Here is a 463,698-nt window from a genome sequence, read left to right as displayed (position 1 = left end):
CTCAGCCTGGTAACAAACATTAAAATAAAACAAAAACAAACTTTATTGCGGATTCAATACTAAAATCTGGGGCAGTACAGCCCACCTAAAGCGTCAAATGCAGGCTAATCCGAGGTATGTCTATAAATATTCCCCTCAATCCTATTGCTCCCCATAAGATGTGTGTCAGCCAGGTAGCACTTTACTAATAGGTAGTGAGTATCTATTTATGATATACGGCAGGGATGGCCAACCTGAAGCTCTCCAGCTGTTGCAAAACTACAACTCCCAGCATGCCCAGACTGCCTATAGCTATCAGCCCACAGCAGAGCAGGGTGGGAGTTGAAAATGTTACATATCCAGCTCACCTTGTGTGGAAACACCACGTGCACGGAAGGAACAGGTTATCCAGGTAATATGAAGAAAGGAAAAATATCCGGCACTGGAATGATATTCAGTAAAAAAACTTCCTCTCTATTGTACAAACAGATCCTCGCACAAAGTGATTGTTGACGCGTTTCGGACAGATATCCTTAGTCGTAACAAAGGTTAATGTTGGAAAGGGAGATTTTATGAATTCACCCAAAAAATCCATTCCCCAAAATGGGAGGGGAAAAAGGAGGAAAATCACCTCTCCAGCATCAACCACCTGATGTGAATTGCATGCAGGTCTGGTGCTGGGAGCGTGCAATTGGCTGACATGAAGCAAAAACACGCCCTCCTCAAACACAAACAGACCTGCATGGTGTGAATGAAGACATAAAAACATTTTAAAAAATGTGGACATACATAATAGCAATAAAATCTAAAATGAATTCACTGAATGGCATTTAAATGCGACTTCTAATACAAAGTACAAAAAGCAAAAAGGAAACATAAGTGATGCAATCAGCTCATTGATCAAAATACATCAACTCTTTACTTTGATTTAAACCTGACGGCATTCTAGTGTTCAATCGAACAATCCAGTAGGCTTCTCCCCACAGAATCCTCTTTTTATGATCTCCCCCTCTGGGGGGGGGGGGGAGGGGGGGAGAGACTTTTTCAATGGCAAAAGTACGAAAAGAGTTAACCCTATGATCATGTATATGAATAAAATGTTTGGCAGCATTAGAAATATTTATTGCCAAAGGGTTTGATATATAATTAGAATGCTCCAGAATCCTATTCTTAAATTTGTGCGAAGTGCTTCCGATGTACATTAAATCACAAATATTGCAATGAATGACATAAATAACCCCTACACTATTGCAATTAATATATGTCTTGATCGGGAAAGTTAATGAATGGTCAGAATTGTGAAAGGTTTTTGTGACATTGACAAAGCTGCACGTTCTGTAAGGATAGCTCCCACACCAAGTGTCCCGTGCAGCTTTTGTGGACCGAAACAATGAAGGAGAAAGAGAGCTATCAATCGTGGGGGCTCTTCTGGAGCCGTTTTTCAGAATACTGCAAAGTATGTCATCGTCATATAAAATGGGTAGACAATTCCTGAGAATATTCTGTATTTGTGTAAATTGTCGGCTTTACATAAGAACTAAGGTAGGTTTTCTTATGAATGCTGATATTTTCCTTTTTTGCAGTAAACTGGCTTTCACGAGGCTGGCTTTCGCTTTTTTTGTTTGTTTTATTAGCATGCCCAGTCTGCCTACAGCTATCAGCCTACAGCAGGGCATGGTGGGAGTTGTAGTTTTACAACAGCTGGAGAGCTGGCCATGCCTGATATACGGGATTAGTCTATTGTTGACTTTATATTATGGACGCCCCTTGTTACAATGCTTATAGAATACTATTGTAGTGCCATTCCATCCCTCAGGGGAACCGTACTTTTTCTACTGTCGTTTTTAACTCTGATAATCAAGTTATGTTATATTTAATCATGTAATACAGATGTTTTTATATTTAAGCCATTTAGACTCTAGTGTCTTTTTGTAGGTAGTAAACAGCCCAGTCTATACCAGTGAGGTTTTAGGCATTAAGTAAGCGCTCACTTAGTAATAGTGTTACTGACGCTAGGTGCCGATATTTGCCCCGTACACTATCACCCTCCCTGTGGAATACTATCTACTAGATGATGGTTCACCATGCCCACTCAGCATGTGAACCTAATAGCTGCTCAACGCGTTTCTACTGAGGCCTGTAATTCCCCTTTGTCATCAGGAGCAGATATTAATAATGGCTGCAAAGACAGAAAGTTCTATCCGCCGCTGATGGTATGCGGACAGCTTGTATCCGGCACTGGAATGGCCGTACGCGCCCCCGCTTCAACTGCGGGCTTAAATGCCCAATGCCCTGCCCCCTGGTGTGAGCTTACGGCAGCCGGCCTATCCAGATTGTGGGCGGGTTAATCACTCTGCTCCTAGTCACTGTATCAGATAACAGCCAGAGGAAGCGCTCGAGTAGCGCACGCAGGTAAGCAGGGGAAAATTAAAAGGCGGCCGTATACATATACTCTGCAATTACACACTGGTACACGAATATTGTAACAAGGGGAGTCCATAATATAAAGTCAACAATAGACAAATCCTGTATATCGTAAATAGATGCTCACTACCTATTAACCTATTAGTAAAGTGCAAGTGTCGGGACAAAAAAGTCAAATAGGTATCTAATTCAAAAGGAGAGGGGCTCCCACCCAGATAACACAATACAACTAATAAACCATAAATAACATAGGCTACATACCCATAATGTTATGAAGACCCTCAGGAGAAACGCACATCCGAACGCACGTTGCAGTGAAGCCTTCCTCTGGGCTGTTTACTAGCACTGCTGGTCGGGATTGCTGCTCTTTGTAGCAGCTGATACTTAGCTGAGGTGTATACTAGCGTGGAAAACTACCTGGCTGACACACTGTTAGTGTATCCTTACATCTTATGGGGAGCAATAGAATTGAGGGGAATATTTATAGACATACCTCTGATTAACTATTGCACCCTAGCCTGCATTTGACACTGTAGGTGGGCTGTACTGCCTCAGATTTTTGTATTGAATCTGCAATAAAGTTAGTTTTTGTTTTATTTAAAGGTTCGTTACCAGGCTGAGAATTAATGACAATTGTGAATGTCTAATTTTCACACTTATTTATCCTATTAGATCATACAAATCATGACCTCCGTTGTATGAAGCTGATATGGGACTCTAACTGCACAGTTAGGTAAAAGTAAAATGTCACTATATGTCTGATGTCAGTATAACTTTTGGATGTAGCATCCACTAAATGAACATTAAGGCCTCATGCACACAACCGTATGTATTTTGTGGTCCGCAAACCGCAGATCCACAAAATATGGATACCGTCCATGTGCTATGGTATTTTTTATTGTAGATCCATTGACCTCTGTGTCATCTGTGTCACCCTCCATATGTCTGTTCTGCAAGTTAGAAAACATGTCCTTATCTGGTCCCCAAAATGCAGTCCACGGACCTATTGAAGTCAAAGTTTATATGGTCATGAGGCCTTGTAATCTGTGGCTTGCTATATCTGTATTCCTCTGGTGCCATGCCCCAAAGTAGATTCCATCTTTAGCTAACGAGAGGGATCACTTGTGAGGCTGGTATAAGTATACTGTTAGGGAACAGAGAGGAAGGAAAGAGGGTGCACTCTAACTCCACCCTCAACCCCTGTCCGTGCCTACGTAGACACTACCCGCCCTAGGTGACGGGGCGTAACTGGGTGACGGTCCCTTACTTACGTAAGTGCACAGAGGAAAGATACGGAAGGTCAATCCAGGAGAGCAATACATACAAAGGATGAGACGAAGTCGAGGTCAAAGAACAGGAGGTTCACAAGGTCAGGAGGTCATTCAGAACAAGTAGCCGCAGACTAAAACCAATGAACAAGGAAGCACCAATGGACCAGCAGGTTGCCTGTATTTATAGTGGGGAGTGAGGGTCGTGTGACGTGGCGAGCGTCACATGACCGACAGACAGACAAGTTGAGCACCAAGTGATCAGCTCGGCCCTCAAGGCAGACCTAGGATCAGGGATCCTCTCAGCTAGCAAAGCCGCCCGGGAATGAGGCGAAACACAGATCCTTGCTCCTGAAGCTAAGCAGCAGGTCTGCGGCTGATGGGAGACCGAGTGCGCCTTCGGCGCCCCGTTACATGTACTGTATAATAAAGTCATCCCTCCATGACTGAGAATACAGAGATAGCTGTCAATCACTGAGGGAAGGCTGTCAATCACTGATAGGACCACCTCCTTATAGAGGGAAGGCTGTCGATCACTGATAGGACCACCTCCTTAGAGAGGGAAGGCTGTCAATCACTGATCGGACCACCTTCTCATAGAGGGAAGGCTGTCATACACTGATCGGACCACCTCCTCATAGAGGAAAGACTGTCAATCACTGATAGGACCACCTCCTCATAGAGAAAGACTGTCAATCACTGATCGGACCACCTCCTTATAGAGGGAAGGCTGTCAATCACTGATCGGACCACCTCCTCATAGAGGGAAGGCTGTCAATCACTGATCGGACCACCTCCTTATAGAGGAAAGGCTGTCAATCACTGATAGGACCACCTCCTCATAGAGGGAAGGCTGTCAGTCACTGATAGGACCTCCTCCTCATAGAGGGAAGGCTGTCAATCACTGATAGGACCTCCTCCTCATAGAGGGAAGCCTGTCAATCACTGATAGGACCACCTCCTCATAGAGGGAAGGCTGTCAGTCACTGATAGGACCTCCTCCTCATAGAGGGAAGGCTGTCAATCACTGATCGGACCACCTCTTCATAGAGGGAAGGCTGTTAATCCCTGATAGGAACTCATCCTTGACTTCACAGCCCAGAATGAGCAGGAATTTAAACTGAATCTTTTCCCGTAAAACTATATACCATCTGCTCAGCTCCTCCTGTTCTGTAGCATTTGCCAGCAAATAATTTAGCATTTTCGTGGTGAAAGGTTCTCTTTAAATACTACATGCCTGATGTCACTTTTCGACAACGTCTGCCGTTTGAAGACAGTCTGCAGACGCCAACACACATGAGATCAATTACCACTCCATAGATAGTTTGAACAGGTCTTTTCTCATTTACGGCTAGCTTAAAGCTCCTGTAATTGTTCTTATTGTATTTTCCATGGAGGCCACTGATTTTGCTTGTTACCATACTATGCTTCCTACTCCAATCAAGGCATTCCATGAGAGGAAATATCTAGTTTGCAATTTTTGCTTTGCAGGCTGACAAAATCTGATAGGAATGTGAAATTGTTGCTTTCATCACTTTTGGGTCAACCAATAATGCTGAGGTCACACATGGTGGAGTTGCTGCTGATTTGTGCAGCCAAAATGCACTGTGTGTTGCAGTACAAGGCAAGTAAGGCTACTTTCACATCTGCTTTGTGCTGTCCAGTTTTGAGATCCGGCACAGGGTCTCAAAACCACAGCACAACACTTCCGTTTTGGCCCATTCATTGTCTATGGGGACAAAACTGAAAAATCCTGAAGGGAGTGCACCAGAATGCATTCTGTTCCATTTTGTTGCGTTCCCATGCCGAACACAAAATTTCTGCAAGCACCGTTTTTGTTTGTGGCACGGAAAACTGAAGAAGCTGGATCCGGCACCAAAAACCATGTAAGTCAATGGTGCTGCATCTGGCACTAAAACCATTGTAAGTCAATGGTGACCGGATCATACACAATTCACTTCTCCAGATCTGGTTTCTTCATTTTAAATATAACACAACTGGATCCATTTTGAACAGGATGTGGGATCTCAAAACTAGACAGCAAAAACGCAGATGTGAAACTAGCCTAAACAAGATATTGACAATTTCCATTTAAGGCCATGAACCACCTGGCAGTATTAGTACATAAGAGTGCAACTGTCCAGAGTCCAGGAGTGGATACAAAGGAGAAATATATGAAGAAACAAATTTTGTCTTCTCTGTTCTATTCATTCCTTTTATGACTGAACAAAACTGTGCTAAACATACCCTGGGTTTGGCCTTGAGCAATAGTCCTACAACTGGTTCAATGGGAAAGGGCTGTCTCAGACAATGGTAATAAGGCCAAAGACTATGGTCCTGATTTATCATTCCTCATTCCAGAATTCTGGAGTAAAAAAATTGCAAAATAGGGCAATTGCAACTTTTTCCAGTTGCTTGCGCAATAATTTTGCAACTTTTTTCATTTTTACACCACTCACTCCAGTTTTGTAATGTGGGTATGGTTAGCTATGTTAATGAGTTTCACTCTAGATTTATCATTGAGACTTTTTTTAAAATTTGCAAAAAAAAGTTGCAATCTCACTCCAATAGGAGGGTGGAGTAAAAAAAACTGGAATAGCTTTTCTAGACAAAAGTGTTAGCTTTAAGAATTAGACAAGTTTTTCAAACAACAGGTAACATTTGATAAATGTGACCTAAGATTCAAGCAAAACTGACTTCAGGTATTCCCCTTATGACAAATTCTCCCCTACGTGGGCAAGACCAGACCTCCCGCCACCTTGGTGTTCTATCAAACATAGGGTTCTGCAGTCTCTTAAGGGGCTTATTCCATAATTAATGTAAAAAATGGAAATCAGACATCATATATTACATGACAATCTCTTTCTAACAAATCAAGAACCAGCCCTGCACCTCACAAGGATCCAGAGATCTCCCCATTCATTGTTCATTGCTTTCTTCAGGCTGGCAGCTAAGGGGATGTGTAACTTCTCGTGGCCATATCCTTTCTCAGGAGACATGTTCTTTCTGACGTAGCTCTCTTTTTGTCACATCTCGGGGGGGTGTGCCCTTCTTCAGGGGTTGTTGCCTTTGGAAACTGTGTGCGGTTACTGCATCCACAGATGTGCATTCACAAAACAGTTAAAGGATTTTACCGGTTTAGCAGCCTGATTTAACACTTATTATTTCATTACATTGTGGCCGCCTGGTATGAATGTATGTTTGTTGATGCTATAATTGCGCTGGGTGGCAGCACCTGGGCTGACAGAGCTTCCGACAAAAGATCCAGCTGGTGTCAGCTCAGCTCATTAGGAGAACAAGCACACAGATTGAACATGATGTAAAGGTAATGTCTCAAAACTGGAACATTTTTGCACCAGAAAGTAACAAAAGTAATTTGTTTTCCATGCTGAATTACAGTGTATGAAAATAACATTCAATGTTGGAACAACCCCTTTAAGCTTGGTCAAGTAGAATCATGGAGGCCATTATAGAGAGTATTGTTTTCACTCGATACCCACTTTCCAGCTTGTCCACATGTTCATATGGAAATATAGATTCAATGTGCAATACAGATAGATTTCACTGAAATTTGACCCATATTTGGTGCCACATTGCATCCATTGTTGTTCCATGTTTTGGAACATGAGCAACCTAATAACGGTACCACTTACAACTTGGACATAATGTAGGATATAAACATTTTACTTCACAATGAAGTCAATTAGAAAATAAACTACAGGAAAATAAAACAAAAAAAACATACAAGGCATTAAGATAAAAAGTACTGTTGAATGCTGTATGGTGAACCTTCTCAGTACAGCATTCAAATGTATGGGCTTGGGGAAGGAGAAATTAATTATGTCCAAAGTCTTGGGAGACGTCGTTGAATAACTTTGGACTTTGATTATTCAACTTGAAAACCATTTTAATACTGCAGTCTTGTGAGACTTCGGATTTAACGAATTTCACCTCCCCGAATGCCCATACACTTGAATGCTGTACTGAGATGGGTCTCGATACAGCATTCAAACAAAGTTTGATCATTTTCTTACAGGACTGTTAATTGGGTTGCAGTGTTCACTATGCCTGCTAGACAAAGGCGTGCACCATTTTTGTAATTAACAGACTTTGAAAGGGGCCAAATAGTGGGACTTGATGGTCCATCCGTTGGATCAAAGTTTCTGTAGTGCACAGTCAGGGGCGTAACTACCATAGTGGCAGACCATGCGACTGCTATGGGGCCCATGGCAAGAGGGGGCCCAGTCTTAGTTGGGATTATCTACTTTTCTCCTGGGGGTGAAAACTTGGTCAGGACTCTACCCTCTGAAGAAACAACTTTTAGCAAATGAGGCAGTAGAAAAATGTCCCAAGGTTCAGTGAAAAGGGTTTAGGCAGAAACACTTCTGGCCAGTGTGGGGGGCCTGGTTTGATCCTTGCTATGGGGCCCTACTTCTCTATGTACGCCACTGTGCACAGTGGAGTTGGCCATGGTCAGAGGAGGGTAATCACACATATAGAGAGGTTTCTAGATGAGCAAGACAGACAGAAATACGCGAAGATTGCTGTATCAGTGTATACAGCTGCACATCTCAAAGGACAGCCACGGCATCACAAATTGATACTGTGGTGGCCTCTCGCACCATAAGAAACCATCTACTTGAAGCAGGACTGCATTCCTGCCCTCCACTAGCTCAATTGCCACTGTCCACTCATCATCACCAAGAGTGTCTGCACTGGTGCCACGAGAGGAGCCCACTGAAGGCATGAATGGCAACAAAGTTCTGTGATTAAAGCAGGTTCTGCCTTGGTGCTCATAAAGGCTGCATCAGAGTTCACAGGAGGGCTGGAGAGCACCTACTGTCTTCATGCATAGTGTAGGGAAAGAGAAATGAGCAACACCAGGTGTGATGTGGGACACCATTGGCTACCATGGCCTTACCTGTCTGGTATTTGTGGGAGTGAACTTCACCAGTCTTGTGTATGTCCTTGACACTGTGGAACCAGTTCAACTGTCTTTTTTGACTCAGGAGATGTGGTGTTCCAACAAGATAACACCCACCCACATACTGCCTGCACAAGACAGGGTGCTCTTCAGGATACTGAGCAGCTCCCTGGCCAGCCACCCGATTTCTCCTTCCTCAAAAATGTCTGGGACTGGATGGGGTGACGTATCTTCCATGGACAGCAGCCAAAAACCACCTTGGCTGAACTACAGGTTGAAGCTGAAGGAGCTTGGAATGATGTATCCAGCATCCTGCACCCGATCTCAAGATGTACCCTATTGCAGAACCCGAAATAAAGAATGCACCACCTTGCTTGTGTCATCACTGACCAAGTACCACTAACAGTTAATCCTTTGTCAAGCTCAGCACAATAGCATTACGTTTTCCAAGTATTCTCTTTTCATTAGTGTATATAGGGGTCTGCGTTGAAAGGAAAAATGTTCCCTTAATCCTAAAGCTGGCCATACAGTTCGGTTCAAGAATTTTATTTCTTTTTAGGGCAGATTGGCTCATGTGTTATGTTTGTTTGTTTTTTCTGGATCATTACAGTGAAATTGCATTCTATAATTTGCCCTTACTCCCTTCTTTCATCCACATCCCCTCCTTAGATCTGTTTGAACAGTTATTTTCAACTGTACTAATTGATTATGACAGATTTGCAAGGAAGCCATTGGATATTTAAAATTCCTCAAAAACCTAGATTTCTGAAATAGAATATTTTGATGGAAAATAATAATAATTATAAGGAGTTGTTTTTCCTGTAGTTGCCTAGTTTAATCATTTAGGATAAGTCAGTATTTATTGATTGAGGCTCCATTTTGGAATTTTACTGTTCAAAACTTGATAATAAGGATCTATCTTAACAAGTTTGCATAAAATAAAAATAGCACAGTCCGTAAAAATAGGGAACTTTTTTCCTGTGTCCGTGAAGAAAATAGACGTGCCCGTGATATTTTTTGAGGCTGGTGGTTGACTAAATTAATTTGGTGGTAATTATCACCATTTTACAGCTCACAGTAAATGCTGGTAATGAGTTTACAATATATTGAGCTATAGACATGTATTACTCATAATCTTTATCATTTATTATGGTTTTTCAACTTGTCCGTAAAATGTTGGCTGTCCGTAATTTTGGGATCAGTTTTGCAGAAAAAAGAAAAATTCTGGTTGGCAACCTTCAATACAAGTAAACGGAGGAGTTTCTCTCAGTGAAGTGACAATGAGGAATGAAGCAGCAAGCAGTTCGTATTTGTACCACAAGGTGTCACCCACGTACCTTCACAATGACCAGCAATGTGCTGATCTGGCACAACACTAGATGTCACCTGCAGCTGATTGAACAGCCAAGAAGGAGAGGGGATAGGATGCTATAAAAGTATCTTCCATGACACATGCACATGCAAACTACAAACTTGGCAGCCAGGCTAAGAATGGCTTCTTTAGCAGCCTCGTGTGTGCCCTTTCCCTCATCCTCTTTGCACTGGGTACCAGAAGACTGGAGACATGAAATGAACTAAAATCCTCTGACTGCCAAGCATCAAACTGTCTTGACAAGTTCTATCCAGAACTGAAAAAAGGAAGATAAGAAGAAGAAAATGCTATTAAATGTAAGTGCATGGAACAGCTCTTTAAATGCTCCCAATGAGCTGCTGTTGGATCGTCCTCCTTGGGTGGCCACTGCTCTTGCTGCCATACTCATCTTCACCATCATCATTGATATTTTGGGAAACCTCCTGGTCATCTTATCCGTGTTCAGGAACAGGAAGCTGAGAAATGCAGGTAGGTACCTGACTCCTTCTTCTGCATAAAGTTCTTGCTCCAGGAACTGTTCCTTCTTTGCACTTAGACTTTAGATAAATAGGTCAAGCTTTTACTTCTGCAGGGTGACCATGTAGAGAGCTGAGTGTCTTGGATGTGCCAAGAGATGACTTCTTGCTTTCTTTGCTGGAGACAGAATTCTGGGGAAGACCTTGGATGACCATTGCTTTGCTGATCTGCTCTCCAATTCCAGAGAGTTTTACCTGCAGACATCTCTCTAGAGCTCAGTGATTAGGTGTTGACATTCTGCAGGTCACTTTCTAATGCTTTGCTAGCTGGACACATGTGTATTCAGAGGAGATTAATGTCATGGATACAGAGGAGGCAATTAATATACAGTATCTACTGATATTCTAAAAGGTTCCCAGCTGGAATGTCTACTAACACCCCCCATCTGTATGTTAATGAAGACCTAAGACGTGGAGCATGGGGATAGAACACTTGAAGGGATTTTTCAGTTATATGAAGTCATCCCCTATGTCTCTAGGGGATAACTATTAGATCAGTGGGAGTCCGACTGATGGGATCCACATCCATTACAAGAAAGGGGATGTCATTTCCAGTGGAGCTTTCTAAAATGAATGTAGCAGCTGGTCAAGCATGCTCATTGCCGCTCCATTTATTTCTATGGGAGTTCTGGAAATAGCAAAGCGCTGTACTCGGCTATCTCTGGAATGCCGGCCGCTACATTCATTTCAGGAGGCTCCAGAAGGTATGAGGGCCCCTGTTTTCGTAATCAATTGGGGTCCCAGCGGTAGGACCTCTACCGATCTAATAGTTATCCTTTATACTGTGGATTTACTGGAGTAACCCTTTAAATTTATCAAATGTATTGTACGCCATTTAACATACACCAGTATGTAGTGTGTTATATATGTGATGTAATATTAGGAATGTCTCTGATTTTAGTATTAAAATATTATTTCAAAAATAAATATATCTAAAATGTAAAGGGAAACCCCTAAGTATCCTAACCTGATTGTAGACGGAGTGTGAAACTGTTGGTTTATAGTAATCACAGATTTTTTTTTCCTACTTTTTTTCCAAAGAAATCCCAGTCTGGTTGTTCAGTGTTTTAGTTAGGACCAGTGGAAAACTCTGATATCTTAAAGGGGTACAAGTAAGAAGTTATTACCGGTCCCCCAGGGCTCCCACAAGATGAGTGGAGCAGCAGGTCAAGCATGAGGTGGTTAGAGAGACTGGGAATTAGATCCCAGATGAATAGTAAATAGAAGTGACTGATTTGTCCTCTTCTATTACTACAAAAGATTTATATTGACCAGTGTCACCTTCACTGCAGTCTGGACACTTGTCACCTAGAAATCCTGGAAAGCTGGATGACAAGCTTGGAGGAATCTGTAACTTGTCAAAAGAAAACTCTGTGGACTTTTTGTTTTAGTGATAGTGTATGATTTATTGTACTATATAGTCCTTTATGTGAAACGTTTCAAAATGCTATCTATCTATCATCTATCTATTTTATCTATCTATTATCTATCTATCCATCCATTGTGGGGATTCGCTCTGATAGTTGGGATAAGCGGGTACAGTACAGAGGCAAAGTACAAGTTCGTAATTCAAATGTCCGTGTTTATTCACACATAAGGTCAAACAAAAAACCCTCTTTGCAAGGTTGGTGTTTGTTCACACCGAGTAGAAAGTTCATGCATAACAAAAAACTTCAGCTTTTCAGCCCAGCACCGGGCTCAGTTCCCACACCAGCGATTGCCAGAGCTCCTATGTCAGAGAGCGGTAATGACTCTCAGCTGACACTACTGGCTTGTTTTTTTATAGGCCTGGAACGTGGGGAGTAGTCACCCACCCAGCACTTTGACTACTCCCAGTAGGAGCCATCCTGGATCAGCTATGCAGCCATACTAAAATAGCAAAGTGTCAATCAGCATTAGCTGCCGCTGACACCTGAAAATACCGGCCCTTACTTTACCAAGGCCAGGAACCTCAGTGACACATACCTTCCGTCAACAACGGACTCTTGCGCCTTCCTACACCATCTACAGATACAGCCGAGCTAAACTTGATGGTTAACTACATTTTTAATTGATTTCATAGGCTTTTGTCACGAGATAACACAGTGACATGTGTTATCAGAGTAAATTGTAGATTGGCTACATCATTATCTATCTATCTATCATCTGCCTGTCTGTCTCCTGTTAGTGCAGAATGTGCATCATTATATTTGGGAGCATGGAAACGCCATAGTTTCCCTAGGAATGTGCTGTCACAATACCTATAATACCACTAGGTTCAGTATAACAGGGAAGAAGAAGGAACTGTCATTTCTCCAAGGATAATTATTGCTGCCATAGCTCACATTAGTCTGTCAGCAATAAGTCCATGATAAGAGCATGCACTTTATTACTGTTGCTTCAGCAAACTCCATTTTCTGCTCTTAAATGCTGTAAACTGCCATCGCTGAGTACTCTCTGATACATCAGAGCTAAGAGATTTGAGTTTTTGACAAATGGCAAAATGAACGTTTGAGATCAAATCAGATGCAAATCTGTGTTGCTCATATTCAACTTAGCGCTGACCAAACTGTGATGGTGCTATGTGGATCATTTATAGTTCAGTGGGATTCATAGACTTGAGAACCAAGTCACATACTCCCAGCAATCACTGAAGAGTCGAGAAAAATTCAAATACGGGGGGCGTTATAACGGAGGTAATATTTGAAGTCTCTGTTGCTGTACTTTGCACGAAAAAGTGCTATTCACTGATTGGCACATTTCTTAAAAAATATATATATTTTTTTTTTATGCTGTTCCATTTCTTTGACACTGCCCCCTACTGGAGTGAGTTTTCAACTTTATTTGTGACTTTTTAAAAAAAAATTGCAGTAATAAATCTGGCATGCATATAATTAACATGGCTAACCATGCCCACTTTCTCACCCAGTGAGTGATGTAGAAATGCAAAACATTGTGAAATTTATGCAATTTTTTGCCACATTTTTGATGTTGTATGTTTTGTATAAACTTTTTCCTATGTATTATACAGCACAGTGCTAAGAAGATGAAGTGAGTTCCTTTATTCAGTTGTAAATAGAATACTCACCATTCAATTGCAGAATCCACAGAGGTGGTAGACATACACTTTCGGGTATTTCAGTCCAATAGCTGGACCTTCTTCACACACAAAAAATCAATCTCACTAAGCTATTCATTAGTCTTTCCTTTGATCAGGATCAGGAGTTATTTTATCCCTTCCAACATCCCAACCCCTCTTGCTTGATCCTACAAAAAAGCCATTTATTAAAATGGGCTTTCTTGGGAAATGAGTAATTGCACTATAGATCAACTATTATAACATAGTAACATAGTATATAACGCCAAAAAAAAGACATTTGTCCATCCAGTTCAACCTGTTATCCTGCAAGTTGATCCAGAGGAAGGCAAAAAACCCTGTGAGGTAGAAGCCAATTTTCCCCACTTAAGGGGGAAAAAATTCCTTCCCGACTCCAATCAGGCAATCAGAATAACTCCCTGGATGAACGATCTCTCTCTAGTAGCTATATCCTGTACTATTATTACACTCCAGAATTACATCCAGGCCCCTCTTGAACTCTTTTAGCGAAATAGTCTCACTGCTCTTACCGTAAAGAATCCTCTTCTATGTTTGTGTACAAACCTTCTTTCCTCCAGACGCAGAGGATGTCCCCTCGTCACACTCCTGGGGATACATTTTAAATAAGTTTACAGTTAAAGTGTGTCTGTCGTTTTACATAAATGCACAGTGTATGCAGATATAAGAAACTTTTTAAGGTATCTTATTAATGAAAACGATGTATTTTCCACTTATTAGGCACCTCTTTTTCTAAAGCTGCTTATAGTGCAGTCTGAGAGTGTTCAGAATCCCTGCACTCACTGAAAAATCAGGTCATCTATGATGCACAAAAAAGGGTTAGTAGCAACACATAGAGTAGAGAAAAGAGGGTACAGAGAGAATTGTTAATAAGTAGTTGTTCTTGCTCTCGCAGGCCTTAAATGGTCGACATGCAGCTGTTTTGGAGGCTCCCATTTTAGGTTTCCTGTGGCGTGGTTGCTGCATCGGGAGGAGTTTCGGTTATCTTGAAAATCCTAATTTATGAACAGAACGCAAGAACTATATATTTGGGAATTATATTGTAGAGTGGAGGTAGTGGACATGTAACTTAGCAAGGCAATTAAAAATTGTTGTGGTTGTTGCCTTTGGAAACCTTTGGCACTTTTGGCAACTTAGAAATAACAGAATATTAAATTATTTGGGCAAGAGGACACTTGTTGCTATGATATCTTGAGAAAGAAAAAGATATGTGATTGCGTCTATAGCATATAAAGTATATCTTAAAGTGTAACGGTCATTTTTTTATGTGTTTTTCAAATATGCTTTATTAGGGAACTATGTGTGTGTCCCATTTGCAGCACTCTGAACATTGCTAAGGAAAAGCCATCATCAGAAGCCTGGTACCTGTAAGGGTTAGTGGTAGGGCATATCAGCCTGCCTCTCCTCTCCCTGGATCCACCCCTTCCTCCTAACCCCAGGCCTGCCTACCTACATGTGCAATTTATCTTATTAAAAACTGATTTTATAAATTACCCTGCATATTTTACCTGCTGCCAGTGGTGATCGCTGGCAGAAGCACTCTTCTCTATAATTCCCAGGGACATGGAAATATAAAGAGGAGAGTTGTTGCCAGTGATCAGCACTCATAGCAGATCAAATAGGCAATAAAAACCTCTAAAGCCACATTTTTTTTAGTCAGATATATTATACATACAGGTAAGCAGCAGCTAAGGCAGTTAGAATAGAGGCAACAAAGCTTACCTCTGTATAGTTAGCCGTCTGCAGAGTTCAATAGAAAGCTGAAGCCAGATTATCCTTAGAAATGATCAGTTAGTGTGTTGTTAAGGGGACACTTGACAGGCAGTTTCCTAATATAGGTTTACGTAATTCACTAATAGAGTGCTCTTCCACTACTGCTTTCATCAGCTTTGCTCTGATTTTGGAACATGCGATGTACGGATCCTTAGAAAATATTGTGGGATTCATTCTCCAAATGCTGCAGAAGGCAGGCGGACCGCTGTGAGCAGTGCTTCTGCACCTACAAAGGTTTAGTTACCCTATACTAAATGAGTTGAGTAAACATGTCAGGCATGAACCTTCAAGTATAAAGTACTAGCAGACTAGATGAAATTATCCGACCATAATGAACATGTGGCTACTCAAGTATCTCCCTTGTTAATTGCAACTGTAAAAGTACCACATCCTGCATGACCTCGATTCCTAGAAAGATGCAGGCCCCCAGCAGTGAAGGATCTCCAGACTATTTCATTTTACAATCAGAGTTTATTAAAATACAAAAGCAAATGAAAAAAGGCTTTTAATTGTAAATTAACAGAAACTGCCTTGGCATACACGGATGCATTTTTGTATTCATGAGTACCAAATTATAATTATTAACTAATTATCTGTTGCTTTAGCATCTTATTTACTTAGTTTTAGACACATCACAGAGGAACGCAATTAACAAATATGGGTTAGCATAGACAGTGTATGCCTATCTGTACCCCTTAATAATAATAATACTCCTGTTTTATTTTTCTGCATTTTTTTTATATATTTTTTGTTATTGCCTTTCTGCCTCATGTTTTTGTCATTTTTGTGTCCTCTTAAATTTTTGATTACTTTTTTTATTACTTATTAAATCATGTTAAAATAAATCTGTCAGCAGTTTTGACCATGTTGAACTGCAAAATAAAAGTACATACAAGTACATGTTCACACCGCTACTGCTTCTCCCACCTACGGTAGTGCTGAGATCATTACAGTAGGTGGGAGGGCAGTACCAGTGCAGACATGTACTCTTATTTTGGCAGATTCAGCTTCTGCAGGTACATAGGGTGGAGCTTCACTATGAGGTGCTCTCGGTTCCCTTCTGCTTTGATTGACAGCTACCACACCAACAACAAAAAATATTATATTTATTGAACATTATGGTTAAAACACATTAAAAAAGTAGTGACCAAACGCACACAACACAGGGAAAAATGGCAGCCAGGGGTGGCTAGGAACTTAAAGTGGTCCTGATAAAAAAACATCTAAAATCGCCCCATGTTGTAGGTAGGTCCAAATTGACAGAAGGCAGGGCAACACAAGTATGGGGTCAACAAATACCATATGCGTCACAAAATACCACCCCAACAGAGCAAAATAATAGGTCAGTGCAACACAGTAAATTGCCCCAGCAACATTAAAAATCACAGTGCAGCACAAAATAATGCCCCAGCAGTACACAATACTTCCTCAGAAGCTGCCCCTCTAGGGTGGCCGGTGCCCGCTGCCAAGCTCTGTCCTCAAACTGGTGTAAAGTAGAACTGGCTTAGTTGCCCATAGCAACCAATCAGATTCCACCTTTTATTTTGGACAGCTGCTTTGGAAAATGAAATCTGGAATCTGAATGGTTGCTATGGGCAACTAAGCCAATTCTACTTTACACCAGTTTGAGGACATTATACATTATACGCAATGACCCCCATATTGCGTATAATGTAATACCTAGCACAAACCTAACCCTGATAATAGACCCCGACTCACATTTCACTTTGTCAGGGGTACTGACTTGAACTGACATGTGGCTCCTATAAACCCTTATCACACCTGCCACAAATAAGCTCTGAAAGGGATTATTCCATGACTAGTGTAAAAAATGACCAGACCTCCCGCCACCTTGGTGTTCAATTAAACACCGGGTTCTGCAGTCACTTAAGGGGCTGATCCCATGATTAATGTAAAAAATGAAAATAAGACATCATATATTACATGACAATCTCTTTCTAACAAAGCTAGAACCAGCCCTGTACTGCACATGGATCCAGAGATCTCCCCGTTCATTGCTCTGCTACATTTATATCAAGCTGACAGCTCAAGGGGAGTGTCTTTTCTGCTGCAGCTCAGGGGGCGTGTCCATGCTCTCCCTATCACAGCTCAGGGGGCGTGTCCATGCTCTCCCTATCACAGCTCAGGAGACAGTTGAAGGATGAAACTGAGCATGTGCGGCCTTCTCAGTGATCAAGACAAATAATAAAAAAAAAGAAAAAACAGCAGGGGGCGTTATACAAATACTTTTTTTTTTTAAATAATTCAGATCCAGGTGCTGGTTTGAAACTGTAGAATAATTTTCGTGGGACAGCCCCTTTAATTATACCCGCCCATCACCTGGCTATAGTATACAAGTATACTTTGCTGGGCTCATTTTAGTTGAAAATATAACTACCACAGCAAAGGATGCTGGACCTGTCACATGACATCACCTTGTGTGTGGCAAAATACCGTATTTTTCGCCATATAGGATGCACTATCCCATAAGACGCACCTAGGTTTTAGAGGAGGACAATACAAAAAATATATATTTTTCATTAGACCTCTGATCAGACCACCAATCAGACCCCCAATGTTAATCAGACCTCAGCTGGCAGCCACAATAAGACCCCCAATGTTAACAAGACCTCAGATCAGACCCCCCCAATGTGAATGACCCCCAATCAGACCTCAGATAAGAGCCCCATGCCTCTCATCAGCCCCCATATGCCTCATATCAGCCCCCAGCAGCCTCTCATTAGCCCCCAGCAGCCTCATATCAGCCCCCATTGCCTGTTACCAGCCCCCAGAAGCATTGTATCAGCCCCCACTGCCTGTCACCAGCCCCTAGCAGCCTCATATCAGCCCCCATTGCCTGTCACCAGCGTTATATATGAGCCCCAATTGACTGTCACCAGTGTAATATATGAGCCCCCATTGCCTGTCACCAACGTTATATATGAGCCCCCATTGCCTGTCACCAGCGTTATATATGAGCCCCCATTGCCTGTCACCAGAGTTATAGATAAGCCCCATCAGCCTCATAAGGAATAAAATAAATAAACCACTTACCTCTCCAGCTCCTGGACGTCGCCGCTCCATGCTCCACCCATGATCTTCTTCCTCCTGCTGTCGGCTGTGGTGTGAAATGGCATGCACAGCGTGAGGTCACAGTGCGCCCTCATGCTGTGCGCAGCCTTCACAGCTGACAGCCGAGGACCAGGAAGTGGTGAGCCTTCACCGCTTCCCAGTCCTCCGCTACTAATGAGCACTTCCATAATGGAAGCGCTCATTAGTATTCGCCCCATGCGCCTTATAGGGCGAAAAATACGGTAATAAAAGCCAAATCAAGCAATGTTATGTTCATACAACTTAGGGCCCGAGTAATAAAAGGCATAGGCATAAAAAAATAACTGCCATATTAGTCTAACTATATATTATTAATTGCCATACGGGTAGTACCCCTACCTCGGTCTTAAAATACCATATTCACATACCACTTTATAAACAATAATTGCAAAAATAATTTTAAATATAAGTTCAGTTGATATTAAATACATATCAACGACAAATTGTATATGTATTGAAAAAAAGTGATAAAAACAAACATGCACTTAAGTGTGAAAAGTGACAACAAAAAAAGAATTTAGTTAAATGTAAATTAGATTTTTGTTAAAGGGTTTTGTTTACTACTGATAACCTATCCTCAGGATAAGTCATCATTATCTGATCACTGGGGGTCTGACACCCGGGACCCCCACTGATCGGCTGTTTGAGAAGGCACCGACTCTCCACCACAGCGATCTCTGTGCTTACCGAGTACATCGCCGTACATTGTATAGCAGCTGTTCTTGGTATTGCACTCAACCCTATTCACTTCTATGGGGCTGAGCACTATATCAAACATAGCCTCTATACAATTTACAGTGCTATGCTTCGTACGCATGGAGAAGGCCGGGGCGCTCACTGTGCCTTCTCAAACAGCTGATTGGCGGAGGTCCCGAGTGTTGGACCCTCACTGATCAGATACTCATAACTTATCTTAAAGATAGGTCATCAGAAGTAAAATCCCAGAAAACCCCATGAATACAAGGCACTTACTAATATATAGGCCAGCGCTTTTTCCTATAGTGTGCAAGCACGACCACGCTGCTGGATTGCAGGGTGTTCATAACCCCTGGAGGAGGTGATGGAAAATATGGTTAAAGCCAGCAAAGGAGGCAATATGGACAATTAACTTTCTCTACATGATAAATGCAATTTGCTGAAGTGACACAACCCCTTTAATGAAATATGAATATATATATAGATATATATATATATCTATATATATATAGATATATATATATATATATATATATATATACACTCACCTAAAGAATTATTAGGAACACCTGTTCTATTTCTCATTAATGCGATTATCTAGTCAACCAATCACATGGCAGTTGCTTCAATGCATGTAGGGTTGTGGTCCTGGTCAAGACAATCTCCTGAACTCCAAACTGAATGTCAGAATGGGAAAGAAAGGTGATTTAAGCAATTTTGAGCGTGGCATGGTTGTTGGTGCCAGACGGGCCGGTCTGAGTATTTCACAATCTGCTCAGTTACTGGGATTTTCACGCACAACCATTTCTAGGGTTTACAAAGAATGGTGTGAAAAGGGAAAGACATCCAGTATGCGGCAGTCCTGTGGGCGAAAATGCCTTGTTGATGCTAGAGGTCAGAGGAGAATGGGCCGACTGATTCAAGCTGATAGAAGAGCAACGTTGACTGAAATAACCACTCGTTACAACCGAGGTATGCAGCAAAGCATTTGTGATGCCACAACATGCACAACCTTGCGGATGGGCTACAACAGCAGAAGACACCCACCGGGTACCACTCATCTCCACTACAAATAGGAAAAAGGGGCTACAATTTGCATGAGCTCACCAAAATTGGACTGTTGAAGACTGGAAAAATGTTGCCTGGTCTGATGAGTCTCGATTTCTGTTGAGACATTCAAATGGTAGAGTCCGAATTTGGCGTAAACAGAATGAGAACATGTATCCATCATGCCTTGTTACCACTGTGCAGGCTGGTGGTGGTGGTGTAATGGTGTGAGGGATGTTTTCTGGGCACACTTTAGCCCCCTTAGTGCCAATGGGCCATCGTTTAAATGCCACAGGCTACCTGAGCATTGTTTCTGACCATGTCCATCCCTTCATGACCACCATGTACCCATCCTCTGATGGCTATTTCCAGCAGGATAATGCACCATGTCACAAAGCTCGAATAATTTCAAATTGGTTTCTTGAACATGACAATGAGTTCACTGTACTAAAATGGCCCCTACAGTCACCAGATCTCAACCCAATAGAGCATCTTTGGAATGTGGTGGAACGGGAGCTTCGTGCCCTGGATGTGCATCCCTCAAATCTCTATCAACTGCAAGATACTATCCTATCAATATGGGCCAACATTTCTAAAGAATGCTATCAGCACCTTGTTGAATCAATGCCACGTAGAATTAAGGCAGTTCTGAAGGCAAAAGGGGGTCCAACACCGTATTAGTATGGTGTTCCTAATAATTCTTTAGGTGAGTGTGTGTATATATATATATATATATATATATATAAAGAAAATCTGGCAGCACTCCCTTCAATAGTAACCCAGGCTGCCCGCTGTGGTCCCTCGACTCAGGACAGGAAACAATGAAGAAAATCCGCAGCACTCCTTGAAGAATAAAATGTGGTCTTTATTCACACATATCAAAAATCGACAACGTTTCGGTTCTCTCACAGAACCTTTCTCAAGTCGCTCAAGACTTGAGAAAGGTTCTGTGAGAGAACCGAAACATTGTCGATTTTTGATATGTGTGAATAAAGACCACATTTTATTCTTCAAGGAGTGCTGCGGATTTTCTTCAATATATATATATATATATATATATATATATATATAGTGAATGTGCAATGAAAGGGCAAAATTAAAAGAAACAATTGTAAAGCACCTTAAGGCCCCTTTACACTGCTTGATGTTCGGGCAGATTATCGCTAACAAGCGTTTGTACGAATGCTCGTTAGCGATAATCTGCCAGTAGAGTTGAGCGAACACCTGGATGTTCGGGTTCGAGAAGTTCGGCCGAACATCCCGGAAATGTTCGGGTTCGGGATCCGAACCCGATCCGAACTTCGTCCCGAACCCGAACCCCATTGAAGTCAATGGGGACCCGAACTTTTCGGCACTAAAACGGCTGTAAAACAGCCCAGGAAAGGGCTAGAGGGCTGCAAAAGGCAGCAACATGTAGGTAAATCCCCTGCAAACAAATGTGGATAGGGAAATGAATTAAAATAAAAATTAAATAAATAAAAATTAACCAAAATCAATTGGAGAGAGGTTCCATAGCAGAGAATCTGGCTTCCCGTCACCCACCACTGGAACAGTCCATTCTCAGATATTTAGGCCCCGGCACCCAGGCAGAGGAGAGAGGTCCCGTAACAGACAATCTGGCTTCATGTCAGCAGAGAATCAGTCTGCATGTCATAGCAGAGAATCAGGCTTCACGTCAGCCACCACTGCAACAGTCCATTGTCATAAATTTAGGCCCAGCACCCAGGCAGAGGAGAGAGGTCCCGTAACAGAGGATCTGGCTTCATGTCAGCAGAGAATCAGTCTGCATGTCATAGCAGAGAATCAGGCTTCACGTCAGCCACCACTGCAACAGTCCATTGTCATAAATTTAGGCCCAGCACCCAGGCAGAGGAGAGAGGTCCCGTAACAGACAATCTGGCTTCATGTCAGCAGAGAATTAGTCTGCATGTCATAGCAGAGAATGAGGCTTCACGTCAGCCACCACTGCAACAGTCCATTGGCATATATTTAGGCCTAGCACACAGGCAGAGGAGAGAGGTCCCGTAACAGACAATCTGGCTTCATGTCAGCAGAGAATCAGTCTGCATGTCATAGCAGAGAATGAGGCTTCACGTCACCCACCACTGCAACAGTCCATTGGCATATATTTAGGCCTAGCACCCAGGCAGAGGAGAGAGGTCCCGTAACAGACAATCTGGCTTCATGTCAGCAGAGAATCAGTCTGCATGTCATAGCAGAGAATCAGGCTTCACGTCAGCCACCACTGCAACAATCCATTGGCATATATTTAGGCCTAGCACACAGGCAGAGGAGAGAGGTCCCGTAACAGACAATCTGGCTTCATGTCAGCAGAGAATTAGTCTGCATGTCATAGCAGAGAATGAGGCTTCACGTCAGCCACCACTGCAACAGTCCATTGGCATATATTTAGGCCTAGCACACAGGCAGAGGAGAGAGGTCCCGTAACAGACAATCTGGCTTCATGTCAGCAGAGAATCAGTCTGCATGTCATAGCAGAGAATCAGGCTTCACGTCAGCCACCACTGCAACAGTCCATTGTCATAAATTTAGGCCCAGCACCCAGGCAGAGGAGAGAGGTCCCGTAACAGACAATCTGGCTTCATGTCAGCAGAGAATTAGTCTGCATGTCATAGCAGAGAATGAGGCTTCACGTCAGCCACCACTGCAACAGTCCATTGGCATATATTTAGGCCTAGCACACAGGCAGAGGAGAGAGGTCCCGTAACAGACAATCTGGCTTCATGTCAGCAGAGAATCAGTCTGCATGTCATAGCAGAGAATGAGGCTTCACGTCACCCACCACTGCAACAGTCCATTGGCATATATTTAGGCCTAGCACACAGGCAGAGCAGAGAGGTCCCGTAACAGACAATCTGGCTTCATGTCAGCAGAGAATCAGTCTGCATGTCATAGCAGAGAATGAGGCTTCACGTCACCCACCACTGCAACAGTCCATTGGCATATATTTAGGCCTAGCACACAGGCAGAGCAGAGAGGTCCCGTAACAGACAATCTGGCTTCATGTCAGCAGAGAATCAGTCTGCATGTCATAGCAGAGAATGAGGCTTCACGTCACCCACCACTGCAACAGTCCATTGGCATATATTTAGGCCTAGCACACAGGCAGAGCAGAGAGGTCCCGTAACAGACAATCTGGCTTCATGTCAGCAGAGAATCAGTCTGCATGTCATAGCAGAGAATGAGGCTTCACGTCACCCACCACTGCAACAGTCCATTTTCATAAATTTAGGCCTAGCACCCAGGCAGAGGAGAGAGGTCCCGTAACAGAGGATCTGGCTTCATGTCAGCAGAGAATCAGTCTGCATGTCATAGCAGAGAATCAGGCTTCACGTCAGCCACCACTGCAACAGTCCATTGTCATAAATTTAGGCCCAGCACCCAGGCAGAGGAGAGAGGTCCCGTAACAGACAATCTGGCTTCATGTCAGCAGAGAATTAGTCTGCATGTCATAGCAGAGAATGAGGCTTCACGTCAGCCACCACTGCAACAGTCCATTGGCATATATTTAGGCCTAGCACACAGGCAGAGGAGAGGTTCATTCAACTTTGGGTAGCCTCGCAATATAATGGTAAAATGAAAATAAAAATAGGATTGAATGAGGAAGTGCCCTGGAGTCCAATAATATATGGTTATGGGGAGGTAGTTAATGTCTAATCTGGACAAGGGACGGACAGGTCCTGTGGGATCCATGCCTGGTTCATTTTTATGAACGTCAGCTTGTCCACATTGGCTGTAGACAGGCGGCTGCGTTTGTCTGTAATGACGCCCCCTGCCGTGCTGAATACACGTTCAGACAAAACGCTGGCTGCCGGGCAGGCCAGCACCTCCAAGGCATAAAAGGCTAGCTCTGGCCACGTGGACAATTTAGAGACCCAGAAGTTGAATGGGGCCGAACCATCAGTCAGTACGTGGAGGGGTGTGCACACGTACTGTTCCACCATGTTAGTGAAATGTTGCCTCCTGCTAACACGTTGCGTATCAGGTGGTGGTGCAGTTAGCTGTGGCGTGTTGACAAAAGTTTTCCACATCTCTGCCATGCTAACCCTGCCCTCAGAGGAGCTGGCCGTGACACAGCTGCCTTGGCGACCTCTTGCTCCTCCTCTGCCTTGGCCTTGGGCTTCCACTTGTTCCCCTGTGACATTTGGGAATGCTCTCAGTAGCGCGTCTACCAACGTGCGCTTGTACTCGCGCATCTTCCTATCACGCTCCAGTGCAGGAAGTAAGGTGGGCACATTGTCTTTGTAGCGTGGATCCAGCAGGGTGGCAACCCAGTAGTCCGCACAGGTTAAAATGTGGGCAACTCTGCTGTCGTTGCGCAGGCACTGCAGCATGTAGTCGCTCATGTGTGCCAGGCTGCCCAGGGGTAAGGACAAGCTGTCCTCTGTGGGAGGCGTATCGTCATCGTCCTGCCTTTCCCCCCAGCCACGCACCAGTGATGGACCCGAGCTGCGTTGGGTGCCACCCCGCTGTGACCATGCTTCATCCTCATCCTCCTCCACCTCCTCCTCATCCTCGTCCTCCTCGTCCTCCAGTAGTGGGCCCTGGCTGGCCACATTTGTACCTGGCCTCTGCTGTTGCCAAAAACCTCCCTCTGAGTCACTTCGAAGAGACTGGCCTGAAAGTGCTAAAAATGACCCCTCTTCCTCCTCCTCCTCCTCCTCCTCCTGGGCCACCTCCTCTTCCATCATCGCCCTAAGTGTTTTCTCAAGGAGACATAGAAGTGGTATTGTAACGCTGATAACGGTGTCATCGCCACTGGCCATGTTGGTGGAGTACTCGAAACAGCGCAACAGGGCACACAGGTCTCGCATGGAGGCCCAGTCATTGGTGGTGAAGTGGTGCTGTTCTGTAGTGCGACTGACCCGTGCGTGCTGCAGCTGAAACTCCACTATGGCCTGCTGCTGCTCGCACAGTCTGTCCAGCATGTGCAAGGTGGAGTTCCACCTGGTGGGCACGTCGCATATGAGGCGGTGAGCGGGAAGGCCGAAGTTACGCTGTAGCGCAGACAGGCGAGCAGCAGCAGGATGTGAACGCCGGAAGCGCGAACAGACGGCCCGCACTTTATGCAGCAGCTCTGACATGTCGGGGTAGTTGTGAATGAACTTCTGCACCACCAAATTCAGCACATGCGCCAAGCAAGGGATGTGCGTCAAATTGGCTAGTCCCAGAGCTGCAACGAGATTTCGCCCATTATCACACACCACCAGGCCGGGCTTGAGGCTCACCGGCAGCAACCACTCGTCGGTCTGTTGTTCAATACCCCGCCACAACTCCTGTGCGGTGTGGGGCCTGTCCCCCAAACATATGAGTTTCAGAATGGCCTGCTGACGTTTACCCCGGGCTGTGCTGAAGTTGGTGGTGAAGGTGTGTGGCTGACTGGATGAGCAGGTGGAAGAAGAGGAGGAGGAAGCCGAGAAGGAGGAGGTGGCAACAGGAGGCAAAGAATGTTGCCCTGCGATCCTTGGCGGCGGAAGGACGTGCGCCAAACAGCTCTCCGCCTGGGGCCCAGCTGCCACTACATTTACCAAGTGTGCAGTTAGGGAGATATAGCGTCCCTGGCCGTGCTTACTGGTCCACGTATCTGTGGTTAGGTGGACCTTGCTACAGATGGCGTTGCGCAGTGCACACTTGATTTTATCGGATACTTGGTTGTGCAGGGAAGGCACGGCTCTCTTGGAGAAGTAGTGCCGGCTGGGAACAACATACTGTGGGACAGCAAGCGACATGAGCTGTTTGAAGCTGTCTGTGTCCACCAGCCTAAATGACAGCATTTCATAGGCCAGTAGTTTAGAAATGCTGGCATTCAGGGCCAGGGATCGAGGGTGGCTAGGTGGGAATTTACGCTTTCTATCAAATGTTTGTGAGATGGAGAGCTGAACGCTGGCGTGTGACATGGTTGAGACGCTTGGTGACGGAGGTGGTGGTGGTGGTGTTGGTGGTACATCCCCTGTTTGCTGGGCGGCAGGTGCCAACGTTCCTCCAGAGGCGGAGGAAGAGGCCGAGGCGGCAGCAGCAGAATAGGCCGAGGCGGCAGCAGCAGAAGAGGTAGCAGGGGGAGCCTGAGTGACTTCCTTGGTTTTAAGGTGTTTACTCCACTGCAGTTCATGCTTTGCATGCAGGTGCCTGGTCATGCAGGTTGTGCTCAGGTTCAGAACGTTAATGCCTCGCTTCAGGCTCTGATGGCACAGCGTGCAAACCACTCGGGTCTTGTCGTCAGCACATTGTTTGAAGAAGTGCCATGCCAGGGAACTCCTTGAAGCTGCCTTTGGGGTGCTCGGTCCCAGATGGCGGCGGTCAGTAGCAGGCGGAGTCTCTTGGCGGCGGGTGTTCTGCTTTTGCCCACTGCTCCCTCTTTTGCTACGCTGTTGGCTCGGTCTCACCACTGCCTCTTCCTCCGAACTGTGAAAGTCAGTGGCACGACCTTCATTCCATGTGGGGTCTAGGACCTCATCGTCCCCTGCATCGTCTTCCACCCAGTCTTGATCCCTGACCTCCTGTTCAGTCTGCACACTGCAGAAAGACGCAGCAGTTGGCACCTGTGTTTCGTCATCATCAGAGACATGCTGAGGTGGTATTCCCATGTCCTCATCATCAGGAAACATAAGTGGTTGTGCGTCAGTGCATTCTATGTCTTTCACCGCTGGGGAAGGGCTAGGTGGATGCCCTTGGGAAACCCTGCCAGCGGAGTCTTCAAACAGCATAAGAGACTGCTGCATAACTTGAGGCTGAGACAGTTTCCCTGGTATGCATGGGGGTGATGTGACAGACTGATGGGGTTGGTTTTCAGGCGCCATCTGTGCGCTTTCTGCAGAAGACTGGGTGGGAGATAATGTGAACGTGCTGGATCCACTGTCGGCCACCCAATTGACTAATGCCTGTACCTGCTCAGGCCTTACCATCCTTAGAACGGCATTGGGCCCCACCATATATCGCTGTAAATTCTGGCGGCTACTGGGACCTGAGGTAGTTGGTACACTAGGACGTGTGGATGTGGCAGAACGGCCACGTCCTCTCCCAGCACCAGAGGGTCCACTAACACCACCACGACCATGTCCACGTCCGCGTCCCTTACTAGATGTTTTTCTCATTGTTATGGTTCACCACAACAACAAATATATTATTTGGCCCAATGTATTGTATTCAAATTCAGCGGAATATAAATTTGAGGCCTAGTATTTAGGCGCTGGGTGACCGGTATGGATTTAGTGACAGAATTAGACTTGGAAATGCACAGAAGCGTGTGTGTGAAGTTATTCTGAATGACCCTATGTGCACCTTGAATATTATATACCCTTTTAGGGATAGATTTCAAATAGCTCTGATATAGCAGGAACCACTAAATTATGAAATTGCTAAATTGGGAATTGTACTTCAACCCAGAACAAAAAATGTGCTTTGACGGACACTAAATAACTTTCCCAGCCACAACAGGACAGCGGTAACGAGAGATTTAGCGGGATATAAATTTGAGGCCTAGTATTTAGGCGCTGGGTGACCGGTATGGATTTAGTGACAGAATTAGACTTGGAAATGCACAGAAGCGTGTGTGTGAAGTTATTCTGAATGACCCTATGTGCACCTTGAATATTATATACCCTTTTAGGGATAGATTTCAAATAGCTCTGATATAGCAGGAACCACTAAATTATGAAATTGCTAAATTGGGAATTGTACTTCAACCCAGAACAAAAAATGTGCTTTGACGGACACTAAATAACTTTCCCAGCTACAACAGGACAGCGGTAACGAGAGATTTAGCGGGATATACATTTGAGGCCTAGTATTTAGGCGCTGGGTGACCGGTATGGATTTAGTGACAGAATTAGACTTGGAAATGCACAGAAGCGTGTGTGTGAAGTTATTCTGAATGACCCTATGTGCACCTTGAATATTATATACCCTTTTAGGGATAGATTTCAAATAGCTCTGATATAGCAGGAACCACTAAATTATGAAATTGCTAAATTGGGAATTGTACTTCAACCCAGAACAAAAAATGTGCTTTGACGGACACTAAATAACTTTCCCAGCCACAACAGGACAGCGGTAACGAGAGATTTAGCGGGATATAAATTTGAGGCCTAGTATTTAGGCGCTGGGTGACCGGTATGGATTTAGTGACAGAATTAGACTTGGAAATGCACAGAAGCGTGTGTGTGAAGTTATTCTGAATGACCCTATGTGCACCTTGAATATTATATACCCTTTTAGGGATAGATTTCAAATAGCTCTGATATAGCAGGAACCACTAAATTATGAAATTGCTAAATTGGGAATTGTACTTCAACCCAGAACAAAAAATGTGCTTTGACGGACACTAAATAACTTTCCCAGCCACAACAGGACAGCGGTAACGAGAGATTTAGCGGGATATAAATTTGAGGCCTAGTATTTAGGCGCTGGGTGACCGGTATGGATTTAGTGACAGAATTAGACTTGGAAATGCACAGAAGCGTGTGTGTGAAGTTATTCTGAATGACCCTATGTGCACCTTGAATATTATATACCCTTTTAGGGATAGATTTCAAATAGCTCTGATATAGCAGGAACCACTAAATTATGAAATTGCTAAATTGGGAATTGTACTTCAACCCAGAACAAAAAATGTGCTTTGACGGACACTAAATAACTTTCCCAGCCACAACAGGACAGCGGTAACGAGAGATTTAGCGGGATATAAATTTGAGGCCTAGTATTTAGGCGCTGGGTGACCGGTATGGATTTAGTGACAGAATTAGACTTGGAAATGCACAGAAGCGTGTGTGTGAAGTTATTCTGAATGACCCTATGTGCACCTTGAATATTATATACCCTTTTAGGGATAGATTTCAAATAGCTCTGATATAGCAGGAACCACTAAATTATGAAATTGCTAAATTGGGAATTGTACTTCAACCCAGAACAAAAAATGTGCTTTGACGGACACTAAATAACTTTCCCAGCCACAACAGGACAGCGGTAACGAGAGATTTAGCGGGATATAAATTTGAGGCCTAGTATTTAGGCGCTGGGTGACCGGTATGGATTTAGTGACAGAATTAGACTTGGAAATGCACAGAAGCGTGTGTGTGAAGTTATTCTGAATGACCCTATGTGCACCTTGAATATTATATACCCTTTTAGGGATAGATTTCAAATAGCTCTGATATAGCAGGAACCACTAAATTATGAAATTGCTAAATTGGGAATTGTACTTCAACCCAGAACAAAAAATGTGCTTTGACGGACACTAAATAACTTTCCCAGCCTACAACAGGACAGCGGTAACGAGAGATTTAGCGGGATATACATTTGAGGCCTAGTATTTAGGCGCTGGGTGACCGGTATGGATTTAGTGACAGAATTAGACTTGGAAATGCACAGAAGCGTGTGTGTGAAGTTATTCTGAATGACCCTATGTGCACCTTGAATATTATATACCCTTTTAGGGATAGATTTCAAATAGCTCTGATATAGCAGGAACCACTAAATTATGAAATTGCTAAATTGGGAATTGTACTTCAACCCAGAACAAAAAATGTGCTTTGACGGACACTAAATAACTTTCCCAGCCACAACAGGACAGCGGTAACGAGAGATTTAGCGGGATATAAATTTGAGGCCTAGTATTTAGGCGCTGGGTGACCGGTATGGATTTAGTGACAGAATTAGACTTGGAAATGCACAGAAGCGTGTGTGTGAAGTTATTCTGAATGACCCTATGTGCACCTTGAATATTATATACCCTTTTAGGGATAGATTTCAAATAGCTCTGATATAGCAGGAACCACTAAATTATGAAATTGCTAAATTGGGAATTGTACTTCAACCCAGAACAAAAAATGTGCTTTGACGGACACTAAATAACTTTCCCAGCCACAACAGGACAGCGGTAACGAGAGATTTAGCGGGATATAAATTTGAGGCCTAGTATTTAGGCGCTGGGTGACCGGTATGGATTTAGTGACAGAATTAGACTTGGAAATGCACAGAAGCGTGTGTGTGAAGTTATTCTGAATGACCCTATGTGCACCTTGAATATTATATACCCTTTTAGGGATAGATTTCAAATAGCTCTGATATAGCAGGAACCACTAAATTATGAAATTGCTAAATTGGGAATTGTACTTCAACCCAGAACAAAAAATGTGCTTTGACGGACACTAAATAACTTTCCCAGCCACAACAGGACAGCGGTAACGAGAGATTTAGCGGGATATAAATTTGAGGCCTAGTATTTAGGCGCTGGGTGACCGGTATGGATTTAGTGACAGAATTAGACTTGGAAATGCACAGAAGCGTGTGTGTGAAGTTATTCTGAATGACCCTATGTGCACCTTGAATATTATATACCCTTTTAGGGATAGATTTCAAATAGCTCTGATATAGCAGGAACCACTAAATTATGAAATTGCTAAATTGGGAATTGTACTTCAACCCAGAACAAAAAATGTGCTTTGACGGACACTAAATAACTTTCCCAGCCACAACAGGACAGCGGTAACGAGAGATTTAGCGGGATATAAATTTGAGGCCTAGTATTTAGGCGCTGGGTGACCGGTATGGATTTAGTGACAGAATTAGACTTGGAAATGCACAGAAGCGTGTGTGTGAAGTTATTCTGAATGACCCTATGTGCACCTTGAATATTATATACCCTTTTAGGGATAGATTTCAAATAGCTCTGATATAGCAGGAACCACTAAATTATGAAATTGCTAAATTGGGAATTGTACTTCAACCCAGAACAAAAAATGTGCTTTGACGGACACTAAATAACTTTCCCAGCCACAACAGGACAGCGGTAACGAGAGATTTAGCGGGATATAAATTTGAGGCCTAGTATTTAGGCGCTGGGTGACCGGTATGGATTTAGTGACAGAATTAGACTTGGAAATGCACAGAAGCGTGTGTGTGAAGTTATTCTGAATGACCCTATGTGCACCTTGAATATTATATACCCTTTTAGGGATAGATTTCAAATAGCTCTGATATAGCAGGAACCACTAAATTATGAAATTGCTAAATTGGGAATTGTACTTCAACCCAGAACAAAAAATGTGCTTTGACGGACACTAAATAACTTTCCCAGCTACAACAGGACAGCGGTAACGAGAGATTTAGCGGGATATAAATTTGAGGCCTAGTATTTAGGCGCTGGGTGACCGGTATGGATTTAGTGACAGAATTAGACTTGGAAATGCACAGAAGCGTGTGTGTGAAGTTATTCTGAATGACCCTATGTGCACCTTGAATATTATATACCCTTTTAGGGATAGATTTCAAATAGCTCTGATATAGCAGGAACCACTAAATTATGAAATTGCTAAATTGGGAATTGTACTTCAACCCAGAACAAAAAATGTGCTTTGACGGACACTAAATAACTTTCCCAGCTACAACAGGACAGCGGTAACGAGAGATTTAGCGGGATATAAATTTGAGGCCTAGTATTTAGGCGCTGGGTGACCGGTATGGATTTAGTGACAGAATTAGACTTGGAAATGCACAGAAGCGTGTGTGTGAAGTTATTCTGAATGACCCTATGTGCACCTTGAATATTATATATCCCTTTTAGGGATAGATTTCAAATAGCTCTGATATAGCAGGAACCACTAAATTATGAAATTGCTAAATTGGGAATTGTACTTCAACCCAGAACAAAAAATGTGCTTTGACGGACACTAAATAACTTTCCCAGCCACAACAGGACAGCGGTAACGAGAGATTTAGCGGGATATAAATTTGAGGCCTAGTATTTAGGCGCTGGGTGACCGGTATGGATTTAGTGACAGAATTAGACTTGGAAATGCACAGAAGCGTGTGTGTGAAGTTATTCTGAATGACCCTATGTGCACCTTGAATATTATATACCCTTTTAGGGATAGATTTCAAATAGCTCTGATATAGCAGGAACCACTAAATTATGAAATTGCTAAATTGGGAATTGTACTTCAACCCAGAACAAAAAATGTGCTTTGACGGACACTAAATAACTTTCCCAGCTACAACAGGACAGCGGTAACGAGAGATTTAGCGGGATATAAATTTGAGGCCTAGTATTTAGGCGCTGGGTGACCGGTATGGATTTAGTGACAGAATTAGACTTGGAAATGCACAGTAGCGTGTGTGTGAAGTTATTCTGAATGACCCTATGTGCACCTTGAATATTATATACCCTTTTAGGGATAGATTTCAAATAGCTCTGATATAGCAGGAACCACTAAATTATGAAATTGCTAAATTGGGAATTGTACTTCAACCCAGAACAAAAAATGTGCTTTGACGGACACTAAATAACTTTCCCAGCCACAACAGGACAGCAGGTAACGAGAGATTTAGCGGGATATAAATTTGAGGCCTAGTATTTAGGCGCTGGGTGACCGGTATGGATTTAGTGACAGAATTAGACTTGGAAATGCACAGAAGCGTGTGTGTGAAGTTATTCTGAATGACCCTATGTGCACCTTGAATATTATATACCCTTTTAGGGATAGATTTCAAATAGCTCTGATATAGCAGGAACCACTAAATTATGAAATTGCTAAATTGGGAATTGTACTTCAACCCAGAACAAAAAATGTGCTTTGACGGACACTAAATAACTTTCCCAGCCACAACAGGACAGCGGTAACGAGAGATTTAGCGGGATATAAATTTGAGGCCTAGTATTTAGGCGCTGGGTGACCGGTATGGATTTAGTTACAGAATTAGACTGGGATATGGCCAAAAAATAACCACACTATTGCTGGTTAAATGCACTTGGTGACGGGCGCAGCTTGCCCCTGATGTAGTATATGGCCAAAAAATGAACAGACTATTGCTGGTTAAATGCACTTGGTGTCACAGCTTGACCAACCACACTACTGAGGGTTAAATGCACTTGGTGACGGGCGCAGCTTGCCCCTGATGTAGTATATGGCCAAAAAATGAACAGACTATTGCTGGTTAAATGCACTTGGTGTGACAGCTTCACCCTGATGTAGGCTTTAGCCAAAAAACAACCACACCATTGAGGGTTAAATGCACTTGGTGACAGGCGCAGCTTGCCCCTGATTTAGTATATGGCCAAAAAATGAACAGACTATTGCTGGTTAAATGCACTTGGTGTGACAGCTTCACCCTGATGTAGGCTTTAGCCAAAAAACAACCACACCATTGAGGGTTAAATGCACTTGGTGACAGGCGCAGCTTGCCCCTGATTTAGTATATGGCCAAAAAATGAACAGACTATTGCTGGTTAAATGCACTTGGTGTGACAGCTTCACCCTGATGTAGGCTTTAGCCAAAAAACAACCACACCATTGAGGGTTAAATGCACTTGGTCGCAGCTTGGATGCACTTGGTCGCAGCACCGCACAAGACACAAAATGGCCGCCGATCACCCCATAAAAAAGTGACTGACAAACGGTCTGGGCAGCCTAAAAACAGTGAGTGAGCATTTGAGTATCAGCAGCTCAATGATGCACAGCTGCAGATCGATCGATTAATCAAGTGAAGTCCTTTGGAGGAGTTAATCTGCCTAATCTCACCCTACTGTGCTGTCGCATCCGCAACCTCTCCCTACGCTAATCAGAGCAGAGTGACGGGCGGCGCTATGTGACTCCAGCTTAAATAGAGGCTGGGTCACATGGTGCTCTGGCCAATCACAGCCATGCCAATAGTAGGCATGGCTGTGACGGCCTCTTGGGGCAAGTAGTATGACGCTTGTTGATTGGCTGCTTTGCAGCCTTTCAAAAAGCGCCAAGAAAGCGTCACAAAAGCGCGAAGAAAGCGACGAACACCGAACCCGAACCCGGACTTTTACGAAAATGTCCGGGTTCGGGTCCGTGTCACGGACACCCCAAAATTCGGTACGAACCCGAACTATACAGTTCGAGTTCGCTCATCCCTATCTGCCAGTTTAGAGGTGCCTCCAATTACCCGATGAATGAGCGAACTAGTTAATCGTTTAACAGGATGGTTGGTGCAGTCACCGAAATCATCTTTTGCCGTCAGCAGATCATGCTGCAGGCATACAATGATTCTGTATGGGGATGAGAGATGGCATTAGCAATCACTCCTCCCAATTCTGTAGAGGAGATCTGGAAGGGGTGGGTCTGCAGTGGAGATGACTGTGCGTAGTTCTGGAAGGGGTAAGGTGTGTAGTGATAATTGTGGCATGTGGCAGCAATAGCAGTGGCTGCAGTAGCAGCACAGCATGGAACAGACAAGCCAGTAGCATTGTGTGTGGGGCTGTGTAAGCGTAGTAGTAGTTGAACCTGTGTGGGTAATTGTAATGGCAGTAAGGTAATTAGCAGCTGAGGCAACAACAGCAGCAGCCATACAGTATGAAACATAAGGTTGGCAGGAGAACGGCGGCAGTGGCATGATCAGGCTGGCAATGAATAGCCACTGTCACAATGGCAATTCTATTCATTGGCCTCAGATGATGTAGGGGCCTAATATCTTCATGGATCCATGCATCATTAATTTTTACAAAAGTGATAATTTGTGCACTCTCAGAGGAGTTTCTCCGCTTGGTGGGGACAGCACCACCTGCCGAGCTACAACCCCTCTCTTAGATGACACTAGAGGCCGGACAAGACAGTAAAGAGAGAGCAAACTGGGCCAGTTCCAGTAACGGTTCCAATCTGCCTGCCACAGACCAGGTAGGATTGAACCGGTTTGTTCAAGCAGTAGGTCTCCCAAAAACATTGACCCAGTGGGCCATGAAAGATGTACCTGCCCATAATAGCTGCTCCACGTGTCCACAGCAGCAGGCAACTTGCCACACAGTAACAATTGTAAGTCTTGTTCCTATTACTTGTGGCCAGTTCTATTTTCCTTCTGGATATGGTGATGCCACTTTATGTGCTACAACAGATCCGTGGTGACTAATTTAGTGTTTGAATGTCCATGGCTTATTTTCACCCTGCAGATCTTGTGGACAGCAGTGCTTTTGTCTGCCAGCACTGTGGATAAAAACTGTCAGGCAGGGAACACTCACACAGAGCTAGCGGCAGCCAAGCTTGATTTAAGTTTGGCATGTTTTGAGTCTGCACACACAATATCAAAGGCATCACCAGTTCCCGAGCTAACCATAATAGAAGCAGATCTGGACCTGGAACTTGTTTTGGACTTTTTGTCCATATGTTGCTTATGTTCTTTATTAGTCCCGCCTCAGCCACCATCCTCCTCTTCAGAAGTCACTTGCTCCTTAGCACCCAGATCTAGCTCCCAGTCTTCAGACCCATTCCCTTTTTTCATATTATGTCATGTTGCAGCCTTGTGCTAAAATTAAAAGAAATCAAGTGTCTCCTATCATTCTGCACTCAATACCCACATTGACAACGTTAAAATAGAAGGTTAGAATTCTTTGGTAAATTTGGGAAATGAAACAAAAAAAAACTTAAATATTGCATTGACTTAAGCATTCAGATCCTTCTTTCAGTACCTAGTTAAAGCACCATTGGCAGCAGTCAAGTCTTAGGTATGAGGCCACAACGATTGCACTCCCTGATGTGGGGATTTTCTACCATTCTTCTATGCAGACACTCTCAAGCTCTGTGAGGTTGGATGGAGACTGTCAGTGGACATGCATTTTTTAGGTTTCTTCAATGTTGGAAGGTGTTCAAGTCAGGGCTCTGGCTGGGCCACTCGAAGATATCCACAGCGGTGTCCCTAAGCCTCTCCTGCATTGTCTTGCTGGAAGGTGAACTTTTTGCCCAGAGCACTCTAGATCAGTTTTACATTTAAAAAAAATCTCTGCACTTTGCTCCATTTAGCTTTTTCTCAACACTGACTAGTGTCCCTGTCCAGGCCACTAAAAAACAACCCCACAGCATAATGCTGCTACCACCATGCTTAACTGTAGAGATGGTATTGGGCAGGTGATGAGCAGTGCCTGGTTTCCTCCAAACATGACACTTAGAATTGAGGCCAAAAAGTTCAATCTGCAATGCATTGATTGAAACTGATATTTTGATGCAGTAAAATGCATTTAATGAAACTGCACAGTATATTGATGCAATACAGTGCATTACATGAAACTGCTGCATTTATGTAGTACAATGTGTTAATTAAAACTGCATGGTATATTGACATAATACAGTGTGTTGAAAAACAAACTGTTATATTAATGCAGTACAATGCGTTTAATAAAACTGTACAGTATATTGACAGTGCGTTGAATGAAACAGATATATTGAGGCAGTACAATGCGTTAAATAAAACTGCATGGTGCAGTGATGCAAAACAATGCAGTAAATAAAACAACCCTGTATATTGCTGCCCATAAGCTGCTTTGGGTGCCACCCTGCAGTGAACACGGTTCCTCCTCATCATCCTCCTCCTCATCCTGCAGAACTGTTCCCTGGCTGGAAAGTTGTGTACCTGGCCTCTGTTGGTGCACTTGTGAATGACTGGCCTGATAACCATGGAAATAATCCCTCTTCCTCCTCCTCTTCATCCTGTGCCACATCCTCTTCCATCATCGCATGGCATGTTGCATATGAGGAGGTGAGCGGTAAGGCCGAAGTTACGCTGCAGCGCAGACAGGCGAGCAGTAGCACTGTGAGAATGGTGAAAGCATGCAAAGACGGCCCACACTTTCTGCAGCAGCTCTGACATATCGGGTAATTTTTCAGGAACCTCTGCACCAAAAAATTCAGTGCATGCACCAGGCAAGGGATTGTCAAACCGGCTAGCCCCAGAGCTGCTACGAGATTTCACCCGTTATCGCACACACCCCGGCCAAGCTTGAGGCTCAGCGGCACCAACCACTCATAGGTCTGCTGTTCCATGCCCGTCCACAGCTCCTGTGCGGTGTGGTTTTTTCACCCCAAACAGATGAGTTTCGAAAACTGCCTGCTGTCGATTCCCCCTGGCTGTGCTGAAGTTGGTGGTGAAGGTGTTATGCTGACTGGATGAGGAGGCGGTAGAGGAGGAAGTAGGAGGAGAAGGCAACAGGAGGCAACGAGAAATGTCCTGCAATACTCGCTGGCGGGTAGCATATGCGCCAAACTGATATCTGCCTCAGGCCCAGCCACCACTGCATTTACCCAGTATGCAGTTAGGGAGATATAATGTCTCTGCCCATGCTTACTGTATGTATCAGTAGTTATGTGAACCTTGCCACAGATGGTGTTGCACAGTGCACACCTGATTTTATCCTCCACTTGGTTGTGCAGAGCAGGGATGGCTCACCTGGAAAAGTAGTGGCGGCGGAGAACCACGTACTGTGGAACAGCCACCGCAATAAGGTTTTTAATAGTCTCTGTCTACACCAGATGGAATGACAGCATTTCAAAGGCCAGGAATTTTGAAATGCTGGCATTCAGGGCTAGGGATCGCAGGTAGGTAGGGGAGTACTTCCTCCTTCTCTCCAGTGTGGACAGCTGAACACTTCCATGGAACAATGTGGACATGCTGGGTGACAGTGGAGGAGGTGGTAATGTTCCTGCCACATCCTCTGTGTGCGGGTGGCAACTGCCACGGTCACTCTAGAGGGCGAGGAAGAGGCCGAGACCGCAGCAGAAGAGGGAACAAGAGAAGCCTGAGGTCTTTTGTGGTTTTTCAGGTGTGTACTCCACTGCACCTCGTGCTTTACATTTAGATGCCTGGTTATGCAGGTGGTGCTCAGGTTTAGAACATTTATGCCTTGCTTCAGGCTCTGATTGAACAGCGTGCAAACCACTTGCTTCTTGTTGTCAGCACATTGTCTGAAGAACTGCCACACCAGGGAACTCCTTGGCGCTGGCTTTGGTGTGCTCAGTCCTTGGGAGCAGTGGGCAGTAATAGGCATACTGGCTAGGGTATGGCCACTCTGCTTTTGCACCCTGCTCCCTCTTTTGCTGTGCCCACCACCTCTTTCTCTGAACTGCACACATCACTCGCACGACCTTAATTGCAAATGGGGTCTAGGACCTCATCATCATCCACTTCATCTTCCACCCACTCTTCACCAATGCCCTTCTTGCCGGTCTGAAAGGGGGTGAGGAGAAAGACAGATGCCCATGGGCTGCAGGTGCCAACTCTGCGGCTTCAACAGGGGACTGGGTGGGAGATAATGTGAAGGAACTGGAGGCACTGTCAGCCATCCAATCTACTACCGCCTCTGCATCCTGTTGCCTATGTTCACCTGAGAAAGTTGTTTCATTTGGGAGTGTAGCTGGCACAGATCGACCACATCCTCTCCCTGCAACAGGAGCTCCACCAGCACCAGCAGCACCACGACCAGGGCCACGTCCCTTATTTGATGCTCTCCTCATTCTTTTAGGTCACCCACCAAACTAACAGACAGATTAACTATATTAATTTCCCTGTCATGTATGCAGTGCAGGTGTAAGGCCTCATGCACACGACTGTTGTTGTGTTCTGTGTCCGTTGTTCCGTTTTCCGTGATTTTCTGCGGACCCATTGACTTTCAATGGGTCCATTGAAAACTCGGATAATGCACCGTTTGTCATCCGCGTCCGTGATCCGTGTTTCCAGTCCATCAAAAAAATATGACCTGGCCTATTTTTTTCACGGACAACGGTTCACGGACCCATTCAAGTCAACGTGTCCGTGAAAAAACACGGAGGCACACAAGATTGTCATCCGCGTCCGTGCGTCCACGTCCGTTTTTTTCCTATCATTTGCAAGGCAAACTGGACTTAGATTTTTTTTTTTCACTTTCCTTCATGTCTGGTGATTAACTATTGTATTTTTGTGTCAGGGGTAGGGATGAGCGAACTCGAACTGTATAGTTCGGGTTCGTACCGAATTTTGGGGTGTCCGTGACACGGACCCGAACCCGGACATTTTCGTAAAAGTCCGGGTTCGGGTTCGGTGTTCGTCGCTTTCTTGGCGCTTTTGTGACGCTTTCTTGGCGCTTTTTGAAAGGCTGCAAAGCAGCCAATCAACAAGCGTCATACTACTTGCCCCAAGAGGCCATCACAGCCATGCCTACTATTGGCATGGCTGTGATTGGCCAGAGCACCATGTGACCCAGCCTCTATTTAAGCTGGAGTCACATAGCGCCGCCCGTCACTCTGCTCTGATTAGCGTAGGGAGAGGTTGCGGCTGCGACAGTAGGGCGAGATTAGGCAGATTAACTCCTCCAAAGGACTTGATTAACTGATCGATCTGCAGCTGTGGATCATTGAGCTGCTGATCCTCAATTGCTCACTGTTTTTAGGCTGCACAGACCGTTTGTCAGTCTCATTTTTCTGGGGTGATCGGCGGCCATTTTGTGTCTTGTGGTGCGCCAGCACAAGCTGCGACCAAGTGCATTTAACCCTCAATGGTGTGGTTGTTTTTTGGCTAAAGCCTACATCAGGGTGAAGCTGTCACACCAAGTGCATTTAACCAGCAATAGTCTGTTCATTTTTTGGCCATATACAAAATCAGGGGCAAGCTGCGCCTGTCACCAAGTGCATTTAACCCTCAATGGTGTGGTTGTTTTTTGGCTAAAGCCTACATCAGGGTGAAGCTGTGACACCAAGTGCATTTAACCAGCAATAGTCTGTTCATTTTTTGGCCATATACAAAATCAGGGGCAAGCTGCGCCTGTCACCAAGTGCATTTAACCCTCAATGGTGTGGTTGTTTTTTGGCTAAAGCCTACATCAGGGTGAAGCTGTCACACCAAGTGCATTTAACCAGCAATAGTCTGTTCATTTTTTGGCCATATACAAAATCAGGGGCAAGCTGCGCCTGTCACCAAGTGCATTTAACCCTCAATGGTGTGGTTGTTTTTTGGCTAAAGCCTACATCAGGGTGAAGCTGTCACACCAAGTGCATTTAACCAGCAATAGTCTGTTTATTTTTTGGCCATATCCCAGTCTAATTCTGTCACTAAATCCATACCGGTCACCCAGCGCCTAAATACTAGGCCTCAAATTTATATCCAGCTAAATCTGTCCCTAGTGCTGTAGCTGGGCGAGTTATTTAGTGTCCGTTCAAGCACATTTCTTGTTCTGGGTTGAAATACAATTCCCAATTTAGCAATTTCATAATTTAGTGGTTCCTGCTATATCAGAGCTATTTGAAATCTATCCCAAAAAGGGTATATAATATTGAAGGTGCACATTGGGTCATTCAGAATAACTTCACACACACGCTTCTGTGCATTTCCAAGTCTAATTCTGTCACTAAATCCATACCGGTGACCCAGCGCCTAAATACTAGGCCTCAAATTTAAATCCCTCTAAATCTCTCGTTACCCACCGCTGTACTGTTGTTGCTGGGCAAGATATTTAGTGTCCGTCAAAGCACATTTTTTGTTCTGGGTTGAAGTACAATTCCCAATTTAGCAATTTCATAATTTAGTGGTTCCTGCTATATCAGAGCTATTTGGAATCTATCCCTAAAAGGGTATATAATATTGAAGGTGCACATTGGGTCATTCAGAATAACTTCACACACACCCGCTACTGTGTATTTCCAAGTCTAATTCTGTCACTAAACCCATACCTGTCACCCAGCGCCTAAATACTAGGCCTCAAATTTAAATCCCTCTAAATCTCTCGTTACCGCTGTACTGTTGTTGCTGGGCAAGATATTTAGTGTCCGTCAAAGCACATTTTTTGTTCTGGGTTGAAGTACAATTCCCAATTTAGCAATTTCATAATTTAGTGGTTTCTGCTATATCAGAGCTATTTGAAATCTATCCCTAAAAGGGTATATAATATTGAAGGTGCACATTGGGTCATTCAGAATAACTTCACACACACGCTTCTGTGCATTTCCAAGTCTAATTCTGTCACTAAATCCATACCGGTGACCCAGCGCCTAAATACTAGGCCTCAAATTTAAATCCCTCTAAATCTCTCGTTACCCACCGCTGTACTGTTGTTGCTGGGCAAGATATTTAGTGTCCGTCAAAGCACATTTTTTGTTCTGGGTTGAAGTACAATTCCCAATTTAGCAATTTCATAATTTAGTGGTTTCTGCTATATCAGAGCTATTTGAAATCTATCCCTAAAAGGGTATATAATATTGAAGGTGCACATAGGGTCATTCAGAATAACTTCACACACACGCTTCTGTGCATTTCCAAGTCTAATTCTGTCACTAAATCCATACCGGTGACCCAGCGCCTAAATACTAGGCCTCAAATTTAAATCCCTCTAAATCTCTCGTTACCCACCGCTGTACTGTTGTTGCTGGGCAAGATATTTAGTGTCCGTCAAAGCACATTTTTTGTTCTGGGTTGAAGTACAATTCCCAATTTAGCAATTTCATAATTTAGTGGTTTCTGCTATATCAGAGCTATTTGAAATCTATCCCTAAAAGGGTATATAATATTGAAGGTGCACATAGGGTCATTCAGAATAACTTCACACACACGCTTCTGTGCATTTCCAAGTCTAATTCTGTCACTAAATCCATACCGGTGACCCAGCGCCTAAATACTAGGCCTCAAATTTAAATCCCTCTAAATCTCTCGTTACCCACCGCTGTACTGTTGTTGCTGGGCAAGATATTTAGTGTCCGTCAAAGCACATTTTTTGTTCTGGGTTGAAGTACAATTCCCAATTTAGCAATTTCATAATTTAGTGGTTTCTGCTATATCAGAGCTATTTGAAATCTATCCCTAAAAGGGTATATAATATTGAAGGTGCACATAGGGTCATTCAGAATAACTTCACACACACGCTTCTGTGCATTTCCAAGTCTAATTCTGTCACTAAATCCATACCGGTGACCCAGCGCCTAAATACTAGGCCTCAAATTTATATCCCGCTAAATCTCTCGTTACCGCTGTACTGTTGTTGCTGGGCAAGATATTTAGTGTCCGTCAAAGCACATTTTTTGTTCTGGGTTGAAGTACAATTCCCAATTTAGCAATTTCATAATTTAGTGGTTCCTGCTATATCAGAGCTATTTGAAATCTATCCCAAAAAGGGTATATAATATTGAAGGTGCACATTGGGTCATTCAGAATAACTTCACACACACCCGCTACTGTGTATTTCCAAGTCTAATTCTGTCACTAAACCCATACCTGTCACCCAGCGCCTAAATACTAGGCCTCAAATTTAAATCCCTCTAAATCTCTCGTTACCGCTGTACTGTTGTTGCTGGGCAAGATATTTAGTGTCCGTCAAAGCACATTTTTTGTTCTGGGTTGAAGTACAATTCCCAATTTAGCAATTTCATAATTTAGTGGTTTCTGCTATATCAGAGCTATTTGAAATCTATCCCTAAAAGGGTATATAATATTGAAGGTGCACATTGGGTCATTCAGAATAACTTCACACACACGCTTCTGTGCATTTCCAAGTCTAATTCTGTCACTAAACCCATACCTGTCACCCAGCGCCTAAATACTAGGCCTCAAATTTAAATCCCTCTAAATCTCTCGTTACCGCTGTACTGTTGTTGCTGGGCAAGATATTTAGTGTCCGTCAAAGCACATTTTTTGTTCTGGGTTGAAGTACAATTCCCAATTTAGCAATTTCATAATTTAGTGGTTTCTGCTATATCAGAGCTATTTGAAATCTATCCCTAAAAGGGTATATAATATTGAAGGTGCACATTGGGTCATTCAGAATAACTTCACACACACGCTTCTGTGCATTTCCAAGTCTAATTCTGTCACTAAATCCATACCGGTGACCCAGCGCCTAAATACTAGGCCTCAAATTTAAATCCCTCTAAATCTCTCGTTACCCACCGCTGTACTGTTGTTGCTGGGCAAGATATTTAGTGTCCGTCAAAGCACATTTTTTGTTCTGGGTTGAAGTACAATTCCCAATTTAGCAATTTCATAATTTAGTGGTTTCTGCTATATCAGAGCTATTTGAAATCTATCCCTAAAAGGGTATATAATATTGAAGGTGCACATAGGGTCATTCAGAATAACTTCACACACACGCTTCTGTGCATTTCCAAGTCTAATTCTGTCACTAAATCCATACCGGTGACCCAGCGCCTAAATACTAGGCCTCAAATTTAAATCCCTCTAAATCTCTCGTTACCGCTGTCCTGTTGTAGCTGGGAAAGTTATTTAGTGCCCGTCAAAGCACATTTTTTGTTCTGGGTTGAAGTACAATTCCCAATTTAGCAATTTCATAATTTAGTGGTTCCTGCTATATCAGAGCTATTTGAAATCTATCCCAAAAAGGGTATATAATATTCAAGGTGCACATTGGGTCATTCAGAATAACTTCACACACACGCTTCTGTGCATTTCCAAGTCTAATTCTGTCACTAAATCCATACCGGTGACCCAGCGCCTAAATACTAGGCCTCAAATTTAAATCCCTCTAAATCTCTCGTTACCCACCGCTGTACTGTTGTTGCTGGGCAAGATATTTAGTGTCCGTCAAAGCACATTTTTTGTTCTGGGTTGAAGTACAATTCCCAATTTAGCAATTTCATAATTTAGTGGTTTCTGCTATATCAGAGCTATTTGAAATCTATCCCTAAAAGGGTATATAATATTGAAGGTGCACATAGGGTCATTCAGAATAACTTCACACACACGCTTCTGTGCATTTCCAAGTCTAATTCTGTCACTAAATCCATACCGGTGACCCAGCGCCTAAATACTAGGCCTCAAATTTAAATCCCTCTAAATCTCTCGTTACCGCTGTCCTGTTGTAGCTGGGAAAGTTATTTAGTGCCCGTCAAAGCACATTTTTTGTTCTGGGTTGAAGTACAATTCCCAATTTAGCAATTTCATAATTTAGTGGTTCCTGCTATATCAGAGCTATTTGAAATCTATCCCAAAAAGGGTATATAATATTCAAGGTGCACATTGGGTCATTCAGAATAACTTCACACACACGCTTCTGTGCATTTCCAAGTCTAATTCTGTCACTAAATCCATACCGGTCACCCAGCGCCTAAATACTAGGCCTCAAATTTATATCCCGCTGAATTTGAATACAATACATTGGGCCAAATAATATATTTGTTGTTGTGGTGAACCATAACAATGAGAAAAACATCTAGTAAGGGACGCGGACGTGGACATGGTCGTGGTGGTGTTAGTGGACCCTCTGGTGCTGGGAGAGGACGTGGCCGTTCTGCCACATCCACACGTCCTAGTGTACCAACTACCTCAGGTCCCAGTAGCCGCCAGAATTTACAGCGATATATGGTGGGGCCCAATGCCGTTCTAAGGATGGTAAGGCCTGAGCAGGTACAGGCATTAGTCAATTGGGTGGCCGACAGTGGATCCAGCACGTTCACATTATCTCCCACCCAGTCTTCTGCAGAAAGCGCACAGATGGCGCCTGAAAACCAACCCCATCAGTCTGTCACATCACCCCCATGCATACCAGGGAAACTGTCTCAGCCTCAAGTTATGCAGCAGTCTCTTATGCTGTTTGAAGACTCCGCTGGCAGGGTTTCCCAAGGGCATCCACCTAGCCCTTCCCCAGCGGTGAAAGACATAGAATGCACTGACGCACAACCACTTATGTTTCCTGATGATGAGGACATGGGAATACCACCTCAGCATGTCTCTGATGATGACGAAACACAGGTGCCAACTGCTGCGTCTTTCTGCAGTGTGCAGACTGAACAGGAGGTCAGGGATCAAGACTGGGTGGAAGACGATGCAGGGGACGATGAGGTCCTAGACCCCACATGGAATGAAGGTCGTGCCACTGACTTTCACAGTTCGGAGGAAGAGGCAGTGGTGAGACCGAGCCAACAGCGTAGCAAAAGAGGGAGCAGTGGGCAAAAGCAGAACACCCGCCGCCAAGAGACTCCGCCTGCTACTGACCGCCGCCATCTGGGACCGAGCACCCCAAAGGCAGCTTCAAGGAGTTCCCTGGCATGGCACTTCTTCAAACAATGTGCTGACGACAAGACCCGAGTGGTTTGCACGCTGTGCCATCAGAGCCTGAAGCGAGGCATTAACGTTCTGAACCTGAGCACAACCTGCATGACCAGGCACCTGCATGCAAAGCATGAACTGCAGTGGAGTAAACACCTTAAAACCAAGGAAGTCACTCAGGCTCCCCCTGCTACCTCTTCTGCTGCTGCCGCCTCGGCCTATTCTGCTGCTGCCGCCTCGGCCTCTTCCTCCGCCTCTGGAGGAACGTTGGCACCTGCCGCCCAGCAAACAGGGGATGTACCACCAACACCACCACCACCACCTCCGTCACCAAGCGTCTCAACCATGTCACACGCCAGCGTTCAGCTCTCCATCTCACAAACATTTGATAGAAAGCGTAAATTCCCACCTAGCCACCCTCGATCCCTGGCCCTGAATGCCAGCATTTCTAAACTACTGGCCTATGAAATGCTGTCATTTAGGCTGGTGGACACAGACAGCTTCAAACAGCTCATGTCGCTTGCTGTCCCACAGTATGTTGTTCCCAGCCGGCACTACTTCTCCAAGAGAGCCGTGCCTTCCCTGCACAACCAAGTATCCGATAAAATCAAGTGTGCACTGCGCAACGCCATCTGTAGCAAGGTCCACCTAACCACAGATACGTGGACCAGTAAGCACGGCCAGGGACGCTATATCTCCCTAACTGCACACTGGGTAAATGTAGTGGCAGCTGGGCCCCAGGCGGAGAGCTGTTTGGCGCACGTCCTGCCGCCGCCAAGGATCGCAGGGCAACATTCTTTGCCTCCTGTTGCCACCTCCTCCTTCTCGGCTTCCTCCTCCTCTTCTTCCACCTGCTCATCCAGTCAGCCACACACCTTCACCACCAACTTCAGCACAGCCCGGGGTAAACGTCAGCAGGCCATTCTGAAACTCATATGTTTGGGGGACAGGCCCCACACCGCACAGGAGTTGTGGCGGGGTATTGAACAACAGACCGACGAGTGGTTGCTGCCGGTGAGCCTCAAGCCCGGCCTGGTGGTGTGTGATAATGGGCGAAATCTCGTTGCAGCTCTGGGACTAGCCAATTTGACGCACATCCCTTGCTTGGCGCATGTGCTGAATTTGGTGGTGCAGAAGTTCATTCACAACTACCCCGACATGTCAGAGCTGCTGCATAAAGTGCGGGCCGTCTGTTCGCGCTTCCGGCGTTCACATCCTGCCGCTGCTCGCCTGTCTGCGCTACAGCGTAACTTCGGCCTTCCCGCTCACCGCCTCATATGCGACGTGCCCACCAGGTGGAACTCCACCTTGCACATGCTGGACAGACTGTGCGAGCAGCAGCAGGCCATAGTGGAGTTTCAGCTGCAGCACGCACGGGTCAGTCGCACTACAGAACAGCACCACTTCACCACCAATGACTGGGCCTCCATGCGAGACCTGTGTGCCCTGTTGCGCTGTTTCGAGTACTCCACCAACATGGCCAGTGGCGATGACACCGTTATCAGCGTTACAATACCACTTCTATGTCTCCTTGAGAAAACACTTAGGGCGATGATGGAACAGGAGGTGGCCCAGGAGGAGGAGGAGGAGGATGAGGAAGAGGGGTCATTTTTAGCACTTTCAGGCCAGTCTCTTCGAAGTGACTCAGAGGGAGGTTTTTTGCAACAGCAGAGGCCAGGTACAAATGTGGCCAGCCAGGGCCCACTACTGGAGGACGAGGAGGACGAGGATGAGGAGGAGGTGGAGGAGGATGAGGATGAAGCATGGTCACAGCGGGGTGGCACCCAACGCAGCTCGGGTCCATCACTGGTGCGTGGCTGGGGGGAAAGGCAGGACGATGACGATACGCCTCCCACAGAGGACAGCTTGTCCTTACCCCTGGGCAGCCTGGCACACATGAGCGACTACATGCTGCAGTGCCTGCGCAACGACAGCAGAGTTGCCCACATTTTAACCTGTGCGGACTACTGGGTTGCCACCCTGCTGGATCCACGCTACAAAGACAATGTGCCCACCTTACTTCCTGCACTGGAGCGTGATAGGAAGATGCGCGAGTACAAGCGCACGTTGGTAGACGCGCTACTGAGAGCATTCCCAAATGTCACAGGGGAACAAGTGGAAGCCCAAGGCCAAGGCAGAGGAGGAGCAAGAGGTCGCCAAGGCAGCTGTGTCACGGCCAGCTCCTCTGAGGGCAGGGTTAGCATGGCAGAGATGTGGAAAACTTTTGTCAACACGCCACAGCTAACTGCACCACCACCTGATACGCAACGTGTTAGCAGGAGGCAACATTTCACTAACATGGTGGAACAGTACGTGTGCACACCCCTCCACGTACTGACTGATGGTTCGGCCCCATTCAACTTCTGGGTCTCTAAATTGTCCACGTGGCCAGAGCTAGCCTTTTATGCCTTGGAGGTGCTGGCCTGCCCGGCAGCCAGCGTTTTGTCTGAACGTGTATTCAGCACGGCAGGGGGCGTCATTACAGACAAACGCAGCCGCCTGTCTACAGCCAATGTGGACAAGCTGACGTTCATAAAAATGAACCAGGCATGGATCCCACAGGACCTGTCCGTCCCTTGTCCAGATTAGACATTAACTACCTCCCCATAACCATATATTATTGGACTCCAGGGCACTTCCTCATTCAATCCTATTTTTATTTTCATTTTACCATTATATTGCGATGCTACCCAAAGTTGAATGAACCTCTCCTCTGCCTGTGTGCTAGGCCTAAATATATGCCAATGGACTGTTGCAGTGGTGGCTGACATGAAGCCTGATTCTCTGCTATGACATGCAGACTAATTCTCTGCTGACATGAAGCCAGATTGTCTGTTACGGGACCTCTCTCCTCTGCCTGGGTGCTGGGCCTAAATTTATGACAATGGACTGTTGCAGTGGTGGCTGACGTGAAGCCTGATTCTCTGCTATGACATGCAGACTGATTCTCTGCTGTCATGAAGCCAGATTGTCTGTTACGGGACCTTTCTCCTCTACCTGGGTTCTGGGCCTAAATTTATGAAAATTGACTCTTACAGTGGTGGGTGACGTGAAGCCTGATTCTCTGCTATGATATGAAGACTGATTCTCTGCTGACATGAAGCCAGATTGTCTGTTACGGGACCTTTCTCCTCTGCCTGGGTTCTGGGCCTAAATTTATGAAAATTGACTCTTACAGTGGTGGGTGACGTGAAGCCTGATTCTCTGCTATGATATGAAGACTGATTCTCTGCTGACATGAAGCCAGATTGTCTGTTACGGGACCTTTCTCCTCTGCCTGGGTTCTGGGCCTAAATTTATGAAAATTGACTCTTACAGTGGTGGGTGACGTGAAGCCTGATTCTCTGCTATGATATGAAGACTGATTCTCTGCTGACATGAAGCCAGATTGTCTGTTACGGGACCTTTCTCCTCTGCCTGGGTTCTGGGCCTAAATTTATGAAAATTGACTCTTACAGTGGTGGGTGACGTGAAGCCTGATTCTCTGCTATGATATGAAGACTGATTCTCTGCTGACATGAAGCCAGATTGTCTGTTACGGGACCTTTCTCCTCTGCCTGGGTTCTGGGCCTAAATTTATGAAAATTGACTCTTACAGTGGTGGGTGACGTGAAGCCTGATTCTCTGCTATGATATGAAGACTGATTCTCTGCTGACATGAAGCCAGATTGTCTGTTACGGGACCTTTCTCCTCTGCCTGGGTTCTGGGCCTAAATTTATGAAAATTGACTCTTACAGTGGTGGGTGACGTGAAGCCTGATTCTCTGCTATGATATGAAGACTGATTCTCTGCTGACATGAAGCCAGATTGTCTGTTACGGGACCTTTCTCCTCTGCCTGGGTTCTGGGCCTAAATTTATGAAAATTGACTCTTACAGTGGTGGGTGACGTGAAGCCTGATTCTCTGCTATGATATGAAGACTGATTCTCTGCTGACATGAAGCCAGATTCTCTGTTACGGGACCTCTCTCCTCTGCCTGGGTGCTGGGCCTAAATTTATGACAATGGACTGTTGCAGTGGTGGCTGACGTGAAGCCTGATTCTCTGCTATGACATGCAGACTGATTCTCTGCTGACATGAAGCCAGATTCTCTGTTACGGGACCTCTCTCCTCTGCCTGTGTGTGTGCTGGGCCTAAATATATGCCAATGGACTGTTGCAGTGGTGGCTGACGTGAAGCCTCATTCTCTGCTATGACATGCAGACTAATTCTCTGCTGACATGAAGACAGATTCTCTGTTACGGGACCTCTCTCCTCTGCCTGGGTGCCGGGGCCTAAATATCTGAGAATGGACTGTTCCAGTGGTGGGTGACGGGAAGCCAGATTCTCTGCTATGGAACCTCTCTCCAATTGATTTTGGTTAATTTTTATTTATTTAATTTTTATTTTAATTCATTTCCCTATCCACATTTGTTTGCAGGGGATTTACCTACATGTTGCTGCCTTTTGCAGCCCTCTAGCTCTTTCCTGGGCTGTTTTACAGCCTTTTTAGTGCCGAAAAGTTCGGGTCCCCATTGACTTCAATGGGGTTCGGGTTCGGGACGAAGTTCGGATCGGGTTCGGATCCCGAACCCGAACATTTCCGGGATGTTCGGCCGAACTTCTCGAACCCGAACATCCAGGTGTTCGCTCAACTCTAGTCAGGGGTACAAAAATGGTGCATTGCACCCACAAAAAAAAGTCACTATAGGTCACCCACAGAATTAACAGCCAGATTAATTATTATATTTCTGTGTCAGGGGGGCAAAGCTGGTGTATTGCACCCAAAACAAAATCATTATAGGTCACCCACAAAGCAAATAGCCAGATTCCTAACACTCTTCCTCACTTCAGCTGCCTGCTTCCTGTCCCTGCACTACTTAGAGCTGATCGGCGGTGCTACACATGATCCAGCTTGTATAGACGCTGGGTCACATGATGCACCGGCCAATGTTAGCCTAGTAATGGCATGGCTGTGATGGCTTCTAAGTGCCCACAGCTTAAAAGCTTATTGATTGGCTGCCCTGCAGTCTTTCAAAAACTTTATTATATGCCCGAACACCGAATCCAATCTTTTCTGGCTAAGTTCGGGTTCGGGTCCGGGTACCCAAACTCGCAAAAATGGGTACGGACCCAAACTTTACGGTTCGGGTTCACTCAACACTAATAAGGGGCACATTTATTAAAACTGGCATTTTAATAAAGGTTCTGCACTGGAGGAGGATCCGCTGACGTTATGAAGAGGCGCAGGCTTCTCCATAACTTAGGCACATCCAGAAACAGTTCTAAATGTAAGATAGCTTCCTTGCTGTCTTACATTTAGACAATTTTCTATGCCTAAAACAGATGTAGAAAATGATGAATGAGACGGGCCCACCAGCCCGTCCCCTTCCCTGCCCATGCCCACAATTTTAGACCTGCCATAAGCAGGGCAAAGTCGCAGATAGTGGTGCAACTAACCGCGGCACCACCATCTGTGCCTGAAATACGCCTAATTTAGGGGTATTTTAGAATAGTAAATGACCACCTAAGTGTCTTAAAGGGGGTCTGTCAACCAAGATCTCCCTATCCAACAGTTTGCATAGACACATAGCTGTTGTGCAATAAGGGTGTCACCATTGCCCTGATTGAACCCAAGTCCGAAGTTCCTCTTCTTTCTGTGGCCAGCTCCTCCTTTACTGTTTTGATTGACAGGGCCAGGCAGTGGTGATGCAGTGAGCCAGAAGCTGGCTACGGAAAGTAGTGGATCTGGGGTTGCACTGAGAAAACAGTAATGTATTTTTTTGCATATTAGGAAAAAGTATGCAGAACGGAGCCTCAGAGCAACAAAAGAAAAGCAGTGTTTTAATCAGGTGAACCACAGCTATGTGTCTATGGAAACAGTTTGATACAGAGGTACCGCCATGTGGCCAAAATAGCTACAATTTGCCTGGTCTCTTAGAAACATAAGTGCAGATTGGAAAAAAAAAAAGATGAACCTGGTCACCTTCTGTAAAGAATATTTCTAGAGCAGATTTTATAAGCGACTAATTATTTATCTTTAGAATTGTACAAGAAAAACACAATCTCCTGCAATTGTTTGAAAGTCAGTATAAACAGTATATAAAAATCTTATGAGATATTAAACTATAAAAGTAATGCCTCAGGAGCAAAGCTCAATTTCAAGGATATGTGTGCCCCAACAATTAACTCTGTATGAACCCAAAGTAGATTCATTCCTTTTTATATGTCTACATTGGCCTTAGTTTCTTTGAACTTTCTTATTTGAAGTGTTCTGTTTTCTCTGTTTGATCTTCCTTCTGTCTGTCTGAATAGAATTCATTTTATCACGTGCTTCTTAATCCCTTCACCCTACACAAAGGTTGTGATGAGGATTAGGTGACTCCATAATTTCTCATTACACATCCTCTGATGATTTAGTAAGAGTGGTGTCAATAGAGTGGCACAAGTTAAGAGTTAGAGGTTAATGGGGCTTTCCAATAATTAAAATGTATCACCTACCTATAAGAAAGGTGATAAGTGTCTGATTTGTGGAGTCCCACTGCTGGGATCCCCACTGTTCACAATAATGAGAGTCTTTGAGTTCCCTGTATGAGTGGAGCACTAGCACTGGAGTAGATGAAAGGTTGGAAGATGAAATGGATGTATTTTGGTACCCAAACAGGACACTATGTATCACATTGTGGGATTGAAGAAAGAAAATAACATTCACAATCATTAACATATTATGTGTGCCTCAAATGTGCCTTAAATAAGGTTGAAATGTTTCAACTGATTGAAAACAATATTTCACCTTAAAGGGATTTTCCAGTGATCAAAAAAAGCTATGGCTATCAACCAGTAAGGATGAGGAATGTGTCAATATTTGCTTGAGTGAATTGGTGACTAAGAAAAATATATTGAAACTAGAAAAGCTACAATTTCTGGGGAAATTGTGTTAAGTGTTTTTGCCTCCACCAGTAGTCTACAACTGTAGTGGGCGGAGTAACTGGGCGGTGTGGCTTGAGTACATGTTCTGTGGTTGGAGTGGCTGGAGTTACTGTGTAAAGGTTGGACGTGGTTGAGTAACTTTATATAGTGGGCAGAGTAACTGTGTGGAATGTTTGGAGTGAGTAAAGATAGTAAACATTACACTAACCAATTGATTGATCAAATTTAAAAAGTGCACATGGCAAGCTTGAGTGAGAAATGCATTTCAACTTTGATTTATTTATAAAGCACATTTAATTGCAATGTTGTTGCCCAGTTACATTAAAACATACATTTATAAAACATTAGCAGCCGATTTGTGTAGTTGGGCTTGAAAATGAGGGAGTGGTGGCAGTTTAGAAATCATGTCCTGATTTTTCAGCTCACACTCTAGCTTTTGTCACTCTGCTGGCTGCTCACACACCTGGGTTCCTATGCCAACTCACTCTACAGCAAGGGCAGAGAAGAGCAGTTAAAAACAAACTGCTCCAACTTGCTCACTTAACTGGTGGTTGCCATCTTCAAATGGTTGTAGTCAGGGGCGCAGCTATAGGGGGTGCAGAGGATAGCAGTCGCTACCGGGCCCAGGAGCCTGAGGGGGCCCAAAGACCCTTGTTCCACATAAGACACTGGCATTATAGAAAGTGCATACTGGTCAATTTACACCTCTGGCTGGAGGGAAGGGGTTAGGTTAAGAATTTGGCATGAGGGGTGCCCTTTCAATGTTTGCCTTAGGCAGCTGATAGGATATGTGCTCCCCTGCCCCTTGCCAACAAGCACTGAGGGACAGGGGCCCAAGCTGAACTCTTGCACCAGGTCCCATGAGCTTTTAGCTACGCCCCTGGTTGTAGTTTAAAAATTATTAATCCTACACCGAAGAGCTTTGTATAGTAAGAATCACAAGACCCAGACCTACATTTTGATGCATAGTATGTCTCTGAAATATTAAAAATAATGGCACAGTCGCAGTTTAGAAATTGCCCTTCAAATTTGAGGTGGCTAGAGTGGAGTTTCAATGAATGTCAATGGGCGGCGTAAGTTGCAAACAAATGGTCATATTGTGAAAACTATCGGGACTATGGCTTAACCGTGGACATTTTAGTGGCAGCAGGGATAGCTGAACTTTTTGATATAAGATTTGTGTAGGTGGGCTTGAAAATGAGGGAGTGGTGGCAGTTTAGAAATCATGTCCTGATTTTTCAGCTCACACTCTAGCTTTTGTCAGCTCCCACTCTAGTGAACATTCTGCCATTCATTCCTATGGGACCAATTTTGACACAAAAATGCTGATATTTCGTGAACCATTCGATGAAACATTCCACAAAGTAATAGCACACCAATCGAGAACAATCCACACGTTACGATATATTACTGTCTATGTAGTGTACAAACTGTGGGAGGAGTTAGGGTGGTAAATTTGGCTATAATAATAAGGATATATATGTGAGATAACAGTAAGCTTTCCCTTATTATAGAAGGGATTAAAGTGGATTTCAAAGATATTGAGAAAATAGAAAAGAGATTTGCTAGCATATAAACTGAAAATCTGTGAGAGAGCCCCCTTAATTGTTGAAGTTCTTGGAGGCTAGCTATAAAAAAAAAAAGAATCAATTTAAACATTGTCCTATAATGAAAGTGTGGGACAAGGACTGTTTAACGATGACCTGTCACCTCTCCATTAATGGTTTTAGTGCCTACAGTGCTTGTGCAAAACTCCACTGGGGTTGTGGGGAAGGGGTTACAAGTCTCAGAGGCATGGGGGCATATGTATACTGAAGTTTAGGGATAGGTGTTTGCATGCACAGTGAAATTGTACTTGGTCCTGAAGTGTGGAGAAGATCACTGGTTTATTGTGAATTGTTTTACTTTCTATGCTTGTATTGAATTGAGGAGGACTTTTGGGGTAAGGAGATTGATGGCACACATACTGTACATATTCAGAACAAAATTACACTATGTGCTTTAGGTGTAGGTAGGTAGTAGGCTTATACATTCATGTAGGACCTAAAAAAGGTGAAAAATAAAATACAGAGCAGTGAAAGATTTTTTACTATCTTCTGCCTTCAGCTAATATGGAGTACAGGCATATTTCCCATTCATACCACTTGCTCAGCAATACCCTTAAGGCTCTCTCATTTTTATAATGGTCTGGTAGTAGAAACCCTTGCTTAAGAGCTTTGAGTCATTCTCTGTTCTCTTCCCTTCCAATTGCTAATGTCATCAATGGAAAGGTCATGTGTCTATGGATGGAGAATGACATTTACATCTACTCATGGTCATGGTCTTAGTTCATATGGTCACCTGAGTTGTACTTCTAGGCAAAAATAAGTTGTGTGATATTGCTTTAATTTCCTTTACATTTTACAATCATTTCATTAGAAGTATATCCCTCATGATGCTGTCTAAGCAGGTCCCTGTGTACATTTCAAACACCACTGCTTGTGCAATACTTTTGGGAGATCCGTAGAGGCACCTGCTGTCTGCTTTATATGTTATCTGCAATATTTACCCAGGGTAACTAAGGATAGCATAGACAGCCTATGTTAAATCCAGGATCCTGAATTTAAAGATGAAATTATAAAGATGACATCGGCTCTGGAATTGAACATGTTTTTAATTTATAATAAGACTATATGAGGGAGAAATCTTTTTTTACATTTAAATAACCATTTAATAATAATAATGATGATGATAATTCCTGGTTTTGGTAATGCTAGGAATCCCAAATATTCCTGTAATTATTATTCCAAACAATTCATTTAATGTTTAAAATCATCTTAAAAAAGACAGAACTCTGGGTGTCTGCTGTTTGAAATAGCAGAGGCCTGGGACTAATGTCTGTGATCGGCAATAATGCTGATCGCAGACTACTGCATCAATGTGACCACGGCATCTGAAAGCGCCAAAATTAGAAACCGCGCATTCTCCTGGCTGAGATCGGGGAAGGCATTTCATGTTAGAAATAGGCCTGAGCCTGTACAAGGCTTCCAGGCAGATTACTTGTATATCCCAATGCTAGCCTGCAGGTGGCAGCACTGCAATAGAATATATAGAATTCTGTATTATGTAACGGATAGCAATCCATTACAAAATACAAGTGGCGATCTAATTAATGCATGTCATAGTGACCTAACGTGACTTAAAAAAGTTATTTTAAAAAAAATATATAAAATAAATTAAAAGTTTAAATCAGTCCCAAAATATTTTTTTTTCTAAATTGAAACATCATGACCATCAATCACCATGTCTGAAAATGTCCCTACTATTAAAATATAAAAATATTATTTCTATAACTAAAAAATATGGCTGATTCGTAATTTTTTCATCAAAATTGAATAAAATGTGATAAAAAAAGTCATATGTATAACATTGTATCAATAAAAACTACAGATCGTCCCGCAATTAGCAGCTCTATACAGCTCTATAGCCTATAAAAAAAGATATAGGGGTCAACATATTGTAATGAAAAGAAAATAGTTTTTATTTTTTCAAAGTTTTTTTTCAGTAAGACAACAAAAACTATAACTAAATACATTATCGTTGTAATCAAACTGAGAGTGACAGGCACAGGTAATTTTTACCACATAGGGAACGTCATAAAAACTAAACCCATAAATCTGTGGCAGAATTTATTTTTTCCCAATTCCCAAGACTCTATTTGGAACTTGCTTCCAGCTTCCCATTACATTGTATGCAATAGTAAATGGTGATTTAAATGACAAAATATGTGGTCTCAAAAGGCAGGAAATGCTCAACCCCAAATGCAGTTGTGCATCTATGCTTGGGGGAGCAGATACTGCACTTGTGGTCTGTTGCTAAGGGCGATCCCCAGCAAAAAATGCAAACAGTGGAGGATGGCCGCAACAGAACACAAGTGCCACAGAGACATCCTATACCAGATGGTAAAATGTGTGGATGTGGAATGTAGTGTTGAGCGTGAATATTCGAAAAGCCAATTTTTATCTCGAATTTCGCAACTTCGAGAATTTGCGAATATTTCAAATATAGTGCTATATATTTGTTTTTTGAATATTTGTCATTTTTTTTCCATTTAAAGTAATGATTCCTTCCTGCTTCTTGCTTGTGGGCCAATGAGTCATTGGCCCACAAGCAACTTTAGCAGGGGGGAATCATGACTTCAGATGGAAAAAAATGACAAATATTCTAAAAAAAAACAAATATATAGCACTATATTCAATATCTGAAGTCATGATTCCTCCCTGCTTAAATTGCTTTTGGGCCAATCATTTGTTCAGTTGGAAAAAATGATGAATATTCTAAAAGCGAATATACAGTCCCTGAGAAAAGTCTTGTCGCTTCTCTATTTTGTAGAAACTCCTGCTATTAACCTGACTTTTAATTAATTAATTGGTGTTAGAAATAGCTCATATGAAAAGCTAAAGCCCTCCCAAATGATGTTTAATGCACTGAAATAAATTTGTTTCACTGAAAAAAGATTTATAATTTAATCAAGACAGAAAGGTAAAATTTTGGCAAGACAAAAGTTTTGTTGCCTATACAGAAATTGAACAACTTTACTGCAAATGCAAAAATATGTCAGCAAATCAAGTAGTGGTGCTGTGAGATCCAAATTTAATATCTTGTATGACTTCCATAAGCTTGAAGGACAGCACCCATGCGGTTTGGCAAGGATTCATACAATTTATTGATGAAGTCATCAGGAATAGCAAAGAAAACAGTCTTGCATGCCTCCCAGAGTTCATCAATATTGTATGGTTTCGTCTTCCATGCTTCCATTTTCATCCTACACCACATATGCTCAATGATGTTCATGTCTGGTGACTGGGCTGGCCAATCCTGGAGCATCTTGATCTTCTTCGCCTTAAGGAACTTTGATGTGGAGATGGAAGTATGCGGCACCATAAGGATCTGATTTTTTTTTTTATCTGAAATGCGTAGACCTGATGTACATGTCTGGATTTTAGCAAGTTTTTCATTAAAGCATTTATATGGTTGATTGGAAGCTGGATCTCCTCTTTCACTTATATGCGGCACCATCCTGCTGCAGAATTTGGCCTTTTTTATGGTTTGGAATATAAGAGGTAGCTAAGATTTCTTGGTATTTTAGACTATTGATGTTGCCTTCCACTGTGCAGATCCCTTGCACACCCCCATACTGGATGTAACCCGTGACCATGATTTTGCCTCCACCAAACTTCACTGTTTTCTGGGTAAATCTCAGCTCCATGCGGGTTCCAGTAGGTATCCTGCAATATTTGCGGCGACTGTGGTGTGATTCAACAGAAGATTCATCTGAAAAATCCACCTCCTGCCACTTTTCCAGCGTCCATCCTTTTAGCAGGCTGTGGCCCTTGGCAAATGCCACACAGGTTTTTAATTGTCTTTTGTTTAGTGCTGGCTTATGGGCACTGATTCGACCATGGAGGCCATTTCGAGACAGAAACCGACAAACTGTTCTGGTTGACACAGGGACTTCAGGTGACCAGGTCTCGTGGAGCTCTGCTGCAGTGGAAAATGGGCTGGCCTTAGATTTTCGAGCCAACAAACGGTCCTCTCGAGCAGTTCTCTTGCCTGACCTGGCCTTGTAAAAAACGTCTCCAGTCTCTGCAAATCTTTTTTTTTTATCCTCTGAACTTGACGCTGAGACACATTGAAGGTGTCTGCCACATCAGCAGTAGATCTGGTCTTCAGCCTCTTGATAATCAACACTTTAGTCTCCGGATGAATCTTAAGCATGTTTGCAGAGGTCTAGTGTTCTGGGGTTCTTTTTATACACACACCTGAGACCTAATTGATCCATTATTAGTCACAGGTGAAGCTCATATGACAAGGCGACAACACTTATGTCTTGGCAAAAATTGACTCAATGGGCTTTAAGAAGTTGTGAATAATAGAATACTTTTTGTCAGTTTCGTTTTGCACTGAAACATTATTACAAAAGCTGTTGGGATTAAAATGACCCATTTCTTGTAACAAAATCTTGATTAGAAATATATGTTAGCGGCACTTCAGGTAAATTTGTACACAAGCGACAAGACTTTTGTCAGGGACTGTATAGCACTATATTCTATAGTGCTATATATTAGTTTTTGACCCACGCCTGTATTGATATTACGCGATCATTACCTTGCCTATTTTCGAGTAATTAAAGAGAATGTAGAATATAACGACTATTCAAATTCGTGAATATTCGAAGAATATTCTACAAAATATTAGCGAAATATTGCAAATTTTAATATTGCCCCTGCCGCTCATCATTAGTGGAATTATATATGGAATAGTTACAAGACTAGGTGCCCTACTTTGGTGGATGCAAACAGTAACATCTGACTAAACCCTCACACTGATGATAAAAATGAGACTTTACCCAGTATATCCTTATATACAAATTACAGCAGCGTAAGGTCCGACTCACAGCAAACAGCTCCCAGTTCGCTCCAGTGTGACTAACCACACATACAGTGGGAGGAGGGAGAAGTCTTAGAGTTCCAGCCATGGCTGGATGATATGTTGCAGGCCTCACAGGTGCACCTAAATGCTGCCTATGGATGGTAATCAAGGCGCATTTAGATTGGAGTTTATGCACCTCCACATATAAATATATGATTTATATGACAAAAATATGTGGTGTCAAAAGGCAGGAAATGCTCAACCCCAAATGCAGTTGTGCATTTGTGCTCGCGGGAGTAGATACTGCACTTATGGTCTGTTGCTAAGGGCAATCCCCAACAAAAAATGCATACAGTGGAGGCTGCCCGCAGCAGACCATAAGTGCCACAGAGACATCCTACACCAGATGGTAAAATGTGTGGATGTGGAATGATATATGGAATAAATAGTTACAAGAATAGGTGCACTACTGTGGTGGATGCAAACAGTAACATCTGACTAAACCCTCACCCTGATGTTAAAAAGGAGACTTTTGCCAGTATATCCTTATATTAAGGACATACCTGAGCCTGTACACCACTCCAAGGTTTCTCAAGTGGCACCTAACGCTAAACCTACCTGTACCGTATCTACATAACTACTGTGAAGGGGGTACATGTGGGCATAACTACTGTGAGAGAGCACAATGAGGACATTGGGCCTTGAGCAACTAGCCAGAACGTCCACTGATGGTGGGATGCAGGCATTGTGCCGTGCATGGTCTGTGCCACCGGACGCCCCCTTGCAATTTGGTGCCAGGGGAAATGGCCCCCCTAGCCTTGCAACATTACACCACCATGTCTTTGTACAGTAGTTTGATGGAAAAGGAACACTAAGATAGTAAAGAAAAATTAAACGTTATAGGTAGTTGTCCTGTAGCTCAGCTCTTCTAATATAGTAAATTAGGTGAATTTACCATTACTGCTGCATGCATCGAAAAAATTTGTAGCTGATGTTTACTCCTGGATATAATGGATAAAGTCCCATCTGTCACCTTCAGATACAGAACGGAACCTGCATTTCTCAGAAAGTACTTTGATTATAGATAAGATGCAAAATGTGAGTTCACATTCACTTTGTGCGATCACCTAATAACCCTTATCTTTAAACTACTGAGAGATCATAGACACTTATTTAAGCTATGTTCTTATCAATAAGATGAGCTATAATGAGTGTTTATAATGTCAGAGAGCAGAGATAAAGAGTCTGTCTGCTCCTGGTCTGACGGAAAAGGCTGCTACTACAGCGTCTCAGCTATGTACAGAAAAAAGGACGCCATATTTTTAACCACTTCCATTCCGTGCCATTTGCCCCCTTCCTGACCAGGCCTAATTTTGCAAATCTGACATGTGTCACTTTATGTGGTAATAACTTTGGAACGCTTTTCCTTATCCAAGCCATTCAGAGACTGTTTACTTGCGACACGTTGTACTTCATGTTAATGGTAAATTTGATTCAATATGTACCTTTATTTATAAAAAATCCAAAAGTTAACTAAAATATGAAAAAAATCACTGTTTTCTAAATTTGAATCTCTCTGCTTTTAAGACAGATAGTGATACCTCATAAAATATTTATTAATTGACATTCCTCATTTATCTACTTTGTGGGGCTTACATAGTGGAAACCCCTCCATAAGTGACCCCATTGTAGAAACTACACCCCTCAAGTTACTCAAAACAGATTTTAAAAACTTTGTTAACCCTTTAGGTGTTCCACAAGAATTAAAGGAAAATGGAGATTACATTTCTAAATTTCACTTTTTTGGCAGATTTTCCATTTTAATAAAAAAAAAAAATAGGACATCGAGGGTTAACAGCCAAAACGTAATATTTATTACCCTGATTCTGCGGTTTACATAAATGCCCCACATGTGGTTGTAAACTGATGTAAGGGCACATGGCAGGGCGCAGAAGAAAATAAGCGTCATATGGTTTTTGGAAGGCAGATTTTGCTGAACTAGTTTTTAGATGCCATGTCCCATTTGAAGCCTCCCTGATGCACCCTTACAGTAGAAACTCCCCAAAAGTGACCCCATTTTGGAAACTAGGGGATAAGGTGCCAGTTTTATTGGTACTATTTTAAGGTACATATGATTTTTTTTTTTATTGGTTTTATGTATTGTTGGGTACATTTGATTTTTTGATCATTCATTATTACACTTTATGGGGCAAGGTGACCAAAAAATTGTTGTTTTAGCACAGTTTTTATTTATTTATTTTTACAGCGTTCAGAGGGGCTAAGCCATGTGACGTTTTTATAGAGCAGATAATCACGGATGTGGCAATACCTAATATGTATACTTTTTCTTATTTATTTACGTTTTAAACAATAATAGCATTATTCTGTGTCTCCACAGTCTAAGAGTCTTAGGTAGTGTCTAATTTTTTGTGGGATGAGGTGATAGTTTGATTGGTACTATTTTGGAGGCATATGCATTTTTGATCGCTTGAGGTTGCACTTTATGTGATGTTAGATGATAAAAAATGACTTTTTTGGCACTATTTTTATTTTTTTACGGTGTTTACCTGAGGGGTTAGGTCATGTGATATTTTTATAGAGCAGGTTGTTGCGGACGCGACAATACCTAATATGTTTATTTTTTTTTACATTTATTTCACTTTAAAGAGGACCTTTCATGGATCCAGACTTTATAAACGAAATATCAGTGTATATAAGGCATACAGCTGGGATCTAATCACGCTTACTATTTTTTCTGGGTGCCGCTCCGTTCACCCGCTGTGTCCCCATTTAAATTCTCCCACCCTGTATGCTAATTTTCGCATCGGTACATGGCGGAGGAGACTTCCCTGTTTCTCAATGGACATCTCCTTCTCCCTGGCTGTGAGTCAAATCACAGAGGAAAACGTCACAGTCAGGGAGAAGGTGAGTTTTTTCTTCTCCCTGGCTGTGACACTCTCCTCTGCGATTGGACAACTCACAGCCAGGGAAAAGAAGACTCCCACTGAGAAACAGGGCAGTCTCCTCCTCCCTGTACTGATGCGAAAATTTGCATACAGGGCGGGAGAATTTAACGGGGGCCACAGCGGGCGAACGGAGCGGCACCCAGAAAAAATTGTAAGTGCTATTAGATCCCCGCTGTATGCTCCACAGATCCTGATACTTAGTTTATAAAGTTTGGACCCATGAAAGGTCCTCTTTAACACAATAATAGCAGTTTTGAAACAAAAAAAATGTTGTTTTAATGTCTCTATGTTCTGAGAGCTATAGTTTATTTTTATTTTTTGCTATTTTCTTATGTAGGGGCTCATTTTTTGTGTGATTAGGTGATGGTTTTATTGGTACCATTTTGTGGGACATACTCCTTTTTGATCACTTGGCGCTGCACTTTTATGTGATGTAAGGTGACAAAAATGGCTTTTTGTTTTTTCTTTTACATTTTGCGTCCCCTATAAGGTCATACAAGACCTTATTCATTTCACTATGTTGTCTGCATCAGTATGTCCGTTCTGTAGCCCCGCAAAAAAAAATAGAACATGTCCTATTCCTGTCCGTTTTATTTTGTCGATATTTTTGTCAATATTCCAAGAAAAGCATATTTAGCATTGCAGTGCATTTCCTGCATTTGACAACTTGTAAATGTATGAAAGCAAGGCAAGCAGCTGCTCCACTGACAACGAAACATACCATTATGGATAAAGCTTTTTAATTATAATGACAACTATAGGTGCTCTCAGGCCTTCTTTTAGAATGTTTCCTGTCTTCTTTAAATGAAATGGCATAATTGGCTATTTTTACATATACAAAGGTACGAGAATGGCAGCGCCCTTAAAGGACAGAGCAAGGAATGCTCAAGCTTTCTTCAATAGTGTTTACCGCGTCCTGTTTCTTTACAAAGCGACTACCTGTAGCGCGAGAGAGAAAGAACCGTCCTCATTAACATACATTTATCTGAGCACCAGCCGGGCAACAACAGACCACACAACTAAGAGCAACCCAAAGTGACAGCACTAAGATATAGCTGTCCATACAGTATCATTCATTCCACTGCTCCCTGTCACAGCGACTGGTAAAGACATGTTAATTTCACTAAATAAATGAATTACATACTTCTTCCAGAAGAAACCAAATGTATCAATATTTTAGTAACTACTTCCATTCCCTATGTAATGATTCAGGAGCGTCTATTCGTATAACTATGATGTGCCATTCTTCTATAGTTTAGAAACACATTCCTAGCAGTTTAAAAAAAATGTCCAGATAGTAGGTGTTTCCATTTGAGGTGGGGGGGGGGGGTTATTCTAAAGTCTGACACTATCCAATCAAGTAAAAATAAAGTAACTTCCCATGTAAAAATTATTATTGTTTTTACATGGGAAATTACTGAAACAGATACAGTCAGGTCCATAAATATTGGGACATCGACACCATTCTAACATTTTTGGCTCTATACACCACCACAATGGATTTGGAATGAAACAATCAAGATGTGCTTTAACTGCAGACTGTCAGCTTTCATTTGAGGGTATTTACATCCAAATCAGGTGAACGGTGTAGGAATTACAAAAGTTTGCATATGTGCCTCCCACTTGTTAAGGAACCAAAAGTAATGGGATAATTGGCTTCTCAGCTGTTCCATGGCCAGGTGTGTGTTATTCCCTCATTATCCCAATTACATTGAGCAGATAAAAGGTCCAGAGTTAATTTCAAGTGTGCTATTTGCATTTGGAATCTGTTGCTGTCAACTCTCAAGATGAGATCCAAAGAGCTGTCACTATCAGTGAAGCAAGCCATCATTAGGTTGAAAAAACAAAAAAAAAACATCAGAGACATAGCAAAAACATTAGGTGTGGCCAAAACAACTGTTTGGAACATTCTTAATAAGAAGGAACGCATCGGTGAGTTCAGCAACACCAAAAGACCCGGAAGACCACGGAAAACAACTGTGGTGGATGACCAAAGAATTCTTGCCCTGGTGAAGAAAACACCCTTCACAACAGTTGGCCAGATCAAGAACACTCACCAGGAGGTAGGTGTATGTGTGTCAAAGTCAACAATCAAGAGAAGACTTCACCAGAGTGAATACAGAGGGTTCACCAGAAGATGTAAATCATTGGTGAGCCTCAAAAACAGGAAGGCCAGATTAGTGTTTGCCAAACAACATCTAAAAAAGCCTTCACAGTTCTGGAACAAAATCCTATGGACAGATGAGACCAAGATCAACTTGTACCAGAGTGATGGGAAGAGAAGAGTATGGAGAAGGAAAATAACTACTCATGATCCTAAGCATACCACTTTATCAGTGAAGCACGGTGGTGGTAGTGTTATGGCGTGGGCATGTATGGCTGCCAATGGAACTGGTTCTCTTCTATTTATTGATGATGTGACAACTGACAAAAGCAGCAGGATGAATTCTGAAGTGTTTCGGGCAATATTATCTGCTTATATTCAGCCAAACTTATTTGACAGCGCTTTACAGTGCAGATGGACAATGACCCAAAGCAAACTGCAAAAGCAACCAAAGAGTTTTTTAAGGGAAATAAGTGGAATGGTATGCAATGGCCAAGGCAATCACCTGACCTATATCCGATTGAGCATGCATTTCACTTGCTGAAGACAAAACTGGAAAATGCCCCAAGAACAAGCAGGAACTGAAGACAGTTGCAATAGAGGCCTGGCAGAGCATCACCAGGGATGAATCCCAGCGTCTGGTGATGTCTATGCGTTCCAGACTTCAGGCTGTAATTGACTGCAAAGGATTTGCAACCAAATATTAAAAAGCTAAAGCTTGATTTATGATTATTATTCTGTCCCATTACTTTTCGTCCCTTAACAAGTGGGAGGCACATATGCAAACTGTTGTAATTCCTACACCGTTCACATTGATTTAGATGTAAATACCCTCAAATTAAATCTGACAGTCTGCAGTTAAAGCACATCTTGTTCGTTTAATTTCAAATTCATTGTGGTGGTGTATAGAGCCAAAAAATAATAATTGTGTCGATGTCCCAATATTTATGGACCTGACTGTATGTCAGAAGAGGTGACAGGTCCCCTTAAAGGGGTTCTGCAGTCTATCCTCTGGATAGATCATCAGCATCTGATCGGCGGGGATCCGACACCCGGGACCCTCCGACGATCAACTGTTTGAGAAGACAGCGGCGCTGGCAGCAGTGCCGCGCCCTTCTCACTGTTTACCGCAGGCCCAGTGACGTCATGACTAGTATCACTGGCCTGGACGCGGCTAAGCTCCGTTCCCTTGAATGGAGCTTACCCACGCCCAGGCCAGTTTATACAAGTCGTGACGTCACTCGGCCAGCGGTAAACAGTGAGAAGGCTGCGGCACTACTGGAGCGCCGCTGCTTTCTCAAACAGCTAATCGTCAGGGGTCCCGGGTGTTTTGGACCACCGCCGATTAGATCCAGAGGATAGATCATCAGTTTAAACAAAGTGCAGAACCGCTTTAAAGGCAATTTTGTCACTGTGATCTTGGACTGTAGTCTACAGGAGTAGCACTGAAGATAAGGAGACACTATTTTTATTTTACTACTGCCCCACGAAGCCCCCCCTCCCCACACAAACATGTTTATGTCAGAGCTCAAAGCTGTGCTTAAATACATTGTTTGGACTGCAGTACGCATTATGTTACAGTGGCCCAGCAGTACTGACAATATATTTCAATACTGAAAAAAGTAAATCCAGCTCACCTTTCTTCTATCCTTAGTGCACGGACAGGTGCAGGTTCACCTTGGATTTCAATGTGAATAAAAAAACGTTCTTTAAAAGTGAACCAAGGGGGGGAGTGGAGATGTTGTTCACTGGATGTACTTTTAAAGAACACAAATAAAGACCAAAGCGACTTGAAGGAATCGGTTCGTGCTGGACGTTTTTTTATTCGCAATGTATTTTAATGCAGCATCCAGATAGGTCCTCTAGATAGGTCATCAATATCTGATTGGTGGGGTACAACACTCTCGACCCCCACTGATCAGCTGCTTGCGAAGGCAGCAGCGCTCGCCATAGTGCCGCGGCACTAGGCCAGTGACAACACGTTCACATCTCAGCCCCGTTGAAGTGAATGGGGCTGAGCGCGAATCTATACTATGTACAACGCTGTGCTTGATGAGCAAGGAGAAGGCAGTGGTGCTCACAGGAGTACCACTGCCTTCTCAAACAGCCGATTGGTGTGTGTACAGGGTGTTGGACCCCCATCGATCAGATACCGATGACCTATCCAAAGGATAGGTTATACGTATTAAAATCTCGGAAAACCCTTTTAATGCTGATTTTTTTTTTTAAGAATTTTATTTCATAACTACTCCCATTTTTCAATATTGTTTCCTTTTACTATGATTGAGAAGTTTCTAGTAACAACGTTTTCTACTAGACAATAATCTACTGTAAATATAAAAATATTTATGTGGATAATAAACTGGGTTAAAGTGAAAACTGTTGTCTGCTGTTACAGCAGCAATAGCGGGCTGTCTGTGCATTCTGGAGCTCCCCTATAATGGCAGTGTGGTTGTGTAGACGGGGCCTCCTCCTACAGTATATCAGTAGTCTTACTGCATAATCTAGATCTTCCCAATAGCAGCAATCACACTGTGTAGCCTGGCTAGCCCGCTTTAACCGCAAACTGTCCATGTAGCCTGGTCAAACCACTACAGTACAGCAACTGCTTGGATGAGTACTCTGGACATCCCTTTATAATGGCAGTCTCGCTGACTAGTCTTAACTGCCCCTACAAGAGAAATCTGGCTGTATATTTTGTCTCACCCCTTATTTTGGCAGACTAGACAGATAATCTTTACCTCCCCTATAGTCTGACTGAGTAGCCTAGTCTATCTAGTATATAACCAGTGAGGTAGGGTATTCTAGACCTCCCCTATAAGAGCAATCTGGCTGTATGTTTTGGCTGAACCTCGGCAGGCTAGAAGGGTAGTCCTTACCTCCCCCCAAGAGTAGTCTGATTGAGTAGCCTGGTCTACCTACTATATTGACAGTGTGGTAGGGTATTCTAGGCGCCTATAATAGCAATGAAGTCTGGATCTCCCCTATAATGACAGTCTGGCCATGAAGTCAGAGCCTTCTCCTATAAATGCAGTCTGGTTGTGTAGTCTGGTCCCTCTATAAGAAAATACTTATTCAGTATAGTATGCCATGTACATGAAGTTGGGCTGTCTATTCTGGACTTTCCCCAACCGTCTGGCTGTGTAGTGTGAACCCCCACTTACACATAGCAGGGGGCTTGATGACATGGTCATACAGCTATGCAGCAACTAGCTGATCTATTTCTAAAAAAAGATGGGAGAAGACGCTAACAAAGTGCCCTGGGAATGCCTTGCCCCTGTCCAGGCCACCCACTTATGGGCGTGGGTTATGTTAGCCCCACGCATTTTGGGTGATACGTTGTGCATGCCATTACTTTAATACTGCATTATACTATAGGTATATGGCTACATCATTAGTGTACAGTCTGCCTCTGCTGTCATTTTTATATTTTTTTTATTAGGATCGTTCATGTGAAAACTGAAGTAATTTGACATTTCCTCTTTCGGAGTACAAATCCAAACCAAATGCTAGAGATTTTATCTTCTCTTTATAATCCCACCCGCAAATTCCTAATCCCTGTTATTTCCTAAGTTACTTCCTGCTTTGACATTTCTGTTTTTAAAGTCTTATTATGATATTTCAATTATTCAGCCTTATCTTCTTGCTCCACCAGACCTTACAATTTGTGTCATATGAATCAAAATGATACCAATGTAGACCTATCAATAGAATTCTGTGCTATGTGGTATACTATTTTTCTGTAACATGTGTGTATCGATACATATATGTATATCTATCTATCTATCTATCTATCTATCTCCTATCTATATATCTATCTATCTATCTGTGTATCTCCTATCTATCTATCTATCTATCTATCTATCTATCTCCTATCTATCTATCTATCTATCTATCTATCTATCTATCTATCTATCTAGTAGATATCTATTTATCTATCTATCTATTATCTAATTATCGATCTGTCTATTAGCTTCAAATTCTGCCTTTCCAGCTGCTTTGTGCCAATTAAGTGAGTACATCATATCTAGATATAATAATTGGTGACCGCTGCCATATTCCAGGTCTTCTGAGGTGACATGCTGTATGTACACTCAAATACAATACTGCCACACAGTGGTCATATTGCAGGCAGAGAAACGCAAGCAAGTAAAGGGACTGTCTGCTTTACACCTTTTCCTTGCAGCACAGTCTTGGGCTTGAATACAACCAGGATAATATCTGTATTGTATTTTCTCTATATAAAAAAAAATGTCAATCCTGGATTTTCTGCTTATTAAGCCAGCGATGCTTGTGCAGGAGATAGCTATTGTAATGATTTTACAGCGGGCAGTATGGCATGTAAAACTAACTTTTAATTGAGTACAAATACGAGTAAATGCCCCCTTGGGAGTGATATATCTTTTGACTTGTAAATGCAGTATGCGATATGTAGGGAAGAGCCGTAGGGAGTTCCGCAGACGGATGGGAGAACATATTAAGACTCCCTGGTTGCGAGACATGTACAGGCAACCCATGATGTGCGTGTCAGTAGATCACCATGTGGCGGCGATTGGGATAGACGTATCCTACAAAGGGAGTGCTGGTGGATCTTCAAATTGAATACCCCCAGACCCCACGGACTGAATGAACAACTGCACTTTGGCTGTTTCATTTAAGGTGCAGGACACTTTAATCATACCAGGGTATTCTGACAACCACCAGTACTTCTGTACCTTCGGTGTAAATTGTGAGTCCCTACTGGCTCCACTCAATGGTCAATAACATGATTGTACATCTATACTGTATTTATTAGATTAGCTATGTACTACCAGGGCTCTGCCCTTTAATGTCCTCATTATGACTGGAGCACTTGCCTAGCAACGTTCTATAAATGATAGCGTGCACTTCACAGGTATAGGATGCATAATAACTAGATGATTCCCCGTCCCCTTGCCTCACGCTTTATTGAGCATTTAATGTGTACTGGGACACTCCCTATACAAGCCCCCTCCGACCAATCTGCATCTGAATGTGTTCACTCCAGGGGGCGAGGCAAGCTATGCACGCCCCGGGAGCCACACTGATTGGCCAGCTCGGGAATCTGCCATTTCGGCTTCAGAAATGGCCACTAGCTGCTGACATCACACGCTATGTGCGTGCGCCAAGAACGGCCCCACAGCATTTAAATCCATGCGGCAGGGCAGTCCTTGCTGCCTAACCTGCCAAGACAAGCAGGTGACACCGAAACCACTGGGTGTCCCTGCAGACACAAGAGAACTGCCATACGCACACTTCAATCCATTTAAAGTTTTATTCCCTATCTATGACTGTTTGCTATGTATATGGCTCTGACTCTGATCAGACTTTATTCTTTGATTTAGGACATCCTGGAGCTGTGCTACAAGCACTCTTCCACAACTTCCATACCTTGTGACTTCTCAGCCCTGTGTCCCCTGACGATTCTTGGGGCTATATAAGTAATTGATGAAACTCATTGTGTCACAGCTTCTTTATCTGATGATCCCTCATGAGACAGGACACCACTTGCCAAAGGGAACACACAGTATTTTTCAGTTTCCACTCCTATTCCATGTAAGTAGGGATAGGGTGATCTAGAGCCTTGAATCTGTATTAGGAGGTCATTAGGGTGTACTATCCAATATCAGGGCATACTAGAGACAGTTTAGTACCCCTAGCCCTCAGATGGTGAGGATAGACTTGAGCCACGGTAGTTGCCAGGTGCTACTCCAGAGCGTAAACCAAGTCAGTGGCAGCAGGAGTCGGCAGCAAGAAGATACCAGACAAGGTACCGACAGTACTTGAGCAAGGCATGGCATGGTACAGAACAAGGACAAGACATAGAGACAGACAAGGCATAGCAAGGAAGAAAATGGGTATTCCCCCTCCAGGGAACACAGGAACCCTCTTCCGAAGGCAGACATAGACTGACAAGAACAGAAGCAGACATGAACGGTGTCACGGATGATCCGCGAGAATATTGAACTGTCCTCCCAATATTATCAATATTACTCTGCCTTATTGAACAGTGGGTCTATTAAACAGTAATTATTTCCCTAGGCCCCAGAACCTACAATTTGATTATTCAGCGCGTCTCCTTCTGTCCTTCTGTTGTACCCAGAGAACAACATAGTCCTTTTGTTCAAGTCAGTCAATAGATGCCCAGCAGATAACGCAATTACAGCTGGCTTCCTCAGGTTGACAAAAGAACTTCCCTTCCTGAGGAGATATCACAGCTAGGTGTGAAGACTGCACCTGGGGGGGGGGGGGGGGAGACATTTGGTGTCGCTGCCATAAGGGGTCTGTAAGCTGGCTTGCTGCAGACAGGCCGGCACCAAGGTTTCCCAGACTGCAACATGAATCTGAGATATGATTTTTACCTTTTTAAGAGAGCCCATGCATCTTACGGACATAAAAATTACATCATCGTGTCACTCAGAATTCACTGGACGTTTACATAGGACAAACATAACTCTAAGATGTGCCCAGGTAAAGTTATGGTGTTACCCCATCATAGAACCAGTTATAATAGTAATATTTGGTATCCCTGAACTCCATATTTTGTGGGGAATGTGAATATGTGCTTGTTACTTGTGTACAGCGGAGACATCCCACAATATGGCACATGCCATATTTCAGAACTGACATTCACCTCAGGAATACAGCCTGCCCAGCAGGCGGACTCTCAATTCCCCGCCTTGATTCTGGGAGCCTTTATAACAAAGGCCTAGAATCTGCTAAAGGAGTTCTCCACTTTTAACAACACCTAAAGAGGGCCTCAGCCAGAGAACCTGTGGGCTGTAGGCATATTACACTGGACAAAGGCTTCTTGGACTTTACCCCTGCAACGGACTATTTCACCAACAGACATCTTTTCTGCGGAAACTAAGTATTTTCTTTCTTTTCTCCCTTTTGTTTATTGGACTATACTTTCCTTGATTATTGTGTTAATAATTACTGTGCATCGTGATAATTTGTATTGTATATAGATATATAATAAATGACCTCCAAGTCATTTCTCTAGCCATATGCCTGTTTTCAAACACTGCAAAAACTTACCCTAGCCTCTCCGAAGGGAAAGCTACTCGGTTGTGTTATCTAGATAGTGGGTTCCTTGCTCCCATAAATTGCAAGGTGGTGGCAGTTAAACTACCCTGTGTGTAGTTCCGGTCGCAGTTCGTCGCACGCTTACTGGCGGTCAATCGGCGGTCCACTCCCTGCGCTTTCAGCCTATCGACTGTACGGACTCAAGTTAGACTGTCGGTGTGCTGAAAGTGGCTGGGAGGCCTGTTTGCGGATTGACCACTAGGGGCGCTGTGACGGTTTCGTGACGTATTGTGGCCGCGGCGGTCGCAGTTCGTCACATATTGGTAGGCAGCTACTGGGATTCCTTTTTGCATGTGTTTAGAACATCTGAACAGAGATTAACTAATTTACCTCTGTCAGAACCAAACCAATTTGGTGGTGGTGTGGCTGAGTGCAATACATTTATCTGTGTGTACAGAGAGACGGTGTAGTCCAGTACCCTCCCCGAAATCTTGTTTTCTTTATCTATCTTTTATTTGGTGTGAAAATGTCCGGGGAATACAAGAAAATGGCTTTGGCAGATCTGGAAAATCTGTGCCAAGAACGGGGCATTGAAGTCGGTCGCAAGACGAAGACCGACCTGATAAAAGACGTGTTCCGATGGGATAACCAACAACTGCGGCTGTTGGATTTGTCTACTGCGGGAGACACCGGCCCATCTGACTCAAGTCCTGAGGAACCGGAGACTGAGAATCCTGACTACTCGGAGAGGGAACATCCTGCGGGCCCTGTTGGCCCCCCAGCCAGTATTTCAGTACGGATCCTAATTTTTTTTTAAGTACTCGCCCGGAAGCGGCCAGTACCGGACTATCTATTTGTACAGACCCTATGATGCAGCAGGCCCTCCAAAAACTAATGGACACTGACCCGGTAAAGTACCTGCAGTACATGGCGGAGCGCGAAGAACGCCGAGCTGAGAGGGAGGCCGCTGCTGCAGAAAGCCAACGTCGGCATGAACTGAGCATGGCCAGAATACACCAACCCAGCCGAAGCTCATCACCCAACTTTCCTGCAGAAGGAGCAGCATCACACGTGAGTGCAAAATTTAAATTTGCTCCCATTGAAAAGGACACTGACATAGACTTGTTTTTGCGATCCTTTGAGAAAGCCTGCCGTCAGTATCGTCTGCCCCAAGAGCAGTGGGCCAGACACCTGACCCCCCTGTTGCGCTACAAAGCGCTGGACGCGTTTGCGGAGTTATCCATGGAGCAGGATGAAGATTATTCCGCCATAAAAGACGCTATCATTGCTAAATACCAGCTGACCCCTGAAGTCTATCGGAAAAGGTTTAGGTCCTTACAAAAGGATCGTACGGACTCTTATCCGGATGTGGTCAGCAGCTTACGCACTACATTCCGCCAGTGGACTTTAGGCCTAACAAAAGGGTCTTATGACATCCTAGAGGACTTGATGGTGCTAGACCAGCTTCTTTGTATTTGCCCTGCGGATGTGAGACAATTCGTGCTAGAACGGAAGCCTGCATCAGCAACCGCTGCTGCAGACTTAGCTGAGACTTTTGTCACAACCCGAGTGCCCGATCTGCGTAAATCTGCACCATCTCACTGGAGAGGAGGTCTGCCCAATGTCAGGGCAGACCCCCCTGCCTCTGTGGGCCGTCCACCACAGAGACCACCAAGTGCAGCTACTGCTTCCAGACCTGGGGCACCTAATGGAATCACCTGTCACTACTGCCGCAAGCCTGGACATATGAAATTCAACTGTCCTGAGCGGAGACAGCCACAGCCAGCATCTGAACCACCTGTACCTCGCCCACGACAGACACAGCCAGCCAGCGCATCCCAGCGTGAACCATCATCTTCAACTGTTTTGTTCGCCGGTGGGGAGGAGATTCACCCCATCACCAGCAATCACCAGCTTGTTACAGTGAATGACCAGCTAGTCACCGGTTTCCGGGACACTGGAGCCGATGTCACCCTGGTGCGTCCGCACCTTGTGCCCACAAAGGACATCATCCCAGACAAGTATCTCACCCTCACTGGGGTGGGGGGCACTCTTTCTCACATTCCCCAAGCCCGGGTTTCCATCGACTGGGGGGTGGGTGTTCAAGAAAAGGTAGTTGGTATCCTAGACCAGCTACCAGTTCCTGTTTTGTTGGGGTCCGATCTAGGCAAGCTGGTATCCTATTATGAACCCGCCACGAACCCCTCGGGATCCCAGGAAGGGGGTCCGCCCTCTGCCCCCACCCAGGTGCTTGGCACCCGGGGGCAAAAGTCTGGGGGAGGGGGGTTGAATGTATCCAATATTAATGTTGATGATATGCATGACGTACCTGCTAATGTGATTTCTACATGTGATATTGAAAATGCTAATCTGCCTTGCTCCGAAGTCATACCTGTCCTAGCTGTGACTCGGAGTCGGGCCACCCAAAACTTGAACTCAGAACAGGGGGAAGAGGCTCCGGTCTCCTCCCACTCCTCTGACCCCAGGGAGGGTGACTGTCAGCCACAGGCCTCGTACGCCACGGGCCAGCTGGCTGAAACGGATCAGGCGGCCTTCGAGCACGCACTTCAAACCGATCCTAGCCTCGAGGGTCTCAGAAGACAGGCTGCTGAGCCCCTCGCGGATGGGGCCGGGTTCAAAGTGTACTGGGAAGGTGGGAAGTTGTATAGTGAGGCGATACAACCCACCGAAGGCGAAATGACCGTGAGTACCAAGTCGCTTGTGGTACCTAGTGCCTTCCGGGGGCATGTGCTGAAATCCGCACATGACATCCCCTTGGCAGGGCACCTAGGAATTCGCAGGACACTTGACCGTATTCAGGGGCATTTCTACTGGCCTAGAATGAGGATAGATGTCATCAATTATTGTCGCTCCTGTACGGTTTGTCAGAAGGTTAAACGAGCTGGGAATCCGCGCAAGGCTCCCCTGTGTCCACTGCCAATCATAAGTGAGCCATTTCACCGAGTGGCAGTCGACATAATTGGACCTCTGCCCATTCCCAGCCACAGCGGCAAGAGGTACATCTTGACGCTGGTGGATTACGCGACTCGCTACCCAGATGCGGTCGCCCTCTCCTCCCTGAGGGCAGACAAGGTAGCAGACGCGCTAATTTCCATATTTTCCCGTGTAGGGTTCCCTGCGGAGATGCTCACAGATCAGGGACCCCAGTTTATGTCTGAACTGATGGACGCCCTGGCGGCAAAGATCCAGATGACGCACCTCGTCTCCAGTCCATACCACCCGCAAACCAACGGCCTCTGCGAGCGCTTTAACGCGTCATTAAAGCAGATGCTGGCCACATTCGTTGAGTCGCAGGGTGGGGACTGGGAACGGTACCTGCCTCATCTGCTGTTTGCCTACAGGGAAGTACCGCAAGAGTCCACCGGGTTCTCCCCGTTTGAACTCCTGTATGGCAGGAACGTCCGAGGGCCACTACAGCTGATGCGAGAGACGTGGGAAGGCAAAGGTGATCCCACGGATGTCTCTGTAGTGGATTACGTCCTGAAGTTCAGAGACAAAATGGAGTCACTCTCTGCCATGGTAACGGAGAATCTGGCCCAGGCCCAGGCCAAACAGAAACTATGGTACGACCGCACCGCGGGAGACCGGGCATTTGAAACTGGAGACAAGGTCTATGCCCTTCTCCCCATACGGCACAATAAGTTACAGGCGGCATGGGAGGGGCCATACACCATAGAGAAGCGTTTAAACCCCCTGACATACTTGGTGAACATGGGGGGTAGAAAACAGAAGGCCTTTCACATTAACATGCTGAAGGCTCACCACGATAGAACCCAGTATGTACTCCCAGTGTGCAGCCGGTTAGAACAGGGCGAGACAGACCCTCTGGTAGATCTGCTGGCTGACACCCGGGAGACGGACGGGGACATCAATGTCAACCCGCAGCTCTCCCCGTCCCAGAGAGAGCAGTTACAGGAGGTGTTAGGTCGGTACCACCGGACCTTCTCAGGTATCCCGGGACGGACCAATCTGGTCGCTCACCGGTTAGATACCGGAGCACATCCCCCCATCAAGCAATCCGCCTATCGCGTCTCTCCGGAGGTGCAGGCGGACATGCAGCGTGAGGTGGGGGAAATGCTAGAACTGGGGGTCGTTCAGCGGTCCTGTAGTCCATGGGCGGCACCCGTCGTCTTGGTACCCAAGAAAGACAAGACAACGCGGTTCTGCGTGGACTACCGGAAGTTGAACGCTGTAACCACTACGGACGCCTACCCCATGCCTCGCATCGATGAGATGCTAGATAAGCTGGCGGCTGCCAGCTATCTATCAATCATGGATCTGAGCCGGGGGTACTGGCAGATCCCTCTTGCCCCGGACGCGCGGCAGAAATCGGCCTTTATCACTCCCTTCGGGCTCTTCGAATTTACGACGATGCCCTTTGGAATGAAAAATGCGCCTGCCACGTTCCAGCGGGCTATGAACGACCTGCTGGAGGAAATGCAGCCGTTCGCTGCAGCATATTTGGACGATATTGCGGTGTTTAGCCCCACCTGGGAAGAACACCTCAAACATCTGTCCCAGGTACTGCAACGGCTGGCTGCAGCCAATTTGACAGTTAAGCCAAGTAAGTGTCAGATCGGCATGACGGAAGTCCAGTATTTAGGGCACCGAGTGGGAGGGAACACCCTGAAACCGGACACGGGAAAGGTCGACGCCATCTTAGCGTGGCCTCGGCCTATCACCAAGCGACAGGTTCAGGCATTCCTGGGGACCGCGGGCTACTATAGGAAGTTTGTACCGGCCTATAGTGCCATCGCGAAGCCCCTGACGGATGCCACTGGTAAGAAGCACCCGAAAGTGGTTACGTGGACCCCTGAGTGTGAGAACTGCCTTCCGGGCCTTGAAGCAGGCGTTAGCTAGCGCCCCTGTGCTTCAAGCCCCAGATTTCAGCCGTCGGTTCATAGTGCAAACCGACGCATCAGATTACGGTCTCGGCGCTGTCTTAAGCCAGGTGGATGGAAAAGGGGACGAGCATCCTCTTCTGTACCTGAGCCGGAAACTTCTTCCCCGAGAAGTCTCCTACTCAACTACAGAAAAGGAGTGTCTGGCGATTGTGTGAGGCCCTGCAGAAGCTTCAATCCTATCTGTACGGCCGCTCCTTCACAATCATTACGGACCATAATCCTCTCAGTTGGCTGAACCGTACTGCGGGGTCCAACGGGAAAGCTCCTACGTTGGAGCTTGTCGCTGCAGCAGTACGATTTTACCATCCAGCACAGGGCAGGCAGCAGACATCAAAATGCGGATGGCTTATCCCGGTGCAACGGCGATCCAGACCGATCAGCGCAGGTTAGCGGCGACGCCACCCGTCTTGCGGACGGATGTCTAGCCACAGACGCGGGGGGGAGGTGTCACGGATGATCCGCGAGAATATTGAACTGTCCTCCCAATATTATCAATATTACTCTGCCTTATTGAACAGTGGGTCTATTAAACAGTAATTATTTCCCTAGGCCCCAGAACCTACAATTTGATTATTCAGAGCGTCTCCTTCTGTCCTTCTGTTGTACCCAGAGAACAACATAGTCCTTTTGTTCAAGTCAGTCAATAGATGCCCAGCAGATAACGCAATTACAGCTGGCTTCCTCAGGTTGACAAAAGAACTTCCCTTCCTGAGGAGATATCACAGCTAGGTGTGAAGACTGCACCTGGGGGGGGGGGGGGGGAGACATTTGGTGTCGCTGCCATAAGGGGTCTGTAAGCTGGCTTGCTGCAGACAGGCCGGCACCAAGGTTTCCCAGACTGCAACATGAATCTGAGATATGATTTTTACCTTTTTAAGAGAGCCCATGCATCTTACGGACATAAAAATTACATCATCGTGTCACTCAGAATTCACTGGACGTTTACATAGGACAAACATAACTCTAAGATGTGCCCAGGTAAAGTTATGGTGTTACCCCATCATAGAACCAGTTATAATAGTAATATTTGGTATCCCTGAACTCCATATTTTGTGGGGAATGTGAATATGTGCTTGTTACTTGTGTACAGCGGAGACATCCCACAATATGGCACATGCCATATTTCAGAACTGACATTCACCTCAGGAATACAGCCTGCCCAGCAGGCGGACTCTCAATTCCCCGCCTTGATTCTGGGAGCCTTTATAACAAAGGCCTAGAATCTGCTAAAGGAGTTCTCCACTTTTAACAACACCTAAAGAGGGCCTCAGCCAGAGAACCTGTGGGCTGTAGGCATATTACACTGGACAAAGGCTTCTTGGACTTTACCCCTGCAACGGACTATTTCACCAACAGACATCTTTTCTGCGGAAACTAAGTATTTTCTTTCTTTTCTCCCTTTTGTTTATTGGACTATACTTTCCTTGATTATTGTGTTATAATTACTGTGCATCGTGATAATTTGTATTGTATATAGATATATAATAAATGACCTCCAAGTCATTTCTCTAGCCATATGCCAGTTTTCAAACACTGCAAAAACTTACCCTAGCCTCTCCGAAGGGAAAGCTACTCGGTTGTGTTATCTAGATAGTGGGTTCTTTGCTCCCATAAATTGCAAGGTGGTGGCAGTTAAACTACCCTGTGTGTAGTTCCGGTCGCAGTTCGTCGCACGCTTACTGGCGGTCAATCGGCGGTCCACTCCCTGCGCTTTCGGCCTATCGACTGTATGGACTCAAGTTAGACTGTCGGTGTGCTGAAAGTGGCTGGGAGGCCTGTTTGCGGATTGACCACTAGGGGCGCTGTGACGGTTTTGTGACGTATTGTGGCCGCGGCGGTCGCAGTTCGTCACAAACGGAATACCAGAAGCAGTAAGGAATGCCACACAGACAATAACAGGAACATAGAGCAAACAGGAACAGACGCAGATCAGCTCTGCTAGGATATCTAGACGCACATCAACTCTGCTAGGCTATCAGATACAGTTATGAACTGCTAGGCGAACATAGACAAGACACAGTTACGGACTGCTAGGCAAACAAATACAGGACAGAAACAAGGCATGGTACAAAGCATGGACAAGGCATAGCAAGGTATAGGACAGAGGACAACAATGCAGAACCAAGTAGCACATACTGAGACATAGATGGCTGGACCCCTTGGGTCAGCAGTAAAGGGCAAAACCTCACTGAGCAGAAGGGTGAAGCACCCATAAGACAAAGACAGACAAACTGACTAAGACTGACCTCCACACTCCACGCTCAAAGGCAGAAAATAGCAGCCTAACAAGCGCACCTGAAAGGACACACCCAGAAACTGAACCGAGGAGGTTAACCACAGCAGAAACAAAACAGGGAGGTACCAAATCAGGTCAGGGGTAACCAGAAACCGCAGCCAACCTAGCCGCGATACAGGACGTTGCTGTGACGGATCGCCTGACACCCCAACTGGGTGTCTCCTTCAAACAATGCTCTTAGTGCTCGCCAAGGACCATCAGCACCGCACTCGACACCATAACCACCGCAAACCCCACGAACTGCCACAGCTTGGTTTGGGGTTACACCGTACTCCACCCACCCTGGACCCAAGGCTGGGCTCCAGCTTCCAGTGGGTGAACCTCTCCTTAGTCTAGAGAGCGAAACAGGAGCAGCTCTTACAAGAGCTAGGTATTATACTCCAAAGAGTATAATGATTATAGCAATCCCCAGAGTGTAGTTCTCCAATCCCTCAAACATGAGCCCAGACTTCATGAAGGGTAGAACAGGACACTTTAATGCCAGCCAGCACTCACAATTTATACAATTCCACAGGCCAGAGGCACAACCCCTCTGCCTGTGATACAGTTAACTAAGACAATGACTAACTCACTATACATATACAGTTCAAGAGGTCTAACAAAATAACTTAATCTAAAATGAACAGCACGCAAACAGACATCCCCTCCCCAGTGTCATAATGAAAGAATAGGGGGAGAGAGAAAACACATGTAATGGGATTATCTCCTGAGTGTATAAGAGGGTGATCTACTCCTCTACAACAGAGTTGGCTACTTAATCCCATCACTAACGCAATAGAACAAATGGACAAATGAACTAACACATTCCTTGGTAGCCTCAGTGCAGAGTTAACCCTTTTTGTGTTGCTGGGTTCAACCCTGCACCTTTAATGGGCAATAGGAACGATCTGGCCTATAATACTCCACACATAAATCAAGGTTAATAGTTCCTTATAACCCCAAGAGACTGAAGGGGGGGGAGGGGGGAGGGAATCTCTATAGTTCTAGGTCCATCGTCCGTAGGAAGGAGGCTAGCCCTCAGGCATCTCCAGTTCAGCCCGTCACAGTTGCCTCTAGCAACCAGCATGCACGCAACACTGCAGCCAGTACGCAAGAGCGCAACAGACCTGAATACCCACAGTGAGACAATACAGCCAAAGGGGGGTACACTACACGCACACACAGGCAGGAACACACAAGATACCTCAGTCAGCACGCAGCCAAAAGCAACCAGCCTGCACAGAACACCGCAGCCAGTACGCAAAAGGCGTGCAGCTGGCCTGCATGGAAATCCACGTTACGGTGAACCGCACCGTGACATTAAGCACGTCAAATACTGTTCCCATTGCTTGGACATTAGAAGGTTTTTCCCCTTTATGCATTTTCAGCAGGCCATAAAAATTAGACTAGATATCATTTTATGGTCGCCTTAAGAATAATTTCTGGAATACTCCTGACATTCCAAAATTCTATGTGTATGTTCTTCAAAGTCAGATAATACACTCTGCCATCTGATATTTCCATTTCAGCCCCAGGACTGTACTTGACCCTTTTACCAGGTTTCTTCAGAGCAGCCATTGACCCTTCTTTTAATAATACTCGACTGTACTGAATCTCACATGTTTCTCTTGTGCTTTTCTGACATAATTTGTGATTTATATACCTTGAAATGCTATAGTTTCATAGTTATTTTTTACGGATGAATCACCCCATTATTATTATTAACTATCTCTGCAGTGGTGCACCAGTATGACATACCAGAATCAGTCATATGCTTTTACATGTGATACTTTGTAGGACTTTAATGAAATAAATGGTAGGTTCAGCTTTGCTAAATATACAGACGTATATTAAGAAATTATATACACAGTAATAAACTAATATAGAGTGAAATGCATGTAATGCAGCCTCTACAAATTCTTAACGGTGTCGATAATATAAGACACATTTATATAATACACTACCATCATCCCCACTTTGAAGCTTCACATTATACAAACTGACAAGAGAATGAATAGATCTGGATTCTTATTTTTAGTTTTATTCCTTCAATAGTTTTGAATATATAACCATAAAACGGGGGACATGTATCAATAACTACACCCCCACCCCCGTGGCACTAGTTCTCTGGCATTAAAAGGAACCTGTCACCTGTCATGTTGAACAAGATGTCTGAGCGGCAGAAGATGCTGAGTAGATATACACTCACCTAAAGAATTATTAGGAACACCATACTAATACAGTGTTGGACCCCCTTTTGCCTTCAGAACTGCCTTAATTCTACGTGGCATTGATTCAACAAGGTGCTGATAGCATTCTTTAGAAATGTTGGCCCATATTGATAGAATAGCATCTTGCAGTTGATGGAGATTTGAGGAATCCACATCCAGGGCACGAAGCTCCCGTTCCACCACATCCCAAAGATGCTCTATTGGGTTGAGATCTGGTGACTGTGGGGCCATTTTAGTACAGTGAACTCATTGTCATGTTCAAGAAACCATTTTTCCAGTCTTCAACAGTCCAATTTTGGTGAGCTTGTGCAAATTCTAGCCTCTTTTTCCTATTTGTAGGGGAGATGAGTGGTACCCGGTGGGGTCTTCTGCTGTTGTAGCCCATCCGCCTCAAGGTTGTGCGTGTTGTGGCTTCACAAATGCTTTGCTGCATACCTCGGTTGTAACGAGTGGTTATTTCAGACAACGTTGCTCTTCTATCACCTTGAATCAGTCGGCCCATTCTCCTCTGACCTCTAGCATCACCAAGGCATTTTCGCCCACAGGACTGCCGCATACTGGATGTTTTTCCCTTTTCACACCATTCTTTGTAAACCCTAGAAATGGTTGTGCGTGAAAATCCCAGTAACGGAGCAGATTGTGAAATACTCAGACCGGCTGGCACCAACAACCATGCCACGCTCAAAATTGCTTAAATCGCCTTTCTTTACCATTCCGGAAATTCAGTTTGGAGTACAGGAGATTGTCTTGACCAGGACCACAACCCGACATGCATTGAAGCAACTGCCATGTGATTGGTTGACTAGGTAATCGCATTAATGAGAAATAGAACAGGTGTTCCTAATAATTCTTTAGGTGAGTGTATATATATATATATATATATATATATATATATATATATATATAGTTTTATAGGAAACAATTCAGTATTACCTATATTTTGTATAATTCATTTCCTGCTCATTCTGGGCTGTGACGTCCAGGAGGTGGTCCTATAAGTTATCTCTGTATACACAGTCATAGAGGGAAGCCTGTAAATCACTGATAGGACCGACTCCTGGACTTCACAGCCCAAAATGAGCATTAAATGAAATGAATAAAAAACATGTTATACTGAATAAAACTGTATATCAATCTGCTCAGCTCCTCCTGCTCTATAACATGCTGCCTATAGCATACCATCTGCTGTAGATTTCAGTCTAGCATGGACTGCTGGGGGAGGCATTTAACTTATGATGAGGCCCTTGCCTCGTCATAAATAAAATGCCTGCTCCAGCAGCACAGGCCCCATCTAGACCGACGTGGCACACACCATTCTTGATAACTCAGGGCCTTTAAGGGGTTCTCAGTGAAGAATCATTTTTTTGCACAAGCCCCGACCTGCCTCATACAGAAGATTCATACTTACCTGCTCCCCGCCGCTCCTGTTCTCTGTGCTGCCTCAAGCATGACTATTCTCTGGTTCTTACTCAGTGATTACATCTACCGCAGCATGGACATGGTCACATGCTCCACGGCAGCCAATTACTGTGGCCATATCAGCCAGTCATTAGCTGTAGTGGAGCATTTGACCATGGGTGCAGTAATATATGTAAATAACACACATAGACAAATAGCACAACATTAGACATTTGTCACGGATGGTGTAACAGAAAACAAGAAGTTACAAATAAGTATCTGACTGGCTTGATCCGAAACTAAGGAACAAAAGGGTGACCCCTATTTAAGCCCCGAAACTCTCCCTGTCTTCTCAGCCCTTGCAAAGATCTCTATGATAGAAAATCGCATGCCCTTGTGCCTCGACTGTATGACACCTGAACACCCTATAATAGTGAGGGGACACGACCACCGGCTCCCTACACTTAATACGGAGGGAGTCAGGGTCACCTAGGATCAAGGCAACAGGAAAATACAAATAAATGAACAGACTTATCTGTAGAAGCATCAGTTGCAGTTTGCAGCATGAGCACACTCCAGGAAGTTGTATAAACCGCAAGGTGAGGTAGTATGGGGAGGAGATATATAGGGAGGCAATCACTGCTAATAGATGACAGCTGGGAGAGGGAGGAGAGATGTCAAAACGAAAGCAAAACAAAAGAAGATCATGCAGGAGGTACTGAAGAGCGTCTATCAGAACTTCTCAAAGATCTGGTGGTGACATTTTTATATATTATTAATGATATTCCCCCTTATGCCACAGCTTGGACCAACTGAAGTATGGACTCATCAAGACCTCCCAAGACGTTCTGTGGTATCTGGCAGCAGAGCAGCTCGCATAACATATCTGCTTTAGAAAATACTTGTATTCTTCATGAAATAACAACTCTGAAGCATCTTATTTAGAATGTTAAGTTGTTCCTCAGTTTTTCCTCCAAACAATTTAGGAATAAATTTACAACTGAGTGTTACCAGTTAAGGGTATATCCCTACACAGTCTGATACTGTCCAATCAGTGCTGCCAGTGTGTAGGGTCACACCTTATTGGGAAGATGAATGACAGCATTCAGTTATTTGTACATTTATGGGAGGAATAACAGAGGAACGTCACAGCAAAGATGCACTAGGAGTGGTGACAAGTCCTCTTCAAATGCAGTAAATTGCATCGTGGGGCTGCCACAGGTCAGACTTGTTTTTCTAAGACATCACACAAGTATGTAATGAGATAAAGATTTGAAGAATTTGGAGCCAAATTCACACCTTGAACTCTTTGTCATGTTCCACAAACCATTCCCAAAGAACATTTGGTCCTCATCGGGTAATCAGCGACACTTGTACACAGGCAGATGATCACTAACGAGCGTTCCTGCGAACGTTTATTAGCAATGATCTTGCCGACACTTGGTGTAATACAGCCCTTACTCTAATTATTATTATGTGTATTGCAAGAACTACATTATGTGATTGTCTGGAAATAGATACAGTGTTATCTTGCATTTTTTTTTTTGTTTTTGCTTTTTTTCTTTGACTTTATTTTATTTTTGTTTCAATTAAAAACACAGAAAGAGATAATTCCCCATCCGATTCCTACTGATAAAGGGTTTGCAAAATCAGTATACCATATACAGTTATTCCCCATTCCCTTCCCCCACCCTGACCTTCCCCCAAGGCAGAAAAGACAAGAAGAGAGGGGAAATAAAAATAGATTATTCGTTTAATTTACATTTCTCGATCGTTCTTTCTACTTCATGTCTCTTAAATTACCTTTGGGTAATCCATGCTTTGGAAACTAGATCCTTCCTTTATTCCCCTTATTTTAGTATATAACTTTCTCTTTTTTCACCATACTATACGCTACGTTTTTTCCCCACTACAAATATGTAGAAAGTTTTGTTGCTTCCCATTTTTATATATTACTAATCTAGCTTGGAACAACAATGTATCTATTGCTATTCTATTTTTATCTGGAAAACTCGAATGCCTCTGGCCTCCCAGTGTACGTATAATTGGGCCCCTGTCTAATTTAGCATCGTATATTTAAATAATTGATTTCATCATCTCAGACCAGTATCTAAACAATTTCAGGCATTCTTCATAACAAACACAAAAACACAAATGCAATCGCACTCTGCAACCAGCACTCTGCCCTGCCCCTATGCTGGATGTTGAATGAGGCATTAGTGTACATTTTGGTAAGCCACTCACCACGTCAAGGTCACCTCCATGAGTGCTCCCTAACACTAGTTCCTACCTGTTATGGGTGATGACAGCCACACAAAGTCCAGGGAGCGCAGGTAGAGTGCCTGGCGTGCCTGCTGTACCTGCGCTCCCTGGACTTTGTGTGGCTGTCATGGCCCATAACAGGTAGAAACTAGTGTTAGGGACCACTCATAGAGGCGACCTTGACGTGGTGAGTGGCTTATTACGCTTTGGCCAAAATGTACACCATTGCCTTATTCAACATTCAGCATAGAGGCAAGGCAGAGTGCTGGTTTCAGAGTGCTATTGCATTTGTGTTTTTGCGTTTGTATCTGTATTTCGCCATAGCAATGTGCACCTGCATACAGGGTTGTGCTGACTGAACCCCCCACATTTTATTCTTCATAACAAATGTATCACCCCTGCTTGGTCTTGGGTGCTCATCTGTCTCTTTTACCCCCATTGTTTAACTGATCTAGTGAACGATACAATCTGTGCAGCAAAAAGACTAGGAGACTCTACGGGAGGCACTAAAGGACACCCTCAAAGGGCAGCTAACTACAGTTGCAAGTAAATGATTTTTGAAGTGATCAGACAAAAATATACCTTAGGCCACTTCTACATGATCAGTATGCGATCAGTATTTAGCCCAGGATGAATCCAGAACACAGGAGAGGCACAGATCTTTCCGGTATGCTTTTTCTCTGTAGGATCTACTTCTGGTTTGGGTTAAATATACTGATGAAAAATACTGACCAGTGAGAGTGGTCCATCATTCTATTTATTCCACTTCACCTATTAGGCTAGGGGTATACGGCGATACAGTTGCAAGAAAAAGTATATGAACCCTTTGGAATGATATGGATTTCTGCACAAATTGGTCATCAAATGTGATCTGATCATCATCTAAGTCACAACAATAGACATCACAGTCTGCTTAAACTAATAACGCACAAAGAATTAAATGTTACCATGTTTTTATATACGTCCTTATACACCAATATTCCCCACAATTTGGCCATCATTGCGCTGAGGTGGTTTTTTGAACATTATAGTGATTACACCCAGACACTGAGGGAATATGTTGTCCACGTGGTGGATTTCCTCCTCAGGCACAATTATTTTTTGTTTGGTGAGAATTTTTATTTACAGGTGTCGGGGGTGTCGATGGGGGCCAAGTTCTCTCCCTCCATAGCTAATATATTTATGGCATGGTGGGAGGGATGCTTTCTCCTCATCGACACCCTCCCACTCCTGGACCACCTGCTCTGGTATGGACGTTACATCGATGACCTGCTGATGGTGTGGTCTGGTGATGTGACGTCCATACCGGAGTTAATGGAATATTTTAATTCCAAGGTGGATGAAATACAATTTGTGTTTCATACTCACCAAACTGAGATTCAATTTTTGGATCTGTGCCTGAGGGGGGATCCCTCCACTAGTGTAGTCAACACACTGACTTATCGCAAACAATTAGCAGGTAATACCATACTTCTGGCCCAGTCATGCCATCCTTCCCATACTATCCATAGCATCCCCAGGGGTGAACTTATACGTGCCCGTCGCAATTGTTCCGATCAGAGAGCTTTTGAAACAGAAGCCTCTAACATTACTAATAGACTGTTACGTAGGGACTATTCACAGCAAGATATACAACATGCTAAAAAAATGGTTTCACAAATTAATAGACAGTCGTTGATTTTTCCGGAACAATCTCAGGCACGCAGGTCACCAGTGGATTCTAATCATTGCCAGCAAGCAACTTATTTCGTTACACAATATAGCCAAGAGTTTTCTGCCATATGTAAAATTATGAAGAAATATTTTAATGTACTCAATTTTGATGGCGAGTGGTCTGATATTGTGTCTAACGGAATAAAGTGTGTAGCTAAGAAAGCACCCACCCTAGGCAATATTATTAGCCCTAGCTTTTTTTCAGTGTCCAAAAAACCACAAGCCACCTGGTTACAGCATAAAGGTAACTTTAAGTGTGGTCATAAAAAATGCATTTGTTGCCAACATATGACTACTGAAAAAACGTTCAAGTCCATGAATAACGAGAGGGTATACAATATTCAATCCTACATCAATTGTAACACCAAATACGTGGTGTATCTTGTTACATGTACGGCTTGTTCTTTGTTGTATGTGGGCTGCACCACTACCCCCTTAAAAAATCGGATTCGCAGACACATTTCCGATGTGCCTCATTATAAGGACCGGAATGTCTCTGCAGTCAGCCTGCATTTTGCAGTGGTACATGCTGGTGATGTATCCCACCTACTAGTAAAGGGTATAGAAAGAGTTTTTTTGCCGCCTAGGGGGGGAGATCACAGGAGGAAACTCCTCAATAGGGAGGCTTTCTGGATCTTCCAGTTAGAATCTCGCCAGCCCTGTGGTTTAAATAGACGTCATGATCTCATTTTACAGTATTGATTTGGGACCGTTTCGTCTTTTCTACCACACATATGCTTTGCTATTAGTACTTTTGCTCTGTTTGTACTTGTATTTTTACTTAGTACAATGATCACTGTTTTTAGTGACTTAATTTATCTATATGTAAGTGTTTTCCTTTTGCTGGTGTCTGCCATTGTTTAATAGGGTTTCTATTTTGTCATGTGCATGGGAACGCCCCCTTGGGTCTCCACCTCCCAGGTGATATCTATCAGCCTGGGGTTAGCTTGGGCTACTTAAGGGAGAGCTCCCATTTCATTAACACGTTTGTCATGAGGAAGGACCCATATTCCTTTGAGGTCTGAAACATGTTGACTGTGTTTGTACACCTGTATGGATTTTAACTCGCTGGAATAAAGTTTTGCATTTTTTCACCGGAGAGAGCTGGATTTTCTTCTCTTTCTTATACCATGTTTTTATTGAACACTCCATGTAAACATTCACATATGGCAGGTGGAAAAAGTATGAGAGCCCCTAGACTAATGACATCTCCAAGAGCTAATTGGAGTGAGGTGTCAGCTAACTGGAGTCCAATCAATGAGATGAGATTGGAGGTGTTGGTTACAGCTGCCCTGCCCTATAAAAAACACACACCAGTTCTGGGTTTGCTTTTCACAAGAAGCATTGCCTGATGTGAATGATGCCTTGCACAAAAGAGCTCTCAGAAGACCTACGGTTAAGAATTTTTGACTTGCATAAAGCTGGAAAGGGTTATAAAAGTATCTCCAAAAACCTTGCTGTTCATCAGTCCACAGTAAGACAAATTGTTTATAAATAGAGAAAGTTCAGCACTGCTGCTACTCTCCCTAGGAGTGGCCGTCCTGTAAAGATGACTGCAAGAGCAGAACGCAGACTGCTCAATGAGGTGAAGAAGAATCCAAGAGTGTCAGCTAAAGGCTTACAAAAGTCTCTGACATATGCTAACATCCCTGTAAGAGAATCTACAATACGTAAAACACTAAACAAGAATGGATTTCATGGGAGGATACCACAGAGGAAGCCACTGCTGTCCAAAAAAACATTGCTGCATGTTTACAGTTTGCACAAGAGCACCTGGATGTTCCACAGCAGTACTGGAAAAATATTCTGTGGACAAATGAAACCAAAGTTGAGTTGTTTGGAAGAAACACACAACACTATGTGTGGAGAAAAAGAGGCACAGACACCAACATCAAAACCTCATCCCAACTGTGAAGTATGGTGGTGGGGGCATAATGGTTTGGGACTGCTTTGCTGCGTCAGGGCCTGGACGGATTGCTATCATCAAAGGAAAAATGAAGTCCCAAGTTTATCATTTTGCAGGAGAACTTAAGGCCATCTGTCCACCAGCTGAAGCTCAACAGAAGATGGATGTTGCAACAGGACAACGACCCAAAGCATAGAAGTAAATCAACAACAGAATGGCCTAAACAGAAGAAAATACGCCTTCTGGAGTGGCCCAGTCAGAGTCCTGACCTCAATCCGATTGAGATTCTGTGGCATGACCTCAAGAAAGCGATTTACACCAGACATCCCAAGAATATTGCTGAACTGAAACAGTTCTGTAAAGAGGAATGGTCAAGAATGACTTCTGACTGCTGTGCATGTCTGATCTGCAACTACAGGAAACGTTTGGTTGAAGTTATTGCTGCCGAAGGAGGTACAAACAGTTATTAATTCCAAGGGTTCAAATACTTTTTCCACCTGCACTGTGAATGTTTGCATGGTGTGTTGAATAGAAACATGGTAATATTTAATTCTTTGTGTGTTATTAGTTTAAGCAGACTGTGATTGTTTATTGTTGTGACTTAGATGAAGATCAGATCACATTTTATGGGCAATTTTTGCAGGAATCCATATCATTCCACAGCCTTCATATAACTGTCAGAAGTAGGTGACGAGCCTATTGTACTCCTAAACTGTAAATACTTTTAAAAATCCCTCTGTGTAATCCCAGTGTTGTTAGTAAAGTACTGCCAAAAAGAAGAGGCAGGAAGGGGCGGAGCCTTGCTGTACATGTGCAGAGAGAGCGCTGAGAGAGGAGAAAGCCAGAAGCAGATGTGCTGAGATTCTGAGCTTACTGAAAGTTATATTCATAGGTTGTGCTGTTAATAACAACTCGTTGTTCCTCGTGCTACGCCTGATGGAGACCTGATTAATCCGCTGACAATATTAACAATTTCAACTCTTTATTCTACAGTAGATCTTTGGTGTGATAGGACCAGATAGGCTAACCCTTGCTTCCAATGCACATCAACGAATCTTGGGCATCCATAACCCTATTGCCAGATCATTGGTTTTCCTTGAACCACAACATCTTACATTTTGGAGATAACCTTGATCAGTCATCCAGCCTTTAGAAATTGGCACTTGTCAAAGTCAATCAGATCTTTACACTTGGCCATTTTTCCTGCTTCCAACACATTAGTGGTTTTAATGTTATAGCTTTAGAAATGTTGGCCCATATTGATAGGATAGCATCTTGCAGTTGATGGAGATTTGAGGGATGCACATCCAGGGCACGAAGCTCCCATTCCACCACATCCCAAAGATGCTCTATTGGGTTGAGATCTGGTGACTGCGGAGGCCATTTTAGTCCAGTGAACTCATTGTCATGTTTAAGAAACCAATTTGAAGTGATTTGAGCTTTGTGACATAGTGCATTATCCTGCTGGAACTAGCCATCAGAGGATGGGTACATGGTGGTCATAAAGGGATGGACATGGTCAGAAACAATGCTCAGGTAGCCCGTGACATTTAAACGATGGCCAATTGGCACTATGGGGCCTAAAGTGTGCCCAGAAAACAACCCCCACACCATTACACCACCACCACCAGTCTGCACAGTGGTAACAAGGCATGATGGATACATGTTCTCATTCTGTTTACACCAAATTTGGACTCTACCATTTGAATGTCTCAACAGAAATCTAGACTCATCAGACCAGGCAACATTTTTCCAGTCTTCAACAGTCCAATTTTGGTGAGCTCGTGCAAATTGTAGCCTCTTTTTCCTATTTGTAGGGGAGATGAGTGGTACCCGGTGGGGTCTTCTGCTGTTGTAGCCCATCCGCCTCAAGGTTGTGCATGTTGTGGCTTCACAAATGCTTTGCTGCATAGCTCGGTTGTAACGAGTGGTTATTTCAGTCAACGTTGCTCTTCTATCAGCTTGAATCAGTCGGCCCATTCTCCTCTGACCTCTAGCATCAACAAGGCATTTTCGCCCACAGGACTGCCTCATACTGGATGTTTTTCCCCTTTCACACCATTCTTTGTAAACCCTAGAAATGGTTGTGCGTGAAAATCCCAGTATCTGAGCAGATTGTGAAATACTCAGACCGGCCCGTCTGGCACCAACAACCATGCCACGCTCAAAATTGCTTAAATCACCTTTCTTTCCCATTCTGACATTCAGTTTGGAGTTCAGGAGATTGTCTTGACCAGGACCACAACCCTACATGCATTGAAGCAACTGCCATGTGATTGCTTGACTAGATAATTGCATTAATGATAAATAGAACAGGTGTTCCTAATAATTCTTTAGGTGAGTGTATTAAGAACAGTAGGAATTGTGTGTGTCCCCTCTCAGTGATAAAAAAGGCAAAGTTGACTGTTGCCTGACGGCTTCCTGTAATTACACCTGATCACCACTACGACAATAAAGGGAAGGCTGTGATGGTATGGCGCACTGACTTGTTTTCAGCCAGCTGATCGGGGGCTTCGGGTGTCAGACCCCCGCCAATCTGATATTGGTGACCTATCCTAAGGATAGGTCATCAATAAAAATATCTCGGAAAACCGCTTTAAGACTTTTTGACATTTGACATTTCCTCATTGTGTAATAAATCTTGAGCTACTAATCAGCAGTGACATTTCACTGGCATATACCGTAGAGTATATCTACGAAAAGCTCCTTGCCCTGCGTCCTGCTCAGCAATATAAATAATCTTAGAAATAATTATAATAATTTTACATTCCCCAGTAACTCGCTCATTAGTTTTTATGTCGTTTTATTAACAGCATTAACTTGGTTTCCAGGGAAATTAATGAAATTGTAGAACTTAGTAAAGCCATAGGGATACGGTGCAGATCGTGCTGCCGGTGTTAATTCTCTATCACTGCAGACAACAGCATTATTCACCAAGGTGTCAGGCTGAGGGCACATCACCCTTCAGCTTTCCAATCTTCTGATCCGTCAGCAGAACAGAAAAAAAAATGGATCCGTTATTTTGTGCATCAGTTATGATCAGTTATGATTAGTTTGAGTCACTTCCGTCAGAGTTTGGGTATTTTTGACAGGAGGAAAAGTAGTGCATGTTTTACGGCAGTTTTATTGTTTTCAAAGGACAATAAGCTCAGCTGTTACAGCAGTCTGTGTCAGGCAACACGCTTAGGGACTTTTCACATCACGTTTTAGATCCATGTTTAACCCCTTGCCGACTGCCCAGTGACTATACACATTGTCCGATCAGAGACTGCAGCTGTGTGGTAATCGGAGCGGGGAGTCCGCGGTCAGTGACAGCATGGCTCCCCGTAGAGAAAGCAGGGAGGACAGTTTTTACTGTCCCTGCCTTTCCCATCACTCTATAGACACCGCTGAAGTACAGTTATAGGGCCCACACCTATCAGACATTGGGGCATATCCTAGCAACATACCAAAGGAATACCCCTTTATCTAATGTATATGCAGACGTTAATGGGAAAACATGCTGTATACCTAAAGGGTATCAGTTTGGCAGATATTTAGCTTGGAAATATTGGGAACCCACAGTCTCAAATACATTGAACGAGGAGGCGATCTCACTTTTAAATACAGCTGAATAAAAGAAAATGCTATACTGCTCATTATTCCCATTTTTTTTTAAATGCCACTCAATGGCAAACATAAGCAACTCCAGTATGTAGGCCGTGTGAATGTAACCATGTGATTGGAAAGCCAGCTTTTATCAGCTTCTCTGGTCATCAGAGCATTGCTCCAGTGCATTGAAAATAAAAAATGATGATCATGTTTACAAAAAGTCTTTATTACCAAATGTCTGGGATTTTGTATGTACACCTCCTAGGAGTCTCAAAGATGAGCAAACTTTTGTGTAAACTGCAGCCATGTGTAAAGATACCCAATAAACTAAAGTTGATCAAAATGGATTATTTCAAGGATAACGAATGTTCGTTAGGTGAAATTTAGTTGATCCAGAGGAAGGCAAAAAAAAAACCCTGTGAGGTAGAATTCTATTTTCCCCACTTAAGGGGGGAAAAATTCCTTCCCGACTCCAATCAGGCAATCAGAATAACTCCCTGGATCAACGACCCCTCTCTAGTAGCTATAGCCTGTAATATTATTACGCTCCAGAAATACATCCAGGCCCCTCTTGAATTCCTTTATTGTACTCACCATCACCACCTCCTCAGGCAGAGAGTTCCATAGTCTCACTGCTCTTACCGTAAAGAATCCTCTTCTATGTTTGTGTACAAACCTTCTTTCCTCCAGACGCAGAGGATGTCCCCTCGTCACAGTCAAAGTCCTGGGAATGAATAGATGATGGGATAGATCTCTGTACTGTCCCCTGATATATTTATACATAGTAATTAGATCTCCCCTCAGTCGTCTTTTTTCTAACGTGAATAACCCTAATTTTACCACATGACAGGAGGCTTCGTATTTTGCATTAAACTCTCTTTACTTACTCCACAGCAGTAAAGAAACAGTTAAAACAGTAACCAATCAAAATGCAATAGGAGGTAATATATTCTGAGCCGTGAGACTCCTCCTCCTCTTTCTTTACTGCTCCATCAGACAGACAGGTCAGAGTTTCTGCTCTCCCAATTATAAGGCTTTTGGGGTTACGTATTTCCATTTGAATGTTTTTCTATCTATCCTTGTGGTAATATTTAATGTCTACTACTACATTTTGGGGGGTTTGTGGCTCAAGCAAAAAATTTTCTCCTCAGTTTGGTCTCCCGTCCCTGTCTGGCCTTCTCACTCGGACGTGGAGGATAAGCTTTACTAGCCAATTTATTTATTTATTTATTTACTAGCACCCCCCCCCCCCAAAGGATTATGGTAAGGGGTAACGTTCACCCCATCTGCGAATATCGCGTCGCGATTTTTTGCCGCAAATTTTCGAAAAAAAAAAATTTTTCGCCGCGCATTTTTCGGCGAAAATTTTCGCCGCGCATTTTTGCTCGCGGCAACGGCGGGAATTATACTCGCATCTCGCGAGAACTGTGGCCGCCATTTTGGATAGAGACTCCATGTCCTCAGTGCTCGGTTTTTGCGGTAAGTCCATTGCAACCATTTCCTCTTACTATTTGATATTGTGCTCCGTGTCAGAGCCCTCACTGTGTCTCTCCTCCTTCACAGCTCGGATTGCATAAGCCTGTCAGACGACCAGGCAGGGCTCTCAAATCTGTGGCCGTTTGTCCAGGCCTCACCACTGCAGGGTTCATTCCCTGGGCTTTGGGGTGTCGCCCCGAAATTGCTGCTGCTACAGAGGTGTCAGACATACATCCTCTATTCCTGGGTGCTGCTCAGTGTAAAAATCCCAATTTACCCTGCTGGGGTTATAGGTACTGCTGGTACCATCTCTATACATCCTCTATTCCTGGGTGCTGCCCAGTGTAAAAATCCCAATTTACCCTGCTGGGGTTATAGGTACTGCTGGTACCATCTCTATACATCCTCTATTCCTGGGTGCTGCCCAGTGTAAAAATCCCAATTTACCCTGCTGGGGTTATAGGTACTGCTGGTACCATCTCTATATACTTTATACTACCCTGTGCCAGGGTGTTGTTGGACAATGGACCAGAACGCTGCACAGCTTCAGGCCATGATTAATGAGGCAGTTGCTGCCTCGATGGAGAAGGCTTTCTCCAGAATTCTGACGGCGGCTGATGGGCCAGATGACCTCGCTGAGGTCCCGCAACAGGACTACGATTCCGAGGCTTCGGAGTCACAGGTTCGTGCCGACTCTCGGCCACAAAAACGCCATTGGAAAGGAGAGAAGGGCTCTGCTAATCCGGACAGGGGCAAGGCCCCCGCCAAGCGCGACAAACCGTCTCCTCTCGCTCCCTCGCCTGAACATCAATACTCCTCGGACGAGGAGGATAAGCTTTCTCCGTCCATGAATATTCTGGACTCGTGGCAGGCCGCGGACTCCGACGTTCCGGAGGACGCCTGGGGCTCAGATGAGGGCGCGTTTTCCGGTGACCAAAAGGGCACCTTTCTCGAAACCGCACAGCTACCCGACGACTCGGCGCCACTGCTGGAGGATGAGGAAACCATCCTGGACCCCTCCGGCCAACGTCTCTTCGATCCGAGAAACATCCGTCATCCACGTTCTGGGAACTGGACGCCTCCGGATCACCTCGCAAAGTTTATGCACCTATGGCTACGCAAACCTATGGACAAAACGATTCGCAACCGTTTACGATCCGAATGCCCTCGCCCTCTGTTACCCGACTTCGTGGCGCAAACTCCGGAGTTCGACCAGATCATGACCACCTTTATGTCTAGGGGTGGTCAGGACCCTCGCAAAGGGGTTGAGAAGGCATTCCACGGCGTGCAGGATAAGCTGTTGGACTCCATTGGTCCACTTTCCCGCATTTTGTATTTGGCGGATGATGCCCTAGCGCGATCAGAGGAGTTTGACGCTAATATGGTTCGTGAATGGGCTCACGACATTAGAGAATGGGCTCAACGGTGCTTCTGCTTTGTAGACAACGCCAACGTAGCCCTCTCTTCTGAGAGGAGGAAAGCAGCATTACTCCGTCTTGACGGAAAATTGGTGGAATTGGGCACCAAAGAACTAGGACCTCTGGCACAGGGCAAGCTATTTGGTGAGACTTTTCTGAAGGAGCTCAATAGACATGTGAATGTCTTTACCTCGCTTAACAAAGCACAGACCTCCATGAAGCGGGTCTTCCGAGCCAACTCCCAAAGGGGTGTTTTTGGAAGGGCTGGCCGCCACAGAGGCCGAGCAGCCAGCCGATTCTGGCCTTCGGGCCCCAGTTCTCAAAGGCCTCAACCGTTCTACCCAGAAACAGGCTATAGACAGCCTTTCTCCTTCACCAGAGGAGCCGACAGAGGTCGTGGATCACGTGCCCGGGGCAGGGCTCGCTTCAACTCCATCGGTAAGTCGTCACTGGTTGCAGGTACCTCTTCTCACTCATACAGCAGGTCGTATTTCCCTTTGTTTTCAGAACTGGGCGGCTATATCGTCGGACGCATGGATACTCCAGACGGTGCAGGGTTACGTCATAGACTTCGTGGGACGTCCAGACCAGTCGATCCTGCCGCATCCTTTTCTCTGCTCCGCAGAGGACTACAGGTTGATAGCAAACGAGCTACTAGACCTCCACTCCAAGGGTGCGGTGGAGCCCGCACACGATCAGAGAGGCTTTTTCAGCAATCTTTTCTTGGTGAAGACAAAGACCGGGGATTTCAGACCAGTCTTAAACTTAAAAAAGCTCAACTCCTACGTGCGATACAGGCACTTCAAGATGGAGGGCATACACCTTCTGAGGGACCTCCTTCGAGACGGAGATTGGTTCACGAGACTGGACCTCAAAGACGCGTACTTGTCGGTACCGGTCCACTCGACCTGCCGACGTTTCCTCAGATTCCTGTGGCAAGGTCGACCATGGCAGTTCACGTGCCTCCCTTTCGGCCTCAGTTCAGCCCGTGGTGTTTCACCAAGTTGCTGAAGCCTGTGGTCGCACATCTTCGTGCTCAAGGGATTCGGTGCATTATATACCTGGACGACCTGCTTCTGTTTTGCGACGACAGGTCCGGACTGACTCGGCACACACGTTTTACCGTCGACTTCCTGACCTCCCTAGGGTTCGTGGTGAACTTCTTGAAGTCGGAGTTGTCCCCGACTCAGACTGTCCAGTTTCTGGGATTCGAGATAGACTCCAGGTCCAGCACACTACGCTTATCAGCGACGAAGATCGCGGCTATCAAGAAGGAATTGCGCAGAGTCATCCGCTGCTTCTCGATTCCACTCCGTACTCTGGCTCGGATCGTAGGTCTACTATCCGATTCCATTCAGGCCATTTCTCCCGGGACCGTTGGAACGGCCGAGCCATCTTCGGGAGCTCTCCCGACGTCGTTTTGGAGTCGGACGCCAGCCTTTGGGGCTGGGGCGCGACGGGCGGAGGCAGATCAACAGGAGGCGCCTGGACCGCTCAAGAGAGTCTTCTCCACATCAACTGCCTGGAACTGTTGGCGGGGTCGTTCGCTATCCGCAGTCTGGCGAAGGACAAGTCACATTGCTGTATTCTCTTGCGGATGGACAACATACCGGCGGTCCGCTAGATCAACCGCCTGGGCGGAGCCCGTTCCCGTCTACTGTCGGAGGTGACGAAGGAGATCTTCGACTTCTGCCTTCCCTGCAACATTTCACTCAAGGCGGAATACCTTTCAGCATGATCGCACGGACAATTCAATTCCTGAGGAATCAACGCATTTCTCTCCTGCTCGTCGCTCCGCTTTGGCGGAATCAACCGTGGTTCCCGGACCTTCTGGAGCTCTCCTACATCGATCCGTTGCTTCTACCGTCTTTCCCGATGCTCCTCACGGACCAGAAAGGGAATCCGCATCCCCTGGTACTCGAGGGCCGTCTCCTTCTGGTGGCTTGGGCTCTTTCCGGGGAGCCTGGCAGACCAGCGAGTTATCGCAGGCAGCTAGAGACCTCATATGGGACTCCTGGGCTCCTGGAACTAGAAGATGTTACTTATCAGCTTGGGGTTCCTGGTCCTCTTGGTGCTGTGAACGGGACTTCGATCCATTTACGGCACCTGTGACCGCCATATGGAATTTTCTGTCACATTTGTTCTCTTTGGGCCGCTCCTATCGTTCTCTCAACGTGGCGCGCTCCGCTATTTCGGCGGCGCACGTTCCCTCTCTTGGTATCCCAATCGGTAGGGATCCACTTGTTTGCCGTTTACTTAGGGGTATAAGGTTGCAGAGACCTCCGGACCCCAGATATTCTCGGCTCTGGGATGTGGCCTTAGTTCTTCAGTTTCTGAGAGATTGGCCGACTAATACCTCCCTCTCTCTAAGACAACTGTCGGCCAAGTTGACTTTGTTACTTTGCCTCGTTTCCTTTCGTCGAGTTTCGGACGTACGGGCTTTCGACGTTGACGCCTTTTCGGTCTCTCCGGAGGGAGTTACCTTTCGGGTGTCTAGACGTACCAAGTCCAACTCTACGTCGGTCTTTTATCCCTTCTTTGCCTCAGAACCGCAACTTTGTGTCGTTTCTACCCTTACTCGGTACGTTGAGGTCACTTCCGCGCTTCGAACTTCTGCCTCGGGACAGCTTTTGGTGTCCTACCGAACGTTCCCGTCTCAACTACTACACTCGCCAGGTGGATACGGTGGCTTCTGTCTCCGGTGGGCGTGGACCCCTGTTTTGGGGCACATTCAGTTCGTGGGGCGGCTGCTTCCTCGGCCTTCTCGGCAGGCGCTTCTCTGACAGACATCCTACATTCGGCGGACTGGTCGAGGGAGTCTACCTTCAGGACATTCTACTTTCGTCCAAGCACGGGGGCGGCTATGTGTCTTGTGAATCAGCGTTAAAAATGCAAAATACGAAGCCTCCTGTCATGTGGTAAAATTGAAGATTATGCTAGCGCTAGTGTACTTATAATCTTAATTTTAGTAATGACAGGAGGCGAGTATTTTCCCACCTCTTTCCCACCCTTGGTAAGTGCTCGTGGGTAAGTATATGGTTTCACTCCCTTTTGCGTTTTAGCAGCCAAGATCCTTTTAAGTGATGTCATTTACTGTCATTTTATGTGGGTCATGCCTGCAAGCAGGTTCAGTTTCGGTTCCTAACCCATTTCACATTGTTTTTCAGTATAAATGCTTGAGGTTTCCGGTCCAACTTCAGGGAGTTTCTTCGTGTCGATCGGACTTCGTCTCACGGAGATCTGAGTGCGGACAGAAGGTCTTTTGATTCCGGTTACAGTTCACTCCGGATTTTCTTCATGCTTTACAGTTACAGGACAAGGAGTTCGTTCGGTGGTTCGTGGTTTAAGAGACATTGACTTTAGTTTGTCCAGTTTTTTTGTGATGTCGCATGCGAAAGAGGAGGAGGAGTCTCACGGCTCAGAATATATTACCTCCTATTGCATTTTGATTGGTTACTGTTTTAACTGTTTCTTTACTGCTGTGGAGTAAGTAAAGAGAGTTTAATGCAAAATACTCGCCTCCTGTCATTACTAAAATTAAGATTATAAGTACACTAGCGCTAGCATAATCTTCAATTTTGCTAATCTTTCAGGGTACTGTAGTTGCCCCATTCCAGTTATTACTTTAGTTGCCCTCCTCTGGACCCTCTCCAGCTCTGCTATGTCTGCCTTGTTCACTGGAGTCCAGAACTGTACACAGTACTCCATGTGTGGTCGGACTAATGATTTGTAAAGTGGTAGGACTATGTTCTTATCACGGGCATCTATGCCCCTTTTGATGCAACATCACCATTATGTGATCAGTGCTGGAGTGCCGAAACTCAGCAGTGAAGAGGCAAAGACCTGGTGGTGGTAAAGGATCTGTGAGGACATCCTGTGACAGGAGGGGGCCCAGCTTTGTATGGAGGAGAAGAAACGAATAAGCATGGAGTCTTTGTAAGAGCCTGGGAATGCTGGGAGTTGTAGTTGTCTCCTCTTATGCCTCCTCCTTGTAATGTCCTCTCCTATCACAAAATAACGGCCTGGACATGCTGAAAATTGTAGTTCCCTAATCCCTCCTCATACCTCCTCTTGAAATGTCCTTGATATCGCATAATATTGGCCTGGGCATGATAGGAGCTTATCGTTTCCCCTTATACCTCCTGTAATGTCCTCTCATATCACATAAAAGCCTGGATATGCAGGGAGTTGTAGTTCACTCCCCATATCTCCGCCTGTAAAGTCCTCTGATATAATAGAACAGTCTGGACAAGCTGAGAGTTGTAGTTCTCTCCTCTTATACCATCTCCCTGTAAAATCCTCTCAGATTAAGTAATAACAGTCTGGACAATTTTGGAGTTGTAGTTCTCTTGTCTTATTCCTCCTCTCTGTAACGCCCTCTGATATCACATAATAACAGCCTGGACATGCTGGAAGTTGTAGTCCTCTCCTCCTATACCTCCTCCCTCTAATGTCCAATAGAAGTCAGTATCTTGGATGCAGCAAGGAAAGGCATTAAATATCCCTAGTTTGGTGAGTAATGAATTATGATGTAGATTTCTAGGGCACTTTGGCTGAGACTGTTATATAGATTATGCACACCAGTGCGGTTGAACGTGCAGAAGATCCGCGCAGATATCCTATGTTGATATCTGTGCGTTTCTGCACCCAAACAGCACCCAAAACCGTGATTTCAAACAGTGGTTTTTGGTGCGGATTAGATGTGGTCTTGACACAGATCTCACCCTTCATTGGAAAAGGGCAAATTCCACGGCTAAAACTGCAAGCATAATTGATATGCTGTGGGTTTTGAAATCCGCTCTGCAGGCCAATTTCCGCATGGAAAATGTCCGCAAAGTGTACATGAGATTTGTGTAATCTCATACACTTTTCTGGTGGGTGCTGTGCTATCCTGCGGTTTTTCTGCACAGGAATCCGCACTGAAAAAATTTGCGAATGTAGCAAAGGGGTTCATTCTACTCTGTGGGGGCACTAAGACAATCTACTATGTGGGGGCACTAAGGGGCATAACTACTACTGTATGTGAGGGCACAAAGGGGACATTGTACTGTGTGGATGTAAATATAGACGTTGGGCGGAGTTAGTGCTTAGGGCTTAGTGTTCAAAAATGTACGAGAGCCGCTAATATTGTCCCTCCTTGGGCTTTTTAAAAGTTGTGAGGTATGTATGATGCTATGCCAGATCCGTTAAATGACAAGTTCAAATTATATCTAATGGGTCCAGTTAAATTATAATGGACTTCTCTGGGGTTTGGCTGAGGTTTCCAGTGTTTTTATATGGAGAATAATGCTGTTTGTTGCATTCTTTTTGTCAAAAGTGACAGGACTGCCAATATAACCCCCAGAATGGCAATATAACGCAGACCTAAAGTGAACACAATACGTTTTTACACATTGTAATGTTCAGTACACACATTTAGGTTAGGAGAGCTGTGACTTAGTAGTTACAATCAAAGACAGATGCATGGGGGCTTCTCAAAACAAGAACAGACGGCTAAGGGCTTCTCAGAACAAGAACAGTATAAGGGCCCATGGTGCGCTGTCCACATCCAAATGTCCACATGTCCCTCCCCCCAAAAAATAGAACATATCCTATTCTAGTCCATTTTACGGACAAGAATAGGCATTTTGAAAAAGGGGGCCATGGAGATTGTGAGATGCACATAGCTGGTATGTGTATTTTGCCGATCGCAAAATACAAATGGTTGTGTGCATGAGGCCTTATACATTTATATCTCTGCTATTTCTAACTTAAGACCACCCCCGTAAACAGCTCTCAGTATATAGGGTAGGAGGTATCAGTGACTATATATGACTCTGCTCAGCTCCTTCCGCTCTATAATGTGCTGCCTTCAGATTGCTTTTCACTTTGTGGTGACAGATCCTCTTTAAATCCAACCAAGTTGAGTTTGTCTGTTATCTTCCATTTTACAAAAAACACTGATACGTTAATTGGCTTCCTTAAGAATTGGGACCTAGTGTGCGGTGTTACATTAGGAGCCCTGATGAGGCAGGGACTGATGTGAAAGGTATCACTCTCTATGCTATGCTGTGAAATATATTGGCTCTCTATATATAATAAATAAAGAAAAGTGTTCATAGATTTGCTTATGCGGACAAGGAGTCTGTATAAGCCACTGTTTACTCACCAAGGACGCATTTACAATGATGCAGTGAAATGCTGACAGTAGCGCGATGCTACAAGTTATTGAGGTGTTACACATGGCATGCTGTTCTGAGGATCACGGCATTCCACTGTGACTGGCTATGGGTATATGCTGGGCTGTGGAGCATTTATCCTCACAATGCGCAAGTGATTGTGTGAACAAAGAGCAATTTCATGCATGGTAGGTAGGTAAATATATTTCTTTCTTTGCTGCTTGCCTTTTATTAATGTGAGAGATGGAAGTATGCAGCAGAGTTTCATATTATGGCTAGATGATACATCTGTTCCTGTCTTTCAAACTACATTTACTGTTATCCTCGGCTTTGGGGAATAATAGTTACTAGAGATGAGCAGATTTCCTGAAGTTACTTTCGGGTCCAATTATAATGAATCAGTTAGAAAAATAATTTTGGGTAAAAACTAATTCGGTGTAAATCCAAACTGCTTCAATCAGCCTGAAAATTGATGTATGACACTCGCATGTACAGATGAGCCAAGTTCTCTAAGGTCTCTTTCACACGGGCGTCCCTGGTTTGCTCTGGATGCGTTGCGTGTGTCCACGCAATTTCAGTCAGTTTTGACTGCGATTGCGTTGTTCAGTTTTTATCGCGTTTTGCATGCGTGTGATAAAAAAACTGAATGTGGCACCCAGACCCGAACCCAGACTTCTTCACTGAAGTTCGGGTTTGGATTAGGTGTTTTATTCATTTTATTGTTTTCCGTTATAACATGGTTATAAAGGAAAATAATAGCATTATTAATACAGAATGCTTACTAAATAAGGAAGGGATGGTGACTGCCCCTGTGAGATCACCAGCAGAGGGCGCTGTGCTGGCTTGTAAGACTGAGCCATGCCAATGTATAGCAGGGTAATCTAGGACATTTCCCCTAAGTGCTACCACACAGTACTAATGCCCACATTGTTGCCCCTCACAGTAATGAAGCCCACCTTGTGGCCCCTTCACAATAGTTATGTCCTCCTTGTGGCCTCTCGGAGCAGTTATGCCCACCGTTGTCACTGTCACTGTAGTTATGCCCAAATATGTGTCCCCTCACAGTAGTTATATAAGATATGTTCCCCCCTCACAGTAGTTATGCCCATATATGTGCCCCCTCACAGTAGTTATGTCCAGATATGGGCTCCCTCACAGTAGTAATACCCAGTTATGTGCCCCCTTACTGTAGTTATTCCCAGTTATGTGCCCCCTCATAGTAGTTATGTCAGATTATGTGCCCACTCACAGTAGTTATGCCAGATTAGGTGCCCCCTCAGTAAAAATGCAAACTTTTGTGCCCCCTCACTCTTGTTGTGGCCCCCTTTTTGCCTCCAGTCTGCAGCTTTATGAAAAAATAAATAAAAAACAAACATACTTACCTTCTTCCCTGATGATGCGCTTCCACACTCACATTGTGCTGCTGTCTGTGCTGGAGGCCGATTTCCGGGCTCTCAGCGCTCCTCCCACAGCCAGCAGCGCAATGTGATGCCTGCAGGGGGAGCGCCGGAGCTCAGAAGAAAAGTGAAGCTGGGAGCAGAGAGAGCTCCCTGCTTCACCCTGGAGACGACAGCCCGGCAATGACAAGAACTGCCGGATGAGTATGTGTCCCCCCCCCCCCCCCCCACTTTCCTCTGCGCCCTCTCTTGTCTGTGCGCCCAGGGTCACACAATATACATGTTTGAAGAGCGCTCCGATGGGGCCCGGAATTGTCAGTGTACTTCATGCTGGGCCCCTTCAGAGTGCTCCCATTATATGTGAGAGCAGCAGGCCCCCTCCCCCTGCCGGGCCCGGTCGTAACGCCCCTGTAGCCACATAAGAATACCTGAAATACACAAGCACTCTCCAGTACTTGGCCTGCACCTTCTGCAAGCCACAATACACACCAAATTTATTATATGTGCCATGTATGAAGCATGTTTTATATCCCTCAAATGCAGTACAGCCACAATGTTCCTGCCATTGTCATTAACCACATTACCCAGTTGCACTTGCTGGGAACACATACAGTGGGAAATTTGCTACTTGAGGCAGATTAGCAACTGATCCGCTGTGTAGTTTTTCTCAGCCAGGCTCATTAGTTTCAAGACAGCGTTGCCCTGTTTCTGTTGGGAACAAGATGATGTCCATTGAAGAGAACCTGGGCGAAAGACATACATATACTGTCCCTGCCCATAGCTAGATGGTTTTGGAAGGCGATTTTGATAATCTTTTTTGGAAAACAATTGGCACTTGGACAGAGTCCAACAGTGTATGTTACAGGTCTGGTACATAACTTTGATAAATAGTTTTTTTTTGGAAGACAAGAACATTTTAAACAATGGTATGGAAACTTGAAGACAATTTTCATGAATTTTTGGAAGACAAAACTATTTTCATCTATTTTTTTAGATAATAAAAATTTCTATTTCACAGAGTCCAATACAATAATGGCCAGCACCGTGGAGAATAATTACCACATGGGAGATACTCACATACAGCACCCACCAGCAATGATCACATCATATCTGCCACCACTCCTACTACCCTAGGTTTTGCCCTAGCTTTTATACTGCACCAACAAACAATGATATATACTATTATATATATATATATATATATATATATATATATATATATGTATATATATGTATATATATATATATATATATATATATATATATATTTATATACTATGATATATGGCAACTGTGATGAGAACCAATACATAATTTTAGGTACACTAGTCTGTGCTAAATATAATTTTTGTAATAAACTTTTTGAACATTTTCAACAGTTTTTTATAAAGGAACAATTGGACATAGTCTCCTTCCACAATATATGGTGGTGCTGATGCTGGAAAGTATGCTTATTTGTACATTTATTAACTGTAGAAAATTTGCAACAGGTTTTTAGGGAAAAAGTCACAATTGGACAACCCCTGCAACCAATATATATGCTGTTGTTGACACTAAAATATATCTATCCATACATTTTTAAACTATAGAAAATTTGAAACAGGTTTCTGGAAGTAACAAAGTGTAATTGAACAACCCTTGCAACCAAAATATGTGCAACTGTTAATTCACTATGATATGATCTTGATTAGAGATGAGCGAATCGAAGCTGATGAAGTGGAATTCGTTTAGAATTTCAGGAAAAATTAGATTCGCAACAAATGTGAATTTCCTTGCGCTTCATGGTAACGAATAGCATTTTTTCCAAAATGGCGGCTACACATGTGAGGACTGAGGACATGGGGCAAGTACCTCTTGGAAGGTGGGATCACCCAGATTGACATGCCTGTATGCAGCCAATCAGCAGCCAGCCTGCCCTGTGATGTCACAGCCCTATAAATACGGCGGCCATCTTAGAGTCAGACATTTTCCAGCGTTCAGAGTGCAGGGACAGACATGTGAAGGCGCTAGGGACAACTATTGGAAAAACCTAATCGTGGAAAAAAAGACAGAAAAAATTATTTATAAGTGCAGGGATAGGATAGGGAGGAATAATTTCACAGCGTCTTAGTGCAGGGAGAGACATCAGTAGGCGCTAGGGAAATTAATAGGAAAGTGATTTACAAGTGCAGGGAATGATTATTTGGGGATCCAAATAGCCATTAGACAGCTCTGTCATTCCAGCTATTTGTTATTGGGCTGCAAGTGTTATGTTGAAAAGCCTTTAGTGGCTTATATCTTAGTATCTTTAGTATCTTATATCAGTACTACAAGAAAAATATATTCACATTTTACTTCTGCAGTTATTTCTCGTGAAAGCGTATAGGGGCATATTTCAGTACTACAAGAAAAATATATAGGCACTTCACTTTAAGTTTTCTTTGGTCAAAGCGTATAGGGTTGTATTTCAGTCCAACAAGAAAAATATATTCTCAGTTCACTTCTGCAGTTATTTTAGTTGAAAGCGAATAGGGGCTTATTACAGTAAAAAAAGAAAAATATATACACACTGCACTGTTGCAGTTATTTCTGGTAAAAGCGTATAGGGGCATATTTTAGTACTACGAGAAAAATATATTACCACTTCACACTTTAAGTTTTTTATGGTCAAAGCGTATTGTGCTGTATTTCAGTACAAAAATAAAAATATATTAGTCGCTTTTCGGGGTGTTTTAATTTCTGTTTAATTTGTTTTGTTCAGCTACAAGTATGTCAGGCAGAGAAGTGCCAGGCCATGCACAGAGGAGTGGCAGAGGCCTTAATGTTTCTGGCGCAAGCAGGGGTCGCAGCAGAGTAAGGGGGAGTGGTAGCAGGAGTTGCAGTGAGAGGCCTGAGCTCCCGGTGTCATCTAGCGGTCGTGTCTTAACCAGCAACTCAGCGGTTCTTGATTGGTTAACTCGGTCATCCACGTCATCCCAAGTGACATTAGACACCCCCAGACATAACTCTTCGTCAGACATAACTCTTAGTTGGCATGGCCCGGGAGCAGGCCCTGTGCCCTCACCGGTCCCCAACCTGCATCTGTCCTTTTCTGTTCCCTCACCGCGAGAAGTACTATATGCTGTAGGCTCAGCTCCACTTTTCAGTGAGGAAGAGCTACTTGAGGACAGTCAGCAGCTACCGCCCAGCCAAGATCTGGAGGAGACGTCCGCTGCTTTCTCCGCTATGCGGGCAAGTAGTGATGAGGAGAGTGGCGCAGGAGCTTGTGTTGCGAGCAGTCAGGCTCCTGACCCAGAGAACATTGAGGAGGACATCAGTGACGTGCAGACAAGTTACAGTGCTCTTCCAGCATACTACATGTGCAGGGCATGGCGATGTCATGCTGTTCTGCACCTCGCTTACCTGGGCAAACGGAGTCACACAGGGGAGGAACTGCTCCGTGTGATTAATCAGGAAATCGAATCTTGGCTTTGTCTGCGACAAATGAAATTGGAACTATGGTGACCGACAACGGGAAGAACATAGTGTAGGCGCTACATCAAGGAACGCTGAGCCATGCTCCCTGCATGGCCCACGTGTTCAATCTGGTTGTCAAGCGGTTCCTGAATTCTTCCACCCATCTGCAAGACATCTTAAAAATGGGCAGGAAACTTTGCATGCACTTCAGCCAGTACACTGCAAAGCACACCCTCCTTCAACTGAAGTGGCAGAACTGCATCCCCCAACAGAGGCTGATATGCCATGTTTTTACCCGTTGGAATTCCACCCTCCATATGTTGTACCGACTATAGGAAACAGAGAAAGACCATCAACCATTTATTGAGGATGCAAGTGGATAGGAGTACTCCACAGTGTAACTTCGATTTTAGCCAGTGGCCCCTTCGGAATCACCAACGGGACGCGTCAGGGCTGCCCCTTGTCCCCTACTCTTTTTGTATTAGCTTTGGAGATTTTCCTAAATAAAATAAGAGCCTCTGACAAAATAAAAGGGCCACGGATAGGAAATTACACACATACAGTAGCGGCTTTCGCCGACGACCTCTTATTGTTGGTAACCAATCCGGAAGAAGCCCTGCCAGAAATTATGAAACTACTGAGAGACTATGTAGAAGTCTCGAACTTCAAGATTAACTTTGAGAAATCCGAAATACTTAACGTCTCCATAGAGAAGGAAAAAGTAGATACCTTAGTTTCACTCTCGCCATTCCAATGGCCAAATCGGGCCATAAAATTCCTGGGAATTCAAGTTCCTCCAGATCCCCAGCAATTCTATAGCCTAAACTACCCTCCCTTGTTTGCCAAAATCAAGTCCTACCTTGACTCCATAAAAATCCCCTTCTTATCTTGGCTGGGTAGGAAAAATGTTCTGACAACGTATGCCCTCCCTCAGATCCTATACATTTTGAGATGTTTACCTATAAAGATCCCAGATAAACTCTTTGCAGATTTCAGGAAGCTTTTTACTAAATTCTTGTGGGCCAGTGGGAAACCACGTCTATCCTACACTCTTCTCATCCGGAAGAGAGGGGCAGGAGGCCTTTCTTTCCCTGATTTAAGAACTTACCACCACGCTTTACATTTAGAAAGATGGACTGAATTGGCAGATACGTCCAATAGCAAACTACATGTGGACATTGAGCGTAGTCTCATGGGCACTAATGCCACAAGATATATGTGGGTGGCATGCAAAGATAGGAAAAGGCCTTTGTTCCTTTCGGACATGACTAATACTATGCTGTCCTATTGTCAGAAAACAGCAGGACTCCAGATGCATCATAACAAGCTTTCCCCACTTGCCCCACTCTCGGTACTACCTTATTTCATGAGAGGTAGGGGAAGTGTAAATCAGCAGTGCTGGTACAATCTCACAGAGATGAGAATCTCGAACTTGCGGAAAGCTGTTGACCTGGACTCCTTTATTGAAGGTGTATCAGAGACACTCCCGAGACCCCTGAGAAACTCTTTAGCAATAAGAGACCTGACTATTACATGTGGGGAATACAAGAGGAAGTATGCTAGTGGAGCTTTGGATCCAACATGGTTAGAAAACTTATCGTTGTCCTCCAAAAAAAAACCACCGAAATTCTTGTCCTATTTGTACTCCCGGTTGATCCTCGCACCACCTTGTGAGAAGACTTCTTATTTAAGGGCATGGGAAAATGAGCTTGGTATAATCATACCAGACTTAGAAGTCAAAACTATCCTGGCTCACTCGCATGGCTTTTCAAGAAGCATTCGCTTACAAGAGAACTCTTTTAAAATTCTCACGAGATGGTATAGGACGCCAGACTTCTTGCACAAGATAAATTTACTCCCTGATGACAAGTGCTGGAGATGTCTAGTGGATAGGGGTACGATTTCCCACATATGGTGGTCCTGTTCCTCCTTAAATCATTTCTGGGGAGAAATTGGGAAACTAATAAACACAATATGCAACAAGAATATTACACTTACTCCAGAGTTGGTGTTGTTGTGGAAGCCCCAGTCGGATTTCGTGCCCTCATCTAATAATCTACCCACACACCTGATAGCAGCTGCAAAAATTCTGATACCAAGGAGATGGAGGGATAGGGAGCCTCCGGGAGTGGAAGAATGGTTGGAGGAAGTCCATCATATTTGCCTAATGGAAGAACAGGTGGGATGGTGTTCAGGAAATAGGGGGGCATTCCTCAAGGTCTGGACTCCTTGGCTAAACTTCCACGCAAAGAGAATACAAACCACGAACCCATGAGAACTCGCATTTAGCCTGCTTCTGATAGAAGGGTCATGATCTGGCCTTTGGTAGTACTGAAGAGTGTTGTCTGCCTGCCTCCTGTTGCTAATTAGCCTGCCCATTATAGTGAGAGTTCGCATTGTCCCTCTCAGCATAGTCTACTAATTGAACAGCTGATCCTTTGAATTGTCCGCTTAGCTATTCGCCGAGTTAGGGTGTGTGTTTGTTTTATGTTGTAACTCATTGTTACTTCTTTCCTTTTGTTCTTGTACACTTTAAAGTGTTTTATGCATATAGATGCGCTGTATGTGAGTATGCATTTACATTGGATTCTGTATACAAGAAAAATCTCCAAGTGTAAAATATTTTCATGAGATTGATGTCAATGTATTTGGATATTTTTTGGATATTAATTTTTCCATGCATAATTATCAATGATACAGTGTAAATGCCAATTACTCTGTCTAAAATAAATAAAGAATTGTTAGATTTTAGCCAGTGGCAGCTCATGCTCAGGCCCTTTGAGGATGCCACGTTATTTGTCAGTCGACATGACTATAGACTGAATTACATCATTCTATTGCTTGTTGTCCTGGAACAAATGCTGGTGACAATGGCTGGTCAGGGGACAGGAGACGTGGCGCCTAGATATCACGACCACATGAGACCTGTGGGGGCTGAACTGGAAGAGGATGAGGAGGGGGAGGAGGACATTGAAGCACAGGTAATGTGTAGAGAAATGGGTGCTTTTTCTACTCAGCTGATAGGACATGAGGAGCAGGAGCAGCCAGAGGGGCTAAAGGGCGATGAGGAAGACGAGACAGAGGACCCAGACACACCGTGGCAGTATGCAGTGGAGATTGTGGCAGGGCGCCCCCTCCGAGTCACTTGCACAAATGGCCCGATGCATGCTCACTTGCTTGCGTAGTGACAGCCGAATTGTCACTATTCGGCAGAGGGATGACTTCTGGCTCTCCACCCTTGGTCCAGAATGGGGGCCTTTTTTACACCTACCGAGAAGGAGGACAAACTAAACTTCTACAGAGACATCCTATGTATTCAGTAGGCCGCTGCCTATCTGCGACATCATCCATCCTCTCGTCCATCCACTGCGCTCACATTTCACTGCCATGGCTGCTGGAGAGGGGTGGGGTGGCAGGAGCAGTACCAGCTCCATCATCAGCAGCCTGAGTCTACAGTCGCTGATGAGTAGCTTTCTTCACCCGCATAGTGAAGAAACTACTCACCAGCAGCAGCAGGTAGACCTGGAGCAGGACCTGAATCAGTAGGTGGTGGTATACTTGGACAGCACCCTGCCACCCCACATTGAAGATCCGCTGGACTACTGGGTAGCCAAACTGGATTTGTGGCCGCAACTAGCAGAGTTTGCCCTGGAAAAGCTGTCCTGCCCGGCGAGTAGTGTGGCATCAGAGCAGGTGTTTAGTGTGGCGGGGCCATAGTTACCTGAAGGAGAACTCGCCTGTCCACCCAAAATGTGGAGAGACTGACCTTTGTCAAGATGAATCAGGCGTGGATCAGCCAGAATTTCCAACCAGCATTTCCTGATGCATCAGACTAGATCATCCATGGTGCCACACCAACACTTTGATAAAAGAGACCAGTTTCTTCTGAATACCTGCCTCAGCTACTATTCTGATGCTGCCACCCGCCTGATGCCACACATCTGATGCCAAGTGCTCCTTCTTTCAGCCACCTTTGTCAGCGGGTACTGGTATTGCCACCCACCGCCCCACTCTGTCACCGGATCAGTTTGCGGTCTCCTGATGCAGCTGCTGCTGCCATATCCACATTATGTCACCTCGCCACTCTGTGGTCTGATGATGCTGCTGCCATATCTACACTATGTCACCTTGCTATTCTGTGGTATCCTCCTACTGTTGCTGCCATCTCCACATTATGTCACCTTGCCACTCGGTGGTCTCCTGATGCTGCAGCCCTCTCTACACTATGTCACCTTGCCACTCTGTGGTATCCTCCTGCATCTACTGCTGCTGCCATATCCACATTATGTCACCTTGCCACTATGTGGTCTCCTGGTGCTGCTGCTGCTGCCATCTCTACACTATGTCACCTTGCCACTCTGTGGTGTCCTCCTGCTTCTGCCATATCCACATTATGTCACCTTTCCACTCTGTGGTGTCCTCCTGCTGCTACTGCTTATGCCATATCTAAATTATGCTACCTTGCCACTCTGTGGTCTCCTGATGCTGCTGCTGCCATATCTACACTATGTCACCTTGCCACTCCGTGGTATCCTCCTGCTGCTGCCATATCCACATTATGTCACCTTGCCACTCTGTGGTATCCTCCTGCTTCTGCCATATCCACATTATGTCACCTTGCCACTCTGTGGTATCCTGATGCTGCTGCTGCCATCTCTACCCTATGTCATCTTGCCACTCTTTGGTATCCTCCTGCTGCTACTGCTTCTGTCATATCCACATTATGTCACTTTGCCTCTATATGGTCTGATGATGCTTCTGCTGCTGCAATCTCCACACTGTGTCACTTTGCCACTCTGTGGTATCCTCCTGCTGCTGCTGCCATCTCCACATTATGTCACCTTGCCACTCTGTGGTTTCCTAATGCTGTTCCTGCTGCCAACACTATGTCATTGGGCCACACTCATGCTGCTTCCACCTCATCAATATGTCATAGGTCCACTCTGTGGACTTCTCATGCTGTTCCCACCCTCCTCACTTCATAACTGGGCCACTATTTTGCCTTTCAGCCTAGCTGACATCATCATTGATTTGACCTTTATTCTGATCTGTCAGAAGGAAGGAAAAATAAGACGCACAACGGATCCTGTCTGTGTAGCAGCTATAAGGCCTTTATAGTCCCATCAGAATTGGTTTATGATTTGGTAGCCAAAAGCAGGGCTGGGTACAAAACACAGAAGGCATGCAAATATTCAATTCACATGTCATTTCTGTTTTACATCCACTCCTGTTTTTTTTTTTGGGCATTAGCAATACTGATGGATTATTGAGCAAATGCTGACCGAGTGAAGGTGGATGCTTCACAGACAGGATCCGTTTTTTGTGGGTTGTTGTTCTGACGGATCAGAGGAAAGGCAAATTAATTAGTGACGTCAACACAAACTTACTGCTGACATCCTCTCCACTCTGTCGGGGGGGGGGGGGGGGGGGCTCTACATGTATAAGAGTTTAATAGAACAGGTTTTACAGACATCTATGTGGAATCCGCTGACAAGGGTGTAAAAGGAGCGTGCTTCTTCTTGAGGCTAACATCGACCTGTAAGGCCGAGTTGATACTTTAGTTATTTGGTCAGTTTTGGCCCCATGACTGCCCAAATAAGTGAAGTATGCAGTGATTCTAAGAGCGACGCCTGTTATCTGTATGTCATACTGACTCACAGTATTATTTCACTACCAAAGCAGACTCCTTATGCGTGTTACTGCAAGGCACATTGTTCTACACCGCTATAAAGGCCCTCTGCAGCCAGGAAATAGCCTTTTTTATGTAATTTTTTCGGATCTAAGCAAATAAAAAAAATAAAAATCGTCGAACTGGTGAATCGAATTTTTGAAAAATTCACTCATCTCTAATCTTGATTAATAGTTCACCAGATTTCGAGATCAGCAGTCTTTTCCACAGGGCTTTGTTCCTATGGAAGGAGATGAAAGACAGTCAGCCAGTTCTTGGGCAGTGCAATAGCTATAGGTTTGAAAGTCGATGGTTCCCCAGCACTGATTAATTAAAAATAATCCTTACTGAGACCTCACATAAAAAAGATAAAAAAATTATTCAAGATGTGCATGCACCTGAAAAACAGACCTTTTTATCTGTAAGTTTATACCTTTTTTATCTGCCTTAGCATTCTGTATATTTTGAATGCCATGTCTCAATCAAGAACTTTTTTTTATTTCATTGTTCCTGGGAACCTATATCTGCTTAAAGGGCCATTCCCATCTCAGACACTGATGGCATATCGCTAGGATATGCCATCAATATCATATAGGTGCGGGCAGGGGAGGATTGGTCATAGACCTTACAGGGAAATGTCTTGGTGGGATGATGCCCAGGGGGCTCTCTCCTGCTGGCTGGGTACACAATGAGCTCTCAGCAGTAATTAAAGCTGTGAGCATCAGGTACTCATGTACTCGGCCAGGGACCACACATGCCCTCCTGAATTCAACTGCTGTGGCCCACATCCCACCTCCTAAGCCTGCTTTTCCACATTTTAATTAGGCACAATTGGATAAGGAGGAGGACAGAAAATGGCATCCATTGATGGCCACCACAGAGGGACATCTTTTGGTGCAATATTTTGTGCTGCACCATAGTATATGGTTCTGATGGGATGGTATTTTGTGCTATGGTATTGCTGACCCAACCTGCTTGCATTGCCCTGCCTTACATCAGTCTGTACCCAGCAACAACATGGGGCCCCTTTTAGGTTTATTTCCAGGACCACTTTAGGTTCCCAGTCCGCCCCTGGGTGCGGTTCCCACCTATGTGATCCACTCCTCTCTTCGGAATAGGCCCCCCAAACTGAAGGAGAGCTTAGTGCGTAAGCGTGGCCACCCTCTATTTACCGCTATGGGACTTCAAAAAGCAGCCAAGCATTCTTATAATTAACAATTTAAAAAATGGTCTCTTTAAGTAACAAATGTTTGCCATTCTACAGTGGATTGACTTATGACTTATTATGTGTAGGAAATTAAACGAGAGCTCAAAGGGATTTCTTTTTTTTGCTATCCTAGAAGGCAGCCCCTTCATTGAAATGCATGAAAGGATAAATCACATCCTCTTATAGGGAACAGTTTATTTTAGCATTTCAATACGAAGTGGCAGCTGGATTATGGAAATCATGTGATCGCCTGATAGAATAGAGGCCAGAATTTCAACTTCCATAGTCTCTGGGCCAGTTAATATTTGCATACACACAGGTATTCAAATATAAAAAAAGTAAGAATGAATATAATTTCTGCAAAAACAAAAAACAAAACTGTATTGGCATACATGCTTATTACACTGAAGTTCATGAGCTAGATTTCTTTGGTTGAGGACACAATGATAGGTGTGAAGTTTCTTTACAGTAGAACAATGGTAAATAGGTATATATAATGGAGCAGCATTGTGTCTTATCATGAGATCCATACCATAAGGTACATTAAGGAACAGGGAAGAAACTTTTCAGGTATCTGTTGATAACTGTATGATAACAGGGATGATTTCTTAGGATTTGCTAATCCTAACCTCCCACCTTTGGTGTAGACCCACAACCATGTCTTGGAATAATTGATACTACAGTAGGTGTAACTTCCATACAATCAGCATATAGAAGCATTGGTGACAACTCTGAGATAAAAGGAACATGTTTAAAGATCTTTTATGCCATTAAGAGTTTTCAGGTTTTGTATAAGAGCAACCCTAACACAATAGAAATAGTTCTACAGTTTCAAATATAGGTTGTGTTTCAGTTTCTCAAAGTTTCTAAGATATTTGTTTGCTGTCAGTGAATTAGAAAACTAGGGGCAGATTTAGCAATTGTGGGGTGTAAATGGTGTAAATTTACACCCCAGGCACTAAGGCCCTGGTTCATCACCACTGGCATCTACTAAATCGGTCTTGATGGGGCCTGCCCTACTGGATGAGCCATATCATTTATGAAGAGGTGTAGGTCTCATCATAAAATAAATGAATGAAATTAAATCTACAGGAGCTTAGAGCACACAGCTGCCCAGTGGTGTAAATAATGATGAACGAGCCAGGGTCAATAACCGCACCTACAACCCGCCCTTGCCAAGCCCCTATTTCACAAAATCAATGAAGGAGATGTAAAATGCCAATTGCAACTAGAAAATAGCATTGAAAAGTCGCAAATTTGCAACTTTTCTATGCCCAAAACACACCTAGGAGGAATAATGAATTTCCGCCTATATTTATCACAGTGGCCCGGGCTGGATGATAACTTAGCAAAATGTATATTTTATTTCTTTATACCAACAACTGGTCGGCATACCTTGCAGCACAATTTTACATCAGAATTATGTTGCAACTATGAGAGATGAGCAAAGTTATGGAAACTTTGATTTGGCTGTTTTGCCTAAATTCACAAAGTAATTCGCTTTGTGACAAATTACTTTGTCACAAAGCGCATTACTTTGTATCTAGTGTGCAAAATGACGGAAAACGGCAATGGCGCTGCCCCCCGTCCTTGAACCCTTCAGATGCCACGTTCATTGCTGATCACAGCATCTGATATTAACATTGAAGGCTTTCAAGGGTTAATCCAGTAAAAAATAAATAAAAATAGTCCAGCTTGCAGGTTATTCGGCTCTTCCTCCCCAGTGCTATTTGCACATGCTGCAGGTCTGCAGTTTAATAAATGACTTATTTTCAGACATTTATTATTTTGTTTCATCTTTTTTTTTTTTTGGGGTTGTTTCCTATTTAATTCTACTTATGTTTGCCTATGAGGTGGCAAAGCTCCTGGTTCACACGCTGGAGATATCCATGGGCCCCTAGGTATGCCAAAAGAGTGTTTTTTTGGCAAAGGCTTGGCTGGTATGTGGCGGCAAACCTTATAGGAAATCATAGTCTGTTACACTTTTATATACAGGTTAACAGGGTGACAGTAACAACAAGCACTTGTAATGCACTTCTCTCACCCAAGGGACTCAAAGGGCAACTTGGAAATTCACTGTTTTAGATGGGTTGTGGAACAAGGGAGTAAAAGTTAATTGTCATTTGAAAACTAACGCAAATGAACGTTTGCGATGGTCGGCTTCAGATCTTATTTGACAAATATATAATCGCCATGCTGGAAAATTTTGACCACAACTGCACGATTATGGCATAATCAGCCAAATTTGACCAATCACTTGCCATTGTGCTCATAGACCAGGGAGTCAGCTTTTTTTTTATGCAGTCAACTATTATCTCAAATATATGGCCATTCTAAGTGGCTTCCAGCGCTTAAAGGCAACAATGCTAACCACTGTGTCATTTTGCTATAGTAAAAAAAATAAAGGGGACCAGCAGTATATGGTTTTTTTTTTTTACAGTCCATGGCTATGAAATGCCAGTGGCATACGTTAAAGGCTTCCATCTGAGGTACAGTACATAATTGGGAATAATCTCAAGTTATACCTTCATCGGAGGCAAAAAAACTGAGAACAGAGCCTCATTTTAACTTTTCATTTAGGTGGTTATAGTCTTTTTGTCTTTCGAGCCTTTCTAATTTTTTAGATTGTTGGTAGCTTTGATAAAGTGTATGACTGTGTTGTACATTCTGACAGGTTAGACTTGATACAGTGCCAATGACGAGACCTTAAAGTCCCCTTAATTGAAATCCCAGTTGAACCATTCTCATTTATTCCCATAGCACATTATGTTCTTGCTATTCACTTGCCACTAGTTATATTTATTAGAAGTGATTGTTGGTTTTTGGCCCATGCATTTTGCCAAGAGAAAAATAAGCAAGTGATACTTGTTTTTTACATATCTCATTTAATAACATCATGTCATCTCATGTCTCCGAGCTATCATCTAGGAAATGAATCGATAGCTTGATTCAATAAAGTCATGCTTGTGCTTTAGTGAAAGGGACAGTAAAATTACAAATGCATTTTTAGAAGTTGCCTCCTGTAAAGAAATCGTAGAACGGCTGGCATCTCCAGGCATTTCCAGCAAGCTAGAACTTTCTTTATTCATGAGTATCAGTAGTAAAAGAGCATACCTTGAAGGGGTCGTCTGCTTTTTACTATTGATGATCTATCCTCAGGATAGGGCATCAATATCAGATCGGCAGGGGTCTGACTCCCAGAACCCCCACCGATCAGCTATTTAAAGAGTGGTGAGTAGGTGTACATGTGCTGCCCTCTCTGAATACAGGTACTAATCGTATTACCATTCACTCACTATATACAGCACACAGAAAGCCAAATTGGGTACTGGACGCATATGTCTGTTCCACTAAACACATCTTTAGAGTATACGATGCGAAGCAGAAATGTTATATACATTAGCTATGCAGTAGCCTTTTCTAAGTTCTCTGTCCAGCTCACTGAGGTTGGCATATATGCTCAGTTCCATCTTTCAACTGCAACCAGCTGCAGCAGAAAGGACACACGGCCCTGAAAAGTGCATGCCATCTGAACTACCAGCGAAATAAATCTAGCGGATCAATTGAAGCAATGAATGAACAGATCTCTCGATCCATGTGAGGTACAGGGCTGGTTCTAAGACTATATGATATCTAAATTTAATTTCTTACATTGCTCATGAGATAACCTCTTAAAATATTTTGGCTACCGTCACCAATTCAACGATAAACAATTTTGTCATCATTATTGAGACATGTTTTGTTATAAAAAAAGTTACAATTACTGCAAATAAGTCTAAGGAAATCCAGAGACCTACTGACCCAATGTGGTAATTACAGACACTGCTGATCTTTGCTTCATGTGATTGACAGGAATAATCAACCAATCTACATGGCATTTCACTGGCAAAACACCTCTACAGTGTGGCGCAACGTGTCCAGTGCTGCCCTCTATCTGTGCTATGATGAGCTACTCCTCCATACACCAGGTGTGGATGGCTTCTCTTTATGTTTCTGGTACACTGGGTGCTATGCAAGACCCTTAAGAAGCTCTTGTCCACATAGAACGTGATTTACAACTTCTAGAAGGCTTTTCAAACTGTTATATCTTTATCTTAGCTATCTGCTTATTTTGCTTAAATCTTTCATCATACTTTGGGGCTTTGGAACTGGTTACTAGTTTTCTATAGAGTTATGGACTCAAGGTATATAATATTTTCAACTTAAATGGTCTTCCTGGAACCAATTAATATTATTATAATATATGTCATACCAAACCATGAAATCAAGATGAGATTCCAACTAAGAGAAGATCTGGGTTATTTCAGCTTTTCATGAACATAAGATGACTCTAAAATACATTCTTCAGTTTGTATATCATGCAGTTTTTTTGTTAAATTCTTAACAACTTGCAGTATTAACTAAATGCATTGAAGGTGGGTTATAAGGATAATCTACACAATATAATGACTGAAATTCTACCAGATTTTGCTGCCTATTTCTCCTTTTTTTCCTATTATATAACTCCAAGCACAATGACCTTGTAAATGTTTAGCAGAACAAGAATATTCCTTGCAATCTCACCTCGGCAAATGTTTTATTTCTGTTGAGCAGAGCAGAATGAGAATAGCAAAATGGTATAAAACACCAATAGCATGTCAGGTGCTTCCTATAGTCTTTGGAAAAGCGCATTCCTAATCATAACCTATTATATTCACTTCTGCTTTCACTGTGTGTGGGTGTGAAGGTAGATTGCATAGGAGCAGCCCACCCATTTCTGTCACCCTTTTTAAAAAATCTGTGTTAATCATTTTTTGTTTCCCTAATTAAAAGAGTATATCTTCTATGTGAATCTTCTTAAACTGCTTTATAATGAAAAGGAAAGAATACCTTCACTTATGCAGTGCATAGACTACTGAAAGGATCTCCATTCCAACAACTAGGAAAAGTGTTCGTTGAAGCTGCATCGTAACTTTTGGAGCAGTTCTTGGCTTTGGAGGAGTTGATCTATGTATGACTCTGTATTAAAGGATGTCCAGACAATACAAATTCGTTTTCAAAATCCTCATGAATAAAATTGTAATAAAAAAAAAAAATAAGCATTCTAAAGTTTCGCGTGGGCAAATCCTTTGAAACGCTAATGCAGGGACATTGTCTGTAACTGGCAAAGAGGTGCTCAGAGGTCCCTGTTTTGAGGCGAATATGAGTCTACTGAACAGATATGACTTGGGGCTTCTCCAAAGGGCATTATTTAAGTGGGCCCAAGTCTTAACAGTTTAACTCTTATACAGGATCTGGACTCCAGTGCAGGGGAATCACTAGGCCTCGATACACCAGACTGCTGATCCACGAGGCTCAAGATACACCAGTGTTAAACATCAAGGGGTCAGTTAAAATTGTAGTCAGAGACAGGCCAAGGTCAGGCAAGCAGAATTTTGTGGAATTCAAAAACTAACATGAAAATGCTAAACACATCCTGCATGATTTGATAAATAGATACGTAGATGATCATGGTCACAATTAGAGAGGAAAACCAGAACATAGCAACACTCTCAAAGCACTAAATGCACAATCTACTTATATAAACTCATGCCACATTTAATATGATGAATAAATATGAGGTTCTTAGTAAATATATTTTGATCAAAAAAGATCTATGATCGCCCACCATGAAATTCAAAGTCAGTCTGAGGGTAAGAGCAGGCAGCTCAGAGTTAGTACAGAGATCAGAGGTCAGATAACGCAGTGAGGGGTCAAATCCGGAGAGAGGCAGAATTAGGTACATGTGAGAGCAAACAAGACAAGTAGCATATCTTTTCAGGAAACTATACAACTAGAATCTATTGCTCAAGCAACTTCCACCAGCGGAAGGATCCTTAAATACCCTAAAGTGGCCTGTCATTGGCTGAGGAAGATTGAGGTAGATGGACACTGGCCATTTATGAGCAAGATGAAGCATAAATATTATCACACAAGCTGGTAAGTATTACAGCAGCAAAAATTCCTCAAAACCATATAATACACTGAACTGATGAGGATGTTCAGTAATTTAAAACATAACGTTTAATTATTCCAAAGATAATATAATAAGATTCAATCGAATAAACATAAATTGGTGATAAGGAAAAAATTAATAATTCTCACCACCTCTGGCATGTGTTGCTGATTCTTTCTTTCAAGTCCAAATTGGCAGTGATTATCCTGCAAATCCTGGATTTTTCTGTCAGTAAATGAGAATATCTTGGCAGGGCACTGATGTTGTTACAATTTTACAGAGGGACAATAGCTATCTCACCCTTAAAAAACCCTATGTGCGAGTAGGGAAGAGGCTATAGGTCCCTGCCTAATAAACACAGAACAACCGCCACGATAGGGGCGACCCCGTCAAGAACCTGTCCCTTCAGTGGCCATATCCCTAAAAAGCCCTTACTCTATTCCCAACATGACATGTTTCATCCCAGATATGGGAATCTTCAGGGGGTCAAATGAGTTATTGAGATGAACAGTCTTAAAATAAAAAATCCATTAGACTTCTCGCTGTATTTTTTTTTTTTTAATCCCAATCTACCCTCCCTCAATGTTTGTTTCTCACATGTCGGGCTATGGGTGTATCCATGTTGTTGGTTATATCGCCAATATCCTCTCAAAGTCTTTGCCTCAATTCCCTGCTAGTCTTTCCAATATATTCTTTTCCACATGAAAATGTCATTTTATAGATGATTCCCCAGGATCTGCAATTAACCATGTCCTTGATGAAATATTCCTTTTTAGTCACATTGCTTTTAAATGTTTTACCATTTTTTATCAATCTGCATGCTACGCATAGCCTCTTCGTTCTCCAACTATATTGGAAAGACTAGCAGGGAATTGAGGCATAGAGCATAGAGCATATTGGCAATGTAACCAACGACATGGCCCAACATGTGAGAAACGAACATGGAGGGAGGGTAGATTGCCTGAGTTTCATGGGCATTGAACTGGTAAACAAACAGAAAGAAAAGGAAATTGGGATAAAAAAAAAATTCCTAAGGCGAGAAGCCAAATGGATTTTTAATTTGAAGACTGTTCATCCCAATAGCCTGAACCAATGTCAAAACTACAGCTGTGTTATCTAAATTAATAAATAAGAATTTGGATGTTTTTATTTTCTGAAATAATTTTTCTTGTAATTTAATATTTATTTTGCAATAATAACCCGATTAATGTTGTAAGATTGTAAAACATAGATATTTCAGTGGCAGGATACCATTAGCCAATATAAATCCGTTGAATTAGCTTATCTTGGGATAAATGGGTGATCATTGTTATGGGAATCACCACCTTATGGAGTGATGAGGAGTTGCTAAGCAAACACAGACATTACCCTCTCAGCATCGCTTCCTGTAAGGCCTGTCTTCTGGTCACGTGGTCCCAGCCTTTTTTACTGGCTGCTGCCCAGAAGCACGCAGTTAGGGTGCTTTCCATATGCGTTCCACGATGGCAGCATGGTAGGCCGGACATTGCATTAAGAACAGGCTGGCAGAATTTAAATAGAGGAGGCGGCGCATGGCTCAGAGCCGCCACTGAGAACTTGCTGAGACACATGGGGGACACTTCCCTGTTCATCTGCTATTATTTGCTCCTGGTTTTGGTGAAACGAAACCAATTATGGTATAACCACTGTTATGTATTATGAGATGAGGAGGTTATAACCTGGCAACTTTATAGAATTTATGTTGTCAATCTGGTGGGACCGCGCTGCTCCTCATTCACACAGAACTTTTTTCCTCGAATACAGGTATTCACTTAATCCGGCTCAAGACAGACACCTCTATATTAAATCGCGGTATACTTCCTCTCACTATTGTACGGTTTATAACATCTTGCAGATAGCCCACGAAGGCTCAGCATAGAGGTGTGGGAGGTTCTGAACCATACAGAGATGACATGCTGAGCTTTCCAACCTGCGTGGAAGTATACTGCGATTTAATCTAGAGGTGTCTGTCTTGAGCCGGATTAAGTGAATACCTGCATTCAGGATAATTACTACCCCTTTGGACTTGAAAGAAAGATTCAGCAACACACACCAGAGGTGGTGAGAATTATTTATTTTTTCCTTATCAACAATTTATGTTTATTCAATTGAACCTTATTTATTTTATCTTTGGAATGAGTAAAAGTTATGTTTTACATTACTCCACATCCTCATTAGTTCAGTGCAAGATGAAGCATACACTCCCTAGAGGAGGTGAGCAGCAGGTCTCTGGATGCTTAGAGTACACAAAATTATGCTGCCCCAGTGGTTGTACTAGCCAGGAGGAAACAGTAGGACTCTGAAAAAGTGGGTGATAGATTCCCATTGAATACACAGTATCATTCTAAGGTATAAGCTTTCTAATGATTATACATAGTGTTGAGTGAATCAAAGTTCCCACAGCGGAATTTGATTTGAAGTTTAGGAAAAATTTGATTTGCAACGTATCCAAATTTTCTCGTGCTGGTTACCTTGTGTGGTAACAAATATTTTTTTCCTGAAATGGCGGCTATGCATCTTGCAAAATGAAAGTAAGAAGCCCAGTAATGTGAGATCATCATAATACCGTGCAGACAGCCAATCAGCAGCTAGCCAGCCCCTGTGATGTCACAGCGCTTTAAAAGCCTCATCCCATGCGATCTTTGCCATTTCACTGTGAGCTGAGCATAGGGAGAGATGTTAAAAGCGCTAAGGACAGTGTTGCTAAAAGCTTTTAATTGTGTAGTATCTGGTAGGGAGAGTGCAGGGACAGTGTAGGGAGAATGTAGGGAGAGCATAGGGAAAGTGAAGGGACTATAATCTGAAGCTGAAGGGATCGATAGGAGACAGTGCAGTTTCCATCAATCCCTGTGTAGGGCACAGAGCTCTCTTATTGAACCTTGATTAGGCCTTGATTTTCAAATTGGGGTGAATATAAGTCATTTGTTTATTGTAATTTATATTATGTATTTGTGACTCCGTCTTGATGTATATCGCCATGGAATAAATGGTGCTTTCAAATAAATAATAATTATAATAATAATCTCCAACCTGAGTTACCAAAGTATAAGGCTACTAGAAAGATCCTAGCAACTATCTGTGGTAAAGTAATCGTCAGTATTAGCAACATGTAGGGCAGGGATCAGCAACCTTCGTCACTCCACCTGTTGTAAAACTGCAACTCCCAGTATGCTTCTTTCAATTTTGTGGGAGTTTAGAGAACAGCCAAGCAAGTATGCAGGATGGGAGATGTAGTTTTACCAAAGGTAGTGCCAGAGGTTGCTGATCCCTGATGTAGGGAATGTGTGGTAGTAGGTGACATAAAGCCAGTTTCTTGATCTGACACCAAACACCAGCACTCAACATCAATGTATAAACATGTCTAAAAGTAAACAAAAATACCATTGCAAATGAAAAAGAAGAAACAGTGAAACACCCAAAATGTTAACGAAAGGCAGTTGGTATATCACATAGTAAAGTCATTGTGACAGCAATGATCTCACTGTCCTGGACTCTTCGGTATGTTTCTGTGGGACTGGAGAAGTAATGGCTGTCATGATTGTGTCTTGAGTGGAGAGATCCCCAGCAAAAACCAGGCCGACTAGAGATCAGCTGGGATCTGGATTGTACACCTGTTGCTATCTTTGATGAATGTGAGTCCAAAGGGTAATAGCCAGCAGAACATTATATTGCTACCCCTCAAATAGTCTGACAGTGGCTTTAAGGCACACCTTTAGGCCACCGTGAATGGAGCCAAATCCTAGAATAGCATAGGGGTGTTCTCATGTTGCAGTTCTCTGCATTCCTGTGCGGCTTGAAGAATGGCGCAGTATCTCTAAAGCTATGTAGGCCACAGATGACATCATGAGGTGGATAACCTTGCTTAGGAGCAGGCCAAAGCAATCTGTGTATGTGTTCTATTATTGTTGATTGTGCTCTGTCCCCCCCCATGCCAATGGTTCTGTTCTAGTTCTGTAAATATCTCAATGGTGGCCGCATGGTAAGCAGTAGATGTTATAGACTCTGGAAGACCTTTAATCAACACATTCTTGTATCTGCTTCTGTTTTTATGATCCTCGATCATAAGGTAAGCATTGTTAAGAGAGTCAAGCTGCACTCCCATGTCCTGCACCATTGCTACAGTGTGTGCCATCAGCAGGGCTTGTTTAGTTTCTAAGGTCTCTTAGATGGATTGCATCTCCTGATATCCCCAAGTTCCTTCATCACTGGGGCCAGTGCCTTGGAGAGAACATTTTTCAGGAAGGACCTGGAAAGGAGTGCTCTCTTCAGACTGTGCTACATCAGAGGAATCAAGGAGGATGCCTGCCTCAGAACCGTCATCTGAGTCACACTGAGTTCCCCACTGAGCCATCTTGCCTGCTCGAGCTGGGGAGAGCACCAGAAAGCAATCCACTGCCACTTATCCTTTCTTGGATTTAGGGGTCACAGGGGGATCTGTTCATCTCCCTGCCAATTTTTACCATGGTGAGCGAAAATAGGTGTCTTAATTAAGCTGAGCACAGTTTTTTTTTAATTAACTTTAAGTAACTACACCAATTGGTCATGGCCATAAACAACTTTGTCAAATTGAAAGCAATGAGAGGCGCTTTCTGTGTTCCAATGCCTGCAGTTTGAATTACCCCTAAGAGATGATTGTGGTTTATAGATTACCTAGATGTATAGCTTAATGGTGTGTAAATGCATATTTTCTGTAAATACCTCATCATTGTTTCTATATGGTAAACATATTCAATAGTGAAAGCTGTGACCTTATTTCCAAAAACTCCAGTTAAATGGAAATAGCTGTACATGAGCAGATTGTAAATGCATCAAGCCTCAGTGAATGTACTGTTAATAATTTATTCATACCAGTTAGAACATCATAGAAAAATAAACCATACGGTACTTATAATGAACCTGAGGAATTCTCATTTTGCAAATCGCAAGTTAATTTCCATGTTATAATTTGGAAATGTCCTAGAGTTAACAATTTAATGTTATAAATTAGCAATGTAAAGTATCACTGAGGCATATACCGTGCATTAGGAATCTAACAGTATTGCTGCATACTGTACATCCTTCAGCAAAATCAGGAGGGCAGCATTGTCCTATTAATCTGGCCATTTAGTCATCTATTCTCTGTTGTTCTTCAGTGACTAATATAATAATTATGCCACATGAATAGTGGATTTGTGCTTCACTGTCTGAACCACATTACATTCATAGATTTTACCCAAGAATTACACCAGGTGACTAAATATGAAATGATGGACAGTAGTTGCTCATTTTGTGGTTGTCACTGTGCCCCCCTCTCTAAAGAATAAAACAGGGAAACGGAGGTACTAGTTGTCTGGTTTGAACTCTGACCCATATGCAATTAATATTTGCCTGGAAATGCTTTTTCATACAGTAGTAGTAGCTGGAGAAGCTCTTTGGACACATAAGGAGCCTTTAGATATATTGAAAGGGAGTCTGTCACCATAATGTCAGTTTCAAAGTAGGCATATAGGGTAGGTATCCTGAAACATAACCATAGCATTCTTGTGAAAAATCCAGTCCCTTATTCCTGAGAAATGCTTCTTTATATTATCATGCAAATAAGGTTTTCAATTTTTTTTTTTACTAGAAAACCCCATTAACTTGTTCTGAAAAACATTCAGTGCTTGAGAAAGTTATGATTGTTTTTTGTCCGCTTGATTATTTTTTCCATACGAATCCAAGAGATAAAAGAAATGCATGCTTGTGATATTAGTGGCATACAGAGATATGGTGCTGCCACCTAGACTTCTGTAGGTACTGTTATACTACTCTGTACAAGGCATTGTAATGTGGCCACGCGAATGAGCTCGTAAACCCTTGGTTCCTGATTGCTCAGTTGTAGATCATGCTGTATCCAAATTGCCATTAAATATATACTTGATATATGTGGAGAATCACATGGGCTTACCAGGGAGTGCGACCTGGAGCTACAGTTATACCACTACAAGGAATGCTGACGGCACATACTGTACAAACAGACTAGACTATTTAGAGGTCCATTTTCAGCTCAGAACACTGCTCATTCTAGGTACAGTTTACATTTTATTACTAAGGTATTTCAATCAGATCTTTACACATAATAACTGGAACTATACTATAATATATGTTAGGTTTTGTCATCTTGTTACAGACACAACTTATTGTACTTCCAATCTTAAAATGCCTGCCTGTCTACTGAATTTGTGAACGCCTTAATTATATAAAATGATCACGTCCATATTCTATATTTATCATTATCTACAGGCTTTAGGCACAGTACACAGAAGAACTAGTGTGGAAGCTTCTTTTATGTCCTTTTAAATACAAATAAAGTACATACAGGGAGTGCAGAATTATTAGACAAGTTGTATTTTTGAGGATTAATTTTATTATTGAACAATAACCATGTTCTCAATGAACCCAAAAAACTCATTAATATCAAAGTTGAATATTTTTGGAAGTAGTTTTTAGTTTGTTTTTAGTTTTAGCTATTTTAGGGGGATATCTGTGTGTGCAGGTGACTATTACTGTGCATAATTATTAGGCAACTTAACAAAAAACAAATATATACCCATTTCAATTATTTATTTTTACCAGTGAAACCAATATAACATCTCAACATTCACAAATATACATTTCTGACATTCAAAAACAAAACAAAAACAAATCAGTGACCAATATAGCCACCTTTCTTTGCAAGGACACTCAAAAGCCTGCCATCCATGGATTCTGTCAGTGTTTTGATCTGTTCACCATCAACATTGCATGCAGCAGCAACCACAGCCTCCCAGACACTGTTCAGAGAGGTGTACTGTTTTCCCTCCTTGTAAATCTCACATTTGATGATGGACCACAGGTTCTCAATGGGGTTCAGATCAGGTGAACAAGGAGGCCATGTCATTAGATTTTCTTCTTTTATACCCTTTCTTGCCAGCCACGCTGTGGAGTACTTGGACGCGTGTGATGGAGCATTGTCCTGCATGAAAATCATGTTTTTCTTGAAGGATGCAGACTTCTTCCTGTACCACTGCTTGAAGAAGGTGTCTTCCAGAAACTGGCAGTAGGACTGGGAGTTGAGCTTGACTCCATCCTCAACCTGAAAAGGCCCCACAAGCTCATCTTTGATGATACCAGCCCAAACCAGTACTCCACCTCCACCTTGATGGCGTCTGAGTCGGACTGGAGCTCTCTGCCCTTTACCAATCCAGCCACGGGCCCATCCATCTGGCCCATCAAGACTCACTCTCATTTCATCAGTCCATAAAAACTTAGAAAAATCAGTCTTGAGATATTTCTTGGCCCAGTCTTGACGTTTCAGCTTGTGTGTCTTGTTCAGTGGTGGTCGTCTTTCAGCCTTTCTTACCTTGGCCATGTCTCTGAGTATTGCACACCTTGTGCTTTTGGGCACTCCAGTGATGTTGCAGCTCTGAAATATGGCCAAACTGGTGGCAAGTGGCATCTTGGCAGCTGCACGCTTGACTTTTCTCAGTTCATGGGCAGTTATTTTGCGCCTTGGTTTTTCCACACGCTTCTTGCGACCCTGTTGACTATTTTGAATGAAACGCTTGATTGTTCGATGATCACGCTTCAGAAGCTTTTGCAATTTTGCTGCATCCCTCTGCAAGATATCTCATTATTTTTTGACTTTTCTGAGCCTGTTAAGTCCTTCTTTTGACCCATTTTGCCAAAGGAAAGGAAGTTGCCTAATAATTATGCACACCTGATATAGGGTGTTGATGTCATTAGACCACACCCCTTCTCATTACAGAGATGCACATCACCTAATATACTTAATTGGTAGTAGGCTTTCGAGCCTATACAGCTTGGAGTAAGACAACATGCATAAAGAGGATGATGTGGTCAAAATACTCATTTGCCTAATAATTCTGCACTCCCTGTATTAGAGATTATATATATATATATATAGAGAGAGAGAATAGCCAGCAGCACGGTTGAAACGTCGTTACTTGACACTGGGTGAATAAACCACACATGTTATTTGCTCTTTTTGGTGTGCTGCTGGCTTTTTTCTCTTTATTGAATGGGACCTTGGTGCCGGTTCGTACTCGCCTGATTCTGCACCCAACCGACAGTGTGCTGCGTCTTCATCTTCCACATATATATATATATATATATATATACATGTGTATATATATATATATATATATATACAGTATATATATAATTGATTTTAGTCAAATTCTTAGAGCACAGTTGAAGGAAATTCATCTGGCAGTAGGACTGACATAACTTAAAAAGTTAACGGTCACTTTTACTGAGTATTAGAAATAAATGACATATCTTACGTTTATGCCTATTTGTAGTGATGAGCGAGCATGCTCGGCCGATTTGGTGTTTGGCTTGAGCATCGCTATGCTCGGCAGATCTGAGTGCTTGGCCGAATAATTCAGGTGCTCGAATACAATTTAATACAATGGAAGTCAATGAGAGAATCCCAGGCACCTCCTGCTTGGAAGAGAAGAGGGTGTCTGGTTCATAAAAAAAGGTTAAAAATTGATGGAAACCCCATCAAAATGGTTTGGAAACAGCATTAAGAGGATAGCTGGATGCGTCTTAGACTCCTATTATGTACAACATACAATAGACAGCCACACAAATGCTATATGCCAAAAGCCAGGTATGAGCTCAATCTATCCATGAGACAGATAACAGCCAGCATACCCTACAATGGCAGCCTTGTGCACTATGAGATATTCCAAACCAGCTCTCATCTGACTGAGAACCAGTAAACCTCAAAGTTATTTTGCATCTGTTGGATGGCTTGGGTGGACCTGCACACCTAGAATATTCGTAATATTCTAAAAAACAAATATATAGCAACATAGCGAATATTTTGTAATAATTATGTATTAAAGGTATTCTGTCACCAGGTTTGGGGCTATAGAGCTGCGGACATGCACGGCTAGATCACCGCTAGCATGTCCGCAATATATCTGTCCTATAGGGTTGTGTGGTTTTAATGTCTTTAAAAAAGGATTTTATAGATATGTAAATGAGTGTTGAATGTGTCCAAGGGGCTGTACGAATCTTACTTGTTCCCAGCCGTGCCCAGGCACGCCCGCCTGTGAAGGAGCCCAGCACCCCTTATGTCTCCATCTTTCATCAACGATAGATAGCCGTAATCTCGCGATGCGCGAGCTCGCGCATGCGCAGTGCTGGTATAGTGTTCCTTCCCTGTGCTTGCATCAGCCTCAGGGAAAGAACTGCGCATGCGCGAGCTTGCGCATCGCGAGATTACGGCTATCTATCGTTGATAAAAGGAGGAGACATAGGCGGTGCTAGGCTCCTTCACAGGCGGGCGTGGCTGGGCATGGCTGGGCACAAGTAAGATTCGTACGGCCCCTTGGACACATTCAACACTCATTTACATATCTATAAAATCCTTTTTTAAAGACCAAACAGCCCTATAGGACACATATATTGCGGACATGCTAGCGGCGATCTAGCCGTTTGTGTCCGCAGCTCTATAGCCCCAAACCTGGTGACAGAATCCCTTTAAGTTAGTGTGTCACGGCTGTAAGTGAGCAACAAGAGCCTACACAGTGAATAGCAACTGACCGGACCCAAACTAGGGAGGATAAAGGGTGACCCCTGTCAGACCCTAAAATCTCTCCCTAAGCTGCTAAGCACATGTCCGGATCCAGATGGTGGATCGAGACATGCCCGCGTACCTAAGGCTGATGACCACTGAAACCCCTACAATAGTAGAAGGGGCACGGCCACCGGTGCCCTGCTCAGTATATGGACAGAACCGGGGTCGCCTCGGATCCAGTCAGCAAAGAAACAGAAACACACAATGTCTGAACACTTAACTGAAGGAGCTGCAGCTGCAGTGAAAACAGTTCCAAAGTCAGCAGACAATATCCGAAGTACTTGCTTCAGCAGAACACAGATCCAGTGAAAAGATATCACACAGGTGAAGATACTCAAGCGAGAGATACAGCTCAAATGAAAAGTATAATCCGCACCTCTACAAAGGAGGAGGGGTGATTTAAAGGCAGCGAAATCAAACACAGGAGGGACAGCTGGGAGGAAGGAAACAGAAAGTAAAGACCTCATCACAGGGGCGGAGAAACAGGGCAGAGGGAACGCCTCCAAGCTCTAGTAGTGACATCATCACAGGGGTGGAGAAACAGAGCTGTGAGAACGTCTCAAAGCTCTGGTAGTGTCATAGTGATAATATCTGACACTGAAAAAGCTGGGTAATAACTCAGTGTAGATTGTGAGTTATTACCCAGCTTTCCTAGTGCCATATTTTATCACTGAATTATTACCCAGCTTTCCCAGTGTCAGATATTATCCTTGTGTAGATCGCGGATATTGTAATCGCGAATTTTCCATGCAAAAGGCTACACTAATAAGCTTGTCATAAGACTCAGTCTAATATTATTGTCAGAAGACTATGAAACCAATAGATGGTGCAATTGAGTTATGAACAGCGCCCTCTATTGGTTTTATAGTCTTCTGACAAGAATATTTGTCTTGTCAGTAGACTGTGGAACCAATTGAGGGCGCTGTTCATGACTCAATAGCGCCATCTATTGGTTTTCATAGTCTTATGGCAGCTGAAAAACAAGGCAGATTCTGCTCATTTGCATGTCTTTCTCAAATGCCCATGTTTATGCAAATGAGTTTTTACATGTTAAAACAGTATAGAAAGGTTGTTGAATATTATGTTTGGACAATCTGAAAACTTTTTGTCGACCTAATGCTATTAGAAACATAGCATGTGTCAGCAGATAAGAACCATTTGGCCCATCTAGTCTGCCTAATATACTGAATACTATGAATAGCCCCTGGCACTATCTTATATGAAGGATAGCCTTATGCCTATCCCATGCATGCTTAAACTCCTCCACTGTATTTGCAGCTACCACTTCTGCAGGAAGGCTATTCCATGCATCCACTACTCTCTCAGTAAAGTAATACTTTCTGATATTACATTTAAACCTTTGCTCCTCTAATTAAAAAAAAAATGTTCTCTGTAGCAGTTTTTCTTTTTGTAAATATTCTCTCCTCTTTTACCTTGTTGATTCCCTTTATGTATTTAAAAGTTTCTATCATATGCCATCTGTCTCGTCTTTCTTCCAAGCTATACATGTTGAGGTCCTTTAATCTTTCCTGGTAAGTTTTATCCTGCAATCCATGTACCAGTTTAGTAGCTCTTCTCTGAACTCTCTCCAAAGTATCAATATCCTTCTGGAGATATGGTCTCCAGTACTGAGCACAATATGAGGTCTCACTAGTGCTCTGTAGAGCGGCATGAGCACCTCCCTCTTCTACTGGTAATGCCTCTCCCTATACACCCAAGCATTCTGCTAGCATTTCCTGCTGCTCTATGACATTGTCTGCCTACCTTTAAGTCTTTTGAAATAATGACCCCTAAATCCCTTTCCTCAGATACTGAGGTTAGGACTGTATCACTGATTTTATATTCTGCTCTTGGGTTTTACTTCCCAGGTGCATTATTTGCACTTATCAACATTAAATTTTAGTTGCCAGATTTTTGACCATTCCTCTAGTTTTCCTAAATCCTTTTCCATTTGGTGTATCCCTCCAGGAACATCAAGTATGTTACAAATCTTTGTGTCATCAGCAAAAAGACACACCTTATCATTGAGGCCTTCTGCAATTTCACTGATAAAGATATTAAACAATATGGGTCCCAGAACAGATCCCTGAGGTACCCCACTGGTAACAAGACCATGGTCGGAATATACTCCATTGACTACAACCCTCTGTTGTCTGTCCCTCAGCCACTGCCTAATCCATTCAACAATATGGGAGTCCAAGCCCAAAGACTGCAATTTATTGATAAGCCTTCTATGTGGGACGGTATCAAAAGCCTTACTAGAGTCTAGATAAGCGATGTCTACTGCACCTCCACCATTTATTATTTTAGTCACCCAATCAAAAAAATCAATACGATTAGTTTGACAGGATCTCCCTGAAGTAATCCCATGCTGTTTTTCATCTTTCAATCTTTTAGATGATCCACAATCCTCTCCTTAAGTATGATTACCATTAATTTCCCCACTATTGATGTCAGGCTTACTGGCCTATAGTTGCCCGATTCCTCCCTACTACCTTTCTTGTGAATGGGCACAACATTGACTTCCATTATACTCGGGTGCTCGGCAATGTGCTCAGGCCGAACACCCGAATACTTTGGTGCTCGCTCAGTACTAGAAAGTATATTATAAGTATATCACACCCCTCTATATCCCACCTATCGAAAGCACACCTATACCAGTCGTTAAAATAACTTTTGTGGCCCTATTAGCTAGCGTTTGGTGTCCCTAACAGCCTGTCCCTGCTCCAAAATGCAACCTCTCCCTACACTGGCAAAACACATAATGTAAAATGGCTGCCAGATCGGGTTCTGTTATAGGGTTGGGGTTGTGTCCATGTGCTGAAACGTCTCAATTGGCTGTCCTGTCCCACCTGATGGATGTGTCATGGGTGAAAGTTTGGCACTATGCAAAAGAATATAGCATTTTTGTGGTTGTCTATTGTATGTCGTACATAATAGGAATCTAAGACGCATCCAGCTATCCTCTTAATGCTGTTTCCAAACCATTTTGATAAGGTTTCCATCAATTTCTAACCTTTTTTTTTTTTATAAACCAGACACCCTCTTCTCTTCTGAGCAGGAGGTGCCTGGTTGTCTACCATTTACTTCCATTATACTCGGGTGCTCCGCCGAGCACACAAATATAGCAATGTGTTTGGGCCTAACACCTGAATACTTTGGTGCTCGCTCATCACTAGTCACTAGCGACAAAGTAAAAAATCTAGTCAACCATTCAAGAACAGCTGGGTTGCTGCGCCAGAAACATTTAGGCTTCTGCCCCTCCCTTGTGCACTTTTCTGTCTGACATGCTGTTAGATCAAAAAAGTAAATAAAAAGGAAATGAATACATGCCAAAAAGGTCTTTTATTTTCTCACCTCGCCACACAACTGCGAATAAGCCCCTTTTTTCCCCCCACTAATACACTCCAAAAAAAGGCTTTAGAACATATAACTGCAGCCGTGAAGGACAAATATAGTTTTTTTTTGCCACTAATATATGGCAAAAAGGGCTTACATTTTTCAATTCACCACACAACAGCTGATAAGCCCCTTTTTCCCCCCACCGATACACGATAAAAAAAGGCTTTAGAACATATAACTGCGGCAAATAATATATATTTTTCCACTAATACACGCCAAAAAGGGCTGTAATTTACTCACTTCACCAAACAACGGCTAATAAGCCCCCCACCCAGTAATACACGTCATAAAAAGGCTTTGGAACATATAACTGTAGCCATAAACTGCAAATAATACTTTTTTTGCCACTAATACACGCCAAAAATGGCTGTAATTTTCCCACTTCACCACATAACGGCTAATAAGCACTTTTCTTTTTCCCACTAATACACGCCAAAAAAAGGCTTTGCAACATATAACTGTGGCCGGCAAATAAAGTTATTTGTTTTTGCCACTAATACACGCCAAAAAGGGCTTTAATTTTCTCACTTCACCACACTACAGCAAATAAGCCCCTTTCCCCCCCCCCCCACTAATACACGCCAAAAAAAGGCTTTAGAACATATAGCTGCGGCCGTGCGCGACAAATAATACTTTTTTTGCCACTAATACACGGCAAAAAGGGCTGTAATTTTCTCACTTCACCACACAACAGCCAATAAGACCTTTATCTTTTTCCTCACTAGTGCACGCCAAAAAAAGGCTTTAGAACATATAACTGCGGCCGTGAAGGGCAAATTATATATATTTTTTCTACTAATACACGCCAAAAAGGGCTGTATTTTTTTCACCTCACAACAGAACGGCTAATAAGCCCCCATTCCCCCCCCCCCCTCCACTAATACATGACAAAAAAGGCTTTAGAACATATAACTGTGGCCATGAACGGCAAATAATACTTTTTTTTGCCACTAATACACGCCAAAAAGGGCTGTAATTTCCTCCCTTCACCACAGAACGGCTAATAAGCCCTTTCTCTTTTTCCCCACTAATACACATCAAAATAAGACTTTGGAACATATCACTGCGGCCATAAACGGCAAATAATACTTTTTTTTTTGTCACTAATACAAGCCATAAAGGCCTGTAATTTTCTCACTTCACCACAACGTCTAATAAGCCCCCTTCCCCCCCCCACTTATACACAACAAAAAAAGGCTTTAGAACATATATATATATAACTGCACCGCACAAGGGCTAATAAGACCCCAATAAATAGAACGGTTTGCTGGAATTACAGAGGTATTGTAAACCTGAAATGAGCAGCAGTATAATGGCAATCTGGATCCGCAGGCAATGTAGCAAGGTGTAATAGGATTGTTCCTATTACCCAGGCTGTAAACTCCCCTATTGAACCCTGTTCTGCTTCAATACTGTGGAATAATTCCTCCCTATCCTTTCCCTACACTTCTAATGCTCTTTCCCTGAACTTCTATTAAGCAAAATATAACTTTTCATGTCTTTCCTAGCACTGTCCTTAGCGCCTGCTAACGTCTCTAAATCCACTAAGTACACTGGAAAATGGCTGAATCCAAGATGGCTGAGGCTATTTATAGGGCTGTGACATCACAGAGCTGGCTGCTGATTGGCTGCATGCATGGCATTGTGGGTGATCCCTCATTCCCAGAGTTCCTTGCTCCATGTCCTAACACAGTGATGGTGAACCTTTTAGAGACCGAGTGCCCAAACTGAAACCCAAAGCCCACTTATTTATCGCCAAGTGCCAAGCCAGCAAATTAACCTGAATAGCAATATAGTATATTTTCCATGTATCATTTAGCTATAATAGCCTGCCTACATTCAATGCACTGCCTGTGCCATTCATAGTACGCACTGCGCTGATATAGGACAGGAAAAATCAAAGGCATATTAGTACACTAAAGACTTTTTCAAGGGTGCCAACAGAGAGGGCTCCGAGTGCCATAGGTTTGCCAACACTGTCCTAACATGTGCAGCAGGCATTTTAGGAAAAAATCTGATTCATTACCATGAAGCGTGAGGAAATTTGGATTCGGTGCAAATCAAATTTTTCCTGAAATTCGGATCGAATTCCACTTGGTCAGCTTCAATTTGCTCAACTCTAGTTATGAGCTGAACCAGTTGCATTATCTCTAAAATAGCCATGAAGGATTCGTCTCTAAGTCTAACTTCCCACTAGCATTAATATTTTCCATTATAGGGTCTCAATACCTGAAAAAAAACGCTTCCGTTTTGTCCCCATAACTGAAATAACTGAACAGAATGGAATGCTTCAAAGTGCATTACATTCTGTTCTCATACGGATCTCAATAGCAGAAAGGGAAAGCACAGAGGTGAAAGTAGCCTACCACAGATATATTGTGTGGTTTCCTCCTTTGGAGATAGATATTATAGTAGGAGAATAAATCAGGTGTGTAATTTATAGTGCCATTAGGAAAAAAGTAATTGGAGAGTAGAAAATGTATTTACAATAACATAGGCGTGAAAATGATCTGCAATCAGAGTAGCAATAGAAGCAAGTACTTTGCATTTTGGTAGGTAGCATGCGGAGGAAACTCAGGAGAACAAGTAAGAGATAAAACTACCCATTTTACGCAAGTCTGGTATGTACTATAGACCTGGCATGTGATGTTTTTACTGATATGAAGAGGAATAGTTTCAATTACATTATTGCAAAGTCTAAAATATTCTCTACTATTTTATGTATATACTACCCTGGGCCTAGGCACTTGGAACATAGGCATGCATATCTGTAGGGTATTTTTCCCGGTCCCACCAGATACAAAGAAAAGAAGCATTATAGTATACTAGGCATATCAGATTTTCTTTGGATCTACCCAACCAAAAATTCCTCACAAAAGTAGTCAAATGGGTCTTTGCGAAATGCTTTACTCTGAGTAAGAAGGATCAGCATACTCTGCATTACAGACAGTCCTACCTACAGTCGTGGCCAAAAGTTTTGAGAATTACATAAATATTGGAAATTGTAAAAGTTGCTGCTTAAGTTTTTATAATAGCAATTTGCATATACTCCAGAATGTTATGAAGAGTGATCAGATGAATTGCATAGTCCTTCTTTACTATGAAAATTAACTTAATCCCCCAAAAAAAACTTTCCACTGCATTTCATTGCTGTCATTAAAGGACCTGCTGAGATCACTTCAGTAATCGTCTTGTTAACTCAGGTGAGAATGTTGACGAGCACAAGGCTGGAGATCATTATGTCAGGCTGTTTGGGTTAAAATGGCACACTTGACCTGTTAAAAGGAGGGTGATGCTTGAAATCATCGTTCTTCCATTGTTAACCATGGTGACCTGCAAAGAAACGCATGCTGCAATCATTGCGTTGCATAAAAATGGCTTCATAGGCAAGAATATTGTGGCTACTAAGATTGCACCTCAATCAACAATTTATAGGATCATCAAGAAAAGAACTTCAAGGAAAGAGGTTCAATTCTAGTTAAGAAGGCTTCAGGGCATCCAAGAAAGTCCAGCAAGCGCCAGGATAGTCTCCTAAAGATGATCCAGCTGCGGGATCGGAGTGCCACCAGTGCAGAGCTTGCTCAGGAATGGCAGCAGGCGGGTGTGAGTACATCTACATGCACAGTGAGGCAAAGATTTTTGGAAGATGGCCTGGTGTCAAGAAGGACAGCAAAGAAGCCACTTCTCTCCAAAAATAAAACATCAGGGATAGATTGATCTTCTGCAGAAAATATGGTGAATGGACTGCTGAGGACTGGGGCAAAGTCATATTCTCCGATGAAGCCTCTTTTCTGATTGTTTGGGGCATCAGGAAAAAGGCTTGTCCGGAGAAGAAAAGGTGAACGCTACCATCAGTCCTGTGTCATGCCAACAGTAAAGCATCCTGGGACCATTCATATGTGGGGTTGCTTCTCATCCAAGGGATTGGGCTCACTCACAATTTTGCCCAAAAACTCAGCCATGAATAAAGAATGGTACCAAAACACCCTCCAACAGCAACTTCTTCCAACAATCCAACAACAGTTTGGTGAAGAACAATGCTTTTTCCAGCACGATAAAAGCCTTTGAAACGTATGAAGTGCGTGCAATTATATTTCACTACATCACAGAAACAACTGAAACAAAGATCTAAAAGCAGTTTAGCACCAAACTTTGTGAAAACTAATATTTGTGTCATTCTCAAAACTTTTGGCCACGACTGTACAATGAGCTGCTAAGCAGTGTAGTTAGAGTGGCCCAGCCAGAGTCCAGACTTGAATCCAATTGAGAATCTGTGAAGTGAGCTAAAATTCAGGGTGATGGCAAGAAGACCCTCCAACCTGAAAGATTTGGAGCTCATTGTTAAAAATGAATGGGCAAAAATACCTGTGGAGACATGCAAAAAGCTGGTCTGCAATTATAGGAAGCGTTTGAATGCTGTAATAGACAATAAAGGCTTTTCTATTGATTATTGAGAAGGGTATGGATAATTTTGGACTGGACACTTTCTGCTCAAATGTAAATAAAAGCTGAGAAATGTTTTTTTTCCACAATAATGCCTCTTGTACATTGTCTTTGTATCTTTTGGGAGACACCTATGTCATTTCCCGTCAAAAAATTACTTGCTGGTTGAATAAAAGTAACTTGAAGTCAAAATTTGCCAGGGGTATGAATAATTATGGGCAGCACTGTATATGCTGTGAACAGTGAACTGTGAATAGTAATGCTTTCTAGTGCAACGTTTTTTTTTTTTTTTTCTAGTGTAATGCTTTAGTTTAAATGTCAGTTCTTGTTCCTCTGTCCATGGCATCTAGGATTGCTCCAAACAACATTTCATTGTATTGTACATTGTATTACATTGTATTGTACAGTGACAATAAAAGCATCTTATCTTATCTTAACTAGTTGAGGTGAACACATTTCTTGATATTTGATTCTGCCTTGATTTGGCTGAATCACCCATCCATTTTGATCCGGGTCCAAATAAATTCTCTCTCTGGCGCTCTCTGTCTCCCTGATTCTCCACAGCAAATCATACATAATCAGATTTGTTAAAATTGGAATTCAGGCTGAATTTCAGAATCAAATCTCTAGTACAGAGTGCTTCTTAACTGCATATCTATTGGCTACACTGCTATACTTTCCTAGAAAACAAACATCACAGCTAGTGCTGATCGAGCACCAAACGAAGTCAATGGGAGAAACCGAGCATTAAACCAGGCACCCCCTGCTCTGAAGAGGGGAGGGTGCCAGGTCCCACTGAGGTCTATGCAGAAGATCACTGTACAGTGAGGAAATCTCCCTGTGTGTGTCCACGGAGTCAGTGCTTGGGTACACCCAGTGTATTTAAATCTAATTTAGCCTCTATTGTTGAAAAGTTTCTGCTGGGATTTGAACTCACAACCTTCTGCATTAGAGGTAAAGAATTTAACCACTCAGCTATAAAGCTAAATGATAAACTATGACAGAAAAACCTCATAGTAGTTTGTCATATAGTAAGTATTCCTATTTAGCAAAAGTATCAATTCATATTTCATGGCTGATTAACATGTAGTTGTATAGTGTAGTGGTTAAAGTTCTTGGCTCTAATGTAGAAGGTTGAGAGTGCAAATCCCGGCAGAAATGTTTCAGAAATAGAGGCTAAATAAAATGTATATATATATAAATATATATATATATATATATATATATATATATATATATATATATTGTAATTGTAAAAAATGTATGGCACAAAATAAATGTGTAATTACAAAAAAAATTGATAAATAAATATATACATAAATATATATATATATATATATATATTCATACTGTATGTATATATATATATATATATATATATATATATATATATAAAATCATACTTCTGATATATATGAATGCATAATATGTGGGAAAATACTACTGATGTTTTTTGCCATAATATATTTATATATATTATAATATAATATATTCTAAATGTATAATAATATATGTAAATATATTATGGCTAAAACTTATATATATATAAATATTAAATGTAGCCTCTATTTCTGAAAAGTTTCTGCTGGGATTTGAACTCATAACCCTCTACATTAGAGCCAAGAAGCTAAATCACTCCGCTATACAGCTGCATGTTAACCTCCAGTGAAATATGAAATGATAATTCTGCTTTATAGGGATACTTACTACATGACAAACTACTATGAGTCTTTTCCAACACAGTTTATCATTCAGCTTTATAGCTGAGTGGTTAAAGTCCTGCCTTTAATGTAGAAGGTTGAGAGTTCAAATCCCAGCGTAATTTTTTCAGAAATAGAGGCTAAATTGAATTTAAATACACTGACTCCAGCATCGCACACAAGCTATTTGGCTGAACACTACAATGGTGTTTGGCCGAGCATGCTCGCTCAACACTAATCACAGCTCTAAGCGAAGTCTATAATGCAGTCAATGAAATCTTTATTTTATTTTTTACAGAAAGCTGGAGGCAAACATTTTGGATCCCTTCCCATGTTATTGCAGATCTTTTGACATCTCCACAATTGACAATGTGAACATATTGCTCCCATGAACATATATTTAGGAATTTCAGCGCCTTAACATTAATCAGTCTCGGGTTTACAGTCATTGGTCAGCAAAGCCCATTATCTTTGCACCATTCAACATGTCAGATTTCATTAGCTTTCCGGGTAAGAATAGCTCCTTCTACAACCAACTGCTTGTTAATTCAGATCTTGCAAACACTCCATGATTTTCTTTAAAAGACATTTAAGGAAAAGCTCTTGATTTAAACTTCCTTTGACACCACTTAGCTGAAGGTTGAAGACATGTCACATTTTTACAGATCTTGGAAGCTTCAAGAGGTTTTCAGTACAATAAATCTATTTAAAACTCTGGCAACATTTGATTTTTTGAAATAAAATAAAAAAATATATATTATATGAGTTCCAGAGTGCAAAAGGTCTCAGCAGTGTCCTATTTTGATGAATCCTGCAACTTTCCCAAAGTTACATATTATGGTAATTATTTTTACCAGCGAATTGGACAGTAAAAGATACTTAACAGAGTTGAGCGAACTTTGTTTTGTGTACGATTTATCACATTTAAAAAAAATTATAATTGTAGTTGAATCGATTCTACAGGAATCAAATATGTTCTAATTGGCCTAAAAATTTGTTTATGATACTCATGGTCTCCTAGGACTCTCTTGAACGCAATGACAACACCAAATAGTGTCAGAGTCACACTGACTTATGTAGTTATGGGTAAATGCATGTTCAAAAAACACTATTATTCTTTTTCATATACCTAGAAACTTTCCAAAAAGTGGCCCTTATTGGGAGTAGATAGTGTTAAAACACATTTAGTATTAATTGAAAAAAAACAAGACAAAAAACTGTGGCTTGTTGAGACCAAACAACTAAGATGTATCCCTTAATGGGGACAAATCTCTGACCCTGTTTATACACTCAACCATGTTAATGACACAAGAAACAGTGGCTTGTTCTGCAACCGAAAATTATGTGTTAACAGAGGCAGAATGCCTGCCCATATATATGCAAACACAAATGTTAATTGTGAGAGTAACGCTTTGAATTTGAACAAGCCTGGAAAAATTATCCCTTTTATTTGGGCGCAGCAGTACAGACATTAAATGCGTGTGGCAGTGTTGGAGTAATAGTAGTAGTTGCAACTGTATAGCGCTAATGGTAGTGGCAGCCATATGGTATGGAACAATGAATATGGCCCAGATCTCTAAGTGCCCCCCACACAGACACACACCGCATTTTGCTGTACTTGATATACGGCAGCATATACCTCTCACATTCAGGCCTCCCAGGTGATGTCTCCTCTGATGTAGATCTTCTTTATCATCATCTTCTCCATTTGGTCTGGGCAACTTCTCTCAGACGCTCCTTGTCTCTGCAGAGTGTGACATACAGACATCTTAGATTCCTCACATTTCTATCATCATCCCCCAACCTCGAGCCCCCACAGTGTTATCCTGCTGCTTGCTGTGATCCCTAATACCCCCAAATACTATCCTGAGGAAAAATTTGTGCCCCCATAGTAATAATGCTCCTTATAGTCCCACCAATAGCAATTCCCTTCTAGAATGCCCTAATTAGTAATACTGCCCCTACAGCGCCCATAACAGTGATAATGCTCCCCAAAAATGCCACCATTAGTAATACTTCCCCCTACAGTGCCCCAACCGTGATAATTCTCCCCAAGAATGCCCCCATTAGTAATACTGCCCCATACAATGCCCCCAACTGTGATAACGCTACCCAAGAGTGCTCTCATTAGTACTGCTCTCCAGTATTAATAATACCCTCACAGAGCCCCCAATAGAAAAAAGGCTCCCTATTGTTCCCCCAGTGGTAATAAAGCTCTCTGCAGACCCCTCAGTAGTAAAAAGGCCCCCATAGTGCTCTTAGTAGAAATAAGGCAGATCTATAAGTCCCTCCTATAGAACCTGCAGCAGTAATAAGAATGCCTATAATGTCCCCTGGATTTATAATACCCCTACAGTGCCCCCAGTATTTACACTGCCCTCTACTGTTATAATGCCCACCCTAAAGTGTCCCCAGTATTTATAATGCCCCTGTAGTTTTATTCCTCTCTTCACCATCTTCCAGTGCATTCAATTCAATTGTATTGTGGTCCTGACAGTTTTATCTAGCTGGCAGGCAGGACATTTGGGGCATGGGACAAAATATCAGGGGCCAAGGCCCTGAATTTTTTAATCTAGCAATACCCCTGGTATACATTGTCCGTTTGGGTGTGAAAACCCCACCTGGTGACCTGAAAATCCTCTCAATACAGTACAGAGAGACCAAACCAATTCTGGCCACTGCACCCACTGTCTGCCTGCCCAGAAGTCCATGGGGTTAAGGAACAGGACAAATTCTGCATAAAGGACACAGTCCAGGTAGGAATTTCCCTGGTTGTTTAGGCAGTACATCTGTTTGCTGACCTACATCAACCCTGCACATATAGGGTTGCCACCTGGCCGGTGTTTCACCGGCAAGACCGGTATTTTAGTGGCCCTGCCAGTGCCGGTAATTTTTTTCTACTCTTAACAGGTCCTATGCTGACCTTCCAGTCAGCAGGGGGCATTCACAGCGGCACAAGCAAATGGAGGAGGTGAGTGCTTTTTTTGTTTGTTGCAAAAACAGATAAGGGGGCACTAATGGAGGTATTATTCTAACCGGGGGGGCACTAATACGGGGCATTATTATAACAGGTGCACTAATAGGGGGCATTATTCTAACTAGGGGAGCACTAATAGGGGGTATTATTCTAATTGGGAGCACTAATGGGGGCATTATTCTAAATGGGGGCACTAATGGGGGGGCATTATTCTTGTGGGAGGCACTAATGGAGGTCATTATTCTTCCTGGGGGCACAAATGGGAGCATTATTCTTACTGGGGGCACTAATGTGAGCATTTTTCTCACTGGGGGGCACTAATGGAGCATTAATGGGCCCATTACTCTTGCTAGGGGCACTAATGGGGGACATTAATTCTGGGGTGCACTGATGGGGCATTACTATTGCTGGGTGCACTAATAGGGGTATTATTAATTCTGGGCAGCACTAATGGGGGCATTAATATTATTGGGAGTCACAGTATGAGAGTGGCTCCCAATAATATTGTGTTAAGCCACACACCGTTTGGGGTGTGGCTTAACATGGCCGGTATTTTTTTGTTGGGAAATGTGGCAACCCAAGGCGCATATGGTAAAACTGTTCCATCATATTGATGGTATTTAAAATTCTGCAGCTGCTGTTGCTTCCACTGCTTGTGGTATCAGAGGTGAAGTGGGTGACTTGGAATATGCCAGTCATTATGTAAGCAAGCAAACATAATGATTGCCATTCTCCAGCATTCCCAAGTACACAGTTCTTTCTGGTTCTACACCCACTGAAATAAATCGCTAGCTCCATCCTTCTGCACAAGTGACTCGGCCTCCTCTTTTCTTCCTCCAGAGGTAGTTCCTCATTCTACTCCTCCTCCACTTTCTTTTTCATGGGAATTTTTCCGTGTGAGTCCCCAACAGCTAGAGCATGGCCAGCAAAATTCCTAAGCTTTTCTACTTCTGCCGTCCCTTAAGGCATCAGCATGAACCTCTTCTGTAAGATAAATATCAGGGGGATAACTGATAGTTCAATAGGATTTATTGAGATTTTTCAGACAAAGGAAAATAGACATAGCAAACAAACAAAGTGAAACAGAAAATACAATGTCCTTTATTGACAAAGTAGACAGTGGAGTAAAACATTATGTAATGGAATATGCTAAAAGGACAATATAATAAGGTGCTAATATCTGTATATTAGATTAGAGCATAGGTTCCGAGTTACGTAATATTATCAGGAAGAACAGTGGCAAGGTGGCTGGATAGCAAGGGTAGACACTGGTTGCGAGCACCTCTTCTGGATCATAAGGTGGGGGCAAAGACCAACTCAAAGTGCATATGAGAATTAACCAATTGCACAACTTCAGCGGCTAAGGGGCTCTGTGCAAGCTTCCATTGACAGGACTATGATGTTGCGAGCTGCACTTAGGATATGAGCAACAACTTAACATGACTTAGTAGGGATATTTGCTAATCCTATACTTAGAAGAGACAATTCTGGGGTAAGAGTTAAGTTCTCTGCATATTAGTGATTTCGATCCAGAAATTACTTATGGATGGGCATGACTACCACATATGAATTGGAGTCTCTACCTCTCCACATCCCCTCCAACATAAAAGGGAATAGTTGGGAACCAAGTGAGCCAATCTGTTAAGGGTAAGGTACCAATGAAGTTGGATTTTGCTTGCCTGTTCTACATGGTTAATAGATTTGGAGCACTTGAAGGACCAGTAAAGGGCGTTCCGCCACTGAGCTATTGGGAAGGATTTCCCCAGCTCCAGCTCCCATTTCAACATGAATGGCTGCTTGCTCTCCACTTCAGGTAGTAACAGGCAAGAGTAAAAAGTAGATAACTTGGGTCGCAATACTGTACGATTTTCAAAAAGAACGATCAATGGTTTGCTCTCCTGTCTGAAAAGCAGGGGCTGTAAAGAATTCAGCAGATGATGGACCTGTAGATATTGTCAAAATAGTTTGTGTGGGAGTAGATAAATATTATGCAGCACTGCAAAATCTACAAGGGAGGACCTGTCATTAGAGATGGCCTTTGCGGTTCGCCCGGTGGTCGTTTCGCGGCTTACTGTGTGAGTTCGTGATTCGGCAAACATGCGAACATATGGCGATGTCCGCCGGCTCCATATTCTTTTGCATTGCTCCGAACTTTGATCCATGGTAAATCCATCAGGTGGGACAGGACAGCCAATTGAGATGTTTCAGCAACAGGACACACCCCCACCCTATCAAAGAACCCGATCTGGCAGCCATTTTACATTCTGTGTTTTGCCAGTGTAGGGAAACCACGGAGAGGCTGTTAGGGACACCAAACGCTAGCTAATAGGGCCACAAAAGTCCTTTTAAGGACTAGTATAGGTGTGCTATTAATAGGTGTGATATACTGAGGGGTGTGATATACTTATATTATATTATAATATATAATTTCTAACATAGAAAGTATATTATAGTGCATTTGTATTGTGCAGCAGTTGTGTGCGGTTCTGCTGCGATACAGCAGCTATATAGAGGGACAAACGCTATTGGAACAACTAATTGCAACCGTTCTGATATACCTGTTGCCCCCAAAAAAACGGATTGAGGGGTGTGATGTAACTATAATATACTTTATAACATAGAAAGTACGGGTATATAGTGCATTTGTATTGTGCAGCAGTTGTGTGCGGTTCTGCTGCGATACCGCAGCTATATAGAGGGACCAGCGCTATTGGAACAACTATTTACAACGGGTGTAATATACCGGTTGCCCAAAAAAAAACTGATTGAGGGGTGTGATATACCTTCTTCCACAAGATACTGATTGAGGGCTGCAATATACCTGTTGCCCCAAATAAACAGGGTGGTGTGATATAACTGTTGCGGCCCCAAAAAATATTGAGGAGTGTGATATACCTGCTTCCACAAAACTACTGATTAAGGGGTTCGTTATACCTGCTTCCACCAAATATCGTTTGAGGAGTGAGATATACCTGCTTCCACAAAATACTGTTTAAGAGGTTCGATATACCTGTTTCCACCAAATATTGATTGAGAGCTGCGATATACCTGCTTCCACAAAATACTGATTAAAGGGTTTGATATACCAGCTTCCACAAAATACTGATTGAGGGGTTTGATATACCTGATATATCTGCTTCCACAAAATACTGATTAAGGGGTTTAATATACCTGTTTTCACCAAATACTGATTGTGGGCTGTGATATACCTGCTTCCACAAATACTGCTCAGGGTCATTTTGAAAATGTAGATTTCAAGATGGTGGCTCACTGAAAACTGATTATTAAAGCAGGTGCTACTAACCCAAATTAGAGGGACACCCACCCTCTGAGTAGGTTTGTGCAATAAATACTAGAATAATGGGTGAGCACACTTGCTTATTTAAACTATGAAAATGTCAATCTAGTACACTATAATGGTTGAAACAGATAATGTGAAGGTATAGTCATATAGATATAATGGAGAATGTATGTATTTATATGATGAGAAATTATAAAATGATATATCTCTGCAAGGCAATTATGAACAATAAATCTGTCTATACCATAAGTCCACAAGAGTAAAAGGAATATGCAGTTAAAAAAAGCATATATACCAAAAAATCGCATTGAAAACGCATGCATAAAACCACATGCATAACTCTCATTTCAAAAAGGAAATCCAGTTCTCCACAGTTTGGGTGCTCCCTTGGAAATAAAAGGTGGAGGGAAACAGGTGTTACGATACCACTGATGAAGGGAAAGCTATTCCCGTCAGTGTTTGATCGGACACCTGTACAGAGCACCTCCGCAATCATAAGCGTGGCCACGCTATGAAAATTGTAATTTCAAGATAGAGGAAAGACCACCGGAACAACGGTACACGGACCAAAAAGGTACCTTCCTCTGCGCTGTATCGGAAGACAAAAAGGCACGGACAATACAGACACGTAAGTCCCGTCCTAACTCCCGCGAGAATTCGGGGAAGCCGGCTTGAGGAGTACGGAGCGTGACGCCGGCACTATCCCGCGCCGCCCGACCCTCACCTGAACTATCTGAAACACCGAGGAAGGTAAGAGGAACTTTGCTTAGAAATATAGTGACCACCAATGAGTGCCTAAGAACTGTCAACGGTCACTGGGAATACGTTAATACCAGAGACTTACACTTTGAAATAATCGAATAAAGACTAAAGAACCTGAATACTGAGAGTCACATTCTAGATATTGACTTGTATCCATATATGGACGTATCTGTATGCGATTGCAACCCACACTATCAGGAAATCTAGCACCACATAGTCAGTCGACTATAGCGTGAATCCACCAATATTCAGGCAGTATCCATCAATTGTGTGGACTTTTTTCGAAGAAGTGCTGCTAGGAATATTGCATTTTCTATTTTCCATCTTGATTTTAGAGGATTTTTATAGTGTTTTATATAATTTTACTATGTCACACACGTGTGAATTACACAATTGCTTGATTTAATTAAATGTTATTGTCAAGTCCAAATGAAGTGTGCTCACCCATTATTCTAGTATTCATTTTGAAAATGACAGGCAGAGGAAAAGGCAGGCCGTTCTGCAGGAATAGTAGGGGTCGAGCAGGTGCACCAGGCCAGAGCCTAAGTGGGAAGTTAGAGAAGACGCGTGCAATTACTTCAAAGGGCGCACCAGAGTTGGTTGAGTGGTTCACTAAGCCTTCAGTTCTGCACCCTCCTTATCCTCTGTATCTGCACCCTCCTCAATCTTTGCTGTGTGCACCCCCAAATATACCACCACCATAGCCCAGACCTTACCGAGCACCCGATTATAATGGAAGTCAATGGGAGAACCTGTGCATTAAACCAGGCACCCCCTGCTCTGAAGAGGGGAGGGTGCCTGGTTCATAGAAAAAAGTCAGAAATTGATGGAAACACCACCAAAATGGTTGAGGAATAGCATGGGGAGGATGTCTGGATGCATCTTGGACTCCCAGGTCGCTGCTGGGAATGATGTTGTCTGAGTAGTACGGCACTTTTACAGACTGACAATAATACACACCAAACCGAAGATAAAATCGATTTTAGAGGAAATTGTTTTAGGAAACATTCTTTCCTGTATATTTACTTGTATATAAAGTGCAAGTGCTGCCAAGAATTACAAGGAAGAGGCACCCCAATACAACCTGTATATCACATAAAGGAGGGCCTCATTCACATTGTGGTACAATTGTTCATGTAGTTGGACTCCTACATTCATAAAGCCTATGCACTAAGTGAAGGGGCTGGCAAAAATTACAAGGAACCAGAACTCCAATACACACTTTGTTACACATAAAGAAGGACATCATACACAGCCTTGAAAAAGTATAATTGATGCCCTGCTGGTGACCCTCAAAACCTGATCATCTAAAAATTTATGGGCGAGGGCCTGCTGTTTTGGTGACTCTAGATAACCTGGAGCCGATCGCACGTCCCCATGACGGCGACGATCCATTTGGATGTCTGCCCTATCAACTTTCAATGTTATTTTCAGCACAAACCATGGTGAGCACGGGTAATAGTGAATCATTGTTCGATTCCGGAGAGGAAGCCTGAAAACAGCTACATATACCGCATCCAAGCAAAGCAGCATGCTTTATATGGATGTTATATATATATATATAAATAATTAATAAAATGTATTTAAATGAACTATTTATGAACTCCCTACTGACAAATCTTGTGTCTTCTTTGAAGGGCCTGAGTATGCAACACAAGTCTCTGAAGAGCTGTCAGTGCCTGATCTGCTGAGGTGGTCTGGCGTTTGACAAAATCATTTACCACTTTATGAAACTTGTACAGATGCTGTAGTGTATGCAAGGTGGAATTTCAGCTAGATTGATTGTCACAGATCAGGCAGCACAATGGCAGACCAATCTGTCGCTGCAAGTCCAGGTGGCGTTCCTTGCCATATAGGAATGTCTGAAATGTGAGGACAGTCTCCTGCATATGGCCAGCAGCCTCTGAAAGCCATTGTCAAAAAGTGTCGCACCACTTCATTTATCATTGGCAACATGCATGAGTTAGTTCCCTGAAATGCAGTGTGGCAACAATGTTCCTGCCATTGTCGCTGACAACCTTACCAAGTTGTACAAGTTGACAAGGAGTCAGCCTCAAGATGTTTGCTGCTTAATGTGCTTTAGCAAGTGATTGGCTGGACCTACACTATTCCTCACTATTCAGCCCTAACACAGCATAGCAATGCTTTACTTTACACATATGCAGGGGTGTAACTACCATAGTGGTAGACCATGCGACTGCTGTAGGGCCCATGGCAAGAGGGGGCCCAGTTGAGATCATCCCCTCTTCTACTGGTGGTGAAAACTTGGCTAGGACACTACCCTTTAAAGGAACAGCTTTCAGTAAAAGAGGCAGTGGAAAAAATGGTTTTAGGCGAAAACCCTTCTGTCCTTTGTGGGGGGCTAGTTTGATCCTTGCTATGGCCCTTCTCTATGTATGCCACTGCACATATTATAGAAGGTAATTGGAGTGGGAGAGATGCTCTGTCCTGCTTCTGTTAGGGACCAGAGAGTTCCATGGAAGGGTACGTGGAGGATGTGGATAAGCATCTGGTTTGGGAACCTGACGACACAAACGTGGAGGCGTCAATGGCACCTGGCCTTATTCATGTGGTACTACCCCGCTCCTACCACATATAACATTGACCCAGTGGACCATGAAAAACATGTACTGTCTCTACCAGGAGCAGCTGCTGCCGGTGTCCATGGTGGTGTGCACCTTGCTGCATGCCGAGAATAGCAAGGAGGATCCCATATTCTCCACCATGTAACAGTACAAGGCAGGAAAAGAGTTTTGGGAGAAATAATGCCAACTAGGTATCTTCCAGAAAGGCTGGAAACACACCATCAATTCCCTATAGGGAGCAGAATCCACAGAGTGGTACAGCAGCATCTGCATCACCAGCAATTTGGCCAAGTAGGAGTTAAGCTTGCAACTGATGACAGAATAGAGCCGTGGTGCCTATGTTTGTGTATGAATGCCCACAAGTTTTTTGAATCCTGCAGATCTTGCACACAGAAAACCTTTTGTCTTTTGACGCTTTATAGAAAAATTGCCATACAGGAAACACTTGCATACTCCGCACAGAACTAGCAGCAGTCGACCCTGGCTTAGGTCTGGCACTTTTTGAGTCTGGACGTATGTTGCCTCTGCTTTTTATAACCACAGCTATAGCCACCACCCTCCTGCTCTGATGTCACCACCTCCTCCTCACCACCCCGATCTGGCTCCCAGGTCCTGTCCAGTACACAGTTATCACCTGCTCCTCATGGCAGTCCAAATGCTGACTGTTCTCATACAACATATTGACAGGGAGACTCTCTTAAGTATCTTCTATAGTGTGTGGTGTGCTTTTGTTGCCCCTTTTTAGGAAAAAAAAGGTGGCAAAATATGATTGGCAGTGAAGATATGGATAATGGAAGTCAAAGGCTTTTCTGGGGCTGCAAGGAGGAGGTGCAGGAGGAATGCTGTGACCCCTGGCTCCAAGGCATGGTGGCAGACTCAGAGGTGACCAGATAATCCTGCTGTGACTGAGAGGAGGAGTAAGTCATCCAGTCCACAATGTCATCCTGCTTGTATTAAATAATAAATAATGTTGTGCCTATTGGAAGCCAGGATGAACTGTGGCCTACTACTACGACTATTACTACTACTACTGGCCGGATGACTGGTGCTGCTACTGCTGTTTGCACTATTAACCATGTTCTGATTCTTGGATGATGAGGCTTGGGTCTTTTGCTTTGCACTCTGCCATTTACATTTTATTGTGAGGCTTGCAAATATAAAGTTACAGGTTTGTTACACAGATTAATTAAAAGGTAGTAGCAAAATTGCAAGTGTTTTTTATTTCTAATTTAAAGGCAGAGGTACAATTAAATGTCCCTCCCCTTTTACAGACACACTGCACACTGGGATTGGCAATTTATGAAGGTAATATAATGTGAGCAATATTAATCTAGTTATTACATACTAATACTCAGTAATAATGCATGGTAATCTTGACAAAGTTCAATGTGTTAACGATTAACTGGTATATAAATGCTGTTATTATAATACATGTTCACCTAAACTGCTGGCTTCTGGAAGCATAACAATGTGTTAACGGTTAACTGGTATATAAATGTTGTTATTACAGCACAGTATGCATTCACTAATAATGGCCTGTATGTTTTTTAGAAGAAAAAAAAAGGCAATTGCAAAACAAATATAAGAAAATATAGGTTGACTCTGTGTTCATCCTGGAATATATAAATTTAATAAAGTATACATAACTTGCTAGCAAGCTGTATGAAACAACTGAGAAAGTGGCCAGTTCTTCACTCACTCTCTTTTCTAATCTTCTAATTTTCTACCCAGTCGTATTTCCAATTATTTCCCTATATACTGTACAGTCCTGATCAAAAGTTTAAGACCACTTGAAAAATGGCAAAAAATCATATTTTACATTGTTGGATCTTAACAAGGTTCCAAGTAGAGCTTCAACATGCAACAAGAAGAAATGAGAGTGAGACAAAACATTTTTGGAGCATTCAATTAATTGAAAATAACGATTAAACTGAAAACGGCAGTTTTTCAGCGGATTCAAATTTTAGGACCACATGCCTTTAAAAGGCCAAATCTGTGCAAAGATGTGGATTTATTGTCATTTTCCTTCAGGCAGTCACACGTTGTGATTAGGGATGAGCGAACTCGAACTGTATAGTTCGGGTTCGTACCGAATTTTGGGGTGTCCGTGACACGGACCCGAACCCGGACATTTTCGTAAAAGTCCGGGTTCGGGTTCGGTGTTCGTCGCTTTCTTCGCGCTTTTGTGACGCTTTCTTGGCGCTTTTTGAAAGGCTGCAAAGCAGCCAATCAACAAGCGTCATACTACTTGCCCCAAGAGGCCATCACAGCCATGCCTACTATTGGCATGGCTGTGATTGGCCAGAGCACCATGTGACCCAGCCTCTATTTAAGCTGGAGTCACATAGCGCCGCCCGTCACTCTGCTCTGATTAGCGTAGGGAGAGGTTGCGGCTGCGACAGTAGGGCGAGATTAGGCAGATTAACTCCTCCAAAGGACTTGATTAACTGATCGATCTGCAGCTGTGGATCATTGAGCTGCTGATCCTCAATTGCTCACTGTTTTTAGGCTGCCCAGACCGTTTGTCAGTCACATTTTTCTGGGGTGATCGGCGGCCATTTTGTGTCTTGTGGTGCGCCAGCACAAGCTGCGACCAAGTGCATTTAACCCTCAATGGTGTGGTTGTTTTTTGGCTAAAGCCTACATCAGGGTGAAGCTGTCACACCAAGTGCATTTAACCAGCAATAGTCTGTTCATTTTTTGGCCATATACAAAATCAGGGGCAAGCTGCGCCTGTCACCAAGTGCATTTAACCCTCAATGGTGTGGTTGTTTTTTGGCTAAAGCCTACATCAGGGTGAAGCTGTCACACCAAGTGCATTTAACCAGCAATAGTCTGTTCATTTTTTGGCCATATACTAAATCAGGGGCAAGCTGCGCCTGTCACCAAGTGCATTTAACCCTCAATGGTGTGGTTGTTTTTTGGCTAAAGCCTACATCAGGGTGAAGCTGTCACACCAAGTGCATTTAACCAGCAATAGTCTGTTTATTTTTTGGCCATATCCCAGTCTAATTCTGGCACTAAACCCATACCTGTCACCCAGCGCCTAAATACTAGGCCTCAAATTTATATCCCGCTAAATCTGTCCTTAGTGCTGTAGCTGGGCGAGTTATTTAGTGTCCGTTCAAGCACATTTCTTGTTCTGGGTTGAAATACAATTCCCAATTTAGCAATTTCATAATTTAGTGGTTTCTGCTATATCAGAGCTATTTGAAATCTATCCCTAAAAGGGTATATAATATTCAAGGTGCACATTGGGTCATTCAGAATAACTTCACACACACCCGCTACTGTGTATTTCCAAGTCTAATTCTGGCACTAAACCCATACCTGTCACCCAGCGCCTAAATACTAGGCCTCAAATTTATATCCAGCTAAATCTGTCCCTAGTGCTGTAGCTGGGCGAGTTATTTAGTGTCCGTTCAAGCACATTTCTTGTTCTGGGTTGAAATACAATTCCCAATTTAGCAATTTCATAATTTAGTGGTTTCTGCTATATCAGAGCTATTTGAAATCTATCCCTAAAAGGGTATATAATATTCAAGGTGCACATTGGGTCATTCAGAATAACTTCACACACACCCGCTACTGTGTATTTCCAAGTCTAATTCTGGCACTAAACCCATACCTGTCACCCAGCGCCTAAATACTAGGCCTCAAATTTATATCCCGCTAAATCTGTCCCTAGTGCTGTAGCTGGGCGAGTTATTTAGTGTCCGTTCAAGCACATTTCTTGTTCTGGGTTGAAATACAATTCCCAATTTAGCAATTTCATAATTTAGTGGTTTCTGCTATATCAGAGCTATTTGAAATCTATCCCTAAAAGGGTATATAATATTCAAGGTGCACATTGGGTCATTCAGAATAACTTCACACACACCCGCTACTGTGTATTTCCAAGTCTAATTCTGGCACTAAACCCATACCTGTCACCCAGCGCCTAAATACTAGGCCTCAAATTTATATCCCGCTAAATCTGTCCTTAGTGCTGTAGCTGGGCGAGTTATTTAGTGTCCGTTCAAGCACATTTCTTGTTCTGGGTTGAAATACAATTCCCAATTTAGCAATTTCATAATTTAGTGGTTTCTGCTATATCAGAGCTATTTGAAATCTATCCCTAAAAGGGTATATAATATTCAAGGTGCACATTGGGTCATTCAGAATAACTTCACACACACCCGCTACTGTGTATTTCCAAGTCTAATTCTGGCACTAAACCCATACCTGTCACCCAGCGCCTAAATACTAGGCCTCAAATTTATATCCAGCTAAATCTGTCCCTAATGCTGTAGCTGGGCGAGTTATTTAGTGTCCGTTCAAGCACATTTCTTGTTCTGGGTTGAAATACAATTCCCAATTTAGCAATTTCATAATTTAGTGGTTTCTGCTATATCAGAGCTATTTGAAATCTATCCCTAAAAGGGTATATAATATTCAAGGTGCACATTGGGTCATCCAGAATAACTTCACACACACCCGCTACTGTGTATTTCCAAGTCTAATTCTGGCACTAAACCCATACCTGTCACCCAGCGCCTAAATACTAGGCCTCAAATTTATATCCCGCTAAATCTGTCCCTAGTGCTGTAGCTGGGCGAGTTATTTAGTGTCCGTTCAAGCACATTTCTTGTTCTGGGTTGAAATACAATTCCCAATTTAGCAATTTCATAATTTAGTGGTTTCTGCTATATCAGAGCTATTTGAAATCTATCCCTAAAAGGGTATATAATATTCAAGGTGCACATTGGGTCATTCAGAATAACTTCACACACACCCGCTACTGTGTATTTCCAAGTCTAATTCTGGCACTAAACCCATACCTGTCACCCAGCGCCTAAATACTAGGCCTCAAATTTATATCCCGCTAAATCTGTCCCTAGTGCTGTAGCTGGGCGAGTTATTTAGTGTCCGTTCAAGCACATTTCTTGTTCTGGGTTGAAATACAATTCCCAATTTAGCAATTTCATAATTTAGTGGTTTCTGCTATATCAGAGCTATTTGAAATCTATCCCTAAAAGGGTATATAATATTCAAGGTGCACATTGGGTCATTCAGAATAACTTCACACACACCCGCTACTGTGTATTTCCAAGTCTAATTCTGGCACTAAACCCATACCTGTCACCCAGCGCCTAAATACTAGGCCTCAAATTTATATCCCGCTAAATCTGTCCTTAGTGCTGTAGCTGGGCGAGTTATTTAGTGTCCGTTCAAGCACATTTCTTGTTCTGGGTTGAAATACAATTCCCAATTTAGCAATTTCATAATTTAGTGGTTTCTGCTATATCAGAGCTATTTGAAATCTATCCCTAAAAGGGTATATAATATTCAAGGTGCACATTGGGTCATTCAGAATAACTTCACACACACCCGCTACTGTGTATTTCCAAGTCTAATTCTGGCACTAAACCCATACCGGTCACCCAGCGCCTAAATACTAGGCCTCAAATTTATATCCCGCTAAATCTGTCCCTAGTGCTGTAGCTGGGCGAGTTATTTAGTGTCCGTTCAAGCACATTTCTTGTTCTGGGTTGAAATACAATTCCCAATTTAGCAATTTCATAATTTAGTGGTTTCTGCTATATCAGAGCTATTTGAAATCTATCCCTAAAAGGGTATATAATATTCAAGGTGCACATTGGGTCATTCAGAATAACTTCACACACACCCGCTACTGTGTATTTCCAAGTCTAATTCTGGCACTAAACCCATACCTGTCACCCAGCGCCTAAATACTAGGCCTCAAATTTATATCCCGCTAAATCTGTCCTTAGTGCTGTAGCTGGGCGAGTTATTTAGTGTCCGTTCAAGCACATTTCTTGTTCTGGGTTGAAATACAATTCCCAATTTAGCAATTTCATAATTTAGTGGTTTCTGCTATATCAGAGCTATTTGAAATCTATCCCTAAAAGGGTATATAATATTCAAGGTGCACATTGGGTCATTCAGAATAACTTCACACACACCCGCTACTGTGTATTTCCAAGTCTAATTCTGGCACTAAACCCATACCTGTCACCCAGCGCCTAAATACTAGGCCTCAAATTTATATCCCGCTAAATCTGTCCCTAGTGCTGTAGCTGGGCGAGTTATTTAGTGTCCGTTCAAGCACATTTCTTGTTCTGGGTTGAAATACAATTCCCAATTTAGCAATTTCATAATTTAGTGGTTTCTGCTATATCAGAGCTATTTGAAATCTATCCCTAAAAGGGTATATAATATTCAAGGTGCACATAGGGTCATTCAGAATAACTTCACACACCCGCTACTGTGCATTTCCAAATCTAATTCTGTCACTAAACCCATACCTGTCACCCAGCGCCTAAATACTAGGCCTCAAATTTATATCCCGCTAAATCTCTCGTTACCGCTGTCCTGTTGTGGCTGGGAAAGTTATTTAGTGTCCGTCAAAGCACATTTTTTGTTCTGGGTTGAAATACAATTCCCAATTTAGCAATTTCATAATTTAGTCGTTTCTGCTATATCAGAGCTATTTGAAATCTATCCCTAAAAGGGTAGATCATATTGAAGGTGCACATAGGGTCATTCAGAATAACTTCACACACACGCTTCTGTGCATTTCCAAGTCTAATTCTGTCACTAAATCCATACCGGTCACCCAGCGCCTAAATACTAGGCCTCAAATTTATATCCCGCTGAATTTGAATACAATACATTGGGCCAAATAATATATTTGTTGTTGTGGTGAACCATAACAATGAGAAAAACATCTAGTAAGGGACGCGGACGTGGACATGGTCGTGGTGGTGTTAGTGGACCCTCTGGTGCTGGGAGAGGACGTGGCCGTTCTGCCACATCCACACGTCCTAGTGTACCAACTACCTCAGGTCCCAGTAGCCGCCAGAATTTACAGCGATATATGGTGGGGCCCAATGCCGTTCTAAGGATGGTAAGGCCTGAGCAGGTACAGGCATTAGTCAATTGGGTGGCCGACAGTGGATCCAGCACGTTCACATTATCTCCCACCCAGTCTTCTGCAGAAAGCGCACAGATGGCGCCTGAAAACCAACCCCATCAGTCTGTCACATCACCCCCATGCATACCAGGGAAACTGTCTCAGCCTCAAGTTATGCAGCAGTCTCTTATGCTGTTTGAAGACTCCGCTGGCAGGGTTTCCCAAGGGCATCCACCTAGCCCTTCCCCAGCGGTGAAAGACATAGAATGCACTGACGCACAACCACTTATGTTTCCTGATGATGAGGACATGGGAATACCACCTCAGCATGTCTCTGATGATGACGAAACACAGGTGCCAACTGCTGCGTCTTTCTGCAGTGTGCAGACTGAACAGGAGGTCAGGGATCAAGACTGGGTGGAAGACGATGCAGGGGACGATGAGGTCCTAGACCCCACATGGAATGAAGGTCGTGCCACTGACTTTCACAGTTCGGAGGAAGAGGCAGTGGTGAGACCGAGCCAACAGCGTAGCAAAAGAGGGAGCAGTGGGCAAAAGCAGAACACCCGCCGCCAAGAGACTCCGCCTGCTACTGACCGCCGCCATCTGGGACCGAGCACCCCAAAGGCAGCTTCAAGGAGTTCCCTGGCATGGCACTTCTTCAAACAATGTGCTGACGACAAGACCCGAGTGGTTTGCACGCTGTGCCATCAGAGCCTGAAGCGAGGCATTAACGTTCTGAACCTGAGCACAACCTGCATGACCAGGCACCTGCATGCAAAGCATGAACTGCAGTGGAGTAAACACCTTAAAACCAAGGAAGTCACTCAGGCTCCCCCTGCTACCTCTTCTGCTGCTGCCGCCTCGGCCTATTCTGCTGCTGCCGCCTCGGCCTCTTCCTCCGCCTCTGGAGGAACGTTGGCACCTGCCGCCCAGCAAACAGGGGATGTACCACCAACACCACCACCACCACCTCCGTCACCAAGCGTCTCAACCATGTCACACGCCAGCGTTCAGCTCTCCATCTCACAAACATTTGATAGAAAGCGTAAATTCCCACCTAGCCACCCTCGATCCCTGGCCCTGAATGCCAGCATTTCTAAACTACTGGCCTATGAAATGCTGTCATTTAGGCTGGTGGACACAGACAGCTTCAAACAGCTCATGTCGCTTGCTGTCCCACAGTATGTTGTTCCCAGCCGGCACTACTTCTCCAAGAGAGCCGTGCCTTCCCTGCACAACCAAGTATCCGATAAAATCAAGTGTGCACTGCGCAACGCCATCTGTGGCAAGGTCCACCTAACCACAGATACGTGGACCAGTAAGCACGGCCAGGGACGCTATATCTCCCTAACTGCACACTGGGTAAATGTAGTGGCAGCTGGGCCCCAGGCGGAGAGCTGTTTGGCGCACGTCCTTCCGCCGCCAAGGATCGCAGGGCAACATTCTTTGCCTCCTGTTGCCACCTCCTCCTTCTCGGCTTCCTCCTCCTCTTCTTCCACCTGCTCATCCAGTCAGCCACACACCTTCACCACCAACTTCAGCACAGCCCGGGGTAAACGTCAGCAGGCCATTCTGAAACTCATATGTTTGGGGGACAGGCCCCACACCGCACAGGAGTTGTGGCGGGGTATAGAACAACAGACCGACGAGTGGTTGCTGCCGGTGAGCCTCAAGCCCGGCCTGGTGGTGTGTGATAATGGGCGAAATCTCGTTGCAGCTCTGGGACTAGCCAATTTGACGCACATCCCTTGCTTGGCGCATGTGCTGAATTTGGTGGTGCAGAAGTTCATTCACAACTACCCCGACATGTCAGAGCTGCTGCATAAAGTGCGGGCCGTCTGTTCGCGCTTCCGGCGTTCACATCCTGCTGCTGCTCGCCTGTCTGCGCTACAGCGTAACTTCGGCCTTCCCGCTCACCGCCTCATATGCGACGTGCCCACCAGGTGGAACTCCACCTTGCACATGCTGGACAGACTGTGCGAGCAGCAGCAGGCCATAGTGGAGTTTCAGCTGCAGCACGCACGGGTCAGTCGCACTACAGAACAGCACCACTTCACCACCAATGACTGGGCCTCCATGCGAGACCTGTGTGCCCTGTTGCGCTGTTTCGAGTACTCCACCAACATGGCCAGTGGCGATGACACCGTTATCAGCGTTACAATACCACTTCTATGTCTCCTTGAGAAAACACTTAGGGCGATGATGGAAGAGGAGGTGGCCCAGGAGGAGGAGGAGGAGGAGGAGGAAGAGGGGTCATTTTTAGCACTTTCAGGCCAGTCTCTTCGAAGTGACTCAGAGGGAGGTTTTTGGCAACAGCAGAGGCCAGGTACAAATGTGGCCAGCCAGGGCCCACTACTGGAGGACGAGGAGGACGAGGATGAGGAGGAGGTGGAGGAGGATGAGGATGAAGCATGGTCACAGCGGGGTGGCACCCAACGCAGCTCGGGTCCATCACTGGTGCGTGGCTGGGGGGAAAGGCAGGACGATGACGATACGCCTCCCACAGAGGACAGCTTGTCCTTACCCCTGGGCAGCCTGGCACACATGAGCGACTACATGCTGCAGTGCCTGCGCAACGACAGCAGAGTTGCCCACATTTTAACCTGTGCGGACTACTGGGTTGCCACCCTGCTGGATCCACGCTACAAAGACAATGTGCCCACCTTACTTCCTGCACTGGAGCGTGATAGGAAGATGCGCGAGTACAAGCGCACGTTGGTAGACGCGCTACTGAGAGCATTCCCAAATGTCACAGGGGAACAAGTGGAAGCCCAAGGCCAAGGCAGAGGAGGAGCAAGAGGTCACCAAGGCAGCTGTGTCACGGCCAGCTCCTCTGAGGGCAGGGTTAGCATGGCAGAGATGTGGAAAACTTTTGTCAACACGCCACAGCTAACTGCACCACCACCTGATACGCAACGTGTTAGCAGGAGGCAACATTTCACTAACATGGTGGAACAGTACGTGTGCACACCCCTCCACGTACTGACTGATGGTTCGGCCCCATTCAACTTCTGGGTCTCTAAATTGTCCACGTGGCCAGAGCTAGCCTTTTATGCCTTGGAGGTGCTGGCCTGCCCGGCAGCCAGCGTTTTGTCTGAACGTGTATTCAGCACGGCAGGGGGCGTCATTACAGACAAACGCAGCCGCCTGTCTACAGCCAATGTGGACAAGCTGACGTTCATAAAAATGAACCAGGCATGGATCCCACAGGACCTGTCCGTCCCTTGTCCAGATTAGACATTAACTACCTCCCCATAACCATATATTATTGGACTCCAGGGCACTTCCTCATTCAATCCTATTTTTATTTTCATTTTACCATTATATTGCGAGGCTACCCAAAGTTGAATGAACCTCTCCTCTGCCTGTGTGCTAGGCCTAAATATATGCCAATGGACTGTTGCAGTGGTGGCTGACGTGAAGCCTCATTCTCTGCTATGACATGCAGACTGATTCTCTGCTGACATGAAGACAGATTCTCTGTTACGGGACCTCTCTGCTCTGCCTGTGTGCTAGGCCTAAATATATGCCAATGGACTGTTGCAGTGGTGGCTGACGTGAAGCCTCATTCTCTGCTATGACATGCAGACTGATTCTCTGCTGACATGAAGCCAGATTGTCTGTTACGGGACCTCTCTGCTCTGCCTGTGTGCTAGGCCTAAATATATGCCAATGGACTGTTGCAGTGGTGGCTGACGTGAAGCCTGATTCTCTGCTATGACATGCAGACTGATTCTCTGCTGACATGAAGCCAGATTGTCTGTTACGGGACCTCTCTCCTCTGCCTGTGTGTGTGCTGGGCCTAAATATATGCCAATGGACTGTTGCAGTGGTGGCTGACGTGAAGCCTCATTCTCTGCTATGACATGCAGACTAATTCTCTGCTGACATGAAGACAGATTCTCTGTTACGGGACCTCTCTCCTCTGCCTGTGTGTGTGCTGGGCCTAAATATATGCCAATGGACTGTTGCAGTGGTGGCTGACGTGAAGCCTCATTCTCTGCTATGACATGCAGACTGATTCTCTGCTGACATGAAGCCAGATTCTCTGTTACGGGACCTCTCTCCTCTGCCTGTGTGTGTGCTGGGCCTAAATATATGCCAATGGACTGTTGCAGTGGTGGCTGACGTGAAGCCTCATTCTCTGCTATGACATGCAGACTAATTCTCTGCTGACATGAAGACAGATTCTCTGTTACGGGACCTCCCTCCTCTGCCTGGGTGCTGGGCCTAAATATATGCCAATGGACTGTTGCAGTGGTGGCTGACGTGAAGCCTCATTCTCTGCTATGACATGCAGACTAATTCTCTGCTGACATGAAGACAGATTCTCTGTTACGGGACCTCCCTCCTCTGCCTGGGTGCTGGGCCTAAATATATGCCAATGGACTGTTGCAGTGGTGGCTGACGTGAAGCCTCATTCTCTGCTATGACATGCAGACTAATTCTCTGCTGACATGAAGACAGATTCTCTGTTACGGGACCTCCCTCCTCTGCCTGGGTGCTGGGCCTAAATATATGCCAATGGACTGTTGCAGTGGTGGGTGACGTGAAGCCTCATTCTCTGCTATGACACGCAGACTGATTCTCTGCTGACATGAAGCCAGATTCTCTGTTACGGGACCTCTCTCCTCTGCCTGTGTGTGTGCTGGGCCTAAATATATGCCAATGGACTGTTGCAGTGGTGGCTGACGTGAAGCCTCATTCTCTGCTATGACATGCAGACTAATTCTCTGCTGACATGAAGACAGATTCTCTGTTACGGGACCTCCCTCCTCTGCCTGGGTGCTGGGCCTAAATATATGCCAATGGACTGTTGCAGTGGTGGGTGACGTGAAGCCTCATTCTCTGCTATGACATGCAGACTGATTCTCTGCTGACATGAAGCCAGATTGTCTGTTACGGGACCTCTCTCCTCTGCCTGTGTGCTAGGCCTAAATATATGCCAATGGACTGTTGCAGTGGTGGCTGACGTGAAGCCTCATTCTCTGCTATGACATGCAGACTGATTCTCTGCTGACATGAAGCCAGATCGTCTGTTACGGGACCTCTCTGCTCTGCCTGTGTGCTAGGCCTAAATATATGCCAATGGACTGTTGCAGTGGTGGGTGACGTGAAGCCTCATTCTCTGCTATGACATGCAGACTGATTCTCTGCTGTCATGAAGCCAGATTGTCTGTTACGGGACCTCTCTGCTCTGCCTGTGTGCTAGGCCTAAATATATGCCAATGGACTGTTGCAGTGGTGGGTGACGTGAAGCCTCATTCTCTGCTATGACATGCAGACTGATTCTCTGCTGACATGAAGCCAGATTGTCTGTTACGGGACCTCTCTCCTCTGCCTGTGTGCTAGGCCTAAATATATGCCAATGGACTGTTGCAGTGGTGGCTGACGTGAAGCCTCATTCTCTGCTATGACATGCAGACTAATTCTCTGCTGACATGAAGCCAGATTGTCTGTTACGGGACCTCTCTCCTCTGCCTGGGTGCTGGGCCTAAATTTATGACAATGGACTGTTGCAGTGGTGGCTGACGTGAAGCCTGATTCTCTGCTATGACATGCAGACTGATTCTCTGCTGACATGAAGCCAGATCCTCTGTTACGGGACCTCTCTCCTCTGCCTGTGTGTGTGCTGGGCCTAAATATATGCCAATGGACTGTTGCAGTGGTGGCTGACGTGAAGCCTCATTCTCTGCTATGACATGCAGACTGATTCTCTGCTGACATGAAGCCAGATTCTCTGTTACGGGACCTCTCTCCTCTGCCTGTGTGTGTGCTGGGCCTAAATATATGCCAATGGACTGTTGCAGTGGTGGCTGACGTGAAGCCTCATTCTCTGCTATGACATGCAGACTAATTCTCTGCTGACATGAAGACAGATTCTCTGTTACGGGACCTCCCTCCTCTGCCTGGGTGCTGGGCCTAAATATATGCCAATGGACTGTTGCAGTGGTGGCTGACGTGAAGCCTCATTCTCTGCTATGACATGCAGACTAATTCTCTGCTGACATGAAGACAGATTCTCTGTTACGGGACCTCTCTCCTCTGCCTGGGTGCCGGGGCCTAAATATCTGAGAATGGACTGTTCCAGTGGTGGGTGACGGGAAGCCAGATTCTCTGCTATGGAACCTCTCTCCAATTGATTTTGGTTAATTTTTATTTATTTTATTTTTATTTTAATTCATTTCCCTATCCACATTTGTTTGCAGGGGATTTACCTACATGTTGCTGCCTTTTGCAGCCCTCTAGCTCTTTCCTGGGCTGTTTTACAGCCTTTTTAGTGCCGAAAAGTTCGGGTCCCCATTGACTTCAATGGGGTTCGGGTTCGGGACGAAGTTCGGATCGGGTTCGGATCCCGAACCCGAACATTTCCGGGATGTTCGGCCGAACTTCTCGAACCCGAACATCCAGGTGTTCGCTCAACTCTAGTTGTGATGGCAAAGGCAAAAAAACTCTCCCTTTTTGAACGTGGTCGGGTTGTTGAACTGCATAAGCAGGGTCTCTCACAGCGCGCCATCGCTGCTGAGGTGAGACGCAGTAAACAAGTCATTTGGAATTAAATGATCCTGAGGGTTATGGAACAAAAAAGTCAAGTGGAAGACCCAAAAAAAGTCATCAGCACTGAGCCGGAGGATTGGCTGTCCGTCAAGACACTGGACGATCCTTGACCCAAATTAAGACCCTTACTGCTGCTGACTGCTCGTTTGGACTATGCAAGAGAGCACCAAACATGGGACATTCAAAGGTGGAAGAAAGTTTTATTCTCTGATGAGAAAAAATTTAGCAAAAAACAAGGGGATCCGCTCACTTCTGTTTCCCTCAGGACAGGTGCTCCAATCCAAAAATGAGTCACCCCTCAAAATGGTAAGTAAATATGTAAAAAGGAAGGATTGGTCACTCTTATATGGAAATATAGGGTATTTGTTTTATTAATATTACTAATATAAGTTAAAATGCAAAAACAATAATATAAAATACATAAGATAGAACAATCTCCTATATCTATTCTCTATTTGTAATGTATATAACAAAGACGATAATAATTTCAATGCTGGACAGAAAACAGTGTCACAGTGTCTCCACCTGGATTTGATAGTCTGTTGTGTGGAAGACAAATTGATACAAATATTCGCCCAGTGATTTGGATACAGTTTCAGTTGAATAAATGAATCAGCTGTATAATGGTAGAGAATGAGTCTCTAATATTTGTGTCAAAGTCCATATATATGAACGTAATCCCACTCGTTGTTTCTGCTCCTTTTCTTGATGTTATAGTATATGGCACTAATAGTCCATGCAAAATGCTTTGAAACACAGTGAGTATAGACGAATTGGCCGCTATAGGCCGATGTTGCACCGTAGCTTTGAAGATATAGAGGGAGGAAATCCTAGTAATTTAGAGGAAAAGTCTATAGTGGAGTCCTTTCGTGAGTTAGAGGACCTTTTACACAAAAAATTGCGTCAAATTTGGGAAATACGGTCCCTCCAATTATATTTAAATCATGATAAAGTCCCTAAGGGCCTACAATTGTTTAAAACCCCAGCACAAGATCTAGCAGGTGAAACTTTCAATAAGGAATGGGAGGAGTTACTACATTCACAGTCTAGAGCTTTGATGGAATTAATCATCAGAAGGAGAACCACAATCTTGGGTAATTTGACAGATAAAATAACGACATTGAAATCAAAGATAGACAAATTCCCAAAAGATCAGATATATGAGATGTGGCAGGAAAGATTACATAAGAGCCTAGACAAAATAGAACAAGAAATTATATCCAAAAAAACTAAAAAACATAAATATACTGCCAAATCTGATGAGAGGAGACCTAATAGGGAAGAACAAGTAAGAGAGAATCATCAGCCTAAACATAATGAGATTAGAGAGTCTAGACGGTATGATATACCGACACAAAATAGGTTTGAGACCCTGGCTGATCATTCTTTTTTAGATCAAACCCCCCCCCCACCATTCCCCTCGGTTAAAACCAAAACAATCTTAACCAATAGATCAAGGGAGGACAACCCCTTATACATACAGAGCACCTTACAATTTGAGACACAGGGCTCAAGAGGTACAGAGAAACCAAACACGGTCAAAAACAGATTCAGGGAGACACGGATTATGGACACTAGACTCCCCGGACAATTACAATCCGGAGAACATACGAGAAACACATCACAGGGAAAATTATTATCAAAAAAGAGGAAGACACGGCGATCAAAGAGGAAGAGGGGAACACAGGGATCACTATTAAACACTATTGACAATAATATTATCAATTTAAGTGGAATAAATCTTACTACCACCCAGGTCACACTTTTAAATAAAGGTTTAAAATTTGCACCATCACTCTCTTTGGACAAATTTAACACGTATATAGGCATTCAAAAATTCATTCGGAAAATTTGCCTAAAAAAATACTTTATTAAAAATCCACCTATGATGGAATATCAAACACAAGATTCCTATATCCACACACAATTAAAAAATAAGTCAAAAAAATTCCCGAGATCTGAGATTGGACCAGAAATGGCCACATTTCAGAAAAATGTGGAGGCAGATTTGGAAAAACTAAAAATAAGAAATGTACACAAAAACAACCTCACAAATGGGGAGATAAAAGCAATAAGGGAATTACAGAAAAATGAAAAAATAGTTGTCCGCCCAGCCGATAAGGGAGGGGCAATTGTGATTTGGGGAGAGGAGCAATACAATAAGGAATGCTTGAGACAGTTGGCGGATCAAACAACCTATATCCCTCTGAAAAAGGACCCGACTGAGGATTTCAGACGGGTACTTTCAGAATATTGTAAAAAAGGTTTAGAACAGAAGATTCTAACACAATCGGAATATAATTTTATTTTAGACATGCCGGGTAGGTTACCAATTTTCTACTGCCTACCAAAGGTCCACAAAAGTGTTGTGGACCCACCGTGCCGCCCGATTATTTCGGGAATTGGATCCCTCACAGTGAACCTATCTCAGTATATAGATACCCTACTCCAGCCTGAGGTGAGGAAGATCAGATCTTATATACGTGACACCACTGAGATTGTAGGGCTCTTGGAGGGCCTGGACGCCCAGGACCATTGGATAATGGGTACCCTGGACGTCCAGTCCCTCTATACCATTATTGATCATAATCAGGGTATCTCAGCTTTGAGGGAACAATTATCTAAGGGTACGACGTGGGAAGAGAACCAAATAGAATACATGTTGGAGGGTGTTAACCACATCCTACATCATAATTATTTCCTCTTCTCTGATCAATTTTACCTGCAGAGGAGGGGAACCGCCATGGGGACCAGGTTTGCCCCCAGCTATGCCAATTTATTTTTTGGCTCAGTGGGAGATAAATAACATCGACCCGATCCTGGGGGCAGACCTGGTCCTGTGGCGGCGATATATAGACGATGTCATCTTTATTTGGGGTGGAACACAAGAAAATTTGAACAAATTCGTTGAGGAGATCAATGATAATGAAAACAACTTAAAGTTCACCTCCAACATTGGGAGTGTGAGAGTGGAATTTTTGGATATCGAGATCATACGAAAAAACAACAAATATGTATGTAACACTTTCCATAAACCCACGGCCAGGAATGGCTATATTCCTTTCTCAAGCTGCCACCTACCAAGGTGGCTAATCAACGTCCCATTCGGGCAGTTCCGCCGTCTTAAGCGCAACTGCACGGAAGAGGACAAGTTTGAGGAGGAAGCCATAAGTATGAGCAAACAGTTCAAGGAAAAGAACTACCCAGATACAATTATTAATGAGGCCCTTGTCAAAGTAAAAGAGTTGGACAGGAAAACCTTCTTTGAACCAACACAAAAATGTAAAAAAGAAAATAATTCTGAGTTTAGAATCATTTTACCATACAACACTCAGGCCAAACAAATAGAATCCATTATAAAATCCCATTGGCATCATCTACATAGGGACAAAACTATAGGGATGCTCCTACCACCAATCCCCAAAATCATATATTCAAGAGCCCCCAATTTGGGAATCCAAATAGCTCCTTCAGTAAAAGAAAGAAAGAAAAAAGGCCAAGTAACCAACTGGCTCCAACAGAAGGGCTTTTACAGATGTGGTAGTTGTTTGGGATGTAGGAAGACCAAATTCCCAAGGAAAACAACCACAGCCACCTCCACACAAAACTCACACACTATGACCATCAAGCACTTTCTCACATGCAACTCCACCAATGTTATCTACCTAATCCAGTGTCCATGTCAGAGACAATATATTGGGCGGACCAAACGTACCTTGAAGGTTAGGATAGCGGAACACCTTAATAATATCTCTAAAGGGTATGAAAAACACTCGCTGTCCAAGCACTTCAAGGACGTACATCAACAAAACCCTAAGGGTCTGTCTTTCATGGCACTGGAAAGGGTGGAGAAACATTGGCGAGGAGGCAACCAAATTGAGAGACTATCAAGAGCGGAATCTAGAAAAATCTATGAATTTGGTAGTCTCTTACCTAGAGGCCTAAATGCGGAGTTAGAAATTTTTGGGTTTATATAGAATATGGGTGGTCCGTGTGGGTGTCGATGTAGAGTCGTTGTCAGGCTGTTTTTCCCAGCACCACGACTCTCCCTCTACCCCACACGTGCCACCCCTTTATCATCTTATCACTTCTTCTACTACTACTACATCTATTACTATATACACCGCACAATAGGAGATAGCATATATATAACATCTTTGAATAATATTGGACACTTGGGAAGTGAAAGAGGAGAAAGGGCGCATCAAATTTGTAGAAAACGCAGCAAAACCGCATCTGCGTTTTTTGTAATAAGGTGCGTTTTTTGGAAGTGAAGTGTGTTTTTTAATGAAAAGAAGATCTAAATGAAGGATGAACAAACCCTCTAAAAAAGCTTTGGAATAACAGACTTGAGTATGTTTGGTATTATCTATTTATATTTTTACATACTTTTAAAGTGTATTTTTATCATATGTTTAAAATTAAGAAATGAAATATCAATATTTGATATGATACCCTATATCTGTAGACCAAAATGTTAGGTACAAATATGACAATGACTCAGATCGAGATATGAAAACAATGCATTAAAATATTTAAAAATGCTACATTGACCCTGAATGAAACACTCCAGAGTCCAGTCCGGACCTTGGTGATAACCAACATCAGTATAAATTACGAGGTTTTACAAGATGGGAGTATGCTACTGAGGAAGGGGACAGTGTTTCCCCGAAACGCGTGTAGCGTCACACCTTTGGACGAATACCCCATCTTCTACCAAGTGCACTATAAAGAAAAAGAAACTCTTGGATCCATTGTTGAAATCATCGCAATACGTCATTTACCAGCGCTGAGAGAGAAGGACTTTGCATATCCGGTTCAAATTTCCCGCGGAGAACACGTGGGACGCGAGCAGCCCTACAGCCGGGACGCCGGCTGATCCAGCTAAGCAGGGTCTCGCATTCAAGCCCTTACCTCTATCCGACGGCTTCAACTAAGGTAAGCCCACTATCCCAGTGGGTATAACATCCAGTTAACACCGATCAAATACATTGTCTGTGAAGACTGAAATTGTACATACAGCGATAATTCTTATAAATATAGTACATCAGTCAGCAGACGCATACGGTGCAACATCGGCCTATAGCGGCCAATTCGTCTATACTCACTGTGTTTCAAAGCATTTTGCATGGACTATTAGTGCCATATACTATAACATCAAGAAAAGGAGCAGAAACAACGAGTGGGATTACGTTCATATATATGGACTTTGACACAAATATTAGAGACTCATTCTCTACCATTATACAGCTGATTCATTTATTCAACTGAAACTGTATCCAAATCACTGGGCGAATATTTGTATCAATTTGTCTTCCACACAACAGACTATCAAATCCAGGTGGAGACACTGTGACACTGTTTTCTGTCCAGCATTGAAATTATTATCGTCTTTGTTATATACATTACAAATAGAGAATAGATATAGGAGATTGTTCTATCTTATGTATTTTATATTATTGTTTTTGCATTTTAACTTATATTAGTAATATTAATAAAACAAATACCCTATATTTCCATATAAGAGTGACCAATCCTTCCTTTTTTTACAGAGAAAAAATTTAACCTTGATGGTCCTGATGGTTTCCAACGTTACTGTCATGACAAGCGGATCCCACCTGAGATGTTTTCTATGATCTTTTGCCATTTTTCAAGTGGTCTTAAACTTTTGGTTAGGACTGTATTACCCCCTATGGTGTCCCTTGTTTATGGCTTGTGTATGCAATAGTTTGACAGAGACAGCCACAACACATCCCATCACAACCCCAGCTGCACAAAGAATGACATTTCCTCTTTGTTTGCAGAAGAACCTGGCTGAATACTGCAGCTTGATTGACTGATTAGCCTTCTTTCCTACTGATTAGCCTTCTTTTCCCGCCAATTTTCACAGTAAAATTCCACTGGGTGCTGTTTTTACTTGATTTAAAAAAAATAGGGAGTCAAAACCTTGGATTTGTTTGGCAATACCTAATCTGATTAGTTTAGAATCCATTCGGTCATCTCAAATACTTGATTAACAGACCCTTGAACTTAGAACGGAATTATTCAATTTCTTTCCTCAAATAAATTTAATATCTGGAGAACTTTGTGTAACCTATTAATTGAGTTATACAGTGTTCTTACTGGAAAAGGATTGATACACAAGCTTCATGTATTTGCACTGGTATAATTAGACCAAAAATGTTTGTTGAGTGGCAGACTCTCCATTACTGTGTAGCACAAAAATATATTCCACAGCAATATTCAGAGATTGTCATTACTCACATCACTCAGTATCCACTTCCAAATTAACCAACCAGTATGTTTGGCAGGAAATTGGAGCACCTGGAGTAGACCCACACAAACAGGGGGAAACATAAAAACTCCATGTAGATAAAACCCAGAACCTCTGCCCTAAAAGCAGGCAATGCTAGCCACCTAGTCTGTGTGCTCTCAGACAATAAGTTGCCTCCTCCTAAGGATGCTTTTACACTGTAAGTGTTTGGTTAGAGATTTTCATCAGTGATTGAGAGCCAAAACCAGGAGTGGTAGCTACACAAAGAAAAAGTATAATGGAAACCTGTGAACAGTGATGCCCAGTTCGCAGTGTTCGCCAGCGAACACATGCGAGCTGCCATCTTGACTCACAAGTCCAGCGATGCACAGGTAAGTCCTTACCTGTGCCTGTGTCGGGAGCCAGTCTGAAACAAATGCGGTCACCAGGAGCAGGCAGTTCCGAGAACAGCCCGATGAAGGCCCCCAGCGGCTGTTCTTGGAACTGCCTACTCCCAGTGACCGCATTTGTTTCAGAACGGCTCGCGGCACAGGCACAGGTAAGGGCTTACCTGTGCATCGCCGGACTTGGGAGTCAAGATGGCAGCCCGCATGTGTTCGCTGGCGAACACTGCGAACTGGCTATCACTACCTGTGAACATGTTTTCTGTTTTTGACCTGCACTTGGTTTTGCCTCACAAGCACTGATGGAAATCTCTGATGAAACACTGACTGTGTGAAAACAACCTTATGCTCCTCTGCCCCTTAAAGGGTTTTTTCCATCACACACAATGGGGGCATATCACCAGGATATGCCCCCATTGTCTGTTAGGTGTGGGTCCAAGCTCTGGGACCCGCACCTACAACGAGAACAGAGCAGGGAAATGAATGGAGGGCACACTGTGCATGCACAGCCACCATTCATTTCAATGGGGCTGCCAAAAATAGCCAAGCACTGGCTATAAAATGAATGGGAGCAGGGGCTGCGCGTCTGCGCTCCCATTCACTTGTACCCACGCTACGCTCTCCTTGTTGATGGAAATACCCCTTTAATGTTGGTTCTCTAACATATTAACACAGCTGGGTCACCTCTTGCATTCTGCACTTTCCCACTGATCACTTTTAGAACTGCAATGGGGCGATGCCTATTGGTTTGACTGATGACACAGTCAAGTTTTGCTTGGAAAATGTAATCCCGCCCCTTGCCTGAGTGTACACACTCACGAGGCTGCTAGTGTATCAGTATCATGAACAGCTTCGGCGCAGCTGACATTTTGCAGATCATGACAACCAATAGTAAGCATGGTTGCCACAATCTGTTCTCTGTCTATAGCACACTACCCTGATCAGCTATCTTCTATCACCAGATGACAGCTGACTCTTGCAATTGGTATTACATGTCCAGAGAAATAGAACTTATGTTTGGAGCTGACCCTTCTTCTCTTAAACTGCTCCAAGGTTACTGCCAGTGCCTGGAGCTGTCCAAGGCAGCATATAAGAGGTGACCGGTACTTTAGTATGCCGTGAGCAGAGGCAACGAGCGCTCTATAAGGGACTACAAAATAAAAGATAGAAGAGGCACTATTGAAGCAAACATTAAGTGGTTTGTTCTGAGGTTACATTCTACATAAATATCAGTGTATAAATGTGAAACCCCTTTAAATTAGAAAGACACTGCAGCTTCATCTCCCTTCTCCATATTTTCCTTTTAGTGTCTGACTAGCTAGAATTTTAAGAGGTTTTTGAACATTTACATAGAGCACATTGGCAGCAAAAGTGGAACTACACGCAGATGAGTGCACTTTTTCAAATAAAGTTGCAGCTATGTAGTCCAGACATATGACTGCCAAATGGAGAATGACAAAAAAATATTAACACTGTGAATCAATTTGGTTCAGCAATCTAGAGTGGCTATAATCAGAGAGAAATTAGTTGATCAAAACAGGGCTAACTAAGAATCGGGTTTTGGGGAGCCCTTTCATTTCTTGTGTATTTTGTTAAATATTACAAGAAAAAGAATAAGCTTCATATTTTATCAGCATAAAATATAACTAAATACATTTTCTAATGATGGCAATGTATATGGAGAATGTTCTTAGGATGCTGTTGCCACATGGAGTGGCTTTGTCTGTTTTGATTATATCAGCAAGTTGCTTCACGAGGACTTCAGAGAACCCCTACCACTTTTTTGTTAAATATCCACTCTACTTTTATTCATTGTATTATGTCTTTGAATATGAAAATTCAAGCTGATTTTTTTGGCAAACTTTCATTTATGGGAACTAAAGAAACAGCAAGTTAAGGAGTCAAGTCATTTTATCAATATCTTACTGATGTTCAAACATTGTCTTCAGATCTTCTCTACGGGAAGAGGAAAGTATGAGAAAAAGAGTCATGGGGACAAAACATTCAATGTGAGTTTAATAAAATGTATAAATAATGTAACCCTCAAGCACCACATTAAATGCATTTCCTATGTCAATCTATTGATTTAAGCAAAAATGAAAACATCTTTATTTAAATTTTTAATGTGGACTTCTTGCTGCTTCTTGTTGTTTGCTGGATAAGACCTGGTTGAAAAGCAGAAAGGACATAAAAATTTGGAGTCAAATGCAACGTGCTGTATTTTATTTGAAGTGCTGTGAGTTTCATTAAAGACATGAATACAAGTAAGATGAGTAAGAAAATAAAAATACAAATAAAAAGTTATTGAGACCATAGAATCATTTTAACAGAATTTTTCAAACCAGCTTTCCTTATCTAAACCAAAGACCTTGTGCATCCAAGCCGTTTGACTAGGAAAAACTATTAACTCCAAATATCCCTTTTAGTAACAATTTATATACTGTATGTGTGCATTAAAACCTCTATTACCCTCATCATTTACCAAAAAATCCACACATTCATTTGACTGAATATGAAAAAGTGCTTTGTTACTAAAACTTTCAAACACAAAATGTAATTGTAAATATTTAAAGTATCCACTAAAGGCCAACACTTTAAGAGTGCCAAGTTTCTCATATGCCTACATTTTTCTATTGTCGACAATATATGCTACCCACAGCTAACCCACAAATAAGTGTCCATTAATTTGATAAACTCCTTGAAGCATTGATTATCCCAAAGAGGTGTGAAAAAAAAAACATGTACCATATTTTTGCCCTATAAGACGCACCTGCCCATAAGACACACCTCGGTTTTAGATGAGGAAAATAAGAAAAATATATTTTTCATCAGACCTCTGCTCAGACTCCCAAAAATAATCAGACCTCAGAACAGACCCCCAATGTTAATAAGTCCCCCAATCAGACCTCAGATCAGATCTCCATGTGAATGACTCCCAATGAGACCTCAGATTAGACCTAGAATACGTCCCCCAATCAGACCTCAGATCAGACCTCCGTGTGAATGACTCCCAATGAGACCTCAGATCAGACCTGAATAGGTTCCCCAATCAGACCTCAGGTCAGACATCTATGTGAATGACCCCTATTGAGACCTCAGATCCGATCTCATCAAGTCCCACAATGAGACCTCAGATCAGATCTCCATGTGAATGGCCGCCAATCAGACCACCATAAGTCCCCCTGTCAGACCTCACATAAAACCTCCATGTGAATGACCCCCATGGCCTTAGCTCAATTAATCTCTAGACCCGACATATAATCAAATTCCTCCATAATATGGATAACTCTTGGCAGTGAGGTTTCTGTATCGCTCATATAACATAAAATATTGTCAGCATCTAGGGATATCTTATCTGCCTCTTCCTTAATCCCAAACCCCTTTACCCCACTATCCTGTCTAATGGCAATAGCCAGGGGGTTCTATAAATAAGTTAAAGAGCAGTGGGGAGAGGGGGCATCCTTGATGAGTACCTTTTGACAAGGTGAAAGAGGGCATAAGGACTCCATCCACATTTATCCTGGCAGTGGGGAGACTATAAAGTAACCAAATCCCCTATATACTTTTTTCCAATACCAAATCTTCCCATCACCGTTCAGAGGAAGTCCCACTGTACCCTGTTGAATGCCTTGCTGGCATCTAGAGACAGGACAGAGCGAGACCCCCCTCTGGACATCTGAATGTTAGCAAAGAGGCGATGTACAGTAGGTTGAGACAGGCATGCTTCCCTGCAATGAATCCTGACTTATCAGGATGTATTAAAGTTGTTATTACCTTTCCTAATCAAGCAGCTCGAATCTTGGCTATCAGTTTCACATCTGTATTTGAGATATTGGCCAATATGACTCCTGTTCCATAGGCCCCTTCCCTTTTTTTAAATTGAGAGTAATAATGGCTTTCAAGCTTCCATTTTACACTGCCCCTCCTATCCCATACCCTATCTTTACCATAAAAAAGGTTGTAAAACTACAACTCCCACAATGATCTGCTTTAGGCTGATAGCTGTAGTCTGTTCCGGCAGGCTGGGAGTTTTGCAACATCTGGAGGGCCGCAGGTTGAGCATGCCTGCTCTACAGTAATAGTGATAACAAGTATCACTAGAGAGAAATCTAATATATTACCCCACACATGGTTATGTCATAAAAAAAATAAAAATGTTCTGGGTCATACAATGCAACAACACAAAAACTGATTATTTTGTAAAAACAAGTGTTTTTTATTATGCAATTATAACATAATAAAAACTGTAAAAATTTGGCAACATCATAATCATAACAAAGAAGTAAATGGGCACTCTTATAACTGGACCACAGAATTAGTAAGGTGACACTATTTTTAATTATATATAGGATATTGATAACAATGTATACAATAGCACAAAAAATTTGAGTCACAGTTCCAAAACAATATCCATATTAATATGCACCAAATAAAAAAGGTTCTTGTACCCTAAAATATGCAGGCCTATAAAAATACAATGAAATAAGTGATAAAAAACAATTCCATCTAATAGCAGTCCACTGGTGTAACTAAACACAATCGCTTACTGGTAGTAGATTAGATGAAACGGATACGTAATGAGGCCTGATTTCCCGGCCAAATAATATATAATACAGGTCCTTCTAAAAAAATTAGCATATTGTGATAAAGTTCATTATTTTCTGTAATGTACTGATAAACATTAGACTTTCATATATTTTAGATTCACTACACACCAACTTAAAGGGGTTGTCCCACTTTGCTGTTTCAATCTTACCAGCAGTAAATGTCCTGATAACTTCCTGCTTCTCAGGCAGTTGAGTGAAGGCCACGCCCCCTCATGACTCACCCTCAGAGCTCAGTCCGTGCTCGTTCATGTGGATGAGTCATCCACATGGAGCCTGCAGAGTATGTAAAGCCCATCCCCCTGCTGGGGAATCACTCAGTGACCACTGACCAATGCTAGTGAACTAATGGAGTAACTTGTGGCTGTCCTGCATTCTAATACACTTACACATAAAACCTGTGTTACAAACCCATTCTGTGCAGCAAAAACAATAAATCACTACAGCCCAAATGCATGTTAGCTAGTAGCCATATGATCTGTGCTAGATATAGATAGATATATTCACTGACTTATTACCCAGCTTTCCCGGTGTACAATATTATTACAGACTTATTACCCAGCTTTCCCGGTGTACAATATTATCACTGACTTATTACCCAGCTTTCCCGGTGTACAATATTATCACTGACTTATTACCCAGCTTTCCCGGTGTACAATATTATTGTACACCGGGAAAGCTGGGTAATAAGTCAGTGATAATATCTGATACCGGAAAGCTGGGTAATAAGTCTGTAATAATATTGTACACCGGGAAAGCTGGGTAATAAGTCAGTGATAATATTGTACATTGGGAAAGCTGGGTAATAAGTCTGTAATAATATTGTACACCGGGAAAGCTGGGTAATAAGTCAGAAGTCAGTGATAATATCTGATACCGGGAAAGCTGGGTAATAAGTCAGTGATAATATCTGATACCGGGAAAGCTGGGTAATAAGTCTTATAGACTTATTACCCAGCTTTCCCGGTGTCTGATATTATCACTGACCTATTACCCAGCTTATATGGAACTCGGCCACATATCAGTGTATTACCCTATCTCTTCACCATTCTTTATATGACATATATTGATAATCCCCACCTCACCAATCACTGAGAATGCACCAGCGCATACCTAGCTCTGCTACATATCCATTTTATGTCAGTCCTACACCTGTACTATCTCTCCACCATTCTTTATATGACATATATTTATAATCCCCACCTCACCAATCACTGAGAATGTACCAACGCATACCTAGCTCTGCTACATATGCATTTTATGTCAGTCCTACACCTGTAATATCTCTCCACCATTCTTTATATGCCATATATTGATAATCCCCACCTCACCAATCACTAAGAATGTACCAGCGCATACCTAGCTCTGCTACATATGCATTTTATGTCAGTCCTACACCTGTAATATCTCTCCACCATTCTTTATATGACATATATTGATAATCCCCACCTCACCAATCACTGAGAATGTACCAGCGCATACCTAGCTCTGCTACATATCCATTTTATGTCAGTCCTACACCTGTACTATCTCTCCACCATTCTTTATATGACATATATTTATAATCCCCACCTCACCAATCACTGAGAATGTACCAACGCATACCTAGCTCTGCTACATATGCATTTTATGTCAGTCCTACACCTGTAATATCTCTCCACCATTCTTTATATGCCATATATTGATAATCCCCACCTCACCAATCACTAAGAATGTACCAGCGCATACCTAGCTCTGCTACATATGCATTTTATGTCAGTCCTACACCTGTAATATCTCTCCACCATTCTTTATATGACATATATTGATAATCCCCACCTCACCAATCACTGAGAATGTACCAGCGCATACCTAGCTCTGCTACATATGCATTTTATGTCAGTCCTACACCTGTACTATCTCTCCACCATTCTTTATATGACATATATTTATAATCCCCACCTCACCAATCACTGAGAATGTACCAACGCATACCTAGCTCTGCTACATATGCATTTTATGTCAGTCCTACACCTGTAATATCTCTCCACCATTCTTTATATGCCATATATTGATAATCCCCACCTCACCAATCACTAAGAATGTACCAGCGCATACCTAGCTCTGCTACATATGCATTTTATGTCAGTCCTACACCTGTAATATCTCTCCACCATTCTTTATATGCCATATATTGATAAACCCCACCTCACCAATCACTGAGAATGTACCAGCGCATACCTAGCTCTGCTACATATGCATTTTATGTCAGTCCTACACCTGTACTATCTCTCCACCATTCTTTATATGACATATATTGATAATCCCCACCTCACCAATCACTAAGAAAGTACCAGCGCATACCTAGCTCTGCTACATATGCATTTTATGTCAGTCCTACACCTGTAATATCTAAAATTCATATGGTTGCCCCCAGCCTCCATAAAATACATATAGTTGCCCCCAGTGTCCATAAAATACATATATTTGCCCCCAGCCTCCATAAAATACATTTAGTTGTCCCAAGTGTCCATAAAATTCATATGGTTGCCCCCAGCCTCCATAAAATACATATAGTTGCCCCCAGTGTCCATAAAATACATATATTTGCCCCCAGCCTCCATAAAAAACATATAGTTGTCCCAAGTCTCCATAAAATTCATATATTTGCCCCCAGCCTCAATAAAATTCATATATTTGCCCCCAGCCTCAATAAAATTCATATATTTCCCCCCATTGTCCCAAAAATTCGTATGGTTGCCCCCAGCCTCCATAAAATACATATAGTTGCCCCCAGTGTCCATAAAATACATATATTTGCCCCCAGCCTCCATAAAATACATATATTTGCCCCCAGTCTCCATAAAATACATAGTTGCCCCCAGTGTCACTAAAAACCCTATATTGTTGCCCCCAGTGTCCCTAGAATTCATAGAGTTGCCCCCTGTGTCCCTAAAATTAAGATAGTTGCCCCCAGTGTCACTAAAAACCCTATATTGTTGCCCACAGTGTCACTAAAAATGCCCCCTTTATTGTCCAATACTCGATATTCGGTGGTGAGTGGGCAACTAGATCTTATACTTACCTTTTATGAAATATCCAGAGCCTCCGACGTCCGTCCTCTCGCTCCGCAGACTCTCCCGAACTGTTCGGATGTTCGCGCATGCGCTGCGCTATCTCCGACACACGGGATAAACAGCGCATGCGCGAACGTGCGCGTACTCAGAGGAAGGGAGAGGCGGCACGATAATTTGTAGTGCCGTTGTGCGCAGGCGCGGCACAGCGATTCGGCCGGAGGAAAGTGGCCGTATCCCAGGGAGACAGAAATCAACAATGGAATCGCTTTTCAAGATTTTTTGAAGGAAAGGTAGCTTTTGGGTTATAAGATGAATAGGAAGATTTGTTGTTTGGGGGTAAATAGGTTAGATAAAAGCTATTTTATGAAGTGGGACAACCCCTTTAAGTAGTTCAAGCCTTTTATTGTTTTAATATTGATGATTTTGGCATACAGCTCATGAAAACCCAAAATTCCTATCTAAAAAAATTTGCATATCATGAAAAGGTTCTCTAAACCAACTATTAACCTAATCATCTGAATCAACTAATTAACTCGAAACACCTGCAAAAGATTCCTGAGGCTTTTAAAAACTCCCAGCCTGGTTCATTACTCAAAACCGCAATCATGGGTAAGACTGCTGACCTGACTGCTGTCCAGAAGGCCATCATTGACACCCTCAAGCAAGAGGGTAAGACACATAAAGAAATTTCTGAACGAATAGGCTGTTCCCAGAGTGCTGTATCAAGGCACCTCAGTGGGAAGTCTGTGGGAAGGAAAAAGTGTGGCAGAAAACGCTGCACAACGAGAAGAGGTGACCGGACCCTGAGGAAGATTGTGGAGAAGGACCGATTCCAGACCTTGGGGGACCTGCGGAAGCAGTGGACTGAGTCTGGAGTAGAAACATCCAGAGCCACCATGTACAGGCGTGTGCAGGAAATGGGCTACAGGTGCCAGCATTCCCCAGGTCAAGCCACTTTTGAACCAGAAACAGCGGCAGAAGCGCCTGACCTGGGCTACAGAGAAGCAGCACTGGACTGTTGCTCAGTGGTCCAAAGTACTTTTTTCGGATGAAAGCTAATTTTGCATGTCATTCGGAAATCAAGGTGCCAGAATCTGGAGGAAGACTGGGAAGAGGGAAATGCCAAAATGCCTGAAGTCCAGTGTCAAGTACCCACAGTCAGTGATGGTCTGGGGTGCCATGTCAGCTGCTGGTGTTGGTCCACTGTGTTTTATCAAGGGCAGGGTCAATGCAGCTAGCTATCAGGAGATTTTGGAGCACTTTATGCTTCCATCTGCTGAAAAGCTTTATGGAGATGAAGATTTCATTTTTCAGCACGACCTGGCACCTGCTCACAGTGCCAAAACCACTGGTAAATGGTTTACTGACCATGGTATTACTAGTGCTCAATTGGCCTGCCAACTCTCCTGACCTGAACCCCATAGAGAATCTGTGGGATATTGGGAAGAGAAAGTTGAGAGACGCAAGACCCAACACTCTGGATGAGCTTAAGGCCGCTATCGAAGCATCCTGGGCCTCCATAACACCTCAGCAGTGCCACAGGCTGATTGCCTCCATGCCACGCCGCATTGAAGCAGTCATTTCTGCAAAAGGATTCCCGACCAAGTATTGAGTGCATAACTGAACATAATTATTTGAAGGTTGACTTTTTTTGTATTAAAAACACTTTTCTTTTATTGGTCGGATGAAATATGCTAATTTTTTGTGATAGGAAATTTGGGTTTTCATGAGCTGTATGCCAAAATCATCAATATTAAAACAATAAAAGGCTTGAACTACTTCAGTTGGTGTGTAATGAATCTAAAATATATGAAAGTCTAATGTTTATCAGTACATTACAGAAAATAATGAACTTTATCACAATATGCTAATTTTTTGAGACGGACCTGTATATAAGACGAGGTCTGTCCAGGCTCCAGCTAAACTAACAAACTAGCTGAACTCGAATAGTAACAGCAGTGACTGGTATCAGGTGATACCCTATAAAGCAAACTCAATCCAAGATGATAGTATACAGGTGCTAATACAAACAATGGTAGAAATAATCGGTGATATAGCAATCAGTATTATAGAGCAAATTCTGATACTGAATAAAAGTGCAAAATAAATTGTGATTAATATAAATGTTAAATATAAAATAGTGCAGTGTTCAAATTATTAAGATACACAGTCACAATGGTAGGTCGTATAATGCCCCTTGATCTCAGGGGGCTTGACGGTAATAGTGGGTACTAGATCTCACTAGTTGCCGTTTTCTGTTAAAATGTAGCAGATATCCTGGAGAGAAAGCGATCCACAAGGAGTCTGGAAGTCGGCCTATTATTTTAATATTACAGTCCACGAGATTTTAGTGCAACAACATCAATGCGGTATGGGTGCGATTTTTAGCTGGCAATGCACAAGTTCAGCAGTATTAATTTATTACTCACGATCTGATGTTCACTCCGTGGCGTCCCACGTGGTGTGAGTTCAGGGTAAGCTTACCTCTTGGTAGCAGATTTCAATGTTGCCTTACTGCTGAGTAGGAATACTGTGCGGTCCGGTCTAGTAGTTGAACAAGTCCGGCTGCGAGTGAGAGATCAGTCCCTATCTCACCGCAGGTTCACAGGAAGTTTCTTTAATTGGAATAGGTGTTCCACATGCCTCTCACAGCACAGGTGATTGAGTTTCACAAGCTCCCTAATATTCCCCGTAGGTTGCCACACTGTATCTAGAGGAGCTTCGGTTCCTTTTCCTTGAAAGCGCTTTCTTTATACAGCAAATGGTATCGAGCTGTTATAATTACAAGTTAGCCGGTTATTGTCAGGTCCAATTCGTCCACGCCAGACGAGTTTCGAAGGTTATCCACCTTCTTCCTCAGTGGCCAGCCACCGCATTGATGTTGTTGCACTAAAATCTCATGGACTGTAATATTGAAATAATAGGCCGACTTCCAGAATCCTTGTGGATCGCAACATTTGAATACAAGCTTTCTCTCCAGGATATCTGCTACATTCTAACAGAAAACGGCAACTAGTGAGATCTAGTACCCACTATTACCGTCGAGCCCCCTGAGATCAAGGGGCATTATACGACCTACCACTGTGACTGTGTATCTTAATAATTTGAACACTGCACTATTTTATATTTAACATTTATATTAATCACAATTTATTTTGCACTTTTATTCAGTATCAGAATTTGCTCCATGATACTGATTTCTATATCACCGATTATTTCTACCATTGCTTGTATTAGCACCTGTATACTATCATCTTGGATTGAGTTTGCTTTATAGGGTATCACCTGATACCAGTCACTGCCGTAACTATTCAAGTTCAGCTAGTTTGCCAGTTTAGCTGGAGCCTGGACAGACCTCGTCCTATATATTATATATTATTTGGCCAGGGAAATCAGGCCTCATTACGTATCCGTTTCATCTAATCTACTACCAGTAAGCGATTGTGTTTAGTTACACCAGTGGACTGCTATTAGATGGAATTGTTTTTTATCACTTATTTCATTGTATTTTTATAGGCCTGTATATAGAACCTTATTTTATTTGGTGCATATTAATATGGATATTGTTTTGGAACTGTGACTCAAATTTTTTGTGCTATTGTATACATTGTTATCAATATCCCATATATATAATAAAAGTAGTGTCACCTTACTAATTCTGTGGTCCAGTTATAAGAGTGCCCATTCACTTCTTTGTTACAATTTTCTCTTGGTGATTGGGGTGCAACATCAGTCTGGTGCACCTTGCCATCCTGAATCGGGGGAGAGCCGTCCTATATTGCCCTAACATCATAATCATACTGACACAAAGAATAAAGTTTATCATATTACATATACCACACAGTAAACAACGTAAAAATAAATTCCACAAAATAATGTTCACATTTTTTGTCTTCTTCCTAAAAATGAATTAAAGCTATTTAATACATTTGTGGAGGTCATTTACTATGCTAATATATGCCTAAATTAGGCATATTTCAGGTGCAGATAATGCCTTCACTGCGCTCATGCCAGGTCTAAAATTGTTCTCAATGTAAGACAGCTCAGAAGCTGTCTTACATTTAGAAGTAGAGCTGGATGCCCTGAAGTAATGGAGAGGCCTGTGCCAGTTTAGGGCTTTATATATATCTCAGAATGGTACCTTAAAAAAAATCTTCAATTTGTGCCACAAAATTCATGGTCTCATATAGCTAAATTGAAAAAAATAAAGTTATGACCACTGGAACACAGAGGGTAGAAAATTACTGGTCCTGAAACACCAGGGGATCAGGCAAGAGGCATAGTCTGAACACAATCCAAAGTCAAAGCAGGCTGAGTAAGTGCATAATTCAGATACCAATTCAATGGTCAGGGCAGGCTCAGTAAATGAGAAATCCAGATAGCAATTCCAAGGTTGGGGTAGACGGCAAAGAGCAGAATTAGTAGTCGAGCAAGGTACAAAACACGGATAGTTAGACAAGAGATCACACCTTTGCTGGTTACTAGACACTGGAATGGACAAGGGACAAGAGGGAAGGATAAACGCTAGCAGTGCTGTAAGGAAGTTCACTAAGCACTAGTCCCAATTAGTGTTGATCAAAAATATTCTAATCGCAAATTTTTATTGCGAATATTGGCATTTCGAGAATTCGTGAATATCTAAAATATAGTGCTATATCTTCGTAATCGCGAATATTCTAGATTATTTTTTCATCAGTACCAGTGATCCCTCACTGCTTCTTGCTTGTGGGCCAATGAGAAGGCTGCAATATATTTGACTTTTGGAGTATTGTTTATCGCAAATTTTCGTATCGCAAATCTTTATCGTGACTTTTATTGTGGATCTTACAATTGCCGCTTTTTGCAATCAGTATATGACAAATATTCGCCCAAATATTCGCAAAATATTGTAAATATATTGCCCCTGCTGCTCATCACTGGTAGTGATGAGCGGCAGGTGCCATATTCGATTTCGACGAAATTCGCGAATATTCGACAGAATATTCGTTTTATATTCGTCGAAATCGAATATTCGTCATTATTCTTGTTATCGCGATTAATATGCGATTTAAATAATCGCGTATTGCGATTTTTAACTTAAAGGCTACTCTCCTATTGAAATAGCAATGCGATTATTTCAAGTTATAATAATCGAATTTAGATTTTAACTTAAAGACTACTCTCCTATTGAAATAGCAATGCGATTATTTCAAGTTATAATAATAATCGAATTTCGATTTTAACTTAGCACTGCTATATTCCATATTTGTTAATTCTAGCCTAATATGGAATATAGCAGTGCTAAGTTAAAATCGAAATTCGATTATTATAACGAATTAATCGAATTGCGATTTCAACTTGGACCTGGTTTACTATGGTTGGCTTGGTAGAATTAGCGAATATGACAAATATATTCGTTATATTCCACAAAACGAATATGGCGAATGTATTCGTTATATTCCACAAAACGAAGATAACGAAATATTCTCCATCTTCGTTTTAGCTACCTATTCATCAACTTCGCTAATTCTAGCAATCATATAGGAAAGTTTACTATAGAGACAGCTAAGTTTAATTCGCTATGTGATTATTTGACTGCTTTTTAAAAAAAAAACAAATAGAATAATTATAATACCTGATAATTATTATAATTATTCTATTTATAAAAAAAAAAAGCAAAGTAATATAATCGCATAGCGAATTAAACTTAGCTGTCTCTATAGTAAACTTTCCTATATGATTGCTAGAATTAGCAAAGTTGATGAATAGGTAGCTAAAACGAAGATGGAGAATATTTCGTTATCTTCGTTTTGTGGAATATAACGAATACATTGGCCATATTCGTTTTGTGGAATATAACAAATATATTCGTCATATTCGCTAATTCTACCATGCCAACCATAGTAAACCAGGTCCAAGTTGAAATCGCAATTAGATTAATTCGTTATAATAATCGAATTTCGATTTTAACTTAGCACTGCTATATTCCATATTAGGCTAGAATTAACAAATATGGAATATAGCAGTGCTAAGTTAAAATCGAAATTCGATTATTATAACTTGAAATAATCGCATTGCTATTTCAATAGGAGAGTAGCCTTTAAGTTAAAATCGAAATTCGATTATTATAACTTGAAATAATCGAATTGCGATTTCAACGTAATTCTCAAATCCGACAGTACATTCTAGTATATGGAGACGTTCCCATGGTGATGGGGACGCTCCATGAGCACGGAAGTCGGCAGAAGCGGCAACGGGCACTGACTGGAGCAGCCAGGAAGCCAGGAATCCAAAGGACAGGTAAGAACAACTTTAGGGAAGTGGGAAAGAAAAAAAAGAAAAAAACGAATATTCGAAATATCGAATTTATATCACTATATTCGAAATATTCGCGAATTGCCGATATTCGCGAAAAAAATTCGATATTCGAATATTCGCGCTCAACACTAATCACTGGTCCCAATACATGCAGGGTGAGTGGAGCAATGGCCACACCTGCATGGGAAAGCAGACAGTGGCGGGCACCAAGAAACTGTTCAGTGTTATATCAAAAGCAATATGGCAATAACTTTATTATTATACTCATGTAAATGAATGCATTGTCTTATTACTTTGAGAAAGCGTCCAATGTTATAGCAAACACATTATACTGCAAAAACTGATCATTATAACAGTAATTTGTCAATACCAGTGTGCATTGTGTTTGTAGAAGAGGGGAGATATTAGATTGCACCTATATCTTTAAATTACAGTAAAAAAATACATGAAATTTTGCTAGTCCGTTTAATAATTTGCAAACAAAACCTTTTCATTTATAAGCCTCATAATAAAATGTCTGGTAAGTGGAAGAGTGCAAAATGAAAGCCTAGGGCCTCATCAACCAAGGGTCATAATGCTGGTAGGAGTGCAAACACCAGTAGTAGCCCCAGTTGTCAATCCAGTGGCAGAGGTAGGTCACAGTTGCCCCTCGCTTCCAATCAGTGCCACATTATTATTAAGGACAAAGAGAATGATATTTTGCACTGGATGGCTCACTCCTCCTTTCAGTCACAGAAATAGAAATGTGGATGTCAGCTCTGAGTCTGACATTGTGCCTTGGAGCCAGGGGTCTCAGCACTCCTCCTGATCCTCCTCCTTGCAACCCCAGAGAAGGCTTACAGTTGCATATTCTCTGTCTTTAATGCCCTCTCCTAGTGGGTTGACTTTTTTTCCCCTAAGAAGAGGCAACAAATGTCCAAACACTGATGCTTCTCACACAAGTAAATCAACTCATTTGAGTATCTTCCATAAGGCATTTATGGAAGATACTCAAATGAGTTGATTTACTTGTGTGAGAAGCATCAGTGTTTGGACTGTCATGAGGAGGTGGTTCAGGCGGAGCTTGAGGACCCAATACATAGTTGTGCTGTTGTTGGAGGTATAAGAAGTAGCAATTGTAGCCATCGTGATGGCAGTAGGGACAGCGGTAGTGTCAGGAGCACTCTGGGCAAATAAATTGTGGGGCGATTTTCAAAGCCTTCAAAACAACTGGAAGCATCCCCAAGCAATACAGTGTCCTTGTCATCATCATTGGCTGCTTCTTCTCCTGTTCAGACTCTTCTTCTTTGTCCTCTGATTCATCTTGAGACATCCATAACAGAATGTGTGGCCATGAGAAAACTATTTGTGACCAGTAATTAGTTTGTGTGCAAACAGACCCCCTCCCCCCACCTGACCAAGTCATTGGTGGTGTGTTTTCTGCCAAGTGTTGCAGTTCCACGCATTTCCCAAAATGTAATTGATTTCCCATCTCTGGAACTTTTGGCTACATGTCTGTATTGGCAAAGTCATTTTTTAAAGTAATTTTTTCTCCAGAATAAACCAACAATTCCCTAAGTGAAGTGAAAGGCATTATTACATTCAGCTGAACTAGCCCTACAAGGAATTGTGACTAATTCAAAGAGCATCTGTCAGCAGATTTGTAACTATAAAGCTGGCTGACCTGTTGCATGTGCCCGCATGTGCCCGCATTGCTGAGAAAAATACAGTTTTAATATATGCAAATAAGCCTCTAGGAGCAACTGTCGTGCCCTCTCTACTTTGATTGACAGGGCCAGGTGTATTACCATTTTCACTTCCTGGTCTGGTCAATCAAAGTGAGGAGGGTGTGTCAGTTGTTGAGAGATCAGAGCCTCTAGGTGTAATGGCCACGCCCCTGTTGCTCCTAGAGGCTCGTTTGCATACATTAAAACTTAATTTTTCCAGGTCATCCAGTTTCATAGGTACAAATCTGCTGACAGATGCCCTTTAACACCTACCCTTTAACACTTAATTTTATTTTGAAGAGTTCTTTCTATTAATTACATCTTTGTCATTTATTTTAACAGAAGCAGTGTTAACTGAAATAAGAAAAGTATAAGTTATCTATAAATACAGTATAATTCCTAAAACACAATTTAACTTCTGTGCCGCTATTTTCAAGCAAATGGTTGTTGTTTTGAGGCAGAAATATAATCAGTTTTTCCTCAGCAGCAAAATAATAGAGAGAACTTCAGGACAAAATGAGAGAACTTAATGATGGCGCACTTTGAGGATCTGAAACTGTATATTAAAGAAATAATAACATCCACTAGCCGCAGCCACAAAATTATATCTTTTATGTGACTTTCACAGTTCCAGGACATTATTTCCTTGGGTGTCTACAGTGTATTTTACTATATTTTAGATGTAGAAAAGAAAATGTGACTATGTGAAAAATAGGTTACTGCTGGTCATAAGGAGAGGAACAAAGTGAGAAGAAAAGTCTCACAAAGCATTAGGCCTCATGCACACGACCGTTGTTTTGGTCCGCATCCGAGCCACAGTATTTGCGGCTTGGATACAAACCCCTTCACTTCAATGGGGCTGCAAAAGATGCGGACAGCACTCCATCCGCATCAGTTGCTCTGTTCCGTGGTCCGCAAAAAAATATAACCTGTCCTATTCTTGTCCGGACAACAATAGGTAGTTATATTAATGGCTGTCCATGCCGTTCTGCAAATTGCGGAACGCACACAGATGCCATCCGTATTTTGCCGACCGCAATACACACAATGGTCGTGTGCATGTAGCCTTATTATTAGAAGTTCTAGGGACATTCATCAGTAGAGCCAGAAATTAGCAGCACTTTAGAGCAGAGTAGCCCAGGGGCCAGATGCAGCCCAGTAAAATCTGCTTTTACTTTCGCTTTCAGCTGCATTTACTGCCATCCCAATTTCTAACAGCCATATCTTATAAATGTAGTGACGATTATGCTGTGATTCTAGAATTGTTTGAAAGCTTGAAAGCCCATATCTCTAGCTGCTACCAATCCAGATATATGAGCATCTAAAGTCTGGAGAATAAATGGGGGAACAGTTGGGGAGCTAACAGCCTGCAGGAGGAAATAAAATAAAATTAATAACATTTATATAGAAATTTGGCATTATCATCATTGTACTGACCCATATAACAAAGTTATGTTATTTATACCACACAGTAAATGCTGCAAATAAATTCTACAAAATAATGTTAAAATTGCTGTTTTTATCTTTTCCCCTAAAGATAAACTAATAAAATTAGCATTCTTAGACACAATCTGGGGTCGGCACTGCAGCCTCGTTATAGGATTCTCATGGTATTGCGCTTATGTGTCATTCTCTGGCTGGGTACAGACTCAGTTCCCTTACAGTATGATGTAAAAAGAAGATAATAATTGCAGCACTCACTGGATTCTTTTGCAGTCTCTTTAGAGCTTGTGTTGACACACAATTCCTTTATGTTTGATGGTAACTGGTACTACCAAAACACCGGAACAGCAATGAGGACACCAGTTTCCTGCACCATTGCTAATTTGTTTCTAGCGACCTTTGAGGACGAGTATGTGTTCACCATCAGGAATATATTTGTGAAAAATATCAAGCTTTTTTGAGGTTTATCGATGTTGTTTTTATAGTGTGGAGAGGAGCTGAAGTGCAATTTGAGGAATTTGTGGAGTATTTAAATACTTAGAATAATATGAATATGAGATTCACTAGTAAAATATATTCAAGGGTATTGGAGTTTTTAGATGTACAAGTTAGTGTACAAGGAGGGACTTTAGTAACTAAAGTGTACAGGAAATTGACTGCCGCAAATTCCTTCTTGCACTTCAGGAGCTCCCACCCCCCATATGTAAAAAAAAAGTTGGCAATTTACACATTTAAGAAGAATTGCGAGTAAGGACGTGGACTTCATGGATAGGGGTTACCCCGAGAACATAATAGATAGTTCCTTTGAGAGAGCAAGGAAAATAAGAGAATAAGGTATGTAGGAGTAGGAGTGACAATAGACAAAAGAAGGAAAGAGCAATGTTCTCTTTTAAATATACGCCAATGACCTTAACCATAAAAAAGCCATCCTTAACAACTGGCATATATTGGCGTATGATGAAGATCTAAAAGAAAAAATCTCCCTTATCAGTTTCAGAAGAAGCAAGACCATTAAATACAAGTTATTGGAGAGTAGATTTGAGAGTAAAAAGGAGAATTGTTTAGAAAAGGTAATTCCACGAGGAAATTATAGATGTGGACATGCTTGTAGATAGTGTTTGAGCACCAAAGTGCTTGTGTGCTAGAGTAGAACACTTCCCGATGCTCGGGTACTCTACAGAGCACCCGAGCACAATGGAAGTCAATGGGAGAACCTGAGCATTAAACCAGGCACCACCTGCTCTGAAGAGGGGAGGGTGTCGGGACTCTAGTTCGGCTTAGGAGTCACTGCTCTGATTCCATATATAGCTATGTCTATATGGAGTCAGTGCTTGGGGACACTCAGCATATTTAAATCTAATTTAGCCTTTATTTCTGAAAAGTTTCTGGTGGGATTCAAACTCACAACCGTCTACATTACAGCCAAGAATCTTATCCACTACACAAAAAAAAACTAAAATGAGACTTCTGCTGTATAGGAATACTGGCCACGCAGCTCTATAGTGTAGTGGTTAAGATTATTGGCTGTAATGTAGAAGGTTGTGAGTTTGAAGCCCGCCAGAAAGTTTTCAGAAATAGAGGCTAAATTAGATTTAAATACACTGACTCGAGCATCGCGTTCGAGCACAAGCGATATTCGGCCGAGCATATCGATGCTCGAGCCGAACTGGTGTTCGGCCGAGCATGCTTGCCCAACACTACTTGTAGGTCAATAGTTAGATCAAAATATTTAAATATAGGAGGATTGAAACACATTTCATGCAAAACGCAGTATGTGGTCTATGTTATATTTTGCCCATGTGGGAGATTCTATATAGGAAAGACCATAAGGTGCGTGTATGTGAGATTTAGAGAACATAAAAAAACGATTGAGACAGGAATAGGGTCACCAAGATTAATTGAGCATGTTAAAGAGAGACATGAGGGGGACGGGAACGTCCTTATGTGTGCAGGAGTATTGAGGAATGGAGGGAATAGGCATTGTGTATTACTCCAAAAAGAAGCCGCTTGGATTTAAAGACTAATGCAATGGGACCTTTGAGTCTCAATGACAAGAACGATTTAGCAGTGTTATTTTAGTGAGTTGTATTGAGTTGTTTTGTTTTTAAATGAATGTTATCATTACCTTGGTGATGATGCCGAGTGTAGCATAAGAGGATGCGCACGCCAACGTCATCACGTGGGAGGCCAGGCGAAGCGAGGTCGAGCGTGAAACGGTCGTCGCCTGTATCTGAGTAAGTGTCCACACCAGCGACCATGTTTTAAAGAAAAAATAGACTGCAAAAGAATCCGGTGAGTGCCGCAATTATTATCTTTTTTTTACATAATAAAATAATAAAAGTTATTGAATACATTATATATACTCACAAAAGGTCCCTAAAAAAACTACAACTAATCATGCAAAATTAAATTAAATTAAATTAAAAGAAAAAAATTAAAGGTTATGAATGCTGGAACACAAAGGGAGAAAATGTTACTAGTCCTTAAGTCTAAAACTTGTCACTAAGGGGTTAAAAATGCTGTTATGACCCTGAGTTGTGCAACAATAAGATTTATTTTAGCCAGATATGAAAAATCTACAATAAAAAAAATGACACTTTGGGGCGTGGGGGGTCCAATTTTAATGTGACTGTTAGGAGGTTAATAGATACAGTATTTCTTAATATCCTTCATTTAAAGAAACAGTATGGACATTGAGCACTTTTCATTTGTTTGTGAACCCATCTGGATTAAATATTAGATGACCGTGACATAAATTCAGAAATAGATCATTTTGTTCCTAATGTATGCAAATCTGTTTAGAAAATAAATCTTATAGAACATCTGTCACCATGATCAACCCTATTTAAGTGGGCATACTTTCTGATGGATAATAGTGAATAAAATGCAAACAAATGTTCCACTGCAGCATAATTTTTACTTTTATTTTTATGCAAACGCGGGCTCCTTGAAGCACCGTTTTACCCTGTCACTACTCCAGCTCATGATCTGATTGATGGGGACAAACATCCTCACTGTTTACATGCCTGGCCTTGAAATCTTGCTCTTGTGCCCACAAAACTTCATCAGTTCATGTATGGTTGATCCCAGGAAGCTCTTCCCGTTGAGATCTTTACTTCGCAATGGCAGATGACTTCAGCGAAGTAGAATCTACTCTTCCAGGAGGAGATTTACGTCATTGTGAATGGTGCAATGCAGATCTCAGGGGAAAAGCTTCATCTTTATCTCAAGAGGTTCTCTCTGCCTTGAGATCTAAATTGCACCGATGCCGCTTGCATTAAAGAGACATGGCTTAAATGTGGCATTGAGCACTAAACATTTGGAGCATTTCTTTAGAGAAAACTAAAACCAACAAATATGTGGTGTAAATTGGACTAGACAGTGTAAAGATTAGTGTTGATTGTGAATATTCTTATTGCAAATTTTTAATGTGAATATCTGCACTTCGAGAATTTGCTAAAATCTAGAATCACAAATATTATAGTTTTTTTTTTTCATCAGTACTACTGCTTCTTGCTTGTGGGCCAATGAGAAGGTTGCAATACCTTTGTCTGAGCTGAGCAACATCCCTAACAACCAATAGGAAAGTTGCCTACCCCTTTACTATATAAGAAACTCTCCAGCAGCCATTTTCTGCTGTTTTTTGCAGTTCTGAGAGAGAGAACAGTATCATTGTTGTAGTCTGTGCCTTGCAGACTCATCTGGATCCTTATTTAATTACATTAGATAGTTAGTTAGCTCATATATATAATACAGATAGTTAGTGGGAGATAGTCAGTGTAGGTTAGTGATATACTGTAGCTGATAGGTTCCAGTGCATGGTGTTAGGTAGTGTGATAGCTTCTGCTGTCCATACTGTGGGGTTTTGCACAGGTAGATAGGGTAAGCAGACGCAGTACAGAGGCAAAATACAAGTTATTAACTCAAACTTCAGTGTTTATTCACACTTGCGGCAGTTGCATAAAACAACATGTCACTTTGCAGTCTTTGTTATTAATTCACACACAATGGAAAGTTCATATTGCACAAGTCGCCTTGTTGGCAGTTCTGCCTCCAGTAGTCCACAGCAGGTTTTAGGGGTCTGTTCCCCCTGCACACGGGTCTCAGCCATCCAGTCCGGCACAAAACCTTAGACCCCAACACAGAGACCTCCTGAGCTCCACTGTCAGACAAAGGTTTATCTTCTCCACCTGGCAGTGCTGGCTGGTTTTTATGCCTGGCAAAACCCGGCCTGGATCATGGGGAGTAGTCACCCACCCAGCACCTTGACTACTCCCAGTAAGAGCCATCCCGGATCAGCTATTACAGCCATACTAAGTATCAAGGTGTCAAACAGCAGCAGCTGCTGACACATAAAAACTGTCTCTTACTCCACTGAGTCCAGGAACCTCGGTGACACATACCTATTATCCACGATGATTCCTTGTACCTTCTTACAATACATACATGCTACAGACATAGTGCTATGATGTCACAACAATACCAATCAGTAATATCTACTAAGACCTGAACAAATGTGAAATTGCACGTCATTAGTGCCGATTTGCGCAATCGTGAAAATAATGACTGGAAAATGCGAATTCGGGAATTTATTGCGAATATTATGCGAAAAATTTGTGAAATTTTGCAAAAACAAATATCGCCTATGCCACTCATCACTAGTAAAGATGGACCAGATTTATCATCCAGCATCAGTCCTGTAATAAATCTGGTGCCACTTTAAAGCCCTGCTACATTACCGTCAAAACAATGCCCACTTCTTACAGAATTCCTGGCTGTCAGTAGAAATATACTTCGAAATAATACCAGTTTTGCTTTCTATTATAAGAAAATATTGAGTTTGCTATACTGCAGGAAGTTTTCAAGTATGGATTGTGACATTCATTAACAAACTATGAAGGTACAATGTAGTAAAAGTGACCGTAAATCTTAGAGATATTCAAAATTGTATAGTCAGCATAACTCCTAAAAGAAAAAAGTGAAAAATCTAATTTTTGCCTCTACATACAGAGACACTGTTGGAAATTATTCAACCCTTTCAAGACCGGATGATGTTCATATTTTTTATTTAATTTTATTTTTTTACTCCCAGCCCTCCCAAAGCCATAATTTTTTCATTTTTTCATTCACGTAGACATAGAAAGGCGAAAAATGGTACCATTTACGGTTGCATACAATGTGGTGGGAAGTGGGAAAATTCCGAATGGAGTGGAATTATAAAAAAAAACACAATGCCATGTTTTATGTTTTTTTTTTTTTTTACACCATTTCCTATGTGGTAAAAGTAAACTGTTACTTTTATTCTCCAGGTCAGTACAATGACAACGTTACCACATAGGTATAGTTTTTCTTCCATTTTAATACTGAAAAAAAAAATATTAATTGTAAAAAACATTTTTTTTCTTTGCATTGCCATATTCTAACTCTCATAACTTTTTTTATTTCTTATGTGTGCAGAGCTGTGTGAGGGCTCATTTTTTGTGTGGTGATCTTTACTTTTCATTGATAGCATTCTGGTGTAGGATTTTTTGATCACTTTTTATTCAATTTCTTATGGGAGGTGAAGCGACCAAAAAAGGCGAAGCGGCCATACTGACAACCTTTTTGGTTTTGCCGTTTTTGCACTAGGTGATGCCCATGATGTTAATTTTTAAAATTATTCATGTATTTTTAGTTTAAGTTTGGGGAAAAGTGGGTGATTAGAATGTTTATATTTAATATTTTTTAAAAAAATGTTTTCCTTTTTTTTTTTTTTTTTTTACACTTTAATAGTTCACCTAAAGAACTAGTGTTGTGAAGTAACTTGTCCTCCTGTGTGATTATGACAGGTTTTTGTGTGTACTAATAGGATGGTAGCCATTTTATTTCCCCTAATGATTGCTCCCCAGACAAAACGAGCCATTATAACTAATGAAAGATATTTGGGAATATATTTATAATAAAGTCATATTTATGTATTTTCATTTTCTTAATTTCTGGAGAACTCCCTTTAAGAGTGAAAGCCGGAGGGTGTGCGTGTGGGTGGGGGGCACTTAATTATTACCTTGGGAGTAGCCTCAAACCAAATCTCTTCAGTAGCACAGCAGATCAACATGTGCTTCCATTACAAAGGGAACATTTAGAGTACAGCCTCACCGGATTTACTGTAGCAGAATTTCTGCTATGTATTCATTGTAGACTTTGCAGTGAATTTGATGTGCATTGAAAAGAATAATATTTATAGTGAATATCCGAAGCATAAACTAACATGCTACAGATCAGTTTACCCTGCAGTTTTTTTTAGGGTTTTCTGTAGCGTATAGATGGAATTTCTTAAACCCTCATCCACCTTGTTGACACTCTAAAATGATGCAAACTTGATTTACGGTGTCAAATATGCAGCGTATAAATCCTTTGTGAACCCTTGTGAAACCCTTAGTCCGAAAGTTACAGCAATAACACAACTGTAGCTATGATAGTACTGGGACAACATACCCAGTGATGCCACCGTACAAAATTTATGTACTCCAGGATATCACAGGACAGCAGAAGAATACTGAAAATAACAATGTTATGGTACATAGATAATAATTTTCCTTGGCCTCATTCCAGCAGAGGATGTAATGGTTGGCAGGAACGGAGCTAACCATCTTGTTCCTTTCCTCTTGGTAAGAGTTGGCTGGTCCTGCATTCTGCCAGGAGGAGGAGTTTTTAAGACATAATGACCAGGAGGAGGAGTTTTTAGGACATAATGACCAGGAGGAGGAGTTTTTAGGACATAATGACCAGGAGGAGGAGTTTTTAAGACATAATGACCAGGAGGAGGAGTTTTTAAGACATAATGACCAGGAGGAGGAGTTTTTAAGACATGATGAAGGGAGAGGAAGCATATGTCAGAGCTTCTACTCCTGTGGATAGGCCATCACTTAAAAAATGTGGGACTACTCCTTTACAGTGACCTGAAGATGGAGCTTGATTTAAATTAGAAGAGCAGTTAAAGGCTAAAATATACAGTATATGCTTATAATATTGATTTTAAACTTAGATTGTTTCTATTTCTGACTCGACAGATTTAGCATCCCATCTCTTGCATCAGATTTATTTTAGTAATACTAAAAATTCAAGTTGTTTCAAGCATTATCTCATGCTATTTCCTGCTACAAATGGATTAACCACCACCATCGGCTGTTAAATCTGATAGGATTAGAACAATTTCCTTCTGAGCCAGAGAAAAAAATGAATGTATAAACTCCAGTCTAGTGCTATGTAATGAGAGAAATAAATATATATTATCTGTTATCATCTGCTGTCTTTGTCTATGCGGGATATTTAATTGCTTCACTGCCGGAGGGTCTGCAGTGTACTTCATTTTATCTGGATGCCAATTTATGAGTGAATGCATTCTATGATCAAATGTCAAGGAAAATACAATGCAGTAAGGGAATTTTATTAATGCTTAAGACATAAAATGTAATTTTCTCCTGGCTTGGTCTTCATTCTTTAATTCTGTTTTATGCTCGGTAGAATAATTTAGGGTGATGGCAGTTTTCTTCAGGTTTTTACAAAATATAACAATAGGAGAGGCATCTGGTACTGTGAAACAATCTGTGCTTACTCTAGGACTATGGCCAGAGTTCCTAGATAATCTGTCAGAAACAGGAAGAATATATTTTGTTATACATCTGCTTATACAGATAAAGTGCACTTGGGTTTGGATTAACCTGTGTACAGTAAAGCCATTTGCCCAAGATTTTTTGCCAGATAATACTGATCACATGCCAGGCGGAAAGATTAATCAGATTCTAGGAGAAACGTGCACAAAACAGTGTTATATAGTATGTAAGTGCATTATGCTTTACAAAATGGACATGGGCTTTCACAAGCACAGTCACTGCTCATTGAAAATTGCAAAAGACAGAGGCCTGTACAGTGCATGATGTCAACCTGCTACCTTCTTTTTTTTAAACTCGTTTTATTGAAGTTTAATAAAAGGCACAAAGCAAGGCATAAAAAAAAAAAAAAGTCACAACCCGCGCAGGGGAGTTCCAGGCTACATAGTGTGTTACATAAAAGCAACATATGAGCAAGGGCGGTATTGTAGAACAGAAGCAATCACATCCGTATAAGCATAACATCGTATTCCATGAAGCACTGAGCAGATACTGAGTGCACTACTAAATAATATCAACGAGAGGGGTATATCATGCGGATCTTATCTACACAGAGTGCATGTGCATGGGTTGCAAGGTCAGGGACGAAGAGCACCACTCCCCCCATACCTTCTGAAACTTCTGCGGGCACTTTCTATGAGTGTATACTACTTTCTCCATAGACATAGTTTAATTAACCAGCACTTTCCACTGATTGACAGTAGGAGACCTGTCAGCCATCCACCTCAGTGCTATCGCCTTTCTAGCCATGAACAGGGCCTCTCCCAAAAATACCCTCTGACGATGTGTCCACTGCTCCTCATCTAGAACTCCTAGAATACAAATTTTAGGGCAAATAGCTAGCTGAACAGGGACCATTGTTGAAAGAACGTCCACTACCTCTTTCCAAAAGGCCTGAAGGTAACTACATCCCCAAATCAAATGCCAGAAGTCGGCCCTCTCCTCCTGACACCTATGGCACCTGCTGCTGGGAGATCTCCCCATTCTATGTAGAGGGGATAAGTAGCTTCTATGGAGTATAAACAGCTGAATTAATCTGTTGTTCACTGAAGGGGAAACCTTAGTGGGCACCAGCAGAGCCTCTTCCCAATCCTCAGCATCGAGTGTAGTAATGGAGGCTATCCACTTCGCCTCTACATCCAAAGGTTGGAGTGCCGTGCGTTCTCCTAACAAGTGAGTATATAACACAGAAATGACACCCTTAGGGCCCTGTGACCTCAACACCCCTATCAAGGGATACTTAGAGATGTTCCTACTCGCACCGCTAAACTGAGCAGTTAGGGCATGCCGCAACTGAAGATATCTATAGAAGTGAGTGTGGGGAATTTCAAACTTCTCCTGCAATTGCTGTAGAGACCGCAAAACGCCTCCTATATATAAATCCTCCAAGGACCGGATCCCATGCCCCTTCCAAACCGTCACTCCCTCCAAATTCGCCAAGTGCGGAAACATGGGATTATCCCAAACAGGAACAGCATCAGGCAAATCCTTGTACGAGTTAAGTTTGGCCGCCTTCCAGACTTGGTTGGCTAGCTTATGGGCAGGGAGAAGCATACCAAGCGCCTGGTTAGGGGACTCCAACACAGGCTACAAGGTGGCAAGATTAAGATACTCTTTCAGCCAGTACTCCAGCCCCGGCAGCTCCCCTTGCCCCACCCATGCCGCTATATACTTCAGCTGACTAGCTAGGTAATACAGAAAAAAGTCAGGCAAGGCTACTCCACCATGAAGTTTAGACCTCTGTAAAACGCTCAAGGAAAGCTTCCTCCTAGCTCCACCCCAGACAAAAGCCGCTGTCATCGAGTGCAGCCTGTCAAAGAAGGCTTTAGAGACCGGGGCACATGCGTGAGACAGGAGATAGAGACCCTTCGGAAGTAACACCATCTTGACCAAATTCAATCTGCCCATTACCGAAAGCGGCAATGACTTCCATGTCTTAAATTTGTCAGTGAATAAAGATTCTGTAAAATATGCAGAGGGAGACAGAGAAGAACACGGCAGCACTGCTTCCACTGAGATTGCCAGTGATAGGATAGCCGTAGATGCGGTGTACTAAGTTTCGCTGTGTGGTGCTCAGCAAGGCAAAAATGCAGACTGTGGATCACAATGCAGAGAGGAAAGGTAACAAAGTTGCGGCACTCACCGAAGTACTAATATCTTCTTTATTGAAACTTCCTTGGAAGGCAGCGTGGAGGATCCAGGGGCGGACACAATGTTGCAAGCGGCGACGGCCGTTTCGCGCGTGGGATCACGCTTCCTCAGGCCGCTGAATACGTCATCGCGCACAGAGTGCGCTTTATACAGGTGGACAGAGGGACGGCCGACGCCGTCAGCCACTATTGCGCGCCCGTGGATTAATTACATAAATTAAAAACATGCAAGCAACAGGTACAATTATAGGTGCTAAAAACAGGTTAGTCAGCACAAAACCGGATATGATTTATCTAGTAGGTTATAAATCCATATACAGAAGGCAGGGGGAGTGTCAGAAGGCGCAGTGCAATCAAATGTGATAAATACATTATATTTCAGATAATGATATTCGGGCTGTTAAAGCAACGTAATACCAGTATGAAGAATCGCAGGTACAGAACGGCACTGTCAATACACAAAATCGCGACTGCGAGAAAATCGCCAATGGTGGTGAAGTTCTGGATTTTTTAGACGTGCATGTCACTGTAAAGGATGGCACCGTACATACTAGTGGCTATCGTAAGCCCACGGCGACCGACTCCCTCCTCCACGAGACCAGTTTCCACCCGCCGTCGGTCAAACGTGCAGTCCCGTATGGACAATTCGTCCGACTGCGCAGGATAAATGATACCGATGAAAGTTTCTTCCGACAGGCTGGAGAACTTGGGGGCAGGCTCATAGATAGGGGTTATCCGCCGAGAAGTGTCTCTGCAGCTCTTCAAAAAGCGGCCCAATTGGACCGTAATGCTTTACTTATGGAGCGAAGAATAAATGCCAAACCCTCACGCTTTGCTTTCTCCTTTCAATATAGTTCTGCTGCCGAGGTAGTCAGGCAGGTAATCAATCGAAATTGGGTCCTACTTAAGGGGGACTCTACCCTCAGCAGCTTCACCAGTAAAAAACCGTTGGTCACATTTAGGAGATGCCCTACACTCAAAGACAAATTAATCAGGAGTGTATTCTCCACACCTAAGGGCGAGACTTGGCTTAAAAAGCCCATAGGTAATTTTAAATTTGGCCACTGTTCCTTCTGTGCATTAAATATGTGTGGTAAACACCTGCAGATAGGGGGATACAACACACTGTACGGGAATTCATAAACTGCCGTACATCTTACGTGGTATATGTAGTTTTCTGTCCCTGCAAACGCTTTTATATAGGCAAAACAATTCGCCCTCTATTCGAGCGCATCCGCGAACACGTTGGTTCTATACGGTCTGGTAGAGGCAGTCCACGCCTTATTGATCATATCCGCACTGCCCACGACACCCATCCGCGTAGCCTCTCCATTGCGGGGGTGGAGCATGTCCGTCCCATCCCTAGAGGTGATGACAGGCATCGCCTGGTCCTGCAGTGGGAGGCAAGGTGGATTATGCAAACTGGAGCGATGGGCGCGGCAGGCATGAACGACAAAAATGATATGTCAGTGTTTTTATAAACCGCATGCGCTCAGAATAGAGGGTGATTGTTCGCACGATGCAATTTTTCGCATTGGCGATTTTTTCGCAGTTGCGATTTTGTGTATTGACAGTGCCGTTCTGTACCTGCGATTCTTCATACTGGTATTACGTTGCTTTAACAGCCCGAATATCATTATCTGAAATCTAATGTATTTATCACATTTGATTGCACTGCGCCTTCTGACACTCCCCCTGCCTTCTGTATATGGATTTATAACCTACTAGATAAATCATATCCGGTTTTGTGCTGACTAACCTGTTTTTAGCACCTATAATTGTACCTGTTGCCTGCATGTTTTTAATTTATGTCATTAATCCACGGGCGCGCGATAGTGGCTGACGGCGTCGGCCGTCCCTCTGTCCACCTGTATAAAGCGCACTCTGTGCGCGATGACGTATTCAGCGGCCTGAGCGCGCGCGATCCCACGCGCGAAACGGCCGTCGCCGCTTGCAACATTGTGTCCGCCCCTGGATCCTCCACGCTGCCTTCCAAGGAAGTTTCAATAAAGAAGATATTAGTACTTCGGTGAGTGCCGCAACTTTGTTACCTTTCCTCTCTGCATTGGAATAAAAATTCTATAGGGTCTATATTTCTTGCCACCGACACATGGGGGTCTCTAGTAATCACAATACCAAGGTATTTAAAGTGATCCACCACTGGCAAATTAAGTAGACTCCCGGGCCAGTCATGTGTCCAGAGAGGCATGATAGCGGATTTCGTCCAATTTATGTGCAAGCCCGAATAAGTGCCAAACCTCTCTATCACCTCCATCGCACTCTGGAGAGTTCTCTCGGGCTCATCCATAAACAGGAGTAAATCATCAGCATAAAGCCCTATTTTCTCTACTCTATTCCCTCTGGAGATCCCCAGAAAGGCCTCATCCTGTCTAATGCGTAGCGCAAGCTGCTCTATCACAACAGCAAACAGCAGCAGAGAGAGGGGGCAGCCCTGCCTGGTACCCCTGTGAAGTGCAAAGGAGTCAGATTGAGTGCCATTCACTAGTATGTTAGCTTTAGGTCTCTGATACAGTATTTCAACCCAACTCACAAACTGGGGACCAAATCCGAATTCTCTCAAGATCTGCAGCAGGAAGGGCCACTCCACAGAATCAAAGGCCTTAGCAGTGTCGAGAGACGCCAGGGCCCACCTCCTACCTTCCACCGCCCCAATCTGCGCTATAACCTGCGCCCTTTTAATATTATCAGAACTTCAGAAGTCGTCCTGCCCGGCATAAATCCGGCCTGATCCTGATGTATCTTGGATGATACTACTTTATTCAGGCGGGAGGCCAGGAGTCTAGTCAATATCTTGTAATCTAAATTTAATAGTGAGATCGGCCTATAAGACCCACATTCATTTGGATCCTTGTCTGGTTTCAATATTACTACAATGGTGGCATCATACAGGGTGCCAGGTAATTGATGTCGCTGAAGCGACTCTGAGTACAGTTTAAGGAGTTGGGGTCCCAGGATCTTGCTATATCTGGCATATACTTCTACAGGGATCCCGCCCGGGCCTGGCACCTTCCCCTTAGGTAGGTCCTGAATAGCTAGCTGAATCTCCTCTAGTGATATGTCCGCATCCAGCAGACGCCTGTCCTCCGCGCTAAGTTTAGGGTGGGACACCTCAGCAATATAGTCGCGCAGCTCCCCATCAGTATATTGAGCTGCGGAGCTATAAAGCGACTGATAGAAGCATCTAAAACTGTCTAGAATGCCCTCCACTGATTCCATCAGCTGCCCCTAAGAATTCAGTATGCGCAGAACCGGGGGAGACATCTGGTTAGTTCTTGCAACCTGGGCGAGGAGCTTACCCGTCCTGTCCCCAGATTCAAATGACTGCTGCTTCATGAAGAACACCCTGCGCTTGCTTTTCTCTTTAATGTGCAGCATGTAGGATCGGCCCCTCGCCATCCATTCAATTCTATTCGCCTCTGTGGGTTCTAAACAAAAAGAGGCCTCTGCCTCCCTACATTTGGAGTGCAATTCAAGCTCCTGGCGAGCAGTACTCTTTTTCACATAAGAAATGGAGGATATCAGGCAGCCCCTCATGTAGGCCTTCAAGGTGTCCCACAATAGCAAGCCGTCCGTCTCATCCCCCTGCATCTCCAAGAACACCTCCAACTGATCAGGAATCCTATCATTCTGGGTAAACAGAGTGAGCCAAAAAGGATGAATCCTCACCTTACCTCCCCTAGAGGCGGCGCCAGGAACATTCAGACGTGTTACAATCGGAGCATGATCTGAAGGGCCTTGTGGTACATAGGCGATATCGATCAGGTCTGTGTACACCACAGCATTGCCCAAGACATAATCAATTCTGGATAGCGCACCTCTAGCAGGGGTGAAGCAGGAGTACTCCCTCAGCCGCGGGTTCCTAAGTCTCCAGAGATCTAGCCAGCCCAGCTCTGCAGCGACTCTAGACAGCACAGTGACAGAGGAAGTCTCATCTATCCACATTCCGGGTGCACGGTGCCTATCTAGCTCCTCCTCCATGACCATGTTAAAATCACCCATGCAGATTAAGCGGGCCGAGGGGTACTGTGCTGAAAATCCCAATGTCGTCTGCAAGAGTGAAACCCTGGCCGGAGGGGGGTTATATAGATTAATAATAACGTAAGGCACATGATTAATGAACCCATACACCATTAGATATTGCCCCTCAGGGTCTGCGACAGATTGTTGCGGCTCCCATATGAGGCCCTTGCGAACCAGTATTGCCACTCCTCTGGAGTGCGAGGTGCCGTACGCTTGCAGAGACCATTGCACCCATGACTTAATTATTCTGTGCCCAGTGTCTGTCGTCAAATGAGTTTCCTGAAGTCCCAGAATGTGAGGGCAATATCGCTTGACATGCGAGAATACCGCAATTCTCTTATTCGGTGCGCCCAGGCCTCTCACATTCCAGGACATCATTACTAAAGAACCCATAGCTCAATCACCCATACATCTCCCATACAAATGAGGATCACCCTGACTGAACCAGTGGGATTTCCCCTTCTCCTAAGTAATCGCTTCACATCCCGAGCCCATGTTAAACACACCGATGACCATGCCTTAAACAACATTAGAAACATATAACATAACATATGATGAACTAACAGCTCTAGATGTACATCCAGTGCAAACATTAATGCGTTAGTTTCGCGGCAACGTGTTCGGGGACCGGTACGGCAAGGAAGGTGTTCAGGCCCATCCCGGTGGCCGAGCATTCCCTGTACATGTAGCATTACAGCTGTAACTATAAAAGGAGCAGCAAATAGTGACATATAATACGTAACCAGACCCCTTTTCAGCTGAGAAGGCGAACAACAAGAGCCAGCATTATAATTCTTAGAGGCCCGGTAACTAAAAGTGTCTCGCAATACACAAGTGAGGGGCAAGGTGTAGTATCACAGACACTTGAACATAGTGGTAAGGTACCCATATTACTCAGTGCAGCACCACATAATACTTGCGGTGAAGTCCCAGCATCCCGTTTAGCGCGGTCTTGGCCGCCTAGATAGCCAGTCCTCTGCTTCCTTTGGGTCAGTGAAGAAAAGTGGTCTATCCCCATCAACCACACGGAGACGTGCTGGGTAGGCCATCGAGAATTGCAGGTTTAATTCGCGGAGACGTCTCTTGACCGAGACAAAAGTGGCCCTCTTCTTCTGTAGTTCAGCAGAAAAGTCCGGGAATAAAGATACGTTAGCGGTGTCATACACCAGCGCTCCCTTGCTTCTCGCCTGGCTGAGAATTAAGTCCCGATCTTTCCAGTTGAGCATACGGGCCAGCAGGGGCCTCGGCGGGGCTCCCGGGGAAGGTGGTCTGGCAGGTACCCTATGCGCCCTTTCAACCGCATACGCGGCCGAGAACGTGGCATCGGGGAACTGGGCCTTGAACCATACCTCCAGGAAATTGGCAGGATCCTGTCCCTCCGCTCTTTCAGGTATACTTAGGATCCGCACGTTGTTGCGGCGGGCCCGATTCTTTAGGTCGTCGCACTTCTGCCGCCATAATCCCACAGATCGCTCCACTTCTTGCAATCTTGTGTCCAGAGGCCTAGTGTAATCCTCCAGTGCCGACACCCGATCTTCCGTCTGCTTCACTCTCTCCCTCAGCTGCTGTACGTCCTGCCTTAGCAGGCCCAGGTCCACCCGTACCTCCTCGATCTTGCACGTGAGGGAGGACTCGCAGGAGGAGATCGCCATAAGGAGCTGTTCCGACACCGCTTTAAGTGTGATTTCTGGTTCCCCAGCATCATCAGGCTCCAACTGTTGCGCAGCCTGTCCGCGAGTCGCAGCGTGCGGAGTGGCGGGAGCAGCGGCGCCATGTTGGTTATCCTGGCGGGCATACTCCTTTAGCTTCTCAGCCGCCGATTGCGCCTTGCTGGGGCCCATGTCGAGCTGCCTGGGCTTCCTCTTTCTCCTCTGCACTTGCCACTCAGTATTTGGCGTAGACAGCTTGGCAGGATTAATCAGGATTTAGTACAGGGAACGGAGCCGCTCTCAAGCGCGTGCGCTCATGCCGGCAGTTAGCCACGCCCCAACCTGCTACCTTCTTATTATGTATTGTTTGTGTTTTGATTGCAGCACCCCAGACCTGGTGGTATCTGTAATTGTTAATGTTTTATTATATATTGTTATGGCATGGTATGTATTTTTATGTTCGGGCATTTCATTCCAGCAGAGCATGTAATGGTTGGCAGGAACAGGGCTAACCACCCTGTTATTTTTCTCTTGGTAGGAGTGGTCTGGTCCTGCATTCTGCCAGGAGGAGGAGTTTCCAAGAGATAATGAAAGGAGGGGAAGCTTATGTCAAAGCTTCTACTCCTAGGAATGGTAACCAATTCTCCTGCGAGACCAACACTCCAGAGAGATCATCAGAATCCAGAAAACTGCTTCATTGTGCCAAGACAGCAGCATGAACAGTGAAATTACAGCTTTACAGACACTGCTGCAGATAATGGACTACAGCTTAGACACTCATCACTTAGAATGACCAAAAGGCCAGGCAAACATGAAGTACAGTGGACACCTAAATTCACACATGCCTGCTAATGCTATTTAACCACCTCCCGACCGCTGTACGCGTATATGCGTCCGGGAGGTGGTTGCTTTATTCCTCCTGGACGCATATACGCGTCTTCTCGCGAGACGCGAGATTTCCTGTGAACGCGCGCGCACAGGCGCGCGCGCTCACAGGAACGGAAGGTAAGCGAGTGGATCTCCAGCCTGCCAGCGGCGATCGCTCGCTGGCAGGCTGGAGATCCGAATTTTTTAACCCCTAACAGGTATATTAGACGCTGTTTTCATAACAGCGTCTAATATACCTCCTACCTGGTCCTCTGGTGGTCCCCTTTGTTAGGATCGACCACCAGAGGACTCAGGTAGGTCAGTACAGTCCCACCAAACACCACACTACACTACACTACACCCCCCCGTCACTTATTAACCCCTTATAAACCCCTGATCACGCCATATAAACTCCCTGATCACCCCCCTGTCATTGATCACCGCCCTGTCATTGATCACCCCCCTGTCAGGCTCCGTTCAGACGTCCGCATGATTTTTACGGATCCGATCCATGTATCCATGGATCCGTAAAAATCATGCGGACGTCTGAATGGAGCCTTACAGGGGGGTGATCAATGACAGGCGGGTGATCACCCATATACACTCCCTGATCACCCCCTGTCATTGATCACCGCCCTGTCAGGCTCCATTCAGACGTCCGCATGATTTTTACGGATCCGATCCATGTATCCATGGATCCGTAAAAATCATGCGGACGTCTGATTGGAGTCTTACAGGGGGGTGATCAATGACAGGCGGGTGATCACCCATATACACTCCCTGATCACCCCCTGTCATTGATCACCCCCCTGTCATTGATCAACCCCCTGTAAGGCTCCATTCAGACGTCCGCATGATTTTTACGGATCCGATCCATGTATCCATGGATCCGTAAAAATCATGCGGACGTCTGAATGGAGCCTTACAGGGGGGTGATCAATGACAGGCGGGTGATCACCCATATACACTCCCTGATCACCCCCTGTCATTGATCACCCCCCTGTCATTGATCACCCCCCTGTCAGGCTCCATTCAGACGTCCGCATGATTTTTACGGATCCGATCCATGTATCCATGGATCCGTAAAAATCATGCGGACGTCTGAATGGAGCCTTACAGGGGGGGTGATCAGTGACAGGGGGGTGATCACCCTGATTACCCTGATCACCCCCTGTCATTGATAACCCCCCTGTAAGGCTCCATTCAGACGTCCGCATGCGTTCTGTGGATCCGATCCATGTATCCATGGATCCGTAAAAAATCATGCGGATGTCTGAATGGAGCCTTACAGGGGGGGTGATCAGTGACAGGGGGGTGATCACCCTGATTACCCTGATCACCCCCTGTCATTGATAACCCCCCTGTAAGGCTCCATTCAGACGTCCGCATGCGTTCTGTGGATCCGATCCATGTATCCATGGATCCGTAAAAAATCATGCGGATGTCTGAATGGAGCCTTACAGGGGGGGTGATCAGTGACAGGGGGGTGATCACCCTGATTACCCTGATCACCCCCTGTCATTGATAACCCCCCTGTAAGGCTCCATTCAGACGTCCGCATGCGTTCTGTGGATCCGATCCATGTATCCATGGATCCGTAAAAAATCATGCGGATGTCTGAATGGAGCCTTACAGGGGGGGTGATCAGTGACAGGGGGGTGATCACCCTGATTACCCTGATCACCCCCTGTCATTGATAACCCCCCTGTAAGGCTCCATTCAGACGTCCGCATGCGTTCTGTGGATCCGATCCATGTATCCATGGATCCGTAAAAAATCATGCGGATGTCTGAATGGAGCCTTACAGGGGGGGTGATCAGTGACAGGGGGGTGATCACCCTGATTACCCTGATCACCCCCTGTCATTGATAACCCCCCTGTAAGGCTCTATTCAGACGTCCGCATGCGTTCTGTGGATCCGATCCATGTATCCATGGATCCGTAAAAAATCATGCGGATGTCTGAATGGAGCCTTACAGGGGGGGTGATCAATGACAGGGGGGTGATCAGGGAGTCTATATGGGTGATCACCCCCCTGTCATTGATCACCCCCCTGTCATTGATCACTCCCCCCCTGGTAAGGCTCCATTCAGCCATTTTTTTTGGCACAAGTTAGCGGACATTTTTTGTTTGTTTTTGTTTTTGTTTTTTCTTACAAAGTCTCATATTCCACTAACTTGTGTCAAAAAATAAAATCTCCCATGAACTCACCATACCCCTCACGGAATCCAAATGCGTAAACATTTTTACACATTTATATTCCAGACTTCTTCTCACGCTTTAGGGCCCCTAAAAAGCCAGGGCAGTATAAATACCCCACATGTGACCCCATTTCGGAAAGAAGACACCCCAAGGTATTCCGTGAGGGGCATATTGAGTCCATGAAAGATTGAAATTTTTGTCCTAAGTTAGCGGAAAGTGAGACTTTGTGAGAAAAAAAACAAAAAAAAAATCAATATCCGCTAACTTATGCAAAAAAAAAAAAAATTCTAGGAACTCGCCATGCCCCTCATTGAATACCTTGGGGTGTCTTCTTTCCAAAGTGGGGTCACATGTGGGGTATTTATACTGCCCTGGCTTTTTAGGGGCCCGAAAGTGTGAGAAGAAGTCTGGGATCCAAATGTCTAAAAATGCCCTCCTAAAAGGAATTTGGGCCCCTTTGCGCATCTAGGCTGCAAAAAAGTGTCACACATGTGGTATCGCCGTACTCAGGAGAAGTTGGGGAATGTGTTTTGGGGTGTCATTTTACATATACCCATGCTGGGTGAGAAAAATATCTTGGTCAAATGCCAACTTTGTATAAAAAAATGGGAAAAGTTGTCTTTTGCCAAGATATTTCTCTCACCCAGCATGGGTATATGTAAAATGACCCCCCAAAACACATTGCCCAACTTCTCCTGAGTACGGCGATACCAGATGTGTGACACTTTTTTGCAGCCAAGGTGGGCAAAGGGGCACCTTTCGGATTTCGCAGGCCATTTTTTACACATTTTGATTGCAAGGTACTTCTTACACATTTGGGCCCCTAAATTGCCAGGGCAGTATAACTACGCCACAAGTGACCCCATTTTGGAAAGAAGACACCCCAAGGTATTCCGTGAGGGGCACGGCGAGTTCCTAGAATTTTTTATTTTTTGTCACAATTTAGCGGAAAATGATGATTTTTCATTTTTTTTCTTTTTTCCTTACAAAGTCTCATATTCCACTAACTTGCGACAAAAAATAAAAAATTCTAGGAACTCGCCATGCCCCTCACGGAATACCTTGGGGTGTCTTCTTTCCAAAATTGGGTCACTTGTGGGGTAGTTATACTGCCCTGGCAATTTAGGGGCCCAAATGTGTGAGAAGAACTTTGCAAGGGAGAAATATTCCTTCCCGACTCTGATCAGGCAGTCAGAATAACTCTCTGGACCAACTACCCTTCTGCAGCAGATTTGTACCAATAGCTGATCAGCTGCATATGTGTTTGGTAGATGATGGCATCTGTGTTGGTCCCATGTACGTTTTAATTTATGCAAATGAGCCTCTAGGAGCAATGGAAGCATCTGCAACAGCCGCACCCTCTGGGCTTTGATTAACAGGGCTAAGCAGGCATGATGGAACTGAGCATGTATATTAACCTCAGTGACCTGTACTGAGAATTTAGAGAAAGGGCAAACAGCAGGTGGCTCTATACAGATAGTTTTCAGTGAATAATTCAGCGACTATACTACATGTTTAATTACATGCAATTTCAAAAGTATTCAGATCCAGGTGCTGGTTTAAAAAATATTTTTCATGGGACAACCTCTTTAATTACTTATAACCACAGTACCTGTACAAAAAAAGTTTGTAATATACTTACCATCAGTGGTGTACCTACAATAGAGGCAGACCATGTAACTGCTATGGGGCCCGTGTGAAAGGGTGGCCACCAGTGAACCAAAGGCCCTGTTCCCTAATTAAAATACAGGCTCTGTTCCAGCTCCTCTCTTGAATCCCTATGATCAGTGGAGAAAGCTAAATAACCTGTGATGATACATCTAGTAAAGGAACTGTGCAGAGAATAATGTCGTTCCCAGGTTAAATAGGTGCATCTGCCAGGACCAGTGATGGCATCATCATCATCATCAACATCATAGGTTCTGCACCATCCAGTCAAGGAACTTCACAGAGAATGGTGTAGTTCCCAGCATAGAGAAGAACTGGAGGATGAGCTCTCAATTGAAACTAGAATGGAGTGGAAAGAGGAGGCCCTCCTCCTTTCTCTTCATTTGCCACCATTCCCTGTTTTTACTCATATCTCACTCATATATAGTACTACAGACAGTTACAAACACTATTACCTCATGTACCTTACACAATAACCATAATATATAACTGAACACATACAGTATATCTGTACATACTGCATCTATTATACCTTGTACTTCTACTGCTGCACGAAGGACCTTTGCGCGGCAATATGTGCCACAAATACGCCTAATTTAGGCATATTTCTGGTTAATAAATGACTCCCCTAGTGCATATATTATACAGTATAATATATGTAGTGTGTATAGATATAAATAAAGATGCCCAACCAGCGAGAGTAAATGAATAACACTCGCCAGCTACCATGGTTATGGATATATATGGAAGGAGGAGGTAGCATATAGTAAGACTTAACGTTTAATGAATATTCAAATAAAATATATGGACAAACAAATAATATCAAAAAGAGTGTGCACACCAAAAACGCGTCACAAGCAACGAACACATATAGTCACAATAAGAGACTACAATGATATGGTTAAACCCATGTGAAGAGGGTAGCACTGTACCCCAACGCAGGTATAAATTCCACAGAGATATAAAAATATATAAACGGGAACAGTCTTACCAGTGGGTGACGGTCATCTGGGTGTGGTGGCACAATCCCAAAAGCCAGTGTTACCTTGTGGAACAGGGTCCAAGTGAGACTCACTGTCCCTAAACACCCCTGCCAGGCCTATAGAGCCCTATGCCCTAGGGGCTGCACGTCCGGGAGCTGACCCTACAGTGTTGGACTCCCTAAACGACCCTAACTAAGGGTACACGGTGAATGAATTTACTGTTGTGCGCAAGATCCCTACGCATTTCGTCACTTAATTAAAACCCCAGGCTCATCAGGGGATCGGGGGACAGCATGGGCAGGAGTGTATCCTCATTGACTGGTGTCACATACAGACAGTCCCCATGCTAACAGGTAAGATGTTGCAGCAATGGCCTAAAATCCATATATTTTATTTGAATATTCATTAAACGTTAAGTCTTACTATACGCTACCTCCTCCTTCTATGTTTATAGATATATAGTATATCCAGCAGTTTACTGATATGTAAGGTACAAGGTATAATGGATGCAGTGTGTACAGATATATGTTATATACAGCAGTGTACTGATATATGAGGTATAATAGATGTTGTGTGTACAGATATATAGTGTACTGATACGTGAGGTACAAGGTATATTAGATGCAGTGTGTAAAGATATATAATACACTGCCTGTCCCCAAAAAAAAGTCACCACCTGGATTTAACTAAGCACATATTTATGAGCCTCCTTTAGGATAATTACTGTATGGACGATTATCTTTCAGCTGGCAGTAAGTTATTTAACCTCAACTGGTGTAATAAGTTGCTTCTCATTTCTTAAATAACCATCTTGTGGTTGTGGAAAAGATGTTAGTCTGTTGGAGAAGGGTCAAATCATTGGCATGCATCAAGCAGAGAAAACATCTCTAAGGAAATTGCAGAAACTACTAAAAAATCCTGAATGATCATGATCAGCGATTACTTAAACGTTTGGTGAAATCAAATCAAAGAAAAACAACAGTAGAACTCAGGGCTATGTTTAATAGTGAAAGTAAGAGCATTTCCACACGCACAATGCGAAGGGAACTCAAATTGTGAAAGAGTGGTTCAGGGAGCACGAGACATCATTTTCACACATAGATTGGCCGCCACAGAGTCCAGACCTCAACCCCATTGAGAATAAAAAGATTTTTTTGGGTGGTGACTTTTTTTTTGGACAGGCAGTGTATATACAGCAGTGTATTGATATGTAAGGTACAAGGTATAATAAATGTACTGTATACAGATATATAATATATACAGCAGCATACTGATATGTGAGGTACAATGTGTAATTTATACCTTGTACCTCACATATCAGTACATTGCTGGATATACTGTATATCGTAACACACTGCATCTATTAAACGTCTTACTATCTGACTGTCACCAACATATGACCTGTGACATCATAAGTCCTTTTACTCATTCCATTCTACCTTCTACCAGATCTCCAGTCATTATTTTTGCGATTGCGCAAATCGGCACTATTGATGCGCATATTTTTTTGCGCAATACATGCAAATTCACATTTTAATTAGGTCTGAGTAGATATCACTGATTGGTGCACTAAGTATTGTTGTGACATCACAGCACTATGTCTGTAGCATATACAAACCGGATTCCAAAAAAGTTGGGACACTATACAAATCGTGAATAAAAACTGAATGCAATGATGTGGAGGTGCCAACTTCTAATATTTTATTCAGAATAGAACATAAATCACGGAACAAAAGTTTAAACTGAGAAAATGTACCATTTTAAGGGAAAAATATGTTGAATCAGAATTTCATGGTGTCAACAAATCCCCAAAAAGTTGGGACAAGGCCATTTTCACCACTGTGGGGCATCTCCCCTTCGTCTTACAACACTCAACAGACGTCTGGGGACCGAGGAGACCAGTTTCTCAAGTTTAGAAATAGGAATACTCTCCCATTCTTGTCTAATACAGGCCTCTAACTGTTCAATCGTCTTGGGCCTTCTTTGCTTGCACCTTCCTCTTTATGATGCGCCAAATGTTCTCTATAGGTGAAAGATCTGGACTGCAGACTGGCCATTTCAGTACCCGGATCCTTCTCCTACGCAGCCATGATGTTGTGATTGATGCAGAATGTGGTCTGGCATTATCTTGTTGAAAAATGCAGGGTCTTCCCTGAAAGAGATGACGTCTGGATGGGAGCATATGTTGTTCTAGAACCTGAATATATATTTTTCTGCATTGATGGTGCCTTTCCAGACATGCAAGCTGCCCATGCCACACGCACTCAGGCAACCCCATACAATCAGAGATGCAGGCTTCTGAACTGAGCGTTGATAACAACTTGGGTTGTCCTTGTCCTCTTTGGTCCGGATGACATGGCGTCCCAGATTTCCAAAAAGAACTTCGAATCGTGACTCGTCTGACCACAGAACAGTCTTCCATTTTGCCACACTCCATTTTAAATGATCCCTGGCCCAGTGAAAACACCTGAGCTTGTGGATCTTGCTTAGAAATGGCTTCTTCTTTGCACTGTAGAGTTTCAGCTGGCAACGGCGGATGGCACGGTGGATTGTGTTCACTGACAATGGTTTCTGGAAGTATTCCTGAGCCCATTCTGTGATTTCCTTTAGGGCCGCTTCACACGAGCGGATGCCTTGCGTGGCATCCGCTCCGTGACAGAGTGCCAAGACCCGCTGCAGACTGCAGAGGCACGGGGCAGTAACATGACTGTTAATGCTCCGTGCCTCTCTGTGATCTCTTTACTACGAAATCACAGTTGTCACTGTGATTTCGTAGTAAAGAGATCACAGAGAGGCACGGAGCATTAACAGTCATGTTACTGCCCCGTGCCTCTGCAGTCTGCAGCGGGTCTTGGCACTCTGTCACGGAGCGGATGCCACGCAAGGCATCCGCTCGTGTGAAGCGGCCCTTACAGTAGCATTCCTGTTTGTGGTGCAGTGTCGTTTAAGGGCCCGGAGATCACGGGCATCCAGTATGGTTTTACGGCCTTGACCCTTATGCACAGAGATTGTTCCAGATTCTCTGAATCTTCGGATGATGTTAAGCACAGTTGATGATGATAGATGCAAAGTCTTTGCAATTTTCCGCTGGGTAACACCTTTCTGATATTGCTCCACTATCTTTCTGCGCAACATTGTGGGAATTGGTGATCCTCTACCCATCTTGGCTTCTGAGAGACACTGCCACTCTGAGAAGCTCTTTTTATACCCAATCATGTTGCCAATTGACCTAATTAGTGTTAATTGGTCTTCCAGCTCTTCGTTATGCTCAAATTTACTTTTTCCAGCCTCTTATTGCTACTTGTCCCAACTTTTTGGGGATTTGTTGACACCGTGAAAATTTTAATCAACGTATTTTTCCTTTAAAATGATACATTTACTCAGATTAAACGTTTGATCTGTCATCTACGTTCTATTACAAAAAAAATATTGACATTTGCCATCTCCACATCATTGCATTCAGTTTATATTCACAATTTGTTTAGTGTCCCAACTTTTTTGGAATCCGGTTTGTATTTATGGACAGCAGAGAAACAGTAATTCCTATCACACTACCTAACACCCTGCTACACTATATCACTATCTAACCTACACTGGCTATCTCCCACTAACTGTATTATATATATGAGCTAACTATCTAATGTAATTGGAAAAGGAATAGGATCCAGATGAAAGAACAGAGCACAGCAATGACACTGCTTGCTCTCTCAGAACTGCACAGTACAGGGAATGACTAGGAGCAATGCACAGGGTGTGGTAAGAGGGCACAATGCAGGGTATTAGAATGAGGGGTACTATATACTATTTTCCGCCAAATACTGATTGAAGGGTGCTATATACCTTCTTCCACAAAATACTGATTGAGGGGTGCTAATGCTATATACTTTGGCATATATTTTGCAGAAACAGGTATATGGCACCCCTCAATCAGTATTTTTTGGAAGCAGGTGTATCGCAGCCCTCAATCAGTATTTGGTGTAAGAAGGTATATGGCACCCCTTAAGAAGTATTTGGCGGAAATTGGTATATAGGACCCCTCAATCAGGATTTTAAGGAGGAAGGTATATCGTAGCCCTCAAGCAGTTTTTTTTGGGGGGGCAACTGGTATATCACAACCGTTGCAATTAGTTACTCCAATAGCGTCTGTCCCTCTATCTAGCTGTGATATTGCAGCAGAACCGCACACAACTGCTGCACAATACAAATACACTATAATATCATTTCTATGTTAGAAAGTATTAGCGATGAGTTAGAATGCTCGGCCGAACTGCTGCTCAGCTCAAGCATCGCTATGCTCGGGAGATCCAAGTGCTCAGCTGAATAATTCGGGTGCTTGAATACAATTTAATACAATGGAAGTCAATGGGAGAACCCCAGGCACCCCCTACTTGGAAGAGAAGAAGATGTCTGGTTCATAACAAAAGTTTAGAAGTTGATGGAAACCCCATTGAAAAGGTTAGGCAACAGCACTAAGAGGATAGCTGGATGCGTCTTAGACTCATTTTATGTACAACATACAATAGACAAATACTATATGCCAAAAGCCAGGTATGTACAAGCAATCCATCTATCCATAAGACAGATAGCAGCCAACATACCTTACCATGGCAGCCTTGTGCACTATGAGATATTCCAAACCAGCTCTCATCTGACTGAGAACCAGTAAACCTCAAAGTTATTTTGCATCAGTTGGATGGCTTGGGTGGACCTGCGCACCTAGATCAATATCATTAGGGCAACAAAAAGTTTTCCCATTGTCCTAACATAATATTCAATAACTTTCTATATAATTTTGTCATGTAAAAACGAATTTGCATAAACATGGGCATATGGGAAAGACATGCAAATGAGCATAATCTGCCTTGTTTTTTAGCGGTCAAAAGACTATGAAAACCAATAGATGGCGCTATTAAGTTATGAACAGCGCTCTCAATTGGTTTCACATTTCTTATGTCAAAACAAATATTCTGTTCATAACTCAATAGCGCCCTCTATTGGTTTCATAGTCTTCTGACAAGAATATTAGACTGAGTCTTATGACAAGCTTATTAGTGTAGCCTTTTGCATGGAAAATTTCCGATTAGAATATTCATGACATTCTAAAAACGAATATATAGCAATATAGCGAATATTATGTAATAATTATGTAGTAAGTCAGTGATAATATCTGACACTGGAAAAGCTGGGTATTACCTCACTGTAGATCGCAAGTTATTACCCAGATTTCCCAGTGTCAGATTTTATCACTGAGTTATTACCCAGCTTTCCCAGTGTCAGATATCATCCTAGTGTAGATCGCAAATATTCTAATCGCAAATTTTCTATGCAAAAGGCTACACTAATACGCTTGTAATAAGACTATTAGTGTAGTGCACGCGATCATCTTCCTCCTGCTGTCGGCTGTGCTCTGAACTGGTTCGCACAGCGTGACGTCACAAAGCGCCTCATGATGTGCGCAGCCCTGCACAACCGACAGCCGAGGACCAGGAAAAGGTAAGTACATAGCGTTCACCGCTTCCTGGTCCTCCTGTACTAATGAGCACTTCCAAAATGGAAGCGCTGATTAGTATTCGCCTGCCAGCAGGCTTGATTAGGGTGTGCCCAGGCACACTCGGCACACCCATGTGCACGCCTATGCTTTGGTGCTCGCTCATCACTATAATGTATATTATAAGTATATCACACCCCTCTATATCACACCTATCGATAGCACACCTATACCAGTCCTTAAAAATACTTTTGTGGCCCTATTAGCTAGCGTTTGGTGTATCTAACTGTAGCTGATCCAAAATGCAACCTCTCCCTACATTGGCAAAACACATAATGTAAAATGGCTGCCAGATCGGGTTCTGTTATAGGGTTGGGTGTGTGTCCATGTGCTGAAATGTCTCAATTGGCTGTCCTATCCCACCAGATGGATGTGTCATGGGTCAAAGTTCGGCACTATGCAAAAAAATATGGCACGTGCTGATCCTGGGGGAAATAATACATGCTCCCTGCACGGCGCACCTGATATACCAAGTATTCCACAACTGTACTTTTTTTAAAAGTACACTTGTGGAAGCTGCTGGCAATGTCTAATAGATTGTCTTCACATTTTATAAATTCCTATGTGGCAAGGAAGCCTCTCTTGGACTTGCAGCAACAGAATGGTCTACCGTTACACCACTTAACCCATGACATACTTAGTCGCTGGATTTCCATTTTGCACAATCCATAACATCTGTACGAGCAGTGTTAAACCATCAATGATTTTGTAATGCACCAAAGCCCCACTTGCCAGGGAGCATGAGTTGTTTCGAGGGCAGGTAGTAGCAGCTCATCAGAGATGCCTGTCCCTTGCTGAAGCCCTTCGAAAATATCACAAAATTTGTCGATAGGGACAACTGTGGTATTAACAACAGGGAATGATCATGGAAGAAGAACAGCTAATACATCTTACTGCCTGCCCTGTAGCTATTGGGGTCGCACAAGGAGAAAGTCTCATGGAGGATGAGGAGCTGCCACTGGAGGAGGAGTTGGAGATGGAGGAGTAGGAGGATGACGATGACAGTAATAGCCAGGCATGGATCTGAGAGGATTTTCACCTCCTCCAGCCGAGGCTGATGAATAACCCATCTATGCCATTTTTCCACTGCTGCTGTCTGCATGCATTTCATCATGTGGCTTGCTTACCATCATGCTCTGTCCCATATGGCTGCTGCCGCAGCTGCCATCTTTCCACTGCTGCTGTCTGCCTGCCAAAATGTACCATATGACTGCTGCTGCCACTGTTGCAACTCCTACTCCTCAAATCCCTAATGCCACTACTATTTACGCTACATAGCCACCACTAGTACTACTACTAACCCTAAACAGTCTATCTGCTGTGTTGACTGTACCATGCTATGCTGCTATTGCTGCCATTACTGGCCACATGCCACTGTTACCTTTCCCTTTCCACAATGTACTCCTGCTGCTCTCAGTTAAAAGGGAGATTTTTTTTCTAGGCTCTTTCAGAACAAGACTTTTTGGAGGTCATTTATTATCCAGAAATATGCCTATATTAGGTTAGTTGCACCACAATTTGTGACTTTTTCCCACTCACACCAGATCTAAAAAAGTGGATGTCGTATGGGCGGGAAAGGGAATGGGCCAGTAGGCTCATCTCATTCATGATTTTCTGTGCCTGTTTTAGGAGTAAAAAATCATCTAAATGTAACCCAGCTAGTAATCTGGCTTATATTTAGACTGGCGCTAGATGTGGTGAAGTTATGTAGAGGCCTACACCTCTTCATAACTTTGACGGATTGAACTCCAGACATAGGGGTTATTGAGACCCCCTTTTTCCTTTTGAAAATTATCATTTGTACATGTATAAATACATGAAAGCATTCTGCCCCGTTAATGCATAATTTTTGAATGCCTTGTCCCAACAAGCCATTGTTTTTTTCCCAAAGCACCATGGGTGGTTAAGCACCATCTGCCCCCATAAGGGACAATAATTAGATTCCGAACTTATTAGAAAATTAGTTAAATATTAAACAAATCAAATCTCAAAAGGTTTGCTCATCCCTAGTAATGACTGTATTTCACTACTCATGCCAAGAAGCTCACCACTACAACCACCATGTCATTTTGCAGGGACAGAGATTGACATATTTTTGGCACTATAAGCCACACTTGACCATAAGACACACCTAGGTTTTAGAGGAGAAAAATAGGAAATAAATATTTTTCATCAAAACCTCAATGTTAATAAGACTCCCAATCAGACCTCAGCTCCGACCCCCATGTTAATAAGACCCCCAATCAGACCCCAAATCGGACCCCCATGTTAATAAGACCCACATTCAGACCTCAGCTAAAACCCCCATGGTAATAAGGCCCCTATTCAGACAATAAGATCAGACCCCCAATGTTAAGAACCCCATTTAGACCTCAGATCAGACCAGCATTTTAATAAGTCTACTTTTCAGATCTCAGTTCAGACAAAAACAATAAATCAACTTGCCTCTTCTTCTCCGGTTGCCACTGCCACTCCGGGGATTCAGCTCCTGCTATTCCTGCTGCATACTGTGCTATGACCCAACACTGCACAGTGTGAGGACAGAGCACCCCGATGTCCTCATGCTGTGCGCAGTCACGAGGACCAGGAACCGGTGAGCACAGAGCAGAAGAGGTAATTGCAGATTAGAAATGGATGACGGCCTTATTCACACAAACATGTTTCTCCTCCATGTGCTATTCATAAAAAAATAGGCAGCACATGGATCCATACAAGATGAAAGGCTATTCATACATTCACATGTTATGCTTGATCCAAAAAAATCACTGCATTTTCTATGCTTTTCTATTTTGGTTCAGAAAAGCCATTCTAGTATGGGAGTGGGAAAAATTGAATGCAGTGTAGCTCTTGGATCCTAATGCAGAATCTGACAGGACCCGGACCTACTAAGTGCTCGGCCCCCTCAGGCACTAGAGCTTAGGTGCAACGGCTACCACTACACCCCTATTGCTGCACCTCTGATACTTTCCTGTATTTATGATGCAGAAAATGTTTCTGCTTCCAAAATATTTTTCTGGAAAGGAACTTGGACAAATTAATAGACTCCGCAGCCAATTGTTGGCTTCCAGCTATGAGTGATAACCGTTGGATCTGAAACTTGTAAGAGACTTCAGTATCACATGAAATAAAGAGACTGCATCTGGATCCCCGTGCAGTGCTGGGTTTTCCTCATAACATATTATAATCATACTTAAGTCTTCAATACCATATGTGAAGATTGGCACCAGTTTATAATAAGCCTGAATAGCTGTTTAATCCTATGAGTCCCCTATGAAGATATCATTAAAAACCTATCCTACTGGAGGTAATACATTAATTCCACACTGCCGGATCCAGGCTGCTACATATTATTTCCCTTTTGTCATGCAGGAATGGTTAGCCAGAATTATCAGCAAATAGGTTTTGTACGTATTACAGTATTAAGGAGATGGGACATATTTTTGGCTTCAAGAGCTACATCTTTTGCTGCAAGAACTAGTAAGGGAGAATTTTTCTCACCCCTGCAGTGAACTATAGGATCAGAATATAAGACAGATGCCCGCATTTATATGAATCACTGTCTATCTACATATAAAATGAAGACTTATATTTAACTGTGTTCATACAGCACTTAGAGGGCCAACATGCAGCCCAAAAACACAACTTTAACTACAATGTTGATGCCTAATGGATCAAACTGATTTATGCTTGTTTTTTTCTATTAATATCAATAGATGAGGGTGCCTTTCTCAAGATATAGATATGTCCACCTTTACTTAGGTCTAATTAGGTTAAAGACTGGAATTTCTCTTGAAACCTATTCAATACAATATTTTAACATGCTAGGATACCCTTGACAGGCGCAAAATTCACAACAAGGACAATGAGTGTCAATACTTAGACAAATTTAGGATAGACATCTTGTGAAACAATATCGGGAAATCTAGTTTTCATAAGCTGGTAATCTGAGGGCACACATATCAGCCAAGAAGAGAGATAAGCACACACACCTCTGCGAGCTGCACCTATCAGACATTTATGGCATATCCTGTAAATGTTGAGATTATAAAATCTATTCCTGTTTTACATAAAAAAAATAAAAACATTAACATTACCAATATGATTTTTTTTTTTTTTTTTTTTAAGTGTTGTGTCAGGAAAACACGACTACTCATCTATTGAAACAGTGCCACTCTTGTCTACAGGCTGTGTCTGGTATTGCAGCCCCATTCAAGTAAATAGAGTTAAGCTCCAGTGCCAGACACAGCTCATAAGTGGTACAGTTTGCTGAAAACTATTTCTATTTAATGAAAAGAATTCAATTTCTGATTTACAGTAGCTACAGTATATGTTTATGTTTGACTGGGTAAAAAAGAAAAGACTAGAAACCCCTTATGTTAGCCAAATACAAAGTGTGACGGATGAAATCCTCTTACATTGCCATGCTTCTAAACTCTTTTATGCATAGATGGCAAAATTTCAAATACGACGGTATCTTATTCTGTACAAATTGAAATCTGGTACAGATTTGCTCTGAGCTTTTGCTTCTTCGCACTGTCACATTATGAACCACATCATAAAATTTAATCAAGTATTTCAAAACTGATTTGCCTTGGGGAGATTTAGAGATCTAACACTGTCCAGTGGCTGCAAAATGTACAGGAAGGCATCTGCTGTCTTGTACACTTTGGTATACTGTGACTAGAGATGAGTGAATTTCCGGTCATTCCATCATAATAGAAGTCTATGGGCTGCATAACGGATCTGTCCTGGTTTCCATTATGCAGGCGAGGACTCCTCTGCATAACGGAAACAGGACAGATCCGTTATGCAGCCCATAGACTTCTATTATGACGGAATGAATAACGGAATGCCTCTAAAGGCATTCTGTTATGTATACCGTCATAGAATTGCGTTATTGTCCGTGGTAACGGAATCCATAATGCAATTCGCCTTTTACCAGTAAACGAAGCGTGAACGAATTTCAAAATATGAAATTCGCTCATCTCTAACTGTGACCATGATCACCGACGATGCCTAAAGGACATTTAGCCCTGGGTCGTTCTTTTAATGAACAGATTCAAAATTTCATGTATTCCAAATGTAATTTTAACAGAATAAAAACTATTCCTCGAGTCTCAAGTACATCCACATGAGTCTCATGAGTATTTAACTTTTCTAAAAGAGATAGCTAAATTAAAGAAACCCTTCAGGAAAAGCATATTCACCAAGTTGTGCCTAGCGCAGTGCCTTGAGAGGTGATGCATCACACAGGGATCTAAAGACCACCAAAAAGAATGCCTGTGTCGTGCACAATCCTTCAGATCTGCACTAGGGGCAAATTGTATAGTGAAATTGCTTCTGAATTCTGGTGCACGTTCCGAGTGCTCCATATATAAGTGTTCAGAAAAAAAAAATCACATTTTTTTCCTAAAATGGCTGCTGCACATGTTAGGACATGGAGGAAGGAACTCTGGGAAGGAGGGATCACCCACAATTCCATGCATGCAGCCAATCAGCAGCCAGCCAGCTCTGTGATGTCACAGCCCTATAAATAGCCTCAGCCATCTTGGATTCAGCCATTTTCCAGTGTACTTAGTGCAGGGAGAGACGTCAGCAGGCGCTAGGGACAGTGGTAGAAAATACTTTAAAACTTTAATTTTGTTGTATATCAGATCAGAAAAAGGATAGGGAGAAATGATTCCACAGCATTGAAGCAGAACAGTATTCAGTAGGGGAGTTTACAGCCTGGGTAATAGGAACAATCCTATTACACCTTGCTGCACTGACTGCGGATCCAAACTGCCATTATACAGCTCTGTAATTCCAGCAAACCGTTCTTGTTATTGGGGTGCAAGTGCTGTTTGATACAGGGTTTATTACAAGTAAATATTTCTATATCTTATTTGCCCTTGTGCGGTACAGTATTCTAAGCCATTTTTTTTTCTTGTATTAGTGGGGAAAAAGGGCTTATTAGCAGTTGTGTGGTGAAGCGAGAAAATTCCAGCCCTTTTTGTTGTGTATTAGTGGCAAAAAATATATATTATTTGGCGTTCAGAGGTGTAGTTATATGTTCTAAAGCCTTTTGTGGCGTGTATAAGTGGAAAAAAGTAAGGGCCTATTTGCTGTTCAGCTGTGTAGTTATATGTTCTAAAGCCTTTTATGGCATATACAAGCAGAAAAAATAAGGGACTATTTGCCGTTCAGAGGTGTAGTTATATGTTTTAAAGCCTTTTTTGGCGCGTATTAGTGGCAAAAAAATATATATTTTTTGCCGCTCAGCCGTGCAGTTACATGTTTTAAAGCCCTTTTTGGCATGCATTAGTGGCAAAATTATATATTTGCCATTCAGTGGAGCAGTTATGTGTTCTAAAGCCCTTTTTGGTGTGACTTTTTTGAGGTGTTTTAATTTCCTTTTATTTATGCATTTGATCTAACAGTATGTCAGACAAAGAAGTGCCAGGCCCTGCATAGGGGAGTGGCAGAGGCCTTAATGTTTCTGGCGTAGGTACAGATCACAGCAGAGTAAGGGGGCGTGGCAGCAGGAGTCTCAGAGAGAGGCCTGAGTTCCCTGTGTCATCTAGCGGTCGTGTCTTGACAAGCAACCCAGTGGTGCTTGAATGGTTGACTCTGTCATCCACTTCGTCCCAAGTGACATCAGACACCCCTAGCCAAGAGTCGGTGGGTTTGTCAGACACAACCCTTAGTTGGTATGGCCCGGGAGCAGGCCCTGTGCCCTCACCTGTCCTCAACCTGCCTCTGTCCTTTTCTGTTCCCTCAGCCAGAGAACTATTATATGCTGTGGGCTCAGCTCCACTATATAGCAAAGATGAGCTACTAGGGAGCTGGGTGAATTAGGGACTTCATCATCATCGGGAGAAGAGGGTGGCAACTTCCCTGTGATGCAGCGGCGGAGCTAGCAAGTCGCTAATGTGGCCAGGAGTCAGCAGGGTGGCAGCAGTGGGAGGTCGGGAGCTAAACCTGCCCGGGGTAGACCACCCACTTCATAGGAGCCTACATGCAAGGAAAATAGTGGTGCAGGGGTTCACGGAAGCAGCGGAAATAGCAGTCAGTCAGTTCGGAGTGTTAGGGGTAAAATCACCTACTAGGGGGTGTGGCAGTCTTTTGTTAAGCCGCCGGAGGAGGTAAACATGGCCATTTGTAGAATCTGTGGGCAGAAGGTGAAGCGTGGCCAGGGTGCCAATGTTGGCACCACGGCCCTGCATCAACATATGCTGCTTTGCCATGCAATGGCCTGTGGGAACCGTGGCTCCGATGTGGTGGTCCAGCCTGTTGCAGCAACCACTGCATCACCCAGTGGCATGCACCTGATTTCAGGCAGTCAAGGCTCCAGCACCTCAGATGAATGGAGCTGTCTGTCCCTCCCATCATTTGCTGGTCCTGATGCTCCTGCTCCTCCTCCTACTCCTCGTCAGACATTCCATCAGCAATCGATCACTGAAGCGATTGCCAAGAGACAACAGTATACGTGCACTCATCCAACGGTGCAGAAGCCGAATGTGCTCCTGGCCAAGTTGCTGGTGCTGCAGACCCTCCCTTTCCAAGTGGTGGACTCTGCACCTTTCAGAGAACTGATGGCTTGTGCTGAGCCGAGGTGGAGAGTCCCAAGCCATAATTTCTTTGCCAAAAAGGCAGTACCAGCCCTGCACAAATATGTAGAACAGAAGGTGGACCAATCCTTGAGCCTGTCAGTGTCTGCCAAAATGCACAGCAGCGCCGACGTGTGGAGCTGCAACTATGGTGAGGGACAACTCATTTCCTTTAAGGCCCACTGGGTGATTGTGGTTCCTGAAAAGCCACACCAGCACTTGGCCAGGTGACGCTGCTTCCGCCTCCACGTTCTGATGCCATTGGTCCTGCGACAATGTCCACCTCTGCCTCCTAATCCTCCACCGTGTCCTTAGCCTCCAATGTAGGGATAAGTCACAGTACCCCTCCATCATACCACATGTGCAGGGCACGGGGGTGTCACGCTGTTCTGCACCTCGTTTCCCTAGGCGAACTGAGTCACACACGGGATGAACTGCTCCATTTCCTTCATCAATCAATCGAATCCTGGCTTTTTCAACAGGAAGAATATGGTGTTGGTGCTGCGTCAAGAAGGGCTGAGCCATGCAACCTTCATGGCACACGTGTTCAATCTGGTTGTCAAGCGGTTCCTGAAGTTTTTCACCCATCTGCAAGACATCCTAAAAATGGCCAGAAAACTTTGCATGAACTTCAGCCACTCGTACACAACCAAGCACACCCTCCTTTAGCTGCAGCGCAAGAATGGCATCCCCGAACATAGGCTGATATGCGACATTGGAATTCCACCCTCCATATGTTGGACCGATTGTACGAACAGAGAAAGGCCATAAACAATTTCTTGATAATACAGGCAGACAGAGGAACTCCCCTGTGTAATTTCAATGTTAGCCAGTGGCAGCTCATGCGTGACACCTGCCACTTTATTTGTCAGTTGCCAGGACTACAGGATGAACAACGTCATTCCACAGCTGGTGAGGGGACTGGAGATGTTGAGCTAAGATCTCACGGCCACATGAGTCCTGTGGGGGCTGAACTGGAGGAGGAGGAGGACATTGGAACACAAGCAATGGATGGTTTTTCTACACATGTGACAGGAGAGGAGGAGCAGAAGCAGCCAGAGGAGCTACAGGGCGATGAGGAAGATGAGGCAGATTACCCAGACACACCCTGGCAGTATGCAGTGGAGATGGAGGCAGGGAGTCTCGCCAAGTCACTTGCACAAAGGCCCAATGCATGCTCACTTGCTTGTGTAGTGACAGCCGACGTGTCACCATTCGGCAGAGGGATGACTTCTGGCTCTCCACTTTGTTGGACCCTCACTACTGGTCCAAAATGGAGGCCTTTTTTACACCCGTTGATAGGGAGGACAAACTGAACTACTATAGAGACATCCTATGTAGTCAGTTGGCTGCTGCCTATCTGCGCCACAATCCATTATCTCACAGGTCTGACCGGGGGGTCCTCTGCGCTCGTGTTCCTCTGCCATGGCTGCTATGGCAGGGTGGGGGTGTAGGAGCAGTTCCAGCTCCATCAGCAGCATCTTTAGTCTAGAGTCGCTGATTAGCAGCTTTCTTCACCCGCCTAGTGAAGAAACTACTCAACAGCAGCAGCAGCTAGACCTGGAGCAGGACCTGAACCAGCACCCTGCCAGCCCACATTGAAGATCCGCTGGCCTACTGGGCAGACAAACTGGATTTGTGGCCGCAACTGAAAGAGTTTGCTCTGGAAAAGCTGTGCTGCTCAGCCAGTAGTGTGGCATCAGAGCGGGTGTTTAGTGCGGCGGGGGCCATAGTTACCCCAAGAAGAACTCGCCTGTGCACTTAAAATGTGGAGAGACTGACCTATGGCAAGATGAATCAGGCGTGGATCAGCCATAATTTCCTCCCACCAATGCCTGATGCATCAGACTAGATCATACCTGCCTCAGCTACTATTTTGAAGCTGCCACCCGCCTGATGCCACACACATCTGATGCCAAGTGCTCCTTCTTTCACCCATCATCTACAGCTGGTACCGGTATTGCCACCCACCTCCCCACTCTGTCACGAGTCACTCTGTGGATTCCTGATGCTGATGCCACCTCTACACTATGCCACCTTGCCACTCTGTGGTCTCCTGATGCTGCTGCCACCTCCACACTATGTCACCTTGCCACTTTGCGGTCTACTTATGCTACTGCCACCTCCACACTATGTCACCTTGCCACTCAGTGTGGAGGTGGCAGCATTAGCATCAGGAGGCCACATAGTGGCAAGGTGACATAGTGTTGAGGCAGCAGCATCAGGAGACCACAAAGTGGCAAGGTTACATAGTGTTGGGATGGCAACAGCATCAGGAGACCACAATGTCACCTTGCCACTCTGTGGTCTCCAGATACTGCTGCAACTTCAACACTATGTCACCTTGTGACTCTCTGGCCTCCTGATGCTGCTGTTGCCACCTCCACATTGTAATTGTGCCACGCTGTAGCCTCCTCCTGACGCATCTGCCACCACCTCAACACTCTGTCATTGTGCCACTCTGTGGACTCCAGATGCTGCTGCCACCTCCACACTGTCATTGTGCCACCTTAAAAAATTTCAATTTCCTGTCTGCAGAGACCCTTTATAGTGGTGTAGAACACTGTGCCTTTCAGTAACACGCATAGGAAGCCTGCTGTGGTAGTGAAACAATACTGTGAGTTAGTATGACATGCAGATGACAGGCGTTGCTCTTAGGCCTGTTTCACACAAGCGAGTTTTCTGCGTGGGTGCAATGTGTGACCTGAATGCATAGCACCTGCACTGAATCTTGACCCATTCATCTCAATGGGTCTGTGCATCAGTTTTGTGTTGCGTGAAAAATGCATCATGTTCTGTAGGGCTCATGCACACGACCGTATGGCTTTTTCAGTGTTTTGCGGGCCGTTTTTAACGGATCCGTTATTACATTTTTTGTTTCACTGGTGTTTCCGGTTCCGTTCCTCCGTATGGCATATACAGCATACAGTAATTACTGATGTTGTTTGTAAACCTTCCGTTTTTTTTTATCACGCACGTTAAGAACGCATCAAAAGGCATTGCATCCATGTGAAAAAAACTGAAGGCAATCGCAGACAAAACTGACTGAACTTGCTTGCAAAATGGTGCGAGTTTCACTGAACGAACCCTGAACTCATCCGGCGCCAATCCGCCACGCTCGTATGAAAGAGGCCTAAGACTGCATTCACACAATCAGTGTTTGGTCACTGTTCGATCAGTGATTTCCATCAGTGATTATGAGCCAAAACCAGGTGCAGGTCAAAAAAACAAAAACAGGTGCAAATTCTTCTATTATTCCTTGCCTCTTTGTAGCCTCTACTCTTGGTTTTACCTCACAGTCACTGGTGGAAATCACTAATCACTATTTTCGCATTTACCACTACAGCAGCTTTTAAAGCACTGATACTAACTGAACATCAAAAAACACTACCCCAATAAACTCTATTTGAAGAAAAGTGTAAGCAGAAAATGATGCTTAGATATGAGGATGTATTGTATATGCACAGAATGGCATTCCTGTACATTTAACACATTACTTTATTTTGTGAATATATTTCTAGGTCAAGATCCTTTTATGCAAAAACTACTAGTATTAGGTTTAGGCCTCATGCACACGACCGTATGTATTTTGAGGGCAGCAAAAAATGAATCTGCAAACAATACGGATGACATTGTGTGCATTCCGTATTCTGTAGAACGGAACAGCTGGCCCCTAATAGAACAGTCCTATCCTTGTCCATAATGCGGACAATAATTGGACATGTTCTAATTTTTGCGAAACAGAAATACGGACATACAGAAACAGAATGTACACAAAGTACCTTCCATTTTTTTGTGGACCCATTGAAATGAATGGTTCCGTATATGGTCCGCTAAAATAACGGAACGGACATGGAAAGAAAATATATTTGTGTGCATGAGCCCTTAATGTGTAGTTGCATTAAATGTGTTGTGTGCATATCTAAATATATTAAATTTTTTGCTACGAGTGAAGGCTATTATACAGACACCTAGAAACATACAGATGCTTCGACTCATGTTACTATTATGAGTAAGTGCGCTTCAACAATGTTATTCATGCCATTCCCACCCGTCTTTGTGCTATCTGTGCATTATTTGTTCCTAAGAACAAAACAGAAGACTGGGGTGCTACCCTTGTATAAATCCGCCATTAAAGGGTTTCTACCACTTAGGTGTCACATATTTAGCTGTCAGACACTAGCGATCCGCTAGTGTCTGCTCTGGCCAACCATCCTAATATAATTGCTTCTGGGGCGGTGGTTTGGCTAAAAAAACTACTTTTATTAATATGCTAATGAGCCTCTAGGTGCTATGGGGGCGTCATTAGCACCTAGAGGCTCCGTCTACCTTCAGAAACTGCCGCCGCCAAGCGCGTCCCTCCAGCCCGCCTATCTCCTCCTGAATGCGATCGTATGTATTCTGCGCATGCGCAGTGAATGTCTGACCGCTTCCTTGCTCAGACATCTCCACTGCGCCTGCGCGATGACGCCATAGTGCTCCGAGGAACAGGCGCAGTGGAGATGTCTGAGCAGGGAAGCTGTCAGACATTCACTGCGCATGCGCAGAATACAGGCGCTCACAAGGAGGATCGCATTCAGGAGGAGATGGGCGGGCTGGAGGGACGCGCTGGGCGGCGGCAGTTTCTGAAGGTAGACGGAGCCTCTAGGTGCTAATGACGCCCCCATAGCACCTAGAGGCTCATTAGCATATTAATAAAAGTAGTTTTTTTAGCCAAACCACCGCCCCAGAAGCAATTATATTAGGATGGTTGGCCAGAGCAGACACTAGCGGATCGCTAGTGTCTGACAGCTAAATATGTGACAGCTAAATATGTGACACCTAAGTGGTAGAAACCCTTTAAAGTGTCACGTCCCCGATAAGACTAGGCTCCTTACCAGAAGGTATTGTGCAATCCTGCACACAACACCAAATCAAAGCAATATTCCTCTGAGGTCAAGGAGAACCAGACCTTTCCACCAGCGCTTTTAATAGAGGCTGGAAGTAGAGTCACACAGAGAACACACAAAGACCCGGTTGAACTGCACTACATATTCAAAAAAATTATTATTTTGTTTTAAATTAATCAAATGTAAATAAAATACACAAGCTACATGTTTCAGCAATGGTCCACTGCCTTCTCAGACTTGTTTAGGTAGATACAAACTGACTACATCTTCTTGAACCTGAAATGGCAGTCTTTGGCACATATAACGGTTCAGTTTTTTTTCCAGGACTGTTATTCATGGCAAGACTTTTTTTCCTGTCATGAATAACAGAAAAAAAGCAGAACCGTTATATGTGCCCATAGACATGTATTAAGACTGAGCAAAAAGGAATGCCTCCTAAATGTTTCCGTTTTGCATTCCATCCTAAAAAAAATTATATTCCATTATAATTTTGCTATAATGGAACTCAATAATAGAATTTATAACGTGAATGCGAGCCCGCCCTAAATTATATTGTCATTCCTAAGGTTGTTCCCACGTTCATCAAGTCCGTTGATTAGCTACAAATACTGAGTCACAAGTACAAATAGTGTCATATAAGACAATCTCATATAGGACAGATTTAGTTTGCAGCTGAGGATTACATGGTAAATTTGAAGGAACGCACAACATACTAGAGGTACTTACTGCTGTTGTAATATGTTTAATCCTATCCTTTGAAGATTTGTATTGTCAAATCACACTACTGTATGTACATGTTATAGAAAAAGATAAAAATAGTGCATGTCCTTTGTAAGTATGCTGCATGAGCTTGCTGCACTGAGAAGGGCTGCTGTGTGCCAAGTGTGCTTAACTAGAGGCATTTTGAAGCAGTCCGTGTTTTTTTATTCTAGATAAATACCTTTACTTGCAGGGTACCTCCTGCTGACGCTGCCACCCTGACTGTTTTTTTTTTTTTTTTTAATATGGCTCCTACGCCCCGCTGTGTGTTAATACTGAGCATTGGTACAGTGAGGAGGAGGCACCAGGGTTTCTCAATGGGGGTCTCCTTCTCCCTGGCTGTACCGCAATCCAATCACAGCGGAAAGCGTCACAGCCAGGGAGAAGGAGACGCCCAATGTCGATTCACATACAAGCAGGAGCTCTGTACAGTATTAGAATGTATTGGCTCAGACGAGCCAAAGTTATTGCTTCGCAAAGTCTTGCGAGACTTCACGTAATAACTTCATAAATTAATTTGTACTGTAAAAAAACATTTCCCGAACTCTGGTTCGGTTCCAAGGTTCACTCATCCCTAATTACTATACTCAAGAAATACATCCAGGCCCCTCTGGAACTCTTTTATTGTACTCACCATCAGCACCTCCATATTCTCACTGCTCTTACTATAAAGAATCCTCTTCTATATTTGTGTACCAACCTTCTTTCCTGTAGATGTAGATGGGACCTCATCACAGTCACAGTCCTGGCTATAAATAGATGATGGGATAGATCTCTGTACTGTCCCCTGATCTATTTATACATAGTAATTAGATCTCCCCTCAGTCGTCTTTTTTCTAAAATGAATAACCCTAATTTTGATAATTTTTCTGGGTACTGTAGCCCCCCCATTCCAGTTATTACTTTAGTTGCCCTCCTCTTAACTCTCTCCATCTCTGCTAAGTCGTTCTTGTTCACAGGAGCCCAGAACTGTACACAGTACTCCATGTGGGGTCTGACTAGTGACTAGTGGCAGGACTGTGTTCTCACCATCTCCATCTATGCACCGTTCGAAGCACCCCATGATCTAATTGGCCTTGGCGGCAGCTGTCTACCACTCATTTCTACAGTTAAGTTTGGTGTCCACTAAAATTGATCTCTTACAAAACCTTCAAACAGTTTACCCACAACAGATGTTAAACTCACCATCCTATAGTTTCCAGGCTCTGCGTTTGACCTTTTTGGCACCACATTTGCTAAGCACTAATCCTATAGAATGCTCCCTGTCAATATAGACTCCTTAAATATCCGAAATAATTCTCTTAGGATACGTATGCCATCTGGTACAGTCAATTTTATCTATTTTAATATTTTTAAGATGCCTCTGCACTTCTTCCTGGGTCAGACAGGGCACTTTTAATGGGGAGTTTACTCTGATACTCTGTATTTTCCTCAGTGAGTGCAGTGGAGAAAAAAAGATGTAATAGCAGTGCTTTCTCCCCATCGCTCTCTAAAACCTCTCCCTCATCACTCTGTAAAGGGCCAACACTTTCAGATTTAAACGTTTTCCCATTTATATAATTGAAGAACATTTAGGATTAGTTTTATTCTCTTTGGCAATCAATCACTCTGATGCCAGCTTTGGTGCTTTTATTTGACTTTAACATATTTTATTTTTTTCCTTATATTTTGTCAAGGCTTTCTCGCTACCTTCCCGTTTTAGTGACTTAAATGTTTTCTTTTTTGTCATTTTATTGCTTTCTTTACATTTCTATTTATCTACATTGTTTTTTTTTTTTCATGTTCTTTACTCATTTATTCTCTTAAAGTATGTACCTCTCAAAATTAAAGTTTGGAGGACTTTAAAAATATCCCATTTTGTGGCTGTACTTTTATTTTTTAGGATTTTGACCGAGTTAGTGAGGCTGCTCTCTTAGCTGGTCAAATTTAGTTTTTTTGACATTAGGTATTTTTGTGCCTCCTTGAAGAAACACTCTTTTGAATAACAATTGTGAGGTTATTATTTTATGTTTACTATTTCCCAGGTGTCCCCCAACCTGCACATCTGTTGTTCTGTCAGGTCTATTGGTTAATACTAAGTCTAGTATGGCCGTCCCTCTAGTCGGGTCCTGAACCAGTTGGGAAAGGTAATTGTCATTGGTTATTGCCAAGAACATGTTTCCTTTAGAAAATGTACAGGTTTCAGTTTCCCAGTGTATATCTGGGTAGTTAAAGTCCCCCATAACTTAATTCTTCATTATGATATGCCGCATCACCTATCATCTTTAGTAGTATATTTTCTGTGAACTCTTGTATATTAAGTGGTTTATAACAAACTCCTCAGTATTTTATTATTGTTTTTGCCTCCATGTATCTCTACCCACAGTGACTCCACATGTTCATGTCCCTCACTTATATCTTCCTGGACTGTGGGCTTTAGACAGAACTTTACATAAATGGAAACCCCTCCCCCTCCCTGATTTGTAGCCCTGTATGTTAACTGCCCAGTCACAGCAATCATCCAGCCATGTCTCAGTTATTCCCACTATGTCATAGTCCTCCTCACACATCACTAATTCCAGTTCACCAGTTTTACTAGTCAGGCTTCTAACATTAGTATAATATATATATATATATATATAAAAAAAAAAAAAGAAAAGATGAGCAGCACACAAATCCAGGAGGTGCAATTCCTTGAGATGGACCGCGGACTATGATCCAATTAGGTATATATAAAAAAAGAATCCAAGGCAGCACACAGGTATCCGTGAAAAGCAAAGGGTATTTTATTCACCCATATGTGAACAGCAATGTTTCAGCTCTCTCTATGGAGCCTTTGTCAACCCATGTCTTGACAAAGGCTCCATAGAGAGAGCTGAAACGTTGCTGTTCACATATGGGTGAATAAAATACTCTTTGCTTTTCACGGATACCTGTGTGCTGCCTTGGATTCTTATATATATATATATATATATATATATATGAGCTTTTTGCATATATTTTTTACCCTACACCTTACTGTACCTTGTTAACTGTTCTAGTGCCTTCCTCTATTCCTGCTCCAGCTTCCTTTAATGTAATTACCCTCCTCCAGTCCCTAGTTTAAACACTCCTTCAACATTCAAGCCCTCTTCTCCCCCAAAACACCTGCACCTTCCTCATTGAGGATAGAGCTGTAGCCGACCGAGAAATTGGCCATGTTTTTAAGGAACCCAAACTCCTCCTTCCTACACCAGTTCTTGAGCCACTTGTTAATCTCCCTAATCTCCCGCTGCCTTTCTGGCATAGCTCATGATATAGGTAGCATTTCAAAGAATTCTACTGTTTTAAACAGCAGGCATGTGGGACTAATGTATGCGATTGCTGAGAACATTAAACGTCTCAGATACTATGGTCAAAGGTGACCACGGCATCTGGTAGGTTAGAACCTGGGAACGCACACTTCCTGCCGTGCATTGGCTCCCCCTAGCGAGGATTAGGGTAGCTGTAGTGTGTGGCAGCCTCCATCCTCCAGGGCTCCATCGGGACATAGTGTATTTCTGGTTGATTTCAAAATCTAATGCATTAGAGTCTATGAGAAGCAATCTGATGATTGCTTGTTATAATTCCTTATGGGAACTATTAAAAAGTGCAAAACAAAAAAAGGTTTTTAAAAATTAAGAAATATAAAAATTCTAATCACCCTCCCTTCCCCCCAAATCAAAATCAACATACATAAACAATACATAGCAAGTAGAGTTGAGCGAACACCTGGATGTTCGGGTTCGAGAAGTTCGGCCGAACATCCCGGAAATGTTCGGGTTCGGGATCCGAACCCGATCCGAACTTCGTCCCGAACCCGAACCCCATTGAAGTCAATGGGGACCCGAACTTTTCGGCACTAAAAAGGCTGTAAAACAGCCCAGGAAAGAGCTAGAGGGCTGCAAAAGGCAGCAACATGTAGGTAAATCCCCTGCAAACAAATGTGGATAGGGAAATGAATTAAATTAAAAATTAAATAAATAAAAATTAACCAAAATCAATTGGAGAGAGGTTCCATAGCAGAGAATCTGGCTTCCCGTCACCCACCACTGGAACAGTCCATTCTCAGATATTTAGGCCCCGGCACCCAGGCAGAGGAGAGAGGTCCCGTAACAGAGAATCTGTCTTCATGTCAGCAGAGAATTAGTCTGCATGTCATAGCAGAGAATGAGGCTTCACGTCAGCCACCACTGCAACAGTCCATTGGCATATATTTAGGCCCAGCACACACACAGGCAGAGGAGAGGGGTCCCGTAACAGAGAATCTGTCTTCATGTCAGCAGAGAATTAGTCTGCATGTCATAGCAGAGAATCAGGCTTCACGTCACCCACCACTGCAACAGTCCATTGGCATATATTTAGGCCCAGCACCCAGGCAGAGGAGGGAGGTCCCGTAACAGAGAATCTGTCTTCATGTCAGCAGAGAATTAGTCTGCATGTCATAGCAGAGAATGAGGCTTCACGTCAGCCACCACTGCAACAGTCCATTGGCATATATTTAGGCCCAGCACACACACAGGCAGAGGAGAGAGGTCCCGTAACAGAGAATCTGTCTTCATGTCAGCAGAGAATTAGTCTGCATGTCATAGCAGAGAATGAGGCTTCACGTCAGCCACCACTGCAACAGTCCATTGGCATATATTTAGGCCCAGCACACACACAGGCAGAGGAGAGAGGTCCCGTAACAGAGAATCTGTCTTCATGTCAGCAGAGAATTAGTCTGCATGTCATAGCAGAGAATCAGGCTTCACGTCACCCACCACTGCAACAGTCCATTGGCATATATTTAGGCCCAGCACCCAGGCAGAGGAGGGAGGTCCCGTAACAGAGAATCTGTCTTCATGTCAGCAGAGAATTAGTCTGCATGTCATAGCAGAGAATGAGGCTTCACGTCAGCCACCACTGCAACAGTCCATTGGCATATATTTAGGCCCAGCACACACACAGGCAGAGGAGAGAGGTCCCGTAACAGAGAATCTGTCTTCATGTCAGCAGAGAATTAGTCTGCATGTCATAGCAGAGAATGAGGCTTCACGTCAGCCACCACTGCAACAGTCCATTGGCATATATTTAGGCCCAGCACACACACAGGCAGAGGAGAGAGGTCCCGTAACAGAGAATCTGTCTTCATGTCAGCAGAGAATTAGTCTGCATGTCATAGCAGAGAATGAGGCTTCACGTCACCCACCACTGCAACAGTCCATTGGCATATATTTAGGCCCAGCACCCAGGCAGAGGAGGGAGGTCCCGTAACAGAGAATCTGTCTTCATGTCAGCAGAGAATTAGTCTGCATGTCATAGCAGAGAATGAGGCTTCACGTCAGCCACCACTGCAACAGTCCATTGGCATATATTTAGGCCCAGCACACACACAGGCAGAGGAGAGAGGTCCCGTAACAGAGAATCTGTCTTCATGTCAGCAGAGAATTAGTCTGCATGTCATAGCAGAGAATGAGGCTTCACGTCAGCCACCACTGCAACAGTCCATTGGCATATATTTAGGCCCAGCACACACACAGGCAGAGGAGAGAGGTCCCGTAACAGAGAATCTGTCTTCATGTCAGCAGAGAATTAGTCTGCATGTCATAGCAGAGAATGAGGCTTCACGTCACCCACCACTGCAACAGTCCATTGGCATATATTTAGGCCCAGCACCCAGGCAGAGGAGGGAGGTCCCGTAACAGAGAATCTGTCTTCATGTCAGCAGAGAATTAGTCTGCATGTCATAGCAGAGAATGAGGCTTCACGTCAGCCACCACTGCAACAGTCCATTGGCATATATTTAGGCCCAGCACACACACAGGCAGAGGAGAGAGGTCCCGTAACAGAGGATCTGGCTTCATGTCAGCAGAGAATCAGTCTGCATGTCATAGCAGAGAATCAGGCTTCACGTCAGCCACCACTGCAACAGTCCATTGGCATATATTTAGGCCTAGCACACAGGCAGAGGAGAGAGGTCCCGTAACAGACAATCTGGCTTCATGTCAGCAGAGAATCAGTCTGCATGTCATAGCAGAGAATGAGGCTTCACGTCAGCCACCACTGCAACAGTCCATTGTCATAAATTTAGGCCCAGCACCCAGGCAGAGGAGGGAGGTCCCGTAACAGACAATCTGGCTTCATGTCAGCAGAGAATTAGTCTGCATGTCATAGCAGAGAATCAGGCTTCATGTCAGCCACCACTGCAACAGTCCATTGGCATATATTTAGGCCTAGCACACAGGCAGAGGAGAGGTTCATTCAACTTTGGGTAGCATCGCAATATAATGGTAAAATGAAAATAAAAATAGGATTGAATGAGGAAGTGCCCTGGAGTCCAATAATATATGGTTATGGGGAGGTAGTTAATGTCTAATCTGGACAAGGGACGGACAGGTCCTGTGGGATCCATGCCTGGTTCATTTTTATGAACGTCAGCTTGTCCACATTGGCTGTAGACAGGCGGCTGCGTTTGTCTGTAATGACGCCCCCTGCCGTGCTGAATACACGTTCAGACAAAACGCTGGCTGCCGGGCAGGCCAGCACCTCCAAGGCATAAAAGGCTAGCTCTGGCCACGTGGACAATTTAGAGACCCAGAAGTTGAATGGGGCCGAACCATCAGTCAGTACGTGGAGGGGTGTGCACACGTACTGTTCCACCATGTTAGTGAAATGTTGCCTCCTGCTAACACGTTGCGTATCAGGTGGTGGTGCAGTTAGCTGTGGCGTGTTGACAAAAGTTTTCCACATCTCTGCCATGCTAACCCTGCCCTCAGAGGAGCTGGCCGTGACACAGCTGCCTTGGCGACCTCTTGCTCCTCCTCTGCCTTGGCCTTGGGCTTCCACTTGTTCCCCTGTGACATTTGGGAATGCTCTCAGTAGCGCGTCTACCAACGTGCGCTTGTACTCGCGCATCTTCCTATCACGCTCCAGTGCAGGAAGTAAGGTGGGCACATTGTCTTTGTAGCGTGGATCCAGCAGGGTGGCAACCCAGTAGTCCGCACAGGTTAAAATGTGGGCAACTCTGCTGTCGTTGCGCAGGCACTGCAGCATGTAGTCGCTCATGTGTGCCAGGCTGCCCAGGGATAAGGACAAGCTGTCCTCTGTGGGAGGCGTATCGTCATCGTCCTGCCTTTCCCCCCAGCCACGCACCAGTGATGGGCCCGAGCTGCGTTGGGTGCCACCCCGCTGTGACCATGCTTCATCCTCATCCTCCTCCACCTCCTCCTCATCCTCGTCCTCCTCGTCCTCCAGTAGTGGGCCCTGGCTGGCCACATTTGTACCTGGCCTCTGCTGTTGCCAAAAACCTCCCTCTGAGTCACTTCGAAGAGACTGGCCTGAAAGTGCTAAAAATGACCCCTCTTCCTCCTCCTCCTCCTCCTCCTGGGCCACCTCCTCTTCCATCATCGCCCTAAGTGTTTTCTCAAGGAGACATAGAAGTGGTATTGTAACGCTGATAACGGTGTCATCGCCACTGGCCATGTTGGTGGAGTACTCGAAACAGCGCAACAGGGCACACAGGTCTCGCATGGAGGCCCAGTCATTGGTGGTGAAGTGGTGCTGTTCTGTAGTGCGACTGACCCGTGCGTGCTGCAGCTGAAACTCCACTATGGCCTGCTGCTGCTCGCACAGTCTGTCCAGCATGTGCAAGGTGGAGTTCCACCTGGTGGGCACGTCGCATATGAGGCGGTGAGCGGGAAGGCCGAAGTTACGCTGTAGCGCAGACAGGCGAGCAGCAGCAGGATGTGAACGCCGGAAGCGCGAACAGACGGCCCGCACTTTATGCAGCAGCTCTGACATGTCGGGGTAGTTGTGAATGAACTTCTGCACCACCAAATTCAGCACATGCGCCAAGCAAGGGATGTGCGTCAAATTGGCTAGTCCCAGAGCTGCAACGAGATTTCGCCCATTATCACACACCACCAGGCCGGGCTTGAGGCTCACCGGCAGCAACCACTCGTCGGTCTGTTGTTCTATACCCCGCCACAACTCCTGTGCGGTGTGGGGCCTGTCCCCCAAACATATGAGTTTCAGAATGGCCTGCTGACGTTTACCCCGGGCTGTGCTGAAGTTGGTGGTGAAGGTGTGTGGCTGACTGGATGAGCAGGTGGAAGAAGAGGAGGAGGAAGCCGAGAAGGAGGAGGTGGCAACAGGAGGCAAAGAATGTTGCCCTGCGATCCTTGGCGGCGGAAGGACGTGCGCCAAACAGCTCTCCGCCTGGGGCCCAGCTGCCACTACATTTACCCAGTGTGCAGTTAGGGAGATATAGCGTCCCTGGCCGTGCTTACTGGTCCACGTATCTGTGGTTAGGTGGACCTTGCCACAGATGGCGTTGCGCAGTGCACACTTGATTTTATCGGATACTTGGTTGTGCAGGGAAGGCACGGCTCTCTTGGAGAAGTAGTGCCGGCTGGGAACAACATACTGTGGGACAGCAAGCGACATGAGCTGTTTGAAGCTGTCTGTGTCCACCAGCCTAAATGACAGCATTTCATAGGCCAGTAGTTTAGAAATGCTGGCATTCAGGGCCAGGGATCGAGGGTGGCTAGGTGGGAATTTACGCTTTCTATCAAATGTTTGTGAGATGGAGAGCTGAACGCTGGCGTGTGACATGGTTGAGACGCTTGGTGACGGAGGTGGTGGTGGTGGTGTTGGTGGTACATCCCCTGTTTGCTGGGCGGCAGGTGCCAACGTTCCTCCAGAGGCGGAGGAAGAGGCCGAGGCGGCAGCAGCAGAATAGGCCGAGGCGGCAGCAGCAGAAGAGGTAGCAGGGGGAGCCTGAGTGACTTCCTTGGTTTTAAGGTGTTTACTCCACTGCAGTTCATGCTTTGCATGCAGGTGCCTGGTCATGCAGGTTGTGCTCAGGTTCAGAACGTTAATGCCTCGCTTCAGGCTCTGATGGCACAGCGTGCAAACCACTCGGGTCTTGTCGTCAGCACATTGTTTGAAGAAGTGCCATGCCAGGGAACTCCTTGAAGCTGCCTTTGGGGTGCTCGGTCCCAGATGGCGGCGGTCAGTAGCAGGCGGAGTCTCTTGGCGGCGGGTGTTCTGCTTTTGCCCACTGCTCCCTCTTTTGCTACGCTGTTGGCTCGGTCTCACCACTGCCTCTTCCTCCGAACTGTGAAAGTCAGTGGCACGACCTTCATTCCATGTGGGGTCTAGGACCTCATCGTCCCCTGCATCGTCTTCCACCCAGTCTTGATCCCTGACCTCCTGTTCAGTCTGCACACTGCAGAAAGACGCAGCAGTTGGCACCTGTGTTTCGTCATCATCAGAGACATGCTGAGGTGGTATTCCCATGTCCTCATCATCAGGAAACATAAGTGGTTGTGCGTCAGTGCATTCTATGTCTTTCACCGCTGGGGAAGGGCTAGGTGGATGCCCTTGGGAAACCCTGCCAGCGGAGTCTTCAAACAGCATAAGAGACTGCTGCATAACTTGAGGCTGAGACAGTTTCCCTGGTATGCATGGGGGTGATGTGACAGACTGATGGGGTTGGTTTTCAGGCGCCATCTGTGCGCTTTCTGCAGAAGACTGGGTGGGAGATAATGTGAACGTGCTGGATCCACTGTCGGCCACCCAATTGACTAATGCCTGTACCTGCTCAGGCCTTACCATCCTTAGAACGGCATTGGGCCCCACCATATATCGCTGTAAATTCTGGCGGCTACTGGGACCTGAGGTAGTTGGTACACTAGGACGTGTGGATGTGGCAGAACGGCCACGTCCTCTCCCAGCACCAGAGGGTCCATTAACACCACCACGACCATGTCCACGTCCGCGTCCCTTACTAGATGTTTTTCTCATTGTTATGGTTCACCACAACAACAAATATATTATTTGGCCCAATGTATTGTATTCAAATTCAGCGGGATATAAATTTGAGGCCTAGTATTTAGGCGCTGGGTGACCGGTATGGATTTAGTGACAGAATTAGACTTGGAAATGCACAGAAGCGTGTGTGTGAAGTTATTCTGAATGACCCTATGTGCACCTTCAATATGATCTACCCTTTTAGGGATAGATTTCAAATAGCTCTGATATAGCAGAAACGACTAAATTATGAAATTGCTAAATTGGGAATTGTATTTCAACCCAGAACAAAAAATGTGCTTTGACGGACACTAAATAACTTTCCCAGACACAACAGGACAGCGGTAACGAGAGATTTAGCGGGATATAAATTTGAGGCCTAGTATTTAGGCGCTGGGTGACAGGTATGGGTTTAGTGACAGAATTAGATTTGGAAATGCACAGTAGCGGGTGTGTGAAGTTATTCTGAATGACCCTATGTGCACCTTGAATATTATATACCCTTTTAGGGATAGATTTCAAATAGCTCTGATATAGCAGAAACCACTAAATTATGAAATTGCTAAATTGGGAATTGTATTTCAACCCAGAACAAGAAATGTGCTTGAACGGACACTAAATAACTCGCCCAGCTACAGCACTAAGGACAGATTTAGCGGGATATAAATTTGAGGCCTAGTATTTAGGCGCTGGGTGACAGGTATGGGTTTAGTGCCAGAATTAGACTTGGAAATACACAGTAGCGGGTGTGTGTGAAGTTATTCTGAATGACCCAATGTGCACCTTGAATATTATATACCCTTTTAGGGATAGATTTCAAATAGCTCTGATATAGCAGAAACCACTAAATTATGAAATTGCTAAATTGGGAATTGTATTTCAACCCAGAACAAGAAATGTGCTTGAACGGACACTAAATAACTCGCCCAGCTACAGCACTAAGGACAGATTTAGCGGGATATAAATTTGAGGCCTAGTATTTAGGCGCTGGGTGACAGGTATGGGTTTAGTGCCAGAATTAGACTTGGAAATACACAGTAGCGGGTGTGTGTGAAGTTATTCTGAATGACCCAATGTGCACCTTGAATATTATATACCCTTTTAGGGATAGATTTCAAATAGCTCTGATATAGCAGAAACCACTAAATTATGAAATTGCTAAATTGGGAATTGTATTTCAACCCAGAACAAGAAATGTGCTTGAACGGACACTAAATAACTCGCCCAGCTACAGCACTAAGGACAGATTTAGCGGGATATAAATTTGAGGCCTAGTATTTAGGCGCTGGGTGACAGGTATGGGTTTAGTGCCAGAATTAGACTTGGAAATACACAGTAGCGGGTGTGTGTGAAGTTATTCTGAATGACCCAATGTGCACCTTGAATATTATATACCCTTTTAGGGATAGATTTCAAATAGCTCTGATATAGCAGAAACCACTAAATTATGAAATTGCTAAATTGGGAATTGTATTTCAACCCAGAACAAGAAATGTGCTTGAACGGACACTAAATAACTCGCCCAGCTACAGCACTAAGGACAGATTTAGCGGGATATAAATTTGAGGCCTAGTATTTAGGCGCTGGGTGACAGGTATGGGTTTAGTGCCAGAATTAGACTTGGAAATACACAGTAGCGGGTGTGTGTGAAGTTATTCTGAATGACCCAATGTGCACCTTGAATATTATATACCCTTTTAGGGATAGATTTCAAATAGCTCTGATATAGCAGAAACCACTAAATTATGAAATTGCTAAATTGGGAATTGTATTTCAACCCAGAACAAGAAATGTGCTTGAACGGACACTAAATAACTCGCCCAGCTACAGCACTAAGGACAGATTTAGCGGGATATAAATTTGAGGCCTAGTATTTAGGCGCTGGGTGACAGGTATGGGTTTAGTGCCAGAATTAGACTTGGAAATACACAGTAGCGGGTGTGTGTGAAGTTATTCTGAATGACCCAATGTGCACCTTGAATATTATATACCCTTTTAGGGATAGATTTCAAATAGCTCTGATATAGCAGAAACCACTAAATTATGAAATTGCTAAATTGGGAATTGTATTTCAACCCAGAACAAGAAATGTGCTTGAACGGACACTAAATAACTCGCCCAGCTACAGCACTAAGGACAGATTTAGCGGGATATAAATTTGAGGCCTAGTATTTAGGCGCTGGGTGACAGGTATGGGTTTAGTGCCAGAATTAGACTTGGAAATACACAGTAGCGGGTGTGTGTGAAGTTATTCTGAATGACCCAATGTGCACCTTGAATATTATATACCCTTTTAGGGATAGATTTCAAATAGCTCTGATATAGCAGAAACGACTAAATTATGAAATTGCTAAATTGGGAATTGTATTTCAACCCAGAACAAGAAATGTGCTTGAACGGACACTAAATAACTCGCCCAGCTACAGCACTAGGGACAGATTTAGCTGGATATAAATTTGAGGCCTAGTATTTAGGCGCTGCGTGACAGGTATGGGTTTAGTGACAGAATTAGACTTGGAAATACACAGTAGCGGGTGTGTGTGAAGTTATTCTGAATGACCCAATGTGCACCTTGAATATTATATACCCTTTTAGGGATAGATTTCAAATAGCTCTGATATAGCAGAAACCACTAAATTATGAAATTGCTAAATTGGGAATTGTATTTCAACCCAGAACAAGAAATGTGCTTGAACGGACACTAAATAACTCGCCCAGCTACAGCACTAGGGACAGATTTAGCTGGATATAAATTTGAGGCCTAGTATTTAGGCGCTGGGTGACCGGTATGGATTTAGTGACAGAATTAGACTGGGATATGGCCAAAAAATAAACAGACTATTGCTGGTTAAATGCACTTGGTGTGACAGCTTCACCCTGATGTAGGCTTTAGCCAAAAAACAACCACACCATTGAGGGTTAAATGCACTTGGTGACAGGCGCAGCTTGCCCCTGATTTAGTATATGGCCAAAAAATGAACAGACTATTGCTGGTTAAATGCACTTGGTGTGACAGCTTCACCCTGATGTAGGCTTTAGCCAAAAACAACCACACCATTGAGGGTTAAATGCACTTGGTGACAGGCGCAGCTTGCCCCTGATTTTGTATATGGCCAAAAAATGAACAGACTATTGCTGGTTAAATGCACTTGGTGTGACAGCTTCACCCTGATGTAGGCTTTAGCCAAAAAACAACCACACCATTGAGGGTTAAATGCACTTGGTCGCAGCTTGTGCTGGCGCACCACAAGACACAAAATGGCCGCCGATCACCCCAGAAAAATGTGACTGACAAACGGTCTGTGCAGCCTAAAAACAGTGAGCAATTGAGGATCAGCAGCTCAATGATCCACAGCTGCAGATCGATCAGTTAATCAAGTCCTTTGGAGGAGTTAATCTGCCTAATCTCGCCCTACTGTCGCAGCCGCAACCTCTCCCTACGCTAATCAGAGCAGAGTGACGGGCGGCGCTATGTGACTCCAGCTTAAATAGAGGCTGGGTCACATGGTGCTCTGGCCAATCACAGCCATGCCAATAGTAGGCATGGCTGTGATGGCCTCTTGGGGCAAGTAGTATGACGCTTGTTGATTGGCTGCTTTGCAGCCTTTCAAAAAGCGCCAAGAAAGCGTCACAAAAGCGCGAAGAAAGCGACGAACACCGAACCCGAACCCGGACTTTTACGAAAATGTCCGGGTTCGGGTCCGTGTCACGGACACCCCAAAATTCGGTACGAACCCGAACTATACAGTTCGAGTTCGCTCATCCCTAATAGCAAGTAAAAGAATACAGAGGCTCTACTGTCAGCAATCCACGGATTGGTGCTCTCTCCAAATGGCAGTACCTATTGCCAGAAATATTGGATATACTATAGAGGTATCAGGAAGTGGAGCGCACTCAAATGACTGGGTATATATACAATCAATTGCAAATTTAAATTATAGAGGATTATTTATTATGCTTAGCATATATAGAATATATAAAATATGCAAAGTATATAACACCACTGCGTCTTGCAATAGCAGCAGTGTCTTGGCCACAAAATAAAAATTAAAAATTAAGTGCAGTCAATTGGACTATGTATATCCCCCAGGATTATAAATTACCTACTCATACAGGTGATCAATCTGTATGGCGGTAATCGCACAGCACACAAATATAATATTGTATTACGAAATAGAGATAAAATCGAGATAAATAAAGTCACATGATATTTAGATCTTAAATCACATAAAGGACTGATGATTAGGGATGAGCGAACTCGAACTGTATAGTTCGGGTTCGTACCGAATTTTGGGGTGTCCGTGACACGGACCCGAACCCGGACATTTTCGTAAAAGTCCGGGTTCGGGTTCGGTGTTCGTCGCTTTCTTGGCGCTTTTGTGACGCTTTCTTGGCGCTTTTTGAAAGGCTGCAAAGCAGCCAATCAACAAGCGTCATACTACTTGCCCCAAGAGGCCGTCACAGCCATGCCTACTATTGGCATGGATGTGATTGGCCAGAGCACCATGTGACCCAGCCTCTATTTAAGCTGAAGTCACATAGCGCCGCCCGTCACTCTGCTCTGATTAGCGTAGGGAGAGGTTGCGGCTGCGACAGTAGGGCGAGATTAGGCAGATTAACTCCTCCAAAGGACTTGATTAATCGATCGATCTGCAGCTGTGCATCATTGAGCTGCTGAAATTCAATTGCTCACTGTTTTTAGGCTGCCCAGACCGTTTGTCAGTCACTTTTTTCTGGGGTGATCGGCGGCCATTTTGTGTCTTGTGGTGCGCCAGCACAAGCTGCGACAAAGTGCATTTAACCCTCAATGGTGTGGTTGTTTTTTGGCTAAAGCCTACATCAGGGTGAAGCTGTCACACCAAGTGCATTTAACCAGCAATAGTCTGTTTATTTTTTGGCCATATACTACATCAGGGGCAAGCTGCGCCTGTCACCAAGTGCATTTAAACCTCAATGGTGTGGTTGTTTTTTGGCTAAAGCCTACATCAGGGTGAAGCTGTCACACAAAGTGCATTTAACCAGCAATAGTCTGTTTATTTTTTGGCCATATACTACATCAGGGGCAAGCTGCGCCTGTCACCAAGTGCATTTAACCCTCAATGGTGTGGTTGTTTTTTGGCTAAAGCCTACATCAGGGTGAAGCTGTCACACCAAGTGCATTTAACCAGCAATAGTCTGTTTATTTTTTGGCCATATATTACATCAGGGGCAAGCTGCGCCCGTCACCAAGTGCATTTAACCCTCAGTAGTGTGGTTGGTCAAGCTGTCACACCAAGTGCATTTAACCAGCAATAGTCTGTTTATTTTTTGGCCATATACTACATCAGGGGCAAGCTGCGCCCGTCACCAAGTGCATTTAACCCTCAGTAGTGTGGTTGGTCAAGCTGTCACACCAAGTGCATTTAACCAGCAATAGTCTGTTTATTTTTTGGCCATATACTACATCAGGGGCAAGCTGCGCCCGTCACCAAGTGCATTTAACCCTCAGTAGTGTGGTTGGTCAAGCTGTCACACCAAGTGCATTTAACCAGCAATAGTCTGTTCATTTTTTGGCCATATACTACATCAGGGGCAAGCTGCGCCTGTCACCATGTGCATTTAACCCTCAATGGTGTGGTTGTTTTTTGGCTAAAGCCTACATCAGGGTGAAGCTGTCACACCAAGTGCATTTAACCAGCAATAGTCTGTTTATTTTTTGGCCATATACTACATCAGGGGCAAGCTGCGCCCGTCACCAAGTGCATTTAACCCTCAGTAGTGTGGTTGGTCAAGCTGTCACACCAAGTGCATTTAACCAGCAATAGTCTGTTCATTTTTTGGCCATATACTACATCAGGGGCAAGCTGCGCCTGTCACCAAGTGCATTTAACCCTCAGTAGTGTGGTTGGTCAAGCTGTCACACCAAGTGCATTTAACCAGCAATAGTGTGGTTATTTTTTGGCCATATCCCAGTCTAATTCTGTCAGTAAATCCATACCGGTCACCCAACGCCTAAATACTAGGCCTCAAATTTATATCCTGCTAAATCTGTCGTTACCGCTGTACTGTTCTGGCTGGGCAAGTTATTTAGTGTCCGTCAAAGCACATTTTTTGTTCTGGGTTGAAATACAATTCCCAATTTAGCAATTTCATAATTTAGTGGTTTCTGCTGTATCAGAGCTATTTGAAATCTATCCCTAAAAGGGTATATAATATTCAAGGTGCACATAGGGTCATTCAGAATAACTTCACACACACGCTACTGTGCATTTCCAAGTTTAATTCTGTCAGTAAATCCATACCGGTCACCCAGCGCCTAAATACTAGGCCTCAAATTTATATCCCGCTAAATCTGTCGTTACCGCTGTACTGTTCTGGCTGGGCAAGTTATTTAGTGCTCGTCAAAGCACATTTTTTGTTCTGGGTTGAAATACAATTCCCAATTTAGCAATTTCATAATTTAGTGGTTTCTGCTATATCAGAGCTATTTGAAATCTATCCCTAAAAGGGTATATAATATTCAAGGTGCACATAGGGTCATTCAGAATAACTTCACACACACGCTACTGTGCATTTCCAAGTTTAATTCTGTCAGTAAATCCATACCGTTCACCCAGCGCCTAAATACTAGGCCTCAAGATTATATCCCGCTAAATCTGTCATTACCGCTGTACTGTTCTGGCTGGTCAAGTTATTTAGTGTCCGTCAAAGCACATTTTTTGTTCTGGGTTGAAATACAATTCCCAATTTAGCAATTTCATAATTTAGTGGTTTCTGCTGTATCAGAGCTATTTGAAATCTATCCCTAAAAGGGTATATAATATTCAAGGTGCACATAGGGTCATTCAGAATAACTTCACACACACGCTACTGTGCATTTCCAAGTTTAATTCTGTCAGTAAATCCATACCGGTCACCCAGCGCCTAAATACTAGGCCTCAAATTTATATCCCGCTAAATCTGTCGTTACCGCTGTACTGTTCTGGCTGGGCAAGTTATTTAGTGTCCGTCAAAGCACATTTTTTGTTCTGGGTTGAAATACAATTCCCAATTTAGCAATTTCATAATTTAGTGGTTTCTGCTGTATCAGAGCTATTTGAAATCTATCCCTAAAAGGGTATATAATATTCAAGGTGCACATAGGGTCATTCAGAATAACTTCACACACACGCTACTGTGCATTTCAAAGTCTAATTCTGTCAGTAAATCTATACCGGTCACCCAGCGCCTAAATACTAGGCCTCAAATTTATATTCAGCTGAATTTGAATACAATACATTGGGCCAAATAATATTTTTGTTGTTGTGGTGAACGATAGGTGTGGACCCTCTGGTGCTGGGAGAGGACGTGGCTGTTCTGCCACATCCACCTGTCCTAGTGTACCAACTACCTCAGGTCCCAGTAGCCGCCAGAATTTACAGCGATATATGGTGGGGCCCAATGCCGTTCTAAGGATGGTAAGGCATGAGCAGGTACAGGCATTAGTCAATTGGGTGGCCGACAGTGGATCCAGCACGTTCACATTATCTCCCACCCAGTCTTCTGCAGAAAGCGCACAGATGGCGCCTGAAAACCAACCCCATCAGTCTGTCACATCACCCCCATGCATATCAGGGAAACTGTCTGAGCCTCAAGTTATGCAGCAGTCTCTTATGCTGTTTGAAGACTCTGCTGGCAGGGTTTCCCAAGGGCATCCACCTAGCCCTTCCCCAGCGGTGGAAGACATAGACTGCACTGACGCACAACCACTTATGTTTCCTGATGATGAGGACATGGGAATACCACCTCAGCATGTCTCTGATGATAAAGAAACACAGGTGCCAACTGCTGCGTCTTTCTGCAGTGTGCAGACTGAACAGGAGGTCAGGGATCAAGACTGGGTGGAAGACGATGCAGGGGACGATGAGGTCCTAGACCCCACATGGAATGAAGGTCGTGCCACTGACTTTCACAGTTCGGAGGAAGAGGCAGTGGTGAGACCGAGCCAACAGCGTAGCAAAAGAGGGAGCAGTGGGCAAAAGCAGAACACCCGCCGCCAAGAGACTCCGCCTGCTACTGACCGCCGCCATCTGGGACAGAGCACCCCAAAGGCAGCTTCAAGGAGTTCCCTGGCATGGCACTTCTTCAAACAATGTGCTGACGACAAGACCCGAGTGGTTTGCAGCACAACCTGCATGACCAGGCACCTGCATGCAAAGCATGAACTGCAGTGGAGTAAACACCTTAAAAACAAGGAAGTCGCTCAGGCTCCCCCTGCTACCTCTTCTGCTGCTGCCGCCTCGGCCTCTTCTGCTGCTGCCGCCTCGGCCTCTTCTGCTGCTGCCGCCTCGGCCTCTTCCTCTGCCTCTGGAGGAACGTTGGCACCTGCCGCCCAGCAAACAGGGGATGTACCACCAACACCACCACCACCTCCGTCACCAAGCGTCTCAACCATGTCACACGGCAGCGTTCAGCTCTCCATCTCACAAACATTTGAGAGAAAGCGTAAATTCCCACCTAGCCACCCTCGATCCCTGGCCCTGAATGCCAGCATTTCTAAACTACTGGCCTATGAAATGCTGTCATTTAGGCTGGTGGACACAGACAGCTTCAAACAGCTCATGTCGCTTGCTGTCCCACAATATGTTGTTCCCAGCCGCCACTACTTCTCCAAGAGAGCCGTGCCTTCCCTGCACAACCAAGTATCCGATAAAATCAAGTGTGCACTGCGCAACGCCATATGTAGCAAGGTCCACCTAACCACAGATACGTGGACCAGTAAGCACGGCCAGGGACGCTATATCTCCCTAACTGCACACTGGGTAAATGTAGTGGCAGCTGGGCCCCAGGCGGAGAGCTGTTTGGCGCACGTCCTTCCGCCGCCAAGGATCGCAGGGCAACATTCTTTGCCTCCTGTTGCCACCTCCTCCTTCTCGACTTCCTCCTCCTCTTCTTCCACCTGCTCATCCAGTCAGCCACACACCTTCACCACCAACTTCAGCACAGCCCGGGGTAAACGTCAGCAGGCCATTCTGAAACTCATGTTTGGGGGACAGGCCCCACACCGCACAGGAGTTGTGGCGGGGTATAGAACAACAGACCGACGAGTGGTTGCTGCCGGTGAGCCTCAAGCCCGGCCTGGTGGTGTGCGATAATGGGCGAAATCTCGTTGCAGCTCTGGGACTAGCCAGTTTGACGCACATCCCTTGCCTGGCGCATGTGCTGAATTTGGTGGTGCAGAAGTTCATTCACAACTACCCTGACATGTCAGAGCTGCTGCATAAAGTGCGGGCCGTCTGTTCGCGCTTCCGGCGTTCACATCCTGCCGCTGCTCGCCTGTCTGCGCTACAGCGTAACTTCGGCCTTCCCGCTCACCGCCTCATATGCGACGTGCCCACCAGGTGGAACTCCACCTTGCACATGCTGGACAGACTGTGCGAGCAGCAGCAGGCCATAGTGGAGTTTCAGCTGCAGCACGCACGGGTCAGTCGCACTGCAGAACAGCACCACTTCACCACCAATGACTGGGCCTCCATGCGAGACCTATGTGCCCTGTTGCGCTGTTTCGAGTACTCCACCAACATGGACAGTGGCGATGACGCCGTTATCAGCGTTACAATACCACTTCTATGTCTCCTTGAGAAAACACTTAGGGCGATGATGGAAGAGGAGGTGGCCCAGGAGGAGGAGTAGGAGGAGGAGGAGGAAGAGGGGTCATTTTTAGCACTTTCAGGCCAGTCTCTTCGAAGTGACTCAGAGGGAGGTTTTTTGCAACAGCAGAGGCCAGGTACAAATGTGGCCAGCCAGGGCCCACTACTGGAGGACGAGGAGGACGAGGATGAGGAGGAGGTGGAGGAGGATGAGGATGAAGCATGGTCACAGTGGGGTGGCACCCAACGCAGCTCGGGCACATCACTGGTGCGTGGCTGGGGGGAAAGGCAGGACGATGACGATACGCCTCCCACAGAGGACAGCTTGTCCTTACCCCTGGGCAGCCTGGCACACATGAGTGACTACATGCTGCAGTGCCTGCGCAACGACAGCAGAGTTGCCCACATTTTAACGTGTGCGGACTACTGGGTTGCCACCCTGCTGGATCCACGCTACAAAGACAATGTGCCCACCTTACTTCCTGCACTGGAGCGTGATAGGAAGATGCGCGAGTACAAGCGCACGTTGGTAGGCGCTACTGAGAGCATTCCCAAATGTCACAGGGGAACAAGTGGAAGCCCAAGGCCAAGGCAGAGGAGGAGCAAGAGGTCGCCAAGGCAGCTGTGTCACGGCCAGCTCCTCTGAGGGCAGGGTTAGCATGGCAGAGATGTGGAAAACTTTTGTCAACACGCCACAGCTAACTGCACCACCACCTAATACGCAACGTGTTAGCAGGAGGCAACATTTCACTAACATGGTGGAACAGTACTTGTGCACACCCCTCCACGTACTGACTGATGGTTCGGCCCCATTCAACTTCTGGGTCTCTAAATTGTCCACGTGGCCAGAGCTAGCCTTTTATGCCTTGGAGGTGCTGGCCTGCCCGACGGCCAGCGTTTTGTCTGAACGTGTATTCAGCACGGCAGGGGGCGTCATTACAGACAAACGCAGCCGCCTGTCTACAGCCAATGTGGACAAGCTGATGTTCATAAAAATGAACCAGGCATGGATCCCACAGGACTTGTCTGTCCCTTGTCCAGATTAGACATTAACTACCTCCCCTTAACCATATATTATTGTACTCCAGGGCACTTCCTCATTCAATCCTATTTTTATTTTCATTTTACCATTATATTGCGAGGCTACCCAAAGTTGAATGAACCTCTCCTCTGTCTGGGTGCTGGGCCTAAATATCTGACAATGGACTGTTGCAGTGGTGGCTGACGTGAAGCCTGATTTTCTGCTATTACATGCAGACTGATTCTCTGCTGACATGAAGCCAGATCCTCTGTTACGGGACCTCTCTCCTCTGCCTGTGTGCTGGGCCTAAATATATGCCAATGGACTGTTGCAGTGGTGGCTGACGTGAAGCCTGATTCTCTGCTATGACATGCAGACTAATTCTCTGCTGACATGAAGCCAGATTCTCTGTTACGGGACCTCTCTCCTCTGCCTGGGTGCTGGGCCTAAATTTATGAAAATGGACTGTTGCAGTGGTGGGTGACGTGAAGCCTGATTCTCTGCTATGACATGAAAACTGATTCTCTGCTGACATGAAGCCAGATTGTCTGTTACGGGACCTCTCTCCTCTGCCTAGGTGCTGGGCCTAAATATATGCCAATGGACTGTTGCACTGGTGGCTAACGTGAAGCCTGATTCTCTGCTATGACATGAAGACTGATTCTCTGCTGACATGAAGCCAGATCCTCTGTTACGGGACCTCTCTCCTCTGCCTGTGTGCTGGGCCTAAATATATGCCAATGGACTGTTGCAGTGGTGGCTGACGTGAAGCCTGATTCTCTGCTATGACATGCAGACTAATTCTCTGCTGACATGAAGCCAGATTCTCTGTTACGGGACCTCTCTCCTCTGCCTGGGTGCTGGGCCTAAATTTATGAAAATGGACTGTTGCATTGGTGGCTGACGTGAAACCTGATTCTCTGCTATGACATGCAGACTAATTCTCTGCTGACATGAAGCCAGATTGTCTGTTACGGGACCTCTCTCCTCTGCCTGTGTGCTGGGCCTAAATATATGCCAATGGACTGTTGCACTGGTGGCTGACGTGAAGCCTGATTCTCTGCTATGACATGAAGACTGATTCTCTGCTGACATGAAGCCAGATTGTCTGTTACGGGACCTCTCTCCTCTGCCTGGGTGCTGGGCCTAAATTTATGACAATGGACTGTTGCAGTGGTGGCTGACGTGAAGCCTGATTCTCTGCTATGACATGCAGACTGATTCTCTGCTGACATGAAGACAGATTCTCTGTTACGGGACCTCTCTCCTCTGCCTGGGTGCCGGGGCCTAAATATCTGAGAATGGACTGTTCCAGTGGTGGGTGACGTGAAGCCAGATTCTCTGCTATGGGACCTCTCTCCAATTGATTTTGGTTAATTTTTATTTATTTAATTTTTATTTTAATTCATTTCCCTATCCACATTTGTTTGCAGGGGATTTACCTACATGTTGCTGCCTTTTGCAGCCCTCTAGCCCTTTCCTGGGCTGTTTTACAGCCTTTTTAGTACCGAAAAGTTCGGGTCCCCATTGACTTCAATGGGGTTCGGGTTCGGGACGAAGTTCGGATCGGGTTCGGATCCCGAACCCGAACATTTCCGGGAAGTTCGGCCGAACTTCTCGAACCCGAACATTCAGGTGTTCGCTCAACTCTACTGATGATGTATTGATTATTTATAATCTTGTTATTATGTCCCAAACAGAGGTTAGCAGCCGAATAGATAAAGAACAATCTTACCCCATCTGTTGTGGGTCTCAGAAAGCGACTGTAGGCAGGTTCTATACTCACAGTACCCCTGGACTGTGTGGGCTATAGTCTGATCCTAAATGGCGTTGGTGCGCACTTTGTTCGTTGCTCCCTCAGCGTCTCTCTCCACTACGGCGTCCTGGCTTCTCGTGCGGCGTTCCCATGTGGTGCAGAAGATGGCGTCCCACGTGACCGGAAGAGTAGCTGTATTACTGTGATCAGCTAAGTAATGACGACAGCGAGTTTGTGACCTGCTCTGTAGACATCAAATGGCGATTTTTCCTTTGTGGCAATTTTCGACTTATTAAATCGTTATAAGTCCTTGTACTGTCTGTCTGTCCTATACCAAACGCGTTTCGGTGCACACTTGCACCTTCATCAGTGATGAAATAGCTGGATAAGCTGTGGTGCTGCCTCACCTGGAATATGATATTCAGTTCTGGACAGCAGTTCATAGAACCGATGCCTTGGAGCTGGAAAAAGTACACTGAAAAGGAACTAAACTGATAAGGGAGGAAAAATCACTGAAGAACTAGATACAAATGGATAGGTAGTAATTGTCAATTATATATATATATATATATATATATATATATATATATATCGATAATGAAATGTTTGCTGTGCTAATTTGAGAAACATATATTGGAGTGCAATAAAACAGGTAAAAATTGCTACTCATTGAGAAGATCACCTTGGCAATTTTTTCCTTTGGATCAACAGATGTCAGGTATTGCAGCAATAGATCATCTTCAATGGAGGAAGTTTGGCTTATAAGATAAACTTCTGATAAGCATAAAAAAAAATGAAGGGACACTTTCCCTGAGTTACTGGAGGCACTTGCCTAAAAGCAGAGTAATCGCTCCGAAAGGAGAGGCTCCACTTATCGGTGGCTCACCCGACACTAAGTGTCCCTCCCTAACTGGTAAAGTCCCAAACAGCAAAGATTCCAGGTAAATAAGTCCCAACTAGAGATGAGCACATTTTTTTAAAAATTAGCTGAATATTTTGGGAAAATGTTCGATTTGAATTTTTTCATGGCAAATTATGTTACAAAAACAGCTATTTCCTGGCTGCAGAGAGCCTTCATAGTCGTGTATAACACTGTGTCTTGCATTAACATGCATAGGGAGTCTGCTTTGTTGGTGAAATAATACCATGAGTCCGTATAACATGCAGATGACGGGCATCGCTCTTAAAATCACTGCACACTTCACTTATTTGGGCAGTCATGGGGCCAAAACTGACCAAATAACTCAAGTATGAACTCAGCCTTACAGGTTGATGTTAGCGCCAAGAAGAAGCGCACTCCTTTTACACCGTTGTCAGCTGATTCCACATAAATGTCTACAGAACCTGTTCTATTAAACGCTTATACAAGTAGAGCCCCCTTGACAGAGTGGAGAGGGTGCCAGCAGTAAGTTTGTGTTGACGCTACTGATTAATTTGCTTATCCTCGGATCCGTCAGAACAATAACCCATAAAAAACAGATCCTGTCTGTTGGTCATTAATCCATCAGTATTGCTAATGCCAAAAAAAACAGGAGTGGATCCAAAACAGAGATGACACATGAATAGAATATTATTTGTCTTCTGTGTTTTGTACCCACTCCTGATTTTGGCTACCAAATCGCAAGCCAATTCTGATGGGACCATACAGGCCTTACAGCTGCTATACAGACAGGATCCATTGTGCATCTAATTTTTCCTTCTCTCTATCAGATCAGAAGAAGGGTCAAATAAATGATGATGTCAGCCAGGCTGAAAAGCAAAATAGTGGCCCAGTCATGTGGGGAGAGTGGAAACAGCATGAGAAATCCACAGAATGGCCCTATGACATAGTGGTGAGGTGGAAGCAGCATCAGGAGACCACAGAGTGGCAAGGTGACATAGTGTGGAGGTCGGTAGCAATACCAGTACCAGCTGAAGATGGTGGGTGAAAGAAGGAGCACTTGGCATCAGATGTGTGGCATCAGACAGGTGACAGCATCAGAATAGTAGCTGAGGCAGGTAGCCAGAAGAAACTGGTCTCTTTTGTCAAAGTGTTGGTGTGGCACCATGGATGATCTAGTCTGATGCCTCATGTATTGGTGGGTGGAAATCCTGGCTGATCCACACCTGATTCATCTTGACAAAGTTCAGTCTCTCCACATTTTGGGTTCTTCTTGGGGTAGCTATGGCCCCCGCTGCACTAAACACCTGCTCTGATGCCACACTACTGGCTGGGCAGGACAGCTGTTCCAAGGCAAACTCGGCCAGTTGCGGTCACAAATGCAGCTTGGCTGCCCAGTAGTCCAGTGGATCTGCAATTACAGCTGGCAGGGTGCACTCCAAGTATGCCACCACCTGCTGGTTCAGGTTCTGCTCTACGTCTAGCTGCTGGTGAGTCATTTTTTCACTAGGCGGATGAAGAAAGCTGCTCATCAGCTACTGTAGACTCAGGCTGCTGTTAATGTTGCTGGTAATTCTCCTGCCACACCACCCCTCCCCAGCAGCCATGGCAGTGTAACGTGAGTGCAGAGGGTCCCCCCAGTCAGACCTGTGAGAGGATGGACGATGGCGCAGATAGGCAGCGGCCAACTGACTACATAGGATGTCTCTATAGTAGTTCAGTTTGTCCTCCCTCTCAGCAGGTGTAAAAAAGGCACCCTATTTTGGACCGGTAGCGAGGGTCCAACAAGGTGGAGAGCCAGAAGTCATTCCTCTGCCGAATGGTGACAATTCGGCTGTCACTATGCAAGCAAGTTAGCATGCATCAGGCCATTTCTGCAAGTGACTTGGTGATACTCCCTGTCTCCATCTCCACTGCATACTGCCAGGGTGTGTGTGGGTCCTCTGCCTCATCTTCCTTGTTGCCCTGTAGCTCCTCCAGCTGCTCCTGCTCCTCATCTCTTGTTACGTGTATAGAAAAACAACCCATTTCGCTACACATTGCTTGTGCTCCAATGTCCTCCTCCTCCATAGTGCTCATGTGGCCATGAAATCTAGACGCCATGTCTCCAGTGCCCTGACCAGCCAGATTTACCATCATCTGTTCCAGGACATGAAGCAGTGGAATGACTTTGTTCATCGCATAGTCCTTGCGAATGACAAATAACGTGGCCTCCTCAAAGGGCCTGAGCAAATGGTAGGTGTCACGCATGAGCTGTCACTGGCTGAGATTGAAGTTACACAGGGGAGTACTCCTGTCCGCTTGGCCTTTCTCTGTTCGTATAGTTGGTCCAACATATGGAGGGTGTAATTCCAACGGGTGAAAACCTCGCATATCAGCCAATGTTGGGGGATGCCGTTCTGCCGCTGAAACTCAAGGAGGGTGTGCTTTGCAGTGTACGAGTGGCTGAAGTGCTTTTTGTCGTGTATTAGTGGCAACAGTAAAATATACCCAGCACCCGAGTTTAATGGAAGTCAATGGGAGAATCCGAGCATTAAACCAGGCACCCTCTGCTCTGAAGAGGGGAGAGTGCTTGGTTCATAGCAAAAGGTCAGAACATGAGGGAAACACCACCCAAATAGTTCGGGAACAGCATGGGTAGGATATCTGGATGCATCTTGGACTCCCAGGTCACTGCTGGGAACGATGTTGTCTGAGTAGTGCGCCACTTTTACAGACTGACAATAATACGCACAAAACCGAAGATAAAATCGATTTTAGAGGAAAAATTGTTATGAAACATTCTTTCCTGTATATTTACTTGTATATAAACTGCCAAAAATTACATTGAAGAGGCACTCCGATACAACCTGTATATCAAATAAAGGAGGGTCTCATTTACATTGTGGTATAATTGTTCAGGTAGTGGGACTCCTACACTCATAAAGCCTATGCACTAAGTGAAAGGGCTGCCATAAATTACAAGGAACTGGCACTCCAATACACCCTTTATTACACATAAAGGAGGGCATCATACACAGCCTTGGAAAATTATGATTGATGGTCTGCTGATCTGACCATCTAAAACATTATGGGTGAGGGTCTGTTGCCGCTTTGGTGACTCTAGATAACCTGGGGCTGATCGTATGTCCCCGTGACGGCGACAATCCATTTAGATGTCTGCCCTATTAACTTTTGATGTTATTTTCAGTGCAAACCATGGTGATCACGAGTAAAGGGGAAATTATGGGTCGCTTCTGGAGAGGAAGCCTGAGAAACAGCTATGGCTATCACATCCAAGCAAGGCAACATGTGCTCAAATTACCTATTAGGTATAATTAGGTGAGGGCCTGCAAGTGAGCTGACCCTGTAAAAGATTTTAGGTGTGGGCCTGCAGCTGAGCTGATCCTATAAAAGATTTTAGGTGTGAGCCTGTTGGTGAGCTGACACTGTAAAAGATTGTAGTTGAAGGCCTGCTGGTGAGCTGACCATGTAAAAAATTATATGCGAGGGCCTGCTGGTGAGCTGACCCTGTAATACATTTTAGGTGCTGGCCTGCTGGTGAGCTAACCCTGCAAAAGATTTTAGCTGCAGGCCTGCTGGTTAGCTGACCCTCTAAAAGGTTGCAGATGAGGGCCTCACCTGATGAAGGGGACATTTGGAGCCCCGAAACGCGTTGTTCTTTGTACACATCCACAGTATTCATGCAATAAAGAAGATTTATTCACATAAAGACCAACTCTAACAGTGATTTGCGCCTAACCAGAACCTCCTATTCTACAAGCATCCATTCACTTTAATGGCAGGCGAACCTGAAAATCCTTAAGCTCATATTTTCAGCCACCAAATACTTAGTAGAAGTGCACAAATAGTCCCACAACATGGACAGTGATATACTAGAGGGGGATCAATGACAAAAATTCCAACAAAAAATATGTGTCTTAATCAGGGGACATTTGTATGCGTCTTAAAGGGAAATTCTCTTAAATGTGCCCTGTTAAGCTACCTAAATGCACTATATAGAAAGTAAATACACTGAGCAATTTAGCGCAGGCTTCGCTACAAACATATATTGCTGCTGTCACACACAATAGTCCTTACAAGGACTTTTGGGTCTCTGAAATGTTTTTGTACAAAAAAAATATTCAACATGGCTACTGGAATTACAGTGAGGGCAGTACTCACCTGCATGTTTATTGACTGCGTAGCAGACAAGAAACAAGCGGGGAGGAGACTCAAGCATGGCGCTCCAGCACATGCGGTACTTAGCAGAGTACCGCCATGTGCCAAGCATCGAGATGCTCGAGCCGAACAGGTGTTCGGCCGAGCATGCTCGATTAACACTAGTATTAGGATTGTTCCTATTACCCAGGCTGTAAACTCCCCTACTGAACCCTGTTCAACATAAATGCTGTGGAATGATTTCTCCCTATCCTTTCTCTACACCTTGAATAATCTTGCCCTGCCCTTGTTTTTTTTTTAGCACAATAAAGTTTTTTCTAACACTGTCCCTAGCGCCTGCTGACATCTCTGCCTGCACTAAGTACACCGATAAATGACAGAATCTAAGTTGGCTGATGCTATTTATAGGGCTGTGACATCACAGTCCCGACTGGCTGCTGATTGGCTGCATGCATGGCATTATGGGTGATCCCGCCTTCCCAGAGTTCCTTTCTCCATGTCATCAGACGTGCAGCAGCCATTTTACCATGAAGCGCAAGGAAATTTGGCTTTTGTGCAAAACTAATTTTTCCTGAAATTCAGATCTAATTCCACTTCGTCATCTTTGATTGGTTTATCTCTAGTCCCAACGTGTACCAAAGTGAAGATAGGTTCACCAGGAGACCAGTATTGGACTGAGCACGATAGCTCCACAACTATGCTATTATTATTATTTATTATTAAAGCGCCATTCATTCCATGGCGCTGTACATATGAAAAGGGGTATACATACATAATACAGACAATTTCACTAAGCATGAACAAGATGAGTTACAGACTGGTACAGAAGGAGAGAGGCCCCTGCCTGTGAGGGCTTACAATCTACCAGATATAGCCAGAAGATAGTTTTACATTCAGAAGATAGTTTCCCTTAAATTGATAAGGGGCATGGAGTGTCTTAGTTATGAGGAAAGATTAAAGAAATTATATTTATTTTGTATTGAGAAGAGTTATGTAAGGGGGGCATGATTAAAATGTAACTGTAATTTTTTTTGGCAATGTGTAGCGACAGTCATAGGAAATATTTCCTAATATACTTTATTTCGATAAATTGTACATTTGTAGTAGAAAATTTGGACAGAAATGTCCCTTAGCAGCTCTCTCTTAAATGATCATTACTAAGCAGGGGTGTAACTACAGGGGAAGCGGCTACTACAGGGGCTGAACGTAGAAGTGACCCACCCAGGAGGAGTACAAGAAGATTTTATTGTCAGGGGTCCCTCAACAATATTATACAATAACATTATATATAGTGACAGTTTATACAGTCCTGAGGATGGACCATCAAAATTAAACTCACAAAAAAAAGTAAAAAAAATGCTGGCCATCTTGCAGGTTAAAAAATGGCTTTTTCTTGGGAAAAGGAAGCAATTCAGTTTATAGATGTATACTAAGAATGTATATTTTAGCACTGTATATTAAAGTAACTTTAGTACAGGCCCCGTGCCTCATTTATTAAAATTCATCATCAAGGATAAATTACCTTATTTTTCATACAAGCCAATCACAGTGCAGCTTTAATTTTCTTGTGCAGTTTAAGGCCTGGTTCACACTTGAGCGTATTTGATACATGCTTTCTTGCGATTGAACACAGAGGCGTCCAATGAAGTCTATTGGCGTGAACGCGCGATAATACGCCCCAAAGAAGCTCCTGTACTTCTTTGGGCATAAGACGTTGTAACGGATCTCCTAGCACCCCGACCGAGTACCTCCGTCGATAGATGCTCCTAGTGCTTCCCGAGGACTCCAAGCACTCCACTTGACACCAGGCTCCAGTGGGTGAACCTCTCCTAAATCCAGAGCGCAGGAACCACGAACAAGCTCTTACAAGAGCTTATACTCAGGGGAGTATTGTGATATAGCAATCCCCAAGAGTGTAGTTATTCCATTCCGCAAACATGAGCCAAAACTTCATAAAGGGGTAAAAACAGGAACTCTTTATTTGAACACACAAGTATTGATTTATACACATCTTCCAACAAGGTTACCACCCACAGGGTTTTGTAAAAACAGCCAATCACATGCATTTACAGTATTGAAACCTTCCCAGCAATTGTACACAAAATCCACTTCCCTCTGTCTGTATCGCAATCAACAAAATACAATGCATTGTCTGTGACGCAATTAACTAACACACTGGCATTGTCTGAGACGCAATTAACTAACACACTGGCATTGTCTGAGATGCAATCAACAAAATACAATTACCAAACGTAATGGGCTAACTTAATCACTCACAGACAGAAAACACACATTTTTCCCAAATCACAGAAAACACCTCAAAACCTTACAGCTCTGATCTGGGTGAACAACATATCCAAATATCACCCAGATCCGAGCAGGGGTTCCCGAATTCCATGGAAGTCACATTTGGCCGACCGCAAGCATGGCTTTCCTGCCCAAAAGAGTTCCACAGATTTAAGCTGTGCGGCCAGTCTGTCTTCTCCTTCAAAGTTAGTATATGGGCCATAATCCTGAGGCAAGAGGCTGGCAAACAGGCCCCTCCAAAACCCAGTGGCGAGGTTGATATCGTCACAGGCGTTTTACAGCGCGTTCATACTCGCTGTAAAACGCGCAGGTTAAAACCAGTCCCATAGGGAAACATGTTTTTTTTCCTGTTGAGCGTTTTACAGCGCATAGGAACGCGCTGTCAAACGCTCAGGTGTGAACCAGGCGTTAGAAATAAAATCTGCTTTGTGATTGGCTGATGAGCAGCAAAACCAGTTCTAATTAGCTTCTACGGGCAACAAGAACTGTTCTGCTTTTCTCCCATAGACACAAGGGCAGTTTTTTATAGTATAACAAAATGTACGTTATACTGTTTCAAATCATATATTTTAATATGTCACATATATCTGTCTCCATAGTAACAATTATGTCTCTACTGAACACTGCCGAGAAAGACAGCACCTTGCAAGATAAGTCACACATTTTGCTGATGAAACTCAGTATGAATGGACTGTTAATACCCAAAGGCCGCTGACTTCACAAGGCAAATGCAATTTAATGCATTTTACTAATAAAATGATCCCTTTGATACTTAGCGATTATGAAATCATGTCAAAATGTTATTCTTTGTTTTTCATGTCTGTCTGATTTCACATTCATATCACAATGATGAAGTGGGTTTTGGTGCCAGCTTTGTTTGTCTATTCCCTGTAGTCCACAATATACACAGGATCTGCTTTTAAGAGCATAATTGTTGGAAGTGCTGAGAAATGGCACATTTCACCCAGTCACATATCGTATGCATAATATTGCCATGCTCTTAGTACATCTTTAATAAATAACACCTGCTATATATTGACTGTATGCCTAGACATGCAGCTGTTTTATTCTCAGATTGAAAGACATAATCAGTAAATATTGCTACATTTCCCATAAAGGCTGGTGGAGACCTTATGGTGAGAGGATAACACTGTATAATCTAGCATATTAGCATCCAGAATTTGGATACAGAAGTTGGGTTTACACAGAGTGTTATGCATTTTTGTAAAATTTTGAGCCATTAGAAAAAAAAATCTAACCCCTTTTTCATTCTTGAATTTTTATTTTTCCTCCCGCCTTCCAAGACCCTTAGCTTTTTTTTACTTTCCATTTACATTGTTAAGTCATATTCTTTGTGGGACAAGTATTTTAAATGGTACTATTTAATTTACTATAACTCGTATTGAGGCCGCACAAAACTTTCTCTTCTCTTCCCCATGTGAAAGCACTTCATTTTCACAGAGTTGCCACTTGGGGGAGCTCATTGCAATTAGATTATTACAGCTCCCATGGTGGATGCATTAAAGGAGTTGCCCACTTTTTACTATTGATGACCGGTGGAGGCCTTCACAAGGTGCGCCACAATCTGTGACTTTTTCTTGCTCACACCAGATCTAAAAAAGGGGGAGTAGCGTGGGCAGACCGCCAGGCCCATCTCATTTTCTAAACCAGTTTTTTAGGCACACAAAATGTTCTAAATCTATGCCAGCAAGGAAGCTGACATAAATTTAGACTGGTGGTGGATGCGCTGAAGTTATGTAGAAGCGGGCTCCTCTACATAACTTCGGCAGATCCACAGCCAGCACAGGGGTTATTAAGATGCTGGTCTTAATAAGTGACCCTCTATGTATTCTGACATCTTTCTATCATAGTAGGTATAATACCACTTTAATTAAGAATGATCCCCATTTCTCATCTCTATTGTTTGTATGTGTAAAGTTGTGCAGCCATTTTTTTTTATCAACCATGTTTGCTTGATGGATATGCAGCTGTGACTATGTATTTAAACGTGCTAGTCTAAATTTTCATGTTGTATATATTGAGGGTAATAATTATACAAATAGTTAGCAGGCACACTTACATATGGAGTACGTATTTAATAAATAAAATTTTACACTCACACATGCATAAATAGAATAAAAATATATAGATACAGAAATTAATCCTAGCAGCATAAATGAACCAAGGTTGATATCCACTAAGACACTAATATGTCTCTATAGCAGCAACAGTGATAAGGAATTGTCAGTATTCCATCTTTAAAAAGCATATATGGGGCACTGAGTTGAATCAATGTCCTGAGACAGTTGATACAATTCAAAAACGGACTCTTTAAAACATTAGGGGCGAGTGCCTGCTGCTGATCTGAGCATCAAAAAAATTATGGGCGAGTGCCTGCTGCTGAGCTAGCCATTGAAAAAATTATAGGTGAGTGCCTGCTGCTTAGCTAACCATTGAAAAAATTATGGACGAGGGCCTGCTAGTGAGCTGACCCTGTAAAAAAATTATGGGTGAGGGCCTGCTGTTGAGCTGACCCTGTAAAAAATTATGGGCGAGGGTCTGCTGGTGAGCTGATCCTCTAAAACTTTACATGCGAGGGCCTGCAGGTGAGCTGACCCTCTAAAACATTATATGCGAGGGCCTGCAGGCGAGCTGACCCTTTAAAAGAATGTAGGTGAGGGCCTGCTGGTGAGCTGAACCTCTAAAATATTGTAGGTGAGGGCCTGCTGGTGATCTGACCCTGTAAAACATTATGGTTGAGGGCCTGCTGGTGAGCTGACCCTCTAAAACATTACATGCAAAGGCCTGCAGGTGAGCTGGTTCTCTAAAAGATTGTAGGTGAGGGCCTTCTGGTGAGCTGACCCTGTAAAACATTATGGTTGAGGGCCTGCTGGTTAGCGGACCATCTAAAACATTACATGAGAGGGCCTGCAGGTGAGCTTTTTTTTTGCCTTCCTTTGGATCAACATGCAGGATAACAGGCCGAACTGGATGGACAAATGTCTTTTTTTTCGGCCTTATAAACTATGTTACTATGTTACATTACCTTTTAGTGGTTTTAAAACAATGGCTGATCGGTGAAGAATAACATTCTAAGAATGCTGAGATTGTGAAGTGCCTAGATAAAGTGATCAGGATTGCATTCTGGTTATGTAAGATTGTTCTTTCTAACTGTATACTCAAGCATTAAAGTAACTGTTTGTATGTCAAGATGGGTCAAATTGCTTTTCTTACAAATATAAGTTGTGTGTTGCCAGCATTTCTAAGCTTAAATGACTTTTTCCATTTTCAGCAAAATGTCTTTGGAAGATATTTTTATTCTATGTAACCATTTAGCATTGACATAGTGTTGCAAAAGATGTGGGCATCTCATCTAGCAAGTGATTTTGTGAAATGTAATGTTGTGAAATTTTGACCTAAATAACAACTGAACCATGAGGAAATACTTAAAGTGACACTCTATCTTCAAAGATGTTTTCGTTATGAAAATAGAAAATTACAATGTTTGAAAGGCTCCATAAGTCCATATATGACATTGCAGTACAGAAAGGACTGTTATCTTCCAGTTTAGAAAGTCAGATTCTCTGTGGGTTCCCTGCAGTAACTGTCAGCAGAAAGTTCTGTAGATTGATAGATAGATCTATTTTCGTCCATGATTACAAATCTCTCATGCACATTATAGTCTATGGCCCTGTAAAAGCCTCTGACACAACACGGCTACCATCCATGCTTGGTCCGTGGTTTTCACAGAATGTTGCTGGAATATTCTATGGAAATAAAATCTCAGCCTAGCAGTGCTGGTAACTTACAGAACATATCTCTTTTGAAACTGCCATAGAACATGGAGTTGTAGTGTGTATGGTCGACCACAGCTACGGTATATACAGCTCCTCTGTACCAGAGACATGTTGATGACAATACTAGGTCTTTTCACTTGTGATCTGCACCCTGCAGTGGTCTTAATGGTAGAAAAAATGTCAGTAGGAATACTATAAATATATGGCTCCATTATTCTGGCCCAGTAGAATTGTGCAGAAAGACAAACTTGAAATCATTGAATATAAAGAAAAGGTTAAAAACACATGCCTGGTGGATGACCTGAAATAAGTATAATGGAAAGATAAGTCTGAGGTGCCTGGATCAAAGAGTAAAACATATGTGAAGCACAGAGCATGCCTCCAGAAAGGATCCTGGAGGCATGCATAATGCCTGCTGTCAAGCATGAATGAGAAATGTCATGGTTTGGGGCTGCTTTGCTACTGGTAAGGTGTCAGATGTATGTAAAGTGCTAAGAATAATGAACCAGAAAGGTTACAACAAGGTTACTATTTTACAGGGTCATGCTAGTCAAAGTAGTCAACATGTTAACAGTATGAACTTAATAGTAAAGCATGAGAACACCTCAAATGTTCTTCTTGGCTACAGAGAACTTGGTATAGAAATGGGAAACCACATTACTATGTGGTCTACAGGTCACCTAAGTGCTAAATCTAAACTTTATTGGGCTCTTGTGGAATGACCTTCATAAAGTCAGGGCAAAATTCCATACAAAGTACACATTGGTTGAAATTTCTTCTGAATTTATTTAACAAAAAAATAGTCAACGGCATATTAGAGATGAGCAAACCTTTTGAGAGTTTTTATCTCCCCCTCCCCCTCCTGTAAGCTTTTTTTTTTTCATATTTCAAAGCTTTAAAAAATGTTGCTTATCGAGGGTAGATGGTGTTTAAACACTGCGCTATGTGATGAAAACTTTTGAAAACTTCCAGAAATTGCAAAACAGTGGCTTGTTGGGGGACCAAGCTTTCAAAAATTATGCAATTATTAACAGCCATATGGTACTTTTAGCAGGTTGGCAGACAGCAGCAGAGCCATAATGTTGGCTGCAACATCCGTATGGAACATGATGGTAGGCACGCAACGCCGACAGCAACAGTGGCAAGATGAGGCACCATCAGCAGGGCCAAATACATCAGAGCCTGAGGAGTGTGAAAATACTGCCTATGGATTAGGTTCATTTTGACAAAGTGATGTTTTGGACACTGGCGGAGGACAACTTAGTCCGTTTAAGTGTGACCACTCCTCCTCTATGATATGACACTGGAGGATGAGCAAGAAGGAATAATGAATAATGGGCCAGTCCAGGCCACTGTTCTAGTCTGTCTGCCCAGAAATCCATTAGGTCAGGGAACAGGGTATGCGCCAGAGACAGGCCAGAGTCTAGGTAGGCCTGATCCTGTGGCCAGAGGGGCGTAAAGGGGTCTCCCTTTCAGACATGCTGGCGGCAGGCATCTGCTCACCAAAAACTGCTCCAAACTGTGTACACAGTGTTTCCTGGCAATAATAAAATTTTACCTTTTTAATCTTTTTGGAGAGAGGAAAATGTTCCTCCATTTTGTTTTGATAGCAAAGATCAGCGCAGAAGCAAGCGAGCATACAGGTCGCCATTCTGACCAGCATGCCTGAGGAGCTGGTTCTTTTTGGCTTCGCACCCACCCTATCATCATCATCCTCCGACTCCTCCTCCAGTGGCAGCTCCTCATCTATATCCTCTTCCTCCTCAATGGGAGTTTCTCCTTGTGGGTCCACAACAGCTACATGGTGGACCGCAAAATACATTAGCTGTTCTTCTTCTACTGCCATCACCTGCTGCATCCCCTGTTCTGAGATAAATATGATGGGAATAAGATAGTTCATGCCATAGTTTTCTCTACTGACAAAATTTATGGCCTCTTTGAAGGGCTTCAGCACCCGACAGGTGTATTGGATGAGATGCCACTGCCTCGCCTTGACACAAAATTCCGGCGAGTTGGAACGTTGTAGAGTAATCGGCGTAACAGCAGACAATTCTGTCACTGCTTGATGTACTTTAACAACCGCATGCCTGTGTGGCTACTCTTGTCCAGACTGATCAGCTCCAACATGGCGTGGCAATGCTTGAATTGATACATGTCATTGCAAGGGGTGGGAGTGTAAGCTTTGCCTGCTGCTGTTGGGGACAGGAGCATGTCCATGGAGGAGGAGATGATAAATGTCTGTCTGGGAGCCAGGCTGACACAATCATGGGAGTGGCGGTCAAAAGTACCTGGACTTGTTTCTGGGGTTCTGCTTCGCTGCTGCCACAAAAACATTGACCCCCCCCCAAAAAAAATAAAAAAATATTTTGAATAGGGATGAGCGAACTCGAACTGTATAGTTCGGGTTCGTACCGAATTTTGGGGTGTCCGTGACACGGACCCGAACCCGGACATTTTCGTAAAAGTCCGGGTTCGGTGTTCGTCGCTTTCTTCGCGCTTTTGTGACGCTTTCTTGGCGCTTTTTGAAAGGCTGCAAAGCAGCCAATCAACAAGCGTCATACTACTTGCCCCAAGAGGCCATCACAGCCATGCCTACTATTGGCATGGCTGTGATTGGCCAGAGCACCATATGACCCAGCCTCTATTTAAGCTGGAGTCACATAGCGCCGCCCGTCACTCTGCTCTGATTAGCGTAGGGAGAGGTTGCGGCTGCGACAGTAGGGCGAGATTAGGCAGATTAACTCCTCCAAAGGACTTGATTAACTGATCGATCTGCAGCTGTGGATCATTGAGCTGCTGATCCTCAATTGCTCACTGTTTTTAGGCTGCCCAGACCGTTTGTCAGTCACATTTTTCTGGGGTGATCGGCGGCCATTTTGTGTCTTGTGGTGCGCCAGCACAAGCTGCGACCAAGTGCATTTAACCCTCAATGGTGTGGTTGTTTTTTGGCTAAAGCCTACATCAGGGTGAAGCTGTCACACCAAGTGCATTTAACCAGCAATAGTCTGTTCATTTTTTGGCCATATACAAAATCAGGGGCAAGCTGCGCCTGTCACCAAGTGCATTTAACCCTCAATGGTGTGGTTGTTTTTTGGCTAAAGCCTACATCAGGGTGAAGCTGTCACACCAAGTGCATTTAACCAGCAATAGTCTGTTCATTTTTTGGCCATATACTAAATCAGGGGCAAGCTGCGCCTGTCACCAAGTGCATTTAACCCTCAATGGTGTGGTTGTTTTTTGGCTAAAGCCTACATCAGGGTGAAGCTGTCACACCAAGTGCATTTAACCAGCAATAGTCTGTTTATTTTTTGGCCATATCCCAGTCTAATTCTGTCACTAAATCCATACCGGTCACCCAGCGCCTAAATACTAGGCCTCAAATTTATATCCCGCTAAATCTGTCCTTAGTGCTGTAGCTGGGCGAGTTATTTAGTGTCCGTTCAAGCACATTTCTTGTTCTGGGTTGAAATACAATTCCCAATTTAGCAATTTCATAATTTAGTGGTTTCTGCTATATCAGAGCTATTTGAAATCTATCCCTAAAAGGGTATATAATATTCAAGGTGCACATTGGGTCATTCAGAATAACTTCACACACACCCGCTACTGTGTATTTCCAAGTCTAATTCTGGCACTAAACCCATACCTGTCACCCAGCGCCTAAATACTAGGCCTCAAATTTATATCCCGCTAAATCTGTCCCTAGTGCTGTAGCTGGGCGAGTTATTTAGTGTCCGTTCAAGCACATTTCTTGTTCTGGGTTGAAATACAATTCCCAATTTAGCAATTTCATAATTTAGTGGTTTCTGCTATATCAGAGCTATTTGAAATCTATCCCTAAAAGGGTATATAATATTCAAGGTGCACATTGGGTCATTCAGAATAACTTCACACACACCCGCTACTGTGTATTTCCAAGTCTAATTCTGGCACTAAACCCATACCTGTCACCCAGCGCCTAAATACTAGGCCTCAAATTTATATCCCGCTAAATCTGTCCCTAGTGCTGTAGCTGGGCGAGTTATTTAGTGTCCGTTCAAGCACATTTCTTGTTCTGGGTTGAAATACAATTCCCAATTTAGCAATTTCATAATTTAGTGGTTTCTGCTATATCAGAGCTATTTGAAATCTATCCCTAAAAGGGTATATAATATTCAAGGTGCACATTGGGTCATTCAGAATAACTTCACACACACCCGCTACTGTGTATTTCCAAGTCTAATTCTGGCACTAAACCCATACCTGTCACCCAGCGCCTAAATACTAGGCCTCAAATTTATATCCCGCTAAATCTGTCCCTAGTGCTGTAGCTGGGCGAGTTATTTAGTGTCCGTTCAAGCACATTTCTTGTTCTGGGTTGAAATACAATTCCCAATTTAGCAATTTCATAATTTAGTGGTTTCTGCTATATCAGAGCTATTTGAAATCTATCCCTAAAAGGGTATATAATATTCAAGGTGCACATTGGGTCATTCAGAATAACTTCACACACACCCGCTACTGTGTATTTCCAAGTCTAATTCTGGCACTAAACCCATACCTGTCACCCAGCGCCTAAATACTAGGCCTCAAATTTATATCCCGCTAAATCTGTCCCTAGTGCTGTAGCTGGGCGAGTTATTTAGTGTCCGTTCAAGCACATTTCTTGTTCTGGGTTGAAATACAATTCCCAATTTAGCAATTTCATAATTTAGTGGTTTCTGCTATATCAGAGCTATTTGAAATCTATCCCTAAAAGGGTATATAATATTCAAGGTGCACATTGGGTCATTCAGAATAACTTCACACACACCCGCTACTGTGTATTTCCAAGTCTAATTCTGGCACTAAACCCATACCTGTCACCCAGCGCCTAAATACTAGGCCTCAAATTTATATCCCGCTAAATCTGTCCCTAGTGCTGTAGCTGGGCGAGTTATTTAGTGTCCGTTCAAGCACATTTCTTGTTCTGGGTTGAAATACAATTCCCAATTTAGCAATTTCATAATTTAGTGGTTTCTGCTATATCAGAGCTATTTGAAATCTATCCCTAAAAGGGTATATAATATTCAAGGTGCACATTGGGTCATTCAGAATAACTTCACACACACCCGCTACTGTGTATTTCCAAGTCTAATTCTGGCACTAAACCCATACCTGTCACCCAGCGCCTAAATACTAGGCCTCAAATTTATATCCCGCTAAATCTGTCCTTAGTGCTGTAGCTGGGCGAGTTATTTAGTGTCCGTTCAAGCACATTTCTTGTTCTGGGTTGAAATACAATTCCCAATTTAGCAATTTCATAATTTAGTGGTTTCTGCTATATCAGAGCTATTTGAAATCTATCCCTAAAAGGGTATATAATATTCAAGGTGCACATTGGGTCATTCAGAATAACTTCACACACACCCGCTACTGTGTATTTCCAAGTCTAATTCTGGCACTAAACCCATACCTGTCACCCAGCGCCTAAATACTAGGCCTCAAATTTATATCCCGCTAAATCTGTCCTTAGTGCTGTAGCTGGGCGAGTTATTTAGTGTCCGTTCAAGCACATTTCTTGTTCTGGGTTGAAATACAATTCCCAATTTAGCAATTTCATAATTTAGTGGTTTCTGCTATATCAGAGCTATTTGAAATCTATCCCTAAAAGGGTATATAATATTCAAGGTGCACATTGGGTCATTCAGAATAACTTCACACACACCCGCTACTGTGTATTTCCAAGTCTAATTCTGGCACTAAACCCATACCTGTCACCCAGCGCCTAAATACTAGGCCTCAAATTTATATCCCGCTAAATCTGTCCCTAGTGCTGTAGCTGGGCGAGTTATTTAGTGTCCGTTCAAGCACATTTCTTGTTCTGGGTTGAAATACAATTCCCAATTTAGCAATTTCATAATTTAGTGGTTTCTGCTATATCAGAGCTATTTGAAATCTATCCCTAAAAGGGTATATAATATTCAAGGTGCACATAGGGTCATTCAGAATAACTTCACACACACCCGCTACTGTGTATTTCCAAGTCTAATTCTGGCACTAAACCCATACCTGTCACCCAGCGCCTAAATACTAGGCCTCAAATTTATATCCCGCTAAATCTGTCCCTAGTGCTGTAGCTGGGCGAGTTATTTAGTGTCCGTTCAAGCACATTTCTTGTTCTGGGTTGAAATACAATTCCCAATTTAGCAATTTCATAATTTAGTGGTTTCTGCTATATCAGAGCTATTTGAAATCTATCCCTAAAAGGGTATATAATATTCAAGGTGCACATAGGGTCATTCAGAATAACTTCACACACCCGCTACTGTGCATTTCCAAATCTAATTCTGTCACTAAACCCATACCTGTCACCCAGCGCCTAAATACTAGGCCTCAAATTTATATCCCGCTAAATCTCTCGTTACCGCTGTCCTGTTGTGGCTGGGAAAGTTATTTAGTGTCCGTCAAAGCACATTTTTTGTTCTGGGTTGAAATACAATTCCCAATTTAGCAATTTCATAATTTAGTCGTTTCTGCTATATCAGAGCTATTTGAAATCTATCCCTAAAAGGGTAGATCATATTGAAGGTGCACATAGGGTCATTCAGAATAACTTCACACACACGCTTCTGTGCATTTCCAAGTCTAATTCTGTCACTAAATCCATACCGGTCACCCAGCGCCTAAATACTAGGCCTCAAATTTATATCCCGCTGAATTTGAATACAATACATTGGGCCAAATAATATATTTGTTGTTGTGGTGAACCATAACAATGAGAAAAACATCTAGTAAGGGACGCGGACGTGGACATGGTCGTGGTGGTGTTAGTGGACCCTCTGGTGCTGGGAGAGGACGTGGCCGTTCTGCCACATCCACACGTCCTAGTGTACCAACTACCTCAGGTCCCAGTAGCCGCCAGAATTTACAGCGATATATGGTGGGGCCCAATGCCGTTCTAAGGATGGTAAGGCCTGAGCAGGTACAGGCATTAGTCAATTGGGTGGCCGACAGTGGATCCAGCACGTTCACATTATCTCCCACCCAGTATTCTGCAGAAAGCGCACAGATGGCGCCTGAAAACCAACCCCATCAGTCTGTCACATCACCCCCATGCATACCAGGGAAACTGTCTCAGCCTCAAGTTATGCAGCAGTCTCTTATGCTGTTTGAAGACTCCGCTGGCAGGGTTTCCCAAGGGCATCCACCTAGCCCTTCCCCAGCGGTGAAAGACATAGAATGCACTGACGCACAACCACTTATGTTTCCTGATGATGAGGACATGGGAATACCACCTCAGCATGTCTCTGATGATGACGAAACACAGGTGCCAACTGCTGCGTCTTTCTGCAGTGTGCAGACTGAACAGGAGGTCAGGGATCAAGACTGGGTGGAAGACGATGCAGGGGACGATGAGGTCCTAGACCCCACATGGAATGAAGGTCGTGCCACTGACTTTCACAGTTCGGAGGAAGAGGCAGTGGTGAGACCGAGCCAACAGCGTAGCAAAAGAGGGAGCAGTGGGCAAAAGCAGAACACCCGCCGCCAAGAGACTCCGCCTGCTACTGACCGCCGCCATCTGGGACCGAGCACCCCAAAGGCAGCTTCAAGGAGTTCCCTGGCATGGCACTTCTTCAAACAATGTGCTGACGACAAGACCCGAGTGGTTTGCACGCTGTGCCATCAGAGCCTGAAGCGAGGCATTAACGTTCTGAACCTGAGCACAACCTGCATGACCAGGCACCTGCATGCAAAGCATGAACTGCAGTGGAGTAAACACCTTAAAACCAAGGAAGTCACTCAGGCTCCCCCTGCTACCTCTTCTGCTGCTGCCGCCTCGGCCTATTCTGCTGCTGCCGCCTCGGCCTCTTCCTCCGCCTCTGGAGGAACGTTGGCACCTGCCGCCCAGCAAACAGGGGATGTACCACCAACACCACCACCACCACCTCCGTCACCAAGCGTCTCAACCATGTCACACGCCAGCGTTCAGCTCTCCATCTCACAAACATTTGATAGAAAGCGTAAATTCCCACCTAGCCACCCTCGATCCCTGGCCCTGAATGCCAGCATTTCTAAACTACTGGCCTATGAAATGCTGTCATTTAGGCTGGTGGACACAGACAGCTTCAAACAGCTCATGTCGCTTGCTGTCCCACAGTATGTTGTTCCCAGCCGGCACTACTTCTCCAAGAGAGCCGTGCCTTCCCTGCACAACCAAGTATCCGATAAAATCAAGTGTGCACTGCGCAACGCCATCTGTGGCAAGGTCCACCTAACCACAGATACGTGGACCAGTAAGCACGGCCAGGGACGCTATATCTCCCTAACTGCACACTGGGTAAATGTAGTGGCAGCTGGGCCCCAGGCGGAGAGCTGTTTGGCGCACGTCCTTCCGCCGCCAAGGATCGCAGGGCAACATTCTTTGCCTCCTGTTGCCACCTCCTCCTTCTCGGCTTCCTCCTCCTCTTCTTCCACCTGCTCATCCAGTCAGCCACACACCTTCACCACCAACTTCAGCACAGCCCGGGGTAAACGTCAGCAGGCCATTCTGAAACTCATATGTTTGGGGGACAGGCCCCACACCGCACAGGAGTTGTGGCGGGGTATAGAACAACAGACCGACGAGTGGTTGCTGCCGGTGAGCCTCAAGCCCGGCCTGGTGGTGTGTGATAATGGGCGAAATCTCGTTGCAGCTCTGGGACTAGCCAATTTGACGCACATCCCTTGCTTGGCGCATGTGCTGAATTTGGTGGTGCAGAAGTTCATTCACAACTACCCCGACATGTCAGAGCTGCTGCATAAAGTGCGGGCCGTCTGTTCGCGCTTCCGGCGTTCACATCCTGCTGCTGCTCGCCTGTCTGCGCTACAGCGTAACTTCGGCCTTCCCGCTCACCGCCTCATATGCGACGTGCCCACCAGGTGGAACTCCACCTTGCACATGCTGGACAGACTGTGCGAGCAGCAGCAGGCCATAGTGGAGTTTCAGCTGCAGCACGCACGGGTCAGTCGCACTACAGAACAGCACCACTTCACCACCAATGACTGGGCCTCCATGCGAGACCTGTGTGCCCTGTTGCGCTGTTTCGAGTACTCCACCAACATGGCCAGTGGCGATGACACCGTTATCAGCGTTACAATACCACTTCTATGTCTCCTTGAGAAAACACTTAGGGCGATGATGGAAGAGGAGGTGGCCCAGGAGGAGGAGGAGGAGGAGGAAGAGGGGTCATTTTTAGCACTTTCAGGCCAGTCTCTTCGAAGTGACTCAGAGGGAGGTTTTTGGCAACAGCAGAGGCCAGGTACAAATGTGGCCAGCCAGGGCCCACTACTGGAGGACGAGGAGGACGAGGATGAGGAGGAGGTGGAGGAGGATGAGGATGAAGCATGGTCACAGCGGGGTGGCACCCAACGCAGCTCGGGTCCATCACTGGTGCGTGGCTGGGGGGAAAGGCAGGACGATGACGATACGCCTCCCACAGAGGACAGCTTGTCCTTACCCCTGGGCAGCCTGGCACACATGAGCGACTACATGCTGCAGTGCCTGCGCAACGACAGCAGAGTTGCCCACATTTTAACGTGTGCGGACTACTGGGTTGCCACCCTGCTGGATCCACGCTACAAAGACAATGTGCCCACCTTACTTCCTGCACTGGAGCGTGATAGGAAGATGCGCGAGTACAAGCGCACGTTGGTAGACGCGCTACTGAGAGCATTCCCAAATGTCACAGGGGAACAAGTGGAAGCCCAAGGCCAAGGCAGAGGAGGAGCAAGAGGTCGCCAAGGCAGCTGTGTCACGGCCAGCTCCTCTGAGGGCAGGGTTAGCATGGCAGAGATGTGGAAAACTTTTGTCAACACGCCACAGCTAACTGCACCACCACCTGATACGCAACGTGTTAGCAGGAGGCAACATTTCACTAACATGGTGGAACAGTACGTGTGCACACCCCTCCACGTACTGACTGATGGTTCGGCCCCATTCAACTTCTGGGTCTCTAAATTGTCCACGTGGCCAGAGCTAGCCTTTTATGCCTTGGAGGTGCTGGCCTGCCCGGCAGCCAGCGTTTTGTCTGAACGTGTATTCAGCACGGCAGGGGGCGTCATTACAGACAAACGCAGCCGCCTGTCTACAGCCAATGTGGACAAGCTGACGTTCATAAAAATGAACCAGGCATGGATCCCACAGGACCTGTCCGTCCCTTGTCCAGATTAGACATTAACTACCTCCCCATAACCATATATTATTGGACTCCAGGGCACTTCCTCATTCAATCCTATTTTTATTTTCATTTTACCATTATATTGCGAGGCTACCCAAAGTTGAATGAACCTCTCCTCTGCCTGTGTGCTAGGCCTAAATATATGCCAATGGACTGTTGCAGTGGTGGGTGACGTGAAGCCTCATTCTCTGCTATGACATGCAGACTAATTCTCTGCTGACATGAAGACAGATTCTCTGTTACGGGACCTCCCTCCTCTGCCTGGGTGCTGGGCCTAAATATATGCCAATGGACTGTTGCAGTGGTGGGTGACGTGAAGCCTGATTCTCTGCTATGACATGCAGACTAATTCTCTGCTGACATGAAGACAGATTCTCTGTTACGGGACCTCTCTCCTCTGCCTGTGTGTGTGCTGGGCCTAAATATATGCCAATGGACTGTTGCAGTGGTGGCTGACGTGAAGCCTCATTCTCTGCTATGACATGCAGACTAATTCTCTGCTGACATGAAGCCAGATTGTCTGTTACGGGACCTCTCTCCTCTGCCTGTGTGGGTGCTGGGCCTAAATATATGCCAATGGACTGTTGCAGTGGTGGCTGACGTGAAGCCTCATTCTCTGCTATGACATGCAGACTGATTCTCTGCTGACATGAAGCCAGATTGTCTGTTACGGGACCTCCCTCCTCTGCCTGGGTGCTGGGCCTAAATATATGCCAATGGACTGTTGCAGTGGTGGCTGACGTGAAGCCTCATTCTCTGCTATGACATGCAGACTAATTCTCTGTTGACATGAAGACAGATTCTCTGTTACGGGACCTCCCTCCTCTGCCTGGGTGCTGGGCCTAAATATATGCCAATGGACTGTTGCAGTGGTGGCTGACGTGAAGCCTCATTCTCTGCTATGACATGCAGACTAATTCTCTGCTGACATGAAGCCAGATTGTCTGTTACGGGACCTCTCTCCTCTGCCTGTGTGTGTGCTGGGCCTAAATATATGCCAATGGACTGTTGCAGTGGTGGCTGACGTGAAGCCTCATTCTCTGCTATGACATGCAGACTGATTCTCTGCTGACATGAAGCCAGATCTTCTGTTACGGGACCTCTCTGCTCTGCCTGTGTGCTAGGCCTAAATATATGCCAATGGACTGTTGCAGTGGTGGGTGACGTGAAGCCTCATTCTCTGCTATGACATGCAGACTGATTCTCTGCTGTCATGAAGCCAGATTGTCTGTTACGGGACCTCTCTGCTCTGCCTGTGTGCTAGGCCTAAATATATGCCAATGGACTGTTGCAGTGGTGGGTGACGTGAAGCCTCATTCTCTGCTATGACATGCAGACTGATTCTCTGCTGACATGAAGCCAGATTGTCTGTTACGGGACCTCTCTCCTCTGCCTGTGTGCTAGGCCTAAATATATGCCAATGGACTGTTGCAGTGGTGGCTGACGTGAAGCCTCATTCTCTGCTATGACATGCAGACTAATTCTCTGCTGACATGAAGCCAGATTGTCTGTTACGGGACCTCTCTCCTCTGCCTGGGTGCTGGGCCTAAATTTATGACAATGGACTGTTGCAGTGGTGGCTGACGTGAAGCCTGATTCTCTGCTATGACATGCAGACTGATTCTCTGCTGACATGAAGCCAGATTCTCTGTTACGGGACCTCTCTCCTCTGCCTGTGTGTGTGCTGGGCCTAAATATATGCCAATGGACTGTTGCAGTGGTGGCTGACGTGAAGCCTCATTCTCTGCTATGACATGCAGACTAATTCTCTGCTGACATGAAGACAGATTCTCTGTTACGGGACCTCCCTCCTCTGCCTGGGTGCTGGGCCTAAATATATGCCAATGGACTGTTGCAGTGGTGGCTGACGTGAAGCCTCATTCTCTGCTATGACATGCAGACTAATTCTCTGCTGACATGAAGACAGATTCTCTGTTACGGGACCTCTCTCCTCTGCCTGGGTGCCGGGGCCTAAATATCTGAGAATGGACTGTTCCAGTGGTGGGTGACGGGAAGCCAGATTCTCTGCTATGGAACCTCTCTCCAATTGATTTTGGTTAATTTTTATTTATTTAATTTTTATTTTAATTCATTTCCCTATCCACATTTGTTTGCAGGGGATTTACCTACATGTTGCTGCCTTTTGCAGCCCTCTAGCTCTTTCCTGGGCTGTTTTACAGCCTTTTTAGTGCCGAAAAGTTCGGGTCCCCATTGACTTCAATGGGGTTCGGGTTCGGGACGAAGTTCGGATCGGGTTCGGATCCCGAACCCGAACATTTCCGGGATGTTCGGCCGAACTTCTCGAACCCGAACATCCAGGTGTTCGCTCAACTCTAATTTTGAACTGTCTGGAGATTCCCTGTCCCAGATTTCTGAATATTATTTCAGGGTTTTTCACTGAGATTTTAAACTCTACCCTCTGGATTGTAAAATGCATTGTACACTTGTATTGAGCTTATTTCCACCACACCAACAATTGAACTCATGTTTGGAAATTAAGGTTGTATTTCTGTTCAAATTGTAAAAATATAAATAAATCTGGTTGCAGGTTACTGTTTTTGAGGTTCTGCAGCAACTGCAGCTGTGCCTAGCACATACAGCCTCAGTCCCTCACTCTTAACTCTCTGTCTAAAAGCTTTCCCTGCCTTTCCCTATTCTACACAATTCTTCTTCTTTCTTGTCTTTCCCTTCACTGTCCCAGACACTAGAATAGATATTTGATTGTGACTGTTCATAGCTCCTAAGATCGTTCTGTCAGACATTGCATAGACCCATCCACCCTCATTCACAGCCAAACGCAAAATGATGTTCTGCTCGTTCTGCAAGGGCAACTCCCTGTCTGCTACCCCACTGATCCGCCTGGTCAGCCTGTGAGCCAACCATGGAAAACCCACCAACTTTCAGGGTAATGTGAGCATCCTTCGTTTTCTTCCCTAGTGCTTTTTCCCGCATACAGTAAAATGGCAATGAGCACCGTTTTACTGGATTCATCCAAATCAAACCTGAAAAGCATTGGGTTCATCTTGAGGACAAATTATTAGGACGTTCATAACAAACTGATTTGCTCACCTCTAGTGTTGATCGTGAATATTCTAATTGCAAATTTTCATTGCGAATATCGTTACTTCAAGAATTTGCAAAGATGTAGAATATAGAGTATAGCGATTTTTTTTTCATCAGTAACCTCCCTTCTTGCTTGTGGGCCAATGAGAAGGCTGCAATGTCTTTGTCAGAGCTTAGCAACATCCCTAGCAACCGATAGGGATAGGAATGTTGCCTACCCCTTTACTATATAAGAAACTCCCGAGAAGCTATTTTCTGCTGTTTTTTTCTGAAATGGAGCAGTGACATTGCTGTGCTCTGTGCTTTCATCTGGATCCTATTCCTTATCCGATTACATTAGATAGTTAGCTCATATATATAATACAGATAGTCAGTGTAGGTTATATCCTGATATAGTGTTCCAGTGCAGGGTGTTAGGTAGTGTGATAGGAATTACTGTTTCTCTGCTGTCTATACATCCATGCTACAGACACAGTGCTGTGATGTCACAACAATACTTAGTGCACCAATCAGTAATATCTACTCAGACCTGATAAAATGTGAAGTTGCATGTATTGCGCCCAAAATATGCAAATCATTAGTGCCGATTTGCACAATCACGAAAACAATAACTGGAGACCACGAATTCTAGAATTCTAGAACTTCTTTTAGAATATTATGCGGAAAATTTGCAAAATATCGCGAAAACAAATCTTGCCTATGCCGCTATCACTAATCACCTCTAGTGCATAAACATTATATATTATGTGTAAAATACATTAAACTCAATTTAGTTCTAAAAATGCTAATATTATGCCTGATTATTTGGTAAAGCTTAAGATAAGTATATACAGTTTATGTATCTAAAAGATCATTTAGTTTGTACATAAAAAAGACGAGCTTACCAGCATAAAACCTTTTATCCATCCATTGGTGCATGTCATGGCTTAGTTGCATGACAGCATAGGTATTATTCTCCCAAATGATTGTTCTTTATCATACCTCATACAGAGCAGGGTCTGTGGAGCAAGGTGCATAGACTGATAAAAACAGATCAGTAAACTGATGGCTGCTCTTCAAAGAATTGCCTTCTAGCTACAGAAATATTTTGAGCCCAAAAAACTTTATTTGTTGATATGATGTAAGGCAGAATATGGTTGGTTGGTTATCAAGAAAACAAGTGAAATCATAAAAATAAAATGTATTGAGTTAAAGAATTGGATGTCACTTTATATCACTTTAGCTTGTTGACAATTTGAACATATTTATGGAATAGCATACTGTGCCGGTTTATATTCATTGAAGGGCATTTGTGAAGGGATGATGCATTTTTCAAAGTCAGTATGTATTAGGATTATTTGAAAACAATATATAACACTAAGAAGAAAAGGGAAAAGAAAATATCCAGGACATTGTAGATGCATTAAAGAAGAGCACAAAAAAAAAAAAAAAAAAAAAAAAAAAAAACATTTTCTGGTTAGATTGCAGTTTGAATTTAAAGTGATAAAGTGGATTTATCCAGACCAGCAGCTAGGCATTTTATCACCTGGATCAAATATCGAATGTGGTTCACCATGTACTCACACACACAGCTAGAAGTTAAAGAGGTTGTCCCATTAAAAATATTATCCATTTTTCAAGCTAGCACCTGGATCTGAATACTTTTGTAATTGCATGTAATTAAAAATGTAGTATAGTTGCTGCTATTCAGTAAAACTAGGTGTATAGTGACACCTGCTGTTTGTTCTTTTCCTTATTCCTCAGTAATATCGCTGATGTGATTGCACATACGCCATCTTTCTACAACCACCAGCTGTATCTACTGTTAGAAGCTGTGACGGTTAGGGTGCATGTGAGAGTTGTGGATCCATGTGAGGTACAGGGCAGTGATGAGCAGTATAGGCAATATTTGTTTTTGCAATATTTCATGAATTTTTCACATAATATTCGCAATAAATTTGCGAATTCTAGAATTTGCAATCTCCAGTCATTATTTTCGTTATTGCGCAAATCGGCACTAATGATGCACAGATTTTTTGACCAATGCATGCAACTTCTCATTTTATCAGGTCTGAGTAAATATTACTGATTGGTGCACTAAGTATTGTTGTGACATCACAGCACTATGTCTGTAGCATGTATGTGTAGACAGCAGAGAAACAGTAATTCCTATGACACTACCTAACACCCTGCACTGGAACATACACTAGCTACACTATATCACTATCTAACCTACACTGACTATCTCTCACTAACTATCGGTAATATATATTCACCTAAAGAATTATTAGGAACACCATACTAATGCGGTGTTGGACCCCCTTTTGCCTTCAGAACTGCCTTAATTCTACGTGGCATTGATTCAACAAGGTGCTGATAGCATTCTTAAGAAATTTTGGCCCATATTGATAGCATAGCATCTTGCAGTTGATGGAGATTTGAGGGATGCACATCCAGGTCACGAAGCTCCCGTTCCACCACATCCCAAAGATGCTCTATTGGGTTGAGATCTGGTGACTGTGGGGGCCATTTTAGTACAGTGAACTAATTGTCATGTTCAAGAAACCAATTTGAAATGATTCGAGCTTTGTGACATGGTGCATTATCCTGCTGGAAGTAGCCATCAGAGGATGGGTACATGATGGTCATGAAGGGATGGACATGGTCAGAAACAATGCTCAGGTAGCCTGTGGCATTTAAACGATGGCCAATTGGCACTAAGGGACCTAAAGTGTGCCCAGAAAACATCCCCCACACCATTACACCACCACCACCAGTCTGCACAGTGGTAACAAGGCATCGGAATCTACCATTTGATTGTCTCAACAGAAATCGAGATTCATCAGACCAGGCAACATTTTTCCAGTCTTCAACAGTCCAATTTTGATGAGCCCGTGCAAATTGTAGCCTCTTTTTCCTATTTGTAGTGGAGATGAGTGGTACCCGGTGGGGTCTTCTGCTGTTGTAGCCCACCTTTCTTTCCCATTCTGACATTCAGTTTGGAGTTCAGGAGATTGTCTTGACCAGGACCACAACCCTAAATGCATTGAAGCAACTGCTATGTGATTGGTTGACTAGATAATCGCATTAATGAGAAATAGAACAGGTGCTCCTAATAATTCTTTAGGTGAGTGTATATATGAGCAAACTAACTATCTAATGTAATTGGATAAGAAATAGGATCCAGATGAAGGCACAGAGCACAGCAATGTCACTGCTCTCTCTCTCTCTCTCTCAGAACTGCAAAAAACTGCAGAAAAGGGCTGCTGGGGAGTTTCTTATATAGTAAAGGGGTAGACAACTTTCCTATTGGTTGCTAAGCTCTGACAAATATATAATAGCCTTCTCATTGGCGCACAAGCAAGAAAAAGTTGAATATTTGCAATTTACGAATATATAGCACTATATTCTAGATCTTCACGAAGTGCTGATATTCACGATAAAAATGTGTGATTAGACAGGGCTGGTTCTAGCTTTGTTAGAAAGAAATTGTCATGCACTATATCATGTCTGATTTTCATTTTTTACATTCATCACTGGTTTACCCCTTTAAGTAAATACCCTGCTATAAAATGTAATATAACATATATGCCACTATATTGCATATATTCACAGTACAGCTATATCTCACAAAAACCTAATACCCCTGGAATGAGGACATGCATACATATATTAAAAATAGGGGACATTTATTGAGACCAGCGTTTTAGATTGTCACCTACGCCTGAAATATGCCAAATTTAGCTGTACTTCAGATTAGTAAATGACCCCCATATGACCTGATTTATCATACTACAATTCTGGTTTAAAAAAAGTCATAAAATAGGGCATTTGTGACTTTTTTGCTCTCTACTGTGCAAAAATTTTGACTTTTTGCTTTTTTACACTACTTCAGTTTTAAAATGTGAGTGGAAAAGTGGGGGAGGTTTAGCTAGGTCACAAAAAAGGCACAAGCTCACTCCAGTGGGAAGGTGGAGTAGCTTTTTTAGACAAATAAAGGCTTGAAATATCTCGCTTTGCATGTAATGAGTCTCTCATATGTTAGTTTCACCTTTTAAGTTGCATTACTGAAAAAAAATTACTTTGCACAATATTCAAATTTTGGGAGTTTCACAAAGAGTTTGACAAAGATATCATAAGGGTAAAACAGTATGTGAGCTCCTACATCTCTAGCAACTTATCAAAGAAAACCTCTATCATAACTTAACAATTCCTTCAATGATGTGGCTTTTTTTTTGGGCTTTATTTGTAGTCAGTTTTGCTTGAGTCTGCATTGGCGTACTTTATGCCACATCTATCTAATGTCTCATGTTTCATTAATTTGTTTTATCCTTAAACACTTTTGTTATAATTTGGATGATTATGGCTTACAGCTTATGAAACCCCAAAGTCACAATCTCAGGTCCCCTTTGCTCAGGGGTATGGATTAATTAGCTGACTAGAGTGGACTTTTGCACGATATTCTAATTTTTCGAGTTTCACCTGTAGACGGGTAGTGTGCAGTGGTCCATGATAACCCTGCCCGCTTCCAGAGGCTGCGCCTAAGTTATGATAAAGCCTCCAGGAGTCCATGATATTGAGCAGAAATCTATGAAAAGTAAAGCCATTACATCTCATTATAAACAATGGTCCTGATTTATCTTAGACAGGTGGCGTATGCCACTCTATGATGACCCCTGCGTACATCTTGTCATAAATTGGTCATAGCCTTCGGCAGTCCGTGCACCTAAACTGATCTCTACACCAGCACCTGGCTGGCATAGATTTCAGTCTTCTTCTACACTAGAAAACTGGGGCAAAAGAATATACTGTAAATATGATGACGCCTCTATCCCTGCACTTGCTAACCCCCATTTTCAGGAAAGCGGCGGAGGAACACCACTTGTGCAAACATTTTAATAATGATGAATTACCTCCATGATGTTTTCACTCAGTGTTTCTGCACCTCCAGAATAAAGGTATTAATATACAATATATCTTTTTGATATTGTAGACAGTGTTCTGCTGTATAAAAAGCGGATTACGTTTATATAATTTTGTCTTTCAATCTATTCTGGCAAATCTGGTGTCATGCCTATACATTAATGATACGCATTAAATAAATTAAAGAAACTCATGGTAATAAGTGGGTCATTTATTGGGGATTACAATATAAAATACACGCATGTGATGTTTACTGCTGGGAGTCTGGGGACTCAGTTGTGAGCACCACATACATGACATACAGTTATACAGTAAAGAAGTAAACTGTCCCTGAATCATTCTAGCGTTTTTCTTTTCCGGTATTGAGTTACGTCCTAGGGGCTCAATACCGGAAAAGAACTGATCAGTTTTATCCTAATGCATTCTGAATGGAGAGCAATCCGTTCAGTATGCATCAGGATGTCTGCAGTTCAGTCTTTTTTACTTTTCAGGACTGAGATAATACTTTTGAGACAGGGGGGTATACAATGGCAACTTGGTCAGGCTGAAGTGAAGGAAGGTGGGCCATGCTTAAAAAGTTATTTATTTGGGACAGTGTAGGATGAGGTGTATTAGGGTATTCATTTTGGATATAGAGGTTATGGTAATATTCACAAAACTCTTCAGCTACCGTGTGTCTTGAGAGTTGTTGATCAGGGAGTTGCGAGACTGAGAATTAAGGCTGGCTATAATGGATTTTAACTGAGTGGCTATCGCTCTATTGTCCATCACCTTATTGTAAGAATTATAATATGACATCTTAAAGGTGTTTTCCAGCTATTAATATTGATGACCTATCATCAGGATAGGTCATCCATATCTGATTCGGGAGGGTCCAACACCTGTCTCACTTGAATGGAGCTGGTACTTGTATTACACTGCATTTCCGATAACGAAGTGCAGCGTAATGAAGAGGAAGCAGTGCTCGCATGGAGTGCCACCTCCTCGTCAAACAGCTGATCAGCGGGGGTGCTGGGTATCAGACGCCAACAATCAAATATGGATGACCTATACTGACAAAGGGTCATCAATATTAGCGGCTGGAAAACCCTTTTAAGTCTCTTTGTTTTCTTATCAAAGGGCATAGCGTGGTGTTTTTTTGAGTGCGGGGTGCGTCTCTTGAAAGGGCAGTAATATTTGCGAGATTGTTTTTTTGTGAATGGATTCTAGGTTACAAATTTTAGACAAGAGGGTGTGAATTTCTTTGTGGTGTGATTTATTATGCTGGGATGTCTGTTGGAATAAAAGAACCCTCAGGTACACTTTGTGAGCATTTCATAATAAGAATTTGCCTGAATGTCCCAGTATTTACAGATAAATAGTATTCTATGTCTTTGAGAGTTTGTCGCCAACTTCTCTAACAGATAAAATAAATGTGTTAAAGCGCCATTGAGCGGTGAGGAACATATCAATTCTTATGTATATGTTATGGTAGTTAGAGTAGAAAGTGAAATATTTCTTGTTAACAAGTAAGCATCTCCAAACTTCATGAAGATCCTCTATGCAGTCAAGGACCAAAATTGGGGGCCCACTTTTTTAGACCTGGGATGAGTGGGGAAATGGTGCAAATGGCAGTGCAAAGGACCTTTAATTGACCTTGAAAGGACCTTAATGATATCCTTTTCCTAGAATGTAACCATATCACAGACATGGATAAATACACCGTGGCTCTCTTCTTGAGTTAGAGCAATATATATCAGGATAGTGCTTATTGGTAAGTTTTGGCAGATTAGATTTTTTTAAATGGGACTCCTGAATGCATAAAATATCTGTGTAAAGTGTTTTGGCTTCCTTCCAGAGAACAGATTATTTAAAAGGGCTGTTAAGACCTTTGACATTTATTGATGCAAGTTTAACAACCATGAGGAAATGGAGTCATGTTGCTGTAACTTAAAACCTGAATAGACCAAGAGAGCCAGGGGTGTACATTGCGAGTATTTTAAAGAAAGACAGGGTTCAGTGTTCTACATATGAAGGTCCAACAAGACCAAGTTAATATAGGTAACAAATAAAGAACAATCATGAGTATGAGAGAATGCAATGACAGAGCAGTGAGTAAGACTGCACAAACCATGGGGATGGTTCGAAGAAGGAAACATATTGTGTCCTGCAAATGAAAAATGTTAAGTCAAAACCTCAGGTGGTTTTAGCTGCAGAGATCCACCCTGGAGGGGGCCTCAGATATTTGTTAGGAACCTGCACAGATGGAGATGGCATAGTCTTGGGGCCCCATTGCCGTAGAAGATTGAGGCCTGTATGAGACTGTATCAGTGGTGCCATTCCTGGAGATGATTATTTTCATGGGGAAGCCCCATTTGTATAGGACACTGTGTTGAAGAGATTGCGTAACCAGTAGAAGTTTTTTCCTTGCCTGTAATGTCGCTAAGGATAAGTTGATAAACAGGGAAATTGCCTGATGTGGTTCAGGAAGCTTCTGCAACTTTCTAGAGGCTTGCATAAGTTGCTCCTAATGTGGTAGAAGTGTATGTTTGCCATGCTATCGAGTAGAGTTATTTCAGGCAAAGTTTTTTGCTCATGCAGCCTGTAGGATCTATGAGACGTCTGTCTCTGTGGCATGAGGTAGAGTAGCTCAAATGAGTTATTGGAAATTTAGGTAACTCCAATTGGGAGATAGATTCCAGGATTCTATGAAACTTGGCGTTATTTCTGTGGTTTCTGTCCACTAGATCTGCTGTCTCAAGTCATCAAGTAGCGTGTTTTGGGCATCCACTAATTCATTATGGGCTGAGGAAAATTCACCCGTTTTTCCTGCCATGTGATCTATGCGCTTGCCAAAGCCTTCAGTAGTGGAAGTAAAATTGGTTATTGCTTGGGTGATATTATTTTGTATAGACCTGTGCAGTGCCAGCATGACTTTGTTAAGACATGATGCACGAGTATAACTTTCTGAGTATATATCCTAAAAGGCAGTAAAAGTTACTAGATCACTTAACAAAAATGGTATTACACTCACCAAATCCTTTTGAATGAAAGGCAAATTACACTCAATGGTGCATGGAAATTGTACTCAATCACTGTGAATCCTGGTTACAACTGAACACAAGTAGTTGCATCCTCTATAGTGGGCTGCTCAATGTTAAAGAACTTATATGGGTTTTCACTATTTCCGCCTGGAGTTATTGAAGCAGTGTAGCTTGTTCTGCTATGCTATTTACATAGCTCCCATTCACTACAATGGGATTTATGAAAACAGCAGGACACCTCATCTACTGTAGATATAAAATTCTACACACATTGATTAATCTTGATAAAGCTGGTGTCAGAACAATTCTGTCATTTTTAATATGCGGTCATTCTATTGCAATTTCCACAAGTAGATAGAATATAGTAGGTGGCACTCACCAATATAGAAAATAGATTCCTTTATTGTCTGCAAAGACACCAACAGTAAAAGGCAGAGGAGGAACGGCTTTCACACAGCCAAATAAGCAGCGACTGCCGTTTTGCGCTTTCGGGCTTCCTCTATTACAATTTTCTCTCCAGTATTAAGTCCTCTTTCTTCCCATAATCACAACACTTTTCAAAAAACAACAATACATTCTCTGTGTAGAGAACTGGAAAGCCAAGATGTGGAACATTTAATTATATGAAATACAAAATCACTGTTTGTCAAGTGCAATTTTGTGTTTTGCATTGAAAAATATATATTGTTTTTACCCTTTTGCTGTCTGGGGTATTGGTTTTGAGACAATTTCCACACTTAAAGTTTATACATGTCCTGTTAAAAAAAATAAAAATAATTATACAATAAAAAGTGGTTCCTTGCAGTTAAGTCTGGATCCCGGAACAGGGATTAAAGGGCAAATGTCAGGGAACCTCCAGGATAACGCCCTTAGTAGTTAAATCTGTTTGGTTTACACATTGGTTCCACACCCATTTTGTAACTATAGGGCTTCCATAGTAGTATCTGGGATCTTTATATGTCCCTTTTTTTTTTCCAGATTCCACAAAAATCCAAGAGAAAAAAAAAATGTCATGTTCCATTGGATGCTATATATGTAGTATTGAGATATTTTTCCCTAAAAACATTAGGACGAGTCCACACGCAGCAGAAATTTATGGCAAATGCACAGTAAATTAATAGATTACTAACCCCTATGTATTGAAAATGCATACTCCCACAACAATTCTGTAGGCAAAACCTGCAGCAATTCTGATCTCTATGAATTCATCCAAAGGCTTGGTCCAGACATGGCAGAATTGCCACAGATTTGCAGTACAGTGCCTGGGGCCCTTGGTTCTGGCTGTTGCCTTTGACTTATCATTTTTATCTTCCGTTGTCTAACACTCCTTGTCACCCTGTTATCTCATGTGACACTATGTCTCTCCTTAACCCCCTCTGTTATGTACTATATTCACCTCAGCTATTCCTTATCACTCTAAGCACTCCTGTTATAACCTATCACTAGTGTTGATCGAGCGCCAAAGTTCTTGGGTGCTCTGGTGCTCGAGTAGAACACTTTGGGATGATTGGGTGCTTTACAGAGCACCAGAGCACAGTGGAAGTCAATGGGAGAACCCAAGCATTAAACCAGGCACCCCCTGCTCTGAAGAGGGGAGGGTGTCTGGTTCACAGGAAAAGGTCAGAAATTGATGGAAACACCACTGAAATGGTTCGGGAACAGCATGGGGAGGATGTCTGGATGCATCTTGGACTCCCAGGTCACTGCTGGGAAACGATGTTGTCCGAGTAGTACGCCACTTTTACAGACTGACAATAATGCGCACAAAACTGAAGATAAAATAGATTTTAGAGGAAAAATTGTTAGGAAATATTATTTCCTGTATAGTTACTTGTATATAAACTGCAAGTGCTGCCAAAAATTACAAGGAAGAGGCACTCTGATACAACTTGTATATCACATAAAGGAGGGCCTCATTCACATTGTGGTACAATAGTTCAGGTAGTGGGACTCCTACACTCATAAAGACTATGCACTAAGTGAAAGGGCTGCCAAAAATTGCAAGGAATGGGCACTACAATACACCCTTTGTTACACATAAAGGAGGGCATCATACACAGCCTTGAAAAATTATGATTGATGACCTGCTGGTGACCCTCTAAAACATTAGGAGCAAGGGCAGCCTATTAAGCATGCTGATATGATGGAGGAGGAGGAGGAGAAAAGGAAGATTGAACAATATACCCTTTTTTGTGGTGGAAGGGGTGCATGAAAATACAGTGTATTCAATACACTATAAAAGCCACATTTAAAGTGCCTTTATGTTCAGCAGCTTTCCTCTGGTGGAGTAGAGAAGTCAGGGTCAATCCAGGCCTTGTTCATTCTGATAAGAATCAGCCTGTCAGCATTTTCAGTTGTTATTATGCCCCCAGCAGCACTAAATACCCAATCTGACAAAATGCTGGCGGCAGGGCAGGTCAGCACCTCCAAGGCGTAGAGCGCCAGTTCATGCCACATGTCCAGCTTGGACAACCAGTAGTTGTAAGGCACACAGGGATCACTGAGGACGCTGACATAGTCTGCTATATTCCACCATCTTACAATACTTTTCCCTCCTTGAGACACTAGTCCGCACATTAGGGAAAGGGTGCTGGCGGGGTGTCATGAAACTGTCCCAGGCCTTAGAGAGTGTTTCCCTGCCTCTTTCGGAAATTTTTGGAGCAATTTTTCCACAATGACCTTCTGGTTTTACACCATTTTGCTTTTGCAGTGTAAAGTGTGCGCATCCAAAAAATATCTGTGACATCCAGTGTACTTTTTCCATAGATGGTGTCCGCTGTGGACAGTGACATTAGCTGCGCCAAATCTCCTGTGTAAAGTGTGCGCATCCAAAAAATATCTGTAACATACAGTGTACTTTTTCAATAGACAGTGTCCGCTTCTGACAGTGATATTACCAGTGCCACATCTGCAGTGTAACATGTGCGCTGAAAAGATTTATCTGTGACATCCTGTGTACTTTTTCAAAAGACGGTGTCCACTTCTGACAGTGACATTAGCTGCGCCACATCTCCTGTGTAAAGTGTGCGCATCCCAAAAATATCTGTGACATGCAGTGTACTTTTTCCATAGACTGTGTCCACTTCTGACAGTGACATTACCAGTGCCACATTTGCAGTGTAACGTGTGCGCTGAAAAAATTTGTCTGTGACATACAGTGTACTTTTTTCGTAGACGCTGCAGACATTGACATTACCGGTGGTACCTCTCCTGTATAACGTTTACTCATCCCAAACACCTATGACATGCCCTGTAATTTTTTATTAGCCGCTGGTGACAGCATTGACATTATCTGCGGGATATCTCCTGTGTGACGTTTCCACATCCCAAATACCTTTTGAAATGTGTTTGCGCATACACTTCCAAATCCTACTCTACTGTACGTGTGACAGACTTTCAAGGACAGGACAGTGGCCATGATGCTGATGATGCATGCAGAGGCCGTGGCCCTGGGCGTGGTGAAACTGCGCCTGCTGCCAGAGCACAAGAAAAACAATCATCCATGATACATAGCTTCATGTCCCAGTTTGCAGAGCGGTGCAGGACACCACTCTTGATGTCAGACCAGTGGGACCCGGTGGTCGTTTGGATTGCAGCAGATAATGCTTCGAGTCACTTAAGCGCCACCCTGTCTTCCGCCAAGTCCAGTCTCAGTAGCCAAGAGTCTGCTCAACACAATCCTCACTCTTCCTCCCACCATGGAGAGTCTGAGCAAACAAGTGATCCCACACTCGGATATTCCGAGGAGCTCTTTTCAGCGCCATTCCTTGATTTTGCCCTCTCGCCAAGCACGCATCAAGAGAGACAGACCTTGTGCCCTGATTCCCAAACTCTTGAGCATCCACAGTCACAAGAAGATGATTGTGGGGAACTGCAATTCCTGTTTAATGAGGTGGATGATGTGGTGAGAATTTTTATTAGCATAGGATGACTATAGTGGACTTTCTCTTTAGCTTAGGAATGTTATGTAGGTTTATTTTGTATATGCCTCCCTGTGTAAGGTCTGACCGGATTAGAGTTATAATAGAGTGTGATCGGGTCATGACGTTACAAGGGAAATTCTATAGATCAGCACTCGGGTTCCTACTCCCCTATGTGAAAGCCGCCACTGTTGGTTTGAGGGGGATCTAATGGCTGCTGGCTCTGAGAGCAATGTTTTTAGTGAAAGCTACCAGCGGGTCCTCATCAGCAATGGTGGGGTATAGCACGCTGATGCCGGTCTCACTAAACCAATGGGGCCCCAACATGAAGCATTGGTTGGTGGGACTGGTGTCCATTTGATTTCTATATCACCTTTCTTGGTCGATCCTGTTTTAAAACACCTTCCTCAGGGACTGATTCCCCCCTTTCCGAACCATGTCTAACAGAGGTTCACTTTGGGTCAGTAGGAGATTTGTACCGGATTAAATGGATGTTGTCCGATTAGGGCCATATCTGTTTAAGTAAAAGGCTAATTAATTTGGAAGCATTTGTACATGTTTTGGATTGTGAGCATACTTGAGCTCCACCCACTGGCACATTCAGGGGGTGTCCAAATGTGTACCTTCCAGTTCTGAAATGTATTTCTATTGGTCAAGGCATTAGGTTAATTGATGGTGGTTTCTCATCTTCCTGAATCATCACTTTCTGTATGCTTGTTACATGAAGGAAGTGGTCGGGTGACGGGCCTGCCCCTTTCTATTGTTACACCCTTTTGTGGCTAAGAAATAAAAGTGAAGAGACTGGGCAGGAGCAGGAGGCAGTGCTCGGCAGAAACTCAACATTAAAACACCTTTGTCTGAGTCTTCAAGAGGTTTACTTTTCCTTACACAAAGTCTGATGCAAGCAAATTTCTACTACAATGATGATGAGACAAAGTTGCCAATAAGTCAACTGCAATTACTGTCTCAAGAGGTTGATGAAGCGGAAGAGACACAGTTGTCAATCACTGAGGTTGTGGTTAGGTCAACAAGTCAGGAGGATGGGCAGAGTGAGGAAGTGGAAGAGGAGGCGATTGACGATGAAGTCACTGACCCAACCTGGGAAGGTGGAAAGCCGAGCGAGGACAGGGGGAGGGACTTGCTGTACCGCCACAGCCTGTAAGAGGCAGTGGGGTGGCAAAAAAGAGAAGGTGGGCCACACCAAACAGGCTTGCAACTGTTCCACGGAGCACCCCCTTACGAAAATCTCTCTTGCCAAGGGGTAGGTGTTCCGCAGTATGGCACTTTTATGAGGAAAGTGTGGACGATAAAAGAATAGTAGTTTGCAACCTGTGCCGTGCCACAATGAGCTGGGGAGTGAACACTAGCAACCTCACCACCACCAGCATGATCCGCCACATGGAATCCAACCACCATAATAAGTGGGACGAACACCTGGGTCCACAATCTATGTCTACGGGTCACACCACTGCCTCCTCTTCCCCTGTGTTACATGCTGGCCAATCCCCTGTCTAAGTTGCAGGCCCAGATGCCTCCTGCACTGTACCTGGACCTTCGCAAGCACCATCAGTGACAACATCCACTTCCATGTCTCAGCACAGTGCACAAATGTCCTTACCCCACGCATTTGAACGCAAGCGCAAATACCCAGCCACCTTCCCACAGACCATAGCACTAAATGCCCAACTTTCCGAATTGCTGGCCCTTGAAATGTTGCCATTTAGGTGGAAATTGAGGCCTTCCGCAGCCTGATGTCGGCGGCTGTCCCACGTTGCACAGTCCCCAGCTATCACTATTTTTCAAGGTGTGCCATGCCCGACTTACAACAACATGTGTCCCTTAACATCACACGTGCCATGACCAACTCAGTTACTGGGAAGGTCCACTTAACCACGGACACATGGACAAGTGCATTTGGTCAGGGACACTACATTTCCCTGACGGCACACTGGGTGAATGTTGTAGAGGCCAGGAGCGAGTAGTACCCTGGGATGGCACATGTGCTACCGACGCCAAGGATTGCGGGCCCTACGTCGATCAGGGTTTCCACCACCACCTACGTTAGTGGCTCCAACTTCTCCTCCTCTGCCTCCTCCTCTAATTCCACCTCTGAATTATCCGCGTGCAGCACCAGTCAGTCATCAGTCGGTAGATGGAAGCAGTGCTGAAGCTGATATGTTTAGGGGACAAGCAGCAAACCACCACAGAGCTGTGGCAGGGGATTAGAGACCAGACTGAGCTGTAGCTCTCGCCACTCAACCTAAAACCAGGCATGGTTATGTCTGATAATGGCCGTAACTTGGTGGCAGTTTTGGAGCTCGACAAGCTCACACACATCCCATGCCTAGCCCATATCTTCAACTTAGTAGTTCAGCGGTTTCTCAAAACCTACCCCAATTTGCCTGAGCTACTGGTGTAGGTGCACCGCGTGACTGCCCATTTCCGCAAGTCATCGACAGCTTCCGTCAGTCTGTTAACGCTGCAGCAGTGCTTACAATTGCCAGCAATCGTGCGACGTGAGAATGCGCAGGAACTCGGCGTTCCACATGTTGGTCAGGCTTTGTGAGCAGCAGAGGGCAGTAGTGGAATACCAGCTGCCACATGGTCATTGTCTTTCCAGTCAGCTTCCATTCTTCAAAAGCGAGGATTGGACATGGCTGTCTGACCTCTGTGAGGTTTTAAGAAACTTTGAGGAATCAACACAGATGGTGAGCGGCGATAACACTATTATCAGTGTAACCATCCCACTTCTGTGTCTACTCAAACGCTCACTGCTCACAATTAAGGATGATGGAAGAGGTGGAAATGGGGGAAGACATTACACAGCATGATAGACAGACCACTCTCATTTCGTCTTCTCAGCGTGAATTGGACGATGAAGAGGAGGAGGAGCAGGACGCGGTTGCCTCGGCTACAGAGGGTAGTATCCATGGAAGTAAATTCCATCTGTTCTGCGTGAGTGGGCAGAAGGGTAGGAAGAGGATAAGGAGATTGAGATCATCATCCTTCTCATGACGACAGCAAAGTCTTGCCTGTTGGTACTCTGGCACACATGGCTGACTTCATGTTAGGCTGCCTTTCCAGCGACCCGCGAATTATACGCATTTTAGAAAACACTAATTACTGGTGGTTCACCCTTCTCGACCCCTGCTAGAACGAGAACTTCTCATCTTTCATTCTTCTGGGGGAGAGAACAAGCAAAACGGTGCAATACCAGAAGGTCCTTGTTGAAAAATTGCTCCAAAGATTTCCATCTGACAGCTCTGGCGGTAGAGTCCATAGTTCCTTGGGCAACTGAGGAGAGGAGACAAGGGAAAAACACAGCAGTTCCAACAGAGGCAGGGCAAAGTTTCATGACACCCCCCCTGCACCCTCACCCTGATGCGCGGCCTACTGTCACAAGGAGGGAAAATTTTTGGAAGATGGTAAAGGAGTACATAGCAGACTGTGTCAGCGTCCTCAATGATCCCTCAGTGCCTTACAACTAATGGTTGTCCAAGCTGGACATGTGGCATGAGCTGGCGCTCTACACCTTGGAGGTGCTGGCCTGCCGCCAGCGTTTTGTCTGAGTGGGTATTTAGTGCTGCTGGTGGCATAGATAAGTGTATCCGCCTGTCAACTGAAAATTCTGACAGGTTGACTCTTATTAAAATGAACAAGACCTGAATTGACCATGACTTCTCGACTCCACCAGAGGAAAGCTGATTAACATAAAGGCACTTTAAATGTGTTGTTTAAAATGTACTGAATACACTGTATTCCCATGCACCCCTTCCACCACAAACAAGGGAATATGGTTGAATCTTCCTTTTCTCATCCTTCCCCTCTTCTTCCATTATATCAACATGCTTATTTGTCACATATAATGCCCTCGCATATATACCCTCTCATATAATGTTTTACAGGGTCAGCTCACCTGCAGGCTCTTGCATATAATATTTTAGAGGGTCAGCTCACTAGCAGGCCCTCACCTACAATCTTTTACAGGGTCAGCTCACCTGCAGGCCCTCGCATATAATGTTTTACAGTGTCAGCACACCTGCAGGCCCTCGCATATAATGTTTTACAGTGTCAGCACACCTGCAGGCACTCACATATAATGTTTTACTGGGTCAGGTCACCTGCAGGCCCTCACATATATTTTTTAGAGGGTCAGCTGACCAGCAGGCTCTCACCTGCAATCTTTTACAGGGTTAGCTTACCTGCAGACCCTCACCTACAATCTTTTACAGGGTCACCTCACCTGCAGGCCATTAATAATAATTTTTCAAGGTTGTATGATGCTCTCATTATGTGTAACAGAGGGTGTATTGAAGTGCCGGTTCCTTGTAATTTTTGGCAGCCATTTCACTTAGTGCATAGGCTTGAATGTAGGAGTCCCACTACCTGAACAATTGTGCCACAATGTGAATGAGTCCCTCCTTTATGTGATATACAGGTTGTATCGGAGTGCCTTGCTTGTTATTTTTGGCAGCACTTGCACTTTTTATAAAGTAAATATATAGGAAAGAATGTTTACTAACAATTTTTCCTCTAAAATCGATTTTATCTTTTGTATTGTGCGTATTATTGTCAGTCTGTAAATGTGGCATACTACTCGGACAACATCATTTCCAGCAGCGACCTAAGAGTCCAAGATGCATCCAGACATCCTCCTCATGCTGTTCCCGTACCATTTCAGTGGTGTTTCCATCAATTACTGCCCTTTTCATGTGAACCAGACACCCTCCCCTCTTCATAGCAGGGGGTGCCTGGATTAATTCTCGGGTTCTCCCATTGACTTCCATTGTGCTCGGCTGCTCGGTAGAGCACCCGAGCATCCCGAGGTGTTCGGCCCGAGCACTTTGGTGCTCGATCAACACTACTAGGTACCTGCCCTAGTGGCAATTATGGCCCTGTCTGCATATGCATAGCCCCTAAAGGAGCATGTACAACAGCACATGCACTAGCAACAGCTCCATACAAGGTTGCCAGACAGTCTCTGTGCACTGCCATTCAAGCTCAGTATACATAGCTATGCTCTGTGCATAGAGAAATTGTCTGCACAGAGATTTTTGTGGCTTGGTTGGAACGCAAGTTATTCATATTTGTCATAAAAAATGATTTACTTGAAAGACATTAACCATATTAAGAAAAAGCTATTCCAGTAGCAGCGAATCAGAGGTTCGCTTTTCTAAGCAAACATTTCTGTGGGATATTTCTGCATTTTTAAGAGTTGCATTTGATAAATTATTAAATTTTGCTATAAAACTGTCAGCTCAAGACATTATGAAGTACAGATTTCTTTTTTTTTTTCTGGGTCATTCCACTCCCATGAGCTACAAAGAAGACATATCCATGCTGCCAGCACATGAATGAAGACATATTTAAACATTTATATTGTTATGCCAGTCATTCTCGCCCCTTACTGTGAAGGCTAATGAATATTATTATCTAAGTCAATGTAATTAGTTACAGTTGGTATACTAGAACTGTATGTTTAATATTAAATGTTTATGTTACTTATTTTTGCTGATAACTATGCATATCCCCCATAAATATCAGGATATCACATCAGATCCCCATATCAGGACATCATATCAAACCCCCATATCAGCCATGTCAGAACCCCATCAGACCTCAGATCAACCCTCCATATCAGAACCCCACCAGACCTCAAATCAGCTCTTAATGTCATACCCCCATCGCAAGCTGGCAGAAACATGCATAGTGACTGCACACAAGAGCACCCCTACAAGTGACATGTATACACTGACAGCGCCAGAAGACAAGGGAGAGTGAGTACCGAAAGTGCTTGCAGCGCTTTTCCCCCGCTCCTAGCACCTAATGACTACTAGTGAGCGCTTCCATAATGGAAGCGCTCACTAGTATTCACTTTATAAGACGCACTGCCATTTCCCCCCCACTTTTGGGGGGAAAAGTGCGTCTTATAAAGCAAAAAATATGGTATGTCTTTTTTCAACCGTATTAACTATGTAACTATGTAAACCAGATGACAGCAATAACCACATGTTTAAAATTGTATTTTGTGCCTTTAAACCAGCCCTGACCTATCAAGTCAAGAAATCCTCAAGGTCTTTGAAGGTGTCCTGTTGTATCTGGCATCAAGATGTTAGCAGAAAATCCTTTAGGTGGGGTGATGCTTCCATAGATCGGACACCATAGATCGGACACCCAAAGCTATTAAAAGAGCAGGAGGAAGGAATCGGGCAACTATAGGCCAGTAAGCCTGACATCAATAGGGGGGAAATTAATGGAAACCATACTTAAGGAGAGGATTGTGGAACATCTAAAATCCCATGAATTGAAAGATGAAAAACTGCATTTTTCTGAAACCTACAACCAGAAAAGGGGATATAGATAAGCTCCTAAGACAAAAAGAGTCTAAATGGATCTTTAGGCTCAACACCATCACACCAGCTGGATTAAACGAACATATCGACTTTGCGTGCTTTTTATGAAGAAAGGTCATCAATATTAGTACTGGTAATGTCTATACCAGTGGTATTATACCAGTAAACCATATAGAGATTAATATGCTCTATATTTATCAATATATCATAGTCAAATTTATTATTTTGGACTCGTAATAAATTGGCAGTCTCCAGAAACACTATTGAGGACCAGCTAATTATATAACATGAGTAAGACATAGGTGGCGATCAGTATGTTCTACACCTCCAACCATGCCCACCCACCAATGCATTTGAATGAAATATAGTACAACTAATTACAACCCCTTATCATTATTATCTATATACAAACATTGTAGAATGAGACATTAGAACCAAACAATATTAAAACTATCAATAAGATGATTAAAATAGAATTAAGAATACATCTGTGTGATAATCTTTTGCAGTACTGCAATACAGCGCTATTATGTGGTGGATTTTCAAGTGCAGCACCAGCATATTCCCATAGAAACAGGGGTAAGCATAAGGTAAGCGATCCCATGATCGCACTAAAGCAGCCGCTCTATTCCAGCGCCTGTAACACAGCAGGGACCCGGTCTCCAGGACGCCACTAGAAGTCACATGACCGCGGCTATGCGGTCATGTGCTCACACGTCATACCCGGAAGCTGTGCTTATCTAGCACAGCCGGCGTCTGTCAGTTGCGGCCGCGTCTTTATCCGGACAGCGGTCACGCCGGGACCTCTGCATACCAGCACCTCCAGCCCTCCATAAAGCGGCATCAGCACCTACCAGAGCGGGACATCTAATAGCACGGGAACTCTCCCCTATCTGGACACGCAAGTTTTTCTATATTATCGCATACTAGCTATTGCAAATATTCATCCCTATCGATATTTTTACAGGCTGTTATTGTTGCTACAATATTGTTGCTATCTATCAGTATCCCCACTTTGAACAATGCATTAATATATTCTTAGACTGGGAGGGCATGTTATACTACAGTGATTGAATGGCACTAATAATGTGACTGGTTGAGTATCGCCACCATTTCAGCTGTGTCTTCAGGCATACTTAATGCCTCTTTTTAAAGCTGGAGTCCCGTATGTTATATCTTAACATTTATCTATAATTGAGTGACCAGTGCTTTAAGCTAAATATATTGTGGTCACGTTTACGTATTTTTCTTCTCTGTTATTTTGCTCACTTTGATCTATGGTGCTGGACACTCCGTATGCTTTTTGGTTTTGTCCCCTGAGGAGCCCAACATCAACAGGGCGAAACGCGTAGGGACGCTATATATAATCATGTCATAACTATGCACTGTCTTTTTCATAAATTCTTACCTCTATTACACTGGGTATGGGGTGTTCTATGTATCAAATAATATAATTTTTTATTTTTGGCTCACCTGTAGACTAGTATTGGTTCTCAAACAGGAATAGTACCATCTGCCACCCGTATCAGGGCCCTCCAGGGTATTATAGAAGGTACGAGATACGGGATCGCCCTTATCAGGACGGCCATTCCGTTTCTAGGCAGGGCCAAAGCTATAGGGGAAACACTAGGGATATTGCCCCTATAGATCATTCACTTGGCATCCTACCACCCAGGAGACAAGTGACACAGAGTTTTGTTTGCTTTATCTATTTATTTTTTGTTTATTACTAATTCTTGTATCAAAAGGGTCCAAAAATTTTAATTACGAATATTAAAAGTGAACCTTTCCATAATAGCCAGCATTAACTTTTTCAACAATCCCAGTTACAGAAGCTCTTCTGTGGAATTAGTCTTTACTTCCCATTTGCATAAGTTAGCACTGGGCATCCATGAACGTATTGCCAGTTCACCTGACAGTCTTTCCTTGGATCACTGTTGAGAACTACTGACCACTTAATCGGGGAACAACCCTCAGGATCTGCCTTTTTGGAGATGCTCTGACCCAGTCATCTAGCCCAGTGTTTCTCAGACTTCTGACTCCAAGTACCCTTTAGTACTAGAAGTTAAAACTGAGTACCCCCGAGGAAGCAATCAGTGATAAACATTAACAAAATAAGGCTATTTCTATTTCACTGTCAGAAGCTCTGTTTTGAACCCACATCACTAGTTCCTTGAGATTTGATAGAAAGCATGCATATTCCTGTCAGAATGACACAACTCCACATTTGGATCTGTGATGGATGGCTGGTACTTTTTAAATTACATTTCCCGCTACCAAATATACAGGAGAATACAGCATTATGTAGTTATTACTTCACGTTATATCTATTCTGATTGCAGACATTCTCTTTTCTCATTTTCTCCATTCGATCCACACCATCATTATGACTTCTTGCATCTATGTGTCATTCCTGCAACATTTTCCACACAGACAACATAGGTTCCTCATTTTGTCATCCTCCTCCCACCTTCTCAAAGCAAAATCCTCATCCTGGTGCCCCCGCAGAGTCATCCTGCTGCTACTGCCTACACTGTACCTGTTGTGCTCCCCAATGCCCCCAATACTATATTGCTGAAAAACATAAAAAGTGGTATCACACAGATAATTCCTCCTCAAAAAATTATTGCCACAGAGTGTCATCAAAAATAACTCCGCCCTACAAATAGTGCCACAAACAAAGTGTGCCATCAATAGTTATGCCCACAGTAGTAATATGCTCCACAGAGTGTTCTTGTTAGTAGTATGGGTACCAAATAATAATGCCCTATAGAGCCCCAAAAATGATAATGTTCCTATAGTTCTTAGAGTGGTAATAATGTCCATAATCCTCCAATAGTAATACTTCACCCTATAGTGTCCCTAGTAGTACTAATGCTCATCCTAATGCCCTCAGTGATAACAAACCCACTGTAGTGCCCCCCCCCCCCAGTAGTAATAAACCAATCATTGTAGCCTCAGTAGTACTAATGACCAGGGGCGGACTGACAACTCATGAGGAACCTGGGCAATAGGAGATTATGGGGCCCCTGTGTCCCCGCCCACCCTCAAGCCACACCCACATATCACACCGCCCACATCACCTATTTCAATATGTAAATCCCAGAGAACCCTTTTACCTTATGTTATCTGTAATGTTACATAGGACTGCAAAATTATCCAGGAGCCAAATTATATTTTTAGTTGCCAAATTTAAAATACATAAATTAGGCTAATTTTACACTAGTGTTTTTGCTGGAACTGGCATGGTTCAGCAAAAACACTTCCGCAAAAACACTTCCGTTACTGATAATACAACCATCTGCCTCCATTATGAACAGATCCGGTTGTATTATCTTTAACGTTGCCAATACGGATTCGTCATGAACTCCATTGAAAGGGGGGACGGAACCATTTTCTATTGCGTCAGATCCGTCTTGCTCCGCATTCCAGGACACAAAGCAAACTGCAACATGTTGCAGTTTGCTCTTTGATATGGGGACGCAACTAAACGTAACAGAATGCATTTTGGAGGATTCCGTTCTGTTCAGTTCAGTTTTGTCCCCATTGACAATGAATGGGGAAAAAACGGAAGTCTTTTTCCGGTATTGAGACAGAACTCAATACCGTAAAACTTTAACGCTAGTGTGATAGTAGCCTTATAATAAAAAACACTTGGAGGAGAAGATAAGACGCAGGTCACAGTAGTGAGCCAGTTCTACATATAGGAGAATACAGCACCACATACCTCTTGCATCCAGAGACATCTCCTGTCATGTAGATCTTCTCTTTCCTCTTCTCCTCCGTTTGACCCAGACCGCCATGACAAATTCTTTCAGTCGTATGTCGTCTCTACAGAGTTTGTTACACAGACGTTAGATTTCTCATAATTTAGGTCATTTATCAAACTGGTGTATAGTACAATTGGCTTAGTTGCCCGTAGCAACCAATAAGATTCCACCTTTCATTCTCAAAAGGAGCTGTCTACAATTAAAAGTGGAATCTGGTTGCAACTAAGCCAGTTCTACTTTACACCAGTTTGATAAATGACCCCCAAATGTCCCTTTGGTGTCTACAGCAATTATAATGTCCCCTAGAGTACCCCCAGTAATAATAACATCCTATATTGTTCTCCAGGTAATAATACCTGCATAGTGTCCCTGAAAAATAATGTCCCCTAATATGTCCTTGTAATAGAAATGCCCCTGTAGTTTCTACCCAATAGTGACATTCCCCACACTGCCATCACAGTAGTAATTGTCCTCCACACTGCCCCCACAGTAGTAATTGTCCCCCACTCTGCCCCCATAGTAGTAATTGTCCCTGACACTGCCCCCACAGTACCAATTGTCCCCCAAACTGCCCCCACAGTACCAAATGTCCCCCACACTGCCCCCACAGTAGTAATTGCCCCCCACACTGCCCCCACAGTACCAATTGTCCCCCACACGGCCCCCACAGTACCAATTGTCCCCCACAGTATCAATTTCCCCCACACTTCCCCCACAGAATTGATTTCCCCCCAGACTGCCCCAACAGTAGTAATTTTCCCCCCACACTACCCCCACAGTATTAATTGTCTCCCACCCTGCCCCGACATTAGTAATTTTTCCCTCACACTGCCCCACAGTATTAATTTCCCCCCACAGTAGCCCCATATAGTAGTTTGCTCCCCATGTAGTAATTTGCCCCCTTTTGTCCCTTCAGTAATATGTATCCTCACTTCCTGTGCCCCCTAGTAATGTCCCCCAAAGTTGGCTTGGCACACAAAAAAATTAAATGAAAGCCAATACTTACCTGTGTCCTAGACTCCCGGCGCCCACTCGTAGATAGGCAGGTAAGCGGTGTATGTCACTGTGCTGCATCCCTACATAGGCGCGTGATGACGTTATTGCGCCGCCTGCACTGTGAATACTATAGGCAATATCCCGATTTGCGACACTGCACCAGCCGCTGGGGCCCAGGCCCTGATAGCCAGGCATGGGTGAATAACTTTGCAGTCTGTGTACATTATGTTATATGCACGCCTGCAGCGGGACCCCATCCCGGCTGGGCCCTCGGACCTTGTCCAAAGTGCCCGACTGATCAGTCCGCCCATGATGTTTCTCTCTCGTATTGAGCGAAGCATCCGAAGCGCAATTCAGTCCAAAGTTTAGGAATCTAGTTCTAAGCGAATCCGAATTTCCTTGCACTTTGTTGTAACAAATCAGTTTTCCTAAAATAGCGGCTGCATGTGTTAGAAAGTGAAAGTAAGAGTAAAGGAGACAAGCCAGGGAATATTAGATCACCCATAATGCCATGCAGCCAGCCAATCCGCAGGTATTTATCTCGCTGTGATGTCACAGCTAGGCAAAGCCCTATAAAACCCTGATCCCGTAAAGTCGCCACCATTTTCCTGGGAGCTGAGCAAAGGGACAGTATTGCTGCAAACTCTTAACTGAGAGTGTAGGACAATATTGGAGAGGGAGAGTGCAGGGAGACTGCAGGGACAGTACAGGGAGAGTGGAGGGAGAGCATAGGAGACTGGTGAACTACAAACTCTGCTACAATTTATCACCTTGTACATAACTGTGCAGTGCACAAAGAGGCATAGCTAGCCCATTCTGTTAGCTGTAGCGTTACTCTACGTCAGTATTACAGGCAGGTCTAATTTATCATTGTGTACATAAGTGTGTGGTGCACCAATATTCATAGTTAATTGGTTCTGTTAGCTGTAGAGTTACTGTGTGTAAGTATTACAGACCACTGTTAATTTTAGGCAGATTGGCCTGGGTATACCTGATTGATAACTAATCAAATTTCTTATTGAACTTTGGCAAAGCCGAATCAAACTTTTCAAAACTTCGCGCATCTCTAGTTCTCTCAAACCCGATCCAAAATGCCCCCAGCTGTTGCTGTTAAAAAAAAAAGCCCCCAGTAGTAGTATTGTCCACCTGTATTGCTTACAGAAACATGCTCTCCCAAAATGGCAAAGAAAATTAAATCAAATACTCCCCTTACTTCCATTCCATGCCACCACCTACTAAGTGGTGCAGGACACAGGCCTCTTCTTTTTAAGTGAAATAAATGCATGCCGTACATATTTTATGTTAATGCTGTATGAATTTACAGTATGTTGGTGCTTAAATAATTTGTGCAGCTTATTTCTGCTTATTATAAAAATAGATACAGATGCTCTTTTTTCACATGTATTAATGGACTACATGACAATTCTCAGCTGCTATGACATCTGCCATGACAACTATTGCCCGTAATTGAGCTGTCTAAACTCTTACATGATGTAGCATCTGATGGAAATGGAGCTAGCACTGTGCCACACTGTTACATTGTTGAACATTAACTACATGCACTTAAGGACTTAATAGTACACCACTGAGAGGTAAGGGGTTAACCATTAACTATGATAATTTCATGACGTTTACAGTGAATGATGCATCATATCCACATCATCATACTCAGAGTAAGAGCTTATATCCTATAGATTGGCATCCATTCTAGAACAGTGTTCTTCAACTCCAGTCCTCAGGGCCCACCTGCCGGTCATGTTTTCAGGATTTCCTTAATATTGAGCAGGTGATACAATTACTGTCAATGCATCAGGTCTTACCACAGCTAGTTATTCTGTGGGATATTCTTAAATTATGACCAGCTGATGGGCCCCGAGGAGTGGAGTTGAGGAACACTGCTTTAGAACATGGTAAAAATATCTCATTGTAGAAACTTTATGAGCACAAAGAAACAGGAGAAGCAGAGTGGTCCACGTGAAATCTACCTGTGTGTCTTTGTCTCTCCTCTACCTTGTTCCAACAAAATCACTTTTAGTCTATTCATACCTATAGTACAATTATGGTGTATGGCTTTACTTTGGCTTTTACCTTAAATTAATTCTCTAAAGACAATAGAAAGGTGCTCATAAAAATTCTGAAACTGCAGAGTGAGGATACATTAGGTTATAATCTGTCACAATGTGGGAGTGCTTCATGCAGTGATCATCTCTCCTGGGGACAAATCACTTCCAGGAAAGATGTTATCAAAACCCTAATCTCCCAGCTTTTGACAATGTTCTGTAAAATACTGTATAGTAATAATCTTTATTTCTATATCTCCAATATATTCTGCAGCACTTTGCAACCACAAACAAAACCAGACATTATAACGTAACAAACTAATGAACAATTCAAACAATAGGGGTAAGGGACTTGATCCCGAGAGCTTGCAAACAAATGTACTGTAGGTATGGCAGGTACATCTTGGAAGTACACTGTATCAGTAAATAGCTCTGTAAAAGTATTTAAAAGAAACTTAAGATTTTACATTGGTAAGCTCTGTTCACATCTCAGTTTTGCTTCCGCCAAGGGTACTTTTCAATGTAAACCTCAAACATAAGGTAGTCATCTATGCCACTGTATAGCTTTACAGTAGCTGGTACTCTGCCACTACTAGACTCCCATTGTAAAGTAACATACAATATGACCATACTTTCCTGTCTGGTGAAAAAAAAAGATATGCAGACGCATACCCACCTAACGTGGGCCAAAGAGGCACTCTTTTGGCATATGCCAGGTGTATGTGGACCTGTTCGCCACATGCTTAGGCAAAATTAGAAAACAATATAAAAGAAAAGAGTGGAAGAGTCTATCATTTTCTTAAAGGTTTGTGTATATGTATGTATATGTGTATGAGGCATCTTTTCTAACATGTTTAACATCTTTCTTAACCTTGGTAAAAACTGACAACTGTATAGGAAAAGGTAATGCAATTCTGTCGATATCTTTCATTTCCAGGTCTAGGATAGGTAAGCAGACATCAGCAACTAGCTGTCTTTAAATGTTGAAACCATACCCGGTTCCTGTGGTGGAAAGGAGGCCCAAAACAGGGCTATTTTCCTAAACAGTCAAATGGTTTTCCTGCCACCAGGGGGAGCTCAGTGCACAAAGAATACAGCTGCTATTGTGTTCTATTGTAGATCCATAATTCATATGTGCATATATCCCCCTAGTGGTGGCTTCAGGAAGTTGTATCGTTTACAAGAAGAAGGAAATCAGCTAGTTTAGAGTCTACAGGAAGTTATTTTTTAACCGCTCCAGGACCACCGTACGCAGGATTGCGTCCTGCCGGCGGCCCTGCTCTTCTGGGTGGACGCATATACGCGTCCTCCCGCGAGAGCCGAGATTTCCTGTGAACGCACGCACACAGGCACGCGCACTCACAGGAACGGAAGGTAAGAGAGTGGATCTACAGCCTGCCAGCGGCGATCGCTCGCTGGCAGGCTGGAGATGTGACCTATCCACAGGAAAGTTCACCAGTAAATAAACAAAACCCTCTTAAGTTTATAAATATAGAGTGCAACAACTTTGCGTGTGTCATTTGTAAAACTACCGTAAGAAGCAGCCCCCTATCTAAGTGAATGTATAATAGCTTTTTTTTTTTTTTTTAAGGAAGGCATTTAATAGGAATGCTAGAAAGGCATTGAGAGAACAGAGCCTTGTGAGTGAAATAAGTGTAGCATGGAAGACTATGGGGAAAAAAAGATATTGAATAAAAAAGTTTTATTTTACAATAAGTTGTGTCTCTCTGTTACAGTGTAATGATTATCATTTACTCATAGCCGGTTATTCCTCAGTTCTCTGGTCTGTGAATGTTTGTCCCATAATGCTAGCTCAGTAATGATAGTTATAATAAATATAACATGCAGTAAAGCAACATACAATAAAGATAAATCAAAAATCCAATCTCCCGCGGTGCACATGGTGGTCTTCAAAGCAGCTTTAACTGCTTTGTATTTTTTGATATTTTACATTTCTTTAGAAAAGCTTGAAACAACTTCCTACGTATTTCTATTATAAAATCTCTTTAAAATTGGTTCAGACTGAATACTTTGAATTAAATATTAAAACATGCAAAGTAAAATATTAAATACTATAAAGATTTAAATAAATAAAAAAATTGGACTGTTCCTTACAGTTTTATCTAGTATTAATGATGTCTGGGCTAATACATATTTCATTATATGAGGCAAGAGCATCCTGCAAATTTTACTAGACATCTGAAACTATTAAGAGGCATAAAGAAATAACTTATGATTTTGTGGCCCCCAAGATGTGTCTATTCAATTATTAATGTAATGCGTTTTGAGAAAATCAAAACATAATTTGTTCATGCCAACTGTTCTGTAAAACCTTAGAAGATGTACCAACTCAACAGGTGGAACTACTGTAGATACTCATGTAGTTGTCAAACAGAGAGAAGATAGAGCCATTGTAGGTCTAGGAACATTTCAAATATGCACAATGACCTGGAGGGTAACAAGGGAGGTAAAATATTAAAAATGTAATTTTTTTTCCAATACATTTTTGTTAGTTTTTTTTGTTTGTTTTCAAATGCATGAACAGCACAATAATGAAACAATATGCAAGCCTAAGATAAGGAATAAAAGAAAAACGCATATTACTGAGTCGTGATGAAAGTATCAAAACCTATCAACAAATGTGATAATTCAGGTAGAGATGAGGGAGAGAGGTGATCAGTGAGAATGTTTCACTTCAGAAGGAAACGATGAGGGGACAGTTCCAGAATTTGGGATAATTACATCCAATTTCTCAGCATTTTCTCCAGAGCAATGATGAGGAGGAAGGATTTATGTGGGAATAGTACAAAGATGTATAGTACCATATCAGGAAAAGTTTATGGTATTTCTCCGAATGCGAGGAGCAAAAGGTGGCCCTGTGGACGCAAGCTATTGCTGTGCTCCATTCATGTGTCAAAAATAATTTGGAAAAATCTACTTCCCAATTTTGGATGTAGGTCGTTTTCTTCAAAATGTCATCTGTTGAAAGCAAGGAGTAGAATGATTTAATGTATTTGATGATTTGTTTATTTGTATGTTGTAGGATGCTGCTTATGACTTGGGGAATAGCTGATGGCAAAACTTTAAAATGGAGCCCCATTTCACCATGGTTTCAGCAGCACGTTCAGAAATGCTTATGCTTGGTCTCTGTAATGCACTGGGCTAAGGCACACATTGATGTCATAGTACAGGGATAATGCACATTGTGATGTAACAATAGTGGAATAATGTGTATAGTGAAGTCGCATACATTTTACAGTTCTGGCATAATGCACAGAGTGATGTAACAATACAAGGATAATCTCAGTGATGCTGTGACACTGGAATCACACCGTGCACAAACAATGTAGTAATGTCACAGCACACACAAGGAAGGGGAAAGCAAACATCAGAAGTACTGATGACATTTAGCACCTTATTTACATTTTGTCAATAACTGCATCTTATATTTGGGTGCATATGGGCCCCCTTAGATAGTGGGCTGCAATGCATGCTACCCTGGTTGCATACCTCCTCTAATGGATAGGTGGAAAATGTCTTGTAGGTGGGGAAGTAAAGTCTCATGGAATGTTTTATAATATTCACTTGAGAAACCATCCGGTCCAGGGGACCAAATTTCAATACACTTAACGCGGTAAAGATTTCTAGCTTTTGGAAAGGGGCATTTAGAGACTCTTGTTGCTCAAGACACAGTGTAGAGAGTTGGACTGATTGGGGGTGGTGGGGTCATGGCTTCAATCAGTTTTTTTGGGGGGAAACTGGTAAATCACACCAGTAGAAATTATTTGTTCCAATAGCATTTGGCAGGCTGAGTAGTTGCAGTATCATAGCAGAACCACACACAACTGCTGCACAATACAATTGCATTATAATATGATTTCTATGTTAAAAATATATATTATAAGTATATTACACCCCTCAGTAAGTCACACCTATCGATAGCACACCCTTTCCAGTCCTTAAAAGGACTTTTGTGGCCCTATTAGCTAGTGTTTGGTGTCCCTAACAGCCTGTCCCTGCTCCACACAGAAACCTCTCCCTACACTGGCAAAAGACTGAATGTAAAATGGCGGCCACATCAGGTTTATTTATAAGGTATGGGGTATGTCCATGTGCTGAAATGTCTCAATTGGCTGTCCTGTCCCACCTGATGGATGTGTCATGGGTCAAAGTTCTTCACAATGTAAAAGAATATCGCGGGCACGAATCTCGACATATGTTCGCCCGTTCGGCGAACAGCAAACTAGCAAAGTTCGCCGCGAAACGACCGTCGGGCGAACCGCAAGGCCATCTCTCCTGATGATAAGCCCTTTTTATTGCCACTCTTAAGAACACACCAAATGATTGGTGAACATCACTGCTGACATTATGGTTGACATACAAAGCAAGCTCTTTTAATCCCAGCAGTACACAGCACGCAAGCAGTAGCCCTGTTACCTCTGATGGCACTGCGTAAAGTGGTGAAACATGTCAAGGAAGCTTTAGCAATTCAGTTTTTAATAGCGAGCACTACTTTGACCCAAGTATTAGGGACAGTCTGACATGCAGTCCATTTACATAGGGCATAATCAGTCACATTATACCAAGGGAAATCCAATGACAAGATGCAAGTAATGTAGTGACCTTGTGAGAGTGTGTGTGGGGTATGGCCCACCAGTATGGTACCATAAAGAATACAAGCAGCCTCTCCAAGTGGCTGTTATAAAGCTAGGGATATGGTTGTATGTGAGGAAGAATGATGATTTACCAATGTGACATTTATAACCTATATAGCACAGCCCTTCAAAATGGCTGAATAACAGAGGATTGGACGTGCAATGTGATTTGTTTGACCATTCTCTCTCTTTTCTTAAATGGGGTTTTTAAGATAGGGGGATATATATTGGAGGTCTCAAGACTGCTCAGTGAGTCTCCATTGGACTTCTGAGATCATCTAATAGCCCCACACTTATACTGTCCTATTCCTATCGGAAAGCAACTCCGTGCTATTTTATGTTCAGAGGCATCTTGGTGATACAATACAGAATAGTGTGAAGCAACACTACTTTATAGGAATTAGTGTCCCCTTGTCTATAGTTGATAGAACAATATTTCCTCTTTAGTGATGAGCAGCATAGGCAATATTCAAATTCACAATATTTCTCAAATTTTGGGCCGAATATTCACCTTAAATTAGCAAATTTGAGAATTCGTGATCTCTAGTCATTGTTTACTTGATTGCGAAAATCAGCAATGTAATATATTCACAATAAATTCACAATTAGAATATTTAACACTATTCGCGAATACGAATATATAGCACTATATTCTAAATATTAGAAAATTCTCAAAGTACCAATATTTGCAATTAAAATTTGCGTTTCGAATATTCGCACTCAACACTATTCCCCTTTATGGTCGAGCTTAAGTGCTCATATTTTTAACGATTCAAGATTTTTAATTTTAAGAATAATTTAGGGTTATCATGGTTGATAATTTGAATTTCATCTCCCTTATACAGGGGAAATTGTTCGAGCGTTTTACCTTTGCATTTTCAGACATCTAGTGGATTTTAGTGGACTACCATCCTTACTGACTGTTATTTGCCAAAACATGTGTAAAACAGTTCTTTTTTCTTAATAGTTTAGTTTCATTCTGTTCAGCTCCCCATGCTCTGACTTATAGGTAAGGGTATGTTAAAATGATAGCTATAGACCTTAGACCATTTCATCAGCCAGAGCTGCATACTGTAGCAAGGGGCAGCTCTGGCTGAAGTGCTTTTGGTGTCTCAAACATGCAATAGTTGGTGCATTTAGCATACATTAGCTTCTTCTCTACTGCCCACCTTGTCATTACAGACAAGAAAACAACGCCTGAGAAACAAAATCCTCTTTTAAAGAACTATGGAGCTTGTTGAGTGAGTGAAGACTACTAGTCCATTGAGTCACACTATTTTATAAAAAATACATAAAGATTTATATTGACTTTGTGTAAATATTGTAAATTATGATGCTTCTTACCTAGTACAATTTTAATGTGTAAAATAAATTGAAAAATTACTTTATGCATTTAGAATTTTGCAGTGTAACCTAATAATTTCTATGATAGATCCCCTTTTGTTTAAGTGATAATATATGATACATATGAACTACAATTATTATGAGAACTAAGCCTACAGTATATATTTTTCTAAGTATGCGTGTTTTTTTTTTTTTTTTTTTGCAGGAAATATATTTGTCGTAAGCCTTGCTGTGGCAGACTTGGTGGTGGCCATTTACCCATACCCTTTGGTCGTGACATCAATATTTCGAAAAGGATGGAACCTTGGATACCTCCATTGCCAAATTAGTGGATTCTTAATGGGAATAAGTGTCATAGGATCTATATTCAACATTGCCGGGGTCGCAATCAACCGCTATTGCTACATTTGTCATAGCCTCAAATATGACAAATTGTACAGTGACAAAAATTCATTGTTCTATGTGATTTTGATCTGGATGCTAACATTCATTGCCATTGTGCCAAATTTATTTGTTGGATCATTACAATATGATGCTCGGATCTACTCTTGTACATTCTCACAGTCCGTTAGTTCAGCGTACACCATAGCAGTGGTGTTTTTCCATTTTATACTCCCAATTACCATAGTAACTTTTTGCTACTTACGTATATGGATCTTGGTTATTCAAGTGAGACGCAGGGTGAAACCAGATAACAAGCCCAAACTGAAACCTCATGACTTCAGGAACTTTTTGACAATGTTTGTGGTATTTGTGTTATTCGCAGTCTGCTGGGCTCCATTGAACTTTATAGGTTTGGCTGTTGCTGTGAACCCAGACACGATTCTACCTAGAATCCCAGAATGGTTGTTTGTTGGCAGTTATTACATGGCATATTTCAACAGTTGCCTTAATGCCATCATATATGGCCTCCTGAACCAAAACTTCAGGAGAGAATACAAGAGGATTATCATCTCTATTTGTACTGCAAAGTTTTTCTTTCAAGAAAGTTCTAATGATGGAGCAGAGAAGATTAAAAGCAAACCATCACCAATGTTAACAAACAATAATCAAGTCAAGGTTGACTCAGTATAAATTTGGACTGTGTGTGCATATAGAAATATTAAATGAGAACTCAGTTTATGCATATTAAGTGAGCTGTGTGAATGACACCAGAACATTTTGTGGTACCATGTTATACATATTCCACAGATCTTGAGCTGCCTACATAGTGAAACTAATATTTTCTTATTATATTAAATACATGTAGACTAGATTAGGATCTCATGGGACCAGGGTCACCATCAGAAATTTCAGGGCCCCTTTCAGGTAAATGGATGGGGTCCTTGATATACCTCAACTGGGCACTGTATCTTTTTAACTGCTGCAAATTCCAACTGATATAAACCCTCTGGACATGTCCCTATTACATGTCAAAACTTTCTTGAAAAGACAGTGACAGCATCCAAATAGTGTAACTGTGATATTATTTCTACTACCACTCTCCTACCTAAGGAACCCAGTTTCAAAAGGTTCATACAGTTCACCCTAAAAAGAAAAAAAATTTAGTTTGGATTGGACAACTACAGATGCAGCAAACGTTAGCTTGACGCTTAACACATTAAGTACACAGTTCCATAAAACTTTTACCTGTTTTTTTTCCAATTGTTTTAATGTGTTTAAAGTTTTTTGCAACAGTGTATTAAACATGTCAGGCTAATGTTTGCTACATCTGTATGTATTTGGCCAGGCCCCTAAACTTCCTGCAGTCCTGTATAAGACAGAAAACTTGTAGCAACTGAAGTAACATCCAGAAATGACAATTGAGAAAATTTGCTAAAATAGAGACCTCTCAAAGACACCAAGCAACCCCCAGCCTCCTGTACCTTGGGCATAAAACTGTTTTTTCTGCATAGGTACATGGACGGTCATCCCCACAATATATTTTATTGGAGTTCTAATTTAATACATATCTGAGTTAAAAGAGTTGTGCAGTGCGAAGATATTCATGACCTATCCTGAGGAGAGGTCCTCAATACCAGATTGGCAGAGGTCCACCTTCTGGCACCCCCACCAGTCAGATGTTTGAAGAGGTAGCAGCGCTTGTACAAGTGCTTGTATGGTGATTACACTTTGTCATGGCTGCATAGGTAATTTTGAATTGGAGGATAGGTCATTGATATCTTTGCACCTCATAACCCATTTAAGAAGTGTTAATTGGTTTGAACAGCCAATGTTATCTGTCATAATGCAATACTATACCTCCAATAAAGGATTCAGGGCACGTTACTAGATGTAATCTAATTTCTATGTCATCATTATGAATTCACACATAGCTCTATATTCATAATAAATTCAGTTATTCATACACAAAAATGAACACAGACATGGATGTGCACTATGTATCAAGGTATACACCTGATGGGCACTATGATTATTCTTCCACTTGCGCCATTGAACTAAACAGCCATTGTCAGTGTGTTAGCTGCAAGGGCTACGCATCATAGTGTGCATATCTGTGTGCGGATACCATCTGTGTGAACTTTTCCTCTACCAAACCAGTAGAATGTACTGAACTAAAAAATGCTGGTCTTATGCTAAGCCATGAGTATTTATACTGAATTTACATGAACCAAAGTATAAGTCATTTATCTACTCTGCATCTGATATACCGTAGGCATTGGAACCGGAAGAACAATATTTATTTTCTTACGTGTGTAACTATCTGTGTTTCACAGAAAGAAAGATATATCTGAACACAACACTGATTGTTGAAATGTATTGACTGTGTATATGGGTTTGTTTTTCACAGAGGCCTAACCACTGCTTATATAAACTCTACAAACTTTGCACTTTATCTGCTTGGACATATTTTACATGGATACTTGAACACTGGAATAAGATTTAGGCAGCTATGGTATGCTGCAATGAAAACCATCTTGAATATACTGTAGGTGCGTCAGGGCATGTGAACATTTCATAAAGACTTTTAAGTATTTTAAAATGCGTACCAATACAATGCCAAGGATCTTATTAATAATAGTAATAATAATAATAATAATAACTGTTTACATTTACATATAACACTCAGACATTGTGTAAATAGACAAAGATCAATCTACAAGTATGCTTGTCCTCTGTCTTAACATGTTTTGTTCTTATCATTAGTGCTAAGAATTTGCTTACGGCATTTGAAATCTAGAATCTGTGCCATCTGAATAGATGTTTAAGTTGTTTTTTGTTTTGGGACCTTTTGCCTTATTTAAGAGAAGTTATTATATTAAAAAAAAATTCACATAAGGTTTGCAGCTTGCAAAAAAATGACTTGCCTTCACACTTGCAAGCATTCAAACAGTGATTGAAGTTGTCTTTGGATCGATGTGGGGAAACCTAAGTTGTTTTTGACTTTTTCTTTTATTATGTCAAGTGCTGCCATGTATTTTAGTATGCTTTTATGCAATAAAATTCTATATCATGCTTACACCTGACTGATTGTACTTCATTTCAAGAATTACAAAACTCTACCTCAAATAGAACACACTATTTGTGACTACACCTTTCAGGACTGATAATTCATCAGGTTTTATTTGAGTTTTAATATGTTTTTATAGGTATCTAAATGAAAAGGCTTATCAGTGTCACTTGAATGATAGCATTTACCAGACCTATCCACGACACATTGCATGAAGCTGTGAAGCCTGTTTCCATACATCTGATCAGCAGCCGAATCCCTACCGATCTGATATTGATGTTCAATTCCAATTTGAGATGATTCTTCAGCATTCACATAAAAATAATCCTTTACTAAATATTGGAGATGAACAAATTTCTCAAAAATTTGATTTGGTCTGTTGAACGAATTTACTGAAACAATTTGATCCGAATTAATTGATGGCAAATTGCGTTAAAAACAGCTATTTCCTGTCTGCAGAGAGCCTTTATAGAGGTGTAGAACACTGTGCCTTGCAGCAACACACATAGCGAGTCTGCTGTGGTAGTCTAACAATACTGTGAGTCAGTATGACATGCAGATAACAGGCATCGCTCTTAGAATGACTTCACTTTTTTGGGCAGTTACGTGGCCAAAACGGACCAAATAACTCAAGTGTGAACTCAGCCTTACAGGTTGATGTTAGCCTCAGGTATAAAGAACTGTGCAAAGGCCCAAGATCCTACCATAGCACTTCTTTTACACCGTCATCAGCTGATTCCACATAGATGTCTACAGAACTTGATGTATTAAACACTTATACAAGTAGAGCCCTCCTGACTGAGTGGAGAGGGTGTTTGCAGTAAGTTTATGCTGACATCACTGATTATTTTGCCCCCAAAAAACAGAAACTGTCTGTTGAGCATTCGCCTTCACTCGGTCAGCATTTAGTCAGTAATCCATTAGTATTGCTAATGCCCAAAAAAACAGGAATTGATCCAAAACAGAGATGACACGTGAATGGAATATTTGCATGTCTTCTGTGTTTTGCACCCACTCCTGCTTTTGGCTACCAAATCATAAGCCAATTCTGATGGGACCATACAGGCCTTACAGCTGCTCCACAGACAGGATCCATTGTGTGTCTCATTTTTCCTTCCTTCTGACAGATCAGAAAAAGGGTCAAATAAATGGTGATGTCAACCATGCCAAAAAGGCAAAAATAGTGGCCCAGTAATGGGGAGGGTGGGAACAGCATGAGAAGTCCACACAGAGTGGCAAGGTCTTCCCCCAGAGAAAGGCATCCGCCAAAATGCACGTCGGGGTTACGTGGCTCTCCTGAGGTGTATATCTCCATATTTATGGGTATGTAGATATACTATATTTTTGTGGACTTTGAGGGATGTGCTTATTGGCTCTAGGTGCTCAGCTATACCCACTTGTGTTATCCACAGGTGGATGTTCACTGTGCACCTGAGCCAGATTTGTATGTATTTGGAGGTTTAAGCTGTCACCACATCTACAATTGTGGTATTTGACCATTGATATGGTGACTTCTTATGCACTGGCACTTTAACCTTTTGCTGGCTGTTATATGGTCCCATATTTTGGAACCATCGGACATCCATATGTTGCGGTGTAATCTGCAACCATTTATTGATATGGTGTTTTGCCACTCAGCATTTGCACTTTAACATTTTCATATCTGTGGTAGCAGTTATACATACAGAAATTTGTGAGGTACTGCACTCCTTTTTTCTACCTCCTTCTGTATATTGCATACTCCAAACCCCTCCCCCCCTCCTCATGTCTCAATTGTGTTAACATTCCTCCTCAGATGTAGCCATTTTTTATCTGTTGTCTCATGTCTCGTTTATGTGTCATTTATTCAATAAAGGATTTATTTTTGATGTTATACCCGTTTAATCTCAGTTTATTCTTGTTGGTTGGTGTATTCATGTACACTGAGTGGGTTTTTACTTACTCTTTCCGGGTTTATTCAACATAGTATATTTAATTACTGAATAATGGTTTTGGAACCGCGCTGCTCGAGGCTATGTAGTCCGTTTTGCCAGTGGATATAGCAGGGCACCCGCTTCTCTCCTCTTCACCTAAAGGGGATCCAATCCTTCACAGACCGCCTCCTCTACAGGGTCAAGAAGATTTCGCAAGATAGTGAAGTACCCTCTATTACGTTGGTTTAAAAGGTTTTATTGTACTCACAAGAGTTTGCAGAAAACAGGCATAAAACACAAAAGAACCGTCACGTTCCTGCCCGACCCGGGTTTCGCTCGCTGGCTTCCTCAGGGGCGACAACTGCGCATGTCCGCAGTCAGGCCCTTTAAATAGTCCGGCCTCTTATATTACAAGTGCCGATATCGGCCCAAATCACATTCACATTTTCATACCTACTGTTACAAATCAAGCAAACTCAGTAAATAATAAAAACATCCTATATATTAAAAAATTTTTCTCTCTAATTGCAGCATTTTAAAACACCCTTTCCTTTTTCGGGTTACCGCTGTTATACAAAGGATCTCATTTATCTTATTCCAGACCTGCATCTTGCATATCACCTAAAAAAGCTCTTTCTCGTTCCGGATTATATAGTCAATATTCCAGTCTTCTGGGGTTACTCGATTTACACTTACTATTACATGCATATTTATCATTACATGCACATTTATCATTATACTTCCCGTTGCACCATTACACTTGCCGTTACATGTAGTCCCACCCTCCTATGCCCACGTCATTCAGGTGTTCTCAGCCCTCCTTCCTCACAATATCCGCGTCACCTAGCCTCGACGCCCGTCAGGTGGCCACGCCCCTTGACGTGCCTCAAAGGTCCTCAAGAAGGATGGCAGAGAACTCACCAAATGACGTCATAAGAAAGGATCGTTCATATTATGCAGGGTTTTAAGTCAAATTCAATATTCAGGCCCCCAGGCTGCAGGGTCCCCAGCTGGTAGATCCATTCTACTTCTTTTTTGTTGATCTGTGCCAGCGAGTCCCCCCCTCGCCAGTGCGGCTTGACAACTTCCACTCCGGCGAACTTCAAGCCTCGCGGATCTTTCCCATGCATAAGTTTGAAGTGAGCCGACACACTGTGAGTCATCAGTCCCTTCTTAATATTCCTTACATGTTCCTGAATCCTTATTTTTAATTTTCTCACTGTCCTGCCAACGTACTGGAGCTCACAAGGACACTCCAGCACGTATATGATCCCCTCATTTTCGCATGAACAGTTCCCTTTTATACGGAACTCTTCACCCGAAAAAGGAAAGGGTGTTTTAAAATGCTGCAATTAGAGAGAAAATTTTTTGAATATATAGGATGTTTTTATTATTTACTGAGTTTGCTTGATTTGTAACAGTAGGTATGAAAATGTGAATGTGATTTGGGCCGATATCGGCACTTGTAATATAAGAGGCCGGACTATTTAAAGGGCCTGACTGCGGACATGCGCAGTTGTCGCCCCTGAGGAAGCCAGCGAGCGAAACCCGGGTCGGGCAGGAACGTGACGGTTCTTTTGTGTTTTATGCCTGTTTTCTGCAAACTCTTGTGAGTACAATAAAACCTTTTAAACCAACGTAATAGAGGGTACTTCACTATCTTGCGAAATCTTCTTGACCCTGTAGAGGAGGCGGTCTGTGAAGGATTGGATCCCCTTTAGGTGAAGAGGAGAGAAGCGGGTGCCCTGCTATATCCACTGGCAAAACGGACTACATAGCCTCGAGCAGCGCGGTTCCAAAACCATTATTCCTTGATCATTCAGTGTGAACTACCTACCACACCTTATCGGGACCAGCAGCGCAAGTACCTGTCCTTGTTGGGACTCAGGATTGACTTTTCTTTATATATATTTTGTATATATTGTTTTATATTTGCTTATATTTAATTACTGTTTATGTGTATGTCTATGTTCTGTGTAACCTACTTGTAATAAACACTTATACAAGTAGAGCCCCCCTGACAGAGTGGAGAGGGCGTTAGCAGTAAGTTAGTGTTGACGTCACTGATTATTTTGCCCCCCAAAAATGGATCCTGTCTGTTGAGCATCCGCCTTCACTCGGTCAGCATTTGGCCGGTAATTCATCAGTATTGCTAATGCCAAATAAAAAAACAGGAATGGATCTAAAACAGAGATGACACGTGAATGGAATATTTGCATGTCTTCTGTGTTTTGTACCGACTCCTGCTTTTGGCTACCAAATCATAAGCCAATTCTGATGAGACCATACAGGCCTTACAGCTGCTACACAGACAGGATCTGTTGTGTGTCTCATTTTTCCTTCCTTCTGACAGATCAGAAGAAGGGTCAAATAAATGATGATGTCAACCAGGCCAAAAAGGCAAAATAGTTGCCCAGTCATGAAGTAGGGAGGGTGGGAACGGCATGAGAAGTCCACAGAGTAGCCTAATGACATAGTGTGTAGGTGGCAGCAGCATTAGGAGACCACGGAGTGGCAAGATGACATAGTGTGGAGGTGGCAGCAGCATCAGGAGACCACAAAGTGGCAAGGTGACATAGTTTGGAGGTGGCAGTAGCAGCAGCATGAGAAGGCCACAGAGTGGCACAATGACACAGTGTGGAGGTGGCAGCAGAAGTATGAGGAGGCCACAGAGTGGTAAGGTGACATAGTGGTGAGGTAGCAGCAGCATCAGGAGACCACAGAGTAGACAGGTGACATAGTGTGGAGGTGGCAGCAGCATCAGGAGACCACAGAATGACCCGGTGACAGAGTGGGGAGGTAGGTGGCACTAACAGTACCCACTGACGATAGTGGGTGTAAAAAGGAGCACTCGGCATCAGATGTGTGGCATCAGGTGGGTGGCAGCATCAGAATATTAGCTGAGGCAGGTAGCCAGAAGGCAGGTAGCCAGAAGGGTGAGGCAGGATGATCTAATCTGATGCATCAGGCATTGGTGGGTGGAAATCCTGGCTGATCCATGCCTGATTCATCTTGACAAAGGTCAGTCTCTCCACATTTTGGGTGGATTGGCGAGTTTGCCTTATGATAACTGTGGCCTCCGCCGCGCTAAATGCTCGTATGCCACACTACTGGCCGGGCAGGACAACTTTTCCAGGGCAAACTCTGACAGTTGCAGACAAAAATCCAGTTTGGCTGCCCAGTAGTCCAGCCGATCTTCAATGTAGGGTGGCAGGGTGCTGTCCAAGTATGCCACCACCTGCTGATTCAGGTCCTGCTCTAGGTCTGCATGCTGCTGCTGGTGAGTATTTCTTTACTATGCGTGTGAAGAAAGCTGCTAATCATGGATTCTAGACTCAGGCTGCTGCTGATGGAGCTGCTACAGTTCCTGCCACCGCACCCCTCCCAGCAGCCATGGCAGTGAAATGTGAGCACAGAGTGCCCCCCCGGTCAGACCTACGAAAGGATGGACGATGGCGCAGATAGGCAGAGGCCAACTGACTACATAGGATGTCTCTGTAGTACTTCAGTTTGTCCTCCCTCTCAGTGGGTCTAAAAAATGCCCCCATTTTGGAGCGGTAGCAAGGATCTAACATGGTGGAGAGCCAGAAGTCGTCCCTCTGCCGAATGGTGACAATTCTGCTGTTGCTACGCAAACAAGTGAGAATGCAGCGGGCTATTTGTGCAAGTGACTCTGAGGGATTGCCTGCATCCATCTCCATTGCATACTGCCACGGTGTGTCTGGGTCCTCTGTCTCATCTTCCTCGTCGCCCTCTTGTTCCTCCGGCTGCTCCTGCTCCTCCTCTCCTGTCACCGCAGTAGAAAAACCACTAAATTGGCTACATATTGCCTGTGCTCCAATGTTCTTCTCTCCCTCCTCCTCCTCTTCCAGTTCAGCCCCCACAGGGCTCACATGGCCGTGAAATCTAGGTGCCACGTCTCCAGTCCCCTGACAAGCCATATTCACCAGCATCTGTTACAGCACATGAAGCAGTGGAATGATGGCGTTCATCCCGTAGTCCTGGCGACTGACAAATAATGTGGCCTCCTCAAAGGGCTTAAGCAAATGGCAGGTGTCATGCATGAGCTGCCACTGGCTGACATCGAAGTTACAAATGGGAGTACTCCTATCCGCTTTGATCATCAAGAAATCTTGATGGCCTTTCTCTGTTCTTACAGTCGGTCCAACATATGGAGGGTGGAATTCCAAAAGGTTGAAACGTCGCATATCAGCCTATGTTGGGAGATGCCATTTTACCACTGCTGCTCAAGGAGGGTGTGCTTTGCGGTGTATGAGTGGCTGAAGTGTATGCAATGATTCCTGGGCATTTTTAGGATGTCTTGCAGATGGGTGGAAGTCTTCAGGAACCGCTTGACAACCAGATTGAACATATGTGCCAAGGTTGCATGGCTCAGCCTTCTTTGACGCAGCGCCGCCAACTAGATGGCCTTGCGGTTCGCCCGGCTGTCGTTTTGCGGCGAACTTTGCGTGTTCGCGATTCCCCGAACATGTGAACATTGGAGATATTCGCACCCGCCATATTCTTTTACATTGTGAAGAACTTTGACCCATGACACATCCATCAGGTGGTACAGGACAGCCAATTGAGACGTGTCAGCACATGGACATACCCCCTACCTTATAAATAAACCTGATCTGGCCGCCATTTTACATTCAGTGTTTTGGCAGTGTAGGGAGAGGTTGCTTTGCGGAGCAGAGACAGGCTGTTAGGGACACCAAACGCTAGCTAATAGGGCCACAAAAGTCATTTTAAGGACTGGTATAGGTGTGCTATCGATAGGTGTGATACACAGAGGGATGCAATATACTTATAATATACTTTTATAATGAGTCAAAAACACATCAATCTATATAGTGATCCCCTGGAAGTCAGGGGCCTAGGGGCTAGGGGCTTACTAGGGCCATTTTTATATAGGGTAAGGTTCCGGGCCAGAGGGCCAGAATAGTACCCCCCTGTAGGGCAATATCAGGGACAGTTTTTTGCCCACCCTGTCCTTCAATACTACATGATCATCTAGCCCAGGGATAGATGTTTTTTGGTTTCCCTCCGGGATTCATGGATGTGCACATGAATCCCCCCGGATTGTAGTAGGACATATGGTTTTTGATTTGGTGCCGCCGAGCACCTGATTTAGTGCCGCCGAGCACTTGTTATTGCCTATCACATCTATGATTTTTGCTTAACTTTCATAATTTAATTTATTTTCATTTTGAGGGATATCTTTTCCATTCACATGTCCGCAAAATGGATCCGCATCCGTTCCACAATTTTGCGGAACGGGTGCAGCCCCATTCATTTTCAGTGGGGCCGGAATGTGCTGTCCGCATTTCCGCATCCATGCAATTGCAGACAAGATTAGGCATTTTCTATTATAGTGCCGGTGATGTGCAGTCCGCAAATTGCGGATTGCACATTGCCGGTGTCCGTGTTTTACGGATCCGCAAAACACTTACTGATGTGTAAATGAATCCTCATAGTAACATTATTAAAGTGTACAATGTTATCATATACTTTCTATGTTAGAAAGTATATTATAGTGCATTTGTATTGTGCGGTTCTGCTGCGATACTGCAGGTATATAGAGGGACAAGTGTTACTGGAACAAATAATTTCTACTGGTGTAATATATCAGTCGCCCCCCCAAAAAAACTGATTGAAGCGGGGTGTTATATACCAATATACTTTCTTTATAGTGCGCGTACGCGAAAATTATATTGCCGATATTTCACATTGAAAAAAATTATGAATGGAGATCGCAAACTCGAATAATACATCTGGTATGTCACTGTCCATGTTGTGGGACTATTTGTGCACTTCTAGTAATTATTTCTTGGCTGCAAATATGAGCTGAAAGTTTTTCAGGTTCGCCTGCCATTAAAGTGAATGGGACCCGCTGCGAACTTGCGATTCGCTAACATTTGATTGTGTTTGAGTGATCGTGTTCGCGAACTGTCCCGGCAGATGTTCGCCCATCACTACCGACAACATGTGGTTCCGATTTTCAGTTGTTGCGGAGAAATCCAGCAGTCGATTTCTTTCTGAAGGACACGGAGCAGTTCCTCCCCTGTGTGACTACGTTCGCCCAGGCAAACCGGAAGCAGAACCACGTGACACCGCTGTACCCTGCAAATGTGAAATTATGGAGGTGCACTGTGACTTGTCCCTGCAGTGGAGGCTGAGAACATGGTGGAGGATGAGGAGGCTGAGGCAGACATTGTCGCAGGACAAATGGTGTGACAACGTCTCAAAGACTGGCCCACCTTCTGTTCTACATACATGTGCAGGGGTGGTACTGTATTTTGTGAAAATAAATGATGGCTTGGGACTCTCCACCATGGCTCGGCACAAGACATCAGATCTATGAAAGGGGCAGAGTCCACCACTTGGAAAGGGAGGGACTGCAGCACCAGCAACTTGGCCAGGAGCATGTTTAGCTTCTGCGCCGTTGGATTTGTGCATGCATACTGCTGTCTCTTGGCAATCGCTTCAGTGATTGATTGCTGGTGGATTGACTGACGAGGAGTAGAAGGAGGAGAAGCAGGAGCTTCAGGACCAGCAGACGAAGTTCCCTTTCGCTGAGCCGGTGGAGTCTTGATTGCCTGCAATGGAGTGTGTGCCACTAGGTGATGCTGAGGTGGCTGTGGCAGTATGGATCACCACATCAGGTTCACGATTGTCCCAGGCCACTTTATGGTGTCACTGCATATGTTTTCGCAGAGCAGTGGTGCCAACATTGGCCCCCTGGCCACGCCTCACCTTCTGCCCATAGATTCGACATATGGCCATGTTCACCTCCTCCGGAGTCTTGATAAAAAAACTGCCACACCGCCGAGTAGCTGATTTTCCCCTCAATACTCTGCACTAACTGACTGCCAGTGCTGCTGCTTGCGTGAACCCGTGCACCACTCCTTTCTGGGCAGCTAGGCTGCTGCGAAGTGGGTGGTCTACCCGGGGCCCATTTGCCTGCCCACCTCCTACTGCTGCCACCCTGCTGACTCCCAGCCATGCTACCACATTGCTGGCTCAGCCGCTGCCTCGTGGGCAAACTGCCACCCTCTTCTCCTGATGATGATGAAGCCCCTTCTTCACCTGGCTCCCAAGTGCGATCGGCTTCATCATCATCGAGTAGTGTCTGCAAGTCACTGGTGTCCTACTCAAGGCTCTGTGGATCAGGAGCCTGACCACTTGCAACACCACCTCCCATGCCACTCTCCTCATCACTACATGCTCGCCTAGCGGAGAAAGCTGCAGATGTCTCCTTCAAATATTGGCTGGGCATTAGCTGCTGTCTGCCCTCGAGTAGCTCATTAATAGTAGAGCTGAGCCCACAGCAGATAGTACTTTGGTGGCTGAGGGAACAGCAAAGGACAGAGAGCAGTTTGAAGACAGGTGAGGCACAGGGCCTGATCCCAGGCCATGCAAACTAAGAGTTGTGTTTGACGAACCAACCGACTGTTAGCTGGGGTTGTCCGAAGTCACTTGGGATGAATTGAATGACCGAGGTAACCTATCAATAACTGCTGGGTTGCTGGTCAAGACACGACCAGTAGATGACACTGGGAGCTCAGGCCTCTCGCTGCGACTCCTGCTTCCACGACTCCTTAATCTGCTGAAACCTCTGCCTGTGCCAGAAACATTTATGCCTCTGCCACTCCTCTGTGCATGTCCTTGCACTTCTCTGTGTGGCATACTTTTATCTGAACTAAAATAATTAAAAGCTAATTAAAACAGCTCTAAAAGCACAGAATATATTTCTCTTTTTGGACAGAAATAGGCCATTGACCACTTTTAGCACAAATGCTAGTAAACAAACTGCCTATACAGTGGGATGCGAAAGTTTGGGCAACCTTGTTAATCGTCATGATTTTCCTGTATAAATCGTTGGTTGTTACGATAAAAAATGTCAGTTAAATATATCATATAGGAGACACACACAGTGATATTTGAGAAGTGAAAGGAAGTTTATAGGATGTACATAAGGTGTGCTATAATTGTTTAAACAAAATTAGGCAGGTGCATAAATTTGGGCACCACAAATAAATTAAATCAATATTTAGTAGATCCTCCTTTGCAGAAATTACAGCCTCTAAACACTTCCTGTAGGTTCCAATGAGAGTCTGGATTCTGGTTGAAGGTTAGTGATGTCCCGAACTATTCGCCGGTGAATAGTTCCCGGCGAACCTAGCTTGTTCGCTTTCGCCGCTGAGGGCAAACATATGCGATGTTCGGTCCGCCCCCTATGCATTATCATTGAGTAAACTTTGACCCTGTACCTCACAGTCAGCAGACACATTCCAGCCAATCAGCAGCAGACCCTCCATCCCAGACCCTCCCACCTCCTGGACAGCATCTATTTTAGATTAATTCGGAAGCTGCATTCATTATATCACTGTTGTTCGGAACGCTATAATTGCTGCTAAAACTAATACTTTATTAATTCACATAGAGAGGGAAAGGGGAAGGGGATTTCATCTATATAAAATTCTAGGACACAACCTAACCACCATTGAATCAGTGTATGAAGACACGTGAAGCTGCATGAGGCGGCAACATGCCAAAGTGGATGGGGTCACTAGAAGGTCCGCTACTAGTGCGTTACTAAAGGCTGAGTCGTTAGACCATGCGGTCGTATTGGATCCAATCAACCTGAAGTATGCACCGTGTTGTGGACAACGTGCTCTGTACCATACACAGCTGATGGTGCTCTAGACTAAAGTTAGTAATCTAATCCGTTGATAGACATCTGCCCACAGAAGCCGACCTCATATAAAACCACCCGTTCAGGTTGAATCAGATGTATGAGTGTCGGCCCTGCACGAATTGTTTAAATTGTATATAGTTTTAGAGTGATGGCAGGCTTTCTGGCAGCAGGTATCTGTAGTGAGAAATGGGATGAGGAAGCTAAAGCTGTTTTTTCTGAAGCAGATTTACCACCTATAAATCACACTTTGAGTATTACTGGCTCTTTTAAATTACTCACCAAAACTTACAAAGATCAAGTCAGGGGGTGGTGGGAAATTCAAACCCTTGAAACTTATATCCAACATCAAATAGTCCCTAGGGGCATGCGTATCCCCTTTCTCCCATCTAATAGAATTCAGTCCTCAGAGTTCCGAAAAAAATGGGAAAAAGAGGCCGTTGAAAGTTCACTTAGGCTGATGGCATTGTTGCTGGAGGAGGAAAAGGCCCTGCATATTAAAAACACAACATTATTGCAGGAGAAAATTGAGGCTGTTAATAAATTCTCCAGTAACTCTGAGTTCACCCGTAAGGAGAGCTTTCTACAGCAGACTGTGGAACGACTCACAGCCCAACTTAAAGAGCGCAAACACTCTCAATTTTTGAGGGACAAAGTGGATTTTAAAGAAGGGCGCATTCTTGAGTTTGCGACTAAAACCGCTAGGACCCTCGAGGTTGAGACAGAACAGTCATCCTCAGAGGGTGAAACTGAATTAGAGGGTACTTCCTACCAGAACAGCCAATACCCCATTTTTCAGCCTTCTAACAAGGGACCTAGAGGGAGAGGGGGTAGAGGTAGGAGCCCCCGATCACGTGTTTTTTTTTTTAGGAAACCAAACTACGAGATCGTACAGCCTGAGAAACAGCAAAAACCAATAGTGCGCCGCCACAAGATGGGGGCTATTGGGTCTCAGACTGGGGACTCCATAGTGAAAGGCGAGTCAAGGGATAAATTACAAATTATCAATCTATCTGATCCCTTACGGAGGTAGAGTTGGAACTACTCAGTAAGGGCCTATCATTCGTTCCCACCTGTTCCTTTAGCTCCTTCGAGTGGGTTAAAGATTTAACCCTTTTTGTAAGGAGACTTAAATGGAAAAAATTCTTTGCAACACATAATCAACAACAATGCAAAGATTTGGGAATTGATATCCATGACCTGCCAGATATTCAACTATTGATATCACTTATGGAAGAAGGGGAGAGGGATCCTGGAGAGGGTCCATTCACGGACCTCAAACTACCCTCGACAAAAAACCCGCCCTTGAGTGATGGTACACCCCCTGACATCTTCTTAAAAGTCGTGACCGACCAATTGAGAATGCTGGACACGTCCAGAGGGATTGAATCCAATCTCCATAAAAGAGAGATGGATGCATTACTTTCTCTGGAACGTGACAACTCCCTTGTCAATAAACCATCGGACAAGGGAGGGAATATTGTCGTAATGAACTGTGAACAGTACAAGATCATGTGTCTTAGCATTCTCAATGACGACTCATGTTATTGAGTGCTGGAGACGAATCCAATTGAAACTTTCAGGAGGAAACTGAAGAATCTTTTGGGCACAGCACATGAGCATGATCTGATTAATCGGACTGAGTTTGATTTTTTGTTCCCCAAACATCCCCAGATCCCTTGCTTCTATGGGTTACCCAAGGTGCACAAGGGACTTGTGCCACTAAAGGGACGCCCTATCATCTCGGGGACTGGGCGCTTGACACATCCGATCAGTACATACGTGGATAGGATTTTACGACCGTTTGCGGTGGCCCTATCCTCGTATGTACGTGATTCTATGGATGTGATCAAGAAATTGGAGCGGATTCATCTTGGTGAGAACGTTATGCTGGCCAGCTTGGATGTTGAGGCCCTTTACAGCTCCATACTTCATGACAGGGGGTGTGAAGTTGTGGCCTCTTTTTTAAAACAACGTGGCATCCATTGCTGGCAGCATAACGAATTTGTTCTTGAACTGATGAAGTTCATTCTCGAACACAACTTCTTTATTTTTGATCACCGTATGTACCACCAGCTCAGAGGACTGGCGATGGGGAGCCCATGTGCCCCCACTTTCGCTAATCTCTATCTGGGCTGGTGGGAACGGGAAGTTGTGTTCGCTGACAGTAATCAGAGATGGGCTGACCACATAAATTTGTGGCTACGCTTCATCGATGACGTGTTGATTTTGTGGTCAGGAAGTGTTGAGGATTTTAATCAGTTTGTTACAGATCTGAATAAAAACACGATGGGACTATTCTTCACATCTGAGATCCAGCAATCTCAAATTACCTTCCTTGATCTGACCATCTTCAGGAGACCGCTACCAATAGTCTCCTTAGGTGGGACAGTTGCCACCCGTTGCCCCTGAAGAGGGGAATTCCGAAAGGGCAATACCTACGGGTAAGGCGCAATTGTTCGAGCATGTCAGATTTTAGAACGGCATCTAGTGAGTTACAGACCAGGTTTAGGAGCAGGGGATACCCGCAACATGTGCTAGCCAAGGCTTACCATCATTCGCTGGCCCAAAATCGGGATACCCTCCTTACTCCCAGGTCAGGATCATTGGAAACAGAACAGATGCGCATTGTAGCCACCTATGATGAAGCACACAATACAGTTAGAGAGCTGTTGAAAACCTACTGGGGTATTCTTAAATCAGACCCTGATATTGGACATATGGTAGGCGAAACACCTCTGATTACGTACAGACGTGGACGCAATCTGAGAGATCGTTTGGTCCACAGCTTCTTTCAGGCCCCCACAACATCCACTTGGTTAAGTACCAACCTTAAAGGGACCTTCAGATGTGGAGGGTGCGTGGCATGTCCTGCTATTCAGTTAGGTGCTACATTCACTTGTAGTGTCACTGGGCGGAGATTCACCATTAGATCATTTGTCAACTGTAAGACCAGAGGGTTGGTATACCTGGCCACTTGTATTTGTGGAAAACAGTATGTGGGTAAAACCACTAGAGAATTCCGCAGAAGAGTAGCAGAACATCTAAATGACATCCGCAAAGGGGCTGATACCCCTATTGCCAGACATATATCCATTTTACATGATGGTGATGCGGATGTGATCAAATTTCAGGCTGTTGAGGTGGTGAGAAGATCGCCAAGAGGAGGCGACTTTGATAGGCGACTACTACAAAAAGAGACACAGTGGATTTACCGCTTGTATGCACTCCAACCTCAGGGATTAAATTAGTATAATTCCTTTACTTGTTTTCTCTAAAGTTTACCTTATGGAGTGCAATGGGTGGAATATCAGGATTGATTAATTACAACTCTCCCGGTTCCCTGTGTGTCAATAGTATGGACCAATTGACATTTATTGCCAATTGGCCATCAGAATTCTGTTCCCCTGGCTTTTTGCTAGGAACATGAAGGGGTGTACCTACCAGTTATGGCTTGTGTACGCCATTGTATACCAGACACCCTATTCCTTGCAAGGACTAAGGGGCTATTACCAACAGTGGCCTAGTCGTCATAAAAACCATCTGTTATGTGATATGCCGCAGGGACTCTCACTTTTGACCCTGCTGCGTTATCCTAATTGCATTTGATTATTGTCCTCAGCACACTGTACCCCATACCATCTTATACTCCTTATCCCGATCATTGCTATACCTTGTTGCCGCTTTATATAGAGTCGCCGTTGGTATAATCTCTATTCTCAGCATATGAATGTTGTGACATTCATCTGGGCTCGTCTTTACAGAGGGGGCGGGTTAATGGGGGCGGGATGGATGATGCGGCGGTGCCGCGCCTCCTGTTTCCTCATTGGCCGCCCTAGAGGCGTGACTCAGAGATAGGGGAGGAGGACTCTCCTTATATATCGTGCGTTTGAGCGGCCGCGTACGGCCACTCCGTGCTGACAGCTGCAGCCTCTGCTATGGAGGTTTAGCAGCTTATTCTGTTTGTCCCATACCCACATACTCATGCTCCTGACGAGCCACACAGTGGCGAAACGCGTCGAGCGTTGTGGGGACGAACACATGTTTGCCATATGAGACTTGCATTGCGCCCACACTGCAGCTGAGGTCTGTGGGATCGCAGCCCTCTGCAGCTGATGAGCAATTGCAATCAAGCCTGTCTGTTCCATCCAGCTTAGACCAGTGTCCCTTGATTCGTGCCTGCAGGGCCGACACTCATACATCTGATTCAACCTGAACGGGTGGTTTTATATGAGGTCGGCTTCTGTGGGCAGATGTCTATCAACGGATTAGCTTACTAACTTTAGTCTAGGGCACCATCAGCTGGTAATGGTACAGAGCACGTTGTCCACAACACGGTGCATACTTCAGGTTGATTGGATCCAATACGACCACATGGTCTAATGACTCAGCCTTTAGTAACGCACTGTGAGTCACCCGGTAACACCAGTACTTTATGTGCTGCCCAAGGTACACAAATCTTTGGTCGACCCCCCTGGTCGTCCAATAGTATCGGGTTCAGACTCCATATTCAGCAATATTTTTTTTTATTTAGATAAACTCTTGCATAGCTATGCCTGTGGGGCGGAATCCTAGATTCAGGACACCACAGACTTTCTATGTAAATTAAGAGATGTGGAATGTGAGGGTTATGAGAACATTATATTGGCGTCTTTTGATGTGACATCGCTCTATACGTCAATTGACCATGATCTTGGGATCGGAGCGGTTAGACGTATGTTAGAGATGTCATCCTTTACTGCGGAAACATGTGAATTCGTGATTGACCTCCTGAATATTATCCTGAGACAGAATTACTTTCTGTTTCAGGACATATTCTATAAACAAATCAGGGGCGTGGCGATGGGGTCCCATGTGGCCCCCACGTACGCAAATATTTTTATGAGGTGTTTTGAGGAAGATGTCGTCCATGTATCCCACCACAGCAACAAGATCTTGAGGTGGTGGAGATACATCAACGACATCTTCCTCATATGGACTGGTGACTGCCCGGAATTATTGGAGTTCCAAGGGTACCTGAACAGTATTAATGAAGAGCTACAATTTACTCCTATACACTCCAGCACTGAAATCCAATTCTTGGACACTACTGTCATGTATGATGAAGGACGTTTAATAACCAGGTTATTCACAAAACCTACTGACAAGAATACCCTTTTACACTACCAGAGTAGTCATCCACGGAACATGGTGAAACACCTTCCTTTTTCTCAGTTCCTCAGGGCCAAGAGGATTATCTCGGACCCTGGTGTACTAGAGAAATCATTGGGGACCATGGTTGACAAATTCAGACATAGGGGCTACCCCACTGAGCTACTATTATCCCAAGTAGAGCGTGTCCAGGATTTGGATAGGGATGACACATTGGTGAGAAAGATAAGAAAGGGTCCTCACAACAGGATTCCCTTTATCACAAAATACACAGAACATAGTAGCACTATCAATCGCATCATCACCAAACACTGGGGCATTTTAGGGGGGTGCCTCAGCCAAGTACCTGAATTTAAATCTCCCCCATTGTTTTCTTACAAAAGATCTAGAAATCTACGTGACCAATTAGTACATGCTGATATAGGTCCTGGACCTGGTCTGACACAGACAGCATTGACACAACGGAGCACGGGATGTTTCCCGTGTATCTGTTGTGTGAACTGTAAACACATCTGTAAAGGGAAAACTTTTATACATCCGAAGACCACTGTGAGATATTCAATTCCTTTTTATCTCACTTGTAATTTGAATTATGTGATCTATGTTTTGAGTTGCCCCTGTAAATTACTGTATGTAGGTGAGACTTCCACCGATTTAAAAACTAGACTAAATAATCACCGCTCCACTATTAGAAAAAAACGTCGGGATCTACCTATCCCCAAACACTTTGTGGAGATGAATCATACAGAACACCAATTAAAATGCTGGATCATAGACCATATCCCTATGCCCAGACGAGGGGGCAATAGGAATCTATTATTGAAAAGGAAAGAGCTGCTTTGGATACACAAGCTAAACACCTTAAAGCCAAATGGTCTCAATGTAGACTTTAATTTAGGGGTGTGTACTTGAGAAGGGGGTTTTGCCCTTTGATGTCTTGTATTGTTTGTTATACGTCTTTCACTTGATTGTAGGCATTGATCAAACACAAATGTTATTATGAGATCTAACCTACATTTGTTCTTTCTCAATTTAATATAATTAATTTTTTATTTTTTGTGTTTCAGATGATTAGTGAATATTAGAAAAGGAGCTATGGAATTTTGATGTCGTCCTGCCACATGAAAGTAAGCTGTGTCCCACATCTGACTGGATCCACAATTTTGGTTATCTCTGGATTGGATTGTGTGTTGAGATCGGGCTATGTTCCGATACATTTCACATACCTGTTTCTTTTAATAATATATATGGTTAAGGAGAACCCTGGCTGGGTGGCTATAGGTGGCGTGATTGGGGCGGCACTTGGTGTACGACCGATACTGGGGTGCCGGTCGGGACCATAATGCACGCCCAATGTAGGATTACCATGATCCTTTGACAGAGGGTTGTGGTTTCCTCACTTTGCCTCCAGTTAGCCACCTAAAACATGTATTTAGGAACTATGGGCAATCCTTACAGTATTCAACATGGCGCATCTGTAGTCACAGCGCTTTGAACATGCGCACTGGATAGTATGCATCTGATGGCGCAGGGTATGATGTAGGCACGCCATATTCGGACGTAATATGACGCGATTCTGTAGGGACAGATGCCGACGCCTGCGCATTCCATCCAGTCAGACGCCAAGTGTGGCCATTGTGGAGATGTGGATACATGCGGACTTTGTGGTATGTCACCATCATTCCCTCTCGCTCCTCCTTGTTTTTATCATAGATCATTAAAGAGATTTGAAGCAGATGATTTATATTGGAGCCACTTATATCTATATTGTGGATTATGTTATTCTGTATGTATTTATTATAAATTATACACATTATCATGTATCACTGGATCTGTCTCTGTATGTTGTCACTATTATAATCACTATGTATTGATTCGTTCTTTGATTTGTATACTAATTGTGAATATTAATTAATTGTTATGTTGTAATCATGTACACCTATTTATATGTGCACTCACTTTTGTGTTTTGATGCTTGAGAAAGGCTCTGGATTTTGAGCCGAAACGTCGCCTCACTGTGCCACTGTGGCCCAATAAATAATCTTTTATTGTACTACTGGAGTTGCTGTCCGTTTTCGTCTATATGTATATATATATATATATATATATATATATATATATATAGTTAAAGAGAAATTGGACTGCACTCCAGATAAAAGTGAAAAATACGTGAAACTTTATTCACTTATGATATGGCAACTCTGCGACGTTTCGGCTCACAAGAGCCTTCTTCCAGCGTAGAAACAGTGAAAATGACGACATATAAAGGCATGTCTAAAATGACTAACCAATCGTATTGTGATTACAATCATGAATAAATTAAACACATATGATGCATATAAACAAAGTGCATGTGCATAGAGTTACAAGTGCTTAAGAGATCCGCATCACAAGAACCTTATCCTTGCGTGTTAATCATATAAATAAATAATATATGAATAATATAATGTGTACAATAAAGTGAGTAGTATATCAGATGGAGATCGTAGAAATCGCACCTCTCGATGAAATGGCGTCCGCTTACACCATCGTGTTTCCTTGAGCGTCTCCGTTCCTTCACTGCGCATGCCCAGATTCACGTCATCATCTCTGTCATACAGCTTTCAGGTGACGCATGCGCTACATCCTGGTTATACCGGAGGCACCATTTTGGCAAAGGGCAACATTGCCCAACAATTACATAAATATAATGCATAAGTGCCTTCAATGTGCAGAATACTTTCCTATATGATGTATTTAAGCCGCAGTAGGTACATCCTACTAAATCAGCATGTGAGGAAGGCGCCAACTTTGTCAAGATGGATCCTACCCACTACGTGGCATGTGTCAGAGGGGGACACGTCAATGTACCCGACCGGCACCGCCAGCGTAATTACTGAGAAAACGCAGCCATAAGAGGAATTCTTAGAGGAAAGCATTACAAATAGAAATAAGAGAAAATATTTTTTCTTTTATGTCTGGAAATACGCAGTGAGAAGATTTTAGATGTTGCAGCACAATTCCATTATCACCGAAGAGGGCCAGTTCAACGATCTCCATCCAAGCTTCTTATAAAATTACAATATAGTTCTAAAAGGCAAAGAAAAATTTACAAATTAACTACAGATTAAATACTCCGTATAATATACATTTTTGGTATTATCACTGTTTCAAGGCACAAATATACCAAACCAAGAAGGAAGAAAAACACATACAGGGAAAATCTGGTTCAGCCTCAATACAGACTTTTTATCTAAATTCTACATTAAGCCCTGTTGGGTGCAGACTATCCAGGACATGAATCCATCTTAATTCTCACTTTTTCAAGATTGCCAGACGATCCCCACCTCTCCTGGGCATTGCAACGTGGTCGATTATCCAGCATCTTAGGTCCCGTTCACCATGATGAAGGGATCCAAAATGTCTGGAAACCGGTAAATCGGTGCGACTTTTCCTAATTGAATTCCTATGGTTGTTTAACCTGACTTTCAATTCAGTAGATGTTTCCCCTACATATATTAGATTACATGGACATGATAAAACATAAATTACGTATGATGACGCACAAGTCAGATGGAATCTAATGGGGTATTCTTTATTTGTAAGTGGATGCACAAAAGATTTTGACTTGCAAATGTAGCGACAATTGACGCAGTTGAGACACGGGAAACATCCCAGTCCCGCCTGCGTCAACGGCTGCCGAATGACATGTCTTTTAGGACCTACATCTGCTTTAACCAGATAATCTCTTATATTCTTATTTTTTCGATAGGATAACAAAGGGGGATTTTTAAATTCAGGGACATCTTTCATTCCTTTACTAAGAATATTCCAATTCTTTTTTAGAATCTGTCCTATCTCTACACTGTAATTGGAATATGTAGACATGAATGGTATCCTCTGAGTTTTTTGAAGAGTAGGTTGTGCACGTTCTGGAGGTACCTTTTCCTGTTACTCCTGTAATATATATATTGCCTAAAGTGCATAAAAGTCTAGTGGATCCTCCTGGTCGCCCCATCGTATCAGGTTCAGACTCTGTATTTAGTAGAATAGCCATTTTTTTGGACAAAATGTTGAGGCATTTTTCAACAGCTGGAGAATCTTATATTAAAGATACAGGGCACTTTTTGGAACAGTTAAGATTTGTGGATACTAGTAATGTAAAATCCTTACTTCTTGTGTCCTTTGATGTAGTATCTTTATACACATCAATAGGACATGAGAAAGGTATTGGAGCAGTCAACAAATATCTTGAAGGTACAAACATCTCTATGGAGACAAAATGCTTTATTATTTCTCTTTTGAAATTGATTCTTGAGAATAATTATTTTTTGTTTCAAGACACCTTTTTCAATCAAAAACGCGGCGTTGCGATGGGGTCAAATGTGGCCCCAACGTACGCGAATATATATATGCGCCATGTGGAGGAGGACTTTATCTATGTATCCCACCACTTCCAGCATGTTTTGAGGTGGTGGAGATACATAGATGATGTCTTCCTCCTATGGACTGGTACTGAAACACAGTTGATTCAATTTCATGATTATTTGAATAGTATATATGCCGATCTTCAGTACACTATATCCTATTCTAAAACCAATTTGTCATTTCTAGACACCAATGTTAAATTGGACGAAGGTAGAATTAGTACGGGTTTGTTCGTCAAACCGACGGACAGAAACACAATTCTACGCTTTGAAAGCAATCATCCACGCAGTCTGATTAAACATCTCCCTCAATCTCAATTCTTGAGGGCAAAACGAATCGTATCTGACCCCACTGAGTTGCCGACCACACTAGACATGATGGTTGGCAAATTCAGAGAACGTGGCTATCCTCGTAAATTGTTAAATGAACAGAAAAGTAAAATTCTTGATAGCAACACAGAACGTGCACAACCTACTCTTCAAAAAACTCAGAGGATACCATTCATGTCTACATATTCCAATTACAGTGAAGAGATAGGACAGATTCTAAAAAAGAATTGGAATATTCTTAGTAAAGGAATCAAAGATGTCCCTGAATTTAAAAATCCCCCTTTGTTATCCTATCGAAAAAATAAGAATATAAGAGATTATCTGGTTAAAGCAGATGTAGGTCCTAAAAGACATGTCATTCGGCGGCCGTTGACGCAGGCGGGACTGGGATGTTTCCCGTGTCTCAACTGCGTCAATTGTCGCTACATTTGCAAGTCAAAATCTTTTGTGCATCCACTTACAAATAAAGAATACCCCATTAGATTCCATCTGACTTGTGCGTCATCATACGTAATTTATGTTTTATCATGTCCATGTAATCTAATATATGTAGGGGAAACATCTACTGAATTGAAAGTCAGGTTAAACAACCATAGGAATTCAATTAGGAAAAGTCGCACCGATTTACCGGTTTCCAGACATTTTGGATCCCTTCATCATGGTGAACGGGACCTAAGATGCTGGATAATCGACCACGTTGCAATGCCCAGGAGAGGTGGCGACCGTCTGGCGATCTTGAAAAAGCGAGAATTAAGATGGATTCATGTCCTGGATAGTCTGCACCCAACAGGGCTTAATGTAGAATTTAGATAAAAAGTCTGTATTGAGGCTGAACCAGATTTTCCCTGTATGTGTTTTTCTTCCTTCTTGGTTTGGTATATTTGTGCCTTGAAACAGTGATAATACCAAAAATGTATATTATACGGAGTATTTAATCTGTAGTTAATTTGTAAATTTTTCTTTGCCTTTTAGAACTATATTGTAATTTTATAAGAAGCTTGGATGGAGATCGTTGAACTGGCCCTCTTCGGTGATAATGGAATTGTGCTGCAACATCTAAAATCTTCTCACTGCGTATTTCCAGACATAAAAGAAAAAATATTTTCTCTTATTTCTATTTGTAATGCTTTCCTCTAAGAATTCCTCTTATGGCTGCGTTTTCTCAGTAATTACGCTGGCGGTGCCGGTCGGGTACATTGACGTGTCCCCCTCTGACACATGCCACGTAGTGGGTAGGATCCATCTTGACAAAGTTGGCGCCTTCCTCACATGCTGATTTAGTAGGATGTACCTACTGCGGCTTAAATACATCATATAGGAAAGTATTCTGCACATTGAAGGCACTTATGCATTATATTTATGTAATTGTTGGGCAATGTTGCCCTTTGCCAAAATGGTGCCTCCGGTATAACCAGGATGTAGCGCATGCGTCACCTGAAAGCTGTATGACAGAGATGATGACGTGAATCTGGGCATGCGCAGTGAAGGAACGGAGACGCTCAAGGAAACACGATGGTGTAAGCGGACGCCATTTCATCGAGAGGTGCGATTTCTACGATCTCCATCTGATATACTACTCACTTTATTGTACACATTATTCATATATTATTTATTTATATGATTAACACGCAAGGATAAGGTTCTTGTGATGCGGATCTCTTAAGCACTTGTAACTCTATGCACATGCACTTTGTTTATATGCATCATATGTGTTTAATTTATTCATGATTGTAATCACAATACGATTGGTTAGTCATTTTAGACATGCCTTTATATGTCGTCATTTTCACTGTTTCTACGCTGGAAGAAGGCTCTTGTGAGCCGAAACGTCGCAGAGTTGCCATATCATGGGTGAATAAAGTTTCACGTATTTTTCACTTTTATCTGGAGTGCAGTCCTTTAACCATATTATTGGGGCATTGCCGCTGCCCTTGTGGATTTTGCACCCGCATCCTGGGTGGTGCTCCCACTGGATTTTCTTCAATATATATATATACATATATATATATATATATTGCAGTTGCCTGGCTGCCCGTGTGTGTGAGACTGCAGGCTCAGTCACAGACAGCACTGTGTGCACTGCACACCATTCATACAGGGTGTGACAGAAAATACCTTGCAGATAAAATAAAATTATATTTAATATTTTTCTGTGACATAATCACATTTGCAAGCCCGTGTGTGTCAGGCCCACACAGACTGTATACTGGCTTGTGGCTAGGCCTCCACTCATACCGTTATAGGGTGTCTTTCACTCAAATACCTTGCAGATTTAAAAAAAAAAAATTCAAATTTTTCTGTGATATAATCACATTTGCAAGCCCGTGTGTGTCAGGCCCACACATACTGTATTGTGGCCACTGGCTAGTGGCTAGGCCTCCACTCATACCGTTACAGGGTGTCATTCACTCAAATACCTTGCAGATAAAAAAATTTGATACATTTTTTTATGTGATATTATCACTAGTATCACGTGTGTGTCAGGCCCACACAGACTGTACTTTTGCCCACTGCCCACAACTTATATAGGGTGGCACAGTACCTTGCACGCATAACCACTTATCAAAAAAAAATGACAGGCAGAGGCAGGCCACCCCGCAGGGGCCGTCGTGGTCGTGGTGCTGTGATTTCCACTGGCCCTGGAATAATGCCTAGTGTTCAGAGGCCACGTACCCTGAACCCAAAAAATTCAGAGAAAATAGTTGACAGGCTTACACAGGACACCCAATCTTCAACAGCTTCCGCTAAGAACCTTGACGCACCATCCTCCTCCAGCTCAGCTTTGGTCACCACTCTCCCACCCGCCGCCACCACCACCACTACCACCACAGCCGCTTCACTTGATCCCTCAGAGGAGTTATTTACACATCAGTTGTATGAAATTAGTGATGCGCAACCATTATTGCCAGGGGATGTAGATAACAGGGATATGTCTCAGTCAGGCAGCATTACACACATGGATGTACAGTGTGATGATGATGATGTTGTACCTGCTGCTGCTTCCTTTGCTGAGGTGTCAGATACTAGTGAAGTGGTTGATGATGACGATGTGTCCGTGGATGCCACGTGGGTGCCTGCTCGAAGAGAAGAAGAAGAGGGGGAAAGTTCAGAAGGGGAGACAGAGAGAAGGAGGAGACGAGTTGGAAGCAGGAGGAGGTCATCGCAAGGAGCTAGTGGCACAGTCAGACAGCATGTATCGGCACCCGGGGTCAGCCAGACAGCACATCAATCAACGCATGTGTTGCCACCACCAGAATGCCGTCATTGCAAAGCTTAGCAGTGTGGCATTTTTTTTGTGTGTCTGCCTCTGACAACAGCGATGCCATTTGCAACCTGTGCCAAAAGAAACTGAGTCGTGGGAAATCCAACACCCACCTAGGTACAACTGCTTTGCGAAGGCACATGATCGCACATCACAAATGCCTATGGGATCAACACATGATGACGAGTAGAAACAGCACACAAGCTCAAAGCCACCATCCTCCTCCTGGTCCAGCATCTTCAGCCACGTCAACCACTGCTGTCCTCCTTGCCCCCTCTCAACCACCCGCCACTCCGCCTCTCACCTTCAGCAGTTCCATCTCATCTGCCCACAGTCAGGTGTCTGTAAAGGAAATGTTTGAGTGTAAGAAGCCAATGTCACAGAGTCACCCCCTTGCCCGGCGTCTGACAGCTGGCTTGACAGAACTCTTAGCCCGCCAGCTTTTACCATACCAGCTTGTGGAGTCTGAGGCCTTCAAAAAAATTGTCGCTATTAGGACACCACAGTGGAAGGTAAAACAATTTTTTTTTTTAAATAAGGCAATCTCAAATCTCTACTCAGTGATTGGAAAGGAAGTCAAGGCATCTCTGGCATACAGTGTTGGGGCAAGGGTCCATCTGACCACTAATACCTGTTCTGCAAAGCACGGTCAGGGCAGGTATATCACCTACACTGCGCATTGGGTCAACCTGCTGACGGCTGCCAAGCATGGAATGCGTGGCTCTGCAGCGGAGTTGACACCGCCACGACTTGCAGGCAGGCCTACTGCCACCTCCGCTACTCCTCATACTCCATCCTCTTCCATAACCTCCTCGGCTGAGTCCTCTTCTGCTGCGGCGTCCTACTGAACATCAACTGAATCCCCGCAGCTCCCCAGGGGCTATTCCACATCCCGGATACGACAGTGTCACGCTGTCTTGGGGTTGACTCGCCTGAAAGCAGAGAGCCACACCGCACCAGCACTCCTGTCTGCCCTGAACGCACAGGTGGATCAGTCGCTGATACCGCACCAACTGGAGATTGGCAAAGTGGTGTGTGACAATGGAAGCAATTTGTTGGCGGCATTGAATTTGGGCAAGTTGTCACATGTGCCGTGCATGGCACATGTGTTCAATCTCATCGTACAACGCTTTGTGTCTAAGTACCCAGGCTTACAGGACGTCCTCAAGCAGGCCTGGAAGGTGTGTGGCCATTTCAGGCGTTACTACACGGCCATGGCGCACTTTTCAGACATTCAGCGCCGAAACAACATGCCAGTGAGGCGCTTGATTTGGGACAGCCAGACGCGTTGTAATTCAACACTCCTAATGTTCGACCGCCTGCTCCAACAAGAAAAAGCCGTCAACGAGTTTTTGTATGACCGGGGTGCTAGGACAGACTCTGCGGAGCTGGGAATTTTTTTGCCACGTTACTGGACGCTCATGCGCAATGCCTGTAGGCTCATGCATCCTTTTGAGGAGGTGACAAACCTAGTCAGTCGCACCAAAAGCACCATCAGCGACCTCATCCCATTTGTTTTCTTCCTGGAGCATGCCCTGCGAAGAGTGCTGGATCAGGTTGTAGATGAGCGTGAAGAGGAAGAGTTGTGGTCACCGTCACCACCAGAAACAGCCTTGTCATCATTGCTTGCCTGACCTGCGGCAACCCTGCAAGAGGAGTATTAGGAAGAGGAGTCAGAGAAGGAATGTGGCTTTGAGGAGGATGAAGACCAACCACAACAGGCATCCCAGGGTGCTCGTTGTTGTCACCTATCTGGGACCCGTGGTGTTGTACGTGGCTGGGGGGAAGAACAGACCGTCAATGACATCAGTGAGGAGGATGAACGGGAAATGAGTAGCTCGGCATCCAACCTTGTGCAAATGGGGTCTTTCATGCTGTCATGTCTGTTGAGGGACCCTCGTATAAAAAGGATGAAGGAGAACGACCTGTACTGGGTGGCCACGCTACTAGACCCCCGGTATAAGCAGAAAGTGGCGGAAATGTTACCAAATTACCGGAAGTCAGAAAGGATGCAGCAGTACAAAACCAAACTAAAAAATATGCTTTACACAGCTTATAAGGGGGATGTCACAGCACAACGGGAATCTAACAGGGGAAGAGGGGAAAGTAATTCTCCTCCTACCATGACCATGGCGGCAAGGACAGGACGCTTTACAGATGTGTTGTTGATGGAGGACATGCAGAGCTTTTTCAGTCCTGCACATCGCCACAGCCCTTCGGGATCCAGCCTTAGAGAACGACTTGACCGACAGGTAGCAGACTACCTCGCCTTAACTGCAGATATCGACACTCTGAGGAGCGATGAATCCCTTGACTACTGGGTGTGCAGGCTTGACCTGTGGCCTGAACTATCCCAGTTTGCGATAGAACTTCAAGTGTCCTATCAGAAAGGGCCTTCAGTGCAGCAGGAGGCATTATTGTCACTGACAAAAGAAGTCGCCTTGGTCAAAAAAGTGTTGATTACCTCACCTTCATTAAGATGAATGAGGCATGGATCCCGAAGGGACTGACAGTGGGGGATACGTTTGACTAACAAAAGGCCTGATGACATGCCTTGGCCTCAAAATTGTCCCCACGCTGCTGTATTTAATGTCTGCATACCGGATGACTATTTTGAATTCTCCGCCACCAACTAAGGTTCAAGCCGCAATGTTTTAGTCACCTTTCTGCCTGGAAAACATCAGTTTTTGCAACAATACCTAATTTTTCAGGCATGTGTACATGCCTAATTTTTCTGGCCTCTAGTGCTGCATTGTGGCTGCAAAAAGAAAAGAAAATAAAGGCACATACATGTGTCAATTCCCCTTCGTGATCGGTAGCTTGTTGTGGTGAAGGGGCTTGAGTATCACAATGAAGCGATCATCACCTCTATGAGTGTCTTGGCAATGTTGCCACACCTCAGATAAGGCCGTTGCTTCATTATGATCAGACTAAAAGCGATCGGCTGGATAATTTTTCATAGAAATTTTTTATTTTTTTTAAGTTGTATGGGTTTTTAATACATAAAATAAAAAAATCATAATAAAGTCTCTTAATAGTTTATTAGAAATAATGCAGACAATTAAAAAAAATCCCCATCAATTCCAAGTACAGAGATCAGAACTAAATTATTTCAGGATGTCGTTAATTCGACAATGATTAATCAATTCGACACACATCCCCGGATAGGGGACGTAACAGGGATTAAACTGATGAGAATAGTACTACAGAAAATACTACTCATATCGGGTGTGACAGTAAATTGCACGGCGCAGATGCAGGGACCGTGGCGTGGATTCAAACAAAGGGGAGGGAGCCAGCATTTTTTTTAACCATCTCCCCGTTTGAAATATGAATTTAATAAATGGACCCCAGATTGGGGACGTTACGTAACAGGGATTAAACTGATGAGAATAGTACTACAGAAAATACCACTCATATCGGGTGTGACAGTAAATTGCACGGCGCAGACGCAGTGACCGTGGCGTGGATTCAAACAAAGGGGAGGGAGCCAGTGTTTTTTTAACCATCTCCCCGTTTTAAAAATCTATTTAATAAATGGACCCCAGATTGGGGATGTCACGTAACTAGGATTAAACTGATGAGAATAGTAGTACAGAAAATACCACTCATATCGGGTGTGACAGTAAATTGCACGGCGCAGACGCAGTGACCATGGCATGGATTCAAACAAAGGGGAGGGAGCCAGCGTTTTTTTTATCCATCTCCCCATTCGAAAAATTAATTCAATTCAGCTTTCGCGGACCCTTGGTGTTGTACGTGGCTGGGTGGAGGAAGAAACCTTCAATGACATCAACGGGACATGGCTAGCTTGGTATCCAACCTTGTGCAAATGGGAAGTTTGCTGTTGGGCAAATGGACTGTTTGCGGTTGTTTGCGGTGCATTAAAAAGGGAGTTTGGTCTGTCAATGTCTGTGAAGCGGGCGTAACCCTTACACTACCTGATCGATACAACATCATACCTGATCGTATACACACACTGGATGTTTTAAACCATGTTGTTCCAAAAAAAATTGGATTGTTAGGTGATTTATGCCCTTTATGGATTAAAATCCAACTCTGCGTCAACTATTTAATTTTCCATGGGAGTTTTGCCATGGATCCCCCTCCGACATGCCACAGTCCAGGTGTTAGTCCCCTTGAAACAACTTTTCCATCACTACTGTGGCTAGAAAGAGTCCCTGTGGGTTTTAAAATTTGCCTGCCTATTGAAGTCAATGGCAGTTCGCCCGTTCGCGAACATTTGCAGAAATTTGCGTTCTCCGTTCGCGAACGGAAAATTTTATGTTCGCGGCATCTCTATTGAAGGTATTTTGGACCATTCCTCTTTACAAAACATCTTTAGTTCATTCAGGTTTGATGGCTTCCGAGCATGGACAGCTCTCTTTAAGTCACACCACAGATTTTCAATTATATTCAGGTCTGGGGACTCAGATGGCCATTCCAGAACGTTGTACTTGTTCCTCTGTATAAATGCCTTAGTGGATTTTGAGCTGTGTTTAGGGTCGTTGTCTTGTTGAAAGATCCAGCCCCAGTGCAGCTTCAGCTTTGTCACTGATTCCTGGACACTGGTCTCCAGAATCTACTGATACTGAGTGGAATCCATGCGTCCCTCAACTTTGACAAGATTCCCAGTCCCTGCACTGGTCACACAGCCCCACAGCATGATGGAACCACCACCATATTTTACTGTAGGTAGCAGGTGTTTTTCTTGGAATGCTGTATTCTTTTTCCTCCATGCATAACGCCCCTTGTTATGACCAAATAACAAAATTTTAGTTTCATCAGTCCACAGCACCTTATTCCAAAATGAAGCTGGCTTGTCCAAATGTGCTTTAGCCCACCTCAAGCGGCACTTTTTGTGCTGTGGGCGGAGAAAAGGCTTCCTCTGCATCACTCTCGCATACAGCATCTCCTTGTGTAAAGTGCGCCGAATGGTTGAACGATGCACAGTGACTCCATCTGCAGCAAGATGATGTTGTAGGTCTTTGGTGCTGGTCTGTGGGTTGACTCTGATTGTTCTCACCATTCGTTGCTTCTGTCTATCTGAGATTTTTCTTGGTCTGCCACTTCGAGCCTTAGCTTAAACTGAGCCTGTGGTCTTCCATTTCCTCAATATGTTCCTAACTGTGGAAACAGACAGCTGAAATCTCTGAGACAGCTTTCTGTATCCTTCCCCTAAACCATGATGGTGAACAATCTTTGTCTTCAGGTCATTTAAGAGTTGTTTTGAGACCCCTATGTTGCTACTCTTCAGAGAAAATTTAAAGAGAAGGGAAACTTACAATTGACCCCCTTAAATACTCTTTCTCATAATTGGATTCACCTGTGTATGTAGGTCAGGGGTCACTGAGCTTACCAAGCCAATTTGAGTTCCAATAATTAGTTCTAAAGGTTTTGGAATCAATAAAATGACAACAGTGCCCAAATGTATGCACCTGCCTAATTTTGTTTAAACAATTATAGCACACTTTCTCTAAATCCAATAAACTTAATTTCACTTCTCAAATATCACTGTGTGTGTCTCCTATATGATATATTTAACTGAAATTTTTTTATCGTAACAACCAACGATTTATACAGGAAAATCATGACGATTAACAAGGTTGCACAAACTTTCGCATCCCACTGTATCTGGATCCCCATGTATGTTTTCCTGCACTTGTAAATCGTTGGTTTTCACAATGACGAAATTCTGATGATTCTCCCTACTAGCATCTGCACTCTTCTCTCCCTGCCTATGAAATGATTACTTTCACTATACTTTTACTGCACAAGTAAATCGCTTCTTTCCTTTTTTTTATTTTATTTTTTTAACAATTCGTTTTTCTTTCACTCTCCCTAGCGCCTGCATACACGTCTGTCCCTGACCAATGTGCGATGGTGAATGGCAGCATCTAAGATGGCCACCATATTTTTAGGGCCGTGACATCACCGGGCTGGCTGGCTGCTGATTGTCTGCATGCATGGCATTATGGGTCATCCTGCCTTCCCAGAGTTCCTTGACTCATGTCCTCACCATTTTAGACGCCATTTTAGACACTCGCCATTGTAGGAAATAATGTGATTTGTTACCACGATGCATGATCAAATTCGCATTCTTTCAGAATCAAATGAAATTCTAAACAATTTCGACTTTGTCAACTTCGATTCGCTCATCTCTAATATGGACGATGAGTAGGCAGGATCTCGGCCTCTTTCTTACTGAAGACATCCACAAAACTGGCATACTGCTGCGGAAGTCCAGGCAGGTCTTCAGGTACAGTAGGCAAAGAAACAGGTTGGACCTGTGATAAGCAGGTAGACTGGCAGGAAGATCCCCAAAGCAGAATCTGACCAAATGGGCCAGTCCAGAACTGGAGTGTGCAGACGAATTAACGGATGCTTGCAGCACATAGAAGGAGATCATCTCTGAATGCAGAACCCCTATTTGCAACTTAAGGGGCATAGTAACAGAGAGGACAGGTTAAGGGAGTGGCAGACCATTTACGGAAGCCACTGACAGAGGCCTTCCTAGACGGATGGTAGGAAGCTGGTACTGATGGACTAGAGCTTGCTGAATTAAGTTACCGGCTGACCCAGAGTCCAAGAATGCAGGCACAGACAGTGTGGCTCCCTTGTGAGAGAAAGCCTTTGGAACTGAAAGTTTTGGAAAGGACTTCTCCTTGTCTAGGACAACCTCTCCAACTGATCCTAGACATTGGTGTGACGTTGGCTTCTGTGGACAATTACGCACAAAGTGGGCCTTACCTCCACAATACAGACACAGGTTATCTGCTTTGCAGCGTAAATGTTCCTGGTCAGACAATCAAAGGCACTCTATTTGCATGAGCTCTTCAGATGGCGTGGACACTAGAGGAAGAACTGGCCTCTGGAAGGATGGAGCCAAACGAAGTGGTCTTCTGGTGCATGCGACCTCCTTAGAACGTTCCCTGAAACACATATGACCAGCTAATTCATCTTTAATCCGGTCATAAAGGCCCTCCCCAGAACACAGCCAGTTCAGCCTCATTATTCCAAGAAAGTTCAGCAGCCAGGTTATGAAACCGGATGGGTTACTGATCCACAGACGAGGAACCCTGTCGTAGAGCTGATGCAGGGGAGGAAGTGCTGCCAGGCTATTCAAAGACCAGCCGGAAGGTAGCCAGGAAAGACTGCAGATTGGTGGTCTCAGGACCTCCATGTTCCCAAATAGGATTTACCAAAGCAAGGGCCTCATCAGACAGCAGGGACACAAAGAAGGCAACCTTGGACCACTCAGTGGGAAACTTCTGCCCATGCAACTCAAAGTGGATCAGGCACTGGTTCAGGAATGCACGACAGGTTTTTGGATCTCCACCATAGCGTGATGGCAGAGCGAGTTGCACACCAGCGGCACACAAACCAGGCGGAGTCAGGCAGGCGGAGTCGTTACCAGGAGCAAAATTGCAGGACCAAAGGAGGAGGCAGAGGCAGGCCAAAGGTCAGGGCAGGCGTCACAGTTACAGGTCAGGCAATCTGGGTCTGCTATAGGAAAGTCAAGGCTAGCAGGCAGGGATCAGACAGGTAGCAGAATCCAATAACACAAATACGAGTCAGGAACACAAGTGGTTATCAGGAGCCTTAGCAGAACACAAGGACCTTGACACTGAAGAATCTGGGAAGGGGGCTAGGGCACTTATATATGCGCAGGAGGGCTAGGATTGGTCAGCTAGGTCACATGAACTAACCCATAAAGCCCAGAAAGTGACTCGTGCCATCCCTTAAGGAAGTGCTGCAGAAAACAGCAAGCATGCTGTGGGCAGGGCTGAGAGGAAACTGTGGAGCGGATCCCAGAACCACAATACCCACAGAGACAGAGCCCAGGACTGCAGCGGTGAATGGGAAGCACTGGCCACAGATCACAGCTGAGCCCTGGACTGCGGGGGTAAGCAGGGGAACAGCAGCGCACAGCAGCCTCTGTTACAGCGATATGGTGCAGAACATTTGCCTATAGATGTTGCAGCTGGGCCTGTAGATCCTGCACACTCATAGGTTGCTAAAAACTGTCATCCCAGATGGTCCCATAAACACTTGATTGTGGATAAACCGGACAGGCCAAGGAAGGGTTTCACTCTGGTGGACACATTTCTGGGAAACCTTTCCCGTATGTTGGTGGCTATTTTCCTGCTGAAAAATACCATCTGGAAGCATTGCCATAAGAGGCAACACATGTGGCCATGGGATGTCCTGCACATAAAGCTGAGCTGTTAATGTCCTTTATATCACAACTAGGGGTGACTGACAGTCATATACAATGAGTCCTCAGATGGCCACACCAGCAGTTGGATAATGTGTTGTTCTACAACAAAGACAGCATTGAAATGCTCACAACAAGGCCTCCATATTTGAACCAGACCATTGGTGGATTCCAAAATGAACCTGGATTAGTTGTTAAAGACTATACGGCTCCAGCTCTATACGGTTGCAGTCCAGATTTTGTGTGGCTAGCTGTCAATGGCTAAACATGTAATGGGCGCCACAACACATTTCCTTCTGCTACGTTCCTATAAATGGTCCGGGCAGAGACAAGGGTGTGTAATGAATGGGCCTTCTTTGTCTGGATGGTTTACAATTAAAACTGTGGGAGCTGCTCGTGCTTGTTGGCGGATCAAACAATGTTCTCTGTTGGTCGTCTGCCTGGGCCATCTGGAGCCTGTTGACCATGTGTGTGTGCCCTCATGTTCTCACTGCTCCCAACACCTTCAAACAGTTATAGCTGAATGGCCTAGATGGCGGGCAATTTGTCAAAACAAATTCTCCTATGGCAAGGTCCAATGTCTAATCAAAGCACAGTTATAATCATTTACATACAATGGGATGCAAAAGTTTGGGCAACCTTGTTAATCATCATGATTTTCCTGTATAAATCGTTGGTTGTTAAGAAAAAAATGTCAGTTAAATATATCATATAGGAGACACACACAGTAATATTTGAGAAGTGAAATGAAGTTTATTGGATTTACAGAAAGTGTGCTATAATTGTTTAAACAAAATTAGGCAGGTGCATACATTTGGGCACTGTTGTAATTTTATTGATTCCAAAACCTTTAGAACTAATTATTGGAACTCAAATTGGCTTGGTAAGCTCAGTGACCTCTGACCTACATACACAGGTGAATCCGATTATGAGAAAGAGTATTTAAGGGGTTCAATTGTAAGTTTCCCTTCTCTTTTATTTTCTCTGAAGAGTAGCAACATAGGGGTCTCAAAACAACTCTCAAATGACCTGAAGACAAAGATTGTTCACCATCATGGTTTAGGGAAGGATACAGAAAGCTGTCTCGGAGATTTCAGCTGTCTGTTTCCACAGTTAGGAACATATTGAGGAAATGGAAGACCACAGGCTCAGTTCAAGCTAAGGCTCGAAGTGGCAGACCAAAAAAAATCTCGGATAGACAGAATCGACAAATGGTGAGAACAGTCAACCCACAGACCAGCACCAAAGACCTACAACATCATCTTGCTGCAGATGGAGTCACTGTGCATCGTTCAACCATTCGGCACACTTTGCACAAGGAGATGCTGTATGAGAGAGTGATGCAGAGGAAGCCTTTTCTCCGCCCACAGCACAAAAAGTGCCGCTTGAGGTGGGCTAAAGCACATTTGGACAAGCCAGCTTCATTTTGGAATAAGGTGCTGTGGACTGATGTATCTAAAATTGAGTTATTTGAGGAAAAAGAACACAGCATTCCAAGAAAAACACCTGCTACCTACAGTAAAATATGGTGGTGGTTCCATCATGCTGTGGGGCTGTGTGGCCAGTGCAGGGACTGGGAATCTTGTCAAAGTTGAGGGACGCATGGATTCCACTCAGTATCAGCAGATTCTGGAGACCAATGTCCAGGAATCAGTGACAAAGCTTGTTGATCTTTCAACAAGACAACGACCCTAAACACTGCTCAAAATCCACTAAGGCATTTATGCAGAGGAACAAGTACAACGTTCTGGAATGGCCATCTCAGTCCCCAGACCTGAATATAATTGAAAATCTGTGGTGTGACTTAAAGAGAGCTGTCCATGCTCGGAAGCCATCAAACCTGAATGAACTAAAGATGTTTTGTAAAAGAGGAATGGTCCAAAGTACCTTCAACCAGAATCCAGACTCTCATTGCAACCTACAGGAAGTGTTTAGAGGCTGTAATTTCTGCAAAGGAGGATCAACTAAATATTGATTTCATTTCTTTTTTATGGTGCCCAAATTTATGCACCTGCCTAATTTTGTTTAAACAATTATAGCACACTTTTTGTAAATCCAATAAACTTCATTTCACGTCTCAAATATCACTGTGTGTGTCTCATATATGATATATTTAACTGACATTTTTTATTGTAACAACCAACGATTTATACAGGAAAATCATGACGATTAACAAGGTTGCCTAAACCTTCGCATCCCACTGTATCTGACATAAATGCATGTACAACTTTGAAGCAAACCAGCATTTCTATCTGGGTGCATTATTTTCAATAGGGGTAATTTACTATGACCCCCTATGCCAGAAACTGGTGTAAAAGTCACAAAACCCTGGTTTGCGACTTTTTGAAACCATTGTACCTTAATTTTTATGCATGCCAACCTGGCCACTAGGGAGTAGTGGGAGCAGGTTCGGTGTGTGGTGTGGGTTGGGCCATTGTCCTCAACACTTATTCTCATCCTTAACATTAACTATTATTTACTCCAGTTTTCTGACTTAAATGATGATTGAAATCTACTCCAGGCCTGAAGTAGATTTCAATTTTGGCACAGGAAACATCATTATCTTAAGTGAGAGGTTATATGATCTTTAAATGCAAATAATATATAAACTATATATGATAAAATATTTTATATAGCATCTTTCAAGTATGAAAAGGTTGCAAGAAAACAAGAATGTCACTGAGTATTTAAGTAAAAGCTGTGAGTCATTCCTCAAAAAACAAATCTATGTTGTGAGCATCAGTCAAGTCAAGGTAACTGAATAACAGTCAGGTTATTTTACAATGTGATCTCCTGGGGGCATTCATTCAGGTCACTGCTACTAATGTAAATGACTTGTGAATTGGCACCTTGTAAATGTCTTCAATGACACCTTTATCTCCAGTAAATGGAATAAAAGTCCTTATATTCACCTGCAGAAACAATAGAATTACATTTTTTGCTTAAACTGATATTTTATAAAAAGAAGTTATTATTTATATTCCACATTCTAATGAACAATTAAAAAATACAATCATTCCAAAGATCATCCAAGAATGATGTATACTGTAGTCTAAATACAACCTTCAATGACAAACAGGAAAAGTATTTTATGATCAAGGACAGTTGGCGCAGATGAACCCACGCTCATTATTCTATTGCTGAATCTTAAGTGCTGTGTAAAAGAAGAAATACTTCTCTCAAGCAAAGGAATGCTTCTTTCTTTATGGAAAGTCCAGTATATTTAGTAGTAAAAAGGGCAAGCCAGTTGCGTATTGAAAGTCTTGTGTACAAAGGAGCATTGCCTAAGCGAAAAACTCTGCTCTCCTGGGCAGAACTCCTGTTACTATATCTTTTAAATTATGTTGAAAGGTCAGCTTTATGAGGCTTGGGCTGCAAGCAGCAGAAAGTCTCAGAAAAAGTTGAGCGATGTACATTTTGATTCACTTATAATCATCAGGGGGAATGTTGCAATGCAACATTGCGATCTTCATTTTGCATGACACACTATTATTCATTTGCTATGATCATTCATGGACTAGGTATTTGACTTGCGGCTGTAGTAGACAGCACTTGTAGGGCTTTATTTTTTAACCTACTGTATGGTGAGTAAGGCTCTGCAATTTGAGCGGTGTGGTGTGAACCTTCTGTAATAACTTGCAAAGTTGAGGAAGCTACATAGTAATGCCTCATTCACAAGTCAGTGATTTACATCAGTGATTGTGAGCCAAAACCAGGTGCAGCTCTAAACACATGGATTTAGTAGTGTTAACAGTCACATATATAATGTGTTAACTAGATGTGATAACTCACCAAATACGTGTGTTAACTCTGCTGAAGTTTCATAGACTTGCATAAGAGGTACAGTACTTGCCAGGGTCTGGCTTAATTCCATCGGCACTTACAACATGGTCTAGGTATTTGACTCACAGATTTAGTAGATGGCATTTTTAGAGAGCTTTATTTTGGTGGGTAAGGGTCTGGAACACTTGAGAAAGATGTTTTAAGTGCTTGTCATATGTCTTTGAATAGACAATCATATCATCCAGAACAGTCTTACCTATCTGAACTCCCATGGTGAGTCCGACTATACGATGGAAGCATTACCAGTGTCCCTCAGTTGTTACGGTAATCAGCCCTGCTGACCGTGGGGTTGTTCAACCTATCAGGGAGCCAAGACATTGGATCAATCAGGCTCAGTGCCGGCATCAAATGCTTCCTGGGTCTGGGCTATTTAAACTGGCAGCTTCTGGCCACAGTTTCCTGTGATTGGTATTCCTGCCTCACTAGCTAGTTGTTTGTTACTCTGGAACACTGACCTTTGTCATTGCTTTGTATTACTGAATTGCCTCTGATGTGACCTCCCGATATTTGACTCTGCTAGTTTGTGACCTTGCCTTTGACTGATAACTTTGTCTCTGATGTTTTCTCTTGGTTTTACTTTAGTGTGTATTGTATCAGATTTTGGATACTGATCCAGTCCTTGTTTTGCCTGTCTGTTTTTCAACTCTTTCTGTCTGACTACTCCTTACCCATTTAGGCTTAGGTCCCTGCACTTAGTCAATTCAGAGACTGTCGCCATGTTGTGGTCTGCTATGTAGGACAGATTGTTCAAGTAGTTAGGGGCACTGGTGCTGGTGGAGTACAGGGCTGCACCCTACCCTATCATGACAGCTTTTGGAAGGTACCTGGGCCACAGCACAGCCTTAAAGCATGTAGTTAAACTCAAACAGGCCCATTGGGACAGTAAAGGCCATATTCTCTGTATCTTTGGGTGCCATAGGGACTTTCCAATTACCGTGGGTCAGGTCTAACAGAGAGAAATAGTCCACACAGAGGTTGAATGCTTTTGTTCTTTTACTTCACAAGGACCAACGGGGCAGCCCACAGGCTAGCGAGGTGGTGGTATCTCTGAAGTCAAGTTTTGACCACCATGGTTGGTTAGGAGAATCTGAGGTTGGATTAGCTGCTTAATCTAATCCTAATCTAAACAGCAACTGCAGTAGTGTCCAGGATGTCATAAAGACTTACTTGAAGCAGTTGGGCGACTGGATAGTGCTTCTTTAACTCTACAGGTTTGTCACTCAAGTTGACTAGGTGCATAAGCACTCTTCCCTGGTACACGGTGACCAGGCAGCTTGCTGCAAGGACAAGAGGATGATCCCCTAGATGCATAGTGTTACAGATTTTGCTGAATCATTGTGCCCCAAACTAAATACCATCTGTAAAACACAACAAGGGTGGAATCCAGATTAAAGGCAGCTGATTTACAGGGCAGGACCAACAGACATGGACTTTGAACTTGTTTAGGCTTAGATCAAGGCTTCAGGATCCCAGACACACAGAGATATAGACATGGAACTTGTTCAGACCTGGATCAAGATCTCTGGAAACCAGTCATACATAGAAGGCCAGTCCAAACAGTAACAACTGCAGGGACCAGTATTTGCGAATATTTAGAATATAGTGATATATATTCGTAATTTAGATCATTCTAGATTTTCTTTTCATCAGTAACCTACCTTCTTGCTTGTGGGCCAATGAGAAGGCTGCAATGTCTTTGTCTGAGCTTAGCAACATCCCTAGCAACAATAGGAAAGTTGCCTACCCCTTACTATATAAGAACCTCCCCAGCAGTATGCAGTATTGTATGCAGTATTTTGCGGATCTGAGAGTGACAGCAGTGTCATTGCTGTGCTCTCTGCTTTCGTGTGTCATTACATTAGATAGTCAGTTAGTTAGCTTATATATATATATATATATATATATATACAGTATATATTACAGATAGTTAGTGGGAGACAGTCAGTGTAGGTTAGATAGTGATATAGTGTAGCTGATAGGTTCTTTTGTCCATACACACATGCTACATACATAGTGCTGCATGTATGTATGTATGTATGTACAGTGGATATAAAAAGTCTACACAACCCTGTAAAATTAAATTTTATTACAGCACTCAGTTTTCGCCCACTTATCTATGCAAAAACACTCCAAATCTGTCAGATTGTGAGGGCATCTCCCGTGCACAGCCCTCTTCAGATCACCCCACAGATTTCGGATTCAGGTACCTCTTGCTGTTATTGCAGTTCTTCTTTATTCTTCCAACCACCGAGACACACAACATAGAATAGTGATGGCGCAGTGTGCCCCCTGTATGGAGACAACAAGCGATCTCTATAGCATACAGATTAGATGATCACTACATAAATGTAAATGTAGTTTTCATCTCCCTGACAATCAGGTAATTAGTGGGAACATTTTAATTGCCTGCAACATCAGCCTTGTAAAGGGCCTTAAGAGAAAACACACAGGGGTCTTTTATCAAACTGGTGTAAAATTGAACTGACTTAGTTGTCCATAGCAACCAGATATCATCTTTCATTTTCCAAAGGAACTGTCCAAAATGAAAGGTGGGATCTGATTGGTTGTTGCGGGAAACTAAGCCAGTTCTATTTTACACCAGTTTCAGAAATAAACCCAATCATTTTCATTGTATTGCCTAGTGCAATAATATTATAATATAATTTGCTATACATTTACAGTACAATTGGTATTCGTTAAGATGAAAAACAAGATGTTTGCGGCCATGTAGATCTGCTTGGTTGCCAAAAGGAGATTTTAATGTATTCCTACTGTAACATATCGCTTGAGTGCAACCTTTAAAATGATTCAGAAACAGTCATGCAAAGCCACACAATTCAGTTTCTTCATCAATAACTTACTATAGTGGTTTAGCATCGAGTTGTGCTATGACCTTATAAAAGACTACAATGCAAGACAAGCGCACAGGCCCTTAGGTTGTGCCACTTTTGGATTATAGCTCAGTGTCACTGTGCATTTCGTCTACCATGGACATTTGCTTTAATCTCTGCAAGTCGTAGGAAAAGCTACAGCATGGAAGACTCCATTAATGTATCTCTTGTCAAAAAGACAGAATCATCTTAAAAAGTCAAAGGATTGATTAGTAGGTTAGGAGCTACAGAGCAAAAGATTTTCTTTCCCTAGCTGAATATAACATTTCTTTTCAAGTGGAGGAAAATCAAAGAATATTTTAACAATTAAAAAATAATTTCAAGTCACATATTTTTTTGTTTTTTTGGGATTAAGAAACTGAAAGTCTTTATCCTAAATGATCATATTTGTTATACACTGTAGTCATGTCATGTACATTTGTTGGGGTGCAGTACATCAAACACAAGCTTTACCTATCAATCTAGAAACATCAAATCTCTTTGAGGTCTGCACTGCCTACATTACAGATGGGCTGAAGAGATTGTCCCATAACTAATGCATTTCTCTTTCTGTGACAGACTATGGACATCATATACTATGCTGAAATATGCCCAAATTAGGTGTATTTCAGGCGCAGATAGCCATCTTATTCACCATTTTGTATGCCTGTATTAGGCATGGAACATCGTCTAAATGCAAAACAGCTAGGAAGCTGTCTTACATTTAGACTGACGCTGAATGCATTGAAATTATGGAGAGACGTGCACCTCTTTATAACTTTGGCGGCAGATCCACCACCAGTAGGGATGAGCGAACCCGGACTGTATAATTCGGGTTCGTACCGAATTTTGGGGTGTCCGTGACACGGACCCGAACCCGACATTTTCGTAAAAGTTCAGGTTCGGGTTCGGTGTTCGTCGCTTTCTTGGCGCTTTTGTGACGCTTTCTTGGCGCTTTTTGAAAGGCTGCAAAGCAGCCAATCAACAAGCGTCATACTACTTGCCCCAAGAGGCCATCACAGCCATGCCTACTATTGGCATGGCTGTGATTGGCCAGAGCACCATGTGACCCAGCCTCTATTTAAGCTGGAGTCACATAGCTCCGCCCGTCACTCTGCTCTGATTAGCATAGGGAGAGGTTGCGGCTGCGACAGTAGGGCGAGATTAGGCAGATTAACTCCTCCAAAGGACTTGATTAATCAATCGATCTGCAGCTGTGCATCATTGAGCTGCTGAAATTCAATTGCTCACTGTTTTTAGGCTGCCCAGACCGTTTGTCAGTCACTTTTTACTGGGGTGATCGGCGGCCATTTTGTGTCTTGTGGTGTGCTAGCACAAGCTGCGACCAAGTGCATTTAACCCTCAATGGTGTGGTTGTTTTTTGGCTAATTCCTACATCAGGGTGAAGCTGTCACACCAAGTGCATTTAACCAGCAATAGTCTGGTTATTTTTTGGCCATATACTACATCAGGGGCAAGCTGCGCCTGTCACCAAGTGCATTTAACCCTCAATGGTGTGGTTGTTTTTTGGCTAAATCCTACATCAGGGTGAAGCTGTCACACCAAGTGCATTTAACCAGCAATAGTCTGTTTATTTTTTGGCCATATACTACATCAGGGGCAAGCTGTCACCAAGTGCATTTAACCCTCAATGGTGTGGTTGTTTTTTGGCTAAATCCTACATCAGGGTGAAGCTGTCACACCAAGTGCATTTAACCAGCAATAGTCTGTTTATTTTTTGGCCATATACTACATCAGGGGCAAGCTGCGCCTGTCACCAAGTGCATTTAACCCTCAGTAGTGTGGTTTGTCAAGCTGTCACACCAAGTGCATTTAACCGTCAATAGTGTGGTTATTTTTTGGCCATATCCCAGTCTAATTCTGTCAGTAAACCTATACCTGTCACCCAGCGCCTAAATACTAGGCCTCAAATTCATATCCAGCTAAATCTGTCGTTACTGCTGTAGCTGGGCGAGTTAGTTAGTGTCCGTTCAAGCACATTTCTTGTTCTGGGTTGAAATACAATTCCCAATTTAGCAATTTAAAAATTTAGTGGTTTCTGCTGTATCAGAGCTATTTGAAATCTATCCCTAAAAGGGTAGATCATATTGAAGGTGCACATAGGGTCATTCAGAATAACTTCACACACCCGCTACTGTGCATTTCCAAGTCTAATTCTGTTACTAAACCCATACCTGTCACCCAGCGCCTAAATACTAGGCCTCAAATTTATATCCAGCTAAATCTGTCGTTAGTGCTGTAGCTGGGCGAGTTATTTAGTGTCCGTTCAAGCACATTTCTTGTTCTGGGTTGAAATACAATTCCCAATTTAGCAATTTCCTAATTTAGTGGTTTCTGCTGTATCAGAGCTATTTGAAATCTATCCCTAAAAGGTAGATCATATTGAAGGTGCACATAGGGACATTCAGAATAACTTCACACACCCGCTACTGTGCATTTCCAAGTCTAATTCTGTCACTAAACCCATACCTGTCACCCAGCGCCTAAAGACTAGGCCTCAAATTTATATCCAGCTAAATCTGTCGTTAGTGCTGTAGCTGGGCGAGTTATTTAGTGTCCGTTCAAGCACATTTCTTGTTCTGGGTTGAAATACAATTCCCAATTTAGCAATTTCCTAATTTAGTGGTTTCTGCTGTATCAGAGCTATTTGAAATCTATCCCTAAAAGGGTAGATCATATTGAAGGTGCACATAGGGACATTCAGAATAACTTCACACACCCGCTACTGTGCATTTCCAAGTCTAATTCTGTCAGTAAACCCATACCTGTCACCCAGCGCCTAAATACTAGGCCTCAAATTTATATCCAGCTGAATTTGAATACAATACATTGGGCCAAATAATGTTTTTGTTGTTGTGGTGGGGCTCAATCTTGGGTGGGGCTCAGAGCTCTCTGCCTCCTCCCATTGTATGCATGGTCACATGCTGGAGGTTACTGGGAGATTGCTTTGAGTCGGACCTTGCGCACCTGTAATTTGCCCACTGGCTCCTGGTATTGCCCATACGGCTCAGGTAGGTTTAGCGTTAGGTTCCCGAGCTACTTGAGAAACCTTGGCGTGGTGCTCGGGCTCAGACATGTCCTCCAAGCAGGATATGTTGGCTAATTCTCAATTTTACACCAGTATGAGGGTTAGTAAGACCGCAGAGTGCACCTGTCTCTGTTTTTGTTATGTCATTTTGACTGCTTATCACATCCGCACAATTGCTATCCTGTGTAGGATGTCTATTGTGGTACTTGTGGTCCACTGAAGGCATCCTCCATTGTATGCATTTTTGCTGGGGAATGCCATTAGCAACGGGCCACAAGTGCAGGATCTGCCCCCCCAGTATAGATGCACCACTGCATATGGGGTTGAGCACTTCCTGCTTTTTAATAACACGCTAATTTGTAGTTTGTGTTTAGAATTTTTGGAGGTGTAGAAACTCCTAGTTTGAATGTGCCTTTATTTCCATCCACAGGCAGCATTCTGGTGCACATGTGAGGCCCGGGCTATATCAGCCAGTCTTGGGTGGGGCTCAGAGCTCTCTGCCTCCTCCCATTGTATGCATGGTCACATGCTGGAGGTTACTGGGAGATTGCTTTGAGTCGGACCTTGCGCACCTGTAATTTGCCCACTGGCTCCTGGTATTGCCCATACGGCTCAGGTAGGTTTAGCGTTAGGTTCCCGAGCTACTTGAGAAACCTTGGCGTGGTGCTCGGGCTCAGACATGTCCTCCAAGCAGGATATGTTGGCTAATTCTCAATTCTACACCAGTATCAGGGTTAGTAAGACCGCAGAGTGCACCTGTCTCTGTTTTTGTTATGTCATTTTGACTGCTTATCACATCCACACAATTGCTATCCTGTGTAGGATGTCCATTGTGGTACTTGTGGTCCGCTGCAGGCATCCTCCATTGTATGCATTTTTGCTGGGGATTGCCATTAGCAACGGGCCACAAGTGCAGGATCTGCCCCCCCAGTATAGATGCACCACTGCATATATCGGGTTGAGCACTTCCTGCTTTTTAATACCACGCTAATTTGTAGTTTGTGGTGAACGATAACAATGAGGAAAACATCTAGTAAGGGACGCGGACATGGTCGTGGTGGTGTTAGTGGACCCTCTGGTGCTGGGAGAGGACGTGGCCGTTCTGCCACATCCACACGTCCTAGTGTACCAACTACCTCAGGTCCCAGTAGCCGCCAGAATTTACAGCGATATATGGTGGGGCCCAATGCCGGTCTAAGGATGGTAAGGCCTGAGCAGGTACAGGCATTAGTCAATTGGGTGGCCGACAGTGGATCCAGCACGTTCACATTATCTCCCACCCAGTCTTCTGCAGAAAGCGCACAGATGGCGCCTGAAAACCAACCCCATCAGTCTGTCACATCACCCCCATGCATACCAGGGAAACTGTCTCAGCCTGAACTGCAGTGGAGTAAACACCTTAAAAACAAGGAAGTCACTCAGACTCCCCCTGCTACCTCTTCTGCTGCTGCCGCCTCGGTCTCTTCTGCTGCTGCCGCCGCCTCGGCCTCTTCTGCTGCTGCCGCCTCGGCCTCTTCCTCGGCCTCTGGAGGAACGTTGGCACCTGCCGCCCAGCAAACAGGGGATATACCACCAACACCACCACCTCCGTCACCAAGCATCTCAAGCATGTCACACGGCAGCGTTCAGCTCTCCATCTCACAAACATTTGAGAGAAAGCGTAAATTTCCACCTAGCCACCCTCGATCCCTGGCCCTGAATGCCAGCATTTCTAAACTACTGGCCTATGAAATGCTGTCATTTAGGCTGGTGGACACAGACAGCTTCAAACAGCTCATGTCGCTTGCTGTCCCACAGTATGTTGTTCCCAGCCGCCACTACTTCTCCAAGAGAGCCGTGCCTTCCCTGCACAACCAAGTATCCAATAAAATCAAGTGTGCACTGCGCAACGCCATCTGTGGCAAGGTCCACCTAACCACAGATACGTGGACCAGTAAGCACGCCAGGGACGCTATATCTCCCTAACTGCACACTGGGTAAATGTAGTGGCAGCTGGGCCCCAGGCGGAGAGCTGTTTGGCGCACGTCCTTCCGCCGCCAAGGATCGCAGGGCAACATTCTTTGCCTCCTGTTGCCACCTCCTCCTACTCAGCTTCCTCCTCCTCTTCTTCCACCTGCTCATCCAGTCAGCCACACACCTTCACCACCAACTTCAGCACAGCCCGGGGTAAACGTCAGCAGGCCATTCTGAAACTCATATGTATGGGGGACAGGCCCCACACCGCACAGGAGTTGTGGCGGGGTATAGAACAACAGACCGACGAGTGGTTGCTGCCGGTGAGCCTCAAGCCCGGCCTGGTGGTGTGCGATAATGGGCGAAATCTCGTTGCAGCTCTGGGACTAGCCGGTTTGACGCACATCCCTTGCTTGGCGCATGTGCTGAATTTGGTGGTGCAGAAGTTCATTCACAACTACCCCGACATGTCAGAGCTGCTGCATAAAGTGCGGGCCGTCTGTGCGCGCTTCCGGCAGTTCACATCCTGCAGCTGCTCGCCTGTCTGCGCTACAGCGTAACTTCGGCCTTGCCCACCAGGTGCGACGTGCCCACCAGGTGGAACTCCACCTTGCACATGCTGGACAGACTGTGCGAGCAGCAGCAGGCCATAGTGGAGTTTCAGCTGCAGCACGCACGGGTCAGTCGCACTACGGAACAGCACCACTTCACCACCAATGAATGGGCCTCCATGCGAGACCTGTGTGCCCTGTTGCGCTGTTTCGAGTACTCCACCAACATGGCCAGTGGCGATGACGCCGTTATCAGCGTTACAATACCACTTCTATGTCTCCTTGAGAAAACACTTAGGGCGATGATGGAAGAGGAGGTGGCCCAGGAGGAGGAGGAGGAAGAGGGGTCATTTTTAGCACTTTCAGGCCAGTCTCTTCAAAGTGACTCAGAGGGAGGTTTATTTCAACAGCAGAGGCCAGGTACAAATGTGGCCAGCCAGGGCCCACTACTGGAGGACGAGGAGGAGGAGGAGATGGAGGAGGATGAGGATGAAGCATGGTCACAGCGGGGTGGCACCCAACGCAGCTCGGGCCCATCATTGGTGCGTGGCTGGGGGGAAAGGCAGGACGATGACGATACGCCTCCCACAGAGGACAGCTTGTCCTTACCCCTGGGCAGCCTGGCACACATGAGCGACTACATGCTGCAGTGCCTGCGCAACGACAGCAGAGTTGCCCACATTTTAACCTGTGCGGACTACTGGGTTGCCACCCTGCTGGATCCACGGTACAAAGACAATGTGCCCACCTTACTTCCTGCACTGGAGCGTGATGAGAAGATGCGCGAGTACAAGCGCACGTTGGTAGACGCGCTACTGAGAGCATTCCCAAATGTGACAGGGGAACAAGTGGAAGCCCAAGGCCAAGGCAGAGGAGGAGCAAGAGGTCGCCAAGGCAGCTGTGTCACGGCCAGCTCCTCTGAGGGCAGGGTTAGCATGGCAGAGATGTGGAAAACTTTTGTCAACACGCCACAGCTAACTGCACCACCACCTGATACGCAACGTGTTAGCAGGAGGCAACATTTCACTAACATGGTGGAACAGTACGTGTGCACACCCCTCCACGTACTGACTGATGGTTCGGCCCCATTCAACTTCTGGGTCTCTAAATTGTCTACGTGGCCAGAGCTAGCCTTTTATGCCTTGGAGGTGCTGGCCTGCCCGGCGGCCAGCGTTTTGTCTGAACGTGTATTCAGCACGGCAGGGGGCGTCATTACAGACAAACGCAGCCGCCTGTCTACAGCCAATGTGGACAAGCTGACGTTCATAAAAATGAACCAGGCATGGATCCCACAGGACCTGTCCATCCCTTGTGCAGATTAGACATTAACTACCTCCCCTTAACCATATATTATTGGACTCCAGGGCACTTCCTCATTCAATCCTATTTTTATTTTCATTTTGCTACCCAAAGTTGAATGAACCTCTCCTCTGTCTGGGTGTCGGGGCCTAAATATATGCCAATGGACTGTTCCAATGTTGAGTGACATGAAGCCTGATTCTCTGCTATGACATGCAGACTGATTCTCTGCCGACATGAAGCCAGATTGTCTGTTATGGGACCTCTCTCCTCTGCCTGGGTGCTGGGCCTAAATTTATGAAAATGGACTGTTACAGTGGTGGGTGACGTGAAGCCTGATTCTCTTCTATGACATGAAGACTGATTCTCTGGTGACATGAAGCCAGATTCTGTGTTACGGAACCTCTCTCCTCTGCCTGGGTGCTGGGCCTAAATTTATGAAAATGGACTGTTGCAGTGGTGGCTGACGTGAAGCCTGATTCTCTGCTATGACATGAAGACTGATTCTCTGGTGACATGAAGCCAGATTCTGTGTTACGGAACCTCTCTCCTCTGCCTGGGTGCTGGGCCTAAATTTATGAAAATGGACTGTTACAGTGGTGGGTGACGTGAAGCCTGATTCTCTGCTATGACATGAAGACTGATTCTCTGGTGACATGAAGCCAGATTCTGTGTTACGGAACCTCTCTCCTCTGCCTGGGTGCTGGGCCTAAATTTATGACAATGGACTGTTACAGTGGTGGGTGACGTGAAGCCTGATTCTCTGCTATGACATGAAGACTGATTCTCTGGTGACATGAAGCCAGATTCTGTGTTACGGAACCTCTCTCCTCTGCCTGTGTGCTGGGCCTAAATTTATGAAAATGGACTGTTACAGTGGTGGGTGACGTGAAGCCTGATTCTCTGCTATGACATGCAGACTGATTCTCTGCTGACATGAAGCCAGATTGTCTGTTACGGGACCTCTCTCCTCTTCCTGGGTGCCAGGGCCTAAATTTATGACAATGGACTGTTACAGTGGTGGGTGACGTGAAGCCTGATTCTCTGCTATGACATGCAGACTGATTCTCTGCTGTCATGAAGCCAGATTGTCTGTTACGGGACCTCTCTCCTCTGCCTGGGTGCCAGGGCCTAAATTTATGACAATGGACTGTTACAGTGGTGGGTGACGTGAAGCCTGATTCTCTGCTATGACATGCAGACTGATTCTCTGCTGACATGAAGCCAGATTCTCTGTTAAGGGACCTCTCTCCTCTGCCTGGGTGCTGGGCCTAAATATATGACAATGGACTGTTGCAGTGTTGGCTGACGTGAAGCCTGATTCTCTGCTATGGTATGAAGACTGATTCTCTGCTGACATGAAGCCAGATTGTCTGTTATGGGACCTCTCTCCTCTGCCTGTTGTGCTGGGCCTAAATTTATGAAAATGGACTGTTACAGTGGTGGGTGACGTGAAGCCTGATTCTCTGCTATGACATGCAGACTGATTCTCTGCTGACATGAAGCCAGATTCTCTATTAAGGGACCTCTCTCCTCTACCTGGGTGCTGGGCCTAAATATATGACAATGGACTGTTGCAGTGGTGGATGACGTGAAGCCTGATTCTCTGCTATGATATGAAGACTGATTCTCTGCTGACATGAAGCCAGATTGTCTGTTACGGGACCTCTCTCCTCTGCCTGGGTGCCAGGGCCTAAATTTATGACAATGGACTGTTACAGTGGTGGGTGACGTGAAGCCTGATTCTCTGCTATGACATGCAGACTGATTCTCTGCTGACATGAAGCCAGATTCTCTGTTAAGGGACCTCTCTCCTCTGCCTGGGTGCTGGGCCTAAATATATGACAATGGACTGTTGCAGTGGTGGCTGACGTGAAGCCTGATTCTCTGCTATGACATGAAGACTGATTCTCTGGTGACATGAAGCCAGATTCTGTGTTACGGAACCTCTCTCCTCTGCCTGTGTGCTGGGCCTAAATTTATGAAAATAAACTGTTCCAGTGGTGGGTGACGTGAAGCCTGATTCTCTGCTATGGGACCTCTCTCCAATTGATTTTGGTTAATTTTTATTTATTTAATTTTTATTTTAATTAATTTCCCTATCCACATTTGTTTGCAGTGGATTTACCTACATGTTGCTGCCTTTTGCAGCCCTCTAGCCCTTTCCTGGGCTGTTTTACAGCCTTTTTAGTGCCGAAAAGTTCGGATCCCCATTGACTTCAATGGGGTTCGGGGTGAAGTTCGGATCGGGTTCGGATCCCGAACCCGAACATTTTCGGGAAGTTCGGCCGAACTTCTCGAACCCGAACATCCAGGTGTCCGCTCAACTCTAACCACCAGTTTAATACCAGTTTAATATCCCAGTCTTAATAAATGTGCCCCTATGTTTACAGAGCAGGGTCACCCAGTGCTGAGGCACACAGTACATAAAAGTTGCCAACACTCTGTTGACTCCATAACTGCAGCACTCCACATCTCCTCTGTAATTAAGATCAACACAAAAACTGTGCACTGGGAGTTTTATGGCATGGGTTTCCATGGCCGAGTAGCTGCATGCAGACCTTACATCATTAAAAGTGTTACCCAATACTAGGGTTGAGCGAACCCGAACTGTAAAGTTCGGGTTCGCACCGAACTTTAGGATTTTTGGACCCCGGACCCTAACCCAAACTTTTCAGTAAAAGTTTTGGTTCGGTGTTCGGCGAGTCAATGGCTCTTTTTGAAAGGCTGCAGAGCAGCCAACCAACAAGCGTTTAACTCGTGTGCCTTTAGAAGCCATCACAGCCATGCCTACTAATGGCATGACTGTGATTGGCCAGTGCAGCATATGACCCAGCCTCTATAGAAGCTGGAGTCACGTAGCGCCGCACATCACTCTGCTCTGATTAGTGTAGGGATAGGATGCTGCTGCTGTGAGGGAGAGAATAGGACAGAATCTTTAATCTGAAGTGCTTGTTAACTCGGCGATCTACCTAGATTTTGTTTTGTGGGTGCAGTGCACAATCTTTTTACCCTATCCTGAGCCCAGTGACCCAGAAAAATAACTTTTATCCATCTATTAGTTAGGTGGGCGGCCATTTTATGCAAGTTCTGTGGACCAGCACAGCATATGTACATTTGTCACAGTCAAATAGAAGCTTGAAATACTGCAATTATATTCTGGGTTTAAAAAGAAACATCACCCCTTTTTGGCAAGACCCTACATCTGTGGCCTTTGCAGCATTTGTCTGTGTGCAATTTAAGCTAGAAAAACAGCAATAATTTTCTGGGTTTTAAAAAACACCCATTTTTGGCAATACCCTCCATCTGGGGCCTATGCTGCATTAGTCAGTGTGTAATTTAAGCTAGAAATACAGCAATAATTTTCTGGGCTTTAAAAAACACCCTTCTTGGGCAAAAAACTAAATTTTACAGCCCTTGCTGCATCTGTCAGTGTGAAATTCAAGCATTATATACTGCTGTCATATTCTGTTATTAAAAAAACACCCATTTAAGGCAAAATCCAAATTTTGCGACGTTTGCTTCATCTGTCAATATTAAATACAATCTTGAAATACAGCAATGATTTTCTGGTTTTAAAAAGAATCCATTTTTGGCAATATCCTCCATCTGGGGCCTATGCCGCATTAGTCAGTGTGCAATTTAAGCTAGAAATACAGCAATAATTTCCTGGGTTTTAAAAAACACCCTTTTTGCTCAAAATACTAAATTTTACAGCCCTTACTGCATCTGTCAGTGTGAAATTAGCGTTATATACTGCTGTCATATTCTGTTATTAAAAAAACACCCAATTATGGCAAAATCCTAATTTTGCAGTGTTTGTTGCATCTGTCATTGTTAGATACACGCGTTAGATACTGGTCCATTTTGGGCAAAAAACTACAAACCGGATTCCCAAAAAGTTGGGACACTAAACAAATTGTGAATAAAAACTGAATGCAATGATGTGGAGATGGCAAATGTCAATATTTTATTTGTAATAGAACGTAGATGATAGATCAAACGTTTAATCCGAGTAAATGTATCATTTTAAATTTTCACGGTTTCAACAAATCCCCAAAAAGTTGGGACAAGTAGCAATAAGAGGCTGGAAAAAGTAAATTTGAGCATAACGAAGAGCTGGAAGACCAAATAACACTAATTAGGTCAATTGGCAACATGATTGGGTATAAAAAGAGCTTCTCAGAGTGGCAGTGTCTCTCAGAAGCCAAGATGGGTAGAGGATCACCAATTCCCACAATGTTGCGCAGAAAGATAGTGGAGCAATATCAGAAAGGTGTTACCCAGCGGAAAATTGCAAAGACTTTGCATCTATTATCATCAACTGTGCATAACATCATCCGAAGATTCAGAGAATCTGGAACAATCTCTGTGCGTAAGGGTCAAGGCCGTAAAACCATACTGGATGCCCGTGATCTCTGGGCCCTTAAACGACACTGCACCACAAACAGGAATGCTACTGTAAAGGAAATCTCAGAATGGGCTACGGAATACTTCCAGAAACCATTGTCAGTGAACACAATCCACCGTGCCATCCGCCGTTGCCAGCTGAAACTCTACAGTGCAAAGAAGAAGCCATTTCTAAGCAAGATCCACAAGCTCAGGCGTTTTCACTGGACCAGGGATCATTTAAAATGGAGTGTGGCAAAATGGAAGACTGTTCTGTGGTCAGACAAGTCACGATTCAAAGTTCTTTTTGGAAATCTGGGACGCCATGTCATCCGGACCAAGGAGGACAAGGACAACCCAAGTTGTTATCAACGCTCAGTTCAGAAGCCTGCATCTCTGATGGTATATGATTGCATGAGTGCATGTGGCATGGGCAGCTTGCATGTCTGGAAAGGCACCATCAATGCAGAAAAATATATTCAGGTTCTAGAACAACATATGCTCCCATCCAGACATCATCTCTTTCAGGAAAGACCCTGCATTTTTCAACAAGATAATGCCAGACCACATTCTGCATCAATCACAACATCATGGCTGCGTAGGAGAAGGATCCAGGTACTGAAATGACCAGTCTGCAGTCCAGATCTTTCACCTATAGAGAAAATTTGGCGCATCATAAAGAGGAAGGTGCAACAAAGAAGGCCCAAGACGATTGAACACTTAGAGGCCTGTATTAGTTAAGAATGGGAGAGCATTCCTATTTCTAAACTTGAGAAACTGGTCTCCTCGGTCGCCAGACGTCTGTTGAGTGTTGTAAGAAGGAGGGGAGATGCCCCACAGTGGTGAAAATGGCCTTGTCCCAACTTTTTGGGGATTTGTTGACACCATGAAATTCTGATTCAACATATTTTTCCCTTAAAATGGTACATTTTCTCAGTTTAAACTTTTGTTCCATGATTTATGTTCTATTCTGAATAAAATATTAGAAGTTGGCACCTCCACATCATTGCATTCAGTTTTTATTCACGATTTGTATAGTGTCCCAACTTTTTTTGAATCCGGTTTGTAATTTTGCAGCCTTTGCTGCATCTTTCATTGTGAGATACACACGTTAGATACTGGTGTTCTATTCTGTTATAAAAAAACCCACCCAGTTTGGGCAAAAAACTAAATTTGCAGCCTTTGCTGCATCTGTCAGTGTGAGATACATGCGTTAGATACTGCTGTTCTATTCTGTTATTAAAAAGACACCCATTTTGGGCCAAATCCAAAATTTGCGGCCTTGGCTGTGTGAGATACAAGCTTGAAATACAGCAATAATTTTCTGGGTTAAAAAAAACACCCATTTTGGGCAAAGTACTTAATATTGCAGCCTTTGCTGCATCTGTCAGTGTGAGATACATGTATTAGATACTGCTGTTCTATTTTATTATAAAAAAACACCCATTTTGGGCAAAAAACTAAATTTGCAGCCTTTGCTGCATCTGTCAGTGTGAGATACACGCGTTAGATACTGCTGTTCTATTCTGTTATTAAAAAGACACCCATTTTGGGCCAAATCCAAAATTTGCGGCCTTGGCTGCATCAGTCAGTGTGAGATACAAGCTTGAAATACAGCAATAATTTTCTGGGTTAAAAAAAACACCCATTTTGGGCAAAGTACTTAATATTGCAGCCTTTGCTGCATCTGTCAGTGTGAGATACATGTATTAGATACTGCTGTTCTATTTTATTATAAAAAAACACCCATTTTGGGCAAAAAACTAAATTTGCAGCCTTTGATGCATCTGTCAGTGTGAGATACACGCGTTAGATACTGCTGTTCTATTCTGTTATTAAAAAGACACCCATTTTGGGCCAAATCCAAAATTTGCGGCCTTGGCTGCATCAGTCAGTGTGAGATGCAAGCTTGAAATACAGCAATAATTTTCTGGGTTAAAAAAAACACCCATTTTGGGCAAAGTACTTAATATTGCAGCCTTTGCTGCATCTGTCAGTGTGAGATACATGTATTAGATACTGCTGTTCTATTTTATTATAAAAAAAACACCCATTTTGGGCAAAAAACTAAATTTGCAGCCTTTGATGCATCTGTCAGTGTGAGATACATGCATTAGATACTGCTGCTCTATTTTGTTATAAAAAAACATATTTTGGGCAAAAAAAGTAATTTTGGAGTCTTTGCTGCATCTGTCAGTGTGAGATTCAAACGTTAGATATTGTTGTTCTATTCGGTTATTTAAAAAAAACACCCATTTTGGGCAAGATCCCAAAATTGAGAAATATGAGGAAAGCGTCAAATAAGGGATGTGGCCCCGGTTGTGGTTCTGCTGATGGAGCTCCTGTTGCAGGGAGAGGACGTGGTTGATCTGTGCCAGCTACATGCACAAAACACCTTCCTCAAGTGCGAGTAGGCGACAGAACTTTCAGCGGTATTTGGTCGGGCCTAATGCGGCTCTATGAATAGTGAGGCCAGAACAAGTACAGGCAATAGTAGATTGGGTTGCTGACGGTGCCTCCAGTTCCTTTAGATTGTCTCCCACCCAGTCTCCTGCTGAAAGATCAGAGTTAACACCTGCAGCCAATGTCCATCAGTCTTTCACCTCACCCTCTTGCAAATCAGCCAAGCAGTTTGAGCCCCAAGCCACGCAGCAGGGGCTGACTGGCAACTTTTGGCCCAGGGGGCAAGTAACATCCAGAGGCCCACTGAGCCCCCCTCCTGCTTTCCCATTTCCCCTGCCTTCTCCTGACCCCCCCCCCTTGCCACTTTCGTCAGCCATGTAAATTACAACACAGGAAAACAAAATAAACTAGGTATGCTCCGATATATCGGCCGCCGAAACATATCAGCCGAAAATTGAATATTTGGTATAATGCCGAAAGTGTAATTTTCTGGCTGATACAGTGTTGCATCCGTGTATTCTCTCCACCCCGCTGGGCGCTGCTCTGTGTCCCCCCCCCATGACACTTGATGACTTTTATAACAAACATATTTCACATGAACACTCACAGTTACTTGGCTTGGTCCTTGGGGATCTCGGACACCTCCACACTTTGGCCGGGGGTTCGGCGGAGCTGATGTATTTTATCCTAATGAGAAAAATTTCATAATAAGGAGCTAATTAGCTAATTGAGCTAATGTCCCCATAGTGCCCCCTATAATGTGCCAGTAGCCATAGGCCCCCCTATAATGTGCCAGTAGCCAATGTTTTGGGGTGTACCCTAATAAAAGAAAAAATTAAAAACAAAAACCAATGTAGGCTACCTCCTCCTTCTCTACCGCTGCTTCCACCTACACCGCCACATCCACTGGCTTCTCAACCTCCTAGTCCATATGCACCTCGTCCTCCTAGATCAAGATTATATTTTTTTATTTTTACGTATTTTATGTTATTTTAAGTAATTTCCCTATCCACATTTGTTTGCAGAGAACTTGCCATGCTCTTAACCACATTTTGCTGGCATTTGCAGCTCTCTAGCCCTTTCCATGACAGTTTTAGAGCCAAACTCGATATTTTTTGTGAAGTTCGGCCGGTCCCTTCAAATCCGAACATCCAGGTGTCCGCTCAACTCTATCCAATACCTATAATGACCCCCAGAATTCCCGGGTCCCTCCTCTAGAGGATACTTACCTTTTTTTTGATACCCGCATACCTCTGCATCCCTGCATGGCCACTGCTGCATTTCCCTATTGCACGGGTCAAGACATCCAGCAATGGTCAGTGCAGGCAATAGCAGCCCGCGATGGTGACTGGCAGCCATGCAAGGATCCAGAGGGAAACAGGTGCCGGGGAGCAGGTAAGTATGCTCTAGAGGAGGCGCCAGAAACAATGATTCTGTATATAGCGATCCCTTGTCCTCATACAGTGAAGGAGATCAATGCATGTAAATGTAGCGGTCTCTTCCACTGAACGAGCAGCCGACAGTCCGGAAGGAACAGTTCTTTTCTGACAATCGGTCACTCCATTGTCCCGTCTGAACCTGCCATTACCAATGTGCTATCTTAAGAATGCGTTGTATGCTTGATCTGCTATCTCTTGTCTCAAGTTCACATTGTTAGACGGACTTTTGTGGCGAGTGTGTAAACTCTTCCAACATCATATTCGAAGAAGCAGGACTTGTTGCTGTGCGATGCCTCCCAGACAGTGACATAGTTAATACAGTTAAAAAAAAGGCATAACTACATCAAGTTCAACCAATTCATGGGTGGAGATGTGAAATTTCAAAACAGGCAGTGTAAATCAGGCACATTTTCATAAACATTAACCCTTTCATGACCAAAGGTCATTGATGCCCCAGTGTCCAGGTCAAAATTTACAAATCTGACATACGTCACTTTAAGTGGTAATAGCTTTGGAACACTTTTACTTATCCAAGCCATTCTGAGACTCTTTTCTCGTGACACATTGTACTTCATGACAGTCATAAATTTGAGTCAATATATATCACCTTTATTTATGAAAAAATCCCAAATTTACCAAAAAATTTAAAAAATTTGCAATTTTCTAAATTTCAATTTATCTGCTTCTAAAACAGAAGTGATACCTCATAACATGTCTACTTTATGTTGGCATCATTTTGGAAATGCTATTTTATTTTTTTAGGACATTACAAGGCTTAGAAATTTAGAAGCAATTCTTAAACTTTTTAAGAAAATTTCCAAAACCCACTTTTTAAGGACCAGTTCAGGTCTGAAGTCACTTTGTGGGGCTTACATAGTGGAAACCCCCCATAAATGACCCCATTGTAGAAACTACACCCCTCAAGTTACTTAAAACCAATTTTACAAACGTTATTAAACCTTTAGGTGTTCCACAAGAATTAAAGGAAAATGGAGATGAAATTTCAAAATTTCACTTTTTTAGCAGATTTTCTATTTTATTACATTTTTGTTCTTTAACACATTGAGGGTTAACAGCCAAACAAAACTCAATATTTATTACTCTGATTCTGCGGTTTACAGAAACACCCCACATGTGGTCGTAAACTGATGTAAGGGCGCACGGCAGGGCGCAGAAGGAAAGGAACACCGTATGGTTTTTGGAAGGCAGATTTTGCTGGATTGGTTTTCTGAACGCCATATGTTTTTTATTTTTCTACCGATCGTCTTGTGCAGGGGCTCATTTTTTGCAGAAAGAGTTGAGGTTTTTATTGGTACCATTTTTGGGTACATAGGATTTTTTGATCATTCATTATTACACTTTATGGGACAAAAATTGGCTGTTTTGGAACTGTTTTTTTTTTTTTTACAGCGTTCATCTGAGGGGTTAGGTCATGTGACAGTTTTATAGAGAAGATCGGACGCCTATACCATGGCAACCGGACGCCTTTGCAAAGCGTCTGGTTGCCATGGCAACCATCGGGCGCTGCGATCGCAGCAGCCCTGATGGTTGAGAGAGGGAGCCCCCTCCCTCTATTAACCCCATGGATGCCGCTACTGCGGCATCTATGGGGTTACAGCAGTGTCAGCATAGAGCTGACACACGCTGCTGATGGCGGCGGCTCAGGAATGGAGCCGCCGCCATCACACACACAAGGGGGACCGCATCGGGGGCAGGGGGCAGTGGACAGGGGGCAGCGCTGGAAACGGGGGAGGGGGGGCAGCATTTTACTTATTACAGATCGGGGCGGACCGCATCGGGGGGGCAGGATAAGAAGATGGACAAGAAGGGGGCACAGATCGGGGCAGGAGGGGCGGACCGCATCGGGGGCAGGACAAGAACAAGAAGGGGGCACAGATCGGGTGCTTCAAGGGGGCACAGGTCGGGGGCTTCAGGACACATTACCGATTTCAGGCTGTGATCTGCAGAGCGCAGATCAGAGCCTGAAACCGGCATTTTAACACTGCCGCGATCTGATTGGTTAGTCTGCACAGACTAACTAATCAGATCGATTGCCGGCAAGGGGCCACTCTGATTGGTCCCTTGCCGGCATTACTGCACTGTATGCTGTCCGTGACAGCATACAGGGCAGGGGCAGAAGCTTTAATCCAAGCGCTTTGCAGCACTTGGATTAAAGAGCTGCCAGAACGTATATATACATGGTAGCTGCACGGGGTATGTGCAGCTATCACGTATATATACAGATTGCAGTCGTGAAGGGGTTAATGTGATTTAATTTTAAGAATTCAACATTAATGTGATTTAATTTTAAGAATTTTCAGAATTCATCTTATGAGACAAAAATATGTTATCGAGACGAGCAAGGGAGTGCTCTCCTATTCTATATAATGGGAATAGACTGGCTTTTTTTCCAGACTTTTCTAAGGAGATCCAAGCAAAGAGGCGTACTTTTACTGCAGTTGGAAACGTTTACAGTAAAAGGATATTAAGTACTCATTTGTTTATCCACCTAAACTTTGGATCCTCTTCAATGATGGCATTCATTTATTTGATTCTTCAGACCTGGCTATGAATTGGCTTGATCAGATTAACATTTGATAGACTTAATTTTCTTTTTACTGGTTGGCAGCAGTGGTGGGGTTACGTGGTAGTGAGATGGGATGGTCTTAGTTGAGAGATCTGTTGCAGAATATGGCGGACCAGGTGGTTTTGGGGGGGTTAGATTTTTTTTGGGGGGAGGGTGGGGGAAAATAAGGTATAGGGTTGGCTATAAGGTATAGGGTTGGGCTTGTGATGCATCTAATAGGCTAGGGAGGGAGGAGCTGGGGCTATTGGAAGCCCTCAGGGCTTTGGACTCTTTTGGTTGACTCAATGTCAGTTAGGATTCTAACTTGAAATGTTCGTGGCCTGGGTGATAAATTGAAGAGACAAGCGGTTTTTGACCTGGTACAGAGACATCTCCCAGCTATTGTCTGTTTGGTGGGGATCCATCTTACTGAGGAGACATGTCAGCGTGTCGGCAGGAGATGGGCCTCCCAGACCTATCATTCTACCTTTACTAGTTATTCCAGAGGAGTAACGGTCTTTATACATAGGGCGATTGATTATGTCTGTGCGGTGTCCTCTGTTGACAGGCAGGGGAGATATGTTTTTTATGTGGTAAACTTGCTGGGAAATTATGTATTTTGTCCTTTGTCTATATTCCACCCCCTTTCTCTCTATATGTACTCAACTCTCTGCTTACTTTCATTGAGCAATGGCCTGAATGCCTCTCGCTAATTATAGGGGATTTTAATTGTGTCATTAATCCTGCCATAGATAGCATCTCTATTGCCATATTTTTTCCCGGGGGTCACCCTTAGCATGAAAAATATAAGAGATATGCAAAATGAATGAAATACGAGGCCAGACCATGTACCTCTCTCCCTTGAGTTATACATGGCTGACTACAAAGATATGGTAAGACCCCCATTTAGATTAAATCCTTATTGGATGTTGTTAATGGATAATCATGAACCAATACAACAGGAAATAGTGCATTTTTGGGAGATTCAGCTAAGACCCAAGTAATATTGGATCCATTCAAGAACTTTATATGGGAGATTTTTATTAGTAATATTTCTAATTTAAGGAAAGGGTATAGTACTAAGGAGAAGGCATTAAAAGAAGCAGCAACATCAGCCATGAATGATTTTCCTAGTAATAAGATAAATAGAAATAGAAAATAGAAATAGAAAAGCTATGCAGAATGCAAGTCAATAATTTTCAGATTTTCTGCTTGATAAGGGCCCAGCAGAGGCTATTTTTGCAAGGGTCAGAAATACTTTACGGAATTAGGTCGCCCCCGGGAAAACTTCTGTAAAGGGTGATTTCCAAACAAGATAAAAAAAACTGATAGGTAGCATCCATTTAGTAGATGGTAGAATAGTTTAGGATCAAGAGTCTATTAAGGGTGTTTTTCAGAATTATTTTTCAGATTTATATAAAACAGATACCTATATTACAGATGAAATGATGGATTCCTATCTAGATGTTATTTATTTTCCAGTTCTCACAGATATTCAGAGGGAATCGCTTGAGGTAGATTTTTCTATACTAGCAGTAGAGGCTGCAATTAACGCACGCTCTGGTAACTCCTCCCCTGGGTTAGATGGATTTCCATATGAATTTTATCATAGATATAGGAAGGTTATTCTCCCTAGTCTACTGAAGGTATTTGTTGACTAATTAAAAGATGGGATCTTGCTGGAATCAATGACAGAAGCACTAATAACTAGTGTTGAGCGCGAATATTCGAATTGCAAATTTTTTTCTCGAATATCGTAACTTCGAGATTTTGTGAATATTTCGAATATAGTTCTATATATTCGCGAAATCGAATATTAGTTTTTTTTTTCATCTGAAAATATGATTTCTCCCTGCTTCTTGCTTGTGGGTCAATAAGCCATTGGCCCACAAGCAACTTAAGCAGGGGGGGGAATCATGTTTTCATATGGAAAATAAAATGACCAATATTCTAAAAAACAAATACATAGCAATATAGTGAATATATTCGTTATTTAGAATTTTGACATTATTATTTTCCTATCTGTACAGTTGTTCGCATACTCCTCCCCGACAAGCGTCCTCGTCACCATGGGAACGCCTGTGGGTTAGAAAATACCATTGGATCTGAGTTTTCCCTGAGATCGTGAAAGCTCAGATCCGATGGTATATTCTAACGCACAGGCGTTCCCATGGTTACGGGGACGCTTGTCGGGGAGAGGTATGCCAAAGTGGAATAACAGTACACATAAATTACAGTCTATATGTGTATTTTACGAATATTCGTAATATTGCTCTAACTTCGTCTTTTAGAATATTCGTAATATTCTAAAAGACGAAGTTAGAGCAATATTACGGAAATTCGTAAAATACACATATAGACTGCAATTTAGCTAATATAGTGCTATAGTAAATTTTTTTAATAGTGTATATATTTTCCAAAACTGAAGTTCAGAAAAATTTGACTAAAAAGAAAAAGATTATAGCACTATATTAGCTAAATTACAGTCTATATGTGTATTTTACGAATATTCGTAATATTGCTCTAACTTCGTCTTTTAGAATATTCGTAATATTCTAAAAGACGAAGTTAGAGCAATATTACGAAAATTCGTAAAATACACATATAGACTGTAATTTAGCTAATATAGTGCTATAGTATTTTTTTTTTATAGTGTATATATTTTCCAAAACTGAAGTTCAGAAGAGGCATAAAAAGTTAGACAAAAAAAAAAGATTATAGCACTATATTAGCTAAATTACAGTCTATATGTGTATTTTACAAATATTCGTAATATTGCTCTAACTTCTTCTTTTAGAATATTCGTAATATTCAAAAAGACGAAGTTAGAGCAATATTATGAATATTTGTAAAATACACATATAGACTGTAATTTAGCTAATATAGTGCTATAATCTTTTTTTTTTTGTCTAACTTTTTATGCCTCTTCTGAACTTCAGTTTTGGAAAATATATACACTATAAAAAAAAAATATAAATATAAAATACACATATTAGCCTAGCCATAGTCAATGTCATAGGAACGTGCCTTATACTGTCAAAAGAAAAACCACAATACGCGAATAATTAAATCGTATATTATTCGCGATAAATAGAAAAATGACGAATATTCGATTTCGACAAATATTCAATCGAATATTCGCGAAATATCGTGAAATCGAATATGGCACCTCCCGCTCATCACTACTAATAACATTAATATTGAAAAAAGGTAAGGATCCACTGGATCTGGGGTCTTATATCCCTATTGAATACTGATGTGAACCTTCTTTTAAGGATTCTCACTACAAGACTTTCTAAGGTTGTTTCTTCAATTATACACCCAGACCAGAATGGGTTTATTCCAAATAAGGGTACCCATTACATGGGATATGTACATCCAGTCTCTCGGGGGAAGGGGGGCCTAGATATAAAGTAGTCAAAAACCACTGTTATGCCAGTGGATAGCTTTGTACTCTCTACGGAAGCAACTCTGACTATGCTCAATGTTTCTAATTCTTTTCAATACTTGGGTATGATTATATCTCCTAAGATTTAAGAGTTTCTACAGCTTAATTTGATTCCATTATTAACTAACTTGAGGTGAAAAAAAAAGAGATATGGCCCCAACTTCATTTATCCAGAGCTGATATAGTCTTCCTGGTCAAGATAGTGATTTTGCCCCAGCTCCTCTATATCCTTAGGAATTTGCCTATATGGATAGAGAATACGTTTTTTAAGCTTATCGAGAGAATTATTAATGATTTGTTGTGGGGAAGAAAAAGGGTAAGGCTGAAAAAAGAGTGTATTGTGTACTATGCTGGTCTGGTGAGGAAAGCCCTGTATAACAACATATTTACATTATTGGAAACGGAGCAACTGACTAATATGCAACAGGAGTACAGAGAGGCCCAAAAAATTATTATCTAAGGCATAGGACACTATTAGAGGATGGTTGTGAATAACATGGTCTCTTTAGTGCCTCTGGTACAATTTTCAACTACAGGCCTTAAATAAAATAGCTGAGGACCAATATTGGCAACAAAATGGAGCATGGAGAGATGCCCTCATTCTCAGTGTTAGATTATGGGTGGCTTTTCCTGGTTTAGATATTTTCAATTGCGTTCGGCACTTTCTAGTGTTAAAAGTAAATCACTGTTTGAGATAGATATTTCTACTTCCTTAAATGATTTTTGGGGGAATTTAGCGCACAGGGTTAAGATTGCATATTTGTATACATTTTTACTTAAGGCACTATTTCATAAAATTCAATAAAATTCAATTACCAGGACAAAGGGCCTAAGGATTGCCCAAGGATTCAATTAGAGGGAATATAATAGCGAATTTGAGTCTAATATAACATAATTTTATTCACGTACTGATACAATTTATTATTTTACATAGATTATATGTCACGCCTTTATGGCTTAATAAATGTGGGTTAAGAGATAATTCTAAGTGTCCACGTGTGGCCTCTTGGGGGCTGACCACTTACACATGCTCTGGTCCTGTCCAGAATTAAAAGAATACTGGTTGGTGATGAATAATTTTATTGGCCAGAAATTGAGACTCCCATTCCATTTACGGTTGAATTTTGTATATTGAGTGAGTTTTCTGAGGTAAATTGCCATAAGTGTAGGAAGATTCTTTTGAATAGAATATTGTTTTTAGCTAGACTTCTGATTAGTCAAGTTTGATTCTTATGAGATGTTCCAAGCTTGAATACTTGGATAAATCTGGTTAATAGGGTTAAAAATTATGAGAATGTCCTATATAGGTAAAGAAATATGTCAGGAGAAGTGGATTAAAATATGGGAGGCTTAGAAGCCTTAATCCTTCTCGTCCCCAATAGTATGTGTATACTATTCTTGCTTTAGTAGGATATCATGGAGGGTCTTTGAGACGCATCGCAAGGGTAGGGTGGGTTGGGAAATGGATGACCATGGGGAATTGAAAATAATAATAATTCTATATTGTAATTTTGATTGAAAAATATGATAGTTTGTATATGTTTTTTTCTACTAATAAAGTTAATTTATAAAAATAAAAAATAAATTCATCTAAGGCTTTTTTTAAACTGTATACTGTTCCTGCTGTGTCCACGTCCGGAGAAAGTCTATTCCATAGATTCACAGTTCGTACAGTAAAGAAGCTTTGACGCTACTGAAGACTGAACTTTTCAAGGGCATTTTACATGGAACAGTTTTTCACCGTATTTTTTGTATGGTCCATTTATAATATTTCTATAGGTTAATCATGTTTAGACATTCAAAGGCTATATATTTATTTATTTATATATATATATATATATACAAATGGCAGACAGCAGTACAATCAGTACAATTATATGTGATGAAGCAGAAGAACCAAGGGGTGAGCAAAGACAAATGAGGGTAAAAACTTTTTAACCCTGCAACCTTGTGTATGCCCCCGGTTTTGTCCAATCAACATCAGGACTGACAGCTGGAGCATAGGTTTGAATAGAATTCATCCCTCAGTGGCACACCAATCAGTATGCTACAAAAATATAGTCAGAGAAAATAAAACAAAGACAGTGTAATAACACTAAGATAATACAAAAACAGCTTGCAGTACTTTTAGTCCGGCTGCCTCTCGCCGTGTGCTACCGTGCCCCCACCAGAAATCTGCCCCCGCCCCCATTATATTCAATGGGGACAGAGCGGCAGTCCGGAGGCACATGTGAACTACCAGCCGGACAGATCCGACAGGCTGTTCACCAGCCGAAACAGCCTGCCGGAGTCCCCTGCCGCTAATGTGAAAGTACCCTTAGCTACGGATTGCAGTCTTTTTAATGGAAGAAGGGATCTGGTGCAAAACCCTGATGAAGCTTCATAAGACCTATGGCAGCAATACGTGTGGGGGTTAACTTCACAGCACTGGATTAGAGGCCCTCCTGTTGCTTATAAATTTCGCAAGTCAAATCACTATTACATGTATTTATTGTTCATTTGCACTAGTATTTTAAATTGCAAATTGAATTATGTAATATGAAAATGTTTCATTTAATTCAACCATAATCATGTTATTCCTCAATTTTTTTTATTTATTAATCATGAACCTCTTCTCTTAGTTTTTTTCATGAACTATGCTTTGGATGGAGATTTTTCCTGTACATTGTGGTTACGTCTCCAGTCCTATTGTGGGGTTTGTAATTGTTTTTAAGTGATCCAATAAAGTTACCCATATTTTAATCATTTTGGTGTGCATCCAGCTTTCGGCATGTACCTACAGGGAGTGCAGAATTATTAGGCAAGTTGTATTTTTGAGGATTAATTTTATTATTGAACAACAACCATGTTCTCAATGAACCCAAAAAACTCATTAATATCAAAGCTGAATATTTTTGGAAATAGTTTTTAGTTTGTTTTTAGTTTTAGCTATTTTAGGGGGATATCTGTGTGTGCAGGTGACTATTACTGTGCATAATTATTAGGCAACTTAACAAAAAACAAATATATACCCATTTCAATTATTTATTTTTACCAGTGAAACCAATATAACATCTCAACATTCACAAATATACATTTCTGACATTCAAAAACAAAACAAAAACAAATCAGTGACCAATATAGCCACCTTTCTTTGCAAGGACACTCAAAAGCCTGCCATCCATGGATTCTGTCAGTGTGTTGATCTGTTCACCATCAACATTGCGTGCAGCAGCAACCACAGCCTCCCAGACACTGTTCAGAGAGGTGTACTGTTTTCCCTCCTTGTAAATCTCACATTTGATGATGGACCACAGGTTCTCAATGGGGTTCAGATCAGGTGAGCAAGGAGGCCATGTCATTCGATTTTCTTCTTTTATACCCTTTCTTGCCAGCCACGCTGTGGAGTACTTGGATGCTTGTGATGGAGCATTGTCCTGCATGAAAATCATGTTTTTCTTGAAGGATGCAGACTTCTTCCTGTACCACTGCTTGAAGAAGGTGTCTTCCAGAAACTGGCAGTAGGACTGGGAGTTGAGCTTGACTCCATCCTCAACCCGAAAAGGCCCCACAAGCTCATCTTTGATGATACCAGCCCAAACCAGTACTCCACCTCCACCTTGCTGGCGTCTGGGTCGGACTGGAGCTCTCTGCCCTTTACCAATCCAGCCACGGGCCTATCCATCTGGCCCATCAAGACTCACTCTCATTTCATCAGACACAGCTTGTGTGTCTTGTTCAGTGTCTTTCAGCCTTTCTTACCTTGGCCATGTCTCTGAGTATTGCACACCTTGTGCTTTTGGGCACTCCAGTGATGTTGCAGCTCTGAAATATGGCCAAACTGGTGGCAAGTGGCATCTTGGCAGCTGCACGCTTGACTTTTCTCAGTTCATGGGCAGTTATTTTGCGCCTTGGTTTTTCTACACGCTTCTTGCGACCCTGTTGACTATTTTGAATGAAACGCTTGATTGTTCGATGATCACGCTTCAGAAGCTTTGCAATTTTAAGAGTGCTGCATCCCTCTGCAAGATATCTCACTATTTTTGACTTTTCTGAGCCTGTCAAGTCCTTCTTTTGACCCATTTTGCCAAAGGAAAGGAAGTTGCCTAATAATTATGCACACATGATATAGGGTGTTGATGTCATTAGACCACACCCCTTCTCATTACAGAGATGCACATTACCTAATATGCTTAATTGGTAGTAGGCTTTCGAGCCTATACAGCTTGGAGTAAGACAACATGCATAAAGAGGATGATGTGGTCAAAATACTCATTTGCCTAATAATTCTGCACTCCCTGTATATCTAGGGGACCTTTTGTATATGTGGATAGCACCCTTTCTTGGTTTTGTGTTATTAATGGTGGCTACCAGCACAACTTTTTGATTCCTGAGGCAAAACCGAATCTTTTCCGCATCAACATCCATAATTAGAAATTGCGGGTTTTGGTGCAGATACGCTGCTGAAATGCACATAAATATGCACATAAATTCCTGTGAATCTTATGTGAGTTTACCCTCACTCGTGTGATGTGTTTTCATATTTTTGAGTGTATTTAGCTGCATTTTAATAATATTTTTGGTATTTTTATGCCTAACTTTAAAGAGGACCTTTTATGTTTATTTTTTTTAGTTTAGATAAATACCTTTACTTGCGGGGTACCCCTGATGATGCTGCCACCCTGCCTGTTTTTTTTCAAATATTGCTCCTGCGCCCCGCTGTGCCCCCCTGCAGTTTTCCCACTCAGTATGTTAATACTGAGCATCGGTACAGGGAGGAGGAGACGCCAGGGTTTTCAATGGGTGTCTACTTCTCCCTGGCTGTGCCGTGATCCAATCACAGCGGAAAGCATCACATCCAGGGAGAAGGTGAACTTTTTTTCTCCCTGGCTGTGATGCTCTCCGCTGTGATTGGATTGCGGCACAGCCAGGGAGAAGAAGACACCCATTGAAAACCCTGGTGTCTCCTCTTCCCTATACCGATGCTCAATATTAACATATTTATCGGGAAAACTGTAGGGGGGCAAAGCGGGGCATAGGAGCGATATTTGAAAAAAAAAAAAACTGTCAGGGTGGCAGCATCAGCAGGGGATACACTGCAAGTAAAGGCATTTATCTAAACTAAAAAAGAAAAAACATGAAAGGTAATCTTTAAATAAAATTCACAACATACAAATCATGTTTTATGGTGTGTATCTGTGTTGCATAGTAGCACTTTTAGCTTAAAACAAAAAACAGCCTGCTCTAGGTTTTTACATTAGATTTCTTTATAGGGCTTGAAAAACATCTGAATTTTTATTTTTTTTAAGAGGAGCTGTAACCTCCCTTGACGTGTCAGTTTTAGTATTCCTTGTGATATAATTCTTGAGCATCTATTCTTATGACTTTATGTTGTGCCTTTCGAGCAGTCTGCAGTAAAGGTACTGCTGGGTGTTACCAGAAGCCGGGTGTGTCTGACTCTGTCCAATTAGTGCTTCTGTTCTTAGACTGTGTAGGGATACATCTGCAAGTGTTAACACCCAGCTGCACCTTTACTGCAAGCTAGCAATTCGTCCATAAACTTCTAGTAGAGATAACAGGGGAATGGAACAACATAGATTCAAAGCAATAGAGTTCCAGAATTGGTATTACATGGGGAATGCAACTAAAACAGACATGTATGAAGAGGCAACAGGTCACCCCCTTTCTATATAATAAAAAAATACCTAAATAACAAAAAATATAAACATCATAGGTATCACTGCGACCAAAAACACCCATACTTTTAAAATCTAAAAATATTTTTCCAATACGGCGAATGGCGTAACGGAAAAAAGGGTCAATATTGACAATTTGCCATTTTTTCATTGTTTCTCTTACCCAAAAAAGTTATAAAATATACACTTCAAAGTTGTATCAATAAAAACTACAGATTGTCCTGCAAAAAATGAGCCCAGACAGAGCTCAGCAGACATAACTATAAAAAAGTTATGGTGATGTAAAAAAAACTATTTTTTTAAATTATTTTTACACTATTTAGACATAAAAAGACCTATTCATTGTAATTGTACTGACCCAGAGAATGAAGGGCATGGGTCAGTTGTGCTGAAAACTGAACTTTGTGCGAACAAAACCCGTAAAATGGTGGCGGACTTGCATTTATTTTTCAATTCCACCCCATTAAGAATGTTTTTACCACTTCCCACTAAACTGTATGCCATAATTAATGGTTGCATTAGAAAGCACAACTAAATAATCCCTCATACAGCTATGTGAACGGAAATATAAAAAAGTTATGGCTCAAGGAATATGGGGAAGAAAAATGAAAACGCAAAAAGGAAAAAACCTCTGGTATCCTAAGGGTTAAAGTGTTAGACATATAAAAGATACATTTTACATAAAACTTTGCTTAAAAATTTCTGAGAGGTGGTGTCTCACTTCATCAAATGGCATTTATCATGTAGAGAAACTTAATACAAGGCACTTACTAATGTATTGTGATTGTCCATATTGCCTCCTTTGCTGGCTGGATTCATTTTTCTATAGTATAATACATTGCTCTTATCCAGGGGTTATGGCCACCACTGCAGTGTAGATACAAGGTGGCCTGGATGGCAGCTGCTGTGCATACGTTTCTATCTGCGCTCTCATGGTCTCTGCCACCAGAGAGGCAAGTGCATTTTCCTATAGTGTGCAATCCATCAGTGGTGGTCGTGCTTGCACACTATAGGAAAAAGCACTCGCCTATACGCGCTCCCAGGGTCCCAGCCACCAGAAAGGCTGATGCTTTTTCCTATAGTGTGCAAGCACGACCACCACTGATGGAAAGGAGCAGTGTATAATGTGATAGAACAATGAATCCATCCAGAAAAGGATGCAATATGGACAATCATAATACATTAGTAAGTGCCTGGTATTAACGTTCTCTATATTATAACTGCCACTTGCTGAAGTAAGACAACCCCCTTAATTGTCTGGATATTGCAGTTGTCCTTAAGGCCTCCAGAGAGAGAAAAAATTAAAATCAAATGCACCAGCACTCTGTGCTAAATGCTATAACCAATATATAAAATGGTTATGAGGTACTTAGCAAATATATTTCGATCAAAAATTGCAACCATCCACAATGGCAAGGTGACCTCTTTCGTATAGGAACCTGCTCTATATGATATATCTCCTTGTGCCAACTGGTATCAAATGAATTCAGGGAGGGCAGTCTTTAGCTATATACTGCACTAACTAAAACAGGGTTTATTAGGAGTGTGTGACCAAAATGGAAATAGCGAACCTCCAAATGCATGCTGAAAAAACAAAAGACAAAGTCAGCACATGCATTTTTAGCAATGTTGGACTGGGGTGCCTAGGGCCCACCAGTAAAATTCATTTTGGGGTCCTGCTGCAAAACTAAATGTGAATACTAACCACCCATACAGTGACAGCAGCAGCAAAATGCTACAATATGATTATGAGGGCCCATGCAGTGACTTCGAGAGGGCAGTTCCCTGGGAAAAGAGGACATGGCTAGCCTGACTGTATATCTAAGAGTCATCTCAGCTACCCAATGTCTACAATAATAAAGTGGGTGCTTGGTTAAATAATGTTTTCACTTAACGGAGGCCCAAGGCAGACTTCCGGGACGTCTTGCAAACAGGACATAGGCAGAAACAGGCCAGGGACCAATTGAGTACTTTATTACATGTGTAATAAGTAAATATGACAGTAACATATGCAGGTTAGGCAATAGTGGTAGGACTACCACAGAACTAAGTGCACCGGCAGACCAGAGGCAAAACCCAGAGCCTGAGAGCTGGTGAGCCCCATTCTTCACAGAGCCGCTGGTGGTGGGCATGAACTGGGCCGAGGGCTCGCTGGTCGCACATCCAGGAAGGTCCCATTACACTTGGCTTCTACCTGCAGAGAACCACACTGGTGCAAGCACCAGTGGGACAGACAACAACAGAACTACCGACAACAGGACTGGTACCCAAACAAGAAGCAGGTGCCTGGATCCCAAGTGGAATGGAAGCATGGCGGATTTAGGTATAGCTGCACACAGACTAGAGATCCTCCCTCCGGAGGACCCAGGGACCTGTCCTACCTTTGTGAGAGGGTCCCTGGGTTCTCCGGAGGGAGGATCTCTAGTCTGCGTGCTGGCTCTCTGCCCTCTGGGTTTTGCCTCTGGTCTGCCGGTACACTTGGTTCTGTGGTAGTGCTACCGCTTTAGCCTAACCTGCATAGGTTACTATCATGTTTACTTATTACTAGAGATGAGAGAATTGAATCCCACGAAGTGCAATTCGATCCGAATTTCAGGCTAAATTTGATTTCCCTCAAAGTCAAATTTTCTTGTATTTCGTATTAGCGAATCAATTTAACCTAAAATAGTGTAAAAAACTAAAAAAAATCATACTTACCAACTTCATTTACTCGCGAAGTGCTGCCAGCCGCCATCTTGTTGAAGATCTCAGCCAAAATCCTGTGTGTGGTGACGTATGACATATTCCTGTGCCACGCGAGATTTCGCTACAGATCTTTAATTTTCTTTAATGTTAATTTCACACAGTTTTTACACATGGATAAACGCGGCATCTGAGGGGTACAACGATGGGGGCAGGGCTATCGCAGCTCCCTGTCATTCCACTCGCTACTTACATATAAATGCGCTTCGTCACGAATTACTCTCTGCCCTCTATAAAATTCGGTGAATCAGCCGAATCGAACTTTTCATAAATTCGCTCATCTCTACTTATTAGACATGTAATAAAGTACTCTGTTGGCCCTGGCCTGTTTCTGCCTATGACATGTTTGCTAGACGTCCCGGAGGTCTGCCTTGGGCCTCCACTACGTGACAAATGTGCCCAGGTTTTAATATCAACATAGCCTGGTTGAGATGGTCTATAATGCCTATCGATATACAGGTCCTTCTAAAAAAATTAGCATATTGTGATAAAGTTCATTATTTTCTGTAATGTACTGATAAACATTAGACTTTCATATATTTTTGATTCATTACACACAACTGAAGTAGTTCAAGCCTTTTATTGTTTTAATATTGATGATTTTGGCATACAGCTCATGAAAACCCAAAATTCCTATCTAAAAAAAATTGCATATTTCATCCGACCAATAAAAGAAAAGTGTTTTAATACAAAAAAAGTCAACCTTCAAATAATTATGTTCAGTTATGCACTCAATACTTGGTCGGGAATCCTTTTGCAGAAATGACTGCTTCAATGCGGCGTGGCATGGAGGCAATCAGCCTGTGGCACTGCTGAGGTGTTATGGAGGCCCAGGATGCTTCGATAGCGGCCTTAAGCTCATCCAGAGTGTTGGGTCTTGCGTCTCTCAACTTTCTCTTTCCAATATCCCACAGATTCTCTATGGGGTTCGGGTCGGGAGGGTTGGCATGCCAATTGAGCACAGTAATATCATGGTCAGTAAACCATTTACCAGTGGTTTTGGCACTGTGAGCAGGTGCCAGGTCGTGCTGAAAAATGAAATCTTCATCTCCATAAAGCTTTTCAGCAGATGGAAGCATGAAGTGCTCCAAAATCTCCTGATAGCTAGCTGCATTGACCCTGCAATTGATAAAACACAGTGGACCAACACCAGCAGCTGACATGGCACCCCAGACCATCACTGACTGTGGGTACTTGACTACTGGACTTCAGGCAATTTGGCATTTCCCTCTCCCCAGTCTTCCTCCAGACTCTGGCACCTTGATTTCCGAATGACATGCAAAATTTGCTTTCATCCAAAAAAAGTACTTTGGACCACTGAGCAACAGTCCAGTGCTGCTTCTCTGTAGCCCAGGTCAGGCGCTTCTGCCGCTGTTTCTGGTTCAAAAGTGGCTTGACCTGGGGAATGCGGCACCTGTAGCCCATTTCCTGCACATGCCTGTACACGGTGGCTCTGGATGTTTCTACTCCAGACTCAGTCCACTGCTTCTGCAGGTCCCCCAAGGTCTGGAATCGGTCCTTCTCCACAATCTTCCTCAGGGTCCGGTCACCTCTTCTCGTTGTGCAGCGTTTTCTGCCACACATTTTCCTTCCCACAGACTTCCCACTGAGGTGCCTTGATACAGCACTCTGGGAACAGCCTATTCGTTCAGAAATTTCTTTCTGTGTCTTACCCTCTTGCTTGAGGGTGTCAATGATGGCCTTCTGGACAGCAGTCTGGTCGGCAGTCTTACCCATGATTGCGGTTTTGAGTAATGATTCAGATGATTAGGTTAATAGCTCGTTTAGAGAACCTTTTCATGATATGCTAATTTTTTTAGATAGGAATTTTGGGTTTTCCTGAGCTGTATGCCAAAATCATCAATATTAAAACAATAAAAGGCTTGAACTACTTCAGTTGGTGTGTAATGAATCTAAAATATATGAAAGTCTAATGTTTATCAGTACATTACAGAAAATAATGAACTTTATCACAATATGCTAATTTTTTTAGAAGGACCTGTATAATGCTGTCAATCTACTGTGCCATGTGCCACTTGTAAAATAGTGAGGGACTGGGGCCAAACTTGCTCAGCGGCAAGTGAGCCTTTTTAGACATGGTGACACTCAGTTGCACAATAACATCATTTTACAGGATGTGCTGACTTTGTCTTTTATTTTTGCAGTAGGCATTTAGCGGTCCTCATTGTGATCGTGGACTCTTAACAAACCCTTCTTTTCGAATGGCTGTTTTTAATTAGGGCAGTATATAGCTGTCGTCTGCTCTCCTTGAATTAATTTAAAGCTAGCTGCAACAGGGAGTCATTAGAGAGTAGGGTTCCATCTAAGAGAAGTCACTGTGCTGTGGTAGATGGTCACAAATTCATTTTATATACTGAATATTGCATAAGGCCTCTTTCACACTTGCGTTGTCCGGACCCGGCGTGTACTCCACTTGCCGGAATTACACGTCAGATCCGGAAAAACGCAAGTGAACTGAAAGCATTTGAAGACGGATCCGTCTTCAAAATGCGTTCAGTGTTACTATGGCAGCCAGGACGCTATTAAAGTCCTGGTTGCCATATTAGTAGTGGGGAGCAGGGCAGCAGTATACTTACAGTCCGTGCGGCTCCCGGGGCGCTCCAGAATGACGTCAAAGCGCCCCATGCGCATGGATGACGTGCCATGCAATTACATCATCCATGCGTGTGGGGCCCCCTGACGTCACTCTGAAGCGCCCTGGGAGCCGCACGGACGGTAAGTATACTGCTCCCCCGTTCTCCACTACACGACTTTAGCGTCCCAGCAGCCATGGTAACCATTCAGAAAAAGCTAAACGTCGGATCCGGCAATGCGCCGAAACGACGTTTAGCTTAAGGCCGGATCCGGATCAATGCCTTTCGATGGGCATTAATTCCGGATCCTGCCTTGCGGCAAGTGTTCAGGATTTTTGGCCGGAGCAAAAAGCGCAGCATGCTGCAGTATTTTCTCCGGCCAAAAAACTTTCCGGTCCGGAACTGAAGACATCCTGATGCATCCTGAACGGATTTCACTCCAGTCAGAATGCATTAGGATAAAACTGATCAGGATTCTTCCGGCATAGAGCCCCGACGACTGAACTCTATGCTGGAAGAAAAGAACGCAGGTGTGAAAGAGCCCTTAGTTCTGTGGTCTATGCTTGCAAAGCGCAGTTGCAATGTGTTTGCTCAATAGAAAAATGAAAAATGTGCCTTAACGTGCATTAGGCAGTAGAAAACTAGAAAGCTTGCTATGTATCATCATTGCTTCTATTTTTGTTAGTCATTATAATATATCATACTCTTATTTTGTTTCTCTTAATGAGAGCAATAAATCATTGTGTTTGCTTGTAATGTTGTATTTTCAGCCATGGTGACGTGTACCTTTGCATTCACTTCATTTTACAGAATGTGCTTTGTATTTTGTTTTTACAAATATTCTTAGCCCCTATTGATTACCATGCAAGACATTTGCTTCCATTATTTGTATTCACACAGAAATATTATATTCTATAACACAGTAGAATGCAAATATATTTAAATAATTATGGATATATCAAATAATGGATTATGAGACATTGCTTTTGTATGTTTACTTTAAAATTGCAGGAAATTATAGAAATATGCTTAGTTTTGTACCTCAAATGCACCTGTCACCATGAATTATCACGTTCAGTTTAATAATACATACACGAACCTATGCAGCTGTCATCCTTGGTATTTGCTCCAGTATTTGTCTCCTCTTCTACAGATGGCATTTTATCTGGTTAATGCCAGTAACTTGAGTGTGCAGTTGCGAGGCAGAGAAAGCATGAAGAAATCCTCTTTAATGCGGAAATAAAGTGAAAATTCTGTAATATCTAACAGCTGTTTAAAGAAAGAAAAATGATAACCTAAATTGGAATACAGCTTTGGATTTTCCCAAATCTTTGCATTTTTAACCACTTCAGCCCCGCTAGGTGAAACCCCCTTCATGACCAGAGCACTTTTTACACTTCGGCACTACACTACTTTCACCGTTTATCGCTCGGTCATGCAACTTACCACCCAAATGAATTTTACCTCCTTTTCTTCTCACTAATGGAGCTTTCATTTGGTGGTATTTCATTGCTGCTGGCATTTTTACTTTTTTTGTTATTAATCAAAATGTAACGATTTTTTTGCAAAAAAATGACATTTTTCACTTTCAGCTGTAAAATTTTGCAAAAAAAACGACATCCATATATAAATTTTTCGCCAAATTTATTGTTCTACATGTCTTTGATAAAAAAAAAATGTTTGGGCAAAAAAAAAAAATGGTTTGGGTAAAAGTTATAGCATTTACAAACTATGGTACAAAAATGTGAATTTCCGCTTTTTGAAACAGCTCTGACTTTCTGAGCACCTGTCATGTTTCCTGAGGTTCTACAATGCCCAAACAGTAGAAAACCCCCACAAATGACCCCATTTCGGAAAGTAGACACCCTAAGGTATTCGCTGATGGGCATAGTGAGTTCATAGAACTTTTTATTTTTTGTCACAAGTTAGCGGAAAATGATGATGATTTTATTTTTTTTATTTTTTCTTACAAAGTCTCATATTCCACTAACTTGCAACAAAAAATAAAAAATTCTAGGAACTCACCATGCCCCTCACAGAATACCTTGGGGTGTCTTCTTTCCAAAATGGGGTCACTTGTGGAGTAGTTATACTGCCCTGGCAATTTAGGGGCCCAAATGTGTGAGAAGAACTTTGCAATCAAAATGTGTAAAAAATGACCGGTGAAATCCAAAAGGTGCACTTTGGAATATGCGCCCCTTTGCCCACCTTGGCAGCAAAAAAGTGTGACACATCTGGTATCGCCGTACTCAGGAGAAGTTGGGGAATGTGTTTTGGGGTGTCATTTTACATATACCCATGCTGGGTGAGAAAAATATCTTGGTCAAATGCCAACTTTGTATAAAAAAATGGGAAAAGTTGTCTTTTGCCAAGATATTTCTCTCATCCAGCATGGGTATATGTAAAATGACACCCCAAAACACATTCCCCAACTTCTCCTGAGTACGGCGATACCAGATGTGTCACACTTTTTTGCAGCCAAGGTGGGCAAAGGGGCACACATTCCAAAGTGCACCTTTCGGATTTTGCAGGCCATTTTTTACACATTTTGATTGCAAGGTACTTCTCACACATTTGGGCCCCTAAATTGCCAGGGCAGTCACTTGTGGCGTAGTTATACTGCCCTGGCAATTTAGGGGCCCAAATGTGTGAGAAGTACTTTGCAATCAAAATCTGTAAAAAATGACCGGTGAAATCCGAAAGGTGCACTTTGGAATATGTGCCCCTTTGCCCACCTTGGCATCAAAAAAGTGTCACACATCTGGTATCGCCGTACTCAGGAGAAGTTGGGGAATGTGATTTGGGGTGTCATTTTACATATACCCATGCTGGGTGAGAGAAATATCTTGGCAAAAGACAACTTTTCCCATTTTTTTATACAAAGTTGGCATTTGACCAAGATATTTTTCTCACCCAGCATGGGTATATGTAAAATGACACCCCAAAACACATTGCCCAACTTCTCCTGAGTACGGCGATACCAGATGTGTCACACTTTTTTGCTGCCAAGGTGGGCAAAGGGGCACATATTCCAAAGTGCACCTTTCGGATTTTGCAGGGCATTTTTTACACATTTTGATTGCAAAGTTCTTCTCACACATTTGGGCCCCTAAATTGCCAGGGCAGTATAACTACCCCACAAGTGACCCCATTTTGGAAAGAAGACACCCCAAGGTATTCCGTGAGGGGCATGGCGAGTTCCTAGAATTTTTTATTTTTTGTCGCAAGTTAGTGGAATATGAGACTTTGTAAGGAAAAAAGAAAAAAAAAAGAAAAATCATCATTTTCCGCTAAATTGTGACAAAAAATAAAAAATTCTAGGAACTCGCCGTGCCCCCCACGGAATACCTTGGGGTGTCTTCTTTCCAAAATGGGGTCACTTGTGGCGTAGTTATACTGCCCTGGCAATTTAGGGGCCCAAATGTGTAAGAAGTACCTTGCAATCAAAATGTGTAAAAAATGGCCTGCGAAATCCGAAAGGTGCCCCTTTGCCCACCTTGGCTGCAAAAAAGTGTCACACACGTGGTATCGCCGTACTCAGGAGAAGTTGGGTAATGTGTTTTGGCGTGTCATTTTACATATACCCATGCTGGGTGAGAGAAATATCTTGGCAAAAGACAACTTTTCCCATTTTTTTATACAAAGTTGGCATTTGACCAAGATATTTTTCTCACCCAGCATGGGTATATGTAAAATGACACCCCAAAACACATTCCCCAACTTCTCCTGAGTACGGCGATACCACATGTGTGACACTTTTTTGAAGCCTAGATGCGCAAAGGGGCCCAAATTCCTTTTAGGAGGGCATTTTTAGACATTTGGATCCCAGACTTCTTCTCACACTTTCGGGCCCCTAAAAAGCCAGGGCAGTATAAATACCCCACATGTGACCCCACTTTGGAAAGAAGACACCCCAAGGTATTCAATGATGGGCCTGGCGAGTTCCTAGAAATTTATTTTTTTTGCATAAGTTAGCGGATATTGATTTTTTTTTTGTTTTTTTCTCACAAAGTCTCACTTTCCGCTAACTTAGGACAAAAATTTCAATCTTTCATGGACTCAATATGCCCCTCACGGAATACCTTGGGGTGTCTTCTTTCCGAAATGGGGTCACATGTGGGGTATTTATACTGCCCTGGCTTTTTAGGGGCCCTAAAGCGTGAGAAGAAGTCTGGAATATAAATGTCTAAAAATGTTTACGCATTTGGATTCCGTGAGGGGTATGGTGCGTCCATGTGAGATTTTATTTTTTGACACAAGTTAGTGGAATATGAGACTTTGTAAGAAAAAACAAAAACAAAAACAAACAAAAATTTTTTCGCTAACTTGTGCCAAAAAAAATGTCTGAATGGAGCCTTACCAGGGGGGGGTGATCAATGACAGGGGGGTGATCAATGACGGGGGGGTGATCACCCATATAGACTCCCTGATCACCCCCCTGTCATTGATCACCCCCCCTGTAAGGCTCCATTCAGACATCCGCATGATTTTTTACGGATCCATGGATACATGGATCGGATCCACAGAACGCATGCGGACGTCTGAATGGAGCCTTACAGGGGGGTTATCAATGACAGGGGGTGATCAGGGTAATCAGGGTGATCACCCCCCTGTCACTGATCACCCCCCCTGTAAGGCTCCATTCAGACATCCGCATGATTTTTTACGGATCCATGGAAACATGGATCGGATCCACAAAACGCATGCGGACGTCTGAATGGAGCCTTACAGTGGGGTTATCAATGACAGGGGGTGATCAGGGTAATCAGGGTGATCACCCCCCTGTCACTGATCACCCCCCCTGTAAGGCTCCATTCAGACATCCGCATGATTTTTTACGGATCCATGGATACATGGATCGGATCCACAAAACGCATGCGGACGTCTGAATGGAGCCTTACAGGGGGGTTATCAATGACAGGGGGTGATCAGGGTAATCAGGGTGATCACCCCCCTGTCACTGATCACCCCCCCTGTAAGGCTCCATTCAGACATCCGCATGATTTTTTACGGATCCATGGATACATGGATCGGATCCACAAAACGCATGCGGACGTCTGAATGGAGCCTTACAGGGGGGTTATCAATGACAGGGGGTGATCAGGGTAATCAGGGTGATCACCCCCCTGTCACTGATCACCCCCCCCTGTAAGGCTCCATTCAGACATCCGCATGATTTTTTACGGATCCATGGATACATGGATCGGATCCACAGAACGCATGCGGACGTCAGAATGGAGCCTTACAGGGGGGTTATCAATGACAGGGGGTGATCAGGGTAATCAGGGTGATCACCCCCCTGTCACTGATCACCCCCCCTGTAAGGCTCCATTCAGACGTCCACATGATTTTTACGGATCCATGGATACATGGATCGGATCCACAGAACGCATGCGGACGTCTGAATGGAGCCTTACAGGGGGGTTATCAATGACAGGGGGTGATCAGGGTAATCAGGGTGATCACCCCCCTGTCACTGATCACCCCCCCCTGTAAGGCTCCATTCAGACATCCGCATGATTTTTTACGGATCCATGGATACATGGATCGGATCCACAGAACGCATGCGGACGTCTGAATGGAGCCTTACAGGGGGGTTATCAATGACAGGGGGTGATCAGGGTAATCAGGGTGATCACCCCCCTGTCACTGATCACCCCCCCCTGTAAGGCTCCATTCAGACGTCCGCATGATTTTTACGGATCCATGGATACATGGATCGGATCCACAGAACGCATGCGGACGTCTGAATGGAGCCTTACAGGGGGGTTATCAATGACAGGGGGTGATCAGGGTAATCAGGGTGATCACCCCCCTGTCACTGATCACCCCCCCTGTAAGGCTCCATTCAGACGTCCGCATGATTTTTACGGATCCATGGATACATGGATCGGATCCGTAAAAATCATGCGGACGTCTAAATGGAGCCTTACAGGGGGGTGATCAATGACAGGGGGGTGATCAATGACAGGGGGTGATCAGGGAGTGTATATGGGTGATCACCCGCCTGTCATTGATCACCCCCCTGTAAGGCTCCATTCAGACGTCCGTATGCTTTTTGCGGATCCGATCCATGTATCCGTGGATCCGTAAAAATCATACGGACGTCTGAACGGAGCCTGACAGGGGGGTGATCAATGACAGGGCGGTGATCAATGACAGGGGGGTGATCAGGGAGTTTATATGGGGTGATCATGGGTGATCAGGGGTTTATAAGGGGTTAATAAGTGACGGGGGGGGGGGGGGTTGTAGTGTAGTGTAGTGTGGTGTTTGGTGGGACTGTACTGACCTACCTGAGTCCTCTGGTGGTCGATCCTAACAAAAGGGACCACCAGAGGACCAGGTAGGAGGTATATTAGACGCTGTTATGAAAACAGCGTCTAATATACCTGTTAGGGGTTAAAAAATTCGGATCTCCAGCCTGCCAGCGAGCGATCGCCGCTGGCAGGCTGGAGATCCACTCGCTTACCTTCCGTTCCTGTGAGCGCGCGCGCCTGTGCGCGCGCGTTCACAGGAAATCTCGCGTCTCGCGAGAAGACGCGTATATGCGTCCAGGAGGAGTAAAGCAACCACCTCCCGGACGCATATCTGCGTGCAGCGGTCGGGAGGTGGTTAATAAGGCCAGACCATGCTGAAAATGTGGTGATAAAATAGGTGCACAGAACACTAAGAACCAAGCCTGCTTTGGGAAAACCTACTAATAATGTTATGTGTGATCTTCTTAAAGGGGTTGTCTCATTCCAGCAAATGTAGACAAAGTTAATACAAGGCACTCACTAATGTATTGTTATGATCCAAATTGCTTCCTTTGCTGGCTTGATTCATTTTTCCATATTATAATACAGGAATTACGGCCACTGATGCAGTGTAGATACAAGGTCACCTGGATGGCAGCTGCTGTGCACCAGAGAAGCCAGTGCACTTTCCTATAGTGTGCAAGCATGGCCACTTCTGCTGGATTGCTGCAATGGCTATAACCCCTTTAAACGAGCAGTGTTGTGAGAGATAGAACTGAACCCCCTGAGGGGTTGAATAAGTTGAGGCTCAGTGCAGAATACACTAGGTATATAGTGGGGAAGTTCTGTGGAAAACTGAGTTGGGTTCCCTGGAAAAATAATTTTAGTCTTCTAGAGTACACTGTTACAAGTGAGAAAGGTTTAGGTAAGGACTATGAGAAACTGACGTCAGGAAATTGTATTCTTTGGTGTTAAATGACAAAACTTGTGGACAACTGAAAGATATGGCTAATAAACTTAGTGTCCCAGAGGGTTACAAGACAGACAAGACTCTAGTGGAAGTGTGGGAAAAGTTCAAACAAACTTATGGTGGTTGGATTAGGGATCATGGATGCAATGGCGTTGTTGACCTATGTATAAAAGTAGTTTGTGAGGTTGAAACTGGGTGTTTGAGAGAGAATGAAGCATCGGTAGCTGACATAAATGACCACCGGGGCGTTACGAAAGGCACTTGAGGAGGGGACCGCGGCCCCATGAGAAGGTAAGCAATCTTGCCTGCCTCTAGTTGCTTTGTTTCGTGCCATCACGGCTGTCTGTCTGCAGGACCATGATCATACTGTGAGTAGTAACTGGTGTTGACATTTTGGGTCTTTAGAACCAGACTGAGAAGGAAAATTTTACTCTATTGTGGATATTCTTCTCTGTGTTTTCTGTGGTTTGTGTTGTGTGTCAGGTGCCTCCCAGGTAACAATTAACCAGGGTAAGAGAATTCTCCTGGCAGGAGGTTGTGCTTTGAGCGCAGGGATGGGACTGACGGAGACCACAAGAGATTTCTGCCTGTGAGAGTCTGAAGGAATTGCCAGACGAAGGGGCAGAGGGGGTGGTCCGACCGGCAGGCTAACTGTGGAAGCCAGGGAAAATTTCTGTCTACCAGTGAGGTGAGCCCTGCTTGTTGTTAAAGGGGAGGTGTCGCTTGTTTTAGTCTTGTTAATGTTCAAATGGGTAAACAAGAAGTTAAAAGTTTATCTTTATTGTGTATACTTGTTGATTATGTCTCCCTTCAGAAGAAGAAAAAAAAACTGTGCAATGTAGCAGAGGAATTTCCCGTACTGATTCTTTGACGTTGCGACTCATCAAGTCTGGTTGTTACTGCCATCCCTCTAAGAGATTGAGAAGTGTTTGGGTTAAATGTACATGCAAGAATTACTGCTGCAGAACACGTAGGAACTCTGTTTGCTGAGATAGAGAACATATGGAGACGGAGAGCTGGGTACTTGTAAGGGACACCCCGTGTTGAGGTTATCATAGATCTGATGGGTCCCCAAGGTGGTCTGTGCTTAATTCTTGACTAGATGAACCAGAAGGACTGTCCGAGGGAGGATGATCTAGAGTAGGTGAACCAGAAGGACTGTCTGAGGCAGGAGGACCTAAGGTAACGATTTAACTAGGTGTACCAGAAGGATTATGATCCGAGGGAGGATGACCTAGGGGAAGCTCGGCCAGCAGATTATGTAATTCAGGATTTGGGGTGTTAAAGTGCCTTGTGAGTCAGACCCAAATCCTGGGATTGGACTGAGACAGACCATGGGGAGCATACCAAACAAGTCCGGGGAGCAGAAGAGGAAAACTTGCAGACAAATAGCGAGAGAGAGAAAGTAGGAAAGTTTCTTGCAGCCTTATCAGTTAAGCCCTTGTTATGTACCGGCTGTGGGATTTATGGGAGAAACAGTCCATGAATCTGAGCCAGTTAAACTAAAGATAAGACAGTACGGTTGTTACCCAATTGTTACTAAAGAAGAAACCCAGTTAAGGGGCTGCCTGTCAATTACAGGATGGTTCATGTTTCTAGCGAAGTTAACAAGGTGACAATTTTGAAAACCCCAGATAGAAGGGAGGCTGTTGAAAGGATTCAAGTGCCCAAAGGAGCAGAAAGCCTAAGAGGGCTGGTGTCATACTGTTGCCCCTGGATTAGACATTCCTCCATGTTAATGCAGCCTCTGTGTGATTGTTTGTTATCGGACCCATTTCATCTGACAGAAGAGGCAGTGAATAATTTTCATACAATGAAGCTGTGCATAACCTCAGCCCCAGCCCTGAGTATTCCAAAATATGATGAGGAATTTAACTTGTTCTGTTCTGAAATTCAAGGTCACAGTCAGCCAGGTTAGACTCTGTTGCCCATGGCGCCCCCCTCCTGTGTCAGGGCAGTCGCGGCAGTGCAGGCAATGAAATTAATGAGCAGCTGTGAAGACATGGCAGTTTCTGTGTATAGATAGTACCCACACCCACCCACTCCTTTTTAGCAATATGGAAACATACAGTTGTGCAAACACACAGGACATACTCACACAAGTGCAACCAAACCATATTTCTATGGCTAGACAACTCAGACTCCAATGTGCACGCCTCATTTCTTTCAAAAGATGTACTACTCTGAATCCTGCTATTTTGTTACCAATCACAGATTCAGAAATGGGGTAGCATAGGTAGCCTTTTGTCTGATTTAGATGAAAATGCTTCTCATGATAGTATACAGTTGATGCAACAAGAAAACTTCTTGATTTTCTCATGAAAAACGTCTTGCTAACCCTCATTTTGAGTGTTTTGTAGATGGAAGCAGGAATATGGGAGAGGATGGCCGGTTCCACACAGGATATGCAGCGGTCACACAGCATGAGGTAGCCATTGCTGAACCACTCCCTCCGCACATGTCTGCGCAGGAGGCAGAGCTGAAGACACTCACTGAGGCATATAAATTGGTTCAGGGGAAGAAGGTGAACATCTATATAGATTCTAGGTATGGTTTTGGTATTTGCACATGACTATGGACCCATATGGCAGCCTAGAGACTTTCTAACCTCTGCAGGTCAGCCCATTAAACTCAAAGACTCAGTGTTTGAACTAATGAACTCACTACTGATTCCAGAGGAAGTAACCATTGTCAAGGTTAAGGCACATACCAGACAACAAACTGTCTGAATAGGCAGATGAAGGAGAAAGGACCTCCTGGACTCAGAGAGGAGCAGTGCCGAATGGGCAGGGACTCTGGGAAGTGTAAGGAAAAATATGCCTACCCAGAGCCCTCTATCCTATGATGGCACAGGAGGCCTACGGGCCCACTCACCTATCGAAAGGTGCCATGGTTAGTGTGGTTAATACAGGGTGGATTGCTCCAGGGTTTTCTCTGTGCACTGAATAACCCCAGTCAAGTGGTGAAGACTCCAAGCAAGCACACCCCCAGGCCACTTTACCCGTTTCAGAGACTGCAGATAGACTATATGCAACTACCATAGGTAGGTGTGTATGAATTCGTTCTTGTGTGTGTTGATCTTTTTTCAGGTTGGCCGTAAACCTTCCCAATAGCCAAAGCAAATGCCAAGAATACGGCAAAAAAACTGGTCAGTGAACTGATACGCAGGGATGGTGTTCCTGAAGCTATTGAAGTGATGAGGGAAGTTTATTAGACTGCATGATGCATTCTGTGCAATTGGTAATCCAAGACATTGCCTGATTGTCCAGCCCTACTTTTAGATTCGCAGAAATACTTACAAGAACAGCACTGGCCAGGGGCGAATTGGAAACTTAAAGTGGACCTGGGAAAAAAACTAAAAGTGGCCTCATGTTGTAGGCTGGTCCAACTTGACAGAAGACGGGAAAAAACAAGTAAGCAGGGACAACAGAAGTAGGCAGGACCTGCAATATTGTAGTGCAGCACAGAATAACGCTCCAGTAGAACCAAATACCACAAGGCAGCACAAAATAATGCCTCCCCAACCACAGTATCCAACTGTATCACAGTTGAGTTCCGGAGGGCACTTGTGGCCATTAAGCATCAGATCATTATGTACCTGGCCTGCGGCCATCAAGAGGGCTTGAGTGGCCCCCTGGGCATCGGCCTGCCGGGAAATTTCCCTGTAGGGTCTATGGCCAATCCACCCCTGGCGCTGGCCAATCCAAGGGCAGCAAGAAATGTCTTGGACTACCAAAGGCACAGTAAATATGTGACTGAGTGTACAGAGCATGCTCATACAGCCTGAGTCAGACAGTGTAGAAAGTGCTAGAAAGGAGGGGCAGAATTTGATGCTAACAGGGAGTAGGGCTGTGTTATAGAGAGATCCCTGAGAAGAGAGTCGTCAAGGAAAGCATCATCTAGAGAAAGATGAGACCACAGAGGCCAGGGTTGAAGACAACACAGCTACAGAAGAGCAGCTGAGAGCGGCTGGGACTCTTATCATTAAAAGGTGGCAGTAGGAGACTGAGGGGAGACCTGTGTCAGTGGTCTGTGGAGATCTTTAGAGACTAGTATTGCGTCACTGTACAACCAAGAGTTATATATTTCATTACTGTGCTCATATACTACTCCGGTTGTGCCACCCTTTCACAGCCATCTTAAACAACAGAAGGGGAGTCTTACAATTGGCAGATGTGCAGTTGAAAAGATTACAATGAGGGCTTTGGGAAAGTGTTCTGTTCATTTCCAGTGAATGTGAATTGTTTTCTTGAATTGGAGAGCTTTGCTTTTAGAACAACCTGAAAATACCCCTCTAAATATAATATAAAGATTAGATCATGACTGCACTTGCACACAATTTAAACAATCTTAGCCTGACCCTTATCTAGATCAAACATTTACTCTGTTACTGGTTACTCCAACCAGTGCTTTCCAAAATGTACAACAATATGCTGTCTGATGGTCACTCCCAGTTTGAGATTACCTTTTTACTCGTGGAGCAATCCTTTGTCCGGTCTTATATCCATGGTTTTCCAGAAGTATGTAAACTCAGGAGCATATCTATAAAACCATTTCACAGTGGTACAGAACATTAGAATATTTGCAAAAATTAGATCTTATCAAACAACCTGTGTTGGAGCTTCTCTAAACATACAGACATTATATCTTATATCTGCCACTACCATATCAAACAGTTTTGGGTGAACATGGAAATATTTGAGGAACAAATCTTGTCCATCACTTTTCCAATCACTCCTGAGCTTATACTGCTCAACCCCAATTTAAACCTTCTGGGGTCCTCATCCGAGCACTTTGATGAGATAAAAACACTCTACTAAAGAGATGTAGATTGCTAAAATGCACCAAAGTTGCTCGTTAGATAAACTGGCATATTGGAAGAACAAATAAAGGTCAACAAATAAAGGTCACCTGACAAACAAGATGGGTCTTTTGAAAGCAGAGCCTTTAATTTATTATGCTCTTCTGTGTACTGTGTTTTTGTACACACAGTAAGCACACTCAGAAGCCTTATGCTGCCATTAGAGAGAGAAAAAAAAATCTAATTTATAATTTTCCCAAAATTCAGCTTCACAGCAAATCCAAAACTTTTGCATTTGATTTGTGTGAATTGCTCAAAATGGCATGCAATATTTAACAGGCTGTATCACAAAACAATTTCACCACTAAATGGCTAATCAACATAATTTGGTCCATACAGCAAAAGGAAGTCTACAATCACCCATCAATTTTCCCAAAAAAGGCTGTATCACAAACAAATTTCACCACTGAATAACAATGTAAATTCACAGAAGAACAGCTAATAACACATACTTATTTTTGCTATTAATACAGCTCAACAATGTCTGTATGACAATGTAAATTTATCACAGAACGGCTAATAACGTGTACTTATTTTTCTGATTAATACACCCCAACAATGGCAGTATAACAATGTCGGTTCACTGCAGACCGGCTAATAAGACGTATTCTTTTTCCTATTAATACACCAGAAAAAATAAATATAACAATCACAATTCACCGCAGAACGGCTAATAGGACGTACTCATCTATCCTATTAACCCCATAAGGACCCACACCGTTCATACACGGCGCTGATGGCCATGACTTCAGGACCAGTGCCGTACATGCAAAGCGGGCTGATCGGGCAGGTGCAGGAGCTGCGCCTGCCCGATCAACAGCAGGGTCCAGCAGTCACTGATAGTTGGACGCCTGCTGTATGCGCAGGCATCTGTGAAAACACCATTGCCGGTGCATTAACCCTCACACTGCTGTAGTCAGCGCTGACTGCGGTACGCACGGGATCATGCCGGGTGCATTGTGGCCATTGGGTCCCCAGCTGCTGTGACGGGGACCTAATGGCAGGAAAGGCAGCCCTATGCCTTCCGTGACAGCCTGTGATATCCAGGAAGGCTGTAAGTGTATTACAGTGTGTAATACACTTACAGCCAATGCATTACTAGTGTTGAGTGCGAATATTCGAATATCGAAATTTTTAAGCAAATATCGGCACTTCGCTAATTCACGAATATTTTGAATATAGTGCTATATATTCGTTATTTCAAATATTCGGTTTTCTTATTGTTACCCTAGCTTTGTCCAAAAGCAGTACTTTTAAGAGAGGATTCCTTGCTCCCTGCCCCCTCAAGTCTGTGCCCGTTGCCGCCTCTATCTACTTTCCGTGCGCATGGAGCATCCCCATCACCATGCCTCCATGCTAGAGTGTACTGTCGGATGTGAGAATCAAATTGCAATTACAATGCGAACAATATAACTTGAATAAATCGCATAACGATTTTAACTTGTACCTGGTTTACAATGGTTGGCTTTCTTAAATTAGCGAAGATGGAGAATATTTTGTTTTGACTAATAAATATATTCGTCATCCTCGCTAATTTAAAGTAATTTAGTGAATCAGGTCTAAGTTAAAATCGCAATGCGATTAATTCAAGTTATATTAATCGCATTGCGATTTAAACTTGTAGCTGCTGAGTCTCTAATGGAATGGGTCAGCTTGCTAGAATTAATGGAGTTAACGAATATGGCAGTGCTAATTTGTAATCGCAATGTGATAATATTTACTATAATTATTATTAACTGCATTGCAAATCCAACTTTTATAATCCACTATTCTTAGATATAGTACTATATTCGTTATATCCGACCATTAATTCTCCCAATACCACCATTATCAAAATCGCCTAAGTTGTAATTGCAATGCGATAATAACTTAAATTGAGGAAGATGTAGAATACTTTGCTATCTTCGTTGATGTAGAATAAAGAATACTTCGCTATCTTGATTCTTTTATTAACAAAGACATAGAATATAGTGCTATATTCGTGGTAAATCTAGATCTCCAAAATTAAAGAATAGGAAAGTTGCCTTACTATTAAGTTATAAGGCAATTAGAAGTTATAATTTGAATGATTAAATCACATATTAATCGCAATAAATACAATAATGACGAATATTCGATTTCGACGAATATAAGACGAATATTTAAGCAAATATTCATGAACTATCGCGTAATCGAATATGGCACCTCCCGCTGAACACTATGCATTACAATACAAAAGTCCCAGAGTAAAAAAGTCTCAGTGAAAAACGAATTTTAAAAAATTAAAGTTTTACAAGAAATTTTGTTTAAAGTAAAAAAAGCACTCTTTTCCCAAAATGATAATAAAAATTGGGAAAAAAATAAAAGTACACAGTTTGATCGTTTCGACTGGTTCTATAAAAATATCACATCACCTAACCCCTCAGGTGAACACCGTAAATCACTAAAAGTGCTACACCAAGCGATCAAAAAGGCGTATGCCCCCCAAAATAGTACCAATCAAACCATCACCTAATCCCACAAAAAAGTAGCCCCTACCTAAGACAATCGCCGAAAAAAAACAAAAAACTATGGCTCTCATACTATGGAGACACTAAAACATGATTTATTTGTTTCAAAAATGCTTTATTGTGTTAAATGTAAAAAAAAAAAAATGCTACATTGATGTATTGGGTATCGACGCATCCGTAACAACCTGCTCTATAAAAATCCCACTTGACCTAATCCCTCAGGTGACCACCATAAAAAAAGATAAAATAAAAACAGTGTCAAAAAGCAATTTTTTTTATCACCTTACATCACAAAAAGTGTAATACCAAGCGATGAAAAAAGTCATGTGCCAAACAAACCATCATCTCATCCCGCAAAAATGAGACCCTACTTAAGACAATCACCTAAAAAAAAAAAAAAAAAAAACTATGGCCCTTAGAATATGGTGTCACTAAAATATGATTTTAAGAACCTGCTGTATAAAACTATTACATGAACTAACCCTTCAGGTCAACACCGTAAAAAAAAGAAAAATGTGTAAATTTCTTCTCAAAAAGTCAAATGCACCCCAAAATAGTACTAATCAAACCGTCATCTCATACCGAAAATAATTAGCCCCTACAAAGGACAGTCCCCTAAAAATAAGAAAAATATGGATTTCAGAATATGGACACACTAAAAAACTATTTAAAAAAAATGCTTTATTGTGCAAAACTGAAACAAACAACCCAAAAAATTCATATTTGGTATTGTTGCATCTGTAACAACCTGCTCTATAAAAATACCACATGATCTAAACTGTCAGATGAACATTGTAAATAACAAAAAAAAAATGTCAAAACAGCTATTTTTTCTTACCTTGCCTCACAAAAAGTGTGATATAGAGCAACCAAAAATCATATGTACCCTAAAATAGTACCAGCAAAACTGCCACCTATATCCTTTAGTTTCCAAAATGGGGTAATTTTTTAGGTGTTTCTACTCCAGGGTTTCATCAGGGGGTCTTCAAATGTGACATGGCAACTTAAAATTATCCCAGTGAAATCTGCCCTCCAAAAACCATATGGCTTTTGTTTCCTTCTGCGCCCTGCCGTGTGCCCGTTCAGCAGTTTAAGACCACATATGGGGTGTTTCTGTAAACTACAGAATCAGGACAATAAATATTGAGTTTTGTTTGGCTGTTAACCCTAGCTTTGTTACTGGAAAAAATGTATTAAAATGGAAAATCTGCCCAAAAAGTTAAATTCTGATATTTCAACTACATTTTACTTAAATTTTGGTGGAACACCTAAACCAGGCATGGACAATCCGCGTCTCTCCAGCTGTTGTAAAACTACAACTCCCACCATGCCCTGCCATAGGCTGATAGCTGTAGGCAGTCTGGGCATGCTGGGAATTGTAGTTTTGCAACAGCTGGAGAGCCTCAGGTTGTCCATCCCTGACCTAAAGGGTTACCAAAGTTTGCAATAACAGTTTTCAATACCATGAGGGGTTTATTTTCCAAAATGGGTTAACTTTTTTGGAGTTTCTACTCTAGAGGTGCATCAGGGGGTCTTCAAATGTGACATGGCAACTTAAAATTATCCCACTGAAATCTGCCTTCCGAAAACCATATGGCGTTCAGGGTATCAGGGTAATAAATATAGAGTTTTAGTATCAAATAAATGGCTAGCTTCTTATAAAATCCAATAAAATACTTTAATAAAAAACAAACTAATGCAAATCTGACTGAAATGTCATATAAAATAATATAACTTTGCTTCTAATCACTGTTAAATATAGTCGCAGTCCCTCAACTCGTTATAGTGCGGAGCTCTCGCACTGTTATAAGAGTAATAACAAAGGTCCGTAGCGCTCTTATATGTCCTAAGTATAAGTTGGACAGATGTGTCTGAATAAAACTGAATCAAGTTTATGATGATTACTTCTCCCGCACTACCGCACTACTGCAATCATGCAGTCCCATTCATGTATTTCTCAAATCCGTATCAGACACAACCGCTACAGGTCAAATGGTATGTATGTATGACTACTGTTTACCAGAGTCTCAGTTGAGCCCGGATTGTTGGTTAGTTGTAAGGCAGTTTATACATACGTGATGTTGTTTCATAAACCTCATATATTTAGTAAGTAAAATAGAAGAGTTTATAACTAGAGTTGAGCGAACACCTGGATGTTCGGGTTTGAGAAATTCGGCCGAACTTCCCAGAAATGTTCGGGTTCGGGATCCGAACCCGACCCGAACTTCGTCCCGAACCCGAACCCCATTGAAGTCAATGGGGACCCGAACTTTTCGGCACTAAAAAGGCTGTAAAAAAGCCCAGGAAAGAGCTAGAGGGCTGCAAAAGGCAGCAACATGTAGGCAAATCCCCTGCAAACAAATGTGGATAGGGAAATGAATAAAAATAAAATAAATAAAAATTAACCAATATCAATTGGAGAGAGGTCCCATAGCAGAGAATCTGGCTTCACGTCAGCCACCACTGTAACAGTCCATTGTCAGATATTTAGTCCCAGGCACAGGAGAGAGGTCCCTTAACAGAGAATCTGGCTTCATGTCAGCAGAGAATCAGTCTGCATGTCATAGCAGAGAATCAGTCTTCACGTCAGCCACCAATGCAACAGTCCATTGGCATATATTTAGGCCCAGGCACCCAGGCAGAGGAGAGAGGTCCCGTAACAGAGAATCTGGCTTCATGTCAGCAGAGAATCAGTCTGCATGTCATAGCAGAGAATCAGGCTTCACGTCAGCCACCACTGTAACAGTCCATTGTCATATATTTAGGCCCAGGCACCCAGGCAGAGGAGAGAGGTCCCGTAACAGAGAATCTGGCTTCATGTCAGCAGAGAATCAGGCTTCACGTCAGCCACCACTGTAAAAGTCCATTGTCATATATTTAGGCCCAGGCACCCAGGCAGAAGAGAGAGGTCCCGTAACAGAGAATCTGGCTTCATGTCAGCAGAGAATCAGTCTGCATGTCATAGCAGAGAATCAGGCTTCACGTCAGCCACCACTGTAACAGTCCATTGTCATATATTTAGGCCCAGGCACCCAGGCAGAGGAGAGAGGTCCCGTAACAGAGAATCTGGCTTCATGTCAGCAGAGAATCAGTCTGCATGTCATAGCAGAGAATCAGGCTTCACGTCAGCCACCATTGTAACAGTCCATTGTCATATATTTAGGCCCAGGCACCCAGGCAGAGGAGAGAGGTCCCGTAACAGAGAATCTGGCTTCATGTCAGCAGAGAATCAGTCTGCATGTCATAGCAGAGAATCAGGCTTCACGTCAGCCACCACTGTAACAGTCCATTGTCATATATTTAGGCCCAGGCACCCAGGCAGAGGAGAAAGGTCCCGTAACAGAGAATCTGGCTTCATGTCAGCAGAGAATCAGTCTGCATGTCATAGCAGAGAATCAGGCTTCACGTCAGCCACCACTGTAACAGTCCATTGTCATATATTTAGGCCCACGCACCCAGGCAGAGGAGAGAGGTCCCGTAACAGAGAATCTGGCTACATGTCAGCAGAGAATCAGTCTGCATGTCATAGCAGAGAATCAGGCTTCACGTCAGCCACCACTGTAACAGTCCATTGTCATATATTTAGGCCCAGGCACCCAGGCAGAGGACAGAGGTCCCGTAACAGAGAATCTGGCTTCATGTCAGCAGAGAATCAGTCTGCATGTCATAGCAGAGAATCAGGCTTCACGTCACCCAACATTGGAACAGTCCATTGGCATATATTTAGGCCCCGGCACCCAGACAGAGGAGAGGTTCATTCAACTTTGGGTAGCCTCGCAATATAATGGTAAAATGAAAATAAAAATAGGATTGAATGAGGAAGTGCCCTGGAGTACAATAATATATGGTTATGGGGAGGTAGTTAATGTCTAATCTGCACAAGGGATGGACAGGTCCTGTGGGATCCATGCCTGGTTCATTTTTATGAACGTCAGCTTGTCCACATTGGCTGTAGACAGGCGGCTTCGTTTGTCTGTAATGACGCCCCCTGCCGTGCTGAATACACGTTCAGACAAAACGCTGGCCGCCGGGCAGGACAGCATCTCCAAGGCATAAAAGGCTAGCTCTGGCCACGTGGACAATTTAGAGACCCAGAAGTTGAATGGGGCTGAACCATCAGTCAGTACGTGGAGGGGTGTGCACACGTACTGTTCCACCATGTTAGTGAAATGTTGCCTCCTGCTAACACGTTGCGTATCAGGTGGTGGTGCTGTTAGCTGTGGCGTGTTGACAAAACTTTTCCACATCTCTGCCATGCTAACCCTGCCCTCAGACGAGCTGGCCATGACACAGCTGCCTTGGCGACCTCTTGCTCCTCCTCTGCCTTGGGCTTCCACTTGTTCCCCTGTGTCATTTGGGAATGCTCTCAGTAGCGCGTCTACTAACGTGCGCTTGTACTCGCGCATCTTCCTTTCACGCTCCAGTGCAGGAAGTAAGGTGGGCACATTGTCTTTGTACCGTGGATCCAGCAGCGTGGCAACCCAGTAGTCTGCACACGTTAAAATGTGGGCAACTCTGCTTTCGTTGCGCAGGCACTGCAGCATGTAGTCGCTCATTCGTGCCAGTCTGCCCAGGGGTAAGGACAAGCTGTCCTCTGTGGGAGGCGTATCGTCATCATCCTGCGTTTCCCCCCAGCCACGCACCAGTGATGGGCCCGAGCTGCGTTGGGTGCCACCCTGCTGTGACCATGCTTCATTCTCATCCTCCTCCACCTATAAAAAACACTATAAAAAAAAATACTATAGCACTATATTAGCTAAATTGCAGTCTATAGCTGTATTTTACGAATATTCTCTATATTGCTATAACTTTGTTTTTTAGAATATTACGAATATTGTAAAAAACAGTTATAGCAATATAGCAAATATTTGTAAAATATACATATAAACTGTAACTTAGCTAATATAGTGCTATAATCTTTTTTTATAGTCAATTTTTTTTTTGCCTCTTCTGAACTGAAAAATGTACACAATAAAAAAAAAATACTATAGCACTATATTAGCTAAATTACAGTCTAGATGTGTATATTACGAATATTCGCTATATTGCTATAGCTTCGTTTTTTTGAATATTACGAATATTCTAAAAAACAAAGTTATAGCAATATAGCGAATATTCTTAAAATACACATATTAGCCATAGCCATAGCCAACCAATAGCAAAGTTGTGTAATTGCCAATTTATTGCATGACATAAACTATCTTACATAAAGAGGAAAATTATAAATCAGTAATGAGAATCGTTACTGATTTATAATTTTCCTCTTTACGCAGGATAGTTTATGTCATGCGATAAATTGGCAATTAAATATGCGAGTGAATCGGGTCGCATAAGGGCTGTCTGCTATTGGGTTGGCTTGGTCGACTAGACGAAGATAGAGAATATAGCGCTATATTCGACAATTCTACCAAGCCAACCCATTAGTGATAGTAGTAATTTTTACTATCACAAAATTTGTGATAGTAAATTACTAGCACTAATTTAGTGATATTAAAGTAAATTACTAATATGACTAATGGGTTCAGGTGGAGAAAAAACGAATATTCGTTATAACGAATATATCTTAATATATTCTAAATATTCTAGAATTTACAAAGTTGTAATATTCGTACAAATATTTCGCTATTGGAATATTCGCACTCATCCCTACTTAAAAATTGGGTTTTGAAATTTTTCTTAAATATTTTAATATTTGCTTCTAAACTTCTAAGCCTTCTAAAGTCCCAAAAAAAGAAAATGTAATTGACAAAATGATCCAAACATGAAGTAGACATATAAAATGTAAAGTAATAACTATTTTAGGAGGTATCACTACCTGTTTTAAAAGCAGAGAAATACAATTTTTAAAAATTGCTAATTTTTCCAAATTTTGGGTAAGTTTGATATTTTTTTATAAATAAAAATTTGATATTTACCACTGTAATGAATTACAATATGTGACGAGAAAACAATCTCACAATGGCTTGGATAAATAAAAGCTTTTTAAAGTTATCACCACATAAAGTGACACATGTCACATTTGCAAAAAATGGCCTGGTCCTTAAAGTAAAAAATGGCAGGGTCCTTAAGGGGTTAGTACCCTGCAAATTGCTGTAGTACAATCGAACTTCACCACTGAACGGCAAATATTTTTTTTGCCACTAATACACACTAAAAAGGCTGTCATTTTCTCACTTCACCACACAATGGCTATTAAACCCTTTTTCTTTTTCCCCACTAATACACGCCAAAAAGGGCTTTAGAACATATAACTGCACTGCTGAATGGCAAATACTTTTTTGTGCCACTAAGGCTACATGCACACAAATGTATTTTGTTTCCGTGTCCTTTCCGTTTTTTTTGCAGATAGGATGTGGACCCATTCATTTCATTGGGTCCGCAAAAAATGCAGACAGCACACCGTGTGCTGTCCACATCAGTATGTCCCTTCTGTAGCCCCGTAAAAAAATAGAACATGTCCTATTCTTGTCCGTTTTAGGCATTGTTACAATGGATCCGCAAAAAAAAGGATGCAATACAGATGTCATCCTTTTTTTTTTCGAATCCGCAAATTTGCGGACCGCAAAACACATACGGTTGTGTGCATGTAGCCTAATACACACAAAAAGGGGCTTTACAACATTTAACTGCACCGCTGAACAGCAAATATATATTTTTCTTTTTAAACTAATACACACCACAAAAGGCTTTAGAACATATAACTGCACTGCTGAACGGCATATATATTTTTATTTTGCCACTATTACACAATAAAAAGTGATTTAGAACTTATAACTGCACTACTGAAGGGCAAATATGTTTTTTCTTTTTCCACTAATGCATGCCACAAAAGGCTTTAGAACATAGAACTGCACTGCTGAACAGCAAATATATTTTTCTGCCACAAAAGACTTTAGAACATATAACTTCACTGCTGAGCGACGAATATATTTTTATTCTGTCTTTATTACATGACAAAAATGGCTTTAGAAAATATAACTGCACCGCTGAATGGCAAATATTTTTTTTTTCTTTTTCCACTAATACATGCCACAAAAGGCTTTAGAATATATAACTGCACTGTAGAACGGCAAATATATTTTGATTTTAATACTATTACATGACAAAAAGAGCATGTAACTGCACCTCTGAATGGCAAATATATTTTTTTCTTTTTCCACTAATACATGCCACAAAGGGATTTAGAACATATAACTGCACCACTGAACTGCAAATATATTTTTATTTTGCCACCGTTACACGACAAAAAGGGCTTTAGAACATATAACTGCAGTACTGAGCGGCATTTTTTTTTATTTTTACACTAATACATGCCACAAAATGCTTTAGAACATATAACTGCACAGCTGAACTGCAAATATATTTTTTATTTTGCCTTTATTACACAACAAAAATGGATTTAGAATATATAACTACACCACTGAATGGCAAATATATATATTTTTTATTCACTAATACACGAATACACGCCACAAAAGGCTTTAGAACATATAATTGCATTGCTGAACAGCAAATATATTTTTATTTTTCCACTAATACACATCACAAAAGGCTTTAGAACATATAACTGCACTGCTGAAGGGCAAATATTTTTTCCCCCACTAATACATGCCACAGAAGGCTTTAGAACATATAACTGCACTGCTGAATGGCAAATATATATTTTTTTATTTCTTTACTAATACAAAAGTCTTTAGAACAAATAACTACACCGTTGAACGGCAAATATATTTTACTTTTGCCACTAATACACAACAAAAAGAGCTATAATTTTAGCACTTCACACAACTGCTAATAAGCCCTTTTTTCCCCCACTAATACAAGCCAAAAATGCTTTAGAACATATAACTGCACCGCACAAGGGCAAATAAGACATAAAAATATTTCCTTGTACTAAACCCTAATAATGCCTGTATCAAAAAGCACTTGCACCCTAATAAGAACGGTTTGCTGGTATTACAGAGCTGTATAATGGCAACTTGGATACCCAGTCAGTGTAGCAAGGTGTATTAGGATTGTTCCTATTACCCAAGCTGTAACCTCCCTTACTGAACCCTGTTCAACATAAATGCAGTGGAATGATTTCTCCCTATCCTTTCCCTACACTTTAAATAATCTTTCTGTGCACTTGTAAATCGTTTTTTTTTTTGGCACAATTAAGTTTTTTCTATCACTGTTCCTAGCACCTGAAGACGTCTCTCCCTGCACTAAGTACACTGGAAAATGGCAGAATCCAAGACGGCTTTGGCTATTTATAGGGCTGTGACATCATAGGGCTGGCTGTCTGCCGATTGGCTGCATACATGGCATTATGGGTGATCCCTCCTTCTCAGAGTTCCTTGCTCTATGTCCTCACACGTGCAGCAGCCATTTTAAGAAATTTTTTTATTCATTACCACAAATCGCAAGGAAATTTAGATTCGGTGTGAATCAAATAAAACCTGAAATTCGGATCAAATTTCACTTCGTCAACTTCGATTCGCTCATCTCTAGTTAACACATCTTTACCTTTAATACTCTAGCTTTTAGACAAGAATATGGGTTTGGATGTATAACAGTATTTTTGGATCACACTCAATTGCAATACAATTATTTGTAATTGATTTGCAGAAAAACTATATAAACCTGAGAAAATCTAATATTCTGAAAATTTTCATTTTGTCAGATTTGTCAGCACTCCCCCCATTTGGTGTTAGCAGGAGACTGCAGAAGGGTTAATAAACTCCTACTTGATCTCAGTTTGTAATTCCTGAGACCACCGCAAAGGTAAGCTTTTGACTAGGGATGAGCGAACTCGAACTGTATAGTTCGGGTTCGTACCGAATTTTGGGGTGTCCGTGACACGGACCCGAACCCGGACATTTTCGTAAAAGTCCGGGTTCGGGTTCGGTGTTCGTCGCTTTCTTCGCGCTTTTGTGACGCTTTCTTGGCGCTTTTTGAAAGGCTGCAAAGCAGCCAATCAACAAGCGTCATACTACTTGCCCCAAGAGGCCATCACAGCCATGCCTACTATTGGCATGGCTGTGATTGGCCAGAGCACCATGTGACCCAGCCTCTATTTAAGCTGGAGTCACATAGCGCCGCCCGTCACTCTGCTCTGATTAGCGTAGGGAGAGGTTGCGGCTGCGACAGTAGGGCGAGATTAGGCAGATTAACTCCTCCAAAGGACTTGATTAACTGATCGATCTGCAGCTGTGGATCATTGAGCTGCTGATCCTCAATTGCTCACTGTTTTTAGGCTGCACAGACCGTTTGTCAGTCACATTTTTCTGGGGTGATCGGCGGCCATTTTGTGTCTTGTGGTGCGCCAGCACAAGCTGCGACCAAGTGCATTTAACCCTCAATGGTGTGGTTGTTTTTTGGCTAAAGCCTACATCAGGGTGAAGCTGTCACACCAAGTGCATTTAACCAGCAATAGTCTGTTCATTTTTTGGCCATATACAAAATCAGGGGCAAGCTGCGCCTGTCACCAAGTGCATTTAACCCTCAATGGTGTGGTTGTTTTTTGGCTAAAGCCTACATCAGGGTGAAGCTGTCACACCAAGTGCATTTAACCAGCAATAGTCTGTTCATTTTTTGGCCATATACTAAATCAGGGGCAAGCTGCGCCTGTCACCAAGTGCATTTAACCCTCAATGGTGTGGTTGTTTTTTGGCTAAAGCCTACATCAGGGTGAAGCTGTCACACCAAGTGCATTTAACCAGCAATAGTCTGTTTATTTTTTGGCCATATCCCAGTCTAATTCTGTCACTAAATCCATACCGGTCACCCAGCGCCTAAATACTAGGCCTCAAATTTATATCCAGCTAAATCTGTCCCTAGTGCTGTAGCTGGGCGAGTTATTTAGTGTCCGTTCAAGCACATTTCTTGTTCTGGGTTGAAATACAATTCCCAATTTAGCAATTTCATAATTTAGTGGTTTCTGCTATATCAGAGCTATTTGAAATCTATCCCTAAAAGGGTATATAATATTCAAGGTGCACATTGGGTCATTCAGAATAACTTCACACACACCCGCTACTGTGTATTTCCAAGTCTAATTCTGGCACTAAACCCATACCTGTCACCCAGCGCCTAAATACTAGGCCTCAAATTTATATCCCGCTAAATCTGTCCTTAGTGCTGTAGCTGGGCGAGTTATTTAGTGTCCGTTCAAGCACATTTCTTGTTCTGGGTTGAAATACAATTCCCAATTTAGCAATTTCATAATTTAGTGGTTTCTGCTATATCAGAGCTATTTGAAATCTATCCCTAAAAGGGTATATAATATTCAAGGTGCACATTGGGTCATTCAGAATAACTTCACACACACCCGCTACTGTGTATTTCCAAGTCTAATTCTGGCACTAAACCCATACCTGTCACCCAGCGCCTAAATACTAGGCCTCAAATTTATATCCCGCTAAATCTGTCCTTAGTGCTGTAGCTGGGCGAGTTATTTAGTGTCCGTTCAAGCACATTTCTTGTTCTGGGTTGAAATACAATTCCCAATTTAGCAATTTCATAATTTAGTGGTTTCTGCTATATCAGAGCTATTTGAAATCTATCCCTAAAAGGGTATATAATATTCAAGGTGCACATTGGGTCATTCAGAATAACTTCACACACACCCGCTACTGTGTATTTCCAAGTCTAATTCTGGCACTAAACCCATACCTGTCACCCAGCGCCTAAATACTAGGCCTCAAATTTATATCCCGCTAAATCTGTCCTTAGTGCTGTAGCTGGGCGAGTTATTTAGTGTCCGTTCAAGCACATTTCTTGTTCTGGGTTGAAATACAATTCCCAATTTAGCAATTTCATAATTTAGTGGTTTCTGCTATATCAGAGCTATTTGAAATCTATCCCTAAAAGGGTATATAATATTCAAGGTGCACATTGGGTCATTCAGAATAACTTCACACACACCCGCTACTGTGTATTTCCAAGTCTAATTCTGGCACTAAACCCATACCTGTCACCCAGCGCCTAAATACTAGGCCTCAAATTTATATCCCGCTAAATCTGTCCTTAGTGCTGTAGCTGGGCGAGTTATTTAGTGTCCGTTCAAGCACATTTCTTGTTCTGGGTTGAAATACAATTCCCAATTTAGCAATTTCATAATTTAGTGGTTTCTGCTATATCAGAGCTATTTGAAATCTATCCCTAAAAGGGTATATAATATTCAAGGTGCACATTGGGTCATTCAGAATAACTTCACACACACCCGCTACTGTGTATTTCCAAGTCTAATTCTGGCACTAAACCCATACCTGTCACCCAGCGCCTAAATACTAGGCCTCAAATTTATATCCCGCTAAATCTGTCCTTAGTGCTGTAGCTGGGCGAGTTATTTAGTGTCCGTTCAAGCACATTTCTTGTTCTGGGTTGAAATACAATTCCCAATTTAGCAATTTCATAATTTAGTGGTTTCTGCTATATCAGAGCTATTTGAAATCTATCCCTAAAAGGGTATATAATATTCAAGGTGCACATTGGGTCATTCAGAATAACTTCACACACACCCGCTACTGTGTATTTCCAAGTCTAATTCTGGCACTAAACCCATACCTGTCACCCAGCGCCTAAATACTAGGTCTCAAATTTATATCCCGCTAAATCTGTCCTTAGTGCTGTAGCTGGGCGAGTTATTTAGTGTCCGTTCAAGCACATTCCTTGTTCTGGGTTGAAATACAATTCCCAATTTAGCAATTTCATAATTTAGTGGTTTCTGCTATATCAGAGCTATTTGAAATCTATCCCTAAAAGGGTATATAATATTCAAGGTGCACATTGGGTCATTCAGAATAACTTCACACACACCCGCTACTGTGTATTTCCAAGTCTAATTCTGGCACTAAACCCATACCTGTCACCCAGCGCCTAAATACTAGGCCTCAAATTTATATCCCGCTAAATCTGTCCTTAGTGCTGTAGCTGGGCGAGTTATTTAGTGTCCGTTCAAGCACATTTCTTGTTCTGGGTTGAAATACAATTCCCAATTTAGCAATTTCATAATTTAGTGGTTTCTGCTATATCAGAGCTATTTGAAATCTATCCCTAAAAGGGTATATAATATTCAAGGTGCACATAGGGTCATTCAGAATAACTTCACACACACGCTTCTGTGCATTTCCAAGTCTAATTCTGTCACTAAATCCATACCGGTCACCCAGCGCCTAAATACTAGGCCTCAAATTTATATCCAGCTAAATCTGTCCCTAGTGCTGTAGCTGGGCGAGTTATTTAGTGTCCGTTCAAGCACATTTCTTGTTCTGGGTTGAAATACAATTCCCAATTTAGCAATTTCATAATTTAGTGGTTTCTGCTATATCAGAGCTATTTGAAATCTATCCCTAAAAGGGTATATAATATTCAAGGTGCACATAGGGTCATTCAGAATAACTTCACACACCCGCTACTGTGCATTTCCAAATCTAATTCTGTCACTAAACCCATACCTGTCACCCAGCGCCTAAATACTAGGCCTCAAATTTATATCCCGCTAAATCTCTCGTTACCGCTGTCCTGTTGTGGCTGGGAAAGTTATTTAGTGTCCGTCAAAGCACATTTTTTGTTCTGGGTTGAAATACAATTCCCAATTTAGCAATTTCATAATTTAGTCGTTTCTGCTATATCAGAGCTATTTGAAATCTATCCCTAAAAGGGTAGATCATATTGAAGGTGCACATAGGGTCATTCAGAATAACTTCACACACACGCTTCTGTGCATTTCCAAGTCTAATTCTGTCACTAAATCCATACCGGTCACCCAGCGCCTAAATACTAGGCCTCAAATTTATATCCCGCTGAATTTGAATACAATACATTGGGCCAAATAATATATTTGTTGTTGTGGTGAACCATAACAATGAGAAAAACATCTAGTAAGGGACGCGGACGTGGACATGGTCGTGGTGGTGTTAGTGGACCCTCTGGTGCTGGGAGAGGACGTGGCCGTTCTGCCACATCCACACGTCCTAGTGTACCAACTACCTCAGGTCCCAGTAGCCGCCAGAATTTACAGCGATATATGGTGGGGCCCAATGCCGTTCTAAGGATGGTAAGGCCTGAGCAGGTACAGGCATTAGTCAATTGGGTGGCCGACAGTGGATCCAGCACGTTCACATTATCTCCCACCCAGTCTTCTGCAGAAAGCGCACAGATGGCGCCTGAAAACCAACCCCATCAGTCTGTCACATCACCCCCATGCATACCAGGGAAACTGTCTCAGCCTCAAGTTATGCAGCAGTCTCTTATGCTGTTTGAAGACTCCGCTGGCAGGGTTTCCCAAGGGCATCCACCTAGCCCTTCCCCAGCGGTGAAAGACATAGAATGCACTGACGCACAACCACTTATGTTTCCTGATGATGAGGACATGGGAATACCACCTCAGCATGTCTCTGATGATGACGAAACACAGGTGCCAACTGCTGCGTCTTTCTGCAGTGTGCAGACTGAACAGGAGGTCAGGGATCAAGACTGGGTGGAAGACGATGCAGGGGACGATGAGGTCCTAGACCCCACATGGAATGAAGGTCGTGCCACTGACTTTCACAGTTCGGAGGAAGAGGCAGTGGTGAGACCGAGCCAACAGCGTAGCAAAAGAGGGAGCAGTGGGCAAAAGCAGAACACCCGCCGCCAAGAGACTCCGCCTGCTACTGACCGCCGCCATCTGGGACCGAGCACCCCAAAGGCAGCTTCAAGGAGTTCCCTGGCATGGCACTTCTTCAAACAATGTGCTGACGACAAGACCCGAGTGGTTTGCACGCTGTGCCATCAGAGCCTGAAGCGAGGCATTAACGTTCTGAACCTGAGCACAACCTGCATGACCAGGCACCTGCATGCAAAGCATGAACTGCAGTGGAGTAAACACCTTAAAACCAAGGAAGTCACTCAGGCTCCCCCTGCTACCTCTTCTGCTGCTGCCGCCTCGGCCTATTCTGCTGCTGCCGCCTCGGCCTCTTCCTCCGCCTCTGGAGGAACGTTGGCACCTGCCGCCCAGCAAACAGGGGATGTACCACCAACACCACCACCACCACCTCCGTCACCAAGCGTCTCAACCATGTCACACGCCAGCGTTCAGCTCTCCATCTCACAAACATTTGATAGAAAGCGTAAATTCCCACCTAGCCACCCTCGATCCCTGGCCCTGAATGCCAGCATTTCTAAACTACTGGCCTATGAAATGCTGTCATTTAGGCTGGTGGACACAGACAGCTTCAAACAGCTCATGTCGCTTGCTGTCCCACAGTATGTTGTTCCCAGCCGGCACTACTTCTCCAAGAGAGCCGTGCCTTCCTTGCACAACCAAGTATCCGATAAAATCAAGTGTGCACTGCGCAACGCCATCTGTGGCAAGGTCCACCTAACCACAGATACGTGGACCAGTAAGCACGGCCAGGGACGCTATATCTCCCTAACTGCACACTGGGTAAATGTAGTGGCAGCTGGGCCCCAGGCGGAGAGCTGTTTGGCGCACGTCCTTCCGCCGCCAAGGATCGCAGGGCAACATTCTTTGCCTCCTGTTGCCACCTCCTCCTTCTCGGCTTCCTCCTCCTCTTCTTCCACCTGCTCATCCAGTCAGCCACACACCTTCACCACCAACTTCAGCACAGCCCGGGGTAAACGTCAGCAGGCCATTCTGAAACTCATATGTTTGGGGGACAGGCCCCACACCGCACAGGAGTTGTGGCGGGGTATAGAACAACAGACCGACGAGTGGTTGCTGCCGGTGAGCCTCAAGCCCGGCCTGGTGGTGTGTGATAATGGGCGAAATCTCGTTGCAGCTCTGGGACTAGCCAATTTGACGCACATCCCTTGCTTGGCGCATGTGCTGAATTTGGTGGTGCAGAAGTTCATTCACAACTACCCCGACATGTCAGAGCTGCTGCATAAAGTGCGGGCCGTCTGTTCGCGCTTCCGGCGTTCACATCCTGCTGCTGCTCGCCTGTCTGCGCTACAGCGTAACTTCGGCCTTCCCGCTCACCGCCTCATATGCGACGTGCCCACCAGGTGGAACTCCACCTTGCACATGCTGGACAGACTGTGCGAGCAGCAGCAGGCCATAGTGGAGTTTCAGCTGCAGCACGCACGGGTCAGTCGCACTACAGAACAGCACCACTTCACCACCAATGACTGGGCCTCCATGCGAGACCTGTGTGCCCTGTTGCGCTGTTTCGAGTACTCCACCAACATGGCCAGTGGCGATGACACCGTTATCAGCGTTACAATACCACTTCTATGTCTCCTTGAGAAAACACTTAGGGCGATGATGGAAGAGGAGGTGGCCCAGGAGGAGGAGGAGGAGGAGGAGGAAGAGGGGTCATTTTTAGCACTTTCAGGCCAGTCTCTTCGAAGTGACTCAGAGGGAGGTTTTTGGCAACAGCAGAGGCCAGGTACAAATGTGGCCAGCCAGGGCCCACTACTGGAGGACGAGGAGGACGAGGATGAGGAGGAGGTGGAGGAGGATGAGGATGAAGCATGGTCACAGCGGGGTGGCACCCAACGCAGCTCGGGTCCATCACTGGTGCGTGGCTGGGGGGAAAGGCAGGACGATGACGATACGCCTCCCACAGAGGACAGCTTGTCCTTATCCCTGGGCAGCCTGGCACACATGAGCGACTACATGCTGCAGTGCCTGCGCAACGACAGCAGAGTTGCCCACATTTTAACCTGTGCGGACTACTGGGTTGCCACCCTGCTGGATCCACGCTACAAAGACAATGTGCCCACCTTACTTCCTGCACTGGAGCGTGATAGGAAGATGCGCGAGTACAAGCGCACGTTGGTAGACGCGCTACTGAGAGCATTCCCAAATGTCACAGGGGAACAAGTGGAAGCCCAAGGCCAAGGCAGAGGAGGAGCAAGAGGTCGCCAAGGCAGCTGTGTCACGGCCAGCTCCTCTGAGGGCAGGGTTAGCATGGCAGAGATGTGGAAAACTTTTGTCAACACGCCACAGCTAACTGCACCACCACCTGATACGCAACGTGTTAGCAGGAGGCAACATTTCACTAACATGGTGGAACAGTACGTGTGCACACCCCTCCACGTACTGACTGATGGTTCGGCCCCATTCAACTTCTGGGTCTCTAAATTGTCCACGTGGCCAGAGCTAGCCTTTTATGCCTTGGAGGTGCTGGCCTGCCCGGCAGCCAGCGTTTTGTCTGAACGTGTATTCAGCACGGCAGGGGGCGTCATTACAGACAAACGCAGCCGCCTGTCTACAGCCAATGTGGACAAGCTGACGTTCATAAAAATGAACCAGGCATGGATCCCACAGGACCTGTCCGTCCCTTGTCCAGATTAGACATTAACTACCTCCCCATAACCATATATTATTGGACTCCAGGGCACTTCCTCATTCAATCCTATTTTTATTTTCATTTTACCATTATATTGCGATGCTACCCAAAGTTGAATGAACCTCTCCTCTGCCTGTGTGCTAGGCCTAAATATATGCCAATGGACTGTTGCAGTGGTGGCTGACATGAAGCCTGATTCTCTGCTATGACATGCAGACTAATTCTCTGCTGACATGAAGCCAGATTGTCTGTTACGGGACCTCTCTCCTCTGCCTGGGTGCTGGGCCTAAATTTATGACAATGGACTGTTGCAGTGGTGGCTGACGTGAAGCCTCATTCTCTGCTATGACATGCAGACTGATTCTCTGCTGACATGAAGCCAGATTGTCTGTTACGGGACCTCTCTCCTCTGCCTGTGTGCTAGGCCTAAATATATGCCAATGGACTGTTGCAGTGGTGGCTGACGTGAAGCCTGATTCTCTGCTATGACATGCAGACTGATTCTCTGCTGACATGAAGCCAGATCCTCTGTTACGGGACCTCTCTCCTCTGCCTGTGTGTGTGCTGGGCCTAAATATATGCCAATGGACTGTTGCAGTGGTGGCTGACGTGAAGCCTCATTCTCTGCTATGACATGCAGACTAATTCTCTGCTGACATGAAGACAGATTCTCTGTTACGGGACCTCCCTCCTCTGCCTGGGTGCTGGGCCTAAATATATGCCAATGGACTGTTGCAGTGGTGGGTGACGTGAAGCCTCATTCTCTGCTATGACATGCAGACTAATTCTCTGCTGACATGAAGCCAGATTGTCTGTTACGGGACCTCTCTCCTCTGCCTGTGTGTGTGCTGGGCCTAAATATATGCCAATGGACTGTTGCAGTGGTGGCTGACGTGAAGCCTCATTCTCTGCTATGACATGCAGACTGATTCTCTGCTGACATGAAGCCAGATCGTCTGTTACGGGACCTCTCTGCTCTGCCTGTGTGCTAGGCCTAAATATATGCCAATGGACTGTTGCAGTGGTGGGTGACGTGAAGCCTCATTCTCTGCTATGACATGCAGACTGATTCTCTGCTGTCATGAAGCCAGATTGTCTGTTACGGGACCTCTCTGCTCTGCCTGTGTGCTAGGCCTAAATATATGCCAATGGACTGTTGCAGTGGTGGGTGACGTGAAGCCTCATTCTCTGCTATGACATGCAGACTAATTCTCTGCTGACATGAAGACAGATTCTCTGTTACGGGACCTCCCTCCTCTGCCTGGGTGCTGGGCCTAAATATATGCCAATGGACTGTTGCAGTGGTGGGTGACGTGAAGCCTCATTCTCTGCTATGACATGCAGACTAATTCTCTGCTGACATGAAGCCAGATTGTCTGTTACGGGACCTCTCTCCTCTGCCTGTGTGTGTGCTGGGCCTAAATATATGCCAATGGACTGTTGCAGTGGTGGCTGACGTGAAGCCTCATTCTCTGCTATGACATGCAGACTAATTCTCTGCTGACATGAAGACAGATTCTCTGTTACGGGACCTCCCTCCTCTGCCTGGGTGCTGGGCCTAAATATATGCCAATGGACTGTTGCAGTGGTGGGTGACGTGAAGCCTGATTCTCTGCTATGACATGCAGACTAATTCTCTGCTGACATGAAGACAGATTCTCTGTTACGGGACCTCTCTCCTCTGCCTGTGTGTGTGCTGGGCCTAAATATATGCCAATGGACTGTTGCAGTGGTGGCTGACGTGAAGCCTCATTCTCTGCTATGACATGCAGACTAATTCTCTGCTGACATGAAGACAGATTCTCTGTTACGGGACCTCCCTCCTCTGCCTGGGTGCTGGGCCTAAATATATGCCAATGGACTGTTGCAGTGGTGGCTGACGTGAAGCCTCATTCTCTGCTATGACATGCAGACTGATTCTCTGCTGACATGAAGCCAGATCGTCTGTTACGGGACCTCTCTGCTCTGCCTGTGTGCTAGGCCTAAATATATGCCAATGGACTGTTGCAGTGGTGGGTGACGTGAAGCCTCATTCTCTGCTATGACATGCAGACTGATTCTCTGCTGACATGAAGCCAGATTGTCTGTTACGGGACCTCTCTGCTCTGCCTGTGTGCTAGGCCTAAATATATGCCAATGGACTGTTGCAGTGGTGGCTGACGTGAAGCCTCATTCTCTGCTATGACATGCAGACTAATTCTCTGCTGACATGAAGACAGATTCTCTGTTACGGGACCTCTCTCCTCTGCCTGTGTGTGTGCTGGGCCTAAATATATGCCAATGGACTGTTGCAGTGGTGGGTGACGTGAAGCCTCATTCTCTGCTATGACATGCAGACTGATTCTCTGCTGACATGAAGCCAGATTGTCTGTTACGGGACCTCTCTGCTCTGCCTGTGTGCTAGGCCTAAATATATGCCAATGGACTGTTGCAGTGGTGGGTGACGTGAAGCCTCATTCTCTGCTATGACATGCAGACTGATTCTCTGCTGACATGAAGCCAGATTGTCTGTTACGGGACCTCTCTCCTCTGCCTGTGTGCTAGGCCTAAATATATGCCAATGGACTGTTGCAGTGGTGGCTGACGTGAAGCCTCATTCTCTGCTATGACATGCAGACTAATTCTCTGCTGACATGAAGCCAGATTGTCTGTTACGGGACCTCTCTCCTCTGCCTGGGTGCTGGGCCTAAATTTATGACAATGGACTGTTGCAGTGGTGGCTGACGTGAAGCCTGATTCTCTGCTATGACATGCAGACTGATTCTCTGCTGACATGAAGCCAGATCCTCTGTTACGGGACCTCTCTCCTCTGCCTGTGTGTGTGCTGGGCCTAAATATATGCCAATGGACTGTTGCAGTGGTGGCTGACGTGAAGCCTCATTCTCTGCTATGAAATGCAGACTGATTCTCTGCTGACATGAAGCCAGATTCTCTGTTACGGGACCTCTCTCCTCTGCCTGTGTGTGTGCTGGGCCTAAATATATGCCAATGGACTGTTGCAGTGGTGGCTGACGTGAAGCCTCATTCTCTGCTATGACATGCAGACTAATTCTCTGCTGACATGAAGACAGATTCTCTGTTACGGGACCTCCCTCCTCTGCCTGGGTGCTGGGCCTAAATATATGCCAATGGACTGTTGCAGTGGTGGCTGACGTGAAGCCTCATTCTCTGCTATGACATGCAGACTAATTCTCTGCTGACATGAAGACAGATTCTCTGTTACGGGACCTCTCTCCTCTGCCTGGGTGCCGGGGCCTAAATATCTGAGAATGGACTGTTCCAGTGGTGGGTGACGGGAAGCCAGATTCTCTGCTATGGAACCTCTCTCCAATTGATTTTGGTTAATTTTTATTTATTTAATTTTTAATTTAATTCATTTCCCTATCCACATTTGTTTGCAGGGGATTTACCTACATGTTGCTGCCTTTTGCAGCCCTCTAGCTCTTTCCTGGGCTGTTTTACAGCCTTTTTAGTGCCGAAAAGTTCGGGTCCCCATTGACTTCAATGGGGTTCGGGTTCGGGACGAAGTTCGGATCGGGTTCGGATCCCGAACCCGAACATTTCCGGGATGTTCGGCCGAACTTCTCGAACCCGAACATCCAGGTGTTCGCTCAACTCTACTTTTGACATCTGTTTACATTGCAGTGTGATACTGCATGATAGCTGTTGTTGCTGTGATGCTGTGCCTGTGGTTCGGTGTGGTCCATTGCCAAGGGGGCTTAGTCTGACAGCAGGAGTGCTGTTGGACTACTGGTATGTCTACCGGTGCAGTGTTGTGGCCGCAATGGATGCCATGTGGTGCCACACTAGTTTAGAGCAGGTACCCACTCGTAGATGCAATATTTACGTGGTGAGTGGGTTTTATGCATTTTAATCAAAACATATACAAATGACCTGTGTGCAGTATGTAGATTATAGCGCTGTATTCTATTAATTATGCTTAAAATGTATGTTAATTGTGCTGAGAAGCAATAATAGATCCATGCAGGGCATGTGGATGTGCGATCTATGCTTTTCACTTTTTGGAATTTTGTCAAATTTTTGTTGATGAAACACTCTAAGGGTACTTTTACACTTGCGGCAGAGGATTCTGGCAAGCAGTTCCATCACCGGAACAGCCTGCCAGACCCATCAAAATGTATGCAAACTGATGGCATTTTTCAGATGGCTCAGGATACTGATCCATATGACAAATGCATTGAAATGCTGGATCTGTCTCTCAGGTGTCATCCGGAAAAACGGATCTAGCATTTTTTTTCTTTCAAATTTTTTGCGGTCTGAGCATGCGCAGATCACAATGCCGGAACCATTTTGCCGCAACACTTAGGGCCATATACGTAATTAATGCATGTGAATAGGGAAAAAATGCCGGATCCAGCATTCCGGCAACTGTTCCTGAATTGTGGCCGGAGATAAAACTGCAGCATGCTGTGGTATTATCTCTTTCCTGAAAAGGCAAAAAGACTGAACTGAAGACATCCTGTTGCATCCTGATAGGATTGCTCTCCATTCAGAATGCATTAGAATAAAACTGATCAGTTATTTTCCGATATTGAGCCCCTAGGATGGAACTCAATGCTGGAAAAGAATAACGCTAGTATGAAAGTAGCCTAATTACAAGCATTTTGCAGGTTCTTTTGGCACCTGATACATGTTACATGGTTTTGATTGAAAATACAAAAAAAAATAAGAACTAAAATCAAAATAATGTGTCACCTTCATGTATCTGATGTACTATACTTTTTACTCATCCATAAACATATTAATCAAAGGAAAGTGGTGTTGGCACAAGTGTGCTTTGTGTCCTCTTGAAGGAGAAGTTTTGCTATACCATTAGTGCCATCAATCATACAAAAAGGGGACAACAGCTGACTTTACATCAGATATTGACATTTAGTTTGCAGTTTGGAAAGACACTAAATCAAAGGACAAACATTACAGACAGGACACAAAACTAAAACATCTTCAGTTTTAAATGAGCACAAAAGTGCATTATGTCATTTCACTCTCAACATTCAAAAGAAATGTTCTCTCTCTTCTGTGACACATGGCAATTGCCAAGCAAAAAGAAAAGTAACTAACGTTTATAACAGATGTTTATTTCTACCCTTGAACACGAATGTACAAATATAGATACAGAACTCCCATAACTATTGTAAAAAATAAAAATCTGACATCATATAGTACATGACAATCTCTTTCTAAAAAAGCTAGAACCAGCCCTGCACCTCACATGAAAGTCAGCGTTTTCCCTAATTATTGCTCTGCTAGACTTATGTCAAGCTGACAGCTCAAGTGGAGTGTCTTTTCTGCTGCAGCTAAAGAGTTGTGTCCACTCTACTGCTGCTCTCACCCTATCACAACTCAGGAGGTAGTAGAAGGATGAAACTGAACATGTGCGGCCATATCAGTGAGCTGGACACAAAAAAAAAGAAAAAACAAACAACTGGTGGTGCTATACAGGTACTTTTTATTGAATAACTCAGTAGCCATGCCACATATTTTATTACATGCACTTACAAAAGTATTCAGGTCCAGATGCTGGTTTGAAAACTGTAGAATATTTTTTTTTAGGGGACAACCCCTTTATATAATACAAATCTTGGCACCTTCAGCTGTCAATAGAGAGCGCTATGAAGTTTACAATATACTGAGGCAGATTTGCCAATATTGTTATTTGTAAATTTTAGTTATGAAGAAAGATTAAAATAATTGAATTTATTTAGTCTTGAGAAGATATATAAAAATATATAAATGTGCCATTCAGAAAAAATACGGTGAAAAACTGTTCCATGTAAAATGTGCTCAAAAGGCAAGGTGGCACTGCCTCCGATTGGAGAGGAAAAAGTTCAGTCTCCGGAAGAGTCAAAACTTCTTTACTGTAAGAATGGTGAAGCTATGGAATAGACTTCCTCAGGACATGGTCACAGCAGGAACAGTGCACAGTTTTAAAAAGGGGTTAGATGAATTCTTAAAAGTAAACTACATTAATGCTGATGAAAATGTGTAGAAATCTGAGTCTAAATTCCTTCTGGGATTTGGGTCCCCACCTATACCTTGGTTGAACTTGATGGACATATGTATTTTTTCAACCGTATTAACTATGTAACTATGTAAGCTGCCCCCTCAGGTGGAGTGGTCCCGGAGTGTAGCATGCGAGTAGTATAATGTGTGTGTCACAGTGCTCCTACCTTCTGTCTGTCACTTACTGGGGGGTCAGTCTCCGTTGCAGAAATTTAGTTGAAGGGTAAAGTCCAGGCTTGGGAACATTTAAATCATGTTTACTTGAATAACTTGACAATACAATTGGTTTCAAAGAGTTTAGTGCAATTCTCCTTTACTTGGTTCCAGCAGGATGCAATATGGTGGCAGGCCTTCTAAGTTCTGCTCTAATTCCTAATTGGATTTGGCTTCAAGTTTGCTAAAGAGAGTGTCTTTTGCCCATTTTCCCTCGACTCAGTAATTAAGTCTTTTAGTACAGGATAATGCAAGCAGGGGGTGCTCCTGCAGAAGTAGGGGGGATTGCTCCCCTAACTGCTCCATGTCTTGTCCCTTTAGATTCTAAACTTCAACTCACTCCTTACTCAGCAACCCTTCCCTTGATGGGAAGCAGGACTAGCCCACTTCTTCCCCAAGGGGTCATAAAAATTGAATGGTTAGTTCCATCCTATCTAAAGGAATCTGCCAGAACATATGCCACCTTCTGAAAAACCAGGAAAATTACATGTCACATAATGTTGCATAAAAACATTATTAAGGCACAGTATGAGAGGACCTGGAGAAGAATACAAAGATAGCATGCATTTTGTTAACCAGTAGAGACAATAGCTGGGTATAAAGATGGTACTGCCCACTGTGGGGTTTTACACTTAGACGGTGTATACATATTGTGCTGCACCACAAATATGAGGCCAGATTTATCATTAGCTCAAGTCAGAATAATAGAGTGAAAAAGTCGCAAATTTTTGTGCAATCGTTTAAACTGTGCAAAAATTTGCGACTTTTATTGACTCTGCGCTATGCTTGCCAGTTTTCTGAATGTGGGAGTGTTTTCTTATGTAAATTAAGCTCTAGACAGATCTACTAATGCGATAATTTAAAAAGTTGCAAAAAAGTATCAAAAAAATTAGCAAAATCACTTGAATGTGGACCATGCTTATCTTATGCAACTTCTTAAAAGAACATGAGACTTTTTCGTAGAGACGTGTGACTTTTGTAAGGCTACTTTCACACCTGCGTTTAGGTGCGGATCCGTCTGGTATCTGCACAGACGGATCCGCACCTATAATGCAAACGCTTGTATCCGTTCAGAACGGATTTGTTTGCATTACCATGAACAAAAAAAATATACATATGTTTTTTTTTTCTTCTTCCTTAATCTTTTATTCCTATAAGGTATGTTCCTTTCACAATTAGATTTTAGGATGCTTTTAAAAATATTCTATTTTGTGGATTTATTTGTATTTTTGAGGACTCTTAGTTGGCTAAATTTAGCTTTTTGGAAGTTTGGTATTTTTGTTCCTCCCTGAAGAAACACTCTTTTCAATAACAAATGGAAGGTTATTACTTTATGGTCACTATTTCCCAGGTGTCCCTCCACCTGCACGTCTGTTGTTCTGTCAGGTCTATTGGTTAATACTAAAACCAGTATGGCCGTCCCTCTAGTCGAGTCCTGAACCAGTTGGGAAAGGTAATTGTCTTTGGTTATTGCTAAGAACCTGTTCCCTTTATGAGATGTACAGATTTCAGTTTCCCAGTCTATATCTGGGTAGTTGAAGTCCCCCATAATAACCACCTCATTATGATCTGCAGCCTCGTCTATCTCGTTTAGTAGTAGATATCTTCTCGGACTGTAGGCTTTAGATAGGACTTTACATAAAGGCAAACCCCTCTCCCTCTCTGGTTTTGACGATCCTTTCTAAACAGGCTGTAACCCTGTACATTAACTGCCCAGTCATAGCTATCATCCAGCCATGTCTCAGTTATTCCCACTATGTCATAGTCCTCCTCACACATCACTAATTCCAGTTCACCAGTTTTATTAGTCAGGCTTCTGGCATTAGTGTACATACAATTAAGAGGTTTATGTATATGTGTTTTTTACCCTACACCTTTCCTTCTGAACTGTTCTAGTCACTCCTTCCATTACTCCCCCAGTTCCTTTACCTCGCCCCCGGTCTCTATCTGCACTATCTTCCCATCCAATAATGTAATAACCCTCCCCAACCACTCCTCCAACCATCTAGCCATCTTCTCCCCCAACACAGCTGCCCTCCCCCATTGAGGTGCAGCCCGTCCCTACGTTAGAGCCTGTAGCTGACAGAGAAGTTGGCTAAGTTCTCCAGGAACCCAAACCTCTCCTTCCTACACCAGCTCTTGAGCCACTTGTTTACCTCCCTAATCTCCTGCTGCCTTTCTTGTGTGGCTCGTGGTACGGGTACTGTGTAGAACATCTGCATCTTAGGGAGAAAACAACATGTGATCCTCAGGGGTTGTACATAGTAAATGCAGTTACACTGTGGTATACACCTGCACAAATAAAAATGGTAGTGACGGACAGGCTACCTAAATAATAAAGAGTTTAGGGTACTTTCACACTAGCGTTTTTCTTTTCCGGCATAGAGTTCCGTCCTAGGGGCTCTATACTGGAAAAGAACTTATCAGTTTTATCCCCATTCATTCTGAATGGAGAGCAATCAGTTCAGGATGCATCAGGATCTCTTAAGTTCAGTCTTTTTGACTTTTCAGGACAGAAATAATACTGCATCATGCTGCGGTTTTATATTTGGCCAAAAAAACTGAACACTTACCTGAATGCCTTAAGTTTTTTCCCTAGGAATGTATTAAATTGCCGCATGCACAGACCTTTAAAAATGTGAAAAAAATAAATACCAGATCCAATTCGCCAGTTGACACCAGAAAAACGGATCCGGTATTGCAATGCATTTTTCAGACTGATCAGACATTTTTCAGACTGATCAGGATCCTGATAAAGTCTGAAAAATGCCTGATCAGTCAAAAAAAATGGCATGTGTTTGCATACAGTTCACCTGATCAGGCAGGCAGTTCAGGCAACTGAACTGCCTGCCGGAATCAAACAATGCAAGTGTGAAAGTAGCGTTACTTTTGTGTAAGGCTACTTTCACACTTGCGGCAGAGGAATCCGCCAGGCAGTTCCGTCACGATGTTGTCCGAGTAGTACGCCAATTTTACAGACTGACAATAATACGCACAAAACCAAAGAGAAAATCAATTTTAAAGGAAAAATTGTTAGGAAACATTCTTTCTTGTATATTTACTTGTATATAAAGTGCAAGTGCTGCCAAAAATTACAAGGAAGAGGCACTCCGATACAACCTGTATATCACATAAAAGGAGGGTCTCATTCACATTCTGGCATAATTGTTCACGCAGTGGGACTCCTACACTCATAAAACCTATGCACTAAGTGAAAGTGCTGCGAGAAAGTACAAGGAAACGTCACTCCGAAACACTGTTTATTACACATAAAGGAAGCCATCATACACACCTTTGAAAAATTATGATTGTTGGACTGCTCAAAAACATTAGGAGCAAAGGCCTTCTGGTGACCCTATAAAACATTAGGGGCAAGGGCCTGTTGCAGATCTGACCATCTAAAACATTAGGGGTGAGGGTCTGCTGCTGAGCTCACCATCTAAAACATTATAGGCGAGGGCCTGCTGCCGAGCTGACCATCTAAAAAATTATGGGCGAGGGTGTGCTGCAGAGCTGACCATCGAAAAAAGTATGGTTGAGAGTCTGCTGCTGATCTGACTCTCTAAAACATTAGGGGCAGATGCCTGCTGCTGATCTGACCATGGAAAAAATTATGGCTGAGGGCCTACTGCTGAGATGACCATCGAAAAAATTATGGCTGAGGGCCCGCTGCTGAGCAGACCCTCTAAAACATTAGGAGCGAGGGCCCGCTGCTGAGCAGACCCTCTAAAACATTAGGAGCGAGGGCAGCCTAATAATCATGTTGATATGATGATGAAGGAGGAGGATGAGAAAAGGAAGATTGAACCATATACCCTTTTTTGTGGTGGAAGAGGTGCATGAAAATACAGTGTATTCAATACACCATAAAAGCCACATTTAAAGTGCCTTTATGTTCAGCCACTTTCCTCTGGTGGAGTAGAGAATTCAGGGGTAATCCATGCCTTGTTTATTTTGATAAGAGTCAACCTGTCAGCATTTTCAGTTGACAGGCGGATGCGTTTATCAGTTATTATGCCCCCAGCAGCACTAAATACCCATTCTGACAAAACGCTGGCGGCAGGGAAGGCCAGCACCTCCAAGGCGTAGAGCGCCAGTTCATGCCACGTGTCCAGCTTGGACACCCAATAGTTGTAAGGTACAGAGGGATCATTGAGGACGCAGACACAGTCTGCTACGTAGTCCTTCACCATCTTCCAAAATGTTTCCCTCCTTGTGACAGTAGGCCGCGCATCAAGGTGAGGGTGCTGGCGGGGTGTCAAGAAACTGTCCCAGGCCTTGGAGAGTGTTGCCCTGCTTCTGTTGGAACTGCTGTGTCCCCCTCGTCTCCCCTCCTCTGTTGCCCAAGGAACTACGTACTCTGTCGCTAGCGTTGTTAGCTGGCAATTTTTGGAGCAATTTTTCCACAAGGACATTCTGGTATTGAACCTTTTTGCTAGTCCTCTCCACCACAGGAATGAGAGATGAGAAGTTCTCTTGTAGCAGGGTCAAGAAGGGTGAACAACCAGTAATCGGTGTTGGCCAAAATGCGTACAACACGATGGTCACGGGAAAGGCAGCATAACATAAAGTCAACCATGTGTGCCAGAGTTCCAACAGACAAGACTTTGCTGTCCTCATCAGGAGGATGACTTTCAATCTCCTCATCCTCTTCCTCCTCTTCTGCCCATCCACGCTGAACAGATGGAATAAACCTGCTATGGATACTACCCTCTGAAGCGGAGGCAACCATCTCCTGCTCCTCCTCTTTATCCTCTTCCAATTCGCGCTGAGAAGATGAAATGAGGGTGGTCTATCACCCTGTGTACTGTCTTCCTCCATTTCCACCTCTTCCACATGCAAAGCGTCCGCCTTCATTGCGAGCAGCGAACATTTCAGTAGACACAGAAGTGGGATGGTTACGCTGATAACAGCGTTATCGCCGCTCACCATCTGTGTTGATTCTTCAAAGTTGCGTAAAACCTCACAGAGGTCAGACATTCATGCCCACTCTATAAAGTTAATCCACTGCACTCCAAAATATTTTTGTGCAAAATAAATTTTCACATTTAATTTTTTGCAGATTATCATTTGTATACATCCAGAGTAGTTTATTTATACATCATAAGTATATAGCCACATGAGACAAAAATTCCCGGACGTTTCGGTCATTACGACCTTCTTCAGCGGGGTCTAGAAAAATATATAGTATGTATACAATGTGGTCACAGAAGATTTGGAGTATATTAGATATTCTGCTAATAATAGAGAAGGGAGTGAACAAAGGAGGAGTTAAAAGGAAATAGGTCCTATCAGAGGCTAATGAGAAAGGGAAATAGGGAAATCACAGGGTAAAGATTATGTATCGATAGCCGTAGTTGTAGTAATATGAGAGAAATAGCATCATTGGTGTCAAAAAATAAGGATCTAGAAACCTGGGTTAGGTAATCCTATTACGTCATATCAGCCATCAATGTATGTATAGAAGGGTATACATATGGGGATCATGCAATTTAGTAGGATAATAACAGTTAAACATTTGCATACTGTCCTGTTATATCATGGGTCAGTGTAATAAAGAATAGCACAATATTGCAGTATGAATACACAGATATATACAGTAAAAGAATAAATAATAATGAGCAAGACAAAAAACAATTAATGAACAGTGGTTAATGATTGGTGGACAAGAAACAGGGAAAAACTGCTAGCATGGGATGAGAGGGAAAGAGCGGGGGAAAAGGGGGGAGGGGGAAAGAGAAGGGAGAGGGAAAAAAAGGGGGGGATTTCTCACCCATGTTTGCCTAGTCCCCATCAACAAGCCCAGAACAGAGAAAAATAGTAAATTACATCATGATAATATACGGAAATCACATTCTCTATTTAGACCTCTTATGGATCCAATATGATTCCTGTTGTTGTAATTACGGGATCCTGTTACCCCCGCGTCTTGGTTGATGCACCTGTTCGATGACTTAAAAACGAAGTTGGGAGATTTGAAGTTTATGTCTTTCAAAATGTGTAGGTAGGGGTAAAAGGAGTTGTTTAGTCGGTATTGTGGATTTGTGTTTGCAAATGTGGTCACGGATGTGTTGAGTGGTTTCCCCGACGTAAGCTAGGCCCACGGACATTTAATCAAATAAACGACAAAAGATGACTCGCATGTGAAAAAATCCTTGATATGAAACCGTTTACCTGTGCGTGGATGCGTAATGAAGTCACCTTTCATGATGTTGGAGCATTGGGTGCAGTGCAAGCATGGAAAGGTTCCATATTTAGGGTTTGTCAGGAAACGTTGTTTATGAATCTTTTGGATCCTTCCGAAGTCTGCACGGATAAGTTTGTCTCTTATGTTAGGACCACGTTTGTAGCAAGTGCGTGTTTTTTTTTTCAAATTCTTTTACTGATGGATATGCACTTTGTAAAATGGACCAGTTCTGGCGCACTACACTATGTATCTTGGGCATAAGGGGATGGTATGTGGTTATGCGATCTTGGGTTTTGTAGGTAGTTGTTTCCTTTTCTGTTTCATTAGATGGGGTGGATATCCCGTTTGTGAATTTTTTACTCATTTCAGAAATTCTCATTGTACGTGTTGCTGGGTCTGAGACGATTCGTTCAACTCTGTTGATCTGTGATTGTGGGATCACCCTTTTGGTAGTATGGGGATGACAGCTAGAGTAGTGGAGTAAGCTGTTTCTGTCAGTGGGTTTGGTGTACAGGTTGAATTGAAGCTGATTTCCGGTGTCCTTTTGTACCAGTGTGTCTAGGAAACTAACTTCTTTATTATCAATGTGTATAATGAAACCCAATTCCAGATATATGTTGTTGAGATCATTGTAGAGAGATTCTAGGTGAGATTTGGGACCCTCCCATATGAGGAAAATATCATCTATGAATTGTAACCACACCTTCGCATGATGTTGGTATAACGGGTGGGTGTATACAAATTTAGTTTCAAAATGTAAGGAATTTGCGTACGGCGGCACCATATTGGCACCCAGCGCGGTCCCGCGCTTCTGTACGTGATATTGATCACCAAATAAAATGATTCTCTTTGAGAACAAGTGACAGGAGTTGTATGCAAAATTCCTGTTCTGGTGCAGATAATTTGGAATGTGATGTTAAGAATGATTTGGTTGCTTCAATGCCTTTCTCATATGAGATAAAAGTATAAAGACTATTTATGTCCATGGTTGCAAGTAAGGTATCTGATGTTACTGTAACGTTCTGGAGTTTGGTGATGAAGTTATTGGTATCCACAATGAATTACTGTGAGGTTATAGTGAGTGGTGTTAGTATGCGGTCTAGAAAGATTGATAAGGGTGATACGATTGAGTCAGTGGATGCTACAATCGGTCGTCCTGGAGGGTTCTATATATTTTTATGGATTTTTGGGCATATGTAAAAGACAGGAGTAATAGGATGTTGCTTAGTAAGAAAGGTTACTGTTTTGTCTTCGATTATATTGATGAATTTGTAATGGTCAAGTACTTTGCGGATTTTGAGTGCAATGGCCGATGTGGGATTTGATTGTAATGGCTCGTATGTTTGTTTGTCCGATAATTGTGGCATCACTTTATTGAGGTACATTGATTTATCCATCACTACAATGGCGCCACCTTTGTCCGCCGGTTTATAAATGATCTCTTTATGTGTCTGAAGGGAGTTAATTGCTACTATTTCTTCAGGGGACAGGTTATTTGTGTGGCAGAGTTTACCTTGTTGATGCATGTTTAGGACTTCTTGAATTGATTTTTGTGTGAATGTGATGTAGGTCTCAACAGGATGGTAAAATCTAGGTGGCATGTATGTGCTCTTTAGTCTGAGTCCTAGTGTTTGTAATGTCAAGAGGTTTTGGGAGGGCGAGTTAAACTTAATCTGGTTGTTGGTATAAAAAAAAATGAGCTTTCAGTCTAATAGAATCTCTGCATTTCTTGTTCTAGGAGAAAAGTGTTTAATGGACTGGAGGGACAGAATCTGATGCCCTTTTGGAGTACTGTGTCTGGGTTGGGGAGAGTGTCACAGAGGCAATATTAATCACTAGATTGTCTATTATACATGGGAGCGTGTCTGTATCCGTGTGTCCTCTTCTCTTTCTCCCGCCTCGACGTGTCTTCCTCTGCCTGGTCTGTACCGGCCTCGTCCACGGCCTATAAAACAAGATGGTCTAGTTGATCTGTCACATTCTGAGCCCGACGTGCTGGCTCCTTGGGAGTAGTAGTGTTGTTGATAGCCCCTTGGTGCGACGAAGTTGGGATCACAGAGTATAACATCAATCTTTCTAGACCGCATACTAACACCACTCACTAGAACCTCACAGTCATTTATTCTGGATACCAATGACTTCATCACCAAACTCCAGAACAATACAGTAACATCAGATACCTTACTTGCAACGATGGACGTAAATAGTCTTTATACTTTTATCTCACATGAGAAAGGCATTGAAGCAACCAAATCATTCTTAACATCACATTCCAAATTATCTGCACCAGAACAGGAATTTTGCATACAACTCCTGTCACTTTGTCACGGGGCGCCAATAGCGCACTTGGTCTCGCATCAGCCGCAGACATGCTGCTTAGCTTCGGGAGCCAGGATCTGTGTTTTGCCTCGTTCCAGGGCTGCTTTGGTAGCTGTGAGGCTCCCTGCTCGTAGGTCTGCCTTGAGCGCCGAGCTGATCACTCGGTGCTCGACTTGTCTGTCGGTCATGTGACACTGGCCACGTCACATGACCCTCAGACCCCACTATAAATACAGGCAGCCTGCTGGCCACAGGTTGCCTGTTAATTCTAGGTTCCAAGCTATTTGTTGGACTACTGAATACTCACCTGATCCTGTTCCCTGACGATCCTTTGCCTGCTCTTTCTGTACTGCGCATCCCTCCTGGTATTGTGACCTCGGCTTCCACCTGACTACTCTTTGCGGACTCCTCTGGTACTTCTCTACTCTCCTGGTATTTGACCCCGGCTTCTCCTGACCATTCTTTGCTTAACCCGTTGTACTGCATAGCTGTCTTGGTTCTGACCCGGTCCGTTCACATTCTGTATTTTGTCTTGTCTATCGTCCTTGCACATATCCTAAGTAAGGGACTGTTGTCCAGTTGTACCCTGTCATCAGGACTTGTGAGGCAAGTAGGCAGGGCCAGGGGTGAGGGTGGAGCGCAGTGGTCACTATCCTTCCCCCTGTGTGTGTGTGGATGTGACCGTTACACACTTGTTCTCAAAGAGAATCACTTTTTATTTGGTGATCAATATTATGTACAGAAGCGCGGGACCGCGATGGGGGCCAATATGGCGCCGCCGTATGCAAAATCCTACATGACTGATTTTGAAACTAAATTTGTATACACCCACCCGATATACCCCATCCGATATACCCCATCCGATATACCCCATCTGATATATTCCAAATCTTCTGTGACCACATTGTATACATATTATATATTTTTCTAGACCCCGCTGAAGAAGGTCGTTGTAAAGGGGGAATATTAATCACCAATATTATGCGAATATCGATAATTAATATTCCTAAATAGGAGGAGCCGTCTAGTGATGACTCCACCTATTTATACTTTTATATAATAACAACACAATACTTTCGCTATGCTTTACACTAATCACTAATGCTAGCTGCATGCGCCTTACTAACTCGCTACCGCTAACAAGTACACGCTACACAAAGGGTACAAATATAATGGTATTTATTTAACACACTAAGCACGCAATACACTAACAATACACAGCACTACACATATACAATAACTACACTACACGTTCCCAAATTCCACCCACAAACTAACTATACAATACACACATACAAGTATATAACAATAACCCACCCGTCTGTCTACTCACTGTCCCTACGGGGTTACAAGGGGGTTAAACACAACAATGGCTCTGCAGGGGTTAATACCTGCAGGCCATGAAATACAGGGTTCTTAGGTTTGTTTGCAGAGCAGAGGCATGCTCTACAGCGCGGCAGTGCAGGGGTTAACCAGGGGAATGCAGGGGTTAACCAAGGGAAATGCAGGGGTTAACCAAGGGAAATGCAGGGGTTAACCAGGGGAAATGCAGGGGTTAACCAGGGCTAATGCTAGCAGGGGATCAGGGAAGGAAGGGGTTAATGCTAGCAGGGGATCAGGGAAGGAGTTTTGGGCAGGACAGGGGAACAGGGCACTGAAGGGGTTAATGGGGCAGTGCTACTTAGCCATCCAGCAGAACTCAGCACACTGCTCGATTCCCTCTCCTTCCTGTCTTCACTGGAGCAGATCGATTGCTCGGTCCTCCCCTCCTCTGGCCTGGTGGAGCTAATGCAGAGCAGCTAGTGAGTACTGCCTGCGTTCTACTGTGTCCGGAAGCTCTCTCTCCTTCAGGAAGGGAGGTCGGGGGTCCTGTGTCCGGGTGGCTGCCTGCGCTCTCTTCTATATCGGGGGGGAGGCAATGGATTCCATACTTCAGCGCAGGATGCGCTCACCTTCGGGGGGGGGGGGGTTGCCGATCTACCTGAGCGCAGTGCTGCTGGGGTATTTAAACCCTGCAGCGCTCGCGCCCGTTTTACCGCCCTGCTCCAGCCCACGCTCCCAGGCAGGGGGATCCTTTGATCCTCCCACCTGTGGAGATATCGCACATCTCTGGCGCTGTAATTACAGCGCCGGAGGTGAGCGGCACACAGGGGCATGGGATGTTCCCATGTCCCTGTTAGGCATACCATCTCCAGCGCTGCCAGAGATGGTGACAAAGGGCAGAGGATCTTTTTGATCCTCTGTCCTTTGTAGAGGCCGACGCTGGACATAATTGTCCAACTGTCGGTCTCCTCCACCCACCCAGCAGGCGCATATGAGCGGGATTCCGGCCATATATGCCAATAGATGCTTGGGGCACATCTATAAGCATATATGAACAGACATTATTCACATAGGGGCAGGAATAAGCCCTCCTATATAACTGTATAGGGGCACATATAAGGGGGAACAAGCCCCTACACTATAAGGGGGCACAAGCCCCTATATATATTAAAAGGGATATCCCACAGGGGCCTACATGAGCCCCTGTGGGCCACTAAGGGCAGACGTGCGCAGATGCTGGGAACATCTGCGCACATCCTCCTATAACGTGATTAATCCATGCATATATATCATACATGCACACACGTGTTTGCATGCATGTATGTATATATATATGCATGCGTCTCAACCCTTCCTCAACAGTCGTAATGACCGAAACGTCCGGGAATTTTTGTCTCATGTGGCTATATGCTTATGATGTATAAATGAACTACTTTGGATGTATACAAATGATAATCTGCAAAAAATAATTAAATGTGAAAATTTATTTTGCACAAAAATCTTTTGGAGTGCCGTGGATTAACTTTATATTGTTCAAACCTCTCTCACAGGCACCCACACTGGATCCAAGGTGTGCAGAGTACATATTTATTCAATATACATGCCCACTCGTCGCTGACTGCTGCTCACAAAGCCTGGCCAACATGTGGAACGTGGAGTTCTAGCGCGCGTTCACGTCGCACAACAGTCCGTGAGTTGGCAATTGCAAGAGCTGCTTCAGTGTAACCAGACCGGCAGCAGCTGTAGATGACTTTCAGAAATGGGCACACACGCGCCGCACCTTCACCAGTAGCTCAGGCAAATTGGGGTAGGTTTTGAGAAACCGCTGAGCAACTAAGTTTAACATGTGGGCTAGGCATGGTATGTGTGTGAGCTTGCCGAGCTCCAAAGCCGCCATCAAGTTACGGCCATTATCAGACACAACTGGTTGTAGGTTGAGAGGCGAGAGCGGTTGACTTATTGGCAACTGTGTTTCATCATCATCATTGTGTTCATCATCATCATGTTCCTTAAACACTAATTGCCATTCCCCACCGTCATATTTTTCTGACTGTGGATGCTCAAGAGTTTGCGAATCAGGGCGCAAGATCTTCTCATGTCCCTCATCAAGTGGCCTTGGCGAGAGGGCCAAATCAAGTAATGGCACTGAAAAGAGCTTCTCTGAATATCTGAGTGTGGGATCACTTGTTTTCCAAGACTCTCCATGGTGGGAGGAAGGAGGATCAGGGTGAGGATTCTGTTGACCAGACTCTTGTCTACTGAGACTGGACTTTGTGGAAGACAGGATTGTGCTTAACCGACTAGAAGCATTATCTTCTGCAATCCAACCGATCACCTGGTCGCACTGGTGTGACGTCGAGAGTGGTGTCCTGCGCTGCCCTGAAAACTGGGACGTTAAGTTAGGTATCGTGGATGAGTGTGTTTCTTGTGCTCTGGAAGCAGGCACAGTTTCACTGCGCACAGGGCCATGGCCTTTGCGTACACCATCAGCACCACAGCCACTTCCCCGTCTCTTACTGCTCGCCTTCCGCATATTAAATGGTATATATGTGTCACGGTCCCTCCGGTGACAGAGGTGAGAAAATCGGATAGACTTGCACGTGAGGCTATCTGACAGGTCTCTCTGTTTTCCTCTATGTATGTTGTTGTTTGGCAGGATCTCACCTCTCCTCATGTTCTGCTTGTTATAAGTGATGAGGCTCTATTTAGGTCTGCCTCACACTGCTGACCATGCGGTTTATATTTCCTCTTGGAGTTGCTAGAGCTTGTTTGTCTTGGATCTTCTGCTTCTACATACATCTCAAAGCTAAGTACTAGTTGCCTTTCCTGTTTGTTGTTCTCTGGTGTGATTTGGTTCTAGGCCTGGGGGAGACGCAGGTTTCTTCATCTGGGAAAGAACCATCTGTCTCAACTCCTGCTACCTATGCTAGAGCTCGTCAGTTTTAGCAGGAAATAGGTATCCGGCGTATGAGCATTTCCACCATCAGGATCTGCTCCTACTGGCAGGAGTTAGGGAAAGGCCTAGGGATTACTAGGAGGTCACTATCTCTCTTCCTTAGTTTTTGAGGCCTAGACTGTTGTCTATTTTCTTTTGTGTGTATCTGGTGTTTTTCCCTTTCCCATTACCCGTGACATTATCAACCACCCAAAAAAAACGTTATCCTTTGTGGTTTTCAGTGCAGCTATGGATATTGTTTCTGCGCTGGTTGATCATATCCAGGGGCTCTCTTTGCAGGTAGCTGACCTCAGTACAGCCTTTGCACAATTTTAGAGAGCACAGGCGGTGGGTTCCGGCAGCGGGAACCAAGCCTGCCCTGAATCAAAGGTCGCTCTCCCGAATAGGTTTTCCGGGGAAAGTGACAACTTTGTTCGGTTCAGGGGGTCTTGCAAATTATATTTTAGACTACGTCCTAACTCTCCTGGGGATGAGAGTCAAATAGTGGGGATTATTATTTCATTACTTAAATGTGACATTCAGTCTTGGGATTTCTCCTTGCCAACCGGATCACAATCCCTCTGGTCGATATAGGAATTTTTCAGAGCTCTGGGACTTATTTACGATGACCCAGATCGGGTTTCCCTGGCCAAATCTAAGTTGCATGGTTTGCGGCAGGAGAGCGTTCTGCAAAGTCCTATTGCTCTGAATTTATTAGGTGGGCAACTAAAACCGAGTGGAATGACCCAGTTCTCCTTAGTCAATTCTGTCAAGGGCTGTCTGAGAACCTGAAGGAGGCTTTGGCATTTCACGAAACTCTGGAATCATTGGAGGCGGACATAGCTGTACGTATTGATAGACGCCTGAGGGAGAGATCTAAAGTTCCTCTCGCCGAGGATGTACTAGCATATGGAGAAGCAGTCTCTTCTGACACTGTGGGTAAAAATACACTCAAGCTTATGTCTGGTGATGAGCCAATGCAATTGGGGCAGGTCACTCCCAGACCAGGTGATTAAAACTTTAGGGTTAAGTAAAACTTAGCTTTTTCTGTGGTAAAGGAGGAAGTTTTGTTAACATATGTCCTTATGTTAAAAATCAAGGTGAAAAGGGGAAAAAAAATAACTAATGTGTTTAGTCCTCTTCTCACTCTTGGTAGTGGGGGTGGGGAATCTGAGAATGTACTTTTGTCATTTACCGGTAGTTCCCCTTTTTTTTCCTGCCTGCCAAGGTGGCGCTCGACTCCAAAACTGTGGAAATGGAAGTTTTTGTTGACAGTGGGGCTGGGGTTAACCTGGTGGATGGTCAGTTTGTCCGTATCCATGGTTTGACAACAAGCGCATTAGACAAAAATATTTCTGTGTTTGCTATTGATTCCGCCCCTCTCTCTCAACAGTGTCTGTCTCAAATGGTGCAGAACATTCGCCTAAAGGTGGGAAATTCTCATATTAAATCCATTTCATGTTTTGTGCTGGAGTGTTTGCCTGCTCCTCTGGTGCTAGGTTTACCATGGTTAACCAAACATAACCCTACCATTGATTGGCAAGCGAGACAGATTCTTGATTGTAGTGATTACTGCCTTGACAACTGTCTTAGCATGTCACTTTCTGTTGTAACTACTAAAATATTACCTTCTTTCCTTTCAGATTTTTCTGATGTTTTCTCTGAGGTTGGAGACCAGGAGTTGCCTCCTCATCCGGAGTATGATTGCCCCGTCAACCTTATTCCCGGAACTAGATTGCCAAAGTCTTGGTTGCATAATCTTTCTGAACCCAAAAGAGTAGCCATATGAGAGTATATTACCGAGTGTTTGGCTAAAGGTCATATTAGACCATCCAAAGTTATTCAACTCACATGATTTTCTATAACGATCTATGGATCCCTATAGAAGTGTTAAAAAAGTTTACTTTAAAGGGGTTGTCCAGCTTTCAAACACTATTGAGCAGTCCCCCTTTCCCCAGCCAAACCTGTGGAGGGAAGCATACTTACCTGCTTCCTGCCATTCAGTTCTGCGCCTTTGGTCCACCACTGCATTTGAGAGCTCCAGTCTCAGTTTGCAAACTTCCAAAACTGCAACAGAACTGCCTGCCGGAATCAAACTACGCAAGTGTGAATGTACCCTAAAAATTGTATGCTAAGGGTACTTTCACACTAGCGTTTTTCTATTCCGGCATAGAGTTCCGTCCTAGGGGCTCTAAACCAAAAAAGAACTGATACGTTTTATCCCCATTCATTCTGGATGCAGAACAATCCGTTCAGGATGTCTTCAGTTCAGTCTTTTTGACTGTTCAGGACAGAGATAATACCGCAGCATGCTACGATTCTATCTCCAGCCAAAAATCCAGAATACTTGACGGAATGCCGGATCCGGCATTTTTTTTCCATAGGAATGTATTAGTGCTGGATCCGGCATTCAAAATACCACAATGCCGGATCCGTCCTACCGGTGAAAAAAATAAATGCTGGATTCGTTTTTTCGGATGACACCAGAAAGACTGATCCGGCATTTCAATGCATTTATAAGACTGATCAGGATGGTGATCAGTCTTATAAATGCCATCAGTTGACATATGTTTTGACGGATCCGGCAGGCAGTTCCGGCGACAGAACTGCCTGCCGTATTCCTCTGCCGCAAATGTGAAAGTACCCTGGAGAAGTGTGTGTTTGCGGTCCCAGAATTGCAATTCCTGGGGTACCTACTCTAGTCTTCGGGTTTTCGTATGGATCTGGAAAAAGTCTGTGCTGTGTTGGACTGGGATCGACCCCAAGATCTAAAGACACTCATGCGATTTTTAGGGTTCACCAACTACTACCGTAAATTTATCTTGAATTACTCAACTATTGTTAAACATTTAACTGATATGACTAAGAAAGGCGCAGATTTCTCAGTCTGGTCTGAAGAAGGATTACATGCTTCTTCAGTGATAAAGGAATGTTTTGCTTTTGCTCCTATTCTAGTGCAACCTGATGTGTCACAACCATTCATTGTGGAAGTTGATGCATCAGAGGAAGGGTTTGGAGCAGTCTTATCGCAGGGTCCTTCTCCTAGTAAATGGCGCCCTTGTGCTGTTTTCTCGAAAAAAATCTCTTCTGGCGAAAGAAATGTTGATTTAGGTAATAGAGAGTTGCTGGCCATTAAATTGGCTTTTGAAGAATGGCATCATTGGTTGGAAGAAGCGATTCATTCTATTATGGTAATTACTGATCACAAAAATCTGGCTTACCTGGAGTCGGCTAAACGTCTGAACTCAAGGCAGGCCAGATGGTTGTTGGTTTTTTATTAGATTTAATTTCAAATTTGTCACTTATTGCCCTGGGATGAAAACCGTCAAAACAGATGCCTTTCCTGGGGGGGGGGGGGGGGATTTGGAGGATCCTGATCCTATATTTGCTGATGGGGTGATTGTTTACGGAACATCACAATACTGTTATTACGGGACACCCTGGGAGCAGATCCACTGTGGATCTCATTTCCCGGAGATTCTGGTGGCCAGGGTTATGTAAATGTGTTGAGGGCTATGTGGCAGCTTGTTAGACTTGTGCGTGTGCAAAGGTGACTCATACTCAGCCTTCAGGATCTCTACTTCCATTGTCTATCCCATCCTAACCCTGGACTCATTTGTCCATAGACTTTATCACAGATTTTACTAATTTCTCAGCAAAAACTGTGATTCTGGTGGTTGTTGACCGCTTCAGCAATATGGCACACTTTATACCAATTTCATGTGACCAAGGACATTGGAAGCCATTAATTGAATCCATTGGGAATACTGTATTGTATGTCATTTTTAATTTTATTTTTATCCTTATGTGCATTTTTATTGTATTGCATTGAATAAGTATACACAGCTGTAATAAATTGTGAAACTTGTTTCCGTGTTGCTCCGTATGTATTAGTGTGCCAATCTTCTATTATCATCAGGTTTACGCAATGCCAAACCTCTCGCTCAAGTGTTTGTCGATAACATCGTGAACCTACACGAGATTCCCTCTGATGTGGTGTCTGATAGAGGGACTCAATTTGTTTCCAGATTCTGGAAGGTGTTCTGTACTTGTCTGGGAGTCCAATTGTCCTTCTCTTCTGCCTTTCATCCTCAGTCAAAGGGACAGACTGAACCAACTAAGCAGACTCTGGAGACTTATTTAAGATGTTTTGTCTCTGAGAATCAGGAAGAGTGGTCTTTATTTTTGTCGTTGGCCGAGTTTGCCATAAATAACCGTAGACAGGAATCCACTGATAAGTCGCCATTTTTTGGTAGATATGGGTATGGCACATTTTCTGCACATTTTCTGGTATTGAGACTTCTGGTATACCTGAAAAGGAAAGATTCTCCTTTTTGTTTTCATCTATTTGTCAGAAAATTCAAACAAAATGGGCAAAAAGTATAAACTTATGGGTGACAAGAAACATATAAGTGGTCGGACCTGAGAGTGGGTGATTCTGTGTGGTTGTCCACAAGAAACATTAAGTTGAAGGTACCCTCTTGGAAGTTGGGACCAAGGTTTAGATCTCTGCCATTATTAATCCGGTCGCTTTTCATCTTGAACTTCCGTAGGCTTTGAAAATTCATAATGCGTTTTACAAGTCATTGATATGTCGAACCTGCTGAACCGTCCTCCCTGCCTACCCCCTCCTGTCATGGTGGATGGTAATCTTGAGTTTCAGATTGCCAGAATAGTAAACTCACGTATTCTTCGCGGATCTCTTTAGTATCTCGTGCACTGGAAGGGTTACGGTCCAGAGGAAAGAATGTGGGTTTTGGCGACCGACGTGAATGGCCTTTCACAGGGCACACCCTGTTAAGGTTGGTCCTGGGTGTCCGGAGGTCACTTCCCCGGTACTGTCATGGTCCCTCCCGTGACAGAGGTGACTTGCTGCACTGTGAGACTATCTGACAGGCTTTTCTGTTTTCCTCTTTGTATGTTGTTGTTTGGCAGGATCTCACCTCTCCTCAGGTTCTGCTTGTTATCAGTGATGAGGCTCTATTTAGGTCCACCTCACACTGCTGACCATGCAGTTGATATTTCCTCATGGAGTTGCTAGAGCTTGTTGGTCTTGCATCTCCTTCTTCTCCATACATCTCAAAGCTAAGTACTAGTTGCCTTTTCTGTTTGTTGTTCTCTGGTGTATTTGGGTTCTAGGTCTCAGGAAGACGCGGGTTTCTTCTTCTGGGAAGGAACCAGCTGTCGCAACTCCTGATACCTATCCTAGGACTCGTCAGTTTTAGCAGGGCATAGGTATCCGGCGTATGAGCATTTCCACCATCAGGATCTGCTCATACTGGCAAGAGTTAGGCAAAGGCCTGGGGATTACTACCATCCCTCTTCCTTAGCTTTTGAGGCCTAGACTGTTGTCTATTTCATTTTGTGTGTATCTGGTGTTTTTCCCTTTCCCATTACCCGTGATAATATGCTTGCAAGTATGTCACATGTACAGTAGCGCACGTTTTGTAAGTGTATGCACCAAAAAATTAGACTGAATGTCACTGATATTTCAGATGCGCTAACGTTATACTGGAGATGTAGCGCAGGTAATGTTGCTGCCACCAGCGGCAAAAAAAATTTGACTGAATGTCACTGATATTTCAGATGCGCTAACGTTATACTGGAGATGTAGCGCAGGTAATGTCGCTGCCACCAGGGCCGGCCTTTGGGGTGTGCGGGCTGTGCGGCCGCACAGGGCGCCATAGCAACAGGGGCGCCGGGCGGCCGACAGCCCGCAATGTAATATGGGCAGGCGAGGCGGCACTTATGTTTTCCCAAGTATTCAGCAGGGGGCGCCCGGCGCCCGTTGCGGTAAAAAAAAAAGTTGCTTATATAAGTTGGGGGCGGCTGGCGGCGCCCCTCATTCTGCGCCGCCTGAGTGGCTTGCCGCTCTAAAGAATCCTGCCTGCGCCTGTTAATGTAGCGTGGCCGAGCTCTGTTAGGTCCGCGGTACAGGAGCTTTTGTTTCCTGTACCCGGCCGGACTGACAGGAAGTGCTCACTTAGTGTGCACTTCCTGTCAGTCCGGCCGGGTACAGGAAACAAATGCTCCTGTACCGCGGATCGAACAGAGCTCGGCCACGCTACACTAGAGGTACACTAGAGTGACAAGGGGGGAGGAAAGGAAGAGAGAGAGTGACAAGGGGGGAGGAAAGAAAGAGAGAGTGACGAGGGGGGAGGAAAGAAAGAGAGAGAGTGACAAGGGGGGAGGGAAGAGAGAGAGTGACAAGGGGGGAGGGGGGAGGAAATAATGAGAGTGATGGGGGGGGGGGAGGAAATAATGAGTGATGGGGGGGGGGGAAATAATGAGTGATGGGGGGGGGAAATAATGAGAGTGATGGGGGGGGGGAAATAATGAGAGTGATGGGGGGGGGGGGGGAAATAATGAGAGTGATGGGGGGGGGGGGAAATAATGAGAGTGATGGGGGGGGGGGGAAATAATGAGAGTGATGGGGGGGGGGGGAAATAATGAGAGTGATGGGGGGGGGGGGAAATAATGAGAGTGATGGGGGGGGGGGGAAATAATGAGAGTGATGGGGGGGGGGGGAATAATGAGAGTGATGGGGGGGGGGGGAAATAATGAGAGTGATGGGGGGGGGGGAAATAATGAGAGTGATGGGGGGGGGGAAATAATGAGAGTGATGGGGGGGGGGATAATGAGCGTGACAAGGGAGGGCGGGTGGAATAATGAGTGACAAGGGAGAGGGGGGATAATGAGAGTGACAAGGGAAGGGGGGGGGGGGGGGGGGGAGAGAATGACAATGGAGTCCCCAGAGCCAGACTGCAGCCAGAGTCCAGATCATCTTATTGTCCTGGTGGTAAGTAGACAATGCAATATGTTTATTATTTAATTGTTTAGTTATTAATACTACATTGGAAACAAATTTTCTCAGCTGGACACCGGCCGACACTGCGCATGCGCTGGGAGCCTCACCAGCGTTTAGGGTAGGGAAAAAGCACTGGCCCGTACGTAATTTTTCCCTTCCCTAACCGCTGGTGAGGCTCCCGGTGCATGCGCAGTGTCGGCCGGTGTTCAGCTGAAAACATCCATCCGATCACTGCGCATTGGCCCATAGTTTTTCCCTACCCTAACCGCCGGCGAGGCTCCTGGCGCATGCGCACTCTGCTGTGAAATTTCCCTAACCGGCGAAAAAATTACACTGAATGTCACTAATATGTTGCATGCGCTAACGTTATACTGGAGATGTAGCAGCGGTAATGCAGCGGCCAAATAATTGCACGCAATTTAGCGCAGGTTGCCCTAAAAATATATATTGCTGCCAGATACAACAATAGTTCTTAAAAGGACCTCTGGGTCTCTACAATAGCATGCAATTTAGCGCAGGTTGCGCTAAAAATGTATATTGCTGCCAGACACAACAACCAACCCTGCCTAACAAAAAAATCCCTACACTATCTGTCCCTTCTATTATAATTTTCTGAAAGCTGACCAATTACACTGCATACACTCCTAGAAGAGATAATGAAACCATTAGTTTCTTACTATGGTAATCTCACCAGCTTAGTAAAAAAAAGTCAGTAATGTCTTTCTGACACCAGTTTTAATGGCTCTACTGTATGACATTTAACTACAATGATTATTAAATTAGGCCATAATATTAATAAGGGAGGATTTTTTAAGAAAGCACAGATTGCAATGAACACTTCCGATTCTAATTGTATGGTATGGTAATCATGTCATACTAGTTTATCCTATAGTTGATAATGACAAAATTAGATCCAATTTTCCAATTACAACTTAAAAATGCAGCATTAACTTCTCATGTGCTTTTTAAACTAGGACAGAGGTCACAGTTCCATTCACTATATAGATGTACACATTAAAAGGAGCTCTCTCACCACCACGGTGCATTTTAAACAGTTTCCAGCACACCGTAGTTCTCAAACTCCCAATCCCAAGCACACCTTTACCTGGGGTTTAACCCTGAAAAACTTTTTTTACTTAAAAACATCTCAGCTCTGTCTGCACAGATGGGGCAGACACAGGCAAAGCAGTGAGGTGCACCTGTGCAATGTTTCCACTGGTAGCCTGCTCATTTTGGGAGCGGAGGGAAGTGGTGCAAAGGCAAAGAAGGGAGGAACTGTGCTCAAATTGAATGGGCATAGCTGGGCACCATTGATAGATCCAGCCCTTGGGCTCTTTTATACAAATTTGCATCTTAATTAAAGGGAGTCTGTCACCTACATAACATGTTTTAAACTGATAAGGTAGCTCAGCGGGAGGCAGATACATAACACTGATGGTACCTGGCTTTAGTTTTTCAGAGTCTCCAAAGTGGCAAAAAGAAAGTTTTAAAGATATGCAAATTACTAGAGAGGAGAAAATCGAAGTTGACAAAGTGGAATTCAATCCGAATTTCAAGAAAACTTCGATTCGCACCGAAGCCGAATTTTCTCACGCTTCGTGGTAACGAATCGCGTTTTTTCCTAAAATGGCTGCTGCACGTTAGAACATGGAGCAACGAACTCTGGGAACGAGGGATCACCCACAATGCCATGCATGCAGCCAATCAGCAGCCAGCCAGCCCTGTGATTCCTCAGCCATCTTGGATTCAGCCATTTTTCCAGTGTACTTAGTGCAGGGAGAGTCGTCAGCAGGCACTATGGACAGTTGTAGGTAAGACTTTATTGAAAAAATGATTTACAAGTTCAGGGAAAGATTTTTTAAGGTGTAGGGAAAGGATAGGGAGGCATTACACACACTATAAAAGGAGAACAGGGCGCAATAGAAGAGTGTACAGAATGGGTAAAAGGAGCGATTCTATTACACCTTCATGCACTTATTGGGATCCAATTTGCTATTATACTGCTGCTTTTAGGTTTGCACTAGATGATGCCTCTGTAATTCCAGCAAACCTTGTTTTTATTGTGGTGCAAGTGCTGTGTTGCAGGGTGCATTTATAGGAAATATATGTACGTCATATTAACCGTTCTGCAGTGCATTTAAATTGCTCTACAGTTTATTTTGGTTTTATTTGCCGTTCTGCGGTGCAGTTACAGTACATTGTACTACAGCTTTTTTTTAAGTGTATACTGTATTTTTCACCCTATAAGACGCACCGGCCTATAGGACGCACCTAGGTTTTTGAGGAGGAAAATAAGAAAAAAAATGTTTTAACCAAAAGGTGTGCTTTTGGTGGGTTTTAAACTAATGGTGGTCTGTTATGGGGAGGGGCATCTGTGGATGGCACTGCTATGGGGTGGGGGATCTGTGGATGGCACTTTTATGGGGGGTATCTGTGGATGACACTGCTATATATGGGGGATCTGTGGATGGCACTGTAATGGGGGGGACCTGTGGATGACACTGCTATATATGTGTCATCCACAGATCCCCCTCATAACAGTGTCCCCTAATACACCGACCCTCCGCTCACCGCAGTATTTCTAGACATTAATCCTTAACCTGTTAATACGTTTTTACTAAAGCTGCGCTCTCCCTTGTTCCACTGTATCAGTACAGCACTTATTAACAAGCTTCCATAGCAGGCAGAGCGGACGGCAGCAGCAGTAACGTCACTCACTGACGTTGCGCGCCTGCTCCGCTTGCTTCATTCATAAAGTGGGAGGAGCAGGCGCGCAACGTCAGTAAGTGACGTTACTGCTGCTGTCTGCTCTGCCTGCTATGGAAGCTTGTTAGTAAGTGCTGTACTGATACAGGGGAACAGGGGAGAGTGCAGCTTTAGTTAAACTTATTAACAGGTTAAGGATTAATGTCTAGAAATACTGCGGTGAGCGGCGGGGCCCTGTGTAAGAGTATAGTGACTGCACCGGGCCCCGCCCCTAGTTCCGGACTCCAGCCCTTCCTCTCTCCCCGCTCATACATCGCAGGCTGTGATGCTGCAGCATCGCAGACTGCGCTGTAAAATTGAAGCATTTGCCCCATAAGATGCAAGTTGTTCTGCGGTGCGGTTACATTGTTATACAGCTTCTTTAGGGTGTATAAATGTGAAAAAAGTATGTCTTATTTGCCGTTCTGCGGTACAGTGTCACGGCCTCGGTGTTGTACGCTGTGACACCTTTGCCATACATGCCGGTTGCAAGGGGCAACGCATGGTTGCCTGCATGTGTGTTCTTTGCTCCCCTTCTCCTGGTTCCTTCTCTGTCTGATGCTGGAAGGGTTAACTCCCTGGCTGGGTGTGGTGACTTGGGTTTTATAACCTGTGGCTCCCTGGCTGGAGTCAGTTGTACTCCAGCCGTTGTTGGTGCTGGAGCTCTGCTCCAGTCCAGGGTGTTCTGTCTGCCCAGTCCTTGAGGGCCACCTAGTGGGACATTGATGTCTCCTGCGGTGTCTCTCCGTTGTAATCCCTCTGTCCTCCCTTCACTACCTTTGCATTTGTTTGGTGATGTTTATGTATGGGTGGTTGTTGTCTTGTCTAGTGGTTGTTACATGTCTGGTCTCTTGGTGTTTGTAGTCCAGCATGTTTGCTAGACTTGTTCCTGTGTTGTGTTCCTCCGGAAGGGGGCTGGTTTCCCAGGGGGGAAAACCATAAGCCTGTATGCAGCGCTACCTGGGTCTGCCGTGCACCTTGCGGCATGGGCTCCAGGCAGTAGCTGGTATGCTGGATACCTGTCTGTGGGTGTTGTTGGTACGGTGTCCTGTTTAGTGTGTGGGCTCCTGTACTTATGCACGGGTTCCAGCTATGGTGGCTGCGGCAGGTAAGTGTGTTTCTGTGTAATTACGTGCAAATTTAGTTACTGCATACAGTCTCCTACTTTTCCTTGCAACTAGGCCATTTGAGACTCCTGTTCTTCTGCGTCTTTGAAGAACAGGTCGTCTATCCCCTGCTACTATGAAAGGGATTATCGGTCGACTCAGGGCCAAACGAATCCTGGGTATGAGCCATCCTACCATCCAGGTCCGCTCATACGGTGAGGAGTTAGGGCGATGATTAGGGACACTTTAGGAGGTGACCTGCTCCATGATCCCAGCGTCCTGGCCTTGCTGCTTCCACTTTATACCCAACATTGTATGGTGGGGGGTTTCCTCCACTCCCCACCGTGACATGCAGTTACATTGTTCTACAGCTTTTTCTGGTGTGTATAAGTGTAAAAAAAAGTATATGTTGTTTGCCATTCTGCGTGGCAGTTACATTGTACTACACTAATTTTTTGGGGTGTTGTAATAGTATAAAAAGTATGTCTTATTTGCCATTCTTTGGTCCAGTTAAATTGTACTACAGCCTTTTTTGGGGTGTATTAGTGGAAAAAACACGTACGTTTTATTTGCCGCTCTGTGGTCAAGTTACATTGTTCTACAGCTTTTTTGGGGTGTATTAATTTCCTTTTAATTTTATTTTATCTAAGAGTATGTAAGATAGACAAGTGACAGGTCCTTAAAAGGCGGGCAGTGGCCAAAATGTTTCTGTCACAGGCAGCAGAAGGAGGTGGGGGGGGGGGTGACAACAGCAGTCACAGCGAAAGGCCTGAGCTGCTGGTGTCATCTATTGATCTAGTGGTCGTGTCTTGACAAGCAACCCAGCGGTGCTTGAATGTTAACTCGATCTTCAACTTCGTCGCAAGTGACATCAGACTCCCCCAGCCAAGAGTCGGTGGGTTCTTCAGACGTAACACTTAGTTGGCATGGCCCGGGAGAAGGCCCTGTACCGTCACCTGTTTTTAACCTACCTTTGTCCATATCTGTTCCCTCTGCTAAAGAAGAATTATATAACGTAGACTCCACTCCACTTTTCAGCGTGGACGAGCTACTAGAGGAAAGTCAGCAGCTAGTGCCCAGCCAAAATATGGAGGAGAGATCCGCTGCTTCCTCCGGTAGGCGGGCAAGTAGTGATGATGAGAGTCACGTGGGAGCTGATGTTGGGAGTAGGGATGAGCGAACCCGAACTGTATAGTTCGGGTTCGTACCGAATTTTGGGGTGTCCGTGACAGGGACCCGAACATTTTCGTAAAAGTCCATGTTCGGGTTCGGTGTTCGTCGCTTTCTTGGCGCTTTTTGAAAGGCTGCAAAGCAGCCAATCAACAAGCGTCATACTACTTGCCCCAAGAGGCCATCACAGCCATGCCTACTATTGGCATGGCTGTGATTGGCCAGAGCACCATGTGACCCAGCCTCTATTTAAGCTGGAGTCACATAGCACCGCCCGTCACTCTGCTCTGATTAGCGTAGGGAGAGGTTGCTCTCACGGCCAGCTTCTCTGAGGGCAGGGTTAGCATGGCAGAGATGTGGAAAACTTTTGTCAACACGCCACAGCTAACTGCACCACCACCTGATATGCAACGTGTTAGCAGGAGGCAACATTTCACTAACATGGTGGAACAGTACGTGTGCACACCCCTCCACGTACTGACTGATGGTTCGGCCCCATTCAACTTCTGGGTCTCTAAATTGTCCACGTGGCCAGAGCTAGCCTTTTATGCCATGGAGGTGCTGGCCTGCCCGGCGGCCAGCGTTTTGTCTGAACGTGTATTCAGCACGGCAGGGGGCGTCATTACAGACAAACGCAGCCGCCTGTCTACAGCCAATGTGGACAAGCTGACGCTCATAAAAATGAACCAGGCATGGATCCCACAGGACCTTTCCATCCCTTGTGCAGATTAGACATTACCTACCTCCCCTTAACCATATATTATTGTACTCCATTTTTTTGTTCTGGGTTGAAATACAATTCCCAATTTAGCAATTTCCTAATTTAGTGGTTTCTGCTGTATCAGAGCTATTTGAAATCTATCACTAAAAGGGTATATAATGTTCAAGGTGCACATAGGGTCATTCTGAATAACTTCACACACACGCTACTGTGCATTTCCAAGTCTAATTCTGTCAGTAAATCTATGCCTGTCACCCAGCGCCTAAATACTAGGCCTCAAATTTATATTCAGCTAAATCTGTCGTTACTGCTGTACTGTTGTGGCTGGTCAAGCTATTTAGTGTCCGTCAAACCACATTTTTTGTTTTGGGTTGAAATACAATTCCCAATTTAGCAATTTCCTAATTTAGTGGTTTCTGCTGTATCAGGCCTACTTCAAATACATCCCTTAAAAGGGTATATCAGAATCAAGGTGCTGATAGGGTCATTTTCAATAACTTCACACACACGCTACTGTGCATATCCCAGTCTAATTCTGTCCGTAAAACGTATACCTGTCACCCAGCACCTAAATACTAGGCCTCAAATTCATAGTCAGCTAAATCTGTGGTTACTGCTGTGCCTGTATTAGTGTAATACGGTACCTAAATAGATAGCCAGATAGTGTTAGGTGTCTGTAAAAAAAGGCCTGAATTTGAATTCAATACATTGGGCCAAATAATATTTTTGTTGTTGTGGTGAACGATAACAATGAGGAAAACATCTAGTAAGGGACGCGGACGTGGACATGGTCGTGGTGGTGTTAGTGGACCCTCTGGTGCTGGGAGAGGACGTGGCCATTCTGCCACATCCACACGTCCTAGTGTACCAACTACCTCAGGTCCCAGTAGCCGCCAGAATTTACAGCGATATATGGTGGGGCCCAATGCCGTTCTAAGGATGGTAAGGCCTGAGCAGGTACAGGCATTAGTCAATTGGGTGGCCGACAGTGGATCCAGCACGTTCACATTATCTCCCACCCAGTCTTCTGCAGAAAGCGCACAGATGGCGCCTGAAAACCAACCCCATCAGTCTGTCACATCACCCCCATGCATATCAGGGAAACAGTCTGAGCCTCAAGTTATGCAGCAGTCTCTTATGCTGTTTGAAGACTCTGCTGGCAGGGTTTCCCAAGGGCATCCACCTAGCCCTTCCCCAGCGGTGGAAGACATAGAATGCACTGATGCACAACCACTTATGTTTCCTGATGATGAGGACATGGGAATACCACCTCAGCAAGTCTCTGATGATGATGAAACACAGGTGCCAACTGCTGCGTCTTTCTGCAGTGTGCAGACTGAACAGGAGGTCAGGGATCAAGACTGGGTGGAAGACGATGCAGGGGACGATGAGGTCCTAGACCCCACATGGAATGAAGGTCGTGCCACTGACTTTCACAGTTCGGAGGAAGAGGCAGTGGTGAGACCGAGCCAACAGCGTAGCAAAAGAGGGAGCAGTGGGCAAAAGCAGAACACCCGCCGCCAAGAGACTCCGCCTGCTACTGACCGCCGCCATCTGGGACCGAGCACCCCAAAGGCAGCTTCAAGGAGTTCCCTGGCATGGCACTTCTTCAAACAATGTGCTGACGACAAGACCCGAGTGGTTTGCACGCTGTGCCATCAGAGCCTGAAGCGAGGCATTAACGTTCTGAACCTTAGCATAACCTGCATGACCAGGCACCTGCATGCAAAGCATCAACTGCAGTGGAGTAAACACCTTAAAAACAAGGAAGTCACTCAGGCTCCCCCTGCTACCTCTTCTGCTGCTGCCGCCTCGGCCTCTTCTGCTGCTGCCGCCTCGGCCTCTTCTTCTGCTGCCGCCTCGGCCTCTTCCTCCGCCTCTGGAGGAACGTTGGCACCTGCCGCCCAGCAAACAGGGGATGTACCACCAACACCACCACCACCTCCGTCACCAAGCATCTCAACCATGTCACACGGCAGCGTTCAGCTCTCCATCTCACAAACATTTGAGAGAAAGCGTAAATTCCCACCTAGCCACCCTCGATCCTTGGCCCTGAATGCCAGCATTTCTAAACTACTGGCCTATGAAATGCTGTCATTTAGGCTGGTGGACACAGGCAGCTTTAAACAGCTCATGTCGCTTGCTGTCCCACAGTATGTTGTTCCTAGCCGGCACTACTTCTCCAAGAGAGCCGTGCCTTCTCTGCACAACCAAGTATCCGATAAAATCAAGTGTGCACTGCGCAACACCATCTGTGGCAAGGTCCACCTAACCACAGATACGTAGACCAGTAAGCATGGCCAGGGACGCTATATCTCCCTAACTGCAAACTGGGTAAATGTAGTGGCAGCTGGGCCCCAGGCGGAGAGCTGTTTGGCGCACGTCCTTCCGCCGCCAAGGATTGCAGGGCAATATTCTTTGCCTCCTGTTGCCACCTCCTCTTACTCAGCTTCCTCCTCCTCTTCTTCCACCTGCTCATCCAGTCAGCCACACACCTTCACCACCAACTTCAGCACAGCCCGGGGTAAACGTCAGCAGGCCATTCTGAAACTCATATGTTTGGGGGACAGGCCCCACACCGCACAGGAGTTGTGGCGGGGTATAGAACAACAGACCGACGAGTGGTTGCTGCCGGTGAGCCTCAAGCCTGGCCTGGTGGTGTGCGATAATGGGCAAAATCTCGTTGCAGCTCTGGGACTAGCCGGTTTGACGCACATCCCTTGCTTGGCGCATGTGCTGAATTTGGTGGTGCAGAAGTTCATTCACAACTACCCCGACATGTCAGAGCTGCTGCATAAAGTGCGGGCCGTCTGTTCGCGCTTCCGGCGTTCACATCCTGCCGCTGCTCGCCTGTCTGCGCTACAGCGTAACTTCGGCCTTCCCGCTCACCGCCTCATATGCGACGTGCCCACCAGGTGGAACTCCACCTTGCACATGCTGGACAGACTGTGCGAGCAGCAGCAGGCCATAGTGGAGTTTCAGCTGCAGCACGCACGGGTCAGTCGCACTACGGAACAGCACCACTTCACCACCAATGACTGGGCCTCCATGCGAGACCTGTGTGCCCTGTTGCGCTGTTTCGAGTACTCCACCAACATGGCCAGTGGCGATGACGCCATTATCAGCGTTACAATACCACTTCTATGTCTCCTTGAGAAAACACTTAGGGCGATGATGGAAGAGGAGGTGGCCCAGGAGGAGGAGGAGGAGGAAGAGGGGTCATTTTTAGCACTTTCAGGCCAGTCTCTTCGAAGTGACTCAGAGGGAGGTTTTTTGCAACAGCAGAGGCCAGGTACAAATGTGGCCAGCCAGGGCCCACTACTGGAGGACGAGGAGGATGAGGATGAGGAGAAGGTGGAGGAGGATGAGGATGAAGCATGGTTACAGCGGGGTGGCACCCAACGCAGCTCGGGCCCATCACTGGTGCGTGGCTGGGGGGAAAGGCAGGACGATGACGATACGCCTCCCACAGAGGACAGCTTGTCCTTACCCCTGGGCAGCCTGGCACACATGAGCGACTACATGCTGCAGTGCCTGCGCAACGACAGCAGAGTTGCCCACATTTTAACGTGTGCGGACTACTGGGTTGCCACCCTGCTGGATCCACGGTACAAAGACAATGTGCCCACCTTACTTCCTGCACTGGAGCGTGATAGGAAGATGCGCGAGTACAAGCGCACGTTGGTAGACGCGCTACTGAGAACATTCCCAAATGTCACAGGGGAACAAGTGGAAGCCCAAGGCCAAGGCAGAGGAGGAGCAAGAGGTCGCCAAGGCAGCTGTGTCACGGCCAGCTTCTCTGAGGGCAGGGTTAGCATGGCAGAGATGTGGAAAACTTTTGTCAACACGCCACAGCTAACTGCACCACCACCTGATACGCAACGTGTTAGCAGGAGGCAACATTTCACTAACATGGTGGAACAGTACGTGTGCACACCCCTCCACGTACTGACTGATGGTTCGGCCCCATTCAACTTCTGGGTCTCTAAATTGTCCACGTGGCCAGAGCTAGCCTTTTATGCCTTGGAGGTGCTGGCCTGCCCGGCGGCCAGCGTTTTGTCTGAACGTGTATTCAGCACGGCAGTGGGCGTCATTACAGACAAACGCAGCCGCCTGTCTACAGCCAATGTGGACAAGCTGACGTTCATAAAAATGAACCAGGCATGGATCCCACAGGACCTGTCCATCCCTTGTGCAGATTAGACATTACCTACCTCCCCTTAACCATATATTATTGTACTCCAGGGCACTTCCTCATTCAATCCTATTTTTATTTTCATTTTACCATTATATTGCGAGGCTACCCAAAGTTGAATGAACCTCTCCTCTGTCTGGGTGCCGGGGCCTAAATATATGCCAATGGACTGTTCCAATGTTGGGTGATGTGAAGCCTGATTCTCTGCTATGACATGCAGACTAATTCTCTGCTGACATGAAGCCAGATTCTCTGTTACAGGACCTCTCTCCTCTGCCTGGGTGCTGGGCCTAAATATATGACAATGGACTGTTGCAGTGGTGGCTGACGTGAAGCCTGATTCTCTGCTATGACATGCAAACTGATTCTCTGCTGACATGAAGCCAGATTCTCTGTTACGGGACCTCTCTCCTCTGCCTGGGTGCCTGGGCCTAAATATATGCCAATGGACTGTTCCAATGTTGGGTGACGTGAAGCCTGATTCTCTGCTATGACATGCAGACTGATTCTCTGCTGACATGAAGCCATATCCTCTGTTACGGGACCTCTCTCCTCTGCCTGGGTGCTGGGCCTAAATATATGCCAGTGGACTGTTGCAGTGGTGGCTGACGTGAAGCCTGATTCTCTGCTATGACATGCAGACTAATTCTCTGCTGACATGAAGACAGATTCTCTGTTAAGGGACCTCTCTCCTCTGCCTGGGTGCTGGGCCTAAATATATGCCAGTGGACTGTTGCAGTGGTGGCTGACGTGAAGCCTGATTTTCTGCTATGACATGCAGACTGATTCTCTGCTGACATGAAGACAGATTCTCTGTTACGGGACCTCTCTCCTCTGCCTGGGTGCTGGGCCTAAATATATGACAATGGACTGTTGCAGTGGTGGCTGACGTGAAGCCTGATTCTCTGCTAAGACATGCAGACTGATTCTCTGCTGACATGAAGACAGATTCTCTGTTACGGGACCTCTCTCCTCTGCCTGGGTGCCAGGGCCTAAATATCTGAGAATGGACTGTTCCAGTGGTGGGTGACGTGAAGCCAGATTCTCTGCTATGGGACCTCTCTCCAATTGATATTGGTTAATTTTTATTTATTTCATTTTTATTTTTATTCATTTCCCTATCCACATTTGTTTGCATGGTATTTACCTACATGTTGCTGCCTTTTGCAGCCCTCTAGCCCTTTCCTGGGCTGTTTTACAGCCTTTTTAGTGCCGAAAAGTTCGGGTCCCCATTGACTTCAATGGGGTTCGGGTTCGGGACGAAATTCGGATCGGGTTCAGATCCCGAACCCAAAGATTTCCGGGAAGTTCGGCAGAACTTCTCGAATCCGAACATCCAGGTGTCCACTCAACTCTATTTGGGAGTGGTCAGGCTCCTGGCCCTGAGACTATTGAGGGGGACATCAGTGATGTGCAGACAGTAGCGGATTATGATAATCTCACTTGGGAGCCTGCTAAAGAAGTGGCTTCATCATCATCAGGAGAAGAGGGTGGCAGCTTGCGTGTGAGGCAGCGACCGAGCCAGCAAGGTGGTAGCGTGGCCGGGAGTCAGCAGGGTGGCAGCAGTGGGAGGTCGAGAGCCAAACATGCCCGGGGTATACCGCGTGCTTCACAGGAGACTACATGCCCTTAAAGTAGCAATGCAGGGGTTCATGGCGGCAGCGGTAACAGGCAATCAGTATGGAGTGTTGGGGGAAAATGCCATACTCAATGGTGTGGCAATTTTTTGTTAGGCCGCCGAGGCCATTTGACGAATTTGTGGGCAAAAGGTGAAGCTCTACCACCTCAGCAGAAGGGAGCTGTCTGTCCCTCCCATCATCTGCTGGTCCTGATGCTCCTGCTCCTCATCCTACTCCTCATCAGTCATTCCATCAGCAATCGATCACCGAAGTGATTGCAAAAATACAACAGTATGCGTGCACTCATTCAATGGCGCAGAAGCTGAACATGCTCCAAGCCAAGTTACTGGGGCTGCAGTCCCTTCCTTTCCAAGTGGTGGACTCTGCACCTTTCATAGGCTTGTGCCGAGCCAAAGTGGAGAGTCCTAAACCATCATTTCTTTGCCAAAAAGGCAGTACCAGCCCTTCACAAATATGTAGAACAGAAGGTGGGCTAATCCTTGAGCCTGTTGGTGTCTTTCAAAGTGCACGGCAGCGCCGACGTGTGGAGCTGTAACGACAGTCAAGGACAATATATGTCCTTTACGGCCCATTGGGTAAATGTGGTTCCTGCCCAGCCACACCAGCAACTTTGCCAGGTGACGTTGCTTCCACCTCCACCTTCTCTGCCGTTGGTCATGTGATAATATCCGCCTCTGCCTCCTCAGCCACCACTGCAGGGACAATTCACAGTGTTTTGGGGAGAAGATGGCTAGAAGGTTGGAGGAGTGTTTAAACTAGGAACTGGGGGGAAGGGCAATTACCTTATAGGAGGGGAAAATTGTGCAGATAGAGACCTGGGCAAGGTAATTGAATTGGGGGAGGAATGGAAGGAGGGACTAGAACAGTTCAGAAGGAAAGGTGTAGGGTAAAAAATATACATAAACCTCCTTATTTTACGTATACTAATGCCAGAAACCTGAATAATAAAACTGGTGAACTGGAATTAGTGACTGTAACCCTGGGAATCAGTGACTGTAACCCTGGGCGGTTAACGTACAGGGTTACAGTCTGTTTAGAAAGGACCGTCAAAACTGGAGAGGGGAAGGGGTCTGCCTTTATATTAAGTCCTGTCTACAGCCCACATTCCGGGAAGATATAAGTGAGGGACATAAAAATGTGGAGTCACTGTGGGTAGAAATACATCGTCTGTGCGATACTCCTGCTCCAGAGGGCAACAGCACTCTGATTACGTCACTGGGCTCGGCGCATGCCCAGTGACACTATTGAGGCTGTTGCCCTCTGGAGCAGTAGTGTCCTACCGGCCCAGGCACTCAGCAATACTGCGCCTGCGCGGGATTTTGGAGGACAAGAGAGTAGGAAGCCAGGAAGGTGCAGTGAATAAATTAAATGACGTGGTGGAGGGGGCGGCGCCATAGGCCAAGAGAGGAGGAAACAAAGACGGTGCAGTGAATAAATTAAATGACGTAGTGGGGAGGGGGCGGCGCCGTTCGGCAAGTATGTAGGAGGACATTTATTTCTTAGGAGGCGTGCTGGGCTTGGAAGAAAGGCCAGCTGGGCACTGCAGGGGGGCGTTACTGGGCACTAGAGCAGAGTAATAACGCCCCTCTGGGCACCTTGAGACTTCATTTACATATCAGAAAAATTGCTTTTTAATAAGAATGAAAAGTTGAATAAAAGAAAGAAGACACATGCAGGAATGAAGGTACTTTATTGCACATTGCTATGTTAACGGTTTTATATGGTCAAAATAGGTGACAGATTCCCTTTAAATCACTAAAACAGAAGAGATTTGAGGAAGCATAAAAAAACTATAAGGAAAAACATAGAATATGTAAAAAATCTAATAAAAGCAGCCAAACTAGAGATCGAGAGAATAATTGCCAAAGAGAGTAAAATTAACCCTAAAATGTTCTTCAATTATATAAATGGCAAAAAGTATAAACCTGAAGGTGTCGGCCCTTTACAGAGTAATGAGAGGGGAGTTGCAGACAGCAATGAGCAAAGCTATAAAAAAATGTTTTCTCCACTGTATTCAGTGAAGAAAATAAACTGTCAGATCAAATGCAGAATGTAAAAGTAAATTCCCCATTATAGGTGCCCTGTCTGACCCAGGAAGAAGTACAGCGGTATCTTAAAAAGATTAAAATAGACAAATCACTAGGACCAGATGGCATACACCTTCATATCCTGAGAGATTTAAGTAATGTGATAGTCAGACTCTTTTTTTTTCTGATATTTAAGGACTCTATAATGACAGGGCGTGTTCCACAGGATTGACGCATAGCAAATATGGTGCCAATATTCAAAAACAGCCTGGAAACTATAGGCCGGTAAGTTTAACATCTGTCATAGATAAACTGTTTGAAGGTTTTCTAAGAGATGCTATCTTGGAGTACCTCAATGAAAATAAGAAAATAACGCCATATCAGCATGGCCTCATGAGGGATAGGTCATTTCAAACTAATTTAATTTGTTTCTATGAGAAGGTAAGCTCTAGACTTGACAGCTGCTAATCAATGGATGTCGTATATCTGGACTTATAAGTATTTGACACTGTACCACATAAAAGGTTAGTATATAAAATGAGAATGCTTGGACTAGGAGAAAATGTCTGTATGTGGGTAAGTAACTTGCTTAGTGATAAAAAACAGAGGGTGTTATTAACGATACACACTCAAATTGGGTCACAGTCACTAGTGGTGTTCCACAGGGGTCAGTATTGGGCCCTATTCTCTTCAATATATTTATTAATAATATTGTAGAAGGCTTGAACAGTAAAATAAAATTTTTTGCAGATGACACTAAACTGTGTAAAGTAATTAGCACGGAAGAGGACAGTATACAGCTGCAGATGGATCTGGATAGATTGAAGGCTTGGGCAGATAAGTGGCAGATGAGGTTTTTTTTTTTTTTTTTTTTTATTTTCAAAGTGCTTTATTGAAATCAAGAGATATAACAAATGTAGGTTACAAACCTCGCAGTCAATGACAGTTAGACATCAGTAACCAGTAACAATGGCGTCACAGAACAAAATGACAAGCGAAAGTGGCAGTATCATTACAAGATTACGTATCTGTCAAAAAATATCTTGAACATTATTGTATAATAGAGTAATCATGGATGGATTGGTATGGGTGCGGAAGGTAGGAGACTTGCACTGATTGAGGATGCGAATCTTGAAATGCTTATTTGGGTCAAAAAGGTCACAATTTGAGGAAGTTATGATTACAACTCATATAAACCAAAGAGTTTCAGATTAGAGATGGAATAGAGATTAGAGATGGAAGAGAGACAGGTCATTGAGGCTCCTGAACGTCTTCCACTCCTTCCACACTCCCATAAAACTTTGAAAGTTTCTTAGTTCCCAAGAGGAGATTTCTTCAAATCTATGGATTTGGTCTACTTTTAGAAGCCATTGGTCAACTGAAGGAATTTCAGTAGAGAGCCAAAGTCTCGGGATAAGAAATCTGGCAGCTGCTAACAAGTGCTTATAAAGAGCTATATTAGTGATCTTCTGTCCGGACGGAAAGACGTTCAGGAGGGCTATTTCCGGAGAAGGGGCTAGATATGCCCCGCAAACGTGATTAGCTATCTGGAATATTTTCTCCCACCACTTAAAGAGTTTAGGGCATTTCCACCATATGTGAGTAAAGGAGCCTCTGTCTGACAGACATCTCCAGCATCTATCACAACCTGAAACCGAGTATCTGGAGACAATATCCGGAGTTTTGTACCATCTGGTCATAATTTTATAGGCGTTTTCTTGAATACGTACGCATCTAGATGACTTATGCGGAGATAACAGTATGGTGGCAGTTTCTTTGTCGGTAAAGGTTCGGTTTAGTTCTTTCTCCCAAAGGCCAATGAAAGATGGTAAAACATTAGAAGTATGGGATCTAAATCGACTGTATAACTGCGATATAGTCTTTGTGGGGCCTAATGAATTGTCTATCAGACTCTCAAACCACGTTAAAGGTCTTATTAAATCTCCCACCGAAATGTGTAGGGACAGGTATGTATTAATAAAGTAAATTGGATTATTAAGCGTACGGGAGTGAGGGATTGCAAGACTCTCTCTCAATTTATTCAAAGAAAAAGGAACGTTGTCAATGAGTAGGTCCCTTAATCTAATGTTGGAATTTCTGAGGTGCGTGGGCATGCTGTCTTGTAGTACATTAGGAGCAGTGCGTAGGACATCCCCTACCCGTAGAAGAGGTGAGGGAAAGGGAACATGAAGGTGGGTAGATTGGAACCATTTCCAAGCATTATAAGTAGCCTTAATTATAGGGGTTGCTTCTGAGGGAAGGGGGGGAAGACATCTGTGTCCCAGAAGAAGCGCTCTAAAGGATGAGTTAATTAATGACTGTTCCATACGGACCCAGGATTTGTGAGAGGGGGCTCTCAACCAATCCAAGGCTCTGGCCAACAGAACGGCTTTCCCGTATAGTTCCGGATCTGGAAGGGCAATTCCTCCCAAGATTTTAGGTCTATTTAGGGTTGTGTACGAGAGACGAGCTTTCTTTCCCATCCAAATAAAAGCGCTAAATAGTGAACGAAGAGAAGTGTAGTATGAGGAAGGGATAGGGATAGGGAGCACCTGAATTAGATAGGTCAATTTAGGTAGAACTAAGGAAGTGAGTAAATTTTTTCTGCCAAACCAAGATAGAATCGGCAAATCCAAATTTTTAAGGGATGTAGAGATATGGCTCAGGAGGGGTAAATAATTTAAAGCGAACAGCTGGGAAGGATCATTGCTAATTTTAACCCCTAGGTAGGTTAAGTGGGGACTTGACCAATTAAAAGGTGATTCTCTTTCTAGTCGTCTTGCCAAGCAACGGGAAAGGCCGGTTTGAATAATTAGGGATTTACCATGGTTAACTTTGAAATTGGACATTTTACCAAACACCTCTAGATGATGATAGATCTTAGGGAGAGCAACAGCAGGGTTACTGATCATCAACAGTAAATCGTCGGCAAAGGCCGCCGCTTTATGTTCCTGATCCCCCAGATCTACCCCTCTTATGTCTCTATCTGATCTGATGGTTTGCAGAAGGGGTTCCATGGTTAAAACAAAGAGGAGGGGGGAAAGGGGACAGCCCTGTCTAGTACCGTTCCTAATAAGAAAGGGAGAAGAAATAATATTATTGACCGAAATGGAGGCAGAGGCCTTTGAGTACATGGCTTCTATGGCTGAGAGGAAAGGGGTCGGGAATCTTTGCGAGGAGAGAACTGCATGCATAAATGACCATTTAACCCTGTCGAAAGCCTTCTCAGCATCTGTGCTGAGAAGGACTAAAGGCAGGGATTTCTTCTTCGCGTGAAAGAGAATATTTAAGACTCTAGCGGTGTTATCCTTGCCCTCTCTCCCCCTAACAAAGCCAGTTTGATCTCTGTGGATCAGAGAAGGCAAAATCAAAGCTAGACGATTTGCCAGTAATTTGGCTAACAGTTTAAGGTCAATGTTAAGGAGAGAGATAGGCCTATAGCTAGGGCAAAGTGTTGGGTCCTTACCCTCTTTGGGGATTAGCACAATGTGAGCTTTGGTCATGTCACTAGATAGAGGGGTATTAGATAATGTTTGGTTAAAGAGAGGAATTAGATGAGGAATAAGGGTCTCTTGAAATGTCGAGTAGTATGATATAGGTAGGCCATCTGGGCCTGGGCTTTTCCCTTTGGGGGAGCTACGGATAGCCTCTAGAAGTTCCTTTGGTGTGAAGGGAGAAGCTAGCATTGTTCTATTTTCCTCAGTCAGAGAAGGAAGATGTAGTTTCTCTAAGTAGGTAGAAAGAGGAGATGAGGATTCAGAGGTGGCAGGAGGGGAAGAGTGGGTGTCTATGTTATATAGGGATTCATAAAAATCTCGAAATTGTGATGCAATTTGTTCAGAGTCAAAGGCATGAGAGCCCAAACTAGTTGTAAGTTTGTGGACAAAGTTGCTTGACCTCCTCCCCTTGACCTTGTTCATCACAAATCTCGAGGCCTTATTCCCGTGGGCAAAGACCTTGTGTTGTGAGTTGAGGTAGTACTTTGCTGAGATAGAGTTAAGAAGATCTTTAAGAGAGCGTCTATATCCATTTAACTCTTCTAGGTGAGACTTGAGTAGGGAGATTTTATGTGTTTGTTCTAGTTTGGTGATATTCACATGCAGTTCATCTATTTGTTTGTTCCTCAATTTTTTAAGGTAAGTTCCTATACTGATAAAATGGCCTCTCATGACCGTCTTGTGGGCATCCCAAAGGGTCTGGGCAGAAGTTTCTGATGGGGCATTTAGATCAAAATAATCTCCAAGGGCTGTCTCAATTTTTGACCTGGCTTCAGGATTACCTAGCAGTTGCTCATTTAGCCTCCAAGGTTTAGGGGTTTTATTTATTCTTGGAGGAGTGAGGGTCAGGTAAATAGGGGAGTGATCAGATAGTAGGATGTTACCTATTTTTGTGTCTTTACAATATTGCAGGTGGTTTTTAGAGACAAAAAGGTAGTCCAGACGCTGATACGAGTCATGAACTGTTGAGTGAAAGGAGTAGTCTTTAGTGTCTGGATGAAACGTTCGCCAAACATCAATAAGATGAGCTCTCCACAACTTCGAAGTCAGGGAACGAACCGCTGACTGGGAATGTGCGGATTTGCCAGAAGAAGAGTCCAAAAGAGGATTCATTACTAGGTTGAAGTCTCCTCCCATCACCAAGGTTCCCTCCCTGAATTTGTTCACTTTCTCTAAAATGTTTTTTAGCCAGGGAATTTGTTTCTTGTTAGGAACATATACGTTAATAAAGGTGTAAGTGCATTGGGCGATTTTTTCCTTTCAGCATTAAGAACCTACCCTCAGGATCCAGAACCTGGTCTAAGTGCTGGAATTGGACTCCCCTCTGGAGTCCTATACTGACCCCCTTTGAATTGGAAGAGCTAGAACCGCTGTGGTACCATTGGGAAAAATATGAGTGTGAAAGATTGGGGAAATGTCCCAGCTTCAGGTGCGTTTCCTGAAGAAAGACCACCTTTACCCCCTCTCTTCTCAGCATTCCAAATATCTGGCCCCTTTTAGCAGGCGAGTTAAAGCCTCTTACGTTGTAAGATGCTATCTTAAGGTCATCCATCTGGGATACGAGAGGAGAGAAATTCCGTGCAAGTTATGTGCAGATGAACAAGTTTAGACTCATAATAACAAAGACCCATGATCAGAGTTGGGGATAAGTCAAACCTTCGTTGTGCAGCCCATACCAAAGCCATCTTTCTGAAGTCTTCAGGTGACGCGGTAACATTACGAACATGGTAACTAAAAGAACAATAGAAAAACAAAAGACATAAGCAGTATTTCTGCAAAGACATAACTCAGTGTAGGGGGGAATACGGGTAAACCCTTCAAGTACAGAGCTTTACCAAGGAAGCATCAGACTAGTATCAGAGGAAGGGAACAAACCCGCTCTAATACCACCGACCTAAGCAATGGAAAGCTCTAAGAGAATAGGAGCTGGAGGCTGGAGGAGAGCAAATGTGTCAGCTTCTCCACTACATAGGTTAAGGACATCCTCCTAACAGCTTCTAAGTCGTATGCTGCTATGTAGTGGAGAGGAAACAAGGATGGGGGGGAATATAGGGTAAGAAAAAGGAAGGGGGGGGGAGGGGAGGGGAAAGGACTAGGTTGGAAGGGGGATACTTAGGCAAACAGCTAGAGATAGTACAAGTTATTGTAACCTGAATACTTATACTTATAAGCAAGAGAGATCAAACATTCCCTCAATCACTTTCTTGAAACATAGAACAGGTGTAGAGATCATCCTGCATAATAGACTCCAAATGGATCAAAAAGAGTCCGTGGAGAGGCGTCGCGGAGTAATGGAGTTGGTTTTCTTTCTCTAACGCTGGGATTTAGGGGTCCTCCTGGGTTCAAAAAGCTGTGGCTTTGGAACATCTGGCAAGGATGCGACATCTTGAATTAAGTCCCAGTTCTCAATTTCCATGTTAGGAATCTCAAGATGTTGGAACATTTGATCCAGGTCAGCGTGGGTTCTGATGGTGATCCTGCTCCCGTTGTATAGAAACGAAATGCCAAAGGGGAAAGTCCATCTATAGGTGATCTTCCTTTGGATGAGCCACTCTGTCAGGGGTTTAAGCACCTTGCGCTTTTTCAGTGTGATCGGAGCCAAGTCCTGGTACACATGGATGCGACAGTCTCTGAATAGAACTTCCGATTTCTTCCTGGCGCACTCCAGCACAGCTTCTTTATCTTGGCAGTTTAGGAACCGGCATATTATATCTCTCGGCGGTTCAGCTGGTTTCGGTTTAGGTCTGAGGGCCCTGTGCGCTCTCTCTATTATCGGGCTGGGATATTCGGGGCCTAGCAGTTGCTCACACAAGGCCTTCATCGCCTCCGGTATTTCTGAGGCTATGATCGCTTCAGGCAAGCCTCGGAACCTCAGGTTGTTCCTTCTGCCCCGGTTCTCTTGGTCTTCTAAGGCCGCATAAACATTATTCAGGTGAGATTGAACCATTTGTAAGCTTGTAGAAGCCGCCGCCTGGAAGTCTAGCGCAGCATGATGCGCCGTCTCCAGATCCTCTACCCTGCCCCCGATATGTTTAATATCTTGTCTCATGGAAGAGACTTCACTCACCAGTGGTTCCAGGGCCTTGGTGAGGACCGACTTTAGGTATTTCCTGGAAATGGGGAGGTTTTGGCGTCCGCCCGCTTCTTCTGAATCACTGTCTCTTCCCTCTGAGTTCATGTACTCGTCTTCGGGTGCAGCCGCGGGCGCCATTTTAGTTTCTTTAGCGACGTGAACCGCCGCCGCTTTTTTGATGAACTTATCCATGTCCCCGGAGGTAACAGATTGCTTCTGGTGCTGCGGGGTATCTCCCTGTCTCGGGTTGCCTATTTTGACCATGATCAGGTCGGTATAGCTAGCGTAGGCTGCGATAAAGCACTGTATGTCAGACGGAGCTCAGACACACACCACCATCTTCCTCAGGCGCTAGCTCCGCCCCCGTGGCAGATGAGGTTTAACACTGACAAATGTAAGGTTTTGCACATGGGAAGGAATAATGCAATTCACCAGTACATACTAAATGGTAAAACACTGGGTAACACTGACAAGGAAAAGGACCTAGGAATTTTGGTGAACAGCAAACTAAGCTGTAGAAACCAGTGTCAGGCAGCTGCTGCCAAGGCCAATAAGATAATGGGTTGCATACATGCCCGTAATGAGAACATAGTCCTGCCACTTTACAAATCACTAGTGAGACCACACATGGAGTACTGTATAAAGTTCTGGGCTCGTGTGAACAAGGCAGACATAGCAGAGTTGGAGAGGGTTCAGAGGCACACTTCCAGGCATTCAGTCTGCTCTAACCACAAGACTGACCTACTTAATTACAATACACAAGATAACACTCTTAGCCATTGTCTTCGCAAAGACACAGTGTCTACTTGTAAGCTATGAGACAAAGCCCCTGTTTTGTGAGTGCGTTATCTTTTACTGTATATTGATTGTTTACTGTAGTTTGTGTTCCTGTATAAAAGGCTGAGCTGTGGCCATCAATAAAGTTAGTTCTTCTCCCTCAATCTAGTCTTGTCTCTTATTGGGGGTAACAACTATACAGCTTTCACACTAGCTCTTGTAAAAGCTTCTTCACTTGGATCACTACTGGATGCCAAACTGGATTTGTGGCCGCAACTGGCTGAGTTTGCCCTGGACAAGCTTTCCTGCCCGGCCAGCAGTGTGGCATCAGAACGGGTGTTTAGTGTGGCCAGGGTTATAGTTAAGGAGAACTCGCCTGTCCACCCAAAATGTGGAGAAATTGACCTTTATGAAGATGAATCAGGTGTGGATCAGCCATGATTTTCAAACACCGGTGCCTGATGCATCAGACTAGATCATCCATAGTGCCACACCTACACTTTGACAAAATAGGCCTGTTTCTTCTGATTCCCTTCTTCAGCTACAATTCTGATGCTGCCACATGCCTGATGCCACACCTGATGCCAGGTGCTCCTACTGCCAGCCACCATCTTCAGCCGGTACTGATATTGCCCCCTACCGCCCCACTTTGTCACTGTGCCACTCTGTAGTCTCCTCATGCTGCCACTATCTCAACACTGTCACTATTTTAACAATAAGGACCTAGACCTGGGTGAAGGTTCATTAACTACATAATTTATTAAAGCCAAAGTGAGGCTATCAATCTAACTTGACCCAGGTTTGGAGTGAAATTAAAATATCACTTTTAATAATACAGCTTAAAATGACTGTGAGCCTAGACACAGATTAAAAATATGTGTTTGCCACTCCTAGGTATATCTGCACAGTCTGCCTTAAGAGTGGTGGAGATGTGCACCCTCTCCTGCCACTCTAGAGAAAACTACACAGTATTGCCTAGTAAGCCAGTTAAGTCACTGACCTCTAAACAGGTGGTGATCGATAATAGCTGACACTATGTCAATAGCTGTCAGACCTGAGACTATGAGTCAGTTAATGCACTGACATTAAAATGGCTTAAATCAGCAGCATATCGAGTCTAGCGTTATACTGCAAGCCGTCTGTTATACAATCGTGAATCAGTTGTTTCACTGGCATCCACATACATCTGAGGCATAGCAATCTTGTCACTATGTCAATAGCTGTCAGAGTCACAGTCACACCAAATCAGTCACACTGCATACACTGCCCTGCCTAGTATTCTGCTATGCTGGCTGACTAATTGTGAGCTGCACAAGGCTAACAGACTAAGGCCTCATGCACACGACAGTATTTTTTCACGGTCCGCAAAACGGGGTTCTGTTGTTCCGTGATCCGTGTGTCTTCCGTGATTTTTGGAGGATCACCAGACATGAAGGAAAGTTAAAAAAAAAAGTCGTTATGGTGTCCGCCTGGCCATGCGGAGCCAAACGGATCCGTCCTGACTTACAATGCAAGTCAATGTAGACGGATCAGTTTGACGTTGACACCATATGGTGCAATTGCAAACGGATCCGTTTGTAAAGTCAGGAGTCCCTATCGGAGTTTTCTCCAATCCGATGGTATATTTTAACTTGAAGCATCCCCATCACCATAGGAACGCCTCTATGTTAGAATATACCATCGGATTTGAGTTAGATTGTGAAAACTCAGATCCGACAGTATATTCTAACACAGAGGCGTTCCCATGGTGATTGGGACGCTTCAAGTTAGAATATACTAAGAACTGTGTACATGACTGCCCCCTGCTGCCTGGCAGCATCCGATCTCTTACAGGGGGCTGTGATCCGCACAATTAACCCCTCATGTGCCGCACCTGAGGGTTTAATTGAGCGTATCATAGCCCCCTGTAAGAGATCAAGGGCTGCCAGGCAGCAGGGAACAGACCCCCCCTCCCTCCCCAGTTTTAAATTCATTGGTGGCCAGTGCAGCCCCCCTCCCTCCCTCTACTGTATTAATTTCATTGGTGGCCAGTGCGGCCCCCCTCCCTCCCTCTACTGTATTAATTTCCTTGGAGGTCAGTGCGGACCCCCGTCCCCCCCACCTCCCTCTACTGTATTCATTTCATTGGTGGCCAGTGCGGCCCCCCCCCCGACTGTATTAATTTCATTGGTGGCCAGTGCGGCCTCCCCCGGCCCCCCCTCCCTCCCTCTACTGTATTAGATTCATTGGTGGCTAGTGCGGCCTCCCCTCTCCCCCCCATCATTGGTGGCAGCGGAGAGTTCCGATCGGAGTCTCAGTTTAATCGCTGGGGCTCCGATCAGTAACCATGGCAACCAGGACGCTACTGCAGTTTTGGCTGCCATGGTTACTTAGCAATATTAGAAGCATTATACTTACCTGCTGCGCTGTCTGTGACCGGCCGGGCGCTCCTCCTACTGGTAAGTGACAGGTCTGTGCGGCGCATTGCTTAAAGCACAGACCTGTCACTTACCAGTAGGAGGAGCTCCCGGCCGGTCACAGACAGCGCAGCAGGTAAGTATAATGCTTCTAATATTGCTAAGTAACCATGGAAGCCAGGACTGCAGTAGCGTCCTGGTTGCCATGGTTACCGATCGGAGCCCCAGCGATTAAACTGAGACTCCGATCGGAACTCTCCGCTGCCACCAATGATGGGGGGGGGGGGAAAGGCCGCACTGGCCACCAATGAAATTAATACAGTAGAGGGAGGGAGGGGGGGCAGGGGTCAGCATTGTATTCGAGGGGGGTTAGCAGTGTATTAGGGGAAGGGGGTTAGCAGTGTATTAGGCAAAGGAGGGATCATCAGTGTATTAGGGGAAGGGGGATCATCAGTGTATTAGATAGTGGACAGGGGGGGCAGTAGTATATTAGGCGCAGTTACTTATGGGGCTGACATAGATTTTTGAGACATCCGTTCACATTTAGTGTTGAGACAACAGATGTCAATGATAAATACCTCAATGAAATCATTGAACTTCAGCAGAGCAGGTTCAACAGCAACTCTTCAGAACAACAATGCTCTCAACGTTTTGGTGTCAAGAAATGGTAACGTACCCTGTTATTGCTAAGAAAGCTCTGGAGTTTTTCATACCGTTTGTTACAACATATCTTTGCGAGCAATCCTTTTCAAGGATGCTGGACATAAAAACGAAGAAAAGGAACAGACTTTGTTGCGAAAATGACATGAGAGTGGCACTTGCCAAGGTAAAGCCGCGCATTTCTGACCTGGTTTCTGAAAGACAACAGCAGAAGTCACACTGATTTGCAGTAAATATTCATTATTATGTTTTTATTTTTGTGTGAAAATCATGTTTTAATGGTTTTGTTCTTTGTTCTTTATGGTTTTGTTCTTTAATGGTTTTATTCACTTTGTGCACCTATGTATAAATATATACCTATGTTTTGAATTTGAAAAAATCATATTTAATTTTTCCAATTAAGAAGGGTTCGGTGAATGCGCATATGAAACTGGTGGGGTTCAGTACCTCCAACAAGGTTAAGAACCACTGCAGTAGAGGAAGGGAGGGGGGCCGCACTGGCCACCAATGAAATTAATACAGTAGAGGGAGGGAGGGGGGGCCGCACTGGCCACCAATGAATTTAAAACTGGGGAGGGAGGGGGGTCTGCCCCCTGCTGCCTGGCAGCCCCTGATCTCTTACAGGGGGCTATGATACGCACAATTAACCTCTCAGGTGCGGCACCTGAGGGGTTAATTGTGCGGATCACAGCCCCCTGTAAGAGATCGGGTGCTGCCAGTCAGCAAGGGGCAGTCATGTACACAGTTCATAGTATATGCTAACTTGAAGCATCCCCATCACTATGGGAACGCCTATGTGTTAGAATATACTGTCGGATCTGAGTTTTCACTAAGTGAAAACAGCTCTGAAAAAGCTTTTATGCAGACGGATCTTCGGATCCGTCTGTATGAAAGTAGCCTATGGACACGGATCACTGACGCGGATGACAATCTTGTGTGCATCCGCGTTTTTTCACTGACCCATTGACTTGAATGGATTCGTGAACCATTGTCCGTCAAAAAAATAGGACAGGTCATATTTTTTTGACGGACAGGAAACAAGGATCACGGACGCGGATGAACAACGGTGCATTTTCCGAGTTTTCCACGGACCCATTGAAAGTCAATAGGTCTGCAGAAAATCACAGAAAACGGAACAGCGGACGCGGATGCACACAACGGTCGTGTGTATGAGGCCTAATGCCATCACTGAGATGCGATGCTCTGTTTCAATGTGCTTGTGATTGTTCACTACCCATACACAAGTTGTACCACATTTAAGCTTCAATACTTTGTCCCACATTTCCGCTATACTTTTTTGGACAACATTTGCGCCTCAATAGATTTTCCCACAATTACGCTTGACTCTTTTGGCCCACATTTGGGCTTCTGTAATTTATCCTACATAGTTTTTCCCACATTTCTGCTCGATCACAATTTTTTAAAATAAATTTATCTTAAATTTGGTCTCTTTTTCTCACGCTCCCTCTCCGGCCTGGAACCCTGATTCCCCGCCACCCGTGATCACTATGGTAGGCGGATAAAAGAACATCGAAAGTTGATAGAGCAGATATCAAATTGGATCGTGAACATCACGGGGACGTGCAACATGGTGGGGCAGTAAGTATTCACACGCCTACACAAACTAACTGACAGGGGTCAGCCCCTGCAACTTCTGGGTCTCCAAATTGGACACATGGCCTGAGCTAGCCCTTTACGCCTTGGAGGTGCTGGCCTGCCCTGCAGCCGGTGTATTTTCTGAACGTGTGTTTAGCATGACTGGAGGGTCATATTTCCCAATGTTTTGGGGTGTACCCTAATTTTAAAAAATAAAAATAAATTTTAGGCCTCTTTCACACGACAGTATGTCCATTTCAGTGTTTTGCGGTCCGTTTTTCACGGATCCGTTGTTCCGTTTTTTGCTTCCGTTGTGGTTCCGTTTCCGTTCCGTTGTTCCGTTCCGTTTTTCCGTATGGCAAATACAGTATACAGTAATTTCATATTAAAAATTGGGCTGGGCATAACATTTTCAATAGATGGTTCCGCAAAAAACGGAACGGATACGGAAGACATACGGATGCATTTCCGTATGCATTCCGTTTTTTTGCGGACCCATAGACTTTAATGGAGCCACGGAACGTGATTTGCGGCCAAATATAGGACATGTTCTATCTTTAAACGGAACGGAAAAACGGAAATACGGAAACGGAATGCACATGGAGTACATTCCGTTTTTTTTGCGGAACCATTGAAATGAATGGTTCCGTATACGGACCGTATACGGACGGCAAAAAACGGCCCGCAAAACGGAAAAAAACGGTCGTGTGAAAGAGGCCTTAAACCAAAAAGCAGTGTAGGCTACCTCCTCTACTTTCACCTACACCGCCACATCCACCGCCTCCTCAACCGCCTACTCCATATGGACCTGGTCCTCCTAGATCAAGATTATAATTTTTTACTTTTATGTATTTTATGTTATTTGAAGTCATTTTCCTATCCACATTTGTTTGCCATGCTCTTAACCATATTTTGACGACATTTGCACCCCTCTAGCCCTTTCCATGACATTTTTACAACCATTTTAGTGCTCAAAAGTTCGGGTCCCCATTGACTTCAATGGGGTTTGGGTTCGGGGTCAAGTTTGGGTCAAGTTCGGGTCCCGAACCCGAACATCTAGGTGTCCGCATAACTCTACTCTTAGGGTGTCATTTATCAAACTGGTGTAAAGTAGAAATGCTTTGTTGCCTATAGCAACCAATCAACCAATCAGATTCTGCATTTCATTTTGAACAGCCCATTTTTTTATTGAAAGGAGTATGGTCAACTCAGATGGTCAACTGAGCCAGTTCTACTTTACACCAGTTTGATAAATGCCCCCCTACCTTAGTGTTCCTAGAAACTCCTATTGATTTAAAGGTGGGATATACAATACACTATAGTACTTTCACTATTGTTTTATATCGATAATGTTCCATTATTGTTTATATTGATATCATAATTTGTTTCACGATACATTTACTATGTGTCTTCTATATGACTATAATCTGGAATAAATCCTGTATGTTTTATTTTCTATTTTTATTTTTTTATCTTTTATGGTAGAAGGCTACCATTCAGCCATGGCCTTAATCTTTTCATGAAAAGTGATAAGTCTACGTACACAGCATCAGTTTTTGTGGTGTTTTGGTGGTTTGTGATGTTTTTATCAAAATGTAGCATGCTCTAGATATTTTCAGCGGTTCTTCCTATAGTATTCTCTATAGGACTTGAAAACCACTAGAGAAAATGTATGATACAAAAGTAACAAAATAACAAATTATACTAAAACTGCTTGTGAATAGTGAAGAGCGGGAGGTGAAATATTCGATTTTGCGATATTACGCAAATATTCAATTGAATATTCATCTTATATTTGTCGAAATCGAATATTCGTCATTATTCTATTTAACGCTAATAATATGATTAAATTATTCGCGTATTGCTTTTTTTTTAACTGTATTAGGCAACTTTCCTATTGGTTGGTTATGGCTATGGCTAATATGTGTATTTTACGAATATTCGCTATATTGCTATATATATATATAATATTTAAAAAAACGAAGTTATAGCAATATAGCAAATATTTGTAAAATGCACATATAGACTGCAATTTAGCTGATATAGTGCTATAATCTTTTATTTGTCTCTTCTGAATTTGGAAAACATGTACACAAAAAAAAAAAATACTATAGCACTATATTAGCTGAAATTGCAGTCTGTATGTGTATTTCAGGAATATTTGCTATATTTCTATAACTTTGTTTTTTAGAATATTTGTCATTAGGGATGAGCGAACTCGAACTGTATAGTTCGGGTTCGTACCGAATTTTGGGGTGTCCGTGACACGGACCCGAACCCGGACATTTTCGTAAAAGTCCGGGTTCGGGTTCGGTGTTCGTCGCTTTCTTCGCGCTTTTGTGACGCTTTCTTGGCGCTTTTTGAAAGCGTCATACTACTTGCCCCAAGAGGCCATCACAGCCATGCCTACTATTGGCATGGCTGTGATTGGCCAGAGCACCATGTGACCCAGCCTCTATTTAAGCTGGAGTCACATAGCGCCGCCCGTCACTCTGCTCTGATTAGCGTAGGGAGAGGTTGCGGCTGCGACAGTAGGGCGAGATTAGGCAGATTAACTCCTCCAAAGGACTTGATTAACTGATCGATCTGCAGCTGTGGATCATTGAGCTGCTGATCCTCAATTGCTCACTGTTTTTAGGCTGCCCAGACCGTTTGTCAGTCACATTTTTCTGGGGTGATCGGCGGCCATTTTGTGTCTTGTGGTGCGCCAGCACAAGCTGCGACCAAGTGCATTTAACCCTCAATGGTGTGGTTGTTTTTTGGCTAAAGCCTACATCAGGGTGAAGCTGTCACACCAAGTGCATTTAACCCTCAGTAGTGTGGTTGGTCAAGCTATCACACCAAGTGCATTTAACCAGCAATAGTCTGTTCATTTTTTGGCCATATACTAAATCAGGGGCAAGCTGCGCCCGTCACCAAGTGCATTTAACCCTCAGTAGTGTGGTTGGTCAAGCTGTGACACCAAGTGCATTTAACCAGCAATAGTCTGTTCATTTTTTGGCCATATACTACATCAGGGGCAAGCTGCGCCCATCACCAAGTGCATTTAACCAGCAATAGTGTGGTTATTTTTTGGCCATATCCCAGTCTAATTCTGTCACTAAATCCATACCGGTCACCCAGCGCCTAAATACTAGGCCTCAAATTTATATCCCGCTAAATCTCTCGTTACCGCTGTCCTGTTGTGGCTGGGAAAGTTATTTAGTGTCCGTCAAAGCACATTTTTTGTTCTGGGTTGAAATACAATTCCCAATTTAGCAATTTAAAAATTTAGTGGTTTCTGCTGTATCAGAGCTATTTGAAATCTATCCCTAAAAGGGTATATAATATTCAAGGTGCACATAGGGTCATTCAGAATAACTTCACACACCCGCTACTGTGCATTTCCAAGTCTAATTCTGTCACTAAACCCATACCTGTCACCCAGCGCCTAAATACTAGGCCTCAAATTTATATCCAGCTAAATCTGTCCTTAGTGCTGTAGCTGGGCGAGTTATTTAGTGTCCGTTCAAGCACATTTCTTGTTCTGGGTTGAAATACAATTCCCAATTTAGCAATTTCATAATTTAGTGGTTTCTGCTATATCAGAGCTATTTGAAATCTATCCCTAAAAGGGTATATAATATTCAAGGTGCACATTGGGTCATTCAGAATAACGTCACACACACCCGCTACTGTGTATTTCCAAGTCTAATTCTGTCACTAAACCCATACCTGTCACCCAGCGCCTAAATACTAGGCCTCAAATTTATATCCTGCTAAATCTCTCGTTAACGCTGTCCTGTTGTGGCTGGGAAAGTTATTTAGTGTCCGTCAAAGCACATTTTTTGTTCTGGGTTGAAATACAATTCCCAATTTAGCAATTTCATAATTTAGTGGTTTCTGCTATATCAGAGCTATTTGAAATCTATCCCTAAAAGGGTATATAATATTCAAGGTGCACATTGGGTCATTCAGAATAACTTCACACACACCCGCTACTGTGTATTTCTAAGTCTAATTCTGTCACTAAACCCATACCTGTCACCCAGCGCCTAAATACTAGGCCTCAAATTTATATCCTGCTAAATCTCTCGTTAGTGCTGTAGCTGGGCGAGTTATTTAGTGTCCGTTCAAGCACATTTCTTGTTCTGGGTTGAAATACAATTCCCAATTTAGCAATTTCATAATTTAGTGGTTTCTGCTATATCAGAGCTATTTGAAATCTATCCCTAAAAGGGTATATAATATTCAAGGTGCACATTGGGTCATTCAGAATAACTTCACACACACCCGCTACTGTGTATTTCCAAGTCTAATTCTGTCACTAAACCCATACCTGTCACCCAGCGCCTAAATACTAGGCCTCAAATTTATATCCTGCTAAATCTCTCGTTAGTGCTGTAGCTGGGCGAGTTATTTAGTGTCCGTTCAAGCACATTTCTTGTTCTGGGTTGAAATACAATTCCCAATTTAGCAATTTCATAATTTAGTGGTTTCTGCTATATCAGAGCTATTTGAAATCTATCCCTAAAAGGGTATATAATATTCAAGGTGCACATTGGGTCATTCAGAATAACTTCACACACACCCGCTACTGTGTATTTCCAAGTCTAATTCTGTCACTAAACCCATACCTGTCACCCAGCGCCTAAATACTAGGCCTCAAATTTATATCCTGCTAAATCTCTCGTTAGTGCTGTAGCTGGGCGAGTTATTTAGTGTCCGTTCAAGCACATTTCTTGTTCTGGGTTGAAATACAATTCCCAATTTAGCAATTTCATAATTTAGTGGTTTCTGCTATATCAGAGCTATTTGAAATCTATCCCTAAAAGGGTATATAATATTCAAGGTGCACATTGGGTCATTCAGAATAACTTCACACACACCCGCTACTGTGTATTTCCAAGTCTAATTCTGTCACTAAACCCATACCTGTCACCCAGCGCCTAAATACTAGGCCTCAAATTTATATCCTGCTAAATCTCTCGTTAGTGCTGTAGCTGGGCGAGTTATTTAGTGTCCGTTCAAGCACATTTCTTGTTCTGGGTTGAAATACAATTCCCAATTTAGCAATTTCATAATTTAGTGGTTTCTGCTATATCAGAGCTATTTGAAATCTATCCCTAAAAGGGTAGATCATATTGAAGGTGCACATAGGGACATTCAGAATAACTTCACACACCCGCTACTGTGCATTTCCAAGTCTAATTCTGTCACTAAACCCATACCTGTCACCCAGCGCCTAAATACTAGGCCTCAAATTTATATCCAGCTAAATCTGTCCTTAGTGCTGTAGCTGGGCGAGTTATTTAGTGTCCGTTCAAGCACATTTCTTGTTCTGGGTTGAAATACAATTCCCAATTTAGCAATTTCATAATTTAGTGGTTTCTGCTATATCAGAGCTATTTGAAATCTATCCCTAAAAGGGTATATAATATTCAAGGTGCACATTGGGTCATTCAGAATAACTTCACACACACCCGCTACTGTGTATTTCCAAGTCTAATTCTGTCACTAAACCCATACCTGTCACCCAGCGCCTAAATACTAGGCCTCAAATTTATATCCTGCTAAATCTCTCGTTAGTGCTGTAGCTGGGCGAGTTATTTAGTGTCCGTTCAAGCACATTTCTTGTTCTGGGTTGAAATACAATTCCCAATTTAGCAATTTCATAATTTAGTGGTTTCTGCTATATCAGAGCTATTTGAAATCTATCCCTAAAAGGGTATATAATATTCAAGGTGCACATTGGGTCATTCAGAATAACTTCACACACACCCGCTACTGTGTATTTCCAAGTCTAATTCTGTCACTAAACCCATACCTGTCACCCAGCGCCTAAATACTAGGCCTCAAATTTATATCCTGCTAAATCTCTCGTTAACGCTGTCCTGTTGTGGCTGGGAAAGTTATTTAGTGTCCGTCAAAGCAAATTTTTTGTTCTGGGTTGAAATACAATTCCCAATTTAGCAATTTCATAATTTAGTGGTTTCTGCTATATCAGAGCTATTTGAAATCTATCCCTAAAAGGGTATATAATATTCAAGGTGCACATTGGGTCATTCAGAATAACTTCACACACACCCGCTACTGTGTATTTCTAAGTCTAATTCTGTCACTAAACCCATACCTGTCACCCAGCGCCTAAATACTAGGC

At 43.6% G+C, this 463,698-nt stretch overlaps 1 protein-coding gene across 1 annotated transcript; it reads left to right on the top strand.

The window, feature by feature from the left end:
* The first annotated feature begins 10,091 nt into the window (after window positions 1-10,091).
* On the top strand, window positions 10,092-303,337 carry MTNR1A (melatonin receptor 1A). The gene is made up of 2 exons (XM_044299749.1): window positions 10,092-10,435; window positions 301,261-303,337. The coding sequence occupies exons 1-2, from the start codon at window positions 10,252-10,254 to the stop codon at window positions 302,127-302,129; spliced, it is 1,053 nt and encodes a 350-aa protein (XP_044155684.1). The 5' UTR covers window positions 10,092-10,251; the 3' UTR covers window positions 302,130-303,337.
* The last annotated feature ends 160,361 nt before the right edge of the window (window positions 303,338-463,698 follow it).

Source organism: Bufo gargarizans, chromosome 1 (genome assembly GCF_014858855.1).
Source record: "Bufo gargarizans isolate SCDJY-AF-19 chromosome 1, ASM1485885v1, whole genome shotgun sequence".
Taxonomy (NCBI): domain Eukaryota; kingdom Metazoa; phylum Chordata; class Amphibia; order Anura; family Bufonidae; genus Bufo; species Bufo gargarizans.
Note: the sequence above shows the minus strand (reverse complement) of the source record. Positions and strands in the feature narration are given on the sequence as shown.

What these genes read in the sequence shown, in the direction of transcription:
- MTNR1A (XM_044299749.1), top strand. Translation starts at nt 10,252, where the DNA reads ATGCTATTAAATGTAAGTGCATGGAACAGCTCTTTAAATGCTCCCAAT. An exon ending in CAGGAAGCTGAGAAATGCAG is followed by an intron (nt 10,436 to 301,260) that starts GTAGGTACCTGA and finishes TTTTTTTTGCAG; the next exon opens with GAAATATATTTGTCGTAAGC.